Source organism: Sciurus carolinensis, chromosome 12 (genome assembly GCF_902686445.1).
Source record: "Sciurus carolinensis chromosome 12, mSciCar1.2, whole genome shotgun sequence".
Lineage (NCBI taxonomy): Eukaryota > Metazoa > Chordata > Mammalia > Rodentia > Sciuridae > Sciurus > Sciurus carolinensis.
The window spans coordinates 32,706,271-33,282,986 of NC_062224.1; the positions used below are offsets into that span (position 1 = coordinate 32,706,271).

At 40.9% G+C, this 576,716-nt stretch overlaps 1 protein-coding gene and 15 pseudogenes across 1 annotated transcript; 9 read left to right on the forward strand and 7 right to left on the reverse strand.

Annotated features, from left to right (window-relative positions):
• Window positions 1-45,855: 45,855 nt before the first annotated feature.
• On the forward strand, window positions 45,856-47,543 carry LOC124961108 (protein AATF-like; annotated as a pseudogene).
• Window positions 47,544-63,330: 15,787 nt separating this feature from the next.
• LOC124962423 (myb/SANT-like DNA-binding domain-containing protein 3) lies at window positions 63,331-64,153 on the forward strand (annotated as a pseudogene).
• An 11,276-nt stretch (window positions 64,154-75,429) lies between these two features.
• On the reverse strand, window positions 75,430-78,619 carry LOC124961202 (suppressor of tumorigenicity 7 protein-like; annotated as a pseudogene).
• A 12,859-nt stretch (window positions 78,620-91,478) lies between these two features.
• On the forward strand, window positions 91,479-92,301 carry LOC124961935 (S-phase kinase-associated protein 1). Its single transcript, XM_047520986.1, has one exon. It carries the CDS (start codon window positions 91,549-91,551, stop codon window positions 92,038-92,040), a length of 492 nt encoding a protein of 163 aa, XP_047376942.1. The 5' UTR covers window positions 91,479-91,548; the 3' UTR covers window positions 92,041-92,301.
• A 28,814-nt stretch (window positions 92,302-121,115) lies between these two features.
• On the forward strand, window positions 121,116-121,688 carry LOC124962257 (60S ribosomal protein L13-like; annotated as a pseudogene).
• A 9,653-nt stretch (window positions 121,689-131,341) lies between these two features.
• Window positions 131,342-134,404, reverse strand: LOC124961203 (zinc finger protein 425-like; annotated as a pseudogene).
• A 13,638-nt stretch (window positions 134,405-148,042) lies between these two features.
• LOC124962218 (centrosomal protein of 57 kDa-like) lies at window positions 148,043-149,535 on the forward strand (annotated as a pseudogene).
• Window positions 149,536-163,291: 13,756 nt separating this feature from the next.
• On the forward strand, window positions 163,292-164,324 carry LOC124961124 (SERTA domain-containing protein 4-like; annotated as a pseudogene).
• Window positions 164,325-171,225: 6,901 nt separating this feature from the next.
• Window positions 171,226-172,703, forward strand: LOC124961204 (Krueppel-like factor 4; annotated as a pseudogene).
• A 12,664-nt stretch (window positions 172,704-185,367) lies between these two features.
• On the forward strand, window positions 185,368-454,061 carry LOC124961765 (LIM homeobox transcription factor 1-alpha-like; annotated as a pseudogene).
• Window positions 301,660-334,624, reverse strand: LOC124961205 (melanoma inhibitory activity protein 2-like; annotated as a pseudogene).
• Window positions 344,203-345,735, forward strand: LOC124961764 (suppressor of tumorigenicity 7 protein-like; annotated as a pseudogene).
• LOC124961763 (myb/SANT-like DNA-binding domain-containing protein 3) lies at window positions 362,570-363,379 on the reverse strand (annotated as a pseudogene).
• Window positions 372,013-373,700, reverse strand: LOC124961762 (protein AATF-like; annotated as a pseudogene).
• A 13,647-nt stretch (window positions 454,062-467,708) lies between the features above and the next one.
• Window positions 467,709-531,217, reverse strand: LOC124961206 (cancer-related nucleoside-triphosphatase homolog; annotated as a pseudogene).
• A 27,807-nt stretch (window positions 531,218-559,024) lies between these two features.
• LOC124961207 (microtubule-associated protein 10-like) lies at window positions 559,025-561,832 on the reverse strand (annotated as a pseudogene).
• Between the last annotated feature and the right edge of the window lie 14,884 nt (window positions 561,833-576,716).

The window sequence follows — 576,716 nt, forward strand, 5'->3', positions numbered from 1 at the left end:
CAAAGCCCCTTGGTTTTTAGATAAGGGCTTGTTGGATCAAGAGAAACTATCACAAGAGACAGAAAAAGGCCCCCCTCCTGATCCCTTCCACGCAGCTCCATGGCCACCTAGGGAGGGAACACCCATGTCCTTGAAGCAGTCCTCCCCCTAGGCAGAGATCTCAGCAGCTCCATTCCTCAAAAGTAGTAAGAAATAATGTTTTGTGATTTTCTGCATTCAAACTTAACCTGATTTCTCAACCAGGAAGAAAAAGGGTTAAAAAAGTCCTGGGTGATCCTCCCTCCCCCCTGCCTGGCCTTGCTGAAAACTGCAACAGTCTCAGCGGGAAAGGGGGGTAACCTGAAGATAAGAAAAAGAAAACAAAAGGGTGTCTGTTTTAAACTTCTGGACTGCTACACAGAATTAACTCATTTTCCAGGATTCTTGTTTTGTTTTGTTTTTCTTTAATGCTGTATTTTTGAGCTCATAATTTTGATCTTGCATACCTAGGTTAATGATTTTTTTTCTCTTTTTGATCAGTTCTATTTTTTATTCAACTAAAGTTTTTGAACATCTGTTACATTGCAATGGAGATTCACCTATAAAGTTACAAGGCCTTTGATTTTGTGTTATTTGTATGTCGTGCTGTCTGGTGTCATGTCTTGTCTGCATCAAAACTGAGTGCTCCTAAAATTAAAATTTAAAAATGGATCCAAATACTTTTATTCACGTGATTTAAAAGGGTTCAATTTAAATTGAGTAAACTAATAAAAGTGAAATGTCTTTAAAAATAACTTGCAAGTCTCTAGGTGGTCAAACTAATGGAATGTTGATGTTAAACAATGTCTAATATCAATTGTTTCTAGGACTTTTCTTCAACAGGAAAGAGACAGCAAATACTGTTCAGGACACCTGCCTGCTTTCTTGGTTTTTACAGAATAAGTAAATTAGAGTTAACATATATGGGATTACTTAAATGTGTTTGTAGAGACATCTGATTAATTTACAAAATTAAAATGCTCATTGTTAAATAACATCAAGTACTCTTAACTCCTTAAAGTATGGAGTATCATACTTAAACATTATTGGTGCTTTCATAGGTTGGTAAATAAAAAGGGTTTAAACTTGCTTTGTGTCATCACTAAACTAAAAACAAGGTTACTAAGAGTTATGTCTTAACAAGGTACAATTCTATATACAAAGGATTCTAAAGGTTTCAACTGTGTTTCAATTAGAGTACTATAAACAACAAAATATTTAATCTTATTAAAAATAGAGCAATTTATCTAAATTCAGAAATTTCATAAGAGTTGTTTCAGAATGTGAGCAAAAAGGGGTCAACAGATAGGAAAGAGAAAATAAAAGGGTCTGGGTATGGAAATATATTTAGTAAAAGGGAAAAGGAAATGTTTCTGGGTAAGAAAGTGCTTGTGTGATGAAATACATGAGGGTCCAAGTAAGTGCTAAGAAAGTCTATGTAAGTAAAGGGCAAGTTTCAACATGTTTGTGTGAAACTGAGTTGGTTGTGTGTATGTGAGACAGCTAAAGCTATTAAAGGTTTTTCCTAAGGTGAAATACTAATGTTCTGATATACACCAAAGTTTAATCTACATGGTAAAATGACATGGTAAAATGGCAAGGATTTCTTAGAAACACTAATTTACTCTTAACTTTGTGACTATTAAGTTTTATTCTTTAGAACAATTGGTCTTAAAAATTGGGGTGTATACAATTATGGTTAAACAACTGTTAAAGTATTGTACTGTGTTACAGAGTCTACATTTTTCTTAAGAAACTAAATTTGGTAAGAAAAAAGTGTCAAGGTAATTGTGAAATGGTTTCTAGTTGTATATGAAATGTGTTCATATTTTTCAGGTATACAAGTTTTAAAGCAGGAAATTTATCAAGCTGTGCTATTTTCCAGATTAAACTTGTCTGTAATGGTAATCTTAAACTTATAGAGAGTAAATTTTAATTGGGGATTTATTTCTATCATTTAATGTTCTATTATGGGACATCTTATCAGTAAGGTATATGTAACATTGGTTACTTATTTCACTGAGATAAAAATTTAAATGTAAATGTATATCTAAGAGTTAGTGACAGCCTGATTTGTTTAAAGGTTCATATTGTAGAAGGTAAAAGCATTTTGCTACACAAAAGAAAAGTTAAAAGCTCTCTTAGCCTTTCTTTGATTGATTCCTGTTTTGGATATAATGTTAGACTGTGTTAACTAATGTTTATATGGACTCAGAAATCAATATATATAAACTTCTTAAAATGACATTTAAGAAAGAGTATAATGCATTATAGCAAAAATGGGACAACAATGACTGAGATTGGGGTCCCTGACTTCATGACTGTAGCATGCCTGGTGCCTGGAAGTGTTCCTGTGTAGGAGCACAAGATGCCTAACTGCTGTGGCAGTAACCTCCCTGGGGAGGCTCTGTACAGGAGTCCTATCAGCTCTTACATTGATATCAAGCACACAGCTCTTGGGCAGAAAGAAATTGTTTTGCTAGATAACCAGTGTTTCATCAGTTCCCTTCTCTAGTTCCTGCCCACCTTACAGTAACTTTGGACAGTGGACTTCTTTGAGAACTACACAGAGTTCCTAACATTGCACTTTGCAGTTGTGAGAAAAAGTTATGTAGATGGTCTAGTCTCTGTAACTCTCCTAAAAGCAAAGAATAATGCTTACATAGTCTTTAACTTAATAATAAAACATGTATAAATGTTGCTAACATAACTCTTTAGATCTACATTTCCATCAGAGAGCAGAGCTCCATCTGATCTCAGCTTAATCTTCAAAATCTGTGTTTATAAACCTTTATTTTCTAATACTCCTTTGACCCTCACTGAACTTAAAAATTTGGTCATGCTGGTCAGGACAAAAGGGACAAAAAATTAGTTGTAGGATTAAAACACTTAAGATCTGTAAAGAGTCACGCCTTACCTGAGATAAGGCTCTGCCTCCCACCTTACTGCATGTTAGAGTGACTCCAAAATAAGTCAGACTTCAGCTTATTTAAAGTTATAATCAAAAGATTGGTTTTTTTTGTTGTAAAATTACTATAATCTCAAATAGGGAATATAATGTGGTTCTCAGTCAAAATTCAAAATAGCTATTATACAAGCAGAATATATTTTTACTCTTACTTCTTTCATTTTATAAAACTGTTATCTATTAATGTTTTGCAGAAGTAGCTGCTTCAAGAACACGCAACCTAGGTAACTTGTGATAATAAGCCATCACCTAACAAATAGTGGTAACAGATACCAAAACAAATAGTGGTAACTTCCAGAACTAATGCAGACTCCAGTTAGATAAAAGGGTAAATAACTGTAAAGTTATGGACATTAAAGTTAAAGCCCAGTACTCTTACTTTATGACTGGTGAGACTGGCTTGCTGGATGATTAAGATCAAACTTAGAGATTGGAGTACAGAAGGCAAGATACACCAGTATTTTGATCTTTTGCCCTCAGTCAGCCTGAACCCAGGGAATAAGAGGACTTCTCTAAGGAGCACTTAAGGTGTTGTAAACTGTAGGTGCCATCAATCCTAACAACAAGGTTTCATCTTTATTTACTCAGTTACAAAATTTGATTTTGGGCCATTCTGCACCCTTTTATTCTGTACATATAAGAGCTCATACGGCTCTCCCTGGACCTATTGTTGAAGGAAACGCAAGGACAGATGCCGCTACCCACACAATTTGTTTTCTTTCTTCTCTTGACAGTGCTCGAGACTTTCATAATAAGTTTCATGTTAACTCCCAAACACTTCGTAAGCGCTTCTCTATTCCTTGAGCAGAAGCGAGACAGATTGTCTTAGATTGTTCTCATTGTGTTCCATTTCATCATCTCCCTTCTTTTGGTGTTAACCCCCGAGGCTTGCGACCTCTTATGATTTGGCAAATGGATGTAACTCATATTACAGAGTTTGGTTCCCTAAATTATGTTCATGTCTCAATAGATACTTTCTCTGGAGTTATGCATGCCTCTGCTTTAGCAGGAAAAAAAAGGCCATCATGTCATCTCCCATTGCCTAGAGGCTTGGGCCGCCTGGGGCCTTCCATGCTCCTTAAAGACAGATAATGGGCCGGCGTGCACTGGTCAACAATTCACCTCTTTCTGCTCCACTATGGGAGTGCAACTGACTCATGGCTTACCTTACAACCCCCAAGGTCAGGAAATCGTGGAGAGAGCTCATAAAACAATTAAAGAACTTTTACAAAGACAAAAAGGGGGAATAGGAGCAAGCTGTACTCCTAAAGAGCATTTGTCTTTGGCTCTTTTTACCATTAATTTTTTAACTTTGGATGCACATGATAATTCTGCGGCTGACAGACATTGTTCACCGCCTGCCCCCCCTTTTCTATTTCTATTATCAAACAGTTCAAAAGTGATTTTAAATTGTTCTAATGACAATATTACCTGCCTGCTTTCAGAGTGTTGGAACGGTAGTGAATCTGTTGCTGTGATTGTAAAGGTACCCACCTTTGTACCTGTCCCAGTGGAGGTCAATCCAGATAATTTTCCGTTGGTGAAACTCTTCAGAGAAAAGAGAGACTTTGGCATTACCGCAGCCATAATAACTGCTATTGCTGTCTCTGCTGCTACAGCCACTACCGCTGCTCTAGCCATGACCAATCAAGTTCAAACAGCACAAACCATTAATCAAGTCATACAGCAAAGTGCACAGGTACTGGAATCCCAGGACCGCGTTAACAGACATATCCTATCAGGGATCTTGGCGGCGAATCAAAGGATAGATTTACTACAAGTACAGTTGGATGAACTTTTCAACATTGCACAAGTTGGATGCATTGGGAATCATAAACACATGTGTATAACTCCAGTAAGATATGAAGAAGCAAAAATTCAAAGCCACTTGATTTCCACCTTTCTTGCAGGCAATTGGTCCCTAGAAGCTGAAAAGATGATGACTCAACAATTATTGCAGATTGCGATTTTAAATGACACCCGTGTTAAGTCTGTTACTTTGAGTCAGTTCTCTAGCTGGCTCACCTCTGCCTTTAGTTATTTTAAAGAATGGGTTGGTGTGGGGATCTTTGGATGTATTTGTCTTGCAGGTATTTGCCTTTGCCTTTGGTTTATTTGCAAGCTAAGAGTGCGTCAAGCACGTGAAAAGGCGGTGTTAATTCAGGCTGTGTTAGCCATTGAACAAGGGGTGTCACCTTCTGTGTGGTTGGCTAATCTGGCATGGGAATAAGTGACATTTTTAGTATATCTCTGTTAGAGTTAAAATTATCATTTACACTAGGTGTCTGCAGGGTACTGCTATAATTACTATATACTTTTCTTTGAGGACTGTGTATTTTCATCCTGGGGATTTCTTGTACTAATTAAGGCTTCTATTGTCTTGTAACTTCCACTTTTTATCTTGAACTGTAACAATGATATTGGAGGAGATGAACTGTTACTGTGTACCTCGTGTTCATTATGGTGCCCCTGTATTGTACAGCATTGGCAAGTAGGGCGATTTTCCTATTTCAGGCCCTTGCGGTTGCACAAGCTGGATAAGCTCCCCCAAGTATGGTTTTCCATACCGCTATGACTTCATAGACGCAGGATGCGAGGCAAAGCACTGCACTTGAGAGTTTTATTTTTAAACCTCAAGGAAGGCATGCTCTATTGCATGTGGGTTTGATGTCCACGTCCCACCCTACGAAAAAAGGCATCGGCTTGGGTGATGTCAGGCCTAGAGAAGGCGCCACTTTGGGACTGACGTTCACTATCTGCCACTTTTGCACAGTAGGATAGGGCCTCTACCTTCACCTGTGTTTTTAATATAATAAAGGGGGAGCGCTGTGGCAAGCCACCACGCCGCCATGACAAGATGGCGCTGGTTTCCGCTAGGGTCTGAAGCACTTTTTTAATAAACAAGCCCATATTTGGTTATGCCAACTGTCTTACGTAAAAGCACCTATGAGCATGGGCCAAGTGACAGGAGTAGATCGGTTATTGCTAAAATATGCTTTCTATTATACTAAAAGAAAGGGGGAGCTGTCGGGGGCCGCGGACCCCACTTCGGCCTGAAGGCTGAAAAGACTGTACCCTGGCACTAAGCCGGGACAACCTAGTCTGCAACATCAAGTACGAACTATACCCTGGCATTGAGCCGGGGCAACATAGACTGCAACATCAAGGACTGGCATGAAGCCGGGGCAACCTGGTTTGCAACATATGGCTGACGCTGCCGAAAGAACTGGCCCCGGCACTAAGCCAGCAGCTGATAAAGTGGCCCCGGCATTGAGCCAGGGCCAGAAGGAACTGCTTTGATTGGACAAAAGTGACTCGTGCTTGCACACGCCCTTTAGATGCTCTGATTGTATTATATTGTAATCTTGCTCTCCCCGCATATTCTGTAACCTGATTGGCTTATAATTCATATAAATATGACTGTGACTTCCTAGTAGAAGAAGAAAGAGAAACCATGGTTATCTAATAATAAGGTCCTGATTAAACTGCTGAAGGAAGTTTCCTGTGTCGTGCTTTCTTGCGGGCAAGGGACGCGACACCATGGGAAATTATTCTCCAGAACCACTGGCTTTCCTGGAAAGACAGAGAAGAAAATGTCCACTGACAGTCCGGGAAGGAGGCCCACGGGGCTCCAAAGGGCTCTGCCTTCCCACCTGTGGAGAGGAACACTTCAGGAAATAGGGTTTCCAGAAGGCACTGCATCCCAGGCTCCCACAGGTCAATCTTGCTGGATGATCAGGGGAGGCGAGCACAGGCAATATTTTTCATCTGGTCACTACCACCCTCCTCATGCAAGGCCTGCATCAAGGAGGCTGGTAAGAAGCCAGCCAACCCTCCACACAGCCCCTGCCTGAGCATCTCATGCCCCTGCAGCTCTCCTGAGGGTAACAGAGCTCCCAGGGATTGGTCTGGAGATGGGCACCAGTCGTCCCACCCTGCAGTCTAGACATGTGAGTTGACCCTTCCTGCCCTCCACTCTCCTGCCATCCACTTCAACTCCCTGCTTCACATCAACAGCTGGAAAGCGCCACATGTGCTGAGGGGCTGTTGAGAAAGTCAGAGGGCAGAGGGCCAGCCAGGACATGATGAGGTAGACCTCATGCTGCAGTGAGAGCAGCTCCTGGGGAGGCTGCACAGAGGCACCCAGATCACAGCAGTTGACCCCACAATCCATCAGTGTGCTTCCACACACCAAGAACTGAGGCAGGGGTCAGAGGTGTTCATCCACCCCTGTCCACAGCAGCATGGCTCATCATGGCCAAAAGGTGAAAATTGCTGGGTGCCCATCAGCAAGGCCACAATGATCAGGCATGGCACAGCACAGACACACCACTCATGACTCGAGACAGGTGATTCTCACTGCTGCCCCATGAGGAGCTCACGGGGCTGAGTGGAAAGACCACTCGAAGCACAATGCTGTGTGATCCACACGGGAAGAGAGGCCAGACTCAGAGGCCAAGGGAGCAGGAAGAAGGGGCCTGAATGTCACTGTGCAGTGGGCAGGGTCGCTTGTGCAACAGAAGAGACTGGGCAGGGACAGGGGCCCAGAACTGTATGTTCTCCATGCCTCCAAACTGAACGCTCAATGGTGGAAGAATCTGAAGGGTACAAAGATCTATGTGCGTACTCTGCCTTCTGTACCTCAAACCTAGGTGACTGGTTCCCAGTTGACACTGCTACTGGCCCAACTCCCCTGCAGCTAGGAACAGCACTGTCAGGTGGCATGTGGGGCTGAGGAACTGCGAGGCCCTGGGAAATCTGCTACTTCCTAATGAAGGAGGCAGATTTAGTCAGTACATTTGCTTTGCTCCTCGCATTTTCTCTTCTCCTCCCAGAGTTAAAGTTCAGCCTGCTGAGGTGATGACTACCTTGGCTCTCAGACAGGGTAAGATGCCCACCACTGACTCAGAGCAAGAAGAGAGAAGCCAGGATTCCTGAAAGCTTCCTCGAGAAGAGGCACCAACCCAGACTCCCTATGTCTTTAGGGAGAAAAATTGAAAGCTCTCTCAGTGAGCCCACTAGGGTGAGAACACAGTCAGATGAAGCAAGCAGTAAACATGTTCAGCCACAAGTTGCTGGCTGGCTACAGGTACAACCCCTCCATCTGCAGTCTGCCCATCCAGCACTTCTGGTTGAGCCAAATTTTCCACTGGCCTGTTCCTATGTTGTCATAATGCACTACAGTTATGCATAATGTTGAGACTCGTTCTGACATCATCACACAGACATGGAACATAATTTCCTCCACTTCAGTCCTCAGTCCACAGCAGCACAATTCATAACAGCCAAGTTATGAGCCAGCCTGTCAACAGATCAATGGATCAAGAAAATGTGGCCTATACATGCAGAGGCACCTCACTTGGCCATAGTAGAATGGAACTAGGTTATCTGCAGGTAAATGGAATAAACTGGAGAACACCAGGCTGAGTGGGCAATCGAGTACCAGAGGTTCAGGCTCTTATCACCTCTCACTATGCAGGAGCTTCCCCCATTGTCTTGCTCCAAGTACATTCCAGCTGGACAATATCCCTCTCCTGACTCATTTCCTCCACCACCTACTTCCTCCCTTATCTGACAGATGTTGCAGAACAGCTTCTGTGAGAAACTACTGCTGTTTGTGATCCCCAGCTCCCCTCTTTTGAGGGAAACTGATCAAGACATGTGTCCTGAGATTTCCAACATGACTGCATCCTGAAGACCCCATGGCTCCACATTGCTCAGGAACCAAGCTGATCCAGGATCTGGCATTGCCATTGCTGGGCCTTGGCAATGCCTCTTTGGTCTCTCAGTGTTTCCCCTTTGTAGTTCCTCCTTGTCTTTGTCTTCTTTCTCAACTAAGCATCACCCTTGTGATCTCCCCTGGTGGTGCCATGTTAACTCCTACCTACAAGCCAACACTAACTTTCCTACCACCTGTGCTCATTCTCCTGCATGAACCTCATAACCCACCTGTTCACCAGTAGCTTCATTCCAATTTATTTTCTAGAAATAAATTACTGTTATTTTATTTGTACATATTAACAAGGTTCAGTGCAATAACATGACATCTATACAATGAGCAATGGTCAAACCAGAGTGATCAGCATTCTGATTCCTTTGAAAACACTTTAAAAATTTTTTGATCAGCACATAATAATACCACACATTTACAAAGCATATTGTGATATTTCATAATCTAACTAAATAAAACCCAAAGTATAAAGTAGAATTCTTGATTTTTCCAACCCACCTCACCCTAGCTAGATCTGCTCCGACCAAAGACCCCCTCCTCTGGTGGGGGACACCAGCATCTCTCCCGATGCTCAGGACCCCAAGCCCAGAGTCACCCCATTCCATACCACACCTCACAACCAATCAGTCGGCAAGTCCCACTCCACCTTCCCAGTATACCTAGAGCTCCCACTACACCCTACCTGGGCCCCAGGAACCCCAGGAACTCCAGAAGAGGAGAAACCTTACACAAAGCAGCCAGGGTGATCCAACTAGAACTAAATCAGACCATGCCACTCTTCTTGATATTTGTTCCCATCTTACAGGTGAGAAACAGAGACCTGCACAGGGCCAGGTTCAGTAACTGGCTCCACCGTACAAAGCTAGTAACCAGAAATACCAGGATTGGGTGGGACAAATCAAACCTGCCCCATGTCACTGTGCAGCCTAGCTCTGAAAGTCATCCCAGTCCAGTGGTAGGATAAGTCTTTGCAAGTGGAAGGCCCTATGTGACTACAATGTCACTCTACCACCATTGCCAGCCAAGCTCTGGCGATGCAGAGCTGAACTGATGAGATCATCCATTACATGGACATGCTTTACCAGGGAAGAGAGGTTGGGGCAGTCCTCTCCTTGGAAGAGAGCCCCACTCTCAAGCTCCAAGACCTGGATCCCAGGAGAGCAGCAGTCTTGGAAGTCTACAGAGATGAGCAAGTGGGAGTTAGACAAGGGGGGACCAGGGGAGAGTGGTGAGTGCACACAGCCAGCCAGCACTCCCTTGTCAACCACAAAACTCACATACAAGCCTGTGATGTAATTTTCTTCATCTGGTATGTCTTTCATATGCTCCACTCTCTGCCACAGCTCCATTCAGAGGATTAGAGAACAGGGGCAGACAAGAAACTGCAGACCACAAGAATTCCTGTGAAAAAGATGCCATGTGCACAGAGGAGCAAGAGTTGTGCAGGCTGACACGCTCCAGTACATGCCACTCACTCCCTGGATTTGGGACAGGGTGGGTTCAGAGTGTGCTACAGCCAGAAGCTTCCAGGGGGTGGGTAATGACCTTCCCACCATGGAATTTAATAATGGTAGGCTGGAACATCCCAAGCCAGAGGAAGTCTGAAGAGAGCAGAGCTTTTAGGGAACCTTTGCTTAGGCAATGAGCTCTCAGAACTCCAAGGTGGGACCAGTGGGAGCATACTTTGGAGGAACAGGAGCCCCGAGTCAGCTGCACCCCAGCTTCTCCAGACATTCAGATTCCACGTCACAACTTTAAGAACAACTAGGAAGTCAAAGACCAGTTCTTCCACGTCAAAACTTGGAGAGATGCTCCAGGAGAATTGCCTACTGAGATCACTGGACATCTGTGACTGCCCAGGACCATGCATGAGTCAGAGGAGGCAGAGCAGGTAGAAGTACCTAGGGACTGCCACTCCAAGTAGTTCCATCGACTGTGAGGCTAAGCAGGTTACCTAAGCCTTCCTAAGTCTCTATTTCTCATCTGTAAAATGGGAACCAGGTCCAACAGATAAGTGGCACTGTGTGATTTAGTCCTTATAGGCTCATCCTGGCTGCTGTGTGGAAGACATTGACCCAACAGTCAGAAAGAATGGACCTCTCCAGTCTATGCACTTCTACCTTAAGGAGCTCTATGCACCACACTGAACTATATCCCAACTCTGCCAGTAAGAACCCTGGGAGAAAATGGGTCATTCTTATCAATGAATTGCAATGCACCAAATTTCTCTAAGTAGCCAGTACCTTACCTCCATTTAAAAAATCCTTTCCTTATACTGAAGCCATGAAAGAGGCAGAGAGGACAAGAGTAGACACATGCCAGTACAACCTCATCACTCAGTAACTTGACCATCATCTGACTGTGTGGACAGGCTCAGGGACATGGTGCACTTTGCAGAATCCCCATGAAGAGACACACCTCACAACTAGTGAATGTTGAATGGAAGTCGAGCAACCCAAATTACGAATCATTTAAACAAAGCTTTTGTAGTCAGTTTCTACACTGCTGAGACAAAAGACCTGACAAGAACTACTTTAGAGGAGAAAAGGTTTATTTGGGGGTTTATGGTTTCAGAGGTCTCAGTCCATTGACAGCAGTCTCCATTCCTTGGGATTCAAGGTGAGGGCAGAACATCATGGCAGAAGAATGTGTCAGAGGGAAGTGGCTGACATGATGATTAGGAAGCAGAGAGAATGATACTCTACTCACCAAATACAAATATATACCCAAAGTCATGCCCCCAATTCCACCTCCCCCAGCCACACCCCACCTGCCTCAGGTCACCACTCTGTTAATCCCATCAGGGGGATAATGTGCTGATTGGGTCAAGACTCTCCTAATCAATCATTTCTCCTCCAGACATTCCTGCACTGTCTCACGCATGAACTCCTGAAGGACACCTCACATCCAGACCATAACAGGGACTTTCCATGCCTAAAACAAATACTGCTCATGCTGCTGACATTGAGGGCTCGTGCCAGGTCCTGGGAATGTGAGTGTGAACAGTCCAGGCAAACTCCCTGCCCTCAATTTCATGTAAACTCTTCTTGCCATTCATGAGCAAAACTTCATTGGGCTGCCTTTATTTCCTTATGTTATAGGGTAATGTTTATTCCTCATTTTTGCATTATATTCACTAAAAAACTGTTTTCTAAATTTCTCCAAGTTGTGTGGTGTAACTTGCAGGCCATTGCATTAAAAGGGGTGTAAGCTGTGCAAAAGGTGAGGTAAGGCAGCTGTGGATATTTTTACCATTGGTTATTTGGTAAAATGTGTGAAGAGACTTTAAAATAATTCATTTTAATTTTGAAAAATTTCCTCTTTGTTTAGTTAGCACTGACCCAGATTCACAAAAATCACTATTTGAATGTTTTTTTTTTTTCAGAAAAAAATACTTGGGGGGCTGGGGAGATAGCTCAGCTGGTAGAGTGCTTACCTCGTAAGCACAAGGCCCTGAGTTCGATCCCCAGTACCACAAAAAAAAAAAAAAGAAAAAAATACTTGACTTTCTTTTCCAAGTTGCCCATGACTTTGAGATTATCAAAGGGCAGGATCAGACCTTGACATTGTTTGGCATAGCCTTCCTTATAAGGTTTCAATATTCAGTAAAGCCACTCCTGACAACAGCTCAGGATGTGTGATCTTTTGAGCTACTAAGACATGCTATTCTCCTGTACATTTGCCATGAGCACATCCTCTGTATTTAAAATCTAAAAGCAGTTAATTTGTTAACATTCAAATTAGATCTTTATTTAAGCTTTCATCTCCTCTGTCACAGACAACAATGTCAAATATATACTCCCTAGGAGAAACCAATCTCATTTCATAGGCTAAGATCCTTCAATATTCTGTGAAGAAACTTAAAAATAAACCTCTGGTGAGAATTTTATAAGGGCATGTTGAATATATAATTGTAAGTTTAGAAGCTTCACTTAATTTGATTTCAAACTCTATGATGTGAGTTAAAGCAAGAAAAATGTTTACTTCGTGATTTGGATCAAGAACTTCTTTTTAATCAATTGAATTTTATTTTAGATTTTTTAATGTACATATGAAAATGCTTTCAGTTATCCACAGAGCTAAAGGGTAAATAAGTGAAAATGTAAGTTTCTTTATCTGATTGACAGTTGAATATGTGCAAGGATAAGAAAATTGAGCAAAGAAGTTTTGCTTATACAACAGAACTTGTATCCATATGACTACATTTGTTTTTGCAGAATCATATATTTATTTGGGGCACATCAATCCCTGGGGTGGACAAGCTTGGAAGTTCCATCCTCAAAAAATTGTTCCCTGCCTCTACTCCATGTCAGGTAATCAATTCTTCTGAGCTTCCACTGACTATTCTGTGGTTGTGAACCAATGAGTTTCAGTTACTCTGCTAGTGTCTGCCATGCTTTAATACCATTTTCCTGATGAATTGAGAAAAAACATATAAGCTATTTCAGCACAAAATGCCATGCAAAAGACCATCTGCAACATATAACCCTGCACCATTTGGTGAGGGGTGGTGTGTGATTTAAGAAGATTTTGACCATTTTGACATCCTTTTTACATGGTTCTTTCTGTAATCTAGAAATGGATACATGTGGCCAGGATTACTTGCAATCTTGCCCAACAATATGAATTGAGTACAAAAAATCAGTTAAATATAAATATAAATAAATATAAATATAAATATAAATGCTTTTGGAAAGTAAGGTGAAAGAATGCAAAAAGATAAATATGGTCAGAAAAAAATAATTGCATTTACTGGAATTTCATTTTTCAGTTAGTCCACTGATGCCAGATAAACACACGCCAAGTTTTAAAATATTTCATTTCAATAGCACAATACAGATTGAAGTAGGGCTTTGGAATCAGTGGGGATTCATGTCTCAGTTTTTCTTCTTACTAATTTTGATAGATAAATTGTGTACACCCTTTGAGGCCCAGTTTCTATACTGGGATCAAAACATAGGTCTGTCTCCTTCACAGAGTTCTGCAGATTAAAATGTGATCAAAGTACTTGGTACATAGTAGGTAATCACTGAAAGTGACTTTTTTATTTTCCACAAACCTTACACCTAAATCATATGTTCCTGTTCAGCCTGCTTTCTTTTCAGTTCTTTTAAGTGTTCCAACATGCCTTTTAGTTTTAGGACTTCAGTTTATCTCTTTGTCCTTGCTTATCAGAATATAATGAAGAGATCAATACTTCAGCACAAGAAACTCATTGTGCATAAATGTAGTGTGACAAAGGTTGATGCAGCAGAGATCCAAGATGGCAGACTAGAGGGAGACTGCATTCCTTATTGCTCCATAACTCCAGTTTCAAGCAAAGGATATCTGTTTCCTGGTGAGGCAGGTTTTGCTGCTTATCGATCCCTTGCTGTTTACCCCATTTGTCTGCTGTGATCACCTGCAGTCTGCTAGCATATTGATACCTTTTTTTGAGTGCAGATTTCTCACTGTCATGTGCCTATCATCCGCCATTTGCCTGCCTCTCGCCTGTCCATCACCTGCCTTACACCTATCCATCACCCAACGCACAAGGTTTACCTCCCAATCATCTGACAACAATCAGCAACTGATCAGTGACCGCCAGTGGAGCACCAGCTGCCTGATGTTGCCTGGAAGTTTACTGTTACAGTACCTGCAGGTTTGATTACACATGGCTGCTGCCATTTTGAGACAACAGCCAGACCCCACAGAACCCCTGGCCAGACTGACTGAGACCCATCTCCATGATCCCTCAGCCCAACTGATCACTCCCTGCCTCTGGGGCCATCACATCAACTGACTACTCCCTGCCTTCAGGACCCGCAGACCAACTGACTGTGCCCTATCACCGGGACCCTAGACCGAATGATTCCACCCAGCCTCCAGGACCTAGCAACCACACCAAACACACCCGACCTCCAGGAACCCTGCCTGACCAACCACACCTCACCTCCAGGACCTCTAGCTAGCCACGTCCACACCCCGAGCTGCAGCTCCCCTTTTGCCAACACATTTGGAAGCCAGAGCAGCCATCTTGGATAATCCTAGAAGCCTTAGCTCTGATCCTTAGGTGGGGCAAATCCCATCCTGAGACACCTGCTGGAGACTTGAAGCTCATTATCAGGTACCTCTCATGCATCAGGCTACTGAAGACTGGGAGGTTTCATTACTATATGACTGTTATACTGTAGATTTTCTTTTTTCTCCTTATTGAAAAATTTTGTTTTTATTTCTTTACTTTTCTTGCTCTCTTTTCTTTTGTTTACCTGTTCCCTCAGAGTCTCTTTCTCCCTTTTTTGCATGCTAACATCATGAAAAAACAAGGGAAGAAAATGATCCAAACAAATCTAGATTCTATATTAATAGAATCCAATGACAGTATGTTAGAAGAAATGTCAGAAAAGGACTTCAGATTATACATGATTAAGATGATGCACATAGCAAAGGATAGATAAGAGAGCAAATGCAGACAATGAATGATAATACCAATAAGCTGAAAGAGCAACTGCAGGAAGCAAAAGATCATTTCAACAAAGAGATAGAGATTCTCAAAAAAAAAAAAAATGGAAATCCATGAAACAATAAACCAGATAAAAAACTCAATGGAAAGCATCACCAAAAGACTAGACCACTGGAAGACAGAACCACAGACAATGAAGACAGTATTTTTAATCTTGAAAATAAAGTAGCCCAAATGGAGAAGATAGTAAGAAATCATGAACAGAATCTCCAAGATCTATGGGACATCAAGAAAAGACCAAATTTAAGAATTATTGGGATTGAGGAAGGCACAGAGATAAAACCAAAGGAATGGACAACCTATTCAATGAAATAATATCAGAAAATTTCCCAAACCTGAAGAATGAAATGGAAAATCAAATACAAGAGGCTTACAGAACACCAAATGCCCAAAATAACAACAGATCCACACAAAGGCACATTATAATGAAAATGCCTAATATTCAAAATAAAGATAGGACTTTGAAGATTGCAAGAAAAAAGCATCAGATTACATATAAGATTACATATAGGGGGAAACCAATACAGATAGCATCAGACTTCTCATCCAGACTCTAAAAGTTAGAAGGGCCTGGAACAACGTATTTCAAGCTCTGAAAGAACATGGTTGCCAACCAAGAATCCTATACTCAGCAAAACTATCCTTCAGATTTAAAGATGAAATAAAATTCTTCCATGACAAACAAAAGTTAAAAGAATTTACAAATAGAAAGTCTGCACTACAGAATGTTCTCAACAAAATATTACATAGGGAGGAAATGAAAAACAACAATGTAGGTCAGCAAAGGGAGGAACTACCTTAGAGAAAAACCACTCAAAGGAGAAACCAAGCCAAATTAAAAACCAAAAATAAGCCCAAATGACTGAGAATACAAATCATATCTCAATAATAGCCCTGAATGTTAATGGCCTAAACTCATCAATCAAAAGACAAAGACTGGCAGAATGGATTAAAAAGAAAGACCCAACAATATGCTGCCTGCAAAAGTCTCATCTCATAGAAAAAGACATCCACAGACTAAAGGTGAAAGGATGGGAAAAAAACCTACCACGCACATGGACTCAGTAAAAAAGCCGGGGTTTCCATCCTTACATCAGATAAAGTGGACTTCAAGCCAAAGTTAGTCAGAAGGGAAAAAGAAGGACATTTCATACTGCTTAAGGGAACCATAAATCAGGAAGACATAATGATAGTAAATATTTATGCCCCAAACAATGGCTCATCCATGTACATCAAACAAGTCCTTCTCAATTTCAGGAATCACATAGACCACAACACAATAATTCTGGGTGACTTTAATGCACCAATGTCACCACTAGATAGATCTTCCAAAGAAAAACCAACCAAAGAAACCATAGAACTCAATAACACAATCAATAACCTAGACTTAATAGACATATATAGAATATTCCATCCATCAACGAGCAGACTCGCTTTCTTTTCAGCACACATGGAACCTTCTTGAAAATAGACCATATGTTATGCCACAAAGCAGCCCTTAGGAAATGCAAAAAAATGGAGATACTGCCTTGTGTTCTATCAGATCACAATGAACTGAGAGTAGCAATCAATGACAAAATAAAAAACAGAAATAACTCCAACACATGGAGACTAAATAATATGCTAGTGAATGAAACATGGATAAAAGAAAACATCAAGGAGGAGATAAAAAAATTCTTAGAGGTCAATGAGAATGACAATACAACATATCAAAATCTCTGGGACACTATTAAAGTGGTACTAAGAGGAAAATTCATTGCAGGGAGTGCATTCCAGAAAAGAATGAAAAGACAACAACTCATGACCTAACATTACAGCTCAAAGCCCTAGAAAAAGAAGAGCAGAGTAACAGCAAAAGTAGTAGAAGACAGGAAATAATTAAAATCAGACCTGAAATCAATGAAATTGAAGCAGAAGAAACAATTCAAAAAATTGACAAAGCAAAAAGTTGGTTCTTTGAGAAAGTAAACAAAATAGACAATCCCTTAGCCACACTAACAAAGAGAAGGAGAGAGAAAACTCGAATTACTAAAATTCGTGATGAAAAAGGAAATATCATGACAGACACCACTGAGATACATAACATAATGAGAAGCTACTTCAAAAATCTGTATTCCAACACAATAGAAACTACCGAAGACATTGACAAATTTCTAGAGACATATACCCCTCCCAAACTATACCAGGAGGACATACACAATTTAAACAGAAAACTTGGAATGTACCCACCATTTGACCCAGCTATTCCACTCCTCAGTCTATACCTGAAGGACTTAAAACCAGCATACTACAGAGATACAGCCACATCAATGTTCATAGGTGCTCAATTCACAATAACTAGATTGTGGAAGCAACCTAGATGTCATTCAATTGATGAATGGGTAAAGAAACTGTTATACATAACAGTTTCTTTATAATGGAATATTACTCAGCTATAAAGAATAAAATTATGGCATTTGTATGCAAATGGATGAAATTGGAGAATATCATGCTAAGTGAGATAAGCCAATCTCAAAAATCCAAAGGATGAAAGATCTTGCTGATAAGCAGATGATGACACATAATGGGGGATGGGACCAGGGCAAGAATGGAGGAAGGAGGGGATGTATAGAGGAAAAAGAGGGGTGGGAGGGGTGTGGGGAAGGCAAAAATAACAGAATGAATCATACATCATTACCCTATGTAAATGTATGATTATGCTTATGGTATGCTCTTACTCCATGTACAAACAGAAACAACATGTATCCCTTTTGTTTACAATAAAAATAAATTTTAAAAAAAAAGTTGATGCAGGCATTCCTGATGATAAATTACACATCGTTTAGAGTTTTAAACCTAATTATATGTTCAGCTTAGTGTAAGTCTGATAGGGAGTGTCCAGAGCTCTTAATAGATTGTCCTTTTCTTTGTTATTTTCTTTCTCTTTCCCTACATTTCTTTGTGGGAATAAGAAATAAAACAACTGCCTGTCTTGATTTCCACCTCATCTGAATGCCCTCTACTTGTTCCTAAATTTATCTTAATTAATTTGTGTGTAATAGAAGGATATAGATGTTTTAAAGAACCCCAGAAGCACTTAGCGCTATAAAAAGTACTTTACAAGCTAACAACTTCAAAGTCATCCACTGAGTTATATGCATAAAAAATATTGAATGAAAAGGAATAAATGGGTTAGTTTGGCCTGCTGTAAATATATTGGAAAAATACATTAAGAGCATATTAGAAATTCCTTTAACTTACTGTGCATTGCATAAATATATATATATATATATATTTCTTTTTGAAGATGATTCCTGTGTGCTTGCATGATAGCTATTAATTTATGATCATTGGAATGGATGTTCCATTTGCTATCATTTCCACTTGAAGACACTTTGCTTTATTTTTGCTCAAATGTGTAGATTTGTTGTGGAATCTATTTATGTGGGAGCTCAGTGAAAATAATTTCGGCAGCTTACCTTTGTGCCAAAATTTTAATCACCACAGGCTTTGGATTCTGACTGAATGGTTTAACTCATTTTTTAAAACTGAGAATATATCAAGGAGCTAACACAGACTTCCAGAGAAATACTTGTTTATCCCTTTTGTCAGTATCTGCTTGAATTTTAATAATCTTTGAGTTGAAGACATACTGGGATGACATCATTCTCTCCAGCTTAGGAAGTAGTAGTACACTTGTTAGGGGAAGCTACTTGCAGTCAGATACACATAGCTTACGTTCCCTTCATAGGATTTCTCCATAGCATACCATGATCTTTTTTTAAGTTCATGGTAATATGTGGCACTTTATTTCATTAAATTACAGAATAAGAAAATCAAAGTTTTATCATTTTGGGGTAATTAGCAAATGCAGCTGAGCCTCCAATTTGGAACATACTGATAATGGTTTTTTTCATTGAACAAATGTTCTTTATTATATAATGATAAAGGAAAACAGTGAGATAATTGGAGTTATGTCCTTTGATGTGATAAAAGCCTTCATTTTATGAAATTATGTGATTTTTCCTCCTATGCCATCATATCAGACTAATATAGTTAAGGATATTTTTTGAAAAGATTTCAAAGGAATATGAGTTTTCTTCTGAGTCACCTTTCCTAACAACACAATTTTAAGGTCATTTTGCATGAATTACCTCATACTTGGTGTAAAGCCAACACATGGCATGAACATGCACAATTGTTCCTGAAACTAACCATTGTGTCGTGAATTATAATTTAATGGTTTCAAAAGTCACTTAGGTCACTGGTGGAAACTTGGCATTTTTTTTTCACTGAAATGGGAGATAGGACAAATCAAACATGGGAACCAGAAGCTACTATTTTTATGGATGTTGAAATGAAGTTATTTTATACAGTTAACTAGGAAAACAAGTAGGATGGGAATGAATGTAAACATCACTATTTTTTGAATCTTCATATTTATGTTGCTGTACAAAAATACAATTTACTTTCAGGATTTTGAAATTAAATACAAGAAGATGGATAACATAAAGCTTTTGCTTTTAAAGTTAATCTGTAAGCTTACTGTTTTCCCCTTGTTTTGAATTATCTACCTGTTTTGAATTTATTTTAATACTTCTGCAAATAAAAAATCATGAATTAAAAAATGTGTATTAGGAAATCAGTACAAAAATAAATGGTGTAAGAAGTGGGTAGTTTCTCAAAGTTTACTGGGGCCAGTATACAGATGAGTGTAGAATTCCCAACAGCCAACACAGGGAGGAACTTAAATGGTTCAAATTCAAGGAAGTTAAAAGAAAAATCCCAAATCAAAAATAATTCTCCAAGACCACTCTTCAGTGCTTAGAATGAGAAAAATGTAAATTCTGACTCTGGTTCATCAGATGTAGCTTCCTTAGCTGTTCTGTGCAATCCCCAGTCTTCAATGCCAGGAACACAGCGACAACCTAAACACCTGACTGCCCTAACAAGATGCAGGGGTTCCCAAGGGATGCTGATCTCCCTTCCATCATGAACTGATTTCCAGCTAAATTTTTAGGAGCCACAGAAATCTTTGTTTTCTTTTAACTTTTTGTTTATCATTCTTCTTGTTCTTGTAGATCTTCTTAATATTAAGATTCTTGAAAAGATGGTTCAGAGATAGCAAAAACCAGACCAAGTAAGATCTAAATCCAATGTGAACTAGAGACAGTGCTGTTATCGACGGTTTAGAATACAATGAAGAGTAATACCTGATGATCTGCTTCTGGAGCTCTAAGGCAGGGAGGCCATTGAACAAAGGTTATAGGAAAGCTGAGGGAAAGGCATTAGATTTGAGAAGGTGAATTTTGATTGGAGGCAGATCAAAATTGAATGAAAAAGAAAGTAGAGAAATAAGAAAGAAATCTTTGAAAACCTCTAAATAATATCCTGGGTCATCTTTCACAGAAGCAAATATGGAAGAACCTTAGGACTGCTTTTGGGAGGGGCTAGTCTTCAGACCAAAGAACAGTATTCTGATAAAATCACAGTCTAAGGCAATTGCCATGTTCAGTGACCAGTAAAGTCAACTATGAAGATGGCCCCTCCTTCCAGAGTAAAATGAATTTTTTCTTTCTGTCTTTATTTTTGACTTTGTTTCTTTCTGTCTTTGTACAAATAAAATCAGAATACAATTAAAGAGAACAAAATAATTTGAGCTTCTGTTTTGTAAATTAAGGACCCTCTTTGTTGGGAGCCTTTTGATCACATGACAATCTCTTGAATGCAGTAATTCAGGGTCTTGATTAGGCACAATGCATATAAAATGTGTAAACTGCAGTGAAAATCTAAGATAAAAGTGGGTATTTTTATTGACATTTTAAAACTTTTAAAAAAATTTATTCTAATTAGTTATACATGACAGTAGAATGCATTTTGACATATCATACATAAGTGGAGTATGACTTCTCTTTCTTCTGGTTGTACATGATGCAGAATCACACTGGTCATTTAAACATATGTACACAGGGTAATGTTTAATTCATTCTACTACTCTTCTTATTCTTGTGTCCCCTTCCCTCCATTCACTCATCTCTACCTAATCCAAAGTACCTCTATTCTTCCCTAGCCTCTCAACCCGTATTGTGAATTAGAATTCTCATATGAGAGAAAATATTTGTCCTTTGATTTTTTGAAATTGGCTTATTCTACTTAGATGATATTCTTTAGCTCCATCCATTTACCTGCAAATGCCATAATTTCATTCTTCTTTAAGGCTGAGTAGTATTCCATTGTGTACATGTACCACGTTTTTTTTTAATTCATTCAGCTGTTGAAGGGCATGTAGTTTGGTTCCATAGCTTTGCTATTGTGAATTGAGCTGCTATAACCATTGATGTGGTTGCTTTTTGATGAATCTAGAAAAATATTTTCTAAATGGTAAGTAGTAAACACATTTTGAATGGTTGACTTGATTTTAATTTACATGCTATATAGTTCTGTTTAATACCATGTTCTGTGATGATGGAAAATTCCTCTGTTATGTTCCATGTGGCAGTCACTAATTGTGATTAACATAATTGAAAAACTAAATTTTTTATCTTGTATAACTTGGATCAATTTACATTTAAATAGCCCTACTCTTTTCATACCTTTCTCATGATATTCATTATATTCGTGTCCCTTTTTTCATTGCTTATGTGTTTTATTTATTTTTTATTTGCTTCTTTTGGTGATACATGACAGTAGAATCTATTTTGATATATTTGTACAAACATGGAATATATCTTATTCTAATTAGTACCCAGTCTTTTGTTGAGATTCACTGTGGTATGTTCATATATGTGCATAGGAAATGTCAGATTCATTTCAAAGTCTTTCCTATTCCTATCTCTTCACCCTTCCCTTCATTCCCCTTTGTCTACAATGAAGTCTTTTGCTTTTGTTTATTTTTTCCTCCAAAGACTCCAAGACTTCTAAGGATACCTGATGCATTATGCATTTTCTGATGAGCAGATTTGTTCTCCAATTATAGATAATTACAAGAAGCAAAACTAAGTCCACTTATTCCTTTATTCTTCCTTCTTGAATACATATTCATGGAATACCTAGCAAATACAAATTCCTTTAATAGGCTTTATAAGGAATTTAAAATATGATGATGCTTTTGAGTTTATGGTTTAGAGTTCTAATTATGTAGAACAGAAGATGCTGAACACATGAGTAATTTTCAGGAAGCCCTGTTTTTTTTTGGCTGCAGGGTCCACAGGGGCTACTGCATATAAATGCTCTGGAATTTCAGCATGAAATTTCTCTGAACTTTATATCAAGTGGGAAGAGGAGTTTGAAGGTGTACATGGTGAGTACTTTTTATTCCATTTTTCTTTTAGACTAGAAAGAGGGTTCACATTTTTTTTTCAAACCTGGCATTTACAAAAGAGAGGAAACTACAAGCCACAATGCCCTCTGCAGAAGTTTTTGCTGATATCCTGTGTAAAAAGCTTTTTGACAAGAACAGGAACTTATACATTCCAAATATAGTGGGTTTCTCATTAAAATATTGTAAGGGTCTTCTGGGTGGGAGTATCTGGTTTGCTTCCTAACTACTAGTGCGAATTAGAGTGAGATTTACAGAGTTTGCATGATTCAAAAATATGTAGGTGAAATCATAGCTATAATAACTTTTGTTCAATGATTTCACCCTTAACACTATTAAATTTGAAAAGATTATGGGAGATTTCTTGGTGTATAATAAGCTAAAAATTTTAACTCTCTATATGTTAGGAGAGTAATTCAATATAAGTTCTAAGCTCTTCTGTTGACTGTGGATCCCATAGGCATTTCCACTTAGTATGCTATTAAAATAACTTCACACTGGTAAGGTACTGAATGACAGTTTGACAGTTCAAAATTCTGATGGGGTATGCACATCTCTTGTACAACTAGGTTAAAAGTTTTGTTTTGCATATCTATAAGTTGGGAACATGGGAAACTTACAGTAGGGATCTAAAATTTAATTGCAGTTGGGGAAAATGCATCCTCTTTTTTACTTGGTATTCAATTAAAATTTTCCATTTGACTTGACATTTATAATTTACCTGTCAAGATCTGAATTTAGGTGAGCATGGTAATAAAATCTAAAACCACATAGACAATCATAAGGAAATTTTGACCAGGTGCTGGCAATTAAGTAGAAATTGAAAAAATCCTCAGAGCATAGAATGCTGATTTTGAACTGAAAAAGAAGAACATTTGAAACATTTTGTGAAGTTTCATCACTGAAATGGATCCTAACAGAGAAATAAATAGGGTTGTCTAGTACACTGATATCTGTCTATATAACAAGATAAGAGCATACAACAAAGGGAAAAAAAATTAAAATATAATGAAACTGAAAAAGAATCATTTTGAAGTCAATGATAAGGACTCTGTTTCTAAGGAGGTTTTTCTTTGAATATTGATTTACATTTGAAATAGCAGCCTTTGGACTTTAAGTGACAATGTGAAGAAGTTGATGCAGTGTATCATAACTTGGTTTAAAGGAGGTCTTGTTACATATTTTAGAGTGAATCATTCAACATCCAGTTGAATTTGAGGCAATTCATTGTTCCCTGACACATTATCAGAAACTTAGCAAGTACTTAGTAAATATTGGTAGTATAAGTGAGTGCTGAATTCTACATTACAGTTATTGTTGTCAGCAGCAGGCATAATCTTCCCACTTTCTTTATTGTAAAGTTCAGATGTCAAACCTTTAGATTATGTCATCATCAATGGTGAGGAGGAAGTAATATGATCAGACTTGCTGGTCTCACAAAGAATGCATTCTTGCTTTGTTTGAAGTATTGACCAGCAGAATCCTATGAACTCCCAAGTTGCTGGATAATGTCACAACAGAGAAGAAATTAATGAAAAGAGTTCAGTACAATTGATTCCTGAGGAAGCAATTTTCCAATGTAACTTTTTCTTGGTTTGTTATTTCAAATGGCAAAGAGAAAGTATAAGAACATCTGATTTTGTAACTTTGAATCATGATGCATTTCTACCAAATTTATAAGAGGCAAGAGAGAAGGATCCTGGGAAACTTCATTGGAAGTAACATGGTGCTCCCCATGACTATGTTGACATGTATTTACATCTCTGCAAAACTGTGCTAGTGGTATGTTAGTGTCCCAGGTGTATAAATCTCTCTGTAATGTTTTAAAAATAATAGTATGGATGGCCTGAGTCTTTTCATAAAGGAGAAATGCAAATAATGACATTTTCTGGGGTTTAACACTTGGAGGAAGGGAGAACTGAAAAACTGATATTTACCACGAAAATGGTTTGGGCTATTTTAAATTATAGAGAAACTACAAGAAATAGATAAATGAACTATTTATATCATCCAGAACATTTTCAACAGGTATGGTTTTAGTATCATTTATCTGAACATTCTCATCTCTCTTTATAAGAACATCACTGGATTAAGTTTGTAAAAGCAGGGTGAAGTAGTTGAATTCTCTGAATCTCAGTGGAATCAAGTGAAACTTGATCTCTAGACAAAAACTGGAGAATGTAGTCTGCCTTTTCAGATGAGCACTTAATAAATTAATACAACTTAGCTAAAGATACTTAATATACACATTCATAGTATTCTTGTAATCATATATGTACATAGGGTAATGATGTCTTCTCATTCCATCATCTTTTATACCCCTGCCCACTCCTCCCTCTCATTTTCCTCTATGTAATCTAAACTTTTATGATAATACATTTGAACATTTTGTCAAATATATAACTAATAGATAACTGAGCCTATCATTATTAAAATTATAATAAATAAAATAGAGCCAAGAAAACCACTAGTGTTAGAGATGAAGTCTACAAATATAAAGAAGCAACCAGAGGATAAAAACGTTAAAGGTGTCCTAAATACCTTTATCTCCTTAATATACATCCAGCTTCATGCTTTAAACTTTAATTCATTCACAATTTACCCTAAATCCTATTTTTTTGTCCTCTCTCAGATTCTCAAAGCATTTTATTTTGATAGGTACATTAATAAAGGGGTAGATGCCCTAATCTATACAACCTATGAATATGTTACCTCATTAGACAGAAGTATGCCAATGTGATTATAGTTACAGACCTTGAGATGGGCATGTTATTCTGAATTACCTGAGTAAACCATACTTATTCACAAAAGCCCTTAAAATTGGGAGGGATCAAGGTTGGAAAAAGAACATACCTATGCAAAGCATGAGAGGGCCTAGACCTGTCTTGGTCGTATCTGAAGATGGAAGAAGAGGGTCATGAGCCAAGTACTATGTCAGCTTGTAGAAGATGGCAACATCCCTCAGCTAACAGCTGCTAGAATATGGGGACCTTGATCCTACTTTGGTATTAGGGATATATATAACAGAAAAATTTCCCTCAAATTTCATCATCAAATTTTACCATTTTAGGTCTATAATCTCTAGTCAGTAATTTAGAGAATTTGGAAAGTAATACATTTTGGAAAACAAATCAAGAGGCAAATCCTAACCTGAGCTAAATCAATGTGAGGTCTTTCGGCAGTTCATTGGGTTTGATTAAAATGTTGTTTCTTGTCTTCCTGATGGTATCACATAATAAATACTGACAGTGTTATGTCAACATCTCACTCTGAACTATAAAAATCTGAAGACATACTTGGACACAATCTCTTTAGGTAAGGAATTATAAAATGCATTGGCATTTTTTTATGAAGCAGTCCAGATTTTACACATACATATATGCTCATGCACATTACATGAATATACACATTCAAAAATACACACATGGTATTTAATACATTAACACGATGTACATATGTTAAATATTTCAAACTGGTCCTTGATGTGTCCTTATCTGACTTTGGTATTAGGGTGATACTGACTTCATAGAATAATTTGGAGGTGTTCCACATTTTTCTGCTTCATAGCATAATTTGGAGATCATTGGCATTAATTATTCTTTAGAAGTCTAGTGTAATTCACTTGAGAATATAGCTAGTGTAGGGCTTTTTGTTGTTGGAAGTCTTCTATTGCTGTTTAATCTTATTGCTTAATATTGATCTATTTAGGTTTATATATCCTCTGTACAAATTTGGTAAGTCATATGGGTCTAGAAATGTATACATTTATTCTAGACTTTCCACTTAATTAGAGTATAAGCTTTCAAACTAGTCTCTAATGATCCTGTGGATCTTTGTGATGCCTATAGTTTTGTCCTCTTTTTCATCTCTAATTTTATTTGTTGCGTCTTCTCTTTCTTTTGGTTTGTTTGGCTAAGACATTTCAATATTGTTAATCTTTCCAAAGAAGTAACTTCATTTCATTGATCTTTTGCTTTTTTAGTTCTCCATTTTATTAATTTTGACTCTGTATCTTTTTAAACATGCCAATATGCTTTATTTTTATTGTAATTTTTCTGTATATTTATAGTGCATTATAGTTACAAATAATGGTAGAATATGTTGGTAGGTGTTTGTGCATGCACACAGTAAAACAAGATATTTTGGCTAATATTATTCCCTAGTATTTCCCCTTTCCCTCCTCTCCTTTTACCCCCTGGTCCCTTTCCTATACTCTACTGTTTCCCCTTCAATTTTTATGAGCAATCCCACCTTTATTTTCCATTTTCCATTATACCTTCCATAAATGAGAGGAGAAAAAGATTCTTGACTTTCTCAGTTTGGTTTGTTTCACTTAACACAATGTTCTCAAGTTTCATCCAAGTTCATTCAAATGTCATAATTTCATTCTCTTTTCATTGCTAAATATGACTCCATTGTTTATGTATACCACATTTTTTTATCCATTCATCTAATGATGGACACCTAGAATGGTTTCTAGTGTGACTATTGTGATTCATGCTACTATAAGCACAGGTGAACATATATCACTGTGGTATGATGACTTTTTCTTCATGATCAATACTGAGAAGTGGCATAGCTGGGTCATATGGTGGTTCCATCCCTAGTTCATTGAGAAAAACTGCTTTCCAGAGTGGTGGTACTAAAGTATAATACTACCAACAGTATAAAAGCATTCCTTTTTTTCTCCACATCCTCTCGAGCATTTGTTATTGTTTTTATTCTTGATGATTGGCAATTTTGATTAGTGAGATGAAATCTTAGTCTAGTTCTGATTTGCATTTCCTTAATTGCTAATGAAGTGGAAATTTTTTTTCATATATTTTCTGGTCATTTGGCAAAACTTTTGATAAGTGTCTGTATAGTTCATTTGCCCATTCATTAAAGTTTTGGGGAATTGAAAAGTTTTTAAAATTATTTTAATACTCTGGATATTAATCTTCTGTCAAAGAGTAGCTTGTTATATCTTTCCCATTCTGTAAGTTCTCACTTGACATTCATATTTCATTTTTTGTGCAGAAACTTTTAAATTTGGTGCTAACTCATTTATTAACTCTTGGTATTATTTCCTCCATTTTAGGGGTCCTATTGAGAAAATTATTGCCTGTACCCATCTACTGGATTATTGACCCTATATTTTCCTAGAGCGGTTGCATAATTTCTTTTTAATTTCTATATCTTTAATTCCTTTCATGTTAACTTTTGTGCAGGGTAAGGAAAAAGTGTGTAGTTTGATTCTTCTACACATGAATAGCCAGTCTCTTGAGCACTATTGTTAAAAAGAAAGTCTTTTCTACAGTGTGAGTTTTTGGAATATTTGTCAAGGATCATAAGACTGTATCTGGGTGGGTTTTTATTTGTTTGTTTGTTTTGTTTTGTTTTGTTTTGTTTGTATCTTCCATTCTGTACCATTGGTCTATATGTCTGTTTTAGTATAAAAACTAGTGTAAGTACCACACAGATTTTTCATTACTGTTGTTGTTGTTTTGTTTGTTTTACAATAGCTTTTTAGTATAAGTTACAGTAAGGAATTAGGTTGTTGTCAGAATCTCTTTTTTAACTTAGAATTGCTTTGGCTATTCATGGTTTCATTATTCTCCTAAAAAATTTTAGGATTGTTTTTGTACATCTGGGAATAATGTCATTTTGGGAGGCATTAAATTGAATCTGTATAATGCTTTTGGTAGTATGGCCATGTTACCAATATTTTTTTTTGTTCTTTAATCTCAAAGTCAGTATTTTTATTTTTTTTATTGTAAACAAATGGGATACATGCTGTTTCTCTATTTGTACATGGAATCAAGGCATACCATTTGTGTAATCATAAATTTACATTGGGTAATGTTGTTTGATTCATTAAGTTATTTTTCCCTTCCCCTACCCCTCCCACTACTCTTTTCCCTCTATAGAATTCTTCCTTCCTCAATTCTTACCACCTTCCTTATCCCTAAACCTAAACCAAACCCTAACTCTAACACTAACCCCTCCCACCCTCCAATTATGTCCTCATCTGCTTATCAGCGAGATCATTCATCCTTAGTTTTTTGAGATTGGCTTATCTCACTTAGCATGATATTCTCTAATTTCATCCATTTGATTGCAAATGCCATAATTTTATCATTCTTCATGGTGGAGTAATATTCCATTGTATATATATATATATGCCACAGTTTCTTTATCCATTCATCAACTGAAGGGCATCTAGGTTGGTTCCACAATCTGGCTATGGTGAATTGAGCAGCAAAGAACATTGATGTGGCTGTATCTCTGTAGTATGCTGATTTTAAGTCCTTTGGGTATAGGCCAAGGAGTGGGATAGCTGGGTCAAATGGTGGTTCCATTCTAAGCTTTCACAGGAATCTCCATACTGCTTTCCATAGTGGCTGCACTAATTTGCAACCCCACCAGCAATGTATGAGTGTACCTTTTTCCCCATATCTGCGCCAAGACATATTGTTGCTTGTGTTCTTGATAATCACCATTCTAATTGGGGTGAGATGGAATCTTAGGGTAGTTTTGATTTGCATTTCTCTTATTATTAGAGAAGATGAACATTTTTTCATATATCTGTTGATTGCTTGTAGATCTTCTTCTGTGAGGTGTCTGTTCACTTCCTTAGCCCATTTGTTGATTGGATTATTTGTATTCTTCGTGTAGAGTTTTTTGAGTTCTTTACAGATTCTGGAAATTAGTGCTCCGTCTGAAGTATGAGTGGAAAAGACATTCTCCCACTCTGTAGGCTCTCTCTTCACATCACTGATAGTTTTCTTTGCTGAGAGAAAGCTTTTTAGTTTGAATCTATCCCAGTTGTTGATTCTTGCTTTTATTTCTTGTGCTATGGGAGTCCCGTTAAGGAGGTTTGATCCTAAGTCAACAAGATGAAGATTTGAACCTACTATTTCTTCTATAAGATGCAGGGTCTCTGGTCTGATTCTGAGGTCCTTGATCCATTTTGAGTTGAGTTTTGTGCAGGGTGAGAGATAGGGGTTTAATTTCGTTCTGTTGCATATGGTTTTCCAGTTTTTCCAGCACCATTTGTTGAAGAGGCTATCTTTTCTCCATTGCATATTTTTGGCCCCTTTGTCTTGTATGAGAAAATTGTATTTATTTGGGTTTGTGTCCATGTCCTCTATTCTGTACCATTGATCTACCTGTCTATTTTGGTACCAATACCATGCCGTTTTTGTTACTATTGCTTTGTACTAGAGTTGAAGATCTGGTATTGCGATATCCCCTGCTTCACTCTTTCTACTGAGGATTGCTTTAGCTATTCTGGGTTTTTATTCTTCCAGATGAATTTCATAATTGCTTGCTCTATTTTGGAAAGTTACATCATTGGGATTTTAATTGGAATTGCATTGAATCTGTATAGCACTTTTGGTAGTATAGCCATTTTGACAATATTAATTCTTCCTATCCAAGACAATGGGAGATCATTCCATCTTCTAAGGTTTTCTTGAATTTCTTTCTTTAGTGTTCTGTAGTTCTCATTGTAGAGGTCTTTCACCTCTTTTGTGAGATTGATTCCCAAGTATTTTATTTTTTTCAATGCTATTGTGAATGGGGTAGTTTTCCTAATTTCTCTTTCTGAAGATTCATCACTTATGTATAAAAATGCATTGGATTTATGAGCATTGATCTTGTAACCTGCTACTTTACTGAATTCACTTATGAGTTCTAAAAGTTTTCTGGTGGAATTTCCAGGTTCCTCTAAATACATAATCATGTCATCAGCAAACAGTAATAGTGTGAGTTCTTCTTTTTCACTTCGTGTTCCTTTAATTTCTTTGGTTTGTCTACATCAGCAAACAGGAATAGTGTGAGTTCTTCTTTTTCACTTCGTGTTCCTTTAATTTCTTTGGTTTGTCTAATTGCTCTGGCTAGAGTCTCAAGGACGATGTTGAATAGAAGCGGCGAAAGAGGGCATCCCTGCCTTGTTCCAGTTTTTAGGGGGAACGCTTTCAGTTTTTCACCATTTAGAATGATATTAGCCATGGGCTTAGCGTAGATGGCCTTTATAATGTTAAGGAATGTTCCCACTACCCCAATTTTTTCTAGTGTTTTGAGCATGAAGGGATGCTGTATTTTATCGAATGCTTTTTCTGCATCTATTGAAATAATCATGTGAATCTTAACTTTAAGTCTGTTGATATGGTGAATGACATTTATTGATTTCCGAATGTTGAACCAACCTTGCATCCCTGGGATAAAACCCACTTGATCGTGGTGCACTATCTTTTTAATATATATTTGTATGCGATTTGCTAAAATTTTGTTGAGAATTTTTGCGTCGATGTTCATTAAGGATATTGGTCTGAAATTTTCTTTCCTCGATGTGTCTCTGTCTGGTTTAGGTATCAGGGTGATATTGCCTTCATAGAACGAGTTTGGGAGGGTTCCCTCCTCTTCTATTTCATGGAATAGTTTGAGGAGTATTGGAATGAGCTCTTCTTTAAAGGTTTTGTAGAACTCGGCTGAGAACCCATCTGGTCCTGGACTTTTCTTTGTTGGTAGTCTTTTGATGACCTCTTCTATTTCATTGCTTGAAATTGGTTTATTTAAGTTGTGTATGTCCTCCTCGTTCAGTTTAGGTAATTCATATGTCTCTAGAAATTTGTTGATGTCTTCGAGGTTTTCTGTTTTGTTGGAGTATAGATTTTTGAAATAGTTTCTAATTATGTTTTGTATTTCAGTCGTGTCTGTTGTGATGTTTCCTTGTTCATTCCGAATTTTAGTAATTTGAGTTTTCTCCCTCTTTCTCTTTGTTAGTGTGGCTAAGGGTTTATCAATTTTATTTATTTTTTCAAAGAACCAACTATTTATTTTGTTAATTTTTCCAATTGTTTCTTTTGTTTCGTTTTCGTTGATTTCAGCTCTGATTTTAACTATTTCCTGTCTTCTACTACTTTTGGTATTGGTCTGCTCTTCTTTTTCTAGCGCTTTGAGCTGTAGTGTTAAGTCATTTATTTGTTGATTTCTACTTCTTTTTTTGAATGCACCCCATGAAATAAATTTTCCTCTAAGTACTGCTTTCATAGTGTCCCAGAGATTTTGATATGATGTGTCTTTGTTCTCGTTTACTTCTAAGAATTTTTTTATTTCCCTCCTGATGTCTTCTGTTATCCATTCATCATATAATAGTGTATTATTTAATCTCCAGGTATTGGAGAAGTTTCTGTTTTTTATTCTGTCATTTATTTCTAATTTCAATCCATTATGATCTGATAGAGTACAAGGTAGTATCTCTGTCTTCTTGTATTTGCTAACAGTAGCTTTGTGGCATAAAATATGGTCTATTTTAGAGAAGGATTCATGTGCTGCTGAGAAGAAAGTGTATTCGTTCTTGGTTGGATGGTACATTCTATATATGTCTGTTAAGTCTAAATTGTTGATTGTGTTGTTGAGATCTATAGTTTCTTTATTCAATTTTTGTTTGGACGATCTATCCAGTGGTGAAAGAGGTGTGTTAAAATCGCCTAGTATTATTGTGTTGTGGTCTATTTGATTTCTGGAATTGAGAAGAATTTGTTTGACGTATGTGGATGAGCCAATGTTCGGGGCATAGATATTTATGATTGTTATGTCTTGCTGATTTATGCTTCCCTTAAGCAGCATGTAATGTCCTTCTTTATCCCTTCTGACTAGTTTTGGTTTGAAGTCCACATTATCTGAAATGAGGATGGATACTCCAGCTTTTTTGCTGTGTCTGTGTGCATGGTATGTTTTTCCCCATCCTTTCACCTTTAGTCTTTGGGTGTCTTTTTCTATGAGATGAGTCTCTTGCAGGCAGCATATTGTTGGATTTTTCTTTTTAATCCATTCTGCCAGTCTGTGTCTTTTGATTGATGAATTCAGGCCATTAACATTCAGGGTTATTATTGTGATATGATTTGTATTCCCAGTCATTTGACTCATTTTTGTTTTTTGACGTGATTTGGTTTCTCCTTTATTTGGCTATTCCTTTAGGCTAGCGCCTCCTGTTGCTGATTTGCATCATTGTTTTTCATCTCTTCCTCATGGAATATTTGCTGAGAATATTCTGTAATTCCGACTTTCTTTCTGTAAATCCTTTAGCTTTTGTTTATCATGGAAAAATCTTATTTCGTTGTCAAATCTGAAAGTAAGTTTTGTTGGGTATAAGATTCTTGGTTGGCATTCGTTTTCTTTCAACGCTTGGTAAATGTTGTTCCAGGTCCTTCTAGCTTTTAGGGTCTGGATTGGAAAATCTGCTGATTTTCTTGTTGGTTTCCCCCTGAATGTAATTTGATTCTTTTCTCTTGTGGCCTTTAAAATTCTGTCTTTATTTCGTATGTTAGGTATTATCATTTTAATGTGCCTTGGTGTGGGTCTGTTGTAATTTTGTGTATTTGGAGTTCCATAAGCCTCTTGTATTTGGTTTTCCATTTTGTTCTTCAGATTTGGGAAATTTTCTGATATTATTTCATTGAATAGGTTGTTAATTCCTTTGGTTTGTTTCTCTAAGCCTTCCTCAATCCCAATAATTCTTAAATTTGGCCTTTTCATGATATCTCATAGTTCTTGTAGATTCTGTTCATGATTTCTTACCATCTTCTCTGTTTGGTCAACTTTGTTTTTAAGATTAAATATTTTTTCTTCAATGTCTGCAGTTCTGTCTTCCAGGTGTTCTATCCTATTGGTTATGCTTTCTATGGAGTTTTTAACTTGGTTTATAGTTTCCTTCATTTCAAGGATTTCTGTTTCCTTGTTTTTTTTCAGTATCTCTAACTCTTTATTGAAATGATCTCTTGCTTCCCGTATTTGCTCTTTTAACTGTTGATTGGTGCAATCATTTAATGCCTGAATTTGCTCTTTCATCTCCTCATATGCTTCCCTGATCGTTTTAATTACCTACATTCTGAACTCCCTTTCTGACATTTCTTCTGCTGTGCTGTTGTTGGGTTTTATTGATGTAGTATCTAGGTTTGTTTGGGACATTTTCTTCCCTTGTTTTCTCATATTCATCAGATGCCAGCGGGACCCTGAGATATTGCATTTTTCCTCTATTGACTTATAGTGTCCCTGTGGATTTCCAGTGTATCATCTCCCAGCCTTCAGTAGCCTGAAGTCTTGGAGTAACTTGATAATGCAGTGCTTCTGAAGGAAGCTGCCCCTAGCCTGCTACTAGTTCCAGGGCTTGGACCTGGGTCAGTGCGGAAAGGCTCTCACTCGGGGGCCTGCTGCAAGAAGCTGGCCGTGTGGGAGGAACCCACCGCTGGAGTGAACAGGGCTACCTGGGGAAGACTCTGGCTGCCCTGCCCTGCTCTGATAAGCCACCCTTATCCTGGTCTGACACTCTGGCCAAAATTCACCTGGTGGGGGAGACTCACCCTGTTGCTTATTTTAGTCCGAGTCTCTCAATGCCTCCCCTTCTTGAACCTGGGTTCCGGAGTGACAGGAGATGCAGTCATCCTGTAGTCCACCATCTTGGATCACCCCATGGAAAGAGCCTGCAGCCGGAGGGGGCAGGGCCGCCTGGAGAAGTCTCTGGCTGCCCTGCCGTGGTCCCAGAGGCAGCCTACAGGTCAGAGCTCTCCGCTGGCTCAGGGACTTGTGGCTGGCTCTGTGTAGAAAGGCTCTCACTGGGTGGTCTGCTCCAAGAAGCTACCCTTGAAAGGCACCTCCTGCCAGAGGGAGCCGGGCTGCTTGGGGAAGTCCCTGGCTGCCCTGTCCTGGTCCCTGAAGCTGCCTGCAGGCTGGAACTCACCGTGCTGGCTCCAGGACTTGGAGCTGGTTCTGTGCAGAAAGTCTCTCACTGGGGGGGCTGCTCTGAGAAGCTGGAGAAACTGGCCAGGTGGGAGGAGCCCACCGCCAGAATGACCATCTTAGCAATATTAATTCTGGCTATCCATGATCACCAGAGCCCTTTACATCTTTTATTTTCTTCAATTTCTTTTCAATATTCTATAGCTTTCATTATAGAGGGTTTTCACCTTCTTGATTAAATTTATTCCTAGTTGTTTTGTTTTGTTTCTTAATAATGTGAATGGGTTTATTTTCTTGATTTCTTTCTATACATTATTGGTGTATAGAAAATTTATTGCTTTTTATGTGTTGATTGTGTAACCTGCTAGTTTATTTATTTGCTCCAATTATCTTCTGGTGGAGTTTTTTGGATATTCTATGTATAAGATCATATTCCAGAGTTACCAGTACCCTCATAGAGCAGATTCCTGCTTGGAGGTATGAACCAGCAAGGAAAATAAAAGTCTGAAAATAATCAGTAAGGAATAAAAGATAAAGTCAGAAATTAGATTTTAAAAGAGGGGGGCCACTTGGTGGGTCTTCTAGCCCTGATAGGAACTGGAATTGAACAAGGGAAAAAGGCCCCAATATTTTATTTTAGGGGAAATACATCAAATGTTTCAGTGTGGTAGGCTTCTTGAAGAAAACAGGATAAGAGTGGAAAAAACAGGTTTTTTGGTGTGTGACAGGTTACACCCATCTCCAGGTGACTGCGTTTGAACCTAGTGCTGTGAGCTAAGGTGGGGCACCATTGTGATCCGGACTTTCTCAACCAGAGAATTTCACCCAGCAGCTTCCCTACATTATGATGGTTCAAAAAAATCCACAGTTCATACACAGCCTTCAACAGGATTATATCAACTGCACACAGAAATAATTTTACTCCTTATATTCAATTTTTATCACTTTTATTTCATTTTATTGCTCAATTGCTCTGGCTAGACTTTCTAGCACTATTTTAAATAGAAGTAGTGAGACTGAACATCCCTGTCTTGTTTCAGATTTTCAAGGAAATACTTTCAGGTTTTCCTCATTTATATGAGGTTGGCTTTGGGTTTTTCATATATAGCCTTTTATGATGTTGAGATGTTGAGGTAGATTCCTTCTGTTCATAGTTTCTTCAATGTTTTTTTTTATCATGAAAGAATGCTGAATGCTGTCAAAGACTTTCTCTATATCTTTTGAGATTACTAAGTGATTTTGGTCCTTAATTCTATTTATGTGATGAATTACATTTATTGATTTGTACGTGTTAAACCATACTTGCATCCCTTGAGTAAAACCAAATTGGTCATGATGCACGATCTTTTTTTGTGCTGTTCAATGCAATTTACTATTTTATTAAAATTTTTGCATCTAAATTCATCAGGGATATTGTTCTGTGGCTTTCTTTCCTTGATGTGAGTGTGTTACTTGCTTCACAGAATGAATTTGAAGTGTTCCATTACTTTCTATTTTATAGAATAATTAGAAGAGCAGTCACATTATTTATTCTTTAAAGGTCAGGTAGAATTCAGCTGAGACTCCATCTTGTCCTCAGCTTTTCTTTGTTGAAATGCTTTTTATTACTGCTTCCATTTTATTGCTTGTTGTTGGTTTGTATAGGTTTTCTGTTCTTTTCATTCAATATTGGCAGGTCTATGTGTCTAGAGTGCATGCATTTTTTTTTTAGATTTTCCAATCTAATGGAGTACAAATTTTCCAAATAGTCCCTAATGAGCCACTGAATTTCTGTGATATATGTGGTGATTTCTCCTTTGTCATCTCTAATTTTATTAATGTATGCCTCTCTTTTTTCTTTGATTACTTTGTCTAAGGATTAATTAAAGATAATCTTGATTATCTTTTCAAGAACCATCTGTTTGTTTCATCTATCCTTTGTATTATTTTTTTATTCTTAATTTCTTTGATTTCATTACTGGTATTATTTCTTTCCTTCTACTTGTTTTGTATTTGCTTTGTTCTTTATTTTTATTTGCTTTGAGATGCATTGTTAGGTTATTTTGGGGGATTCTTCTGATATTCTTTTGTAAGCATTCATAGCTAGAAACTTTCATCTTAGAACTGCCTTCATAGTGTCCCAGATATTCTGGTACATTGTATCACTATCCCCATTTGATTTTAAGAAATTTTTAAAATTTTCTTTCCTGATTTCTTCTATCATGGACTCATTATTCACAAATGTATTGTGAAATTTTCATGTGTTCATGTAATTTCATGAACACATGTATTGCTCTTTAGTATTCATTTCTAATATCATTTCATTATGATCTGAAAAGATGCAAAGAACCATATTAATTTTTTTATTTGCTGAGAGTTGCTTTATGGCCTAAAATATGGTCTATTTTGTAGAAGGTTCCGGGATCCATGAGAAGAATGTATAATCAACTCTTTTTGGATGGAATATTCTATAGATGTCTATAAAATTTATTTGATTTACATTATTTTCATATTCAAAGAATCTTTACTGAGTTTATGTCTGAATAACATATCTAATGGCAGTAGAGGTGTGTTGAAATCACCCAGTATTATTGTACTGGGGTCTACCTGAGGATTTAAAACAAATTGTTTCTCTTTTATGTTATTAGTTGCACCAAGGTTTGGAGCATAAATATTTACTACCTTTTTTTTATTGTTCCCTATACCAGTATGAAATGTCCTTGTATCTTCTCATTAATTTTGTTTTGAAATTAATTTTTCAGATCGGGGAAGGTTACTCCTTCTTGGTTTTGGACTTCATTCACATAGTATATTAATTTCTATCCTTTCACTTCAAACCTGTGGCTGCCTTTGTCTGTAAGATGAGTCTCTTGCAATCAACATATAGTTGGGACTTATTTTTAATGCATTCTGCTAGCCTGTGTCATTTAATTGAAGAGTTGATATTTTTTAATTCAATGTTATTATAGAGAGAGTTTAATAATTCTTTCCACTTTGATTTATTTTTAATTTGGTACTTTTCTCATTTGATTCGGAACTCATTAAATGTGATGTGTTAATTGGTGAGATCTGGGGTTTGTTTCTTGTTTATTCTGTGTGAAATATTTGTTTAAGTATGTTCTATAGTGCTGATTCAGTTTTCATGAATTATTTTAGTTTCTGTTTGTCTTGCAAGGTTTTCCTTTTCAAAACTGAAATATAGCTTTGCTGGATGTAATAATATTTGTTGACTTTATTTCCAGACTTATAACATCATTTCCAACTCTCCTGCTTCTAGAATTTGTGCTGAGAAATCAGAAGTAATAATGATTGGCTTACCTCTAAATGTTACCTGACATTTTTCTTTCAAGGTCTTTAAAATTCTATCCTCTTTCTGATAATAGGCATTTTAATTATAAAGTATTGTGGAGAGGGTCTTTTTTTTAATCTTCTCTATTTGAGTTTCTGAATGTGTTCCATATCTGGATGTTCATCTTATTCTCAAGGTTTGGAAATTTTTCTGTCATTATTTCTCTGAAGATATTGTCTTTTTAATTAGTCTTCATCTCACAACCCTCATCAATTCCAATGATTTTTTAAATTGTTTTTATTTACCGGCGTATGTCACAGAGTCAGCCACAAGACTGTGATCCTAATTATAATCAGATATACAACTACATCTTTGTACAAATATGTCAAAAAAGACTATACTGTCATGTATAACTAGAAAGAACAAGAAGAAAAGAGCAAAACCAAAGAAAAAGAAAGTTTTTTTAATGTTGTCATGAATACTTGTATATTCTGGTCATGATTACTTATTTTATTTTCTTTAATACTGTCTGAATGTTCAAGTCTGGCCACTTTTTTTTTTTCAAACTGAGATTCTCTTTTAGTATGGTATACTCTATTAGAGAAACTTTCAACTGATTATTTTAATTTATTTCTTGTGTCTTTCATTATGTTTGGTACTTTTTCAACATCTGTATCTCCTTATTAAGTTTCTCACTCATATCCTAAATCATTCAGTTGTCTTTGTATGATGTCTTGGAATTAATTTACTGTTTCATAACAATTTCTTTGAATTATTTACCTGAATTTCATCTATTTCTAAATCTTTGGAATTAGTTCCAGGTGAATTATTAACTTTGGAGACATTGTTACTGCTTTTTTCATATTTCTTTTATTCCTGTGCTGGGTTTTATTGCATCTGTTGGAATGTATTTCCCTTCCACTTTTATGTTTAGACATTTTTAAGGTACAGTCTTCTCTTGCAAAGTATCCTATAGTGATCTACATTGAGACCTTTTCATAGATGTTAAATTCACAACCTTTGTGCTAAGTCTCTCTGTTTTTATCTAAAGGAATTAATGTCCATGAGTGGGACCAGAGGATCCACCCCCATCCATTACTACTTGAGACTTTGGATGTTTTGTCTCTTCTATTCTCTTTATTAAAATATAGCAAAGTTTGAGTGCTATTAATAAGTGTAAGGAACAAGGTGTGCAGTCTTTTGGCATAATTTGTTCAGCAGCAGTTTCAATTCTGGGAATTTGTGGTGCCCCTGTAGGTTTCCAGAACTTCACAGAATGGAGAAACACAAAAGCAACAACCAAAGGAAACAATATACAACATTAAAATAAATATCTGGTGCCTACTATAACATACACAACACTAATTACCAAGAAAACAACAATGATGGAATCTGCAAGTAGAATACCAAAAACAATAAACAACCATAAACTAGATCTAGCATTAAAGTGAACAGCAGATGTAAACTATGCCACCCAAAGCACTAATAAATACAGCAATATGAATGGTGGGGGGCAACAAACACAATGATAGAACTGTCCTCAAACAAGGATTAATAATCCTAATGCCAAAGTCCAGGGGTACAAAACCCAGCACAGTCCAGTGAACAACCATTTCAAAGATGGTTGGAACTTTAAGGTCTAAGACAACCTTCTCTGTTACATGGTCTCATTTAGTTCTAGGAAAGTTCATTTCTCAGGAGACATAGACAAAAGAAGAGAGCAAGAGTAGGAGCCAGACTTGGTGCTAAGACCCCCTTCAATTAATCAGAGAGCAGAGAAGTCTATTAGTGTGAGAAGAGTCTTAAAATGTAACCCAGGAGCCAGGAAAGAACCCCAACCATTCGGACACAAATCATAGGTTTACAGAGGATCATGAATACCAGCCTTCAGGCATAAAAATCAAAGCCAAATGCTTACTTTCACAGACTATGTCCTAAAGGACACCACGTTTCATTCTCATTAGTTCAAGAACTGGGCAGGACCAAATGTGCAGCTTAGCAGAGTTGGGGCAGGCAGAGGCCAAATGAAGTCTCTAGGTCTACACGCCTCTAAGTTACTTTTCACTCTGTCCATGACTCAGAAAGAATTTCTCAGGTGTTCACAGACATTTAAAATCCCAAAGTGGATGAAAATGTCCTTGTAGGGACTTTACTCCTGGGCATATTGAGGCGTTATTCTTTCCTTCTTAGATGGTGACTGAACCCAACTTAACCATGTACAGAGTAAACTAATTTGAGTTGGATGTTCAATGTAGGGTGGAAAATATCCAGGCTATGGTTGTATGTCATTGCTAGAGCATTTGCACTTGCTTATACAAGTTCCTGAGTCCCATTCCTAGCACTGCAAAAAGATAAAGTAAAATAAGGAAGCATCTACAATATTCAGGAAATCTGTGCCAAAATATGTCAATTTTTTGTTTCCTTAATTTCAAATTTATTTCTTTGTTTTATTTCTTTTTTGACTTGTTAATTAGTGTGCAGAATTTGGTGTGTGTGTGTGTGTGTGTGTGTGTAGTTTTGAATGGAAAGAGCACCAGATCAAGGAAAAATAGCTTTATGGTTAGAATAAAATGTAGTTCAAATACCCCATTCCCACTAAACCTTCAGAGATTTATTTTTTCTGCTAATGTACCATGTCTCCAAGAGACTTTGTTTAAATAAAAACACTTTTGTCACAATACTTTGAGCAGTTTTGTACATCAGTCATTTTTCATTGCAATGTAATATCTGTACATATTTATGGCATATAATACTATAATTTAATCATGCATATAATACATAATGATAAAATCAGGACACTTAGCATTTTAGTTCCTCAAATGTTATTATTCCCACGTGTTGAGAACCTTCAAGCTTTTCTCTTCTACTTATTTGTAGAATATAATTAATTGCTGTAGACTATAGTTATCCTACTGTACATATTATGTACATTAAAACTACTATCCCCTCCAACTATACCAACTATCTACCCTCTTGCTGTCTCCCCTCTCCTCTACCCTATGTGTTCAGGTTTTTCAAATTTTTAGCTTCCACAAATGAGTAGAACATATGGTATTCTATTAAGTGAAATAAACCCGACATACAAAGGCATTTTATTGAATATATACTATGTCTCAAATTTTTGGGGGGTAACCATGAATTGAACTTAGGGGCACTGGGCCACTGATCTACATCCCCAGCCCTATTTTGTGTTTTATTTAGAGACAGGGTCTCACTGAGTTGCTGAGCACCATGCTCTTGCCAATGCTGTCTTTGAACTTCTGATCCTCCTGCCTCAGCCTCCCGGGCCACTGGGATTACAGGCATGCACCACCATGCCCAGCTGATGTCTCCAATTTACAGGTGAGAAAATTGAGTCTTAGATGTTATGTTTACATGGATCATAAAGTTAATAAAGAGTTGAACTGGAATAAGGAGCAGGAAAGTCTTAGTCACCTAGAAAAATCCCCTTTCTAGTTAAACAACTGTCAGCCATTTGCATCTTTCTATGGCTTGGCTTAGGACAAGATAATGTATTTTATTTATTTATTTTTATGTGGTACTGAGGCTCGAACCCAGCACCTTATGTGTGCCAAGCAAGTGGTCCACCACTGAGCTACAACTCCAGCCCTTAGTTAATGTATTTGAGGACACTAAATCCACACATTTTAATGGGAGGCAGAGTAGGACTGTGGAAGAGATGGAAAACCTGGGCTGTGAATTGACTGTATACTGTACTCTTTAAAGTAAGGGCATTGGATTTACACCCACCTTGATTAGTATCATAATTGCTTCACTTTAAGTTCTCACCTTGCCCAAATCACACATTTTTCTTTTATTCTACATAAACCAGAGGGATTTGTTGCAGATGATTTTTGATTTGGCATGGGTCTATGATGAAAAAGTTAGATACCAGAGGATACAGTTGGCAGGAAGATTCTGGAACCTAATATTACCAGAACAGGTCATGAAAAGAAGGTGGTGACATGATCCCAAGTAGGCAAAACTGGGAGAAGCATTCTGGGACCCATCAACATCAAGGACGGACAAGAAAAAACAAAGACTAAAGATTTACCAAGGATCCAACATCTATGCAGATGGATGGAATTAACACTTAGGGATGAAAACCTGAGGATCAGTGGGGTTATTCACTAACAGGACTCTTGATGGCCAGGCTGGTGTCCAGCTGATCCATTCTGATGTGTCAGTGCCCAGGAACCACCAGAGCCTGTGCTTAATGTCTGTACCCAACTGATCAGGGAATGTTTTTAACATGGACTGATAAGACTGGAGCATGAGCTCTGGTAACAAGATAAAGGAAAACTCTAGAGCCCCTGTTTGCCATGTCCCTTGGTGCAGCACTCAGATTGTTCTTTAGTAAACACCCTGCAATTATGGGCTGCCGGCACAAATACAGCTGAAACACCCCAGAAGTTTTAAGCCATTTTCTGAGTGATGCTGCCTTACACGTACATAACAAAATTCTGTGCTATTAGTAAAAAATTACCAATTATCATCATAAACTTATTTTTAAACTTGGTTTTATTCTGCTAATTTATTATTAAATAATAATGAGTGGCCAGATACAGAAATGACATAATCAGTCTTTAAGTTGGATAACATCATACATTACAGCAAATACTTCACTATGTAGCTACTTGTACTAACTTGGCCAGTTTAAATCATGACCAAAGTAATAGTTCACTTTATTCTTTTCATTTCAATAAAGAATAGTCTCCAAAGATACTATACCTCATATACATATATATGAACATTTCATATATATAATATATATATATATATACATATATATACATACACAAATATATATAAAACACATATATATGCTTATATATTTATATATATATATATTATATGCCCTCTATAATATATTCATAGTAAGCAGTATATACAAAATAAAAATGTAAAGGGCTGGAGGTTGTAGCTCAGTGGTTGTCCCAGCTATTTAGGAGGATGAGGCAGGATTCATTAACCCTAGGACTTCTAGGACAGTCTGGTCATCATAGTGAGACCCTATTTTAGTTGACTTTTACACTTTGTGGCAAGAATACCCATCTAGAATGATTTAGAGTATGAAAAGTTTATTTGGCACCTCACTTTCAGGAAGCAGGGAAGAGAAGGACAAGAGGCCACAGGGAAGATGCACCCTTCCAGAGGTCACCCACAGAGACCCATGTCCTCCAGTCTTGCTCCATCTGCCCATTGCTACCACCCAGTCCATCCATTCATACTAGAATTGACTGACTAGGTTACTGCTCTTTTAATCTACTCATTCCACCTCTGAATATTCCTGCATTACCAGGAGATATTGGGGAACACCTCACATCCAAACCATAGCAGACACTATCTTAAAAAATAATCCTATTTTGGCATTGGGTTTGGAATTGAATGGTAGAGTGCATGCCTAGGATATGTGAAGCCTTGAGTTTTATCCCCAGCACCACCAAAAAGATAAATAATATAATTCAGTTGCTTGTTTATTACATTATGGTTCAAAACCCACCATGATGTTGCACAATATTGATGAACATTTTTCAACCATTTTCTACAACGAATTATTTTCCCACTCCTATGCTTATCACCTGACACTGGAAAAGATGAGGATTGCGACAAGTAGATCCAATCTGAAACTAAGGAGCCATCCCATACACTAACTCATCAGGACTTCACAGTCCCAAATACCCTATTAGTAACATCTAAACTTCTAAAATAGACAGAAAACAACCCAAGAGTTATTAGGCAAGTTTTCTTTTATGATTTAGTCTGCAAGTTAGATTGTGTGTGTGTGTGTGTGTGAGCACTTGCCTAGAAGATAGGAAAAGTGAATACTGTGCTCTGATACACTGGTTCTAATTGGCTAAAGCTATTCAAAAGCCATGAACTTGGAGTTATTCTGGTATACCAAGTCCTGGATACACGTAATTCAAGTCTCTTTACTCATCAGTGAATGGTGACAATAAAGATATAAGTAGTTCAACCCACTAGTAGCAAAACTCTGGATTACTACCTTCCTACTCAGAGTGATGGTGTGTGTTATGGTTGATTTTTTTGTTGTTGTTTATTTGTTTGTTTTTTATGATGCTAGGCAGATGCTCTATCCCCAGGTCCAGAGTGTTGATTTGCAAACCTCAATTACCATCATCTTAATGGAGACCCTTTCTTGCCTATTAAAAGCACTTCTTTTTGCTTTTCCTTCCTGCAAATCACTGAGTGAATTTCTTTCCTGCTGCAGATTTCCTTGAATGGCAAAACAATTAGTTCCCCTTTGGCTTTTTGAATTTTGTTTTGAGGGTTAGTTTTGCTGGATTGTTTTGCTGTCATTGTTGTTGTTGTTCTTTTTGTTGTTCTAACCTTATTGGCTTTTATTTGATACTTTCTTATTACTAACAAACACTGTAATGGTCATGCATTCTTCTTCTATGTACTTAAAACATGCTTTAAATTTCAAGTGCTTTTGACCTTTCCAACCCTCATTAATGATGCTATCTTTTTTAAAAAATAGCACTTACAATATGTTATCCTCTTTATTTGAGTTCTGTTATATACATTGCCTCATGTCATCACCACTAACGATTTAGGGTGTCAGTGGAATAAATTACATCTGGGTTTTTTTGTTTGTTTGTTTGTTTTTGCCTGGGTGATCCTCCCCACCCCATTACTTTTATTGGGAGAATCCCCCTTTCATTTGAGTTGTTATAACACTCCTGGTGTTTCCTTCCACTCTAGAAAACAAAAAGGGGTCACTTCCCTTCCCCTGCTGCCTCCAGGGCATACCCACTGAGGCCTCTGTATGGTACTTTTCATCTTGCAAAGTGCAAATATATACCTATTATACTGTTTGATTTCTGGTGACTTAGTTCTCAGATAGCCACAGTGTGTAGCTGTGGCATATGGAATGTTGCATCAGAGGAAAGAGTTGCATTGTTCTAATGCCTAAAACTTCCTTTCAGCTTGTCCTTTTTCAACTTCATCATCAATTTTGTAGATTACTGACATCTTCCAATAAGGTCTTCTATATGTAAGTTAACTGGAGCCATTTTCTGTTGTTTTCAGTTGAGGAATCTGACACAGAAAATGAGACAATGTTGAGTGGTTAGCAATAGCCAACTCTTTGGGAGAATTAGGGGGAATCTGAGACTTGTCCAACTGCCTGGAGACTGAAGGCAGTGAGCACCAGGCATGAGACTTTGATGGTTCACAGTGTATTAAGTGACAAACAACTAATTATTTTATACCTTATGGTCATCTGAAATAACATCCTTGCTACAGACATGCATTGGGGGATCACACTGTGTTCTCAATAAAACAGGGGGTAATGATAAAAAGTCAAAGCTTAGAGTTTGTCTAAATATAACAGACTGGAAAGCTAAACAAAGGGAATAGTGAGTGCAAATACTTAAGTTCTTCCTTGAGACAGATAAAAATCTGTCAATTTTTTATCATTGTCCTAATAGCATTAATTTCTGGTAGCTATAGTTTAAAGTGTCTCTCAAAGACCCATGTGTTAAAAGCTTGGTCTCCAGGCCATGGTGCTTTTGGGAGGTGGTGAATCCTTTAAGAGGTAGGATCTAATGGAAGAAATTGCAGTCATTGGAGGTTTGCCCTTGGAGGGGATTGTGGGACCCTGACCCATTCCTATTTTTCTCTTCTGCTTCCTGGATATCATGAGGCAAAAAGGTTCATTTCATCATGTAATTACTGAGCCATGAGAGGCCCAGAACAAGAGGTCCACACAACCATGAGCTAAGGCCTCTGACACCATGAACCAAAATAAACACTTTCACTTACTAAGTTGATCATCTCTGATATTTTGTCATAGTAAAAGAAAGCTGATTTGACAGGGTAGTCATAAACTAAACTCATATTTATTATGTGGCAGATCCTTAAATATATAAATGGAATTTATAGGTCCTCTTTGTGCTTTGGACAAGTTACAATACAGGTGAGGTGTGCATACCTGCCCTTTATGCTGTCAGATACATGATCTTTATTATCTTGGAAATTAAGCAATCTCCCTGGAGGGGAGACATGTCTAGTTTTCCTACAAAGGGATAAAAATAAATTCATTCAGAAAAAAAGTCACTCTATCTTTCCAGGACTTCCTATTTAAAAGACATTCCAGGAAAGATAAAACTGGTGGTCAATATTTAGATATGTAGAAACTTATACAAAAGATTCCTAGAAAATTGTATCCAGGGTCTGGAACTGAGCGCCGGACTCCACTCCATTCCTGACTATGTTGCAGTGAAAGGTCTGTGTGAAAGCCTATGGCCTGGGAGAGAGCATTTGAACAGGGGTTTGGGCCATGCACTTTCACATGGACAGGGCATCCCCGGGCCTGGTGGTGATGGCAGGGATGCAGCCCCTGGCCCTGCAGTTGGAACAGTTGAATCCATGACTACTAGAGGCAAATCCTGAGGCCAACCCAGAGGAGGCCACTGCTGCCAGAGTGATTGACAGTTTTGATGAAGGGGAAGATGGAGAAGGTGATTTCCTGGCAGCGGGTAGCATTAGAAAACTGGCATCAACCTCCCTCTTGGACACAAACAAAAGGTATTCTGGCAAGACAACCTCTAGGAAAGCTTGGAAGGAAGACCATTGGGAGCAGACTCTACCAGGTTCATCTGATGATGGAATACCTGATGAGGAAGGGTCTGGAGATGGAGATTCAGAGGGTCTGGCTCTTGAGGAATTTGATGAGGATGACCTGAGTGCTGCTGAGGAACAGGATGCTGAGGACGATGGGAAGAGCAGTCTGGCAGGAAGGAAATAAAAAGCAGAAGCCACTCTGCAAAAACACCAGGCTTCAGTTTCCAGAGCATTAGTGACTTTGATAAATATGCCAAGGGGATGGATAACCTTGGAGCAGTGAGGAAGAGGAAGATGAAGAAGAAGAAAGTGGCATGGAAGAAGGGGACCTTGAGGAAAATGGGGAGAGTGAGAGTGAGGAAGACAGGGCTGGAGACAAGAGCAGTGAAGATGATGCTGTGGTGTTGACCTACTCCAGCATCAAGGTTTCTGAGGAAGTGAAGAAAGGAAGAGCCATGAAAAATCAGCCATGGGACCAGCTCTTGGAAGGAAGGATCAAACTACAAAAAGCTCTGTTGGCAAACAATCAGCTGCCTCAATCAGATGTTTTTCCTGTTTTCAAGGACAAAGGTGGCCCAGAATTTGCCAGTGCCTTAAAAAATAGTCACAAAGCTCTTAAAGCACTTTTGAGGTCATTGGGAGATCTTCATGCAGAGTTACTTTTCCAGTACCCAAACACTAGACATCTGGAGATGGGACAAAACCCAAAGAGGAAAATGAGGAGATTTATTGTGAAGATGATGAGCTAGTAAAGAGAAGAAGTGGAGAAAAGACCCACTGAAGAGGAAGCTGGAGATGGATGACTATCCCAGCTTCATGGCAAAGGGTTTTGCTGACTTCACAGTCTATAGGAACCGAACATTGCAGAAGAGGCACATTAAAACCAAGCTGGCTTCTGGAAAGTTGGGTAAGGGTTTTGGTGCATTTGAACAGTCAATCTTGACTCAGATTGATCATATTCTGATTGATAAAGAAAGATTACTTCAAAAAACAAAGACCAAGCATTCAATCTACCAAGTTATTGGCAAACCTGAACCAGAAGCTCAACCTGTCCTAGAGGGTTTGCCAGGAGAACTGGAGATCCTTCCTCAAGTTCCTGCCAATGCTCACCTGAAGGACATGGCTGAAGAAACACTTGATTATCATGACTTTTACCACCAGCTCCTTCGAGAACTCATAGAACAAAAGACCAGCTCCTTGGATCCCAATGATCAAGTGGCCATGGGAAGGCAGTGGTTTGCAACCCAGAAGCTACAAAGCAAAATCTACAAGAAAGTAGATAGGAAAACCAGCAAAGGAGGGAAACTTTGGTTTCACATCCTTAGCAAGCTCCTGAGCTTCATGGCAACTATTGACCATATTACAATGAATGATGATGCCAGGACAGAGTTGTATTGATCACTTTTTGGCCAGCTCAACCCTCCTTACACTGGCCTTGGGGATTGATTTCACTGTCTCCTTTGCTGTGGGCCTCCAGTCAGCGCCTCCCTGTACCCCTCAGATCTGCTGGCTGCTCATCCAAGAGGCAGCTGTGATTCCATGGTGCTGAGCCGAGAGGGGATCACTGGGAAGGAGCTCTACCCAGAACTCCTGCCTAGTGCCTGCAAGGGCACCTCCCTGTGTCCTTTAACCACCACAAATAAAAAGTATTGTCACACACAAAAAAGAAAAGAAAAGAAAATTGTTTTCAAAAAATATACAGTACTGAAGTCCTATATTTAAAAATAAAGGAAAGAAATTTTAAAAGATTGCAAATCAATCACTTCAATTTCCACCTTAAAAATAGAAGAGTTTTCTCATTACTTACAGAATAGGCTAGGCTCTTTGAAGATTTCCACTATAAACTTACAATCCTGGAAGAAGAGGAAGCCACAGTTCTCTTAATGGCCCTTGCAGCCAGCTGTGCCCATCATATGAGAACTGAGCCCAGGCCAGCACATCTACAGTGGGATCCCCAGTGTTTCAGCCCACAGCCAGTTTTGTGGCCCAGGTGGCATGCCCTGAAGCTGGCATGGTTATGGGCTCTGCTCTCAGGCACACACTAGGTCATGCCATCACTGGAGGCTTCCGTGGAAGAAGTGTTGCTGAGCCCTCAAGACCTGATGTCACTTACCAGAATCCTTAGGGAGACCAGCCACTGCAGCAGCAATTTGGTGGCTTTTGCTTTTATAAGAAAACAGTTTTTGGAGTGTGCCCCAAATTCCATGAATCAGGGACTGAAACAGTTCAGACTTGCAAATGAATTAGTCTAATCAAGAAGTTAAAATGGAAGAAATGAAAATCAGCTCTCATGACCAAGTTACTTTGGCATAACAATTTAATTGACAGTGAAAGCATGTAAAACCATCAGTTAAACCTCTTCCATGGAGGAAGGTCTTCTGACTGTACAGAAGCTCACTGAAATGGTATAGAATTCAGGGTGATCAAATTGATGTGGTCTCCTTAAATCATTTATTGCGATATTATTTTTGTGAGTTAATTAGGATGAAGTAATTTTCTTCCAGAAAGCTAAAAATAGAAAAAGAAGAACAAAAATGTAAAATAGGCAGAAAAAAGACAATAGCAAATATCAGAGCAGAGGGCAACAAAAAAACAACAGAAGAAAATAAATAAAGCAAACCCTTGTTTTTTAAGTATATCAATCTTTAGCCAAAGTGATCAGGAGAGACAAAGCAAGAATTGCCAATATCAATCATGAGAAATATGACATCTCTAAAGATTCTGCAGATAATAAGAATAAAATTAAAGAAAATTATAACAAGTTTAAATGACACAATTTAGAGGAAATAGACAAATTCTTTGAAAGATACTTTGGTGAAATTAAGTTGAGTAGCTAGGAGCAGTAGTGTACACCTATAATCCCAGCTACATGGAATGTTCAAACAGAAGAATCACTTGAGTCCAGGAGTTGGAGGCAGACTGAATGATATTGTAAGACCTTGTTTCAAAAAAATAAATAAATAGAAAATAAATAAATAAACTTAGGCACACTAAAATTATTTAAGCAGAGAACAATTCGTGAATCAAGTAGCACTAATTAACAAGCAATTTAGAAGAAGAAGGAGAAGGAAGGGAAAAAAAGAAAATTCTAGCTGAAACTAATAATGCTGTCCTGATCAGTGAACAGTAGGACTTGTTTTGACCCAATGTGTTCCTGCTCATGAACTCATCTCTTCTCTGCAGTTTAGTTTTAGCACAAGCACAAACTCCTTCTTTCTCATAGTTAGAGAATTCTGACTTTTCCCAGTGAGTAAACTTCTTTTTTGGCTTTCCATTCCCTTGCCTAGTAAATTTATAAAATCAGGTTTATTCTGTTTGTGTCTCTGTTTGGTTGTTGTAATATTGGTTTAAATCACTGATAATCTTATTTGTCAATGTCACCAAGACCATGCCATTCCTCTCTTATCAGATACTTTCTCACAGTTTTGCCCAACATACAAGAGCTAATAAACAATGGGGACCCGGTTGGGAAATTTCTGATTATTTTCCCTTCCTAATCGGGAAAACTGTTTTCCCACACCCATCTTTCAATTGTAAGGCAACAACTGGAGAGCAGAAAACCTACAAACTAAGGAAGATGAATTAGAAGTATCCAGAAAACCTAGGTTCTTTATGACACCCTTAAAATTTGAAGTCAATCATAAGACAAAGCTAAAAATAAAAAAAAAAACTTGAATTTTGGAATTAAGGTTTTATTCCAAACAGACCCTAATATAAAGAAATGAATGAGTGAAGAAGGTTTAACAGGATAGTGAGAACTCAATTATTTCAGGCTGATAATATTGGCAAGTATTCCTTAATCCTGTGTTTCAGGGAAATCCTAGAAGATAGATTCAAATAAAGAGGGTAGGGACTGAAAGAAATCATAGTTTTATTAAAAAGTGGCTTTCAAACCAGGTGTGGTGGCACACACCTGCATTCATAGATAAGTAGGAGGCTGAGGAAGAAGGATTATAAATTTGAGATCAGCCTGACCAACTGAGACCCTCTCTCAAAATAAAATTTAAAAAGGGACTGGGAGTGTAGTTTAGAGGCAGAACACTTGCCTAGCTTGAGCCAGGTATTGAGTTTAATCCCCATTTTAAAGAGAAAAGCAAAAAAGGAAAAGAAAAGGCATTCATTGTAACCTGTAGTATAAATTGACTGGTGTGCCATAATTTGAAATCCCACTGGATTAGAAAAACAAATTTCTATACCAGAACTAAACCAAGCTTCAGTGCAGAAATGATAGATGAATACCAAATAGTATTTAAAGTCTAGAACTCTACCTCTGTTTGAAGATTTTTTTCTTTTTATTTCCTTGTGATGTGGGATTAAACCTAGGGCTCCTACATACTATTAAGTGGGCTTTGACAGGCAAAATAAATAAATAAATAATTAAATAAAACTTTAAGAAAGAGTTCTCTAGTATCTCTCAATATAGTATATTATTTAAAATTGCCTCAGATCAGAGATCATTTAAGACTAGAAAAAATGAGCAGCCTCAATATCAATACTGTACTTAGTTAACTAGAATAAACTGACTTAAAAACTATGTACAATCTGGAATAGTGGCATATGCTTGTGGTCTCATCTACCTACCCATGAAGTTGAGGCAAGAGGATCGCTTGAGCCAGATGTTCAAAACCAGCCTGGACAACAAAGCAGGACCCTATCTCAATACAAGAAAACTATGTGAAGAAAAAATCCGTGACTGTGATTATTATGACATGGAACTACCTAGAATCAAATAGAAAAACATTTGGTTTTTGAAAAAACTGTATTGTGACAAAACATGAAACCTGTCTAGATTTTGCATGTGACTGTTCAACTCCTAAGGCAATCCTGAGTTTCAGAACTTAAGCCAAATAGTTTGTATCCACAAGAAATAACCTCCTACCAATATGTGCCTGTGAGGTCATGGATGACACTGGGAAAGATTCATTCTCCTAAAGATCTGAAATAAACACTGACACATTAGATTATCAATAGGGGAACTTAATACACTGCAAAGGGTATATACTGTTGGACAGGACTGTGACAGATCATGAAGTAAAGGGGAACTCATCAGAGGCACAAGTTTAAATGAGGGGAGTAAAACACTCAAGAATTAAGATAAATAGGAGAGAAGATGAAAGATTAGAGGATAAATGGGTTTCCCAGCAGTTCCCTGGATCGAAATTTAAAAAGCAGGAAGACCACTCCTTGGTGAGGTGGGTCACTCAGAGAACTCACTGAAATTCAATACTGGACAGTAGAAGAAATCATAGAGACACAGAAAGTCAGAAACTATGAACATAATATAAAAAAAAATAATATAGATGTGCCAGCTGGGCTGGCACAGTAGTCATGGATGCTAAGAGGACAGAAACAGGCAAGAGAGAGTAAAGTGTGGTGAAAAAAATTAGCTTGGGGAACTTGTGAAATAGATAAGTAGACTGATTTCTGTGGACACAGAATTAGTGGGGGAAGTGGTTTGAGTAAAAAGCAACAAAAATTGCTCTTCCCATGGATGAATAGTTTATAGGAACTATGTCCCTGGAACAGGAACCATTTATTAGTGCTGTGTGGCTGTGAGCAGGGGCAGAAGATTAGGAACTCATAACAAAAGTTGCCACCATGATCCAGCAGCCACCTATTGGAGCCCCAGAGTGTGCCTGGACCAATGTGACTGAAACAGGCACAAAGAAAATTGTGAACAGGTCATCCAGGCTTCAGTCATCAAGGACAGAGAGAGAGATCTCTTTTTTGCTGGTATCCCATAAGAGTTATTGAGAAGATGCTGATACTGGCCAGACAGGAGCATCTTCACTCCAGGTCTGAACCTGGGTGATTCACATTCATAGTGGTGAATGCAAAACTTGTGGAGGTTTAGACTTTGCAGCCTAAAAGTGGAATGTACAGGAGGCCTCTGAGGCCAAGACATGGGGCAGAGATCAGCATCTCCCTGGAAACAGGGAGTATGGATCAAATCTCCAATAATCACCAACAGAGCTCCAAAGTTCAACCAAGACTACATCCTAACTACTAAAACTTCCAATTTAGAATTCTACACAGTCCCTGCTATAGGAATACACAATTTGTCAGCACTCCCCAATCTATACCATGCTATCGTGGGAGATGAGAAACTGAGAACTACTACAATCAGATTTGGTTTCTAGCCACAATTGGAAGTTCAGTGAGAAATACAAAGATGTTGAACTTAACAGTCCCAGCTCTTGCTTGACACAAAAGTTCCAAAGCCCAAAAATAAACACGAAGAATGCAAATTCATCATTGCCAAACAAATAGAGGATTGTTTCACCTCAGTAGAAACAATCCTTTATTTCTCATCAAAAAAATTTTCCTATTGTTTATATTCCCCATGTTTTAACTTTTTTTATTTTAATTTTTAATTTTTTTTCAAATTTTATTTTATTTCTTTATTTATGGAAAAAAGTTTTTTCCATGCTGTATGATTGTATGCATGTGTGTTGAGGGGTGTTCTTACTACACACACACACACACACACACACACACACAATATATATATATATATAGATAGAGAGAGAGAGATGTTCATATATATACATGTATATTTTATACCATTTTACCTTCCTTTTAAGTGCTTTTATCTTCACCCATAATTATTTACACTTGAGTTGATTTAGGTGGAGTAAAATAATATGTAGTTTTGAGTTATAATATTCTTATATTTGTTGTTTGTTCATACCTTGATTTTTGTTCCTCTTATTGCTTCTTCACTCTTTCCTCACTAACAAATTTTCTTTTTCCCTATTGCCCTCTTTTGCTTATTACTCTTAGTTATTTTTACTCTTTCTTATTTATAACCATCATCTGCTACCTATCTTCTATCTCTCCTTTGCCCACTTTTAAATATTTCAAAACAACCTCTTTCCTCCATACTCTGTTTTCTCTTCACTTAAGAAACTGCAGTTCCAAGGAGCTGGAGTTGTGGCTCAGTGGTAGAGTTTTGCCTTGCACATGTGAAGTACTGTGCTTGATTCTCAGCACCACATAAAAATAAATAAAATGTCCATCTACAATTAAAAATATTTTCAAAGGAAACTAATTCCACCATCATAATTGTATAGTTTGTGTAATTACTACCCCAATCATGTTGTGATTACTAATACAATGAACGAAATAGTAGACACTTGTTATTTAATGCCTGATCTACTTCATAGCTGTTTATTGTTGGTGCTAATGTTAAATGATCATTCACTGTTCTTACATAGATGATAATTAGTGTGCAGATGTCAAAGTAGACCCTGGACATTTATCTTAAGGTTGTATACTCTTTGCTAACATTATTGCTATTTCTGGCTCCCCACTTTTACTTGAGTGGATGAAAAATGATCAGGACACCTCAAGATCACAGAGTAGAGATCCTGCTACTGAGCAAAATTCACAACTCAGTCAAGTAACAGCAAATCTCTCTCCAAACATGATCTAGCCCCAGTCAAGTCTCAACAATACTTCAACACGTAAAATAGGGGACACAAAAACCTCAAAACAACAACCAGACTCCAAATAAGAATAACCAGAAGGGTCCTCAGGACCCATGCTTGGACTTCTACTCATACATCAAAAACAGACAGAAGTCCCAGAATAAAAATGATAACTGCACCTAAAGGACATGGGAAATCCATCTCAACTAATGCACAAGACCTCTGAATACATAAGGAAACAGGCAAACAAATCTCCCTTCAAAATGCATAATTCCCAAACTAAAGATAGAAATGTATAGAAATGGAAAAAATTCCACAGAATGGCTATAAAAATCATATTATTAAAATGTTCAATGAACCAAAAGAATATCTAAGGAATGAATTAAGAGAGCAAATACAGGAGATGAAATATCCTTTCATTTAAGAAATAGAGATAATGAAAAGAAATCAATCAGAACTCCTGGAAATGAATAACAAAAAAAAAAAAAATCAAATTAAAAATTCAATGAAGGCCTTTCAAGTCTAGCTTCTCAGACCAGACCGCCCAGTGAGAGGTTTTCTACATAGAACCAGCCACAAGTCCCCGAACCAACGGAGAGCTTCGATCCGCAAGCAGCCGCTGGGATCAGGGCAGGGCAGCCAGAGAACTCTTCAGGCAGCTCTCCCCACTCCGGTCTCAGGCTCTCTTCACAGGGCGATCCAAGATGGCGGCCTAGAGGGTGACTGCACCCCCAGTCGCTCCAGAACCCAGGGGTTAACAAGGGGAGGCATTGAGAGACTCGGACTGAAATAGAGCCACAGGTGAGTCTGCCCACTGGGTAAAGCTTGGCCCGGGTGGCAGGCCCAGATAGAGGTGGCTTATCGGAGCCAGGCAGGGCAGCTAGAGTCTTCCCAAGGTAGTCTTCCACATTCCGGCAGTGGGCTCCTCCCACACGGCCAGCTGCACGGTGCAGGCCCACAGTGAGAGCATTTCCGCACAGAACCAGTTCCAAACCGTGGAACCAGTAGGGGGCTAGGGGCAGTTTTCTTTGGATGTGCTGCTTTATCAGATTCCTCCAAGACATCAGGCTACTGAAGGCTGGGAGGTGATACACTGGAAATCTACTGGGACACTATAAGCCAATAGCGGAAAACTGCAATATCTCAGGGTCCCACTGACAGCTGACCAATATGAGAAAACAAGGGAAGAAAATGTCCCAAACAAACCTAGATACTACATCAATAAAACCCAACAACAGCACAGCAGAAGAAATGTCAGAAAGGGAGTTCAGAATGTACGTAATTAAAACGATCAGGGAAGCTAATGAGGAGATGAAAGAGCAAATGCAGGCATTAAATGATCGCACCAATCAACAGTTAAAAGACCAAATACGGGAAGCAAGAGATCATTTCAATAAAGAGTTAGAGATACTGAAAAAAAAACAAACTGAAATACTTGAAGGAAAAAATAAACCAAGTTAAAAACTCCATAGAAAGCATAACCAATAGGATAGAACACCTGGAAGACAGAACCTCAGACATTGAAGACAAATTATTTAACCTTGAAAACAAAGTTGGCCAAACAGAAAAGATGGTAAGAAATCATGAACAGAATCTACAAGAATTATGGGATATCATGAAAAGGCCAAATTTAAGAATTATTGGGATTGAGGAAGGCTTAGAGAAACAAACCAAAGGAATGAACAATCTATTCAATGAAATAATAACAGAAAATTTCCCAAATATGAAGAATGAAATGGAAAACCAAGTACAAGAGGCTTATAGAACTCCAAACATACAAAATTACAACAGACCCACACCAAGGCACATTATTATGAAAATACCTAACATACAAAATTAAGACAGAATTTTAAAGGCCACGAGAGAAAAGAATCAAATTACATTCAGAGGGAAACCAATAAGAATATCAGAAGATTTTTCAATCCAGACCCTAAAAGCTAGAAGGGCCTGGAACAACATATACCAAGCCCTGAAAGAAAATGGATGCCAACCAAGAATCTTATACCCAGCAAAACTTATCTTCAAATTTGACGATGAAATAAGATCCTTCCATGATAAACAAAAGCTAAAACAATTTACAAAAAGAAAGCCAGCATTACAGAACATTCTCAGCAAAATATTCCATGAGGAAGAGATGAAAAACAACGATGCAAATAAGCAACAGGAGGCGCTAGCCTAAAGGAATAGCCAAATAAAGGAGAAACCAAATCATGTCAAAAACAAATATGAGTCAATTGACTGGGAATACAAATCATATCACAATAATAACCCTGAATGACAATGGCCTCAATTCATCAATCAAAAGACACAGACTGGCAGATTGGATTAAAAAGAAAAATCCAACAATATGCTGCCTGCAAGACACTCATCTCATAGAAAGAGACACCCATAGACTAAAGGTGAAAGGATGGGGAAAAACATACCATGCACACGGACACAGCAAAAAAGCTGGAGTATCCATCCTCATTTCAGATAATGTGGACTTCAAACCAAAACTAGTCAGAAGGGATAAAGAAGGACATTACATGTTGCTTAAGGGAAGCATAAATCAGCAAGACTTAACAATCATAAATATCTATGCCCCGAACATTGGCTCATCCACGTACGTCAAACAAATCCTTCTCAATTGCAGAAATCAAATAGACCACAACACAATAATACTAGGCGATTTTAACACACCTCTCTCACCACTGGATAGATCGTCCAAACAAAAATTGAATAAAGAAACTAAAGACCTCAACAACACAATCAACAATTTAGACTTAACGGACATATATAGAATATACCATCCAACAAAGAACGAATACACTTTCTTCTCAGCAGCACATGGATCCTTCTCTAAAATAGACCATATTTTATGCCACAAAGCTACTGTTAGCAAATACAAGAAGATAGAGATACTACCTTGTACTCTATCAGATCATAATGGATTGAAATTAGAAATAAATGACAGAATAAAAAACAGAAACTTCTCCAATACCTGGAGATTAAATAATACACTATTATATGATGAATGGATAACAGAAGACATCAGGAGGGAAATAAAAAAATTCTTAGAAGTAAACGAGAACAAAGACACATCATATCAAAATCTCTGGGACACTATGAAAGCAGTACTTAGAGGAAGATTTATTTCATGGGGCGCATTCAAAAAAAGAAGTAGAAATCAACAAATAAACGACTTAACACTACAGCTCAAAGCGCTAGAAAAAGAAGAGCAGACCAATACCAAAAGTAGTAGAAGACAGGAAATAGTTAAAATCAGAGCCGAAATCAATGAAATTGAAACAAAAGAAACAATTGGAAAAATTAACAAAATAAATAGTTGGTTCTTTGAAAAAATAAACAAAATTGATAAACCCTTAGCCACACTAACAAAGAGAAAGAGGGAGAAAACTCAAATTACTAAAATTAGGAAGGAACAAGGAAACATCACAACAGACACGACTGAAATACAAAACATAATTAGAAGCTATTTCGAAAATCTATACTCCAACAAAACAGAAAACCTCAAAGACATCAACAAATTTCTAGAGACATATGAATTACCTAAACTGAACGAGGAGGACATACACAACTTAAATAAACCAATTTCAAGCAATGAAATAGAAGAGGTCATCAAAAGCCTACCAACAAAGAAAAGTCCAGGACCAGATGGGTTCTCAGCCGAGTTCTACAAAACCTTTAAAGAAGAGCTCATTCCAATACTCCTCAAACTATTCCATGAAATAGAAGAGGAGGGAACCCTCCCAAAATCGTTCTATGAAGGCAATATCACCCTGATACCTAAACCAGACAGAGACACATCGAGGAAAGAAAATTTCAGACCAATATCCTTAATGAACATCGACGCAAAAATTCTCAACAAAATTTTAGCAAATCGCATACAAATATATATTAAAAAGATAGTGCACCACGATCAAGTGGGTTTTATCCCAGGGATGCAAGGTTGGTTCAACATTCGGAAATCAATAAATGTCATTCACCATATCAACAGACTTAAAGTTAAGAATCACATGATTATTTCAATAGATGCAGAAAAAGCATTCGATAAAATACAGCATCCCTTCATGCTCAAAACACTAGAAAAAATTGGGGTAGTGGGAACATTCCTTAACATTATAAAGGCCATCTACGCTAAGCCCATGGCTAATATCATTCTAAATGGTGAAAAACTGAAAGCGTTCCCCCTAAAAACTGGAACAAGGCAGGGATGCCCTCTTTCGCCGCTTCTATTCAACATCGTCCTTGAGACGCTAGCCAGAGCAATCAGACAAACCAAAGAAATTAAAGGGATACGAATAGGAAAAGAGGAACTCAAACTATCCCTGTTCGCTGATGACATGATTATATATTTAGAGGAACCTGGAAATTCCACCAGAACTTTTAGAACTCATAAGTGAATTCAGTAAAGTAGCAGGTTACAAGATCAATGCTCATAAATCCAATGCATTTTTATACATAAGTGATGAATCTTCAGAAACAGAAATTAGGAAAACTACCCCATTCACAATAGCATTGAAAAAAATAAAATACTTGGGAATCAATCTCACAAAAGAGGTGAAAGACCTCTACAATGAGAACTACAGAACACTAAAGAAAGAAATTCAAGAAAACCTTAGAAGATGGAAAGATCTCCCATTGTCTTGGATAGGATAAATTAATATTGTCAAAATGGCCCTACTACCTAAAGTGCTATACAGATTCAATGCAATTCCAATTAAAATCCCAATGATGTACCTTGCAGAAATAGAGCAAGCAATTATGAAATTCATCTGGAAGAATAAAAAACCTAGAATAGCTAAAGCAATCCTCAGTAGCAAGAGTGAAGCAGGGGGTATTGCAATACCAGATCTTCAACTCTACTACAAAGCAATAGTAACAAAAACGGCATGGTATTGGTACCAAAATAGACAGGTAGATCAATGGTACAGAATAGAGGACATGGACACAAACCCAAATAAATACAATTTTCTCATACTAGACAAAGGGGCCAAAAATATGCAATGGAGAAAAGATAGCTTCTTCAACAAATGGTGCTGGGAAAACTGGAAAACCATATGCAACAGAATGAAATTAAACCCCTATCTCTCACCCTACACAAAACTCAACTCAAAATGGATCAAGGACCTTGGAATCAGACCAGAGACCCTGCATCTTATAGAAGAAAACGTAGGTCCAAATCTTCAACTTGTTGGCTTAGGATCAGACTTCCTTAACAGGACTCCCATAGCACAAGAAATAAAAGCAAGAATCAACAACTGGGATAGATTCAAACTAAAAAGCTTTCTCTCAGCAAAGGAAACTATCAGAAATGTGAAGAGAGCCTACGGAGTGGGAGAATATCTTTGCCAACCATACCTCAGATAGAGTGCTAATTTCCAGAATCTATAAAGAACTCAAAAAACTCTACACGAAGAATACAAATAATCCAATCAACAAATGGGCTAAGGAAATGAACAGACACTTCACAGAAGAAGATCTACAAGTAATCAACAGATATATGAAGAAATGTTCAACATCCCTAGTAATAAGGGAAATGCAAATCAAAACTACCCTAAGATTTCATCTCACCCCAATTAGAATGGCGATTATCAAGAATACAAGCAACAATAGGTGTTGGCGAGGATGTGGTGAAAAAGGAACACTCATACATTGCTGGTGGGGTTTCAAATTAGTGCAGCCACTCTGGAAAGCAGTGTGGAGATTCCTCAGAAAGCTTGGAATGGAAACACCATTTGACCCAGTTATCCCACTCCTTGGCCTATACCCAAAGGACTTAAAATCAGCATACTACAGAGATACAGCCACATCAATGTTCATTGCTGCTCAATTCACCATAGCCAGATTGTGGAACCAACCTAGATGCCCTTCAGTTGATGAATGGATAAACTGTGGCATATATATACAATGGAATATTACTCTGTAATGAAGAATGATAAAATTATGGCATTTGTGGGCAAATGGACGAAATTGGAGAATATCATGCTAAGTGAGATAAGCCAATCTCAAAAAACTAAAGGATGAATGATCTCGCTGATAAGCGGATGAGGACATATAATGGGGGGTCGGAGGGGTTAGCATTAGGTTTAGGGTTAGGTTTAGGGTTAGGGATAAGGAGAGCGGTAAGAATGAAGGAAAGAAGGACTGTGTAGAGGGAAAGGAGGGGTGGGAGGGTGGGGGGGAAGGGAAAAAAATAAACGTCATTGCCCTATGTAAACGTATGATTACACAAATGGTATGCCTTGACTCTATGTACAAATAGAGAAACAACATGTATCCCATTTGTATACAATTAAAAAAAATAAATATATAAAAAAAAATTCAATGAAAACCATCATCAACAGATTAGATTGCTTTAAAAACAGAACTTTGGGCCTTGAAGATAGAACTTTCGGCCTTGAAAACAGGGTATATTCAAAGGACGTAAAATCAGCATACTACAGAGATACAGCCACATCAATGTTCATTGCTCCTCAATTCACCATAGCCATAATGTGGAACCAACCTAGATGCCCTTCAGTTGATGAATGGATAAAGAAACTGTGGCATATATATACAATGGAATATTACTCAGCCATAAAGAATGATGAAATTATGGCATTTGCAGGCAAATGGATGAAATTGGAGAATATCATGCTAAGTGAGATAAGCCAATCTCAAAAAACCAAAGGAAGAATGATCTCGCTGATAAGTGGATGATGACACATAATGGGGCATGGGAGGTGTTAGTTTTAGGGGTAGAGTTAGGGTTAGGGAGGGGGGCAAGAAAGGGGAAAGGAAGGACTGTATAGAGGGAAAAGAGTGGTGGGAGGGGTGGGGGGAAGGGAAAAAATAACAGAATGAATCAACCAACATTACCCTATGTAAATTTATGATTACACAAATGGTATGCCTTTACTCCATGTACAAACAGAGAAACAACATGTGTCCCATTTGTTTACAATTTTAAAAAAAACATAAAATCATATTAAAAAAAACAGGGTATATAAAACTTGAATACTCAGTATTCAATAAAGAAATAAAAATAAAAGTCCATGATGGAATATATAAGAACTCTGGGACAGAATCAAGAGAACAAATCTGAGAGTCATGGGAATAGAAGAGAACTGGAAATGCAAGGTAAAAGCTAATTCCTATTCTTAATAGAATGTCTTCAGTGACATAGTAGTAGAATTTCCCCCCTATATTAAAAAAGAGATAGATGCCCACATATAGGAGAACCCCCAGCAGACAAGATCAGAACAAATGTTTCCAAGACACTTCACAATCAAAATTCCTAACATAGAAAATAATAAAAGAATACTAAAATCTTTAAGAGAAAAAATGTCAGGTCATATTTGTAGCAAACCAGTAAGGCTCACTCCTGGTCTATCAACTTAGACCCTAAAATCAAGGAGGGCCTGGAGTAAGATACAGCAAACTCTAAAAGAAAACAATTGCCAGCCAAGGCATACTACATACAGAGGAATCCAAAAACAAAAGCCAAATCTCCCAAACAGAGAAATTTCATTGAAAGAGTAGCCAATTAAATGAAAACAAGACAGAATTAAATATAGCAAGCACACCAAAATGGGGGAAAACTACAAATAGGTCCATAATAACACAAGGTAAATAGTCTTGACTACATAATTAAAAGACACTTTAGAAGAATGGATTAAAAAACAAGTTCAAACTATATATTGTTTGCAAGAAACTCATCTGAGAGGTAAAGATATCCACAGGAATGAAAGTAAAAGGATAAAAAAATATATTTTATGCAAATGAAATCCAAAAGCAAGAAGGAGTAGCTGACAAAGCAGATTTCAAGCAAAAATTAAAAAGAAACGAAGATCACTACATCCTGATTAAGGGAAGAATCCAACAAGATGTACTAAATATATCTGCCCCAAATGTCCATGCACCTAATTACATAGAAAAAAATACTTCTTGATATTAAATTCAGATAGACCTCAAAACAAAAATATTGGGTGATTTTTAACATACCCTTATTACCAATATGCAGGTTCCCCAAACATAAAATCAATAAAGATATGTTCATCCTAAATATTACAATTAAACAAAAGGGCCTAGTATACCCCTACAGAATATTTCACTCCAAAACAACTGAACTTAATGCCTTCTCAGCAGCACACAGATCCTTTTCCAAAATAGACCATATTCTAGGTCACAATGTATCAGTAAAGACAAAAAAAAAAATTATCTACCAGATCAGAATGGAATAAAACTACAAATAAACAGAAAAAAATAATAAAAGCAATGTAAACACATGAAAAGTGAACAATGCTCTTCTAAATGAAAAGTGCATAATATACGAAGTCAAGAAATTCTTACAAACAAATGAGAACATACATGTTAAAGGAATTTATCTGAAGATTTCGCTAAGAAAGAGGCAGGATAATTGGGAAAGTTAGAGCATGTCTGAACTAACAGGAGCTGATAAGCAGGAACTATAAAACTGTCCCGTAAAACTTCAGATACCAGATTCCTAACCAAGGACAGAGTAAATAGGATGAGATAACGAAGGACTGCAAATGGCAAAGTAAAATTATGGCTTGTGAAGCATGGCATCTTAAGTTCTGAGCCTGCTCTATCCTTAACAAGGTTCCTTCTCGGGTCAGCTCCCCTAGCCTTCACAGATAAGGTGAAAGAAGTCTGAGTTTATACATTCTTTACCATTTTTTACGACCCGTGCTGCGGGCAATTAGGGAAAGCCTGTGTTTATGCAGGTGCGGAAGAGAGGGGCTGCGGGCAATTTGGGGAAGCCTGTGTCTCCGCCTGTGTCTCTATCTTTCATCCCCCTCTCCAGTTAAAGTAAATTTATGGCTTCTCCAAGAATGTCTAAATGCTGGATTCAAAATAACCAATAAGAAATCTGTTGCTTACCGTGCGCGCGAAACCTGCCCCTTTACCCTATAAAAAACCTGTACCCCAAAGCCCGGTGTGCCAGTTCACCGAAGCTCCGGCTGAGGTTTTACTGAGCACCCGCAGGCGCCTGTGTAATCAATAAACTGCCTCTTGCTTTTGCAGCCAGTGATTACGTGAGTTCTTCCTTGGACAGGGGGTCTGAGGGTCTTTCACATAGATACAGCATATCAAAAATTTTGAGACAGTAAGAAAGCAATTCTAGCAGGAAAATGTATAACACTGAGTGCCTACATTCTAAAAAATTAGAATGAGTTTGTCAGGATGAACCCAACCATATGTGTAACTATAAAGCTCTAATTTTTTTTTAAATATGAACCAAAGTAAATCTTTTCTCCTTAAAAAAAAAAGAGAGAAAAAAATTTTTAACATTTAAAAAAGAGAGAGAAAGAGATCCCAAATGAATAAGCTTATGCTCTACTCAAGCACTTATAAGAGGAAGAATAAATGAATCCCAAAATCAGAAGGCAGGAAATAATTAAGAGATAAAAGCAATGAATTTGAGAATAAAAAAAATTCTAGACCTACATGATTTGCCCAAATTGAACCAGGAAAATGTAGAAAACCTTGACAAACTCAGGCAAAATAATGAAAGTAAAACAACACTTAAAAGTCTTGGCAGGCGGCGGCGGCCCGCGAGGGGACCGCGGCTTCGGACTTTGTGGCCCAGGCGCGCGGCTGGGCCTGGCCGGCTATGGGTGCGCCGCCGCCGCCCGGCGGTCCGGAGCCGGCCGCCCTCCCAGCGGCCCTCCCGGCGGCCCAGCGTGGGAGCGGAGTCCAGGCCGCCGCGCTCGCGCCTCGCCTGCCCCTCCCCGGGTCTCCGCGGCCGCGCGCCGCCGCCGCAGGATAGCTAAGGGCCTGGAGAAAGAGAGTGGAAAATGCAAAACAACGAAATTGTAAAACCTGCCAAATACTTCTCGGATTGGAAAAAGCACCTTGCTTGCTTTGGTAAAACAATACAAATATGTGCTGGAATGTAAGAAAAGCGATGCCCCAACTATCGCCCTCAAGCAGCGAACCTGGCAAGAGCTTGCCCACCAATACAACTCTCAACCAAGTGTGTTACTGAGGGATTTCAAGCAACTCAAGAAGTGCTGGGAGAACATCAATGCTCGGACCAAAAAAAATATGGCCCATGAAAGGAGAGAGAAAATGAAGGGAGCGTCAGCCTGCTGCTGAGTATCCACGTTCTGGGAAAGGAGAAGATCACCAGCATGCTGCCTGAGCAGCTGTACTTTGTACAGAGCCCTCCTGAGGAGGAGCCTAACTACCACCCTGATGCCTCAGCCCCAGAATCATTTGCTGTTTCAAATAGACAACTGTGCGATGATGAGAGAGTTCACACATTTTCCAGTATGTGAGGGGACCTCTCAACCTGAACCCTCCTGTTCAGCTGTCAGAATAACAGCCAATAAAAACTACAGGAGCAAAACCTGTCAGGAAGGTGCCTTAAAAAAGATGCATGAGGAAGAACGCCATCAACAAATGTCCATCTTACAAAGGCAGCTGATACAAATGAATGAGGTGCATGTGGTCAAAATACAGCAGATAGAGCGAGAGTGTGAAACGGCAGAGGAGGAACACAGGATAAAAATGGAAGTTCTCAATTAAAAGAAGATGTCTTGGGAAAGAACGCTACAAACTTTTACCAAGGAATGGCCTGTTTCTTCATCTAACCGGCCCTTTCCCAATTCACCCTAAGACTTTGGGGATGGTTACCTTGTAATTAATCTGTGTTGGCAAAGGAAGTCTGGAACATGAACTTGCGATCAGTAACCTGTAACAGCTACAACTAGGAAAATTAGAGTGGTAGTAGTGACTTATTTAAGAATACATTCAGGTAAACAGCTGCACCCTATGTACCCCTTAAGTGGCAAAGAATCTGTTATAATATCTGAAAAGTACCACTGAGTGCTATAATTCTGAATGTAATGTTTCTTAATTAGAATTCATACAAGAAAATAAAAGTCTTCCAACAAAGAAAAGCCCAGGACCTGATGGAAATTCTTCAACAAACTAGGAATGGAACCACCATATGACCCTCCTTTCTCATTTCTTGGTATTTATCCAAAAGAACTAAAATCAACATACTATAGTGACAAAGCCACATCAGTGTTTATAGCAGCACAATTCACAATAGCCAAATTATGGAACCGACCTAACTGCTCATCGATAGATGAACAGATTAAGAAAATGTGGTATGTATTTATAGGAGAGTTTTACTCTTCCATAGAGAAGAATGAAATTATGACATTTGCTGATAAATGGATGGAATTGAAGAATATCATGCTAACTGAAATAAGCCTGAGAGAAAATCAAGGATTGAACATTTTCTCTCATATACAGAAACTAGAGCAAAATAAGGGGGAAAGTGGGGAGGAGATCAGATATCATAAATATATCAGGAAGATCAGTTGAGTAGGAGACTGAGAGTTGGGGGGGACTAGTAAAGGGGAGAAAATGCAGACTGAATTTAACAAACTCACACTATGTATAACATAATGAATTACACCTGTATGGATATGTATAAAGGACGAATCAGATATAAAATAATAACAAGTGAAAGGAAGAGCAGTAGTTGAGGAAGGAGAATAGGAGGAGGGAGGGGGGAGGAATGGAGGCCACTGGGTACTGAAATGTAGTAAGTCATTCCATGCATGTATGATTTTATCAAAATGAACCCAACTATTATGTGTAACTATTGTTATGGTTTGAATGTGAAGTTCCCCCAAAAGCTCATTTGTGAGTCAGTGCAAGGAAGTTCAGTAGAGAAATGATTTGGTTATGGGAATCTTAAACCAATCAATGAAGTAATCCCCTGATACGATTAACTGAGTGATAACTGAAGGTGGGTAGGATGTGGCTAGAGGAGGTGGGTCATCGGGAGCATGCCTTTGGGGTGCATATTTTGTATCTGTTGAATGAAGTCTCTCTCTCTTCTTCCTGATCATCTTGTGAGCCACTTCCCTTCACCATCTTCCATCATGGTGTTCTGCCTCACCTCAAGTCCTGAGGGATGGAGCTGGCTGTGTATGGACTGAGACCATGAGCTCCCAAATAAACTTTTCCTCCACTCAAATTGCTCATTTTGGGCATTTCAGTCATGGCAGCAAGAAGACCTACTGAAACAACTTATAGTTGTTTATATGCTCTAATAAAATAAATTAAAAATAATTAAGGGGATAGAAGAATGGAAGTTCATTAGATCAGATAAAAGGGAGTGAAGGGAAAGGATTGGGGATGGGAACAGGAAAGATAGTGGAATGAATCAGTCATAACTTTCCTATATTCACACATGAATACACAACCAGTGTAACTCCACATCATGTACAACCACAAGAGTGGGAAGTTATACTCCATATATGTATAACATGTCAAAATACAATTCCAGTGTCATGTATAACTAAAAAGAACAAATTAAAAATTTTAATTTAAAAAATAAAATATAGTATAGTAGAATAACTGTGGTTTACAACAATAAATTGAACAATATATTGTTGAACAAATAAATTGTGAATAATGCTGCTAAAAACACAGGCTTTCAATAATTTGGCGTATGTACCCAGAAATGGAATAATTTGGTATAGATAATATGGTAAATCTATTTCTGCTTTTTGAGAAACTGCCACACTGTTTCCTACAGTGGTTGTATCATTTTAAAAACATGCCTACCAAGAGTATTGTAGGGTTCCAATTTCCCCACATTCTCACCAATACTTGTCAGTATGGATATGCATATTTTTAAATTGGTGGTATTTTTAAATGTGCTTTGCATGTAAGAAGCCATGGAGTCAATCATCAGCACCAAAAAATAAACAAATAAAATATAAATACTATTTAATAAAAATTTTAAAAATCTAAGCTAAAACAATAGATATGTGCAAGACAATATAATTATGTCAATTAACTTTTTATTTTACTCATTCATGATACTACTTTAATTATAAGTATTATAATAAACTTCAGCAGTCATGGAAATGTGTTTCACAAAATTGAGAAACATCTTAGTAAATGGGAGCAAACATTTCAAAGACTTCAATACACTGGATGGAATTCTTCAAGAATTTCACCATAAGTATTTTATCTTTTTCAGGAAAATCCTCTGGATGTGACTTTATATACACAAACATGTCATGGTCCCTCACAGCATACATATGGTCTTGACGTTTTAAGAGATAATAGCCAGCAAAAACAGAGGAAGTAACATATAGAAGCTGGTGGTACAAACCCGCCGATATCACTGAGGTAAAACAAGTATGCTAAAACTTTTACTTTCATTTAATCATTGTATTACTAAAACATTAGTAAGAAAGCTGTTTCAGGCTGCACATAGAACTTGACATGGGAATCATTCTTCAAATAATTAGTCCCCTAGCTCATCTATATATTCATATTTGTACATAATAAATTAAAATAAGAAATAATATATAGGAGCATGCTCTGTGCACTACATATACTTTTCCATACAAATATGGAACAGTATATATTTCAATGGAAAAATATTAGAAATGTAAATAAGAGAGAAAAAACAATTATCATGTGCAACACATGTCAGGGTGCTGATAGGAAGAGTAACATTTCCAAAATAACTAATTTGAGGTGAGTTTAGCAAAAAATATTTTCAAAGTTGTCAATGGACTGTGGAGAAAGCATAATAATTAGTGAAATTCCTTAAGTCCAGTAAGAGCAAGGCCTCCATATACTCCTAGCCCTCAATGTGTAAGTGAGAAGAAATTATCCTGAAGAAAGAGAAAAAGAGGGAGGAAGCCAGAGTCATTGGGAAAGCTGTCAAATAGATGTAATATTAAGACTGGATACAGAATCTTTAAAGTGGTCACCCAAGAAAGAGGTAAGAATAAGTACTCAGGAGGCTGGAGTTGTGGCTCAGTTGTAGAGCATTTGCCTGGCATGTGTGAGGTCCTGGGTTCGATACTCAGCACCACATATGAATAAATTTAAAAAAATAAAATATCCATTGACAACTACAAAAAATATTTTCTAAAAAAGAATAAGTACTCAGAAATCCCCATCCTCCCTTTTTCTAGCTCCTCAAAATCAAGTGGAAGTCAAAGGCAAGGAGGGTCACTGATGTAGTCAGCAGAACAAATGGGAGAAGTGAAGAGTGCTCGGGAGGAGAAAATGGAAAATATCCAGAATAGTATGTGCATGTGTGTGGGCCTCATTCATCCATGTACCCCTGGATCCAGGCACCAAATATTCATGAAAGTGACCAAAGACCATGTCCTGGGGGTTTACAATTTTTCTCTATTTGTATCTCTCTTCCTCTGATAATGACTAATATTTATTTTACTTGATATTTTAGTAGATATCTGGTTTGGGAGAGAATTATTTTGGTTGATTGGTTTTACTGCCCAAACCTCATTTCCTCTTTTGATAGCAACACTCTGATCTTCCTACTGGATGTCATTCCAACATACTCAGTCCTTGTTGTTCTGACCCTACCCCCAGCTCATTCCAGGCATATAACCCATGTCTTACCCCATCTCTAGCCCCAATAATCATTTCAGGAATGGGAACAAAATCCAAGTTTCAACCAATGTGAAATGGGCTCAAGGCTCTTGTTGACATAATTGGAAAGAAGATGCTGTCTTTCTTTGGGAATTGAGTTAGTAAGATGAAGGTCCAGATGTACAGCATATGCTTCACATAGAATGCACCAGGGATAGTGCTAATGCCAACAAGAGCAGCTCTCCAAGACAGAGAGAGAAATCAAATGCAGAATCCTGCTACATCTCTGCCTACACTTATTCCTACATTGATGCCTATGCTTTTCAATTATATGAGATTATATATATATATATATATATATAATACATATACACACATATATATATAATACATAAACACACACATATATATAATACATATACATATATATATATATATATATATATATATATATATATATTTATTGTTGTTGCTGTGATTGAGCCCAGGGCCTCAAACATGCTAAGCACATGTTTTATCACTGAGTTACACGTCCCAGCCCCTTTGAATGGATCTATTTTGATTAAAACTATTGGGTTTGGGTTTGAAGGTAAGAAAATCTAGAGTACTGACTGATGAGAAAATATAACATCAATATATATTCCTATCAGTAGTCAAAGAAGCACACCCTATTTTCACTGGTTGCTTCAGTCATTGGATTTAGGAATAGAACTTAATTTATTAAATAGAACTCAATTTAGTCAGGCACAGTGCTGCATGTCATCACCTGACCCAGGAGTTTGAGGCTAAATTATTATTTATAATAATTCTAACTTATTTATCTCATAGCAATCTCTGACCAACATGACTTCATATGCTTCTTTGAACAACTGACTTCCTTGGGATAAGTCCCTGGAAAACAATTTTGGAAATAAATATTGCACATACTTTTTAGGATCTTGATACAAGCTTTTTGTTTTCTGAAAGTTGACTATGACCTGGATATGATGGTTCAGGCTTGTAATCTCAGTTACTCAGGAGGCTGAGGCAGGAGGATCCCAAGTTTGAGGCAAGACTGGGCAACTCAGTGAGACCCTGTCTTGAAATAAAAATTTAAAAGGCCTGCAGGTGGAGTTCAGTGTAAAGTACCTGCCTATGCATTCATGAGGCTCTGGATTAAATTTACAGCATCAAAAAAAAAAAGTTACTAATGCAAAAACACTATAATCTTTTCCAAATTCTAACAGTGTTAACAGGAATTTCTAGAAAAATGAACACAAAATCTGCTCTTACAGCTAATGCATATGTAGAAAGCTCTCAGAACCCAATAAGAGAACTTAAAAATGGTAAACAATCTCAGGACTGTATTCAATGCATGACACTGATATTCTCCTTTCTTCTCAAAATAAAATTCTGATGAATTATTTTCATCTGAAATTCCATACTCTAGCACACTGGCTACTTTGAAATTCCTCAAGAGCTAGAACACAGGTTTTCATGCCCTGTCATTTTGCTTGAAAGGGATGAAGCATCAGGGAGTTCTCACTTGGCTTCGTATCTTCACAGAAAGTCCTAGGAGAGAAAAACATGTTAAGAACCATTTGAGAGTGGGTGGAAAAGTGGGCGGTTGTGAAATTTCTGATGAAATGGAAGAACCAGAAAGAAAGTTGCTCTTTGGAATATCTCTCAGTGGATAATAGGTATAATTTTGTAGGGGTTTCAAATTCAGCCTAGATGAAAATGAGCTAAGACATGAAACAGGCTTAAGAACCATGCCTATGGGTTGGGAGTTGAGGCATGCAAGAGGCTCTGATATTGATTACCAAACACACCTATATGCATGCATACCAGCACACACACACACACACATGAGATAAAAACTATATCAAGAAAATAACCATGGGTGCGGGTAGAGTTAGTCACATAGAAATGTTTGGAAGTAGAGAGAGAGAAAGAGAGATAGCACTATTAGGATGTTTTAAAACTGTGTATTAAACTATAGCATACAGGGACTACTGTTATAGATCAGTTGTAGAGTTCTTGTAACACACACAAGACCCTGAATTCAATCCCCAGCACTGGGAAACAATAAAAATAAATAAAATAAAAAATAACATACATGTAGAAATATGAACAAATTATAGTACCTAGCTTGTTGAATTTTGGCAAAGTTAAAATCCCTGTATTGACAGCACTCAGAGGAAAAACCAGAATATCACAGTAGACCACAGGTGACTCATGCCCGTGTGTGTGTGGATGTGTGTGTGTGTGTGTGTGTGTGTGTGTGTGTGTATCATTATTTCATTTCAAATATATACACATTATTTTTTTAGAGTAACAGTCCATAATTTCTTTTTCCAAACCAAGGGTCAGCAATCTATGGCCTGAGGGTTAGCTGCCTGTAGTGCCTTCATTTATTTTTTTTTTTTAATGTGGTGCTGAGGACTGAACCCAGTGCCTCACATGTGCTAGGCAAGCACTCTACCACTGAGCTACAACCCCATCCCTAGTTGCCTGTTTTGGTAAATACAATGATATTGCAGTACAGTCATGCGATTCATTTTCATATTGGCTGTGGTTGCCAATATGACCTTATGGTCACAATGCCTAATTTACTCTCACCCTTTACAGGAAAAACTCTGAGGATGCATGACCTAAACAATAGGGGTGTGTATCAGGGTAAGCAAAGAGAGACACACTGTGATCCAAATGGCTCCTTCTAGAATTTTGATAGTTGCTCTAAAGTCTAGAATACCTGTGATATTAAATAACAGGTTCACTGGAAATTGAACCATTGAGAGCAAGTGTTATAGAATTTAGCTATTAAAATAATATTTTGCTACTCCAGAGTCTACTTAAAGGATGTTATCAATGAATTACAAATCTTCATCAATCACATTTCATTAGAAGTCCACTTCACCAAAACTTGTTAGAGACACAAAAACCATTTACTCAAGATTTATACCTCCATCTTCTCATGCATGTAGAGAGCAGACTGTGACCTGCTCTCAGGTACTTCATGATGTATAGAACAGCAGTTTTTGCACTACTCCTAAATCTGACTTACTCCACTTTATAAAGCAGTAGTTTGCCATGAATTACTCCATTTTAATTGTAAGTGCCAAGGTAGAATGACCTTATTTGTACACATAAACAACCATCATCTGTACAGCCTCACGATAAAGCACAAACTGAAATATAACTTATCAAACTGAATCAGGGAATACCTAGATACCAAAATCATATCAAGAACACCAGACATGGGAGATTATCAGCCTCACCAGATGTAACTCTACCACCTAAGACCCATGAAAGGAGATGTATCATGACCCAATCACCTGATCACTAATTACAAGCCTCACCCAGGAAAATCACCACAGCAATGAACCTCTGATTTCCTGTCACCATAGGTTTCAGCAGTGCAGTTTCTCCTCCCCAGGATGACTATGCACTGCCCACCGAAAGCTGGCACTCCAAGCTAAAACTCCAAGTTCACATCCAGAAACTCTATAGACATGGTTCATTAAAATTCTAATCTGACTACCTACAGGTGATCTGTGACTCTGAATTCATATCTTGCTCTGTACTCCTGGCTCAGAATCCTATAACTCTACTGCCTCAGGCCTTGCTGAGTATTTCTGACATATTTATATATCATTGTGTGAATTATGATGTGTGATTTGATTATTATAGATATTAGAAATTAAGATTAGAGTAAAAGAACTTGTGATTACCGGGTTTATGACTATCAAGTGACCTGTGAGTATTCAGAGAACTGCCGCTGATGAAAAGTAGCTTAAAGGCTTGTAAATTTATTGTTATTCGATAAATTCAGATGTTGTGAAAAGACACACACGTTTGTTCTATATGAATGACATAGCTTACACAATGTGTTCTCACACCTGTAGGCCACTAGAAGAAGGTTAAAAAGTTCTCCTGATTTTTCCTTCATATAAAATTCTGAAACTTTAGTCCCTTAAGAGTGAAATGGAAATCTTAGAGTTGTTTTAATATCTTACTCCAATCAAAATGGCTATTATCAAGAACACAAACAATAATAGATATGGGTGTGGATGTGGGGGAAAGGACACACTTGTACATTGCTGGTGGAGTTGCAAATTGGTGCAGCCACTCTGGAAAGCAGTGTGGAGAATCCTCAGAAAACTTGGAATGGACCCACCTTTTGACCTAGTTATCCCACTCCAGTTTATACCCAAAGGACTTAAAATTAGCATACCATAGTAATGTAGCCATAATAATTCACAATAGCTAGATTGTGGAACCAACCTAGATGCCCTTCAACAAATGAATGGATAAAGAAACTGTGGTATTTATACACAATGAAATATTATTCAGTCATAAAGAAGAATAATATTATGGCATTTGCCAATAAATGGATGGAATTGGAGAATATCATGCTAAGTGAAATAAACCAACCCAAAAAGCCAAAGACTGAATGTTTTCCCTGATCAGTGGATGATGATATATAATGGGGGTGGGAGAGGAGTGAGAGAAGAATGGAGGAACTTTAGATTATGTAGAAGGAAATGCAAGGGAGGGGGGTATGAAAAATCATGAAATGAGACAGACATCATTACCCTATGTACATGTATGATTACATGAATGGTATGAATCTACATTGTGTAAAACCATAGAAATGAAATGATGTACCCCATTTGTGTTCAATGAATCAAAATGTAGTTTGTAAAAAATAAATAATTTTTTAAAAGTATTAAAAAAACATGAAATGGAGATGTAATTTGTGTATGGGTGGTGGGAATTAAACCTAAGGCATCTACATGCTAAGTACTCATACTACCAAGATTATTTTTAAATTAAAGAAAGGAAAGATCAATATGGAGAGCTCTTCTAAGATGATCTAAGTAACTCCCCACACTCATGTGCTAGGCTTTCTACACATGACAACCTAGGGTAAATAAACAAAGTCAATATTTGCTAGGATTCTTATATTGAAACCTCATGACCAAGATGACGGTATCTGAAAGTGAGGCCTTAGGCAGACCATTAGGTCATGAATGTGGGCCTTTATAAATGGGATTAGTGCCCTTTTAAAAAAGACCCCAGAGATCTCCCTTGCCCACTCCAACAGGTGATAACATAGCAAGAAGGTGACATCTAGGAAGAGACAATGAGTCTTCCCCAGGGATTAGATCAGACAGTGCCTTAATTTTGGACTTTCCAGCCCCTAGAAGTGTGAGAAATAAATGTGTGTGGTTTGTGCACCATCCAGTCTGTGGTATTCTGTTATACAGCCCCAGAAGACTAAGGCAATATCACAGATATTACTATAATTATATGAGAAGGGAAGGTTTCAAAATTGTTATCTTACACTCAAGATTTGTAGACCATTCTAAATACACAATATTTTACTTTGATTTTTGTTTATTTTTTAGAGACAGGGTCTCACTATGTTACCCAGGCTTACCTGAAACTCCTCAGCTCAAGTGACCCTCCTGCCTCAGCCTCCTGAGTTTTTGGAATTATAGGCATATGTCAACATGTCCAGCTAATACAATACTTTGAAAAGAAAAAAATATCTTTACCACAGAATGGCATTTTTTAATACTATGATTCTACTGGTTGATTACTTTGCAAAAATTAACTCGTATTCTTAATTGAAAATGTGTTTTCTGTCAAGGATTTGGGGAGAGTCTCAGAGTATGCATAAAGTCTACAGAGAATGTATTGAAAATATTATATACCAGTTTTTTTTCTGCAGGATAGGTATCAGATTTCAAAGCAATGTAAATAAATGTGGAATGCTCAAAAGATTATATGGAACTATATCTGAATTATTCCATCTACTTATCTCTCACCCTCTAATTTCAACTATCTAACCCTAAATGTACCCTTTTCCCTGATTTTCTCCAGGTGGAACACTATGGATATAGGAAAACCAAAATTTTTTACAATGTTTTCATTTTTTAATTAAAAGTATAAAGGTATTAGAATTATCCTGAGATGTCCATCAGGCAAACAGGCAAGTAAATTATACAACAGCTTATAAAATTGAGAAAAAAACAGGAAAAATATTTGAAGTATGCCTATTATATTCCAGGTGTTTTCACATTATCTTATGCAATTCTCCCCATCAATTGCTCTTTTAGATCAGAATCATTATCCCCAAGATAAAAATCCCATAAAAGGCACATAAATTGCCCTGGGTCACAAAGCAAATTAAAAGCAAAACTGAGATTCATATCCAGGTTTTATGTCTCTCTGTCCAGTGTTTCTTCCACTGCATCCTGGACTTTCTCCCAAAACCCACATTTGGGCTAGGTCAATAAACAGAATTATAAAGTTATGTTAAACAAAAAGCAAAACATAGAAGATATGTGGTAGGTGTACATATATCGATTTTAATCATGAAATTTTGTATGTATATACTGAAAATGATAAGCAGAATGAGACTGATAGAAATAATTGAAATTAAAACAATCAGAACTTGGTTTTCCTCTGAACTTGCTTATGAATACCACAAATAAAATCACAAAAATTTTATCCTCCATGTATGCCTGCTGTTCCAGCCTAACAAGGTTAAAAAGAGGCAATAAAAATAAAACATCTTTTCAAAGGTGGATTGTGGTTGCACAAGATTGAGACAGAGATAGAGAAATATCCCATCCATCACAAAGTTCCCAGTTTCTTCAAAGTCAAAATGACTAGCACAGTTTCTTAGCTATATCAAGGGATGGATATATCAAGGGATTTCACTTTGAGAGCAAGTTTATATTTGTAGAAATCTCCTTTTCTTGAAATTAGTTCTTATGCTATATAACATTCTTTAAATTCTCCCTTCAATCAAAAGAATTTAATTCTGGGAGAGTATATATCATCTTCAGAATCTTCCTCCTCTTGATGCTTCCCTCAGATTTGGGGTTGACACTGATGCTCAATGGAGTGGGCAGACCCAAGCATGGTTCTCACCTGGGCCTTCACATTATGCTCTAACTTGTAAAAATGACTGAGGAGGGCCTTGAGCACAAGCTTCCTTCTCCACATGAGAAAGTGCCCTTCCAGAGACAAGCTGAGAAAAGGCTCACTAGTGTGCATATTCTTATATTGACTGCAATTAATAAAGTGCCCTGATTCTTGAGAATTTAGGAAAATGCTTAAAATGACTACACAAGGACTTCCTCTAATATTACTAAATTTAAAGGTGACATTTGATCCATATATCTTCCTCCACACTACACAGAAAGAGTTAGTTAGTTAAAATGGCTGATCTCTTACTGCTTGCCATCTGTAGTCCTAAAGGATTTTTAATAAGGACATCTACTTATTTTTTTAATGTGCCAGTCACTACATAGATTATCTCATTTGATTCCTATAGTAATTTTAAGTTCTTTTGAGGACTATTATTGTTATCTTACTGATGAGGAAGACATGGCAAAGAAGTGGAGTGACTTGTCTGAGGTCATTCGTCCAGTCAGTCGGGAGATGGCCCAGGCACACAGGGACCTCTACACCATCACTAGTTGTGTCTTCTGGGCCCATTCACTGGGCTCCTACAGCTCTGTCATGTGCACCATCACTGACTCCAAACACAAATTCAAACTCACATCGCGCATCATTTTCACTTCTTCTCTGGTCCTCCCAAGCCTTCTGGCACACATCGCTAGCCTTTTTTGATGTAGACCAAAACATTGGTGTCTCATCTGTGTTGGGCTTCATACTGGGATCCATGATGCTGTAACTGCTGAGAACGCCGGTAACAGCCATCTCTTGCCTTCAGGGCCTGCTTAAACAGTTTTTCTGCTTCAGCAATGGTTCCTCTTCAGTCAAGAGAATATAAGCAGTTGCACACTCATTTATCTCCAAGGCTTCATGAGCTGCAGAAATCCTAGCTTGGGGGTTTCTCTTTCTCCAGGATTTCTGCATTATTGCACCTGCATGACGCAGACGGTCCAAGTCAGAGGTAAAGAACGTCTGATTCATGTCATAGTAAGTTAGAGGCTCTCGAGGTCACCCACGTGTACCGATTATATTCAGCACCTCTAAATAAATTTAGTGGATTTCTCCGTACTTTGCATTCTGAGACACTCTGCCTGTTGGAATCTGAGTCCCCATTGCTGGAGCTAGAATTGTTGGAGGAGTTGTTGTCAAGCCCTCCCAGAAGGGGGCGCAAGTGGCTTACTGAGACTTCTTCGATGAAGGATGTTCCATATTTGCGAAAATACCACCATTCAAATATAAAAATAAGCCCTGATATTAGTGATGAAGTGCTAGTCAGGGCCACGTAGAACTTCGGTGTTAATGTGTTCAAAACCATGCTCACTGTGCTCAAGTTGTTGTTCATTTTCAAGGGCACCTGCAGGATGTAGACCAGGAAGAGCACAATGAAGAACCACGCGGTCCACATATAAGTCCAGGCCCAAACTATGTAGGACTTGAGCTTCTCCAGAAAGCCCATGGCCGCTCCTCCATGTTCAGCGCTGCTCTCTGCGGCCCTGGCTCTAGGTGTCTTCGGGATGATTCACCAGCATCCAGGCGCCACTCGCCACCACCGCCAGGAAAACAAAATGTTAATGAAGACTCCGCCCACATCATCTCTCATTATTCTTCTCCTTGACTCTCTATAACCTTCATGTATTATTTTTCTTCCTCCCTTTTCCGTTATTTCTTTGATACAAAATGTGATAATGAAAAATGTATTGTCCTTCTCAAATAGTCACAGTGGTGAAGAAAGATATATACAAACAAATAATTGTAGTAAGACAATGTTAGTACTTTGGTACCGATTTGGACAAAGTGCTATGGAATTAAAGAAGGACGATAAATTTTTCTGGAGGAGGAGGTCACTCAGAAGGTGGCATTAGGAGAGTCTTAGAAGGTGAATAGTTTAGTTAGCACCAAGGGGGTGCCAGAGAAATGGAAGTAGGGTCAGGTGAGGGAAGGGACTTACGTGGGCAAAGACAGAGAAATGAAGAGTGTGATGTGTTTAGGGAATGTTAATATTTTGACATAGTTCCTAAAGGAATAAACTTTTCTGTTGTGGGTTTTGTTTTTAAGTGATGGGGGTTGAACCCAGAACCTTGGGCTTGCTAGTTGAGAGCTCTGCCACTGAGCACATCCCCAGTTCCTATATCGAGTTTTAAAATTTGTCTACTAGAAACACTTGGTGGGGAAGGTGTGCTAAGAGGAAAAAGGTAGAATGGGAAAACTGACTGATTTAATTTTAACAAGAACAATGAAGTCATGGTATTGCTAACTATCACAAGACTGGAGAGCAATTCCTCTTTCTATAACAAATATATTTATTTTAAACCTGAAGTGAACAAACACAATTCCCTATAACTATTTTAGTTCCCTATAATAAACCTTTATAACCTCAACATTACAAATAAATAGTCTTGGTATGATTAAATTAAATATCTGAATATCCTAGAAAAGTCTATAATTCAAATTTATGATGACAAACATAACATGAATATAAATTTAAATTAAAATATGTATGTAAAGATCCTCATTTGCTAAGCCTCCATTTGTCTTTGAAGCTGAGAAGTATCTCAGTATTATCTCAGGCATTTGTTACAATAATGAAAGTTAACTAACACACTAGGGATACACAACTATTCCAAGCTCTGAAAACATAGGAAATGTTTCTGGTCCCAAGCATTTTGGATAAGGATACTCAATCTGTACTTACTCTTGTTGAACACCAGTTTTATACTATATAATCTCCAAAAAAATCTATCGTTTTAGGGCTGGTGATTAAATGAGATAAGGACTGAAAGCATCAGCAGTTCTCCCCCAAAATGTGACTTGTATAGAGAAGCAGAAGCCCAGTTTTCCTTAACATAGTACATAGAATGTGAAGCTGTGGACAGCATTATACACAGCTGCAATATATAAAACTAAATGAAGAAATGTTGGGGGTGTGTCTCAGTGGAAGAGTGCAAGTTTAGCATGTACAAGGCCCTGGGCTCAATTCCCAGAAATGAATAAATTAAATAAATAAACCTAAACAAAGATAAGTCAAGGGAAATTGAAATAAATGAGGCAGAAGGAAAACCAGGAGATTAATTTGAGAATGTAAAGGAAAAAAAATACTAAGGAGAAGGGAATAGTCAACATGGTCAAACATTTCCTATAGTTTCACTGGAGTTATAGGTCAATGGTAGCACATTTGCTTAGAATGAGTCCTTTGTTTGGTTTCCTACACCTCATACAACAAAAAAAAATTTTCAATTTTTTTCAAGTAATGAATGCTAAATATTATGGGATTTTGTAAGAAGGAAATTACAGTCACTCAAGCAAAGGAAATAGAACTGAAATTGTTCTAACTACTATGTATGTGTATAGATGAGTCCCTGATATCAACATGAAAGCAACTTCAGTAAAGTAGGTAAGAAATGCTCATATCAGAACACCATTTGTTAAGGAATAAATGAAAACTTAGAAGATGGGTATGAATTAGTGTGTTAGGTCTATCAAAGACCAATAGAAATTTATTTCCTAATGCTACTAAGAAGATTAGAATATTCAGGAAGTTAGAAGTGAAAGACCAAGGTGTCGATGGGGTTGGTTTCTTCTGAGACCTCTCTCCTTGGCCTACAGATGGCTGGTCATCTTCTTGTATTTTCACATGGTCCTCTGTGTGTGTGTATGTGTTCTAATCCCCTCTTCTTGTAAGGAGAGCTCTTATTTTGGATTTGGGACGGCCCATACTACCTTGATTACCACTTTAAAGGTCATGTCTTCAAATACCTGTTCTGAGGTCACTGGGTTCAGAATTTCAACATATTGATTGGGATAGTGACACAATTCAGCCCACACGTGTCCTTTATTTTTTAAGAATGTTCATTATAAAGCTAAAAGTGGGGAAAAATAAGCAAATTTAAGGAAAGATGACAGGATTTAAAGAGAAACTTTGTACTCAGAAGACAAATGTGCTGAAATTAATCACATGTGATTCATCAGAGAGGGTTAGAAGAGGCAAATTATGGCTCTCAAAAAATGATTCTTGATGGGGCTGGGAATAAGGTTCAGTTGGTAGAGTGCTTGCCTCACAAGCACAAGGCCCTGAGTTCAATCCCCAGTACTACACACACAAAAAAAAGATTCTTGAGAGAATTAATAGTGACCATGAGATGAAAAATAAATAAACCAAAGCTGTTTTTGAATACATCATTCAGATGATACCTGTTTACACAGTAGCTACCACCAAGGGTCCTAATGCAAGAAAAAGAAATTTATTGGAAACTGTGATTTATAATCACCTGCTCCTCCAGAAGGAAATCATATTTTTATACTCGGTTCTTGTCTGAATATTATGAATTGTTAATCAACCTAGGTTTCAGGTGCAAAAGGATCATTTCCACAAGCCCATTCTAACAATTTAAGCCTTTGTGTCAACACAAGAGCTTTCAACATCTTAGTTTAACATCCTTGTTATTTTAGGATCCTTTGCATCTACCCACCTTGTTTGTATGGAAAACATGCATCACACATACTGTGATGTACCTTCAGTGTCTCACCCAAATCAAAATCAGAATTATTGGCTTTAATATATTTTTTTCCTCTTGACAAGTACTCATGCAATTGTTAAGCTCCATAAAGTTTTAGAACCACTATCATAGACTGCAGTATTTTATTGTCTTCGGTTAGATAGTAGTGGTTCCACCTAGCACATGGTTTGAACCAGAAATTTTATATTTCAGTTACTCTAGAAGAACAAGGTCCACTGAGAAAGTAATTCACAAAGAGGTGACTCACAGTAAATGATTTTAGTACTGGTCTAGAATTTAACTGGGTTTGAATTAAGAAGGATCTAACCATGCCATCAAATGTTTTGTTTTAAACTTTTAAGTGCTTTGAATATTGAAAAATGACTCTGCTGTTTATATAGAACATAATACAGATCAAAATGCCTGAATTAAGATGTTATATATTTTTAAGTTTACTAGGTTGCCTTTTACTCCTTGTCTTCTTTCTGAAAATTCTGTTAACAGTGGCACTGTTTACCAGGCTCACAAAAATTACATTTTTAAAAAATATAGTGCAGGATCTTATTGAATAATCTCTATTTAAATGCAAATTTGAAGTTCCTTCTCTCATAAAAAGAATTTTTTAATAAAAAAAGAAGTGTGTGTGTTTTTAATGCTAAAAAATACATTTATTTTTTATAAGCCAAGACTTAATGACTGATTTTCTGTAGCGTAGTAGTAAGCACTTATTTGCTATGAATGAAGAAGACAGATGTGAGGAAAGGACCTTGAGGAGAGAAGAAAAGAATTGGAATACCTTTCAAGGAGAATAAAAAAGAAATAAAGAAAGAACAAAAGAAAGAAAGAAAGAAAGAAAGAAAGAAAGAAAGAAAGAAAGAAAGGAAGGAAGGAAAGAAGAAAGGAAGGAAGGAAGGAAGGAAGGAAGGAAGGAAGGAAGAGGAAGAAAGAAAGAAAGAAAGAAAGAAAGAAAAAAAAAAAAAAGAAAGAAAGAAATCTTCATCATGTTGACTTAGGACCAGGATTTCTTAACGAGACTCCCAGAGTGCATGAAATGAAATCAAGAATCAATAAATAGGATGAATTCAAACTAAACAGCTTCTTCTCAGCAAAGGAAACAATAAGGTGAAAAGAGAGCCTACAGAGTAGGAGAAAATCTTTTCCACACACACCTCAGATAGAGCATTAATCTCCAAAATTTATAAAGAACTTCAAAAAATTTACACCAAAAATACAAAGAACCCAATCAATAAATGGGCTAAAGAACTGGGCAGACACTTCACAGAAGAAGATATATAGGTGTTCAACAAATATACTAAAATGTGTGCAACATCTCTAGTAATTAGATAAATGTAAATCAAAACCACCCTAAGATTTCATCTCACCCCAATTAAAATGGCAATTATGAAGAATATGAGCAACAATAATTGTTGGCAAGGATGTGGGAGAAAAGGCACACTCATACATTGCTGGTGCAGTTGCAAATGGGTATAGCCACTCGGGAAAGCAGTATGGAAATTCCTCAGGAAACTTGGAATAGACCCACCATTTGTCCCAGTTAACCTACTCCTCAATTTATACCCGAAGGACTTAAAACCAGCATACTACAGTGACACAGTAACATCAATGTTATGGCAGCTCAATTCACAATAGCTAGATTGTGGAATCAACCTGGATGCCCTCAAATACAAGAATGGATAAAGAAACTGTGGTATATATACAAAATGGAATATTATTCAGCCATAAAGAAGAATGAAATTATGGCATTTGCTGGTAAATGGATGGAGTTGGAGAATATCATGCTAAGTGAAATAAGTCAATCCCCAAAAGCCAAAGACCAAATGTTTTCTCTGATAAGTGGATGATGATACATAATGAGGGGTTGGGGAGGGAGGGGGTAAAAGAAGAATGGAGGAACTTTGGATTGTGTAGAGGGAAATGATGGCAGGGGAGGGGATGGAAGGTATGAAAGATGGTGGAAGGAGACAAGCATCATTACCCTATGTACATGTAAGATTACACAAATGATGTGAATCTACATCAAGTACAACCATAGAAGTGAAAAGTTGTATGCCATTTGTGTACAATGAATCAAAATGCAGTCTATAAACATGAAATTTTGGGAGGCAATCCAAGATGGCGGACTAGAGGGGGACTGCATCTCCAGTCACTCCAGAACCCAGGAGTTAAGAAGGGGAGGCATTGAGAGACTCGGACTAAAATAGAGACATGGGTGAGTCTACCCACTGGGTAAAGCTCGGCCGGGTGGCAGGCCCAGATAGGGGTGGCTTATCGGAGCCAGGCAGGGCAGCTAGAGTCTTCCACAGGCAGCCCTGCACACTCTGGCAGTTGGCCCCTCCCACACAGCCAGCTTCTCCAGGTTGTCGGAGCAGGCCCCCTAGTGAGAGTCTTTCTGATCAGAACAAGCTCCAAGTCCCGGAGCCAGTGCAGTGTGCTCCACCTCGCAAGCGACTTCAGGTACCAGGACAGGGCAGCCAGAGATCTCCAGGCAGCCCGGCCCCCTGCGGTGGGAGGTGCCTTTCAAGGGTAGCTTCTCGGAGCAGACTACCCAGTGAGAGCCTTTCTACATAGAGCCAGCCACAAGTCCCCGAGCCAATGGAGAGCTTCGATCCACAAGCAGCCTCTGGGATCAGGGCAGGGCAGCCAGAGACTTCTCTAGGCAGCTCTGCCCACTCCGGCCACAGGCTCTTTCCATGAGGTGATCCAAGATGGTGGACTAGAGGTGGACTGCATCTCCAGTCGCTCCAGAACCCAGGATTCAAGAAGGGGAGGCATTGAGAGACTTGGACAAAAATAAGTCACGGGGTGAGTCTCCTCCACTGGGTGAAAGTTGGCCTGGGCGGCAGGCACAGATAGGGATGCCTTATCAGAGCAGGGCAGGGCAGCTAGTGTCTTCTCCAAGTAGCCTTCCACACTCCGGTTGTGGGCTCCTCCCACACGACCAGCTGCACGGTGGAGGCCCCCACTGAGAGCCTTTCTGCACAGAGCCAGCTCCAAGCCCTGGAACCAGTAGGGGGCTAGGGGCAGCTTTCTACAGAAGCACTGCATTATCAAGTTCCTCCAAGACTTCAGGCTACTGAAGGCTGGGAGGTGATACACTGGAAATCTACCGAGAAACTATAAGCCAATAGAGGAAATCTGCAATATCTCAGGGTCCCACTGACAGCTGACCAATATGAGAAAACAAGGAAAGAAAATGTCCCAAACAAACCTAGATACTACATCAATAAAACCCAACAACAGCACAGCAGAAGAAATGTCAGAAAGGGAGTTCAGAATGTACATAATTAAAACAATCAGGAAAGCAAATGAGGAGATGAAAGAGCAAATGCAGGCATTGAAAGAGGAGATGAAAGAGCAAATGCAGGCATTAAATGATCACACCAGTCAAAAGTTAAAAGACCAAATACGGGAAGCAAGAGATCATTTCAATAAAGAGTTAGAGATACTGAAAAAACACAAACAGAAATCCTTGAAATGAAGGAAACAATAAACCAAGTTAAAAACTCCATAGAAAGCATAACCAAAGGATAGAACACCTAGAAGACAGAATCACAGACATTGAAGACAAAATATTTAATCTTGAAAACAAAGTTGACCAAAGAGAGAAGATGGTAAGAAATCATGAACAGAATCTACAAGAATTATGGGATATGATGAAAAGGCCAAATTTAAGAATTATTGGGATTGAGGAAGGCTTAAAGAAACAAACCAAAGGAATGAACAATCTATTCAATGAAATAATAACAGAAAATTTCCCAAATCTGAAGAATGAAATGGAAAACCAAGTACAAGAGGCTTATAGGACTCCAAATATACAAAATTACAACAGACCCACACCAAGGCACATTATAATGAAAATACCTAACATACAAAATAAAGAATTTTAAAGGTCGCGACAGAAAAGAATCAAATTACATTCAGGGGGAAACCAATAAGAATATCAGCAGATTTTTCAATCCAGACCCTAAAAGCTAGAAAGGCCTGGAACAACATTTACCAAGCGTTGAAAGAAAACAGATGCCAACCAAGAATCTTATACCCAGCAAAACTTACCTTCAAATTTGATGATGAAATAAGATCCTTCCATGATAAACAAAAGTTAAAGGAATTAACAAAAAAAAAGCCAGCATTACAGAACATTCTCAGCAAAATATTCCATCAGGAAGAGATGAAAAACAATGATGCATATCAGCAATGGGAGGAACTAGCCTAAAGGAATAGCCAAATAAAGGAGAAACCAAATCATGTCAAAAACCAAATATGAGTCAAATGATTGGGAATACAAATCATATCACAATAAAACCCTGAATGTTAATGGCCTGAATTCATCAATCAAAAGACATAGACTGGCAGATTGGATTAAAAAGAAAAATCCAACAATATACTGCCTGCAAGAGACTCATCTCATAGAAAGAGATACCCATAGACTAAAGGTGAAAGGATGGGGAAAAACATACCATGCACACGGACATAGCAAAAAAGCTAGAGTATCCATCCTTATTTCAGATAATGTGGACTTCAAGTCAAAACTAGTCAGAAGGGATAAAGAAGGACATTACATACTGCTTAAGGGAAGCATAAATCAGCAAGACATAACAATCATAAATATCTGTGCCCCGAACAGTGGCTCATCCATGAATGTCAAACAAATGCTGCTCAATTCCAGAAACCAAATAGAACACAACACAATAATACTAGGCGATTTTAACACACCTCTCTCACCATTGGATAGATTTTCCAAATAAAAATTGAATAAAGAAACCATAGATCTCAATAACACAATCAACAATTTAGACTTAACCGACATATATAGAATATACCATCCAACAAAGAACGAATACACCTTATTCTCAGCAGCACATGGATCCTTCTCTAAAATAGACCATATTTTATGCCACAAAGCTACTGTTAGCAAATACAAGAAGATAGAGATACTACCTTGTACTCTATCAGATCATAATGGATTGAAATTAGAAATAAATGACAGATTAAAAAACAGAAATTTCTCCCATACCTGGAGATTAAATAATACACTATTATATGATGAATGGATAACAAAAGACATCAGGAGGGAAATAAAAAAATTCTTAGAAGTAAACGAGAACAAAGACACATCATATCAAAATCTCTGGGACACTATGAAAGCAGTACTTAGAGGAAGATTTATTTCATGGGGCGCATTCAACAAAAGAAGTAGAAATCAACAAATAAATGACTTAACACTACAGCTCAAAGCCCTAGAAAAAGAAGAGCAGACCAATACCAAAAGTAGTAGAAGAGAGGAAATAGTTAAAATCAGAGCCGAAATCAATGAAATTGAAACAAAAGAAACAATTGGAAAAATTAACAAAATAAATAGTTGGTTCTTTGAAAAAATAAACAAAATTGATAAACCCTTAGCCACACTAACAAAGAGAAAGAGGGAGAAAACTCAAATTACTAAAATTCGGAATGAACAAGGAAATATCACAACAGACACGACTGAAATACAAAACATAATTAGAAGCTATTTTGAAAATCTACACTCCAACAAAATAGAAAACCTCGAAGACATCAACAAATTTCTAGAGACATATGAATTACCTAAACTGAACGAGGAGAACATACACAACTTAAATAAATCAATTTCAAGAAATGAAATAGAAGAGGTCATCGAAAGCCTACCAACAAAGAAAAGTCCGGGACCAGATGGGTTCTCAGTCGAGTTCTACAAAACCTTTAAAGAAGAGTTCATTCCAATACTCCTCAAACTATTCCATGAAATAGAAGAGGAGGGAACCCTCCCAAACTCGTTCTATGAAGGCAATATCACCCTGATACCTAAACCAGACAGAGACACATCGAGGAAAGAAAATTTCAGACCAATATCCTTAATGAACATCGACGCAAAAATTCTCAACAAAATTTTAGCAAATCGCATACAAATATATATTAAAAAGACAGTGCACCACGATCAAGTGGGTTTTATCCCAGGGATGCAAGGTTGGTTCAACATTCGGAAATCAATAAATGTCATTCACCATATCAACAGACTTAAAGTTAAGAATCACATGATTATTTCAATAGATGCAGAAAAAGCATTCGATAAAATACAGCATCCCTTCATGCTCAAAACACTAGAAAAAATTGGGGTAGTGGGAACATTCCTTAACATTGTAAAGGCCATCTACGCTAAGCCCATGGCCAATATCATCCTAAATGGTGAAAAACTGAAAGCATTCCCCCTAAAAACTGGAACAAGGCAGGGATGCCCTCTTTCACCACTTCTACTCAACATTGTCCTTGAGACTCTAGCCAGAGCAATTAGACAGACCAAAGAAATTAAAGGGATGCGAATTGGAAAAGAAGAACTCAAACTATCCCTGTTCGCTGATGACATGATTATATATTTATAGGAACCTTCCACCAGAAAACTTTTAGAACTCATAAGTGAATTCAGTAAAGTAGCAGGTTACAAGATCAATGCTCATAAATCCAATGCATTTTTATACATAAGTGATGAATCTTCAGAAACAGAAATTAGGAAAACTACCCCATTCACAATAGCATTGAAAAAAATAAAATACTTGGGAATCAATCTCACAAAAGAGGTGAAAGACCTCTACAATGAGAACTACAGAACACTAAAGAAAGAAATTAAAGAAAACCTTAGAAGATGGAAAGATCTCCCATGATCCTGGATAGGCAGAATTAATATTGTCAAAATGTTCATACTACCTAAAGTGCTATACAGATTCAATGCAATTCCAATTAAAATCCCAATGGTGTACCTTGCAAAAATAGAGCAAGCAATTATGAAATTTATCTGGAAGAATAAAAAACCTAGAATAGCTAAAGCAATCCTCAGTAGCAAGAGCAAAGCAGGGGGTATCGCAATACCAGATCTTCAACTCTACTACAAAGCAATAGTAACAAAAATGGCATGGTATTGGTACCAAAATAGAAAGGTAGATCAATGGTACAGAATAGAGGACATGGACACAAACCCAAATAAATACAATTTTCTCATACTAGACAAAGGGTCCAAAAGTATGCAATGGAGAAAAGATAGCCTCCTCAACAAATGGTGCTGGGAAAACTCTAAAACCATATGCAACAGAATGAAATTAAACCCCTATCTCTCACCCTACACAAAACTCAACTCAAAATGGATCAAGGACCTCTGAATCAGACCAGAGACCCTGCATCTTATAGAAGAAAAAGTAGGTCCAAATCTTCAACTTGTTGGCTTAGGACCAGACTTCCTGAACAGGACTCCCATAGCCAAGAAATAAAAGCAAGAATCAACAACTGGGATAGATTCAAACTAAAAAGCTTTCTCTCAGCAAAGGAAACTATCAGAAATGTGAAGAGAGAGCCTACAGAGTGGGAGAATATCTTTGCCAACCATACCTCAGATAGAGCGCTAATTTCCAGAATCTATAAAGAACTCAAAAAACTCTACACGAAGAATACAAATAATCCAATCAACAAATGGGCTAAGGAAATGAACAGACACTTCACAGAAGAAGATGTACAAGCAATCAACAGATATGTGAAAAAATGTTCAACATCTCTAGTAATACGGGAATTGCAAATCAAAACTACCCTAAGATTTCATCTCACCCCAATTAGAATGGCGATTATCAAGAACACAAACAACAATAGGTGTTGGCGAGGATGTGGTGAAAAAGGAACACTCATACATTGCTGGTGGTGTTGCAAATTAGTGCAGCCACTCTGGAAAGCAGTATGGAGATTCCTCAGAAAACTTGGAATGGAACCACCATTTGACCCAGCTATCCCACTCCTTGGCCTATACCCAAAGGACTTAAAATCAGCATACTCCAGAGATACAGCCACATCAATGTTCATTGCTGCTCAGTTCACCATAGCCAGATTGTGGAACCAACCTAGATGCCCTTCAGTTGATGAATGGATAAAGAAACTGTGGCATATATATATATACAATGGAATATTACTCCGCAATGAAGAATGATAAAATTATGGCATTTGCAGGCAAATGGATGAAATTGGAGAATATCATGCTAAGTGAGACAAGCCAATCTCAAAAAACTAAAGGACAAATGATCTCGCTGATAAGCAGTTGAGGACATATAATGGAGGGTGGGAGGGGTTAGCATTAGGGTTAGGGTTAGGTTTAGGGTTAGAGATAAGGAGTGTGGTAAGAATGAAGGAAAGAAGGACTGTATAGAGGGAAAAGAGGGGTGGGAGGGGTGGGGGGGAAGGGAAAAAAATAATGAATCAAACATCATTGCCCTATGTAAATGTATGATTACACAAATGGTATGCCTTGACTCCATGTACAAATAGAGAAAAAACATGTATCCCATTTGTATACAATAATAATAAAAAATAAATAAATAAAATAAAATTTTTAATAAATTATTAAAAAATGAAACTGAGTATTGAACATTAAAACGATTGAAGAATACTATACAAAAGCATGAATGAGGTTGAAAGCATTGTATTAAAACAACTATGGTCATATTACTTCCTGGTATGACCAAGTATACCAGGTCAATTGGAGGCATATGTTTGAATTAATCCAGAGTTTAGGATGTACCAAGCTATTTTATTTTATTTTAAAACTTTTTAATTAATTCATATATTTTTCGTGGTGCTAGGGATGGAATCCAGAATCTCTCACATGTGCTCAACCACTGAGTTATAACTCCAACCTCTAGAACTATTTTTAATGAATATTTATTCCATTAAAATTGTTCATTTTCAGGTTTTTCTTAATTGCTTAACTTAAATATTAATTTTAATTGCAAATTATGGTTTAGAATTAGAAAAATGCTTTATTAATCATCTATTTCTGTGTAACAAATTAGTTCAAAACTTTGGACACAAAACAATAAACAAGTATTATCTCACCATCTCTGTAGTCACAAATCTGGGTGTAGTTTAGCTGGGCACATCTGACTGAGAAACTCTCATAAGGCTTCAGTCTTGCTGTCTGCCAGGACTATGGTGTCATCCAAAGTCTTGAGTGGAGAAGGATCCACTTCCAAGGTCATTGATGGGGTTGTCTGCAGAATTCAGTTCCTCAGGGATTTTTGGAGATGAGAAACTCAGTCCCTCTAGAGTTGTCAATGGAAACCTCTCCTAGTTCCTTGCCACATGAGCCTCTCTAAAAGGTGACTCACAACAACAACAAAATGTCTATAGGTAAGGCCTGGCAGGTAAAAAGCAATAAGCCAGATGAATAATTAAAGGTTTTAGGTATAGTTACAGTTTAGGAGATTTAGGGCCTGTCATGAAGATGAAGCTAGAGTGACAAGAAGCAGTCAGATAGTTAAGAAAATTGTGTGTCCTGGTAAGGCATTTATGTTTCACTTTACAAGAAGGGAAATTTCAGAAGAATTGTAAATAGAAGAGAACATGGAATGATTTGGCAACAGTTTGCAGGCAGGACTAGAGACTGTGTTTGATAAAAGACCTATTAGAAAAAATTTTTTAGAAAAAGACCTATTAGAAAGTATAAACATGGACAGTATGAGAATTAATCAGAGGTTAAAACTGTGGCATGCACTGTAATTCCCAGCTATTTGGAAGGTTGAGGCAGAAGGTTCACAAATTCAAACCTAGTCTGGGCAACTTAATGAGACCTTCTCTCAAAATAAGGCAATAAAAGGGTTAGGGTTAAAGATCAGTGGTTGAACACTTGCCTAGTATTTGTGATCCCTAGTACCACACACATGCATAAAAAGAAAAATCAAGCCTAAGTTAATCATGGAATGAACAGGTAAAGAAGGAGAATGTTAAGGTTATTGTTCAAAGACTCAAACAGACATACTAACTTGGTTGCTGGGGATATTGGCTAAGGAAGACTCCCAGAATTCTGAACTGAATCACTTTGGATGGGTGGTAGGTCCATTCTTCTATATGGACAGAACAGGAAACAGACCGGGAGAGGAAAGGCCATGTGAATCCATGGTAGTAAATACTCTACAAATACTTGTGAGACATATGATGAATAAAGGACAGAATATTTTTTCTTTTAAAACAAAGAACCCATTTGGTTAAGCTACATTAAAATAATAATAATGAAAGTTGGAGCATTATTTGTGAATGAGAAATAAAATTTTGTCATGATTACTTCAGAAAAGTCATTTGCTAGAGATTTGTTTCCTCATCCAAAATATAAAAAAATTTTGTACTTTTTTATGATTGTGATATCCTATGATTTAAAGAACTATAATTTCCCAATTCTTCTATTATCCTTAGCTGGTCTCTTCCCTTAATATCTGATTTTTCACTGAGATGCCACCTCTTTTTCTTGTTTTGACTCCTTTTTTTTCATACTTCATATCACACATATCTAATTGTGTGTGTGTGTGTGTGTGTGTGTGTGTGTGTGTGTGTGTGTAGTTTCTAGGCAAGAGGAAAATAAGCAAAATATTCCATGCTGCTATTCACAAATTTGGCCCCTCCCCAAATTTGGGGCCAAAGCATAGGATAAGTAAATAATTTGGAATTACCATCAGTTAATAGAAAATATAAAAAATTAAAGAATCTACTTTATGCAGTCAAATTTTATCATCTTTCTGTTGTATTGCAAAGAGGGTTAAAACTATCAGAAGAACAATTTAAGATCTGAAGTTTAAACATGCAAGTGTAAATATCCAATGGTTCTCACCAAGTTTTATTTCAGAAGAGACTCTGGGAAGCCACCGGGAAACTTAAAATGCATCCTTATCAATAACATGTTCCCTTCATGTACTGAAGAGAATAACATCTGCTAAGAAAAAAAGGTAGAAAGTTTCCCCCAGAGTGAGGTTACTATGATGTTCAAATACAAAGTCTGGATTGGAAAACTCATTTCTATACAAGGAATAATTCCCAGGTACTTATTGAAATGATATTTTTTCCTGATCTGTCATGAAATGAAAATTCCCAATGTGAAGAGTTTGTTAATATGCCACATACTGAGGATTTAATGAATTATATTTTGATGATAGTCATGTAAAATCACTGATTAAGTCCATAAATCAATGTTAATTGTAAAAATATTTTAAAACTGTAAATAAGTAGAAGGTCAGAAAGAGAACAAGGGGAGGGAAGAAGGTAGGGTAAAGCAAAGTACTGGGGACCAATTAGTAGAAAATTTTATCCCATGCTTGTATAATTATGTCAAAATGAACCCTAACATTATTTAAAACAAAAATGTACTAATAAAAAATTAAAAAGTTAAAAAAAGTTCATCAGAAGAACTATGTTTTATCTTGGCAATCAAATCATTAATGACCAAATGTAGTGATGATGGTGCTCAAGTCAGTGTCCAACTGAGGAGTATTATGTCTTCTGCTTTTCTTACTCATGAAGGTATATGGTTCTTGCTTTGAACACTGGGGAAAAGAAAAACCTGTACAGCACCAGAGTAGATGCGAATTCTCATTCTTTTGTAATTAGCAATTGCAGACTGGCAAAGTGGGTTATGAGACAAGCAATAATAGAAGTGGAATTCAATGGATGACCAATTTTTTTTTCAGGGTGATTATGTGTGTGATTTTTTAATTATATAATTCATTTATACAGAGAAATCATTTGATTGATCTATTTACAATCTTTTCCAATTTTCACTTCTACTGGCAAATATATTTCACATAACATCAACACTGACTTGAACTGATCATCATTATAAACCTACAATGACACAGGGTTTTTAGCCTTTTCTCCCTGTCTCATTTTAACAAAAATATTTTGCATTTAAGATCGAGGAGTCTTTTTTCCACTTTATGAATAAATCCACCAAAATTGACCTAATATGGTCAAATTTTCAACACATTTCATTGTTTCTTTTCACACTTATTATTTGCAGGTATCATAAACCAAGGCAAATAAAGTTCACATTCCCTCAAGCCTTCTACAACTTACTACATACCCTCAAATATAGTTTTTCTATCTCCTTTCACCCTCTGGCACTACCAGACATTTTTACTTTAAGACAACACTACTCTATTTCCCCCTCTGTTTTCTTTTACTTAGTACCAGTCAACTGCCTTCCCTCTTGCTTTACAGACAACACTAAAACTTTCAATAAATTCCTTGAAGTGGAGTGGCCTTGTCCTACACCTTTTTCTTTTCTTGTGTGGACGCCGCCCCGCTCCCGTCAGCCCCCGGCCCACCGTCTTCTGGAGACCAAACACCATGCCTTCAATTAAGTTGCAGAGTTCTGATGGGGAGATATTTGAAGTTGATGTAGAAATTGCCAAACAATCTGTGACAATCAAGACCATGTTGGAAGATTTGGGAATGGATGATGAAGGAGATGATGACCCAGTTCCTCTACCAAATGTTAATGCAGCAATTTTAAAAAAAGTCATTCAGTGGTGCACACATCACAAGGATGACCCTCCTCCTCCTGAGGATGATGAGAACAAAGAAAAGCGAACAGATGATATCCCTGTTTGGGACCAAGAATTCCTGAAAGTTGACCAAGGAACACTTTTTGAACTTATTCTGGCTGCAAACTACTTGGACATCAAAGGTTTGCTTGATGTTACATGCAAGACTGTTGCCAATATGATCAAGGGGAAAACTCCTGAGGAGATTCGCAAAACCTTCAATATCAAAAATGACTTTACTGAAGAGGAGGAAGCCCAGGTACGCAAAGAGAACCAGTGGTGTGAAGAAAAGTGAAATGTTGTACCTGACACTGTAACACTATAAGGATTGTTCCAAATACTAGTTGCACTGCTCTGTTTATAATTGTTAATATTAGACAAACAGTAGACAAATGCAGCAGCAAATCAATTGTATTAGCGTAATATTGTCCTTATTGCATGTGTAGTTTGAGTATAGACTCCAAACCTATGGCTGAATTTCTTCTAGTATGAGAGAAAGTTTCTTTTTTCTTTACTCTGAATAAAACTGAACTGTGGTTCTCTGTAGAAAGTGGCATTTTGGGCTTTCCCTCCTTTTGTAAAGCAATTTCTGCATAGTTTATTGTCCAGTTAACTTTAGTGAGCTTTTAAAAGTTGGCATTGTAAATAAAACAACTTGCAAAAAGTTTTCTGAAATAGAATTAACAAAATATTATCTTTATTCATGAGTTGGAAACTGGAAAAAGGCTACTTGAAGTAAATGTTTTCAGTTGGGAGTGTTAGGATGTCTTCCAGCCTCCTGGACTCAAATCAGTACCACTGGGGTTGATTAGCCTGTATGTGACAGGGCTCCCTTAACTGGACTGAAGGACTTGGGTTTTTTTTTTTTTTTTTTTTTTTTTTTTAAATCTCAGCTTTGAATATGTTGCCTAAAGACTCAGTTATTACCCAGTTTGTGGATTTTGGGGGGAGAATTGTAACTAGACAGTTTGATAGCTTTTCAATTAAAAAAGACACTTAATTCATGTGGTATGTCATCTTTTTATAATCAATGTTCCCATGTGGGGGAAGCTATTCATACTACTTGCATGTAAAAAGTAATTTAACCTTTAACATTGAAATATGTGGCAAAACCCAGAAAACATTCATCATGAGTGCAAGATACTTTCAATAAAAAGTAAGTTGTGTAGTAGGTAGTAAATAGTTTGTTTTGTGAACCTCCATGTCTTTTCACTTTGTTAAATGGCTTACATCTGGTTTAGCTTGAAAAATGTTCTTAGGCAGTTTATGTTCTAGCTCACTGAAGGCTACTGACATAACCAGAGGCTACTGATAACTTCTGTCTCTTCTAATTGTCATTTATGTGATTAACTGGAGCCATTGCTTCATTTCCTCACACAAAACTACATGCCATTGTTTCCCTCTACAGTAGAATGAAAGTTTTTTGATGGCTTTAGATAGTTCACGATTTTTTCCTTTCCTACCATGCTCCCTTTTTCTTTGAGTTATTCTTATCTGTATTCATATGTAATTTTATTATATTTTCTTTACACTTACTGTGAGTTGTTGTGGTGCAGGTTATCATGATAGTAGCTTGCTTTTACTTTTCCTCCCATTTGTTCCAAATTCATCTTACTTAATAAAATCCCATATGTAGTCTCAAAAAAAAAAAAATTCCTTGAAGTGGTTTTCTTTCAGTAGTCTATAATGAATGGAACCATTTTCAAGTGTCTTCACCACCCTGAAATGCTGCACTGTAAAATTTTCAATTTCTTAATTGGCTCAAAAACAGTATGGCTTGGTTTCACTTGGTAAAGTTAAAACAACCCCCAAATATATATTTATATCACACACACACACACACACACATACACACACACCCCTACCTTTTTAATCAGGAAGAAAAATAAAGACATGCCAGTCTGAAAAGGCATTAAAGTAAAAAAATAAATAAATAAAAGCAAATGCTAAAACTACTTTACAATAAAAAATTAAATAACTGGTAGGATAAATGAATAAAAAATGAGGAATGTGCAGTGAAAAGCTAATATATAGCATTCCATTTGATAAAATGGAAAACTTATTAAGTTTTGTGGTTTGTTTTCCCAGGAAGCTGTTTCAACATAAATTTTGAGATACTTCAAATATAAAACCTAGGTCCCAATGTTAAAATTTCAAATTTTAACAATTTAAAATTTAAAATTTTCAAGCAAGGCTTAATAAAGAAAACTTGTAGAATTCCAGTATTTGAAAAATTCTGTTTTGGCTGACACTGTAAATATCACAATTGTTTGTTATTAGAAAGTTACGATGGGTCAGAATTAGGGGAAAACCTATTTCATAAATATTTCACTTGATTAAAAATACCAGGCTTGGCTTGCATGTTCTAAATAATCTGAGAAAATTTCTTTTTTAAAAAATGTTTGCAATTTACCAGTAATCTGCATATCTTTAGCTGCCATTAAAACAAAAACAAGACAGAAAAAAGAACAAAGTAACCCTACCATGCGCCTGTGCTCCCATTAGAAGGATGTACACATTTATAAATAAACAATCTCTCCACCAGTTAATACACAGGGCTTCCTTTACACCAGTCTCCTTCCATTTGCCATTGAGCGGGACTTTATCCCTGGCTCTTCGGAAGCCAGCCTGTGTCCGGTGTGCTTTTGCATTCTTGGTATCTGTGGCCGCCTGCAAGCTGGAGCTAAATTCTGAGGCGTTTTCATCACCTTCTACCTGTATTGTGTTGGAAACCGTGGACGCCCTTCTCTGGGCTCTGAGGTTCCCAGCAGAAGAATTGTTCTATTCACGCTCTTCCTGAAGCTCTGGCAAACCCTGAAGCTCTGCTGGACTGATAGCCTGCTGGAAAGGGGCCATAGCCGTTCGGGTACAGGTGAACCACTGCTGCTTATGGAATACATTATTGATTTGCAGAGTGTAAGACTTGCAGAGTGTAAGACTGGTCTTGGAAGCGGACTCTAAAGATATTTTTAGCTTTATTTGACTTGCCAAAAGTCCCTAGAAAGGAACCTCCCATGCGCACATCTCCAGCCTGCAGGTCTTCCAGCACCAGCTCCTGGACTGGGATGGGCTGTCGGTAAACCTGGTAGGAGTGGCATTCGTTTCGTGTAACAGGCTGAGTCAAAACCAAGATGTCTTGAAAGAGGAATATGTAAAGTTTATGTCCATTTTTATTCTTCAGTTCCTCCCAATTTTTTAATCTCACATAAATTCTTTAAGAGAGAAAGCAAACATCATCCTTAGTGAGATATAATTAATACACTATATAGTTCCTTTATTGGAAGTGTGAAATTCAAGACTGAGGGTGTAGATCAGTGGCAGATCATGTGCTTAGCACATATGAGATCCTGGGTTCAATCCTCAACATCCCCCTAAAATTGTACAAGTCAAGGAGGTTTTTACATATTCAGAGTTGTATAATCATCACCAAATAAACTTTAGAAAAATTTTCCAAATGAAATGTATACATATTAACAGTCACACCCCATTTCTCCCCAATCTATCCAAGTCTCTGCAATCAATAACCAGTCTTCTGCTGTATAGATGTGGATATCTGCACATTTTATATAAATGGAGACATATAATATGTAGAATCTTGTTTTGAGGAAAAACAAAGGGAAAGAACAATGATCTGCTTTCCTACTATACTGAGTTTCTTGCCTTATGACATTTGAAATTCTCTGACCCTAAATAGTATCTTCCTAATGTCTATCACAGGTGCTAACAAGAGGGAGAATGGTCCATTATTGATTCTCTATGGAGTTTCCCAACTAGTGCTTTGCTGTACAAAATGCATGCTTATGGCGAGGGGGTACAGCTTAGTAATAGAACACTTGTGTACCATGCATAAGGCCCTAAATTCCATTCCAAGCACTGCTAAAAAAAAAAAAATCAAAAATAGGACACTATGTGATAGAGTGTATCAGTTCCTTGAAATTGGGAGAGGATTCTGAATTGATTTCTTTTCGTTTTTTTGGAATTTACGCAATCCAACAGTGCTGGGAACTCGAACCCGGGTCTGGAGCTTGAGAGGCAAGCACCCTATGTGATGGGCTATATCACCAGCACAGTTCCTTGAAATTGGGAAGTGTGTGCACAGAAGGAGGTTTTGATTTTTTTTTTTTTTTTTTTTTTTTTTTGGTTTTGGAGCTTTGTTTTTTATTTTTGTTTTTGGTACTGGGGACCCAGGGCTTCATGCATGCTAGGAAAATGCTCTGCCACTGAACTATTTACCCAGCCACACTTGTCTTTGTTACCCACCAGGCTTTCATCCATAATGCTTTGGATTGTGTTATAACTAGGCCCACTAACCAGGACTTCGTATATACAACGTCTCAATTTCCCATAGTCTACTTCAATAAAGATTTAAAGCCAGACCTTAACTAGAAACCAAAACACTTCATTTTTTAAGAAAAAAAAATATATATGCACTTTGTGTAGTGTGTATATATATGTAGTGTACACACAAATCAAAGGTTGCTACTGGTGGTTAGCAATTAGTATATATATGTGGTACATATATTTTCATACACATACATACACATATATATAATACCCACTTAAAATCTTGTTGAGCTAGGAAGGCAATTTAATTCCATCAATATGATACAGAAAAGGTGTATAGTTTTAACCTGCTGCATTATTTCTCTCACCTTATCGTTGTTGTGTGAAATGACAAACAGCACTCAGAGAATAGGGAGAAACCAAACTTTGTTTTTTGCCACCAGGCCCAGAGGAGATCAACACTCCAAAATCCTGAGCACCTCTGATCAACTTTTCATAACATTTATAGGCTATCTAGTGTCATAAATTTTCTAGTCTAAAACAGTACATAATTGGACACAAGGTTTCAAAAAACAATATGTGATTGTATATAAGGGTCTTAGAGTGGGAACTGTTTACAAAAGCAGACTGCTGGCTTACAAGTTCTTCTTACAAGTTCTTCTCTATCTCTAGCCTTGAGCCAAGAGCTTTCACAGAGGCTTTTACACTTCAAAGAATGTGGTAAGTCCCAGGAAAGTTCTTCACATTCTCAAAGGAAGGAGTAAAGGGTGCTAATTAGTTTTCCTAAAACCCAGCTGACAGAACAGGGGGAGGGAAACTCTCACTCTCCTGGGCAGTGTCCTCAGTTTGCTTTATATCCAGGCCTGGGTCAGGTACCCACTACATCATAAGAAACCTTGGGGGTCTTTGATAAAATACACCATCAAACAACATTTAATCAGTCCAAAGTGAGGCCCAGGAATCTGTGGGTGTTGTGTTTTGTTTTCAGTGTTTTTTGATTTTTGGTGTTCTGTGTGTGTGTGTGTGTGTGTGTGTGTGTGTAAGAGAGAGAGAGAGACAGAGACAGAGAAAGAGAAAGAAAGATCCTATTTTTATAATTTCATTGCATTAAAATTTTAAACCAGATTTGAAACCCCAAGTTTAAAGGGTCAATTAATGGCAACAGCAGCTCAGAAGACAGCCTGTACACAATGACTCTGTGGTTAGAAGTCTAGCCCTAGGACTGAAACTGATTTATTTACTGACCTTGAATAAGGTCATTAACCATGAATTTGCTTCAGCCTTGCTTCTGTGCCTCAAAGATAGCAACTGCTGAGCTACTGCAAGAGGAGCTAACTAAAGGGAGCTAAACACAGCTCTCTTCTAAAGGTGCTTCAAGAAGTCACAATAAACTCTGCAATTTAAAATTTTGTCTGATTTGGACACTGTTGTGAATTTTGCTCGTCATTAGCACCCTATAACTCCTGAAAATGACAGTTAAATGCTATTGACTGAAAACAAACTTTTCTAGCACTGCAAGAAAACAAAATTCCAGGTACCTCTTATAAATAACAATGTATACTTTTGATGTTGCCAGTCGATATGTTTTTTTCAATCCCTTAGACTCTTAAACTTTCTTATAAAGCATGGCAGACAAATACAAACCTGTTCAATATTTTAAGCCTCATTTCTCATAAGCAAATAAATTGGAGAAAGAAGCTAATATTTGTTTCTCTCCTTAATGACTCAAGTGACTAGACATTTTAAATATAAATGATCTGCATATGATCCTCCAGTACAGGCTATGAGGATTCATCATGTATGCTGTAGCTTACAAGAGGAATCAGTTAACTATAATGAGCTCTTTTTTGATGCCAAAATATATTCAGTATTTTCATGCTTTATATGTGTTGCACACACACACACACACACACACACACACACACACACACACATGCACCAATTTTGGTTCTCGGCATTTAAATTAGGACTTTATATGTGCTAAGCATGCATCCTACACTGAGCTACAGACCCAGTCTTGAGCTGTATTTTTTAAATCTAGATATGTGCTCATATGAAATGGTTATACTTTTAATAATTTCAAATAATTTCAAATTAATACATTTTGTGAGTGTGGTGTGCCTATTTATTTGAAGGGTTAGGGGTGTTGCTTAATGGTGGAGTCCAAGCATGTGTGAGTCCCTGAATTTGATCTCCTGTTCCACAGACAGACAATTTTTTACAGAGCATATACTACCATATTTCCCCTATCAACCAAAATAAGATTATTTTTTTCTCTTGAAGTAATTTGTTTCAGTCTGTTATTACTCCCTCAATCTCATCCAATATGGCAATGGCACTGAAAAGCAATACTCAGGTTCCTTATTTGCAAACTTTGTTATTCTTTTTCCTTAATATAAATTATTTGACAGCTCTTCTTTAACCCCTATAGCTATTCTCTAAAGAATTCTGTATATGTATATTTTAAATAGAGAATAAGTCTCTGTTCTGTAAATAATACACGGCATCAGTCTTACAAAATGAATGTCCTTTTTGTGCCTTGTACATATCCGGGCATATTCCCTACCTCATTCCCCTGCTCATCTCTAACCCTTCCTCCTTTGCCACACATCACCTGCTTCAATCATTTCACCCTTGTTTTGATACATTATTTGTGTCCTTTCCTCAGCATCCCCCTGCTTCATATAGAATTGATTCACTTGGCATCTGCATACATTTCTGACCCTCTATCCTCCTACACAAGGCTCAATCTCTACTCTGCCCAAGGCCGTCTTCTGACTGCATCCTTTGTCTCCCTCCTCCACTCCCAAACTCCAGCCCTTATTTTTTATTGACTTTTCTGCTCAAAACTGCCTCCCAAAAGCATTCATAACCCTCCTTACTGCAATTCCACAAATCTTATCACTAGAAGGTCTTTCTAGTCTGTGAGGATCCCTGCATTTACATTTAGTTGTTCTGGTCTGTGTATAGCAGTTTACTTTTTTGTCCCTGAAGCATTTATTTGGAGTCTTAATTTTTCTGAGAACTCTCTTTCCAGGTATCTGTAGCAATGCATGTTAAGCATGCATAAAATTTATTTTTATGGAAATAAATCAAATATATGATACTATACCCTGATGGTCATCTGTAGCAATAATCACAAAACAAAAATTGCTTCTCACACATGGGGAACTTACTTCTTTACTAGAGTTTTATTTGTTTGTTAGTACTGCAGTTGAACCCTGTGCATGCCAGGCAAGCATTCTGCTATGGATACATCCTCAGTCCTTTGGGAGACTATGTTAACAACTTTTTCTGGTTTTGCAGTGCTGACATGTGCCACATACATGCTAAGTATGTGCTCTACCAGTGAGTTACATCCTCAACCCCCTTAATAACCACTTTCTGATAAAAGTGCCAGGTCAACATTTGTTATGGTTGGAATATGCAGTATCCCCCAAAAATCATATGGGGGATGATACAAGAATGTTGAGAGGTGAAATGATTGGGTTATGAGTGCCTTAATCTAACTGTTTGGTTAACTCACTGGTACAAATTAACTGTGCAGTAACTGTAGACAGGTAATGTATGACTAGAGGATATAGGTCATTGTGGGTATGTCTTTGGGTTTCACATTTTGTTCCTGGTGAACAGAGCTGTCTGTGCTTCCTGGTGCTATTTCCTGAGTTGTCTTTCTCTGTCATATCCTTCCAGCAGGATGTTCTGCTTCACTTTGTGCCCAGAGCTATGAAGTCAACAAATCACAGGCTGAACCTCTAAAAACCATGAGCCAAAATAAACTATTCTTTCCCTACATTGTTCTTGTCAGTCTTTTGATCACAGCGATGAAAAAGATGATCATAACAGCATTCTAAAGACATTTTTAGACCTGTCTTGATTCTACACATAAAAGTATCTGATTCTTAAAAATCACCCTATGAGTATATAAGATCTGAATAAAATTGTATGTGTCTAAATATTTTTAAAAGCAAACACTTGCATATTTTTCAAGTACAATTCTCAAAGTAGCTCTTTGAGGAACTCTGTCACCTTTTTGCTGCAATAAAGCTTCTATGCAATGTAGGAGGCCTCACACGCGCGGGGTGCCTCCTCCCCCTATGATTGCAGGTGGCCCCCATCAGCAGCCCCAGCAACCTTGCGCAGGTGAGGCCTCCTGGCGCGGTGATAGCCACATGGGCGAGCTGGCGGCCGTGGCGGCCACCAGCCCTTCCTCGTCCCCCCCATGGGGCTGCCCGGAGAGCAGGAACGGGCGGTGCCACTGAGTGGCCAGTGGCAGTGGCGCACTGCGGGATGAATGACTGATTCACAGCCCGACTGTGTGGCTGCACTTGCGGCGGCAGCCCGAGAAACCTAGTGAGTGAGGCTGGGTCCAGGAAGACGCAGAAACGCTGGACTCGAGGGGAGACTGGCACTTCGCCCGCAAGACCTGCAAAGAGAAGCATGCAAGGAAGCATCCCCCGAAAGTAGAATAAAGAAATTGGTCATTCCCAGTCCGCCTCCGATTTTTTCCCGCTGTCTCCTTGCTGCAGGCGGCAACAATGCAATTTCCAAAAACTGAAACTTCATGTCTGCCTATAATAACTGTGGTCAGATATGAACTGAATGCAAAACAATGGTAATCAATAGAAAACACAAGCTTTGGGCTTGCTGCAAATGAAGGTCATAGGGCACAAAAAGTTCTCTTTGGCATAGTCACTCCTGTTTGGGAAAAGATTGATGCTAAATAGATCATTCACTGCTTTGCCCAGGGTCAAAAATGCCCTTTGCCCAGAACTGTTTAAATATTGAAGAGGAAATATGAAGCTTCAAGGTCTTCATTTGGTTACCAACCAGTCATTCCAAACACTTTGTCTCCTCTCTAAACTTCTTACCATTTATTCTCACAGTAAATCATACCATTTTTTTTTTAACTCTGTACTTATCTTCTTGCTACATTCTTGTATGGAATTGCTAGTCAGGGCCCATAGAGTATACTAACCTCTCGTGACTTTGGCATTAGCACAATGTAAGAAGTACATTAATTCATTCAGTAGATGTTGGGGGCTATGCCATGCGGACTACGCCAAGATGGTGCCTAGCAACCAGCCAGAAATTGTTTTGATCACATTGGTGGTGAGGAGGTCGGTTAACATAGACACACCCAGGTGCTTTATCATTGGCCGTATTCAAATAAGTCCATGCACACAATGCGTGCACACGTGTTCCCAAGTGCTCCTGCTCATGCCTGTTTGACCTTTACTGTGTTTGGACAGCTAGCTCCTCACCTGATCTTCGCTTAACTAACCTTGGCCCTACCCTTCAGCTCCTGAAGGGAATATAAGCTGGCTTTCCTCGAGCACAGGTATTCCGGGTTCCTGAATCATCAATAAACTGCTTCAAATTCAAGAGTCTCACTGCCCGTTTGTCTCCCGTGCCAAATTGACTCTGCTGGGCAGCATCAAGTGGTGGCCCCAATGGGGAACTCTGCATTCATCTCCCCTCCCAAGAACCCAACTGGTAAGTAGCAAGGTATGCTGCAGCCCCTGTCTTTAAGACAGTTAGGTGCTCAGGATAGCTGGCCAGGTAGTGAAATGCAAAAATAAATAGGATAGTAAATGAGCTCCGGAGTGCATGTATTTTGTGTTGCTTGTATGTTTGTACTACTGTTAGTGTGGTCTTTGTTCATCCTGTATCACTTATTTAGCAGCAAAAGATGGTTTTGGAAATATCACAAAATCAGCCTGAAAGGATAATTCAAAAATTATTAAAGGAAAGTGCACTGAGCAAAATGTTAATGGAGTTAATACTAAAATATGTAGAGAGAGTGAAACAATTGTTTTTTCATATACTCCTGTGTGCCTAGCTCTCCCTTTCCTTTTTGTGACTTCTAATGAGAAACTCTCTTGACAGTTATCTTCACAGATCACACAACAATGGACAGATAGATTCAACAAGCTAGTAACAAGTCTTTGACAACAAATCCTCACCATAAACTGGAAGAAGTCAAACCAGGAGAACTTATCACAGGAGCATTAAATAAACTAACACAATTTGGCACCAAATTTGGGGGACTCTTAAGTGTCACACTAATAAGCTTGGGTATCCTTGTGTTAATTCTATTCTACATTTACATTTACAAACACCTCAAAACCAGTCAACAGGCTCATAATGTGATCATAAAACAGGCCATGGCTGCCCTTGAAGCAGAACAGTCTCCCAACATATGGTTTAGTATGCTGGATTGGTAGTCAAAGACGAGTAACCACAGGAAAACACTGTACCAACCTAAGACAGAAGGGCCAACCCTACTTTGGTATCCTTTGATGATGGGTAAGGACAGGATGTTGATTCCTGGGACCTAAGACAGACACGATCCCTACCAGTTTCATTTTCATTTCATATAAAGAAGGGGGAGATGTTGGGGGCTATGCCATGCGGAGTATGCCAAGATGGCACCTGGCAACCAGTCAGAAATTGTTTTGATCACATTGGTGGTGAGGTCGGTTAACATAGACACACCCAGGTGCTTTATCATTGGCCGTATTCAAATAAGTCCACGCAAACAATGCATGCACATGTGTTCCGGAGTGCTCCTGCTCGTGCCTGTTTGACCTTTACTGTGTTTGGACAGCTAGCTTCTCACCTGATCTTCACTTAACTAGCATTGGCCCTACCCTTCAGCTCCTGAAGGAAATATAAGCTGGCACTCCTTGAGCGCCGGTGTTCTGGGTTCCTGAATCATCAATAAACTGCTTCAAATTCAAGAGTCTCGCTGCCCATTTGTCTCCCATGCCAAATTGACTCTGCTGGACGGCGTCAAGTAGATATTTGTTGAATACCAATGATATGCCAGGTATCACATGGGGTCCCCTGAGATTCCATGGCAAAGAAAACATTATCCTATCCTCAGACAACTGTTATCTAGAGGAAGAGAAACAAAGGCAAAGGACTGGTGGGTGTGATAGAGCATAAGCTTAGCACAAGGGCCTGGGTTCAAGCCCCAGCATCTAAGAGAAAGAGAGAGAGAGATAACTAAAGATGTAGATACCATCAAGTAAGCCAAGTTTGGGAGTCCTAAGAGCATATTTGGATAAAGAAACTGTAGTATATATACACAATGGAATACTATTCAGCCATAAAAAGAACAAAATTATGGCATTCGCAGGTAAATGAGTGGAGTTAGAGAATATCATGCTAAGTGAAATAAGCCAATCCCAAAAAAACCAAAGCTGAATGATTGATAAGTGAATGATGATACATAATGGGGGGAGGGAGGCAAAAATGGAAGAAGGATGAATTGTAGAGAGGAAAATGAGGGGTGGAAAGGGTGTGGGAGGAAGGAAAGATAATAATGAGACATACATCATTACCCTATGTACATGTATGATTACACAAATGGTGTGACTCTACTTTGTGTACCACCAGAGAAATGAAAATTGTACCCCATTTGTATACAATGAATCAAAATAATAAAAAAATTGTCAGGGACCAAGAGGAAGTTCTCATTCCTAGAGCGTTCAATGAGCGGCAGCCCACAGAACATTTTGCGTTGCCTCGCCCTGCGCGGACACCCTGCAGCTGATGGCTGATGGATTTGCGGAGCACGACCCTCCCCCCTCCTGGCTGACAGTTCTAACGATATGGCTCCATCCCTGCTTCTCTTCCGGGATTTCACCTTCCCGCCGGCACAAACTCATCTTCCCGCTGGTGCGAACTTGCACCCTATCAGGAGCCCAATAGAAGAACACAGTCAACCAGCCTGCGCCTCGTCATACCTCTCATTCCCTCAGCATATAAATACCCGTGTGAACAATAAAAATTTGCAGCTTGATCAGAACTCCTGTCTTGCTGTCACTCCTTGTGTCTCTTGTCCCTTCATTCCTTCTCTCTTAGGTTCGCCGTCCCCATTGATGTCCCACAGGTCGGGACAGTTGGCACCCAATGTGGTTGACTGGAGCCTTTGCCTGAGAAGCGAACGCCATCCTCCGGGGAAGCCTTGGCCAAGCAGGATTTGTGAATGCCTTGGCTAATGCCGCCGAGAGTCAGATCCAGGAGGAGAGTGAGCCTGGTGCAAGGTGAGTGGCACACCATGGGACAAGCAGTTTCGTCACATGATTTGTTTCTGTAGGGCCTCAAGGAGGCCCTGAAGACTTGGGGAGCATGTGTTAAGAAAAAAGTACTTAAAATTATTCTTTTCATACATAGAGAATTTGTGTCCTTGGTTTCACCTCAAGGGTACCATTTATGGTAAATGGTGGCTCAGAGTAGGAGACTGCCTCAAAGACTATTACGAGACTTTTGGTCCTAAAATGTGCCAGTCACCGCCTTTTCTTATTGGAATTTAATTAATGAGATTCTTAAAAGTTCGCCCTTTCACAGTGGTACTTTAAAACTTATAAAAATTGGGGAGCAGGCTATGCAATCCACCTCTCGCCCCCCCTCGGCATGCCCTTCGGTTAATATTCAAATGCCCCCTACTCAGTCTTCTCAGGACCCTGGGACCCTCCCAGAACCCACCTTACCAAAGGAGTCCCCTAAAAATCCCCCTAAGATTTATCCAGTTTTAAATCCCCATGATGAGTTGACCCCAGAGGACGAGGCTACCCTGGAGGAGGCAGTGGTTCGATACCATTCTCTAGACCTGCCACCTTATAAAAATCCACCTCCTTCTTATATTCACCCTGCCTTTTGTGCTCTGGCCCTTCAGAGACCTACTGCCCCCTGCAGACATTTTTTCCCCGCTTCCCTTGCCTAATCTAACCCCTTTATGTGAGTCTCTCCAACATAGGAGGAAACAAATCCAACTTTTAAAAGAACTAAAAGCCCTTGATGCCGAACTTCGCTCACTAGCCTTGGGCATGAAGTTAACACAGACTGGCCCAAGACCCCTTAATACTCGTAGGGTGAAGCCGCACGGTCAGCCCATTCTTGCCTTCCCAGTTACTCGCAGTCAAGCAGATCAGCCTGCACAGACTGAGGCAGAGGGTCAAGAAGGAGGTCAGGAAAAGGAATCAGGGGAAGAACAAGAGGGAGAACAAGAGGAGGACCAGGAATCAGGGGATGAAGAGGAGCCCAGTTCTGGACAGAGTGGAGCCCTTGGTTCTTATAAAAGACTGAGCCTCCACTTTCTTGAAAGACTTAAAAAGGCTTGTGTTCAAGCCCCACTCCACCTTATACACTGGCCTTGCTAGAAAACCATAGTACACAATGGCTTACGCCTAATGATTGGAAATTTTTGGCCCGAGTCACCCTCAGTGCAGGTGACTTCCTGTTGTGGAACACAGATTTTAAGGAATACTGTTGGGAAACTGCTCAAAAAAATTCAACCAAGGCTTCCTCTAAATCCTGGACCTATGTTAAGCTAGTGGGCAATGCACCATTTGATACTAACCCTAAACAGGTGTGCTTCCCTACTGGGCTGCTAGCACAGGTTCAAACTGCTGGTTTGCATGCTTGGAGATGGCTCCCTCAAAAGGGCTCAGCCACCACCACCCTAGAAAAAATTCGTCAGGGTCCTGATGAGCTTTACAGTGACTTTGCTGCCTGGCTTAATCTAGCTGTGGAGTGCTTACTTGGACCAAGTGAAAATGAGAGCTCCTTTGTAAAATAGCTTGCCTTTGAAAATGCCAACCCAGTATGTCAAGATGTTCTTCAGCCCCATAAAGATAAAGGGGACCTTTCTGACTTCATTAGGCTGTGTGCTGGGGTGGGAATGGCCCATGCCATGGGTCTTGCCATTGGTGCCGCCTTCACCAAGGCCCTTCACAACCCTGGCCCACCAACTTGCTTTACTTGCAAACAACCTGGCCATTTTGCACGAGAGTGCCCAGCAGGGAGATTGGGTCAAGGACCCATATCTCCTCAAACAGGGGCTAAACCACCTCTGCTCACCCTTTGCCCTAAATGTGATAAAGGTTGCCACTGGGCCAAGGAGTGTAGATCCAAGACCAGTGCCCTTGGACAGCCTATCCCCTCTCGCTTCTTGGGAAACTCCTCTCGGGGCCAGCCCCTTGCCCCGACCGCCCCCAGAACAAACCCAGGGGCAATAAGGTTTGTTCCCTCTCAGACTCCCAACCCAATCCAGGTCCCCTGTCCTTCTCCACAATCACCTCCCTCCAACACGCTACCCCAGGCAGCACAGGGTTGGACCTCTGTGCCTCCACTGATACAGTATTAGACTCTATGCAAGGACCCCAAATAATACCCACTGGGGTTGTAGGCCCCCCTTCCACCTCATATGTGTGCCCTTTTTCTTGGGAGAGCCTCTACTACCTTACAAGGTGTTCAAGTTTTTCCTGGCATAATTGATAATGATTACACTGGAGAAATTAAAATACTGACCACAGCTATTAACGGAATAGCGGCCATCCCTGCAGGAACAAGAATTGCACAATTAATAGTCCTTCCCCTCAATTCGGAAACACTCCCACCGCCCAAAATTCACCATGAAACACGGCCTCTTTAGGTTCCTCTGATGTGTATTGGGTCCAACCTATCTATCTCCCACAAAAGACACACTCTTACCTTATTTATTGAAGGAAAGAAATTCCAGGGGATCTTAGATACTGGTGCAGACGCCACAGTTATTTCTCAAAAATATTGGCCATCAGGATGGCCCCTCACCTCATCATTAACTGACCTCAAAGGAATAGGACAATCAAAAAATCCCCTAGTCAGCTCTAGGGCTCTCAATTGGGCTGACAAGAAAGGAAATAAAGGAACTGTTACTCCCTTCATTGTTCCTGACCTCCCTGTTAACTTATGGGGACGAGATATTTTGAGTCAAATGGAAGTTATTCTTGCTAGTCCCAACTCTATAGTCACTCATCAGATGCTTCATATGGATTTTGTCCCTGGTACAGGCCTTGGGAGGCTAGGACAAGGACAGGTTGAGCCTGTATAGCCCATACAAAAAATAGACAAATTTGGACTTGGGTATTCGGATTTTTAGTGTCGGTCCCTGACCCTCCCATACCCCATGCAGACAAAATTATTTGGGAAACTCAAACTCCTGTGTGGGTGGATCAGTGGCCCCTTACCCAAGAAAAATTAGAGGCTGCCTCCATGTTAGTGCAGGAACAGTTGACAGCCAGCCATGTGGAACCCTCAACCTCAACCTATTTTTGTTATTAAGAAGAAATCGGGCAAATGGCACCTTTTACAGGATTTGCGCACCATCAATAAGGTTATGTGCCCGATGGGGGCACTACAGCCAGGCATCTCTACACTGGTAGCTATTCCTAGGGACTATTATAAAATGGTCATCGAATTAAAAGATTGCTTTTTTACTATTCCTTTACATCCTGAGGACAGACCCTATTTTGCTTTCAGCCTCCCCTGCATCAATTTTCAGGGCCCTATGCAAAGATTTCAATGGAAGGTCCTTCCCCAGGGTATGGCTAACAGCCCTAGTCTTTGCCAAAAATATGTTGCTCAAGCGGTAGACCCTGTGAGAGAGTGGTGGCCACAAGCTTATATATTACATTATATGGATGATTTGTTAATCACTTCACCTAATACCTATGATCTTAACAATTGTTATTTGGATCTCTATGAGGCCCTCACTGCCTTGGGACTACAGATAGCTCCTGATAAGGTTCAGACATAGGACCCCTATACCTACTTGGGCCTCAAACTTCAAACTAATCAAATTCAAATCCCTAATATACAATTGCATGTGGATCATCTCCACACTCTTATCGATTTCCAAAAATTACTAGGGGATATCCAAAGGCTAAGAACATATTTAAAACTACCTACCTATGTGCTTTTGCCTCTTAATGATATTCTAAGGGGAAATTCTGACCCCCTCTTCTCCTCGAGAGCTTACTCCCGAGGCACGGCAAGCATTAAATCAAGTCACAGAAGTCATCGATCAACAATTTGTTACACAAATATCTTATAATCTTCCTTTGGTTTTGGTTATATTACACACCCCTCATACACCATGGGACTATTGTGGCAGTGGGATCCACATTTTAAAAATAAAGGTTGTGCCTTGCTTTGGGTTCATTTGCCCGCCACATCCTCTAAAGTTATTGCTGTCTATCCTGCTCAGGTACCTTCTATCATTATTAAAGGTCACCTGCTTTCTCGACAACATTTTGGCAAAGACCCTGATAGCATTTTGATTCCATACACTAAGGATCAGACCCAATTTTTACTACAGACAAGGGATGAATGGGGTATTGCCCTATATCAGGCTTTTTGGGAACAATTGATAACCACCTTCCCAATGACCCCCTTTTGCATTTTGCTCAATTACATCCATTTATTTTTCCTCAGGTTACTCGGAAGGCTCCTATTCCACAAGCCCTTACTGTTTTTACAGATGGCTCCAGCAACAACCGTGCAGCCTTTGTTGTTGATAATCAGCCCATCATCTTTGACACTGCTTATCCATCAGCACAGCTTGTAGAATTGTTTGCTATACCACATGTCTTTATGACATTCCTTGATAAACCTGTTAATATTTATACAGACAGTGCTTACATTGCCCATTCTGTGGAGATTTCACCTGCCATTAAGGCTTACTCCAATGCAGTCTTTTTGTTTAACCAGCTTCAACAACTAATTCAGGCTAGAAAACATCCATTTTTCTTAGGACACATTAGAGCACATTCTGATCTTCCTGGTCCCCTATCACGGTGTAATGCTCAGGCTGATGTAGACACTCACTCTATTTTCCCAGTTTTTATTGGATCCATCCAAGAGGTCACAGATTTACATAACCTTCACCACTTAAATTCTCAGAATCTTCGGTTATTTTGTAAAATTACCAGGCAACAAGCAAGGGAAATTGTAAAAGCATGTCCTGCTTGTGTTGTCTCCCTTCCTATTCAACATCTGGGTGTTAACCCTCAAGGATTACTGCCCAATCAAATTTGGCAGATGGATGTTATTCACTTTCCTGAATTTGGAAAAACAAAGTACATACATGTTTCCATAGATACCTTTAGTGGCCTTATTTTTGCATCACCGCATTCCGGAGAAGCTACCAAGGATGTCCTTTCTCATCTTGTCTCAGCCTTTTCCATAATGGGAAAGCCAGCACATATTAAGACAGATATACCAGTACCAAGTTTAAACAGTTTTGTGCCACTTTTCAAATCTCTCATACTACTGGAATTCCATATAACCCTCAAGGTCAAGGCATTGTGGAACGCACACACCTTACCTTAAAAACCTGGCTTACCCACCTTAAGCCCTCTTCCCTTGCATTTACCACTCCCAGGGATCACCTTAATCATGCATTATTTGCTCTTAACTTTCTTACACTAGACAATGAAGGACATTCGGCCGCGGACAGACATTGGCATCCCTCTTCTAATTCTGCTTGCCCATCTGTTAGCTGGTGTGATCCTTTAACAAATAAATGGAAAGGCCCAGATCCCATTCTCATTTGGGGATGAGGCTCAGCTTGCATTTTAGATCAAGAACAAGCAGCCCCAAGATGGTTGCCAGAACGCCTGGTTAGACAGGTCGATGATTTAACACAACCCAGGGACGGAAACCTTGCCCCTGAGAATGAATCCTCCTCTCTTACAGATGCAGCCAACAATCTACATGAAAAATCCTCCAGTTAATGGCAAACCTGCACCCTGTTCTTGCACAACATTTTACACTTCCTTCCATAGTTCCTGTTATTCCTTAGCTCAAAACTGTTCCTCAGGGAGTAAAATCTATTTTAGTACCACCTTATTAACATCCCATCGTAGGATCAGCTGGAGGGGATTAGTCTAATACCACTGGAAAATTAAGTGTTGCCTCATGTCCTGCAGACTTAGTAGGGCAAACAGTTTGCTGGCCTACTACGGCCCCCCTACATGTGTCTGACAGAGGAGGTCCCCAAGATCTTAATAGAGTCAAATAAGTCCATGAGAAAATTCAACGGATATATGAGGAACTGTATCCTAGTCTCTTATATCACCCACTAGCACTAACTAAACACAGACCTTCTGAGATAGACCCTGCCACTTACGATATTCTTGAGGCCACTTACGCCATGCTTAATTGGTCCAATTCTCCCTTGACTGCAGATTGTTGGCTTTGCTTGCAGCTAGGATATCCCGCTCCATTAGCTATTCCAATTGATTATAGAAATGACTCAGCTGCTACCCTTACTAGAAAAATTGCTGAGAATGTAACCTATCCTAATACACCACAGTCCAATTTTGCCAGTGAAAATTGTCTACCGACTCCACTATTTTTGGTACAACCATTCATGTTTTCCAATACTACTTGCTTTTTCTCACCTGGCTATAATAATACCTGGGATTTAAATGTAGGGATTATGACATTAGACTTAGAAAAACACTGATGAGCACTGGCTGATAATCCACTATGGACTGGATTCAGTGGACTCCTTCCCTATCTCCTTCCCTTCCTAGGTCCCCTCCTTTGCTTGCTGCTTATTGTATCTATAGGTCCTTTGATATTCAACAAGATCATGGCTTTTCTTAGAGCTCAAATTGAGGCTATCCAGGCAAAACCTATTCAGGTTCATTACCATCAACTGGAGATGATGGATCGTGATGGTGATCTTAATAGACCATAACCCCTGTGAGCTGAACTGGACAGCCAATGACGGGTAAGATTTGTGAGAGCTCATACCACCTAAGACAGGAAATGAGGGCTAGAGCCTCATTATCCAATGACGGGTAAGGATGTTGCTCTGTCATGGACAGCATAAGACAGGCGCAGTTCCCGAGGGATTGTCACACCAGCTTTATACCTGTCCGGGCAGACCTTGCGCCCACCTCGCCACATAGCCTCTATCACCCCACTTAAAATATGGCTCACAGAATATGGTCAAAGATTTTATATAAGAAAGGGGGAAATGTCAGGGACCAAGAGGAAGTTCTCATTCCGAGTGTGTTCAATGAGCGGCAGCCCAGGGAACATTTTGCGTTCCCTCGCCCTGCCAGACACCCTGCAGTTGACGGCTGACAGGTTTGCAGAGTGCACCCCTCCCCGCTTCCAGCTGACAGTTCTAATGATATGGTGCTATCCCTGCTTCTCTTCCAGGATTTCATCTTCCTGTCAGCGTGAACTTGCACCCTATCAGGAGCCCAATAGAAGAACACAGCCAACCAGCCTGCACCTCGTCATACCCCTCATTCCCTCAGCATATAAATACCCATGTGAACAATAAAAATTTGCAGCTTGATCAGAACTCCTGTCTTGCTGTCACTCCTTGTGTTTCTTGTCCCTTCATTCCTTCTCTCTTAGGTTCGCTGTCCCCGTTGATGTCCCACGGGTCGGGACAAAAAATAAAAATAAAAAGCATATTTGGAGGAGATTGAGCTGGTGTAGAATCTTGGAATGAGCCCCCCCCCACCCTTTTTAAATAGCTCTTCATTAGGGTAACGGCAGCACTGATGGAGGGAAGTGCCTCACTGGCTGCTTATCTGTCATGCAGAATGAATGTGAAAGCCTGGATAAATGATTTTGTGTAAAGGGTGTGGGAGAAGGAGGAAGGTCAAGGAACTCCTGCATTTCTAGAATAGTCAACTCAATGTAGTCTCATCATTCCAGAGTGGTGATTCTCAAAAATGTGAACAAGCAACAGCAGTTGCTGATGAACTGATGAAAATGCAGATTCCCAGGTCCCACCCCAGAACATTCAATGTTTGGTTGGGAACCAGTGACTTGTGCATTAGCAAGTGTTCCAGGTGATTGTACTGCACACTTGAGTTTGAAAATCAATGTTTTAGCACATGGATCTTAAGACCATTTTGCTAATATCCCCAAAAATGTTCAAAAAACTATATACCATTCACATCCTTTAAATTTGGCACCTAAATATTTACTTTGTAAGTATAGTTACAAAATATATAAATTCTAACACAGTAAAACTATTTTTAAAATACATTTGATTAAATCAAAAGGTTCTTAAGGAATTTGATACCCTTTATAACACATTTTTAAAAGTGAACAAGTTATCCCACTCCTTGTTTTATACCCAAAGGACTTAAAATCAGCACACCACAGTGATGCAGAAGCAGCCACATCTATGTTTATAGCAGCTTAATTCACAATAGCTAACCTATGGAACCAGCCTAGGTGCCCTTCAATATATGAATGGATAACGAAAATGTGATACATATACACAATGGAATACTGCTCAGCCATAAAGAGAAATTAAATTATGGCATTTTCCAGTAAATGGATGGAACTGGAGACTATTATGATAAGCAAAATAAGCCAATTCCTAAAAAACAAAGGCCAAATGTCTCTGATATGTGGATGCTAACTCACAATAGGCAGGTGGGCTGTAGAGAAGAATAGAAGTACTTTGGATAGACATAGGGGAATAAAGGGAAGGTAGCAGGAATGGGAATAGGAAAGATAGTAGAATTAATCAGACATTACCTTTCTATGTGCATATATGAATACACAACCAATGTAATTCCACATCATGTACAACCAGAAGAATGGGAAGTTATACTCCATATATGTATAACATGTTAAAATATATTCTATTGTCATGTACAAATAATAATACCAAATTTTCCTCAAAGAGCTAAAAAAAAATAAGCAACTTCCATTTTGGGAGGGTGCTGGGAATCAAACTCTATAGTCTGAGGAAATTTGCTTTGGTCTAGCTATATTGATAGTAAGTGTAAATTCAAAGCACCCACCCTCTGCATTCTCTCTTTTCCCTAAAACTTTGCATTCTGCTTACTCAGCATTTATTGAGCTCCTACAGTGTGCCAAAGCAGTATGGCAAGCAATACAAATTAAATATAAATAAAATATTGTCCCTGCACTCTGAGATTTTACTGCATGGTACAAAAGAGAAAAATGGAAAGAAAAAGGAAGGAGGAGAGAGAGAGAGAGAGAGAGAAAAGAAGGGAGGGAGGGAGAAAGAAACCCACACTATGTTTTGATGTTTATAATTTTAGAAGTTAGAAAGATTGAAGAAAGGAGTTTCAAGATGGCGGACTAGGGGGCTGCTGCATTTCACGTTGCTCCAGGATGCAAGATTCAAAAGAGGAGATAGTGAGAGACTTGGGACCAACTCAAAGTTGCTGGGTGAGTCTCTCCCATTGGGGAGGCGTCCCAGATGGGGCGGTAGCCCCGGAACGCAGGGAACTTTGTGAAGTAGAGTTGCTCGGCGAGACGCCCCTCCCCCCACTGGAAGGGTAAACACGGACAACTGGGATCATCGTAGAGGAGGCGGCTCAGCACAGCGCTTGGATTCAGAGCAACCACTGGGACTCCGGGCGGCTGCCTGAGGAGGAGCTGTGTGGCGGGCTGCTTAGACCCAGAACGACCGCTTCTGAACACCGGGGGGTTGCCCGGAGGAAGAGGAGAAGCGCGGCGGGTCGCTATGTCTAGGAGTGACTGCATCAGAGCCACAGGCGGTTCCAGAGGAGGAGCTGCGTGGCGAGCTGTTTGAACTCAAAACAACCACTCCTGAACACCAGTGGCCTGCCTGGAGGAGGAGCGCGGCCGGTCACTTGGTCTCGGAGCCACCGCAACTGAACACCCGGGGGGCTAACCCGAGGAGGAGAAGGAGGAACAGGGCGGGTCACTTGGACTTGGAGTGACTACCTAGGGCTACGGGCGGTTGGCGGGAGGAGGAGACGCGAAGTGAGTTGCTTGGACTCCTAGTGACTGCGTCGGAAACCCGGCTGCTGTCCAGAGGAGGAGGTGTGTGGTGGGTCTCTGGGTATCGGAGTTATTGTACGGAGCTCCAGGTGGCGGCTCAGAGGAGGGTCCACATAGCCAGGCGATTAGGGGCAGAGCAGGGTCCCAGGAGCTAGGTGGCTTCTTGCTGGAAGAGCCCCACAGAGACACACCTAGGGGCGGAGCGAAGTTTCCAGGACTGTGGGCAGATTCTCTGGGAGAGGCAGCCTAAGGAGACTCGCCTGCGAAGGGTGAGGCTCTCAGGCCCAGGAGGTAGGTCAGGCTCCCTGGGAACGATGCAGAGGAAGACAGCCCAGCCCGGGCGATAGTTGTAGATTGAGGGGAACCTTTAGGAGGAGAACTGATCAGCAAGACGTCCCCACCGAGTGAGTCTTCCCTGCAGGGTGAGGTTTTCCCACAAGGATGGTAAAACCAGAGACACAGGCACAAACAGGACTTGCCTCAGCCCGCAGCCTAGTTCCCCGTTGGATGACCATTGGTCAACAAGTGGAGGCACCTCTGCCCACTAGCAGAGAATATACGCCACCTGAGGGTCACCTCACCTAGAGAAGCAGCTTCTTTGTGGAGCTCCGCATTATCAACTTCCTCCAAGACTTCAGGCTACTGAAGGATAAGAGAGGATATACTAGCAATCTTCAGGGACATTATAAGTCGATAGAGGAAATCTGCAATATCTTAATGACCCACTGATTCCTGAACAATATGAGAAAACAAGGGAAGAAAATGCCCCAAACAAATCTAGATGTTACATCAATAAAATCCAACAACAGCATGGCAGAAGAAATGACAGAAAGGGAGTTCAGAATGTACATAATTAAAATGATTAGGGAAGCAAACGATGAGATGAAAGAGCAAATGCAGGCATTGAATGATGAGATGAAAGAGCAAATGCAGGCATTGAATGATGAAATGAAAGAGCAAATGCAGGCATTGAATGATAGCACCAATCAACAGTTAAAAGAGCAAATACAGGAAGCAAAAGATCATTTCAATAAAGAGTTAGAGATATTGAAAAAAAACCAAACAGAAATCCTTGAAATGAAGGAAACAATAAACCAAATTAAGAACTCCATAGAAAGCAAAACCAATAGGATAGAACACCTGGAAGACAGAACTTCAGATATTGAAGACAAAATATTTAATCTCGAAAGCAAAGTTGAACAAACAGAGAAGATGGTAAGAAATCATGAACAGAATCTGCAAGAACTATGGGATATCGTGAAAAGGCCAAATTTGAGAATTATTGGGATTGAGGAAGGCTTAGAGAAACAAACCAAAGGAATGAATAATCTATTCAATGAAATAATATCAGAAAATTTCCCAAATCTGAAGAATGAAATGGAAAATCAAGTCAAAGAGGCTTATAGGACTCCAAATACACAAAATTACAACAGAACCACACCAAGGTACATTATAATGAAAAATACCTAACATACAAAATAAAGACAGAATTTTAAAGGCTGTGAGAGAAAAGAACCAAATTACATTCAGGGGGAAACCAATACGGATATCAGCAGATTTTTCAATCCAGACCCTAAAAGCTAGAAGGGCCTGGAACAACATTTTTCAAGCTCTGAAAGAAAATGGATGCCAACCAAGAATCTTATACCCAGCAAAACTTACCTTCAAATTTGACGATGAAATAAAATCATTCCATGATAAACAAAAGCTAAAAGAATTTACAAAAAGAAAGCCAGCATTACAGAACATTCTCAGCAAAATATTCCATGAGGAAGAGATAAAAAACAAAGAAACATATCAGCAAAGGGAGGAATTACCCTAAAGGAACTGTCAAATAAAGGAGGAACCAAGATGTGTCAAAAAATAAATAAATAAATAAATAAAATTTTAAATATGAACCAAATGACCGGGAATACAAATCATATGTCAATAATAACCCTGAATGTTAATGGCCTGAATTCATCAATCAAAAGACATAGACTGGCAGATTGGATTAAAAAGAAAGATCCAGTAATATGTTGCCTGAAAGAGACTCACCTCATAGAAAGAGATACCCATAGACTAAAGGTGAAAGGATGGGGAAAAACATACCATGCACATGGACTCAGCAAAAAAGCTGAGGTACCCATCCTCATTTCAGATAATGTGGACTTCAAGCCAAAGTTAGTCAGAAGGGATAAAGAAGGACATTTCATACTGCTTAAGGGAAGCATAAATCAGCAAGATATAACAATCATAAACATCTATGCCCCAAACAGTGGCTCATCCATGTATGTTAAACAAATCCTTCTCAATTTTAGAAACCAAATAGACCATAACACAATAATACTAGGTGATTTTAACAGGCCTCTCTCACCATTGGACAGATCTTCCAAACAAAAATTGAAAAAAGAAACCATAGATCTCAATAACACAATCAACAATTTAGACTTAACAGACATTTATAGAATATACCATCCAACCAAAAACGAATACACTTTCTTCTCAGCAGCACATGGATCCTTCTCTAAAATAGACCATAGATTATGCCACAAAGCTAATGTCAGCAAATACAAGAAGATAGAGACACTACCTTTTATTCTATCAGATCATAATGGATTGAAGTTAGAAATAAATGAAAGAGTTAAAAACAGAAACTACTCCAACACCTGGAGATTAAACAATATGCTATTATATGATGAATGGATAACAGAAGATATTAGGAAGGAAATTAAAAAATACTTAGAGGTAAACGAGAACAAAGAAACATCATATCAAAATCTCTGGGACACTATGAAAGCAGTACTTAGAGGAAGATTTATTTCATGGAGCACATTTAATAAAAGAAGTAAAACTCAAAAAATAAATGACCTAATACTACAGCTCAAAGCCCTAGAAAAAGAAGAACAGACCAACACCAAAAGTAGTAGAAGACAGGAAATAGTTAAACTCAAAGCTGAAATCAACGAAATTGAAACAAAAGAAACAATACAAAAATTTGAGAAAATAAATAGTTGGTTCTTCGAAAAAATAAACAAAATTGATAAACCTTTAGCCACACTAACAAAGAGAAGACGAGAGAAAACCCAAATCACTAAAATTCGGAATGAACAATGAAATATCACAACAGACACGACTGAAATACAACACATAATTAGAAGCTATTTTGAAAACCTATACTCCAACAAAATAGAATATTTTGAAGACATCAACAGGTTTCTAGAGACATATGAATTGCCTCAACTGAACGAGGAGGACATACACAATTTAAATAGACCAATTTCAAGTAATGAAATAGAAGAAGTCATCAATAGCCTACCAACAAAGAAAAGTCCAGGACCAGATGGGTTCTCAGCTGAATTCTACAAAACCTTTAAAGAAGAGCTCATTCCAATACTTCTCAAAGTATTCCATAAAATAGAAGAGGAGGGAACCCTCCCAAACTCATTCTATGAAGCCAATATTACCCTGATACCTAAACCAGACAGAGACACATCGAGGAAAGAAAATTTCAGACCAATATCCTTAATGAACATCGACGCAAAAATTCTAAACAAAATTTTAGCAAATCGCATACAAAAACATACTAAAAAGATAGTGCACCATGATCAAGTGGGTTTCATCCCAGGAATGCAAGGTTGGTTCAACATCCAGAAATCAATAAATGTAATTCACTATATCAATAGACTTAAAGTCAAGAATCACATGATTATTTCGATAGATGCAGAAAAAGCATTTGATAAAATACAGCACCCCTTCATGCTCAAAACACTAGAAAAAATAGGGATATTTGGAACATTCCTTAACATTGTAAAGGCCATCTACGCTAAGCCCATGGCTAATATCATTCTAAATGGTGAAAAACTGAATGCATTCCCTCTAAAAACTGGAACAAGGCAGGGATGCCCTCTTTCACCACTTCTTTTCAATATCGTCCTTGAAACTCTAGCCAGAGCAATTAGATAGACCAAAGAAATTAAAGGGATACGAATAGGAAAAGAAGAACTCAAACTATCCCTATTCACTGATGATTTGATTGTATACTTAGAGGAACCAGGAAATTCCACCAGAAAACTTTTAGATCTCATAAATGAATTCACTAAAGTAGTGGGATATAAGATCAATGCACATAAATCTAAGCCATTTTTATACATAAGCAATGAATCTTCAGAAAGAGAAATCAGGAAAACTACCCCATTCACAATAGCTTTGAAAAAAATAAAATACTTGGGAATCAATCTCACAAAAGAGGTGAAAGACCTCTACAATGAGAACTACAGAACACTAAAGAAAGAAATTAAAGAAAACCTTAGAAGATGGAACGATCTCCCATGTTCTTGGATAGGAAGAATTAATATTGTCAAAATGGCCATACTACCAAAAGTGCTATACAGATTCAATGCAATTCCAATTAAAATCCCAATGATGTACCTTACAGAAATAGAGCAAGCAATTATGAAATCCATCTGGAAGAATAAAAAACCCAGAATAGCTAAAGCAATCCTTGGCAGAAAGAGTGAAGCAGGGGGTATCGCAATACCAGATCTTCAACTCTACTACAAAGCAATAGTAACAAAAACGGCATGGTATTGGTACCAAAATAGAAAGGTGGATCAATGGTACAGAATAGAGGACACGGACACAAACCCAAATAAATACAATTTTCTCATACTAGACAAAGGGGCCAAAAATATGCAATGGAGAAAAGATAGCCTCTTCAACAAATGGTGCTGGGAGAATTGGAAATCCATATGCAACAGAATGAAACTAAACCCATATCTCTCACCATGCACGAAACTAAACTCAAAATGGATTAAGGATCTCGGAATCAGACCAGAGACCTTGCATCTTATAGAAGAAAAAGTAGGTCCAGAGCTTCAACATGTCGGCTTAGGACCAGACTTCCTCAACAGGACTCCCATAGCACGAGAAATAAAAGCAAGAATTAATAACTGGGATAGATTCAAACTGAAAAGCTTTCTCTCAGCAAAGGAAACTATCAGCAATGCGAAGAAAGAGCCTACAGAGTGGGAGAAAATCTTTGCCAATCATACTTCAGATAGAGCGCTAATCTCCAGAATCTATAAAGAACTCAAAAAACTCTACACCAAGAATGTAAATAATCCAATTGACAAATGGGCTAAGGAAATGAATAGACACTTCACAGAAGAAGATCTACAAGCAATCAACAAACATATGGAAAAGTGTTCAACATCTCTAGTAATAAGAGAAATGCAAATCAAAACCCCCCTAAGATTCCATCTCACCCCAATTAGAATGGCGATTATCAAGAATACAAGCAACAACAGGTGTTGGCGAGGATGTGGGGAGAAAGGTACACTCTTACGTTGCTGGTGGGGCTGCAAATTAGTGCAGCCACTCTGGAAAGCAGTGTGGAGATTCCTTAGAAAACTTGGAATGGAACCACCATTTGACCCAGCTATCCCACTCCTTGGCCTATACCCAAAGGACTTAAAATCAGCATACTACAGAGATACAGCCACATCAATGTTCATAGCTGCTCAGTTCACAATAGCCAGATTGTGGAACCAACCTAGATGTCCTTCAATTGATGAATGGATAAAGAAACTGTGGTATATATATATACAATGGAATATTACTCAGCCATAAAGAATGATAAAATTATGGCATTTGCAGGCAAATGGATGAAACTGGAGAATATCATCCTAAGTGAGATAAGCCAATCTCAAAAAACCAATGGACGAATGATATCGCTAATAAGTGGATGATGACACATAATGGGGGGTGGGAAAGGTTAGTGTTAGGGTTAGAGTTAGGGTTAGGGAGGGGGCCAAGAATGGAGGAAGGAAGGACTGTATAGAGGGAAAGAGGGGTGGGAGGGGTGGGGGGGAAGGGGAAAAATAACAGAATGAATCAAACAACATTACCCTATGTAAATTTATGATTACACAAATGGTATGCCTTTACACCATGTACAAACAGAGAAACAACATGTATCCCACTTGTTTACAATAATAAAAAAAAGAGATAACATAAAACATTAAAAGGAATAAATAAAACTGTCAAAAAAATAAAAAGAAAGATTGAAGAAAGTGTTGATTAACTCTAAAAGATTAAGAGGTATTAAATACTAAAAATTTTATTCTGTTTTGCCTCAGAAGCAATTTTTTTTAATGCAGGATTGAACTGAGGGTCTCATGCTGACTAAGCATTGCACTCAACCATTGAACTGTAACCCCAGCCCCAGAGAATCAATTTTGTATGTACCAAGAAGGCTTGTATGTATCAAGATTTTTTTTTAATTTATGTTAACTGATTAAAGTTACAAATTCGAACCCTTAGCTCTTCCTAACATTTTTAGGTCCTTAAAAGGTCCACTCTTTTGCAGAGTGGCAGGGGGTAGCTGTGAATTGAACCCAGGGGTTCTTTACCATTGAGCTACATCTGCAACTCTTCTTATTTTTTTAAATTTTGAGACAGGGTCTGACTAAGTTGTTTAGGCTGGCCTCAAACTTGTGATTCTCCACTCACAACCTCATAAGTCACATGCCCCACTACACCTGGCTTTTTTCTTTTCCTTTCTTTCTTTTTCTTTTTCTTTTCTTTTCTTCCTTCAATTCAGGATCTTGTAAAGTTGTTCAGGCTGTTCCCCAACTCCTGGGCTCAAATGTTCCTCCTGCCTCAGTCTCCCAAATAGCTAGGACTATAGGCATGGGTCACTGGGTTGGAGTCCAAAATTCTTAGTCTATTTTATTTTATTTTTTATTTGTTTTAAATAATTTTTTTAGTTATAGATGGACATAATACCTTTATTTTATTTATTCATTTTTGTGTGGTGCTGAGGATTGAACCCAGTACCTCATGCATGCCAGGTAGGCGCTCTACCACTGAGCCACAACACCAGTCCTCTTACTGTATTTTAAATAACCTTTCATTGTCAATTCTAGGGGACCTCTTATTAATGCTAACCTGGGCTCGTTTACAAACTTTATGCCTTTAATCTTTAAACTTTATTGGCAAATTTAATATTTTCTATTTCCTTCAAAAATATTTCAATATAATAAACAAAACCTGCCTGAATATTAGGTAATTCTTAAAAATGTGAAATGTAACAACTCAACTTTTTTTGTTTGCCTGTGGTGCTAGAAATTGAACCCAGAACCTTGCAAGTGCTAAGCAAGTGCTCTACCATTGAGCAATATCTCTAGCTCTTCTTTCGTATCACTTTGAGACAGAATCTCTCGAAGTTGCGCCGGCTGGCCTGAAACTTGCAGTCTTCTTGCCACAAGCTAGGAATGCAGACATACACCAGCACACAGGGCCACGTAGAACTTTTAAATACAATGAGATATAAGTCAACATAAATGTTCCCACTTAGGAAGATTTCAAGTTAAGATCACAAGTTTAAATCAATTAATCAATTTTGCATATTAGAGTTAAAAGGATGAAGTTCTAATAGGCCAATGTATTTTATACTTTAAAAATAAACAAGGCCGCTCTCCGCTCTAGCGCAGGAGGCCGTAGGCAGCCATGGCGCCTAGCCGGAATGGCATGATCCTGAAGCCGCACTTCCACAATGACTGGCAGCAGCGCGTGGCCACGTGGTTCAACCAACCAGCCCGGAAGATCCGCAGGCGCAAGGCCCAGCAAGCTAAAGTGCACTGCAGGGCCCGGTGCCCTGCGTCTGGACCCATCCGGCCCACAGTGAGGTATCACACCAAAGTCTGAGCTGGCAGGGGTTAGGGTGGTAGGCATCTCTGTGGACTCTAGGAGGTGGAACAGATCCACCGAGTCCTTGCAGGCCAACGTGAAGAGGCTGAAGGAGTACTGCTCCAAGCTCATCCTCTTCCCCAGGAAGCCCTCTGCCTCCAAGATGGGAAACAGTTCTACTGAAGAACTCAAATTAACCACCCAGCTGACAGGACCAGTAATGCCTATCGAAACGTGTACAAGACGGAGAAAGCCAGAGTCATCACCGGCAAGGAGAAGAAGTTCAAGGCATTTGCCAGTCTCCGCATGGCTCGTACCAATGGCCAGCTCTTTGGCATCCGGGCAAAGAGGGCCAAGGAAGCTGCAGAACAGGACGTGGAAAAGAAAAAATAAAGTGCTGTGGGGCCTTGTAATAAATGTCTGGGTGAAACTAAAGCTGGGGCCCCTGTGCTCTGCCTCCACCTGCAGCACCCAACCTGTGGTGGGTCAGACTGTGGGCTGTGGTGCTGGGTTCTCGGTGGCTGCCCAGACCCTGCATTGCCATCTTTTTTTCTGTGTGTTGATGTCACATCTCAAGACTTAGATTGGGCACTTGAAAAAATAAACTAAAATAAAAATAAAATAAAATAATAAAAAACAAGAAGGGGCTAGGGTGTAGTTCAGCAGTAATATGCTCACCTAGCAAGCTTGAGGCCCTGGGTTCCATCCCTAGCACTACACATACACACAAAGGCATAAGTACATTTCTTTTTTCAAAAACGACTGAGGGTGTAGTTTTCTGTTAGATGCAACAATTGTTACAGAGCACATAACTATAGTATGATTTTGATTTTTCTAAATATTTAGAATTTTTTTGAAACTAAGAAGATGCTTACTCACTGAGAAGACAGTTATACACTTCAATGTTGATTCATTGATTATAACAAATGCACCATTGTGGTGAGAGATGCAGAAAATGGGGAAGTTTGGGAGGTTAGGCGTTAGTGGAAACCCTGTACTTTCTGTTCTATACTGCTGTGCACTTAAACAGCTCTAAAAGACACAGTCTGCTAACCAAAAGAAAGAAAATAAATCCAGAGTTCTCTTGAAAACAGTTACTATGTCTGTTAATAGGAGATTTTGGTTGGTATGTTACATATCCGTCCAAACACTCAATTCCATATCCAATTACTCTCTCAATGACTTCATAACTTCAAGAGATAGGCCATATTCCTGTGTTCAAGGTATACACATAGCCTAATTCTTGATTATCTTAGAAAATTCTGTAATATATGCTAGTTGGTCGCTTGATTGGATTTTGTAAAACTTTAGTTTTTAAGATAAGACAAAAGGCTGGAGTTGTAACTCAGTGGTAGAGTGCTTGCCTTGCACATGTGAGGTACTAAGTTTGATTCTCAGCACCACATAAAAATAAATAAAGGCATTGTGTCCATATACAACTAAAAACATTAAAATATATATATATATATGTCCATGTTTGTCAGGTATGGTAGCATGTGCCTATAATTCCAGCTACTCAGGAGGCTGAGGAAGGAAGATCTTTTGAGCTCAGGAATTTGAGGTCAGTCTGGGCAACATAGCAAGAATTCTACCTCAATTTTTTAAAAAAAGTGTTATTTCTCAGAATCTTTCGTGTTTCAGAAGATTTTTCTCTGCCTAGTAATTTTAATTTACAAGTAATTTTAGCAACCATTATCTCTCAACTCTTAAAGATTCCAAAAGAGACATGAACAAGTAATTGTACTGTATGGTAAAATATTAAATTACCAAGGAAGTGCACACAGAGAAAAATAGAGGATAGGTAATCTTTTTTTTTTTTTTTCTGGAAATTTAACCCAGGGGCAAGGGCCCTTTACCACTGAGCTATAACCCCACACCTTTTTAAAAATTTTTAATTTTAAGATAGGTCTTGCTAAATTGATGAAGCTAACCTCAAACTTGCAATCCTCCTGCATCACGTCTGGACTTGCTGGGATTACAGACATGCACTATCACACTTCACTGATTCAGTATTGAAAGGGTAGGTGTCATGATATATTTTCAGAGCACTTGGTAACTAAGAAAAGTTTAAAATAGTAGGTCAATGCTAAACAAAATAGAGAAAGAAACTTCAATAAGGAATGAACTATATTCAAAGGCATACCGAGTAGTTTGCCATAGAATCCTGCCTAACATTTTCTGTAGTTCTCAATAAACATTTCTTGAGTAAATTAATGAATATAATAATGAATAAATACAGCATAAATTGTTCAGAGAAGAACATTAGCTTGGAAGTAGAAAAAGTGTAAATCGGGATATGTGGTTATGAATTTGACTTACAGTAAAATAAAATACATCTAGGTACTGGGGATATAGCTCAGTAGTACAGCACTTGCTTACCTTATGTGAGGAAGGCCCTGGGTTAGATCCCCAGGATCACAAAAAATAAATAAAATAAAATGTATTCTACCTTTCCTAAAAATTCCCTATATTCTATCTACTCATGCATCCCCCCTCTCTAAGAACCCCTGTTCATTTTACTATCTCCAGTTTTATACTTTCCAATGTCAATAGACCACAAGTAGGTTGTTTTTTTGTTTGTTTGTTTGTTTGTGTGTTTTTGCAGTGCTGGGGATTGAATCCAGGGCCTTGCACATGCAAGGCAAGCACTCTACCAACTGAGCTATATCCCTAGCCCAGAAGTATGCTTTTTATTCTGGTTTCTTTCTTTAGCAATATGCCTTTAAGATGATCCCAACTCATTCTGCAGCTTCCTTTTTATCATTGAATAATATATTCCATTGTATGGGTATACTACAATTTGCTTATCCATTTATCTGTTGAAGGACATCTTGGTTTCTTTCACTTTAGGCAATTATACATAAAACTGGTATAAACATTCTTTTGCAGAATTTTGTGTGAATATAAGTTGTCAAGCCAATTTAGATAATAGTACTGGATTGTATGGCGAGACCATGATTAACTTTGTAAGAAACTGCCAAACTATCTTCCAAAGTGACTATAAAATTTTGCATTCCCACTAGCAATGAATGAGAATTTCTCTTGCTTTGCGTACTTGCCAGCATGTTGTCAGTGTTTCAGATCTTCTTAGTCATTTTAATTTGTGTGTAATGATGTCCCATTGTTATTTTAATTTGTAGTTTCCTGATGACAAATGATGATGAACATCTTTTCATACTCTTACTTGCCATCTGTGAATGTTACTGAGATATCAGTTCAGATCTTTTGACCATTTTTAATTTGTCTTATTTTCTTAATTATTAGTTCTAAGAGGTCTTTGTAGTTTTTAGATACAATTACATAATCATATAAGTTTTGCAAATATTTTCTTCCTGTGACTTATCTTTTGATTCTCTTAACAGTGTCTTTCACAAAGAGATTTTATTTTCCATCTTGTGTGTGTATGTATGCATGTGCCTTGTACATATTAATCACATTCTCTACCACTGTTTTTGTTGTCATTGTTGTTGTTTTGCTCTGTTTTGCTTTGTTTTGTTGAGTTTTTTGTTTGCTTTTTGTATTGGGGATTTGTGGATCAAACCTGGGAATTTTAGTAAAGTCTAATAGTCTAATATCAAATTTTCATCCAGAAAATGTGTTTTTATTTATTTATTTACATATAGAAATCCAACTGAGCAGCACAATTTGTTGAAAAACTATCCTTCCTCTTTTGAATTTCACATCTTTGTCAAAGATCAGTTACCTATATGTGTGTAGTTCTATTTCTGGTCTCTCTTTTCTATTCTATAATCTATGTGTCTGTCTATCCTTTTATTTATTTTTTATAGTGTTGGAGATCAAACCTAGAACTTTGAGCATGCTAGTCAAGTGCTCTACCTCTGAGATGTACCCCCAGCCATATATGTCTATTTTACCAATATAACAGTATCTTAACTACTGTAGCTTTGTGGTAAGCCTTGCAATATGATAGCCCCCTGACTTTTTTCTTCAGTGTTATGTTTACTATTCTCAAGTTTTCCTTTTCATATAAACATTAGATCTAGTTTGTCTATAGCTACAAAAATCACTTCCTGGAATTGGAGTTGTGTTGAATCTATAGACCAAGTTGGGAAGAAGGCACATCTTCATAAAATTGGGTCTTCCACACAGTATCTATATATTTATATAAATCCCAGGTTAAATATATTAAATAATGAAAGGAGTTTATTACTCACATAATTTAAAGTGTCTGAGATAACAGCCTTCAAGCATAGTTTCATAATTTATCCTATGGTATATCTTATCCAACAGAGGTCATATTTGACTTTGGCTATTTTCCCTCCTGGCATTGAGTGGAGTTCTAACTTTATGTCCAAAGCATCACCTAAAAATTTTCTTCAAGCATTTCTGGCAATTGATGTGGATCCATTCTGATTTGACTAACAGAGATCACAAGCCAATTCTTGCAATAATATTTCTACAGTAAATCATATATTTCACTTTAGATATTAGACAGGGGTAGAGTCAGCTTCCCAAGAAGCACACAGATTTCCAAATGGAAACTGGATGCTGGTGTAATATTCTGGGAAAGCAATCACATATGTGAAACCAAGGGTTCAATGCTCAGCACTACACATACACATAAAAGGTGAATTTATGATTTATAAATAATTCCTCTATAAAGTTAATTTAAAATGTCATTTAAAAAAGGATAATGCTCTTTGAACCTCAGTTTAGAGGCACAGATCTCCTGATGAGAAATGGATTAAATTCACTTGATTTACTGCTTTGGCCAGGATAACTAAATTCAACCCAATTCTTGGGTCCAAAAGGAAATCTAAAGTAAATTCCAACTGGGCACAGGGGTGCACACTTGTAATCCCAGCAGCTCAGGAGGCTGAAACCGGAGGATCTCTAGTTCAAAACCAGCCTCAGCAAAAGCGAGGCACTAAGCAACTCAGTGAGACCCTGTCTCTAAATAAAATACAAAATAGGACTGTGGATGTAGTTCAGTGTTTGAGTGCCCCTGAGTTCAATCCCCAGTACCTAAATAAATAAATAAATTCTGAAGAAAAATATTCTAAGGTCATGAGGACTAGGTTTTATGGTTTGGATGTGATATGTCCCCCAGCAGCTCATTTGTGAGACAATGCAGGAATGTTCAGAGGTAATATGATTAGATTACAAGAGCATTAAACCCTTAGCCTCACACATGCTAGACAAGTGCTTTACCACTGAGCTAGACCCTCAGCGCATAACTAGATTTAATTAAGTTATTTTTTAGTATATTTACAAAGTTGTGTAACTTTTGGCTCTATAAAATTTCCTTTTCTGAGTGTTTCATACAAATGGAATTATGAAAGATTGTGACTCTTTTTCTGGTTCTTTCCCCTTAGCATAAACTCTTTGAGGCTTATCCATGTTGCAGCATGTATCAGTACTTCCTTTTAATTGATAAATAATATTCCATGGTATGGATATTCTACCTTTTGTTCATTTATTTGCTGAAACATTGATGTATAATACTATGTCATGCTCATAAAATGTATTCTGAAGAATATCCCAGAGTACCTGGGATAGATTCATGTCTGCCATTTGTTATATTTGGGGATTCTTGGATAAATACGAATGAGTATTCCATCTATGAAGTAGACACAAAACTGGGTTCAGTCTAAAACTTCTGATAAGGATTCTAGGCACACTGATTCTGAGATTGATCTTTCCTGGCCCACATCATGCAGGGTGTGGTGGGTGAAATCCAGCATTTAGGGGCAGAAAATCACTGAACCAATCAGAAAAGGATTACCTCTTGGCACTCATCTGAGGATGGCATAAGTATAGGGTCTTTGTTGAAAACAGTATACCTAACAACAAAGCTTGAGAATGTCCAGCTTCTCATGCCGGCAGGTTCCCTCAGCTTGGGTGAATTAACAATTCTTCCTTTTGTGTTTCTAGGGGGGCTTGACTGTAAAAGGCCTGGAAATACTGGAGTTACATAACTGACTCTTATATTCTTTGTTTAACACCTATTGAGCATCTAATATCTGCTAGGCCATTTGTATACATAGTCTAATTAAATGTTTGCATTTACAAAGTAGTTACTATCATAATTATTTTACAGATGGAGGAATTGGAACTAACAGAGATTTATTTGCCCAAAGTCACCCTGGTAATGAAAAATAAGGCTAAGATTTGAACCCAATCACTCTAAGGTGAATTCTCCTAATTCTAGTATGCTATTTTGAAAACATGTTATTTAAAAAGTTCAGAAGTCTTGGGTTCAATTCCTAGCACCATTACTACCACCAAAGGTAGCAAGTGAGGAAAATTTTAATTTATTATGGTAGAATAATAAGGGTAGAAGTAAGCGATGATTAAAACAGTTTTCCCTGCTTTCCATTCACAGTGCTTGGGATCCAACCTGGGGCCTCACAAGTGATGGGCAAATACTCTACCACTGAGCTACGACCCCAACCCCTTGAAATGTTCCTTTCCAGTCATTTTGGGGAAAGAAAAAATACAAGGGCTTTACACCAATCAGAATCATAGGAGTGGGGAAAATGTTGAGGGAAGAGGAGTCTCCCTATTTGGTCTAAAGGCACTACCAAAGAGATTACATTCATTTCTGTTTCCCCATTTTATACCATTACTTGGATCGATCCCTACCTACATAAATATTTGCAAGGATCAGATAGTTCTTAAAAGATATTAAATAATTAATTTTTCATTCTGTTATATTCAAAATAGGTAGTAAATGAAAATATAAAATATTAAGAGAGTTCCTAGGCTCTTAAATGCTGTCGAATTTGGGTAATAGATTCTGAGGCATAGAACTAACTACCTTTCTTTTGCTCTTATCAATAAACCTCTTGTCTTCCTAACTTTGATTCATGCTTTTCCTTCTGCTCAATTTTTTTTTTTTACATATTTTTCTTGCTTGAATCCTTCTCACCTCCATTTCTCATCATGAATATCTGGTACTCAGAGAGGCCTCTGTTAACCACCCACTTTAAAATAGCTTATTCTGGGCTGGGGGTTTATCAGTGGTAGGCACATGCTTAGGATATACAAAGGTCTGGGTTCAGTCCTCCAAAACAAAAAGACCATTCCCCATATTAGAGCATTTGGTTCTGTTGTTGTTGTTGTTTGGGTTTTTGGGTTGTTTTTTAATGGCGGGGTAGTTTGTTTGTTTGGTACCAGGGATTAAACCCAGAGGCCCTTAATCACTAAGCAACATCCCAGTTCTTCTTCTTTTTTTTTTTTTTTAATATTTTTTAGTTGTTGATGGACCTTTATTTTATTCATTTCTTTATATGTGGTGCTGAGAATTGAACCCAGTGCCTCATACATGTGAAGCAAGCACTCTACCACTGAGTCAAAACTTCAGTCCCCCAGCCCTTCTTTAATTTTAATTTTTAGACAGGGTCTCACTAAGTTATTTAGAGAGCATTTGTTCTTAACCTCCAAAGCCTTATTGCTAATTTTTAATTATCTATTTGCTTATTGACTTGTTCATTGACTGTCTTGGCCCACCCCTATTTATACTGCAAGTTCCCTCTGAACAGGGAGCAAATCTGTTTTGATCACAGTATGTATCTTTCTGCTAGCATAGTGCTCAGTTCTTAAGGAATCTCAATGAATCATGAAAAAAGTCAAGAGTAAAACAAATAAGTCAGACTTTAAACAATGTCTCTGAAGCTCCCTTTTAAGTGTCCTAAAGACTAAAGGGATTTACCACTTTGAGGGGATAACACATCTTGCAGAACAACACACTTCTGGCTACAAAGCAGTTGAGCAATCCCCACGTACTTTGATCCCTGCAACTGAGTTGATTTAGTTGAAAGCTCCTTACCCATCATTGCCTAAGGTCCATCAACTATTGATTGATGGAGAAAAGTTAGCAAACCCTGGGCCTTTCTAACCAGGCACCACAGAATCAGCAACTTCAAACAGTTCAAGGAAGGCATTTAAAAGCATTTGTTTGTTTGTTTGTTTTATTTATTTGCTATGCTGTGCTTCAAACCCAGAGCCTCGAGCATGCTGAACAGGTGCTCCACCACTGAGCTACCTGCAACTACCCTCTTCATTTTGATTATCATTTTTAAATCTTGTATTTAAATCTTCCCTAAATGAAGTCCCAGAGTCTTTTGTGGTGCAGAAGAAGAAATGGCTAGAAAATGTTTCCTGGGCTTGCAGAGCACTCAAGCCCTAAATATCTCTAGCAATCTTCGGTTCATTGTCCTAAGCAAGGAAGGAAGACTTCCAAATCATTTTTCTTATCCTACCTCCCTATCTCTGAGGAAGGAAAGATTTAAGTATTATTGATACTGATAAATTCCCAGTAAAGAAGTAAAGTAATAACTTTTCTCTGAAACCAATTACAGCCATTTCTACACCATTATGAGAAACACTAGTTATGTTATGAACCTTAAAATTTTCTTCTTCTCCAAAAGACCCTGAGATCATCTTTAGAGACATGAAGCTCCAACACAGGTGAGTGGAATCAAAGGAATCAAATTTCCTGCTTTTCAAAGCTAATGTAGTTACCTTTTTTTTTTCTTTGTGGTGCTATGGGTCAAACCCAGGGCCATGAATAAGCTATAAAAGTGCTCTACATTAATCTATATCCCCTACCCAAAGCTATCTGTATTATAAAACCTCACCATGTCCTAGGGAAGTCTAAATTGTCAGAGGGCAATTCTCCAGAAAGATCTATAGTGGGAGATGGGACTTCCAAGCATCTTTTGGATCCATTTCTGAGCAGAACAAGTTTTTCTTAATTTGTATCTGGAAGTGCAAAGGACTAAGATATCTGTTTTACAATGGACAAGCAAGCCATTGCCCTTAAGTTAAAATGTTTGTATTCTCTCCTTCACCCTTTTCCATTTTCAATATAGTGATATCCGATTGGCTCTTACATTCTCAGAAAAAGTGCTAATGCTTAAAATTCAAGAAGAAAGCATTTTATACATACATATGAAATGTATATGTATATGTCTATATGTGCATATATATATTTATATATATTTTTAAATGTGCATACATATATATATATGCATATATATAAATAAGAAACAGAGACCACCATAGGGACAAAAGACAAATTCCTTAACTCATGCCCTGATAGCTATTAAAAGATGGTATAAGTTTTTTCTCTGTTCTCTCACCTAACTCATAACTTGTTAGCTATTAAAAACTTGGTATGTGCCTTAATCATCCCCCTCAAACCATGTTAACAGCTTTAGAGACCAGTGGCATCATTAGCACCAGGAGGTTTTTGCCATGACTTCAAGGACAAACAGCATTAAAGGATAACAACTGTTGACAGGCCATTAAAATGGCAATTCTCAGGACTTTTAACTTCTTACTTGTCCTAAATTGTCTTCTCTTCTATTTCCAACATATGAGCTCTTCCAAGAGTTGCAGTAACTCATTCCCAATATAAAACAGAGATGTTTATACAAGATGTGGCATCGATATGGAAAACTAACATTTGGCTACAATGATTGACAGGATTACCATGTCTTCCTCAGTGTAAAAGGTATCCTCACAGGAAAAGAAAAATAAACCTCTGAAAAATACCTAAAGCCAATAAGCATTTTTTTTTTTTTTTTTTTTGGTGAAAAAGGGCATTTACTTTTAGCAATACAGAAAACTCCCCACCTCCAAAGAAACAGATACCATGCAATCATTTGAGAAAAAATGAAAATCTACATGAGAGAAAATTGAACATTTCAATGAGAATTTAAATAGGGAGGCCCAGCAACGGAAAAGCTGGTTTCTAAAAATGAAGGAATTACACACTTGGATGACACTGAAACTCTGCTGAACTAGCAGATTGGTATAAAATGTTTCTTAGGGCTGGAATGTAGCTCCGTGGTAGAGTACTTGCCTAGCAAGCAGGCCCTGGGTTCCATGTCCATGACCTTTTCTGCCATGACTGGCAGTCTTTCTGTCTTTCCCTAGATAATTTGGAAATTTTGTCCAAGAGCCATGGGGTCCTGCTGACTATGCATTTGACCAGGGTGCGTATAGCCAATCTGTGAATTCTTTGCTCTGCCAAACTAGAGACAAGTGAGCCGTCACCAAGGGTTGTGTGGTCTGCCCTAGAGAATGGAGGGCTTTTCCCTGGAATGCATGGCAATGTGGGTGTTGAATGCCCTCATGTACGTGAAGCTCCTTCCACACTCCTCACAAGTAAAGGCCTCTCTTGGTTGTGATGATGCAGATGAGTCTTCAAACTTCTCCTCTGGAGGAAGGGCTTCTTTCTCCTGTGCGTGTGCAGATGGATCTTCAAACTTCCCCGGATGCAGTAGCTCTTGTCACACTCCGGACACTGGAAGGGCTTCTCCCGGCTGTGGACACGCGTGTGTTCCATGAGCCGGTACTGCTGCGGGAAGCTTTTGCCACACTTCATGCACGAGAATGGCTTCGTGCCACTGTGCTGGAGAAGGTGGCAGTTCAAATTTCCTTTCAGACGGAAACTCCGGTCACACTGGGGACACTGGCAGGGCTTCTCCCCGCTGTGGACGCGCAGGTGTTCCGTAAGCTGGGATTGCTGAGCATAGGTTTTGCTACACTGGCGTAGGGCCGCTCGTCCCTGTGTATGCGCTGGTGGAACCTCCCGGAGGCCTTGCAGAAGAAGCGCTCGTCGCACTCGGGACCCTGGGAGGGCTCGCTGAGGTGCGAGCGGCGGCGGAAGCCGCGCCCACAGTCCGCGCAGGAGAAGGGCTTCTCGGCGCTGTGGCTCTTGAGGTGCTGCGTGAGCCTGGAGCGCAGGGGGAAGGTCTTCCTGCACTGGCCGCAGGCGAACTCCCGCTGCCTAGCGTGCACCCCCGCGTGGTGCGCCAGTTTGGAGGGTGAACCTCTTACCGCACTTGGCGCAGGAGAAGGGCTTCCCCTAGCTGTGCAGGCGCTGGTGGGCCCTCTTGGCGTTCCTCCAGAAGCAGCTCTAGCCGCACTCGGAACACTGGAAGGGCTTCTGCCCCCGGTGCTGGACTCCGTGGGCTTTCAGGCTTCTCTTCAGGCGGAAGCTTTTCTTGCATTGGGGGAGAAGGGCTTCTCTCCGGTGCGGACACGCACGTGATCCGTGAGCTTGGTCTTGAGGACGAACTTCCTCCCACAGGCCTCGCAGGAGAATGGCTTCTCCCCGCCCCGCCGTGCGTCCTCTGGTGGGCCTGCAGGGCGGCCTTCCGGGCAAAGACCCTGCTGCACTCGGGGAAGCCTAAGGGCTTCTGGCCGCTGTGCTGGCAAAGGTGCGCCTGCAGGCTTCTCCGCAGGCGTAAGCCCGGGCCCGCAGCACTGGGGACACGGGAAAGGCCTCTCCCCACTGTGCAGCGGGCGGTGCTCCGTGAGCTGGCACTGCTGGACGAAGCCCTGGCCGCAGTCCCCACAGTGAAACGGCCGCTCACCTTTGTGCAAACACAGGTGCTTCTTCAAGTTGGCCTTGTAGCCAAAGGTCTTGCCACACTCAAGGCAGCGAAGGGCCGCTGCCCAATGTGGACCACCTGGTGAGTGATGAGGCTGCACCTCAGGTGAAAGCTCTTCTAGCACTCACTGCACCGGAACAGTTTCTTACAGCCGAACATCCGGGTCCACGCGAGTTCCGATTTCCCTCTGGATTTGTTTTTGTATTTTGGACTTTGAGAGGTTCTTTTAGGTTCTTGGAGTGGCTACTAATGTGCTTTATCAAGTCGCTCTTTATCTGGAAGTCTTTCCTGAAGACAAAGCAGGAATACAACCCTGGCCCTGGAGGAATTTCTATGTCTAGTGGGACATCCAGAGACGTAAGCCTTGGATCTTTCTTGTCTTGTCATGATTAGAGAATTTTATTTGGAAATTCTTTTTCTTGGAGGCTTGGAGATTGTAAGGTGGCCCTTTCTAATAAGGTAGTACACAGGTCCTGATTCTGAAGACCATTTAAATGTCATTCTTGATCTTTTGCCCTGAGAGTCCCCTGGTTATCTGTTCATCAGCAGAAGGGTTAATTGTCCTTCTTGTTTTGTTGCAACACCTCTGATTGCTGATTAATAGCGTTCTCCCTTGTTCCATTCAGATGATCAACTCTGGCTTTGAAGAAGTGCAGCCCAGGAAATCAAGGGTCTCATAATTGGCCTTCATCACTTGCTGGTACATTTCCTTCTGCCACTCCTCCAGGATCTCCCACTCTTGCTCCGAGAAATATAAGGCTACATCAGCAAAGGTCACGGTAACCGAACAGGGCTGGGCCTTGACAGCTCCGGGGGACCCGCCCCGCCCCGCCCCGTTGGCCAATAAACATTTCTAAACCTTAGCACACCTCCACCACCATCTTACAAACTGCACTTTCACGTGAATAAAACTAACTCTCTTCCATTGTTCCAGGAGCCAGCCTGGTCAGTGCTGTGTGTTCATCTCAAATAGAAGCCTTAATAAAAGCTTTGCCAGTATGTCCTCTTGTCTGACTTGTTTCATTTCTACCATTAATAAGTAACAGAGAGATATGAGAGGTGGAAACATAAGATTAAGGGGATAATTCTATACAGTGGGTCTCCTGTGCTGACCCCACATGCTTTAAAAAAAAAAAAAAAAAAAAAAAAAAAATTTACCTCCTGCCCTGTCCAGGCTTAAGTCAATAGGATATGCTATGTTTTTAGCAAAGGACCTGTTATCTGCAGGAGTAATTTAGGCCCAAAGACCCCTCCCTGATGATAAACACACACACACACTCCCACAAAGGGAAAGACTTATGAACTTTCCAGTCAAAGCTTCCAGGATTCAAAAAGGCAGAATTTTACAAGTTTTGGTTCCTTCCTAGTCCAGGAACATTTCTTACCACATAAAAAGGGAGTGAACCTTCCTAGAGCCAACATTTGCATCTTCAGCTGGAAGAGGATATCCAAATTCACTTAGTTTCAGTCCTCTTAAAACAAACAAATAAAAAAAAAACTGGATCTGTGAAAAATGCTATCCACTCAGCAGCTTTTATTGTATGCTTATCTCTCTTCTTATTTTCCCACATCAACTCCTGCTTGTGTGACCTGCCCAAAAATCTTTCCTGAGAGTTTGCATAGAGCCAACAGTCTTTAGAACCCTGTAACCATTTCAGCTCTAGGATCGACCTCTTAGCCACTTTAGGTTCCAGCAAGCATCTTGGCTGCTGCAGTTTTTCAGCTCACAAAGGGTCCCATGCTCTAATATAATCACCAAGTGAAAGTGAACAGGTCAATTTTTTCCTTCTTTCTTTCTTTTTTCTTTTCTTTCTTTCTTTCTTTTTTTTTTTTGGAACAGTGTGAGTTAAATCAATGTTACAAAACATCATCATTTGTGAAAAGCACACATGTATGCATGTAATTCGTCTCTTGATCTAAAGACGTATATTTCGCCCAATTTTGTTGGTAACCTTAATTTTAGTAGTAAGTTAGCACAAAGATTATGCAAACCAATGTGATGTCAGGTGTGGTGATAATCGAGCTACCTATAATTCCAGCTACCCCCCCTGGGAGGCTGAGGCAAGAGAATCACAAGTTTGAGGTCAGTCTGAACAATTTAGTGAGACCCTGTCTCAAAATAAAGTGTTTTAAAAGGGGATGCAGATGTATCTCAGTGGTAGAGCATGCAGAAGGCCCTGGGTTTGAATCACAAGGGGAGGGAAGAGGGCAGGGGGAAGGAAAGATGGTGGAATGAGACAAACATCATTACCCTGTGTACATGTATGATTACACGAATGGTATGATTCTAAATTGTGTACAACCAGAGAAGTGAAAAGTTGTACTCCATACAATAAAAAAACAATAAGAGTAATACCAAAAAAAGTAAAAAAACCAAACCAAAAAAAAAAAAGAAAGAAACCACAGTGTCTATGGAAAATAATTTTCCTTCTATCCTTATTTATACTACAATCATATTTCCTCTTTCCCTTACAATGCTCCTTCTTGCTCTGTGAATTCTTTATTTCAGTGGTGAATTCTTTAATTCTGTCAAGAACATGAACTTATCTGTAATTAATCTCTATTGAATTGAATGGTTAAAAGAAAAAAAAAAAAAGGGTGTTCAACCCCAGGGATGCAAAAGCCTCAGTGTATTACTGCTTACCTATCTCAAAGGACTTGGAGGACTCATCAGAGAGTGGAGAGCATTTGGACACTTTGTTACTCACAGGTTTTTTGCTAACAGCAGGCCAGGACAATATGGAGGACCACAACCACACCCATAAGAAGGAATACATACAGGATGTGTGCCCATTGCACAAGTGGATTTCTTCAGATGATTTATGAGTACATTCCTTTACTTTGCAACCAAGGTCACTCTGCTTTGATCCCCACCTAAAGAATGAAGACAGGGAAAATGGTCAGTGTCCCTTCTCCAGGCCTATATTATCACATTCTTTGAAGTCCTTCTCTTTCTTTCACTATAGCCTTATTCAGATAAAACCAAAGTACAATAAAATGCACATATTTGAAGAATCTAATTTGATCAATTTTGACATGTGTGTAACCAATACAATCAATACAAAAAGCATTTCCACTACTTTCTTAAAATTTGAAACCATGCAAACTGTGTTTCCTGTATAATTGGTTACATTAGAAATCAATCATCTTAAGATATATAGAACCCCATCCCAACATGTCAACTATTTCAAAATTAAATGGCACACTTATAAATATCTCAAAGGCCAAGGAAGAAAGCACAAGAAAAATAAATAAAAAGTGCTTTGAACTAAGTGATAATAAAAGCTTAAACTATCAGGATCTCTGGGATAAAACAGTACTCAGATGAACATTTTTAACTTAAAGTATGTGTATCAGAAACAAGCTAGAATAACAAATTATTTTCAAATTGTGTAGTAGAAAGGAAAAAATAAGAGTAGAAGCAGAAATATATGAAATAGTGAAGAAATAATACAGCTAAATTTTATAAAAATCAAACAAGTCTAATCAAGAAAAAAGCAAGAACAAAAAAATAATATCAACGGAAAGGGAGCTATCAAAATAACCCTACAGTTGCTTAAAATATATTAAGGTAATATATTTAATTGTATGTCAATATATGTGATAGCTTACATAACATGGTCTGTATTAGAGAAGGATCCATGTGCTGCTGAAAAGGAGTGTATTCAGTCACTGATGGATGAAATATTCTACATATGTCTGTTAAATCTAAATTATTGATTGTATTTTTTACTTCTATAGCCTCTTTATTTCATTTTTGTTTGGAGGATCTATCCAGCGGTGACAGAGATATGTTAAAGTTACCCTGTATTATTGTGTTGTGGTCTATTTGATTCTTGAAATTGAGAAGGGGTTGTTTGATGTACATAGATGCTTCATTGTTTGGGGCATAAATATGATTGCTATGCTGGTGCATGCCTGTAATCCCAGTGGCTCAGGATGCTGAGGCAGGAAGACTGTGAATTCAAAGCCAGCCTCAGCAATGTCAAGGTGCTAAACAACTCAGTGAGACTCTGTCTCTAAGTAAAATACAAAATAGGGTTGGGGATGTGGCTCAGTGGTCAAGGACCCCTGAGGTCCATCTCCAGTACCCCCCCAAAAAATGTACAATTGTTATGTTTTCTTAATGTATAATTCCCTTAAGCAATATTAAATGTCCTTCTTTGTTCCTTCTGATTAACTTTGACTTAAAGTCCACTTTATTTGATATGAGGATAGAAACTTCTGCATGTTCATGAGATCCATGTGAGAGATCTCCTTTCCTATCACCTTCACTCTGTGGATATCTTTGCCTATGAGGTGAGTCTTTTGGAGACAGCAAATTGTTGGGTCTTCTTTTGTAATCAAATCTGCCATTCTGGGTCTTTTGATTGAAGAGGTTAGGCCATTAATATTCAAGGTTATTATTGAGCTATGATTTGTATTCCTGGTCTTTTGGTTTATTTCTAGTTTTTAACTTTAATTAGTTTCTCCTTTGTTTGACTATACCTTTAGTGTAATTCCTCACTTTGCTGGTTTTCACTATTTTTTTTTTTCATTTCATCTTCATGGAATATTTTGTTGAGAATTTTCTGTAGTGCAGGATTTCTAGATGTGAATTCTTTTAACTTTTGTTTATTATGGAAGGTTTTTATTTCATTTTCAAATCTGAAGCTTAATTTTGCTAGATATAGAATTCTTTGTTGTCATCCATTTTCTTTCAAGTTTGGTATATGTTATTCCAGGACCTCCTAACTTTAAGGGTTCAGGTTGAAAAATCAGCTGAGATTTGAATTGGTTTCCCTATATATATAATCTGATATTTTTCTCTTACAACCTTTAAAATTCTATTTTTATTCTGTATGTTAGGCATTTTCATTATAATGTGCCTTGGTATGGGTCTGTTGTAATTTTGTACATTTGGGGTCCTGCAAGCCTCTTTTAAAATATTTTGTTGTAATTGTAGGTGGACACAATACCTTTTATTTTATTTTTATATGGCACTGAAGATCAAACCCAGGGTCTCATGCATGCTAGGTGAGCATTGTACCACTGAGCCATGACCCCAGTCCCATCCTATAAGCCTCTTGTAGTTGATTATCCATTTCATTCTTTAGATATGGGAAATTTTCTGAAATTATGTCATTTAAAAGATTGTACATTCCTTTGATTTGTATCTCTGTGCCTTCATCTTTCCCAATAAATCTTAAATTTGGTCTTTCATGTTATCCCATAATTCTTGGAACTTCTGTTCATGGTTTCTTACCATCTTCTCTGTACAGTGGACTTTATTTTCAAGATATATATTTTGTCTTCATTGCCTGAGGTTCTGTCTTCCAAGTGATCTAGCCTGTTAGTGATGCTTTCTATCAAATTTTTAATTTGGCTTATAGTTTCCTTCATGTTGAGGATTTCTGCTTTTTTTAGTGTTATTTTTGTTTTGATTTTGTCTTCAGAATATCTGCCTCCTTATTGAAGTGATCTTTCACTTCCTTTATTTTCTCTCTGATTTGATTTCTTATACCATCATTTACTTCACAGCTCAGTTTAGCTTTGTGTATTCTAAATTCCTTCTCTGACATTTCTTTCACTGTGGTATCAATGGATTCTGTTACTAGAGTATCTTGGTTTGTTTGAGGTGATTTGTTCCCTTGATTTTTCATGTTGTTTTTGTGTCTAACCATCTAACACTATGGATCTGAGGCAGTAGAGTTTCTACTTTGTGAACTGACAACAGTATCTCACTGTTTAGGGACAGACAAATAATAACAACAATGAATGCAAATGGTATACAGCCTTAAACCAAAATAGTTCCTACTATGATGTCTACGATATAAATTAACACAATAAACAAATAATATGATCAGTTATTGCCTATAATAAAAACAGCTAGTTTGCAAAAAAGTTTATAATATCAAATGGTGGACATAGAGAACAGAAGTGATACAGGATGTGATGATTATGAGAGAGGAGGAGAGAAGAGTAAAGAATTAAAGGAAGAGTAAAAGATAACAATAGAGATTGGCTGTTAGCAGAAGAAAAAAGAGAATCAAGGAAAACAAGTAGGAGAAAAAATAAATACATGATGTAAAAATCTTTAAAAATTAAAAATAAAAGAATGCAAAATAAAACTTAAATACACTAATCAAACATCCTATTTTGCAAAAAACTAATCCATGAAAAATAATGGGCTTCAAAAATGCTAGAAATATGCAGCAAAATAAAATTAAACCCCTATCTCTCACCCTGCACAAAACTCAACTCAAAACAGATCAAGGACCTAGGAATTAGACCAGAGACACTGCAGCAAATAGAAGAAAAAGTAGCCCAAATCTTCATTATGTCAGCTTAGACCAGACTTGCTTAACAAGACTCCTAAAGTACAAGAAATAAAATCAAGAATCAATAAATGGGATGGATTCAAACTAAAAAGCTTCTTCTCAGCAAAGAAAACAATCAATAATGTGAAGAGAAAGCCTACAAAATGGGAGAAAATCTTTACCACACATGCCTCAGATAGAACACTAATCTATAAGATATACAAAGAACTCAAAAACTCAACACCAAAAAAGCAAATAAACTAATCAATAAATAGGCTAAGGAACTGAGTAGACACTTCACAGAAGAAGATATACAATCAATCAACAAATATATGAAAAAAAGTTCAACGTCTCTAGTAATTAGAGAAATGAAAATCAAAACTACTTTAAGTTTCCATCTCACTCCAGTCAGACTGGCAATTATCAAGAATAATAAGCCACAATTAAGTGTTGTCGAGGATATTGGGAAAAAGGTACGCTCATACATTACTGGTGGAACTGTAAATTGGTATAACCACTATGAAAGCAGTATGGAGATTCCTCAGAAAACTCGGAATGGATCCACCATTTGACCCAGTTATCCCATTCCTTGGCATATTCCCAAAGGACTTAAAATCAGCATCCTACAGTAACACAGCCACTTCAATGTTTATAGCAGCTCAATTCATAATAGCTAAATTGTGGAACTGATCTAAATACCCTTCAATAGATGAATGGATAAAGAAACTATGACAATGGAATATTACAGAGACTTAAAGAAGAATAAAATTATGGCATTCGCAGGTAAATGAATGGAACTGGAGAATATCATGCTTAGTGAGATAAGCCAATCCCCAAAAGCCAAAGTCCAAATGTTTTCTCTAGTAAATGGATGTTGATACATAAGGGGAGTGGAGGGCAGTAAGGGAAGAATGGAGGAACATTGGATTGGATAGAGAGGAATGAGGGGAGGGGAAGGATGGGGGATCAAAAGATGGTGGAATGAGATGGACATCATTACCCTAAGTACATGTATGATTGCATGAATGGTGTGACTCTACATCCTGTACAACCAGAGAAATGAAAAGTTGTACTCCATTTGTGTACAATGAATCAAAATGCATTCTGTTTGTTATATAAAACTAAATAGAACAAATTTTTAAATGCTAGAAATTAGAAAAAAAACAAATATGAATATGTGCAAATGTCCATGTACCATAAAAGTCACAATTAAGCAGAGAAAAGTAATTTTAAAAAGGTCTTGATGAAAAGTTAAAGAATTTTTTCCATTGGTGTTCAAAAGATTCTCGGATTCTGTTCTCAGAAGTTTTAGTGGGATTGTCTGGAGCATGAAGTTTTACCTCTGGATTCCTCAGTGAGAGTGGTAACCACAGGCAGAACTCCTGGAGGCAAGATTTAGGTATAGGAGGGTCCAGGCTCTTCACTGAATGCCAGTTGTTCTGGAGATTTTAAATCAGTGCATCTCCAGCCCTCAGTACTTACTGGTCCACACTGGAAGACTGTTCCTCAGGGATCTCCCTGGGTTCCACTTGTGCAGAGGTGGACCCAATTCTTAGTCTCCTACATCACCTTCAGACACCACTTTTCCTGGTCTTGAGTTCAGTCTCCAAACAATCTCTCCTGCCCCAGCCCTTACGAGTTCCCAACCAGATGTGTCTCTCCAAGCTGGTCCTGCAAGCAGTTGGAGGGAGATGAGTAGAGCTGGTGGGTTTACACAACAAGTTGTTCCCTGTGAAAATCTCTCTCCATGTTTGATTTTTCTCCTGGACACTTAAGAACTCTGTGTTGTGCAGTGTGTGTTTACTGGGCCTGTATTTGAGGTCAAACTCAGGTTTGCCAAGAATCAGGCCCCCTCAGATGCCAGCCCCCTCGCATCCATTGCAAAATTGTTCCTTCCTTCATCTTTCATACACCTCCTGGGTAGATAGTAGCTTCTTTCTCCACACTCAGAATTGTGCAGCATGTATTTCAGGTTTGCCAAGCAATGTGCTTTATCTCTAAATACTCCATAACCAGACAGGCCTTGGGCCTCCCAAATATGTAGGCTCTTTTAATTCCCTTATCCCTCCAATATGCTCACAGAAGGACCACTCTGGCTGGTGCTTTTGGCCAGGTTGTGGCAGTGGCATGCCACTGGGAATTTCTTCCTTATTTTACTATATCCAACTTCCTGAGACCCCGATCTACTTTGAATGTCCAGTTTTAAATTCCAGTAAAGTCCTCCCCCTTGTTTTTGTTCACCCATCCTGCTGAGAATCTGCCTTTGTCAGCTTTCTTGACAAAGCTACTCCAGGGAGCAGCCAGGAAAACAACCTCCTTTATTTCATCATCTTGAAAAAGCCTTAGAGGTCCTTCCTATCTCACCATGAACCACAGAGTTTCCTGGGCACTCGCTGGTATTTGCCCCAATAAAAGGAATTTTTCTCCCTAATTCTTATTTTTAAATTTTTTCCCCTAATGTAATTGAGTAAAATTTTTTTGCGTGCATTTAAAAGCATATAGTACTGTAATGCTTCTCAGTCTATCAAGTGCTGTTTTAAAACTCAACAAAGTTTAGTTTATCACTGAAGCTTTACCAAGTGTCTATAGGAGCTCTGAAAAAATATAAGGCTATTGTCTAAAACAGTAACCATTAGCCATATGTGACTATCATTTTTGTATAAAAGCAATTTTTTTGTTTTTACAGAATTCATTTTGATTTATTTTACACAAATGGGGTACAACTTTTCATTTCTATATGGAACAATGGAAGTGTGACCCATCTGAATTGAGATGTAGGTTTCAGTATAAAATATGCATTTATCTCAAAGAGTTAGGATGAAAAAGAGCATGTAGAACATTTCATCAATAATTTTTAATAATATTTCTAATTGAACTATTTTGCATATATGGGATTAAATTATATGGACTCTTGCCATAGAGCCTAGCTGAATAATTTTATTAAATTTAATTTTATCTGTTTCTTTTTACCTTTTTCATGTGGCTACTGTAAGATTTTAAATTATGCATGAGGCTTACACTACATTTCTACCGCAGAACATTGCTCTAAGGCCAAGAATTGCCTTCCTCAAAATTAGTTTCTTTTTGTCTCTGTCCTTAGAATGTTTTTTGTTGCTTCTTGCCACTGAACAAGGTACATGGGCTAAGTTTCTTTTAGTGGGCTTTCTATTCATAGTTCTGAATGTTTTTGATAACTCACTTACGAGAAACTGATTGGTCCCTTTTAGGTAGAAAGGCTATGTCTTTACTTATCAAGGATATGTCTAGAGACCCAATACCCAAACTCTAGTTTTGTAAGAATTTCTCCGTGACATAAGAACAAAATAAATGTTCCATTTTTTCCTTTGTTTCCCAGTTGCAAACAATTTTTGAAAATGGCTAATATGTGCTGAAGGCTAAAAACATGTTGTGTTGATTTTCTGTGACTGTAACAAAATACCTGAGACAATATACTTAAAAAGGAAAGTTTGGATTCATCATTTTGGAGTATTCAGTCCATGGTGGCTTGGCCCAGTTGCTTTTGGTCCTACAATAAGGCAGTACATCATGGTGAAAGTACATGGCGAAATTGTACACCTCATGGTCTGGACTTAAGGAAAGAGAAAAGAACTGGGCTCCCAATATCCCTTTGAGCTCACACATCAAATGACCTAACTTCCTGCCACTATGCCTTCACCTTTTAAAGGTTCCACCACCTCCCAATATTACCTTTACTAAGCCAGGACTAAGCCTTTAACAGATGGTTCTTTGGAAGAGATTTAAGATCCAAACTATAGTACAAGTCTTCCCTAAAAGGGAAGTTTTCAGATGAAGCTAATGAGTTTTCCAAGGTTGGGAGATAATGTTTCTTTTGCAGCAGGGAGGAACTTAAGTAAACTAGAATTCTTTTCACCTAACTCTTTTCTAATATAGAAACAAATTTCTAGTGCATTCCATATTGCTTGGGAAAGTAATAATTTACTTTTTCTGTTTTGTAAACATTTTATTTCCAAATGCTGCACTAAAGATAAAATAAATGATGGTGGTAAACATTGAAAGCTACATAACTACTTTTTTTTTGTAGTGTACATAATCACCTCTGTGAAAGGAGCTCTGGGGAGGTTGGAGGTGCAGCTCAGTACTACAGTACCTGCTTAGCATGCACAGGCCCTGAGTTCAGTCTCCAGCACCAAAACAACAAACAACATGAAATGAAAAACAAGAACTCTGGGAATTTAGGAATTCAGACTTTACCTGAACATTTTTTGGTACTCACAAGAAATTTAAATAATTGTGTCAAGTATGTGAAGATTTGGAACATTTATACAGATTATATAGTTTTATAACACAAGGTCTCATGATCACTAGAGGGTTCTTTTCTTATGCACTTAAAGAATGAAGTATGTAGATAACGGAGAGTGAGAATTCAGCAGCAGATTTAATAGAAGTAAGCTAGGAAAACTCCTAGAGCATGGGAGACTCTCTGTCTAGTAGTTTTTATACTGCTTTGATGAATTAATCTTTCATTAGAAGGTCTCTCTCCTAATTGTTCTCTTTTTCTGACTCAATTGAAGGTGTGCAATTTTAATTTCTTATTCCCATAATGGGATGGTTTAATGTGTTTCTTAACCTGAGTTTATCCTGTACTTGTTCTTTAAAACAAAAGAATTGCTTGGATTCAATACAATTCTTTGGGATTGACTTATGTTAAGGCAATCGAGGAAGCCAGGGCAACAACAGAATGTGTGGGCATCCAAGCCTTAGTGAAGACTTCCAATCAGGCAAACAAAAAACAAGCTTTAACCTAGGTTTTTAATTTGGGGTGGTGAAATCACATTCTCTGAGGCCCCTATTTCTATCTCCTGCCTCAGTTTCATGTGACTTTAAATGTCTCAGAGAAAAGTTAACTCCTTGTATAAGATATTTGGCACTATAGATAGAGTGTATAAAATCTTATTTGTCCTGTTAGGTCCTGCCTTCAAGTTTCTCAATTAGTTTCATCAGCTGGAAGATAGAATTTTGATTTCTTCATTCTTTCAGTCATTTATTAAGTAATTATTGACTGCCAACCATAAGTGACTCATGATAAATCAAGGGTCCAAACAACAGAATGATTGACATTTTGGGATGGATCATTTTTGTTTGGAGGTGGAGGGCTGATCTATGCATTATGTCTAGCAACACCCTTCCTCCACTGTGACAACTAAAAATATCTCCAGACAATGCCAAATGTCCCCTGGGGAGGAAACCCTCACCACAGTTGAGAAGCATTGGTGATAATGGGACAGAACAGATGGGAGTTGAGGTGGGGGTGGGAGAGAAGCAAATCAAGTAACATTTCAGATGGGATACATGAGTGGGTCTGAGACATTAAGGAGGGAGAATAGAGAAATCTCTGAGACTGGAAAACTGTGAGGACTGGGAGAAATGAAGGAATCAGTAAATAACTCTGGTTTGGGCAACTGGGATGATTGTGACCCTTTCATTGAATCAATAAACAAACAAATAAATAAACAAATAAGGAAGAAATATGCAAGAGAAGAGCTGAATTTCAGACCTGTAGTTTCAGATGCAACTTGTGCTCAGGGAACTGTTGTCCAGGAGCAAGGTCAGAATGGAGAGGTGAATTTGAGTGGCAGCACCTTAGTAATTGACACCAGAAGAGAAAATATGTCCTTTGTAAGGAGAGATCATTCATTTGCTGGAGAAAAGGATGAGTTGGATAATTAAAATGCAACCTAATTCTTCTACATTTCACCAAGGTTAAGTAAGCTGAAGTAAGGTTAAGAAAAACTGAAAAGACCTCAAACCTAATTATTAAAAACATTTCATTATATTTTATTCCTTCTGTCATGCTGGGGATTGAATCAGAGCCCTGAACAGGTGAGGCAAGTGCTCTACTACTGAGCTATACTTCCAAGTCCCCATTTGAGTTTACTTAGTGCCACTAACCATGACATGATTTTAATGTCAAAAAAGCTGAGAAATTCACAACTTTTGAAACCTGCTTTTTTCTTCAATGGTTTAATATGAAAATTTTCAGGCATACAGAAAAGTTGAAGGAATTTCCAAGTAAGCACCATATATCTACCATACAAACTATACACTTAACACATATATATGTGTGTGTGTATATGTGTATATATATATATATATATATATATATATATATATAAACTCTGTTATCAATATCTGTTTATGCATATGTTAAAGCATTTTATTTTTGATGTATTTTAGAGTAAATTGCAGAGATTAGGATAATTAACCCAACTATGCAGCATACATATTATGAACCAGAGTTCAATATTTATTTAAAGTTTACCAACCTATTTTTGCTAATTTTATTTATTTATATATTCATTCATTTTTGTGTGTTGGGGATCCAAACATGAGCCTTGTGCAAGCTAAGCATATGCTCTACTGCTGACCTATACATCAGTGCACTAATTTTTTTGTTTAAAATCCTTATCCAGGTCTGTGGTTGTGTCTCAGTGGTAGAGGCTCTCCTAGCATGTGTGAGGACCTGGGTTTGATCCTCAGCACCACATAAAAATAAAATAAAGGTATTGTGTTCACCTACAACTAAAACAAAATATTTAAAAAAAAATCCTTATCCAGTGGGGTGCACATGCCTGTAATTCCAGCAACTCCAAAGGTGGAGGCAGCAAGATTGCAAGCTTAAGGCAAGCCTGGGCAATTTAAGCAAGATCATATCTCAAATAAAAATTTTTATAAAAAGGGGATGGGGATGTACATCAGGGGTAGAATGTTCCTGGGTTCAATCTCCTGTACAACCAAAATCAATCAATCAATAAAATAATAATAATAAAGTATATATCCAGTTCCCTCTATTGAAAAACAGGTAGCACTGCTTCTTCTTTCATGTTCAGTTTTTGTGACCTTTTTTTGGATGCTAATAATAAAGACTTTTTTTTTAACCAACAATTACAAAGTGCTATTATCTTTAAATGTAGGAGCTTGTCTTTCTCTTCTATATCTTTGTCACCTGGTATGTGGCTGTGCATAATTTTACAAGCAGAAATATGATATTCTCTCTCTCTCTCTCTCTCTCTCTCTCTCTCTCTCTCTCTCTCTCTCTCTCTCTTTTCCTTCTTTCTTTTTGGTGGCACTGGGGATCGAACCCAGGCATGTACTCTACTGCTTAGGTATGTCATCAGCTCTGATGCTCTTTCTCGGTCAGATAAATTTAAACTTGGGCCTTGTCAAAGGCATTTTTGGGATTATTAACTACCTACTGAACATAAAGGAATGCTTTGACAAACCATCCAGGTTTCCCTTTGTGATACTCTTACCATTCCTCCAAAAAGTAAACAATATGGTGGTATTTGTTATAAAGAATTTGGGACTTAAATTTGTGGACTCAAATATTGTCTCTCCTGATGAGAACTTTAGCTTCTTTGATCTTATGCTTTAATTATTATTGGGGTAAGAATACCTACCTACATTTGATACCCACAATTGTGAGTTTCAAATGAGACTTTGCATGTAATAGAGCTTTGTCAACTGTGACCTGCTGCACAACTCCTGCCTATTGTCTCACATTCAAAGGATGTGAAAAAAATCAGCAGCCCTCTCACTCCCTCCCCTTCTCCCATTCTCCCTTCTTCCCTGCCTTTTGTCTTCTGAACTTCTAGAATATATCACAGAAGAAAATAGCAAGGGAACAAATAATTTAGAATCAAAGATGTTCTGTTAAAGAAAGAGCAAAAATAAAGTTTCAAAGTACCTCAGCAAAGAAGCAGAAAATTCTAATATCCACAGGTAAATTGTGCCCTCTGGGGAGCCTGAATTGTAGAAAGAAGAAGAGCACAGTCTTGTGAAAGAGGTGAAACACAGCATTCCGGAATCGCTTGGAGACTGGGATATTAATCTGGCAAAGTTATTAAAGTTGATTTCTCCAAGCCATTTGCTCAAAAGAGCCACCTAAGGACAACTGGCTACCTGCCCTGAAGTTACATTTATTTTTAAGATTATGGTTTGAAAATGGATAGTACTATGCTTTTCCATCAAAGACTTGTAGGATCAACTTTCTTTTTCTTTATAAAGATGTTAAAGGAGAGACCTTAAAAATGTTGGTTCATAGTATGCAACAGAAGACTATACATTTGCTTGCTGCATTTAAAATGTATCATATAACATGTTCTATATTTCCCTTCTCTGGATTTACTATTCCATATTTTCAAAGTAGTTAACACAGAACTTCTAACTTAAATACTTATAAAATTATTGATTATTGACACTTTAATCTCAATTTACTGCTTGGAATTTCTTTCAATACCAATGATGTTTTAAAATATTTTTTAAAACAAAGTTAACTAAATGTGATAAGTAACTAAAGTAATGAAAATTTACTGTGAAGGAAAGTGTTTATGGTAATATTGAGGCTAGAATGTTAAGAAGTCCTGGTACAGAAAAAAGTGTGCCTGGAAGGATTTGCTTGGGAAAGTGGTGGTTTAGAGCATAATATCTAATGTCACATATTTGTGCCAAAGGTGTTTCCTTTTTGTCTTTTTCCTTTTGGTAGGCGACCACAATTGTGACATGTTTAATATTGATGAGGTTGACCTCCTGGGAGTTACAGTATATGTACTCTTTTGGAATACAAATGCTGTTTGATTTATATGATAAATACATAGAATTTTAGAGATTAGCATTTTAATCAACTCTAATCTCTGTATTTTCTGCTTCTCCCACCTCCTCTTTGTCTAAAATTTGAAATACCAACTTTGGAAATGACAGTTAATGTCCTGTTCTGGAGAAGCAAGGTCTGTGTAAAACATATGTGTATAACCATGTAAGGTAACCTTTCCTAAGCCATATGCTCAAGCACATTAAAGTGTTCAAGGAGATAATCAATTATTCAAGAAACAGCAATCCATTCATTCAGCAAATATTTATTGAAGAGCCATACAGAAGCAGGCAAATTGGGGTTAAGGGTTGTGTAAATGACAAAAATATTTTACTGCCCATCGGGGGTTCAGCTAAGGGTCGCCTCTGGTGGGCGACTCTCGAGCCTTGAAGCAGAAGAGAACCCAGGCCACCCCGGAGCTGCAGAGGCCTGTGCTGGGCAGGCAGAAAAATGGGGATGGCGTCGGTCTCTGCCATTTCTGATTCTCAGTTCTTGAACATCTCACCTGAACCATCAAGGTCTAATCAGGGTGTGGTTAGCCATTCTTGGTTTCCATATGTATCGTATCCGCCAGATAAGCCTTTCCTTAATAGTGATCAACAGCGCTCTCCAAATAAGCCTACACTTGCCTATCCAGAAAGCAATAGTAGAACCATCTTTTCTGCTCTGAAGAATCTTCAAGATAAGATTCACCACTTGGAACTTAAAAGGATTCAGGCAGAAGAAAGTGTGAAAACCTTGTCAAGAGAAACCACTGAGTATAAGAAAGTACTGGATGAACAGATTCAAGAAAGGGAGAATTCAAAAAATGAAGAATCAAAACACAATCAAGAACTGACATCCCGGTTATTAGCTGCAGAAAATAAATGTAATCTTTTAGAAAAGCAGTTGGAATACATGAGAAATATGATAAAGCATGCAGAAATGGAAAGGACATCCGTCTTAGAAAAAGAGGTTTCCTTAGAAAGAGAACAACAACATGATCAAACACATGTTCAAACCCAGCTTGAAAAACTGGATCTTCTTGAACAGGAGTATGACAAACTTACCACAATGCAGGCCATTGCAGAAAAAAAAAATGCAAGAATTGGAAGAAAAACTCCATGAAGAACAGGAAAGGAAACATGCAAGCTAAGGCAGCTGAGTTGCAGAATGGTCTGGAAACAAACTTATCTTTGAAGGTAATGCAGCTTCATATGTTCCCAGTGCAAGAAAAATTTAAAAAAAAGAAGTCAAAACCACCAGAAAGGAAAGGTCCTAGGAACTATTTTGGTGCACAACCACACTATCGACTATGCTTGGGTGATATGCCATTTATTGCCAGAAAGTCCAACAGTCCTAGTCATGCTGTAGTAGCCAATGTTCAGCATGTCTTGCATCTGATGAAGCAACACAGTAAAGCCTTGTGTAATGATCGAGTAGTCAACAGTGTTCCTTTGGCAAAGCAAGTATCTGTATCTTCACGAAGTAGTAAAAGTAAGAAGTCTTTAACACCTTCCTCCTCCAGCATCATTAATGAAAAGTTGTCAGAAGTCTTGCAGACTTTACAGGATGAATTTGGGCAAATGAGCTTTGATCACTAGCAGCTTACAAAACTTATCCAGGAGTTGCCAACAATTGAATTGAAAGACAATTTAGAGTGTGAACTAGTGGGAAGGATGGAAGCAAAAGCCAACCAAATAACTAAAGTTAGAAAATACCAAGCCCCACTGGACAAACAGAAGATAGAGAATCAGAAGAAAGAATTAAGAGCAAACAAAAAGACTCTTGAAGAAGAAGGAAATAGCAGCAGCCGTTCTTCTGGAGTCACAGGGACCACAAGTAAGAAGGATTTTGTCAAACAGAGACCTGGAGAAAAAAGCAGGAAAAATCTTCAGTTATTGAAGGACATGCAAACCATACAGAATTAATTACAAAGCAGTAACTTGTGTTGGGATTACTGATTCCTCATACCAGGTCATAAATTTTATTCAGATAACCTGTACCTCATCAATCAGATGTTGACAATTCACTTTCCAGGTTTCATACTCACTTATGTTAGAATTAATTAATAGCAGGTGTTAAGGGGCCCAGGCTTCATTACCCAGGCTTCTTTTGCTATGCAGTGCAAATGTTAAACCATTTTAATGAAAAAACCAAGGAAGTTTTAAAGCCTGAGAAGCCCCCATTTCTTTGAAATGAATTTTCTGTACTGATATATTGCACCTTGTAAATAAATTACTGGGTGTTTTTTGTTTTTGTTTTCTTGTTTGTTTTGTTTTGTTTGTTTCTTTTTTTACTTGTGCGTATGGTTTTTTAAAATAGTTCTTCATACAAATTAGGTTTAAATTTTCAGAATATAAGGCTTTCCCATAGCAGGGTTTGCTTGAAAAGTCTTTTATAAATCTTCCCCTGACATGAAGTGCCCACTTCCCCTTTCCCCCACAAACATTAAATATACTTTGTTTCAACTAAAAAAAAATTATATATATATATATATATATATATATATATATATATATATATATATATAATGCCACCTTTAAATTGGAACTGGGCTTTAGATTTTTTCCTGTTTAAATTTTTTTTAATTTTCTCTTTAACTTTTTTCATTGCAGGTCCAGAACTTTGAAGTTTGCATGCATCTTCCAACAGAGGAACTATTCGAAAGGAGGCAATGCATTCTATTTGCACCGTGAAAATTAAAGTTCGGAGGTTTTCAAGATGGCGGACTAGAGGGCGGCTGCATTTCATGTTGCTCCAGGACGCAGGATTCAAAAGAGGAGATAGTGAGAGACTTGGGGCCAACTCGAAGCCGCCGAGTGAGTCTCTCCTGTTGGGGAGGCATCCCGGTTGGGGCAGTAGCCCCAGAACACAGGCAACTTTGTGAAGTAGAGTCACCTGGTGAGATGCCCCTCCCCCCACTGGAGTGGTAAACACAGACCACTGGGAACATCGTGGCCCCTGAGCACAGTGCTTGGACTCGGAGCAACCACTGGGGCTCCGGACGGCTGCCTGAGGAGGAGCTGCGTGGTGAGCTGTTTGGACTCAGAGCACATGCTTCTGAACACCAGGGGGTTACCCGGAGGAAGAGGAGAAGCGTGGCGGGTGGCTTGGTCTAGGAGTGACTGCATCACAGCTACAGGCGGTTGCCAGAGGAGGAGGCAAGTGGTGAGTTGTTTGGACTCAAAGCGACCGCTCCTGAACACCGGTGGCCTGCCTGGAGGAGGAGCATGGTGGGTCGCTTGGTCTCGGAGTGACCGCTCCTGAACACCAGGGGGGCTACCCCGAGGAGGAGGAGGAGGAACAGGGCAGGTCACTTGGACTCAGAGTGACTGCCTAGGGCTACAGGCAGTTGGCGGGAGGAGGAGACGCGAAGTGAGTTGCTTGGACTCCTAGTGACTGCATCAGAACATCGGGCGGCTGTCCAGAGGAAGAGGTGTGTGGCAGGTCTCTGGGTCTTGGAGCTATTATACAGGGCTCCAGGTGGCGGCTCAGAGGAGGGGCCACATAGCCAGGCGATTAGGGGCAGAGCAGGGTCCCAAAACCTAGGCGACTTCTTGCTGGAAGAGCTGCACAGAAACATGCCTAGGGGCGGAGCAAAGGTTCCAGGACTGCGGGCAGATTCTCTGAGGAGAGGCACCCTAAGGAGATCTCATCTGTGAAGGGTGAGGCTCCCAGGCCCAGGAGGTAGGTCCGGGACCCTGGGAACATTGCAGAGGAAGACAGCCCAGCCCAGGCGGTAGTTGTAGATTGAGGGAAACCTCTAGGAGGGGAACTGACCAGCGAGACCTCCCCACCGGGTGAGTCTTCCCTGCAGGGTGAGGTTTTCCCACAAGGATGGTAAAACCAGAGACACAGGCACAAACAGGCCTCGCCTCAGCCCACATCCTAGTTCCCCTTTGGATGACCATTGGTCAACAAGTGGAGGCACCTCTGCCCACTATCAGGGAATATACCCCACCTGAGTGTCACCAACCCTAGAGAGGCAGCTTCCTTGTGGAGCACATCATTATCAACTTCCTCCAAGACTGCAGGCTACTGAAGGATAAGAGGGGATATACTAGCAAACTTCAGGGACATTATAAGTCAATAGAGGAAATCTGCAATATCTTAATGACCCACAGATTCCTGAACAATATGAGAAAACAAGGGACAAAAATGCCCCAAACAAATCTAGATGTTACATCAATAAAATCCAATGACAGCACGGCAGAAAAAATGACACAAAGGGAGTTTAGAATGTATATAATTAAAATGATCAGGGAAGCAAACGATGAGATGAAAGAGCAAGTGCAGGCATTGAATGATGAGATGAAAGAGCAAATGCAGGCATTGAATGATAGCACCAATCAACAGTTAAAAGAGCAAATACAGGAAGCAAAAGATCATTTCAATAAAGAGTTAGAGATATTGAAAAAAAACCAAACAGAAATCCTTGAAATGAAGGAAACAATAAACCAAATTAAGAACTCCATAGAAAGCAAAACCAATCGGATAGAACACGTGGAAGACAGAACTTCAGATATTGAAGACAAAGTATTTAACCTTGAAAACAAAGTTGAACAAACAGACAAGATGGTAAGAAATCATGAACAGAATCTCCAAGAACTATGGGATATCGTGAAAAGGCCAAATTTGAGAATTGTTGGGATTGAGGAAGGCTTAGAGAAACAAACCAAAGGAATGAACAATCTATTCAATGAAATAATTTCAGAAAATTTCCCAAATCTGAAGAATGAAATGGAAAATCAAGTTCAAGAGGCTTATAGGACTCCAAATACAACAGAACCACACCAAGGCACATTATAATGAAAATACCTCACATACAAAATAAAGACAGAATTTTAAAGGCTGTGAGAGAAAAGAACCAAATTACATTTAGGGGGAAACCAATACGGATATCAGCAGATTTTTCAATCCAGACCCTAAAAGCTAGAAGGGCCTGGAACAACATTTTTCAAGCTCTGAAAGAAAATGGATGCCAACCAAGAATCTTATACCCAGCAAAACTTACCTTCAAATTTGACGATGAAATGAAATCACTCCATGATAAACAAAAGCTAAAATAATTTACAAAAAGAAAGCCAGCATTACAGAACATTCTCAGCAAAATATTCCATGAGGAAGAGATAAAAAACAAAGAAGCAAATCAGCGAAGGGAAGAATTATCCTAAAGGAACTGTCAAATAAAGGAGGAACCAAGATGTGTCAAAAAATAAATAAATAAATAAATATAATTTAAAAAATGAACCAAATGACCAGGAATACAAATCATATCTCAATAATAACCCTGAATGTTAATGGCCTGAATTCATCAATCAAAAGACATAGACTGGCAGATTGGATTAAAAAGAAAGATCCAACAATATGATGCCAGCAAGAGACTCACCTCATAGAAAGAGATACCCATAGACTAAAGGTGAAAGGATGGGGAAAAACATACCATGCACATGGACTCAGCAAAAAAGCTGGAGTATCCATCCTCATTTCAGATAATGTGGACTTCAAGCCAAAGTTAGTCAGAAGGGATAAAGAAGGACATTTCATACTGCTTAAGGGAAGCATAAATCAGCAAGATATAACAATCATAAACATCTGTGCCCCAAACAGTGACTCATCCATGAATGTCAAACAAATCCTTCTCAATTTTAGAAACTGAATAGACCATAACACATAATACTTTAGGTGATTTTAACATGCCTCTGTCACCACTGGACAGATCTTCCAAACAAAAATTGAAAAAAGAAACCATAGATCTCAATAACACAATCAATAATTTAGACTTAACAGACATTTATAGAATATACCATCCAACCAAGAACGAAAACACTTTCTTCTCAATAGCACATGGATCCTTCTCTAAAATAGACCATATATTATGCCACAAAGCTAATGTCAGCAAATACAAGAAGATAGAGACACTACCTTGTATTCTATCAGATCATAATGGATTGAAGTTAGAAATAAATAAAAGAGCAAAAAACAGAAACTACTCCAACACCTTGAGATTGAACAATATGCTATTATATGATGAATGGATAACAGAAGATATTAGGAAGGAAATTAAAAAAATTCTTGGAGGTAAATGAGAACAAAGAAACATCATATCAAAATCTCTGGGACACTATGAAAGCAGTACTTAGAGGAAAATTAATTTCAGGGAGCACATTTAATAAAAGAAGTAAAACTCAACAAATAAATGACCTAACACTCCAGCTCAAAGCCCTAGAAAAAGAAGAACAGACCAACACCAAAAGTAGTAGAAGACAGGAAGTAGTTAAACTCAGAGCTGAAATCAACGAAATTGAAACAAAAGAAACAATACAAAAAATTTACAAAATGAATAGCTGGTTCTTCGAAAAAATAAACAAAATTGATAAACCTTTAGCCACACTAACAAAGAGAAGACAAGAGAAAACCCAAATCACTAAAATTCGGAATGAACAATGAAATATCACAACAGACACGACTGAAATACAACACATAATTAGAAGCTATTTTGAAAATCTATACTCCAACAAAATAGAATATTTTGAAGACATCAACAGGTTTCTAGAGACATATGAATTGCCTAAACTGAACGAGGAGGACATACACAATTTAAATAGACCAATTTCAAGAAATGAAATAGAAGAAGTCATCAAAAGCCTACCAACAAAGAAAAGTCCAGGACCAGATGGGTTCTCAGCTGAATTCTACAAAACCTTTAAAGAAGAGCTCATTCCAATACTTCTCAAAATATTCCAGAAAATAGAAGAGGAGGGAACCCTCCCAAACTCATTCTATGAAGCCAATATTACCCTGATACCTAAACCAGACAGAGACACATCGAGGAAAGAAAATTTCAGACCAATATCCTTAATGAACATCGACGCAAAAATTCTAAACAAAATTTTAGCAAATCGCATACAAAAACATATTAAAAAGATAGTGCACCATGATCAAGTGGGTTTCATCCCAGGGATGCAAGGTTGGTTCAACATCAGGAAATCAATAAATGTAATTCACCATATCAATAGACTTAAAGTCAAGAATCACATGATTATTTCGATAGATGCAGAAAAAGCATTTGATAAAATACAGCACCCCTTCATGCTCAAAACACTAGAAAAAATAGGGATATTTGGAACATTCCTTAACATTGTAAAGGCCATGTATGCTAAGCCCATGGCTAATATCATTCTAAATGGTGAAAAACTGAAAGCATTCCCCCTAAAATCTGGAACAAGGCAGGGATGTATCGCGTCCCCTGCCCGCAGAGAAACACAAAACCGGATCAGGGCAAGTTCTTTATTTTCTGCAGTCTGCTTCTTCTGGCTGGCCAGCAGCGGCGGGCCGCTCTTGCAAGCGCCTTACATTACATACAACAACCAATCAGCTTATAGATCACGAGGGGAAAGCATGGACAGTAATGGAGCACAATAGTGTGGATATAGCAATCATGCAGTGTCCACGAGGACCCATGGCCAATCACATTAACTTCCTCAAAATACGCCACTTGTTGGCAGAGAGTATTAGTCTGCTGGAGGTACCTGGTTTTGTTCTCAGCACTTCCTTGGCACCTTGCCAGGCGCCATCTTGGCCACGCCGAAGGGCTGGGGGTCTGCAGTACCCCGACAGCTCCCCCTTTTTTATTTATTAAAAGAATGCTGGCTTGGGATCGTGCCTGTCTTAGGCGGAGTGGTCAACCATCGTCCTTACCCGTCATCGGATAACTGCAGAGCATGCTACAGCTCCTGTCTTAGGTCGGTACGCGGTTACCTCCTTCCTTACCCGTCGTTGACTACCGATCCAGCATGCTCAGCCAGACTTGAGGAGAGCTGCCAGCCTCTAAGGCCATCATGGCTTGATGGAAAATGATGCGATCTCTGGCATGAACTTGGCGTATACGCATGATAAAGCGTGTGAGGAAGATAATTGCAATAATCATTAGCACACACAATGCTCCCATTCCTGCCCATTGCTTTACAAAACTGAAGGAAGAAGATAACCAATTTTGCATTTTAGATATAGGGGCTACATTAACTCTAGTAGAATTAAGGCTAACAATTTGTGATCTAAGAATGGCAGTAAGATTATCAAATTTATAAGACCAATTGGCACGTAGCTGAGTAGATATGATTTTAGACAAATTTGCTGCATAACTAAGATTATGATAAGCTACAGGTGTAATGCACAGTCTCGGCAGATGATAAATACACCCCACGCTTAACAGTTCTTGTAAAAGGTCCATTTGTTCTTGAAGTAAGTCCACACGCTGGTTCACCAAAAGTAGTCCTGCTTTTAGGTGTTGATCCACTGTTTGTTGAGTAGACAGAGCAGTAGCTGTCTGCTGGACCACTTCATTAAGCTTAGTTGCTGACTGTACTCATGTCGTCAAGGCTACAGCTGCTGTGGCGGCTACTGCTGCTGATGTAACTATGGTGGTAATGACTGCTACGGTGATTCCAAAGTCCCTCTTATTTCTGGAAAGCAATACTGGCAATTTATCATCTGTAACAGAGACTGGGACTGGTAGGAAGGTAGGAACACACATTAAGTCTGCCAGCAGGAACCTAGAAGCATTTTAACATTGAGAGATAGCACAAATCTGAAGTACAATTGAGAGAAGCAGTTGTTTTGTTACATAGTTGAACTGTTCCTCCTAAGAGACTAAAAAGAGGTTGTAAGTTAGTTTATTCCGTGGAAACACACAAACTGAGCCGCAGCTCCAGTAAAGCACCGGGTTACCCTTATTACCCAGAGTTAAAAAAAAAAAAAAAAAAAAAAAACCCAAACAAAGAGACAAAGAGAAAGTTTATCTTTAGGGGACCTGAAGGTCTCCTCTATTCCCCCTTTTTGTTTATCATGGATAGAATCTTATATCCATTTGTCCATCCTGCCTCGGTTATCAGTTTGTTTAATCATTTGGTACTGTTGAGTAAGGACCATAGTTTGGATTGTTTAAAGGGAATAATACAGACTTCTCCCGGCAGGGAGAAAGCTGATATTTTGAAAGTCCCGAGAAGTGAGCGCACCCTACATCCCCTATAGGCAGGTAAATTTGGTAATCAATGGGCTCCGGGAGATCCTTGACATTTGCAAAGGCAGATGGTTTCATGGCTTCATTTCCTCGAATTGACCCGATTCCCTATTTCTACACTAACTACCTGTCCTTAATTCTGGCTTCATTCTCCGCTTTAGCTATAGGAACTCCCAACTGCTTCAAGGAAAAGGGGGCGTCGGTCGTTCTGGCTGCTTCGAAGCTGAAAGGGGGCAGTGAGGGGCAAGCAGTTTGGAGTTCCTTTTTTAAAAATCGGGTCAATCGAGGGGTCCGAGGTAGAAGTCTGGTTGGGGAGGAGTAGGTTGAAGTCATCTGGGGGTGGGTGCTTCTATGATAGAAGAACAAAAAGACATGAGTACTGAAATGAAATTAGTACAAAGTAAATGTTGCAGCATCTGGAACATGCCACTGAGTATCATGAAAATGACAGAAGTCAATCTTTCACCAGGAGGTGGAAGAACTGAGAAATTGTTCCCATAACTAGACCTAGCAAAGGCTGGAAAGGACAAGGCCTTTATTTGGGAACTTTAACATTGTCCAGGTTATCAGGAATGTAAACACAACATTTAACTCTTAATGTCATAGATATCCCAAAAAATATAGTTAAGCTACTTAAGTCATCTGATTGTGTAAAATATCCCTTTAATGGTATAACCTGTGTTTAGTAGAGAGCTCTATATTTCTGTTACTTAGGGCTAGGTAATCATACGAGCAAACATAGATTAAGTCTACCTGTGTAGCTTAGGAAGATCTGCAGGCCTTAAACTGACTAAAAACTTCTGACTCTGGCAGTTTCTCTTGATAGTTATCAGGCACATTTGCTGAAGAATCTTTCTTTCATTTGTAGTTTCCAGTCTTTATTCTAGTGGACTAACATAAGTGTACATCTTAAGTTACATTTAATTATTATTTCTCTTATATGCCCAAGAATGGCTATATTTTGGTTTTTACTGTTTTGCTGGGTGTCCAGGATCCTCTAGTCTCAACAATCTCCTTGATCAGGAGGTTGTGTGACCCAGAGTTGCAGCACTCCTTAGAGAAGTCCTCTTATTCCCTGGGTTCAGGCTGACTGAGGGCAAAAGATCCAAATACTGGCCTATCTTGCCTTCTGTATTTAATTCCAATCTCTAAGTTTGATCTTAATCATCTAGCAAGCCAGTTTTACCAGTCATAGAGTGAGAGTACTGGGCTTTAACTTTAATGTTCATAACTTTACAGTTATTTACCCTTTTATCTAACTGGAGTCTGTATTAGTTCTGGAAGTTACCACTATCTGTTCTATAGGTGATGGCTTATTATCATAAGTTACCTAGGTTGCGTGTTTTTGAAGCAGCTACTTTTGTAAAACATTAACAGGTAACAGTTTTACAAAATGAAATTAGCAAGAGTAAAAATATATTTTGTTTGTATAATAGCTATCTTGAATTTTGACTGAGAATCACATTATATTTCCTATTTGAGATCATAGTAATTTTACAACAAAAAACAATCTTTTGATTATAACTTTAAATAAGCTGAAGTCTGACTTATTTTGGAGTCACTCTAACATGTAGTAAGGTGAGAGGCAGAGCCTTATCTCAGGTAAGGCGTGACTCTTTATAGATCTTAAGTGTTCTAATTTTGATGTTGATCTTTGCTTCTTCCTTAAATATCATTAAGTAGTTTACCTATACTGTTTCCTGAGTCTATACAAACTTTATAATTAACACAATTTAACATTGTATCTAAAACATGAATCAAAGAAAGGCTGAGAGAGCTTTTAACTTTCCTTTTGTGTGTCAAAGTGGCAAAATATTTTCATGTTTCACAAAATTAACCTTTAAACAAGTCAGGCTCTAATGTTTAGAAATACATTTACATTTGAAATTTTTTATCTCAGTGTAAAATATAACCAATTTTACATATATCCTATTGATAACAGGTCCTCTAATAGAACACTAAATGATAGAAATTAATCCCCAATGAAATTTACTCTTTATAAGCTTAAAATTACCATTACAGACAAGTTTATCTGGAGAATAGCAGCTTGATAAATTTCCTGCTTTAAAACTTGTATACCTGAAAAATATGAACACATTTAATATACAACTAGAAACCATTTCACAATTACCTTGACACCTGTTTTCTTACCAAATTTAGTTTTTAAAGAAAAATTTAGACTCTGTAACACAGTACAATACTTTAACAGTTGTTTAACCATAATTGTATACACCCCAATTTTTAAGACTAATTGTTCTAAAGAATAAAACTTAAGAGACACAAAGTTAAGAGTAAATTAGTGTTTCTAAGAAATCCTTGTCATTTTACCATGTCATTTTACCATATAGATTAAACTTTGGCTTATATTAGAACATTAGTATTTCACCTTAGGAAAAACCTTAAATAGCTTTAGCTGTTTTACATACATACAACCAACTTAGTTAAGTATGTTACCCCATGTAATTTAAGAAGTTAAAAGTACTTGATGTTATTTAACAATTAGCATTTTAACTTTGTAAATTAACCAGACATCTCTACAAACACATTTGAGTAATCCCATACATGTTAACTCCAATTTATTTATTTTATAAAAACCAAGATATCAGACAAGTGTCCTGAACAGGATCCGTTGCCTCTTTCCTGCTGAAGAAAAGTCCTAGAAGCAATTGATATTAGACATTGTTTAACATTAACATTTCATTAGTTTGACCACCTGGAGACTTGCAAGTTATTTTCAAAGATATTTTACTTTTATTAGTTTACCCAATTTAAATTGAACCTTTTTAAATCACGTGAATAAAAGTATTTGGATCCATTTTTAAATTTTAATTTTAAGAGCGCTCAGTTTTGACAAAACATGACATTAGACAGCACGACATACAGATAACATAAAATCAAAGGCCTTGTAACTTTATAGGTAAATGTTCATTGCAATGAAACAGATGTTTAAAAACTTCAGTTGAATAAAAAATAGAACTGATCAAAAAGAAAAAAATCATTAACCTAGGTATGTAGGATCAAAATTATGAGCTCAAAAATACAGCATTAAAGAAAAACAAAACAAACAAAGAATCCTAGAAAATAAGTTAGTTAAGTTTAAAACGGACACCCTTTTTTTTTTTTTTTTTCTTTTCTTCAGGTTACCCCTCCTCCTTCCCGCTGAGACTGCTGTAATTTATATTCCATTGTAGGCTTTGACAAGGCCAGGCAGGGGGGAGGGAGGATCACCCAGGACTTTTTAACCCTTTTTTTACCTGGTTGAGAAATCAGATTAGGTTTGAATGCAGAAAATCATGAAACAATTATCTCCCAATACTTGTGGGGACTATGGCTACTATATTATGTTCCCACTCTTTCTGAAGTCTGAGAACATGATCGTTCCTCTTTAATTTCTTCTAAGATCTGACTTCCTTCTTCTAAAGGCCCCTTTAAGTCCCTAAAAGGGTTTTTTGATTTACCTTGCTGCATCAAACAAGATTTAACAAGTGACCATATTGGCAGAGTTCCCATTGGCAAAGGCTCGCGTCTCTCCGCGTCACGCAAATCCTCTCCTAGCTGTTCCCACTGAGGAAGATTTAATAATCCCTCATCTAAAAACCACGGAGAGACTTTCTCTACAGTATCTAGGAACTTGAAGGCCATGTTTGCCTTCAATGGTGTTCCGTGATTTTTTTTTAAAAGTTCTCTAAGAGGCCGCTGCATTCTAATCTTAGACAGATCCGTTCCCATGACTACGAGGTAGTTTACTAGTTTAAACACACAAACAAAAGACAGGCGCGCGCACGCACACACGCTCACTCACACACGCACACAGTTTGGTACCACTTGAATCGTCCCTCCCACGGGGAACCTTTTATGATGAATCGTCCCTCCTCTGGGGAACCTCTTATGATGAATTGTCCCTCCGCTGGGGAACCTCCTGTGATGAATTGTCCCTCTGCTGGGGAACCTCCTGTAATGAATTGTCCCTCTGCTGGGGAACCTCCTGTAATGAATTGTCCCTCTGCTGGGGAACCTCCTGTAATGAATTGTCCCTCTGCTGGGGAACCTCCTGTAATGAATTGTCGCTGCTCCGCGAACCTCGAGACGTCTCACCTTTTGAACTCTCAAACTAATTTTTCTTGATTTGAAAACTTCTGTGAACTTACCCTTATATTTTTTCTCGTTCCCGGGTGTTTCGGCACCATCTATCGCGTCCCCTGCCCGCAGAGAAACACGAAACCGGATCAGGGCAAGTTCTTTATTTTCTGCAGTCTGCTTCTTCTGGCTGGCCAGCAGCGGCGGGCCGCTCTTGCAAGCGCCTTACATTACATACAACAACCAATCAGCTTATAGATCACGAGGGGAAAGCATGGACAGTAATGGAGCACAATAGTGTGGATATAGCAATCATGCAGTGTCCACGAGGACCCATGGCCAATCACATTAACTTCCTCAAAATACGCCACTTGTTGGCAGAGAGTATTAGTCTGCTGGAGGTACCTGGTTTTGTTCTCAGCACTTCCTTGGCACCTTGCCAGGCGCCATCTTGGCCACGCCGAAGGGCTGGGGGTCTGCAGTACCCCGACAGGGATGCCCTCTTTCACCACTTCTTTTCAATATCGTCCTTGAAACTCTAGCCAGAGCAATTAGACAGTCCAAAGAAATTAAAGGGATGAAAATAGGAAAAGAAGAACTCAAACTATCCCTATTTGCTGATGATATGATTATATACTTAGAGGAACCAGGAAATTCCACCAGAAAACTTTTAGAACTCATAAGTGAATTCAGTAAAGTAGCGGGATATAAGATCAATGCACATAAATCTAAGGCATTTTTATACATAAGTGATGAATCTTCAGAAAGAGAAATTAGGAAAACAACCCCATTCACAATAGCATCAAAAAAAAAATAAAATATTTGGGAATCAACCTCACAAAAGAGGTGAAAGACCTCTACAATGAGAACTACAGAACACTAAAGAAAGAAATTAAAGAAAACCTTAGAAGATGGAAAGATCTCCCATGTTCTTGGATAGGAAGAATTAATATTGTCATAATGTCCATACTACCAAAAGTGCTATACAGATTCAATGCAATTCCAATTAAAATCCCAAAGATGTATCTTACAGAAATAGAGCAAGAAATTATGAAATTCATCTGGAAGAATAAAAAAACCCAGAATAGCTAAAGCAATCCTTGGCAGAAAGAGTGAAGCAGTGGGTATCACAATACCAGATCTTCAACTCTACTACAAAGCAATAGTAACAAAAATGGCATGGTATTGGTACCAAAATAGAAAGGTGGATCAATGGTAGAGAATAGAGGACAGGGACACAAACCCAAATAAATACAATTTTCTCATACTAGACAAAGGGGCCAAAAATATGCAATGGAGAAAAGATAGCCTCTTCAACAAATGGTGCTGGGAGAATTGGAAATCTATATGGAACAGAATGAAACTAAACCCATATCTCTCACCATGTATGAAACTAAACTCAAAATGGATTAAGGAGCTCGGAATCAGACCAGAGACCTTGCATCTTATAGAAGAAAAAGTAGGTCCAGAGCTTCAACATGTGGGCTTAGGACCAGACTTCCTCAACAGGACTCCCATAGCACAAGAAATAAAAGCAAGAATCAAAAACTGGGATAGATTCAAACTAAAAAGCTTTCTCTCAGCAAAGGAAACTATCAGCAATGCGAAGAAAGTCTATAGAGTGGGAGAAAATCTTTGCCAATCATACTTCAGATAGAGCACTAATCTCCAGAATCTATAAAGAACTTAAATAACTCTACACCAAGAATGTAAATAATCCAATTGACAAATGGGCTAAGGAAATGAATAGACACTTCACAGAAGAAGATCTACAAGCAATTAACAAACATATGGAAAAGTGTTCAACATCTCTAGTAATAAGAGAAATGCAAATCAAAACCACCCTAAGATTCCATCTCACCCCAATTAGAATGGCGATTATCAAGAATACCAGCAACAACAGGTGTTGGCGAGGATGTGGGGAGAAAGGTACACTCATACATTGCTGGTGGGGTTGCAAATTAGTGCAGCCACTCTGGAAAGCAGTGTGGAGATTCCTCAGAAATCTTGGAATGAAACCAACATTTGACTCAGCTATCCCACTCCTCGGTCTATACCCATAGGACTTAAAATCAGCATACTACAAAGATGCAGCCACATTAATGTTCAGAGCTGCTCAATTCACAATAGCCAGATTGTGGAACCGACCTAGATGCCCCTCAATTGATGAATGGATAAAGAAACTGTGGTATATTTATGCAATGGAATATTACTCAGTCATAAAGAATGATAAAATTATGGCATTTGCAGGCAAATGGATGAAATTGGAGAATATCATGCTTAGTGAGATAAGCCAATCTCAAAAAACCAAAGGATGAATGATATCGCTAATAAGTGGATGATGACACATAATGGGGGCTGGGAGGGGTTAGTTTTAGAGTTAGGGTTAGGGAGGGGGCCAAGAATGGAGGAAGGAAGGACTGTATAGAGGGAAAAGAGGGGTGGAAGGGTGGGGGGAAGGGAAAAAAACAGAATGAATCAAACAACATTACCCTATGTAAATTTATGATTACACAAATTGTATGCCTTTACGCCATGTACAGACAGAGAAAAAACATGTATCCCATTTGTTTACAATAAAAAAAAAGAAAAAAAAAAAAAAAAAGAAATGACTGGTTTTGTCCATGAGTAGATTCTGCGAGCCCATTGTCTCGGAAGGAGATGCTGAAATTGCTGGGTACCAAACACTATGGGAGGCTGACAGCTACAGAGACCAGAGCCAACCAGGGCCAGCACAGGCTCCTTTGCAGGGAGACCTGGGGAGCTGGTCCCCCATTGGCAGGATCACATTACAGGGGAATTTCAAATCCTATCACAACACCCAAGACCACATACTTTAAGAGGACATATGTGAAAGAAGAGGACTTTCACCCACTCACTACTCAGCAGCTGTAGCTCTGAAACCAATCTCAATTTTTGAGGAACGAGCCCACATCCTTTACATGTCCTTAGAAAAGCTAAAGTTCATCGATGATCCTGAAGTGTACCTCCTAAGATCTGTCCTTATAAACAACTTGATGAAAAGAATCCACGGAGAAATCATCATGCAGAATAACTGGTGCATTCCCCCCTGCTCCTTCAGTGGCACCTCTGCCCAGGAGTGGTTTATGGCTCAAGACTGTCCTTACCAAAAACGACCACCGATGACAAAGAGGAGTGTGAAAAGTTTCATGCCTGCTGCTTTTACCAAAAATGCGGTGGTCACTACCTGAATTTACCCCTTTCTGTCATTGCAAGTGTGGGAAGTGCCTCCTCCTCTTCTTCTTCCTCCTCCTCTTCCTCTCCCCCTCTGCCTTTGCAGAGTTGTTCCCACCAGGTGGATTTTGATGTAGGCGGGGCACCCATTTACAAGAGTGATGGCCAGATACCTGCCAACAAAATCTTTGTCACTAATGTCAGGTCGCTCGATGTTCAGGAAAAGGCCAGGTTAAGTGAGGAGAAAGTGAATAACACCAACGGAGATGGTGACCCCCTCAGCTGTGAAACGTGGGCAATGACCTTCATCTTGAGTGCAAAGGCCAATTTTATGATTATTTCAAGACTGGATATAATAAAAAAAACAATGTAAGTGAGTCCTGGAAAAAGTCTGTAAGGAAAAAGGAGCCTTCACCATGCAACAAACTGTGCTGCAGCAAAGGAAGTAAAATATGAACCATCTTTTCACTGAAACTTGGAAGCATGCACACAGCATGATCGATTAGCTCTCATAAATTTTATTTTGAATTAATTTTATAGTTTTGTACAACTGATAAAATTATTCTGTGAACATATGGTGTCATGTTAATGCCTGGAGAGCAGATTGCATAAAACATCTGTATAGTAGGCATCAGTGAGCTACTTATAAATGTGATGATTCTACCAAGAAAGCGGTTGACTTACACTTAAAAGTTTATCTTAGTTTTCTTTCAGAAAAAGGCCAGTAGGTTAGTAGGCCAGTAGGTTAGTTTGGGGGACAATCTGCCCTTGTGATAGTTCCATGGCCCCTCAAGGAGCCTGTCACTAGCTTAGAAAGTTCAACACATTTGCCAGTTCATTAGGTAGATATTTGGTAAGCAAATCAATATAACCCGCAAAAGATGTCTGCTGCGATACAGTATTTTTTTCTGAATAAAAGACTGAAGACAGGGAGCTATATGAAATGACTTCATGGTACTGTTAAGTATTTGTATTTAACAGTCTCTGTGACAGATGAAAATGGAATGGAATGGAATGAGACACCTGTCTACGGGTGGCAATGGACACTCTGTGGAGAGGGTATTCCCTGCAAGTTCCTGGCTTGCCTGTGAAGGGGGATGAGGCTTTTAGGGAGGTGGTATACAGGGCGATTTTTGGTGCCTTACTTTATCTTAATTTTTGCCAGTGTGAAAATTAAGGATAAATCAGAGTTATAGCAGGGATTTAACAAACAGAAATAAAAATACAGGGTGGATCCATATGGTATGGAAACTTAACTTTGAACTATTGTGTTCAGCTTTTGATTCAACACCTCTATTCTTCCTTTATTTTGGATGCCCGGTTGCTTTGGGTTTGGCATTTTTGGATAGGGATGGAGGACACAATAGAGAGAGCTGTTAGGAACCAGCACTAGCTGCTTGAGTTTTTTCTATGGCAATGGTCTGATGCTGGAGTCTGGATTTTCTGGGTTTTGGGTTGTTTTGTTTTGTTTTGTTTTCTTGTTCAATGAAGTTCATGAACCCGTGGCATGCATTATACTTTAATCTGTTTTGCATCATTTCACTCATTATAAAAGCATGTGGGTTTTTATATATGACTTTTGCTGTTGATTAAGAAGCACAATGTTAATAAATGATGTGGCGATTGATAAGATTTCTTAAAGAAAGTAAAGATTTCAGTGTTTGGAAAGTTATTTTAGAGAAATGGAACTTGGTCTGTAATCATTACTGTGTATTTGACCAACAGTCTTCTCAATAATATCTTGAATTTGTACATTTAAAAAAAAACTTTAGCTCTGATCTGTATTATTTCTTTCCTTCTACTGTTTTTGAGATTGACTTTCTCGTTTTATTAAGATCTCGAGGTGCATCATTAGGTTATATTTGGGATTGCTCTGCTTTTTATGTAGGCATTCATAACTGTAAACTTCCCTCTTAGAGCTGCCTTCATTGTATTCCATAGATTCTTGTATGTTGTGTTTCTCTTCTCATTTGATTTTAATAATTTTTTAACTTCTCCCCTGATTTCTCTGATGACCCACTTATCATTCAATAGTGTATTATTCAATCTCCATGTGTTTGTACAGTATCTGTAGTTTTTCTTTCTATTAATTTCTAAATTTATTTATGATCTAATAAGATGCAAGAAATTATTTCTTTTTTATTTGTTAATATTTGCTTTGTAGTGCAATATATAATGTATTTGGAGAGAGTTCCTTGAGCAGCTGAGAAGAAAGCATATTTATTGTTGTTGGATAAAATATTCTATAGATATGTATTGTCTATTTGATCTAAGGAGTAGCTTAATCCTGTAATATCTTTATTTTTTGTTTTGATGACTATTAGTGAGAGTGGTGTATTGAAGTAACCCACTATTATTTTATTGGCACTAGCTATCCTTTTATGTCAAGTAACTTTTCTGTTGTTCTTATTTTGGGCAGTATGAAAGGTTAAACCTGGGGCTCACATGTGTTAGGCAAGCACCAAGTTACATCCCTAGCTCCCCTTTATAAGAATTTATTTTGAGACAGGGTCTCACAAAGTTGCCCTCATTGACCTCAAACTTGCAGTCTTCCTGCCTCAGCCTCCCAAGTAGCTAGGCTTACAGGTGTGTGCCACCACACCCAGCTGTAATGGTTTTTCTTTCTTTCTTTTTTTTTTTTTTTTCTTTGATACTGGGGATTGAACTCAGGGGCACTCAACCACTGGCCACATCCCCAGCCCTGTTTTTTGCATTTTATTTAGAGACAGGGTCTCGCTGAGTTGCTTAGTGCCTCACTTTTGCTGAGGTGGCTTTGAACTCGCCATCCACCTGTCTCAGCCTCCTGAGCTTCTGGGATTACAGGTGTGGGTCACTGTGCCCAGCTGTAATGTTTGTTTATGAATTCAGGTGTACCAAAGATTGAGGCATAAATATATAAAATTGTTGTATCCTCTTGTTGGATTGTTCCCTTTACCTTCTTGTCTCTTCTGATTAGTTTTGGCTTGAAGAATCTTTGTCACATATGACAGCAGCCCCTCCTGTTTGCTTTCATATTCAGTTGTCATGGAATATTGTTCTCCATCCTATTGCTTCCAATCTGTGAATGTCTTTGTCAGTGATGTGTGTTTCTTGAAGATAACAGAGTTGGGTTTTGTTTTTTAGTCCAGTCTGCCAGTTTATATCTTTTAATTGAAGAATTAAAACAATTTACATTCAGTGTTATTATACATGGGTATGTATTCCTGTCTTTTTATTTTTAATGTTTTTATTTGTTTGGGTATCTTTCGAAATGCTGCCATAATGGTCATGAATTCCTTTAGCTTATGCTTATCTCAGGTTTTCATTTCTACTTCAGTTCTGAAGGATAGCTTTGCTGGATGTACCAATTGAAGTTGGTAATTAGTTTCTTTCGGGGTTCAAAATATATCTTTCCAAACTCTCCTACCCTTTAGAGTTTCATCTGAGAAATCTACTGTTTTTCTGAATGGTTTGCCATTTTAAGTGACTTGGAACTTCTCTCTTACAGCTTTGAAATTCTTTGTTCTGAAGTTTTGGTATTTTTAACTGTAATGCATCATGGAGAGGGTCTTTTCTCATTTTGTCTATTTGGGGTTCAAAATGCTCCAGTATATTAATGTCCATATTGTTCCTAATATATGAGAAATTTTCTGCTATTATTTTACTGAATAGGTTATCTATTTCAATAATCTGTATCTCTCCTTTCTTCTTCAAACTTATGAGTCTTAAATTAGGTCCCTTTAATGTTGTTCTAGACTTCTTATATACTCTGATTCTTGTTTATATTTTCTTTATTACTGTCAAACACCTTGTCTTCAAGTCTCACTATTCTGTCTTCTGCTTAATCTAGTGTATTGGTGAGATTCAACTGAGTTTTTTACATGATTTACTGTTTTATTCATTACCAAGTGTTCTGTTTAGTTTTTTCAGAATCTCTTGCTTCAGATTTCCAATTTGTATTCTGTATTGCCTTCTTTAATTTATTCAGTTGTTTATTCATATCATCTTTGAGTTTATTGGTCATTTTAACAATCAAGTTTTTAATTCTTTGCCTGAGATTTCATGTACTTCTATTCCTATGAATTCACTTATTAGGAAGATAAGAACTTTGGGGGGGTCATTTTGTTGGCCTATTTCCTCAATTTCCAATTATTCTTTGTTGAGATTTGCACATCTGTTGGGATTCATTTATCTTCTACTTTTTAGTAAGCAGTTATCTTTTCACCATGTACCTGGACTGGGGGTGTATCTCAGCACAAATATACCTTCTTGGTATAATCTTGGTGGTTGGTTCAATCATCAGAACTACTTTGAGAGGAAAGTGTAACTACCAGTAACATCAGTATTTGTGTGTGTGTGTGTGTGAAAACATAGTTTATTTTCTCAGACTTTTGTAGTTTATTTTTACAAAATAGCAGACAAAATTTGGTTCTTTGTATTAATACAGAATATGTAATACATATTGAAATATATATATGTATACAGCACTTAAGTTATAAACGCACAGCAATGTCAGCATCACTTAAACAGCCACCGTGTTTTTCACATAATTAGGGTTTCATCAGGAGCTAAATAAACACTGTTTTCAGCTTAAATATATAGTCTTTGATGCTTTATCTCCATCAGTATTTACAAAAGCTAGTCTAAAAACTATTACCATCTACAAAAGTAAAAAGCTTCAGAATATAATTTTGCTACCATACCATAATAAAAACTTAACATTATAGAAAGCCAGAGGGAACTAGTCCCTTCAGTGCAACTGCGGTAGGTAGACTTAATCATGATTTTAAGATGAGTGCTATGGGAATCCAAAAGGGATGCTTCTGGCTCTTCAGTTGCTGGATGCTTTATGGTCCAACCACCTCTTAATCCAGATTAAAATCATGCCACTAATCACCTATGACAGAGGGATGTCGCATAGGGACTCTCTTCATCTCTGCTCTCTTCTTTTAGTTTCTTGGCTGCCTGTGTTGATAATTTAATCTGCAAATCATGTCTCTGTAGGAAATCTCTGGGTGACACTTCCTTGGGCTGTATCTCGGATTCCTGAGGACTGGGAGGAGGGAGGTCTTCCCCAGCCACCACAGGCTCCTCTTGTGAAAAACTGCTATCAACAGTTTATTTTCGTGACTCGGTACTTGAGCGCGATGCCCTGCAGCGTGTCTCAGGCGAGGACCCCGGTGCTCCACCAGGCCCTCATGACCCGGGGGCCCAGCAGCGCCTGCACGCTGGCAGTGCTGCTGTTAGAGCGGGTCTTGGTGCGGGCCGGGCTCAGCGACAGCTGCGCGGCGCGGCTGCGGTGGCGGCTAGGGGGCGGAGGACCGCAGCGCTCCGGGGAGCCTTCCTGCAGGGACAACGCGGGCGAGGAGTCCGCCTTGGGTCCTGCCGAGGCCGCCAGGTCGGGAAGCTGCCAAGGGAGCGGTGCCTCCTCTGCCGCCACCGCCTCTTCCCCCTCACAGGGGCTGCGGCTGGTCGTTCTTCGGGGCGGCTGGCGGGAAGCCGAAGAAGGGAGCTGCGGGCCGGACATGGCGGGAGTCTCCCCCACTGCAAGGCTTGCCTTCCCCCCGGGCGCCCGTGGCACAGGCGCACCTGCAAGGGGAAGAGAGAAGTGAGCGCCCGCAGCAGTCCGGCAGACTGCGGCAGCTCCACCCTGCCCGCCAGTCAACTTCAGTATTTTAAGAGCAAACAATACTTACTATTAAATATGTAGATCAAAAGAAAAAGAAAAACTAAAAAAGCCAAGAAGGGAGTGAGGGAAAAGAGAAAGAAGAAATGTGGAGAGGAGGAAAGATAAAAGAGAGGGGATTACAAATGGGAAAGACATAAAACGATATCAAGAAAAAAACAGTTAATAGAAAAAAAAAATGCTGCAGGCAGCAACTGTCCATCTAACCCAGACCTGTCCTACTTCTACACCTTACTGGCATTGCATCTTTATTAGAGTTCAGACTGTCAATTTCTAAAGAAAGAGGCTTCCATCTTTCTCTGCTCTGCAGATCCAGAGTAGCTGGCAACTGTACCTCCTATGGCCACCCAGAGACCTGTAGGTCTCTACCACAATTTCACTTCAGAGCCCAGATTGACTCCGATGTCACTGAATCTAACGATCCAATGAGAATTAAAGCATAGGTGGCTGTTGAATTTTAGATATCTAGCTAGCTAGCTAGAATTGGAAAATAGGAAAGAAAACTGCAGGAGTTTCTGATCTCTTGCATAGAAGCTTAAACAATAAGGCACTTTTAAAACTGGGTGCCCTTCCGCACTTTAAATGAATATACCGGGCAGCGCAGGGACCATCTCCTCCTGCACCAGCTCACTGATGAGTATTTGAGTATCTTTTCTGCTCAGATTTGTTTTGCTTGGAAGTGGAGCCTGCCTTTCTCAAAGTTAATGGGAAACTTTCTTTTAGCTCTTTAGAAGGGAGCTGCCCCTATTCCATCAAGCTGTCCTGGGCCCAGTTCTATGTACTCTATTTCTTTCACTAACTCTCTTACTCTAAACACGAGTATTTCTGGGTTTCACCTGGTTGCTAACTTTCTGAGTTGCACTCTAGCACTTTTCCGTGGTCTTTCTACTTCATCATGCAGCCACAGAACTATTGTTCCATTCAGTCTTGGAGAGAGCTAGTCTGCAGGAGATGCCTTAGTCTGCCATTTCCAGAGTTCCCCCAAAAGACGATTTATTAATGCAGTAATAGCGATTGAGTTGTTTTAAAAAGGCACACATTTTCTCTTTTAAAAGGATAATAGAGTTCTCCAGCAGGAGAGATCGAGCGCAGCTGCGGGCGTGCGGGGAACAGAGGTGGTGGCGGGTGGCGGCGGCACAGGGAGTAGCGAGTGCCTTTCCCCGCCCCTCTGGAGCCCCAGTCACCCACCCACCCGCAGGTGGCCCGATCCCATGGATGCACGCACTCCGCACCCCTGCCGCCGCCAGCTCCGCGCCACCGCGGCCATTCTCACCTGGCGGCGCCGCCGGACCACCGCCCGGGTCACAGCCCCTGAGCCCACGACGACAGCGGCAGCGACCGGGACAGCGGTGGGGGACGCTGCTGAGTCGAAGAGAACTCAGTCTGGCCACCGGACCTACTTACTCACCTTGCTGATTGTCTATTTTTATAAGAGTTTATGACTTTTCTAAAATTTTTGTATACAAACGAAGTTTTTAAAGAAAGAGTCTTCAATATGTATTTAATCCAAAGAAGAAGGATCTTGGACAATTTTATTTTGTTTTGCTTTGTCTTTTTTTTTTTTTTTTTTTTTTTTTTTCCTTATAGTTTTTGGTTTTTGGCTCCGTTTCTAAGCTTTTCCATCCTTCTGATTTTGGGGTTCAGATACCCCAGCTGCTTCGGGCACCCGAGGACCTTCTGGGCCCCACATTAATGAGGCAGCCACCTGGCGAATCTGACATGGCTGTCAGCCACGCGCTACTCCAGTTCTTCTCCACATTCGCCTCTGGACAGGCGTGAAGGGAGAGGACACTGTGTCCAGCAGGTGCCCCAAATAACCGCTGGCGGGAGGAGCTGTCCCACATCAAGTGACTTCCCACGGTGCTTCAGGGTCGCCCCTACGACCTGGCGGCGGCTAGTGGCCACAGACCTGGAGAGTGGCAGAGATAGCATGCGGTGGTAGCAACCCTGCCCTTCTACCCAGAAGGGAGACGGAGGAGTTCAACAATCTCCTGGACCTAGACTTTATTCTCTCCAACTCATTGTCCCATCAGGAGTTGGTGGCCCCCACCGTGTCCTCGTCGGCGTCAGTCTCATCCTCTTCTTCCTGGTCAAGTAGCGGCCCTGCCAGCGCGCCCTCCACCTGCAGCTTCAGCTATCCGATCCTGGCCGGGGGCGACCCGGGTGTGACGCCAGGTGGCATCAGCCACCTGTGGCTGGGAGTCTGCACCCGCTCCCAAGGCTCCCTTCAACCCGGCGGACATCAAGGATGTGAGCCCTTCAGGCGGCTTAATGGCTGAGCTCCTGCTGCCGAAATGGACCCAGTGTACATTTCGCTGCAGCAACAGCAGCCGCCAGGTGGCGGGCTGATGGGCAAATTTGTGCTGAAGGCATCACTGAGCGCCCGTGGCAGCGAGTATGGCAGCCCATCAGTCACCATGTTAGCAAAGGCAGCCCTGACGGCAGCCACCCGGTGGTGGTAGCGCCCTACAGCGGTGGGCCGCCTCGCATGTGCCCCAAGATCAAGCAGAAGGCGGTTTCCTCGAGCACGGTGGAGGTGCACTTGGGCGCTGGACCACCACTCAGCAATGGGCACCGACCTAGCGCACACGATTTCTCCCTGGGGTGGCAGCTCCCCAGCAGGACTACCCAAGCACTGGGTCCCGAGGAACTGCTGAGCAGCCAGGACTGTCACTCTGCCCTGCCGCTTCTCCCCAGGATTCCATCCCCATCCGGGACCCAGCTATCCACCCTTGCTGCCCGACCAGATGCAACCACAGGTCCTGCCGCTCCACTACCAAGAACTCATGCCACCTGGTTCCTGCCTGCCTGAAGAGCCCAAGCCAAAGAGAGAGGAAGAAGGTCGTGGCCCCGGAAAAGGACCGCCACTCACACTTGCGACAATGCCGGCTGCGGCAAAACCTATACAAAGAGTTCTCATCTCAAGGCACACCTGCGAACCCACACAGGTGAGAAACACTACTACTGTGACTGGGAAGGCTGCGGGTGGAAATTTGCACGCTCTGACGAACTGATCAGGCGCTACCGCAAACACACAGGGCACCCGCCTGTTCCAGTGCCAGAAGTGAGACCTGGCCTTTTCCAGGTCAGATCACCTGGCCTTACACATGAAGAGGCACTTCGAAATCCCAAATAGTGGATATGCCAGAGGAGAATTCAGTCTTTTTTAAACCTTTCACACCGTCTTCCCAGCTGGCAAACACTACAATCATGGTCAAGTTCCCAACCAGTCAGCTTGTGAACGAAGCGATAATCAGTAGAAAGGAGGAATGCAAAAGACAAATCAAAGAACAGATGGGGTCTGTGACTGGATCTTCTATCATTCCAATTCTAAATCCAACTTGAACATACCTGGACTTACAAAATGCCAAGGGGGTGACTGGAAGTTTGGATATCAGGGTATAAATTAGACTCGAGATTGGGGGTGATGGGGGAAGACCAGAATTCCCTTGAATTGTGTTTCCATGAAATATTAAGCATAAAGATCACCTTGTATTCTCTTTGCCTTTTAAAACCCATTATTATGGGACTGGGGAGATAGCTCAGTTGGTAGAGTGCTTGCCTTGAAAGCACAAAGCCCTGGGTTCTATCTCCAGCACCTGAAAAAAAAAAAAAAAAAAGGCCATTATTATGATGTTAGAAGAAGAGGAAGAAATTCAGGTACAGAAAATGTGTTTAAATAGCCTATGATAGTGCTTGGTGAGTCTTGGTTGTAAAGGTAGCAAACGAGGAAGTCAAACTTCTCAAACCACTGCATACTTTGACAAGGAAAATCTATTTTTGTCTTCTGATCTACATGTATGACCCAAATCAGGTAAATATACCTGGTTTACTTTTACATTTTTATGAAGTCTGTTATGCACTGTAGTTTCAGATGTGCAATAATTTGTACAATGGTTTATTCCTGAGTGTCACCACCCGCAGTAACAATTGCACTGGTATTTATCAGAGTTGGACTGGGAATAAACTACTTTTCCTATATTCACTAATTTATAAAGGAAGAGAGACTTTGAGAGAAAGATAGACTTTGCTTATAGAAAGACTTTGCTTTTAGAGGAAGTTTTTAGAGAAAGAGAGGCTTCTATGCTTATCAGAGATCTATTTCTTTTTGGAGTTCTGCTGCTGCTTCTTAGAGGTGAGTCCTGCATCCTGTGAACTAGGTGCTATCTATCTGTGATCTATGACCTAGAGGTGTTTTCTCAGTTTTCCGCTCTATGATCTACCTTCTGACACTGCCTGCTGCTATCTGCTGTATCTTTCTTCTCTCTGCTAGCTGCTTCTTTTCTCTGTTAGCTGCTGCTTTTTCTGCTGCTTCTTCTCTCTGCTAGCTGCTGCTTTTTGCCTTCCGCCTACTACCCACTTATATTCCCTCCAGGAGGCGGAGGGTGAGCCACGCCAGTTAAGATCAGGCGAGGAGCCAGCTGCCCTAACACAGCAAAGGTTAAAAATGAGCAGGCCGGAGCAGGAGCACTCGGGAACACCTGTGCATGTGTTGTGTACATGGACTTACTTGAATACGGCCAATGATAAATCACCTGGGTGTACTTATATTAATCAACCTCCTCACTGCCGATGTGATCAAAACAACCTCCGGCTGGCCACCAGGCACCATCCTGGTGCAGCCCACGTGGCACAGCCCCCAACACCTGAGTATGCCTTAAGCAGAACAAATGTGTTTTTTTCTATACAGTTCCTTGCCTTAATAAATGTCATATAAATTTAAGCAAACTTCTATTTTGTATATTTGTAAACTACAAAGTAAAAATATGAACATTTTGTGGAGTTTGTATTTTGCATACTGAAGGTGAGAATTAAGTTTTAAATAAACCTATAATATTTTATCTGAAAAAAAGGATAATAGGAGAAATGGAACAATAGTAGGAATAATCTTTTGTAACCCATTTTTAAACCTATGCACTTGTAGGCCCCTCTTTTTCCTGTAGACCAATGCTTGCCTGCTTGGAGAAGCTAAGTTATATCAGCTCTCTGGATGGTGTTACATTTACAGCTACAAAGATATTCTACAAACCAATTGTATCTTACTGTCCTTGCAGTGCTATTTTGGTTAAATGGTTTTGAGGGTATAAAATGTTTGGTGAGTATCCTGGCAGTTTATATGAGGGTGTAGGATATGAGGATGTTGGGTATCCTTCTATTCTGTTTTTTAGAAAAGTCCAAAAGTGTATTGACTCTGTTGTGCCCACTATTTCGGGCAATGAAGGCATAGAAGGTAGAATAAAAACTTCCATAATTTAGGTGAGGAAACATATGACTGGGCTGAAAATGTGATCAAATGAGTGATCTCTAGAAACCTTTATGACTTGGAATATTTCTCTGAGGTGCCTCATTTGACTATAAATTCACAGATCATTTTTGCTATCATCTGCTTTGAGATAATAAAGATTGGTTGTGTAGCCTTGAGTTTAGCTTTAGGATACACCCCTAAGGTTCAGTCCCCAATTTCCTTTTGTAAGTCTCCTCTTGGCTTCCTTACCATATTCAGTTACCAGTAGACTGCTAGATCTGTATCCCTACTTGATAACTTTTTTCTGGGAATCAGGCATATCTCACTTATATGTTGCAGATCTAGGGGATTCGCCTTGTCTAAAACCACACTTATTTTCCCCATCTTCTAAATACCCTCCTCCTGTGTCTCTCATTGAGGACATTATTGCCCAGTCTTACCATATTTCCTGATTCCTTCATTCTCCTCACACCTCATACTCAATTAATCTTTACACTTTAAATATCTCTTCAAAACCTCTTCTAATTTCTGTTGTATTACATCTTACTTGCATTGTTTTTTGCTGCAATTGTTCAGATCACTGTCACCAGCCTCTTCATCATTCTCCTGCCCTCATTCTGGCTCTTTTCCAGTTCATTCTCCACAAAGCAAAAGAGTAAAGTATGTAAAATGCATAGTTGGAGCCAGGCAGCCAACTTGGGAGGCTGTTGCAAGAGAATTACAAGTTTGAGGCCACCCTCAGCAACTTAGTGAGACTCTGTCTCCAATAAATAAGTAAATAAATAAATAAATAAATAAATAAATAGATAGATAGATAGATAGAATTGGGTTGTAGCTTGGTGATAAAGCACCCCTAAGTTCAATCACCAGTACAAAAAATAAAATAAACAAGTAAAATACACAGTTGGGGGCTGGGAGTTTAGCTCAGTGGTAGAATATCTGTTTAGCATGTGTGAGGCCCTGGGTTCAATATGCAGCGTCAGAAACTAAAAACAAAATTAAAATATACATTCAAACATTCTATCCTAGTTTAGAAATATTTCAGTGCTCCCATTTTGCCTGAAAGCTAATGTTTAATTTTTTTTTCCCTCTGATACTGGAAATTGAATGCATTGCACATGTGAAACAAGTGCTCTACTGCTGAGATATACCACTGGCCCTAAATTCTTGGCATGAGCGTGCACGTGTGTGTGTGATGCTCAATATTGAACCCATGACCTCACTCATGAAATTCTTTTTAATATATATGTATAAATTAAATATTTTAATATATGTAGTTTGTTGTATGCCATTATATTGTTAAAAAGAAAAATCTTAAAAATAATTTAAAAGACTGAGCAGAAAATAAAAAGGACTCATGAACTGAGTAGCACTGAGGACAAAAAGCAGTTCAGAGAGTTCTGCTACAAAAGCTATGGATAGAGAAAATTTATAACTGGAAAATGCAAGTGACATACATAAGTAACCAGATTGGTTACAATTTTGTTCTTGTCTTATTTGGACATATTTTTGGCAGTTTTTAGCCTGTGTTTGGCTGAATGTCCAGCTGCTATGACTGGCCAAGTCTTTCCTGTGATTGGCCAAGACTTGGGGACACCAAATAAACTCCCAAGTTAGATTAAACTTTGTTTACATATTCAACTGGGTTTATAGTTCCCTACGAATGGAGTCAGCATCAGGATTAATTTAATAATATGTAAATAATTATATTGCATATTATGTATGTGTCATAAAATATTATATGTAGTTGAATATATATTAATATTTAATGCTCTGCACTATGTCCCTTCCTTGCTCAGTCTCCCCTACCCTTCATCTTGTCCTAAATGAGTCAATTGGTCATTCTTCAGATATAATCTTTCAGGTAGTTTTAGATATCTTGAACATTATTTTCAGAAAAAAAAATCTGGTTGAGGTTGTGGCTCAGTGGTAGAGTGCTTGCCTCACATGTGTGGGGCACTGGGTTCAATCCTCAGCACCACATAAATAAAATAAAGATATTTAAAAACTCTATTTTGCCAGTTCTTCATTTCATGACAAATTCACATCATCGGTTCTTACAGAACTCTTCATTCTGTTGCTGTTGTTTTCATTTCCCATTCTAACATGCCTTGTGAACACATGCTTTTATGTGTTTGGTATTCTTGAAAGTATATGTATTTTTGTAAGGTGTATAGTATTTCTGTGTGTGTTTAGTTTATACAAATACTCTTGAGTTGTAGACATCATTTTTTTAAAACTCAACTAGCTTTGGAAAAAATACTACTAACTTTTTCTGGATGAATTCCTATCTGTAGTATTCCAAAGGGTGAAAGTTTTGCTGAGTTGTACAGCACCAGAGGGCACTATTCATCTTTTATTGCATGTGCTTAACATTCCCCTACAGTTTTGCAATGTGGTGGCCCTGGGTGAATTCCCTAGATTTTATTCAAACGTTTGGACATTGATAACCATCTATATTCCCTTATTTCTCAGGTCAACACAGAAAACACTCTGATGAATATTCCTACATTGAGTTCTATGTGGACATTTCTCTGACATGTATTACAAAGTAAGATTACTTGGCCATACAATAATAGCCTTACTCAATTTGTCTAAGTCTATTGGGTTCCTTTCAGATTGCCTTCTCTACTTTATAAACCACGGGCACAGTAAATTGCTGTTATTTAATTTCCACTAATCCAATGGGGAAAAGTAGTCACTCATTGTTTTACTTTTTACTATGTATTCATCTGATGACCAATGCCTTTGAGAAAACATTTGCATACTTTTAGCCATTTGGGTTTACCCTTTTATGAATTGCCTGTTCATATCATTTTACACTTTTATGTAATATTTCCTAATTTTTCTTATTATTTACAGGGTTTCCTAGTATATTCTGGATATTTTTCTGTTACTAATGTTGAGGATATATGATAGTCACAAAGCCTCCTTCTGGTCTTCTTTTCTTTTATTAAAAGCTAGGAATCTACAGTGACTTTTCTGAGTCCCTTGTAGGTTGTGTTTCAGATGAAATTTAGGTTTGATTCTGTGACACATTTGGATGGTCTCAGTCAGACTTAGTGTCCATTGTTTCTACTTGCAAGTAGAGTAGAGGACCTCTCTAACTCTTCCCGGGCAGTGTTAGCAGGGGTCTAGTGTCCAGGTCCTAACTTTGTGAATATCCAGGGTAGGTATGATGTGCCAGTCTTTCTGGTGTGACTGGTGCAGGCACAGCAATGGGTAACATCTAGAGGTAGCAATCAGGTTTCCTGATCCTGGCAGCAGAAGTATGCTTTTAGAGCCTGGGACTTTAGGTCATAGAGGTGGTGACTGCTTCTTTGATATCCTGGTCCTACCTTATGGCTTTGTGAATAATATCTAAAAAGATTTTAGAACCCTTTTATTCAAGTTTTCCAAGATTCTGTAAACCAAGTCACACCCTATAGTAAATCTCTTCCTGTTAAAAGGATTTGGAGTAGATTCACTTCTTTGTAATCTCAACATACAGAATTAGTTTTAAATAGCAAATAGTTTCCTCTGATATTTATCCTTTTTAAATTTTATAGTATGGTTGGTTGAACAGAAATATTTTCATATAAATCAGATAGATTATATGAATCTATCTAAGATAGATTGAACTACTTAAATACCTTCATATGGTATTCTTCTTCTATGCAACACTTACTAATTAGATGTTGCTTTCCCCCTACATTTCATATATATTCCATCCTAATATCTGAATTCCAGATGCAAATTTCATATTATAAAATCTGTATCTAAGATATAGTTTGTATTGTTTTCCTCTCATTTAAAAAATTGTTGCTCCTAAATCACAAAGTCTTCCTTCTATATCTTCTATTTACTTTATCACTTGGCCCTTTACATTTAAGCTTTTGAACTAGAGTCCTCTTTAGTGTATGATTATAACATAGAAATCTAGTTTTTTCTCCATATAGAAAACCAAATTAATGGACTTTTTTTATATACAGTGGATTGAACCCAAGGACCTTTTATCATTGACCTTCATCTCCAACCCTTCTTATTTTTTATTTTGAGACAGGTTCTGGCTAATTTGCTGAGACTGGCCTCAAACATATGATCCTCCTGCCTTAGTCTTCAAAGTTGCTAGGATTACAGGTGTGCACTCCATGCTCAGCCTAAATAGTCTTTTGGTCAATGATTTTTACTACCACTTTTATGTCATACCTGTATATAAACTAATCTTTTTCTCTGGTTTCTGTTTTCCTTTAATGTGTATCTTTGTTTTAAGCCAGTACTATATGAGTCTTATAAATATAATAGCAAAAATCTGATTACTACTCCCAGAGATGTACTCCTTTTTTCAAAATTGACTTAGTTCATCATTATGTACCTTGTATGTAGTCTTCCCTGTAAATTTAGAAAGTGAGGAATTTGGAAGATGGTGGAAGCAAGCTGGACAGTGAGTCCCGAATTCACAACACAGAAAGCAGCAAAGGGAAAGCAGAATTGAGAGGGAGGTGACAAAATAAATGTTCTAAGACTTGATACAGTCTGAGATCTGGAGAGACTGGAAGGGTGGGTTACCAGAGAAGAAAACAAACTCGAGTTCCCTAATCTGGAACCAAACCTGTAGATGAGAAGGGGGAAGGGGCAACAGAGGGCAGGGGGAGGGGACAATCATTTAAGTTCACTCACTTAAAAACAGTTGGACAGATAAAATTTAAAGCTTGATGGTACAGAAAGGCCCTTAAAGGAGTGCAAACAACTTAAAATCAAATCATGAAAAGAATATGGAGCTGGGAGTCCACAACCATCTTGTGAAGCCCCCAGCTGACCAGTCATCCACTTATATCAGCACAGCGTCTTTCCATGCCCAGACAGGTACAAATTAAATCAGAGGGAAGTCACCTCCAGAGGCACCCCTTAAGAAGGGGCCAGAAAGAACTTCTAGAAAGACCACTACTATACAGAAAAAAAAAAAAAAAAATCACTGAAATCCCTCTCTCCCCCCTCACTGAAATCAAGGGGAACAAACAAGCTGGTGGGGACCTGGGTGGGGAACTGTGCTTAACACTTCCTCAGGCTCTGTGACCCAGGCAAGGGTGGGAAGCCCTCTTCAGCCTCCTCTAGCTTGCTGGACTCAGAAAGAGACAACAATGAAGCAGACTTGGTTCCAAAGGAAAGCAGATTTACCAGGCACAAGCACTTACACTGTGGGGAAACACAGTTTGAAGCCAAGGGATAGTCCCTGGGTGTCACTGGCTCTTTGCAGTGCCAAATCCACGGGTATTTGTCACCGCCTGCAGCAACAATTTGCACGGGTCTTTATCGGGGTGGTGGACTGGAAACGAACTGCTTCTATCTTTCTTTTAGTGGGCTGCTTTCTCACTTATTCGCTTATTCCCTGGGCTATTGAGGAAGAAAGGCTTTTCTTAGAGAGACTTTGCATAGAGAGAAAGTTTTAGAGAAAGAGAGGCTTCTATGCTTATCAGAGATCTATTTCTTCTTAGGCTTCTGTTGCTTCTTCTTAAAAGTGCTTCCTGCATCCTGTGAACTAAGGTTGTGTCTATCTGAGGTGCTTCTTAGTGATGCGTCCTGCGTACTGCAATTTGCCTATCTGTGATCTAGAGGTGTGTCCTCAATTCTCGGCTCTGTGATCTGCCTTCCACTGCTGCCCCTACTCACTGCTTCTATCTGCTTGCCGCTTCTTCTTCTTCCTTTCTGCTAATAGCTTCTCCGATTCTTTCTGCTAGCTGCTGCTCTCACTGTCGCTCCTTACTTCTTGCCACTTTTCTCTGCCTCCTGCTGCTCCTTACTGTGGAGCCTTACTGTCCTGCCTTACTGTCGTGCCCCCGCCCTCTGCCCGCTTATATCCCTCCAGGAGGAGGAGGGCAGGGCCACACCAGTTGCGATCAGGTGAGGAGCCAGCTGCCCCATCACGGCAAGGGTCAAAATGAGCAGGTCCAAGCAGGCACACTGGGGAACACCTGTGCACGTGCTGTGCATGGTGACTTAACTGCATACGACCAGTGATGAATCACCTGAGTGTGCTTACGTCAAATAACCTCCTCACTGCTGATGTGATCAGGCACCGTTCTGGCTGGCACAGCCCCCAACACCTGGGATTATGGGGCCATACCAGAGGAAAGCTGCCTGAATATCCAGTGACAGAGACCTATGTGCAACAGGAAGGGTCTGATCCTAGTGTTAACAGGTGCACAAGGTGAACCATGATCACAACTGGCAAGTTGTGGGATCTTGCATCAAATTTAACAGAAGTTAACAGAAGAAATCAATGCAACCTAGGGCAGTGGAAACTAGAGAGTCCAGGTGAACCACCTGAGACCCTTCACTACAATACCTCAGAGAGTAGTATCAGCTGGGGGAATACTTCTGCATCACAGAATGCCCATGGAAAACCCACAAACATTTTTGTGCTTATAGACAGCTGCCAGGATTTTCACTACTGTGAAAAAGATCCCAAAGAGGGGAGCAGGTAAACAGTGACCCAGAGCAATCATAGGGACACTTCAGAGGCTACATTCTGAACTACTGCACACAATGGAAACAGCCAGACCACAACACTGCACACTCTGAGGAATCAGTTGCAGGCCCAGATATGACAAACCAGAAGCTGCTGGTAGGAGATTCAGAATAGCTAAGGAACTGGCTGGCTTCTGTGCCCTGCAACTCAGGAGAGTCACAGCCCAAAACTGATGGAAAGCTGCTTAAAGTCTAAACTCCAAGGAAATCCAAACCAAGATTCAACAAGAATTTTCTTCACCTTGACATGGTATACTCTAAACAACTTTATTGTTAACTTTGAACATATAAATAACCCCTTAATTTAATGTAAATTATCCTTCCTTTTATAGATTTTTTTCTTTCTCTTTTTTCCCTCTCCTATTTGCCCAATCTTCTTCCTGCCCTCTTCTAGCCCTCAGGTGAGGTTACAGTACATTTACTAAGTTTAACAACTAATATTTTGACCTATTCTAGAACTTTGTTATAGATTTGCACCTGAATTTGAGGAACCACAGAGAATAATTGCATCAAGTTTTTGTTTTGTATAAAGTTGAATAGAATGAGGCTTAGCTCAGAAGTGATTATAGTAAATAGGGCACAGTGGCATCTCTTATAGTGTTGCTGATATTGGGATCAGCAGAGGACACACACCGACTTAAAATATCATTATCTGGATATTCATGCAACCCAGAGCTCGTAAGAAAAGGAAGCTCACAAAGTACTCTTTCACTTAAAAGAAGTATACCAAAAGATAAAAAAGCAATGGAAATGCAAGGGAAGAAACCATTCCAAACAGCCCATAATGCTTCAACAATAGATTTCATTGACACCACAGTGGAGGAAATGTTGGAGATGGAATTTAGAAAGTTCATGTTATACTGTTCTGTGAAGTAAAATAAGATGTAATGAGTAAAATTAAAGAAAATACAGGAAGTGAAAGGTCACTCTAATAAAGAGATAGGGATTCTGAAAAAGAACCAGAAATCCTTAAAATGAAAAAAAATCAATATGCCAAATTAAAAATTCAATGGAAAGCACCACCAATAGATTAGACCACTCTGAATATTGATTCTCAGACCTTGAAGACAAAAGTATGTAATGTTGAAAATAAAGTTGACCATAGAGATGTTAAGAGACTGAACAGAATATTCAAGAAATCTGGGATAACATTAAAAGACCAAATTTAAGATTCACTGGGATAGATGAAGGCCCTGAAATAACAAACTAAAGGAATGCACAATTTTTTTTTTAATCATTATTAAGCTTCACATTTATTTTTTATACTTTTCTGTACTTTTTTTTTTTTTTTTTGATACAGGGTCTCATTATGCTGCCCAGGTTGGTCTGGAATCTGCTGGGCTCGCTATCCTCTTGCCTCAGCCTCCCCACTAGCCAGGACTACAGGGCATGCAAGCATGCCCAGCTCATGTGTGCTGTTATTAAAAGGTTTAAAAAGTAATGATGCTCTCTACAGTAGTGGAAATGAAGATGGAGGAAGGTGGTTGATTTTTGACTCTGTGAAAAATGGGTAGAGGGAAGAGATAAGGAATACATCGGAAGGGGAGGCAGATTAAGATGAACAGCAGGCCCAGGGGCCTGGGTTCAGCCCTCAGAACCACAAAAAAAAAAAAAAAAAAAAAAAACAGAAACATGAAGAGTAGTGTTGAACACTCTGGTTAGAGGACACCTGTGATACTGAAGTGGTAAGGTTCATGACTGCTGTGTGAAGTCAGAGAAGCTGCTTATCCAGAGTTCATATTCCATTCCCCACAGGAGGCAAGTCAGTGAGGTTGATGATTCTGATACTGAAGAACACTGGGTTTAAAACTCCAGTTCTGTTACTTCATGGTTATTTGATCTTGAACGATTACTTCATCCCTGCCCTCCTAGCCTCAGTTTCCTCATGCACAGAGTCTGAAGTTGTAATTCCTCACAGAACTTCTGGTAAATCAGGAATAGGTACTTGGGATGTATGGTCCCTTGGTTACCAATTAACAATGAACGAGAAAACATAAAGACCAGGTAACAATCACTGTATGGTTCTTACACCTTTGTGTAAGAACTAGCCCTTGGGCTTGTAAATCTGGGCACTCTGTAGACCTGCAGTGACTACAACCCCATGTCCCAGGCAAGGCATGCCACTTGGTCCTCCTATACTGGTTTGTGGTATAGCCCAGACACGTGGTTTCCTACCATCTTCCATTGAAAGGTGAAGACAGGAACTGCTGCACCACTGTGCTCACAGAGCTGATCAGACCTACTTGGAGCAAGCCTTGCAAACGTAAGATGATTACAGCTAACATTTAACAAGCATTAAGTGTAGGGCGCTGTGCTGAGTACATCACTGGCATCACCTCAGTGGGCTCTCCAAACCTTAAGGAGGTGGGCGAGTTTATTATCTTACACTGAGAAAATGAAAGTTTAAAGAGGTTAAATTCTTCAGGGTCACATCCTGTATGGAAGGGCAGGGATCTGAAACCAGACTGCTGAGATCCCTAGTTACTCTTGATACTATTTAACCTCCGTTTTTTCTGGCCCTCCCTGGCTGGGCCCCCAATCTGCAGGCAGCCAACATCACAGGCATCAGAGGCTGCCCAGCTGCAACACCTGCACTGATTGACTGGTTGTACGCTAGCGCTAGTCTAACAGCAGAGGGCAAACTTGTCCTTTCAAGCTACCCCTGGCACTGGGCTCACTTAGCAGGCCTGAGGGATGGGGCACCTATTCCAATTGTTGGGCAAGGGGCACCCAACAACTGCCCAGCTCTTGTGCTCTTGCTAGGCTTTGAGGCCTCAGTGAGGCTGCCTCCAGTGTTTCTGTGGTGCTGGGGATGGCACCCGGGGCCTTGCTCATGCTTGGCAAGCGCTCGATACTGAGCTACATCCCAGCCTCCCTGAGGCCCATGGGCTCTAACTAAAGACCCTCACATGCGTTTAGGATGTAATTTCCTAACTCTGCCCAAAGCTATCTTCATCCCTTATCCACGGCTGTTTTCTACTCAAGAGCACGAACGACCAGTGCGGGCTTGTAACGGGAGGTTCATGCACGTAGCCTGGACACGGGGGCAAGGCGAGGATACACCCTGGCACCTTAGCGACACTGGTCCAGGGTGGACAAGAGGCTGGCTTGAGGCTGCGGAGACCCGCGGAGGCTAGTACCCAGGTCCCCGCTAAGTTAAGCCTGCGTCACCAGGACTCCGTCCCCGGTCCGCGGCTGAGCCGGAGCCCCCAGAAGATTCCAAATCGGCCCCGTGTCCCCCAGCGCGCCCAACCGGGTCCTTCGGACCCTGCAGGTGTACTCCGGGGAAACTGAGGCGAGGGCGTTTGTGAATTCACTTCTCCCTCAGTCCCCAACCCGGGGGCAGCAAAACTGTTTTCCCTCTCCTCAAAAACGCACGGGAGGGCTGGGGCGATAGCTCAGCTGGTAGAGTGCTTGCAAAGCAAGCACAAGGCCAGGAATTCGATTCCCCAGTACTGCAAAAAAATAAAAACAAACAAACAAACAAACAAAAAACGCACGGGACAGCAGGAAAGAACGGAAGGAAGGGAAGGGGGTCTGAAACAAGGAAGGTGTGAGAGCCAGCCGACCCTGCCACACTCAAGATGGCGGCAACGGCAAAAGGGGAGGTCGAGCATCTCCTTCAGTCCGCTCCCGGCAGGTAAGAGCCCCAGGAAGCAGTGGCCTCGCCGCGAGCCGCGCCAGGGTCCGGGAATCCGAAGCCGGGCAGCGGTGGCCTCTCCGGCGCTTTCCACTCGGGACTGCCGCTTGCTTGGTCTCTTTCGCCACCGCCATCTTAGACCCGCGAGGGTAGCCGGACAGGTAGCTGGAGTGAGGTAGGTGGGCCCGGAGAGCGCGGGCGGAGCGACCTCCAGGGCCCCTCCGCTGCAGCCGCCGCCACCGCCTTTGCGTGGAGCTCCGACTCTTTTGAGTCGCCTCAGCCCGGGGGCGGGAGCGCGCGGCAGGGAGGGGGGCGACAAAAAGAAAGGAAGAGGGCGGGGAGTCCTCAGAGGAGGAGGCGGGGCGGCTAAGCTCCTCCCTCGGGGACGGTGTCCGGGAGGCGGTGCCGGCCCCCTGCCCCACGGTCTCTTTGGCCCAGACGTTGGCGGACCAGCCGGCATCTGGCAGCGGCGAAAGCTACTGTGGACGAAGCAGTGGGCTGGGCGGAGGCTGGAGTGGGCGCTGAGGCGACCGCGATGGCGTTTCTCAAACTTCGCGACCAGGTAGGTGAGGATCGCACCGCTCGGGGAGGAAGGGAAAGAGGGCGGGCCAGCGGTGCAAGCCGCCAGGGCGTGCGCTTGGCGGTCTTGCTGCGAGGGAAGCGGGGTCCTGGGCCGGTCCGGCGCGAGGCTGCGGGCTTGCTTTTCAGTGTAGCTCGCGCCCGGGGAGCCCACGTGCCGCCCAGGTTCTAACCGCCGCGCTGAGAGGGGCGGGTTCCGCGCTGGCCGCGCTCGCTTCGGGCGCGCTGCCGGGTAGGCGCCTTTTCTTTCCTGCCAAACGGGTGGCTTTCCGCTGCCCGACTGGAGATGTGCTGGCGACCGTGACCTGGGGTCACCACCTTGCTCTCCTGTTTGCTTCGTGGTACAGCTGGAGGCACAACTCTCTCCAGGAAAGGTGGTGGTGGTGTGTGGGGGGGAGGGGGAGCCAAAAAACCAAAAAAGCCTGGTTGATTCTGCTAGGGATTCGTCGTTACTCAAGTGTGCAAGTCCTCAGACTGTTTTCGTTTGACATTTTGTGCACCATCTTGGTTACTTTTCTTGACTTAGGAAGAGCTGGTCAAATACCCGAAGTGCCAGAGATTGTGACACTTGGGAACTGAAAAAATACTTTGTGTCTAGGAATTAAATCGCAACTATACCTGAGAGAGTCGTATACCTAAAAACCTGGGAAGAGGTGCAGACGTTTTCAGATATTTGTATCAGACTTTTAAGGAAATAAGAAATGAACGTGAAATTTACCGAGTCAAGGGAACTTAATAGTGCCGAGAACTTATTTTTGCCATTTGATTTTCTGAACAGAAGATATTGAACAGATTTGAAGGGAAAGTAGCTTGCATGCAGTGGGAAACTTTCAAAAGTGAGTACCCCTTTTTACAAAAACAATGGGGGACTCTTAGCAAATAGCGTTCCTTAAATTCTAAATCAAGTTAATACCATGAATTCTCACTTCCAAAGTGATTTTATGTTTAGAGTGATGATTGGCCCTATGTATTATTTAACATCAGGGCATGATATTTTGAAAAACTAAAGTTTATACTTTGTATTCAAATTAGGTATACAGTATGTTAACCACTAACCAACTAAAAAGCTTTCTCTCAGCAAAGGAAACTATCAGCAATGTGAAGAGAGAGCCTACAGAGTGGGAGAATATCTTTGCCAACCATACTTCAGATAGAGCGCTAATTTCCAGAATCTATAAAGAACTCAAAAAACTCTACACGAAGAATACAAATAATCCAATCAACAAATGGGCTAAGGAAATGAACAGACACTTCACTGAAGATGTACAAGCAATCAACAGATATATGAAAAAATGTCCAACATCTCTAGTAATAAGGGAAATGCAAATCAAAACTACCCAAAGATTTCATCTCACCCTAATTAGAATGGCGATGATCAAGAACACAAGCAACAATAGGTGTTGGCGAGGATGTGGTGAAAAAGGAACACTCATACATTGCTGGTGGGGTTGCAAATTAGTGCAGCCACTCTGGAAAGCAGTATGGAGATTCCTCAGAAAGCTTGGAATGGAAACACCATTTGACCCAGCTATCCCACTCCTTGGCCTATACCCAAAGGACTTAAAATCAGCATACTGCAGAGATACAGCCACATCAATGTTCATTGCTGCTCAATTCACCATAGCCAGATTGTGGAACCAACCTAGATGCCCTTCAGTTGATGAATGGATAAAGAAACTGTGGCATATATATACAATGGAATATTACACCGCAATGAAGAATGATAAAATTATGGCATTTGTAGGCAAATGGATGAAATTGGAGAATATCATGCTAAGTGAGATAAGCCAATCTCAAAAAACTAAAGGAAGAATGATCTCGCTGATAAGCAGATGAGGACATATAATTGGGGGTGGGAGGCGTTAGCATTAGGTTTAGGGTTAGGTTTAGGGTTAGGGATAAGGAGTGTGTTAAGAATGAAGGAAAGAAGGACTGTATAGAGGGAAAAGAGGGGTGGGAGGGGTGGGAGGGGTGGGAGGGGTGGGAGGGGTGGGGGGTAGGGAAAAAAATAATGAATCAAACATCATTGCCCTATGTAAACGTGTGATTACACAAATGGTATGCCTTGACTCCATGTACAAATACAGAAACAACATGTATCCCATTTGTATACAATAATAATAATAAAAAAAAAAACCACTAACCACACGTGGCAAGTTAAATTTAACAAATAAGTTGTGTTCCATAGTTATGCTATTCATATCTCAAAAGCTCAGTAGCCACAATAGCTGTTGATTATTGTATTGAACAGTACAGGTAAAGAACACTTAGGATTTTTCACAGTTTTATCAGACAACACTGTTAATAACAGGTGAAGCACAGTTAAAGTATAAACCATATCTAATTCCCTTCCAGTCAATGTACAATATACTCTTAACAGAATGAAACTCAAGGTGTAGGTGTAGGTTTTCCATGCACTTTTACCAATTTATTAGGATTTTGTACTTTCATTTTTATTTCTAATCTTTTGCTTTTGAAAAAGTTATTTTTGTGTTGTAGATTATCGTGTGCATTAGGAATTTAGTGGACTTTTAGGAGAACATCCTATTTTATTTGCCATAAGGTTTAAACAGAAACAGGATTTCAGTTGGAATTGAAGTTGAATTGCATCTTTGCACTTGAGTAGGAATTGCAAATATGGAGCAGTCGTGGTAGTAGTGCCATTTTTACATGGTAACTACTAATATTTGGTGGCAATACTGTTCTTTAAAACCTGTAAATTTGAGAATACTTGGACAAGTTAATTAAATGGGCTGACTGGAAGGAAATATTGAGATTTATCTCTGTCCTACTAAATAATTGGTCTATCTGGTGTCTGTTTTGAAAGATTCTGAAGAATGAATTTGTTTTGCCTGGTTTAAAGGGAATACCTGTTTCTAGCAATCATCTTATATGTTGATATTTTATTAGCTGTTAAAAGTGATAATAAAAGTGAAATGGAATGCAAATACTCTTTTCCCATCTGTAGGAAAAGCAGTTCAACTTGATGAATTACTTTATTTGGAGGAAAGAAGGAGATCTGAATAAGTACAGAGAATTTTAAAGTTGGAAGGTACTTGACATAACTTCTGACTCAAAAGCCTTATATACATTCGAGATAGGAAGTCTGCTTTTCTAGGTCTGTTTCAGTATGCACCTTGTATTTTGTTTTCTTCCAGCTTTGTAACATATGGTTTAATACATAGAAACTATAAATGGGTAAGGGCTTTCTTCGTGCTAATAAGTATTAGGAGGGTTCTAGATGACTTAAATATAAAACATATGAGTAAATAAAGCAGTTCTCATATCCATTCAAAAATTTGAATGAAAACAGCATTCTTTCATTTTGTGCTGACATGTAATTATGGTTATAAGAACTAATTACTACATTCTGTTTATCAGTAGATGGAAATAATTTTTAATTGTAAATAAAATGAAAATAATTTGTTTTCTGTCTGTAGGAGTTAGACACATGATTTTTTTTCCTCCAAATTATTTCACTTTTGTTTATACAGCATGAACTAATATTCAATTATAGGGTCACTATCATGATTTTTACCTTGTCAGTTAGTAAAAATTAATCATACATGATTACATTGAATTTATCAGCAGTAATAAGAAAGGTAGAAGGTCGTTGTTTAGATTAGGGATCACAAACTCCCAAACTGGGAAACTAAATGACAACTGACACTTGACTTTAGTATTTAGAAGACAATGGAGAGTGGTAGAGATGATGGCCACAAGATAAAGTGTTAGTTGCTGTGCAGGTATAATAGTAGTTTTCGAACTCACAGTTTTTTTTTTAAAAGCCAAAATCCAAATTGTTAGGCAAAATCTATGAATGTTGGTAACCACCAATGGCAGTTAATGGTGTGCTTCTAAAAAGGGGTCAGTAAGAACTAGTTTGTAACTGCTAATTTAGATCAGTTGGAGAAAACAAACTACAAAACAAGATTCCTATTAACAGTTTTCAGGGCTGGGTAATGTAGCTCAGTGGTAAAGTAAGACTTGCTTAGGATGCATGAGGCACTGCGTTCAATCTCTAGCACGAAAAAAATTAAGTGAAAAATAAAAACAGTTTAAGATAGCAAGCCAGGCATGGTTATGCCCTCCTGTGATCCCAGTTGCTCTGGAGGCTGAATCAGGAGGATCACAAGTTCAAAGCCAACCTCAGCAAACTTAGCAGGACCCTGTCTCAAAATAAAAAATAAAAAGGACTGATGTGACTCAGTGGTTAAGCACCTTTAGGCTCAATCCCTGGTACCCCCAAAAAAGATAAAATAGAAAAGTTATCATAAATTTTTTTGTTGTTGTTGTTGTTCTTTTGTTTTTTTTAATGCTTGTGATTAAACCCAGGACCTTATGCATGCTAAGCAAGCCTTCTACCACTGAGCTACACCCCCAGCCCCATTCATAAACTTTTGTATGATATTTTTAAAGAGTTCTTTTAAAAAAAATCTTCATGGAGGCTGGGGTTGTGGCTCAGTGTGGGGCACTGAGTTTGATCCTCAGTACCACATAAAAAAATAAGTAAATAAAATAAAGATATTGTGTTCATCTACAACTAGAAATTATATAAAAAGAACCTTCATGTATATGGTTTGTTACCCTTTGTATAGCCCTCAGGGAATTTCCTTTGTGAGGATCTTGATGACCTAGTACCAAGGGGAGGGTGTTGAAGACCTGGTCACTGGGAGTGGGTATGACATGATCTTAAAACAATAGCTCCTTTAAGGGGTTGTAATTAACTATGACTGGGGAAGGTTTAGTTTTGATAATGTTCCCAGTTACTCCGAGTCTTGTGACCTATGTATGAACTCTTTGATTGTCATGTCTGATGTCCTACTGAAATTTGTAGCCTTTCACTCCCCTCCCCTCTCTTAATACAATGGATATATTTTTATGATAATCTCTTGAGAATTGAGGGGTGTGAATCCTAGGTCTTTAGTTCCAGTTAGGTACAGGCAAACTTATGTTCTGTAGGGGAGTGCTTTGTCACTCCAATTTTTTTTGGCCAGGGATTGAACCTAGGGCTTTCTGCATGGTAAGCTTGTGCTTTACCGCAGAGCAACATCCCCAGACCCACTCCACATATTAAAGACAGCTTTTGAGATTAGTTTTGTTTTGTAGGCAGAAATAGGGAGAGGTATAAAATCGTATGATTATTGTGTTGACAGAATTGTACATTTATGTTTGAAATTTATAACTAAATAGTTATAAACTAGTTATAACTAAAGTATAAATTAGTTATAACTAATAGTTATAATGTAGTTATAACTAAAGTATAAGTTCTAGCCTGGGTTTTTGTACAGTCCTAAGCAAGAATGGTTGTTAAATTTATAAAACTGTTTTTAAACAACCAAACCAAAAGAAGCTGGGCTTGGGGGCTGGGGTTGTGGCTCAGTGGTAGAGCACTAACCTAGCATGTGTGAGGCACTGGGTTCGATTCTCAGCACCATGTATAAATAAATAAAATAAAGATCCATTGACAACTACAAAAATAATAATAATAATAATAATAATACTGGGTTCGATTCTCAGCACCATGTATAAATAAATAAAATAAAGATCCATTGACAACTACAAAAATAATAATAATAATAATAATAATAATAATAAACTGGGCTTGGTGGCACTCTCCTGTAATCCCAATTACTTGGAGCCTGAGGCAGGAGGATTGCAAATTTGAGGTCAGCCTGGGTAATTTAGTGAGAACCTGTCTCAAAAAAAAGAAAAAAAAAAAAAAAACCTGGGGATTTAAGGAAGTGATAGTGAAAGACCCTCCGTCCCCCTGTCCAAGGAAGATCACGCGAAGACACTGGCTGCAAAAGCAAGAGGCTATTTATTGGTACACAGGCGCCTGCGGGTGCTCAGTAAAACCTCAGCCGGAGCTTCGGTGAACTGGCACACCGGGCTTTTGGGGTACAGGTTTTTATAGGGTAAAGGGGCAGGTTTCGCGCGCGTGGTAAGCAACAGGTTTCTTATTGGCTATTTTGAATCCAGCACATGGGTCACCTAAAGGGTAAGGTCGTTTTTCGTACTATGTTCCTGAAAATTTTTGCTTGACATCTTTATGGTTCCTGCCTGTCAGTTCCTGTTTGTTCAGAGATGGTCTGTGCTCTCCCAACCGCCCTGTTCTTTCTCAACCTGTTTATCAGCTTGACGACCTCCGGGTAGGTCGTGCAACCTTCCCAGGGGGGGTTGGGTGGAGTGACCTAGGTCATGGGTTTAAGACATGGAGCTGGGGCCTTTCAGTAGGGCACCCCTGGGTTCAATCCCTAGTATCAAAACAAAAACACAAACAAAAAACTCACACCAGAGAAGAATTTGGAAGAATGCAACAGCAAACTTATGTTTCTTTCAAAGTCAAAAATATTTACTGTTTGACCCTTTATGGAAATAATTTGATGATATAGATGGACATTTCATTTCTAATTCTTATTACCAAAATTAAGTTCTGGCTGCTTGACTTACAACCAGCCAATTAAGTTGAGAGAGAAGGTATTGAGGCAAGGAAATAGATTTTTTGTAAAGCCAGCTTAAGGAGAAGAGGACTTCACTGTCACAAAGCCCTTCTGGTGGGGAGAGAGGCCAAGGGCACAAAGGATTTTTATGGGTGAGGGAAAGGAGTTATAGTGAGGCTACAGGCTGGTTGAAGGCTTTGTCAGGTAGGGCATGTGTCTACTCCAGAGCCTTGCAGTGAACAGCCACCCACTGGGGGTCAGTTCCTGGATTTTCTTTTCAGATAGACTATTTTTCTCCCCCCATTTGATTTATATGTTTTGTGTTAGTTGATAAAAAATGTACCTTACCATAGAATTAAAGAAAGGAGGGGGTATTTCAAGGGTCACCAGATTTTCTGGGTTCTAAAGAAAGTTCATTTAGCAGTTAATGTCTGAACTATTTAGGTGAGGTCTCTCTTTAGAATTTAGAATACCAGGCAAAAGGAACTAGGGAGGGGCAGAAGGACAAAAAGTAAGGGAAATGGAGGACAAATCCTGTTACATTCTGATCATGATGTCAATGAATCTGTCACCTAATCAGAGCATTGTATACATCCAGAAATTTTCCAAATATTTGTCAGTGCTTTCCACATGCAAGTGGCCAGATTTGCAGGATATAAACTGGCTGTAAGTTTACAATTTAAGTAAGACACTATGTTATTGAAAACTTGGTCCTTGTCCTGGATGCCAATCCATTAAGAGGAACACGGTTTTGAGAAAAAATGTTTTTTGCTTTGCTAGCAAAGGAGAAGCACATGTGACTCCTGTCCTGGAGGCTGTGATTCTGCCCATCAAGGGGATCAGGGGGCTTTTAAAGAGATGATTCAAAGGCTATATTCCATATGTTCTGTCCAGAGTTATAATTTGGGAGACAGTCATTTCTTTCTTTCTCTCTCTCTCTTTTTTTTTTTTTTTGGTACTGGGAATTTAACCCAGGGGCACTTAACCACTGATTTTTTTTACATTTTAATTCAGAGACAGCATCTCAATAAATTCCTTAGGGCCCGCTAAATTGCTGAGGCTGGCTTTGAAATTGTCTTCTGAGTCACTGGTATTACAGGTGTGCACTGCTGGGCCTGGTCATAGTCATTTCTGCTATCGTCTAGTGCCATCCCCCAAATCTGAATTACTTCATTCCTATGGTGGGGGTGTGCTCAAGGACAAAGAACTCTGGCTAGGATGGGGAGGAAGGGTAATCCCTTTCTGTTTGAGATTGGGGAGTGGGGTGGGAGATTAGGGAAGAGCCTGGAGAGAGGAAGAGAAAGAAATGTGTCCACTTTAAAAATAAGTCACAGTGGCAGAGCAGCAAGGGCTATATTCAAAGCATGAAGTGGACCACGTTTACAAGTAGACATTTTCAAAATACAAATTTTCACAACCACCTTGTTAACTAAAATGGTTAATTACCTAAAGGAGCTTTTATTAAGGGTTACAAAAGGGCGTGGAACGAGGTCGTTGGAGACTTTTCTGAATCAGTGATTTTTATCTAAAGTTGAAATATAATACACTAATTAGAGATGAGAGGGAGGGGCAGCAGTAGCGCAAGAACCTAGGAGCAGTTGTGACCCTGGAAGGGAGCCTGAGATGTTGCATTTCCTTTGCTGTAGCTTAAGAATACAGACACAAACTATATATATTTCTGAAGAATAGAGAGCTATTAATGTCAGAAATAGATTAGGAATTGCATCCATGGTTCTCACATCTGGTTAACAAAATCAACTGGTGACCAATAAAATACTGAAGCCCAGCCTTTCAAAAATTCTGTTCTCCCCACGTGATCTAAGGCACAGCTGTAACAGTGGCCACCTTATACTTGGAATATAACCCTGGTCTGCCAGTGAGGCTGATTTTAAAATGGACATGTTTCCTTTTCTCTCTCTCCTCCCTAACCTGGGGGTGGGGAAAAGGATTGCCTTTTTTCCCATCCTAGCCAAATTGTCTGCCTATGAACACACACCTACCACAGGAACCAAGTAATTCAGACTTCTAGGATAGGGCCAGAAGATCTAAGAAATGGCTGTCTTCCAAATTAACAAGGGAATCAAAATCCCCCACATGGAACACCTGGCATGAATCTCTTCTTTAAAAACCCTGTGTTCTCCCTGATGAGCAGAATCACAGCATCTGGGACAGGGGTCTCCTTTGCTTCTCTTGCTAGCAAAGCAATAAAACTTCTCCTTTTTCTCAAAACTGTCCTCAATGCATCAGTGACAACCAAGATTGAGAACCTTGGACTGGGGGACCCATGTTCTGTAGGGTCCTCAGTGTTGTCTTATTTTCTCTCTTTTCCTCTTTTTGGGGCACAATAATAAAAAATCCCTTAAATCTAGACTCATTGTAGAATTATACATCTGAGGAGCACTCTAGAGCATTTTCCTTGGAAAACTTTATTTTTCCATGAGTCTTTGCCTGTCTCCTTGTCTCCTCATTCTTTATCCTTCTCCATTCCCAGGTCTGAGACCATGAATATCAGTCACTTGACATTTCTAGGTCCAAATGGTGACTCCTTGAGATTACTAACTGCTTGCTTAGAGAAACATCTTCAGGGTAAACAAAAAAGAAAGGAGGATTGCTAATTAAATCTAAAAGAGGAAGGTGTTCATTTAGAGGGAGAATGTATAGCTGGTAACTTGGGCCATTCTCTTTTGAGGCAGGAGTTATTCGCTGGGGTGGGAGAGGAAAGACCTGCAACCCTTTTCTATGTAGTATCTCAGGCCTCATACTGCAGTTGTGCAGTGTTTGAGGGGTTCCTTTCTGCGCATGTCAGCAGTCTTGGAAACAGTGCTGCTCCCTGCCTGTGTTAACCTCCTCTCTTCACTGGAGAGCTTCTAACCAGGTGATCTCCCAGTGTTCCTGCCTAATGCCTTTGTTTTATCCACAGGGCGAACTGTTGGAGAAGCTGTTCAGTCAGCAGGAGAATGGGCCTCCAGAAGAAGCAGAGAATTTTTGCTCACGGATCATTGCCATGAGTCTTCTACTTCCTTTTAGTGACTGCTTCAGGGAACCATGTCATTAGAATGCCCAGTCAAGTTCTGCTCCATTTGATGTAAGTAGGAGAATTCATTCTGTTTGCGTGGTGGATTGCAGTCAAAATAGCAACTGTGATGTGTGTTTGCCAGCTCACCTGATAATTCATAAAAACATGTGACACAAGCCTTCTTCCCATGGGCCACTCAATAGTTCAGTTTGTCTGTTTCTATGCTTTTCTTTTTGACTAGAGCATTAAGTACATTTGCCAAACCTCCTTTTTTTTAACACACAGTTTTCTAGCCTGCTCTAATCAGCAGTGATTTTAAGATGACATTTAAAACTTTTTTGTGAGGCTGGGGATCAAATCCAGACACTAGGCAAGTGTTCTACCACTGAGCTGCACCCACAGCCCATCAGGGAGATTTTAAAATGACTATTAGTCAGTATTTCTGACTTTGCTGGTTGTAGGCATTCCTTCAGAAGCAGCTCCATAGGACAAAGTATTCCCAGTGGGCCGCCTGTTTCCATGGGCCCTAGAATGCTGTTTCAATGCATTCCCAACTCATTTATGTACTAAATATTATCATGAAGCAGCATTGTCTGCTTTCTCCCCCAGCTCCCATTCACTAAGAATTAATACTGCTAAACAATAATTTGAAAGGTATATCCATAATTCATAACAAACATTAGTACAGCTGGATTATCATTGTCAAGTCAGAGTACTGCTGATCTTTCTCAGGTATCTGGAGCATGTGTGACATGGATTATGATACATAAGATACATGTGAATTTCATATGAGAAAATGGAAAGTCTGGTTGGTTCACCTGTGCAGAGCCCAGGATTTGAGTATTTGAGAGCAAGGGTTCTCATCCACAAGGGTTAATATTATTTGTTCCATTGTTGCCAACTATCCCCTCTTATCAACCTTCTTCAACAAATATGCTGTGATTCAGGGAGTGAAGTAATGGGGAGTTTTAAAGGAGAGTAAAAATAGGGCATTTTTTAATGCATTTAAAAAGCAGTTTAGCAATAAAACCATACATTTATTATGGTTCTTCCTCTTCTTACCCACTACAACCTGCAATCTTCCTCTATCTCCCTTCAGTATTTGCCAAATAAATTGCATAAAATATTCTGAGGTCTTCTTGGTTCTTCCCATCTGAAAGAAAAATCTTCAGGTAATGCTATGAATTGTGGCTTCCTTCTTAAGATTAATTTAGGGCTTGGAATATAGCTCAGTTCTAGGGTGCTTGCCTTGCAAGCATAAGGCCCTGGTTTCAATCCCCAGCACTTCAAAAAAAATTAATTTAAATATTTCCTACTGCAGTTTGTTTTTAATGACCTGGTAGCCAGTCATTGCTAGGTAGATGTTGTCTTCCTATTGGAAGATTTGGATAATTTTAATTTTTTCCTACCTTCTCTTCTGAGAGATCTGTATTATTGTAGAGACACAATGGGAGGACTATGGTGTCTTAAGTGTTGTAGGGCTGTGTTCTTTCCTCCCCCCACCAAATTGAACACAATTTATCAAGTTGGAATTATAATAAATATAGTACAGAGAAAGGCAAGTGCTAGCTAGGTCTAGCACTTGCTTTTTGATTAAAACTATTCCCAAATTACATTTTCTTCTGTTAAAGCTCAGAAGTCTTGTCAAATGTGGGATTGGAGTAAATAGGATAACCCTATTTTTCTTTTTTAAAATTTTTCTTATTATTTTTTTGTTTTTGTGGTACTGGGGGTGAATCCAGGGCCTCCTGCATGCTAGGCAAGTGCTCTACCACTGTATTGTACCCCTGGGCTTTGTCTTTTTAAAAATCAACTATCCTATCCTGCTTACTTCTTTAAGTCTCACCCTATTCCATCCTTATCTTAGAGATTAATAATTTTTTTTTTTTAAGCCATGTTATTCTTGGGGTCAGTTGGGTGTGGCATAATGAGAGGAAAACACATAAATAACATCCTTTAATATCCTAGGCAGGAAACTCCTCAAAATGGAGTTTCTTTACCCCATTTTGATGTAATTTCATTTTCTCCTTACCATGTTCATTCATTCTCTCCTCCCTCCACCAAACAGAACACAAACTAAGAAATTAAAGGCATTCTCAGAGTGTTTTTTAATGCATTTAAATAGCAGTTCAGCAACAGAACCATACATTTATTGAACACAAAGATTTTCTTTAAAACCCAGAGAAGTAATAATACAGGGGGCCGCGAAGACAGAGGTATCAATGGAGGATGGAAGGAAGGTGCTTTTCTCTAGGGAGCGAAGTTTGAGATAATTAGTCTCTCTGTTGAAAGTAACTTTTGGGAGCATTTCTAACCAGTAATTCTTTTGTAGTTAATTGCCCTTCAAAAAGGAGTTCCCCATAGGAATAAGCTCACAATTGGCACCTTTCCCACCCCGAGCTTTGTAAACTTGATTTCCTTTCCTAACAGTAACCTGCCCCTCTCCCTTCTATAATTAAAGTAAAAAAGTGTTTTTTTGTTAGCTTGTTTGTTTGATACTGGGGATTGATCTCAGGGAACACTTTGTTACTGAGCCAAGTCCCTAGCCCTTTTTATTTTTTATTTTGAGGCAAGCGCTTCTTAAATTGCCTAGGTTGACCTCAAACTTGCCATGCTCTTGTCTCAACCTCCCAAATTGCTGGGATTGCAGGTGTGCTGCACCACACATGGCTAATAAAAAATAATTTTGATGTGGGGATATTACAGGTGCAGTTTGTGGACTGGCCTACTTCAATTAAACCTTTTGATTTTTAGTCCCATGTTATCATATACACTTTGGATTATTGAGCACTATAGAAAATATGATTGGAATTCCCATTGTTGCTGACATTTTAACTTCAGTTTTTAAGAACTTTAAAAGACACAAATAGGTTTCAGTAATCATGTTAATTTATTTGCAAATGTTTATTAAATATATTCTATGTGACGGGTGTAACAAAAATCATTATAAAATAATACAATAAACATGGGAGACCTAACAAAACAAAACAAAACAAAACAATAAGAACAAAAAGAAGCAACAAAAGAGCCCAGTGTGGTAAACAACCCCTGACCCTACCAGATACTGAGAAAACTGAGGCAGCAGGATCATAAATTTGGCGTCAGCCTGGTCACTTTAGCAAGACTGTATTTAAAAAAAAAAAAAAAAAAAAAAAAAAAAGACCGAGGGTGGGGGTGGTTGGTGGTAGATGCAGCTCAGCTGTAAGTCCCTTGCTAACTATGTGTGAGTACCTGGGTTCAGTACCCAGCAGCAACTGTCCCCCACCCTCACGCTGCCCCCCAAATTTGCAAACCAGGAAGAAGCAGCCATTGGTACCAAAAAAAAAAAAAAAAAAAAAAAAAAAAAAGAAGGAAAGTAAATCTAGAAGGAGCAAGGTTGGGTGAGGGGGCATATTAGTGAAAGTTCCTGCCCAGGCTCCTATTCCTCTGCCTGTGCAAATGAGGGATGTTTGAAGTTCAATCCTGATTGATTGGTTTTATGTGAATGAAGGGTTGCAATTATGACCATTCCTGATTGGTCGATATTTGCATATGACTCTGTGTAGGTCTTAGTCTGTGAGAATTTCCAGAGGATAGGAGCCTGTTTATCCAACCAGTAAAATGCCTCAGGTAAGGGCCACAAAGATCAGTGAATGGTTCCTCCAGGAACACAGAGTACATGTATGACCCCACAGTCAGCGAATGGCTCTCAGGTGCCATTTTTAACTTTAGGCACAGTTTACCACTTGGGATCCTTGTTGGAGATTCAACTTTTCCTTTCTTTGGTGGACTGGGGGTGGGTCACTGAGGGTTGAACACAGGAATGCTTTGCCGAGCTACATCTCTCAGCCCTTTTCATTTTTTTATTTTGAGGCAAGGTTTTGCAAAGCCTTGGTTACAAGGCTTTTCTTGAACTTGCCAAGGCTGGCCTGCAACTTGAAATCCTCCTGCTCCAGCTTCCCAAGTAGCTGGGATTACAGGTATACACCCATGCACCCAAGTAAGATTCAGTTTTTCTTGAAGTTCACATGGGCAATGTTTTAGGCTTCTGAGATATGTTAGCAAGCAAGAGAAATGATATTCCTGTTCTCTTGAAATGTACATCCTATTCAGTTGGGGAATGAAACAACAGATGAAAGCATAGGTTAATTTTTTTTTTTTTCAGATTACAACAAGTGCTATGAAAGAAATAAATCTGAATAATTTACTAGCACTAACAGGGTGGGGTAGGATGAATGCAGAGTAAAGTCTCTCTGGGGACCTATGAGACCCGATGTGAGGAAAAGTGGGACCTCTGAGGCCCAGTGAGGGAAGGGTCATTCAAGGCAGCTCCAGATAAATCCATAGTGCCATGAAGGAGCACAAGCATGCCCTGTGTGGGCACAGCAGGAGAGGGTCTGTGTAGCTGAAGCTTAGGGAGATAGGGACAGAAAGGTCTCCAGGAGCCAGAAAAGCACTGTCTTGAAATCCATGGAAAAGCCGGCCTGGTGGCACATGCCTATAATCCCAGGGATTCAGGATGCTGAGTCAGGAGGACTGCAAATTCTAGGCCAGCCTGAGCAATTTAGCAAGGCCCTAAGCAATTTAACTAGGCCCTTCTGAAAATGAAAAATAAAAAGGGATGGGGATGTGACTCAGTGGTTAAGTGCCCCTGGGTTAAATCCCCAGTACCAAAAAACATCAGTCAGTCCACATGGAAGAAATATTTTTTGTTTGTTTTGTTTTAAATTAATTAATTAATTAATTTTTTTGCGGTGCTGGGGATCGAACCCAGGACCTTGTGCTTGCAAGGTGAGCACTCTACCAAGTTAGCTATCTCCCCAGCTCTTGTTTTGTTTTTAAATCTGAAAGCGCGAGCTTCTGGGAGGCTTTGTACAGGGAAGAAATTAAAATATTTGCTTTATATTTCATGTAGATCACTCTGCCTAGTCTTTGGATACTAGGGTGTAGGGATTACAGTAGAAGCAGGAATACCAGGTGGGCTGTTGCAGTACTTGAGTGGGAGGTGTTGACAGCAGCTTGGGGTAGAATGGTGGCCAGAGAGAGAGTTATATTTCAGGATGGATTCTGGAGGTGAATCTGATGGGATTTCTGGTGTTAAGACTTCTGGTGGGTCAGATGTGAAGATGAAGGAAAAAGAAGAAATCAAGGATGACTTCATGGTTTGGGTTTGAAATAGCTGGGCAAATGGATGGTTGTACCATTTGCTGAGGATGGAGAAGACAGGTCAATTTTAGGAGGAAAAATATAAGAACAGAACTTGTATTTGTTATATACCTTCTTTGAATTAAATTATTTTATTTTCCACTTTCCAAAAAATTTAACTAGACACACAAAGAAACAAGAAAAGAGAATTTGTTTACCAGAAAAGAAGGCAGGCAACAGAAACTGTGAGAGCAACTAGATGGTGACTTAGCAGAAGAATATTTCAAACTAGCCACATAATTAGAGAACCAGGTGGATTGACACATGTCTTTAATTCCAGCAGCTCAGGAAACTGAGGCAAGATGATCACAAGTTCAAAGCCAGCCTTAGCATTTTATTTTATTATTATTATTTTAATTAAAATCTCTTTTATTTTTACAGACACATTTGGATTCATTGTATACAAAAGGGGTACAACTTTTCATTTCTATGGTTATACACAATGTAGATCCACACAATTTTTGTAATCATACGTACACATAGGGTAATACTGTCTGTTTCATTCTACTGTCTTTCCATCTCCCACCCCCTCCTACCCCATTTTCCTCTACACCATCCAAATTCCTTCATTCTTCTCTTGTCCCCCCCCATCACCACCCCTCGTTTTCTGTTGTCATGAATTTATCAGAGAAAACATTTGGCCTTTGGTTATTTGGGCTTGGCCTATTTCACTTAGCATGATATTTTCCAACTTCATCCATTTACCAGCAAATGCCATGATTTTATTCTTTATGGCTGAGTAATATTCCATTGTGTATATATACCAAAGTTTCTTTATCCATTCATCAGTTGAAGGGCATCTAGGTTGGTTCCACAATCTAGCTATTGTGAATTGAGCTGTTATGAACATTGATGTGACTGCATCACTGTAATATGCTGACTTTAAGTCGTTGGGGTATAAACTGAGGAGTGGGATTGCTGGGTCAAATGGTGGGTCCATTCCAAGTTTTCTGAGGAATCTCCATGCTGCTTTTTCCAGAGTGGCTGTACCAATTTGCAGTCCCACCAGCAATGTATGAGTGTGCCTTTTTCCTCACATCCACGCCAACACTTACTATTGCTTGTATTCTTGATAATAGCCATTCTAATTGGAGTTACATGAACTTAGGGTGGTTTTAATTTGCATTTCTCTAATTACTAGGGATGATGAGCATTTTTTCACATATTTTTTGATCACCTGTATATCTTCTTCTGTGAAGTATCTGCTCAGATCCTTAGCCCATTTATTGATTGGGTTCTTTGTATTTTGAGTGTAAAGTTTTTTAAGTTCTTCACAAACTTTGGAGATGAGTGCTCTGTCTGAAGTATGTGTGGAAAAGATTTCTCCCACTCTGTAGACTCTCTTTTCACATTGTTGATTGTTTCCTGTGCTGAGATAAAACTTTTTAGTTTGAATCTATCCTATTTATTGATTCTTGCTTTTATTTCTTGCTCTATGGGGGTCTTGTTAAGGAAATCTTTCGTAAGCCAATGTGATGGAGATTTGGGCCTAATTTTTCTTCTATTTGGTGAAGGGTCTCAGGTCTAATTCTTAGATCTTTGATCCATTTTGAGTTGAATTTTGTACAGGGTGAGAGACAGGAGTTTAATTTCATTTTACTGCAAATGGATTTCCAGTTTTGCGAGCACAATTTGTTGAACAGGTTGTCTTTTCTCCATTTTAAGTTTTTGGCACCTTTGTCTAGTTTGAGGTTACTGTACTTATGTGGGTATGTCTCTGTGTTTTCTATCCTGTACCATTGATGTACCTGTCTATTTCGGTGCCTATACCATGCCGTTTTTGTGACTATTGCTCTACAGTAGAGTTTAAGGTATGATATAGTGATACCTCCTGCATCACTCTTCCTGCCCAGTATTGCTTTGGCTACTCTGGGTCTTTTGTTCTTCTAGATGAATTTCATGTTTGCTTTTTCTGTTTCTCTGAGAAATGTCATAGGGATTTTAATTGAATTGCATTAAATCTGTATAGTGCCTTTGGAAGTATGGCCATTTTGATCATATTAATTCTGCCTATCCAAGAACATGGGTGATCTTTCCATCTTCTAAGGTTTTCCTCAATTTCTTTGTTCAGTGTTTTGTAGTTTTCATTGTAGAGATCTTTCACCTTTTTGGTTAGAATGATGTTGGTTTTCTTAGCTGGTCAAAATTAGTGCCAGGATACTTAAAATGGTTTCATCCATCAAAAGGACTGGTAGAAATAAACATTGTCATCCTTTAAAAGCCTACTAAATGTTCTGATACTTCATTCTATTTCCAAGTGGTCTGATACTCATTCTATTTCCAGAAACTATCACTTTACTTTTTTTTGCTAGTGTACTCATTTTGCCTTTTGCTTTTGTGGTTCCCCGTCCCCCCAGCTTTGTATTTTGAATAGAATTCTAAGCTAGAGCTATTCCAAAGTTATCTGGAGAAAACAAATTCCTTATCATTTACAGTTTCAGGCCATTGCCATGTCACTGTAGAGAAGCATTCCTGTCTTCAACCTATTGCTGAGCAAGGGTTCAGGGTTTTTACCTCTTACATGTGAGTGGAGGTCATATTGCAAGATCAAGTCCAGTATATGGTCCCCTTAATATTGCTTTTCTTCTGAATGTATTTATAGTGAGATCCCTTTTTCTATCTTATATTCACTGTCAGCTGTTTTCAAACCAGCCACACTTATCTTGCATAATTGTCAATTATCTATTGATAAGGCTTTCTAGGATTTCTTTATTCATAACTGTGTTAAATATCACAAAAATTAGGCAAGTTTATTTGGCCTGAGCCATTCTTGCAGGAATATGTGTTCATAGCTACTCAATCATTCATGAACTGATCCTGATCTCAAATGCCTGTTTAGTGGAATCTATTTGGATTTGGATTTAAGTTTTGGATGCTGCACTTAACTTGATTTTGACAGATTTGTTGATGTGTTATTTTTTGCTTTTTGTTTTGCAGTGCTGGTGATTAGATCCAGTGGTGCTCCATCCTTAGCACCCCATCTCCTCTCCTCTTTTTTTTTTTTTGAGACAAGTGCTAAGTTGCTAAGCCTGGTCTTTAGTTTGTGTGGGGGATAGGGATAGTACCCTGGGGTACTCCACCACTTAGCTATGTCCCTAACCCTTCTTTTTTTTTTTTTTTTTTTTTTTTTCTTTTTCTTTCTTATGGTGCTGGGGATCGAACCCAGGGCCTTATGCTTGCAAGGCAATCACTCTACCGACTGAGCTATCTCCTCAGTCCTCCCTAACCCTTCTTATAGTTTGAAACAGGGCTTTCCTAAATTGCCAGTATTGGCCTCAAATTTGTAATCCTTCTGTCCCAGCCTCCCAAATTGCTGCGATTACAGTTGTGTACCACTGTACCCAGCCAGATCTGCTGATTTTGATAAATATGAGGTGATTCCCATGTTTACCAGATGGTCAAGAATTCCTTGATGTATATGTAAAAGCATAGGTTTGGATGAGTGTGTGAGTAAAGAAGACATGAAAATTCAAGCCATAAAAGACTAAAACAAGATTTTAAACTTGCTGAAAGATGTCATTAATCAAAACCAAGAGCGCAACTATAAGTAAACTAATGAAATGTAATCTACTTATTGTCACCAATAGCCAGGACAAAAGTGAATAAATAGAAGTGATTATTTTTGTTTGAATTCATTTTTTTTCAGGGCAGGAAGAATATACTTTTTTTTTTTTTTTTGGTGGTGCTGGGGATTGAACCCACTGCCTTGTGCTTGCACGGCAAGCACTCTACCAACTGATATATCTCCCCAGCCCTAGGAAGAATATTTAGATGCTGTTTGTTCATTCTGAAAAATAGATTCATTTTCATTTGTCTTTATAGGTTAAATACAAACTTGCTTGAATTCTGATGATTACAAGATACCCCAGTAATGATTCTATAGATGATAACGATCTTATAGATTACCATATCCATGGTCTTTGTATTCAGCTGTCAAACAAAGTAAGATACTAGTGGTTCAACTAAAAAAATAAAAAAGAAACTATTTATTCAAGCCCTGCCCAACACAGTTTTTTTCTTGAGAAACAGTAAAAGCTATGACATATCTTTCAGCTCTGAGGGAATATACATATATTTATACATACAATTGTTCCTCAGTATCTGCTGGGAATTTGTTCCAGGACCTTTCACAATACCAAATTCTGCAGATGCTCGCGTCTTATATAAAGTATTTTCATCTAACCTATACACATCTTCCTCTATACTTAAAATCATCTTTGGATTACTTATAATACCAAATAGAATGTAAATGCTATGTAAATAGTTATTATACCGAATTATTTAGGGAAGAATGATAAAAATGTTTGTACATGTTCAGCACAGATGCAGTTTTTTTTTGTTTTGTTTTGAATATTTTTAATTCAAGGTTTGTTGAATTTATAGATGCAGAACCCAGGATGATTTATATATACACATATTTTACTATATATTTTTGAATCGTTTTTGTGTATAGTAATGACTCTCAGCAAGTGTTTTATTTTAAATGTGGAATTAAATGATACTTTTTAGACCAACTTTAAATTTAAAAAAAAATTTGTTTTAGTTGTAGGTGGACAAAGTACCATTATTTTATTTTTATGCAGTGCTGAGGATGGAACCCAGGGCCTCACGCATGCTGAGGGACTGCTCTAACACTGAACCACAACCCCAGCCCTAAATTTTTTAGCTGACATTTCTTTTCCTTACAGATGTTTCTAATCTCAGCATAGAAGTCACTGGTAAAATTTAAGATTTTATTTATTGGAATTCATTTTATAAACATGTATTAAATCTATTCCATTAGGCAGGTTTCCAGGATCTATGTTAATGAGGTGACAAAAATAGATTTAAACTGAAATCCCTTCCTTCAATTTGACTCATTTTATTTTAGGTTTTAATTTTAAGAACTTAGAAAAATTCCTGATTCCTGTATCCACATGGTTAAAGAGCAAGTGAGCTGCATGACAAGCAGCAGGCCCTGCTCCTTGCCCTAGCCCTGCTCTATTTAGTGTGACTCCCTGTGCCCCCTGCTCTTGTGTAACCCTGTGGACCTGGGGTATTTACATTTGCTGATGCCATTCTTTGCATTGCCATTGCCTTCTGACTGTCACAGGTGAGGATTTAGCCCACTTATACCCATGTTCTTTATAATCCCATTATAATCCCTCCCTGTTCTTTATGATATAGTTAATATTGCTTCTTTAGTTTCTCTTTAGCAATCTTTCTTTGAATTTTAAATATATACCTATAGTTTTTTACTATTGTCCATCAACTTTGGATAATATCTCTTGCTGTCCCACTTACCTTATGAAATTATACCTCATCTTTTGCTCTCCTGAATCTGAGCCACATCTGCCTTCCAGTTTCTACCAGATGCTCTTTTTTATCTGGCAGAAGTTGCGGGGGGTTGGGTGGAGGCAGTGCTAGGGATGGATCCGAGAACTTTCTATATCATAAACATGAGCTTTACCACCAAGCTACATTCCCAGCCCTAGGGCATACTTTTAAGGTTAATGTTTTATCAGTACATTTATTCTGAAAGTTGGGAAACATGACTGCTTTTAAATATTGCTTTGCAGAGGCAGTTAATGTGTTCTGATTCTGTTTCCTTCTCACTATCCCAATATTATAGATTACACTCAAAATAGTTGTTTTTCAGGTCAACTTCAAATGAATTTTATATTTTTAACAATCACTTGCTTGGAGCTGAAGAAATAGCTCCTTCTGGAGAGCGCTCACCTAGCATGCGCAAGGACCATGGTTCAAATCCCCAGCCGCTCAAATGGGGGGGAAAAAACACTACAAAACAATCACTTGCTCAAAAGTGTTCCAGGTATTCTGTGTTTAGTTTAGTTTAGTTTACATTTAGTTTGTCCCTTTCTTCTGCAGGCATTACCCACCTGGCACAAGAATTTGTTGTTGCTTTTCTTCTCTTCTTTGTTTGTTTTTTATTTATTTATTTATTTATTTTTTGCTGTATTGGGAATTGAATTGAACCCAGGATGCTCTACCACTGAACTACAGCACCAATCCTTTTCTATTTTATTTATGAGATAGGGTCTTGCTAAATAACCTTCCTAGCAGCTAGGATCACAGGCATGGATCACTGCACTTGGCAGAACAGGGTTTTTGATTGCCTCTTATTTTCTTTTTGGGGAGAAGAAACATGACTCCCCTCCTTCCATATGCTTAATGTCTTTGAGTTTCCACTTAATGAAATTCCTTACCATTCCCCCCACCCCAACCAACCCAGGTTCTCTAGCATGCAAGGTGAGTACTGGGTGGCACTCTTTCACTGAGTTATTTAGATGTTTCCTTTTTTCACCTCTTTCCTTCTCTTTCTGCCCTCTCCATCCCCACCATTCCAGTTACTAGGGACACAGATGAATTGAAAGGCTCGGTTCTCTACTGGCTTTTAGTATACTGTATAGAATAAGACATGCAAAATAATTCTTGTAGTAAAGTTGTTGAAGTGGGTTTCATAGACTATCCTGGATATCCCACTTCCTGTGTGAACTTAGTGGCTTAGTTTCTCAAAGTTATTTCTTCTCTGTAAAGGGAGGAATAATATAGTAGTTTCTGAGTAAGGAGGAAGCATGCTATAAGTAAAGCATTTTGCATACTATAGAGCATATAGAAAGTGTTCAATGTGTTTGCCATCACCAGAGATCCTACTCATATTTAGGGCCCCACTGGAGATATATACATTAGCAGGAGCAAAGGGGAAACATTAACAGGGTCTCTTTGGTAGCTCAGGAGACAATTCTTGGGGCAAGACTTAAAGAATGTAGACATTTACTTCCGGGAGCAGCTTTAAAAGGAGAAGTGTGTGTACTAGGGAGCACATGTGAAATCATGGAGATTCATGAAAGCATGGTTTATAAGTATTTCCTCAAGTGTAAGTTGATAGAATGATGGGTAGAAAGGAGGCCAGACATGCAAACAAGAACATTTATGTCACCCTGGGGATGCTTTTGAATAACTTTGAATTGTTAAGTCATAAACAGGTATTTATGAAATATTTTGGTGGTGGCAGAGTATAAAAGAGATTGAATAAAGTTAAAATTAATATCCAGGTGATCAGAAAAGAACCTAAACTGAAAACTGTAGTGGGACTGGAAAAAGGTATGAGGAATATTTAGGATTGATGGGAATTGCCATTTGATTGGATGTGGGGAAGTAGAATAGATGATTTCTTTAGGTTTCTGATTTGCGTTTCTGAGATAATCTACTAAGAGCCAAAATGCTAAAGAGGGAGTAGGTTTTAGGGGAGATGAAAATTCTTTTCTGGACATGTAGAATTTATTCTTTGAGACATCATGGTGTCAGTTGATAGAGGGCAAAGAAACTGATATTGCTGGCATATACCATAGATTATATGCTAAAAAAAATAAGTGAATCAGTAGATTAAAAGTTAATGAATCAAAAGATTTAAATGTTTTTTCCCTTAGATTTTTCTTTTTTCTTTTGGGAGTGAGTGTCTCTGTGTGTGTGATAACTGGGGATCCAACCCAGGGCCTCATATGGTAGGCAAGTGGTCTATCACTGAGCTGTCGCCTCATCCCCAAGATTAAAGTTTTTGAGACAATGAAGAATAAGTGAGAGGGACTGGGGATATAGCTTAGTTGGCAGAGTGCTTGCCTCACAAGCACAAGGCCCTGGGTTCAATCCACAGCACTGCAAAAAAAAAAAAAAAAAAAAAAAAAAAGAATAAGAATAAGTGAGAATATACAGCAAATGGATTAACTGAAGCTTGTGGCCAGAGGGATGGTATTGTTGTTAAGGATTTCAGAGATGAAGATGTTCCACTGACTCTGAAGTCCACTTCATGGTAGAGAGAATACTCAATACTCACTGTCATTAGTACACTCAGGAGTGTTGACTGGAGCTTAACATTCCATTGAGTTGTAGAAGAGTCAACCTGTGAAGCACACACAGGACCATATGATAGTTCTAGGCAAATGCAGGCTGTACTGCAGAGGTCAAAATGTCTGCCATAAGAAGGGATAAATGTGACACAATTGAATGAGTGGCCCTCAGAGGTGAAGAGGGTTTACACAGAGAGGACTTGGAATATTTTCCAGATGATAATAGAGAGCTAAATTATAAGGCCATGTTGCCTGAGAAGAATGGGAAAAATTAGCTGTCACATCAGTTATCATCTGTTTGGATTATTTTATTGTCCCTTTCTTTTATTACCTCCTTGGGTTTGCCTAGTCTCCAGTCCAGTTTTCTTAATCTCCTGTGGTTCTCATTTCATGGCCATGTTGTCCTCCAGAGGATATTTGACAACATCAGAAGACAGTTTTGATTGTCACAGTGTGGGGAGGACTACAGCTGGCATCTAGAGGGCAGAGGCCAGAGATGCTGTGAAGCATTCTACAATGGAGAGGATACTCCATCCATCCCCATCAAGATTTATCCGGTACTAATGGTTATAGCCCTGAGATTGAGAAATCCTTTAATCTATATCTGATCATATCATTTTTTATTCATAAAGCCTTCAATGGTTTCTCTGTTTAAATAAAGTCCAAATTCCTTGGATCTCATGGTCTTTCTCTTTCCTCCAACCCTTTCTACTTTTCTAGCTTCTGACTTGCTCCCCTTTCTGCTCCTACAGATTTTGTCCTTCACCATGTTGAAGTGCTATCGGCTTTCCTGACTGTCCATGTTTTCTCACAACTGTGGGTTTCTCTGCTTCTGTTCTTTCTCCATTAAGTTATATTCTTTTTCATAGGATGCTGTTCTTAGTTAGATGTCCTCTTTCTCATACAACTTCTTTAGCCATATAACTCTACATTGTTTCTCTCAAAGGACCTATTGCACATATTACAATCAACTATTTACCCAAATTAAATTTGGGTAAATTAAATTTTGTGTAAAGGTGTTCCCTTGAACAGTGCAATGCTGAGTCCCTGTGTTTAACTGACAGGTCTCCTCAGAGTGGTTAAGGGCAGACTCTAGTCGTAGGCTGTGTTCTAATCCCATTTCTCCCACTTAGGTAAGCTGTTAGAATGTTTATCCAAGGTCACAGTAAAATTTTTGTGTATAATAATAATGTTTACTTCTGGGGGTATCTTGAAGATTAAATGAAATTAATTTATCAAGCAAACATTTAGTGTAATACCTGACACATAAGGGCCATAATTATTAATTGTTAATTATTAACAATTATTTTTTTTAATTATTGTCTTCAAAGTTCCTATCACAGAATCTGGCATAGACATTCAACAAATTTCTTGAAGAAGAGGGCCGTCAGGAATCCAGGGCGACCAAAGAGAGGAGAAATTAGAGATCTATAGAGTGAATTGTCATGAATGATCAAGACTTACCTATATTTAATAATCATGGAAACCCATGGAGGAGGGAAGGAAGATGTGATGGAATATGAATTTGCTTGGGAATTAGTTGACTTGAGAATTGATTCTGTTGGATCTCTACTTCTGGGCTCATTGCCATCCTTCTTTCTTATTCTATTTACTATTCTATTTTACTGCTCTAATTACCACATTCTTGCCCCAGTGCTTGCTCCTCCACATCTTTATGGAGAGAGTAGAATGGAAATGGAAAGAATAAGAAAAGCTATGGGGAAATAACTGCAAATTGTGAAGGTGCACCTGTCATGCCTGCCTTTCTGAAGTCATTTTCATGACCATTCCATAGTGACCAACTTCCCTAGTTTTATCTATAGATTGTGACCATTCAAATATTGACATATGACTAACGTATTTAGCCTTATGTATGCATGTGTGTAAGGCATACTTTCTAGATGACATGGCATGAAGGAATGAAATACACTGCTTTCTATAACACCTCACCCAAGAGTAAAGACATCTCTTTCATGCAGAATTCCTAAGACAGAGAGAGGAACCAGAATGGCCTGGAGATTGACTTCCTATGTAGCATTGCTCTTCTCTTTCAAAGAACTCTTCTACATGGAATAAGTTTGATATTCTTACTTGGACGATTCTCATGGGATAGGTTACTGATGGGAACAAGTAAAAATATCTCTAGGAGGAAATTTGCTAAGTTTTCTCCAAGAGCCGTTTTTCATCTAGTTTCATGTTTAGTTATAAAATGGATTTGTTTTATAAAGAATATAAATAGATATCTATTACTTGATTTCATTCTTTGAAGGTTGTGCACTTACCACTTACATGGTTTTGGAAAAATTTCTCTGTATTAATTTTTTTTTTAAACAAATATAGTCAAGCAAAGTAGTTTCTCATAATCAATCTTTCTTTTCTTTCTTCCTTTATTTCCTCACAGTACTGGGGATTGAATTCAGGGACATTCCATCACTGAGCTACATTTCCAGCCCCTTTTCTCTATATTTTAGACAGGGTTTCAAAAATTATACTGCAGCTGGCTTTAAACTTGTAGTCCTCCTGCCTTAGCCTCCTGAGTAGCTTAGCTTTTTTTTTTTTTTTTTGGTAGACACAATACCTTTATTTTATTTTATTCATTTTATATGGTCCTGAGGATTGAACCCAGTGCTTCACACGTGTGAGGCAAGTGCCCTACCACTGAGCCATGATGCCAGCCCTTAGTAATTGTTTTTAACCACAGGATTGATTTGATGTATCCTCTGTGTTTGTAGTTAGATAGTTCAGTGTAAAATAGAGTTTTTATTATATATTTTAAAAATTGTTTTTTTGGATTCTATGATTTGAAAATTACTGTCATGTTTCTTTTTTTGTTTATAATTTGCCCTGTTTTCACTAAGTGAATGTTTATGTAACTGAATCCTATAGCAATTAGTATCCAAATATATATATTTTGTGTGTGTGTGTGTGTGTGTGTTTGTGTGTGTGTGTGTGTGTGTGTGTTTAGTTTTAGATGGATACACCTTAATTTTATTTATTTATTTTTGTGTGATACTGAGAATCAAACCTGGTGCCTCCCATGTGCAAGGCAAGTACTCTATTACTGAGCTACAAGCCCAGCCCCAAGTTTTTCTACATATGTGTTTGAGCATATATTTTATCTATACTTTGAGATTACTATGTTTGAGCTTCTTTTGAGATTATTTTTCTGATCTGATATGTAATTTAATAAATTTCTAATACATGCTGCTTTTTCTGTATTTTATTTCAGAAGGGAAAATAGGTGATCTTTTGCATTATGTTCAGTTTAGAAATCTTATTGCTGTCTTATTCCTAAGTGGCACATGTGCTTAGCATGTGTGAGGTCATGTGTTCAATCTGAGAACAAGACCAAAAAGTGTTGTTGCAGAAGTAGTAATGGTAATTATTTTTATTTCTCTCACCACATTTTCTGAGCTCAGGAAATGCAGCCATTCAGTATTGGTTTGGACTTTAAAATGTTACCCAACCATGAAGTTCATTGAAGTTTAGAAAAATGAATTTTTAAAAGACACATTTGTGGCAGTCACACCTTTTAAAGGAGGGTGTACTTTGTTTTTTCCTCATATAAGAAGACTGTGGTGTTTCAGATATCCATTTGGCTTTCAGAAGCAGTTACTTTTTATCACCGTTTGGCAAATAGTGTTGGGTGACTCAGAATTCATTTTGAATTTCTATGATGGACTTTTATTAAAATGGGTGACTCAGCCCAACTTTTCTGTTGCGATTTCCTTTTCTTATCCTTCTGCTGAGTGTGCACTGAATATCAAATCAGTTCTGTTGATGGAACTTGGATTTCTTGTGACCTTCTTTCCCTTATCTCAAGAACCAGGAGAAGTGTAGCATTGGGAAACTGTGACAGTGAAGGTACATTGTACTAAGAGAACATCACTCAAGCCAGGAGCTTTTGGAGTTTCCCCTTCCCCTCCCAATATTTGCTGGACTTAGGAAACTTGAAGGAAGGTTTATTCAGAAGCTGGCAAAGATTTTCTTAAGGAGCCAGATAGAAAGCATTTTAGTTTTAGTAACTATCTTAGAGACGCAAACAACTCACCTCTGCTGTATACCATGAAATCAGCCACAGACAATTTACGATGAATAAATGTGACTGTGTGTCCTAATAAAACTTTTACTTTCAAAACAGTGGGCTAATCATATTTGTCTTGTAGGCTGTAGTTGACTGATCTCTAGTTTATACTCAGGCAATATTTAGAAAGTGAATCATTTGGTGAGTTTGACTTTTCTGCCTTCAACTATGTGTGGTCAACAGCCAATCACACAAATTTTACTAAACTTTTCTATGAAAAAATGCATATCTTCTTTCCATTGTGAAAAATGCATATCCTCTTTCCATTCTTATGTGGCTTACTGCAAAAGAAACTTCTAGATGAACGGACACAGTGACATGGTATTTAGTGGGAGGTGGTAGAAAGCTTTGTGTGGTCAGTATGACTGTAACCAAGAGTCAGCCTTGGTAGGGAGTGGGGGAGTCACAGGGGAGGCACAAGGAGCCACCGTAGGAATCAATACTGGGTCATTCTTTTATGAAGGCTTATGGGAGGAGGGTTTAGGAACTGAATCTTAATTGCAAGAATGGTAGGAAGCCACTGGAGGGTGTGAGATGGAGGAGTGTGGGACGATCAGATTTATGTATTGGAGGGAACATTCTGTGGTGTAGTGACTAAGAGGTATGCTCTGGGTATGGTTTGGAGATTGGCAGACTAAGGGAGTTGTTATAATTGATGCAGGAGAGAGAGAGAGATATTGGTTTCAACTGTGAAGAAGGTGTGGGTAGTAGAAGATTGTTGTTTTTTTCATTGTTAGCTGGAATTTTGAAAATTATTAAAAAATAGTATATGTGCTTCCAATTTCCCCAATCTTTTTTTTTTTCTCTTTTTTTTTTTGTACTAGGGATTGAACCTAGGAACACTTAACCACTGAACCACATCCCCAGGTCTTTTTCTTTTGAGACAGGGTCTCCCTAAGTTGCTTAGGACCTCACTATAAGTTGCTGAGAGTGTTTTCAAACTTGGCAATCCTCCTGCTTCAGCCTCTCAAGTTGCTTGGATTACAGTTGTGCACTGCAGTCCTTCTGATTTACGGTATTGGGAATTGAAACCAGGGCCTTGCACATGCCAGGGAAGTGCTCTACCACTGAGGCACATTCCAAGTTCCTCTCTTTTTCATTTTATCTTGACTTTGTGTGATGTAACACTCTGCATGCTACTTAATATGTTGCATAATCTTCTGGCAAGGATAGATGACCATAACTAAAGGTTTTCCTCATTCAGAAAACTGCTTCTTTAACCAGTGTTTTTCAAACCCTTGGATGCAGAATAACAATGAACTCCAGGGATGTGCCTGTTTCCAGGAAACTACTGATAGGGAAAGTGGGCAACTTTTTTTTCTTTATTCCTGTCAGTGAAGTTGTGCATGTACAAAGTGACCACTCAGGGTAAGCAAGCACACACTCACAATGTCAAGTCCTGGAAGAATCTCTAACCATATTTTGACCCCTTTACCTAAACCTACCCCTCTCCTTTGAGAAGGCTTCAAAATATTCAGGGAGTTGCACTATGACAAGAAATTTATCTTTTTCTTTAATAAATTAGTCTTATTTTTCTTTACATATTATTGTCACCATATAAGAGGTTTGAGGAGGTTTCTCCATCAGCAGACAAGACCTTTACTGGGACCTTCCAGGTTCTTGACTTGTTGCAGAAAAGAATTTGAGGCTGACCCAGTGGAGCATGCCTGTAATCCCAGTGACTCTGGAGGCTGATGCAGAAGCATTCCAAGTTCATGGCCAGCCTCAGTAACTTAGTGAAGCCTGTCTCAAAAAATAAATATATAAATGAAATAAAAATGATTATGGGTGTAGCTCAGTGGTAAAGCACCCATAGATTCAATTCCCAGTTGTGGAGTGGGTTTTGGGGTGGGGGGTTAAGGACGAGTCAGGTTTCAGTAGCAAAAACAGAAGTTTATTACAGAAAGTGAGGGTAGGGAGGAGCTGGGATTATACTTCAGTGGTGGAGTGCTTGACTGGCATATGTGAGGCACTGTGTTCGATCCTCTGCACCTCATAAAAATAAACAAAATAAAGGTCCATCAACAACTAAAAAAATATTAAAAAAAAAAAGTGAGGATATATATTTTCAGAGTAGAATGCAGCCGTCTAGAGAATGAGTTTTTTCAGGTAAAGGCTCTTTGTGGGGTACGGGCATGGGAAGATATGTGAGAATGGCATCAGCCTGGTAATCACAAGACATTTATGGTGGTTTGGTCTTTGTTTTAGAATCTTTAGTTTGACATCATCTCCTCTGATTATTATATAATGTTTGGAATGTACCCATATTATAAGTTTCTTAAAATACATTTCCCTTTGTGCTTTCTAATCTAAAAATACATTGTGTATTTTAACAGTCCTCATAAGCATTAAAACAAGGCAATTTTTTTATATGGGTGAACTTACAGTAACTCAGTTTATAGATTTCTCAGGAATGTGGGGTGACAGTCCAGGAAGGAGAACAGGCTGAGGAATAAAGGTATGAGAACTCAGATCATGGTGCTTTTAGATTTAAAGATATAGTGTCTTTTTCCTTCCCTTTTGTCTCTTTTCTACATATCTTTTGTTTCTTTTCTGTCCTACCTCATTACCACAGTAATTAATTATAAAATAATCTTATATTTGGGAAAGAAATTTGGGGTGAGAAGAGCAGATTCTAAGGATATTTAGTTTAGAATTGTTACTAATGCCAAGCTCAAACTCTAGGTTGAGTCAGAATCCCCTGGAGGGCTTGTTAAAACACAAAATGCTAATTCAGGAGGTCTGGGATGGGGCTGGAGTATTTAGTTTCTAACAAGTTCCCAGGTGATCCTGATTCTGCTGGTCCAGGGACCATTCTTTGAGAAGGACTGCTTCAGAAAGTAGAAATGAAAAGCCTTGGAGATTTGATTGTTTGTATGAAGATAATGGAGAGGACGGAGATGAGGAGCATATGTCCAAGATTCTGAGTTGAGCATTAAGGTACAGTGTGATGCTATTTATTGTATATAAATACAGGAGGTGTGGCTCAGTGCCTAGCATACAAGAGACCCTGGGGTTCATCCCCAGCACTGCAAAAACAAAACACAGGAGAAGAAACAGATTGTGGGGACAGTTAGTTGGACTTAGGTCATATTGAATTTGAGGGCATCTACTTAAACATGCAAAATTCAATTGGTTAGCCAGGTGTGGTGGTGCATGCATATAATCCCAGCCACTCAGGAGACTGAGGCAAGAGGATCGTAAGTTCAAAACCAGCCTCAGCAACTTAGGCCTTGAGCAACTTTTCAAGACCCTGTTTCAAAATAAAAAGATAAAAAGGGCTGGGTATGTGGCTCAGTGGTTGAGTGTCCTTGGATTCAATCCCTAGTACCAAAAGAAACCAAAATAAAACAAAAGCAATTGGTTTTTTCTATCTAGGGTTCAGGAGAGGGAGTCTGGAGAGAGATTGAGTCGTGGGAGCTGTTATTCCTATAGAATGAGAAGGGCCTGACGTGTAGATGAGCATCTATGCAATGGGCAGGAGAAAACAAACTGCAAGGAGACCAGTAAGGACAAAAAAGTATTGGGGGGTGGAGAGGAAACACTAAGTAATGAGAAATGTTGCCAAGAGATTAGTAAGATTAAATCTGAAAAGTAGTCGTTGAATTTACTAAAAGCTGCACTGAATATCCTCATAGAAATCTGAGTACCCAGACCACTGTCTGGATTTCAGACTGAAAGGAAAGAGCAAGGTGTGGTGTGGTGATGGAATCAGCAAAGGTATGTGATTAGCTAAGGAGTTTTTGCGTCAGGGGTAAAGGAAACCAGAGTAGTTTAGAAGCAAAGAAGGTTGAAGGGAGAAAAATCTCTTTTTTTCCTTCAAAGCCCAGGAGTGTTTATAGTTTTTTAGATACCAAAGGGAATAGAGAGGGAATGTGGAAGACTGAGGAGAGGAAGGATAATTGATAACATATGGTCTTGAGAGACCAAAAGGGATGGGAATAGGGTACAAGTGGAGGAGTGGCTTAGGCCAGTGATAAGAACACCTATGTGTGGAAATAAAGACTGTGGGGGCAAGCTGAGGTGGGTAGGCCACTTGGCCTTTTGAGTGTTGCATGTCTTGCTTCATCTCTGAAATGGGCGTCTTCCTTTGCAGAGGGCGAAGAGACTTTTGGGGGATGGGCACTTTACGGTTACCATGTGAAACATGTTTTATTTGTACACCAAAAGTACTGGAGTGAGTGCTGAATATAATAACAAGGGGCGTTTGTGGAAAGCCAACTGAGGTGGTCGATAATGAATAAATATTAGCTCTGCCTTGGAGTTGGGTATGGCAGAAACTAAACATTGAACTGACCTCAGGTTGGTTTTTCACCCAGATGGATGCATTGACATCATGATTAAAATCACTCAGTGCAATATGTGCCCCATTCAATTTGAATTTAAAGTAAAATAGTTCAATTACATTTTTCTTTTTCTTTTGTAGTACTGTGGATAGAACCCAGTTCCTCATACATGCTAGGCAAGTTTTCTGCCATTGAGCTACATCCCATCCCTTTTTTATTTTATTTTGAGACTGAATCTCACTAAGTTGCTGAGGCTGGACTCAAATTGCCTTTCTCCTTTCTTAGCCTCCCTAGTAGATGGAGTTACAGATGTGTACCACTATGCCCAGTAACTTTACTTCTTTTTGAAGAAAACAGACATGCAAGTCCATCTTAGAAAATCGAGAACTTTTTTTGACCTTTTTTTCCTTCTAGCTCTTTTAAAAAATTGGTCATTAATTCACGTGTCCAGTTAATTCAGATTTACTGTCTCTGTTTTTTCATGTATCTCACTTTAATTTTTTTTATGATACCATCTGTAAAAGAGTTTTTTCTTTACCTTTATATTTTAATGAAAGAACTAACCCTTCTTCGTATGAGTTTGAAGTGCTAAGGCTGAGGTGATACCTTGATGCCGCCTCTTACCAATGAGCTACAGTGTGAATCCTTGCTTCCCTCCAGGCACTCTGTGCAGTCCACATGCTTCCACAGATGGGCTGATGATATATCAACTGACCTTGTGAATTCTATAGAAGGCCTCCTAGAAGCATGGACTGGTTGGAAGGGAAGTTAGGCAGTGATGTACTGTATTATTATTGGTGATGGAAGTATTTCATAAGAAGAAAACCTTCCCATTTATCTTATTTTCTCTTTGTCTCCTTACATATAGGCTGCAACCACCCAACCCCATCCCTGGTTGTTTTCTTTTCTGAAACCCTGCGATATTTTATTCATATTTCCATCATTTGCAGTATCTGTGGATTGTAATTTTATTTCTTTTTACATGCATGCCTTCCTGTAGAACCCCATCATTTTAAGACCTTTTGGCACATAGTATATACTTAAATATTTGAATGAATGAATGAAGATATTAGATATTGGAAAAGATTTAAATGTCTACTTAACAGATGAGTGAAAGATTAGAGGGAAAGTTTTTTTTTTTTATGTTTGTTCTATTTTGTTATACATGACAGCAGAATGCATTTTGATTCATTGTACACAAATGGAGCATAACTTTTCATTTCTCTGGTTGTCTACAATGTAGAGTCATACCATTCGTATAATCATACATATACATAGGGTACTGAAGTTTGTCTCATTCCACCATCTTTCCTCCCACCCCTGTCCCCTCCCCTCCCCTCCTCTCCTTTCCTAGAAGGAAAGTTTTATGTGTGTGCTGAAACAGTTCCTTGACCATTTTAAAAGGCTCAACTACCAAGTTTTAAAGGTCATTTGATGACTACATACAAAATCAAAGACATAATTAACTTGAATTTTCAAATTCATGGAGGACAAAATCAAACTTTGTACACATGAATAGGAATATTATCGATTTTATTTCATCAATGGAAAATCAGATCCCTTACCTTTCTTTGAAAATGTCAATGCCCAGAGAGCAAACAGAAGACTGATTTTAGAAAGGCAATCCAGGCACAGAAAATTCTAGAATGAAAAAACAATATATGTATATATGTATGCATATATGTATGTATACATGACTTGGAGTGTAGCTCAGAGGTAGAACACTTGCCTAGTGTACACAAGATCCTGAGTTGGATACCCAGTTGTGCCAAAAGAGAAAGAAAGAAATTATATGGAAGCTGATCTGGTAGAAACAAGACAGAAAAATTTTCTGCAGATATCCTAAAAAAGAAAAGTCTGTTTCCATGCTGGCTGGATGAATTGTAACCCGCCTTTGCTCTACAAAGGATCTGAGTAGCTTTTAAATATCTATGTCTAAAAGGTTCACAAAAGGAAATGGATCAACTAAAAGAAATTTAGGATAGAACAATAAAATGAAGCAAAGTTAAGCTTTAACACTGAAATTTAAGAAATTCCCGTAGTTTATTTTAGGGATGATTGGAAATTTATCATTTAGGTTCAAAGAAGAAAGGGGAATATGAACAATTCTGTATCATTCTCAGTGTCCATGAGAAACACACCTTTGATGGCCTCTAATAACTGCCCCCCCACAAAAAATGCTTCTGATGGTCCCTAAGAAAAGAGATTTTGTGTGATGTAATGTAATCGTAGTATCATCAACTTGTTTACATGTTTTGTGTCAATGCTTTAATACATGTTCACAGGAACTCTGTGACGGAGGGCGATTTGATAGTGTTCTATCCCTCTGAGCTACTCAATCAAAAGATAAAATGTACTAGAATAGATGAACTGTGTTTCCAGCAGAGATTGCTGTGTATTTGCTGTGATGGGTGTGTATTTAGGGACCAGTAAAACTGAACAATTTCTTTTTAGCTACCTGAATTCTGGGTGTGGATATCTTTTGTCGACAATGAGGAGCAAATGTATGCTCTTAGATAAGTAAGCAGAACATAGGGTTGATCCCATTTAGGAAAATTTTAATGTTTAATCCTATTTTCATTTCTTGAGGACATAGTATATCAGATTACAAACATACACCATTTATTAGGTGACCCAGGCATAAGGAAGGCAAACTGTTTAAATAAAGTTTAATGAATTTTCTTTCAATTAAAGTTATTAGGTCTGAGTCAAATTGATGTGTACCATTAAATAAGCTGAATTTAATAATTTTACATGTATTTTAAAATTTACATTTAAGCAAATTTTACGTTCAGTAAATTTATGTTAAGTAAATTTAAGTAAAATGTATCTTTACTTTAAATGTAAACCTGCTTAAGACCACTTATTTTTAGAAGGCATAGTTAATATAGTTGAAAGGGGAAATTTTATTTTCCTTTTTTATCAAAGATGTGTATCTTGTTCATTATCTCATTGTTCTCTGTACAAATATGAAACTCATGTTTTTTTTCTTGTGATCGATCGACTCATTTTTATGATAAATTACTTCTGAAACTATTAGAATTGTATGTATCTCAGAATTTTAGATTATGCTCAGAATTGTGGGAAGTAACTTTTTTAATAAAATGGAACCTTTAAAGGTCTGTCAGGAATTTCTCTCTCTCTTTTTTCTTCAGAGTGATTTAAAGAACAAAAGAATTTAGTTTCCTAAATTTTAAAAAGGGCAATTGAGGGAGGTGACAGTTTTCTTTGCACTGTTTATTTAGAGCCCTCTCACTGAGTTATTCTCTAAGTAGAACCATTCTACTGAATGAATATTTAGTGGAGATTCCCTGTCAGTCCCAGAGCTGGGTTTAAGGCAATTCTGAAAGTGTCTCTGGATCCTGGGAGGAGTAGAGTGTTAGTAACAAGTAAATTGGTTTATATGAGGGGTGGTCACTTTCATCTAGGGATCCCTACGAGTGTTAAGACAAAACTGAGTTCTCATATCTACCTGCATGGTGATTCTACTGTTGAGCCCTTACTTTGGAGCCAGTTCACTTATTGGTTCCTATCATGCCAACTTTTCTAGGCTACTTTCACCATATCTTGTTCTTTTCTTTACTCTTTTTTTCTTCCTTTACTTTCTTTACCCTATTTTTCCTCTTTTATTCTTTATTAATTTTCTTCTATTTCCTGTTTTTTTTTTTGCTTAGTTGTGTTCATTCACTCACCCTTTATTTTGCACTAGTTAGTCCATGCATCTCTTTGATTTTAAAATCCTGATACTCTAGATTCCTACATTCTGATTTTGAAGAGAACATTTTGAAATATAAATTTCTCTTAAGTGTTTGAACACATGATTTCAAGGAAGTGAAGAGAACAGTGAAAGGGATAAAGGGTAGAATGGGAGAATGAATTCCATTTCAAGTAAATATTGGATTAGAGGAAAACTGGGAATTTGGGTATAGGTGTTCAGAATGTTTGACGAATGACCTTTTTAACAAGCATTATTTTTTAAATACATTGTTCTCTAATAAACTGCACTTGTTCTTATTGACTACCAGACCTCAGAAGTTTGGTTTTGGGGACAGATTACCCAGTCATAGACTACAGAAAAAAAGCTATGAAGTACTGTAAGCATTTCTAATGTAAAGAACTACTAGGAGATCCCTTGAAAATTCTTGTGCTGTCGAAATAGAAATAAGAAAAGAAACTTTGTTCCATGTGCACAAAGCCAGGATTTGTCTTGAATCTGTTATTTGGGAGGATTTGGAAATAATGAAAAATGGTAGAAAATAAGATTCTTACAGATTTGGGATTTGCTTTCTTAAATGTTGACTAGCTTTGATGTTAAATGTCTTTATTCAAATTTGGTTAACTCTGGTGTTAAACTCTGAGTAGGGAAGAATCTATTTTTGATTGGCTCAGTGAAACACAATGTTGTCTGGGAAAATGGTTGTATTTTAAGTCTACTTGTTTATGTTCTCTGTCACCATGACATCTATTGTTGAGTACTTCATGCTATTCTCAATGATTTTCTTGTAAAAGACTACTCTTAGCTCAAGTTCAGGAAATAGCCAAAGACAAGGTGTACCTCTTCTGCCTCTTAATAAAGTCCTTACTCTCTTTCCCTACCTAGCTTACCCCACTTTTCATGGTGACACCTAGTCTTGATCATTCTTTTGATCTTTCACTTATTCTTTTATTTATTCCTATAATTACTCAGTAAGTATTTTAAGCACCTGCTATGTGCTAGATGTTTGGGAATGTGACGGGAATAATTCTGACTCCAGTCTCTGCTTTCATGGAATTTATGTTCTAGTGAATTATGGAATATATGATGTGATGGTCCATGTTATGGAGAAAGTGAGGACTGGAAATAGAGAGTGTTGGGGGTAGGGGGTTGCTACTTTAAATCAAGTGCTCTAAGAGGCTGGAGCAAAGTCCTGAGGGATGGGGTCAAGGAAGCAGGGCTTGCAGCTATCTTGAAGAAGAATGAGCACTCTTGGCTGTAAAAAAGAGTTGCTGTGGCTTTGGAGGCCTGGTGGAGGGGGCAGTCACCAGAATATTAGAGGATGACAGGCTGGCCATAGTGGCTGGAGCATAGTGAGCAAGGGGAAAAGGCAAAGGAAGTTAAACCCATTCTGTAGCATGGGCAGATCAAACAAGGTCCATGGATCTGTGTTGAGATCCTGCAATGAAACCTTTTCAGTGTCACTTAATGGTATGTTATCTGTTTAAATACTGAGTACTTTTTATTTTTCTGTAGTATTGTCATATGCATCAGGTACAATGCTGTTAAATTGGGAATGTCAAAACAGGTGTGAAAAGTAACTGCTGTACTTTGTGTCCTGTATTTGGTCTGCCTGTCAGCCAGGGGGAGCAATGTGATAGGCAAGAGACATAACCTTTAGTCTTCATCCTGCCACCAACTGCTTGTGTTAGGAACCTGGGGCTTCTCATCTCTAAAATACAGAGGATGGGTGAGATCAGTGGTTTTCAGATTGTGATTCATAGAGTGTTAGGAACTCCTAAAGACCCTTTTAATTTTTAAAAAATATTTATTTGTTTTTTATACTAGGGATTGAACCCAGGGGCACTTTACCACTGAGCTATATCCCCAGTCCTTTTTATTTATTTTTTTATTTTTTTGAGGCAGGGTCGTTGAGGTTGGCCTCAAACTTGGAATCCTCCTGCTTCAGCCTTAAAAGTCACTGGGATTACAGGTGTGCATCACCATTCCCAGCTTTATTTTTATATTTAAGTTTTTAAATTTGCATTCAGGTTTCACTTAGAAGAAAGTACCCCTTGGCTTAAACAAAATACCCAGTGTGGTTATTTCTTTTGTTTTCCAGTGTGATGAATTTGTAGTCTCATAGAATTTCAAATGACAGCATCTCTTCAGAATTCATTAGTACTAAGTGCCCTCTGTTGAGTGTTATTTGTATTCTCTCATTGAAATCAGAAGGTGATATGTCAACAGATAAGGCTTTTGAGATCCTATCCTTCAAGATTGAGGTGGCTTCCATCATGAACAAATTTTAACTAAGTGACCAATATAAATAAAAGTCTTAGCCAGTACTCCTAGCACAACAGTATAGAGATTAGCACTGAGAAAAATAGTTATGGTTAATGTGCAGAGAAGGACCATTCCAGTTTTTAAAAATAATGACTGACATGAGTGTTTGTCATTATATGTGTGCTATATGCTGAATATAGTCTTATTCTCATAATGCATTAATATATTTGGAAGAGAGACTAGATATTTTTAGTGCTTATTTTATGGTTAAAGATATATTTTAGTGAAGATTTTAATTTTTTGACAGGAATTTTTTTTTTTTTTTTTTTTTTTTAAGATATGAACTGCTTGCTTCCTTTCCAATCCGGACTCTCAATCTGCTACTTTGGAAACTCCAAAAAAAAAGTTCAGGTGCTGCCCAGCAGGTAAGGAGATCAAATCCTCATCTCTTATTTATCTTAAAATCATGATAAGCTGTGTGATTTATCTTCCAATCTGCCCTGCTGGCTAGGTTACCCTTGTTTCCCTAAACCTTTAGGGGAACCAGTCAGGCCGAAGGGGATATTTTCTTCCATTTGTATTTTACATGGAAATTGGCCTTGAAGTGGAACTGAGTAAAAGCTTTTCAGAAAAAAGCTTTTATATCCAGCCAAAGGTCTGGGCCCAACAACAGCTGTCTCCAGCAGGAAAATCTGGCCACTGTAGGAGACTTCTGTGCTGAGATTGGCCTGACAGAAGAGTCCATGGATACTTTCTTTAAAAAGTATTTCAGAGTCTTTATAAAATCAAATAAGGCTCCTATGAGCTACATCCCCAGCCCCTAAGATTTTTAAATTGCTTTGGTGGATAAAACATTAGTGTCTGTTTAAATCCATGGAGACTTTTTTCTGTTACAGAAGAAGCTAAAAGTTCTGTCTTTTTTTCTTTCTTGTGCTCAAATGGACTTATTTTAAAAACAAACAAACAAACAAAAAAAACCAAAAACGTCCAGTAAGGTAATGTTTTTGTGGAATAATAATTGTGGATAGCAATTGATATTTTGGATATAAAATCTTTTTTTGGGGAGGATACTGGGGATTAAACTCAGAGGCACTCAAACACTGAGTCATACCCCAGCTCTATTTTGTACTTTATTTCAGGGTAGAATCTCACTGGGTTGCTTAGCGCCTTGCTATTGCTGAGGCTGGCTTTGAACTCTCAATCCTCCTGTCTCAGCCTCCAGAGCCACTGGGATTACAGGCATGTGTCCCCATGCCCAGCTTGGATATTAAATCTTTTGTTTAATTTATTTATACTTTTGTCCAAGTATGCTTCTGAAAATAACTTAGTGCTGTTAGAAACCAGCAGTAAAAAGGGGATGTGTGTTCTGTTTTCTTGAGTGTGGTCTAGCAGAGAAAAAGAGGACTCATACCTGGGGTTCTACACCCAGATCTGTTTCTGGTTAGTATGTGATGACATATGTAGAGGATCTGAGACATAGTGCTATTCTCTGCAAAATTAAAGAATTGGTCATCCTTGAAAACTCTTAAAATCCTAAACTTGGGATCTATAGTGCCAAGTGAAATAAGCCAAACCCAGAAAGTTAAAGGTTTAATATTTTCTGTGATATATGGAAGCCAGTCTAAAATGAGAGCGAGAGTGAGAGAGAGGGGAAATGAGGATGGGGGATTCCATTAAAAAAAAAAAAAAGATCAGGGGAGTAGAAGAAGGAAGGGGATTGAGAGGGAGGAAGGATGGGATAAGGGAAAAACAGTGGAATGAATCTGATCTAACTTTCCTGTGTACATATATGAATATGCCCCAGTGAATCTCAACATTATGTATATCCACAAGACACTAAATTAAAAATAAAATAAATGTAAGTTAAGTAAATAACATCAGTAGAAAAGAGAATAGGAGAAAGGAGGATAAGACTAAGGACAAATACTAGGGACTGATATGTTTTCACAATTATGAATATGATATTCCATGTATTTATAATTTTTCAAAATGAATCCTAGTGTTATGTGTAACCAAGGTGGACTAATAAAAAATAAAGAAAAAGATTTTAAAAAGTATAAACTAACTTCCCACTTGAGAAAAAGAAGCCTTGCACCATACATGAAAGTCATGTGCCCCCTGGTGGAGAAATGGGGCATTACATTAACTGAGAAAATACTACTTGGTTGCTGCACAAAAATGCACTAGATGGGCTATTATCATTAAAAGCAAATCTACTCTTAAGGGTAGTGTTTAAAAAAAGGAAGTTTTCTCAGCTTACTCTTTTGTCATAGATGGGACCTACATCACCCTAGGGGGCACTTGGAGTGACATGGAGGGCTTAGCTTATTTAATTAGCTACGATGACTAACCAACAGTAAATCAGATAAAGCTAAAAAGGAAGAAAAGAGAAATAGTAAATTCAATAACAACTAAGAAAAAGAATGCCCTAAAATATCCTGTCATTAGTTTTTTGAGCTTTTTGTGTTGTTAAGGGCAGGCATGGTTAAATTATTATCTGAAAGAAAATGTTAAATTATTCTAAATTTTATGTTAAAGGAATACTTGGCTGAATAATTTATTGTATATGATACTGCCAAAGAGAACCTGGACAAGAACTATTCTGTAATAACAACCATGATAAAACATGCAACTCTGTCCTCTAAGGCGGTCAGAATTTTACACTGAACGTTGAAGGGCTGAATGATAATAAATATATATATATATATATATATTTTTTAAGGAAGTTGCTAAAACCGTGGTAAGGTATAAGTTATAGTTATGATATCTTAAGATACACACTCATGTAAAATTATTATTTATTTGTTTATGGAACTGGGGACTGAATCCAGGGGTGCTTTGTCCCTGAGATACATATCTATCTATCTATCTATCTATCTATCTATCTATCTATCTATTCGTACCAGGGATGAACCCAGGGGCACTTAATCTCTGAACCACATTCCCAGCCCTTTTTAATATTTTGTTTAGAGACAGAGTCTCAGTAAGTTCCTGAGGCTGGCTTTAAACTTGAAATTCTCCTGCCTCAGCCTCCCAGGCTGCTGGGGATTATAGGAATGGTCCACATCGCCTGACCCCATCCCTTTATTTTTATTGATTTTTTTAAAATTTTGAGTCAGGGTCTTGCTAAATCGCTTAGGACCTTGCCGAATTACTGAGACTGGCCTTGAACCTGGGATTCTCCTGCCTCAGCTTCCTGAGTTGCTGGGATTACAGGCGTATGTTACTGGACCTGGCTCATGTGTAAAATTATTTCATGATTTTCTGTTTTCTTGAGCTATGAATTATGGTAAACTATATTGCTGGTGGACTGGGGGATTTAAAAACAGAGACTTAAGGGTGAAATAGATCAAATAAGTATTCTTTCTTTGACAATGAGGTGTCTAAAAGTCAGGAAATATGATAAATTAATTGAGAGGTAAATAATATTTGGAAGCAGTTATGGTTAAAAACACAACAATAACATAACTAACTTCTGGAAACATTAACTCCTTGTTATAATTGTTTTTAATGTCTTGTTTCTTAGATGATGTATGTTTCACAAGAGCCTAAGTGATTGACCATAAAGTGGATACAAGGAACTAGAATTACCAATCTACTGTGTACTTATTGTTTTCCTGTATTATATTATGTAATCCTTACAATAATTCTTTAAAACAATTGTTATAATTCACATTTCACTGATACAGAAAAGTGGTTTATAGGAGGTTAACAGTAATTTGCCTAAAACCACAAAATTGATGAGGAGAAAAACCAAGATTAGAGCATATGCATTTGATTCTATATCTGTACAATGATAAGAATTCATACTTTTACATGGGTAATCATCCTATGACTGTTTAGTATCATTAATTTTGTTCTTTTAATTTTAAACTATATTATTTATAAGAATTAGATGTCAAGACATATTATAGAGGCATATAGGTATATTAGTTTACCTATACATTTTGAAATTTGTGCTACGTTGTGTTAGTTTTACTAATTTTAGTGTTTTATTGCTTTTTTTTTTAAAGGCTTTATGATTTTTCATGTTTTTTTCTTTTTAGTCACTAGATGGCAGTTCTATATCTTTGTAAATTACCACTGCAGAAGTACTTCAAGGATTTAAGCCTGTTCGCTCTTCATAGATGATAAATAGTGCAGGTTTGCTGGTTCATCTGGTATTGTCTGTATTATTCTGTTGTCAGAATGAGAGATCCCCAGGACTGCTTGGTCAACCCTGCCGTAGAGTTGGAAAGTATCTTTTAAGTTTTTCTTCAGTTGTGTGTTCAGACACCTGTTTTCTTAATTGAAGTTCATTGGAATTTATTAAATGAATTTTGACTTTTACTCTCTCCCTGTAGTTAATAATTCTGAGAGCTCAGTATCTGTAGGAAAAAAAACAAATGACTCTAAAGCCTTCCTCCATTTAAAAGGAATTGGAGACTGTAGGGTTTCCAGAGTATCTGATGCTTAAAGCACATACAACTGGAATTCATGTGAAAACAAGGGGATATGGCTACTTTTTGAGTACTTTTATGGAATTGGAAAGTTTTAAAATAAAGATACATTTTTTAGAGCTCATTTTTTAATTATTTATTTTTCTTTCTTTCTTTTTTTTTTTTTTTTTGAGACTTGTTCTCACTTTTTACTATATAGGCCTAGGCTGGCCTTGAACTTCTGGATTTAAGTGATCCTCCTGCCTCAGCCTCACCAGTGGCTGGGACTATGGAATGTGTCGTCATGCTTGGCACTTATTGATTATTTCAAATTCAGGTAGTATATTCTGAAAAATCTGTATTGTCCAAAGAATTATGTCATAAACTGAAATAAGACTTTCAATAATATTCTTATTCTTTGGTATTTGAAATACTAAGTTCTTTTATAGTCTAAAGCATTATAAATAGTTAAGTGTGAATTATTTTGTCAAAAAAAGTTTGCTTCGAGTTACAGATTGATATATGTGGCATCCTTAACTGATCATTACAAGGTTTAACTTACTTTTTGTTTTTGAAATTATATACAAAATTTTATTTTGAATCATTTTCCTAAAACTCTCGCTATCATTCTAAAGTGAATATATCACTTGAAAGGTAAACAGAATAAAAGTTTGATTTTTAAAGACTAGCTTTAGGTAATGATTGATACCAATTAAAGTTAAATTATAATACTTATTATGAATAGCCACATTTATTACAAAGTGTTAGACTATAAATATAAACAGTATAAGGGCCTTCTTTTATATATTGAACAGTTTATATGCTAATAAGTTCTCATGTATCAGAACAATGTACTGTTCCCATCAGCCCTACAGGGGCCCCATGTTGCCCAATTCGATTACAAATTTGCTTGAATTAAAAATTATTTTCCACTGGATTTCCTTAAAGTATCTGTATAGTGCTCTTTATACAATGACCTCTCTGTACCATTTATTAGTTTCAGAAGCATCTTAATTTAGGAACAAATAAAGGAAACAGAAGAGAATGATGTGGAGAAGTTAGTTGCTGGTACCTGAGAGATCACTCACAAGTATCTTGGCATAGAAAAATTTGAAAAGTTAAAGAAGTCAGACCAAAAGAAAGGTGTGGTGTGAAAGTTATTTTGAAGAAATGGTGATGGATACTTCAAAAAGCAAGATGCCATTTGATTTAGGGTGGAATGTAATGGACATATGGAAGAAATAGGAATAAAAAATATTGTTTAATACAAGATCCTTCCCATCTCTTAAGGAAAAAGTAATATAGGTTAACCTGCCATCTGTAACCCAAAATGCTTCAAAATCTGAAACTACTTGAGCCTCCAGCATGATGCCACAAGTAGAAAATTCCATTACCATGAAACTTTGTGTCATGTGCAAAATTATTAAAAATATTACAAAGAAGTCCTTCATGCTATGTGTGTAAGGTGTATATGAAACAAATGAATTTCATGTTTAGATTTCGGTCACATTCCTAAGATATCTTTTATTTTTAATTTTGTATTTTTAAAATTTATTTATTTTGATTCATGGCCCACAAATGGGGTACAACTGTTTATCTGTACACAAAGTAGAGCTGCACCATTTGTGTAGCCATACATGTACGTAGGGTAGTGATGTTTGTCTCATTCTAATATATTATGTATATGCAAATGTTTCAAAATGCAAAAAAAAAAAAAAAAATCCAAAACATGTCTGATCCCAAGCACTTTGGATGAAGGCTATTTGACCTTACAAGGATTACAAATCAATAAAACAATTCACAAGACTAGTAAATAACTAAAATATAAGCCAGAGTAAGAAAAATAGGGCTTAGAGGGAGAGACATCAGAAACCATGGGTTAGTCACTCTTAAAGTCCATCTCAGTGTTTGATCATTCTAAGATTCTTAATAAGTACATTATAAGGGTTCTAACGTCAGCCCGTGGATTAAGCCACCGATGGATTTGTAGCTGAATGTACTATGGTGAGGTGGTGGAACTGTAGGAGGTGGGACCATGTTGAAGGGAGCAGGTTATTTGGAGTGTGCCCTTGGGAATTATATCTTGTCTCTGACCCTTCCTCTCTGTCTACTTTCTGGCCCTCATGTGGTAAGCAGATTGCTCTAACACATCCTCTCCTCCTTGATGTTCTCTACCTCACTACAGGTCCACAGCAATGAGGCCAAGGTACTATGGACCTAAACCTCTGAAAACATGAACCCAAATAAATCTTTCTTCCTTTAAGTTGTTTTTCTCAGGTATTCTGTCACAGCAAGCAGTGGAAAGCTGACTGTATGGAATGTTTGTCCCTTATCAAACATTTGCTGACCTACTGTATGCAAAGTATTTTGGTAGATATTGAGGGAAATATAAGGAATTACAAGACAGTATCTGGGTTATTATGAAGCAGGCAGTAAAGGTGAAGGAGTATATCTCTTTCTTGTACTTGAAATGATATGCAAGAGGTAAGGTAATTCTGCCAAGATATTTAGTGCATTTATATTTCAGAACTTAAAATAAATGGGAAGGTTATTGAGAAACTGTTAGGACAGTTTCCTTGATCAACTCCTTATTTTGGGCAGGTGGAGGAATAAGAGTACTTCAGGAGGGAGAAGAGAGTAAAGTAAGGAAGTGGAAGGGAATATGGCATTGGGGTGGGAGGTATAGTATTCCAAGTGATGTGAGAGGCAACTTGCTTTCAGCCTTTTGACCTTCTCTGTATGCATCTTGACAGCCCTTGGAGAGCTGTCAAGATGCATACAGACCCCATTGATTGCCTCAACAGTCTCCTGACAGGTCTTTTTACTTCCAGTCTTAATCCTATCTAATCTCTTTTCCACAATGCCTCCAGAGTTACCTTCCTAAAAATCCAAATTCACTGATGCCTGATATCTATCTTAGATTCATTCAAGGACTGCTTATAGTTTTTGAGAAAAAATTCAGACTCCTGAGTTTGATAGATAGGGTTTTCTCTTGCCATCCTGTGTTTGCCTGATCACTCACTGTTTCCTCTTGTTGGGCTTATTCCAGCCTTTAAAAATACCCTAGCTTTCTGAAGGTTTTAAAGTCCTTTGCATTCGTCTTTATGTATGTTTCTTTTGCATTCCTACTTCTCTTCTTTTAATTTACATAATTTCCATTACTTAATCTAAACTCAACAAACTTGACTTCCTCTTAGGCACTTTACCAGAGAAGCTTCAGTCCAGAGATTTCTTTTGATGTCCTCATTCTGTGACACCCTATATTTATCTCACTTTTCAATAATCATTGAGTTATGTATAGATAATTGAATTCTATGAGGATAAGACTGTTGGTACTTTCTTTGTCCTTCTTGTGTCTAACACAGGATTTAACATTTTGGACATGATGACATTTTCAGCAAACAGGAAGTGTCTGATGAAAGAATAAATATGTGAGAGACCACATCTGTGAGAGAGAGCGAGCAGAGGGCGCATCTGGGGGAGTGGTAGAAAATGTGCTTATATTTATACCATAGTGGTTGAAAATATGAGCTTTGGATCAGTTTGCCTGGGCATAAATCCCAGTTATTCCACTTGTAACTGAGGAACTGTCAAAGATAAACAAAATCAGACACTAGTAAAGATGGTACAGGGTAGATATTGCTCAGTAGTAACTATTGCAATAGGGGAACAAGTTTATGGTGAACTGAACTCAACTTCAGTTTGTAGAAAGGCAACAGCATTTTAAAGGGAGAATTAAGGAACAGTGAGGAGGATGTGAAGAGACTTAGGAGAGTCAAGGAGGTGAAAATTATAAGGGGTTCATCAGTGTAAATAGATTAGGCCAGCAGTGTCTGCTCATTGGCAGTTATTGAAGTTATGATTCTTTCTTTCCCCCAGGGACCAGGAAACAGAGTTTCTATCCTCAGGTGTTGCTAAAATAAACAGTACATTTTTGGGAGCAGTCTTGAGTTTTCTTACATAAGTGGGGTATGGTCTTGAGCTGTTGGACACTATGTTAGTGTTTGTTCAAGTCTTGGTAGGCCAGGGTTGAGGCCTACTCAGGAAGAGGGGTCAGAGGTTTGGCTGGAGTTATGAAGGAGAGAAGCTTTGTCAGAACTTGTTTTAGTCTGTTTCTTTTGCTACAGAAGATAGAACATTATAGACTGGTTAAAATGGGTATAATAACAATTCCTATCTTTTAGGGTTTTGGTAGATTTTAAATGCATTCATTTATGTGGAGTGCTTTGAAGAACTGGCACTTAGCAAACACGTAACATATTAACTTATTTTTTTTAACATTGTTATCTGAGCAATATTCTATATATTTGAAAGTTACTTTCATAATATAGTCAATCATTGTCAATTCTTTATTTGCAAACTCACTTGCTAAAATTTATTGCTCACATCAATGTTCATGTGGTGCTTTCATGGTCATTTGCAAACATTCACATAGTATTAAAACTTTTAGTCTCTTGACTATATATACTGAGCAAGGGGAAGCTCTGTTTTCTTATTTCAGCTTTATTCTGTAAACAAGTGTCTTTTTGTGGTCTATTTTAATGTCATGTTTTTTACCTTTTTATATTTTTGCCTGGTGATTTTGCTGTTCAAAATGGCCCCCAAACTTAGTGCTAAAGAACTCTCTGGTGTTCCTAAGTGCAGAAAGGCTGTGAGTGCTGTATGGAGAAAATGCAGGCTGGATGAGCTCTGTTCTGGCATGAGTTACTGTGATCCTAGCCATCAGTTCAATGTTAAGGAATCAGCAATTGATATTAAATATGGTGTCTTTTAACAGGAACACACATGAAGTTAGGGTTATTATACTCTGATTAGTTGACAAAATTTGGCCAAAGGTTTGCAGGACTTCAGTATTGATTACTTAAGTGTTTGCAGTTACTTTATGCATAACTAATGTGAATACCATGAATCGACTGTATCTTATTTAATCCTTATGGTATCCCTCTGCATTTGGCCAAGTTGGGAGGGTTATCCACATTTTATAGGCTCTTTAGGTTTTATAAGCCAAGTAGAGAATTTAATGCAGCTTGTGACCAGCAGTCAGGAGCTGTGGGTTTTTGAAAAGTAAATATAGTAATGGGTAAATATTTAAGGAACAATTACTTGGAAAGGAAATGTAATATTGATAGGAAGAGGGATGGTAGAGCCATTTAGGGGGACCAACTATTAAACTTTCAACCCCATTTGTGTGGTGATGAGAATCTCAACTAATGTGTTGTTGTGATATAGGAAAGTTAGCAAGCAAAGACTGCCAATGGAGTTGGTAACTCTGTGGAGTATATAAATTTATCCTGTCCTTTTAAAAACAGTCTCTGTACCAGAAACATTGACATCAACTGGAAACTGGTTTAAGAGACAAAGATATATATAAAGATATATATATATATGAGACAAAGATACATATATATACACATACATACACAGTACGTAATGGTACCAGAGTCATATTAGCACATCTTTTATTGCCCATGCTGTACATTAGGTCCTTAGAACTTAAGTCACTTTATAACTGAAAGTTTATACCTTTTAGCCAGTATCACCCTTTGCTGACTTCCCACCCCTACACAACTACTGTTACATTGCTGCTTCTATCTGTTCAAGTTTATAGAGTGTCTTTCATGTCTGGCTTATTTCACTTAGCATAATATTCTCCAGGTTCTTTTGTGTTGTTGTAAACGACAAGATTTCTTTCTCTTTTATAGCTTAATAGTATTTCATTGCATACATGTACAATAATTTCCTTATCCATTTTTGAGTGGGCACTTAGCTTGTTCTTGTAGCTTGGCTAATGTGAATAAAGCTGCAATGAATACAGGTAGGGGTGCAGATATTTCTTCTATATACTAGTTCATTTCCTTTAGATTCATACATGGAAGTGAAATTGATGGACAAAATATAAGTTGTTTTTTATTTGTTGAAAAACCTCGACATTGTTTTCCTAATGACTCTACCAGTTTATATTTCCACCAGTAGTGTACAAGTCTTGCCTTTTTCCCACATCTTCACCATCCTAAGAGGCGTGAAGCACGATCTCATTGTGGTTTTGATTTGCATCTCTCTAATGACCTAGAGGCAGGTGCTCTTAATTATCCCTATTTTACACATTAGGAAAAAGACACAGGTAAGTGTTTTGTACAATGTCACACAGCTAGTATGTACTCAACAGTTTACTTCACTAACTGGCAGGACATTTTGGCTTTTCTTGTGTGTAGCACTTTTCCTTAAGAAAGTGGCAAAGGGGATTAGGGTATTAGAGCATGATATAGTCAGTGGCATTTTAGAAATACAGTCTGTACACTCATATATTAAGTGGTTTTAGCAGAGATATGGCCTTAACTATATTGCTCTATGGAATAATAAAGTGATGTCCATTTTGGTGTTTTTTATTACATTTAGGAAAATGTCTCAGGGTGTTCTTATTTTGTCTTGAATTATCTACGAGGTCACTTTTCAGTTTTTTTTCTGCTCTTGCCTATAATCTTATTGATATTTAAGCCTTTATGCTAGTTTGCATTCTTTTCTATTTCAAGTCAAAAGAGTTCTGGCACTGGGAGATATACATGATGGACAGGATATAGGCAGTCTTCTCTGACCACTGCCTTAAGGACTGTGTGTTCAACCTCCTTGTCCACTCCTGAATTTTATCCTTTTAAAACATATGTATATAGGGTCTTCCTTGTCAAGTTGTCATCTTTGGAAGAGAATATTTCCCATGGTTCATCATATCATACCATGATTAATCCAGCACAGGGTAGTTGCCCAGAAAGCATAGTGAACATATGTGTTCAGTGAGACTCAGTCATGAAAAAGGACTGAGATAACTATCATACAGTTATTCTCTGTCAAAACTGAAAGAAATACAATCATGTATTCAGTATGTTAGTATTCCAGTGAAATGAATATTTCAAACAATTGTTTGGAGGTACAGAGAGTTTCTATTTCTCTTGTCTTTCATACTATTTCTCACCCTTGTGTGCCATATGGAAAAAGTGAGGAAATACCATAAGAAAGTAATTGCTATAGAAGATCATAATGAGCTAAAATGTGTGTGTCTGTCTATCCTGCATATACATTACATGTACATATATGTATTATGGTGAACAAATGTCTTATATAAACCTGGTATATCTTATGTGTAGAAATATATAATGAAAAACAGAACATTGATGACAAGTATATTTATAAATATATTTTTATACTGATTTAGAATATTTTATTTGGTAGTTTTTAGCATTTCAAAGTAGTTTAATTTCACAAAATATAAATTTCTGACTTGGGAGAAGCTCTGTAGCTACTTAGTGCATCTAAGTTCTTCAAAACAACTTGTTCAGTGCAATTTTTTTAAGTTTTATTGTAAGAGGCAATTTATAATTATATGTATTTGTGAGGTAAAAAATAATGTTGATTTGTGAATATAATAAGAAAAAATTATATCAAGCTAATTAATATAGCCATGATCTCAAATACTTTTTTTGTGGTAAGAATATTAGAAATGTAGTCTCTTAGCACTCCCTCTTGTGCGCTCTCTCTCTCTCTCTCTCCTTTTTTTTTTTTTTTTTTTTTGCGGGGGAGGGTACGGTGGTTACCAGGGATTGAACCCAGGTGTGCTTAACCACTGAGCCACATCCCTGAGCTATTTTTTATATTTAATTTAGAGACAGGGGTTCACTAAGTTTCTTAGAGCCTTGCTGAGTTGCTGAGATGGGCTTTGAACTCCATCATCTTGCCTTAGCCTCCTGAGCTGCTGGGATTACAGGCATGTGCCACTTCTTAGCAATTTTTAAATGTCCAATATATATACTATATGTTTCATACTGTTTATTGTATCTAAGAAGATCTTATTCCTCCTGTTTAACTGAGCCTTTGTACTCTCTGATCATCATCTTCATATTATCCCTACAACTCTGTCCTGGTAACAACCATTCTACTTTCTGCTTTTGAGTTCAGCGATTCCACAAATAAAAAATAAACATGCAGTATTTTTCTTTTTGTGCCTGGCTTATTTCATATACTTAGCATAATGTTGTTCATTTCCATCCATGTTGTTTTAAATGAAAAAAATTCTTTGAAGACTGTGTATTTATTGTGTATATGTACCACATTTTCTTTTTCCATTCTTTGGTGGGCACTTAGGTTGATTCTTTTACCTTGCTATTGTGAACAGAGTTGCAACGGACATGGGTATACATATCTCCTCAACATGATGATTTCAAATCTTTTAGGTATATAAACAAAAGTAGGACTTGTAGATCATATAGTAATTCTATTTCTTTTTTTTTTTTTTTTTTTTGCTTTTGTTTATGTTTTGTGGTGTTTGGGATTGAAACCACAACCTGAGCACATGCTAGGCAAACATTCCACCATTGACACCATTGGCCCTATTTTTAGTTTTATTGAGGAACATCCATTCAAGTTTTCCACAATGGTTGTACTAATTTACATATCCACCAACAGTACACAAGAGTTCCCATTTTTCTGCATCCTCACCATCACCTTTTTTTGTTTTTGTTTTTAAATTCACAGCCGTTCTGACAGCTGTGAAATGATATACATTGTGGTTTAAGTTTGCATTTCTCTAATGATGAGTGATGTTTTGGATAAATTTGCTGGCCTTGGACTGGAGATATAGCTCAGTTGGTAGAGTGTTTGCCTTGCAAGCACAAGGCCTTGGGTTCAATCCCCAGCACCCCCTGCCCAAAAAATTTCTTTTTTTTTTTTTTTTTTTTTTTTTTGCTGGCCTTTTGTATGTCTTTTGAGAAAAAGGTCCCTTGACCATTGTTTTAGCTGGATTTTTTTTTTCTTTCTATAAAGTTCCTTTCCATATTTTGGCTAATATATACTCTGTTCTTGATGTCAGAATTTATATCACTTCATAATATGTATCTGTTGCAAATTTGTTAACTGTAACTGTTGTTAATAGTTATAGCTTTTAATAATCATGCCATGGATAAAGTTACACTCTGTCATTATAAACTTGGAGGTTTCTGATTATGGCTCTGTATTATACCTCTCAGTTTTCTGATTTTTGTATGATTTACGTTACTAATTAACACAATTTTATTTCATCTTAACAAAGTCCTTTTGACAGTTCCTGTAGGGGACATCAGTGGTTATCAACTTCTTAGTTATTTTTCCTTCATTTGCAAAAGACAGTTTTTCAAGTGAAAGTGTGTGTTGTTATTTTTGTTTTATAAAATTGGATGCAGCCATGTTTGGGGCATAAATACATAATATCATTTTATCTTCTTGTTAGTTTGTTCACTATCCCAATGTATATTGACCTTCTTTATTTCTTCTGACTTAATTTTGACTTGAAGTCTGCTTCGAAGAATATGAGAATAGTCATTGTGCTCACTTTCATAGTTTTTGCATGAAATACTATTTTACCTCTGTTCACTTTTAGCTTATAGATGTTTTTACTTATGAAAAGATACACTTGGGTCTTTTTAAAAAAATTCAGGCTGCTAGTCTGTCTTTATTTTTTTAAGATATACAGGACAGTACTGTGTATTTTATCTTACTGTACATACATGGGGTGCAACCCATTACAATTTTGATCCCATTCTTTTGGTTGAACATGATGTGGAGTAATACTGGCAGTGTTTTCATATATAAGCATAGGAAAGTTATGTCCAATTCATTCTACTGTTTTATTCTCATTCCCCTCCCTTCCCTTCATTCCCCTTTGTGAACTTCTATATTTCCTCTCCCTCCCCTTTCTTGTTATGGGTTAGCACCCACATATTGGAGAGCATTCTACTTTTGGTTTTGGGGGACTGGCTTACTTCACTTAGCATGATAATCTCCAGTTCCCACCATTTACCAGCAAATGCCAAAATTTCATTCTTTATAGCTGAGTAATATTCCATTGTCTATATTTACCACATTTTCCTTATCCATTCATCTGTTGAAGGACACCTAGGTTGGTTCCATAGCTTGGCTATTTGTGAATTGAGCTGCTATAAACATTGATGTTGCTAAGTCACTGTTGTATGCTGATTTTAAGTCTTGGGTATAAACCAAGGAGTGGGATAGCTGAGTCAAATGGTGGTTCCATTTCAAGTTGTCTGAGGAATCTCCATACTGCTTTCCAGGCTGGTTTCACCAGTTTGCAGTCACACCGTAAATGTATAATTGAACCTTTTTCCCACATCCTCACCCACATTTATTGTTACTTGTATTCTTGATAATTGCCCTTCTGATTGGAGCGAGATGGAATCTCAGTGTAGTTTCAGTTTGCATTTCTCTAATTACTAAAGATGTTGAAAATTTTTTCATATATTTGTTGATTGATTGTATTTCTTCTGTGAAGTGCTTGTTCAGTTCCTTTACCCATTCATTGATTGAGTTATTTGTTTCTTGGTGTTTTCTTGAGTTCTTTGTATATCCTGGAGATTAATTCCCTATCTGAGGTGAAGGTAGTAAAGATTTTCTCCCTTTTTGTAGGCTCTCTGTTCATGCTCTTGATTGTTTCCTTTGCTGTGAAGAAGCTTTTGGGTTTGATGCCATCCCATTTATTGATTCTCGATTTTACTTCTTTTGCTTTAGGAGTCTTATTGAGGAAGTCTGTTCCTGAGTTGATATGATGGAGAGTTGGCCTACCTTTTCTTCTAATAGTTTGACTCAGCTATCCCACTCCTTGGTTTATACCCAAAAAACTTAAAATCAGCATATGACAGTGACTTTGCAGCATCAATGTTTATAGCAGCTCAATTCACAATAGCCAGTCTCTGGCCTAATGCCAGGGTCCTTCTAGTATCCACTTTGAGTTGAGTTTTGTGCAGGCTGAGATATAGGGGTTCAATTTTAATCTACTACATATGAATTTCCAGTTTTCCTTGCACCATTAAGAGACTGTATTTTCTTCAACGTATTTTTTATGGCACCTTTGTCTAGTATGAGATAACTGTATTAATGTGGGTATGTCTCTGTGTCTTCTATTATGTTCCATTGGTCTTCAATTCTGTTTTTATGCCAATACCATGATATTTTTGTTACTCTAGCTCTAATATAATTTAAGGTCTGGTATTGTGATGCCCCTTGCATTATTTTTATCACTAAGGATTGCTTTGGCTACTATGAACTTCTTATTTTTCCAAATGAATTTCATGGCTGCTTTTTCTATTTTTGTGAATAACATCATTGAAATTTTAATGGGAATTGCATTAATTCTCCATGGTGCTTTTGATAGTATGGCCATTTTAACAATATTAATTCTCCCTATCAAAGAACATGAGAGGCCTTTCCATTTTCTAAAGTCTTAATTTCTTTCTTTAATGTTCTGTAGTTTTCATTGTAGATTTCTTTCATCTCTCTTTTTTTTTTAGATTGATTTCCAAGGTTTTTTTTTGTTTTTGTTTTTGTTTTGATTTTGAGGCTATTGTGAATTGAATGATTTTCCTGATTTCTCTTTCAGCTGATTTGTCATTAGTGTATAGGAACACAATTGGTTTATGGATGTTTGTTTTATACCCTGCTACTTTGCTGAATTTGTTTATGAGTTCAAGCAGCTTTTTGGTGGAGATTTTGGATCTTTTAAATATAGAATCACATTGTTGGCAAATAGGGATAGTTTGAACTCTTCTTTTCATATCCATATTCCTTTAATTTCTTTTTTCTAATTATTCTGGCTAGGGTTTCAAGGGTTGTGTTGAATAGAAGTGGTTAAAGAAGGCATCATTGTCTTGTTCCAGTTTTTAGAGGGAGTGCTTTCAATTTTTCTCCATTTAGAATGATGTTGGTCTTGGACTAAGCATAGATGGCTTTTACAATGTTGAGGTATATTCCTACTATTCCTAGTTTTTCTAGTGTTTCCAGTATGAATAGATATTGAATTTTGTCAAATGCTTTTTCTGTATCTATTGAGATAATCCTGTGATTCTTGTTGTTAAGTCTTTGAAAGTCTGTCTTTTAATTGCAGAATTGAGGACATTTACATTGAGTGTTACTATAGAGTGACAGTTATTATTTCATGTTTTATTTCTAATGCTTGATTCATTCCTTGATTTCATTTATTTGTCTATTCTTATAACAAAATTCTTTCCCATGTTCTCTTGATTTTTTTTTTTGTTTTTCTTTTTCTTCTCTGTGTGTATGATTCCTTTAAGTATCTTCTGCAGTGGTGGCTTAGTGATTATGAATTCCTTTAGTTGATGCTTATCCTGAAAGGTTTTCATTTTTTCTTCAATTTTGAAAGACAGTTTTACTGGATGTAGTAATCGAAGTTGGTATGTGGGTTTTTTTTTTTTTTTTCATTGCTTGAAATATATCATTCCGTGCCTTCTTGGCCTTCTGAGTTTATGTTCAGAAATCTACTGATCTTTTGATGGGTTTGCCCTTACAAGTGACATGGCATTTCTCTCTTGAAGTTTTTAATATGATTTCTGTATTCTGAATTCTTGGCATTTTAACTGTAATATTTTGTGGAGTGGTTTATTTCTTTTCATATCTCCTTGGTGACCGAAATGTCTCCAGTACCTGCGTATCCATCTTATTCTCAAAATTTGGGAATTTTTTTTTTGCTATTATCTTATGAAATAAGTTTTCTTTACCATTCTGTTTCTATGAGTCTAATGTTTTGGTGGAGATGTTGTATATTCAGTTTCTATTTTCTTACTTTTTCTTTGATCAATGTCTGAATGTTTTAGTTTGTACATTTTGACCTTAAGACCTTAAACCATTTTCTGCTTGATATAGTCTATAATTATGCTTTCCACTATGTATTTTATTTGACTTATTGAGTCATTTCCAAGCATTTCCATTTGGTTCTTTTTCAGTATCTCTCTTTGTTGAATTGCTTATTCATGTCCTGTATGGTCTTCCTTAAGTCATTCATAGATTAGAATTCATAGATTTTAAAATAATCATTCTTTTGATTCTTTTATCTGACATTTCATAAACTTCAATATCTTTGGAATCAGTTGCTGGCAGATTAGAGACCTTAGGAGGTGTTGTGTTGTATATTTTTTTGATATTTCTTCTATTTCTATGTTAGGATTTGTGTATGTATTCTGTTGGATTTCTCTTCCACTTTTAGGTAAGGAGGGCATTTTAGAGCACATATTCTTTTGATGGTGTATCCTGGGATAACAGATTGCTGTGAATTGTATACTATATTAGTGGGTTTCATAGTATACCATATTTCACCTCATAATTGTCACCACTGTATTAACATATATTCACAAGTATTCTGTTCATCCTAATTTCATGCCACAGTTTAGAAATAAATTGGCTTTGAGTAATACTGACATGATTTTAAAAAGCATCACATAATTGTTGCACCTAATTTTTTTTTTTTGCAAAAAATTTCATGTAAAATTTGAGATGATTATGTGGTGAAATATACCTTGTCCAAGTACATTTTTAAAGTATGTGGGGCTGAGGATATAGCTCAGTTGGTAGCGTGCTTGCCTCGTAAGCACAAGGCACTGGGTTCAATCTCCAGCATCGCTAAAAAAATAAAAACAAACAAATAAATAAATAAAGAGACATATTTTAAGACCCTTTGTGTGGCGTCCACAGTTTTTGTGTTGTTTCTCTCTGCTGTTGCTGTAGGAGCAGATGTTTAGGAGTGAGTCTTCTAGGTCTCTGTTAGCCATGCCTTCTTGGGGCCTGCCTATCAGCAAGGAGTTTTTATTTCCTTTATTCTGTTTTGATTTGTTTGCTTTGGTCCTGGAGATTGAATCCAGGGGCATTTTACCACTAATATACATTCCCATTTCTTTTAATTTTTTTTTTTAAATTTTGAGACACATTCTTTTTAAGTTGCTGAGGGTCCCATTTAGTTACTGAGGCTGACCTTGAATTTGCAATCCTCCTGCCTTAGTCTCCCAAGTCACTGGAATTGCAAGTATACACCACTGTGCCTAGCAGATTCCTGTATTCTTTATATTAAAAGCATTGGTGAAATTTAAGTGGGGTTGGTTGTGTGTGGTACAGTGTGTGCTGTATCTTAACTTGGTTGGGTGTGTAGTTCAGCCACAGATCCTTGACCCCAGGAACTTGAAAAGCCATGCTGGATCCTTAGCACCTCATATGGAAAGGGCAAATGAACAACAGCATCAACAACAAACTGCACTGAACCAGATACCCGGAGTAAACACCAGGTACCAACAGTAACAGAAAAAGCACTAGCAACCATTACAACAGGAATGATATGGAGCAAAATTGTATAAACAGTTTTAAAGCACATTAAATATCCAGTTAATTAAAAGAGAAATAAATAGGAAGGGAAGGCACAAGAAGGTTTAGAAGAGTTAAAAAGTGAAAATAGAAAGCAGAAGAGAAGTAGAAAGAAAAATGAATAAGATAAAATTTTCATATATATACATAGAGAGCAAGAAAATTTGCCTATTAGAAGAAGAAAACAAAGAAAAACAAATAAACACCACAAAAAAATGGAAAATCCTCCAAAATACATGAACCTCCCCAAATAAAAATGCTAATAAAAAGAAAAGTAATCACCAAAAAAAAAAAGGAAAAAGGAAAAAAAATATGTGTGTATATGTATGCAGGAACCAATCAGGAAAAAAAAAAAAAAACCTTAATGAAAGAATTGTCTTCACTGATGTGGTCAAAACTGTGAACTATTGAATGAATGTTTACTACCTATGCCATTCTACACTTCTGTGTTTGGTTTTTACATCTCTGTGACCAAAATACCTGACAAGAACAACTTGGAGGAGGAAAAGTTTGTTTTGGTTCATGATTTTGGAGGTTCAGTTCAGAGTTGGTTGACTCCTTTGCTCTGGGACTGAAGGGAGAGAGAACATCATGGCGGAAGCATGCAGTAGAAGATATGGCAGCCAAGAAACAGAGAGAAAGGAGAAAGGACTGCATGGAAGAGCAACCCTTCTAGGGTACACCCCCAGTTATCCACCTCCTCCAGCCACGATCCACCTGCTCATAGTTACCAAGCTGCGATGGACTGATTAGGTTGTAGCCTTCATAATCTGATCATTTTACCTCTGGATATTTCTCCATTAACAGAGGAAGTTTTTGGAGACACCTCATATCCAATCTATAACAAGTTCTTTCCATTTCTTCTTGGGTTATGCACCCCTTAGGGTAATTAAACCCTTTTTCCTTTTATTTTGCTCACCAGGCTGCCAGCTGGAGTGGCCTGGGATCAAAGTTGATTGAAATGACTCTTAGATTCCCTACTCACTACTGCACAGTAGCTCGGAATGAGATGTACCATCTATTGGAGTTTATTTTGGACAAATTATATCAATGCACTCCCAGGATAAAGGTGGAATTCTAAACAGGATGTTCGAGCAACTGATGCCAAGTCTGATGGAAATGTTCTTGGGTGGCAATATACTCCAGATTATATTGACCTGTAGGAACTGACCAGTACCTGACTCTTCTGCCCATCTGGATGTTTGGTGCCTCCTGAGAATCCTACTTATGGCATGGAGTAACCAACTGCCTTGGGTGGAGGGGTTCCTATCTACTCTACCACACACACACATGACTATGGCCTTCTCGGGCTCAATTACTACATGCAATCATGTATTGTTTTAGTTTCCTGACCCTTTCCAGATGGTCACAGAGTTACCAGACTCAAGGGGAAAGCAGCTGTACTCCCATCTCTGACCCAGATTCCATTCTGTATAGTCTTCTCTGTTCTTCTTTCACTGACATTTTACATGGGCTGCTCTGAGCCTCATAGTAGGTGCCGGCCAGGACTACATCACAGTATTTGCTGCAGTCTGTACTGTTCCCTTAGTAGCTGTTCTCCAACTACCTCAATATCCATAGAGAAACTGTAAAATAAAGCCTACTGCTGCTTTACTATCTTAGCCCCACTCCCAATTATTTCTTTAAGTATGCTTTTTCTCCCCTTTTCTCATATTTTTGGATTCCTATTATTCATTGGTTAAGTCTCTTGATTGAGTCCCACAACTCCTGTGGGATTTCTTCTTTCTTTATGCTTCTCTGATTGGATGATTGAAAATGTCTTCAAGTTCACTGATTCTTCAGTTCAATTTAGCCTGCTGTGTAGCTCTGTATTGCATTTTAGAATTTAGTCATTGTATCATTCACCTCTTGGATTTGCTTTATAAATTTCTATTTCTTTTTCATACTGTCTTGTTTGTGTATTTTCTGAATCTTATTTAAATTTTTATCTGTCTATTATAGTTCACTGAACTGGAAGAAAATAATTCTGAAAATTTTGCCTATCATTTCATAGATTTTTCTTTCTTTAGGATGCATTGTTAGAGATTTGTTAGTCTGTTTTTCTTTCTTTTCTTTTTTTTTTTTTTTTTTCCTTGAAGGTGTCACACTTTTCTGAGTCTTTGCAATATGTGTCCTTGCATTGGTGTTTGTGCATTTGAGAAGACAGCCATGTTTTCAACTTTTATAGTGTTCTTTAGCAGGGGTAAACCCTCACTGTTTAGTCTAGTTTGTGATTCTCATGGGCTAGCTGGTAGTGATCTTGGGCAGGCAGAGCTTGCTTTCAGCTTTCTAGATGGCTATGTTGCTGCCTTTGCTCACAGATCAGCTCAGGCAACTGTTTAGACTTTCCAATCAAAGTGGGTTGTTGGATGTGCATTGCAATCTCTTCAAATGGACCAGGCCACATGGTATGTTTCCCAGGCAGATGACACCACTACTTTTGTTTAGCAATTGGAAAGGGTTATATGAGGGGCCCTGGTGTCAGGTGGAATGGCTGATTAGGATAAGTGGGACCAGCTGCTATGTTCAGTAGAAATACATAGTCGAAGTTTGCTTCCATGCCTCAGTTGGGCCTCAGTGCACATTCTGAGGCTTGACTGAGCCCATTTTAAACTTCCATGTGCTGCAGAGCTAGCCACTGCTCTTTGCTATAATTCACTACAATGGGTGTCTTCCTCTCTTAGACCTAGATTTAGGGTTCAAGGCTGCTTCTGCAGACAAGCCAGGTGAACTTCTACCACTTTGGGAGCAACCAGCACAACTTTGCAGAACTGTATTGTTAGATACCTCTGTTTGAGTGCTTCCCCTGTCAGGTTACTGCCAAGATCTGCCTGCTAGTTGCTGTGATCTCTGCTTCCTTGCTTTGTTTATACCTGATCTCATCTAGTTTGTGCCATTTTTCCCCCTGCATTCCCCATGTGATGAGACCAGAATAGAATTCCTAGGAAGCATCTTGGAATGCTGGGGAAACTGGATGTTCACCTCTTGTTGTTTTCCCTCTGTAGAAACTAGTCCCAAGGGAATCATCTTTATATGATACTATGCTGACCTGGGAGAGAGGGAGAGATAACAGGGTCAAAGTGAGACCATTTTTCTTATCTTTTTTATATTTTTTGTTACCCATTCTGTGGACCACACTAGTGACTCATACTTATTCCCAATTTTGAGTGTTTTCTTCAAGGTGTTCTTGTTTATATATGGTTGCTGATTGAATTTGCTATGGTTAGTGAAGATAGCTACCTCCTATTTTTGCTGTGTTGCTGTCACTACTGTCTACCTTCTTATAATCATACTCCATGAAAGTAGAACATGTACTCTGTCTTTGTTTGGACTAGTATAACAGAATACCACAAACTAGGTGATTTATAAACAATAGATATTTATATTTCACAGTTTGATAGCCTCAGAAGTTTAGTATCAAGGCACTGGGCTATTTGATGTCTGGTAATGGTGCACTTTCTGTTTCATAACCAGTCATCTTGCTGTAACCTGAACTCATGCTATACACAAGTTCTACCACTGGGCTATACATCAACCTTTTTTTGTTTCTTTGTTTTTAATTTTTAAAAGTTTTTCTAATTAGTTACACTTGACAGATTTATGCACATTGATACATAAATGGGTTACAATTTCTCCTTTTTCTCATTGTAGTGTCACATCAGTCATGCAGTCACATATGTACATAAGGTGATAATGTCTGTTTCATTCTACTATCCTTCCTATCCCCATGTCCCCTCCCTTCCCATCACTTCCCTCTGCCTAATATAAAGTAACTCTCTTCTTTCCTAGCACTGCCCTCCATTGTGAATTAGCATCTGCATAGCAGAGAAAAGATGTGACTTTTGGTTTATTGTAATTGGCTTATTTCACTTAGCATGATATTCTCCAGCTCATTTATTTATGAAATTATGAAATTAGCTCATAATTTATGATAATAATTATGGCAAAGGCCATAATTTCATTCTTCTTTATAGCTGTTATATTCCATTGTGTATATGTACCACATTTTCTTTATCCATTCATCTGTTGAAGGACACCTAGGTTGGTTCCATAGTTTACTGTGAATTGAGCTGCTATAAACATTGATGTGACTGAGTCACTGTAGTATGCTGATTTTAAGTCCTTTGGATAAATACTGAGGAGTGGGATAGCTGGGTTAAATGGTGGTTCCATTCCAAGTTCTCTGAGGAATCTCTGTAGTGCTTTCCATAGTGGTTGCACCAATTTGCAGCCCCACCAGCAATGTGTGAGTATTCCTTTACCCTCACATCCTCGCCAACATTTATTGTTGCTGTATTCCTGATAATTCCCAGCTATTTATTTATTTTTATATCAAAGCAAGAACCAGTAAATGAAATGGATTCAAACTAAAATGCTTTTTCTCAGCAAAGGATACAATCAATAATGTGAAAAGAGAGCCTACAGAGTGGGAGAAAATCTTTTCCACATGCACTTCAGATACAGCACTAATCTCCAAAATTTATAAAGAAATTACAAAACTTTACACCAAAAATACAAAGAACCCAATCAATAAATGGGCCAAGGAACTGGACAGATACTTTACAGAAGAAGATATACAGGCAATTAATAAATGTATGAAAAAGTGTTCAACATCTAGTAATTAAAGAAATGCAAATTAAAACAACTCTGATTTCATCTTACTCCAATTAGAATGACTATTATCAAGAACACAAACAATAACAGATGTTGGCATGAATGTGGGGAAAAGGGCACACTTTTACATTACTGGTGGTGTTGCAAATTGGTGCAGCCACTCTGGAAAGCAGCATGAAGATTTCCCAGCCCTTTTTTATATTTTACTTTGAGACAGGGTCTCACTGTATTACTTCAGAGCCTTGCTAAGTTGATGAGGCTGACTTTGAACTTGCAATCCTCCTAGCTCAGCTTCCCAAGTGCTGGGATTATAGGTATGTGCTTCCACACTTGGCTTTTTGTTTAATATTTTTTAAAATTAATTTTGATTTTGCTTTTGGACAGTGTTCATTAAAGATGCAGTAAACAGTATGAAACTTGTCACCCAAAGCACTTAAGGGTGGGGGTGGTGGAGGAGAATTGAATGGTAAGCTAGATAGGAAAATTATGCCAGACCCTACTTTTTCAAAGTCTGCTCCATGGATGCCCAGGGATTACTGTAGTCTTTTCCATGAGAGCAGCAAGGTCAAATCCATTCTCATAACAACACTGAGATCTTATTTGACTCTTAAGTGGTAAAGACATTTGCACTGATTGTAGAAAAGCCATGAGTCTTAACTATCTCCCCAAGGCTTATGAGTAAATGGTTTGGTTTCCAAAGTTGTACTTTTGGAAAATGGTGATGGAGCCTTGAAAATTGGGACCTAGTGGAAGGTCCTAAGGTCATGGGGGCATGCCCTTGAGGGGGATTGTAAGACTGACTCCTTCCTCACTCTGCTTTGTTTACTATCCATGAAGTGAGTGGTTTTGCTCAACTATGTACTCTGCCATCATGTGCCACCACAGGCCTCAAATAATGGAGCCAGAGTCATGGACAACCTCTAAATCAGTGATCCAAAATAAACCTTTGTTCTTTGTAAATTGATTATCTCAGGTTTTGGTGATAGTAATGGAAAACTGACTAACATGGCAATGGTAGGTTAAACGCCTGGCACCTCAACATAAATCAAAGTGATAGCTCCAAATCAAGTTGTCATTGTAATTCTTCACTGCTGTTCACTCACAGGGAAGAAGCCAGTTTCTGTGAAGGGCTTGTCAGAATTACTCATTTTCTGAAAACTCCACACGGTTTTGTTTTACAATGAACTATGAATATTGTACAGTTAATTTCCTCACTGAGGATTCTGAACATTCCTATGTTATTGCACGTGTACTGAAGAACATTGTTGTGCAATGCTTTGTGTAAAGTTATTGTGAAAACTTTATTGTCTTTATTTTTGCCAAAGATTTCCCATAGTTTGAAGCATTTGAAGCAATAAATTATAAAAAAATTAATCACAGTGCTTTATGTTTAATCTTCTTGGAAAAAGATCAAAACAGGTGGGGCATTTCACATATTTATTTTCTTCATTTTTATTGTAAACAAATGGGATACATCTTGTTTCTCTGTACATGAAGTAGAGGCATACCGTTTTTGTAATCATACATTTACCAGGGGTAATAGTTTTTTATTCATTCTGTTATCCACCCCCCCACCTGCAACTGAGATTTTTGTGTTTCTCTGATACTGTATTAATCTGGTGCTGGCTGAATGAGTTCAGGTGCAGAAATTTCTCTGGTCCTTCTTAGGTGTGCCATCACTAGGTAAAGATAATAGGATTTAGATAATCCCTCTGCCCCCACAGAACTTTCAGTCTGTCTGTGGGGAAGACATTAATCAGAGATTCACAAAAGTAAATGTAAAATCACAATGGCAAGTAGTAACTGCTACTGAGGAAATGTGGATGGAAAATGGTCTTTGGGTCAGAAAATGATTTGCCAATGAAGCAAGATTGAGCATGTGATAACACATGTGAGTGTCTTTGGCACTGAGGAAGCCACCTGTGGAAGGGCATTGTAGAGGAGGGAGGGAGCTGCCATGTCATGTGACCATGGTCCTGGCAAAGAGGCAAGCTCTGGGTCATGGGGACTTTGGTGAACCATGTCCAGTATGCTGGTGGCAATCCTTTTTAAGATATTTAGGAATGCATTGTTTTTCCTCCTTGTCTTCACTGCAGCTTCTCTAAACTTGCTGTCTGTCTTCATTGTACCTTATTTTCATAACTTTATCCCTCCCCCATCTTTCCCCACTGCAGAACCCGTCTCCACTTTATTTTCCTTGCCTGGCTCATTCCTGTTTAATTATAGTCCCTTTTCTTCTGGGTGATTGTTGCATTCCTCACATGGTTCTTCAAAAGCTTTTCCATTCTTCCTTTTTCATCATCTGCTCTAAACCTCCTCACTTTGGGGAGATGATCTCATCTCCAAATTTATTCACAAAGTCAAGGTCATAAACATGAAATTTCTAATTTTTTTCTGTATCAAAATTCTCTTTGTTCTTCCCTTTTACCCTTGAGAATTAAAAGTGTCCCTTTTTCTCAAAATACGAGACTGATATTTATTTTTATTTTGGTATTTAAATTTATTTTTTAAAAATAAATTTGCTTCTGAAGGCTGAGAAGTCCTCCAGATGCACTGGCATCTGGGGAGGGCCTTCCTGGTGCATCATGACATCATCTATCTCTGGCTTCTTTTCCTCTGGCTTCTCTTCTACCTCCCTCCTCCTCTTTGACTTGTGATTCCTCTGCAGGACCTGTCCTTGGCTGGCTTTTTTCTTTGATCTCCAGGGATTTCTTCTTATGTGACTCAAAGGTAGCTGATTTCTGATTGTTTATCTTTTGCCTTAGCAGTTCTCCAGAACTATTTATAGATTCTAAATGCTCCATGTTCACTAAAATACCACTGCCCTGCAGCCATTACTTAGTACCACTAGAGGAACACCCATCACACAATTTTATGATATATATTCATTTGTCTGCCTCTCATATGAACTTTCTGAATGCAGAAGCTGGAATTTTCTAGCTTTTGTTTTCTTCTGTACCCTAATAGTAAGATATGATAACAGGAGAGCAATAGTAACTTGTGGAAGGTACAAACTCGAAGACTGTCTCATGTTCCTACTACCTAATATATATCCTTGACATATCAACTGGATCATTTTTCTTTTCTAACATTGACTCCTATGACATTATAACAATATTCTTTTCTGAAACATTTTCAGACAAATAGGGAGTCATTTTCAAGGAGACATTTGACAATCATGATTTAAAAAAAAATACAACCATATTATACTGTAAGTAGTGGTTTGGTTCACAGTGGAGGTAGCTCACAAATAGCTGCTTTAAATCTTGCATCAAAATATGTCATCAACAAAATTACAGCTATACCATTCTCCCACTGTGGAAAGTCTTCATTTAAACAATGAATATTCATTATATGTCTGAACTTTGTTTGAATGTACTTTAGCTCATTTTCAATTGCTGTAACAAAATAGATATCTAAGAACTAGGTACTTCATAAAAACCAAAAAATTATTTCTCAAAATTCTAGAAATCCAAGAGCATGGCACCAGCATCATGCCACATCATAACATGGCAGAGGGCAATAACACATGGTAAGACAGCAAACAAGCTAACTTGGGTCTTTTTTCTTCTTGCAAGACTCTAATGCCTGTAATCCCACTGGCTCAAGAGGCTGAGGGAGGAGGTTCGCTAGTTCAAGGCCAGCCTTAGCAACTTAATAAGACACTAAATGACTTAGCAAGACCCTGTCTTGAAACAAAAAGGACCGGGGTGTAACTCCCAGTATATACATATATACTTAACACATGCATACATACATACATACATACATACATACATACATACATACATAAAGCAAACAAGCCACTAAAGTCATTATGGAGGTCCCACCATCTGACATAATCTAATTGCCTCCTAATGACCCTGCCTCCAAATTCCATAAACAAGAATTTGAGGATGAATTTTCCAACACATGAACTCTGGGAATACATTCAAGTCATAGTAGGGGTATACAGGCTATACCTGAGATATGCCAAGGCCTTAAAGCTTGGTATCCCTTTTTCTTTGAGATGATTAATATTTCAAAATGTGTACATTCAGGTGTGTTACCACCATCTTTCTGCATATTAATCATTGCTGTGGTTTTAGTATGAAGATAAATACATTTTTCTGAAGTAATTTCTAGAAGAAAATCAAGGGTATGTACATGTCATGATGCAATGATGCTCTCTTCCTCAGTGTGTATTTGTGAAGTGATGATTCATACAGATTTGATCCTCCTCATTTGTCTATTTCATATTGGTAAATTCATCTACACACTAAAATATGTTTGTAAGCCAGGTACAGTGGCACATGCCTATAATTCCAGCAACTCCTAGGGCTCAGGCAGGAGGGTCACAAGTTTGAGACCAGCCTCAGTAACTTAGAGAAGCCCTGAGCAAATTAGTGAGAACCTGTCTAAAAATAAAAGATGTAACTCAATGGTAAACTGTCTCTGGGTTCAATCCAAGTACAAAAAAAATAAAAACAAAACAAAATCCCGTACAAAATATATTTGTAACCTCAAAATCAATATCCGTGAAGATTTTATGGTTATTTGAGGACATGCCCTGAAATGTTTGAGTCTCCTAAAGTACATGTTTCCCAGCTTAGGTGGAACAAAGCAACATTCTGCCTTCTCTTTTCAGCTCTCACAGAGTAAACAAGTGTCCTTTTTGCAGTCTATTTAGTGCCACATTTTTTTGCATTTTTGTGCTTTTGGTTAGTGATTTTGCTGGCTAAAATGGTCCCTAAAAATAGTGTTGAAGAGCTGTCTAGTGCTCTTAAGATAAGAATGCTGTGATGTGCCTCGGGAAAAATCTGTATGTTAAATTTATTCAGGCGTGAGTTTGTGGTGTTGTTGGCTGTTAAGTTCAGCATTAATGATTCAAAATTATTTTTTTCTAAAAAGCTTTTTTGAACCTATAAAAGGTTACATTCAATTGATCAGTTGATGAAAATGGAACTCCAGAGACTGAGGGGAACCCTGGGTTTTCCCCAGGAGTGCTGGTTCAGTGTTAGCTCATTTATCTTTGCTATGGTTTGGACATGGTTGGTGTGTGTCTCCCAGAGCTTCATTTGTCAGAAGCTTGTGGTGGTATGGGAGGTAATGGAACTTAAAAGGTGGAGGCTGGTGAGAGGTCCTTGGATTGTTGAGGGAGCTGCCCTCAGAAGGGATTGGGATAGCTCTTCTGGAAATTCTGGGCTCTCATGGGACCCCTGAGCTCTCTTCAGAGCAAGTAATAAGAATGAGGCTGATCCCTGAATCACTTTTTTGCTTCTATTTAGAGATGTGATCTCTCACTCTCACACATGCATCCCTTGCTTACTGCGGGTCCCTCTTCAAAGCATGTGCTGTTTGGACTTTCAGACTTCAAAACTGTGATCTAAATAAACCTCTTTTCTTTATAGTTAGCCTTCTTCAGGTATTTCATTATAGCAATGAAAATGGACTAATTAAGTGATAGTACCATGAATGAGAATTTGTGAGTGTATGTGTGAGAGAGAGAGAGATTGATTACCTTATCTTAGCTCCAGAAAGAAAAACAAATAGATTAGAAGGTACTGCATCATGCTCATACACTTGTGGATAAGAAAAGAGTTTATGGAACATGGATAAATGGCAGTTCCCTCTGCTAGCCCTAGAATATACTGTCAGTCCAGAGCAGCTTTGTTTCATCCTGAAGTGAACAAAAACGTTCTGTTTTGTTATAGTCTGGAAAAGGTCTAGTTCTTAGTAGAGTACAAAGTATAAAGGACTGTGCACTTAGTAATTCATATGTGCTCAATAGTTTGGGAAGTGACTATAGTACTAGGAGAAAGCCATTTTGTTCAGAAGATATTGAGGAATTTTATTCTTTCTTTTGTACCTTCAATTATTCTGATTTATCCTGGCCATTTTTTTTCTCTCTGGTAGCTGCCCATGGGGTTTTTGTTGGTTGGTCTGGTTTTTAAGATACAGGGAAGTTACTGGACCTGTGGAGTGGATTTCTAGTCATTCAGCTCCATGTACCAGCTCAGCTAGGTTAGTCTATGTCAAGGTGTCTCAAGTTCAAGAAACAAAATCAAACCAAAAGTAGAAATATTTCACCAGATTGTATCAAGCTGGATGAAATTTTAGGTATAGAATGACATCAGGCTTAGAAAAAGCAGATGAAAAACTGCTCTCATAAAAACTCCCTTTTCTTTTTTATTTTTTTTTCAATCATTCAAAATTTGTTTATTTAACAATTCAACATATATTTATTGCTTAACATTTAATACAGTGTTTAGGACTCTACCAATAATACCAGGTTGTTGAAGATCACTAGCATAACAGTCTTGAATTATGGTGTTTATAGAAATTTCACTCTCAAGTTACCACTGGAAGACATATTTAAGATACCATAATTTAATTGGGAAAAATTGTCATTATTTTCAGCTTTTGTCAAAATTGTTTACAGCATTTAACAATGTCATTTTAACATTCTTTATGGAATCTTCCTCTTCCTTGACTTTTGATGTGATACAATTCAGGTTTTATGTCTACCAATAGTGGTATCTTTCCATGATTCAGTTATTGAATATCTTTAATTTCACTACAAACATTCCATTAGTCATCCCATTTATTATATATTCTCACTATGTTATAAACCACATGAATTAGGGATATCATTAGAATTTCTCTGCCATATTCCTTAACATTCTGCCACTGGTCCAAAAGATCCTGTTCATCTCACAATGCAAAATTAATTTAGTTCATCTTCAAGAGTTCCATTGTCTTAAAAGTTTTAGTATTACTCAAAAATTCAAGTCCAACATCTCATTTGAGACACAAGGAGAATTTTTGCTATGATTCCCTTTTGGGGAGTTGTAATCTCTTCAACAAGCACATTTTCCTTGGCCCTAGTTTTACAGCACATTTCTCCCTGTTATGGTTTGGATGTGAGTTGTTTCCCAAAAGCTCACATGTGAGACAATGCAAAACCCATTTCTTTTTAAAGAATTATTGAAATTGAAAATCTTTCTGTACCTGATTTAAGTGTGGACTTGTGAATCCTGCAGTAAATCTTGCCTTGTCAGTATACTTAGCTTTAATATTCTTTTATAATTTTACCCTGGTCTTTAGTTTGCAAGTAAAATGGATATTGTCATTTTCAAAAGGTCATTTTGTAATGTGGCTCTAAGTGACATTCTCAATGTGCCATGGGGCTGACTCCAGGTAACTGAGAAGTAAATATTTACTCCCCTAATATTCCTGAGAGAAGTCCTAGTAAACTGGGAGCAAGGGACAGAGCAGAATGCAGCTTTGTTTTGATGATGCCTACCTATTCTTTAGAAATCTATTAAGACTTCATCTTTTGCAGCAGTTCTTGTCTGAGTTGCTCTTCTGTTTAAACAAACAAACAAAAAAGGAATTTTAAGTTCTGAGGAATAGATTAAAACTCACAATAGTAGTATACTTATTACTCAGTGCATTTAGAAAATGTACAATTTGGGCTCTTTTGAAACATCTTTATGAATTGTAAAATAAAGACAAGAATACAAATAAAAATAATCTAAATGCTCTGTAAAAGAAATAGATTTGTAGGGGCTGGGGAGATAGCTCAATCAGTAGACTGCTTGCCTTGTAAGCACAAGGCCCCCTGGGTTCAATCCCCAGCACCAAAAAAAAAAAAAAAAAAAAAAGAAATATATTTGTGCTTCTTAATATACTATAAGGTCTTCTATCTTACACTTAAAATGCAGAGGATCCTCCTCTATAAACAAACAAATTTTTAGGTTGCCATTATAAAAGGTGAAAGAAGACACTTAGGAAGAAAATTAGCCTGGAGCTATTTTTTGTTTCACAAACAAATTCAGCAAAAGGATCAAAACCATTTATTTTTTTTATGTCATAGTAATTTAATTGTACTTTCCTTTCCCTAAAATACAAAAAGGAGTACACAATGATTGCAATAGGATAAAATGTTATGAAAACTTAAGGATCAAATTGCTTCTAAATTTAATTTGATTGATTTCTAAATAAGAAATATGAATTTAGAAATGACATTCTTTCTTTCTAGAGAGTATTATAAACAACCACAATAACAAGAAAGGAAAACTATTGTTTTAAAGTATGTTTGAATGAATAAATGTTTTGCAGATCACTAATACTCAGTAACATTCAGGAGTTCAGGGGATGATCTGGTTTATATTACACATATTTACACTTTAAAATGCCTTGTGAATTAATTCAAGTTTTACTACAAACAGATGCTAAGAAATATGAAAATATGGAGAGTTTTGCTTTATGAAGATCATCATTATCTAAGGGATACAATTGACCAGATTTTGAGAAACAGGTTTGAATTTTGTTTCTCCAGAGAGCACAGTCAGATGAACTGGAAAAAATTGAAAAGCACGGCTGATCCTCCACAGACAAGGAAAATGCCAAGTCTCTGGACAAACCTGAACAGTAAGCAATGCCTTCAGGTCCCATAGAGGGCATCAAGGCTACTGTGGGCTCTTGCCATTTGGAAAAACAGTGTCTTGAGTGTGTAATTGTTATGAATGAGATGAGGATTAACATCTGTTTCTACAAATTATATTTTTTTCTCTTAACTTGGTTTTATTTCCTTAGGTGCCTTTATGAACTGTCATTAATCCCCCCACTTTTCAGAGCGAGTCTTTTGCATCCTGCTCCAGTTAACATTTTCAGAAAGTATTTGCTCAATTCATTGCACACTGGAATTACTACAGAAATTATGTGCAGAGGGTTCTGATCCAAAGTGAACGAAGATTGAGTTCTGATATTTAATTTTGTTCAGTCATGTTCATATTACAAAATTTTTATTTACTCTAAGTACTCATTAAATTTGAGGGATAGCAGTCCCACAGGCGGGAACATTTATGATTGAGCTTCAAGATCAAAGCACATGCTCAGATTGGCAAACAGGGCTGCAGGACTACATTGAGAGAGTGTGACCAGTGTGTGCTGGCCTCTGAAGAACTCTTTTACCTCTGCTTTTGCCAAAACCAAATCTTTACTTTTTATGGTCCCCTTGGATAGCAGAGTTCCAAATGAATGTGACTCGAAGGCATATTATTTACTTCCCTTCATTTCTTTGGAATGGCCCCTCAACAAATTATTAATAATTATTCCAACCAAATGATTTAAGAGAAGCCATTTGGTTCAATAGAAGATAAAAATTCCTTTGAAAATGAAGAATAAATATTTGACAAAAATGACCAATATTAACATTTTTTTATAAATTGTCAAAAATCAGTAGTACCATTTGTTCTAGTTGTGGTAAATCCTTTTGAAAAGTGGAGAGATGTTATCAAAGACATCTTCAGAGGAAATGACATGAAAATTGAAGTTAAGTATGTTCTGGAAGAAGCGAGTGTGTACTCATTTGGAAATGAATCTTTATAACTTCATTTTGGTTTTTCTATAATTTATGCCAAAAAATTTATATTGTCAATGTAGGCAAAATTAGGATAATGCTGATGATGATGTTTTGTAGTAGTTCTCAGTGTTATAGCCATATTTATTCCCTTGCAATTACATCACAGAAAAGGCCTAGGTTGGCATCTTTCAACTTACAGAAGCTTACCTAAATGCTTGTTGGTACATCTTTTTAAAGTTAACTTTGGAGAACACTGCTCTTAAAGTATACATAGTACTGAAGAAGGACAAAGTTGGGTTGTGACCCAAAATTATTGCTATAATATGAATAGTTGGCATCAATTTTGGATGATTCAAGTAAAACTTTGTATAAGAAAAGATTTGTTCTTTATCCTGTCTTACAGACATTTAAAAATGGCCCAGGGGTTATGCAAGTTCTAGGTTTGGTTCTTGCCTTTGGCAGCTACAGGAAAGGTAGAAATAAAACTCAGGACAGGCAGATGGCTTTGGATTAGACATTCTCCCAAAGCTGAAAGATGTCAAAAGCAGTGGAAGTATTTTTTATTAATGGATATAGGCAAATTGAGAATATTTTGTTTGATGTTTTGTTTGGTAATAGATTTGACTATAAATCAGTTGTAGTAAATATTTCTTTATGTTCCAAGATCAAATGTTTCTTTATGTTCTAAGCTAGATAAAAGTAAACCACAGCATATTTGTGAATAATGATGTCTCCTGAAGTGAGTAATTTTGAATTTTATGTCTAATGAATAACTATAGTATTTCTAAATAAAAGTAATTATTCTTTTCAGTCTATCATTACCAAGTCTGCTACTATTTCTCTTTTGGGAATGTGAGGATGAATCATTTTCTATGAATTAGATATCTACCTGTTATCTTCTCCATGTTAGTCTATAGCGGCCAACAGCTAATGTATTTTGAAAACAAAACAAAGATGAGGGAAGTAATTTATTAATAAAATGTGAAAGATGACCTTGCTTTTCTGCATATCATTTCCTTCCTCATACTGGTGTGCATGAGAAGGTCTAAGCCACTCTGCAGATCTAGTTATTTTTTTAATCTGCTTCTACAGATGTTTGTTTAAAATTATTATCTAAGTGATTATAAATGTGCCAGTAGAAATATAAGGTTAGAGCTGTTGGGCAGAGTCACAGACTAAAGTCTTGATTTGGTAAACTTAGACAATAAAGAGTTACGTTTCTTTGATAAAAGAATCACTACACAGAACATTCTGATGAAGGAAATTATGAACATATTTCTAAAATACTGAGTTTAAGTAAACAATTGGCTTCTAGAAGTGAAAATATATGGATTGTCCTTCCTAGATAATACAGTTATCTTTCTCATAAGATAGACTTTTTTCATCTCTTTTGCCAGTCAGGTTTTTGTTTATTCTTTCATTCACATACATGTATGTATGCATTTATCCACCATCTTTCATTGAGTGTCTATGAAATGCCAGTGTACTTTTCTAAAATTAAATAGCCATAGTTCTTTCTTGGCATAATTTTTTGTGATTTTTGTGGTTATTTCAATAATCACAAATATATATTTCAAATGCTATTATATATGTATAAGAAACGTTTTCTAGGAATGTATAAACTTAATAAATCACATTTGTAAAAATCAGTTTTCTAAGTATGTTAGTTTTCAGATATTTCTTAGTGACTTCATACTATTGAAACAACTTTCTCAAATAACATTGAAATATAAATACATCAACATAATATTCAATTTATCAAAATGGATCCAAAATATATTGTGGTAATCCTAATTATAGATGAACAGTGATTATATGTGAGTTTTTTATATTGGTTTACATCTTTGATTCAACTCTCTGTTAAGTTAAATTTTATTAATTTAAGTAATTATGGAGTAATCTAGAATAAAAATAAAATACTGAATCAGGAAGCAAGTGCTTTTAAATAATTTCACATGCTCTCACAGAAAAGCTATGCAAGGTCTTCCTGAATTGGTTCTTTCTCTTTAAAATGAATGTAACTGATTTACTCCTCAGTTTTATGTGTAAACCTAATGGACAAAACTGTTACTTAGATCACTCAGAATTTTGTTCAGTATAACTACCTGCGGGTTTTTAACAAATATTTCAGTAATTGATTCATGTACTGCTGTTCAATTGATTTACAAATTAAAAGAAAGTTTGCTTAAATCATTTTACAAGCAAATCTTATCTAATGAGGGAAACCTTTAATAGATATATTACTATCTCATGTCAAACTCAACTATGAAGGACAGTTGTTCTTTTTATAATCAGAGGAAAAATCATGGCTTGATCTGAGTACTGACAAGTTAAAATTTACAGAGATTACTTGAACAATTAAAAGTTCTAGAACAAGGCAGCATTCCAGATCAAAGATGGTTCAGGAGGCGCCACACCTCCAAATGTGCAGGTTGTATTTATAATTACAGAAAATAGGTGACATACAAAAACAGCCTGATTGACAAGAATTGTCATTTGCATTATGTGGCCTTTTTTGGGCAGCTTTCAGCCTCTGAGTAGAAGTTCATCATTGATACTCAGTTGCTTGATTATATAGTGTATACTCAGGCTAGGTGAAAATTTATGCATCAAATTAGGTTTCAGACTACTTTGTAGTAAGGCCACTTTGGGCCAACTGTGTCACTCAAGTATGGAGACAGGATTTAGGCCAAAGTTATTTCAGTTTAACAGATTGACTATTTCAGAGAAATTAGTTTATATCATAGACTTTTGCTTAAAAATATATGTATATACACACATGTACATAAATACATACACATACACACATTTGGTCTCTTGAAGTCAAATTATCTACTGCTAACTTGTAGCAAAGCAAAAAATTAATTAAATTCAATACCTCTAGAAAGGAAGTGAAAAGCTATTTTTGGATACTGTTAGGTATGAAACAACTTTACATTTTTTAAAAATATAGTACTACACACATTATCTTATTTAGCTGCATGATTATTCATTCCTCAATCTCAGTCGCTGATATGACAAATTATAATATCATTCACATTTTAAAAGCTCCCATTTACTTGAAATGATACTTTTCTACATGCTAATGATTCTAAGTCACACTTAGAGTTGCAGTAGTACCTTCTAGTCCAGCTATATAGAGAAGCTAGAAATATTTAATTATTTCATTATGGTAGTATAAAATGGTTATAAAAATAATTATTTTTATGGTTATAAAAATAATGAGTAAAAATTCTTAATAAAACATTAAATAAATAACATAAAAGTTGAACTCAATTTATGATTAAGGAGGGTAAATCTAGGAAAGTATTTATGCTATGACTGCCCTTAACTCTGCTTTCACTTGAGGCATAACTCTTTAGATAAAATAAGTGAGGCAATTAAGAATGTAAAATTTCAATCTTGTTGTATATTTGTAGGTTCACTGCAGTTTATTTTATTTAATGCTATGTATTTAATAATTTGTAAAATATATTGTTACTTATTTGATCTTTCTTCCTAGGACAATAGCAGAAGCCTTCTGTCATATATTGTTTCATATTATCTTTGAAATTTTGATGAGGTAAGATCATTTTTAGATATATAGTTTTGTTGTTCTTTCTTTGGGTTATTTGGTAATGTTTTGTTGTTTTTCTGATTTTGTTTTTTCCTTTGCTGCTATTGCATATTTTTTTTTATATTGATGCCTATTTGTTTAAAAGTAATATTTGTCATTTAGGATGCTGGAAAAGAACAGTGTGTCTTTCCAATGCCAGGACTGCAGGACCCTTTTCAGGCATCACACATAAAGTTTGAAAATTTTCAAAAAGATCTCAGAAAACTGAAGAAAGACTTAAAAAGGTAACATAATCTTGAACTTACATGTTTTATTTCTGCTTTTCTTAATGAGAAAAGGTAGTGTTCTCAATGTTTTTTCAGGGAAGTAAATTAATGTTTTGTAGCCTCGTAGAGCTCAATTTTGGGGATATGTTGCAAAAGAAAAGTTTTGTCAATTTTGTTTTTGTTTAAAAAAATCTGTATTGAAAATTTAGTTATTTAACAGGATCTTCATTATTTAAATAGCAATCAGGATCAGGTTTGCATCTTGCTTTTATTTTATAGCCAAGAGCTTGTGCTCCATGATACTTATCATGTCACCATTGAACCCAGATTATGTCATTGTTAAAAAGTAAGTGGGGGCTGGGGATATAGTTCACTTGGTAGAGTGCCTGCCTCACATGCACAACACCCTGGGTTCAATCCCCAGCACTGCAAAAAAAAGGCTAAATAATCTGTACCACACTCTCTAAGTAAGCTTACAGAAGATTTTGTGGCTTGTGAACTTTCCTGGAAACAGAGTATCTTATTATATAGTATGGTCACAAAACACATGGGCATATTACTTTATTTCTAATCAAAATGATTTTAACCTTAAGGTTGTCATTTTGAAGAGAGTCTGAAATTCCTCAAATTTCTAAATATAAAGATTTACACTGAAGCAAATAATTTGTAATTTTTTTTCTGAATATAATCCCTTTTTTCTGCTTTTTGTGAGGTTTACTTTTGTTATAGAGAATGCCCCAGTATCTATTTAAACTGTTTCTAGCACTATTTAATACAGAAAGGGAGTGAATAAATGTATGTAACATTTTCATTTTGAATTGTATCACAATTCGCAAATAGGAGGTCTCGTTACCCCTGTCCAGAGCCAAAAATAGAGACATAAATTTTGAAGAGACTCAGTCCTAATTTTGAGATGTGTTTATTCAAAGATACCAATCTGTAATCATGTTCTAGTCAAAGACATTTTTATATGATTTTAATCAAAATAACAAAATTATATAGTTGGCTTATAGTTCTTTTGTATGCAGTATGATTCATATTGGGCAATTGCTAAGTGCTATGGGTACACAGAGATTCAGCTGTTGTTGAAGAGGGCTAAAATTCTGTCATTTAGATCAGACCCCTTGGAGTCTTTCACATAGGTACCATTGATTGAAGCCAAAAAAGATTACCTTGACTTCCCTTATTTTTATAACAACAATTTTCAAACTTGTTATACTTGTATAACATTATGGTAGTGTGTATTGAGGAATGAATTCTTAAGCCAGGAGTGGTGGCACAGGCCTGTAATCCCAGTGATGTCGGAGGCTGAGGCAGGAGGATCTCAGTTTCAAAGCAAGCCTCAGCAATTTCGAGAGGCCCTAATCAATTTAGTGAGACCCTGTCCCAAAAAAAATAAATAAATAGAAAGGACCAGGGATGTAGCTCAGTGTTCAATCCCCAGTACCCACCCACCCCCCAGAAAAAGAGTGAAATCTTAAACCAGTAGAAAATAAAACCTTTCTTGTTATAGTATTTATCAAATTTATCATGCTTCAAAATCATGCCAGATATTTAGACTCGCTTATGAAATTTTAAACACACTGATGTGGTGATAGGACATTTATGGGGATAGAGAAAATACCTCATACTCTGATCAACAATTCAGTCTTGTAGACTAGAGTGCAACTGTTTACAGTGATTTAACAGATGAGAGGAATAATGACTTTATACCAGGGGCATTATATTTGCTGTGGTTGGTGCATCACTTTGGAATACCCCATTTTCTTTTAGTACCTACATGTTTTCTTTCTACAGGTATTAAATTTCACCTGTAATTGTGAAAATGGCAAGTTCTCACAAGACCTGGAACTAACTGAAAGTGTTAAGCAACATAGATATTTGACTTCAGAAGGATAAGCAGCCCAGTGCCACTGAATACTATTTCCTCTTGTGTTTTCTTGAGTAATATGGTAGCTACAGAAGACTAAATATTGAAGGACCATCTCAGCAGTTTTTAATTGCCTCAGAAGGTTAAGGAGATGATTTTAACCATGAGGGTTACACTTCATATAGAGAAAGAGGAAATTGAAACTCCCATATGCTCCATTACCAACTCTAACATTTGATAGCTCAGTATCTCTCCCACAGGTTGTAGAAATTTGATCCACAGAAATGAGAAAGTTCATGACCAAATGAATATAAAAACTGCTGGGGTGAAGTTAAATTTTAAAGGAATCCACAGTATTCTCCAAAAGAGCGTTTGTAATAGTTCTCCAATTTATTTGACCACAGAGCACTTTCTTCACAGAATGTGTGGTGGATTCTGTGGTTGGTAGAATACATTTGAACACATTTTGAGGTATGTGGTCCTGGTGCTATGTTAATAACAGAAGCATGCACTTGCCTCTGAGGAGCTTGCAGTGAAGGTGGGGTAATGAAACTACAGTTTGTGAAGTAATGTAATTATATGTTACTGTTCTTATAAAATGAGATTAGCTTGAAGAGCTATTTATCAGGCTGTCAAACTCTGAGAACTAAAAATGACAGAAATAATTTACTTCATGGTTTGCTTTTCAAAAATTCAAGTATTTTAATAGAAAAATAAGGTGTCTTAGGACATGAGGAAGGAAATCTTGTGAAACAAAATTTAAATCTAATTTCTGAGAAATAAAGATATATCAGGAATATAACCATTCACATCATTTGACCAATGTAGCTTATCAGAAGTTATTTACATGATCAAATTAGAAATTTTAAGAATACTTAAACCCCTGACCATATTTTTTAGAGGCAATTTATTTTTAAATAGGTTTAGAAAATGGGGTAATGGCTGGGTACAGTGGTACACCTGTAATTCCAGCAACTCAGGAGGCTGAGAAGGAGGTTCATAAGTTCAGGGTCAGACTGAGCAACTTAGCATAAGTTAAAAAAAATAAAATAAAAAGGCCTGGGTGATACATAGTTCCTGGGTTCAATCCCCAGAACACACATGCACACACACACACACACACACACACAGATGCTTAAATTAAATTTAAAAGAGGGATAATTTGAAAGGCATTTATTCTAAAATTTTTATAAAATAAATCTAATAAATATCAACTATTTATCATAAGGTGTAATCAGTGAGGTCCCCATCTACTGACACTATCACTTCTGTTTCTGTTTGGAGATGTGTTTTTTCTTTCTCAGGAATGGCTTATAAATAATGTGTTGTGGCTTAGATACTTTAATAAGACAACCGAATCTCCTTTTGGCATTTTATAGAACATCTACTGTGTTTGGTTTTTCTACTTATTTCAAAATGGCAAATTGCTGATATTCACTTTTTCCCTTATTTTTGAGAGAGGAAAAAAAATAAGTATTTTAGAAAATGACTTTTTGTTTGAGTCCTAGGGATTAAATCCAGGGTCTTGCACATGCTAAGCACACACCTTACTATTATGTTATACTCCCTTAAAAATAAATTTTTATTATGATTTTAACATTTGCATCAGTTTAAAATAGGAACTTAGACAATACAGAAGTGTTTATCTTCACTCCTACAGTCCAATATAAAAAAATATTTATATTTTGGTATATTTCTGTCTGGTATGTGTATTGCATGTAAATAAAAATTATACAGTTGGGACCATGATACATGTAATTTTTGTAACTTTTGTTCAATTTTATGTTCTCTACTTTATAGCAGGAGAATTTAATTTATTTATATTTGCATTCTATTTTCTTTATGAGTTGTCTGTTGTCTTGATACATTTTTTCACTATTTCCCCCTTGACTCCACCAATAAAATTTGGGAAGCTGTGTATTACTATATACGTGCATTCTATTTAAATTGTTGGTTCATTATACATACTAACATTTTCTTAAGTATACAATTTTATAACATGCTATTATATCATGTATTTATCATTCCAAATAAGAACTTTAGAACACTCAGCTCATAATTGAGCTCCTTCCATTTTCCTTTTCATGTTTTTCCAGATTTTTCATACTGTCATTTCCTTTAGAAACTGCTACTATATTATAATCAATAGTTGATCACCCTTATGAGTATATTTAATCCATTATTATATTTCCAATGTTACATATAATTTTTCCCCTTCTCAAATAGTATACTTTATAAACAGAAACATCCAGGGAATGTTAAAATATTTGTTCACAGTAACTAAAAATTAAATTTCTTCCTTTGTCTTGAATGGTAGTTTTGCTGGACATAGACTTCTATATTGACATACTTTTCATCAGAGTTTTGAAGATACCTTACCTAATTGTCATTCTTGTGTAGATAATTTGTCTTACTTCTGATAATTAATATAGGTTTTTTCATTATTCTTATTCATCTTTGGCTTTCTATGGACATATATAATATAAAGACATTTTTAAATTTTTTATCTTGCTTTGAACTTACATTGTTCTTTTAAATTTTAAGATTGGTTTCCTTAATGTTTTAAAATTTCTCAGTCATTATCTACTAAACTCTCATCAGATTTCTCTTTTCCTGCAACTCGTTTTTAGATATAAATTGGAGCTGCTTGGTCTAATTTCTCATCTCTTCTCCTTCAGATTTTGAAAATCCTCCTTTCTACTATAATCTTCATGCATTCTTCGACATTGTCTTCCATTTTCCCCACTTTTTAATTTTCTTTGGTTTTGTTCAATTTGGTGTTATGTTACTATAATACAAAGCCGATACCCTGCCCTTTCAGGTGCAGCAATTTTCCCTGCCTCCCAACCACTTGTCAATCTGTGCTCCACCCACCTCTTACATTACAGGAATTTCCGGCCTATGCTACAGCCATTTCCTGCTTCCCACCTGAAGTCCTAGCTTGCCAGTCTGAACATGTTAGCTAGCTATTGGTTCATCAGTCAGCTTACAAGTATTCTCCTCCACCATTGGTTCCTTCCAGCCCGGGAGATTCCAATATCTGGGAGAAACGTCCATGACATCTTTCTCCTTTCCCTTCTTTTCAACCCAGTAGCAGATGAGCTAGTCCTCCATGTAATAAAGTCTCTTCCATGAGACCCTGTGTCTGTCATGGATTTTCTGGGAGCTATTGTTGAGCCACAACTGAGATGGGCATATGGAGCACCAGCTGCCGGAGGGCTGGAACTGCCGAGGGTCCCAAGCTGAGCTGCATTTTTCCTTACAGTTATTATCCGTGTAGTTTTTGAAATCATTATCATTTCTGTTTGCAAAATTTCTAATATATATTTTTGAACATTATTTCTTTTTTTTATTGTAAACAAATGGGATACATGTTGTTCCTCTGTACATCGCGTAAAGGCATACCATTTGTGTGATCATAAATTTACATAGGGTAATGTTGGTTGATTCATTCTGTTATTTTTTCCCTTCCCCCCACCCCTCGCACCCCTCTTTTCCCTCTATACAGTCCTTCCTTCCTCCATTCTTGCCCCCCTCCCTAACCCTAACTCTACCCCTAAAACTAACACCTCCCACCCCCATTATGTGTCATCATATACTTATTAGCGATTATCATTCATCCTTTGGTTTTTTGAGATTGGCTTATCTCACTTAGCATGATATTCTCCAATTTCATCCATTTGCCTGCAAATGCCACAATTTTATCATTCTTTATGGCTGAGTAATATTCCATTGTATATATATACCACAGTTTCTTTATCCATTCATCAATTGAAGGACATCTAGGTTGGTTCCACAATCTGGCTATTGTGAACTGAGCAGCTATGAACATTGATGTGGCTGTATCTCTGTAATATGCTGATTTTAAGTCCTTTGGGTATAAGCCAAGGAGTGGGATAGCTGGGTCAAATGGTGGTTCCATTCCAAGTTTTCTAAGGCGTCTCCACACAGCTTTCCAGAGTGGCTGCACTAATTTGCAACCCCAACAGCAATGTATGAGTGTACCTTTCTCCCCACATCCTCACCAACACCTGTTGTTGCTTGTATCCTTGATAATCTCATTTCTGATTAGTGTGAGATGGAATCTTAGGGTGGTTTTGATTCACATTTCTCTTATTACTAGAGGTGTTGAACACTTTTCCATATGTTTGTTGATTTCTTGTTGATCTTCTTCTGTGAAGTGTCTATTCATTTTTTTAGCCCATTTGTCAATTGGATTATTTGTATTCTTGGTGTAGAGTTTTTTGAGTTCTTTATAGATTCTGGAGATTAGTGCTCTATCTGAAGTATGATTGGCAAAGATTTTCTCCCACTCTGTAGGCTCTTTCTTCCCATTGCTGATAGTTTCCTTTGCTGAGAGAAAGCTTTTTAGTTTGAATCTATCCCAGTTATTGATTCTTGCTTTTATTTCTTGTGCTATGGGAGTCCTGTTGAGGAAGTCTGGTCCTAAGCCCACATGTTGAAGCTCTGGACCTACTTTTTCTTCTATAAGATGCAAGGTCTCTGGTCTGATTCCGAAGGCCTTAATCCATTTTGAGTTTAGTTTGGTACATGATGAGAGATATGGGTTTAGTTTAATTCTGTTGCGTATGGATTTCCAATTCTCCCAGCACCATTTGTTGAAGAGGCTATCTTTTCTCCATTGCATATTTTTGGCCCCTTTGTCTAGTATGAGAAAATTGTATTTAATTGGGTTTGTGTCCGTGTCCTCTATTCTGTACCATTGATCCACATTTCTATTTTGGTACCAATACCATGCCGATTTTGTTATTATTGCTTTGTAGTAGAGTTGAAGATCTGGTATTGCGATACCCCCTGCTTCACTCTTTCTGCCAAAGATTGCTTTAGCTCTTCTGGGTTTTTTATTCTTCCAGATGAATTTCATAATTGCTTGCTCTATTTCTGTGAGGTACATCATTGGGAATTTAATTGGAATTGCCTTGAATCTGTATAGCACTTTAGGTAGTATGGCCATTTTGACAATATTAATTTTTCCTATCCAAGAACATGGAGATCTTTCCATCCTCTAAGGTTTTCTTTAATTTCTTTTTTTAGTGTTCTGCAGTTCTCATTGTAGAGGTCTTTCACCTCTTTTGTGAGATTGATTCCCAAGTATTTTATTTTTTTCAATTCTATTGTGATTGGGGTAGTTTTCCTAATTTCTCTTTCTGAGGATTCATCACTTACGTATAAAAATGCCTTAGATTTATGTGCATTGATCTTATATCCTGCTAATTTACTGAATTCACTTATGAGTTCTAAAAGTTTTCTGGTGGAATTTCCTGGTTCCTCTAAGTATATAGTCATATCATCAGCAAATAGGGATAGTTTGAGTTCTTCTTTTCCTATTTGTATCCCTTTAATTTCTTTGGTCTGTCTAATTGCTCTGGCTAGAGTTTCAAGGACTATATTGAATAGAAGTGGTGAAAGAGGGCATCCCTGCCTTGTTCCAGATTTTAGGGGGAATGCTTTCAGTTTCTCACAATTTAGAATGATAATAGCCATGGGCTTAGCATAGATGACCTTTACAGTGTTAAGGAATGTTCCCACTATCCCTATTTTTTCTAGTGTTTTGAGCATGAAGGAGTGCTGTATTTTATCAAATGCTTTTTCTACTTCTATTGAAATAATCATGTAATTCTTGACTTTAAGTCTATTGATATGGTGAATTACATTTTTTGATTTTCTGATGTTGAACCAACCTTGCACCCCTGGGATGAAACCCACTTGATCATGGTGTACTATCTTTTTAAAACATTTTTGTATGCAATTTGCTAAAATTTTGTTTAGAATTTTTGCGTGGATGTTCATTAAAGATATTAGTCTGAAATTTTCTTTCCTCGATGTGTCTCTGTCTGGTTTAGGTATCAGGGTAATATTGGCTTCATAGAAGGAGTTTGGGAGGATTCCCTCCTCTTCTATTTTATGGAATACTTTGAGAAGTATTGGAATGAGCTCTTCTTTAAAGGTTTTGTAGAACTCGGCTGAGAACTCATCTGGTCCTGGACTTTTCTTTGTTGGTAGGCTTTTGATGACTTCTTCTATTTCATTAATTGAAATTGATCTATTTAAATTGTATATGTCCTCCTCGTTCAGTTTAGGCAATTCATATGTCTCTAGAAACCTGTTGATGTCTTTGAAATTTTCTATTTTGTTGGAGTATAGATTTTCAAAATAGCTTCTAATTATGTGTTGTATTTCAGTCATGTCTGTTGTGATATTTCCTTGTTCATTCCGAATTTTAGTGATTTGGGTTTTCTCTCGTCTTCTCTTTGTTAGTGTGGCTAAAGGTTTATCAATTTTGTTTATTTTTTCGAAGAACCAACTATTTATTTTGTCAATTTTTTGTATTGTTTCTTTTGTTTCAATTTTATTGATTTCAGCTCTGAGTTTAACTATTTCCTGTCTTCTACTACTTTTGGTGTTGATCTGTTCTTCTTTTTCTAGGGCTTTGAGCTGTAGTGTTAGGTCATTTATTTGTTGAGTTTTACTTCTTTTATTAAATGTGCTCCATGAAATAAATTTTCCTCTAAGTACTGCTTTCATAGTGTCCCAGAGATTTTGATATGATGTTTCTTTGTTCTCATTTACCTCTAAGAATTTGTTAATTTCCTTCCTAATATCTTCTGTTATCCATTCATCATATAATAGCATATTGTTCAATCTCAAGGTGTTGGAGTAGTTTCTGTTTTTTACTTTTTCATTTATTTCTAACTTCAATCCATTATGATCTGATAGAATACAAGTTAGTGTCTCTATCTTCTTGTATTTGCTAACATTAGCTTTGTGACAGAATACATGATCTATTTTAGAGAAGGATCCCTGTGCTGCTGAGAAGAAAATGTATTCGCTCTTCTTTGGATGGTATATTCTATGAATGTCTGTTAAGTCTAAATTATTGATTGTGTTATTGAGATCTATGGTTTCTTTGTTCAATTTTTGTTTGGAAGATCTGTCCAGTGGTGAGAGAGGCCTGTTAAAATCACCTAGTATTATTGTGTTATGGTCTATTTGGTTCTAAAATGAGAAGAATTAGTTTGACATACATGGATGAGCCACTGTTTGAGACACAGATGTTTATGATTGTTATTTCTTGCTGATTTATGGTTCCCTTAATCAGTATGAAATGGCCTTCTTTATCTCTTTTGACTAACTTTGGCTTGAAGTCCACATTATCTGAAATGAGAATGGATATTCCAACTTTTTTGCTGAGTCCATGTGCATGGTATGTTTTTCCCCATCCTTTCACCTTTAGTCTATGGGTATCTCTTTCTATGAGGTGAGTCTCTTGCAGGCAACATATTTTTGGATCTTTCTTTTTAATCCAATCTGCCAGTGTATATCTTTTGATTGATGAATTCAGGCCATTAACATTCAGGGTTATTATTGAGATATGATTTGTATTCCCGGTCATTTGGTTCATTTTTTAAATTTTATATATTTATTTATTTTTTTGACACAACTTGGTTCCTCCTTTATTTAACAGTTCCTTTAGGTTAATTACTCCCTTTGCTGATTAGCTTCTTTGTTTTTTATCTCTTCCTCATGGAGTATTTTGCTGAGAATGTTCTGTAATGCTGGCTTTCTTTTTGTAAATTCTTTTAGCTTTTTTTTTTATCATGGAATGATTTTATTTCATCGTCAAATTTGAAGGTAAGTTTTGCTGTGTATGAGATTCTTGGTTGGCATCAATTGTCTTTCAGAGTTTGAAAAATGTTGTTCCAGGCCCTTCTAGCTTTTAGGGTCTGGATTGAAAAATCTGCTGATATCCGTATTGGTTTCCCCCTGAATGTAATTTGGTTCTTTTCTCTCACAGCCTTTAACATTCTGTCTTTATTTTGTATGTTACGTATTTTCATTATAATGTGCCTTGGTGTGGGTCTGTTGTAATTTTGTGTATTTGGAATCCTATAAGCCTCTTGAACTTGATTTTCCATTTCATTCTCCAGATTTGGGAAATTTTCTGATATTATTTCATTGAATAGATTGTTCATTCCTTTTGTTTGTTTCTCTAAGCCTTCCTCAATCCCAAGAATTCTCAAATATAACTGTTTCATGATATAGTTCTTGTAGATTCTGTTCATGATTTCTTACCATCATTTCTGTTTGGCCAACTTTGCTTTCAAGATTAAATAATTTCTCTTCAGTGTCTGAGGTTCTGTCTTCCAGGTGTTCTATCCTATTGGTTATGCTTTCTATGGAGTTCTTAGTTTGGTTTATTGTTTCCTTCATTTCAAGGATTTCTGTTTGGTTTTTTTTCAATATCTCTAACTCTTTATTGAAATGATCTTTTGCTTCCTGTATTTGCTCTTTAACTGTCGATTGGTGCGATCATTCAATGCCTGCATTTGCTCTTTCATTTCATCATTCAATGCCTGCATTTGCTCTTTCATCTCATCATTTGCTTCCCTGATCATTTTAATTATGTACATTCTGAACTCCCTTTCTATCATTTCTTCTGCCATGTTGTCGTTGGATTTCATTGATGTAACACCTAAGTTTGTTTCGGGCATTTTCTTCCCTTGTTTTCTCATATTGTTCAGGAATATCTTCCTCCGGACAGCCACCTGGTGTTCCGACGCAGTCACTGGGAATCCAAGCAACTCATTTTGTGTCTCCTCCTCCCACCAACCGCCCATATCCCTAGGCAGTCACTGTGAGTCCAAGTGACCCCACCTGTTCCTCCTCCTTTTCGATGTAGCCCCCCGGGTGTTCAGGAGCGGTTGCTCTGAGACCAAGCGATCCACCGCGCTCCTCCTCCGGCCTGGCCACTGGTGTTCAGGAAAGGTCGCTTTGAGTCCATACAACTCACCACTCGCCTCCTCCTCTGCAACTGCCTGTAGCTCTGATGCAGTCACTCCTAGACCAAGCGACCCGCCATGTTCCTCCTCTTTCTCCAGGCAGTCCCCCAGTGTTCAGAAGCAGTCATTCTGAGTCCAAACAGCTCGCCACGCAGCTCCTCCTCAGGTAGCCGCCTGTAGCTCTGATGCAGCCACTCCTAGACCAAGTGACCCGCCGTGCTTCTCCCCTTCCTCTGGGCAACCCCCCGGTGTTCAGAAGCGATTGCTCTGAGTCCAAACAGCTCGCCACGCAGCTCCTCCTCAGGCAGCCGCCCGGAGCCCCAGTGGTTGCTCCAAGTCCAAGCGCTGTGCTGAGCAGCCACCTCTAGGATGTTCCCAGTGGTCCTGTTTAACGCTCCAGTGGGGGGAGGGGTGTCTCACCGGGCAACTCTACTTCACAAAGTTTCCTGCGTTCCGGGACTACCGCCCCATCCGGGACGCCTCCCCAACGGGAGATACTCACCTGGTGGCTTTGATTTGGTCCCAAGTCTCTCACTATCTCCTCTTTTGAATCCTGCATCCTGGAGCAACATGAAATGCATCTGCCCTCTAGTCCGCCATCTTGAAACCTCCAACCCTAAATATATTTTATTATATTTATTTTGCCTCCCAATTTCTCATTTTTATTTTAATATTATTTTTTCTTTATCTCATGAATATGTCCTCTTTAGTTTTTGTTTTATCTGAAATGAATTCCTCTTCCATTCATTACCTTCCTGGTAAATACTGTGCTCAACTTTTAGAGGCTGGTATCTAGACTTTAATAAAGCACTCACATTTGATAAAGCACTCAGTGTCTCCCAGGTGAGTTGACCAACAGTCAACAGAAACAGGTACTGATGAATGAGTACAGGCCACTGCTCTGATGCATAATTTCTTAATTAATTTATTCATTTTTATAAATTGTGTGCTCACTCATAAGTACCTTTTGTGGTGATGTTGTGTTGATTTTAAAGGTATCAGAAAGTTATGGCCTATTTGCTAAATTCAGCCTCCTTTTTATAGATAAACTTCAATTGGAACACAGCTACAACTAATTGTGTATTGCGTATGACTGCTTCTGTGTTATATCAGTAGAATTATGGAACTGTGATGCCCTTCACTCTTTCTCTTTCCTTGATGTCTTAAATTCTTCACCGTCTTTTGATTTTTTTTTCAACTACCTTTGATACTCAGGTGAGAACCAAAGCTTTCATCAGCAGCACCTGCCCTGATATGGGTTTCTACCCTATGGGCACACTGTATTGCAGATCTAGTCTCCAAGCTAGCGAATGACTAGGCCGAGTTCAGATCTGGAAAACTGTCCACCTACTCTTGGTGCCTCAGGCATATAGCTGCTCATGGTTTGTAGCAGAGAATTGTAGCTATTTTCATCTTCCTTTCATGTGCTGGGGAGCCCAGGCACAGAGCAGGGTTTCCAGTAGTTAGGCTGGTTCCATTGCCTCCTGGGTGCATTCTCCCTACCCCAGACTCCTGGCAAACTCAGCTCTTCACCTTCCCTTCCACTTTCATAGTCCAAAATCATCTTACTTCAGTCCTATTTATTAACTTAGGCTTCTCTACTATTTTTGATCCAAGGAAATGTTTACATTTTTGAAAACATAACATGTTTGTTTAGCTTCCTCTTTTTATGTTACCTTTCATTGCTATGTATTTTTCAAAATGGGGAAAACTCAGTCTATGTATTCCTCATTCCATTTACTGGACATCTGTATTCATTTTTATATATTTTTTTCTCACTGAAAATTATAGTGGAAACCTTTCCCATGCCACTTAATATATTCTAAAAAACTTTTAGGTTGGTTTCATAATAATCCATCTCATGATTGTGCCTTAATTTAGTGAGAGTAATTTGATTCTTATAGTAAATTAGACTCTTTCCAGGTTTCATTAGTCTTAAATATGTTCTGTTGAATATCCTTATTCATAATCTTTTAAAAATTATAGCTCTGGTTATTTCCTTAATGTAGATTCTTATATTTTCTCTTTTTATCAGAGGAAATGAACATTTTTTTCAGGTTATTAGTATTACCAAAATTATTGTAGAAAGACAACAATTAATTTTAATACATAGATTGTTTCTTAATAAAATTTATGATATTTAGAGCAGCAAGAAATTTGAGTCCTTAAGTCTAATACCTTCACTATCACTCTATGATGTTTATTAAGTCAATAGAAAATGAGAAATCAAAGTATTTGAGCCTTCTGATCACAGTTCATAGAGTAACAAAAGAATCAGTGGTGATACAAATAGCCATCATACAATATAGCCAGTATTTTTAAAATTTATATTAATAAGATAGAAACACAACAGAGGTACTTGGAAAATTATATTAAAATTGGACTTTGAAAGATAAGTAAAATTCTTCCAAGAGGGGAAAAGCATGAGCAAAGAAACCTATCTTGTGGCTATTTCAGTTCACAATTTATATTGTGCATATATCTGAGAGATATAAAATATTCATACATGCAAGTTGAGTAATTGCAACAGAATCAGCACTATGATCAGAATTCCACATGTATATGGTTTGAAAAGTAACCCTCTACCCAGTAATTCTGATGTGTCTTTCAAATTTGCTTGCTATGCCTACCCTGTGTCACTGTTTTACAGGCATTAACTCATTTAATCCATGTGACATAGGTATTTTCATTAATCGCCTCTTTAGTAATCAGGCAACTCCAAGTGAAAAGATAATAAATACCCTACAAAGGATACATATTATAGATTTGGAATGGGGAATCAGATGTGGAGTTTTGGAGTGGGGATTTAGACCTGGGGAATCAGATGTGGAGTTCACTCTTCAACACTAACATCACTTCCTTTTGGGTTTAATGGCATGGAACTCTTCAGGGAAGGTTCAAGGTTGAGTGTTCTTAGCTCTTAGCACCTTCCTAATGTGTGTGTGTGTGTTTTGTTTTTTTTTTTTTTTTTTTTTTTGCAGTGCTGGGGATCGAACCCAGGGCCTTGTGCTTGCAAGGCAAGCACTCTACCAACTGAGCTGTCTCCCTAGCTGATGTGTTCTTGACTCAGTAAGTGAATTAACAAAGTGATGACAAATGGATATTAAAGTCTGACATAACTAGAACACAGGGCTATCAGCGAAATGGAATGGGAGAATGTCCAGTTATCCTTACAAAGGGTCTTTAGACTTGATTCTAATATTTATCCATAGGAATATTTATTTTCTCAATGATGCTACATACTGAGACATGTATTTTTGAAGGGCCTTCCTAAGGAGCCTGTGAATAATGGTTTGGAGAGGATACCTAACCAGTCAGAGATGTTGAGAGTGTAAGTTAGGTCCTTATGGTAGAATGAAGAACAAGAAGTAATTTGTGGGTGTTTGGAAATACATTGAGTCTGGATTTGTTAATCACACTGATATACGGGGTGGGGAAGGATGGGTACAAGATGACTCTCATTTTAGCTTGGCTATTTGTAGGTGTGCTAAAACCCTTACAGGAAGGAGTGAAGATATAAAGCAACCAATATTCAGTAGCTTTGATTTTAGACAAGCTTAGATGGTCCTTCAGAACAGAGGAAATTTTCAAAAATGAAGTAAAAATTGGGCATGAGGAGTGATAAGCCCACCATCATTTTATGACATGATTAAGGTCAAACCTTCAAGCTGGGTCAGGCTTAGACTTTTCTTCACACAAACATTTCAGCAAGCTTTCATACACTCATGTTTTGATTAAGTGTGCCTCACCTATTTATGGTGAGTTCTGTGGTCCTTTTTTCAGGTCTAGAATGTTTCCTACAAAAATCAGGAGCATCCTTAAAATAAGAAATATATAATGTAAAAAAGTTCCTATTTTAAGAAATACTTTAACTAGAATATAGGTAGGAACCAGAATCTTTGAAATTACCATGTTTTTCAGATATGACTATAATAGAGTAGAAGGGATACTAACAGAATCATACATTAGTTGTTGAGTTTTATTCTTTCTTTTTATATGGCATTTCTATATGACTCCACCTTTGAAAAAATGTATATATATATATATATATATACATATATATATATTTAAATTCCATTGTTTGTATATTCTTATTTAATAAAATGGAGCTGTATTTTCACTGCATGTAATATTCTTTGTTGAAATTATCAAGTATGTATCAAGCATGCCTATAAAGTAGTGAGCCTGGTTCTGCTTAAGTCAACAAAGTTTATCCCAGATATATTCTTCTTAAAGGCAATTGAACTCAGAACCAATAATTATTGAATTTATTGCCAAGATATCTTCCTTGATACCTAGAGGGAAAAGATAAATGATAAATAGGCTTGTACTTAAAGCATTCACCACATACATAGTTGAGAAACCAAACATGCAAACATAATTGTACTGTAGTATAGATACAAGATTTACAAAATAGGAACAAAAAGCAGAGTGGAAGGTGAATCAGATTCTACCTAACTGGTTAGGGAAGACTTGAGTTATATATGCCATCAGAATTGAGTCCCTGTGGCACATACCTGTAATCCCAGCGTCTTAGGAGAATGAGGCAGGAGGATTGTGAGTTCAAAACCAACCTCAGCAACTTAGGAAGGCCTCACACAACTTAGAGAGACCTTGTCTGTAAATAAGATATTAGAAGACTGGGGAAATGGTTCAGTGGTAAAGTGCCCTTTGGTTTGATCTCCTGTCCCCCACTTTGTCCCCCAACAACAAAAAAAATGTGTGGTGGGTGAGACCCAGGGCCCAGGGTTACACCACATGCATCCAAAGATGGCGACTGGCAGAGAGCCAAAGGGTGTGTTGAATGTGCCTTGAGAAAAACAGGAAGCATTTACCATTGGCTGTATGATAATTAGTTCAGCTGCCTAGCGCGTGGACAGATATATCTTACATGTATGCTTGAGCTCGTGATTGCTTGACCTTTAATAGGTTTGGGTGGACATATCTGGTTACAATTGCATATGCTTGAGACTACTTATATATTGAGGGTGTTATCTGAATAAAGGAGAAGCTGCTTCATGAACCTCTGAAGAGTACGTGTCATTTGTCCCGCTGGTTGGTGGCAAGTGGAAGCGGCGGCAAGCGACAAAAATGAATTATGATCTATGAATACCAGATAGAAAAATTTTGGATAAGAAATTTGAATAGATGAATCAATAAGTGCAATGAAATGAACTTAATGCCTTCTTGTCATTTCATGCAGTTCTACATATACTGACATGTACTGTTCTACATATACTGAAGTGCAGGAGTACAGGGAAATATAAAAGCATGAAGCCATAGAGATGTTTTGGGTCCAGATTATGAAATCTCAGACAGGGTGGGAGTCTCTAAATAGGTAAAGTGTGTGTGTGGTGGGGAGGGGATATGGGAAGGAAAAGGAAGAGGAGATAGCATTTCAGGCAGAGAAAAATATCCATGTGCCTTAGCATTCTTGGAACACAGTAAGCATGAGATAAGAGGATGTTTTCTGACCATGAGGGCTCTACAAATTTATATATATATTTTTTTTCTTTTTTCTTTTTTTTCATAAAGAGTTTACATTTTACTTGATGCACTCTCTTGTCACTGGAGGATCCTGTTCAGGGAATTGGAGTGATGAGATTTATGTATTAGAAATGTTGCTCTGATAAGCATAGAATTTGGGAAACCAGTTAGGTAGGAACTCAAATAAAAGATCAAAGGGATTTTGACCAACTATGGAGAAAAAAAAGAGCTAAACCAATGTGGGGTTTTTGTTTGTTTTCCAGCACTTGGGATTGAACCCTGGGCCTCACACATGCTAGACAAGTGGTGTACCACTGAGTTACATACACAGCCACCCACCCCCCTTTTTTTTAAGAGACATAATCTTGAGAAATTATTGATACTGTCCTCCAACTTGTGATCCTCCTGTCTCAGCCTCCCTAGTAACAGTGATTAAAAGCATGTAGCACTATATACATACAATTGTTTCTAATTTTAGGGCCAGTAAAGTGATAGAAAGTAGCTATTTAGAATTTTTCTATAGGTAATATGTAAATGCCTCTTATTAAAATGTATCCTTCCATAATTTCTTCAAGTCAGATTAGTACATATGTTACTATAATGTCTTAGTTTGAGATGTTCACATTTCTTTCCTAACCTTTGGAATCAGTATTTTCACGTGTAATATTTTTTTTCAAAATTGAGTTGCAAGTATTTCCCTTTACCCTGTCCTCATAGAAAGTATATGAACTTAATTCAAATAAACTTTTTTCAGAAATCTTTTGACTTTTCATACTATTAATGCCTTGAACCTCCATTACTTGGAGTGATTTTGCTAGTAAGAGACTTCATTAGAAGAAAACTAAAGTCATTGGTTATTCTAAATTTTTTGATGTTTATTCATACTGGGGAAAAAAATGTCATGCCTCCTCTTTTGTTACTGATCACTTGGTTTCCTGACCCAACCAGCTTGTGAAAACCATAGCTAACTAAAGGTGATTAGTTCCTGACATTTCATTAAATTTACTGTCAGATGATGCAACTAAGGACTGAAGAGATTAGATAATTAACCATCTATCACAATCATAACGTCTTTCAGTGGATGAGTGAACTGGAATTTAAACCCTGTCTGCTAAATTCCAAACTCAGAAGTATTATTTCCATTGCTGTGGAGGGGATTAATTCATTGATTGAATTAAAGCACTCATAGCCCAATCATTTTTTCTCTAAACCTTGTATTGTCTCACCCATGAGTTCTTGGGGAACACTGTACATCCAAACCATAATACACTCTACCACTGAGCCCATCTGCCCCCCCCTTTTCCTTTTCTATTCTGAGACAGGGTCATGCTAAGTTGCTGAGGGTCTTACAGAATTGCTGAGACTGACCTTGAACTTGGGATCCTCCTGCCTCAGCCCCCCAGGTCACTGGAATTAGTGTACCTGGCTGCATACAAATATTTTGAATAGCAACTTTTAAGATGCCTTAGATGACTTAACCCTGTTATCTTAGGTCAATTTGAAAATGCAAAGAATAAATTATGTGTGCTATTTCTGTCTACCTAGCAAATTTTAAGATGCTTCTAAGTCTAAGATGCTTCTTTTAGAAGCTGATAACTAGCTCTGAGACTTTTTCCAAGCATCATAAGAATTCATCACAGAAATTCAGAGAGAAATATATTAATACATTTTTCTTGAAATTAATCTTACTTTTTTTCTAAAATTATGCTGGTAGTGTTCTTATTTTATAATACCCCAAAGATAACTTACAAGATACCAAAAATATTTACAAGAAGTAAATACAGAAGAAAAAAATAAACTAAAAATATTGACAGTTCTTTAAGTTCAATGCTGAAAAACAGTAGTTATATTTGTAGTTTTGTAGCATTATTTGCCTGCTTATTTGTCTTGCTTTACTTTTTGGAAACATTTACTTATGTGTTTTATTATACACCTCAATTATAATTTTTTCATTATTTTCTTAATTTTTCCCCAAATTTCTGTAGTATAGATTAATATTTTTTGCATTATAGCATTCACTAATTTTCTTCATTAGAAACTCTGCTCTTTACTGATGCTAACAGAGAATTTATCTATTGCATATTTACCCTTCCATCACCTTTCTGTTTTTTCAAGTACTTTGCTTCTACCTACCATTTAGCAAATTATAATCTAATCATAGTGTATTGTTGTAAAGGTTTTCTTTTGTTTCTTTTATTACATCTTGTCACTTAACAATTTTAAGTGCACATGGCAGATATAGTGATAAATTTACTTCACATCATTTTAAGTTTCAGAAATGTTTGTAGATTTGTTTTGTGATTAATTTTTCCCATTTACCACCTCTCAAACATGAGAAATTCTATATAGGACTGATGTTTAGTTATTGGGAGGAAGAGAGGATTCTCCTCCTATAATACAGTGCCATAGTTTACCCCTTTTGCAACTTGAGTTGGATTACTGATGAATATAAACTTTCATTGGTACATTAGCTTGTTGACTATGTATAGTGGGAAGTTTGCTGGTGGTGTGAGCAATCCTAACCTCAGTCTCCCATCATGATATATTGTCATTCAGTGTGATGGATCCATTTCACTGGGACATATTTCTATCCTATGTTGTATTTTTCAGTTGCCCAGATTCCTACAAGATGTGGCCATTCCTGATATATCCTGTGGTGCTTTCTCTCCACCATGTGAGGGGAAAGCATACTTGGCAGTTTTACTGTTGGTGTAGCCCAACTCCAGCTGATTTCAGGTGGTATTGATCTACTGCAATGAGCTGGATGCCAAGTGATGTGCTGCCTTCCCTCCTGAAATTCTATCCTTCCCACCCTGGTTTTAGGGTTTCATTAATAACCCCAAGAGCATTCTCACTACTGTGGTGTTCTTTCAGGAGGGTGTTGCAATCTGACCCCATCTTGGGTAAATTGCTTAGTCTTTGACTGCCTTGCTTCTGCACACTTCCCTAATTTTTAGTACCAATACAAGTTTCTATTTATGTGGTTGTGTGTGTGTGTCATTGATAATTATAAACCTTATGGTGGCATCATACCAAAAGTTGATATTTTTATTAGTACCTTTCAACCACATCACTAAGAATCTAAAAGGGATGTGTATGGAGAGAGGGGGAGGGGAGAGAGAGAGAGAGAGAGAGAGAGCACCATGTTCCCTGTGAGGGCATAGCAAGTGATCCTATCTCATAGTGTGTTTCCTAAAATCCTATGCTGGTTTTTTATTTTAGTCTCAGTTGCATGAAGATAATTCTGCTGCTTCCTTACCATTCTGAGGTATGAGATTCTGTGAGACTGTCCACACCTTTTCTACCTGGACACCCCACAGTCCCTTATACATTTCCATCCTACTGGGTCCCTAGGTACTATGTGGGCAACAAAGAACAGATAACTTTTTCTCTTGGGTGCAAAAATTTTTGCTTAGTTTATTACTAATTGCCTGAAATATTATTCTGTCATATCAAACAGATTCTGCTCTACAGTAAGCTACCCCAAAAGCTTAAATAGTCATTTTAACTTAAAAAGTAAAAAAATTTCATTTAACATGCTATTCTGTGGATCCATGGGTATTCTTTGCTGGTGTGGGTCTGTTTGTTGCCTACTTTGCCCTCTGATATACTATAGCCAGCTGTGAGTGAATGATCCAGATTTTTGGCATATCTGTATGGTAGGTTTTCAGGTAGTTATTTCTCATTTTTTTTACGGTCTTCTAGCACTAGCTTGTTACCACAATGTTTTCAGGACTCCAATATTTCATGTTTTCATGAATTTTTGTTTGTGCTGCTTTCACTGTTGTCTCATATCTGAAAAAGTCCAAAGCTTATGTAGGGAAGTATTATATAAGGGTATAGATGCAGGTGTATGTGTGAGAAAATTGGAGTCATTAATGCAAAAATCTCCTATATCTGTATTTCCTTGTCTTTTAAACATGCCTTCTCATGATAAGTCCTACTATCTTCTAAATTGTTTGCAGTATTCATCTTCCACAACTTGCACAAAATTATCAACAAAAATCAGTAACTTCTTAATGTCACCTGACTCATTTGTGATCCTGACTGCCACTCACTTAACGGGCCATCTTTGCCAAGCTCTGGAAGTAGTGCTGACCAAATTGAGGCATATGAGTACCAGGATTGGAAATGAATCTCACTAGGTCCCCAGTGATGATAGAACATTACATATTTCTGTGTTTCTACTTGTTTCTCTCCATCATTCACCCCATGCTTCCTAAGTTTCTAGCCTTCCTTGAGAAGCATCCTGGCATTGAAGATACTCATGGGCTTCATAGACACACTTGAACTTGAATCCTTATTGAGGTATATCCTGACTATGGGCCCTAGGTCCTCTGTCTTTTTTCCCCCTTTATCTGAAAAAAATGTTAATAGTATGTTTTATAAGGTTACATGCAAGTAGACCAGAATCTTACTTTGATTTCAAATTGACCAGATTCTTTTAACTTTTTACAAGTAGCTGAATTGTACTCTTTTAAAAGTACATGTAATTTTTTACTACCCTTCAAACACCTATTCCATGAAGCTTCATCTCCCATTGGCCTTTCTTTGACATAAATTGTAAGAATTTATCCTATCTTATAGGATAGGATGTTTGTACTATCCTTAACAACATGTTTGCTACTTCATTTAATTATATTTTATTTTTTATTTCACATATTTCTCATCACATTAGTTGGATCTAAGAAACATAATGACAGAAAATAGCCATTCTCTCCCAGTCATTGAGGGACATGAAAAAGTCAATAAATTTTCAATAATCACTTTATTTTTTACTAATGGGAATTTGCTGAAGTGATATATCAAGGTCATCATAACCAGCTATTCTGTTTGCACTCCCCTAAGTAAAAAGGAAAAAGTAAGAAGAAAGAATTTTTAAGTGTATCATTCATTATCTAACTAAATCCAGTGTTAAAAGATGTGCAAGTAGAAAAGTAACAAAAAGTATTAATGTGGATTTATCCAGGATAAAATCTTAATTTCAAATAATTGCAAAATGTCTTCCTCTAGAAGCAATATCTGTCATAAAAATAGCAGTGAAATTCAAGATTCAAGCAACTCAACTCAGTGTTTCACTGGAGAATTAGCAACTGAATTGAGTAACTTAATTGTCACTGAAAGAATTAAATCAATCCATGTTTCCATCATTATAGAGAGATTCTGTTATTTGCCTTTCAAAACTGCCACAAATCTTCTAAAGAAAACAATCTAAATTCTGTTAGCTAATTTAATAAAACTCCATTATAAATGGTCTCTGTATATTACAGATGTGGTTAGACAGTTGGTGAGGTCATGGTCCTAAGAACATTGGTGCATCAGCACTGAGAAAGGATAGAATGTTTGTGTTCTTCTTGACAATGTTTTGAACTTGCTAAGCATTTTATGCTTTGCTAAACCATTTCAAATAGACTTTTTTTTGTAATCACATCAATATCATGCAGTAGCCAAATATTTAGTCACTTTACAATTGGAAAATCAACAGAAACTTGGAATCATCCAAATTCACACAAAATCCTTGAAGTAGAACCTTGGTATGCAAGTCTCTACCCTGTGTACCTGCTCCCTTTTGAACAGTTATTTATTTCAGACCTGATTTCTTCTTTTTCATAGATGATTGGCTATCATGAGATAGACAAGGCTCCATGTGACCACTGCAATGTTTTGGAAAAATGCAGTTGATTTTCTTGGAATTAATGTAACATTTACCTACTGCATTCTGGGAACATTTAAAGGCATTTAGGAGTAATTTCCTGCAAACTTCAACATATGTATTATAGGTAAAACTTTTAAATTATTTTCTGTGTGTTCTTCAAATTGTTTCAAACAACAATCTTACTTCGACAGAAAGAATATAGAAGCATTTAAAATACCTTTGCAGAAAGGGAAAAATGGTGGAATGAATCAGAATGAACTTTCATATGTGCCTGCATGAATGTAGCCTGGTGAGTAAACTGTAAGTGATTTGAAGAAAGCTCAGTGGAGAGAAGGGAGGGGAATGGTGGGGGAGTGCTAGGGATTGAATTGGAGTGGGTTGAGTTCCACACCTTTGTGATAATGTCAGGGTGTATCCTGGTGTTGTATATAAGAAAAAATAAATTTGAAAAAATATCCTTGCAAATATTACCAATAACTTAGGGGCCTATAAAAACTTACATTTGTTTTTTATTCTGTGGTCTATCATGTCAATAGGAAAGAAATAAAAGTGACTTCATTATTATTGTTCTAGTTCTAACAAAGCATTATATTAAAACATTCTGAGTTTTTACAGCGTCATTTAACACTGACGATAATATACAATAAATCATGGATCAGAGACTTTAAGTTCACCTCTAACAAGAGCAATTAATTTAAACTAGTTTTAAGATAATAGATACTACTATCTCTTATACATTTAATATCACCAGAAATCTCTCTCTTGGTGGTCCTTGATCCTTGGGAATGCAAGGCACAAAGTGAAAAGTCTACAAATGTTGGTCTATGAAGTCTGACATTCATAGTAATCAATACCAGTGAGTGCTATCCAGTCACATCCAGACATAGGGAACAACTGTCTTAATACATTAACTATTCATACTATTTTCTTTCTCTCCCTCTCTTATTTATTTATTGGTTTGCATTTGCATTTAAATACCATATTTCCATCATGGAACAAGTGACTATTATTTTCATGGATTAGTGTAATTATGCAGGTGCTATATACACCTAAAACTCCAAACCCAGAATGTATGGAAAGGTCTTTCTGAAGTTCATACATTGAGGTTTTTGTTATGAAAATAGGGGATATTACCCCCAATGTGCCTGCCAATGTTTCTGGTCATCTTTACTGTTGATAGAGGATTCTTTCTGGTTTGAACTTGACTATCTTTTCTTCCTACCTCCATTACTCATGTTGATACAGTTGCAGTGAAAAGAACTATCATGCATGAACATTAATTAGTGGGGTGCCCCCAGGTACCATGCTGAATTGTATTTCTCCTACTTCATTTATTTATGTGGAAAGGGGACAAGAAAGCTCACATTTACTGAATATCAACTATGTGCCAAGCACCATATTTATGTTATTCAATCTTTTTTTATTTGTTCTTTTTAGATATACATGACAGTACAGTATATTTTGCATATTATACATACATTGAATATACCTTTTTCTAATTAGGCTACCATTCTTGTGGTTGTACATGATGTGGCGTTACTCTGCTCATGTATTCGTATATGAACATAGGAAAGTCTGCCTTTCCTCTTCCCATTCCCCCTTCTCTTCATTCTCCTTTGTATGTCATTCAATCTTAAACAAAAAAGGAAATTGCATGAAGTAGTAGATAAAAAAAGCTAAATCTCAGATCATAAAGATAATAAGATCCAGTATTAAAACCCAGACACATCTGATTTCAAAACATAAACACATTCAGTTCCAGCAAATATCTACTTTACAGTGAAAATTGTAGGCCAAGACTCTGAGCAGAGATGGGGAGTAGATCTGAGATTCATATCTGATGTTCCTGATGTGAGGTCAACACAGTATATCTACTAGAGTTGCAGCAGGTACTCTGACTCTCCTTTTGGTTTGTTCTGGCCAGAAAGTGTACCTATAAAAGAAAATCCCAGAATTTTGCACCCTCTTTTATTCTTACCTGATGGGGGTTATTTTAAAATTATTTTTTATTTGAGTTACCAATAGTTAAGGAAAATACAGAGAGTGGTTGGAAACTTAATTATACTTCCTGCTTTTTCTCTTGTGGAACTTGAACACTCCTACTGAGACCAGAGAACTTTTAATTAGCTGAACTATTCTTAACTGCCAGTCCATATTTTAAAATGCAAGCACATGCTTAAATACATTTGAAATTCAAAATTCATTTGTAAAATCATTTTATGGTATCACCTAAATCTTACAATGGCTGGTTGGCCTATTTGCTTTTTTCTTCCTTATAAATCTTTATTTAGTGTTATTTTCTATCAATAACTGTTCTTTTGATTTAAACCAGGTTTTTGGAGGAGGATCTGCCAAGTGTCATTGACTCTACTGAATGGCCCTGGGTAGAGGAAGTGTCAGGTTTTCAGACTGCCAAAGTAACTCACCTATTTCCACAGACCTGACATATGATACTTCCTTCACTGAGCATCATCTATGAAAACATTTTTCACCACTGTGACAGAAAGACCCTATAACAATAATTTTGGAGAATTAAATGTTTATTTGGAGGTTCTTGGTTTCAGAGATCTAAGTCCATAGATGACTGGCTCCATAGCTTGGGCCCAAGTGTGGCAGAACATCATGACAGAAGCATGTGCTGGAGGAAAGTGGTTCAGGACATGGCCACCAGAAAGCTGATAGAGAGGGACTAAAGCTCAGCTCACAAAATATATACCACAAAGGCACACTCTCAAATTACCCATCTCCTGCAGCCACACCCTACCTGCCTACAGTTACCAACCAGTTATTAATCCCTATTCAGGGATTAACACTGATTAGGTGAAGACTCTCGTAACCCAATCATTTCACCTCTAAACTTGCTTACATCATCTCACACATTACTTTTTGGAGAACACCTAATATTTAAACTATAACATGAGTAGCCGTGGGCTTCTGTGTGAGAATTGATGGGTCATTTCTGTTCCTGCCTGCTTCACTGGTATACCCTTGGCTTTCACTGAATGACTTGCTAGGTATTTCTTCAAATGCCTCTTAGTAAGTGCTTGTCAAGAGGTTCAGCAGCCCTTGCTTAGGGATAGATGTCAGATGATTAGGGATAGATGTCAGATGTCATATGTACTTTGTAGTGCAGACATTTTTCTTAAAATATTCTGGATTCTAAGAAAGCTTTAGAAGTCCTCCCTAAGTAATTTGGGAAATACAGAAAAAGAAAAGGCACTCATAAAAAGCTCTCTGAGGTAGACATTGTTAAAATTATGGTACATCTGTCTAGTCTTTGAAGGCCTGAGACCCTGTCTTGCTTTATTATTGGAACTATTCAGTGTCTTCCCACCTCCTTGGATCTGGTAGTATTCATGGGCTAATCATGAACCAGTATCTAAAGTCCCTTTCTTCCTACCTGCTCGTGAGGCCCACATCCTTACCATGTCCTCCATTGCCCTTTTGAATATCACTGCTTCTTGGCATGATGACTTTCAAATACCATTGTTCTGACCTAGTGGAGGTCACCACTCCTACCAGGTATTATGAAGCCTATGCCACCTCATAAGTTCCCCCTGTGATCTCTTGAACTTGTGCTTTTCTCAAGATTTACTTGATTCTTAGTAACAGCAGTAGCAAGGGCAGAGCAAGTATGACTCCTTTGTAGCCGAGATCAGCTTATCTATTTGGGGCATGGTGGGTAATGGGGATTGAATTCAGGGGCATTCCAGCCAGTGAGCCACATCTCCAGCCTTGTATTGTATTTTATTTAGAGACACTGAGACACTTAGCACTGAGTTGCTTAGTGCTCTGCTTTTGCTGAGGCTGGCTTTGAACTCATAACCCTCTTGCCTCAGCCTCCTGAACCACTGGGATTACCTGTATGCACTACCACGCCCAGCTGTACTTTGTACTTAAGTCTTAGAAAACTACTTTGGTTTTCAGTAGGGAAGGTGGCCACCATCCCTAACACAAAAAATTTCTCTAGACATATTCAGATTTACAGTCTGGTCTAAAGTGAATTATAGTCAAAGAGAAAAGAGAACTTTTAGTCACAGTTTCAAAATTCTCATACATGAATCTCAGACGGATCTTTTCCAAGGACATTTTAAGATAGACTCTTCCAAGAACATCTTGACATGACAAACATCACCACTGTTGGTCAAAGCATGGGTAGTGCCCCCATTGGCACAGAATGGTTTGACTTCTAGCATTTCCCAAAGTCTGGAACACATTCACTAGAACATGCACTTTGTAAGTAGAAGGGCTTTATTTTGTTCCTACTCTGTTTCTGTGTCCTATTTAGTGTCCAGCACATATTAGGTGCACAATAAATAAATTCAAACTGAATATGCTTAACAAAAAGTATATGAAGATCAAAATTTGTTTTTATCTTTTTTATTTCCCTTAACAACATAGGAAGATCATTTCCATGTTTACAGTACAAACTCTTATTGAAGGTTTCCTCAAAGTGAAAAGTCCTAGATTCCCTTAGATCTCCCTGATATAAAAAGTAGTTGTAGAATAGAAAATGAAACTTCCCAGGGTATCACCCATAGGTTCCAAATAATCCATTTTTCCTTAAGTAAAAGAAGAAAGAGATGTTAGCCAAATGCAGAAAAGTGTTCTAAATATTCTAAAATAGTCTAAGAAAGTTGCTTTTATTCCATGTAAAATAATGAGCAAATAGTAGCTCCTGTTAGAATAAAACATGATGTGTTGGTGCAAATGGCATCACATTCTGAAAAAACCAAACCCAGGCATAGCAAGGTCATCATGAGAATCTCATAAAAATCATAAAAGTAATAAATTCTTTAGTTGAAAATTTATCTTTAAGCCTAAAATTATATCACATCAAGTGAAATAACAACTTTGGGTCATACTTTGATTTTAACCCTGAGAATTGTTTTTTAAAGTTAAAGTCATTAAAAAGTATTATGATTTCCTACAGATATTGTCTCCTTAAACATGATTTCATGTCAAATCACTTACTTCTAGCTTAAAAAATAGAAGTTCTAGATATTTTTCCCCCCTGCAGTTCAGAGAGAAGGAGTAGGTTGGCCTTTCTGGAATGATAGATTCATGCTGGTTAAAGCAGGGGATAAGATGAAGACCTTGGGTGGTTGGATCACAGAGAGCCCAGAATTGCTCCATTGAGATTTCTGTTCAGTCTAGTGGGCAATAAAGCCTTTAAGGAAGGAGAACATCCTGTCCTTTTGAAATAGGTAACTTTCCTCTGCCTTGTTTTTTATGAATATTCATGCTAAGTTTTATTAATGTGTTCCAGCTCCCATCTGGGCCCCAAAATTTGATAAGTATGCCTAATTTACTAAGAGATGTCCAATAACAGCCTAATCAAATCTCAGCCACTGATATGGTACTGTAAACAGGAACAAATTATTGAAAGCTTAGAAATTTTTCTGTCCTATGCTTTATCAAGCCTAGAGCACACCAACTAAAATTTCCTTAATTGGAACTCATGACATCACTCCCCTGCAATATCACAAAGCCCTTTAGAGGAGAAGTAGGAGCAGATAGTGGAACAGGAAGTGCTTGACAATTGGTGTTCCCTTTGCACCCCGGTGACTAGGAAGGAGGGACCCATGGCAGCTACTTCTAATGCCACTGTGTACCCTCAACCTGTACTTTCTGCTGACTCTCAAATGTTCACTCCCTTTACATGTTCATTAACTCTAAAAAGACTCCTGGCTTCAAGGAGTTACCACCAAAAGTTAAATAATGCTATGTGATGTAACTAGACACTGAAGTTGTACCAAATGATCTATTTTAGACATGTGAAATCAAGAGAAAAAAGATATAAGCAAATTGGCAGCAAGGTTTCAAAGAATGAAACAGAAATGTAGCTATTGCTTAGATGATATGCAAATGATATGAAGATTCTCCCAGCATCTTAAACAGAGCTTTTGTGGAATATTATTTTCTATGATGATGATGTTAGAAGCCTGGGAAAGAGCTGACTGAAAGATATTGAAATCATTGAAGAGTTAAGAAATGGGTTAGAGTCGTAGCTCAGTGGTATAGTACTTGCCCAGCACACTCAAGGCCCTGGGTTCTATTCCTAGCATCACCCCCTCCCTGTCCAAAGAGTTAAGAAACAAACATATAAGAATAATAAAACTAAAAACAATTTTGTATAAGATGCAAGAGTAAAGAGCACAATTAAATATCATAATATTTTCAACTTAGAAGAGTTTTATCTGATGGTGACCAATAAGATATTGTATACAGAAGACAGAATTCAGATTTAAACACACATGGGAGTCTTAACCAACACAACAAAGTAAGTGTTTGAAAGTGAAAATTATTAAAATCAAAGGGGTTTCAGGAAAGAGAAAAAGATGTTCTCTTAAGGAGCTCTGTAGAAACAAATATATCTCCTTATCTCTGACAGTCAAAATGTTTTGTCTTATGTTAGGATAAAATAACATTTTTAGTCAGTCATAAAGTAAACAGTCTCAAAGCTCTCCCCTTGATGTGATATGGTGATAAAATAGTAGAGAGATCATACTTGCAGATAGGACCAGTCTTGCATTTTGTAAATGCTTTTAATTAATGCACACACACAACATGCCCATCCTTGCCTGCATTTGGGGGACAATGTTGATCAGTACACCCATGTCTGTTCCTCTCATGGGCAGGACAGGCATTGGAGGAGTCATTACATCAACAGAAAAACATTCAGTTGCTTTAGTGCTGTGGTCCAGCTCTACCAGGGGTCCTGGCAGTCTTAGGTGAGGAAGCAGGCAACAGTAGGTGTGGTGGAGAACAAAGCAACACAGACTCAAGGAATGGATGCTAAGCTCTAAATTTTATTTTTTCCAGCCAGCTTTTTGTACATTAAAAGGTTGACAGTTACACATTTTTCCAGAACAAGAAAAGATCACAAGGAAAAAATATATGTTGTATAACCATTACTAGACTAGACAATGAAGTATTCTAATTATTCTTAGTAATTGCTTACTTGCGATAACCTAACTAAACAATACAATTAATGTTGCTTACTAATCATAAAGGTTAAGGCAAGTTCAGCAGGGTTGAGTAAATGTCAGTCGTGTGGCTATTGCTGTGGTTAATAGGTGCTAGATATTTTAAGCTAACAATAATATGATATCATTTTATACTGTGTGAACTTAACGTTGAAGAACTTCTCTCCAGAGGATAGGTGGCCAATAGTATTTACAGCATTTAGTAAATCCTAATCTTTTAAGAAATGGAATATCTTGTACTCTTGTATGTTTACCTTCAAACCAGACTATAACATGTCCTGATTTTATATTTAAATATCCCATGGGAGGTAAAGGAGGGTCTATATCTAGGGGCTTAAGAGGCATCCCTCTGGGTTAGGATGTCATGACTTCTCATTAATTAAATAAGCATTGCCCTTAGGTGTTTTAACTGTAGGAACTCTATTTTCTTTATTTCTTGTTTCTGTTAATCATTCCTGATGGGGTTGGAGTTATTTGCCTGTGTTCTTCAGGTCATCTGAGAGCAGTCAACAGGGGATTGTCAGCTAGAATCTGTTTTTGTATTTTCTCATATCATTCTTGGTTACTCAGAGTTTTATTACAAATGACTAAATCTGAAGTCACTATTCCATTAGAAGTCTGGTTTTTATGTTTTAACCCTGGTTCTGTTAAGACCCCCTGGTTTCAGGGAAAACACATAAAATATTAATAGTAAACCTACACATATTAAGCAAGCACGGAAGGAAAGCCTACAACCCAAATTCCCAATGAGATGAGACTTTGCAAACATCTTTATTACTCAGCGGAATCCTTGTCAAGCACTGAGGGAATTGCAGGAGGCAAAACACTTTAGGTCACAAATACTCTTAATTTCCTCCAGTCTTGTCCTTCTAATGCATTCAGTAAAGGAATATCTCATATAAGATCAATCTGACCATGTTTCTGTATCTATTTGAAATTGTGCACATTGCTACTGAAAATACTACTCAGTGTTGTAGGTCATTACTACCAAGATTTCATGCCTTCCAACCTAAATCAGGCATTCAAGACTTCCTAGCAACCATATTTTCTTGATTAATTTTTTTCTATTCATGAGGAGGATAAAGTTTTTTCCACTTCCCTTAACTCTACTTTCAAGCTATGTTCTCTCTCATCTTTGATACAAGAATATCACATTTCAGATTAAATAGAAGACAAAGGGGATACTTCTTTCTAATATTCAAACTCCATATTTCAGTGACATTTCCTCTGTGTACACACAACTTGCCTCCTCGAACTTTTCCATCCTCTCATTCCATCCCAGCATAGAAACTCTTCACTGTGAAAAGTGAAAATAGAAATGTAAGGAAGACAACTTGGTTGGGACCAGAGATAGACAGCAGACAGAAGAGAGTGTGGTAGAAGTTAGAGCTTTCTAGGGAAAGGAGTTCAATTGTAGCTTGAGAGAGGATTATGAGGGAGGATCTGTAGGGCTTTACTACTAGGAAACCACTGGTGACCTTTGAGTGAACCAATTCAATGATTTTGGGGATGGAAGACAGTGTGCAGTAAGTTAAGACAGATAATGGGAATTGGAATGAAGAATACACGTGCATAATAATACTTTTTCATGAACCTTGTCTTCAAAGGGAGTGAAAGTTAGAAAAATCAAGAATATAATTCCTTCCCTCTTTCTCTCCTCCTTTCATTCCTTTTTTCTTCTTTCTTCTTTGTGTGTGTGTGTGTGTGTGTGTGTGTGTGTGTGTGAGAGAGAGAGAGAGAGAGAGAGAGAGAGTGGGGGATACCCGGGATTGAACTCAGGGGCATTCGACAGGGTCTCACTGAGTTGTTTAGTGCCTCACTTTTGCTGAGGCTGGCTTTGAACTCATCATCCTCCTGCCTCAGCCTGCAGAGCCACTGGGATTACAGACATGCACCACTGCATCCAGCCCTTTCTTCTTTCTTTCCTTCCTTCCTTTCTTATTCTCTCCATCTTCCTTCCTTCCCTTTTCCCTTTTTTCCTGTCTTTCTCTCTCCTACCTCCTTCCTCTTCCCCCCGCATCTCTCTTTCTGTCAGTCCTTCTTCTCTTTCTATTTTAATAATAAGGAAGTTTGGTCTATGGTTCTAGGGTTGAGGGAAAAAAGCTAGTAGGAATAGTTTGATGATTCACAAGAAGGAAAATTTTACTTGGTGAAACACTGTCTCTGAGATTTTTGAGTGAGCAAAACTCTCATATTAGTAAAGAAAAATGAATTAAAAACACATATAGAGTCCCTTGTTATGAAGGCAAATGTCCCTTCTGGCCAAAAAGGGACACACAGGGCAAGGATAATGCATGATTTGGGTGAGAAAAAAATTGATGGAGTTCAAGTCAAATGGAGTCTATCTTTTCAAGCACAGATTTGGAGCAATGAACTTGATATCTGAACTTGATTAAAGTGAAAAGTTCTGGACAACAATATTAATCAATCAAAAATAGAAAATGAAATCTCAGGGTCAAAACAAAGACTTCTGAGTTTGGAATACCTTGCTGCCTTTCAGTGAACTTGAAAATGTTCTTTCCCCTGTAAACTGTTAACCTCAGAAAGATGATAATTTAGTGCTAAATGCTATTCAAACCATAGGTATACCCCATTGCATATTGTTATGATAGATATCACGTGGAATGCTAAAAATCTGAAGTTGGGCTGAGTATGCAAATAGGTGACCTATTAACAAATTCTTGGTATCTTTCAGATATATTTAGTCACCTCAATAGTTTGATAGCAGTTTTTGTTTGAAGTAAGTGAAAATAAACATATGCATATTAATAGCAACTTTCTAAAGAACTCACTTAAAACTTAAGTGAACTCCCAGTTCATAATAGCTTATTTTCATTGTAAGACTGATAAAATGATATTCTTTATCCATACATGTAACCTGGCACCAACACATGGTTATCAACATTGTGTTATTTGACAGAGAGAAGGAAATAATAGAAGATTAAAAATAGAAGTACAGTGTTAGTGTGAAACACTCATTTCTGTGTTATAATATATTTTCCTATCATTGCATAATCTTTAACTAAAAGAAAGGGTAGTATTTTAACTGCCAGAATTTTTCAGCAACTTCTCTTTGTTTAAATTGGCTGTATTAATATTTAATACTTTGTAGAATATTACTTTTACTATTTTAGCCAACAAAAATGAAATAATTCAAGTAATTAGTTCTTATTGATCGTTTAAATAAAATATATGGAATTGATTATTTACTATTCATAATTTTTGTCTTCTTATCCCAATTTTGAAACCTTTCCTAACACACAAATTCAAATTCTGAAAGTGCCAAAGCATTTAGATTCAAGATCTAATCTCTTTACTCATGATTGCACTTAGTGTATCATTTTAGCCAGATGTCTTTGTAAATGAGACTGAATATCTTTAGTAACATTTTATGTGAAAAAAGATGCATATCACCATAATTAGGTCTCAGTCAGTTTTGTTTTTATAAATTGTCTCACTTGAATTTATGTCAGTTACTTTCTTCTAAAACTTTGTTTTCAGGCTCCTATTAGGAGAACTAGCATTTCTTTCTGTGAAAGAATAACCTTATTCATAGGTATATCAGGTGATACAAGGTATGTCAGATACCTAAGGTGGGGGGAGGGCAAGTTTCAAGTTCCATGAGTTTCACCTCAAGTTTTATTAGTATACTGAATTTCTTTACTTGATTTTTACAGCTGGGTTGAAAGACTTCTGGAAGAAAATTAATCTTTTAGCCATTTTGATATCAGTTGTATTTAAGCATGTGTTTGCATTTTAAAATATGGACTGGCAGTTTAAATAATTTTTGTGCTCACATTAAATTCTAATAAAAAGAGATGATGTAACTTAGTGTAGCCATTATAGAATTCATAAAATTCCTCAAAAAATTAAAACTAAATTCAGCAATTCAGTAATCCTACCATTGGGTACATATCTAATGGAAATAAAATCAGTTTATGTTAGAGAAAACTCTGCACTCTCATGTTTACAATAGCCAAGAGATGAAATCATCTTATATCTACCTATAGTAGAATGTTTAAAGAAAATATAGGACACACACAGGAATACTATTTAGTCTTAAAAATAAAAGAATAAAATCCTTTCATTTGTAACAACATGGATGAACCCGTAGTACATTGTGCTGAGTGAAATAATCTAGGCCCAGAAAGACAAATACCATAGTGACCTCACTCCTATGAAGAATCTGAAAAAACTGACCTAAAAGTAGAGATTGGAATGGTGATTACCAGGAGTGAGGAAGTTGGGGCAGTGGATTGGAGAGAGGTTGGTCAAAGAATACAAAATTACCGTTAGGTAGAATAAGTTCAAGAGATGTGCTATAAAACATGGTAATTGTTGCTATTGATGATATGTTGTATTCCTTAAAAATGCTGAGTGGATGAAAAGTATTTTCAGCATAAAAACAATAACTGTAAGAGGTAATTGTATATGTTAATTAACTAGGTTGACACATTCCACAATGTCTGTATACACACTATGTATACATAGTGTATACACACTTCAAAACACTCTATTGTACAAAATAAATACACACAATTTTATCTGTCAATTTAAAATAAATAAAATTTTAATTCTGGAAAAACAGAATGTCATTTGAAGTCTTCTGTCTTGTATTGGTTTTGAAATTTAATAAGCTCAAGATTTCTTAGAGTAAATGGGGTGATATTTTTTAAAGTACAATATATCAAATTTAGAATTCTTATATTGAAACAACATATTTCCTCATTTATCATCAGAACAATTATTACATAAGCACCTTGAATCAAGGCATTAATTCTTTGAATTCATCCATTTAAAAGTAATATATGGACTCCAGTAAAGCAAACTAGATAAATCTTGTAACAAAGTAAAATGGGCATTTATTTTAAGTATCAAAGAAACACTAAAGTAAATGTTTCCTTTTAATGTTAAAAATAAATCACTTTCCATTACCTTATTTTCTCTTCTACATTTGTCAGGTGGAAAGGACCTTGTCAGGGAAACAAAGAGTTTACACAGAGTTCTCACATTTCAAGGTCTTTATGAAATCATAGGAAATACTATTACCAGAATCCAACTAGTTATAGTGGAAGACACCAGACCTTGGGGTGTCATTGGAGGGAGAGGTCACTCCTGGTAGTATCCAGTAGGTCTCATCAGGAAGGACTATATTGGAGCAGACCCAGGGGATTAGACACAATTTCAACCAGTCAAGATAAGCAAGAAGGAAGATTTTCTGGACATATATGAATGCTAGAGTAAAGGCTCAGAAGAGAATGCCAGTGTGCTCTGTGTCACTAAATGATCCAGTTTGAAAGAACTAGTTCTTGTTATAAAGGCAGTGTGAGTCCTGAGGAGCAGCCTCTCTATGAAGGAACAGGCAAAGCTGACCTGCAAGCCCTCATTAAACAGTGAGCTGGGTGATGGACAGACACCACAATCAAAGCATGCCTTAGTCAATAATGTAAACAGCTAGAGTAGTTTTCAAGCACACAGAATAAAGCCAAGAGACAAGAAGAGATGAAAATTTATGTCTGTTACCTCCCCAAAGAGCCTCCATCCTTGCTTTGTTCCAATCTGATTTCCAGATTTGGAGAATGATGTTTTAAAGAACAAACTCTAACATTGTGTTTGTTGTAAGGATCAAAAACCATGCAGCTAAAGTATCTAATGGTATCTGGAACACAGTAGTAACAAATGAATGTAGTTATTATAGTTTTATCAGTTTCCAAGGTAAACCTGTTGAAAGGATCCTCCTCAGAGGACTTTGATGACAGAGTCCTTCCTCCTTCTCTAGCCTGATGGTTCTCACCTTGCCAAATTAACTACATTTCTTCAGGTGTGTACAGGTATGTGCTGTAGAACCTTTGCATAAATTCTCCTTTTCGATGTCCCCTCTGTTATTAGATTCCACATATTCTTCAAGACTAAATTCAAGAAAGGGTCACCATCTTTGTAAAACATTCTGTGACTCCATTCTATTCATTTCTTTAATGTCCTGCACAGACCTTTACTACAGGTTATACAGCAAAATAATATTTTATTGTAATTTTTCAAATCTTACATTAGGCTTAGCTTAACCTAAAAATCACAAAATTGTCAGTTTTCCCAAATATCACCCCTGGTTTTCCCTATTATTAACATCTTGCATTAGCCCAATTCCTTTGTCACAATGAACCAGCATTGACATGGGTTAATACAATATTAACTGAGTCAGTTAATACTAATTATAGAATTTAATATTAATTAATATTAACTGATCTCTACATATGATTCAAATTTCCCTTTTTGCATAACATCTTTATTTCTGATCCAAGATTCTATCTTTTTTCCTTCCCCTGTACAGGGGGGTATTGAACCCAGGGCCTTGCACATCCTAGGCAAGCACTGTACCACTACGCTCCATCCCCAGTCCCAAGATCCCATCTATGATAACACATCACATTTAGTTGTCCTGGCTCCTTTGACTCCTCTAGAGAGTGAGTTTCTCAGATTTCCCTTATTTTCATGGCCTTGTCGATTTGGCAAGATACTGGTCATATATTTTGTAAACTGTTCCTGAATTGATATATATTTTTTCTTCTCACGATTAGACTGCATTTATGCTTTTTGTTTTGTTTACCACAGAGATAAGTGGCATTATCATCATGCCAGGGAATCATTGATCTATTTATCATCTCTCTTGTTTTATCTTTTCCAGAATGCTGTGTAAATGCAGTCATACTTGTCATTTTTAGACTGCCTTCTTTTAGTTAATATGCATTTATGCTTATTCCTATTGGTGTAAAATTCACAGTAAAGTGACTTTCCCCTCCTGCCACCCTTTCATAGTGCACTCTTTGGAATGAAGTTGCTAAGCACAGCCCAAACTTAATGAATGAGAAATTATACTCCATCCATAGTGTAGTATCTACATAAATTATTTGGAATTGTTTAGCAGGGGAGCTTTGTCTATTCTCCCTGTTTATTTTTATATCCAGTCATTTATCCATAGCAGCATTAACCTGTGGATTTTTTTTAATACTTTGAGTTATGATTCAGTACTAAATTTTTTCACTAAAATAGTTTCATCTTTGACCATTGGAAACTCAATTGGCTTCTGCATCCATTTGAAATTCCTCAGTTCTTGTGGGAGATTTTGTTCACTCATTTGTTTTTAAATTTTAATTTTTTTAATCCATATTTTTACTTTCTGGCACTACAAGATGTTCCAGGTTCAGGTACATTTTCTGTCACAGTCCTAGATTCGATCATTTCAAGAAGCTGTAGTTTCTTTTATTGGAAAATGTATTATAAACTGAGGTCTAGGTGTGCTCATTTTTGTTAGAATTGTTTCTTCTCAGTCCTCTGTGTTGACACATCAAGGAAACATATGTGCTTGTACTAACCCATGTGTATACCCATCCATAAAAATTTCCATAACATAAGCATCTGTATATCAAGGTGAATATATGCTAACACTTACATAGCCAAATCTAGCCCATTATCATATGGATTGTTCTGTTACTGGGCTATAACTTTCCACATGAGCAACAAGAAACAGTTCACATCATTTGCCATCCATTTACTTGTTTTTCCCATGGTAGCATACATATGATTGATTAGAATGGCTAGCCTGCACACCCCACTAGAGTACAGTACTTATGAATTGTTGTTTTTGCCTTTAGACTTTGGTAAATAGATGAAATTGGAGAATATGCTAAGTGAAATAGGCCAAGCCCAAAAAGCCAAAGGCCGAATGTTTTCTCTGATAAGTGCATGACAATATATAATGAGGGTGGGTGGCAGGTGGAAGAGAAGAATGAAGGAACTTTGGATGGTGTAGAGGAAAATGGAGTGGGTGGGGGAGGGGGACAGAAAGATAGTAAAATGAAACAGACAGTATTACCTTATGTATACATGAATGGTGTGAATCTACATTGTATACAACCATAGAAATGAAAAGTTGTACCCCATTTGTGTACAATGAATCAAAATGCAGTCTGTGAAACTAAAAAAGATTTTAATAAAAAAAGACTCATGTCCAACATTACTTAAAGTTTTCTCCCATTGCCTTCCATAACATTGTTTCACATGTTTTAATATAAACATAAAATAGACTTTTGTCATATTCTCAGTTATTTCTGAAGTTTCCTCAATTCCCTATGTGATATTTTAACCATATACATTAAGGTTCCCTCTTGTCATGTAATGCTTGATGTCCTTGACAAATATATAGTGTCATGTTTCCACCTTTGAATTTACATAGAATAGATTAATCACCCTAAAATATTCCATGTTTTACCTATTCAGTCAGCAAATCCTTGGCAACACTAATCTGTGTAACCATCTCTATAGATTTATTTTTTTAAACTGTCTTATAGATAGAATCTTACAGTATGTAGCTTTTACAGACTGTTTTTTTTCAATCACCAAAACATTTATGATATATGTATGTCTTTGGACCTCTTGATTGAGACTTCATTAACATTTTTAATGCCATTGTATGGATGAAATTTGACTTTCCTGTTCACCTATTGAAGGAAATCTCTGTCATCTTCAGTTTTTTAAGATATTAATGAAACTGAAAATTTTCATGTTCTGGTTTGTGTAGATATAAAGCTCAATTATTTGGGCAAATACCTGGGAGTGTGATAATGGTGACTTCTTTCCCTTGATAAGAAACTAGCAAAATGTCTTTCAGTGTGGCTCTATCATTTTCTTTCCCATTAGCAATGAATGAGAATGTTTTTAATGCTTTGCAACCTCAGGTTTTATAATTTAGGCACTGTAATTCATTTTTGTTTTTTACTCATTCTAATGGACTCAGGGGTATTCCATTTTTTTTAACTTGCATTTCCTTAATGACTGATATTTTTAGCATCTTTTTAAAAAATTTGTTCTTTTTAGATACACACAACAGTATATTTTGACATATTATACATACATGGAATGCAACTTACTCTAATTAGGATTCTATTCTTGTGGTTGTATGTGATGTGGAGTTTGGTGATATATTCATATGTGAACATAGAAAAGTTACATCAGATTCATTCTACTGTCTTTCCTAGTCCCATCCTCCCTCCCTTTCCTTCATTCTCTTTTGTCTAATCCTCTGAATTCTATTCTCCCCACCCCCTCTACTTATGATGTGTTAGCATACACATAACAGAGAGAACATTCAGCCTTTGGTTTGGGGGGATGGGCTTATTTCACTTGGCATAATAGTCTCCAGATGCACCCATTAACCATCAAAAGTCATAAAATCATTCTTTTATGACTGAGTAATATTCCATTATGTACATATACCACATTTTCTTTATCCATTCATCTGTTGAAGGGCACCTAGGTTAGTTCCATAGCTTTGTTACTGTGAATTACTGATATAAGCCTTGATGTGGAAGCATCATTGTAGTATGCTGATTTTAAGTGGACTTTATCGAAGGAGTGGGATAAATGAGTCAAATGGTGATTCCATTCCAAATTTTTGGAAGAATCTCCATAGTGCCGTTCCATAGTGGTTGCACCAATTTGCAGTCCCACCAGCAATGCATGAGTGTACCTTTTCCCCACATCCTCACCAACATTTATTGTTACTTGTATTCTTGATAATTGCCATTCTGACTGGAGATGGAATCTCAGTGTAGTTTTAATTTGCATTTCTCTAATTGCTAGATATGTTGAACATTTTTTCATATATTTGTTGACCATTCATATTTCTTCATCTGTGAAGTGCCTTTTCAGTTCCTTTGCCCATTTGAGGATTGGCTTACTTATCTTTTTGTTGTTAAGTTTTCTAGCTACTCATACATTTCTTGCTTAGCATAGGTAGAAGAGACACAAGAGGGTCCAGTGGAAACTGTGAGACTTGGAGGATTTATAAAATGCCTAAAGACTGAAGGAATTCCCCAGTTGACAGACATATCCGTTAGTAAGGAAGCAGAAACCTTATTGGCCCAGGGTGTTTGAGCCCAGCCTCTGACCAATGATTGGTTAATCATCAATCTATGCCGACCTAGGAACGTTATCTCGAAAGCAAGCCTTAAAATAAAAACAAGGGAGAAAAATCCAGAAATACCTGAGCCTAAATTTCAGCAGCTGTGCATAGTAGGGAAGACAGACTGCAGAGAATAGTACTCAGCAAGAAATTTAGCAAACAGAAAATAGCAGTAACAACCCCTAATATGTATAGGGAGGTAGGAGGGAGAGTCAGAACCTCCAATACACTATCAAATGATCTGATTTTCAACAAAAAATATGACACAGACAAAAGTGTCACTCATAATCAGGAAAAACAAGCAGTCAATTGAGTCCATTAATGGGCACAGGAATTGTATTTAGTAGGCAAAAACTTCAAAGTTACTATTGTAAATATATTCAAAGAAATAAAGGAATTATGTTTGAAGTATGACAGTGACTCAGCAAGTTGAGAATATCAGTAAAGACAGATTTTAAAAATAAAAACCAAATGGAAATTCTAGACTTGAAAATTATATGAACTGAAATGAAAAATTCACTAGAGGGATCAACAGCAGATTTGAGATGATAGAAGAATGAGTGAACTTAAAGTTATACCAGCAGAATTATTCAGTTTGTAAAACAAAAGAAAAAGAGAGACTGAAACCCTCTGTGAGACTTTATCAACTTTAAATTAGATGAGAAGAAAGTTTTCAAATTGATAACCTAAGCTTTTCGCTGGGTATGGTAGCACATGTCTTGTAATCTCAGTGATTTGGGAGGCTGAAGTAGGAGGATTCCAAGTTTGAGGCCAACCTAGACAATTTAGCAAGATCCTGCCTTAAATAAAAAATAAAAAGGGCTGGGAATGTAGGCCAGTGGTGGACCACCCCTGGGTTCACTCCCTAGTATTGGGGAGAAAAATAACCTAAGCTTTTGCCTTCAGTCACTAGAGGGGAAAAGAGCAAATTAAACACAAAGAAAAGAAATACTAAAGATTAGAGCAGGAACCAATGAAACATAAGATAAAACAATAGAAAAACCAATGAAACCAAAACTTGCCCTATGAAAAGATTAACAAAATTGATGAACTCTTAGCTAGATGGATCAGGAAAACAAAATAAAGCATAAATTACCAATCTCAGAAATGAAACAATGTATCACAATTAACTACATCAGTTCAAAGGATTATTGTGGGGTCTGGGGTTGTAGCTCAGTGGTAGAGCACTTGCCTAGCATCTGTGAGGCACTGGGTTTGATCCTCAGCACCACAAATAAGTAAATAAAATAAAGGCATTTTGTCCATCTACAACTGAAAAAAATTTTAAAAAGCTTTAAAAAAAAAAGAATTACTGTGAAAGCAATAAAAGAATACTCTGAAGAATGTTGCCAGCAATAAATGTTGCCAAGGATGTAGGGGGAAATGTACACTCATACACTGCTGGTGGGAATGCAAATTGGTGCAACCATTATGAAAGCAGTATGGAGAATCCTCAGGAAACTTGGAATGGAACCACCATTTGACCCAGCTATCCCACTCCTGGGTTTATGCCCAAAGGACTTAAAATCAGCATATTACAATGACACAGCCACATTAATGTTTATAGCAGCTCAACTCACAATTGCTAAACTATGGAACCAAACTAGGTGTCCTTCAACAGATGAATGGGTAAAGAAACTGTGGTATATATACACAATGTAATAATATTCAGCCACTCTAGTCTCTACCTACCTCCAGAAAAGCACCAACATGTGCCAACTCGTTCAAGAGAGCAGATGTGGGATTAGAGCTACTTCCTTCTTCTGTTGCTTACCACTGGCCCTTTGCCACTTTAATGATGCTGATTGTTTTGATTGGTTGCTTCTGCCATAGTTGTGGTGTTGTTATGGAAAAAAAAGAGAAATAGGAGACCCTAGTGGATGGCCTGCATTCATGAAAAGACTCAGGGAGACTGAAGCTGCAGTGCCTGTCCTTTTCCCCACTGATTTTAACATGACCAAGGAAGTCAGCATAACATCTTTCTCATGAGGAAGGCAGAATTCTCCAGCTCTTTTGCCTTTTGTTAGTAGGAAGAGTAGAGAAAAGACAGCAGGGAAACATCCCGTGCTTTTTAAACGCAAGGGTTAGCTTTTCAGGGCACTGTTATCTTTGCTGGGTGAAGAAATAACCCTCCTCAAAAGAATCTGTTGGTATTTTTCCATTTTTTGACTAGAAATTAGAAAAGTAGTTACTAATAAGATTTAGTGTTAAATAATATGGCCAGGAGAAAATTTGACGTGGAATTTCAGTTGATGGTGGGATGATGTTGGTACCTTTGGGAGTGTGGATAGTGAGAAAAAGAGTGTGTTGGGATTAATGAATATTTTTGTGAATTGCTTTTGTTTGCAACTGAACAACTACATTTGTTAATTACCGTATTTCATAGAAACAAGACTTTCACGTATGTCAACATTGCACAACATGTTTTTACCAATTATTTGTAGACTTAGTTGGTGCATGACACTTTTCTAGGTTTTATAGAATATATTGAGGATATGATCCTTGCTCTCAAATGTACATAATTAAAAGAAGACATGACTGCATTTGAGAGGCAGGAAAATGTTGGCAGTAAATCTATCACTATTTTTAAAAAAACAGCCCTTTAAGATGCAAATTTTCTCTTATAATAAATTCTAATCACAGAAGTATTGCTTATGCAGTTTTAAGATTTGTTGATTTACAGACCAGTTCAGTGAATTTTAGTATTTCTTTATTACATTTTTGCCCATCTAAATATGTTATTCTTTCTTGAATCTTTCCCTAATTTATCTAGAAGAAATTTGAGGTGAATATAACACTTTAAAAATACTTTAAGCCAGCAAACTTGATTAATATTCAATTCATAGTTTAATAAAGGACATGTGTAGTTTAAGTATAGGGATAACTTCTCTTCCTTTGAAAGTGTTTCTTAATTAAAACCAGATGAGAGTAGAAAAGAATGTATTCAGAACACTAAATAAAATGGATGTGCTTTGTGGAATTGACAGAATTCATCAATACATGTAACAATGATTTATAATTGCATTTGATCCTAACACAGCAGTGTAGATCAACAGAGGCACAGTAAGTAAGACAACTAATATAAAACACTAAGGTGAAAGGGTTAATTGGCCTTGCTGGGTTCAATTTGCCACTCTAGTGGCACTTTCTGTTGTCTGTGTAAACAAAGTTGCTAAGTACTTTCCCACTAACCTGCCACTCTTTTATTTATACAATTGAACCACCAGTGAGGGATGAATCAGTTTCCCAGTTACTAGGCCTTTTCTTCCTCATTTTCTGCCCACTTCATGCTTTTTCCTCCAGTTGTTCCTATATATCTTCCTAATCCTAATCTTTCCTTAGTCCTTTTGCTTTTTTTTTTTTTAAGTTTCTTTTTTCTCTTACTTATGGATTCACGTGCATGGATATTATACCTGGTTCTGCTGAACTGTACTTAATTCCTTCTCACCTCTGTTTTCATTTTATCAGCTCATACCTCAAAACTTACTGAAATGCTTTGAAGTTTTTTTTCAAGTAACATTTTAAAAACTCTTTAAAAATTAAAATGTATGTATTGCTAAAGTCTCCCTGAAAGCAAAACAAAGACTAGGTCACCCCCCATATCAGGGAACCATAGCAGAATGCAAATCTTAATTTTATGAAAATGGGCATAAAATAAATAAGATATAAGGGAAAATGGGGATAGAATGAGCTTAAATTGTGGTTTCCAATTCCTAAAAATTTTCTGAAAACTGAAATTTTTTTTTAAATCTCCTGTTAAATGGCATGTTCAGTCATGTTTTCTTATTTACTCTTAATGTGCTCTAATTTTTCTTTTTATAATGGAAAAACTGATTTTATTATTATCACCAATGCCAAACAAGACTTTAAAACAATTAAAATATTTCATAAAAGCATAAAGGTATTTTCACATTTGCTACAATCATAGTAAACATATTTCTTGGCATAAAGACACAGTCTTTGGAGTTTAAAATATCCCCAACTGCAAGATTATGTATATAAAATTCCCATTGTTGTTTAAGTAATAGTGGATTAATCAAATTAAAAGTTATACTGTAAAATAAAATGGAAATAATTTACTCATAATATTCGTATTTAAATCATCTTTATTTATAATTTAAGGTTTGGTTCAAGCAAAAAAAATCGCTTAACTAAAAGCAGTTAAAGAGATCAAAAATATTGTCTGTTGTAAGCATTTACTAACTTTAAGTACTTGAGGTTTTTCTCAGCATTCCAAGCTGCCAACGCATTATCACGTGCTTTTTTCTCATAAGAAATACTCTGCCTCTGATAATAATGAATGGTTGTATCCAATTCTTCCTCCAGATCTTTGACTTGCTTTCTATAGGTCTCCAGCTGTTTAGCTGTAAGGCTGATCCTTTTATCCACTTTGCAAAGTCTCTCCTCTTCCTCTAACTGGCACTTTTCCTCTACTATTAATTTCCTGTGGAGTTTCGCTGCATTTTCTTGGTACTCTTCCATCATTACTTTAAGTTTCTGCTGAAGCTTCTGATTCTCATTTTCAAACTGTGTATTTTCTGACCGCAAAGATTCTTGTTCAGTCTGGAGATTTTTAATACGTTCTGTAAGATCTTCTTTTGTTTCATCTACTTCAGTTAAGAAAGTATAAATTTGATTTATTTCTCCTTCTAAGGTTTTATAGAGGCATTTAACTCAGCAGCATAAACCAGTTCCTTCGAAGCTCCTTTTAGCTGATTACCTGAGTGAGCACCAATTTCTGATTCACTCTTCATCTCCAGCTCCAAGTTACCATCATCTGTTAGGTCTTCTCCAAGCACAGGAGCCTGATCTTTCATCCTTAGCAAGTGTTCAGTCAGAGACTTAATGTGATTTTCTTTATCAAGCAGAACTTGTTCTGCCTGTGCTTTAGTCTTCAAGTGTTATTTTCTGTTTATTAAGGTAACTCACTTTTCCCTTCCATACTTCAGCTTCTTGTAAAAGGTGTTTCAGACTTTCTTGCAGTTGGGAATTCTCATTCAGAACCTCTTTTAGTGCTACCTTTAGTCCTTCTTCATTCATTTGAAATAGTCTTAAGGTTGTTTTAGCTTCATCTACTTGTGATATGAGGGATTTTGATTCCTCTTCTAGGGACTTTATCCTTTTGATATATCTACCATCAGTTCATCCTGTTCAGAATGTTTAGATTTCTCTTCTTTTAGCTCCTTTTCTAAAAAGAGTATTTTTATCCTTAAGTTTAGATTTGGACCTATTCAGCATTTCATGTATGGTCTCCAAGTGTTGTACTTCTCTTGATGATTTCTCAAGTTCAAGGCCAACCTCAACCTTAGTGAGGCCCTGAGGAACTTAGTGAGACCTAGATACTCCAGTCTGCCTTCCTGGAAAGGACAAAATGTTCACTCTCCTTATCCATGCCAAATGCTCCACATACATTGACTCCAGTTTATATTTAGTGTAACAATAAAGTTCTGAACACATACATACTGAAAAGTCTAAGAGGAAATTATCAGATGTTAATAGAACTGCAAGCAACTCCAAGCTTTTCTCTATTTAATGTTCTATTGACTTATGTTAAAGTACTCGTTTGCTATTTTTCTGTCCTTTAGGGAAAGAGTTTCCATAAATGCAACTGGTTAAATGAGCATAAAAAATAAAAAGTCAGTGAAGTTTTGTTTTGTTACTAAAAAAGATATCTGTTATATGTGTTAGACACTATTGTAGAAAAGCGATGGGGAAAACTATATTTAAACTCATCTAAATGAAGGCAGCTTTATTTTTCTAAATCACATATGTATGGACTGATTCTTAATAAAGCCACTAATTAAGCCTCTCCTATGCATGTACATTTCATATAGGGATAAAATGCAACTTTGGGTATTATAATTCAGCACCAGTTACGTGCTAAACACAAAGAGGCTTAGAGACATTATTTTGACAGCTTACAAAAGTATTTTCACATATGTTATCATGTTCATTTTTAAAACAATCCTGTGGGCTAGGGATGCACAAGAAGAGAGAGTTAATATTGTGAACACAAAAGAAGAAAAAGAATAAGATGTTCAACAGCTATTTTTCTACACTCTAAAAACACTTAATTCTGGACTATCTCAGTTAATCTCACTTCAAATTTGTTGGTGAATACTAATTTTAAGAGTCTGCATCATTTAACTTTGCTTTATTCAGACAGCAATAAAATGCTATTTTCTCATGAACCTGAATCTCACAGCTCAAAATGTTGTTCACTGTCTTCTCCTTAATTCCAAAGTTTTTTCCCAACCTTTTAGCTTGAAATTTTTCAAGCCTTTAGAAATGTTTCAAAATTATACAACAAAGATGCCCTCCAGGTGTTGGGGATTTAGCTCAGTGACAGAGTGCTTGCCTAGCATGCACAAGGCCCTGAGTTCGGTCCTCGGCCCTGGAAAAAAAAAAAGATGCCTTCACCACTCAACATTGCCAGACTTGTTTTATGCATGGACAGGAACATGTGTACGCATGCATGTATGATGCAAGTACATGCAATATACTTAATATGCTACCTTTGAAATATTGTGCATATATTTTTTTATTAATTATACGATAATATTATCATTAAAATACATTTTACATAATTCATATATGAACCATCTGGAAGTTAACAACAAGATCATGTCAATTTAGTTGTAAATAATTCACTGGATATTCTATGAACAAAGATTTTTTCTTATAGAGCACAATTATTACCCTCAGGAAACTTTATTACTGATAAAATCTAACATATAATCTATTTTCAATTTTCTCCAAGTGAGCCAATCCACACCCTTCATAGCTGTTTCCACCATCTAAGATGCAATCTAGGATCACAGGTGACATTTAGGTGTCACATCTCTCTAGTCTCCTTTAAAAAACAAGCATTGTCTGAGCCTTTCTGGTCTATAAGGACGTGCACTTCTTACAAGTGTTCATTTGAGGGTTTGTTGGATTGTTTCCTCCTACTTAATTCAGGTTAAGAACTGTGGGCAGGAATGCTGCTTCAGTGATGTGGAGGGAATGAACCAGAGTGTATCGACATTAGTTTGCTCCAGGTCTCATGATGTTCAACTGTTTAAATCTCTTTGCTTATTTAAGGTATTCTCCATTGTCAAGGTATCTCTTCCCTTTGCAATGAAGCATTCCAGTGGTCACCCTTTTGAGGACAGTCTGTTCCCCCAACAATCTTCCACTTACTGATTTTACATCAACAGAATACTCTTGCCTGAATCACTTATTGATTACTATGTTTGCTATAAAATAGTGATTTTTTTCTTCCATCATCCTTTTCCATTCATTAATTCTTCAAAAGTACTTCATAAAAGCAAAAAAAAAATACCCAGAACCACCTATATAAGAGGGTTAGATAAAGAAATAGCAGCTTCCTGGAGAAGGAAACTCTCCAGCGAAGCTCATACACTCAAGTGAAATCTAAAGTCAGCTCTGCACTTGCTGTGTGTATGGAGATATTTCCCTATGGTGGATCTGCTTCAAAGGAACTCTTCCATTGTGTCTTTGTGTCAAGATGGGTTAGTGGCAAAGGATCTAAAGGAATTACATTTTCAAGGTCCATTCAATAACTTCAGCTTCCTTTCTGAAGTAGAAGGCAGGCTTCAGAAAACATCAGAATGAGAAAAGTGAACTTTGGCTGGAAAATTCAGGAGATTATTTCTAAAGTGTGCTTGGCTCTGAAACTTTAAGTTCAGATCAAACACCTCAAAATGATACCCTTTCCTCATTTGTCTCATGTAGCTTCCATTCAAAGAAGGAGAAAGTATTCCTTTCTATTCCTTTCTAAGTACTTCTCTTATGGAAAGATACCCTAAGCCCTTATGAGTACTTAATTTTATAGACATAAGCTACCATGCTTTGGGGAATGATCCCCTTAATTCCATGGTAATGTCAAACCCAGCACTTTCCAGGTTTATCCCCTAACACTGAGTTCCATTCCACCAAAAATTGAGGCAAAGTAAAAAAAAAAAAAAAAAAAGAATTAATTATACAATCAGTGTAATCTATGAACATTCAGCTAATGGTGCTACCCTAGAATGCTGTTTTTAAGTGTTTCATCTTGTTTCTTTTCAAAGTGCCAAGAGAAAGCCAAAATTAATGTGTGCACATTACGAGCACAATATATAATAGAAGAAATAAATCACTAAATAACTCATCTTGTGAATCTTAATCTTTAAAGGGATCATTAGAGAGCTAGTCCAATCCCTTATCCAATGCCAGGTTCATGTCCTCAGTATCTAAAATAGTGATGCCATCTCTGTTTCAATACTCAAGGTGGAAGATGGTCTGTGACACATGATTGTTCATTTCATCAATCAAGAGTTGCATTAAAACCGCCTGGAAACCAGGGAGCTAAGAATCAATGTGTTTTGCACATAAACCCACCAGCATATTGGAAAAATACAGTGATAGGAAAACTCAAATTTAATAGGCTTCCTTAAAATAGTAAGCTTTCCCAAAACAATGAAAGGAAAATTCTATTTATTGAAAGTTGATATACCAATATTAAGCAAGTCAACAGGTAATGTATGAACAAAATACATTTTTAGACCAAGGAGAGTGGAGATTTCTCCCACTGTGTCTCTTGCCCTGAAACAGATCTACCTCAGTACCATTCAGTCCCATCTGCATCTTTCATCAAAAAGTCCCAGGAGGGGCTGGGGTTGTGGCTTAGTGGTAGAGTGCTTGCCTAGCATGTGTGAGGCACTGGGTTTGACTCTCAGCACCACATATAAATAAATAAAATAAAGACCCATTGACAACTAAAAAAATTTAAAAAGTCCCAGGAGTCTTACTTCATTCCCTTCTCTTCCCCACACTTGCTTTTATAGATTTAGTCTCACTTGGTTCAGAATTTCTTCTATACCTTAGATTTACCCACAGTCCAAAGCAGAGCAGCCATTACCACTCAAACACAAGGACATGTGGATATGCAGTCAACTGGAGCCTGAGCGATCACAACAATGGTGCTACCACCGAAATGGAAAAGGAAAGGAATCTGGTTGGGAGACAGAGTTTGGGTTTAGAATCCCAAACCTGGAGATGATGTGAACATGTTCAGTGTCTGGGTATGAAATGCCAGTGTCATCAGTAGAGAGAGCAGTTGAAAATAGGACCAATTCATTGTCTAAGGAAAAGAGAAGTGAGAGAAAAGAACAGTAACAAAGGAATCTACCTATCCACCTCTTGAGCCCTTCTTACTATATTTTAAAATTTGTTTTCTTATTTTCCCCCAGTGAATACTCTCATATTCCTATGAAGTGTTGTAGAATCAAGAGTCAAGTCTCAAATTTCTCCTAGGTTACTGGGTGCAGAGAAGACAATCGACAGAATCGCTTGGGCTGATTCTGATTATCATCCAAAAATATGTATGAAATAACTCACATCATTGGGGCTTTATCAAAGCTTAGTGCCTTCCCTGCAGAATGAAGACCACTTCTATGGGTACCCTGGCATGGCATCTCTCTTTGAGGAGAACATGAAAGGATGTTTTTATATTAAATGCATGCATTCATTCAATGCAAACTAAAAAATCCACCATGTGCAAGGCACTGTGATAAGTCATGCCTCCTGGGAGGCACACAAAGTCCTCACTCCACTAGATCTTATAGTATTTAAATATTCTTGTGCATAGTCAAAGGTAATGTTGTGCCTTGTATCATTTTAGGGCACTCCAATGTATTTGTGAATACAAGTGAAATTTTATAATTTCCTTTCAATGTTGGCAAATAAACTACTTACATCACAGAAGCAGTTATATGGTTAGAGAATAATTACTACTTCCTTTGTAACTGTAAACAAAACTGCATATTTTTAAACTTATTTATTGACTTTACTCATACACTGCAGCTATTAGTAAAAAGTTCATGAAATCTTTTGTGTCACGAGAGTCTGAACTCAAGTCACCCGTGCCTTCCCCTAAATGCTCATGGCTAAGTCCCTCTCCTTGGACCTACCAGTTCCCTCTCCCCAATTCTTAGCATCTCCTTCTCCCCACCTCTTTACCCCCAACCCAGGTTCTCCAGATTCTTCCTTCTCTTTCACTCATCCAGTCTAAGGCCTCCTTCTCTGGATTCTGTTAATTATGTGTATAATCTCCAAAATATATATGTGCATGTTCATGTATGTGTGATTTATATGTAAATCTCCAACCAATTTAACATTTAGGTTTAAGTTTTCTTATGTTATTCTATGAATATTTCATGTAAGTTTCTCTCTCTCTTTCTCCACTAGAATAAACCAGTAAGCTATTTGGGGGAACACATCCATCTGTGGAGTGTGTGAGTGTGTGTGTGTTCACTAGCACCATTATATGCAATTTTATGAATGTAGATGTAGACAATATTTTCAAGTGACTATAATACCTCTTGGTATTTGTAAAATTTCATATAATACCTTATATATGTTGGCCATTTGATAAACACTTTTTTTTTTTTGGTGGTGCTGGGGATTGAACCCGGGGCCTTGTGCATGTTAGGCAAGCACTCTACCAACTGAGCTATATCCCCAGCCCCCCTGATAAACACTTTAGATCATAATATTACTTACAAGGCCAACATAAATTCATTCCACTCATAACCAAGACTATTTGGGAAGGTCCTATTTTGATGAAAGAAGAAGGGGTAGGAGGAGAAAGTAAAGTTTGTAGCATAATGATGTAATTTTTACTAATATTATATTACTGTCCTAGTGGTTTAAAACCACATCACTAACTTAGATTAGGAAAAGCATAGATGAATTATGAGTAATTAATACAGGAAAAAAAAGTCTAATATCTAAGACATCAAAGTTAATATCTTATGACCCATAATAATCAGACTTGGGTCTTTATTTCTCTTACAGGGTGATAAGTGCATACAGAGTGACCATTTCTTCCTGGGCAGTCAAAAGTCAGAAGACCAGTCGGGCAATAAAACCAGGTGAAGTTCCTTAGAACCACTCTTCAACCAGTTAAGCAAACCTACAGCCAAGCTTCGAACAAGAAAGTAAATGCCTAGAGTTTGGAAAGAGTAATAACAATCATCAGAAATAAATAGGCCAAAGGAAATAAAAGTCACACAGCTCAGTCAGTCTCCACTGAAGTGCAGGTGTGAAAGGGTGACAAGGCCAGGCAGTCGAAGACAGACCAGAAAGAAAATCACCCAGAAACAAGACATAATGAACAGCCCCATATTGGTGAGGGAGAGATAGCATCCTTGAGAGCAAGCTTGATGTCTCTAATTTCTATGATGACTGGGATCTCATGGTTTCATATGGGCAGGAGCACACACACACACACTCATCTGCACGAGCATTAGGTTGAACCCATATTTACTCATGACTTAGGGGATCTCAACACTTAGAAATGAAACCAGCTGCTCATTTTTACATTTAAGATATATCTAAAAGTGATGTACAGTGACTTGCTCGTCTTAGAAACAGCTGTTTTGAACTCTGAAGAGACTCCTTATGGTGGGAAGAGGACACTTACTGAGCAGGGGCTATGTAGGCTTCACTTGAAATCACCAGCATCCCTCTTGCCTTTTTCCTACAAAATAAAGCTTCAAAGTAATGGGAATGTAAAGCTTCAAAGTAATGGGAATGTATAGACCAAAGAGGTAGAAACTCTCCCTGTAGAAAAACAGGTGGGTCTACTAAATGCAAAATGAATTGAGAGGGAATATAAGTTTTGCTTCCTGGCCATCAAAAAGAGTTTGGTGGACTCCTGCCAAAACTGGAAATAAAAGCATGCTCTTTTCTCCCTGCATCCTCCAGAGTTGCCTTTGAAGTCACGTGTGCTCCACAGGGCACAGATGGAAACAAAACTCTAGCTCTTTTAAAATTTTACTGTATATGGTTTGATATGAGACAGTGTCCTTCAAACATTTACAAAAAGTCATTTTCAGCTACTTCTTGGATATGCTGAACTTTTCTTTTATGCCCTGGAATTTAAATCCATGTTTCCCTCTGATTATACCTTCTGGTCACAGAGATAGCCTCAGGGACTTGGCCCAGTCACTTGGACCAGGCTCAGGTGTGCCTGGATGGGCAGGTTCCAGCTCTTGGCTTGTAGGGACTGAGGCTGACTTTGCAGCCACCTGGAACACCTTGGTCAGCTCTGCAGCCTTCTGGTCACCCACCCCTAACCAGCTCCCTGTGGGGCCTCCAGCCCTTCTCAGCTCACATTCTACCTTAGCAGCCTATGGAATGAGGGACAGCTGTCCGTTCTTCATGCCTGAAACTCCACACAGAAGGGAAGAAAACAATCACATTTGGATTAAAGATTATCTTCAAACTTAAGGAACTCCTTAATAAGCCTCATTATATCCTGAAGTACATAAATATTTGTATTTTTTGTTTTGTTTTTTAACTAGATAACTGAACGTAGAGTGTGAAACTATCCTGAGTCAATATTAGGAAACTAGAAGCTAAAATGTTGAAACAGAAATATTTTGTATTATAAAATGCATCGATTCACCCACTGAATTCTAAAGAGAAAAACAACAACAATAAAGTACTAGATTTTCAGCATAAACAGTTTAAATGTATAATATATTAGAGTATGAAATATTTTCTCTAGGAAGAAAACTAAAATTAAAAGGAATCATAAAAGTTGACTAATATAATTAAAGAAGAGATTAATGGCTCAAACTAACAGTAGTGTCTAAGAACCATACAAGCCAATCATAAGGCAGCTCCACTGGCCAAAGACAGGACAATTGGAATATCAAAAGGAATAACTGTAACTGATTCAAATATATCAAATCTATGAAATTCGTGGATTTATAATGAGTTGATAAATTGTTCATCTCAATCTCTCCTCACCTGGCCTCCAAAAGAGAAAAACTCTGGTTGAAAACAAGCAGAGGTTGCTAGGATCCCAAAGGAGTACTCTAACTGTTAACAAATGAAAGGAAAGACTAAGGAATGGATCCATCTTTTCCTTTCCAAACTATTTTTCAAAATAATCAAATAATTGGTGATGAGAATTGAGTCCATATAAAGAATCCCAACTAGTAAATGTGCAGAGAATGATGGAATTTGATATTTTTCATTTTATCACTCCTAGGGAAAATCAGTAGTTGTAAAAACCATTAGGTGGAAGGTTGATGCGGAATTTTTTAAAAGGATCCAGATGAATGCAGCCAAGGTTGGCAAGGTTTTAGGCAGGTTTAACAGCTGGTTGAAACCCTGTGCTATCTGAAGGGCCATTCAGAGAATGGGAACATCAGAAGACCCCATTCTCTGGCTGCAGATGACAATGCTGTCTCAAAGAGCTTTTAACTGAAGAGATGTGGAATATGAGTCATAAATAATTAATAAAAAAAGTCCTGAAACCAGTGGGGGCGGGCGGACAACTTAACCAGTAATGGAACAAAGATGAATTCCAACCCACTTTCTCAGAAGTCATGCAAGCAAGAGAAAAATGGAGGGAAATGCTTGGGAGAAAAAACAAAAACAAAAAACTAGAATTCAGTACACTGCTCAATTATCAAGTAAAGGAGTAATGAAATCTTTCTAAAACAAAAACTCAGGGAACATGTTGCCAATACACTTGTCCTGCAAGAAATATTAAAAGAAGTTATTTAGAGTGAAGGGCAATGATGATGGTCAGAAGCAAATGTACACAAAGAAGAGGTACATCAAGAATGAATAAGTAAAGGTAAAATACAAAATTATTTTTTCTTATTCTTAATGGAATTAATGGGTAATTGTTCAAAATAAAATAGCAAAAATGCATTTAATCATGTGTCCTTATGTGTAGATCTTATGTATGTGTGTAGACGTGCCTGAGTGAATATGTGTATACGTGAAATGAATGACAACTTGGTACAGGGACTGGAGAAAGGAATTCAGATTACTATCATTTAAATGTGCTCACACTACTCAAGAAGGCTACAGTACTATTTGAAAGGAGACTTGGATAAGTTATAAATGGATATTGCAACCTCTAGGGCAACCACTAAAAAAAGTATTTTAAAAAGGGTATGATATGCAACTGATATGCAAAGAAAAGAGAGAAATGGAATCATTCAAAATTACAATGAAAAACACAGATGCCACAAAAAAAGTTAAAGACAAAAATAGGAGCAACAGAAGAAGGATCGACAAATAGAAACTGGTAATAAAAAGGGCAGATATTCAACCATCTCAATCACCACTTTGACCAACAATGCACTAAATGTACTGACTGAAAGACAACTGTCAAATTGGATTAAAAAAATAAGACCCAGCTATATGTTGTCTTCCAAAAATACATTTAAAATATGAAGATGAATATAAGTTAAACAGATGGAAAAAATATCAAACTAACAATTATCAAAAGAAAGTGGGAGTAGCTACAGCAGTTTTAAATGCTAGCAGACTTAAAAGTCAGGAACATTATCAAAGATTTTAAAAAAGTCATTACCTCATGATAAAGAAGTCAATTCTCCAAGAAGACATAGCAATTCTTAAGGTGCATATATTTAATAACAGAGCATCAACAGCCAATCAAAAACTAATAGAACTACAAAGAGAAAGAAATGAATCCACTATTATAGTTGGAGATTTCAACACCCTTTGTCAGAAATGGACAGACCCAGCAGACAGAAAATTATTAAGAGAGTAGTTGAACTCAACAACACAATCAGTCAGCCGGATATAATTGACATGAAGACCATGCCATTCAACAACAGCAGAATATGCACTTTTCTCAGCTCACCTGGAACACTTACTAAGACAGGCCATATTAAATGCACCTTAACAAATTTAAAATAGAAATCACAAACTGTCTACTTTCAGAACACAGTGGAACTAAACTAGAAATCAATAACATAAACACACTTCTGCATAATATGTGGGTCAAAGAAGAACTCTTAAGAGAAATTTTATTTTTAACTAAATGAAAATGAAAGCACAACTTATCAAATTTGCAGGATGCAATGAAAGCAGTCAAATTTAAAAGTAGGGAGCCCCTCCACCCGCAGGCTCTTTCCACGGGGCCATCCAAGATGGCGGAGTAGAGGGTGACTGCATCTCCAGTCGCTCCAGAAGCCAGGACTCAAGAAGGGGAGGCATTGAGAGTCTCGGACTAAAATACAGCCACGGGTGAGTCTCACCCACCGGGTGAAGCTCGGCCTGGGTGGCAGGCCTGGATAGAGGTGGTTTATTGGAGCAGGGCAGGACAGCTACAGTCTTCCCCAGGCAGCCCTGCGCACTCTGGCGGTGGACCCTCCCACATGGCCAGCTTCTCCAGCTTCTCGGAGCAGGCCCCCCAGTGAGAGCCTTTCTGATCAGAATCAGCTCCAACTCCCTGAGCCAGTGCAGTGTGCTCTGGCCCACAAGTGGCTTCAGGGACCAGGACAGGGCAGCCAGGGACTTCCCCAATCAGCCCAGCCCCCTGTGGCAGGAGGCGTCTTTCAAGGCTAGCTTCTCAGAGCAGACCGCCCAGAAAGAGCCTTTCTACACAGAGCTAGCCACAAGTCCCCGAGCCAGCGGAGAGCTTCGAACCGCAAGCAGCTTTTGAGATCAGGGCAGGGCAGCCAGAGACTTCCCCAGGTGGCCCTGCCCCTCTGACCGCAGGCTCTTTCCACGGGGTGATCCAAGATGTGGATCTAGAGGGTGACTGCATCTCCAGTCACTCCAGAACCCAGGACTCAAGAAGGGGAGGCATGGAGAGACTCAGAGTAAAATAGAGCCATGAGTGAGTCTCCCCCACTGTGTGAAGCTCGGCCTGGGGGGCAGGCATGGGTAGAGGTGGCTTATCAGAGCAGGGCAGGGCAGCTAGAGTCTTCCCCAGGTAGCCTTGCACGCTCCGGCGGTGGGCTCCTCCCACACGGCCAGCTGCGTGGTGCAGGCCCCCCAGTGAGAGCCTTTCCTCACAGAGCCAGGTCCAAACCCTGGAACCAGTAGCAGGCTAGGGGCAGCTTTCTTCAGAAGCACTGCATTATCATGTTCCTCCAAGACTTCAGGCTACTGAAGGCTGGAGGGTGATACACTGGAAATCTACAGGGACACTACAAGCCAATAGAGGAAATCTGCAATATCTCAGGATTCCACTGACATCTGACCAATATGAGAAAACAAGGGAAGAAAATGTCCCAAACAAACCTATATACTACATCAGTAAAACCCAATGACAGCACAGCAGAAGAAAAGTCAGAAAGGGAATTCAGAATGTACATAATTAAAACAATCAGGGAAGCATATGAGGAGATGAATGAGCAAATGCAGGCATTGAGGACGAGATGAAAGAGTAAATGCAGGCATTAAATGATTGCACCAATCAACAGTTAAAAGACCAAGAGATCATTTCAATAAAGAGAGATACTGAAAAAAAACCAAACAGAAATTCTTGAAATGAAGGAAACAATAAACCAAGTTAAAAACTCCATAGAAAGCATAACCAATAGGATAGAACACCTGGAAGACAGAACCTCAGACATTGAAGACAAAATATTTAATCTTGAAATCAAAGTTGGCCAAACAGAGAAGATGGTAAGAAATCATGAACACAATCTACAAGAATTATGGGATATCATGAAACAGCCAAATTTAAGAATTATTGGGATTGAGGAAGGCTTAGAGAAACAAACCAAAGGAATGAACAATCTATTCAATGAAATAATATCAGAAAATTTCTCAAATCTGAAGAACGAAATGGAAAACCAAGTACAAGAGGCTTATAGGACTCCAAATATACAAAATTACAACACACCCACACCAAGGCACATTATTATGAAAATACCTAACATACAAAATAAAGACAGAATTTTAAAGGCCGTGAGAGAAAAGAATCAAATTACATTCAGGGGGAAACCAATAAGACTATTAGCAGATTTTTCAATCCAGACCCTAAAAGCTAGAAGGGCCTGGAACAACATTTTTCAAGCTCTGAAAGAAAATGGATGCCAACCAAGAATCTAATACCCAGCAAAATTTACTTTCAGATTTGACGACGAAATAAGATCCTTCCATGATAAACAAAAGCTAAAGGAATTTGCAAAAAGAAAGTCGGCATTACAGAACATTCTCAGCAAAATATTCCATGAGAAAGAGATGAAAAACAACGATGCATATCAGCAATGGGAGGAATTACCCTAAAGGAATAGCCAAATAAAGGAGAAACCAAATCATGTCAAAACACAAAAATGAGTCAAATGACTGGGAAGACAAATCATATCACAATAATAACCCTGAATGTTAATGGCCTGAACTCATCAATCAAAAGACATATACTGGCAGATTGGATTAAAAAGAAAAATCCAACAATATGCTGCCTTCAAGAGACTCACCTCATAGAAAGAGATACCCACAGACTAAAGAAGAAAGGATGGGGAAAAACATACCATGCACACGGACACAGCAAAAAAGCTAGAGTATCCATCATCATTTCAGATAATGTGGACTTCAAGCCAAAACTAGTCAGAAGGGATAAAGAAGGACATTACATACTGCTTAAGGGAAGCATAAATCAGCAAGACATAACAATCATAAATATCTATGCCCCGAACATTGGCTCATCCACATACGTGAAAGAAATCCTTCTCAATTCCAGAAATCAAATAGACCATAACACAATAATACTAGGTGATTTTAACACACCTCTCTCACCACTGGACAGATCTTACAAACAAAAATTGAATAAAGAAACCATAGATCTCAATAACACAATCAACAATTTGGACTTAACTGACATATATAGAATATAGCATCCAACAAAGAACAAATACACTTTCTTCTCAGCAGCACATGGATCCTTCTCTAAGATAGACCATATTTTATGCCACAAAGCTTCTGTTAGCAAATACAAGAAGATAGAGATACTACCTTCTACTCTATCAGATCATAATGGATTGAAATGATAAATAAATGACAATAAAAAACAGAAACTTCTCCAATACCTGGAGATTAAATAATACACTATTATATGATGAATGGATAACAGAAGACATCAGGAGGGGAAATAAAAAAAATCTTAGAAGGAAACGAGAACAAAGACACATCATATCAAAATCTCTGGGACATTATGAAAGCAGTAGTTAGAGGAAGATTTATTTCATGGGGCGCATTCAACAAAAGAAGTAGAAATCAACAAATAAATGACTTAACACTATAGCTCAAAGTCCTAGAAAAGGAAGAGCAGACCAACACCAATAGTAGTAGAAGACAGGAAATAGTTAAAATCAGAGCTGAAATCAAATGAAATTGAAACAAAAGAAACAATCAGAAAAATTAACAAAATAAACACTTGGTTCTTTGAAAAAATAAACAAAATTGATAAACCCTTAGCCACACTAACAAAGAGAAAGAGGGAGAAAACTCAAATTACTAAAATTCAGAGTGAACAAGGAAATATCACAACAGACACGAGTGAAATACAAAACATAATTAGAAGCTATTTTGAAAATCTATACTCCAACAAAACAGAAAACCTCAAAGACATCAACAAGTTTCTAGAGACATATGAATTACCTAAACTGAACGAGGAGGACATACACAACTTAATAAATGAATTTCAAGCAATGAATTAGAAGAGATCATCAAAAGCCCGGGACTAGATGGGTTCTCAACCGAGTTCTACAAAAACCTTTAAAGAAGAGCTCATTCCAATACTCCTCAAAGTATTCCATGAAATAGAAGAGGAGGGAACCCTCCCAAACTCATTCTATGAAGCCAATATCACCCTGATACCTAAACCAGACAGAGACACATAGAGAAAAGAAAATTTCAGACCAATATCCTTAATGAACATCGACGCAAAAATTCTCAACAAAATTTTAGCAAATCGCATACAAATATATATTAAAAAGATAGTGCACCATGATCAAGTGGGTTTTATCCCATGGATGTAAGGTTGGTTCAACATCCGGAAATCAATAAATGTCATTCACCATATCAACAGACTTAAAGTTAGGAATCACATGATTATTTCAATAGATGCAGAAAAATCATTCGATAAAATACAGCATCCCTTCATGCTCAAAACACTAGAAAAAATTGGGGTAGTGGGAACATTGCTTAACATCATGAAGGCCATCTATGCTAAGCCCATGGCCAATATCATTCTAAATGGTGAAAAACTGAAAGCATTCCCCCTAAAAACTGGAACAAGACAGGGATGCCCTCTTTCACCACTTCTTTTCAATATCGTCCTTGAGACTCTAGTCAGAGCAATTAGACAAACCAAAGAAATTAAAGGGATATGAATTGGAAAAGAAGAACTCAAACTATCCCTGTTCGCTGATGACATGATTATATATTTAGAGGAACCTGAAAATTCCACCAGAAAACTTTTAGAACTCATAAGTGAATTCAGTAAAGTAGCAGGTTACAAGATCAATGCTCATAAATCCAATGCATTTTTATACATAAGTGATGAATCTTCAGAAAGAGAAGTTAGGAAAACTACCCCATTCACACAAGCTTCGAAAAAAATAAAGTACTTGGGAATCAATCTCACAAAAGAGGTGAAAGACCACTACAATGAGAACTACAGAACACTAAAGAAACAAATTAAAGAAAACCTCAGAAGATGGAAAGATCTCCCATGTTCTTGGATAGGCAGAATTAATATTGTCAAAACGGCCATATTACCTAAAGTGCTATACAGATTCAATGCAATTCCAATTAAAATCCCAATGATGTACCTTACAGAAATAGAGCAAGCAATTTTGAAATTCATCTGGAAGAATAAAAAACCCAGAATAGCTAAAACAATCCTCAGTAGAAAGAACGAAGCAGTGGGTATCGCAATACCAGATCTTCAACTCTACTACAAGCAATAGTAACAAAAACGGCATGGTATTGGCATCAAAATAGACAGGTAGATCAATGGTACAGAATAGAGGACATGGACACAAACCCAAATAAATACAATTTTCTCATACTAGACAAAGGGGCCAAAAATATGCAATGGAGAAAAGACAGCCTCTTAAACAAATGGTGCTGGGAAAACTAGAAAATCATATGCAACAAAATGAAATTAAATCCCTATCTCTTATCCAGCACAAAATTCAACTCAAAATGGATCAAGGACCTCAGAATCAGACCAGAGACCCTGCATCTTATGGAAGAAAAAGTAGGTCCAAACCTTCAACTTGTTGGCTTAGGATCAGACTTCCTTAACAGGACTCACATAGCACAAGAAATAAAAGCAAGAATCAACAACTGGGATAGATTCAAACTAAAAAGCTTTCTCTCGGCAAAGGAAACTCTCAGTAATGTGAAGAGAGAGTCTACAGAGTGGGAGAATATCTTTGCCACTCATACTTCAGATAGAGCACTAATTTCCAGAATCTATAAAGAACTCAAAAAACTCTACACGAAGAATACAAATAATCCAATCAACAAATGGGCTAAGGAAATGAACAGACATTTCACAGAAGTTCAGATGTATAAGCAATCAACAAACATATGGAAAAATGTTCAACATCTCTATTAATAAGAGAAATGTAAATCAAACCACCCTAAGATTCCATCTCACCCCAATTAGAATGGTGATTATCAAGAACACAAGCAACAATAGATGTTGGCGAGGATGTGGGGAAAAAGGTACACTCATACATTGCTGGTGGGGTTTCAAATTAGTGCAGCCACTCTGGAAAGCAGTATGGAGATTCCTTAGAAAGCTTAGATTGGAACCACCATTTGACCCAGCTATCCCACTTTTTGGCCTATACCCAAAGGACTTAAAATCAGCATACTACGGAGATACAGCCACATCAATGTTCATTGCTGCTCAGTTCACCATAGCCAGATTGTGGAACCAACCTAGCTGCCCTTCAGTTGATGAATGGTTAAAGAAACTGTGGCATATATACACAATGGAATATTACTCTGCATTGAAGAATGATAAAATTATGGCATTTGCAGGCAAATGGATGAAATTGGAGAATATCATGCTAAGTGAGATAAGCCAATCTCAAAAAACTAAAGGATGAATGATCTCGCTGATAAGTGGATGAGGACATATAATGGGGGTGGGAGGGGTTAGTTTTAGGGTTGGGGTTAGGTTTAGGGTTAGGGATAAGGAGGGTGGTAAGAATGGAAGAAAGAAGGACTGTATAGAGGGAAAAGAGGGGTGGGAGGGGTGGGGGGAAGGGAAAAAATGAATCAAACATCATTGCCCTTTGTAAATTTATGATTACACAAATGGTATGCCTTGACTCCATGTACAAATAGAGAAACAACATGTATCCCATTTGTATACAAAAATAATAAAAATAAAAGCAGGGAAATTTAGAGCACAGAATACATATATTAGAAAAGAAGTTTGACCTAAAATCAACTATTTTACCTTCCACTTTAGGAAACTAATAGAAGGAAGGGTCAAGTTAATCCAAGGTAAGCAGAAGAAAGGAAATTACAAAAATTAAAGTAGAAATCAATGAAACTGAAAACAGGAATTCAATAGAGAACAATCAATGAAACCAAAAATTGGTTCTGTGGAAAAGATCAGGACAATCAATATAATCAAGTGAATTAAGAAATAAAGAAAGGATAGAAATTTTGAAAATCTGAAATGAAGGAGGGACCATCACTACAGATATCATAGATATTAAAAGGATAATAAAAGAATACTGTGAACAATTCTATGCCCGAAATTTGATAACCTACATGAAATAAACAAATTCCAAGAAGGATACAGTCTGCCAAAACTCACACAAGAAAAAATATTTGGGGTTAAAATACACTATTATTTTATATTGGGTATTTATGTTAAAGACACTTGAAAATGAGCAGGTACAAAATGATCACTTTGGCCTCTGCAGTGTTTCTTAGAAGCAGAAGATGAAATTACCACGTAAAAGTAATTTCACATCCTGTATGTGAAAGATGTAATATCCTTACTTTTAAGGATAAGAAATCAAAATAGAATTCTGTGCAGACTGTTTAAATAAATGTTATCTTTTAAGCCTCCCTACATGATTTAGCTGTTTCTTCACAATTATTCTTTGTTCAATCCAGTATATGAGTAACTGACTCTGTTTCTTCAAGTCTTCATTTTCTTATGAGACTCCCATCCCGTGTAAAACTTGTAAACTAATATGTATCCTCAGACCTAGACTAAACCTCAAGAGGATGGAGGAAGGCTTTGACTAGGCCAATCTCTAGAAAAGAAAGAAACTGAATCAATCTTTAATAACCTTCCCAAACAGAAAATGCAAGGTTAAATGTGTTTGCTGATAAATTCTACCAAACACTTAAAATGAAATGATACTAATTCTCTACAATCTCCTTCATAAATTAAAAACTGGAGGAATACTTTCTAATTCAATTCTATGAAGTCAGCATTTCCCTAATACTAAAACCAGAAAGAAATGACACTATGCATCTTCCAGTTAGGTCGCAGTGGACTTGAACTGTGTTCTCAATGAAGACTTTCTCTATTTAAAAAAAAACTAAATTTGCAGAAGTAATAATTTTTTTTAAAAAACCCAGGCAGATAAAACACAGCACTGCCTAAAACTAAAAGTGTGGAGAGAGACATTACTCACCATTGTTACTTTGTTATACAAATGGAACTCTGTTGTGAATGACAACAAGACTTCAATATTAAATCAAAACACCATCTTCCTTCCTTTCCTCCTTGTTAAACTAGGCAGTTCTTCCAGTCACAAAGTTTAAGAGAGTACATGAGAAGTAAAAAAGAAAAGGAAGCTCATTTGGCAAGGACTTAGGTCCCAGCTCCTGTTGGTCCCTATCTCCAAAATGAAGGTGGTATGATTTCCTGCTATTGCATTTTGGAATGTTGACTTGATTTCCTGCAGGCACCATTTTCTTTATTTAGTATGTATGCATGTATGTATGTATCTATTCAGATTGAGTGGAATCCTAATTCTATAAAAGCCACCTTTCTAAAACATAATTTAGTAGGTTCTCAAAGTGGTGAAGCCCAAATGACCATATAATTCAGAACACTTTCATCACCCTTAAAATGAACCCAGTATGCATGGGTAATTACTCTCCATTCTACCCTTTCTCCAACAACCTCTGGTGACCACTAATCTACATTCTATGTCTATGGATTTGCCTGTCCTGGACATTTCATATCAATGGCATCATACAACATTGGGCCTTACTAGCAGGTTTCTTTTCAAGGTTTATCACATTTTAGCATGTATCAGTATCTTATTCCTTTTAGGAATGTATAATATTCTATTGTATAGACATGCCAAACTTGTTTACCCACTCATCAACCAGTAGACATTTGAATTTTCATCACTTTATACTCATCATGCATAATGCTGCTATGAGCATTTGTGTACTGAGTTCTTTTATGGACATATGTTTTCAATGAGGGGGTGTATAGCAATGAGTAGAATTGAAGGATCATATGGTAACTCTGCTTCATTCACTTTTTGAGGAACTGCCATACTCTATCTCAAAATAGCTACCCCATTTCACATTCCTACCAGCAAAGTACATATGTTTTTGTTTGTTTGTTTGTTTTATTATTTTTATTTTTTATTGTAAACAAATGGGATACATGTTGTTTCTCTGTTTGTAGATCGCGTAAAGGCATACCATGTTTGTAATCATAAATTTACATAGGTAATGTTTGATTCATTCTGTTATATTTTCCCTTCCCCCCACCCTCCCACCCCTCTTTTCCCTCTATACAGTCCTTCCTTCCTCCATTCTTTCCCCCTTCCCTAACCCTAACTCTAACCCTAAAACTAACCCCTCCCAGACCCCATTATGTGTCATCATTCACTTATTAGCGATATCATTCATCCTTTGGTTTTTTGAGATTGTCTTATCTCACTTAGCATGATATTCTCCAATTTCAATGCCATAATTTTATCATTCTTTATGGCTGAGTAATATTCCATTGAATATATATACCACTGTTTCTTTATCCATTCATCAATTGAAGGGCATCTAGGTTGGTTCCACAATCTGGCTATGGTGAACTGAGCAGCGATGAACATTGATGTGGCTGTATCTCTGTAGTATGCTGATTTTAAGTCCTTTGGGTATAGGCCAAGGAGTGGGATAGCTGAGTCAAATGGTGGTTCCCTTCCAAGTTTTCTAAGGAGTCTCCACACTGCTTTCCAGAGTGGCTACACTAATTGGCAGCCCCACCAGCAGTGTATGAGTGTACCTTTCTCCCCACATCCTCACCAACACCTGTTGTTGCTTATATTCTTGATAATCGCCATTTTAATTGGGGTGAGATGGAATCTTAGGATGGTTTTGATTTGCATTTCTCTTATTAGTAGAGATGTTGACATTTTTCCATATGTTTGTTGATTGCTTGTAGATCTTCTATGAAGTGTCTACTCATTTCCGTAGCCCATTTGTCGATTGGATTGTTTGTATTCTTGGTGTAGAGTTTTTTGAGTTCTTTATAGATTCTGGAGATTAGTGCTCTATCTGAAGTATGATTGGCAAAGATTTCCTCCCACTCTTTCTTTCCCACTCTTTCTTCGCATTGCTGATAGTTTCCTTTGCTGAGAGAAAGCTTTTTAGTTTGAATCTATCCCAGTTGTTGATTCTTGCTTTTATATCTTGTGCTGTGGGAGTCCTGTTGAGAAACTCTGGTCCTAAGCTGACATCTTGAAGCTCTGGACCTACTTTTCCTTCTATAAGGTGCAAGGTCTCTCATCTGATTCTGAGGTCCTTAATCCATTTTGAGTTTAGTTTCGTGCATTGTGAGAGATATGGGTTTAGTTTCATTCTGTTGCATATGGATTTCCAATTCTCCCAGCACCATTTGTTGAATAGGTTATCTTTTATCCATTGCATATTTTTGGCCCCTTTGTCTAGTATGAGAAAATTGTATTTATTTGAGTTTGTGTCCATGTCCTCTATTCTGTACCATTGATCCACATTTCTATTTTGGTACGCATACCATGCTGTTTTTGTTACTGTTGCTTTGTAGTAGAGTTGAAGATCTGGTATTGCGATACCCCCTGCTTCACTCTTTCTGCCAAAGATTACTTTAGCTATTCTGGGTTTTTTATTCTTCCAGATGAATTTCATAATTGCTTGCTCTATTTCTGTAAAGTACATCTTTGGGATTTTAATTGGAATTACATGAATCTGTATACCACTTTTGGTAGTATAGCCATTTTGACAATATTAATTCTGCCTATCCAAGAACATGGGAGATCTTTCCATCTTCTAAGGTTTTCTTTAATTTCTTTCTTTAGTGTTCTGTACTTCTCATTGTAGAGGTCTTTCACCTCTTTTGTGAGATTGATTCCCAAGTACTTTATTTTTTTCGAAGCTTGTGTGAATGGGGTAGTTTTCCTAACTTCTCTTTCTGAAGATTCATCACTTATGTATAAAAATGCATTGGATTTATGAGCATTGATCTTGTAACCTGCTACTTTACTGAATTCACTTATGAGTTCTAAAAGTTTTCTGGTGGAATTTTCAGGTTCCTCTAAATATATAATCATGTCATCAGCGAACAGGGATAGTTTGAGTTCTTCTTTTCCAATTCATATCCCTTTAATTTCTTTGGTTTGTCTAATTGCTCTGACTAGAGTCTCAAGGACGATATTGAAAAGAAGTGGTGAAAGAGGGCATCCCTGTCTTGTTCCAGTTTTTAGGGGGAATGCTTTCAGTTTTTCACCATTTAGAATGATATTAGCCATGGGCTTAGCGTAGATGGCCTTTATCATGTTAAGGAATGTTCCCACTATCCCTATTTTTTCTAGTGTTTTGAGCATGAAGGGGTGCTGTATTTTATCAAATGATTTTTCTGCATCTATTGAAATAATTATGTGATTCTTTACTTTAAGTCTATTGATATGGTGAATGACATTTATTGATTTCCAGATGTTGAACCAACCTTGCATCCCTGGGATGAAACCCACTTGATCATGGTGCACTATCTTTTTAATATGTTTTTGTATGCAATTTGCTAAAATTTTGTTTAGAATTTTTGTGTCAATGTTCATTAAGAATATTGGTCTGAAATTTTCTTTCCTCAATATGTCTCTCTCTGGTTTAGGTATCAGGGTGATGTTGGCATCATAGAATGAGTTTGGGAGGATTCCCTCATCTTCTATTTTATGGAATACTTTGAGAAGTATTGGAATGATCTCTTCTTTAAAGGTTTTGTAGAGCTCGGCTGAGAATCCATCTGGTCCTGGACTTTTCTTTGTTGGTAGGCTTTTGTTGACTTCTTCTATTTCATTACTTGAAATTGGTCTATTTAAATTGTGTATGTCCTCCTCGTTCACTTTAGGCAATTCATATGTCTCTAGAAACCTGTTGATGTCTTTGAAATTTTCTAATTTGTTGGAGTATAGATTTTCGAAATAGCTTCTAATTATGTTTTGTATTTCAGTCGTGTCTGTTGTGATATTTCCTTGTTCATTCCGAATTTTAGTGATTTGGATTTTCTCTCATCTTCTCTTTGTTAGTGTGGCTAAAGGTTTATCAATTTTATTTATTTTTTCAAAGAACCAACTATTTAATTTGTCAATTTTTTGTATTGTTTCTTTTGTTTCAATTTCATTGAGTTCAGCTCTGACTTTAACTATTTCCTGTCTTCTACTACTTTTGGTGTTGGTCTGTTCTTCTTTTTCTACAGCTTTGAGCTGTAGTGTTAGGTTGTTTATTTGTTGAGTTTTACTTCTTTTATTAAATGCGCTCCATGAAATAAATTTTCCTCTAAGTACTGCTTTCATAGTGTCCCAGAGATTTTGATATGATGTTTCCTTGTTCTCATTTACCTAAGAAATTTTTAATTTCCTTCCTAATATCTTCTGTTATCCATTCATCATATGATAGCATATTGTTCAATCTCAAGGTGTTGGAGTAGTTTCTGTTTTTTACTCTTTCATTTATTTCTAACTTCAATCCATTATGATCTGATAGAATACAAGGTAGTGTCTCTATCTTCTTGTATTTGCTAACTTTAGCTTTGTGGCTGAATATATGGTCTATTTTAGAGAAGAATCCCTGTGCTGCTGAGAAGAAAGTGTATTCACTCTTGGTTGGATGGTATATTCTATAAATGTCTGTTAAGTCTAAATTATTGATTGTGTTATTGAGCTCTATGGTTTCTTTGCTCAATTTTTGTTTGGAAGATCTGTCCAGTGGTGAGAGAGGCGTGTTAAAATCACCTAGTATTATTGTGTTATTGTCTCTCTGTTTTCTAAAATTGAGAAGGATTTGTTTGACCTACATGGATGAGCCACTGTTTGGGGCATAGATGTTTATGATTGTTATATCTTGCTGATTTATGGTTCCCTTAAGCAGTATGAAATATCCTTCTTTATCTCTTCTGACTAACTTTGGCTTGAAGTCCACATTATCTGAAGTGAGGTTGGATAGTCCAGCTTTTATGCTGAGTCCATGTGCATGGTATGTTTTACCCCATCCTATCACCTTTAGTCTATGGGTAAGTTTTTGTATGAGGTGAGTCTCCTGCAGGCAACATATTGTTGGATCTTTCTTTTTAATCTAATCTGCCAGTGTATGTCTTTTGATTGATGAATTCAGGCCCTTAACATTCAGGGTTATTATTGACATATGATTTGTATTCCCGGTCATTTGGTTCATTTTTTTGATTTTATTCATTTATTTATTTTTTCACACAACTTGATTCCTCCTTTATTTGACAATTCCTTTAGGATAATTCCTCCCTTTGCTGATTTGCTTCCTTGTTTTTTATCTCTTCCTCATGGAATATTTTGCTGAGAATGTTCTGTAATGCTGGCTTTCTTTTTGTAAATCCTTTTAGCTTTTTTTTTTTTTATCATGGAATGATTTTATTTCATTGTCAAATTTGAAAGTAAATTTTGCTGGGTATAAGATTTTTGGTTGGCATCCATTTTCTTTCAGAGCTTGAAAAATGTTATCCCAGGCCCTTCTAGCTTTAGGGTCTGAATTGAAAAATCTGCTGGTATCCGTATTGGTTTCCCCCTGAATGTAATTTTCTCTCACAGTCTTTAAAATTCTGTCTTTATTTTGTATGTTAGGTATTTTCATTATAATGTGCCTTGGTGTGGGTCTGCTGTAATTTTGTGTATTTGGAGTCCTATAAATCTCTTGAACTTGATTTTCCATTTCATTCTTCAGATTTGGGAAATTTTTTGATATTATTTCATTGAATACATTGTTCATTCCTTTGGTTTGTTTCTCTAAGCCTTCCTCAATCCCAATAATTCTCAAATTTGGCCTTTTCCTGATATCCCATAGTTCTTGGAGATTCTGTTCATGATTTCTTACCATCTTGTCTGTTTGTTCAACTTTGTTTTCAAGGTTAAATACTTTGTCTTCAATATCTGAAGTTCTGTCTTCCAGGTGTTCTATCCTATTGGTTTTGCTTTCTATGGAGTTCTTCATTTGGTTTATTGTTTCCTTTATTTCAAGAATTTCTGTTTTGTTTTTTTTCAGTATCTCTAACTCTTTATTGAAATGATCTCTTGCTTCCTGTATTTGCTCTTTAACTGTCGATTGGTGCGATCATTCAATGCCTGCATTTGCTCTTTCATCTCATTTGCTTCCCTGATCATTTTAATTATGTACATTCTGAACTCCCTTTCTGTCATTTCTTCTGCCATGCTGTCATTGGATTTTATTGATGTAACATCTAGATTTGTTTGGGGCATTTTCTTCCCTTGTTTTCTCATATTGTTCAGGAATCAGTGGATCATTAAGATATTGCAGATTTCCTCTATTGACTTATAATGTCCCTGAAGATTGCTAGTATATCCCCTCTTATCCTTCAGTAGCCTGAAGTCTTGGAGGAAGTTGATAATGTTGTGCTCCTCAAGGAAGCTGCCTCTCTAGGGTTGGTGAACCTCAGGTGGGGTATATTCCCTGATAGTGGGCAGAGGTTCCTCCACTTGTTGACCACTGGTTATCCAAAGGGGAACTACGCTGCAGGCTGAGGCTAGGCCTGTTTGTGCCTGTGTCTCTGGTTTTACTGTCCTCGTGGGAAAACCTCACCCGGCAGGGAAGACTCACCTGGTGAGGAGATCTCACTGGTCAGTTCCCCTTTTGGAGGTTCCCCTCAATCTACAACTACTGCCTGGGCTGGACTGCCTTCCTCTGCAGTGTTCCCAGGGACCCGGACCTACCTCCTGGGCCTGGGAGCCTGTCGGGGTTTCGGCCGGACCCCTGGCCCTAGGTGGAGCCTGGCCAAGATGGCGCCTGGCAAGCTGCCAGTGCAGTTGAAAAACTGCTATTCTACACGTATACAACTAACTTCACCTTGAGGAAGTCTCAGTAATTGGTCAAGGCCTCTGCATGATTCTTGCGTGATTCTTAGGTGCTTCAAGTTATACCCATATACGTCTATCTTTTCCCCACATGTCGTGAATATTCTAATTAGTTGGTATAACCTATATAAGTGACAATAACTTCCCAGAGGAGGAAGAAATAAAAAGAAGAAAAAGCTGTTAATAGGGAAGTTTGCCACCCATCACGTCTCCGGGTCGTTCTTGCTGGCGGGAGCGACAAGTGGTGCTGAACCCCGGGAATCTTACGTGCCGCGGAGAGGTGAGTGAGGTGAGCAACGGATCGGTGAAAGTGTGCACCCAGATCTGTCAGTGGACAGGGAGGTTTCCTAGAGACGATAATATTGTGATTGCGATAAAGTTCCTAGGAACGAGAGGTGAAAGTTTCCTCAAAAAATGGGGAACGAGGTTGCTAGATGTAGAATGGAAGGTCCCTTGAAAGAAATTCTTAAAGCTAACGGCACTTCCTTAAAGACAAACTGCTTGGGCATTTTTAAAGCAGGTAGAGGAGATTTCACCTTGGTTTCTGGAAGAAGGATTGTTAACTATCCCACAGTGGGAACACCCGGGGGAAGATTTAAAGCGCTGTCCGGTAACGCTCCCAGGGACGTTAGCAGTTTGGTCATTAGTCAGAACTTGTTTGCGTTCCCCTCGGGAGGCTTTACAAAAGGCAGTTGCGCAGGGAGAGGAAGTGTTAGAAAAGGTAAAAGAAGAGTCACAAAAGGGCTCTGTTAGCGCTCAGTCAGATTCTGATGAGAGCGAAGAGGGACTCTCAGAGATGGAGTTAAATAAAATTAGTAAAGAAACAAAGTGTTCTCAAGCTGGTTCAATTAGTCAACAGGCATTAAGGGAATTGGAGGGCAGCAGCTAGAAGACAAAAAAAAGGCGTTACAAAAAAAAAAAAAAAAGAGTTACTCAAAAGAGTTGAGCTTACAAAAATATGCAGTGGCGCAGTGGAAAAAAAAAAAAAAAAAAAAAAAAGGGAGAAAGTACAAATAAAACCACAAACAGAGCACAAAGAGAAAAATCAGTTTAGGGGAGGGTCCCCCTAGGCAGAGAGCTCAGCAGCTCCATTCCTTAAAAGTAGTAAAAAATAATGTTTTCTGATTTTCTGCATTCAAACCTAACCTGATTTCTCAACCAGGCAAAAAAAGGGTTAAAAAGTCCTGGGTGATCCTCCCTCCCCCTGCCACTTTGGAATGTAACTACAGCGTCTCAAGGAGAAAAGGGGGGTAACCTAAAGATAAGAAGAAAAGAAAAAAAAAAAAAAAAAAAAAAAAAAAAAAAAAAAAAAAAAAAAAAAAAAAAGTGTCCGTTTTAACTCCTGGGCCGCTACAAAAAACTAACTTATTCTTCAGGATTCTTGTTTTGTTTTTTCTTTAATGCTGTATTTTTGAGCTCATAATTTTGATCCTGCATACCTAGGTTAATGATTTTTTTTCTCTTTTTGATCAGTTCTATTTTTTATTCAATTGAAGTTTTTGAACAGCTGTTTCATTGCAATGAACATTTACCTATAAATTACAAGGCCTTTGATTTTGTGTTATTTGTATGTCGTACTGTCTGGTGTTATGTCTTATCTGCATCAAAACTGAGAGCTCTTAAAATTAAAATTTAAAAATGGATCCAAATACTTTTATTCACATGATTTAAAAAGGTTCAATTTAAATTGGGTAAACTAATAAAAGTAAAATATTTTTAAAAATAACTTGCAAGTTTCCAGGTGGTCAAACTAATGAAATGTTAATGTTAAACAATGTCTAATATCAATTGCTTCTAGGACTTTTCTTCAACAGGAAAGAGGCAGCAGATCCTGTTCAGGACACTTGTCTGATATCTTGGTTTTTATAAAATAAATAAATTGGAGTTAACATGTATGGGATTACTCAAATGTGTTTGTAGAGACGTCTGGTTAATTTACAAAGTTAAAATGCTAATTGTTAAATAACATCAAGTACTCTTAACTCCTCAAATTCCATGGGGTATCATACTTAAACATTATTGGTGTTTTCATAGGTTGGTAAATAAAAGGGTTTAAACTTGCTTTGTGTCATCACTAAACTAAAAACAAGGTTACTAAGAGTTATATCCTAACAAGTGGAATTCTATATATAAAGGGTCCCAAAAGTTTCAACTGTGTTTCAATTAAGAGTACTATAAACAACAAAATATTTAATCTTATTAAAATAGGGTGATTTATCTAAATTCAGAAATTTCATAAGAGTTGTTTCAGAATGTGAACAAAAAGGGGTCAACAAATAGGGAAGAGAAAATAAAAGGTTCTGGGTTTAAAAATGTATTTAATAAAAAAGAAAAGAAAATGTTTCTGGATAAAAAAGTCTGTGTGTAACAAAGGGCAAGTTTCAACAAATCTGTGTGTAACTAAGTTGGTTGTATGTATGTAAAACAGCTAAAGCTATTTAAGGTTTTTCCTAAGGTGAAATACTAATGTTCTGATATAAGCCAAAGTTTAATCTATATGGTAAAATGACATGGTAAAATGACAAGGATTTCTTAGAAACACTAATTTACTCTTAACTTTGTGTCTCTTAAGTTTTATTCTTTAGAACAATTGTCTTAAAAATAGGGGTTTATACAATTATGGTTAAACAACTGTTAAAGATTGTACTACGTTATAAAGTCTATATTTTTCTTTAAAAACTAAAATTGGTAAGAACCAATTCCTCACTAAAATTAAAATAACTCTAACCACAGATGTACCTTATAACCCACTAAAACAAGGTATTGTTGAACATACACATCTCACCCTCAAAAATGTTCTTTATAAACAAAAAGGGGGAATAGAGGAGACCTTCAGGTCCCCTAAAGATAAACTTTCTCTTTGTCTCTTTGTTTGGGGTTTTTTAACTCTGGGAAATAAGGGTAACTCGGTGCTTTACTGGAGCTGCGGCTCAGTTTGTGTGTTTCCACGGAATAAACTAACTTACTACCTCTTTTTAGTCTCTTAGGAGGAACAGTTCAACTATGTAACAAAACAACTGCTTCTTTCAATTGTACTTTAGATTTGTGCTAAAATGCTTCTAGGTTCCTGCTGACAGACTTAATGTGTGTTCCTACCTTCCTACCAGTCCCAGTCTCTGTTACAGATGCAAAATTGCCAGTGTTACTATCAAGAAACAGGAGAGAATTTGACATCACAGCGGCTATGGTCACTGCAATAGTGGTTTCTGCAACAGCAGCACTAGCAACTGCCATACCTACAGCAACAGCAGTCAATCACTTGGCCGAAAATATAGCTGCAGCCTTACAGACTAAAGAGACCCTAAACCAACATCTAACAGCAGGCATACTCCTTATGAACCAGCGAGTGGACTTACTTCAAGAACAAATGGACATTTTGCAGGAACTGTTAAGCGTAGGATGCATTTATCACCTAAGAGGACTTTGTGTTACACCCATAGCTTATCATAACTTCAGCTATGCAGCAAATTTGTCTAGAATCTTGTCTGTTCAGCTACGTTCCAACTGGTCTTATGAATTTGATAATCTTACAGTTATTCTTAGATCTCAAATTGTTAGCCTTAATGCTACTAGAGTTGATGTAGCTCCTATGTCTGAAGTGCTAAATTGGTTATCCTCCTCTTTCAGTTTTATTAAGCAGTGGGCTGGTATGGGAGCATTATGCATGCTTATGATCATTGCTGTTATCTTCCTCTCACGCACTATCATGCGTGTGCGCCAGAGTCAAGCGAGAGATCGTATCATCTTCCATCAGGCCATGGCTGCCCTAGAGGCCGGCAGCTCCCCACAAGTGTGGCTCGCGAGGCTGGACCATTGACCAGACGGGTAAGGTAGTAGGTAACGCCGTACCAACCTAAGACAGGAGCTGTAGCATGCTCTGCAGTTATCCGATGACGGGTAAGGACGGTGGTTGACCACTCCGCCTAAGACAGGCTTGGTCCCGAGCTTTTCTTTTAAAAGAAAAAAGGGGGAACTGTCGGGGTTTCGGCCGGACCCCTGGCCCTAGGTGGAGCCTGGCCAAGATGGCGCCTGGCAAGCTGCCAGTGCAGTTGAAAAACTGCTATTCTACACGTATACAACTAACTTCACCTTGAGGAAGTCTCAGTAATTGGTCAAGGCCTCTGCATGATTCTTGCGTGATTCTTAGGTGCTTCAAGTTATACCCATATACGTCTATCTTTTCCCCACATGTCGTGAATATTCTAATTAGTTGGTATAACCTATATAAGTGACAATAACTTCCCAGAGGAGGAAGAAATAAAAAGAAGAAAAAGCTGTTAATAGGGAAGTTTGCCACCCATCACGTCTCCGGGTCGTTCTTGCTGGCGGGAGCGACAGGAGCCTCCCCCTTCACAGAGGGGTCTCCTTAGGCTGCCTCTACTCAGAGAATCTGCCCACAGTCCTGGAAACTTCACTCTGCCCCTAGGTGTGTCTCTGTGTGGCTCTTCCACCAAGATGTCGGTCCTGGGACCCTGCTCTGCACCTGATCGCCTGGCTATGCGGCCCCTCCTCTGAGTCACCACCTGGGGCCCCATACAATAACTCCAAGTCCCAGAGACCCACCACACACCTCTTCCTCTGGACAGCCACCCGGTGTTCCAACGCAGTCACTAGGAGTCCAAGCAACTCACTTCACGTCTCCTCCTCCCACCAACCGCCTGTAGCCCTAGGCAGTCACTCCAAGTCCAAGTGACCCGCCCTTTTCCTCCTCCTCCTCTGGGTAGCCCCCTGGGTGTTCAGGAGCGGTCGCTCCGAGACCAAGCAACCCACCGCGCTCCTCCTTTGGACAGGCCACCAGTGTTCAGGAGTGGTTGCTTTGAGTTCAAACAACTCACCACTTGCCTCCTCCTCTGAGCAGCCAGCCAGAGCTCTGATTCAGTCACTCCTAGACCAAGAGACCCACCGCTCTCCTCCTCCTCTTCCTCCGGCAACCCCCCGGTGTTCAGAAGCGGTCGCTCTGAGTCTAAGCAGCTCGCTGCGCAGGTCCTCCTCTGGCAACCGCCTGTAGCTCTGATGTAGTTACTCCTAGACCAAGCGACCCGCTGTGCTCCTCTTCTTACTCTGGGCAGCCCCCCTGGTGTTCAGAAATGGTCGCTCTTAGTCTAAACAGCTCGCCGCGTAGCTCCTCCTCTGGCAACCGCCTGTAGCTCTGGTGTAGTCCCTCTGAGTCCAAGTGATCCGCCTCGCTCCTCCTTTTCCTCCGGGCAGTCCCCTGGTGTTTAGTAGCGATCACTCTGAGTCCAAACAGCTCGCCACACAGCTTCTCCTCAGGCAGTCGCCTGGAGCCCCAGTGGTTGCTCTGAGTCCAAGCGCTGTGCTGAGCTCAATGAAGAGTGGCTTACTATGGGTGAAACATGACATTTTATAATTTTCCTAGACCACTAATGGATGGCACAGAGGGCGGTACAAAGGTTGGGGTTGAAGAGCATGCACTCCAAAGCGAGATTCTATGTTAATTCTAACATTTTCAAGTCATGTGACTTAAAGTCAAGTTATTCTCTGTGCATCTGATCTTCCTCATCTTAAAATGAGAAGAGATAAAATAGAGTATCTTCATAGATTTATGATTATGAGTTAATACAGGAAAAGCCCTGACTATTAATATCAGTAAAGGTCCCATCATATTAACCCTAGAGGTACAGTTTTCCAAGAAACATGTCTCAAAATAATAGCTCTTAGATAGTTCGTATGGTTTCCATGACAACATCTGATTCTCCCAGATGATTTCTTTAACTCTCAGAGCCTTAGAGCTCCCCAGAAGGGGACCACTTGATGATGGTCACCTGTGTCCTGTATGCAAGTCACTTTCAACCTTTTTTTTTCCTTTTTAACACACCCTCAAGATGATCTCTCAGCCCCATCTCCTCTTATCTGCTCCTGGATCACAATGCTTGCATCTCTTAAGAACCAGCATTCCCTTAGGTCTACAGTTGGGCTGGGCTCAGCACACTCAACCCCAACACAATCTTTTTAGGAGTTTTATTCTTTTTCTGGAAAATTGGCTTAATCTGCCTACTAAAGCCACACTGCTTCCTGTCCCAACTCTGATTTCCCTGGGCAGAGATTCTCTGCCCTCTTGTACTGGGTATCCTTGTGGGCTCAGTGCTCATCACTCTTCTCACAGACTTTCTTGTGGGTTTTACCACCTCTGTGGGAGCATTACCAGCATGGAGACAGGCTCACATTCTGATTGGTTTTCCACAGACCTGCATGTTTACCTAAGACAAACCCAGGTGCCAAATTTTCCATGCCACAAAAATATCAGACTTAAGTAATACTGCACTCTCTAGATCCTTTCTCTATACTGTTGTTTCCAGGTCATTTAGCAATAGTGTTCAAAAGACTTCATAATGCCAGGCATGGTGGCACATGCCTATGATCCCAGTCACCAGGGAGGATGAGGCAGGAGGACTGTAAGTTTGAGGCCAGCCCCAGGAATTTAGTGAGGCCCTAAGCATCTTAGTGAATACCTATATCAAAATGAGAAACAAAAAGGGTTGGGGTTTTGTCTCAGTAGTAAAACCCCCCTGCATTCAATCCCCAGTATTTAAAAAAGAGAAAAAAGTAAAAAAGAAAAAGCAATATTTCACAACCTTAGAGTCAGAGGGAAGGATTTCTTTTTTTTTTTCCCAGAATTTCTTGCACATGCTTCCTAAGCTTGTGGAGACACATTCCACCCATGAAAACCCATATCATAAGCAATTTGAGGACTCCCTTCCAAGGACCATCTTTTATACTGTCAATTCTTAATGATTCAGATTTGGACAGGTTTCCATTCCAAAGAGATTTCTTACCAGTTAGAAAGCTTCTGGAACATTTTTCTCCTTACCCTCACAACTAGCCCATCAGTTAGAGTACATTAAGCAATTGCAAATTAATGTCAATGTAAAGTCAGCATCTGCAAAAAGTAGCTAGATAGGGAAACTGCCTGGAATCAAATTAAATCATGGACAGGGCGATGACTGAGTTCTGACAAATATCAAGATGTGTTTGATCAGCTGAACCCTGTTCTCTTTCCACCCAGAAGGTATGCTACACTTATTCTACAGTGTGTCTGTGCTTAAAACTATTTTCACAATTCCTCTTAAAACTTACTTTCATTGCTGGGGGTGTAGCTCAGGGTTAGAGCACTTACCTAGCATTCATGGTCATGGGTCTGATCTCTGGGACTGCAGAAAAAAAAAAAAAAAGAATTCCTTTCAGACCCCATTTGTTATCTATGTACACACACATCATGTAACTTCAATATTTTATGCCTTTTTTTAAAACCAAAAATGGGAGTATTCAGGTCAATCACTCATGCAGCCTACCCTCTACTAAGGGCCATGCTCCTCCAGTCCTGGCACTCACTCGTTTCCTCCCGGACACCTCTTGTGACTCATTTCAGTTCAAACAGAGCTTTGTCTGTAACAGGCCCTATTTCATTCCAGAGCCCAAGCTGAGAGCAAAACAGCCTGAACTCTACCCCAGAGGCCTCATGTAAGAAAACACACTTTCCACTTCCAAACTGAATTCAGTAAGCATGCACTGAGGTCTCTCTCAGCAAATAAAACTGGGAAACCAATGGGTGAGGCAGGCGATAGGGTCTCTGACCAGCAGGACAGCCCCATCCTCTTGGAACTCTTTTTTCTAACACTTCTTCATCCTTATCCTCCCAAGGGGCTGTTTTAAGATTTCATTTCTCTAGTCTTAGGAAGCCCACATCCTAGTTATAGCTTCAGTGGAAATTAAAAAAAAAAAAAAAAAAAAAAAAAAAAAAAAAAGCTAAGACCAAGTCTTAGCATAATACTCTTTGACAAAAGTAAGGCATAGAGGAGCTACTTCTCAGGCCAGGTGAGGCTGCCTGCATTCAGCCTCCTGGAGCTCTAGGAAATGAGGCAAAAAAACCAAACCACAAAGAGGTTTTCCACTAAAGAAAAAAGGAATAATATTGACAGGCAAAGGAAACATACCCATAGGATTCTTCCACTGACCTGAGACACCATGGCGCATTCCTCCAGCAGCATAGGGGACTGGCCATGGCTCTACACAATGTGGGTTTCTGTGTAAGGAGGGTGGTCGGCCATCCTAGCTGGCCTGTGACTGTTCCAGTCTCAGATCTGGAAATCCAGTGTTTTTCCAATGACCACCATGCTGCCATTGGTTCTGTTGTTGGCTGCTCTTACCTCATCACCTTGCTTCCAAACCAGGACCATACAAGGCAGGACACCAGAGGCCAGAAAAGAGTTACAGAGGAGTAGGGCAGCTTGTCCCTGAGACAGAACATTTTAGACCTTACAGAGGTTTGATTGCTTAGATTAAGGAGAGTTCTCAAAGAGAAGAAGGGCTTCTTTCATTCAGTCACTATCAGTTGCTCAGCCAGGGAGTGCACACCCTCAGGAAAGTCACTGGAGAATTTCCTGAGTTGAGGGTTAGACTTGCCTACTAACCCAGGGTTAGAGATTCCCACCAAAGGTTTTCAAAACTTTAGTGCTCAGACCATCTGTATTAGAATCCCCTGTGAGAATGATGAAATCCAAGTTTCTCAGGCTACTTGCTAAATCAGTTCCTGATTAGGAGAGAGTTCAAAAATCTCCACTTTTTAAGAAAGCAATGAATATGTCTGGTGAATACTGAAATCCAAGGACTGATGTCCTGACTACTTCTTATTCCAAATACCCCCCCTCATCACAAGAAAGATTCTGATATCAGCAATCTTCAGGGTCAGCAAGAGCAGGAGAGAGGAGTACATGTCTCCAAGGGCCTCCCAATGCCTTCTGTATCCCTGTCCTGACTCATCCAAATTCTTCTTTCATACTCTCAAGAACCCAAAAAACATTATGACATTTTGATTGATGACTGGAAAACATTCACCAAAATCTACCCATTCTGAAGGGTCTTTGTTTCAAAATCATCTGCAATTTCTCCTCGAATCATCAAGTCTTTTATTCACATAATACATTAGAGTTCATTATTAGGAAAGCAATCTGGATAAATTAATTCACACCTAGGGTAAAATGACTGATATAACTTCTTCCTCTTGGAAAAGGGGAGTTGTTATTATGTGAATAATTCATGGATTGGTGGGATTAAGGGACATTGGGGGAAAAACAGTCTCAGAGTTGAAAGTACTTAAATTGGTACTTTCTCCTAACTTTCCTGACTGTCACAAAATTTTTCTCTATTTGACAAGGGAAAAATCCCACTAAAGAACTATTACACAACTCCTTATAACATATGCCTACAGGAAAGTAATGAAAGTATGCTCATTGGTCTTAGGCAAATATGGTTCTAAGTCCTCCCTACTACTTATTGGCCATGTGTCTCTGGGCAATGTACTTGACCTCATGTTTGTACAAATGGAGGTAAATATAACACTTATCTCAAAGACTTGTTAGAATTCAAAGAAACTTTTTTTTCCAAAGTATTTGGTACTTATATAATTATTATTATCAACTCTATAATAAATATTCATCTGATAACTTTCCTGCATTCAATTACACAGGATTATTCTTGTGTGCTTGGTCATCATGGTTCATTGTTCAGAAAGTCTTGGTGCTCATTTACAACTCTGATAAACTGGGGAGATCAGTGGTCATGACCAACATGGTTTTGGCCTGGGCCAGTAGACATCTGTAGGATTAATCCACTTTATTCCTACTGAGCATCTAAAAATACTATGGCTACTGTAAATAATTTCCCCCTTGAGTTTTTGGTCTTTAAAATTCATTCATCATGGTCACCTTAAATAATTTTAGGGTTCATTTTGACATAATTATACAAGTATGGAATAAAATTTTCTACCAATTGGTCCCCAGTACTTTACTTTTCCCTACTTTCTTCCCTCCCCTTGTTCCATTTCTGATCTTCTACTTATTAGAGTTTAAAATTTTTTTCCAATTAACTTTGATTCATGGACTTAATCCACGGTTTTACATGATTAACATCAAAATATAATTCATTAAATGCTTAGTATGTTGCATATTAACATATTCCACATTGGGAATTTTTATTTCATGACAAATCAGGAAAAATAGCATTTCAATAAGTACTTGGGAATTATTCCTTGTATAGTAATGAGTTTTCCAATCCAGACTTTGTATTTGAACATCATAGTAACCTCACTCTGGGGAAAACTTCCTACCTTTTATTTGAACATCATAGTAACCTCACTCTGGGGAAAACTTCCTACCTTTTATTCTTAGCAGATGTTATTCTCTTCAGTACATGAAGGAAACATGTTATTGATAAGGATGCATTTTAAGTTTCCCAGTGGCTTCCCAGAGTCTCTTCTGCAATAAAACTTGGTGAGAACCATTGGATATTTACACTTGCATGTTTAAACTTCAGATCTTAAATTGTTCTTCTGATAGTTTTAACCCTTTTTGCAATACAACAGAAAGATGATAAAATTTCACTGCAAAGAGTAGCTTCTTTAATTTTTTAAAAATATTTTCTAGTAACTGATGGTAATTCCAAATTATTTATGTATCCTATGCTTTGGCCCCAAATTTGGGGAAGTGTCAAGTTTGTGAATAGCAGCATGGAATATTTTGCTTATTTTCCTCTTGCCTAGGAACTATACACACACACACACACACACCCACACACACACACACACATATAATTAGATGTGTCTAATATGAAGTATGAAAAAAAGGAGTTAAAACAAGAAAAAGAGAGGTGGCATCACAGTGAAAAATCAGATATTAAGGGAAGAGACCAGGATAATAGAAGGATAATAGAAGAATTGGGAAATTATAGTTCTTTAAATCATAGGATATCACAATCATAAAAAGTACAAAAATTTATTATATTTTGGATGAGGAAACAAATCCTAGCAAATGATTTTTCCCAAGTAATTGTGATAAGATTTTATTTCTCATTCAGAAATAATGCTTCAAGTTTCATTATTATTATTTTAATCTAGCTTCACCTAATGGGTTTTTTGTTTAAAAAGAAAAATATTCTGTCCTTTATTCATCATATATCTCATAAGTATTTGTAGAGTATTTGCTACCATGGATTCACATGGCGTTTCCTCTCCCGATCTGTTTCCTATTCTGTTACCATATAGAAGACTAGACCTACCACACATCCAAAGTGATTCAGTTCAGAATTCTGGGAGTCTTCGTTGACCAGTATCTCCAGCATCCAAGTTACTATGTCTGTTTGAGTCTTTGAACAATAGCCTTAACATCCTCCTTCTTTAATATTTATTCTATGTTTAACTTAGGCTTGATTTTTCTTTTTATGTGTGTGTGTGGTACTAGGAATCACATATACTAGGCAAGTGTTCAACCACTGATCTATATCCCTAACTCTTTTATTGACCTATTTTGAGAGAAGTTCTCATTTCGTTGCCCAGACTAGGTTTGAATTTGTGAACCTTCTGCCTCAACCTTCCAAGTAGCTGGGAATTACAGTGTGTGCCACTGTTTTTAACCTCTAATTAATTCTCATACTGACCATATTTGTACTTTCTAATAGGTCTTTTTTCAATCACAGTTTCCAGTCCTGCTTGCATACTGTTGCCAAATCATTCCATGTTCTCTTCTATTGACAATTCTTCTGAAGTTTCCCTTCTTGTAAAATGAAACATAAATGCCTTACCAGGACACACAATTTTCTTAACTATCTGGTTGCTTCTTGTCACTCTAGTTTCATCTTCATGACAGGCCCTAAATCTCCTAAACTGTAACTGTACCTAAAACCTTTAATTATTCATCTGCCTTATTGCTCTTTACCTGCCAGAACTTACCTATAGACATTTTGTTGTTGTTGTTGTTGTTGTGAGTCACCTTTTAGAGAGGTTCATGTGGCAAGGAACTAGGAGAGGTTTCCATTGACAGCTCTGGAGGGACTGAGTTTCTCATCTCCAACAATCCCTGAGGAACTGAATTCTGCAGACAACCTTGGAAATAGGTCCTTCTCCACTCAAGACTTTGGATGAGGCCATAGTCCTGGTAGACAGCAAGACTGCAGTCTTATGAGAGTTTCTCAGTCAGACGTGCCCAGCTAAACTACACCCAGATTTATGACTCACAGAAATGGTGAGATAATACTTGTTTATCATTTTGAGTCCCAAGTTTTGAACTAATTTGTTACACAGGAATAGATGATTAATGAAGCATTTTCCCAATTCTAAACCATAATTAGAAATTAAAATCAATATTTAAGTTAAGCATTTAAGAAAAACCTGAAAATGAACAATTTTAATGGAAAAAATATTAGTTAAAAATAGTTCTAAAGGTTGGAGTTATAACTCAGTGGTTGAGCACTTGCCCAGCATGTGAGAGGTTCTGGGTTCCATCCCTAGCACCATGAAGAGTGTATGAATTAATTAAAAAGTTTTAAAATAAAATAAAATATTTTGGTACATCCTAAGCTCTGGATTAATTCAAACATATGCTTCAAGTTGACCTGGTATGCCTGGTCATACCAGGAAGTAATGTGACCATAGCTGTTTTAATTCAATGCTTCCAACCTCATTCATGCTTTTGTATAGTATGCTTCAATCCTTTTAATGTTCAATACTCAAGTTTCTTTTTTTAAATCATTTTTTAAAAATTTTATTTTTACAGACTGCATTTTGATTCATTGTACACAAATGGGGTACAGCTTTTCACTTCTATGGTTGTACATGATGTAGAGTCACACCTTTTGTGTAATCATACATGTACATAGGGTAATGATGCTTGTCTCATTCCACCATTTTTCACACCCCCATCCCCTCCCCTGCCCTCATTTCCCTCTATACAATTCAAAGTTCCTTCATTCTTCTCTTACCCCTCCTGCTCCCCACCCCTCATTATGCATCATCATTCACTTATCAGAGAAAACATTTGGTCTTTGGCTTTTGGGGATTGGCTTATTTCACTTAGCATGATATTCTCCAACTCCATCCATTTACCTGCAAATGCCATAATTCATTTTTCTTTATGACTGAATAATATTCCATTGTGTATATGTACCACAGTTTCTTTATCCATTCATCTATTGAAGGGCATCAAGGTTGATTCCACAATCTAGCTATTGTGAATTGTGCTTCTATAAACATTGATGTAACTGCATCACTATAGTATGCTGGTTTTAAGTTCGTTGGGTATAAATTGAGGAGTGGTGTAACTGGAAAATGGTGGGTCTATTCCAAGCTTTCTGAGGAATTTCCATACTACTTTCCAGAGTGGCTATACCCATTTGCAACGGCACCAGCAATATATGAGTGTGCCTTTTCTCACAAATCCTTGCCAACAATTATTGTTGCTTGTATTCTTGATAATTCCCATTTTAATTGGGATGAGATGAAATCTTAGGGTGGTTTTGATTTACATTTCTTTAATTACTAGTGTTGCACACTTTTTCATATATTTGTTGATCGCCCATATATCTTCTTCTGTGAAGTGTCTGCCCAGTTCTTTAGTCCATTTATTGATTGGGTTTTTGTATTTTTGGTGTAAAATTTTTTAATTCTTTATAAATTTTGGAGATTAATGCTCTATCTGAAGTGTGTGTGTGGAAAAGATTTTCTCCTACTCTGTAGGCTCTCTTTTCACCTTATTGTTTCCTTTGCTGAGAAGAAGCTGTTTAGTTTGAATCCATCCCATTTGTTGATTCTTGGTTTCATTTCTTGCACTCTGGGAGTCTTGTTAAGGAAGCCTGGTCCTAAGTCAACATGATGAAGATTTCTTTCTTTCTTTTTCATTCTCCTTGAAAGGTATTCCAATTCTTTTCCTCTCTCCTCAAGGACCTTTCCTCCCATCTGTCTTCTTCATTCATAGCAAATAATATCTTGCTACTATGCTACAGAAAATCAGTCATTAAGTCTTGACTTATTCATTTATTTTTTAGCATTAAACACACACACACTTCTTTTTTATTAAAAATTCTTTTTATGACAGAAGGAACTTCAAATTTGCATTTAAATAGTGATTATTTAATAAGACCCTGCACTACATTTTTAAAAAATGTAATTTTTGTGAGGTTGGTAAGCATTGCCACTGTTAACAGACTTTTTGGAAATAAGTCAAGGAGTGAAAGGCAACCTAGCAAACTTAAAAATACATAACATCTTAATTCAGGCATTTTGATCTGTATTATGTTCTCTATAAACAGCAGAGTTATTTTTCAATGTTCAAAGCATTTAAAAGTTTAAAACAAAACATTTGATGGCATGGTTAGATCCTTCTTCATGCAAGACCAGTTAACTACCCAGTACTAAAATCATTTACTGTCAGTCACCTCTTGGTGAATTCCTTTCTCAGTGGGCCCTGTTCTTCTAGAGTAACTGAAATATAAAATTTCTGGTACAAACCATGTGCTGGGTGGAACCATTACTATCTAACTGAAGACATAGTGGTTCTAAAATTTTAAGGAGCTTAATAATTACATGAGAACTTGTCAAAAGAAAAAATATATTAAAGCCAGTAATTCTGATTCTGAATTGGGTGAGACACTGGAGGTACATCACAGATACATCACAGTAAGTGTGATGCATGTTTTCCATACAAACAAGGTGGGTAGATGCAAAGGATGCTAAAATAACAAGGATGTTAAACTAAGATGTTGAAAGCTCTTGTGATGACACAAAACCTTAAATTGTTAGAACAGGCTTGTGGAAATGATCCTTTTGCTCCTGAACCCTAGGTTGATTAACAATTCATAATATTCAGACAAGAACCAAGTAAAAAATATGATTTTCTTCAGGAGGAGCAAGTGATTATAAATCACAATTTTTTTTTTCTTGCATTAGGACCCTTGGTGGTAGCTACTATGTAAACAGGTATCATCTGAATTATGCATTCAAAAACAGCTCTGGCTTATTTATTTTTCATTTCATGGTCACTATTAATTCTCTCAACTTTTTTTTTTTTTTTTTTTTTTTTTGGTGCTGGGGATTGAACTCAGGACCTTGTGCTTGCAAGGCAAGCACTCTACCAACTGAGCCGTATCCCCAGCCCCATCGAGAATCATTTTTTGAGAGCCATAATTTGCCTCTTCTACACCTTCTCTGATGAATCACGTGATTAATTTCTTTCAGCACATTTGTCTTCTGAGTACAAAGTTTATCTTTAAATCCTATCATCTTTCTTTAAATTGGCTTATTTCCCCCCACTTTTAGCTTTATAATGAAACTTCTTAAAAGATAAAGGACACATGTGGACTGAATTGTGTCACTACCCCAATTAATACATTGAAATTCTGAACCCAGTGACCTCAGAACAGGTTGAAGACATGACCTTTAAAGTGGTAATCAAGGTAGTATGGGCCAACACTAATCCAAAATAACAGCTCTCCTTACAAGAAGAGGAGATTAGAACACACACACACACACACACACACACACACACACACACACAGAGGACCATGTGAAGATACAAGAAGATGACCAGCCATCTGTAGGCCAAGGAGAGAGGCCTCAGAAGAAACCAACCCCATTGACACCTTGGTCTTTCACTTCTAACTTCCTGAACATTCTAACCTTCCTAGTAGCATTAGGAAATAAATTTCTGTTGGTCTTTGATAGCCCTAACAAACTAATTCATACCCATCTTCTAAGTTTTTATTTATTCCTTAACAAATGGTGTTCTGATATGAGCATTTCTTACCTACTTTACTGAAGTTGCTTTCATGTTGATATCTGGGACTCATCTATACACATACATAGTAGTTAGAACAATTTCAGTTCTATTTCCTTTGCTTGAGTGACTGTAATTTCCTTCTTACAAAATCCCATAATATTTAGTATTCATTCCTTGAAAAAAATTGAATTTTTTTTTGTTGTTGTTGTTGTATGAGGTGTAGGGGACCAAACAAAGGACTCATTCTAAGCAAATGTGCTATCACTGACCTATAACCCCAGTGAAACTATAGGAATTGTTTGACCATGTTGACTATTACCTTCTCCTTAACATTTTTTTCCCTTTACATTCTCAAATTAATCTCCTGGTTTTCCTTCTGCCTCATTTATTTCAATTTCCCTTGACTTATCTTTGTTTAGGTTTATTTATTTAATTTATTCATTTCTGGGAATTGAGCCCAGGGCCTTGTACATGCTAAACTTGCACTCTTCCACTGAGACACACCCCCAGCATTTCTTCATTTAGTTTTACATATTGCTGCTGTGTATAATGCTGTCCACAGTTTCACATTCTATGTACTATGTTAAGGAAAACTGGGCTTCTGCTTCTGTATACAAGTCACATTTTGGGGGAGAACTGCTGATGCTTTCAGTCCTTATCTCATTTAATCACCAGCCCTAAAACGATAGATTTTTTTGGAGATTATATAGTATAAAACTGGTGTTCAACAAGAGTAAGTACAGATTGAGTATCCTTATCCAAAATGCTTGGGACCAGAAACATTTCCTATGTTTTCAGAGCTTGGAATAGTTGTGTATTCCTAGAGAGTTAGTTAACTTTCATTATTGTAACAAATGCCTGAGATAATACTGAGATACTTCTCAGCTTCAAAGACAAATGGAGGCTTAGCAAATGAGGATCTTTACATACATATTTTAATTTAAATTTATATTCATGCTATTTCTTGTCACCATAAATTTGAATTATAGACTTTTCTAGGATATTCATATATTTAATTTAATCATACCAAGAGTATTTATTTGTACTGTTGAGGTTATAAAGGTTTATTATAGGGAACTAAAATAGTTATAGAGAATTGTGTTTGTTCACTTCAGGTTTAAAATAAATATATTTGTTATAGAAAGAGGAATTGCTCTCCAGTCTTGTGATAGCAATACCATGACTTCATTGTTCTTGTTAAAATTAAATCAGTCAGTTTTCCCATTCTACCTTTTTCATCTTAGCACACCCTCCCTGCCAAGTGTTTCTAGTAGACAAATTTTAAAATCCGATATAGGAACTGGGGATGTACTCAGTGGCAGAGTTCTCAACTAGCAAGCCCAAGGTTCTGGGTTCAACCCCCATCACTTAAAAACAAAACCCACAACAGAAAAGTTTATTCCTTTAGGAACTATGTCAAAATATTAACATTCCCTAAACACATCACACTCTTCATTTCTCTGTCTTTGCCCACGTAAGTCCCTTCCCTCACCTGACCCTACTTCCATTTCTCTGGCACCCCCTTGGTGCTTACTAAACTATTCACCTTCTGACTCTCCTAAGGCCACCTTCTGGGTGACCTTCTCCTCCAGAAAAAATTTATTGTCCTTCTTTAATTCCATAGCACTTTGTCCAAATCGGTACCAAAGTACTAACATTGTCTTACTACAATTATTTGTTTGTATATATCTTTCTTCACCACTGTGACTATTTGAGAAGGACAATACATTTTTCATTATCACATTTTGTGTCAAAGAAGTAAGGGAAACAGGGAGGAAGAAAAACAATACGTGAAGGGTATAGAGAGTCAAGGAGAAGAATAATGAGAGATGATGTGGGCGGAGTCTTCATTAACATTTTGTTTTTCTGGCGGTGGTGGCTAGTGGCTCCCGGAGGCTGGTGAATCATCCCGCAGACACCTAGAGCCAGGGCCACCGAGAGCAGCGCTGAACAATGGCGAGGTGGCCATGGGCTTTCTGGAGCAGCTTAAGTCCTGCATAGTTTGGTCCTGGACTTATCTGTGAACCGCGTGGTTCTTCAACGTGCTCTTCCTGGTCTACATCCTGCAGGTGCCCTTGAAAATGAACGACAACTTGAGCACAGTGAGCATGTTTTTGAACACATTAACACCGAAGTTCTACGTGGTCCTGACTGGCACTTCATCACTAATATCAGGGTTTATTTTGATATTTGAATGGTGGTATTTTCGCAAATATGGAACATCCTTCATTGAAAAAGTCTCAGTAAGCCACTTGCACCCCCTTCTGGGAGGGCTTGACAACAACTCCTCCAACAATTCTAGCTCCAACAATGGGGACTCAAATTTCAACAGGTAGAGTGTCTCAGAATGCAAAGTACGGAGAAATCCACTAAGTTTATTTAGAAGTGCTGAATATAATCGGTACACCTGGGTGACAGAACGAGAGCCTCTAACATACCATGACATGAATCAGACGTTCTTTACCTCTGATTTGGACCATCTGCGCCCTGCAGGTGCAATAATGCAGAAATCCTGGAGAAAGAAAAACCCCCAAGCTAGGATTTCTGCAGCTCATGAAGCCTTGGAGATAAATGAGTGTGCAACTGCTTATATTCTCTTGACTGAAGAGGAACCATTGCTGAAGCAGAAAAACTGTTTAAGCAGGCCCTGAAGGCTGGAGATGGCTGTTACCTGCATTCTCAGCAGTTACAGCATCATGGATCCCAGCCCAATACAGATGAGACAACAATGTTTTGGTCTACATGAAAAGAAGGCTAGCGATGTGTGCCAGAAGGCTTGGGAGGACCAGAGAAGCAGTGAAAATGATGCGTGATGTGAGTTTCAATTTGTGTTTGGGGTCAGTGATGGTGCACATGACAGAGCTGTAGGAGCCCAGTGAATGGGCCCAGAAGACACAACTAGTGATGGTGTAGAGGTCCCTGTGTGCCTGGGCCATCTCCCGACTGACTGGATGAATGACCTCAGACTAGTCACTCCACTTCTTTTCCATGTCTTCCTCATCTGTAAGATAACAATAATAGTCCTCAAAAGAACTTAAAATTACTATAGGAATCAAATGAGATAATCTATGCAAAACTTTTAATGTAGTGACTGGCACATTAAAAAAATCAGTAGATGTCCTTATTAAAAATCCTTTAGGACTACAGATGGCAAGCAGTAAGAGATCATCCATTTTAACTGACTAACTCTTTCTGCGTAGTGTGGAGGAAGATATATGGGTCAAATGTTACCTTTAAATTTAGTAATATTAGAGGGAGTCCTTGGGTAGTCATTTCAAGCATTTTCCTAAATTCTTGAGAATCAGGGCACTTTATTAATTGCTGTCAATATAAGACTATGCAAACTAGTGAGCCTTTTCTCAGCTTGTCTCTGGAAGGGCACTTTCTCATGTGGAGGAGGAAGCTTGTGCTAAAGGCTCTCCTCCGTCATTTTTACAAGTTACAGCATAATGTGAAGGCCTACGCGAGAACCATGCTTTGGTCTGCCCACTCCATTGAGCATCAGTGTCAACCCCCAAATCTGAGGGAAGCATCAAGAGGAGGAAGATTCTGAAGATGATATATACTCACCCAGAATTAAATTCTTTTGATTGAAGGGAGAATTTAAAGAATGTTATATCGCATAAGAACTAATTTCAAGAAAAGATTTCTACAAATATAAACTTGCTCTCAAAGTGAAATCCCTTGATATATCCATCCTTTGATATAGCTAAGAAACTGTTCTAGTCATTTTGACTTTGAAGGAACTGGGAACTTTGTGATGGATGGGATATTTCTCTATCTCTGTCTCAATCTTGTGCAACCACAATCCACCTTTGAAAAGATGTTTTATTTTTATTGCCTCTTTTTAACCTTGTTAGGCTGTAACAGCAGGCATACATGGAGGATCAAATTTTTGTGATTTTATTTGTGGTATTCTTAAACAAGTTCAGAGGAAAACCAAGTTCTGATTGTTTTAATTTCAATTATTTCTATCAGTCTCATTCTGCTTATCATTTTCAGTGTATACATATAAAATTTCATGATTAAAGTTGATATATATATATATACACCTGCCACATATCTTCTATGTTTTGCTTTTTGTTTAACATAACTTTATAATTCTGTTTATTGACCTAGCCCAAATGTGGGTTTTGGGAGAAAGTCCAGTATGCAGTGGAAGAAACACTGGACAGAGAGTCAAAAAACCTGGATATGAATCTCAGTTTTGCTTTTAATTTGCTTTGTGACCCAGGGCAATTTATGTGCCTTTTATGGGATTTTTATCTTGGGGATAATGATTCTGATCTAAAAGAGCAATTGATGGGAAGAATTGCATAAGATAATGTGAAAACACCTGGAATATAATAGGTATACTTCAAATATTTTCCCTTTTTTTCCTCAGTTTTATAAGCTGTTATATAATTTACTTGCCTGTTTGCCTGATGGATATCTCAGGATAATTCTAATACCTTTATCCTTTTAACTAAAAAATGAAAACATTGTAAAAAATTTTGGTTTTCCTATATCCATAATGTTCCACCTGGAGAAAATCAGGGAAAAGGGTACATTTAGGGTTAGATAGTTGAAATTAAAGGGTGAGAGATAAGTAGATGGAATAATTCAGATATAGTTCCATATAATCTTTTGAGCATTCCACATTTATTTACATTGCTTTGAAATCTGATACCTATCCTGCAGAAAAAAACTAGTATATAATATTTTCAATACTTCTCTGTAGACTTTATGCATACTCTGAGACTCTCCCCAAATCCTTGACAGAAAATACATTTTCAATTAAGAAAATGAGTTAATTTTATGCAAAGTTATCAACCAGTAGAATCATAGTATTAAACAAAATGCCATTCTGTGGTAAAGATATTTTTTCTTTTCAAAGTATTGTATTAGTTGGACATGTTGACATATGCCTATAATTCCAAAAACTCAGGAGGCTGAGGCAGGAGGGTCACTTGAGCTGAGGAGTTTGAGGTAAGCCTGGGTAACATAGTGAGACCCTGTCTCTAAAAAATAAACAAAAATCAAAGTAAATATTGTGTATTTAGAATGGTCTACAAATCTTGAGTGTAAGATGACAATTTTGAAGCCTTCCCTTCTCATATAATTATAGTAATATCTGTGATATTGCCTTAGTCTTCTGGGGCTGTATAACAGAATACCACATACTGGATGGTGCACAAACCACACACATTTATTTCTCACACTTCTAGGGGCTGGAAAGTCCAAAATTAAGGCACTGTCTGATCTAATCCCTGGGGAAGACTCATTGTCTCTTCCTAGGTGTCACCTTCTTGCTATGTTATCACCTGTTGGAGTGGGCAAGGGAGATCTCTGGGGTCTTTTTTAAAAGGGCACTAATGCCACTTACAAGGGTCCCACATTCATGACCTAATGGTCTGCCTAAGGTATCACCTTCAGACGCCGTCACCTTGGTCATGAGGTTTCAACATAAGAACCCTAGCAAATATTGACTTTGTTTATTTACCCTGGGTTGCAATATGTAGAAAGCCTAGCACATGAGTGTGGGGAGTTACTTAGGTCATCTTAGAAGAGCTCTCTATATTGGTCTTTCATTTCTTTAATTTAAAAATAATCATGGTAGTTTGAGTACTTTGCATGTAGATGCCTTAGGTTTAATTCCCACCACACATACACAAATTATATCTCCATTTCATGTTTTTTTATACTTTTAAAATTATTTATTTTTTACAGACTACATTTTGATTCATTGTACACAAATGGGGTATGTCATTTCATTTCTATGGTTATACACAATGTAGATTCATACCATTCATGTAATCATACATGTACATAGGGCAATGACGTCTATCTCATTCCACGATTTTTCATACCCCCTCCCTCACATTTCCTTCTACATAATCTAAAGTTCCTCCATTCTTCTCTCACTCCTCTCCCACCCCCATTATATATCATCATCCACTGATCAGGGAAACATTCAGTCTTTGGCTTTTTGGGATTGGTTTATTTCACTTAGTATGATATTCTCCAATTCCATCCATTTATTTGCAAATGCCATAATATTATTCTTCTTTATGACTGAATAATATTCCAATGTGTATAAATACCACAGTTTCTTTATCCATTCATCTGTTGAAGGGCATCTAGGTTGGTTCCACAATCTAGCTATTGTGAATTAATGTGACTACATTACTATGGTATGCTAATTTTAAGTCCTTTGGGTATAAACTGGAGTGGGATAACTGGGTCAAAAGGTGAGTCCATTCCAAGTTTTCTGAGGATTCTCCACACTGCTTTCCAGAGTGGCTGCACCAATTTGCAACTCCACCGGCAATGTACAGGTGTGCCTTTTCCCCCACATCCACACCCATATCTATTATTGTTTGTGTTCTTGATAATAGCCATTTTGATTGGAGTAAGATATTAAAACAACTCTAAGATTTCCATTTCACTCTTAAGGGGCTAAAGTTTCAGAATTTTATATGAAGGAAAAATCAGGAGAACTTTTTAACCTTCTTCTAGTGGCCTACAGATGTGAGAGCACATTGTGTGAGCTAAGTCATTCATATAGAACAAACATGTGTGTCTTTTCACAATGTCTGAATTTATTGAAGAACAATAAATTTACAAGCCTTTAAGTGACTTTTCATCAGCAGCAGTTCTCTGAATACTCACAGGTCACTTGATAGTCATAAACCCGGTAATCACAAGTTCTTTTACTCCAATCTTAATTTCTAATATCTATAATAATCAAATCACACATCATAATTCACACAATGATATATAAATATGTCAGAAATACTCAGCAAGGGCTGAGCCAGGAGTACAGAGCAAGATATGAATTCAGAGTCACAGATCACCTGTAGGTAGTCAGTTTAGAATTTTAATGAACCATTTCTATAGAGTCATCAAAAGAGAGGGTCCAGATAGCAGTTTCAGTTTCTGAATGTGAACTTGGAGTTTTAGCTTGGAGTGCCAGCTTTCGGTGTGCAGTGCATAGTCATCCTGGGGAGGAGAAACTGCACTGCTGAAACCTATGGTGACAGGAAATTAGAGGTTCATTGCTATGGTGATTTTCCTGGGTGAGGCTTGTAATTAGTGATCAGGTGATTGGGTCATGATACATCTCCTTTCATGGGTCTTAGGTGGTAGAGTTACATCTGGTGAGGCTGATAATCTCCCATGTCTGGTGTTCTTGATACAATTTTGGTATCTAGGTATTCCCTGATTCAGTTCGATAAGTTATATTTCGGTTTGTGCTTTATCGTGAGGCTGTACAGATGATGGTTGTTTATGTGTACAAATAAGGTCATTCTACCTTGGCACTTACAATTAAAATGGAGTAATTCATGGCAAACTACTGCTTTATAAAGTGGAGTAAGTCAGATTTAGGAGTAGTGCAAAAACTGCTGTTCTATACATCATGAAGTACCTGAGAACAGGTCACAGTCTGCTCTCTACATGCATGAGAAGATGGAGGTATAAATCTTGAGTAAATGGCTTTTGTGTCTCTAACAAGTTTTGGTGAAGTGGACTTCTAATGAAATGTGATTGATGAAGATTTGTAATTCATTGATAACATCCTTTAAGTAGACTCTGGAGTAGCAAAATATTATTTTAATAGCTAAAGTTCTATCACACTTGCTCTCAATGGTTCAATTTCCAGTGAACCTGTTATTTAATATCACAGGTATTCTAGACTCTAGAGCAACTATGAAAATTCTAGAAGGAGCCATTTGGATCACAGTGTGTCTCTCTTTGCTTACCCTGATCACACCCCTATTGTTTAGGTCATGCATCCTCAGAATTTTTCCTGTAAAGGGTGAGAGTAAATTAGGCATTGTGACCATAAGGTCATATTGGCAATAAGGTCATATTGACAACCACAGCCAATAAGAAAATGAATTTCATGGCCGTACTGCAATATCATTGTATTTATCAAAACAGGCAACTAGGGATGGGGTTGTAGCTCAGTGGAAGAGTGCTTGCCTAGCACATGTGAGGCACTGGGTTCAGTCCTCAGCACCACATTAAAAAAAAAATAAATGAAGGCACTACAGGCAGCTAGCCCTCAGGCCATAGATTGCTGACCCTTGGTTTGGAAAAAGGAATTATGGACTGTTACTCTAAAAAAATAATGTATATATATTTGAAATGAAATAATGATACACACACACAAACACACACACACACACACACACACATATACACACACATGGGTATGAATCACCTGTGGTCCACTGTGATATTCTGGTTTTTCCTCTGAGTTCTGTCTATACAGGGATTTTAACTTTGCCAAAATTCAACAAGCTAGGTACTATAGTTTGTACATATTTCTACATGTAGAAATATTTTTTATTTTATTTATTTTTATTGTTTCCCAGTGCTGGGGATTGAATTCAGGGTCTTAGGTGTGTTACAAGAACTCTACAACTGAGCTATAACAGTATTCCCTGTATGCTATATTTTAATACACAGTTTTAAAACATCCTAATACTGTTATCACTTTCTCTCTCTCTCTACTTCCAAACATTTCTATGTGACTGACTCTACCCACACCCAAGGTTATTTTCTTGATATAGTTTTTATCTCGTGTGTGTGTTTGCAGGTATGCATGCATATAGGTGTGTTTGGCAATCAATATCAGAGCCTCTTGCATGCCTCTACTCCCAACCCATAGGCATGGTTCTTAAGCCTGTTTCATTTCTTATCTCATTTTCAACTAGGCTGAATTTGAAACCCCTACAAAATTGTCCCTGTTATCCACTGAGAGATATTCCAAAGATCAGCTTTCTTTCTGGTTCTTCCATTTCATCAGAAATTTCACAACTGCCCACTTTTCCACCCACTCTCAAAAGGTTCTTAACTTTTTTTTCTCTCCTAGGACTTTCTGTGAAAATATGAAGCCAAGTGAGAACCCCCTGATGCTTCATCCCTTTCAAAATGACATGGTATGAAAACCTGTGTTCTAGCTCTTGAGGAATTTCAAAGTAGCCAGTGTGCTAGAGTATGGAATTTCAGATGAAAATAATTCATCAGAATTTTATTTTGAGAAGAAAGGAGAATATCAGTGTCATGCATTGAATACAGTCCTGAGATTGTTTACCATTTTTAAGTTCTCTTATTGGGTTCTGAGAGCTTTCTACATATGCATTAGCTGTAAGAGCAGATTTTGTGTTCATTTTTCTAGAAATTCCTGTTAATACTGTTAGAATTTGGAAAAGATTATAGTGTTTTTGCATTAGTAACTTTTTTTTTTGATGCTGTAAATTTAATCCAGAGCCTCATTAATGCATAGGCAGATACTTTACACTGAACTCCACCTGCAGGCCTTTTAAATTTTTATTTCAAGACAGGGTCTCACTGAGTTGCCCAGGCTTGCCTCAAACTTGGGATCCTCCTGCCTCAGCCTCCTGAGTAACTGAGATTACAAGCCTGAACCATCATATCCAGTTCATAGTCACCTTTCAGAAAACAAAAAGCTTGTATCAAGATCCTAAAAATATGTGCAATATTTATTTCCAAAATTGTTTTCCAGGGACTTATCCCAAGGAAATCAGTTGTTCAAAGAAGCATATGAAGTCATGTTGGTCAAAGATTGCTGTGAGATAAATAAGATAGAATTATTATAAATAATAATTTAGCCTCAAACTCCTGGGTCAGATGATGACATGCAGCATTGTGCCTGACAAAATTGAGATCTATTTAATAAATTATGTTCTATTCCTAAATTCAATGACTGAAGCAACCAGTCAAAATAGGGTGTGCTTCTATGACTACTGATGGGAATATATATTGATGTTATATTTTCTCATCAGTTGGTACTGTAGATTTTCTTACCTTCAAACCCAAACCCAATAGTTTTAATCAAAATAGATCCATTCAAAGGGATTGGGACGTGTAGCTCAGTGATAAAACATGTGCTTAGCATGTTTGAGGCCCTGGGCTCAATCACAGCAACAACAATAACTATATATGTGTGTGTGTGTGTGTGTGTGTGTGTGTGTGTGTGTGTGTGTATTATATATATATAATCTCACATAATTGAAAAGTATAGGCATCAATGTAGGAGTAAGTGTAGGCTGAGATGTAGCAGGAATCTGGATTTGATTTCTCTCTCTGTCTTGGAGAACTACTCTTGTCAGCATTTGCGCTATCCCCAGTGCATTCTATGTGCAGCATATGCTGTACATCTGGACCTTCATCTTACCAACTCAATTCCCAAAGAAAGACAGCATCTTCTTTCCAATTATGTCAACAAGAGTCTTGAACCCATTTCATATAGGTTGAAACTTGCATTTTGTTCCCATTCCTGAAATGATTATTTGGGCTAGAGATGGGGTAAGACATGGGTTATATGCCTGGAATGAACTGGGGGTAGGGTCAGAACAACAAGGACTGAGTATGTTGGAATGACATCCAGTAGGAAGATCAGAGTGCTGCTATCAAAAGAGGAAATGAGGTTTGGGTAGCAAAACCAACCAACCAAAATAATCCTCCCCCAAACCAGATATCTACTAAAATATCAAGTAAAATAAGTATTAGTCATTATCAGAGGAAGAGAGATACCAATAGAGAAAAATTGTAAACCCCCAGGACATGGTCTTTGGTCACTTTCATGAATATGTGGTACATGAATCCAGGGGTACATGGATGAATGAGGCCCACACACATGCACATACTATTCTGGATATTTTCCATTTTCTCCTCCAGAGCACTCTTCACTTCTCTCATTTGTTCTGCTGACTACATCAGTGGACCTCCTTGCCTTTGACTTCCACTTGATTTTGAGGAGCTAGAAAAAGGGAGGATGGGGATTTCTGAGTACTTATTCTTTTTTATAAAATATTTTTTGTAGTTGTCAATGGATCTTTTATTTTTTAAAATTTATTCATATGTGGTGCTGAGTATCAAATGCAGGACCTCACACATGCCAGGCAAGTGCTCTACAACAGAGGCACAACTCCAGCCTCCTGAGTACTTATTCTTACCTCTTTCTTGGGTGACCACTTCAGAGATTCTGTATCCAGTCTTAATATTACATCTATTTGACAGCTCTCCCAATGGCTCTGGCTTCCTCCCTCTTTTTCTCTTTCTTCAGGATAATTTCTTCCCAATTATACAGTGAGGGCTAGGAGTATATGGAGGCCTTGCTCTTACTGGACTTAAGGGATTTCACTAATTATTATGTTTTCTCCACAGTCCATTGACAACTTTGAAAATATTTTTTGCTAAACTCACCTCAAATTAGTTATTTTGGAAATGTTACTCTTCCTATCAGCACCCTGACAGTGAATATGACAAATATAAGTATTTGGTATCTCTAGATGATTGTGTTGCACATGATAATTATTTTTTCTCTCTTATTTACATTTATAAGATTTTTCCATTGGAATATATACTGTTCCATATTTGTATGGGAAAATATATGTAGTGCACAAAGCATGCTCCTATATATTATCTCTTATTTTAATTTATTATGTACAAATATGAATATATAGATGAGCTAGTGGACTAATTACTTGAAGAATGATTCCTATGTCAACTTCTATGTTCAGTCTGGAACAACTTTCTTACTGATGTTTTAGTAATACAATGATTAAATGAAAGTAAAAGTTTTAGCATACTTGTTTTAGCTCAGTGATATCGGCGGGTTTGCACCACCAGCTTCTATATGTTACTTCCTCTGTTTTTTCTGGCTTTTATCTCTTAAAATGTCAAGACCATATGTATGCAGTGAGGGACCATGACATGTTTGCATATATAAAGTCACATCCAGAGGATTTTCCTGAAAATGATAAAATACTTATGGTGAAATTCTTGAAGAATTCCATCCAGTGCATTGAAGTCTTTGAAATGTTTGCTCCCATTTACTAAGATGTTTCTCAATTTTGTGAAACACATTTCCATGACTGCTGAAGTTTATTATAATACTTATAATTAAAGTAGTATCATGAATGAGTAAAATAAAAAGTTAATTGACATAATTATATTGTCTTGCACATATCTATTGTTTTAGCTTAGATTTTTAAAATTTTTATTAAATGGTATTTATGTTTTATTTATTTATTTATTTTTTGGTGCTGATGATTGACTCCATGGCTTCTTACATTCTAAGCACATGCTCTACCACCAATTTAAAAATATGCATATCTCATACTGACAAGTATTGGTGAGAATGTGGGGAAATTTGAACCCTTGGATACTCTTGGTAGGCATGTTTTTAAAATGATACAACCACTGTAGGAAACAGTGTGGCAGTTTCTCAAAAAGTAAAAATAGATTTACCATATTATATATACCAAATTATTCAATTTCTGGGTACATACCCCAAATTATTGAAAGCCTGTGTTTTAAGTAGCATTATTCACAATTATTTGTTCAACAATATATTGTTCAATTTACTGTTGTAAACCACAGTTATTCTACTATACTATATGTTACCTTTTTTATTGTAAACAAATGGGATACATGTTGTTTCTCTGTTTGTACATGGAGTAAAGGCATACCATTTGTGTAATCTAAAATTTACATAGGGTAATGTTGGTTGATGTATTCTGTTATTTTTTCCCTTCCCCCACCCCTCCCACCCCTCTTTTCCCTCTATACATTCCTTTCTTCCTCCATTCTTGCCCCCATCCCTAACCCTAACTCTAACCCTAACACTAACCCCTCCCACGCCCCATTATGTGTCATCATCCACTTATCAGTGAGATCATTCTTCCTTTGGTTTTTTGAGATTGGCTTATCTCACTTAGCATGATATTCTCCAATTTCATCCATTTGCCTGCAAATGCCATAATTTTATCATTCTTTATGGCTGAGTAATATTCCATTATATACATGTACCGCAGTTTCTTCATCCATTCATCAATTGAAAAGCATCTAGGTTGGTTTCACACTCTGGCTATTGTGAATTGAGCAGCTATGAACATTAATGTGGCTGTATCTCTATAGTATGCTGATTGTAAGTCCTTTGGGTATAGGCCAAGGAGTGGGATAACTGGGTCAAATGGTGGTTCCATTCCAAATTTTCTAAGGAATCTCCATACTGCTTTCCAGAGTGGCTGCACTAATTTGCAACCTCACCAACAATGTATGAGTGTACCTTTTTCCCCACATCCTCACCAACACCTGTTGTTGCTTGTATTCTTTTTTTTTATTATTTTATTTTTGTATACAAATGGGATACATGTTGTTTCTCTATTTGTACATGGAGTCAAGGCATACCATTTGTGTAATCATAAATTTACATAGGGCAATGATGTTTGATTCATTATTTTTTCCCTTCCCCCTCACCCCTCCCATCCCTCTTTTCCCTCTATACAGTCTTTCTTTCCTCCATTCTTACCACCCTCCTTATCCCTAACCCTAAACCTAACCCTAACCCTAACACTAACCCCTCCCACCCCCATTATATGTCCTCATCCACTTATCAGCGAGATCATTCTTCCTTTAGTTTTTTGAGATTGGCTCATCTCACTTAGCATGTTATTCTCCAATTTCATCCATTTGCCTGCAAATGCCATAATTTTATCATTCTTCAATGCGGAGTAATATTCCATTATATATATATGCCACAGTTTCTTTATCCATTCATCAACTGAAGGGCATCTAGGTTGGTTCCACAATCTGGCTATGGTGAACTGAGCAGCAATGAACATTGATGTGGCTGTATCTCTGTAGTATGCTGATTTTAATTCCTTTGGGTATAGGCCGAGGAGTGGGATAGCTGGGTCAAATGGTGGTTCCACTCTAAGCTTTCTGAGGAATCTCCATACTACTTTCCAGAGTGGCTGCACTAATTTGCAACCCCACCAGCAATGTATGAGTGTTCCTTTTTCATCACATCCTCGCCAACACCTATTGTTGCTTGTGTTCTTGATAATCGCCATTCTAATTGGGGTGAGTTGAAATCTTAGGGTAGTTTTGATTTGCATTTCCTTATTACTAGGGATGTTGAACATTTTTTCATATATCTGTTGATTTCTTGTACATCTTCTTCTGTGAAGTGCAGGATTATTATTGAGATATGATTTGTATTCCCGGTCATTTGACTCATTTTATTTATTTATTTATTTATTTTTGACACAACTTGGTTCCTCTTTATTTGAGAGTTCCTTTAGGATAGCTCCTCCCTTTGCTGATTTGCTTCTTTGTTTTTCATCTCTTCCTCATGGAATATTTTGCTGAGAATGTTCTGCAATGCTGGCTTTCTTTTTGTAAATTCTTTTAGCTTTTGTTTATCATGGAATGATTTTATTTCATCATCAAATCTAAAGGTAAGTTTGCTGGATATAAGATTCTTGGTTGGCATCCATTTTCTTTCAGAGCTTGAAAAATATTGTTCCAGGTCCTTGTAGCTTTTAAGGTCTGGATTGAAAAATCTGCTGGTATCCATTTGGGTTTTCCCCTGAATGCAATTTGGTTCTTTTCTCACACAGCCTTTAAAATTCTGTCTTTACTTTGTATGTTAGGTATTTTCATTATAATGTGCCTTGGTGTGGGTCTGCTGTAATTTTGTGTATTTGGAGTCCTATAATCCTCTTGAACTTGATTTTCCATTTCATTCTTCAGTTTTGGGAAAGTTTCTGAAATTATTTCATTGAATAGATTGTTCATTCCTTTGGTTTGTTTCTCTAAGCCTTTCTCAATCCCAATAATTCTTAAATTTGGCCTTTTCATGATATCCCATAGTTCTTGGAGGTTCTGTTCATGATTTCTTACCATCTTCTTTGTTTGGTCAACTTTGTTTTCAAGGTTAAATATTTTTTCTTCAATATCTGAGGTTCTGTCTTCCAGGAGTTCTATCCTATTGGTTGTGCTTTCTATGGAGTTCTTAATTTGGTTTATTGTTTCCTTCATTTCAAGGATTTCTGTTTGGTTTTTTTTTCAATATCTCTAACTCTTTATTGAAAGATCTTTTGCTTTCTGTATTTGCTCTTTTAACTGTCGATTGGTGCGATCATTCAATGCCTGCATTTGCTCTTTCATCTCATCATTTGCTTCCCTGATCATTTTAATTATGTACATTCTGAACTCCCTTTCTGTCATTTCTTCTGCCATGCTGTCATTGGATTTTATTGATGTAACATCTAGATTTGTTTGGGGCATTTTCTTCCCTTGTTTTCTCATATTGTTCAGGAATCAGTGGATCATTAAGATATTGCAGATTTCCTCTATCGACTTATAATGTCCCTGAAGATTGCTAGTATATCCCCTCTTATCCTTCAATAGCCTGAAGTCTTGGAGGAAGTTGATAATGCGGTGCTCCTCAAGGAAGCTGCCTCTCTAGGGGTGGCGACCCTCAGGTGGGGTATATTCCCTGATAGTGGGCAGAGGTTCCTCCACTTGTTGACCACTAGTCATCCAAAGGGGAAACAGACTGCAGGCTGAGGCAAGGCCTGTTTGGGCTTGTGTCTCTGGTTTTACCGTCCTTGTGGGAAAACCTCACCTGGCAGGGAAGACTCACCTGGTGGGGAGGTCTTGCTGGTCAGTTCCCCTCCTAGAGGTTCCCCTCAATCTACAACTACTGCCTGGTTTGGGCTGCCTTCCTCCACAACTTTCCCAGGGGCCTGGACCTACCTCGTGTGCCTGGGAGCCTTGCCCTTTGCAGATGAGTCTCCTTAGGTTGCCTCTCCTCAGAGACTCTGCCCGCAGTCCTGGAAATTTTGCTCCGCTCTAAGTGTGTCTCTGTGCGGCTCTTCCACCGAGAAGCAGCCTAGGTCCCCGAACCGTGCTTTGCACCTAATCACCTGGCTATGCGGCCCCTCCTCTGAGCAACCACCTGGAGCCTCATACAGATGCTCAGAGCCCCAGCGACCCGCCTCATGCCTCTTCCTCCAGGCAGCCACCCCATGTTCTGTGTGGTTGCTTGGAGGCCAAGCAACTCACTGCGTACCTCCTCCTCCTCAGGGCAACCCCCCACCCCGTTGTTCAGGAGATTGCTCTGAGTCCAAACAGCTCACCACTCAGCTCTTCCTCTGGGCAGCCGCTGGAGCCCCGGTGGGTTGCTCTGAAACCAAGCATTGTGCTGAGCGGCCTCCTGTACAAAGCTCCCAGTTGTCTGTGTTCACTGCTCCAGCAGGGGGAGGGGTATCTTGCCACTTGGGCTGGGCAGTCTTCCTCTGCAATATTCCCAGGGGCCCGGACCTACCTCCTGGGCCTGGGAGCCTCACCCTTCGCAGATGAGTCTCCTTAGGCTGCCTCTCCTCAGAGAAGCTGCCTGCAGTCCTGGAACCTTCGCTCCGCCCCTCAGCTTGTCTCTGCAGCTCTTCCACCGAGAAGTCACCTAGGTCCTGGGACTCTGCTCTGCCCCTAATTGCCTGCCTATGCAGCCCCTCCTCTGGGCAGCCGCTGGACCCCCAGCGGGCTGCTCTGAAACCAAGCGCTGTGCCGAGCAGCTTCCTCTGCAAAGCTCCCAGTTGTCCGTGTTCTCTGCTCCAGCGGGGGGGTGGGGGTGGGGGCGGGAGGGGTGTCTTGCTGGGCAACTCTACTTCACAAAGTTCTCTGCGTTCCTGGACTACCGCCCCATCCAGGATGCCTCCCCAATGGGAGAGACTCACCTGGCGGCTTTGAGTTGGTCCCAAGTCTCTCAATATCTCCTCTTTTGAATCCTGAGTCCTGGAGCAACATGAAATGCAGCCACCCTCTAGTCCGCCATCTTGAAACCTCCTATATTTTACTTTTTAAATTAAAAATTTTAATTTGTTCTTTTTAGTTATACATGACACTGGAATTGTATTTTGACATGTTATTCATATATGGAGTATAACTTCCCACTTTTGTGGTTGTACATGGTGTGGAGTTACACTGGTTGTGTATTCATGTGTGAATATAGAAAAGTTATGACTGATTCATTACACTATCTTTCCTGTTCCCATCCCCAATCCCTTCCCTTCACTCCCTTTTGTCTGATCTAATGAACTTCCATTCTTCTACCCCCTTAATTTTTTTTAATTAATTTATTTTCTTAGAGCATATAAACAACTATAAGTTGTTTCAGTAGGTCTTCTTGCTGCCATGACTGAAATGCCCAAAATGAGCAATTTGAGTGGAGGAAAAGTTTATTTGGGAGCTCATGGTCTCAGTCCATACACAGCCAGCTCCATCCCTCAGGACTTGAGGTGAGGCAGAACACCATGATGGAAGAGTGGTGAAGGGAAGTGGCTCACAAGATGATCAGGAAGAAGAGAGAGAGACTTCATTCAACAGATACAAAATATGCACCCCAAAGGCATGCTCCTGATGACCCACCTCCTCTAGCCACATCCTACCCACCTTCAGTTATCACTCAGTTAATCCCATCAGGGGAATAATTCATTGATTGGTTTAAGATTCCTATAACCAAATCATTTCTCTTCTGAACTTTCTTGCATTGACTCACACATGAGCTTTTGGGGGAAACTTCACATCCAAACCATAACAATAGTTACACATAATAGTTGGGTTCATTTTGATAAAATCATACATGCATGGAATGACTTACTACATTTCAGCACCCAGTGGCCTCCATTCCTCCCCCCTCCCTCCTCCTATTCTCCTTCCTCAACTACTGCTCTTCCTTTCACTTGTTATTATTTTATATCTGATTGGTCCTTTATACATATTCATACAGGGTAATTCACTATGTTATACATAGTGTGAGTTTGTTAAATTCAGTCTGCATTTTCTCCCCTTTACTAGTCCCCCCCAACTCTCAATCTCCTACTCAATTGATCTTCTTGATATATTTATGATATATGATCTCCTTCCCACTTTCCCCCTTATTTTGCTCTAGTTTCTGTATATGAGAGAAAATGTTCAATCCTTGATTTTCTCTCAGGCTTATTTCAGTTAGCATGATGTTCTTCAATTCCATCCATTTATCAGCAAATGCCATAATTTCATTCTTCTCTATGGAAGAGTAAAACTCCCCTATATATACATACCACATTTTCTTAATCTGTTCATCTATAGATGAGCAGCTAGGTCGGTCCCATAATTTGGCTATTGTGAATTGTGCTGCTATAATCACTGATGTGGCTTTGTCACTATAGTATGTTGATTTTAGTTCTTTTGGATAAATACCAAGAAATGAGAAAGGAGGGTCATATGGTGGTTCCATTCCTAGTTTGTTGAAGAATTTCCATACTGCTTTCCACAGTGTTGTACTAATTTGCTCTCCAGCAATGTACCCTTTTCCCCATATTCTTGCTAGCATTTATTATTATTTGTGTTCCTTTTTGTTTTTATTTGTTCCTTTTAGATATACATGTATTATTTGTATTCTTGATACTTGTCATTTTGATTGGAGATGAGATCTTACTGTAGTTTGTATTCACATTTCCCTGACATGTATAGGTGTTGAACATTTTTTATGTATTTGTTCGCTATTCACCTCCCTTCTTTTGAGGAATGTCTGTCTAGGACTTCTGCCCTTTTATTGATTGGGTTTTTGTTGTTGTTGCTGTTGTTTTGGTGTTAAACTTTTTGAGTGTTTTGTATATTAATCATAATCTGTTGAAATATAAGAAAGCTCTTGATTTATGAATGTTGATATTGTATCATGTACTTTACTGAATTCATTTATCAGCTCTAGAAATCTAGTGGAGTTTTATGGGTTTTCCAGATATAAGATCATGGGATCAGCAAATAGAGATAATAATCTTCAATTCACTTTGATTTGACTTTTGTGCAGAGTTGGAGATAGGAATCTAGTTTCATTGTTCTATAGTCAGTTTTCTCAACACCATTTGTTAAAAAGGTTATCTTTTCTTTAATGTATGTTTTTGGTAGTGTTGTCTATTATCAGATAACTGTATCTATATGGGTTTTTCTCTGTGTCTTCTATTTTATTCCATTAGCTTTTGTGTCTATTTTGATGCTAATATCATGCTGGTTTTGTTACTTTAGCTTCGCAGTATAATTTGAGATCAAGAATTGTGATGCCTATTGCATTGCTCTTCTTAATCCAGGTAGTTTGGCTATTCTGTTTCTTATTATTCCAAATGAATTATAGAGATATTTTTTCTAATTCTGTGGGGAATTTCATTGGGATTTTGATGGGGATCACACTGAACCTGTATAACATTTTTGGTAATATGGGCATTTGGACAACATTAATTCTGCCTGTCCAAGAACATGAGAGGTCTTTCCATCTTCTTGTGTCTTCTTCAATTTCTTTCTTTAGTGTTCTACAATTTTTATTGTGGAGATCTTTTGCTTCCTTGGTTAGTTTAATTCCCAAGTATTTTATTTTTTTGAAGTTATTGTCAATGGGATATTTTCCCTGATTTCTTCCACAGCAAAATCACTGTTGATGTACAAGAAAACTCTTGACTTATGAATGATCTTGTATCATGCTACTTGATTGAATTCATTTAACACCTCTAGAAATCTAGTGGAGTTTTATAGATGTAAAATCTTGTTATCAGCAAATAGAAATAGTTTGACTTCTGTTTTTTTCTATTTGTATCAGTTAAATTTCCTTTTCTTATTTAATTGCTGTGGCTAGAGTTATGAGAACAATATTGAATAGAAGTAATGAGAGTGGAAATCCTGTCTTGTTCCTGAGTTTAGAGGAAATGCTTTCAATATTTGTACCTTCAGTATGATGTTGGCATATATGATGTTTGTTATATATAGCCTTTAAAATGTTGAAGTAAGTTCCTTCTGTCTCTAGTTTCACCAGAGTTTTTAACATGAATGGCTGCTTGATTTCATCAAAGACCTTTATGACATCTATTGAGATGAACATATGATTCTTATCTTTAGTTATCTTTATGTGGTAAATTACATTTACTGATTTTCATATGTTGATCCAACCTTGCATTCCTGGGATGAAATTCACTTGATAATGGTGTATTATCCTCTTGATATGTTTTTGAATGTGGTTTGCCAATATTTAACAAAAATTTTCCATTTGTGTTCATCAGGGATATTGGTCTGTAGTTTTCTTTCCTTGATGTTTCTTTGTCTGATTCTGGTATTGGGGTTATACTGATTTCATAGAATGTATTTCAGAGTGTTCACACACTTTCAATTTTATGGAATAATTTGAGAAAGATTGGTTTAGTTCTTCTTTAAAGGTCTGGTAGAACTCAGATGAGAATATATCTGGTCCTGGGCTTTTCTTTGTTGGAAGACTTTTATTTTTCTTGTATGAATTCTAATTAAGAAACATTACATTCAGAATTATAGCACTCAGTGATACTTTTCAGATATTATAACAACTTCTTTGCCACTTAAGGGGTACATAGGGTACAGCTGTTTATCTGAATGTATTCTTAAATAAGTCACTACTACCACTCTAATTTTCTTAGTTGTAGCTGTTACAGGTTACTGACCGCAAGTTCATGTTCCAGACTTCCTTTGCCAACACAGATTAATTACAACGTAACCACCCCCATAGTCTTAGGGTGAATTGGGAAAGGGCCGGTTAGATGAAGAAACAGGCCATTCCTTGGTAAAAGTTTGTAGCGTTCTTTCCCAAGACATCTTCTTTTAATTGAGAACTTCCATTTTTATCCTGTGTTCCTCCTCTGCCGTTTCACACTCTTGCTCTATCTGCTGGATTTTGGCCACATGCACCTCATTCATTTGTATCAGCTGCCTTTGTAAGATGGACATTTGTTGATGGCGTTCTTCCTCATTCATCTTTTTAAAAGCACCTTCCTGAGAGGTTTTGCTCCTGTAGTTTTTATTGGCTGTTATTCTGACAGCTGAACACAAGGGTTCAGGTTGAGAGGTCCCCTCACATACTGGAAAATGTGTGAACTCTCTCATCATCGCACAGTTCTCTATTTGAAACAGCAAATGATTCTGGGGCTGCGGAGTCAGGGTGTAGTCGGGCTCCTCCTTGGGAGGGCTCTGCAGAAAGTACAGCTGCTCAGGCAGCATGCTGGTGATCTTCTCCTTTCCCAGGACGTGGTATTCAGCAGCCGGCTGACCTCTGCTTCACTTTCTCTCTCCTTTCATGGGTCATAATTTTTTTGGTCAGAGCCTTGATGTTCTCCCAGCACTTCTTGAGCTACTTGAAATCCCGCAGTGACACACTTGGTTGAGAGTTGTATTCGTGGGCAAGCGCTTGCCAGGTCCGCTGCTTGAGGGCGATAGTTCAGGCATCGCTTTTCTTACATTCCAGCACATATTTGTACTTTTTTACCAAAGTCTTTTCCAATCCGAGAAGTATTTGGCAGGTTTTATAATTTCGTTGTTTTGCATTTTCCACTCTCTTTCTCCAGGCCCTTAGCCGTGGAGACCCGGGGAGGGGCAGGCGAGGCGCGAGCCTGCGGCCTGGACTCCGCTCCCACGCTGGGCGGCCAGGAGGGCCGCGGACTCCAGAGCCCAAGGCGGAGGCGGCGCACCCCTAGCCGGCCAGGCCCCGCAGCGCGCCGCGGCCACAAAGCACGAAGCCGCCGCCCCCTCGTGGGCCTCCGCCGCCTGGCAAGACTTTTAAGTGTTGTTTTACTTTCATTATTTTGCCTGAGTTTGTCAAGGTTTTCTACATTTTCCTGGTTCAATTTGGGCAAATCATATGGGTGTAGAATTTTTTTATTCTCAAATTCATTGCTTTTATCTCTTAATTATTTCCTGCCTTCTACTGATTTTGGGATTCATTTATTCTTCCTCTTATACGTGATTGAGTAGAGCATAAGCTTATTTATTTCGGATCTCTTTCTCTCTTTTTTAAATGTTAAAAAATTTTTTTCTCTCTCTTTTTTTTAAGGAGAAAAGATTTACTTTGGTTCATATTAAAATAAAAAAAATTAGAGCTTTATAGTTACACATATGGTTGGGTTCATCCTGACAAACTCATTCTAATTTTTTAGAATGTAGGCACTCAGTGCTATACATTTTCCTGCTAGAATTGCTTTCTTACTGTCTCAAAATTTTTGATATGCTGTATCTATGTTCTCATTTGTAAGAATTTCTTGACTTCGTATATTATCCACTTTTCATTTAGAAGAGCATTGTTCACTTTTCATGTGTTTACATTGCTTTTATTATTTTTTTCTGTTTATTTGTAGTTTTATTCCATTATGATCCATTATGATCTGGTAGATAATTTTTTTTTTTGTCTTTACTGATACATTGTGACCTAGAATATGGTCTATTTTGGAAAAGGATCTGTGTGCTGCTGAGAAGGCATTAAGTTCAGTTGTTTTGGCGTGAAATATTCTGTAGAGGTATACTAGGCCCTTTTGTTTAATTGTAATATTTAGGATGAACATATCTTTATTGATTTTATGTTTGGGGAACCTGCATATTGGTAATAAGGGTATGTTAAAAATCACCCAATATTTTTGTTTTGAGGTCTATCTGAATTTAATATCAAGAAGTATTTTTTTCTATGTAATTAGGTGCATGGACATTTGGGGCAGATGTATTTAGTACATCTTCTTGTTGGATTCTTCCCTTAATCAGGATGTAGTGATCTTCGTTTCTTTTATTTTTTGCTTGAAATCTGCTTTGTCAGCTACTCCTTCTTGCTTTTGGATTTCATTTGCAATAAAATATATTTTTTTATCCTTTCACTTTCATTCCTGTGGATCTCTTTACCTCTCAGATGAGTTTCTTGCAAACAATATATAGTTTGAACTTGTTTTTTAATCCATTCTTCTAATGTGTCTTTTAATTATGTAGTCAAGACTATTTACATTGTGTTATTATGGACCTATTTGTAGTTTTCCCCCATTTTGGTTTGCTTGCTATATTTAATTGTCTTGTTTTCATTTAATTGGCTACTCTTTCAGTGAAATTTCTCTGTTTGGGAGATTTGACTTTTGTTTTTGGATTCCTCTGTATGTAGTATGCCTTGGCTGGCAATTGTTTTCTTTTAGAGCTTGCTGTATCTTACTCCAGGCCCTCCTTGATTTTAGAGTCTAAGTTGATAGACCAGGAGTGAGCCTTACTGGTTTGCTACAAATATGACCTGATATTTTTTCTCTTAAAGATTTTAGTATTCTTTTATTATTTTCTATGTTAGGAATTTTGATTGTGAAGTGTCTTGGAAACATTTGTTCTGATCTTGTGTGCTGGGGGTTCTTCTATATGGGGGCATCTATCTCTTTTTTATTATAGGGGGGAAATTCTACTACTATGTCACTGAAGACATTCTATTAAGAATAGGAATTAGCTTTTACCTTGCATTTCCGGTTCTCTTCTATTCCCATGACTCTCAGATTTGTTCTCTTGATTCTGTCCCAGAGTTCTTATATATTCCATTATGGACTTTTATTTTTATTTCTGTATTGAATACTGAGTATTCAAGTTTATATACCCTGTTTTCAAGGCCCAAAGTTCTATCTTCAAGGCCCAAAGTTCTATTTTTAAAGCAATCTAATCTTTTGGTGATGGTTTTCATTGAATTTTTAATTTGATTTATTTTGTTATTCATTTCCAGGAGTTCTGGTTGATTTCATTTTCTCTATTTCTTAAATGAAAGGATATTTCATCTCCTGTATTTGCTCTCTTAATTCATTCCTTAGATCTTCTTTTGGTTCATTGAACATTTTAATAATACGATTTTTATAGCCATTCTGTGGAATTTTTTTCCATTTCTATACATTTCTATCTTTAGTTTGGGAATTATGCATTTTGAAGGGAGATTTGTTTGCCTGTTTCCTTATGTTTTCAAAGGTCTTGTACATTAGTTGAGATGGATTTCCCTTGTCCTTTAGGTGCAGTTATCATTTTTTTTCTGGGACTTCTCTCTGTTTTTGATGTATGAGTAGAAATCCAAGCATGGGTCCTGAGGACCCTTCTGGTTATTCTTATTTGGAGTCTGGTTGTTGTTTTGAGGTGTTTGTGTCCCCTATTTTACGTGTTGAAGTATTGTTGAGGCTTGACTGGGGCTAGATTATGTTTGGAGAGAGATTTGCTGTTACTTGACTGAGTTGTGAATTTTGCTCAGTAGCAGGATCTGTACTCTGTGATCTTGAGGTGTCCCAATCATTTCTCATCCACTCAAGTAAAAGTGGGGAGCCAGAAATAGCAATAATGTTAGCAAAGAGTATACAGCGTTAAGATAAATGTCCAGGGTCTACTTTGACATCTACACACTTATTATCATCTATGTAAGAACAGTGAATCATCATTTAACATTAGCACCAACAATAAACAGCTATGAAGTAGATCAGGCATTAAATAACAGGTGTCTACTATTTCATCCATTGTATTAATAATCACAACATGATTGGGGTAGTAATTACACAAACTATACAATTCTGATGGTGGAATTAGTTTCCTTTTAAAAATTATTTTTAATTGTAGATGGACATGTTATTTTATTTATTTTTATGTGGTGCTGAGAATCAAGCACAGTACTTCACATGTGCAAGGCAAAACTCTACCACTGAGCCACAACACCAGCTCCTTGGAACTGCAGTTTCTTAAGTGAAGAGAAAACAGGGTATGGAGGAAAGAGATTGTTTTGAAATATTTAAAAGTGGGCGAAGGAGAGATAGAAGATAGGTAGCAGATTATGGTTATAAATAAGAAAGAGTAAAAATAACTAAGAATAATAAGCAAAAGAGGGCAAGAGGGAAAAAGAAAATTTGTTAGTGAGGAAAGAGTGAAGAAGCAATAAGAGGAACAAAAATCAAGGTATGAACAAACAACAAATATAAGAATATTATAACTCAAAACTACATATTATTTTACTCCACCTAAGTCAACTCAAGTGTAAATAATTATGGGTGAAGATAAAAACACTTAAAAGGAAGGTAAAATGGTATAAAATATGCATGTATATATATGAACATATATCTATATCTATATATATATATATATATTTTTTTTTTTTTTGTATAGTAAGAATACCCCTCAACACACATGCATACAATCATACAGAATGGAAAAAAAAACTTTTTTTCCATAAATAAATAAATAAAATTAAATTTGAAAAAAAATTAAAAATTAAAATAAAAAAGTTAAAACATGGGGAATATAAACAAAAGGAAAATTTTTTGATGAGAAATAAAGGATTGTTTCTGCTGAGGTGAAACAATCCTCTGTTTGGCAATGATGAATCTGCATTCCTCGTGTTTATTTTTGGACTTTGGAACTTTTGTGTCAAGCAAGAGCTGGGACTGTTAAGTTCAACATCTTTGTATTTCTCACTGAACTTCCAATTGTGGCTAGGAACCAAATCTGATTGTAGTAGTTCTCAGTTTCTCATCTCCAACGATAGCATGGTATAGATTGGGGAGTGCTGACAAACTGTGTATTCCTATAGCAGGGACTGTGTAGAATTCTAAATTGGAAGTTTTAGTAGTTAGGATGTAGTCTTGGTTGAACTTTGGAGCTCTGTTGGTGATTATTGGAGATTTGATCCATACTCCCTGTTTCCAGGGAGATGCTGATCTCTGCCCCATGTCTTGGCCTCAGGAGCCTCCTGTACATTCCACTTTTAGGCTGCAAAGTCTAAACCTCCACAAGTTTTGCATTCACCACTATGAATGTGAATCACCCAGGTTCAGACCTGGAGTGAAGATGCTCCTGTCTGGCCAGTATCGGCATCTTCTCAATAACTCTTATGGGATGCCAGCAACAAAGAGATCTCTCTCTCTCTGTCCTTGATGACTGAAGCCTGGATGACCTGTTCACAATTTTCTTTGTGCCTGTTTCAGTCACATTGGTCCAGTCACACTCTGGGGCTATAATAGGGGGCTGCTGGATCATGGTGGCAACTTTTGTTATGAGTTCCTAATCTTCTGCCCCTGCTCACAGCCACACAGCACTAATAAATGGTTCCTGTTCCAGGGACATAGTTCCTATAAACTATTCATCCATGGGAAGAGCAATTTTTGTTGCTTTTCACTCAAACCACTTCCCCCACTAATTCTGTGTCCACAGAAATCAGTCTACTTATCTATTTCACAAGTTCCCCAAGCTAATTTTTTTCACCACACTTTACTCTCTCTTGCCTGTTTCTGTCCTCTTAGCACCCATGACTACTGTGCCAGCCCAGCTGGCACATCTATATATATATATTTTTATATTATGTTCATAGTTTCTGACTTTCTGTGTCTCTATGATTTCTTCTACTGTCCAGTATTGAATTTCAGTGAGTTCTCTGAGTGACCCACCTCACCAAGGAGTGGTCTTCCTGCTTTTTAAATTTCGATCCAGGGAACTGCTGGGAAACACATTTATCCTCTAATCTTTCATCTTCTCTCCTATATATCTTAATTCTTGAGTGTTTTACTCCCCTCACTTAAACTTGTGCCTCTGGTGAGTTCCCCTTTTGCTTCATGCTCTGTCACAGTCCTGTCCAACAGTATATACCCTTTGTAGTGTATTAAGTTACCCTATTGATAATCTAATGTGTCAGTGTTTATTTCAGATCTTTAGGAGAATGATTATTTCCCAGTGTCATCCATGACCTCACAGGCACATATTGGTAGGAGGTTATTTCTGGTGGATACAAACTATTTGGCTTAAGTTCTGAAACTCAGGATTGCCTTAGGAGTTGAACAGTCACATGCAAAATCTAGACAGGTTTCATGTTTTGTCACAATACAGGTTTTTCAAAAACTAAATGTTTTTCTATTTGATTCTAGGTAGTTCCATGTCATAATAATCACAGTCACAGATTTTTTTCTTCACATAGATTTCTTGTATTGAGATAGGGTCCTGCTTTGTTGTCCAGGCTGGTTTTGAACATCTGGCTCAAGTGATCCTCTTGCCTCAACTTTCTGGATAGGTAGATGAGACCACAAGCATATGCCACTATTCCAGATGGTACATAGTTTTTAAGTCAGTTTATTCTAGTTAACTAAGTACAGTATTGATATTGGGGCTGCTCATTTTTTCTAGTCTTAAATGATCTCTGATCTGAGGCAATTTTAAATAATATACTATATTAAGAGATACTAGAAAACTTTTTCTGAAAGATTTATTTATTTATTTATTTATTTATTTTGCCTGTCAAAGCCCACTTAATAGTATGTAGGAGCCCTAGGTTTAATTCCACATCACAAGGAAATTAAAAAGAAAAAAAAATCTTCCAACAGAGTTAGAGTTCTAGACTTTAAATACTATTTGGTATTCATCTATCATTTCTGCACTGATGGTTGGTTTAGTTCTGGTATAGAAATTTGTTTTTCTAATCCAGTGGGATTTCAAATTATGGCACACCAGTCAATTTATACTACAGATTACAATGAATGCACTTTCTTTTCCTTTTTTGCTTTTCTCTTTAAAATGGGGATTAAACTCAATACCTGGAACAAGCTAGGCAAGTCCTCTGCCTGTAAACTACATTCCCAGTGCCGTTTTAATTTTATTTTGAGACAGGGTCTCAGTTGCTCAGGCTGATCTCAAATTTATAATCCTTCTGCCTCAGCCTCCTACACAGCTGTGAATACAGGTGTGTGCCACCACACCTGGTTTGAAAGCCACTTTTTAATAAAAGTATGATTTCTTTCAGTCCCTACCCTCTTTATTTGAATCTATCTTCTAGGATTTCCCTGAAACACAGGATTAAGGAATACCTGCCAGTATTATCAGCCTGGAATATTTGAGTTCTCACTATCCTGTTAAACCTTCTTCACTCATTCATTTCTTTATTTTAGGGTCTGTTTGGAATAACACCTTAATTCCAAAATTCAAGTTTGTTTTTTTTTTTAAGTTTGTCTTATGATTGACTTCAAATTTTAAGGGTATCATAAAGAACCTAGGTTTTCTGGATCCTTCTAATTCATCTTCCTTAGTTTGTAGGTTTTCTGCTCTCCAGTTGTTGCCTTACAATTGAAAGATGGGTGTGGGAAAAGAGTTTCCCCTATTATGGAGGGAAAATAATCAGAAATTTCCCAAATGGGTCCCCATTGTTTATTAGCTCTTGTATGTTGGGCAAAACTGTGAGAAAGTATCTGATAAGAGAGGAATGGCATGGTCTTGGTGACATTGACAAATAAGATTATCAGTGATTTAAACCAATATTACAACAACCAAACAGAGACACAAACAGAATAAACCTGATTTTATAAATTTACTAGGCAAGGGAATAGAAAGCCAAAAAAGAAGTTTACTAACTGGGAAAAGTCAGAATTCTCTAACTATGAGAAAGAAGGAGTTTGTGCTTATGCTAAAACTAAACTGCAGAGAAGAGATGAGTTCATGAGCAGGAACACATTGGGTGAAAACAAGTCCTACTGTTCACTGATCAGGACAGCATTATTAGTTTCAGCTAGAATTTTCTTTTTTTCCCCTTCCTTCTCCTTCTTCTTCTAAATTGCTTGTTAATTAGTGCTGCTTGATTCATGAATTGTTCTCTGCTTAAATAATTTCTCCCAAATTTTAGTGTGCCTAAGTTTATTTATTTATTTTCTATTTATTTATTTTTTTGAGACAAGGTCTTACAATATCTTTCAGTCTGCCTCCAACTCCTGGACTCAAGTGATTCTTCTGTTTGAACATTCCATGTAGCTGGGATTATAGGTGTACACTACTACTCCTAGCTACTCAACTTATTTTCACCAAAGTATCTTTCAAAGAATTTGTCTATTTCCTCTAAATTGTGTCATTTACTAGCATAAACTTGTTATAATTTTCTTTAATTTTATTCCTAATATCTGCAGAATCTGTAGAGATGTCATATTTCTCATGCTTGATATTGGCAATTCTTGCTTTGTCTCTCCTGATCACTTTGGCTAAAGATTAATATTCTTAAAAAAACAAGGGTTTGCTTTATTTATTTTCTTCTGTTGTTTTCTTGTTGCCCTCTGCTCTGATATTTACTGTTGTCTTTTTTCTGCCTATTTTACATTTTGTTCTTCTTTTTCTATTTTTAGCTTTCTGGAAGAAAATTACTTCATCCTAATTAACTCACAAAAATAACATCGCAATAAATGATTTAAGGAGACCACATCAATTTGATCACCCTGAATTCTATACCATTTCAGTGAGCTTCTGTACAGTCAGAAGACCTTCCTCCATGGAAGAGGTTTAACTGATGGTTTTACATGTTATGCTTTCACTGTCAATTAAATTGTTATGCCAAAGTAACTTGGTCATGAGAGCTGATTTTCATTTCTTCCATTTTAACTTCTTGATTAGACTAATTCATTTGCATGTCTGAACTGTTTCAGTCCCTGATTCGTGGAATTTGGAGCACACTCCAAAAACTGTTTTCTTATAAAAGCAAAAGCCACCAAATTGCTGCTGCAGTGGCTGGTCTCCCTAAGGATTCTGGTAAGTGACATCAGGTCTTGAGGGCTCAGCAACACTTCTTCCACGGAAGCCTCCAGTGATGGCATGACCTAGTGTGTGCCTGAGAGCAGAGCCCATAGCCATGCCAGCTTCAGGGCATGCCACCTGGGCCACAAAACTGACTGTGGGCTGAAACACTGGGGAGCCCACTGTAGATGTGCTGGCCAGGGCTCAGCTCTCATATGATGGGCACAGCTGGCTGCAAGGGCCATTAAGAGAACTGTGCCTTCCTCTTCTTCCAGGATTGTAAGTTTGTAGTGGAAATCTTCAAAGAGCCTAGCCTATTCTGTAAGTAATGAGAAAACTCTTCTATTTTTAAGGTGGAAATTGAAGTGATTGATTTGCAATCTTTTAAAATTTCTTTCTTTTTAAATGTAGGACTTCAGTACGGTATATTTTTTGAAAATGATTTTCTTTTCTTTTTTTGTGTGTGACAATACTTTTTATTTGTGGTGGTTAAAGGACACAGGGAGGTGCCCTTGCAGGCACTAGGCAGGAGTTCTGGGTAGAGCTTCTTCCCAGGGATCCCCTCTCAGCTCAGCACCATGGAATCACAGCTGCCTCCTGGATGAGCAGCCAGCAGATCTGGTGGGGTACAGGGAGGTGCTGCCTGGAGGCCCACATCAAAGGAGACAGTGATATCAATCCCCAAGGCCGGTGTCAGGAGAATTGACCTGGCCAAAAAGAGATCAATACAACTCTGTCCTGGCATCATCATTCATTGTAATATGGTCAATAGTTGCCATGAAGCTCAGGAGCTTGCTAAGGATGTGAAACCGAAGTTTCCCTCCTTTGCTGGTTTTCCTATCTACTTTCTTGTAGATTTTGCTTTGTAGCTTTTGGATTGCAAACCACTGCCTTCCCATGGCCACCTGATCATTGGGATCCAAGGAGCTGGTCTTTTGTTCTATGAGTTCTCAGAGGAGCTGGTGGTAAAAGTCATCATCATCAAATATTTCTTCAGCCATGCCCTTTAGGTGAACATTGGCAGAAACTTGAGGAAGGATCTCCAGTTCTCCTGGCAAACCCTCTAGGACAGGTTGAGCTTCTGGTTCATGTTTGCCAAGAACTTGGTAGATTGAATCCTTGGTCTTTGTTCTTTGAAGTAATCTTTCTTTATCCATCAGAATATGATCAATCTGAGTCAAGATTGACTGTTCAAATGCACCAAAACCATTACCCAACTTTCCAGAAGCCAGCTTGGTTTTAACGTGCCTCTTCTGCAATGTTCGGTTCCTGTAGACTGTGAAGTCAGCAAAACGCTTTGCCATGAAGCTGGGATAGTCATCCATCTCCAGCTTCCTCTTCCAGTGGGGCCTTTCTCCACTTCTTCTCTTTACTAGCTCATCATCTTCACTAGAAATCTCCTCATTTTCCTCTTTGGGTTTCGTCCCATCTCCAGGTGTCTAGTGTCTGGGTACTGGAAAAGTAACTCTGCCTGAAGATCTCACAATGACCTCAAAAGTGCTTTAAGAGCTTTGTGACTATTTTTTAAGGCACTGGCAAATTCTGGGCCACCTTTGTCCTTGAAAACAGGAAAAACGTCTGATTGAGGCAGCTGATTGGTTGCCAACAGAGCTTTTTGTAGTTTGATCCTTCCTTCCAAGAGCTGGTCCCATGGCTGATTTTTCATGGCTCTTCCTTTCTCCACCTTCTCAGAAACCTTGATGCTGGAGAAGGTCAACACCACACCATCATCTTCACTGCTCTTGTCTCCAGCCCTGTCTTCCTCACTCTCACTCTCCCCATCTTCCTCAAGGTCCCCTTCTCCATGCCACTTTCTTCTTCTTCATCTTCCTCCTCCTCACTGCTCCAAGGTTATCCATCCCCTTGGCATATTTCTCAAAGTCACTAATACTCTGGAAACTGAAGCCTGGTGTTTTTGCAGAGTGGCTTCTGCTTTTTATTTCCTTCCTGCCAGACTGCTCTTCCCATTGTCCTCAGTATCCTGTTCCTCAGCAGCACTCAGGTCATCCTCATCAGATTCCTCAAAACCCAGTCCCTCTGAATCTCCATCTCCAGGCCCTTCCTCATCAGGTATTCCATCATTGGATGAACCTGGTAGAGTCTGCTCCCAATGGTCTTCCTTCCAAGCTTTCCTAGAGGTTGTCTTGCCAGAATACCTTTTGTCTGTGTCCAAGAGGGAGGTTGATGCCAGTTTTCTAATGCTACCCGCTGCCAGGTAATCACCTTCTCCATCTTCCCCTTCATCAAACCTGTCAATCACTCTGGCAGCAGTGGCCTCCTCCGGGTTGGCCTCAGGATCCGCCTCTAGCAGTCACAGATTCAACTGTTCCAACTGCATGGCCAGCGGCTGCATCCCTGCCATCATCACCAGGCCCAGGGATGCCCTGTCCACGTTAAAGTGCATGGCCCAAGCCTCTGTTCAAATGCTCTCTCCCAGGTCATAGGCTTTCATGCAGACCTTTTGCTGCAACATAGTCAGGAATGGAGTGGAGTCTGGCGCTCAGCTCCAGACCCTGGAAACAATTTTCCAGGAATCTTTTGTATAAGTTTCTACATATCTAAATATTGACCACCAGTTTTATCTTTCCTGGAATGTCTTGTAAATAGGAAGCCCTGGAAAGATAGTGACTTTCTTTCTGAATGAATTTATTTTTATCCCTTCATAGGAAAACTAGACATGTCTTCCCTCCAGGAAGATTGCTTAATTTCCAAGATAATAAAGATCATGTATCTGACAGCATAAAGGGCAAGTATGCAGACCTCACCTCTATTGTAACTTGTCCAAAGCACAAAGAGGACCTATAAATTCAATTTATATACTTAAGGATCTGCCGTATAATAAATATGAGTTTAGTTTTTGACTACCCTGTCAAATCAGCTTTCTTTTACTATGACAAAATATCAGAGATGATCAACTTAGTAAGTGAAAGTGTTTATTTTGGTTCATGGTGTTAGAGGCCTTAGCTCATGGTTGTGTGAACCTCTTGTTCTGGGCCTCTCATGGCTCAGTAATTATATGATGAAATGAACCTTTTTGCCTCATGATATCCAGGAAGCAGAAGAGAAAAATAGGAATGGACCAGGGTCCCACAATCCCCTACAAGGCAAATCTCCAGTGACTGCAATTTCTTCCACTAGATCCTGCCTCTTAAAGGATTCACCACCTCCCAAAAGCACCATGGCCTGGAGACCAAGCTTTTAACACATGGGTCTTTGAGAGACACTTTAAACTATAGCTACCAGAAATTAATGCTATTAGGACAATGATAAAAAATTGACAGATTTTTATCTGTCTCAAGGAAGAACTTAAGTATTTGCACTCACTATTCCCTTTGTTTAGCTTTCCAGTCTGTTATATTTAGATAAACTCTAAGCTTTGACTTTTTATCATTACCCCCTGTTTTATTGAGAACACAGTGTGATCCCCCAATGCATGTCTGTAGCAAGGATGTTATTTTCGATGACCATAAGGTATAAAATAATTAGTTGTTTTGTCACTAAATACACTGTGAACCGTCAAAGTCTCATGCCTGGTGCTCACTGCCTTCAGTCTCCAGGCAGTTGGACAAGTCTCAGATTCCCCCTAATTCTCCCAAAGCATTGGCTATATGCTAACCACTCAACATTGTCTCATTTTCTGTGTCAGATTCCTCAACTGAAAACAACAGAAAATGGCTCCACATAACTTACATATAGAAGACCTTATTGGAAGATGTCAATAATCTACAAAATTGATGATGAAGTTGAAAAAGGACAAGCTGAAAGGAAGTTTTAGGCATTAGAAAAATCAACTCTTCCCTCTGATGCAACATTCCATATGCCACAGCTACACACTGTGGCTATCTGAGAACTAAGTCACCAGAAATATATAGGTATATATTTGCACTTTGCAAGATGAAAAGTACCATACAGAGGCCTCAGTGGGTATGCCCTGGAGGCAGCAGGGGAAGGGAAGTGACCCCTTTTTGTTTTCTAGAGTGGAAGGAAACACCAGGAGTGTTGTAACAACTCAAATGAAAGGGGGATTCTCCCAATAAAAGTAATGGGGTGGGGAGGATCACCCAGGAAAAAACAAACAAACAAACAAACAGAAAACAGATGTAATTTATTCCACTGACACCCTAAATCTTTAGTGGTGATGACATGAGGCAATGTATATAACAGAACTCAAATACAGAGGATAACATATTGTAAGTGCTATTTTTTTAAAATGATAGCATTATTAATGAGGGTTGGAAAGGTCAAAAGCACTTGAAATTTAAAGCAATGGTTTAAGTACGTAGAAGAAGAATGCATGAACATTACAGTGTTTGTTAGGAATAAGAAAGTGTCAAATAAAAGCCAATAAGGTTAGAACAACTAAAAGAACAACAACAACGACAGCAAAACAATCCAGCAAAATTAACCCTCAAAACAAAAGCCAAAAAGCCAAAGGGGAACTAATTGTTTTGCCATTCAAGGAAATCTGCAGCAGGGAAGAAATTCACTCAGTGATTTGCAGGAAGGAAAAGCAAAAAGAAGTGCTTTTAATAGGCAAGAAAGGGTCTCCATTAAGATGATGGTAATTGAGGTTTGCAAATCAACACTCTGGACCTGGGGATAGAGCATCTGCCTAGCATCATAAAAACCAAACAAATAAACAAAAAAAAATCAAGCATAAGACACATCATCACTCTGAGAAGGAAGGCAGTAATCCAGAGTTTTGTTATTAGTGGGTTGAACTACTTATATCTTATTGTCACCATTCACTGGTGAGTAAAGAGACTTGAATTACGTGCATCCAGGACCTGGTATACCAGAATAACTCCAAATTCATGGCTTTTGAATAGCTTTAGCCAATTAGAACCAGTGTATCAGAGCACAGTATTCACTTTTCCTATCTTCTAGGCAAGTGCTCACACACACACACACACACACACACACACACACAATCTAATTTGCAGGCTAAATCATAAAAGAAAATTTGCCTAATAACTCTTGGGTTGTATTCTGTCTATTTTAGAAGTTTAGATGTTACTAATAGGGTATTTGGGACTGTGAAGTCCTGATGAGTTAGTGAATGGGATGGCTCCTTAGTTTCAGATTGGATCTACTTGTCCCAATCCTCATCATTTCCAGTGTCAGATGATAAGCATAGGAGTGGGAAAATAATTTGTTGTAGAAAATGGTTGAAAAATGTTCATCAATATTGTGCAACATCGTGGTGGGTTTTGAACCATATGTAATAAACAAGCAACTGAATTATATTATTTATCTTTTTGGTGGTGCTGGGGATAAAACTCAGGGCTTAACATATCCTAGGCAAGCACTCTACCATTCAATTCCAAACCAGATGCCAAAATAGGATTTTTTTTTAAGATAGTGTCTGCTATGGTTTGGATGTGAGGTGTTCCCAATATCTCCTGGTAATGCAGGAATATTCAGAGGTGGAATGAGTAGATTAAAAGAGCAGTAACCTAGTCAGTCCATTCTAGTTTGAATGGATGGACTGGATGGTAGCAATGGGCAGATGGAGCAAGACTGGAGGACATGGGTCTCTGTGGGTGACCTCTGGAAGGGTGCATCTTCCCTGTGGCCTCTTGTCCTTCTCTTCCCTGCTTCCTGAAAGTGAGGTGCCAAATAAACTTTTCATACTATAAATCATTCTAGTTGGGTATTCTTGCCACAAAGTGTAAAAGTCAACTAAAATAGGGTCTCACTATGATGACCAGACTGTCCTAGAAGTCCTAGGGTTAATGAATCCTGCCTCATCCTTTTGAATGACTGGGACAACCACTGAGCTACAACCTCCAGCCCTTTACATTTTTATTTTGTATATACTGCTTACTATGAATATATTATAGAAGGCATATAATATATATAAATATAAAAGCAGATATATATATGTGTTTATATATATATTTGTGTATGTATATATATGTGTATCTATATATTATATATATGAAATGTTCTGAGGTATAGTATCGTTGGAGACTATCATTTACTGAAATTAAAAAAATAAAGTGAACTTTTACTTTGGTCAGGATTTAAACTGGCCAAATTAGTACAAGTAGCTACATAGTGAAGTATGTGCTGTAATGTATGATGTTATCCAACTTAAAGACTGTTTATGTCATTTCTGTATCTGGCCACTCATTATTATTTAATAATAAATTAGCAGAATAAAACCAAGTTTAAAAAATAAGTTTATGATGACAATTGATAATTTTTTACTAATAGCACAGAATTTTGTTATGTACGTGTAAGGTAGCATCACTCAGAAAATGGCTTAAAACTTCTGGGGTGTTCCAGCTGTATTTGTGCTGGCAGCCCATAATTGCTGGGTGTTTACTAAAGAACAACCAGAGTGCTGCACCAAGGGACATGGCAAACAGGGGCTCTAGAGTTTTCCTTTATCTGGTTATCAGAGCTCATGCTCCAGTCTTATCAGTCCACATTGAAAACATTCCCTGATCAGTTGGGCACAGGCATTAAGCACAGGCTCTGGTGGTTCCTGGGCACTGACACATCAGAATGGATCAGCTGGACACCAGCCTGGCTGTCAAGAGTCCTGTTAGTGAATAACCCCACTGATCCTCAGGTTTTCACCCCAGTGTGTTAATTCCATCCCTCTGCATAGATGTTGGATCCTTGGTAAATGCTTGGTCTTTGTTTTTTCTTGTCCCTCCTTGATGTTGATGGGTCCCAGAACACTTCTTCCAGTTTTGCCTACTTGGGATCATGTCGCCACCTTCTTTTCATTTCCTGCTCTGGTAATATTAGGTTCCAGAATCTTCCTGCAAACTGTATCCTCTGGTATCTAATTTTTTCATCATAGACCCATGCCAAATCAAAAATCATCTGCAACAAATCCCTCTGGTTTATGTAGAATAAAAGAAAAATGTGTGATTTGGGCAAGGTGAGATCTTAAAGTGGAGCAATTGTGATACTAATCTAGGTGGGTGTAAATCCAACGCCCTTACTTTAAAGAGTACAGTATACAGCCAATTCACAGCCCTGGTTTTCCATCTATTCCACAGTCCTACTCTGCCTCCCATTAAAATGTGTGGATTTAGTGTCCTCAAATACATTAACTAAGGGCTGGAGTTGTAGCTCAGTGGTGGACCACTTGCTTGGAACACATAAGGTGCTGGGTTCGAGCCTCAGCACCACATAAAAATAAATAAATAAAATACATTAGCTTGTCCTAAGCCAAGCCATAGAAAGATGCAAATGGCTGACAGTTGTTTAACTAGAAAGGGGATTTTTCTAGGTGACGAAGACTTTCCTGCTCCTCATTCCAGTTCAACTCTTTATTAACTTTACGATCCATGTAAACATAACATCTTAAGACTCAACTTTCTCACCTGTAAATTGGAGACATCAGCTGGGCATGGTGGTGCATGCCTGTAATCCCAGTGACTCGGGAGGCTGAGGCAGGAGGATCAGAAGTTCAAAGACAGCATTGGCAAGAGCATGGTGCTCAGCAACTCAGTGAGACCCTGTCTCTAAATAAAACACAAAATAGGGCTGGGGATGTAGATCAGTGGCCCAGTGCCCCTAAGTTCAATTCATGGCTACCCCCAAAAATTTGAGACATAATATATATTCAATAAAATGCCTTTGTGTGTCGGGTTTATTTCACTTAATAGAATATCACATGTCCTACTCATTTGCGGAAGCTAAAAATTTGAAAAATCTGAACACATAGGGTAGAGGAGAGGGGAGATAATAAGAGGGTAGATAGTTGGTATAGTTGGAGGGGATAGTAGTTTTAATGTACATAATATGAACAGTAGGATAACTATAGTCTACAGCAATTAATTATATTCTACAAATAAGTAGAGGAGAAAAGTTTGAAGGTTCTCAACATGTGGGAATAATAAAATTTGAGGAGCTAAAATGCAAAGTGTCCTGATTTGATCATTATGTATTATATGCGTGATTGAATTATAGTATTATATGCCATAAATATGTACAGATATTACATTGCAATGAAAAATGCCTGATGTACAAAATTGCTCAAAGTATAGTGACAAAAGTGTTTTTATTTAAACAAAGTCTCTTGGAGACATGGTACATTAGCAGAAAAAATGAATCTCTGAAGAGTTAGTGGGCATGGGGTATTTGAACTACATTTTATTCTAACCATAAAGCTATTTTTCCTTGATCTGGTGCTCTTTCCATTCAAAACTACATACACACACACACACACACACGCACACACACACCAAAATCTGCATGCTAATTAACAAGTCAAAAAATAAATAAAACAAAGAAATAAATTTGAAATTAAGCAAACAAAAAATTGACATGTTTTGGCACAGATTTTCTGATTATTGTAGATGTTTCCTTATTTTACTTTATTTTTTTGCAGTGCTAGGAATGGGACTCAGGAACTTGTATAAGCAAGTGCAAATGCTCTAGCAATGACCTACAACCATGGCCTGGATATTTTCTGCCCTACATTGAACATCCAACTCAAATTAGTTTACTCTGTACACAGCTAAGTTGGGTTCAGTCACCATCTAAGAAGGAAAGAATAATGCCTCAATATGCCCAGGAGTAAAGTCCCTACAAGGACATCTTAAACCACTTTGGGATTTCAAATGTCTATGAACACCTGAGAAATTCTTTCTGAGTCATGGATAGAGTGAAAAGTAACTTAGAGGCGTGTAGACCCAGAGACTTCCTTTGGCCTCTGCCTGCCCCACCCTCTGCTAAGCTGCAGATTTGGTCCTGCCCAGTTCTTGAACTAATGAGAATGAAGCTTGGTGTCCTTTAGGACCTAGTCTGTGAAAGTAAGCATTTGGCTTTGATTTTTATGCCTGAAGGCTGGTATTCATGATCCTCTGTAAACCTATGATTTGTGTCCGAATGGTTGGGGTTCTTTCCTGGCTCCTGGGTTACATTTTAAGACTCTTCTCACACTAATAGACTTCTCTGCTCTCTGATTAATTGAAGGGAGTCTTACACCAAGTCTGGCTCCTACCCTTGCTCTCTTCTTTTGTCTATGTCTCCTGAGAAATGAACTTTCCTAGAACTAAATGAGACCATGTAACAGAGAAGGTTGTCTTAGACCTTAAAGTTCCAACCAACTTTGAAATGGTTGCTCACTGGACTGTGCTGGGTTTTGTACCCCTGGACGTTGGCATTAGGATTATTAATCCTTGTTCGAGGACAGTTCTATCATTGTGATTGTTGCCCCCCACCATTCATATTGCTGTATTTATTAGTGCTTTGGGTAGTGCTTTGGGTGGCATAGTTTACATCTGCTGTTCACTTTAATGCTAGATCTAGTTTATGGTTGTTTATTTTTCTTGGTGTTCTACTTGCAGATCCCATCATTGTTGTTTTCTTGGTAATTAGTGTTGTGTATGTTATAATAGGCACCAGATATTTATTTTAATGTTGTATATTGTTTGCTTTGGTTGTTTTTGTGTGTGTGTGTCTGTGTTTCCCCATTTTCTGTGAGGTTCTGGAAAACTACAGGGGCACTACAAATTCCCAGAATTGAAACTGCTGCTGAACAAATCATGCCAAAAGACTGCATACCTTATTCCATACACTTATTAACTGCACTCAAACTTCACTATAATTTAATAAAGAGAATAGAAGAGACAAAACATCCAAAGTCTCAATTAGTAATGGATGGGGGTGGATCCTCTGGTCCCACTCATGGACATTAATTCCTTTAGATAAAAACAGAGAGACTTAGCACAAAGGTTGTGAATTTAACATCTATGAAAAGGTCTCAATATAGATCACTATAGGATACTTTGCTAGAGAAGACTGTACCTTAAAATGTCTAAACATAAAAGTGGAAGGGAAACACATTCCAACAGATGCAATAAAACCCAGCACAGGAATAAAAGAAATATGAAAAAAGCAGTGACACAATGTCTCCAAAGTTCATAATTTACCTGGAACTGATTCCAAAGATATTGAAGTAGATAAAATTCAGATAAATAATTCAAAGAAATTGTTATGAAATAATCAATTAATTCCAAGACAACATACAATGACAACTGAATGATTTAGGATATGAATGAGAACCTTAATAAGGAGATAGAGATATTGAAAGAGTACCAAACATAAACATTGAAAATGAAAGACACAGGAAATCAAATAAAATGATCAGTTGAAAGTTTCTCTAATAGAGTATACCATACTAAAAGAGAGAATCTCAGTTTGGAAAAAAAAAAGTGACCAGACTTGAACATTCAGACAGTATTAAAGAAAATAAAATAAGTAATCATGATCAGAATATACAAGTATTCATGGACAACATTAAAAAACTTTCTTTTTCTTTGGTTTTTCTCTTTTTTTCTTGTTCTTTTTAGTAATACATGACAGTATAGTCTGTCTTGACATATTTGTACAAAGATGTCGTATATCTGATTATAATTAGGATCGCAGTCTTGTGGGTGACTCTGTGACATATGCCGGTAAATAAAAACAATTTTAAAAATCATTGGAATTGATGAGGGTTGTGAGATGAAGACATTAAAAAGACAATCTCTTCAGAGAAATAATGACAGAAAAATTTCCAAACCTTGAGAATAAGATGGACATCCAGATGTGGAACACATTCAGAAACTCAAATAGAGAAGATTAAAAAAAGACCCTCTCCACAATACTTTATAATTAAAATGCCTATTATCAGGAAGAGGATAGAATTTTAAAGGCCTTGAAAGAAAAATGTCAGGTCACAATTAGAGGCAAGCCAATCATTATTACTTCAGATTTCTCAGCACAAATTCTAGAAGCAGGAGAGTTGGAAATGATGTTATAAGTCTGGAAAAAAAAGTCAACAAATATTATTACATCCACCAAAGTTATATTTCAGTATTGAAAAGGAAAACCTTGCAAGACAAGCAGAAACTAAAATAATTCATGAAAACTGAATCAGCACTATAGAACATACTTAAACAAATATTTCACACAGAATAAACAAGAAACAAATCCCAGATCTCACAAATTAACACATCACATTTAATGAGTTCCTAATCAAATGAGAAAAGTACCAAATTAAAAATAAATCCAAGTGGAAAGAATTATTAAACTCTCTCTATAATAACATTGAATTAAAAGATCTCAACTCTTCAATTAAAAGACACAGGCTAGCAGAATGCATTAAAAATAAGTCCCAACTATATGTTGATTGCAAGAGACTCATAGGCAAAGACAGCCACAGGTTTGAAGTGAAAGGATAGAAATTAATATACTAGGCGAATGAAGTCCAAAACCAAGCAGGAGTAACCTTCCCTTATCAGAAAAATTAATTTCAAAACAAAATTAATGAGAAGAGACAAAGACACTTCATACTGGTAAAGAGAACAATAAAAAAAAATGATAGTAAATATTTATGTTCCAAACCTTGGTGCAACTTATAACATAAAAGAGAAACAATTTGTGTTAAATCCTCAGGTAGACCCCAGTACAATAATACTGGGTGATTTCAACACACCTCTACTGCCATTAGATATGTTATTCAGACATAAACTCAGTAAAGATTCATTAAATGTGAAAATATTATAAATCAAATGAATTTTATAGACATCTATAGAATATTTCATCCAAAAAGATTTGATTATACATTCTTCTCATGGATCCCAGAACCTTCTACAAAATAGACCATATTTTAGGCCATAAACAACTCTTAGCAAATAAAAAAATTAATATGGTTCTTTGCATCTTTTCAGATCATAATGAAATGATATTAGAAATCAATACCAAAGAGCAATACATGTGTTCATGAAATTACATGAACACATGGAGATTTCACAATACATTTGTGAATAATGAGTCCATGATAGAAGAAATCAGGAAAAAATTTTTAATAATTTCTTAAAATCAAATGGGGATAGTGATACAATGTACCAGAACATCTGGGACACTATGAAGACAGTTCCAAGAGGAAAGTTTCTAGCTATGAATGCTTACATAAGAATATCAGAAGAATCCCCCAAAATAACCTAACAATGCATCTCAAAGCAAATAAAAATAAAGAACAAAGCAAATACAAAACAAGTAGAAGGTAAGAAATAATACCAGTAATGAAATCAAAGAAATTAAGAACAAAAAAAATACAAAGGATAGATGAAACAAACAGATGGTTCTTGAAAAGATAATCAAGATTATCTTTAATTAGTCCTTAGACAAAGTAATCAAAGAAAAAAGAGAGGCATAAATTAATAAAATTAAAGATGACAAAGGAGGAATCACCACATATATCACAGAAATTCAGTGGATCATTAGGGACTATTTGGAAAATTTGTAGTCCAATAGATTGGAAAATCTAAAAAAAAAAAAATGCATGCACTTCTAGACACATAGACCTGCCAATATTGAATGAAAAGGACAGAAAACCTATACAAACCAACAACAAGGAATAAAATAGAAGCAGTAATAAAAACCATTTCAACAAAGAAAAGCTGAGGACAAGATAGAATCTCAGCTGAATTTTACCTGACCTTTAAAGAATAAATAATATGACTGCTCTTCTAATTATTCTATAAAATAGAAAGTAATGGAACACTTCAAATTCATTCTGTGAAGCAAGTAACACACTCACATCAAGGAAAGAAAGCCACAGAACAATATCCCTGATGAATTTAGATGCAAAATTTTTTTAAAAAATATTAGTAAATTGCATTGAACAGCACATCAAGAGATTGTACATCACGACCAATTTGGTTTTATTCAAGGGATGCAAGTATGGTTTAACACGTACAAATCAATAAATGTAATTCATCACATAAATAGAATTAAGGACCAAAATCACTTAGTAATCTCAAAAGATACAGAGAAAGTCTTTGACAACGTTCAGCATTCTTTCATGATAAAAAAAAAAAAAACATTGAAGAAACTATGAACAAGGAATCTACCTCAACATCATAAAAGGCTATATATGAAAAACCTAAAACTGACCTCATATAAATGAGGAAAACCTGAAAGTATTTCCTTGAAAATCTGAAACAAGACAAGGATGTTCAGTCTCACTACTTCTATTTAAAATAGTGCTAGAAAGTCTAGCCAGAGCAATTGAGCAATAAAATGAAATAAAAGTGATAAAAATTAAAAATAAAGGAGTAAATTATTTCTGTGTGAGGTGATATAATCCTGTTGAAGGCTGTGTATGAGCTGTGGATTTTGTTTGAACCATCATAATGTAGGGAAGCTTCTGGGTGAAATTCTCTGGTTGAGAAAGTCCAGATCACAATGGTGCCCCACCTTAGCTCACAGCACTAGGTTCAAGCGCAGTCACCTGGAGATGGGTGTAACCTGTCACACACCAAAAAACCTGTTTTTCCCACTCTTATCCTGTTTTCTTCAAGAAACTTACCACACTGAAACATTTGATGCATTTCCCCTTAAATAAAACATTGGGGCCTTTTTCACTTGTTTGGTTCCAGTTTCTATCAGGGATGGAAGACCCATCCATTTCCCCCCTCTTTTAAAATCTAATTTCTGACTTTGTCTTTTATTCCTTACTGATTATTTTTAGACTTTTATTTTCCTTGCTGGTTCATACCTCCAAGCAGGAATCTGCTCTATGAGGGTACTGGTAACTCTGGAATATGATCCTATACATAGAATATCCAAAAAGCTCCACCAGAAGCTAGTTGGAGCAAATAAACTAGCAGGTTACAGAATCAACACATAAAAAGTAATAAATTTTCTATACATCAATAATGTATAGAAAGAAATTGAGAAAATAAACCCATTCACATTATTAAAAAACAAAACAACTAGGAATAAATTTAATCAAGAAGGTGAAAACCCTCTATAATGAAAACTACAAAATATTGGAAAGAAATTGAAGAAGACAAAAGATGTAAAGGCCTCTGTGTTCATGGATAGGCAGAAATAATTTTGCTAAGATGGTCACTCCGGCAGTGGGCTCCTCCCACGTGGCCAGCTTCTCCAGCTTCTCAGAGCAGGCCCCCCAGTGAGAGACTTTCTGCACAGAACCAGCTCCAAGTCCCAGAGCCAGCACGGCAAGTTCCAGCCCGCAGGCAGCTTCAGGGACCAGGACAGGGCAGCCAGGGACTTCCCCAAGCAGCCCAGCTCCCTCCAGTGGGAGGTGCCTTTCAAGGCTAGCTTCTTGGAGCAGACCACCCAGTGAGAGCCTTTCTATACAGAGCCAGCCACAAGTCCCTGGGCCAGTGGAGAGCTCTGACCTGCAGGCAGCCTCTGGGACCAGGGCAGGGCAGCCAGAGACTTCTCCAGGCAGCCGTGCCCCCCTCCGGCTCTTTTCACGAGGCAATCCAAGATGGCGAAATAGAAGGTGACTGCATCTCCTGTCACTCCAGAACCCAGGATTCAAGAAGGGGAGGCATTGAGAGACTTGGACTAAAATAGAGAAACAGGGTGAGTATCCACCAGGTGAAGCTCGACCTGGGCAGCAGGCCCAGATAGGGGTGGCTTATGAGAGCAGAGCAGGACAGCCAGAGTCTTCCCCAGGTAACCATGTTCACTCCAGCAGTGGGCTACTCCCACATGGCCAGCTTCTCCAGCTTCTCAGAGCAGGCCCCACCAGTGAGAGCCTTTGTGCACAGAACCAGCTCCAAGTCCCGGAGCCAGCATGGTGAGCTCTGGCCCGCAGGCAATTTCAGGGACCAGGACAGGGCAGCCAGGGTCTTCCCCAAGCAGCCCAGCTCCCTCCAGTGGGAGGTGCCTTTCAAGGCTAACTGCTTGGAGCAGACCACCCAGTGAGAGCCTTTCTACACAGAGCCAGCCACAAGTCCACGGGCCAGCGGAGAGTTTCAAACCGCAGGCAGCCTCTGGGACCAGGGCAGGGCAGCCAGAGACTTCTCAGGTGCTCCTGCCCACTCTGGCCACAGGCTCTTTCCACAGGGCAATCCAAGATGGCAGACTAGAGGGTGACTGCATCTCCAGTTGCTCCAGAACCCAGGATTCAAGAAGGGGAGGCACTGAGAGACTCAGACTAAAATAGAGCAATGGGGTGAGTCACCCCCACCAGGTGAAGCTCGGCCTGGGCAGCAGGCCCAGATAGGGGTGGCTTATCAGAGCAAGGCAGGGCAGCCAGAGTCTTCCCCAGGTAGCCCAGTTCACTCTGGCGGTGGGCTCCTCCCACACAGCCAGCTTCTTGGAGCAGGCCCCCCAGTGAGAGCCTTTCTGCACAGAGCCAGGTCCAAGCCCTAGAACCAGTAGCAGGCTAGGGGCAGCTTTCTTTGGAAGCACTGCATTACCAAGTTCCTCCAAGACTTCAGGCTACTGAAGGCTGGGAGGTGATACACTGGAAATCCACAGGGACACTAAAAGTCAATAGAGGAAAATTGCAATATCTCAGAGTCCCACTGGCATCTGACCAATATGAGAAAACAAGGGAAGAAAATGTACCAAACAAACCTAGATACTCTATCGATAAGACCCAATGACAGCACAAAAGAAGAAATGTCAGAAAGGGAGATCAGAATGTACATAATTAAAACAACCAGGGAAGCAAATGAGGACATGAAAGAGCAAATTCATGCACTGAAGGAAGAGGTGAAAGAGCAAATGCAGGCATTAAATGATTGTACCAATCGACAGTTAAAAGAGCAAATATGGGAAACGAGATCATTTCAATAAAGAGTTAGAGATACTGGAAAAAAAAAAAACAGAAATCCTTGAAATGAAGGAAACAATAAACCAAGTAAAAAACTCCACAGAAAGCATAACCAATAGGATAGAACACCTGGAAGACAGAACCTCAGACATTGAAGACAAAATATTTAATCTTGAAAACAAAGTTGGCCAAACAGAGAAGATGGTAAGAAATCATGAACACAATCTACAAGAATTATGGGATATCATGAAAAGGCCAAATTTAAGAATTGTTGGGATTGAGGAAAGTTTAGAGAAAACAAACAAAGGAATGAACAATGTATTCAATGAAATAATTTCAGAAAATTTCCCAAATCTGCAGAATGAAATGGAAAACCAGGTACAAGAGGCTTATAGGACTCCAAATATACAACAGACCCACATCAAGGCACATTATTATGAAAATACCTAACATACAAAATACAGACAGAATTTTAAAGACTGCGTGAGAAAAGAATCAAATTACATTCAGGGGGAATCCAATACGGATAGATTGGATTTTTCAATCCAGACCCTAAAAGCTAGAAGGGCCTGGAACAACATTTACCAAGCCCTGAAAAAAAATGGATGCCAACCAAGAATCTTATACCCAGGCAAAACTTACCTTCAAATTTGACGATGAAATAAGATCCTCCCATGATAAACAAAAGCTAAAGGAATTTACAAAAAGAAAGCTGGCATTACACAACATTTTCAGCAAAATATCCCATGAGGAAGAGATGAAAAATAACGATGCAAATCAGCAATGGGAGGAACTAGCCTAAAGGAATGGCCAAATAAAAGAGAAACCAAATCATGTCAAAACACAAAAATGAGTCAAATGACTGGGAATACAAATCATATCACAATAATAACCCTGAATGTTAATGGCCTGAACTCATCAATCAAAAGACATAGACTGGCAGATTGGATTAAAAAGAAAAATCCAACAATATGCTGCCTGCAAGAGACTCACCTCATAGAAAGAGATACCCACAGACTAAAGAAGAAAGGATGGGGAAAAACATACCATGCACACAGACACAGCAAAAAAGCTGGAGTATCCATCCTCATTTCAGATAATGTGGACTTCAAGCCAAAACTAGTCAGAAGGGATAAAGAAGGACATTACATACTGCTTAAGGGAAGCATAAATCAGCAAGACATAACAATCATAAATATCTATGCCCCAAACATTGGCTCATCCATGTATGTCAAACAAATCCTTCTCAATTCCAGAAATCAATTAGAACACAACACAATAATACTAGGCGATTTTAACACACCTCTCTCACCACTGGATAGATCTTTCAAACAAAAATTGAATAAAGAAACCATAGATCTCAATAACACAATCAACAATTCAGACTTAACCGACATATATAGAATATACCATCCAACGAAGAGTGAATACACTTTCTTCTCAGCAGCACATGGATCCTTCTCTAAAATAGACCATATTTTATGCCACAAAGCTTCTGTTAGCAAATACAAGAAGATAGAGATACTACCTTGTACTCTATCAGATCATAATGGATTGAAATTATAAATAAATGACAGAATAAAAAACAGAAATTCTCCCATACCTGGAGATTAAATAATACACTATTATATGATGAATGGATACAGAAGACATCAGAAGGGAAATAAAAAATTCTTAGAAGTAAACGAGAACAAAGTCACATCATATCAAAATCTCTGGGACACTATGAAAGCAGTACTTAGAGGAAGATTTATTTCATGGGGCACATTCAAGAAAAGAAGTAGAAATCAACAAATAAACGACTTAACACTACAGCTCAAAGCGCTAGAAAAAGAAGAGCAGACCAACACCAAAAGTAGTAGAAGAGAGGAAATAGTTAAAATCAGAGCCGAAATCATTGAAATAGAAACAAAAGAAACAATCGGAAAAATTAACAAAATAAATAGTTGATTCTTTGAAAAATAAACAAAATTGATAAACTCTTAGCCACACTAACAAAGAGAAAGAGGGAGAAAACACAAATTACTATAATTTGGAATGAACAAGGAAATATCACAACAGACACTGAGTGAAATACAAAACATAATTAGAAGCTATTTTGAAAATCTATACTCCAGCAAAACAGAAAACCTCGAAGACATCAACAAGTTTCTAGAGACTTATGAATTACCTAAACTGAACGAGGAAGACATAAACAACTTAAATAAATCAATTTCAAGCAATGAAATACAAGAAGTCATCAAAAGCCTACCAACAAAGAAAAGTCTAGGACCAGATGGGTTCTCAGCTGAATTCTACAAAACCTTTAAAGAAGAGTTCATTCCAATACTCCTCAAACTATTCCATGAAATAGAAGAGGAGGGAACACTCCCAAACTCATTCTATGAAGCCAATATCACCCTGATACCTAAACCAGACAGAGACACATCGAGGAAAGAAAATTTCAGACAAATATCCTTAATGAACATCGACGCAAAAATTCTCAACAAAATTTTAGCAAATCACATACTAAAATATATTAAAAAGATAGTGCACCATGATCAAGTGGGTTTTATCCCAGGGATGCAAGGTTGATTCAACATTCGGAAATCAATAAATGTCATTCACCATATCAACAGACTTAAAGTTAAGAATCACATGATTATTTCGATAGATGCAGAAAAAGCATTCAATAAAATACAGCATCCCTTCATGCTCAAAACACTAGAAAAAATTGGGGTAGTGGGAATATTCCTTAACATTGTAAAGGCCATCTATGCTAAGCCCATGGCCAATATCATTCTAAATGGTGAAAAATTGAAAGCATTCCCCCTATAAACTGGGACAAGGCAGGGATGCCCTCTTTCACCACTTCTATTCAACATCTTCCTTGAAACTCTAGCCAGAGCAATTAGACAAACCAAAGAAATTAAAGGGATACGAATAGGAAAGGAAGAACTCAAACTATCCCTGTTCACTGATGACATGATTATATATTTAGAGGAAACTGGAAATTCCACCAGAAAACTTTTAGAACTCATAAGTGAATTCAGTAAAGTAGCAGGTTACAAGATCAAGTCTCATAAATCCAATGCATTTTTATACATAAGTGATGAATCTTCAGAAAGAGAAATTAGGAAAACTACCCCATTCACAATAGCATCAAAAAAATAAAATACTTGGGAATCAATCTCACAAAAGAGTTGAAAGACCTCTACAATGAGAACTACAGAATACTAAAGAAAGAAATTAAAGAAAACCTTAGAAGATGGAAAGATCTCCCATGTTCTTGGATAGGAAGAATTAATATTGTCAAAATGGCCATACTACCAAAAGTGCTATACAGATTCAATGTAATTCCAATTAAAATTCCAATGATGTTACTTACAGAAATAGAGCAATCAATTATGAAATTCATCTGGAAGAATAAAAAACCCAGAAGAGCTAAAGCAATCCTCAGTAGAAAGAGCAAAGCAGGGGGTATCGCAATACCAGATCTTCAACTCTATTACAAAGCAATAGTAACAAAAATGGCATGGTATTGGTACCAAAATAGACAGGTAGATCAATGGTACAGAATAGAGGACATGGACACAAACCCAAATAAATACAATTTTCTCATACTAGACAAAGGAGCCAAAAATATGCAATGGAGAAAATACAGCCTCTTCAACAAATGGTACTGGGAAAACTGAAAAACCATAAGCAACAGAATGAAACTAATCCCTTATCTCTCACCCTGCACAAAACTCAACTCAAATTGGATCAAGGACCTCAGAATCAGACCAGAGACCCTGCATCTTATAGAAGAAAAAGTAGGTCCAAATCTTCAACTTGTTGGCTTAGGATCAGACTTCCTTAATGATAGTCCCATAGCACAAGAAATAAAAGCAAGAATCAACAACTGGGATAGATTCAAACTAAAAAGCTTTCTCTCAGCAAAGGAAACTATCAGTAATGTGAAGAGAGAGCCTACAGAGTGGGAGAATATCTTTGCCACTCATACTTCAGATGGAGCACTAATTTCCAGAATACATAAAGAACTCAAAAAACTCTACACCAAGTATACAAATAATCCAATGAAGAAATGGGGTGAGGAAATGAACAGACACTTCACAGAAGAAGATGTACAAGCAATCAGCAGATATATGAAAAAATGTTCACCATCTCTAGTAATAAGAGAAATGCAAATCAAAATTACCCTAAGTTTCCATCTCACTCCAATTAGAATGGTGATTATCAAGAACACAAGCAACAATAGGTGTTGGTGAGGATGTGGGGAAAAAGGTACACTCATACATTCCTGGTGGGGTTGCCAATTAGTGCAACCACTCTGGAAAGCTGTATGGAGATTCCTCAGAAAGCTTGGAATGGAACCACCATTTGACCCAGCTATCCCACTCCTTGGCCTATATCCAAAGGACTTAAAATCGGCATACTACAGAGATACAGCCACATCAATGTTCATAGCTGCTCAATTGAACATAGCCAGATTGTGGAACCAACCTAGATGCCCTTCAGTTGATGAATGGATAAAGAAACTGTGGCATATATATACAATGGAATATTACTCCGCCATGAAGAATGATAAAATTATGGCATTTGCAGGCAAATGGATTTAATTGGAGAATATCATGCTAAGTGAGATAAACCAATCTCAATAAACTAAAGGACGAATGATCTCACTGATAAGTGGATGAGGAAATGTAATGGGGGGTGGAAGGGGTTAGTGTTAGGGTTAGGGTTAGGTTTAGGGTGAGGGATAAGGAGGGTGGTAAGAATGGAGGAAGGAAGGACTGTATAGAGGGAAAAGAGGGGTAGGAGGGGTGGGAGGGGTGGGGGGAAGGGAAAAAAATAACAGAATGTATCAAACAACATTACCCTATGTAAATTTATGATTACACAAGTGGTATGCCTTGACTCCATGTACAAATAGAGAAACAACTTGTATCCCATTTGTTTACAATAAAAAAAATAAAAATACTGTCTATGAGATTGAAGAAGAACAACAAAAAATTACTAAGATGGCCATACTACCAAAAGCATTATACAGATTCAATTTAATACCCCCCAAAATGACATTATTCCTAGAAGTACAAAAAACAATCCTAAAATTTTTTAGGAGAATAAAGAAACAATGAATAGCCAAAGCAATTTTAAGTTAAAAAAGAGATTCTGACAACAGTCTAATTCCTTACTGTAACTTATACTACAAAACTATTGTAAAACAAACAAAACAACAACAACAACAATGAAAAACCTGTGTGGTACTTACACTAGTTTTTATACTAAAACTGATATATACACCAATGGTACAGAATGGAAGATACAAACAAAACAAAGCAAAACAAACAAACGAACAAACAAAAACCCCACACCAATACAGCCATATGATCCTTGACAAATATGCCAACAACTCACATTGTAGAAAAGACTGTCTTTTTAACAATAGTGCTGGAGAGACTGGCTATTCATGTGTAGAAGAATGAAACTACACACTTTTTTCTTACCCTGCACAAAAGTTAACATGAAAGGAATTAAAGATATAGAAATTAAAAAGAAATTATGCAACCCCTAGAGGAAAATGTAGGGTCAATAATCCAGTAGATGGGTACAGGCAATAATTTTCTCAATAGGACCTCTAAAATGGAGGAAATAATACCAAGAATTAATAAATGAGTTAGCACCAAATTTAAAAGTTTCTGCACAACAAATGAAATATGAATGTCAAGTGAGAACTTACAGAATGGGAAAAGTATAACAAGTTACTCTTTGACAGAAGATTAATATCCAGAGTATAAAAATAATTCTAAAAACTTATCAATCCCCCAAAACATTAATGAATGGGCAAATGAACTATACACTTATCAAAAGTTTTGGCAAATGACCAGAAAATATATGTAAATAAATTTCCACATCATTGGCAATTAAGGAAATGCAAATCAGAACTAGACTAAGATTTCATCTCACTAATCAAAATTGCCAATCATCAAGAATAAAAACAATAACAAATGCTCGAGAGGATGTGGAGAAAAAAAGGAATGCTTTTATACTGTTGGTAGGATTATACTTTAGTACCACCACCCTGGAAAGCAGTTTTTCTCAAAGAACTAGGGATGGAACCACCATATGACCCAGCTATGCCACTTCTCAGTATTGATCATGAAGAAAAAATCATCATACCACAGTGATATATGTTCACCTGTGATTATAGTAGCATGAATCACAATAGTCACACTAGAAACCATTCTAGGTGTCCATCATTACATGAATGGATAAAAAAATGTGGTATACATAAACAATGGAGTCATATTTAGCAATGAAAAAAGAATGAAATTATGACATTTGAATGAACATGGATGAAAATTGAGAACATTGTGTTAAGTGAAACAAACCAAACTGAGAAAGTCAAGAATCTTTTTCTCCTCTCATTTATGGAAGGTATAAAGGAAAATGGAAAATAAAGGTGGGATTGCTCATAAAAATTGAAGGGGGAACAGTAGAGTATAGGAAAGGGACCAGGGGGCAATAGGAGAGGAGGGAAAGGGGAAATACTAGGGAATAATATTAGTGAAAATATCTTGTTTTACTGTGTGCATGCACAAACACATACCAACATATTCTACCATTATTTGTATCTATAATGCACTAATAAATATACAGAAAAATTACAATAAAAATAAAGCATATTGGCATGTTTAAAAAGATACAGAGCCAAAATTAATAAAATGGAGAATTAAAAAAGCAAAAGATCAATGAAATGAAGTTACTTCTTTGGAAAGATTAGCAATATTGAAATGTCTTAGCCAAACAAACCAAAAGAAAGAGAAGACCCAACAAATAAAATTAGAGATGAAAAAGAGGGCAAAACTATAGGCATCACAAAGATCCACAGGATCATTAGAGACTAGTTTGAAAGCTTATACTCTAATTAAGTAGAAAGTCTAGAATAAATGTATACATTTCTAGACCCATATGACTTACCAAATTTGTACAGAGGATATATAAACCTAAATAGATCGATATTAAGCAGTAAGATTAAACAGCAATAGAAAACTTCCAACAAAGAAAAGCCATACACTAGCTATATTCTCAAGTGAATTACACTAGACTTCTAAAGAATAATTAATGCCAATGATCCTCAAATTATTCTATGAAGCAGAAAAATGTGGAATACCTCCAAATTATTCTATGAAGTCAGTATCACCCTAATACCAAAGTCAGATAAGGACACATCAAGGACCAGTTTCAAATATTTAACATATGTACATCATGTTAATGTATTAAATATCATGTGTGTATTTTTGAATGTGTATATTCATGTAATGTGCATGAGCATATATGTATGTGTAAAATCTGGACTGCTTCATAAAAAAATGCCAATGCATTTTTATAATTCCTTACCTAAAGAGATTGTGGCCAAGTATGTCTTCAGATTTTTATAGTTCAGAGTGAGATGTTGACATAACACTGTCAGTATTTATTATGTGATACCATCAGGAAGACAAGAAACAACATTTTAATCAAACCCAATGAACTGCTGAAAGACCTCACATTGATTTAGCTCAGGTTAGGTTTTGCCTCTTGATTTGTTTTCCAAAATGTATTACTTTCCAAATTCTCTAAATTACTGACTAGAGATTATAGACTTAAAATGGTAAAATTTGATGATGAAATTTGAGGGAAATTTTTCTGATATATATATATATATCAGATATATATATATATATATATTCATTACATGAATATACACATTCAAAAATACACACATGGTATTTAATATATATTATATATATATTAGAGGAAAACTCTAATAGAGTCATAGAGGAAAACTCTTCCTTCCCTGGAGTTATTTAAACATGTGTGAGGTCCAGCATGAAGTCAGCATCATAATAGATTAGAAAGCAAAACCTACATGTTTACCAGGAGGGAACTCAGAGAGGAGGAGCAGAAAACAGTCCTGAGACAGAAACCATGGCAGTCTGCTAATTGCCACCACCAAGCCACAGGCAACTCCACGTTCTAGTTAACACATCCTCCCATGATAAGGAATCATCTCAATTTGCAACATAAAGCAAAACCAAAACTCAAAACCTCCCAAAGAAAATATTAAAGAGAAAAAACTACACTATGAGAAACTTCAATAATCATAATGGGTCAATGGGAGCTTCCAGTGGTGGAAAGGAAGGGCAAGCATCAGAACTGTGGTTATCAGAAATTAGGGAATAGAGGGCCCAAAGATAACATTTGAAAATAGACTATAAATCTGGAGAAACAACATGTATCCCATTTGCTTACAATAAAAAAATACTTAAAATAAAAAAAGCTGAAACAGAGACTGGAACATGAATCCCCTCATTCCAAAGGTAGTGTGTTTTCCAGTATGTTCCATTATCTGATTTACTTGCTAAAACTGCTCTTTTCAAATATGATCTAGAAATGGTCATATTCAGCAGGACAGAAATTGGAGCAGCCCTTTAATAAGCTACAGTTGCCTTCTTTTATTATCAACAACACAATCTCATCAAAGTCTGTTCAAAATCCTCAGTGTTAATGGGCAGTAGAAAATCAGGTAATGGGATTAAAATGTGAGAACAGTTCAAGTCAGATTTTCTCCCCACTACTTTCTATAATCCACCATTTCCACTTAGAAAAAAATCCTTTTAATTTACTCTTCTCACTGGCATCCTATTTAATGCCTATCTCCATTTTTGTTACCACTCCACACACATGTCTTGAACACTTAATAAATAAAGTCTCTGTATTCATCCCTGATCATGAGTTAGCTTGCTTCATGAATATTCAATAAATTCATGGGAAATGTATGTTATGCTCTTGTCTGACAGATTAATATTAAGTATCTTTAGCTAAGTTGTATTAATTTATTAAGTGCTTATCTGAAAAGGCAGACTGTATTCTCCAGTTTTTGTCTAGAGATCAAGTTTCGCTTGATTCCACAGAGATTCAGAGAATTCAACTACTTCACCCTGCTTTTACAAACTTCATCCAGTGATGTTCTTATAAAGAGAGATGAGAATGCTCAGTTAAATGATACCAAAACCATACCTGTTGATAATGTTCTGGATGATATAAATAGTTCATTTATCTACTTCTTGTAGTTTCTCTATAATTTAAAACAGCCCAAACCATTTTCGTGGTAAATATCAGTTTTTCAGTTCTCTCTTCCTCCAAGCATTAAACCCCAGAAAATGTCATTATTTGCATTTCTCCTTGAAGAAAAGAGTCAGGCCATCCATACTATTATTTTTAACACATTAGAGAGAGATTTATACACCTGGGACACTAACATACCACTAGCACAGTATTGCAGAGATGTAAATACATGTCAACATAGTCATGGGTAGCACCATGTTGCTTCCAATGAAGTTTCCCAGGATCCTTCTCTCTTGCCTCTTATAAATTTGGTAGGAATGCATCATGATTCAAAGTTACAAAATCAGATGTTCCTATACTTTCTCTTTGCCATTTGAAATACCAAACCAAGAAAAAGTTACATTGGAAAATTGCTTCCTCAGGAATCAATTGCACTGAACTCTTTTCATTAATTTCTTCTCTGTTGTGACATTATCCAGCAACTTGGGAGTTCATAGGATTCTGCTGGTCAATACTTCAAACAAAGCAAGAATGCATTCTTTGTGAGACCAGCAAGTCTGATCATTTTACTTCCTCCTCACCATCGATGATGACATAATCTAAAGGTTTGACAGCTGAACTTCACAATAAAGAAAGTGGGAGGATTATGCCTGGTGCTGACAACAATAGCTCTAATGTAGAATTCAGCACTCACTTATTCTACCAATATTTACTAAGTACTTGCTAAGTTTCTGATAATGTGTCAGGGAACAATGAATTGCCTCCAATTCGACTGGATGTTGAATGATTCACTCTAAAATATGTCAACAAGACCTCCTTTAAATCAAATTATGATACACTGCATCAACTTCTTCTTCACATTGTCACTTAAAGTCCAAAGGCTGCTATTTCAAATGTAAATCAATATTCAAAGAAAAACCTCCTTAGAAACAGAGTCCTTATCATTGACTTCAAAATGATTCTTTTTCAGTTTCATTATATTTTAAATTCTTTTTTTCCCTTTGTTGTATGCTCTTATCTTGTTATATAGACAGATATCAGTGTATTAGACAACCCTATTTATTTCTCTGTTAGGATCCATTTCAGTGATGAAACTTGACAAAATGTTTCAAATGTTCTTCTTTTTCAGTTCAAAATCAGCATTCTATGCTCCGAGGATTTTTTCAATTTCTACTTAATTGCCAGCACCTGGTCAAAATTTCCTTATGATTGTCTATGTGATTTTAGATTTTAGTACCATGTTCACCTAAATTCAGATCTTGACAGGTAAATTATAAATGTCAAGTCAAATGGAAAATTTTAATTGAATATCATGTAAAAAGAGGATGCATGTTCCCCAACTGCAATTAAGTTTTAGATCCCTACTGTAAGTTTCCCATGTTCCCAACTTATAGATATGCAAAACAGAACTTTTAACCTAGTTGTACAACAGATGTGCATACCCCATCAGAATTTCGAACTGTCAAACTGTCATTCAGTACCTCACCAGTGTGAAGTTATTTAAATAGCATACTAAGTGGAAATGCCTATGGGATCCACAGTCAACAGAAGAGCATAGAACTTATATTTAATTACTCTTCTAACAGATCTGCATTATAGAGAGTTAAATTTTTTAGCTTATTATACACCAAGAAATCTCCCATAATCTTTCAAATTTAATAGTGTTGAGGGTGAAATCATTGAACAAAAGTTATTATAGCTATGATTTCACCTACATATTTTTGAATCATGCAAACTCTGTAAATCTCACTCTAATTCACACTAGTAGTGAGGAAGTAAACCAGATACTCCCACCCAGAAGACCCTTAACAATATTTTAAGGAGAAACTTCCAGTATATTTGTAATGTATAAGTTCCTCTTCTTGTCAAAAAGCTTTTTACACAGGATGTCAGCAAAAACGTCTGCAGAGGGTATTGTGACTTGTAGTTTCCTCTCTTTTGTAAATGCCAGGTTTGAAAAAAAAATTGTGAACCCTCTTTCTAGTCTAAAAAAAATGGAATAAAAAGTACTCACCATGTACACCTTCAAACTCCTCTTCCCACTGGATATAAAGTTCAGAGAAATTTCAAGCTGAAATTCCAGAGCATTTATATGCAGTAACCCCTGTGGACCCTGCAGCCAAAAAAAAAACAGGGATTCCTGAAAATTACTCATGTGTTCAGCCTCTTCTGTTCTACATAATTAGGACTCTAAACCATAAACTCAAAAGCATCATCATATTTTAAATTCCTTATAAAACCTATTAAAGGAATTTGTATTTGCTAGGTATTCCATGAATATGTATTCAAGAAGGAAGTATAAAGGAATAAGTGGACTCAGTTTTGCTTCTTAAGTAAACATCTATAAATGGAGAACATATCTGCTCATCAGAGAATGCATAATGCATCAGGTATCCTTAGAAATCTTGGAGCCTTTGGAGGAAAAAATAAACAAAAGCAAAGGACTTCAGTGTAGACAAAGGGGAATGAAGGGAAGGGTGAAGCGATAGGAATAGGAAAGACTTTGGAATGAATCTGACATTTCCTATGTACATATATGAACATACCACAGTGAATCTCAACAAAAGACTGGGTACTAATTAGAATAAGATATATTCCATGTTTGTACAAATTTATCAAAATAGATTCTATTGTAATGTATAACCAAAAGAAGCAAATAAAAAAGAAATAAAAAGCATAAGCAATTAAAAAGGGACACAAATATAATGAATATCATGAGAAAGTTATGAAAAGAGTAGGGCTATTTAAATGTAAATTGATCAAAGTTATACACAATAAAAAATTTAGTTTCTCAATTATGTTAATCACATCTTAAGTGCTCAGTAAGTATAGTGAGTAGCTAGCGACTGCCACATGGAACATAACAGAGGAATTTTCCATCATCACAGAACATGGTATTAAACAGAACTATATAGCATGTGAATTAAAATCAAGTCGACCATTCAAAATGTGTTTACTACTTACCATTTAGAAAATATTTTTCTAGATTCATCAAAAAGCAGCCACATCAATGGTTATGGCAGCTCAATTCACAATAGCAAAATTATGGAATCAAACTACATGCCCTTCAACAGCTGAATGGATTAAAGAAATGTGGTATATGTACACAATGGAATACTACTCAGCCTTAAAGAAGAATGAAATTATGGCATTTGCAGGTAAATGGATGGAGCTAAAGAATATCATCTAAATAGAATAAGCCAATTTCAAAAAATCAAAGGACAAATGTTTTCTCTCATATGAGAATTCTAATTCACAATATGGTTTGAGAGGCTAGGAAGAATAGAGGTACTTTGGATTAGGTAGAGATGAGTGAATGGAGGGAAGGGGACACAAGAATAGGAAGAGTAGTAGAATGAATTAAATATTACCCTGTGTACATATGTTTAAATGACCAGTGTGATTCTGCATCATGTACAACCAGAAGAAAGAGAAGTCATACTCCACTTATGTATGATATGTCAAAATGCATTCTACTGTCATGTATAACTAATTAGAATAAATTTTTTTAAAAGTTTTAAAATGTCAATAAAAATACCCACTTTTATCTTAGATTTTCACTGCAGTTTACACATTTTATATGTATTGTGCCTAATCAAGACCCTGAATTACTGCATTCAAGAGATTGTCATGTGATCAAAAGGCTCCCAACAAAGAGGGTCCTTAAATTACAACCAGAAGCTCAAATTATTTTGTTCTCTTTAATTGTATTCTGATTTTATTTGTACAAAGACAGAAAGAAACAAAGTCAAAAATAAAGACAGAAAGAAAAAATTCATTTTACTCTGGAAGGAGGGGCCATCTTCATAGTTGACTTTACTGGTCACTGAACATGGTAATTGCCTTAGACTGTGATTTTATCAGAATACTGCTCTTTGATCTGAGGACTAGCCCCTCCCAAAAGCAGTCCTAAGGTTCTTCCATATTTGCTTCTGTGAAAGATGACCCAGGATATTATTTAGAGGTTTTCAAAGATTTCTTTCTTATTTCTCTACTTTCTTTTTCATTCAATATTTATCTGCCTCCAATCAAAATTCACCTTCTCAAATTTAATGCCTTTCCCTCAGCTTTCCTATAACCTTTGTTCAATGGCCTCCCTGCCTTAGAGCTCCAGAAGCAGATCATCAGGTATTACTCTTCATTGTATTCCAAACCGTCGATAACAGCACTGTCTCTAGTTCACATTGGATTTAGATCTTACTTGGTCTGGTTTTTGCTATCTCTGAACCATCTTTTCAAGAATCTTAATATTAAGAAGATCTACAAGAACAAGAAGAATGATAAACAAAGAAGTTAAAAGAAAACAAAGATTCCTGAGGCTCCTAAAAATTTAGCTGGAAATAAGTTCATGTCAGAAGGGAGATCAGCATCCCTTGGGAACCCCTGCATCTTGTTAGGGCAGTCAGGTGTTTAGGTTGACACTGTGTTCCTGGCATTGAAGACTGGGGATAGCACAGAACAGCTAAGGAAGCTACATCTGATGAACCAGAGTCAGAATTTACATTTTTCTCATTCTGAGCACTGAAGAGCAGTCTTGGAGAATTATTTTTGATTTGGGATTTTTCTTTTAACTTCCTTGAATTTGAACCATTTAAGTTCCTCCCTGTGTTGGTTGTTGGGAATTCTAGACTCATCTGTATACTGTTCCCAGTAAACTTTGAGAAACTACCCACTTCTTACATCATTTATATTTGTACTGATTTCCTAATATACATTTTTTAATTCATGATTTTTTATGTGCAGAAGTATTAAAATAAATTCAAAACAGGTAGATAATTAAAACAAGGGGAAAACAGTAAGCTTACAGACTAACTTTAAAAGCAAAAGCTTTATGTTATCCATCTTCTTGTATTTTAATTACAAAGTCGTGAAAGTAAATTGTAATTTTGTACAGCAACATAAATATGAAGATTCAAAAAAAAGTAACGTTCACATTCATTCCCATCCTACTTGTTTTCCTAGTTAACTGCCTAAATAACTTCATTTCAACATTAATAAAAAATAGTAGTTTCTGGTTCCCATGTTTGATTTGTCCTATCTCCCATTTCGTGAAAAAAAAAAAATGCCAAGTTTCCACCAGTGACCTAAGTGACTTTTGAAGCCATTAAATTATAGTTCACATCTTGAACAATGGCTAGTTTCAGGAACAATTGTGCATGTTCATGCCAGGTGTTGGCTTTACACCAAGTATGAGGTAATTCATGCAAAATGACCTTAAAATTGTGCTGTTAGGAAAGGTGACTCAGAAGAAAACTCATATTCCTTTGAAATCTTTTCAAAAAATATCCTTAACTATATTAGTCTGATATGATGGCATAGGAGGAAAAATCACATAATTTCATAAAATGAAGGCTTTAATCACATCAAAGGACATAACTCCAATTATCTCACTGTTTTCCTTTATCATTTTATAATGAAGAACATTTGTTCAATGAAAACAACCATTATCAGTATGTTCCAAATTGGAGACTCAGCTGCATTTGCCAATTACCCAAAAATGATAAGATTTTGATTTTCTTATTCTGTAATTTAATGAAATAAAGTGCCACATATTACCATGAACTTAAAAAAAGATCATGGTATGCTATGGAGAAATCCTTTGAAGGGAACATAAGCTATGTGTATCTGACTGCAAGTAGCTTCCCCTAACAAGTGTACTACTACTTCCTAAGCTGGAGAGAAAGATGTCATCCCAGTATGTCTTCAACTGAAAGATTATTAAAATTCAAGCAGATACTGACAAAAGGGATAAACAAATATTTCTCTGGAAGTCTGTGTTAGCTCCTTGATATATTCTCAGTTTTAAAAAAAAGAGTTAAACCATTCAGTCAGAATCCAAATCCTGTGGTGATTAAAACTTTGGCACAAAGGTAAGCTGCCGAAATTATTTTCACTGAGCTCCCACATAAATAGATTCCACAACAAATCTACACATTTGAGCAAAAATAAAGCGAAGTGTCTTCAAGTGGAAATGATAACAAATGGAACATCCATTCCAATGATCATAAATTAATAGCTAAAATGCAAGCACACAGGAATCATCTTCAAAAAGAAATATATATATTTATATTTACACAATGCACAGTAAGTGAAAAAAATTTCTAATATGCTCTCAATGTTTGTTTTCCAATATATTTACAGCAGACCAAACTAACCCATTTATTCCTTTGCATTCAATATTTTTTATGCATATAACTCAGTGGATGACTTTGAAGTTGTTAGATTGTAAAGTACTTTTTATAGCACTAAGTGCTTCTGGGGTTCTTTAAAACATCTATATCCTTTTATTACACATAAATTAATTAAACTAAAATTGGGAACAAGTAGAGGGCATTCAGATGAGGTGGAAATCAAGACAGGCAGTTGTTTTATTTCTTATTCCCATAAAGAAATGGAGGGAAAGACAAAGAAAATAACAAAGAAAAGGACAATCTATTAAGAGCTCTGGACACTCCAATCAGACTTACACTAAGCTGAACATATAATTAGGTTTATAACTCTAAGCAATGTGTGATTTATCATCAGGAATGCCTACATCAACTTTTTTTTAAAATTTATTTTTATTGTAAACAAATGGAATACATGTTGTTTCTGTTTGTACATGGAGTAACAGCATACCATAAGCGTAATCACACATTTACATAGGGTAATGATGTTTGACTCATTCTGTTATTTTTTCCTTCCCCCTACCCCTCCCACCCCTCTTTTTCCTCTATACATTCCCTCCTTCCTCCATTCTTGCCCCGCTCCCATCCCCCATTATGTGTCATCATCTGCTTATCAGTGAGATCATTCATCCTTTGGATTTCTGAGATTGGCTTATCTCACTTAGCACGATATTCTCCAATTTCATCCATTTGCCTGCAAATGCCATAATTTTATTATTCTTTATAGCTGAGTAATATTCCATTGTGTTTGTATATATATATATATATATATATATATATACATATATACATTGTGTGTATATATATATATATATATACAAATACATTGTGTATATATACATCACAGCTTCTTTACCCATTCATCAATTGAAGGACATCTAGGTTGCTTCCACAATCTAGTTATTGTGAATTGAGCATCTATGAACATTGATGTGGCTGTATCTCTGTAATATGCTGATTTTAAGTCCTTCGGGTATAGGCTGAGGAGTGGAATAGCTGGGTCAAATGGTGGGTCCATTCCAAGTTTTCTAAGGAATCTCCACACTGCTTTCCAGACTGGCTGCACTAATTTGCAGCCCCACCAGCAATGTATGAGTGTACCTTTCTCCCCACGCCGTCTCCAACACCTGTTGTTGCTTGTATTCTTTTTTTTTCAATTTTTATTTTTTATTGTAAACAAATGGGATACATGTTGTTTCTCTGTTTGTACATGGCGCAAAGGCATACCATTTGTGTAATCGTACATTTATATAGGGTAATGTTTTGTTTGATTCATTCTGTTATTTTTCCCTTCCCCCCACCCCTCCCATCCCTCCTTTCCCTCTATACAGTCCTTCCTTCCTCCATTCTTGCCCCACTCCCTAACCCTAACTCTAACCCTAACACTAACCCCTCCCACCCCCCATCGTGTGTCAACATCCACTTATTAACGATATCATTTGTCCTTTGGTTTTTTGAGATTGGCTTATCTCACTTAGCATGATATTCTCTAATTTCATCCATTTGCCTGCAAATGCCATAATTTTATCATTCTTTATGACTGAGTAATATTCCATTGTATATATATACCACAGTTTCTTTATCCATTCATCAATTGAAGGACATCTAGGTTGGTTCCACAATCTGGCTATTGTGAACTAAGCAGCTATGAACATTGATGTGACTGTACCTCTGTAATATGCTGATTTTAAGTCCTTTGGGTATAAACCAAAGAGTGGGATAGCTGGGTCAAATGGTGGTTCCATTCCAAGTTTTCTAAGGAGTCTCCACACTGCTTTCCAGAGTGGCTGCACTAATTTGCAGCCCCACCAACAATGTATGAGTGTACCTTTCTCCCCACATCCTCGCCAACACCTGTTGTTGCTTGTATTCTTGATAATCGCCATTCTAATTGGGGTGAGATGGAATCTTAGGGTGGTTTGGATTTGCATTTCTCTTATTACTAAAGATGGTGAACATTTTTTCATATGTTTGTTGATTGCTGGTAGATCTTCTTCAGTGAAGCGTCTGTTCATATCCTTAGCCCATTTATTGATTGGGCTATTTGTATTCTTTGTGTAGAGTTTATTGAGTTCTTTATGTATTCTGGAAATTAGTGCTCTATCTGAACTATGAGTGGCAAAGATTTCCTCCCACTATCTAGGCTCTCTCTTCACATTGCTGATAGTTTCCTTTGCTGAGAGAAAGCTATTTAGTTTGAATCTTTCCTGGTTATTGATTCTTGCTTTTATTTCTTGTGCTATGGAAGTCCAGTTAAGGAAGTCTGATCCTAAGCCAACATGTTGAAGATTTGAACCTACTTTTTCTTCTATAAGATGCACTGTCTCTGGTCTGATTTCAAGGTCCTTGATCCATTGTGAGTTGATTTTTGTGCAGGGTGAGAGATAGGGGTTTAGTTTCATTCTGTTGCATATGAATTTCCAGTTTTCCCAGCACCATTTGTTGAAGAGGCTATCTTTTCTCCATTGCATATTTTTGGCACCATTGTCTAATATGAGAAAATTGTATTTATTTGGGTTTGTGTCCATGTCCTCTATTCTGTACCATTTATCTACCTGTCTATTTTGGTGCCAATACCATGCTGTTTTTGTTACTATTGCTTTGTAGTTTAGTTGAATTTTGGTATTGCGATACCCCCTGCTTCGCTCTTCCTGCTAAGATTTGCTTTAGCTATTCTGGGTTTCTTATTCTCCCAGATGAATTTCATGATTGCTTGCTCTATTTCTGTAAGGAATATCATTGGGATTTTAATTGGAATTGCATTGAATCTGTATAGTACTTTTGGTAGTATGGCCATTTTGACAATATTAATTCTGCCTATCCAAGATCATGGGAGATCTTTCCATCTTCTAAGGTCTTCTTCAATTTCTTTCTTTAATGTTTTGTAGTTTTCATTGTAAAGATCTTTTACCTCTTTGGTTAGATTGATTCCTAAGTATTTTATTTTATTTTATTTTATTTTGAGGCTCTTGCAAATGGAATTGTTTTCTTCATTTCCCTTTCAGATGTTTCATCACTTAAATGTTTTAGATTTATGCATGTTATAAAATGCCTTAGATTTATGAATGTTGATTTTATAGCCTGCTATTTTGCAAAATTCTTTGATGAGGTCTAGAAGTTTTCTGGAGGAGTATTTTGGATCCTCTAAATATAGAATCATCAGCAAATAGTGAGCTTAAATTCCTCTTTTCCTATTCGTATCCCTTTAATTTCTTTAGTCTGTCTAATTGTTCTGGCTAGAGTTTTGAGGACAATGTTGAATAGAAGTGGTGAAAGAGGAATTCCTGTCTCGTTCCCATTTTTAAAGGAAATGGTTTCAGTTTTTCTCCGTTAATAATGAAGTTGGCCATGGGCTTAGCATAAATTGCCTTTACAATGTTCAGGTATGTTCCTTATATCCCTATTTTTTCTAGTATTTTGAGCATGAAGAGGTGTTGTATTTTGTCGAACACTTTTTCTACATTAATTGAAATAACCATATGATTCTTGTCCTTAAGTCTATTGACATGATGGATTGTGTTTATTGATTTATGGATGTTAAACCATCCTTGCATTCCAGGGATGAACCCCACTTGATTGTGGTGCATAATTTTCTTAATACGTTTCTGGATACGGTTTGCCAATGTTTCGTTAAGGATCTTTGCATCTATATTCATCAAGGATATTGGTCTAAAATTTTCTTTCCTTGATGTGTCTTTCCTCATTTGGGTATGAGGGTGATATTAGCTTTATAGAATGAGTTTTGCAGGGTACCCTCCTTTTCTATTTCCTGGAATACTTTGAGAAGTAGTGGAATGAGTTCCTCTTTGAAGGTCTTGTAGAACTTGGCTGAGAATCTGTCTGGTCCTGGGCTTTTCTTGGATGGTAGGTTTTTAATGGTTTCTTCTATTCCATTGCTTGATATTGATCTGTTTAAATTGTGTATGTCCTCATGGTATAGTTTGGGAGGAGTATATGTCTCTAGAAATTTGTCAAATCTTCAGTAGTTTCTATTGTGTTGGAATACAGATTTTTGAAGTAGCTTCTCATTATGCTATGTATCTCAGTGGTATCTGTCATGATATTTCCTTTTTCATCACGAATTTTAGTAATTTGAGTTTTCTCTCTCCTTCTCTTTGTTAGTGTAGCTAAGGGATTGTCTATTTTGTTTACTTTTTCAAAGAACCAACTTTTTGCTTTGTTAATTTTTTGAATTGTTTCTTCTGTTTCAATTTCATTGATTTCAGGTCTGATTTTAATTATTTCCTGTCTTCTACTACTTTTGCTGTTACTCTGTTCTTCTTTTTCTAGGACTTTGAGCTGTAATGTTAGGTCATGCAGTTTTTGTCTTTTCATTCTTTTCTGGAATGCACTCCCTGCAATGAATTTTCCTCTTAGTACCACTTTCATAATGTCCCAGAGATTTTGATATGTTGTATTGTCATTCTCATTGACCTTTAAGAATTTTTTAATCTCCTCCCTGATGTTTTCTGTTGTTCATGTTTCATTCAATAGCATATTATTTAGTCTCCACATGTTGGAGTAATGTCTGTTTTTTATTTTGTCATTGATTTCTACTCTCAGTCCATTGTGATCTGATAGAACACAAGGCAGTATCTCTATTTTTTTGCATTTCCTAAGGGCTGCTTTGTGGCATAACATATGGTCTATTTTTGAGAAGGTTCCATGTATGCTGAGAAGAAAGTGAATCTGCTCATTGATGGATGGAATATTCTATATATGTCTATTAAGTCTAGGTTATTGATTGTGTTATTGAGTTCTATGGTTTCTTTGGTTGGTTTTTCTTTGGAAGATCTATCTAGTGGTGACAGTGGTGCATTAAAGTCACCCAGAATTATTGTGTTGTGATCTATGTGATTTCTGAAATTGAGAAGGACTTGTTTGATGTACATGGATGAGCCGTTGTTTGGGGCATAAATATTTACTATCATTATGTCTTCCTGATTTATGGTTCCCTTAAGCAGTATGAAATGTCCTTCTTTATCCCTTCTGATTAACTTTGGCTTGAAGTCCACTTTATCTGATATAAGGATGGAAACCCCCGCTTTTTTACTGAGTCCATGTGCGTGGTTGGTGTTTTCCCATCCTTTCACCTTTAGTCTGTGGATGTCTTTTTCTATGAGATGAGTCTCTTAAAGGCAGCATATTGTTGGGTCTTTCTTTTTAATCCATTCTGCCAGTCTTTGTCTTTTGATTGATGAGTTTAGGCCATTAACATTCAGGGTTATTATTGAGATATGATTTGTATTCTCAGTCATTTGGGCTTATTTTTGGCTTTTAAGTTGGCTTGGTTTCTCCTTTGAGCGTTTTTTCTCTAAGGTAGTTCCTCCCTTTGCTGACCTACATTGTTGTTTTTCATTTCCTCCTCATGGAATATTTTGTTGAGAACATTCTGTAGTGCAGGCTTTCTATTTGTAAATTCTTTTAACTTTTGTTTATCATGGAAGGATTTTATTTCATCTTCAAATCTGAAGGTTAGTTTTGCTGGGTATAGGATTATTGGTTGGCAACCATGTTCTTTTAGAGCTTGAAATATGTTGTTCCAGGCCCTTCTAGTTTTTAGAGTCTGGATGAGAAATCTGTTGCTATCTGTATTGGTTTCCCCCTATATGTAATCTGATGCTTTTTTCTTGCAGTTTTCAAAATCCTATCTTTATTTTGAATATTAGGCATTTTTATTATAATGTGCCTTGTTGTGGATCTGTTGTTATTTTGTGCATTTGGTGTTCTGTAAGCCTCTTGTATTTGATTTTCCATTTCATTCTTCAGGTTTGGGAAATTTTCTGATATTATTTCATTGAACAGGTTGTTCATTCCTTTGGTTTGTATCTCTGTGCCTTCCTCAATCCCAATAATTTTTCAATTTGGTCTTTTCATGATGCCCCATAGTTCTTGGACATTCTGTTTATGATTTCTTACTATCTTCTCTGTTTCGACTACTTTATTTTGAAGATTAAAAATATTGTCTTCATTGTCTGAGGTTCTGTCATCCAAGTGGTCTAGTCTTTTGGTGATGCTTTCCATTGAGTTTTTTATTTGGTTTATTGTTTCCTTCATTTCAAGAATTTCCATTTGTTTTTTTTTTTTTTTTGGTTTTTTTTTTGTTTTTTTTTTTTGAGAATCTCTATCTCTTTGTTGAAATGATCTTTTGCTTCCTGCAGTTGCTCTTTCAGCTTATTGGTATTATCATTCATTGCCTGCATTTGCTCTCTTATATCATCCTTTGCTTTGTGCATCATCTTAATCATGTATAATCTGAAGTCCTTTTCTGACATTTCTTCTAACATACTGTCATTGGATTCTATTAATATAGAATCTAGATTTGTTTGGATCATTTTCTTCCCTTGTTTTTTCATGTTGCTCATGTATCTTCCCCTCTAGCAGTGCAGATCTGGGGTATTGCAGATTTCCCCCTATAGGCTTATAGTGGCCCTATAGGTTTCTAAAACCCTTTCTTTAAGGGGAGATCAGTATTAGCAGTGCCCAATTCAGACACTATTCAATCCTAGACCAAATAACCCCTAAGAGGACAATAACAATATTGTCATAATAAACAGAATGAGTTCGAATATTATTTTCAGTAAAACAAACAGATTTGCAATAAGGACTGCAGTTTCTAATGGAGGACAAAGAGGATGCAGAGGGATGTAGAATATAACTGTTAATAGGATAAGAAAAGAATATACAGAAGTTCTAGATAATAGAAAAGGTGAGAGTGTAATCAAAAGAAATTGGATGTTAACATGCAAAAAAGGGAGAAAGGGACTCTGAGGGAACAGGTAAACAAAAGAAAAGAGAGCAAGAAAAGTAAAGAAATAAAAACAACATTTTTCAATAAGGAGAAAAAAGAAAATCTACAGTATAACAGTCATATAGTAATGAAACCTCCCAGTCTTCAGTAGCCTGATGCATGAGAGGTACCTGATAATGAGCTTCAAGTCTCCAGCAGGTGTCTCATGATGGGATTTGCCCCACCTAAAGATCAGAGCTAAGGCTTCCAGGATTATCCAAGATGGCTTCTCTGGCTTCCAAATGTGTTGGCAAATGGGGAGCTGTAGCTCGGCGTGTGAACGTGGCTAACTAGAGGTCCTGGAGGTGGGGTGTGGTTGGTCATGCAGGGTTCCTGGAGGTCAGGTGTGTTTGGTGTGGTTGCTAGATCCTAGAGACTGTGTGGAATCATTCGGTCTGGGATCCTGGTGATAGGGTGCAGTCAGTTGGTCTGGGGGTCCTGAAGGCAGGGAGTAGTCAGTTGATGTGATGGCCCCAGAGGCAGGGAGTGATCAGTCAGGCTGAGGGATCCTGGAGGTGGGTCTCAGTCAGTCTGACTGGGGGTCCTATGGGGCCTGGCTGTTGTCTCAAAATGGTGGCAGCCATGTGTAATCAAACCTGAAGGTACTGTAACAGTGAACTTCCAGGCAACAGCAGGCAGCTGGTGCTCCACTGGCAGTCACTGATCAGTTGCTGACTGTTGTCAGATGATTGGGAGGTGAACCTTGTGCATTGGGTGATGGATAGGTGTAAGGCAGGCAATGACAGGCAAGAGGCAGGCAAATGGCAGATGATAGGCACCTGACAGTGAGCAATCTGAACTCAAAAAAAGGCATCAATATGCTAGCAGACTGCAGGTGATCACAGCAGACAAATGGGGTAAACAGCAAGGGATTGATAAGCAACAAAAACTGCCTCACCAAGAAACAGATATCCTTTGCTTGAAACCGGAGTTATGGAGTGACAAGGGATGCAGCCTCCCTCTAGTCTGCCATCTTGGATCTCTGCTGCATCAACTTTTGTCACACTACATTCATGCACAATGAGTTTCTTGTGCTGAAATATTGATCTCTTCATTATATTCTGATAAGCAAGGACAAATAGATAAACTGAAATCCTAAAACTAAAAGGCATGTTGGAACACTTGAAAGAACTGAAAAGAAAGCAGGCTGAACAGGAACATATGATTTAGGTGTAAGGTTTGTGGAAAATAAAAAAGTCACTTTCAGTGAATACCTACTATGTACCAAGTACTTTGATCACATTTTAATCTGCAGAACTCTGTGAAGGAGACAGACCCATGCTTTGATCCCAGTATAGAAACTGGGCCTCAAAGGGTGTACACAATTTATCTATCAAAATTAGTAAGAAGAAAAACTGAGACATGAATCCTCACTGATTCCAAAGCCCTACTTCATTCCGTATTGTGCTATTGAAATGAAATATTTTAAAGCTTGGCGTGTGTTTATCTGGCATCAGTGGACTAACTGAAAAATGAAATTCCAGTAAATGCAATTATTTTTTTCTGACCATATTTATCTTTTTGCATTCTTTCACCTTACTTTCCAAAAGCATTTATATTTATACTTATTTATATTTATATTTAACTGATTTTTTGTACTCAATTCATATTGTTGGGTAAGATAGCAAGTAATCTTGGCAAAATGTATCCATTTCTAGATTACAGAAAGAACCATGTGAAAAGGATGTTAAAATGGTCAAAATCTTCTTTAATCACACATCACCCCTCACCAAATGGTGCAGGGTTATATGTTGCAAATGGTCTTTTGCATGGCATTTTGTGTTGAAATAACTTATATAGTTTTTCTCAATTCATCAGGAAAATGGTATTAAAGCATGGCAGACATTTACTAGCAGAGTAACCGAAACTCATTGGTTCACAACCACAGAATAGCCAGTGGAAACTCAGAAGAATTGATTACCTGACATGGAGTAGAGGCAGTGAGCAATTTTTTGTGGATGGAACTTCCAATCTTGGCCACCCCAGGGGATTGATGTGCCCCAAATAAATATATGATTCTGTAAAAACAAATGTAGTTATATGGATACAAGTTCTGTTGTATAAGCAAAACTTCTTTGCTCAATTTTCTTATCCTTGCACATATTCAACTGTCAATCAGATAAAGAAACTTACATTTTCACTTATTTACCCTTTAGCTCTGTGGATAACTGAAAGCAATTTCATATGTACATTTAAAAAATCTAAAATAAAATTCAATTGATTAAAAAAGAAGTTCTTGATCCAAATCACTGAAGTAAACATTTTTCTTGCTTTAACTCACATCATAGAGTTTGAAATCAAATTAAGTGAAACTTCTCAACTTACAATTATATATTCAACATGCCCTTATAAAATTCTCACCAGAGGTTTATTTTTAAATTTCTTCACAGAATATTGAAGGATCTTAGCCTATGAAATGAGATTGGTTTCTCCTAGGGATTACATATTTGACATTGTTGTCTATGACAGAGGGGAAGAAAGCTTAAATAAAGATCTAATTTGAATGTTAACAAAATAACTGCTTTTAGATTTTAAATACAGAGGATGTGCTCATGGCAAATGTACAGGAGGATAACATGTCTTAGTAGCTCAAAAGATCACATATCCTAAGCTGTTGTCAGGAGTAGCTTCACTGAATATTGAAACCTTATAAGGAAGGCTATGCCAAACAGTGTCAAGGTCTGATCCTGCCCTTTGATAATCACAAAGTCATGGGCAACTTGGAAAAGAAAGTCAAGTATTTTTTCTGAAAATAAAAAACACATTCAAATAGTGATTTTTGTGAATCTGGGTCAGTGCTAACTAAACAAAGAGAAAGTTTTTCAAAATTAAAATGAATTATTTTAAAGTCTTTTCACACATTTTACCAAACAACCAATGGTAAAAATATCCACAGCTGCCTTGACCTCACCTTTTGCACAGCTTACACCCCTTTTAATGCAATGACCTGCAAGTTATACCACACAACTTGGAGAAATTTAGAAAACAGTCTTTTTAGTGAATATAATACAAAAATAAGGAACAAACATTACCCTATAACATAAGGAAATAAAATAAAGGCAACCCAATGAAATTTTGCTCAGGAATGGCAAGAGTAGTTTACATGAAATTGAGGGCAGGGAGTTTGCCTGGACTGTTCACACTCATATTCCCAGGACCTGGCATGGGCCCTCAATGTCAGCAGCATGAGCAGTATTTGTTTTAGGCATGGAAAGTCCCTGTTATGGTCTGGATGTGAGGTGTCCTTCAGGAGTTCATGCATGAGACAGTGCAGGAATGTCTGGAGGAGAAATGATTGATTAGGAGAGTCTTGACACAATCAGCACATTATCCCCTTATGGGATTAACAGAGTGGTGACTTGAAGCAGGCAGGGTGTGACTGGGGGAGGTGGCTTTGGGGGCATGACTTTGAGTATATATTTGTATTTGGTGAGTAGAGTCTTGTTCTCTCTGCTTTCTAATCATCATGTCAGCCAGTTCCCTCTGACACACTCTTCTGCCATGATGTTCTGCCCTCACCTTGAGTCCCAAGGAATGGAGACTGCTGTCAATGGACTGAGACCTCTGAAACCATGAGCCCCCAAATAAACCTTTTCTCCTCTAAAGTAGTTCTTGTCAGGTCTTTTGTCTCAGCAGTGTAGAAGCTGACTACAAAAGCTTTGTTTAAATGATTTGTAATTTGGGTTGCTCGACTTCCATTCAACATTCACTAGTTGTGAGGTGTGTCTCTTCATGGGAATTCTGCAAAGTGCACCATGTCCCTGAGCCTGTCCATACAGTCAGATGATGGTCAAGTTCCTGAGTGATGAGGTTGTACTGGCATGTGTCTACTCTTGTCCTCTCTGCCTCTTTCATGGCTTCAGTATAAGGAAAGGATTTTTTAGATGGAGGTAAGGTACTGGCTACTTAGAGAAATTTGGTGCATTGCGATTCAGTGATAACAATGACCCATTTTCTCCCAGGGTTCTTACTGGCAAAGTTGGGATATAGGTCAGTGTGGTTCATAGAGCACCTTAAGGTGGAAGTGCATAGACTGGAGAGGTCCATTCTTTCTGGCTGTTGGGTCAATGTCTTCCACAGAGCAGCCAGGATGACTCTATAAGGACTTAATCACACAGTGCCACTTATCTGTTGGACCTGGTTCCCATTTTACAGATGAGAAATAGAGACTTAGGAAGGCTTAGGTAACCTGCTTAGCCTCACAGTCGGTGGAACTTCTTGGAGTGGCAGTCCCCAGGTACTTCTACCTGCTCTGCCTCCTCTGACTCATGCATGGTCCTGGGCAGTCACAGATGTCCAGTGATCTCAGTAGGCAATTCTCCTGGAGCATCTCTCCAAGTTTTGACGTGGAAGAACTGGTCTTTGACTTCCTAGTTGTTCTTAACGTTGTGATGTGGAATCTGAATGTCTGGAGAAGCTGGGGTGCAGCTGACTCGGGGCTCCTGTTCCTCCAAAGTATGCTCCCACTGGTCCCACCTTGGAGTTCTGAAAGCTCATTGCCTAAGCAAAGGTTCCCTAAAAGCTCTGCTCTCTTCAGACTTCCTCTGGCTTGGGATGTTCCAGCCTACCATTATTAAATTCCATGGTGGGAAGGTCATTACCCACCCCCTGGAAGCTTCTGGCTGTAGCACACTCTGAACCCACCCTGTCCCCAATCCAGGGAGTGAGTGGCATGTGCTGGAGCGTGTCAGCCTGCACAACTCTTGCTCCTCTGTGAACATGGGGTCTGTTTCACAGGAATTCTTGTGGTCTGCAGTTTCTTGTCTGCCCCTGTTCTCTAATCCTTTGGATGGAGCTGTGGCAGAGAGTGGAGCATATGAAAGGCATCCCAGATGAAGAAAATTACATCACAGGCTTCTACGTGGGTTTTGTGGTTGACAAGGGAATGCTGGCTGGCTGTGTGCACTCACCACTGTCCCCTGGTCCCCCCTTGTCTAGCTCCCACTTGCTCATCTCTGTAGACTTCCAAGACTGCTGCTCTCCTGGGATCCAGGTCTTGGAGCTTGAGAGTAGGACTCTCTTCCAGGGAGAGGAGGACAGCCCCAGCCTCTCTTCCCTGGTAAAGCATATCCATGTAATGGATGACCTCATCAGTTCAGCTCTGCATTGCCAGAGCTTGACTGGCAATGGTGATAGAGTGACATTGTAGTCACATAGGGCCTTCCACTTGCAAAGACTTATCCTACTACTGGACCGGGATGACTTTCAGGGGTAGGCTGCACAGTGACATGGGGCAGGTTTGGTTTGTCCCACCCATTCCTGGTATTTCTGGTTACTAGCTTTGTACGGTGGAGCCAGTTACTGAACCTGGCCCTGTGCAGGTCTCTGTTTCTCACCTGTAAGATGGGAACAAATATCAAGAAGAGTGGCATGGTCTGATTTAGTTCTGGTTGGGTCACCCTGGCTGCTTTGTGTAAGGTTTCTCCTCTTCTGGAGTTCCTGGGGTTCCTGGGGCCCAGGTAGGGTGTAGTGGGAACTCTAGGTGTACTGGGAAGGTGGAGTGGGGACTTGCCGACTGATTGGTTGTGGGGTGTGGCATGGAATGGGGTGACTCTGGGCTTGGGATCCTGAGCATCAGGAGAGATGCTGGTGCCCCCCACCAGAGGAGGGGGCTATGGTTGGAGTAGATCTAGCTAGGGTGAGGTAGGTTGGAAAAAACAAGAATTCTACTTTATACTTTGGGTTTTGTTTAGTTAGATTAAAAAGTATCACAGTATGCTTTATAAATGTGTGGTATTATTATGTGCTGATCAAAAAATTTTAAAAGTGTTTTCAAAGGAATCAGAATGCTGATCACTCTGGTTTGACCATTGCACATTGTATAGATGTCATGTTATTGCACTGAACCTTGTTAATATGTACAAATAAAATAACAGTAATTTATTTCTAGAAAATAAATTGGAATGAAGCTACTGGTGGACAGGTGGGATATGAGGTCCATGCAGGAGAATGAGCACAGGTGGTAGGAAAGTTAGTGTTGGCTTGTAGGTGGGAGTTAACATGACACCACCAGGAGAGATCACCAAGGGTGATGCTTAGTTGAGAAAGAAGACAAAGACGAGGAGGAACTACAAAGGGGCCACATTGAGAGACCAAAGAGGTAGGAGGAAACCAAGAGCTAGGGGTCCCAAGGCCCAGCAATGGCAATGCCAGATCCTGGATCAGCTTGGCTCCTGAGCAATGTAGAGGCAGTCCATGGTCTTCAGGATGAAGTCATGTTGGAAATCTCAGGACACATGTCTTGATCAGGTTTGCCTCAAAAGAGGGGAGCTGGGGATCACCAACAGCAGTAGTTCCTCACAGAAGCTGTTCTGCAACTTCTGTCAGATAAGGGAGGAAGTAGGTGGTGGAGGAAATGAGTCAGGAGAGGGATATTGTCCAACTGGAATGTACTTGGAGCAAGACAATGGGGGAAGCTCCTGTATAGTGAGAGGTGATAAGAGCCTGAATCTCTGGTACTTGATTGCCCACTCAGCCTGGCATTCTCCAGTTTATTCCATTTACCTGCAGATACCCTAGTTCCATTCTACTATGGCCAAGTGAGGCACCTCTGCATGTATAGGCCACATATTCTTGATCCATTGATCTGTTGACAGGCTGGCTCATAACTTGGCTGTTATGAATTGTGCTGCTGTGGACTGAGGACTGAAGTGGAGGAAATTATGTTCCATGTCTGTGTGATGATGTCAGAACGAGTCTCAACATTATGCATAACTGTAGTGCATTATGACAACATAGGAACAAGCCAGTGGAAAATTTGGTTCAACCAGAAGTGCTGGATGGGCAGACTGCAGATGGAGGGGTTGTACCTGTAGCCAGCCAGCATCTTGGGGCTGAGCAGGGTTACTGCTCGCTTCCTCTGACTGCATTCTCACCCTAGTGGACTCACTGAGAGAGCTTTCAATTTTTGTTACTAAATACATAGGGAGTCTGGGTTGGTGCCTCTTCTTGAGGAAGCTTTCAGGAATCTTGGCTTCTCTCTTCTTGCTCTGAGTCAGTGGTGGGCAGCTTACCCTCTCTGAGAGCCAATCATCACCTCAGTCATCACCTCAGCAGGCTGAACTTTAACTCTGGGAGGAGAAGAGAAAATGCGAGGAGCAAAGCAAATGTACTGGCTAAATCTGCCTCCTTCATTAGGAAGTAGCAAATATCCCAGGGCCTCGCAGTCCCTCAGCCCCACATGCCACCTGACAGTGCTGTTCCTAGCTGCAGGGGAGTTGGGCCAGTAGCAGTGTCAACTGGGAACCAGTCACCTAGGTTTGAGGTACAGAAGGCAGAGTACGCACATAGATCTTTGTACCCTTCAGATTCTTCCACCATTGAGCATTCAGTTTGGAGGCATGGAGAACATACAGTTCTGGGCCCCTGTCCCTGCCCAGTCTCTTCTGTTGCACAAGTGACCTTGCCCACTGCACAGTGACATTCAGGGCCCCTTCTTCCTGCTCCCTTGGCCTCTGAGTCTGGCCTCTCTTCCCGTGTGGATCACACAGCATTGTGCTTTGGGTGGCCTTCCACTCAGCCCTGTGAGCTCCTCATGGGGCAGCAGTGAGAATCCCCTGTCTCGAGTGGGTGAGTGGTGTGTCTGTGCTGTGCCATGCCTAACCATTGTGGCCCTGCTGATGGGCACCCAGCAGTTTTCATCTTTTGGCCATGATGAGCCATGTTGCTGTGGACAGGGGTGGATGAACACCTCTGACCCCTGCCTCAGTTCTGGGTGTGTGGAAGCACTCTGATGGATTGTGGGGTCAACTGCTGTGATCTGGGTGCCTCTGTGCGGCCTCCCCAGGAGATGCTCTCACTGCAGCATGAGGTCTGCCTCATCATGTCCTGGCTGGCCCTCTGCCCTCTGTCTTTCTCAACAGCCCCTCAGCACATGTGGCGCCTTCCAGCTGTTGATGGGAAGCAGGGAGTTGAAGTGGATGGCAGGAGAGTGGAGAGCAGGAAGGGTCAGCTCACATGTCTAGACTGCAGGGTGGGACCACTGGTGCCCATCTCCAGACCAATCCCTGGGAGCTCTGTTACCCTCAGGAGAGCTGCAGGGGTGTGAGATGCTCAGGCAGGTGCTGTGTGGAGGGTTGGCTGACCTCTTACCAGTCTCTTTGATGCAGGCCTTGCATGAGGAGGGTGGTAGTGACCAGATGAAAAATACTGCTTGTGCTTGCCTCCCCTGGTCATGCAGCAAGATTGACCAGTGGGATCCTGGGATGCAGTGCCTTCTGGAAACCCTATTTTCTGAGGTGTTCCTTTCCGCAGGTGGGAAGGCAGAGCCCTTTGGAGCCTGGTGGGCCTCCTTCCCGGACTGTCAGTGGACATTTTCTTCTCTGTCTTTCCAGGAAAGCCAGTGGTCCTGGAGAATAGTTTCCCATGACAGGCAGCAGTCAGGTGGAGATCATAGGTCACTGTGTGAGGAATGTGTTCATTGGTCTCCCACCCTTGTCTGTCCCCAGGAAACCTGCAATCTTTGTACAAGTGTGCATTGCATTGACCACAGGCCATGAGACTCAACCATAAATGGAGGGGCAATGGGAATCTGTGCCCAGAATATCAGCTAAAAATACCTCGCTCCTCTGCATCCTTCACTGGAATGGTTGAGAGTCTTGGGAGGCGGGTGCAGGTGGGGAAGGGAGAGCAGCATTCTTAGTGGAAACCAGAGCTTCACTCCCTGGATGGGAGGCAGAAGCTTCCTGCATCCACTCCCTGTTGCCTACCAGCTCTGCAGGTCTGTGAGTCTGTGCTCCCTGTCTCCTGCTGGCTCTGCAGGTCTGTGACAGTATGGACCCTGCCATGTAGGTTGTGCTTGCACTAACTTTTGTGGCACAGCTTGATTGGAGACACCTCCTTGGTGTTGGTGAAGAAGAGGGGAAGTCAGTCAACAGGAAGGAGGCACTCACTGTCCCACCATGTCCACTCTCAGCTCGTATTTTGGCTTCTTTATTTCTCCACCCCTGGTTGAGCCTCAGGCCTTGGCTAGTCCTCACAATAGTCTTGACCTTCTTTGTGGTCCAGACCACAGCTCTTTCTGGGGCCTAGGATTCGACTTCCAAGAAGAGGGACAAGATGTTTCAGGGCTGGATAGCTGCGGGTCCCAATGCAAGTCACATGGTTGGCAACCTTGGCAGGAAGCTGACACCTGTGCAACTGAATGACGTAGGAAAGGTTCTGTTCCACATATTTGCCCAATGATGTCCGTATTAATCAAGCAGCAGTTCTTGGCCTGTGAGGCCAGCCTCGAACTCTGACTTCCTGAGCATATGTTGGGCATCAGGCAGTGGCCATGGTGTCACTCTGCAGTGGGCAATGGGTCAATATTTGCCATGACCTAGGATAGGCCAGGCCCATAGCTGCCTCTCAAGTATTTGGCCTTCATGTTTGCTGACATCTTCTCCAGTGACATATGAATGGTCTGTTGATGTTTGACTTAGTGTATTATGGTAATGAAGAACAAGCCTTGAGATATACACACAGCTCCATTTTAGGCTCAGTTGGTTGTCTTGAAATAAATTAGATAAATATTTACATGGGCAGATATGTTAAATTGAGTTCAGTGAAGAGAGTTGATAGTTACTATCTATGGAAAGCAGCTTGGATATCAGACTCTTCAAACACATCATCATTTTCAATCTCCAAAGTGTTTCCCAAGATGGGCGGGGGTGGATGTCATGAGACTCCCAATGAGTCTGCCACTCCCTAAGGGCTTACAGACAGAACTGAGATTTGAGTCTACAGCACTTCAGAGGCAGAGGTTTTTCACTGTGTCTTTCTGCCGGGACTGAAACCCTTTGGGAACAAGAACTCAGTCCTCCATTGCAGGGTGACCACCCATCAGCAGGGGCATTGTGACAGGCAAGGAGCCCTGTGTTCTTGATGAGGCCTCCTGGTGCCTCTGGGGCATGCACACATCAGCCTCAGTAGCCACTCCACACTCCTCTGTCCCACTGTGTGGTCCTGCCAATGCTCCCCGGAAGCCACAGGAGGCAAGGTCTCTGATTGGGCCCACAGGTCCAGTATTGTTCTCCCCTTCTCACCACTGCAGGCCTGAGACTGTCTCCTGCAGAAGACCCTGCCACTGCTATTGTGCCTGCAGACTTTCCCACCACCCCAGCACCACCTGATCAGTATTATTTGTGGTGTTATTTGTGGTTGAGCCAACAACAACTTTGATATGTCAAACAGGAAGGCATTTCAGTGGACCATGCCAGAACTCTTAACTGGGTGTGTCAGCCAGGGTTTTCCAGAAAAACAGAAGAAGTAGGGCACATGCAGACAATTGAGAGGGGACTTCATAGGGGAATTGGCTCCCATGATATGCCATCCATGGGCTGGAGAATGGGGGAAGCTGATGGTGTCACACTCAGTCTGAGGCTGAAGCCCTGGGAAGTTGGAGTCGGAAGGCTGACCACAGGCAGATGGTGCCCCATGATGGACAGGGGCAGACCCTCCTTAGTCCTTGCCTCAAACTGCCTTCTCAGAATCCCCAGAAGTAGTGCATTTCCAGCTCTCTGGGTACCCCTGAGTCCATTAGACACCTGGAGTCAGCTATTGCAGTTAGTCCCAGTAGACTAAGTCCCAGTAGATGCTGTGTGATAGGCTGCATGCATACCCTACCCTGAGCCCAGAGCTCAGGCCTGGCTCTGTCAGGTCTGGAGTCAGCTCACAGTGGGACCACTGCCAAGCTGACTATTGACCATCAAGCACAATTCACAGCCTTGGGCCCCAGACCTTCCCTTCCCAAGTTGCCTTTTCTGGTCTTCACATTCCCTGCCTCTCCTTTCATGATCGGCCCTATTTTAAACCAGTCCCTCCTCCAACTTCTCATTCAACTCTTCCTCTCCATCATCATCACCACATTGCCTTTTATGGAGAATCTGTCATGTGCCAGGGACTGTCAAGCACTCTTAACACATTACTGCAGTTTCATTCTTGTTGAGATTCTGTGAGGTTGGTCCTTCATTTATTCCCATTTTATTGATGAATCACTAATGCTGCTGAGCATAGTCAAGGTAACATAGCAAATGAGAGGTGATGGGGGACTTGGACCTACATTTCTTGGACTCCACCAGTTGCTTCCTTGTGATGCTATTCCCATGACTCAGTCTCTCTCAGGGTGGTGACAATCTTCCTGGGTCCCGTTCCTGCCCTGCTGACCTATATTTCTCCCTCTACCTTGTATTTTAGTTAGCTTTCTGTTGTTGTGACCAAAATAACTGACAGGACCAACTAAGAGGAGGGCAAGTTTGTTTTGGCTTGGAGTTTCAGAGGTCCAGTCCATGGCCAACTGACTCCATTGCTCTGGGCCCCAGGTGAGGCAGCACATCATTGGGGAAGGGCCATTGCAGGAAGGTTCCTCAGCTCTTGTGGTGTCAGGAAGCAAGTTGGAGAAGAAGGGACCAGAAGAACTACCCTTCCAGGACATACCCTGTGACCCATGCCACGTTCCATCTGCCTATGGTTTCCACCAAGTAAAACTAGGAGAGACTGATTAGGCCACAGCTTTTGCAGGTCAATCACTTTACTTCTGAACACTCCTGCATTGGCAGGGGCTTTGGGGGGATGCCCCCATCCAAACCATCACAACTTGAAAGCAGTTTTCTGGTCTGTGTGGAGACAGAGTGGACTCTTGCATGGTGATCTGGTCAAGGAGCATCTTCACACACCATTTGATCCTAACTAGAACCCACAGAAGATGGGTCTCTTTCAGAGTTCCCTCCAGTTACCTGGGTTCCCTGTGCTGAACACATTACAGGGATCAACTTTATTTTTAACCCCTGCTTCTCACACATGTGAACAGCAGCCTTGGTCCCTCCTGTGAAATATGACTGCCCAGATCCTCTGTCTCCAGTGCTTGGTCCTTCATCTGGTTTCTACCACAGACACAGTGCCAAGGAGAACCCCGGGGGGTAAGTGGGGAACATAGCCATGAGCCAGTCATCCCATGTCTGTCCTTCAGAGGCAACTGTCATAAGCCAGAGTGGGTAGCTCTCTTTGTTTTCATGAAACAGCTGTTTTTACTCCTGCTCCACAAATTTAGGAAAATAATGACTAAGAGAAATGTTGGTACCTGGCACTGACTTGTCATTCCACATTCTCCTTTGTCCATCCTGTTCCAGCTTCTCTCCTTTGCAGTGATGCATTCTGAGGATAAAACATGCTGTGATCTTGAGCACCTCAGTTTTGTAATGTCAGAGTGACTCCCAAGCTCACACAGCAGGCACCTGTGCCTGGGACTTCTGGTGTCCTGGCAGACCCTCATCTCACTGCTGTGACTGACTTGCTAGAGTATCCACAGTTCCCCAGGTCCTCCTGGTTGATGGCCCTTTCCCAGTGGTTCTCAGGGGTCATGCCTTTGGTTTGCATTAGTGGCATGAATGAGGAGATTTTCCAGCTTGGGGGTTGTGAACATGTCCTAGGAGGAAATTACTGTTTTTCAGAAGATGTCTTTTCTAGAGACTATCATCTGATTTCCAGATTATCTACATACAATCAGTCTTAACTGGTGTGTGTGCATCTACATGTGTCAATCCTCTTGGCCTGGATTGTTCTATGTACCATAGTGATTCTGCTGGAGAAGGTTTCTGAAGAATTACTGCAGCTGCGGAGCTGTGCTGAAAGGCTCCCAGAGATCTGTCAGTGCAGTGTGCAGTTCTCAGGTGGTGGGGAGAGGGAGGCGGAGAACAGGGACACTTCTGCTCATCCCCTGGACTCCAGGACAGTCCTGCCCAGGGCTGGGGAACAGGGACACTACTGCTCATCCTCTGGACTCTTGGTCAGTCTCTCCAGGGCTGGGGAACAGGAAACTTCTGCTAAACTCCCAGACAGTTCTACCTAGGGCAGCACTTTTCATTAAGAATGGATGATAAGAAAACTGAGGCCCAAGGAGAGACTCTCTGAAGCCCTTGGGAGAGGCAGATACCTGAACTGTGTCCTGCTCCACCTCCTGTGGGTCAGGTGGTTTTTTTCTCTTCCTCTTTGCTTCTCCTTGCAGCACCTAGCCTAGAGCAGGGTGGTGAGGCTGTTACAAGAAATACTGCTTCCTTGGGTGACCTTGACCCATGGTGGGGAGAAGGGAGGCCATGACTTGTCTCAAGAGCAGGTTGCTATGCTCTGAGGTCCTGCCAGAGCTGGGCGTCATGGGCAAAAGCCTCCTGCCACTGAGGAGGAAAGATCTCTTCAGATGGGGCTCTGAACAACTTGAAGAGCTGAGAACTACCTTGGGGGAAAATAAGAGCCACAGGGATCAAAAAACAGAGGCAGGACCAGGGAAAATGGCTCACCCTACTTCCCTGCCCACCCAAGCCCACCACTTTCTCACTTGGTCCCCACTACCAAGTGGGCACAGACACTGCCAGGGAGGAGTGGCATGCTCTCTGCCACCTGGGTGGCTGCTGGAGAGCCTGTGACCAGGACTGATGGGAGTGCTTCTAGCTGTGATCCTACAGAAAGAGGCCCTGTCCAAGGTAGGACAGCCCACTGGCCTATCCTGGGAGCTGTTCCCCATTGCGGCCAATGCAGCAACTTTGCTCCCTCCCCAAGCCCTGCTTCCTTTATTTCAGGGCTCCTGCCAATCTGTGTCCTGCCTCCCCTTCCTCTTCAGTGGACCACAGGTCTTTCTCACTTCTAGGAAGCTTCCCAGATAAAGACACAGGCACAAGTGTGGACCTGCCTCGTAAGCTGGCACAATTTTGTGGCTGGGAAGGGACTATGCCTCGTGATTCTTCAGATGAACACAGCTTCACATCACCTCTTTTGTGTTCATGGGACCTTGCCTTGTCTTGTTACTGTGGTGTTTCCTGAAGACATCCCCCCGGGATGATGCTCTGCATCTGTTCACCTCCCTCTGTTCACTGTTTCTCCTGCAGGCAGGGCAGGGGGATGTGCCATGGGTTTTTCTGTGCCCTCCTGTGCCTGGCATGTTGCAGACAATGGACACTCACTGGTCTCTGTGTGAATGTTGCGGGCCATGGTTCTTCCCCTTCCCTCCTGTGGACAGAGGTGTGGCCTGTGGCAGGACACACAGCAGAAGCATCTGAATGGAGGAAGGGATGGTGGGAAGAGTGGCAGCTGAGTGAACCTGCGGCGCCTGGGAAGGGGCTGGCCACACTCAGGTCACTGTGTGTTGGCAGGCTGTGGGGAGATGCATACTGAGCCCCTTTTGAAGGGACTTACTGTTGGAGAAAGCTGCTGCATGGGGAGTTACCTCATTTTGTGTTGGTGGCACAGAGTGATGTGCAGGTTCATACACTCACTGGGGCCATTCTCTCCTCACACCATCTGATCTGTCCACATTCATCCACTCCTCTTTCATGTGGGGACAGAGATTGGTTTTCTCTGAATCCCCACCACCATTGTGCTACAACTTTAGAAAACTCTTTAGTTTGGAAATAGTAAAACAGATACTGCAATGAATGAACCCAGAGATGACATCAGGGCATGTTAGTGCTTATTCCAGAGCTTTGACAGATGGAACCATGGTGTCTCCAGGCAGTTTAAAAAGAAGAAAGCTCCCACAGACCTGCTTTAAATATTAGGTCTTTCATAGGCCACCGGGGATGGCTATTGATTAGAGTGAACAGGAGGAGGCTGAATAACTCAAATTTAAAGTCAGCTGCAGGGCAGGCATCCTGATCCAGGTCTGGAAGGCCTTGTACTGATGACCAGAGTGTGGCATGGGCCATCCAGACCTCACTCACAGTGCTGTCCTTCCTCTCTCCCTGCTGTCAGGCTGTTTGCTGTCAAACACAGGGACTGCTTTGAGACCATCACCCCCAATGAGTTTGTTATGTGGGCCCAGAAGAACCTGTATCACCTGAGATGCTTCTGTTGCTGTGTCTGTGAGTGGTAGCATCAGAAGGATGATGAGTTAGTCCTGAAGGAGGGGCAACTGCTCTGCAAAGGTGACTATAAGAAGGAGTGGAAGCTGCTCGGCCTGGTGAGCCCTGCAGCCTCAGTCTCAGGTGAGTGCTGTGTGGTGTGCAGGGCTGCAGGGAGGTGCAGTGCAGCCAGGTGTCATCTCAGCACTCCCTCCTGGAGGACCCTGGACAGCCATGCTCCCTGGTCAGTGCTTCTGTGTGTTCCAGGAACTTCCCTTGTAAGCTTGGAGTCACCTCTCATCAGTCAGTTCATGCCTGGACCATGCTGTGTAACAAGTAACTCCCAGATCCCATGGCGTGTGGGCACAGCGCTCAATCCTAAGTTCTGAAGTTTTGGGGTTAACAGGAGGGACTGCTTTGGGCTGAAGATCTTCAGGTCGGCTGGAGTCTGTTGGTCTCAGCTGAGCTTAGTGCCAGGTGCAGACGAAATTTAGGTCCTGCTCTGTGTGGTTTTCTTCTGGGGACCAGGTAGAGGAGTGGTAGGTACAGAGTATGACTTAAAAATGGCAGAAGTGTGGGCAGGGTGCCCAAACCCATGTCATATCTAAAAAGCTCTATGTCTCTAGCAGACTAGAGACAGAACCTGAAGTGGCAGCAGGGACCCTTGCTGGGCTGCAGCATGACTGTGCATGATGTGCTGGAACTGGTAGTGCAGAGGGACAGTGGAGACCTGTGCAGAGGGCCAATGTGGATCTGTGCAGAGGGACATTGTGGGCTGTGCAGGGGGACAGTGCAGCCTGCTCTGAGCCTCTCCTGTCTCAGTGCTGGTAGGGCTGGCAACTCCTGTGAATCAGGTCAGGGCACATTTCTCCTTCACCACCCAACTGGCCCTTGCCCCACTGCCTCCAGGGCAGGGAAATGAGGACATGGGAACTGGGGACTACAGAGCAGTGGCCAGAGAAGTATCTGGAATGGAAACTGGACAAGCAGGGCATGTGCTCAGGATGCTGCCCCTCAGGACAGCGATTGCCTTCCAGAGTCCAGGAGCGCCCATGAGTTGATATTCCTGTGCGTTGATGAGGTCTAGCTTCGTGATTCCAGAATCCCAACCCTAGCATGTGTGCTTGCACCTGTGCCCCCACCACCCATCTCTGAGCTCTCTGAATCCTGTTTTCACTTCCACCTGCCCTGTACTGTGTGGGACTTCAGCTCTCATCAGAAAACCCCCATTCCTGCCACATCTTCAGGTCTCTCCCTCTAGTCTTGCCTCTAGAGCCCACCCCACCAGGAAAACCTCTGTCCCCACTAGGAAAGCTTCTGTGCCCACATGGGCCAGCAGCCTCCACTTCTGTCCAACAGTTCTTTCACATTGCAGCTGATGTGGCAGTTTGTCATTCTTGCTAGAGCACGAAGCCTCAAGAAGGCCAGCCCTGCCTTATTTGCCACTATATGCTCAGGGATCAGTCCAAGCCTGGACCCTGAGGTGCCAGATATGCTCTTTCCTAAAGAAGGAAAAATCCCAGGCAGTAGGAGCATGGTGCTTGGGTCCAGAGCCACAGCCCTGGAGACTGGCAGATGGGCACCTCATCTGACTGCTCTTCCATCTGACCTTGGGAGGCTTCCTGAATTTGCAGTTCCATTCCAGCACTGTGGGGGTGGCCATGTGCACCGTCCCCACCTCAACATCAGGCTTTCTTTTAGGAAATGAGGGAGACTACTGGGGATAGCCTGGTGTTCTCCAGTGCTGGTACCCAGCACCAGCTGGTGGGGCTTGGGCTTCACTACAAGGTGCTGCTCTTTACTTGCTGACTTGCTGGTGCCTGGAGAGCTCCTGCTGGGCCTGGTGGTCCCAAGTGTTCTAGGTTTGTCTCGATTTGAGGGAAATGTCTCCTAACATGGGCACACAATTGTAGTCATAGCTTCCTGGGGAGACAGAGCCATTCTAAATTGAAGTGTGTGGAGTCTACTTGAACCTGGTTGGCTCAACTATCTGACCCGCTGGGTGTCTTGCTTGCTGTACCTTCTCCCCAGAGTGATGCAAAATCATCCCAAGGGACTTGGGGCCATGGTGGTCAGATGCCAGTGTGGCCTTATAGGAACGTGCATACCAGAAGGCCACAGCAAACCTTCTAGGGACATTAGCCCTGTGGCCAGGCCATCCTCCAGACACAGGGCTGTAAGGTTTGACTGCTGGGCTCTTCAGTGGGCCCATTTTAAAGCTTTGTAGATTTTAACTGAACTTGCAGTAAGGGTGCTGTATTGCTGCCTCCCCTAAAAAATGCCAAAAAGAGAGAGCTGGGGCACAGAAACAGATAGAATTATGAGGTCTGGAACCCGGGACTGTTGCAGCACTTCCCCAACCATATTACAGCATTTCCTCCAACACTGACTCCCTGGAGCCTTCCACTTCATTTATTCACGCACTCCTCCAGGAGATGCATCTAAAGTGCTTGCTGTATGCACGTGGAACCTTGGCATGACAAGAATGGGTTAGGGTGGGGCAGTCGCACGTCGTGTCTGAGGAAGGAAGTGTTGAGGCTCAGGCAGAAAGTAAAGAAGAAGTGATGTCAAATCATACCAACATGTTTCCTGACTTTAGGGAAGTCATGCATTCAGCCATTGGACAAGACCTTCCTGTCCTTGCACTATGGATGGACAGGTTTGAGGAGGCCATTCCTGCTCCACACAGGGAAATTGGGAATGTCACTCAGCTTAAGTGACTAGGCATGGTAACTGGCAGGTGGGAGGGTGGTGGCTCTGGAAGAACCCTGTTATTTCTTTCTGGACTTTATTTCTAAAAGTCCAGGACAGACAGTGCCTCATGTGAGGGCTGAATAGAAAGCAAACAGTTTTAGGATTTGTCCAGGACAAATTCAGCTCCCAACTGGTCTCTGTCCTGAGTGCCTGACAGACAACAGTGATGTTTGTGGAGTGAAGGATTGACTGTCTTGTCATCTTTAAAGTTCTTATCAATGACTTGATTGAAGACACAGAAGGCAGGTTTATTGGATTTGCAGACGACACTATCCTGGTAGGGAGTGCTGGTGTGACAGCTGACACTCAACTTTCAGAAGGACTCCAACAAGCTCACTGGCAAGATGGAGTCTCATCACCAGGTCCCCAAATTCAATTGTAATTGTATAAACTGGGGATCATTCTAAGGGAATTCCCTGTGGGACTCTAGTTGATAAGAGTCAATAGGATACAAAGGAGACACTCACAGAATCAGTGTCCCTAACAAGTGATTGTAGTTGTGGGTTTGCTGTGTGTTGGTCAGAGCACATTTAGAATATTTGGGTAGGTTTTAAATGATGTATTTTAGAAGGTCCCTGATCACCTAGAGAGAGTTCCAGGGAGAGTGATTGACTTGTTAAATGACCACTAGCAAACTCGGTATAATTAGCTTCATAATAGCAACACCAAGGGAGGTCCAAGAATTGTGTCGAAGGCTGCAGAGCAGTGCTGAGGGTGAAGTGGCAGATGATGGTCAGCAGAGGCAAGAAAGAAGGTACAGGCTGGCCTGTGGCATGCAAAGTGAATTTACTGGTCCCACATGCTTCAACCATAGTTGGTGGAAGACTGCATCTGTGACGCCCTGGACAACTTTAGTCCAGGGCTCTAGATTCATGGTTTCACAGCCACATGGAGCTCTGTGTGGGAGGTTCCAGCTGCTGGGCACACTTGTCTGACATGGCCTGGTCTCTCCTGTCCTGTCCTGCTTTGCCAGTAGCCTGGGAACAGCAGTCCAACAGATGGGTGAAATAAGTGGACTATTTTCTTTGGCTTACTGGGCAGTGTGGATGCCAGGTGTTCAGGAGAACTGCAGGCTCTTGTGGTGAGTGGGTGGTTGCCTGGGAAATGATCCACTTCACACTGTGCCAGGGGCTCTGCCTCTGCGTGGGTATCTTATTTGTGGGGATTAAATGCAGGGACAAACCAAGGTGCTTCTCCTGAGCCCCACCTCTCCAGTTGACACACACGCTGATCCAGATGTGTGGGTACCACGTGCCAAGTGATCCTCTGGCACACAGACACAGCATGATGCTAATTATGATAGCGATGGCACTCTTCACTTCTGTGAGATCTTCCACTGGTGTCGTCATCCATCCAAACTCTTTGCGTTTGGTTTGAGGCTACTTTTGAGATCCTTTCCTGCTCTGGGAACCACTTGGTAGAATCCTGTCCTGCTCCCCACTCCAGCAGAGTTTTGCCTCTTTTCCCCTTTCCCACTTCCCTTCACTGGATCCCTGTGGTCCTGCTTGTTTGTTTGGGGTTTGTCTGCTTGGAAGTCTTCCTTGCTGAAGATCACTGTGCCTTTTAGGGTGTGCCTGGGACTTCTTCAGTGTGTAGGCTCTTCCCAGTGCCCAGACTTTCACGGAGGTTTTTCCCAGAGGTGGCTGGGTGTGAGGTCTCTGCTCTGGGTTGCAGTGGTTGGTGCTGCAGGCTTGGGATGCAGCTCTCCCTGGGCTCAGCCTGGTGCTTGTGTGAACCAATGAACTGTGTCCTGTTCGTGCAAGCTTGTAAAGTCCTTGCAAGCTTTGACTGTGAGACTTTGCTCACTGGAGCCAAAAGGAGACTGCTTACACATGTTGAGGTTTCTAATCCCTGAGGATTTCCCAGGGACGTTGGGTGCTGATTCTTTTGTGGGCCCTGAGGCCTCTCCTGCTGCCCTAGCTACCTGGTCCTCCTCAGTCATATTCCACAGCACTGGCATCTAGACCCTCATCTGAATTCTTTCCACAGACTCCGTTATTCCTTACAGGCAAATTTCTTTTTGTTTCCCCAAAACTTAGCTTGACCCCAGCACCACAAAAAAAAAAAAAAAAAAAAAAAATAGCTTGAGAGGCAGTGGGTACCTCAGGAGCCCTGGAAATGCCCAACAGCCCCTGGAAATGCCCAACAGCCCTCATGGTCATGAACTGCACAGCAGGTGGCATGGGCAGGCCTTCTCCTTCACACTGCAGTGGCCCACAGGCCTTGGGTTGTAGACATGGACAATTCTGAGGGTGAGCCTCAACCCCCACTCACAAGCCATGAATCCTTGGGCAAGCATGTCCCCTCTCCAGCACTCTCTCTCCTAGTCAGTGGGAGGAGGCTGGAAACATCTCCTGTGTGGGTGGCTGTAAGTTGGAGAAGAGGCTGAAGCTTGGGTATTGCCAACCAACGGCACTCTCCATTGCCATTTCCTGCTGCAGAGCCTCCTGCACCTCTGGGTACCTCGAGACTCAAATACTCATCATTCAGCAAACTTCTCTCCTCTCTGTGTTCTTCTCTCTCAGATGCCCCTAGGTGGCTGACCTGAGGCATCTCAGGGTGGTGCCCCCTGAAGACAGGACTGTCATTTTGGGTGGCTAGGATGCATGAACAAGGGAGTGGGTGGATTCACAGTCTGGGGCTTTGCCTTTCAGAGGTGGGCTCCAGATTCTGAGCATTCTAGCTCCTGTGGCATCTGGGACAGTCAATGCAGATGATCAGGAGGAGTAGTCTTGTAGTCACCTCTGAGACTTAATTGGGATTCCAGGTGAGAATGGAAAGGATTTAGGAAGCTTAACTGTGGTTCTTTGATGGACTGGGAAAGAGAATTACTGGGGTCATGATTTGAGTGCCTCTGAGTGCTCAGGTGCTGTCTTACTTCTGAAAAAAATTTTCCTGGCACAGACTGTCCTGGAGTGGACTTCTCTTGTCCCTGGTCTGTTTGGCTGTGTGTTCAGAGTCTCTGAGAATCCCTTTTGAATGATTGAGACTCCTCTCCTGCAGCATGGTCTTTGAGTCCATCAAGGACAACCCTTGTGAATGCACTGCTCAGCTGGGCCACAGTCCCTCTATTTCTGAATAGGCCTGCCAGCTCTACAGTCCTGCATGCCACTGACTGTCCTTCCAGGCAGCTGCCATACCAGCTTTCAGTTCAGCACAGATTTCTTACAGACATCTACACTGTGTCAGGCTCTGTGCTAAATGCTGTCTCTTAGTTGCATAAAAAGTGAGGCAGATAGTGAATTCTGATCAGCACAACTGAAGAAGTACCCAAGGCCCAGATCCTAACGTCAGAGAACAGTGAACCAACTCTGTGCTACAAAGGGACTGAGATGGGAAATGATCCTTGCCGTTCTTCCCTTTAGGAAGCAAAGGGGTGAGCTCTTTCTTTTTAAAGCTTGAGTAGGTGTCAAAAGTACTCCAGTAAGGTGGGGGGCTAGGGAAGAATAGAGTTACTTTATATTATGTAGAGGGGAGTGGAGGGAGGGAAGGGGCATGGGGGAAGGAATGATAGTACAGTGAAAGAGACATTATTACCACATGTGCATGTATGACTGCATGACCGATGTGATGCTGCAACATGTACAATCAGAAAAATGAGAGCTACACTCCATTTATGTGTGATTTATCAAAATGCATAAAATCATTTTACTGCCATGCACAACTAATTTGAACAAATAAAAATTAATTTAAAAAGTCTCTGATAAACATTACATTGATGAAGAAATATATTTAAATCATATTTTATATTTTCTTCTAAAACAGCATATTCAAAAGATACAGCAGCACTTTTCAGAAAATGTCATATGCAGCTGAACAAAAGGCACATTTCATCAGGACCTGCCTTACGCTTTCATCCGTGCCTGTGACATAAGCTCCAGCACTTTCTGACTGACTGCCTCCCCTTCTCACATCTTCCATTATTTATGTTTTTATGCTCATCTTAGCCACTGTATTAATTTCATAAGTTCCTGATGGATTGTGGACTGAAGTTTAAGATATGACTTCAGATGGCAATTACTTACATACCTATCCCCAGTTTCTGAACTGATAGAAATCCCTGACATTTCAGTCTGATACATATATTGTAATCATATAAATACTAGGTCAGGTGTGAAGAATGAGATGCAAGATGTCACCTTCGACCCTGAGAATTTGGTAGCCTGCTGTGCATACAGTAAGTGTGCAACAGCTGTTATCTCTTTTCATTGATGTTTTATTATCCAAGAGACATCAGGAATGCACTCACTTGTCACGGTCGGCAGGAAGGTGCTCTGGACATCTCTGACTTCAGAATGTGCACCTCTGGGGAGCAGGCGAGAGGCAGTCACATGGCTGGCCCTTTCTGGTTTTTTTCAGAATCAACAGTTTTGTCTCATGTTAGTGTCACAGCTATAAAATTGACACTGGGATTATTTGTTGCCCCCACTCTGAGACTTAGCACTTCTGTGTACCAAGTCTTTGTCTTCCAGGGTATTTGTTTTGTCTTCATATATAGAAGAAGACACAGGGTACCCAAGTCAGAGATAAGCCAGAGCAAGAACTTAATTCTATCAATTACCAAGACAGGACACATGATACTGGGACAGAGGGCTTGACCTGGCTGTGACTGTGAGCTGGTAGTTTATGATAAATGACCTCTTCTCCATTGACTGTAATTTAATTTTGGAAATGCATTTGCACTTAATAATTTTGATTAAAATGAATGATAGACACCATTGTTTAAAAGCAGTTGCCTGGGGGGGCGGTTTATGTGTGATAGCGAGCTGTCTGCCAGCACTGATTCCTCCTGCACTAACTCCCCAGAGCAACCTGGCTGGACAGGCAGTGTGTGGTTGTGAATGCTCACACTGAGGCCGACCTGGTGATGTCCAGTCCATGGAGCCTCAAACAGAGCCTCACCTTAGGCACTTTCCATGAGTAAGCCCCCTCGACGGTCATGTAGGCAGATGAGGAAGCAGGGTTATGACTTTTCTCTTCTTCAGACAAGGAAGATGAACAGCAGGGAGTTAACCTGTGCCAGGCTACACCCCAGGTCACCAGTTCCAGAGCCAGGCTACACCCCAGGTCACCAACTCCAGAACCTGCTCCATCAAGGGTCATGCCGAGGTACCCAGTGGTCAGGGGGTTCTGGTGTAGAAGGGGACGTCTCTGTTGTTCTCACCTTGCACCCACACCTCTCCCTGGCTGGCTACGGCTCTGCTCCAGGGACTCAATAAGACTTCTACCTGAGAGACCCCAAGTGAAGGACTAGGTGATCCCAACCAGGTTCCCCGTCCATCTTGTCAGTCACAGGCCCACTCTGCTCCACCCTCCAGGCCTGCTTCAAGTTCACCACCACCACTGTGGTCCTCAGGCACCTCCTATAGGTGGTGGAGGGTTGGGAGCACCCTGGTGCCCTCAATGATAAGAGATGGGGGAGCACTTTAAAGCATATGTAATGACCATTGTTGGCTTTTGTTTTCTTTTTCCAGTTCAGTCAACTTCCGGTTCTGCTCCTACCGCTTATTTGATAGTAGCAGGAAAAAACAACTGACCTTTTTTTTTTTTCAGATGAGCAATATCAGCTATGCAAACCACAGCCTCATTAATCAAATGAACAAAGGTAATGATGTGGAGTGAGTAGGTACCCATGAAAATCTACATGCTGTCCTGTAAGGGCTGCATTTGCCATCCCCGACCCCAGCTGTCAGGAGATAGGAATGCCTTTCCTGGCATCAAGAAACTGTGCCTTTGTGTTGGATCCTCTGTGGGCATGCTGGCAGGATTCTGCAGTTTTCCTGGTGAGTGTTAGGACTTCACTCTCTGGAGAGGCAGAGCCAGCTAATGGCTTAGACCTATCCTTACCTGACCTTTTAAGTGGGCAGGGACTCTCTCTCACTCTCATGTATAAGGGTTGGGATGAGGTGCAGAGAAGATGCTAGTTTTCTTGCCCTGACATTCCAACCAAGCCCATCCACATTTAGATTTCCAACCAGGGGATTTTAAGATGGATCTGGAGATCTTTAGATAGTTCACTGAGCGAATGGAAGAATCACTTCCAATATTCCCCCATGCCTGGTGTCCGTGACCATGGAAGCCCCCAAAGTCTAGTGCACTAGGAATTGGTAGCAAACAGGTTACAGCTTCCTCCGAATATGTGGTATTTGGTGTTTTAAATGGATGTGGATGACAGGTTAGTTAAGAACCTCTTAGAATCTTAGTGGTCCAAGTCTATGTTTACATGCAGAAAGCCAGAGACATGTTTGTTGGGCTTTTTTGTAGATTCAGACCTGGGATTTGAGTCCTGTGTGCATGTGAGTACAAGATAGGTAGGTTCAGCTGACCCTGATGGTGTTCAAGGTACAGGTCCAAGCAACATTTCTTTTCAGGATCAGTGAGGGTGGGAAAACATTGGCTGCACCAACTCACATATGTTCCACTCAGGAACTTACTGGACACTTGCATACACAGGGATCCACTAGTGAGCTACTATTTCTGAGCAATGGCTATGTAGCAGGTCTGTTGTAGATGCTGGAGTGACACAGCTGTATTCCTAAAAGTGTATTATTCTAGTAGAGGGAGACCACCAACAACCAAAAAACCACACAGGCAAAAGCTTGTGGGCTACTATCTAAGCTGTTCCTTGTAAGATTTGCTGTTACATATTTAAAAATATGTTGGATTCCTGAAAATAGATATTAGGAATTTAACTAGGATACAGACTGGAATGTGGGGTTTTGTAAATCTCCCTGAACCACAGAGGTGGTGCAGCTCAGGAACATGGATTTGGGGTGCCTCTGTCAGTGGTTCCTCCCTTGCAGAGGTTTGGTGCTGAGGCAGAGTGAGTCTGGAGTTAGGACAGAAGGCAGGACTACCTTAGAGTGAGCCAGAGTAGTTTGAGTTGTGAGAGTAGCAAATAAAAACCCACAAGAGTGGATAATTTGAATGTTGGATAAGCATGAATATATTTTTCAAAAGTATGCTCAATGTGATACAAAAATTACTATAAGCACAGTGAATCCCAGCGCCCTCTCTCCGGCTGCTGTTCTACAATAATCCTGGCTGTCCTGGGGCTCCTCCTGCCATGCACAACCAGACTGAACCAGGGCTCTATCCCAAGCACAATGTAAGTGGATGGAGGGGAAGGGATTTAGGCATCAGCTAAGACTTGCACACAAGTGTTTCTGAACTCCCTCCCGCCTCTGAGTGTGTGGTGTAAATGTTGCACGCAGGCATGCACACACACAGTCTTTCCACACACCCCTCCTGATTACTGTCTTCTGCAGTATTGTTCATTCAGTCAACTCTCGAGTCTCTCCTCTGTGACCAGCTCCTTGGACACCCAAGGAAGATAGACTCCTTTTTTTGTGTGTGTGGTGCAGGGGATTTGAACCCAGGGCCTTGTGCTTGTGAGGCAAGCACTCTGCTGACTGAGCTGTATCCCCAGCCCCTCCAAGGAACATAAAATCAACAAAAGATACTTCCTTTTTGGTCCATGTGAACCTCAACACATTTAATGCAATCAGAGTACGAGAATTTATTGTCTGTGAATAAATTGGCAACAGTTTGGTGTGTCTGTGTGTAAATGATTAAGAGAAGGGAGAAATTGATGAGGACAGGAGCAGTCAGCAGCTCAGTTAACATTCTGTGTTAATGCAAAGACTTGGGACTGTGGTGCCTGGATTTAATTTCCTCTTCTCCCACTGGGTCTGGTGACCTGGGGTGAACATTTGAGCTTGCTTCCCCTCATGGTGGATGAGATGGGTGAATGGAACTGAGCACAGGGGCATTTCTGGTGGTGCCTGACTCCAAGCAGTGCTCAAAAAAGGGAGTTCCTCCTTAAGTGTGAGAATTAGGATCTTCTTGGACCATTTGGCATCTTGTCGTGCACTCGTAAAGAAGGTAAGGGATCTGAGAAATGGTTACCCTCCAAGGACAGCTTCCAGACTCACCAAAGTGCCCTTCTCATATGGCTGGGAAGTCACGTGTCAGGATGCATGACTGACACAACCACAGCTGGCATTACCTAATCTAATGGGTTGTGACCAAAGGGACTTCAGCTTCTTGAAGGAGGGACACAGGACACCAGATGCAGTCTCTGCAAAGTGGAACATGGAGAGAGAATGTGACATTGATTCTAGCACTCTCCCCAAGAATTGCTGTGGATCTGTGTAGTTGGAGCATCAGTTTAGTTTTAATTGTGTTTTGCTTTCTTCTTAAATAATGGACTACAACTTGGAGACACCTAACCTCTTCAGAAGTATGTGCCTCATAAAGGCAGACCTGGCAGTGATGCCAGCAGCCTCCCCTGCTGAAGCAAGCATGGGGTGTGCCCTCTGTACTACTCCCACTGTAGCTTCTCATGGCTCTCGGGAGCTGGACAACTACTCCAGATTGAATGGGAGGGAGAGCCACTGGGACCTGGCTCCCAGGAGAGGCTGGTGGAACCAAGCACTGGAATTATCTGATGCTCTTCCATGGGCTGAGGAAAACAGTGGGAAATGCCTCCCTCCTTGATGAACCCCAGCCTGTCAAACCAGGGTGCAGGAACCCTCAGTAGGAAGGACCCATGGCAGGGTCACAGTTCTCCCCAAAGTAACCAGACCTCCTGGGCCTCTCCACAGCCAATCTGGGGCCCTCTGCCCAGGGCTGTCTCCCCATCTTCCCCACTCCCTGGACCTTGGAGACTGGTCTCACAATCCCACTCCCTTACATTCAGCAATTTCCAGGAACCTTGGGTGTACCAAGGATCAGTAAGCCACAAGGAGGCTTCCCTTCTCCTATCTGAGAGAACCCCAGTGAGGACACTTGGTGTGCTGAAACACACTGGCTTCAGCCTGTGGGGCTCTCAATGCATGCATATAATCTATGTGGGAAGACTTCCAGTAAGACAGGTCTGTGGTCATTAGGTTTCAGAAAGTCACAAGTAACTTATGGAAGAGTATCTCAAGGACTATAGCCTCAAAATTTAGAGTTCAGAAGTTTCAGAACAGGCAAAACCACCTTTGTGCCACTTTCAGTAGAGAAGAAAGGATTACACAGATGCAATAACAATAACTGTAACGTTGTAGCAAACAGGCAGACCAGGTTCTTGGGGACCCAGTTAACTGGGTCCAGTTAATCTCAGTCAAGCAGAATCCAACATTTGGAATCCTCCATTAATAAAAGCAAGAATTAGTAAATTAATCGGCTGTCATCAAAGGGTTTTTTCAGACCCTCACCTTGGAGGATGTGCTGTCCATGGCCAGTCCCCATGTGGTCTGACTTCCTCTTTCTGCATGTGTAGGTGTGTAGAGCAATCACTTGTGTTCTAGTGGTCCTGAGGGTCACTAGAAATCAAGAACTATCCAAAATACAAACATAAAACCAACTTGTGCTAACAATGTCACCAGAATCCAGTTAGAGAATGAGGGAGATGGAAGGAGTCACTTTAGAAAGCTTTTTAATCAACAAATGCTAAGGGCACTTTGTTCAGCCCTTTGGGTCGGGTGCATAGAGCACTGAAAGCAGCTTCTCCTGGGCAGGAGCCTGGATCCCAGCCACTCAGGACTGTGACAGGCCTGGGTGAGGGGAAGGGCACTGGATCTGGGCCAAGAAACTCAGAGTCTTCTTAAAAGAGTATCATCTTGGTCCATGGTGGTGGCCATTGTACCATGCCACCAGCAGACCTGCAAACAGCAGACGCTTGCTTCCAGTGGTCCTGTGCCTGAAAGGCCATTGTGGAGTGCCAGCAAGGTAAGAATCTTGTAACAGTTCTCTTCCAGTGGCAGACCCCTTGTGCACTTGAGGGCCAGGAGACTGAGCTCTCTGGGTCCTGTCACAGGGCACTAACCCTTTATGAGGAGTTCACCACAAGGTCCGTCACCTCTAAAAGACCCCCACTCCTGGAACTGTCACATTGGGCTGAAGGGTGAAGCACATCAACTCTAGGGGGATGCAAGGGCTCCATAACAGTCTTAGCTGGCATATCTCAGTAGGAGGACTGCTGGCATTCTGGGTGAGACACTTTGTTCTTTACATCTATGCCCCGCCCACAAAAAAACTAGGAAAAGATCACTCCTAGCTTGGGAGGTGCTCCAGGTTCAGGGCATTCTTGGCAGAGTGAGGGTTGATTGAGAGGTCGTTCCAGCAGACTTAGACATGTATTCCCTCTGCAGTTACGAACAGGGCTGGTCAAGGTGAAAGCCCTGCAGGACACCTATTGCATTGCCCCCATTTCACAGGGTGGAAACTGAGGCTGAGCACCCTGCTGGAGCCACCTCATCTTTGCTGGGGCCAAGGGCATTGTCTTCTTCCACCCACTGTGCTGCCTCCCTTGGCTCCATCTGAGCACAATCGCGGAGAGGTGAAGTAGCCACGACTGGTAACATAGGGCCACCTGTGACTCCCAGTGGTGCTTGTGCTCCCCAAGACCCTGAACTGGGGATTTCTAGAGTGCCTGGTGCTTTCAACAGCTTACCTGACTCAAGAGGACTTAGATGCCTCAAGCAGAACTCATGCCACATTTCATCTGCCAAGATACTTTTTATTATTATTATTATTATTATTATTATTATTATTTTACATAGGGTAATGTTGTTTGATTCATTCTGTTATTTTTCCCCTTCCCCCCACCCCTCCCACCCCTCTTTTCCCTCTATACAGTCCTTCCTTCCTCCATTCTTGCCCCCCTCCCTAACCCTAACTCTAACCCTAACACTAACCCCTCCCACCCCCCATTATGTGTCATCATCCACTTATTAGTGATATCATTCGTCCTTTGGTTTTTTTGAGATTGGCTTATCTCACTTAGCATGATATTCTCCAATTTCATCCATTTGCCTGCAAATGCCATAAATTTATCACTTTTTATGGCTGAGTAATATTCCATAGTATATATATATACCACAGTTTCTTCATCCATTCATCAATTGAAGGGCATCTAGGTTGGTTCCACAATCTGGCTATTGTGAACTGAGCAGCTATGAACATTGATGTGGCTGTATCTCTGTAATATGCTGATTTTAAGTCCTTTGGGTATAGGCCAAGGAGTGGGATAGCTGGGTCAAATGGTGGTTCCATTCCAAGTTTTCTGAGGAGTCTCCACTCTGCTTTCCAGAGTGGCTGCACTAATTTGCAGCCCCACCAGCAATGTATGAGTGTACCTTTCTCCCCACATCCTCACCAACACCTGTTGTTGCTTGTATTCTTGATAATCGCCATTCTAATTGGGGTGAGATGGAATCTTAGGGTGGTTTTGATTTGCATTTCTCTTGTTACTAGAGATGTTGAACATTTTTCCATATGTTTGTTGATTGCTTGTAGATCTTCTTCTGTGAAGTGTCTATTCATTACCTTAGCCCATTTGTTGATTGGATTATTTGCATTCTTGGTGTAGAGTTTTTTGAGTTCCTTATAGATTCTGGAGATTAGTGCTTGAGTCACTTTGTAATGTAACTACAATTGGGTGGTACAATTGTACTCCGTTTGGAGTGACAAGAAAGCATATACCAAAATCTAAATGGCCACCTTTTTTCTTTTTGCGGTGATTCATTAGATAGGGACATGTTTTAAAATGATGAAATACAGGTCATTTCCAGCTCAGGCTGCAGATGTTATTTTAATCTTAATTATCCCTAGAGGTGAGGAGGATATAGCAAACCTGCCCTCTTAGCTGTTTGGTTTGTATCTGGCAGAGAGGTGCCGATATTGGAGACAGAGTGAAAAGGAACTTATAGGAAAAGTGATAAGCTGTATCTAGACTCTCCAATAAGCCCCCTTTGAAGGTCTTTCTGGCCTCCAGCTTGGTCTGGATCTGGCCATGGTGCTGACTGCCCACTCTAGTACTCCTTTCCAGTGAATTCTGGATGGGAGTCTTGGGGTAGATATCTCCATGTCCCATTATCTCACTGTGTCTCCTTCACAAGCCCTACAGAACTGGCTCTGAGGAGGATAACCCAGGGAATAGAAGATGGCTTGCACTTGTTTAGATTTCACTGAGGCTAGTGGAATGGAGCATTGGAAGATACCTGGTTAATGAAGGGACAGTAGCCACACCTGTGGAATTCCTTGCCAATCTCAAGCACTGAATCAGCGGAGGGCGACCAGCAAAGGAGAAGCACTGTCAACATTTAAGACTAAGAACAGATTATACAACTAATGAGATGTGGGCTGCAGACCAGGCAGAATGGTGAGACTGTCCACAGGTTAGCAGGAAAGAGAGACCTGTACCACCCAGGGGGAGGGTGGGACGAGAAGAGGCAAGAACACCTGGGGGAGCTCCAGCTGCCACAGCTGGCAGGTGTGAACTGGCAAGTGGAGGGGGCATCAGCAACTGCCAGAGACGCCACCCAGGCAGAGGAAGGTCAAGGAGGGACTGCGATTTCTCCTGGCTTCTCTCTGTCCTCAGACTCCTTCCTAATTGTCCACTGATTGAAGCCAGATGCATGCTGTAGCCTGCAGGGATTGGCCTGGACAGTAGAGCAGACAGCAAAGGCAAGAATAAATCCAAGCTTCAGAGAATGGTGCTTGCCTTAACCCTGTGATAGGAACAGGGAAGAAAACCAGAGGCATCTAACATGGTGGGGAGAAAATCTAGAAGTAGACATAACTCAGCAGAGTTTGAACTTCTTGTGTGATGAGCAGAGCACAGGTGTCTGGGCCCAAAGTGGATTAGATGTGAGCTGCATGCAAGCAGAAACCTCAGCAGGGTGTCAAGGCACAGGCTGGGCTTCCAGTCCATCTTGCAGTGCCCAACTCTGGTTTCCACCATGCTGAGATGCCTATGTGCCCACCATGACCTGCAACCACCATGACCTGCCCCCACCATGACCTGGCACCTGCATCCTCCTCTTCAGGTACCATGGCTGACTGTGACACCACCCACGGAGTTGGGACCTCACTTCCCCAGCTCCCTCTCTGGCTCCTATCCTTGCCCCTGGTGTCTTTCTTAGCAGGGTCTTCACCTCCAGATGCAGGCTGCTGTGTGAAACAGCCCATTACCTTCTGACATGGAAAAGATCTTAGTTCATTCTCTGTTGATCTGGGGCATCTTCCCTGAAGAAGGGGTGCTGTTCTTCAGGGGCTCTCCTCTGTCCTGTGCTTTCACACCCACACCAGTGGCACCAACCATGTGGGGCAGGATTGCTGCAGCTGTGAACCCAAGGGCCCCTTGTGGGTACTGTAATCATCTGCTGTGTGACTTGTTTCCACTTATGACAAAAGACCCCTTCTGTCTTCCTTCCCTCCTGTTTTAAAGATGAAAGGACTTCTGGGTTTCCTCACATTAATAAGATCCTGTTGGATAGTGCACATGGTGTCCCTTCATGGTACTGCATTTGAGACTGGGAAAAGTCATGTTCTGAGTCCTTTAACATGTCCCATGGCCCAGTATAGGACACTGGGAGTGGCAGAAAAAGGAATTTGCTTCCCAAGAATCATCATGGAATCTGAAGCTCTTGGCCACCCCAGCCCCAAAAGCTCCTCAGCCCCACACTGCTGCCCCTGGGGCTCTTTGTGGTTGCCTCTGCTCTCCTCTTCTACAGTACACACTCTCTTTCTTGTGCTGGAGTGCTGCCACCCCTCTTCTATGTCTCTGAACCTTGGGCTCCATGGAAACACTCCTGACCTGCTCTGCCCAGGCTGCTAGCCATGCGCTCCTCCTCTGGGCTGCAGGGGCTTTGAGGCAGGGACTCTGTCCTGTTCACAGACATATGTTAAGCACTCTGCAAAGTAGGCATTCTTAGATGAATATGTGATTGATGGATGTACAAGGACCCTCTGTATATTGAAAAATATTTGTTCATCCCTGAGGATGACCTTTCTATAAATTGAAGAACTCTCTCAAAGGGAGAATAAAATCTGGCTAGACATGTTGGTCTCTGCATAACTCCTGGAGTGCATGGTTTTAGAGCAGTGTGCATGATGTGAAGAGGAGCTGTCTCAACCTGGAATCTGCTGACTGGGTTGTTCAGCCACAGCTCACAGCCCACCAGCCACCTGCAGAGTGTCACAGCATCTAGTGACTTCTTTGCCAAACTCCCTGAGAGTCTCTTGCTTGTCTCTGAATGACATCAGCTGAGGTGTAGCCACTGATGGTGAGGGAGGACTTGCTCAGAGACTTGACCTGGATAGCTGAACAGCGCATGCCCGGGTGATGGTGTCTATGGATTGAGAGAGCAGCATAGCTTGGATGTCTCTGGGTCCTGTAGACAGAAGGTTGCTCAGCACTCTGCTTCCTCCCTGGAAGAGGAGATAATGAAGAGAGTGGAGGGAGGGACTGGAGTGTGAGGGAGAGACGCTTGTGGTTCAGTTGTCAGCCCAGGCATGTGAGGCTCTGGAGTTCAGTGGCCATGATGTTGCCAAAGAGAAGAGAGAGCCAGCCCCTGGGCTTGGCATGTGTGGCCAGCCCTATCCAGGCCAACCTTGGTCACCCTCTCACCCTCACCTCTTCCTCAGTCATACTGTTGCTTTTTAAGTGGAAAACAAGATTTTAAAACATAGTTTTATTCTTACTTTTGAAAGTGAGCAGGAATCACTGGAGATTTGGCTGGAGCAGTTGAAAGGGTGTGAAGGTCCCAGTCGGTCCTTCACTCCCACCAGTCCTCTTGTGTGTGCATGCAGGGACACAGGGAGACAGAGGGAGGCATATTCGAGGTCAGTGATTCTCCCAGTGTGGCCCTGGGCCAGTCCCATCAGAGTCCCATGAGGAACCGTTAGACTGGAAAGCCACAGACCCCATCCCAAACCTGCTCAATCAGGCTCTGGGTGGCCCAGTGGTCTGTCACCCAGCCCAGCAGGTGCCTGGGAGACCTGCTCAGCTGTAGAAGGTTGTTCAGGGCTTGCTCTAATACTCAGAGTGATGCAATTTCCCTCTAACCCCTTTTTACGAAATAAGCTCCATGCTTTCCCAGTGAAAGCAGCATGGGAGGAGGAGGGGTGTTCCGGTTAACCGATGATGAGCACTGTGGGTGTTCGTAGCAATGGTTCAAGTCAGGCTCATCTCAGGACACCCATTCCAACTAAGAACACAACCACACATGCTTTCCAGTGGTCGCTGTGGGGTCACCACATGCAGCAATGCCCAGTTTGTAGTTGACTCAGGGAAAGCACTCCTGCAAGACATTCATGCTCCCCTCACCTCCTGCCAAGTGCTCCACTCCCTGCTGGGAGCTGTCCTTGGACACTAGGTGTTCCAGTCCACATGGTGATGCTGCAGCATCCGCACAGTGTGGCCCACCCTCTGTCTGTTTCTGCTCTTCTTCAGGCTTCTGTCCCTAATGGTCACAGCTGGGGCTTTTCTCCTTCTGACTTTCTCTGCTGTCCTCTTAAGGGCAACAAAGCCACATGGGTGCCATTGTAGCCTGGGGTAAATATCACTGTGAAAGAGACATAGAGAGCGTAGTTTCAGTGTAACCGATGTCACCCAGTGGAGCCCATCCAGAGGTGGCTGGTAATTCCTTGCTCTTTTCAGATGGACTGTGGTGGGTGGCAGCATGGAGTGCCCTGGAGTCTGAAGCCACAGGCCAGGTGGTGTTGGCTTGTGCTCACTTTCCAAGCCAGCAAAGGTCTGATCAGAAGAGCGCATCCCAGTCAAGGGCACATGCAGTCTGAGCAGCATGGTCAGGTGGGCACGCTCCCCTGTTGCTAAGCCCACAGCGATGGACCAGGAGGACTCGCTGCTGAAGAGAAGCAGTTGTATAACAAATTCACCCCTGCCCAGCACCCAAGATCACTGTCTTGGTCTTTTTGAATTTGGAAGAATAATGAACCCTTTCTAGGAAGTCCAACCTTCCTAGAAACAATTTAGTTTTCTTCCTAATTTATCTTCCTGAAGACTAGTAATTAATGCAGTAAAATGGGGTCACTCCAGAGAGAGGTGGTATTCAATCCATTCATCACTTCATGAATTCATAAATTGTACAAACATAAAATTGTACAATTCATAAATTGTAGCAAACACACTCAAACTTTACCACCATAAACCTAACACAAGTCCTGTGAGTCACACAGGTGTGCCTAGTGAGCGGTGGAGGTGGGACCAGTGCAGAGGTGGTGTTTGGGATGTCGGCATTTACTTATTTTTTTTCAGGGTCCCTCTCTAGTGCTGGTACATAAGAGGTTGCCTCAACCCAGGTACACAGTGACCTGAGGCTGCTGTTGCCACCCAGGTGTGAGCACAACCTTTCAGGAGCCCTATTTGACCTGGCCCACCATGTCCTGCACTCTGGGTTCTTGCTTTCCCATGCAGCTGCAGCCCCAGAACCCTCCCCAGCACCCATGCCGATCCTCCTGATGACACCTCCTCAACAAGAGGACCCCTCCAGGACGCCCAGGAGGCCCTCACCTGTATCCTTACTCTCCAGATGGGCACCCGCCCCTACTCATGCTGACACACTCTCCTGCATCTTTCCAGGCCCCCAAGCTCCCCTGTGGACCCCTGCTTCCTGCCTCTGGCTTTCCAGACCTGCTCCCCATCCTGGGCACCACTTTCCTCCACTAACTCTCTGGTGACTTGAGGCTGCTCTTTTCTAACTGCTTGGTTTTCAGTGTTTACCATACTGGAGGAACTCTCCACAAGTTACCTGTGTTCTTCACTGGCTCCTGCACACCACCCTCCCCAAGCCAGCTTCCTGATCCTTAAGAGCATGGGTCCTTCTTCCACCTGCTCACTGCATAGGGCACAGAGCTGAATGTGCAGAGTTATGGGGGGAGAGCCCCTTCCCAGGTAGGTCTGCTGGCCACAGATGACCTCCTCCGGGCAAAGCGTCCCCTCTCTCTTCTGTCCAGCCGCCCTTGCTCATCTTATCTCATTCACTTCCAGCACAGGTATCGCCTGCCCTGGTGGTCTTCCCCTCCATAGGTGCTGCTGTCTTTCTCTGCTGATCAGCAGGGAGGAGTCCCAGGGTGTCCTTGTGCCTGTCTCACACACGAGTCTCCGTGGAGTGCATGCAAGTGCACAGGTTCCCAGTGGAATATTTTGGGAGCTGTGACTGGCCAGGCAGACAGAGGCCTCCTTGGAGATCTGTGTGCAAGGCAGCAGCCACATGGATCTTGCCTCTCTGAGGTGCTGCACTGTTGCCTCTTGGATTTTTGATGCTTCTTTGAATTCCCCAAGTCCAGGGGCAACACCATTGATCTTGGAAGAATGGAGTTGTAATCTTGCACTGCAGGACAGTGGCTGGAAGAGCTCCCTACACCTCCTGCCTCCATAAATTCCTCCCTGCTTTCCCCCTCCCTCCACCCAGAGAGAACCCCAGACCTTTCCTCTGCTCCCCAGCCTGCAGGACATTTATGAGGCTCATTGCATCTGCACCCGCTATTCCTACCTCTGCCCTCCCTGGCTTGAGGGTCTCTTGTCCCCTCCCTCACCCTTGGCAATCTCTGTTTTGGGCCGCTGGGATTTTTCCAACAACCTGAGCTGAATCTACAAGGTCCCACAGGTAGTGCAACCCCATCTCCTAGTCATAAACCATGTGCTGGGCTTGTGTCCTAGGCAGGTGGGAGGAACGGCAGTGGGGGTAGCAGCCTGAGCCATTCCAGCCATTCCTTGTAAAAGAACAAGAAAGGCCCTGAGTGCCAAGCCAATTCACTTCACTCTCATGGGCTGTGTGGAGACCTAATCTCTGGGCTTCCCCTCCAGGAGTCAGATTTATACTAGACATTTGTTGTGGGAGAGCGAAGTGGTGTTCCTTTCATCTCTACTGAGGGGTGTCAGCTTACATTGTGAGGCACCGCCACAGCCCGCACCTGGGTGTGGGAGTCTCTGGCAGTCCCTGCTCTGCCATTTGAAGGGTTTCCTTCATCTTCGGCTCATGGCACTCCTGCAGGCTTTCAAGAGCTTTCCTTTCTCCTGGACAAGTTGTACAGCCTGCATTTTTGTGGAGAAATGGGAACCTGAGTCCAGCAGGCCTGTCCTGCTGAAAGAGCAGAAGGGCACTGAGAGACCATCCCAGAAGCAGAGTTGGAGGATGTAATAGGCCCCTAATGTTTACACACAGTGGCCGGAGCTGGTGAGGGTTAGCGATGGTCAGTTCCTGTTGGCAGCTGGGTGTGGCAACTGTCTGCATGTGAGAGGTGCCACATGCCCCTCCACCCTCCTACTTCAGAGCCTCTCTCACCTGGACCTGCCAGGACCCCCATAGTCCCTTGGTGGTGGCACAGGCAGAAGTGTTTCCTGTCAAGTGTATGTATGCTATTGACCAGAAGAACACTTTAAGGGGTGTCCAAGAGGGACTCCAAGGGGGCTCAGGATGCATGAGCTTCAGTGGAGAGCAGGGATGGAGGGCAGGGGTCAGAAAACTGTAGGATGTCGGCCACTCTGGTCTGGGGTGGGGTTCTCCAGGTGACCTCCTCCTGGTAAACGTCCCCTCTGTCTGTACTGGGCGGCTTCTGTCTATCTGGTGAGTCATTCGCTATCAGCACAGGTGAACAGCTCTGCATTCAAGCCTCCTGAAGCTACCCTCTGCCACAGGGCAGAGCCCATAAGACCTGCAAAGACAAAAAAGACTCACTCTGGAATTTTATGGAGTCTGGAGACCCCATAAAAAGGGATCCCAGAGACACTCCACAGTAAGCTCTCCAGGGACAGGCCCCTGCCCCTCTCCTGTCCCTCCCCTCCCCTCACCCTCCTCCCTCTGGACACAGCCTTACCTTCCCGTCTTCCTACAGGGTGTGGAGGGGGGCTGACCTTGGTGGCTGACTTAGGGGGCACTTTATCCTCCTCTCTTCCCTCTGCTCCATGGCAGGATGGTAGCTCTCTGGAAATGGGCGTGGACCTAGGCAAGGTCCAAGCACAGTGACAGAGGACCCTGCCCTGGACAAGCTTCAGAACTTAGCCTTCCTTCTGCAGCCAGCATTCCCAACCCCCTGCTGGGAACACTTGAAGTGGCACTGCACAACACCCACTCTCTGTAGGTGAGGGTCTGTTCTGCGGAGATCAGCATCACAGTACAGAATTGGAGCTCAGCCCTCCTGGGACATGAGGCTTCTGGCCACCAAGAACACCTCCTTTGTGTTGAAATAGTAACGGAGAATGTGATTATTGAGCCTCTGTCATATTCTAGGGAGTCCTAAGCCTTTCCATGCATCATTTCATTTAATTTCAACAACAGTTATATTTTTCTTTTCTTTTTCTTCCTCCCTTCCTTCCTCCATCCCTCCCTCCCTCCTGCTACCAGAAGAGCCTTTGAAGTCAGTTCCAGGCACGAGGAAGGGAGTCTCTGAGGATGGCAAGGACCACAAGTGTGCCAAACACCCCAAAAACCGTCCTGACCACCCAGCAGAGGAGAGCATTCAAGGCCTCATTTGAAGTGTCCTCCAAACTCTGCAGGAAGGTACAGGTGGGTAGAAGGGAGGGACGGGACAGCACTGCCTCTCTGTGTACCTGGGCTCCTCTGGATGTCGGCACTTGGGGTCAGTGGTAAGGAAGGGGGTCAGCCAGTCTGTGCAAGAGGGCTTGAGCCCTACTGTGGATGCTGAGGTGTAACTGGGCTCCCCGAGTCTTTGTGTATGATGCCATTCCACAACTGTCACCTGTGCAGTGTGATAGGAACAACAAGAAGCAGTATCCGTTTGGTACAGTCACAGAGAAGGCAGGCTGCATAGCTGGTGGCAGGTGCTCTTCCTCTGGCCTAGTGCTTCCCTCGCTGGGTGCCTGGGGGCTCCTCTGAGCATAGGTCTTTTCCTGTGGAGTGGCACAGCGCTTTGTGGATGTGCCATGGCTTTTGAACATCCACCTGTTGTTCCCACTAGGAGCCGTTAACAGTAGGGCTGTCCTGAACCTGGTGTAAAGAAATTCGGCCTTAACAAGAGAGGCATTTATTTTTCCCTACATCCCAGTCCACAGGAGAGCAGGCAGAGACTGACAGCAGCTGTGCTGTCTATCACTGGGCCTAAGGGTTGTCCAACTGTCACCCTGTTTCCTGCCACCAGGGAGGGGAGGAGGCAGGGCAGCCCAGGTGCCTGTGCCCAGGTTTGCTGGCCACTCCACTCTATGAGAGGGCGAAGTTCAGTCCTGAGGCTGCACATCCCACGGGGAAAGCTGGGGACTGAGCCCATCTGGTGACCATGTGTCCGTTACACTCAGGCTTCCACCATGGAAGGAAGGTGGAGGAGGTGGCTGCCAGGATAGTTTCTGGCTCTGCTACGATGGCTGTGGCCATCCCTGAGCATTCATGATTGACCAACTGCCTTTACACAGCAAAAAGAAAGAAATCATTCTTTTTGAAATTTATAAAGGAAATACCATTTTTTTAAGGGTTAGAATGTCTTTTTCTGCCTTCCTGATGGAATTCCTCAGCCTTTGCTGTAGGGACAAGATAACCTGAGGTCTTCGTAACCCCCAGCAAAACATGTATGTCCTGTTCTGGTCTGTGGCCCAGCAGGGTTCAGTGTAGGCCTGCTCTACTGCTGCCGTTTGAGGGTCCAGCCTGAAGGAGCAGTGCCCCCTGGGACACTGTCTCATGAAAGTGGCAGAAGGTGAGAGTCCAGGGCGGAGAAGGAACAGCATGCTCTCACTGGACGTGACATTCATTATGTCCTCTGTTTCATGGGCCCAAGCAAGGCTGGGGCTTGGCCTCATGGTGCAGAGCAGGGGCCATCAGGGGTCAGAACTGGTGGCACAATAGTGCACTCTGTCACCCAGCTGCCCTTCCTTCCCCTGCCCTTGGTACAAATGGGACTCCCCAGGTCGGCTTGCACAGGACAACTGTCACCTTCCTCGGTGTGCTTCCCAGCCTCTGGGTGGCCACGTGCTGGGGGCTTGTTCCTGGGCAGTTTTCAGACCAACAGCAAGGAGGTGATGGCATCAGGACTGTAACTCCTCCTGTGAGCCCTGAGGACTCGGCAAAGGGACCATGGGGGTTAGGGAGGGGTGTCCACTCTGGAATCAGGTGAGGCTTTGTGGAACAGGTGGCTGCCGAGTTGGGCCTCTGAGCAATGGAGAGAGTTTCAGCAGGTACAGGGGCCCCAGCTTAGCAGGAGGGTGTGCCTTGAAAGTCTGGCCTGATCTTCCCTAAGCCCAGCCCAGTGGCATGAGTAGGGTGAGGCACTTCCCAGGCCTGGGGCTTACTGTCTGCCCTGCCTGTCAGGGCTCTTCAATCCCATCTTCTCTGGTGTCTCCTAAGAAGAGGCCATGTCTCTTGGGCCTCTCTGCACATTTGCTTTATTGGACCCCCATCCTGCCATCTTGCCAGACCCTTCCCATGAGCCTGGCTGGCTCACTGGCTGGCAGATGTTTAAGTACATTTCTTTATTATCTGGACCCCATTGTCCTTGTCCCCACCTGGCCCCAGTGCATGTGTCCGCACCGGGGCTGCCCACTGATCCTGCTGGGTTCCAGATGGCTCTTCTCTTCTGTCTCTTCCTCTCTGGGAAGGGCTCACTCAGGATAAGTGTGGAACCACAAAGTTCCTTGAGCTAGAGGGGCAAAATGGAACACTTAGGGCCATGGATTTGGGCAGAAGGGAGGACTGACTGTTCTGGGGAAGCAGGCTTCACCCCGTTCCTCCTCCAGTGGGCTGGCATCCACGCATGGCCTGCAACTGCAGCATGGGGGAATTTCTAGTGTCTAAGGGACACCTGAGGGCTTATTCCAAGGAGAAGCTCCTTGGAGTGTGTAAATGTTCACGAGTCAGCGGTTTGGCCAGCTTTTTGTCACTATGACCCAAGTCCCTGACATAACAACTTAAAGGAGGAACAGTTTATTTTGGCTCACACAGGGTTCCCTGGCACCATTGCTGTGGGCCTGAGGTGGGTCAGAGCATCATGGTGGGAGAGTGCAGCAAAGGCCACTGACCTGGGAAGCAGAGTGAGAGAGAACACGAGGTGGTGGCAAGATGGAGTTGCCAGGGGCACACCGCAAGGACCCACTGCCTCCCACCAGGTCCCTCCCAGTGGTTCATTCAGTCACCAGGGGACTGATCCACTGATGAGGTCAGAGCCCTGGTGGTTCTGTCAGGCGCCAAAGCTCCAGCTCTGGACACTGCTACACTGGGGACAGACCTTCAGTGCCTGGTCTGTGGGGGGCTTTGCCTGGACTTCCTTTCTACCTGGAAGGAAGCCTGCTCTTGCCTCTGGGCTTCTGCTAAGCACAAATCAGCCTGTAGCCTCTGCACAGGCGAGCCCGTTGGCCTCCCCATGACTGCACAGGAAATGTTCTGCCTCCTACCTGAACTGCCAATGGTTCTTCAAGAATAACTCACTTTTTCTAGGTGAGGGAGATGCTGGCTGTAGAGACAGAGCTGAGCATCTGTGTGGTGCAGGTGTGGTTCCAGAACCAGAGACCTAAGGTAAGGGCTTCTTGCTTCTGGGTTGCTCTTTCCTGAGGCAGGAGCAGAGGGCGCTTCACTGGCTGCCAGGCTCTCTGTCCTGAGCTCCCTGGAGAGCAGCTCTCTCCAGTAACAACCCTGCTGACACAGGGTTTCAGCCGCAGCTGAAGGGCAGACCAAGGTATCTGTTTTAGTGTAATGTCTTTATTTTCCTAGTGACCGTGCCTCTGAATCTGCCAGCCATTGGTACCAATCCATGTCTTTGGGTTAAACCATATTCTCTACTTTACATTTATTTTTAAATTTATATCTGTGTACTCCAGATACCAATTTTTGTTTTTAATAATTCAAAGAGAAACCTAAAAAGCACTTAGATGACTGGCCCAAGATGGCATGTTGGCATAGTGGCATGAGAGCCTTGGCGGCCCTCTCCCCTCACCAGCTCAGTCCATAGCACCTGTCCTCCTGGCCTGCCAGGGCCTGCTGCCCCATCATGGGCTGTTCTGGAACCTCTTCCTGTGCCTCTTCCTACCCCTGCAAGTGCCTGCCTCCTACCTGCTTCCCTGGTCTGCAGAGGGTGATGAAAGCTGTCTTCTCATTTGCTGGAGATGAACTAGGGGAGATTTCCTGCAGTTGAATTCCTCAGAGGGGTTGGGATGGGTTCAGTCATCTGAATGGACTCCATGGAGCAGGCAGTTGAAGAGGCCCCTGTGCCCATGGGGGCACTTTAAACCTCTGAGGAAACTTGCAGTAAAGACATTTTAAGACCCAGTGTTTCCTACACACACACACACACACACACACACACACACACACACGTGCATGTGCTAAACATGTGTTGAGGTCTTATGGAGCTCCAATGTTCAACTGTTCCACAGAACACAATTGAGAAAAATGGGATTCAAGTTCCTTAGTCCGAGGTGCCGGGTAGTTCTCAAATACAAGGTGGCAGGTAGGGGACAAACAATCTCTTGGTTCATTCAAGTCACCTTGTGGCACTTGCTGAGAGGGAGTCCCTGTTCCTGTGGGGTAAGCATCCTTCCCCTCCACTGTGAGGGGTCTTGTGTGTTCTTCCTCAACCTGGCTCCACTTACTAGCCTCTCAGCAGAGCTGAATCCTTTCCTTGGCCCCTTGTGTGCAACCTAGTGTGGCCGGCATCTGAAGTGGCCCTCTCTCCTGCCAGATGAAGAAGCTGACCAGGTGGCAGCAGCAGCAGCAGCAGGACCAGCAGAACACACAGAGGCTGAGCTCTGGTAAGTGCTGGCCCCTGAAGACTGGCCTCTGCTGGGCTCCATGAGGGATGGGCACTTGGCAGAACCCAGCTTGCCCCACTTTGGAGAGAAGCCCACCACAGGGGGTGAACCAGGAGAAGCCAGTGAAAGCACGTGGGCCAGAGCCCCACATCCAGAACTGCAGATGGGGGAGGCTCTGGCCCAGCACAGAGCCAAGCTGGGGCAGGTATCAGGGCACGTCAGAGTCAGAGGCCTGTCCCATTGCTCGTCTCCATTCCTCCTCCTCCTAGGCTGGCCAGTTTACTAGAAGACTCCCCTGGCTCAGCCTGTGACAGGTGACCTGAGATGATCCATTTGAAGAAAAGATTTATTTGGGAGAGGGTTTCAGTCCATGTTGGGGCTCTGGTTTTTGGGGTCCATGTGTGGCACACCATGGCAGAGTGTGTGGCAGTGGAAAGCTGCCTGCCCCATGGAGGCCAGAGAGCAGAGAACATAGTAGGATCTAGAAGGAGAAAGAGGATGGTTCCAGGCATGCACCAGTGACCTACTTCCTCCACTGGTCCCCCTCCCAAAGGCTCCACCATCTCCCACAGTGCCACAGGCTGGGGACCAAGCCTCTAGCCTCTGGAGGGGACTTAATTTCCCAACCATAGCAACCCCTTCAAAATAATGTAAAATGATGACAATACAAAAAACCCCTAAGGTGAGCAGCAGTTACTGTCCCCCTCTCAGATGGGCAGATGAGGGTTCTGCAAGTCTGAGAAGGGTCCTGGCATAGGTGAGAGTTGGAGACAAGTCAGGAGCAGCTCTGACTACACTCCATTGGGCTGGGTGTTCCAACCCACTCCTCGCTGGATGTGCCCTTTCTGGGTGTACCCTTGCCCCTTGTTTTTTTTTTTTTTTAATCTAGGGGAGGTGCAAGGAGTTGGGAGGGGAGTGGACGGAGTGACTGAGGGAGAGTCCAAGGAAGCACTAAGGAAAAAGCATGGAGAATTACAGGTTAGAACCATGTCATTCTTAAAGGGACATCCTGCCCATATCAACACCCATCAGTGTTCCTTGAACCCCTGTGCCTTGAACTGGGCTTTTCACACTTCAGTGTGTGCACAGGCCACCTACAATCTTGCTGAAGTGCAGGTTCCAATTTGCAGGGAAGGTCTGGATGACCCTGAGAGTCTGCATTTTTAACAGCTCTCAGGTGGGGCCACTGCTGCTGGCCTATGGACCACATCTTGAAGGCCTTGCAACAGGCATAATCTCATCCTTGCTTAGACTCTGAACTATGCTTGACATCTAGGCTAGGTTCGATCCATAATTTGGCTCTTACAGTAAAGAGTTCCCTTAGTGCTCACTTAACAATGAGAGATGCTAATAAAGAAAAGAGTTGACCTGGGGCAGGGCTACTGGGAAGGGTGGGCAGTGAGTCAGCCAGAGCTAGTGTTCTCCTTCAGAACTTCCCTCAATGCCAATGGACCTGGGACCAGCTGTTCTGTCTCCTCATGCATCCCCAGGTGGGGAAATGGTACCTGCCAGCTCTATCTCCCAGGGCCCTGTAGTTTTCCAAGGGCCTCGAGCGATGTAAGTTGACACCATCTAGGCAACAAGCTGAAAGGAAGAATGCACTGGCTGTGGCATTAGGAGAACACAGACTCCAATCCTTGCACAGTGTTTAACTCTGGGGCAGCTCCTGGGGAGACTCAGGAAGCAGAGGCTGGGAGGAGGGGCCCTTTCACCCCAAGGCTGAGGGGGCGAGGTTTCTTGCCCCAGTGTAGCAGGTTGTAACTTCAAGGCACATACAGTCTCATGGAATCTTCCCATCATCCCCATGTGGTTCACGGTCCAGTATCATGACTCCCATGGATGAATGGGTTCATAAGAGGTTATTGATGGATCTTTAGAGTCATCACTCCTGGGGTGGCCACACCTGAGTGCAGGATCCAACTCTTTAAGTGACATGTTTATAGGGTGCTCTCAAATTTCAATTCCCCAGCTGCCACCCCATCCCTGTCCTCCAAGGTCGGGGCCTTTGGTTGGGCACAGGCTACAGTCACTAATGTCTGCTCACCTCCTTCCATCTTGTGAATGAGGGACTAGGCCCAGGCATGAAACTCCACCACTGTCACATAGGTCCCCAGGTCACAGCTTGAGGTGGCCTCCGTGATTCTCAGATCTGGTGTTTGCACCTTCTGTAGTCATTCCCACACTGAGTAGGTCTGACTTCCAAAGGACCTGAGAGTCATGGTGGTGTCTGCCCAGAGCCAACCTGGATCACAGCATGGGCATGTGATAGTGAGGGGTGCAAGGCTCCAGTGTGAGGCTCTGGGCTGCAAATTGAGGATGACCTGCCATCGTCTTTGTCCAGCAGCTCAGACGAATGGTTGTTGGAGTGCCAGCATGGAAGGGATCATGAACCCCTACAGGGCTCTACCCAACCCCCAGCAGCTCATGGCCATCAACCAGAGCATCTACAGCTCTGACCTCTTCTGCCAGGGTCTCACCCCACCCCAGATGCCAGGAAATCACATGCACCCTTAAAGTGCATGGACCTCCACCCTGCTATGGCCTCTCCTTCCCCCAGACGCACCCAGACAATCACTGTCGCTCCCCAGCAGGACAAGTGAACCACAAAGCAGGGCTAGAGTCCCCCAAGAATCAGCTACTGGGGGCTGCAAGGGAAGGCTGCTGTGGGTGCTCACCAGTGAGGTGCACCTCAGAGTTCCAGAGCTTCCTAGCTGAGCTTCCCTCAAGTCCCACCCCACCTTCTCTATAAGGCAGTGCTCAGCAGGTGAGACCTGAGGAGCCCTGAGGTGGGGGAGCACAGAGGTGCAAGGCTAAAGCTGAACCTCAGGGTTGACCACAGGACACTCACGGAGTCTGTGAAGGGCACAATTCATGGATCTATAGATGGAATCACGGGTGATAAGTCACTCTAATAGTTAAAAGAGAGTTTTAGTCAATAAGCCTTCCAAAAACAAGTATCAAAGACAAAACCCTCACAAAGATTTTGTCCACATTTCCTCCTTACTTGAAAAATAAGTGGCCAGTTGTGGACACATGACTGTAATCCCAATGGCTCAGGAGGCTGAGGCAGAAGGATTGCAAGTTTGAGGTCAGTCTCAGCAACTTAGTGTGTATCTAAGCAACTCAATGAGGCCCTGTCTCTAAATAAAAAATACAAAAGCTGAGGATGTGGCTCCCTGGCCAAGCACCCTGGGTCAGTACCCAGTGCCCCTTACCCTCTCAGAATTTCTCTCATTAAAGTCACCCTACTCCACCTATCACACGTCGGCAAGTACTGACCATGTCTGGACCTGCAGGTCTTTCTTGGCCAACCTCACTCATGCACAGCTCTGTGGACACGCACACTTATGTTTCTGACGTCCATCCTTCTGAGGCATGGTCACAGTGGTCTTCCTCACTCCAGGCCATGGGAAAGCAGGCAGAGGTTTTGGTTGGGCCCCCGGCCCAACCTCTGCAGGGTCCCTGGCCCAGCCTCTGCAAGGCCCCTGGCCCAACCTCTGCAGGGGTCCCTGATTCAGCCTCTGCAGGGTTCATGGCCTAGACTCTGTGAGGACCCTCCCCCTGCATACCTGCTGTCCACACATGCTGTCCTTTGCTGTGCTGCATTTTAGCACCATCATGTTCTGGTTTATGTTTTCACCTGTCCTTTGGACAGGAGCCTCCTAGTGAGGCTATTGACCCCTGGATTAGGTCCCTCCCCCTTCTCTATGCTGGTGTCCCCAGCACCTGCCTTCCCTTCACCAGTGAAGAGTCACGGGGTATGTGCATTTGACTGAATTTCCTAGCACTGAAGCAAGTCTCTCCTCCCAGACACCCATGTCAGTGTTTCTTCTCCATTTCAGGTGCTGAGTCCCTGTTCTATGACCTGAATAGTGAAGACACTTTCCTCAGGAACCTGGGTGACTTTTTCCTAGCAACCTCAGAATCTGGGCCCCTGCAGTCCAGAGTGGGCAACAACATCGACCCCCTGTATTCCATGCAGAATTTGTACTTCACCCGTTGAGTCTTCCCAGCATCTGTGACTAGGCTCCCATATGGAACTACCATATTCTGTGAGGGGTGACTGACTTTAGGACAGGGAGGCCAGGGGAGAGGTGGGCTGGGCAGGGAGGTGTGTGGGATGCTGCTGTTGTATAATGATTTGGCGTAGCTTGGCATTTCCAAACACTGAGTGTGTTATGGATTACCTAGTTCAATGTTTCTAATAAGAGTCTTAGGATTATATAGGAAGATGTGCTCATCATTAAGGACAGGGACTTTAATATAGACACTCATGCAAATTAGATACCTAGGGGTTCCTAACAACTTCCTGCTGTTTTGGGAAGCTCTCATGAAGAGGCGTATGTATCTATCCATCTGTACACCCACAGACAGACAGCTGTGTGCATGACTGCGTGACCTTTCATACCTTGTCATCGAAGTTTATTCCTGATTGTAACAGACTCCAACTGTACAGCAAAAGTAACTTTATTTTCAGTGTAAACTATATTTAAGTAAATGCTTGATGCACTTAAGTTATAAAATGAGATAATCTACTTTTTATAAGCTTAATTTTTAGTTTGAAGAGACTTGTCAGCAGGGCAGAGGGGCTACTCCCTGCCCTATAGTGCCAGAGCCCATGTCTTCCAGAGCATCTGAGCCCTGGAAAGCAGATCTGTATGCTGGCAGCCCTCTCCAGAGGAGTCCTGCTCTTTGGGGTTCAATCACTGGGCTTGGGTAGAACAGAACAATCTCTGATCATGTTCTTAGAAAACATGCAGCTAGACTCTTGAGCTTTCTCTCAAATTCTGACATGGCACCCAGTTGTTGGGGGGCCTCAGCTTTCACAAGTGTGGGGTGAGGCTGACAGCATGGACCTACCTCCCTGAGGACACTGAAGTTCCACATAGTAGGGCTGCAACCAAGATCTGGTGTTTGTTTAAAATAGGAGCAGATCACCCACTTGGTGGGCAGGCTGCCTGGGGCTGCAGGCAGGAAGGTCTCTGATGCAGCTGAGGGCTGCTGGGCCTACCCATCCTCTGCAAGGCCTGTGCTGGAAGAGCTGACAGCTCAGGAGGAGGCTGGAGTTCTTCAGCAGGAGAGGCTCAGCCCCAGGGGTCAGAGCAGGCATGGTGGTGTTCCAGAGCAGGGGCTGACTGACCATGACCTGTGGGTCTGCTTCCTAGTTTTTAATGTGTCATTTAAGAAAGAGAGAGATAGAAAAATATATGACAGACTGTGGCCCAGGGAGCCTGACATACTTGCTGCCTGTGTTATCTGGCTCTTGGCAGAGCATTTTGAGGGTTCCCTGTTGTCAAGGTCCTATTTCTGCATGGCCTGTGGAGCTTTTCAATGGGGGAGGACCTTGGAACCTGGGGATCTGCCCCAGCACATGAATCTGGCCCTGAGCGCATAAGACCCAGCAGTCACGACACAGGGCATTTACTTCTTGGTCTCCTGCTGGAGCTACGATGGGGCTTCTGTGCTGGGAGGGCTTCTGGGAACCAGAGTGGGTGGGCAGGACAGAGAGACAGCCTGCACTCCTCTGAGGGACTGTACTGAATGTGCTCCCACTGTGGAGGCATCACTGGAGCCTTGCACACAGCCACAGGTCCCCTCTACTGTGAGCTGGAGGGAACACATCCCTTAAGGTAGAGTCTGTGTCCTGCAGTTTTTGTGCCCTTGTGTATAATTTATGCAAACCACTAAGAAAGCCACACCAGTATGACCAGCAGGATCATGCAGATGCTGGTTGGCCCAAGGTTTCTGAGTGATCAGTTGGAAGATGTGGCAATCTCCACATTAAGCTCACTGGTATGGAGCTGTTTGCATTCCTGCCATGAGAAAGTTTGCTTGGCAATCAGCGGCATCTTGGGGCAGCCTTCTCACCAAGGGCTGGAGGCATATGTCTTGCCAGTACAGGAGGGCAGAGTTCCCAGTCATCTTCAGTGCATAGATAATGGGCAAGGGCACTGTATGTGAGACCAAGTGTCTCGCTCCAAAGGGGTGCTGGTTTCTGTTTTCTCACCACCTTCAATTGTGCAACCTGTCACTCCTGTGGGCTCACCCAGCCTGTGCTGGAGGCTTGGTAGGAGAGCGATGAGTCACAGACCAGGCTGGCAGGAGAGCCCACAGGGAAGCCTGTATCTCACCCCCACCTGGGCTGGCCTCAGCTCCCAGCTCCAGTTGCCAGGACCTAGTGGTGAACATTTGCTCACAGACACCTGCACATCCTTCAGGACCACTGGCCTGGCCTTCTGAGGAGCCTGCACAGCTGTATCAGGTATCCATGGGGAATGGGCCGGTGCTGCCCACTGCCACAGCTAGACCCCAGATTTTACAATGCTCAAACACAGTAGAGATGTAGGCCTGTTCTCAGTGAAGGTCCGGGGGGAGTCTGATAAGGAGCACCTCTCCTCGGGGCACAGTAAGCATTGTACAGGGCTCCCAAGCTCTCCCTGTGAACTGGATGCCTCCTTCTTCTCTCCTTTCCCTTTGAACTCTGAGTGAATGTGTCTAGATCTAAGCCCCAACTCCTCCACCTGCGTGCTGTGTGACCCTGGGACAACTGCTTTATTCCCCGAACTGATTTCTGTGTGGGAGCAGGGATGGTCCTGCTCCTCCCTCAGAAGACAGGGGATGAGTCCTGGGGAGCACCAGCCCTGCCCTGGGGGTGTGCTGTGGGGCAGGTCGTTCTCAGGTGTGCTCACTGACCACGTGAATGGCAGTCTCAGATCATGGGTAAAGACAAGGAGACCCTGGTTCCCCTGAACTGAGGAGGCTGTTAGTCCTTATCACCAGTGCCTGGAATCTCTGTGGTTCTCACCCAGCCTGAGCCAGTGTGGGGTACTTGTTTTAAGGCATGCAGATCTTACACCTTGGCCACTGAAAACCATGCAGGTCAATCCTGCCACATCTATTTCCTACCACTCTGACACTTGACACAGTTCTGTTGGAGTAGAGGATTCAACACTTGACACCGTTCTGTTGAAAAATCATCCTCCCTCTTGGGGGCCATAGGCATGGCATGTCTCCATGTGCAGTTGCTTTTAATACTAATAATCAATATATCCTTAGATTCAGATTATAGAGAATACTGGGGAGATTTCATGGTGCTGGGACACAAAATAACATACAATAAAGTTTAATATTAATACTTAGATGAAATTATAAATAAGCAATTATGATTTGCTCAAATTTGTAAGGAGCCTGTGATTTCTTTTAGTATACAAATTCTCTAAAAGTTATATATAAGTATGTGAGAGTATTCCTCTGAGCTTTGATGTGGTGTTTGGTCTTCATTGCTTTCTTAGTGTTTATGATTAAGTTTAAGGATATTTTTCCAACTTAATAAATAAATGGGTTAATCCTAATTACAATTTGTATTCTTTCTATGTTAGAGTTTTAGTCCATCATTGAGTGCATGAAATAGAATACATATTAACTATAAGCTGATTCCTCTATTCTCTGTTAGTAATAACAAAAACATTCCATTGTTCACAACTAACATTAGAGTTTTTGGAAGGAATAACTTCTACAGAAACTTAACGTTGTATTCTTTCAGGGAAATTAAAACTAAATGGAGCATGGTGCCCTCTACCTTGCTGGGAACTGTTTTTCTTTTTAAGCTATCATACAGTAAACATGTTTCTTGAATAAGATCATTAATTATACTCTTGAAGATTTTTTACTTAACATTTCCTTGTATTAACCATGAAATGATGTAATCAATACCAAAGAAAAAACATACAAAAAGACTCTGTGAACAATAAAGATTCAGACTCAGCCTCAGAAAACTTGGTGTCTCTGTGTGCTGTTTCTCCACTGCGCTGACACCTCTCATCCACTTCAAACCCCTGACTGCTGCTAGGGCTGTACCCTGGCACAATCCCAGTTATGAATCACATGAAGGACTCAGAGCCCTGGGAGAAGAGCTCAGGTCCAGGCGTCTCTCCAGTCACTGACTCTCTCCTTCTTCCTGGGGCCTGTTGGGGAAGGTGTGAGGGCTGGACTGAGAGCAAAGAGCCTGGGGCCAAGGTGGGGCTGAGCTGTCCTGGAGAGGTGTGAGACCCTGTGACAGCCAAAGGGGAGGAGAATGGAGTGAGTGGGTTAGCTCCAAACCCAAAGGCAGAAAATGTGACTGACCTGCAGGGGCATCAGTGTCTCCCTGCATCTCTGATCTCTCCCCGTGTCCTTCCCTCCCTTTTCCTCACCCTCTCTTTCTCTACCAATTCAACCTGAGGTGAAAACTATTAGGATTTAACTATGGAAGACTACCAGCAAGAACAACCCAATCAGAACCAAATTACCACATCATTTCCCTGAATCCCTTTGATCCTGTGGTGCACCAAGTTCATGTCAGGAAGGCCCTGAGAACACCCACCTGAAAGTGCAGCCTCTGCCTGCACAGGAGTGACTGGGGGATGGGAGATCACCTGACTTCCAGGAGTGTGTTACCTGTGACGTCCCTTGATGTGCACCATGAAACCAGGCGCTGGCCTGAAACTCTTCACCTCTAAAATGGGGTCATTGACTCTTGTCTGTATTACCTGTTGGCACTTGTGACCAGGTAAAAGCTGGAGGCCTTTTCAGGGCTGCCCTAGGGCACAGCAGAGTGACCCTGGGGAGCAGGACCTCACTGAATAGTGCCTCCTTGGGATGCCACAGCAAGGAAGGGTACCTTGGTCAAAGCACAGGGGACTGGTACCTCTCTCCTTGCTGTGATTGTACTGTCACTGCCTGGAGAGCCCCCTGCTCTTCACGGGGGATTCTGGAAAAGGAGCCCTGGTAGATGGTGCTTTTGTCTTCCTTCCTGCCACACCCTGTCCTCAAAAGGATAGGTGGAGCCTGCCCCTCTGGGGTGGGAAGGACCTAGTAGAAAACTGAGCAGCAGACCAATTTATTTGGCCCTCCTAGATCCCTAACCCCTCATTTGCTCCTTTCAGTAAGTACTTATTAAGCACCTGGAATATGTGAGATTTGGGGACAAGTAGTAGAAGCACAGGTGAGCAGAAGGGCACTGGCCTGCCCTGGGAGCGATTACAACTTATAGAAGAGATGGCCAAAAACACTCTGCAGAGATTTAACCTGACAGCACTAGAGCCACAGAGGCAGAGTCCTAGCCTCTGTGAGGGTGGAGAGTGATGGGCTGAGGCTTCTGAGGGGTTCACCATAGCACAGCAGTCCAGGAAGCAGCCTGTAGTACCTAGTGGTATGGATTGTCCTTGGAATCAGGAGTGGGCCTGCCACACAGGCAGTGTCTGCCTGCTAACCCTGTGGGACACAGCTGTGTCTGACCACATGCTCTTCAGCCTGCTCTGACAGGGCCACTGTCCTAGGGGCCCCTCTCCCTGGGACTGCAATTCAGATCAGGCTGCATGACGCTCTGAAACTCAGGCTTTGTGGGCTTGGGGAGACCATGGAGGAGACATGAACCAGTGAGTGGCACAAGTGGAGGTTTGCTACTCCTGTGAAGAGCGGTTTGGATTCCAGTGACCTGGATTCCCCAGGGCCCTCTTAGGTTCTTGATTTGAGCCTTGCTGACCTGGCGTTGCCCCAGGGAAGCAGGTAATTCTTGTCGCTTCAGCCTTTATTCAGTCTTTCAGTAGCAGGCTGTCTGCTCCCACCAGGCAGGTGAAGCTTATTGTCAACACCCTTTCTGTATCTTTGTCTCTGATTACAGGAGAAAGACTTCACTGATCAGGGGGTTTCAGGCACCAGAAGGAGAGGAAGGGGCTTATAGTGCTGGGGACCGATGACCCAGAAACTTGTTTATGGGGAGGTCTAAGACCTGGCCAAAGATCCCCTGGAAAACTAACATTTTCATGAAGTTTGACAGACACCTGCCACTATTCAAGCATGAGTGCCCAGAGTCCTCCCACACCAGCATAATGCTCTAGGGCCTGTACCCCTCTCAGCCAAAGGAAATATCCAGCACACAGCAGGCTTGCCTGAGGCTCCACAGCTCAGGGCCCCCTCGTTCAGCACAACTCCCTCGCCAGACTCCAGAAAAGGAAGCAAGGGAGCAGCTACATGAGCCAGGGATGCACGCTGGGCTCTCTGTCTGTTCCCCCTCCCCAGGCCTCAGTGTCTTCAGGAAGTCCCCAGCCTATAGTGCTTTGGCTTATACTTTTTTAACTTTACAATGGTGCAAAACTGAGGCACTTTCAATAGAAACTACTTTGAATTCTGCTCTTTTGCCACATTGGAGATGTGCAATGTGCAGGCAGAGGTGGGGTGCCACTCCCAGTCACTTTCTGCTGAGATGGAGACCTCTTCAGGGCCCCATGTGGTTGAGAGGTGCAGTGGGTTAGATGGATTTGGTGTATTTTTGACTTGTGGTGGATTTATTGGGACACAGCCCCACTGGTGTTGAGGAACATGTCTGTGCCTTGGGGTGCTGAGGACACACCCAGGGGAAAGGCTGCCCTGTCGAGTTCCTCTTCTTGGAGGAACCACTGGAGAGTTTCTTTGAGGAGCTCAGTCACTCACACTGCAGTCACTCTGTGACTGTAGAGTCATTTCCCTTTGATCACCTTCAGGAACCTCAATGAGCTGAGGCCAATAGGCACTAAATTAGGCACAGGCCACATTTGGACATTCTCAATTTACTCTAAAGTACCTCCTTGTTGTGTGATTCCACACTGCATCTGTGTGCTTTCCACTAAAGTTTTTTCATGCGACACTGATCTTGCTGAGATTAGTCACTAGAGTCACATGTAGCTGTGGTTTACTCTACTGCTGAATGTTGCCCTAGAAAAATAGAGCCTGTTGTTTTTACTCCTTATGAGGATGTTTAGCAGTTTATTCTCTGGTTCATGATGAGGCAGAAGTTGTGCGTGTCTCCTGGGGCACCTGCGGAGCAGCACCCATGGTAGGTGGAGCCTTGCCCCCTTGCTGACCAGCGTAGAATTGATGGTTAGGAGAGGTTTTCCTTTCACACTTCAATCCACAATCTGTTTGAGGCTGTTACTGTCAGGGGTTCCACGTAGCTATGTTCCAGTCACTTATCCTCAGACTTTCCAGTTTCTGAGGAAGCCCCTTCCCTCCTGCTTCATGTTCTCATGGGATAATTTGACTTGTGTCTTCACCTCTGCCTGCCACTTGCCACTCTGTGGGGCTGTCCTCATGGTGCACAATTCCATGGTAACATGATCATTCCTCACCAAAGTTCTTTCTCTCCTCTGGTGCTCTACCTTTGAGCATTCGATGGCTGAGCTGTGGAGTGCATTTGCATCTGCTTGTCAGTCTGCTGCAGTTTCCAGTGCTGGAATTGGTGGAGATAAGTTTTCTCCACTAGAAAACTTCTAGAATAAATAAATTCAGTAAAGTAGCAGGATATAAAATCAATATGCATAAATCTAATGCATTTATATTCATAAGTAATGAATCCTCTGCAAGAGAAATTAGGAAAACCACTCCATTCTCAATAGCCTCAAAAAATAAAATAAAATACTTGGGAATCAATCTAACAAAGGAGGTGAAAGACCTCTACAATGAAAACTACAGAGCACTAAAGAAGGAAATTGAAGAAAACCTTAGAAGATGGAAAGATCTTCCATGTTCTTAGATAAACAAAATCAATATTGTTAAAATGGCCATTCTACCAAAGGTGCTATAGAGATTCATAGCAATTCTAATTCAAATCCCAATGACATTCCTCATAGAAATAGAGAAATCAATGAACTTTATCTGGAAGAATAAGAGACCTCGAATAGACAAAACAATCCTGAGCAGAAAAAGTGAAGCAGGCGGTATCACAATACCAGAACTTAAACTATACTACAGAGCAATAGTAACAAAAACAGCATGGTATTGGCACCAAAATAGACAGGTACACCAGTAGTACACAATAGAAGACACAGAGACAAACCTGCAAAAATACAGTTGCCTCATAGTAGACAAAGGAGTCAAAAACATACAATGGAGAAAAGATAGCCTGTTCCATCCAGCGGAACCAGCACGGAGAAAGAAGACACCACTAATCTTCAGTTTGACGAGATTTATTGTGCCCTCCCTGGTTCTCTGTTTCCTGTTTTTTTTTTCTTCTCTCCTCCTCTCCTCCCCCAGGCTCCTAGCTTATCAGTCAATCATAGCAAAGCTTTCTCTCATGCAGGAGAGCATGTAGGGGAATGCCAGCATAACACTATGTAAATCACGAGCTGTCCATACGCGGCATGATTTTAGATAGTCAATCCTTGAGCCTGGTGTTAACACGTCATAAGTCTCCAAGGAACTAGTAACAGCTAACAGCCTTTTAGGTACTTCCTCATTTTGGCAGCCAGCGCCCTTTGGCTCACTGCCAGGCGCCATCTTGTCCAAGACAGCCCTGAACAATAGCCTCTTCAACAAATGGTGCTGGGAAAACTGGAAATCCATATGCAGTAAAATGAAATTAAACCTCTATCTCTCACCCTGAACAAAATTCAACTCAATATGGAGCAAGGACTTAGGAATTAAACCAGAGACCCTGCACCAAATATTAGTCAAATGGTCCCGAATCTTCATCATGTTGGCTTAGGATCAGACTTCCTTAAAACAAAACAAAACAAAACAAAACAAAACAAAACAAAACAAAAACTCCCAAAGCAAAAGAAATCAAGCAAGAATCAATAAATGGGATGGATTCAAACTGAAATGTTTTTTCTCTGCAAAGGATATAATCAATAATGTGAAAAGAGAGCCTACAGAGTGGGAGAAAACCTTTTCCACCCGCACTTCAGATAGAGCACTAATCTCCAAAATTCATAAACAACTTACCAAACTGTACACCAAAAATACAAAGAAACCAATCAATAAATGGGCCAAGGAACTGGACAGACCACTTTACAGAAGAAGATAAGCAGGCAATTAATAAACATATGAAAAAGTGTTCAACATCTCTACTAATTAGAGAAATGCAAATTAAAACAACTCTAAGATTTTGTCTTACTCCAATTAGAATGGCTATTATCAAGAACACAGACAATAATAGATGTTGGCATGGATGTGGGGGAAAAGGCACACTTTTATTATGCTGGTAGAGTTGCAAATTGGTACAGGCACTTTGGAAAGTAGTGTGGAGTTTCTAAAAAACTTGGAATGGACCCACCTTTTGACCCAGTATTCCACCCCTCAGTTTATACCCAAAGGACTTAAAATTAATATACTATAGTAACACAGTCATAACAATATTTATAGCAGCTCAATTCACAATAGCTAGATTGTGGAACCAACCTAGATGCCCTTCAACAGATGAATGGATCAAGAGACTATGGTATATGTACACAATGGAATATTACTCAGTCATAAAGAAGAATGATATTATGGCATTTGCAGACAAAAGAATGGAATTGTAGAATATCATGCTAAGTGAAATAATCCAATTCCAAAAAAGTAAAGGGTAACTATTTTCTCTGATAAGTGAATGATGATATATAATGGGGGTTGGGAGAAGGCAAATAAGAGATGAATGGGGAACTTCAGATTACATAGAGAAAAATGAGAGGGAGGAAGGGGAAGGGGTATAAAAAATGGTGGACTAAGACAGACCTCATTAGCCTATGTACTTTTATGATTACACGAATGGTATGAATCTACATTGTGCACAACCATAGAAATGAAAAGATGTACCCAATTTGTGTACAATGAATCAAAATGCAGTCTGTAAAAATAAAAAATAATTTAAAAAGCACTTGACAATTTTAACATACAATCATTAAATTTTTTAAATGAGTGAAGGAAGCATTCTTATCTGATAGAAACGATTTTTCGGCAAACATGGCACTTAAGGTTGAGCTACTGACAGCTTTTCCCCTGACATAGGAACGAATCTAGCAACCATCAGCAGTTCTATTCAGAAATTTCCCAGAGGCCTTGTTCAGAGAATGACAGAAAACAGAAAAGAGAAAAAATAGATATATACAAAAACACACACATACATGGTTTAAGATGTAGAAAGAAAATTGTCTTTATTAGTAGATAAAATAATAGTAAACCTAGAAAATAAAAAAGATACACTCTGTAACAAATAAAATTGTCAAGGCCATTGGATACAAGACTGAATTTTTTTTCAAATAATTGAACTTTCTATATGCCAACAACAAACAAACACATGTTTTTCAAAAGGGACATTTAAATGGCTGCATAAACCTAGAAAAACCTAGGAAAAGATTTTCAAAACTTCTACACTAAAACCTACAAATATTACTACAGATCTCAAGGAATTGAAAAAACTAGGAAACTTAAGAAGATTCTTGTCAAGTATAAATAATGGTTACATAGGAGAAATTATTTCATAACAATAAACTGGAAAAAATTTAAGAGAATTACAATGTTTCTTACTGATAGAAAAACAGGGAAAAGTACTCTCATTTTGCTTCTAGAAATGGAAGTTTAAAATTTGGGGAGAAAAATCTATCAATATTTATTAAAATGATAAATACATTTTGCTTTAAAAATACAAAAGTCTCATTCCTAGCTACCTACAGCATAAAATTCAAATCATTCTAAGTAAGGCAATGGGTATGAGAACAAAATTTGCATCACTGTCATGGTATTTACATCACTGGATTGGAGAATGGCTACAGTCATTATGCATATCCAGGTTAAAGAAATTAAGTAAACAACATGAATTAAGTTGCTTCTACTTCCAGAGAAGACTAAGTATCATGGACCAGATTTGACCTTCTGATTTCAATTAGAAAAAGTAAATTCAGAAACATAAAATAATGATTTTCAAATGTAAGATAATAGAAATCATGGAACAGTGACCTCATGGCAGGGAGACACAAACATGCCAAGGCATATGGTTGTAAATAGTCTTCCCAGCTCCCCACCTAGACGGAGCTTCCAGGCTGCTATGAAGGGAGACAGACACAGGAGAAGTGTGTGGTCTGAGATGAAAAATGGTGTTGATGCAGTGGGGAGACCCTAGGAGCTGGAGTTCCTAACAGAGTGCAGTTCCCATCTTCAGGTTCTGGAGCTCTCTCCTTTCCGAGCTGCAAACAGAGCAAGCTCCAGAGATCCACTAAAATCTCCCCAAATCAGCACCTGAATATTGATTGACCAGTGCTTAGATGAGAGGAGAATACATATGAAAGGAGCAGATGTTACAAAATATCACCATGGGCCAGAAATATAATTCTCATACAAACTGGAGTGAAAAATTACACATGGGTATCAGATAGAGTGCTCAAGTCAAATGAGTATGTTCAGACAAAAACACGTATGTGAAAGTTATAGTGTTTTCACACATCTTTACCAACATTTGGAACAATTCAAATGCCTTTCCATTGGTAAGTGGACTGGGCCTGGAGGCCAGGGTCTGGGGTCTCCTCCACCTGCCCATGCTCCTGAGTGCTTCCCAAGCCCACGTACTTGTCTTCCATGCTTGCGCTGGGCCACCCGCCCCACCACAAGCACACTTGCACAGCCTTTGTTTTGGGAATTAAAGTATTTACAGTTATTGCTGAAACTGGAGCTTGGGTTTTGCTGAGTCTGCTGCCATTTCTAAAACATGTCCCTCATGCTGAGAAGGATGTCCCTTCTGCACCTTCTTGAGGCTCCCGTCTGGTGAACGCCTCTTGGACCCCTGACACCAGCGTCTTGCTGCACACAGACCTGCTTGTGCCTTGGTCCAGGCTCCTTTCCTGTCCGCTCGTCATCACACAGGGCCAGTACTCCTGGACGTGGCCCCTGCCAAGGCAGCAGGGAAGGAGGGGCAAGGCGTCCTGCCATCACCAGCACCCTGGCACTTGGGGTGGGGTTGGGGTGAACTGAACTTGCGACCTTACGGGGAGCATCTCCCTGGTGGCCAGTTTTAAAGGTTTGTCCTCTCCTCCCCGAGTCACCCATTCAGAGCTAAGAGGAGTCCATCTGCAGGCCTGGCATGGAGTGGCTGGCCAGGGCTGCCAGGAGAGGAAGGTGTGGGGCAGCAAGCCTTCCCCAACCTGCTCTGCATCCCACCAGCCTGTCATGCAGTCGAAATTCTTCACACGAGCAGCACCGCATCTGCTCTGTGCACCCCAGAGGGCATTTCTCCTTAAGACCCAGTCAGGCTGCTGGACTGCCAGTGCCCCTCCTTGGGTCCTTGGCTGGTGACAAGGATTGTACATCTGCCATGTGCCCCTGAGCATTCTCTGACATGGCAATACAGGAATCACGGCAGAACTTGCCACAGCATCACAGCTACACGTCGCCTGTGAGGTTTGGGGCATGTGCACACTAAACCCAGAAGGCCTGACAGAGGCACGAAGGGCATGCTGGAAAGGGCATGTCCTCCAGAGCCACTCAGGCCCAGATCCCCCTCACATCTGGTCCCCGCCCATGGTCAGGCCAAGGAGCCAGCTCCACACTCAGGCAGAGCAACACCCCTGCCCCCACAAGCACGAACCCCAAACTAGCCATTCCATCTGTTTTGAAGTAGGTTTCATTGGTTTCCTAATTTAAGACAAAAGCAGAGTTCAGCCAACAGTCACCCTGAAGGACAGAGCTCTGAGGGACAAGTGCAGAGGGGACATGTCCCTACTCAGGAGCCTAGGGAACCCTGTGCACACGCCATTGCTGCCCACAGGTCCCAGAAAGGCACTGTATGTGGGGTCCTGCTTCAGCTGGGCAGGCAGCAGCCCAGGTCTGGGTGCAGGGCCCAGGAGGACACAGCAGGGACATCTGCCTGCCCCCTCCCTCCACCACACTCTCCTGGGGTTGGTGGGGCCCCTGCAGGGCTTGATGCCCTCACAGTTTGGGCGAGGTTAGGTTCCCAGGTTTGGTGGTGACCATCCTAGCCCACTGAAGGCCATAACACACACTGGTCAGTGCTCCTCGTCCTGGTGACTGTGGCTGCAGTCAGCCAGCCTGGTGGACACCCTGACGCAGCACTGGGCCAGCAGGGCAGGGTCGGTGGAGACAGTCCCTCCTCTTCCTGGGCAGGAGGCCCTTTGTGAGGGAGCATCCCCAGGCCAGCAGGCCTCCTGCTATGACCCCTCAAGCATGAACTTCCAGGTCAAGCTTGAAAGCTGCCCAGGATGAGAGTGGCCGATGTGGGGCCTTCCCCAGGTGCAGGCCCTGGTCATGCTCAGGACTGGGCTTCAGCACTGCTCAGAGCCCTTCTCAGACACCTGTCTGCACATGCAGAGATCTGTGAGACACAGAGCAGGGACATGCTGCCTTTATGCCAGTGATTCTATAGCTGACGCTAGTTGCTAAAAAGCCTGAAAACTCACAGATCATCACCCAAAGTGATCTACAAACACAGAGCTGTCACTCCAGTACCATTGTCTTTGAATCCCAGGGTGCCCAGGCTTTCCTACCTCCCTCTTCTGTGTCACCCCTGTTGGGGGCTGACCCAGACTTCTGCAGCCTTCCTCTTGACCGCACAGCCCAGTACTGAGGACAGTTCCCTTTGCCGTTTCACCACCTGCTTTGAGGACAGCCATTGCCTTTAACTGGAAGGGAAACAAGGCTCAAAAAGGTAAAAAAAAATGGACCCAAGTCCACTGCCCAGGCAGGGCTCTGAAGGAACCTGGGCCCAGGCCTTGCCGCCCTTCAGTCTGAGTGGCAGGTGGCAAGACACTCCAAAGGCCACCTAAACAAGGACTCATGTGTTTGAAACACAACATTTGCTTTAATTGTATTAAGCAACTAACAAAGACATACACAAGAGGTGGAGAGGGTACCCCACTGGCTTTCTGAGGAATAACAGTTCAGTGCTGGAGACAGAAGCCTGGAGAGGGGTTTAATTTCCACGACATGCAAAATTGATGGGCAGTGAACTTGCTGTCCACCAGCAACACAAGGACAAACTTCAAAGGGGACAAATTCCAGGGACTGAGCACCTCTGCTCGGTTCCCACTTTATCCTGGCCAAAGAGGAAATGAACAGAAATCCCTGAGCATGAGGAGTCCCTGAGGGGCTGCTGGTGAGCCCAAGGCTGCCTGGACTTGCCAAATGTTTATGGAAGCAGCTGTCAGCCTCCCTGGCCACAGGGTCCAGATGCGTGGAGGCACACAGCTGGAGGCAGGGCTGGAGGCTGTGCTCCACTGGGCACCTCCGCAGGACAGCACCACAGGCGCCAGCTGGCCTCACTTCCCGCAGCTCTGCACCCAGGCCATGACATCCAGTAGAAGGTGGTTTCTGTTCTCCTTGGTGACCTGTGGGAGGAAGCAGGGAGCAGGCCTCAGACTTCCTCCTTTCCTTCACCCTGAGAGTTGGGAAGGCTGGGAGGCCAGCAGGGGCTCTGAGACAGGACAGGTGTCTCCAATCCCACTATCAGCTCTGCAGAGACAGCCCAAGGGACAGCAAGCCAGGTGAGGTGGCACACACCTGCAATCCCAGCAGCTCGGGAGGCTGAGGCAGGAGGATCCAAGTTCAAAGCCTACCTCAGTAACTTAGTAAGATCTTGTCTCAAAATAAAAAAGAAGGGTTGGAGATGTGGCTCAGTGGTTAAGTACCCCTGGGTTTCATCCCTGGTGCCAAAATAAATAAATAAATAAATAAATAAATAAATAAATAAATAAGATAGGACAGCAGCTTTGAGTGCTGATGGATCCTGACTCAGGAAGAGTGTGAACCAAGAGCTGTAAGGAAGGCAGAGTGGGGGTTGGGCAGATGGACAGTCACCCTGGAGCAGAAGTGGCTACCAGAGCAGCAAATGACTGAGACCCAGGGACACCCAGAAACTGAGAGTGCTCCCAAAGTTAGTACATCTGCTTGGTTTGCCAGGGACTTGGAGGACCCAAGTGCTGCAAGGGGCCTTGGCTCACCTGGAGGAAGAGGGGGTTGAACCAGAGAAGCAAGGGTGACAAGGTGCAGACCATAACTCAGCCTCCTGATCCCAGCATGTTCTCCATAGGCAGTACCCTTACAACACAAGGACGTCCAACAAGCAAGCATGGGAAGCAATCCCGGCATCCCTGCCCCTGTGATCAGTTCTTCCCTCACCATCAGTCTGGCAGAACAAAAGGGGCAGAGGCGCCAGGGAGAGGGCAGGGCTGATGCTTCCTGCCACTGTGCCTCCCCTGGCCCCCACACTCATGGGCACAGGGCCGAGGGTGGGACACCACAGAAAGGACACTGACCTCATGGAGGTGTCAGACTAGAGGAGATGTAGCATGAACAAGGATGGGGGAGGTCCAAGACTCCCCAGGAAGGGTCCAGAGAGGTAGCAGGGCCTGGGTGGGAGGCAACAGGTCTCAGAAAGGCTTCCACAGCTGGGTGCACCTGGATTCGACCCTGACAGGAGGTCAATGGGGAAGGGCACCTGGACAGAGGGGGATAGGAGCAAAGCCTCCTGGTACAAGGGAGGGTGCACTGGAGGCCTGCAGAAGTCAGTGCTGGCAGGAGCAGTTGGCCCCCAGCATGCCTGCTCTGGGTTGACTGTGTCCCCAGAGGTTCATGTGTTGGAAGCCTGATCCCTCAGTGCATGGCATGTGGGGGTGGGGTCTTCAGGAGGCAACCAGGATTAGATGAGTGGCTTTGTGAGAAGGGGAAGCCACCCCAGCTGGCACCATGCTTCACTCCATGTAGGGCCCTCCGCCATGTTGGAAAGGGATGTGGGTCAATGTCTAAGTGGTGACCAAGTCTTCTAGAGAGGGGAGTGGTGCCACTTCTCCACTTGGCTCTTCTACCTGATTTCTGTGTGTATGTGTGTGTGAGGGGGGTGGTTTTATGGAGATGTAATTCATATATCATAGAATTCACCTCAAGAGTAGAATTCTAGGGCTGGGAATATAGCTCAGTTGGTAGAGTTCTTGCCTTACAAGCACAGGATCCCTGGGTTCAATCCCCAGCACTGCGTACATTCAGAGTTTGCAATCCTCACCGTTATCTAATATCAGAACATTTTCATCACAAACAGAAGCCCCTTCCAGTTACGCCCTTCTGCCCTCCCCAGCCTCTGGCAACCACTTCTATCTGCTCTCTCAGTAATGTTGCCTTTCCTGGACATTCTCTACAAGTGGAATCACAGGTATGTGATCTGTGCCTAGCTTCTTTCACTCGGCATGAGGTGACACTTGTTCACACATGTTGTACAGTGAAACCAGCGGTACTTCAGTCCTTTGTGTTGCCAATAACACCCACTGTATGAAGGTATCATGTTTCTTTTATACCTTCGCAGAATTGGGGAGATTCCCACGTTCTGGACGTAATGCTGCTGTGATCGTTCGTTGAAGATTTTTGTGAACATGTTTTCCATTCATCTGGGTAAATATCTTGGGGTGGAATTCCTGGTTTTCAGAGTGACTCAAATTTAATTTTTGAGGAACTGCACCTGTTTTCCAGTTTCAGCACCACTGAGGTCCCACCAGCAGGTGTGAGGGCACCAACACCCGCCATCTTCCTTTCCTTTCTTTCAGTTGTATTGCAGGCACCCCAAGGGGTGTGCCTTCCCAGCCACCCCTGACACTGCACAGCTTTTCATGGGCTTACCAGTCACCTGTATAGCTTCTGTGGAGAAATACCCATTCAGAGTCTATGTCTATTTTTATGGGCTTATTTTTACTTTATTGTTGAGTTCTTAAAGTCATCTTTGTGTTCTAGGATTCAGGCTCATCTGATACATAATTTGCCAGCATCTTCTCCCCTCTGTGTGCTCTTTCCTACTCTTGCTGGGTCCTTTGAAGCACAAAGTTTAGGGTTTTGGACTTATCTATTTTTTCCTTTGCTGTCTGAATTCTGGGTGTTCTCTCACAGCAGGCTTTGCCCAATTGCTGTTCACAAAGACTTACTCCTATATTTTCTGCCAAGAGTTCTATAGATTTACCTCTTACATTTAAATATATAAACCATTTTGAGTTAATTTTGTGCACAGTGTGAAGTAAGAGTCCAACTTCATTCTTTTGCACAATTGCAACTGCAATTGTGGAAAACACTGCTCTTTTCCCATTATGCTGCCCAGGCTCCCTCAGGGAAAATCAAGTGGTCATCGAAACAAGTCTATTTTTGAACTTCCACTCACTTCCAATGGTTTACATGTGCACCCTGATGCCAGCAGTAGAGTCTCAACTACAGTGGAGTAAATTTTAAAATCAGAAAGTGTGAGTACTCTAACACTATTCATTTTGCAGATTATTCTGGCTGGGCCCCTTGTATTTTCATGTGAATTTCAGGATTTGCTTCTCAATTTCTACAAAAAGAACCCACCGCCATTGGCTTCTGATCTTGTGGTATCCAGCAGTTGGTGAATGAGGCCCGGCCCTGGCTTTGCATCCACAGAACAAAGGTGTGGGGAACCAGGGACAGTATTGAATTCCTGCTAAGAAGAAAACAGTTTATGTTCTGTTTGTCTAAAATACATGTAGCAAGAAGAGCAGGAGGTCTAAATTCTTCCAAATAGAAAGAAGCTAGGACCTAGCATCTAGTATGCTTACAATCCTACAACCCAAAAGTGAGAACTGAAAGAATAAAAATGGCTTCGTGGAAGAAGCAAGTTTAAAGGGCTCTGAATTCTTATTATTAAAGTAGCTTTCAGTCATATTACCATTTTATAAAACAGAAAAATCAAATAACATCTCAGACTCGAGTCACAGAAGAGTCTGCACCCCACTGACAAGTCAGTGCCCCCCACTGCAGGCATGGATGGATCCTGCCCCACCATATGCACTGTGGAGGGGCGAGTCTGCGCACCTAGCACCCAACACATGCCCCCAGCCTGCCGGTCTGCTTCTGCCCAGTTAATTAGAAAACTAGGAAAAGTACACATACCCCTTTCCAGTAATCTTGACCCACAAAAGCTTTCTCCTTTTGCCTCCAAGGCATCAACATGGCCATTACCTACTGTTTTCACAATTATCTTCCGTGAGCCAAATACTGAAATAAGTACAAAACAAAAACAGTTCTTAGTGCTATATTTAGAGAGCAATAGGCTTTAGAAGCCATGAAAAAAAAATGGCCAATGTTCTGAAAGAGCAATATAACCTCAGGAAGGCCACGGTCAGTACCCAAGCCATGGCAGTTCCCATGCCTCCAAGACTCTCCTGTGGTCTGGAAGGTCTCCAGTCAGAACCAGCAGGATCAGGAGCTGCAGCAGTGCCCAGCAGGTCAGGGAAGCACCTGGGCAGACCAAGGTGAGATGACAGCTGACATCAGCAGTTCAGCTTCTGCTGGAGCCAAGGGGAGATAGCAGGGGGCCGAGGCAGGAGCATTCTGGGGCAGATAGGCAGCATCGCAGCCTGGATGCCAGACAGCACCCCCACTGCAGCCAGGGACATGAGGCACCAGGCTAGGTGCCAGGCTCATCACACCACGAGCTTCTACTGCAGAGGATGTGACGTGGCTCAGAACCTCGCCAATGCTGTGATGTGGACTAGAAGGCAGAAGACCAAGTAGGTGACTTCCCTCTCAGAAACCAACAGCATGCGATGGCAAAGTCCCCTCTGAACTCAACAGCAAGCCATAGGAGACAAACTCTCATCCAGCTCCACTAGCCTGCTACTCCTCCTGTGTCAGGCCTGTGCTCAAGCCGTACGTGGAGAGAACTTCTGCCCACTCCAGAGGCCTGTTCACCCTGCCTGACCTTCCTTTCTACCCAGCCACGGCTGGATATATCCCATGAATGCTTGCTTGGCAGGTCTCCTCCATGCAGCAGTATCATCCGCCTCACGGGGCAGGGAGCAACACCAAGTTCACTAAGTGGGGGAAAGGCCAGTCCACAGCAGCTTCCCCGCCCCGTCTGCTGGGCAACAGAGGTGTGAGGATACCTTCCTTCTGGAAACTGTCTTTCTTTGTCTATCTACACATCTGAGTGTCGCCATTCCTGCCTCACCTGTCAAACACGATCTCAGGAGCTTGAGACGCTGCCACCAGCATGCAGCTTGACCTCTGCATGGTGCTCTCTCCCCCATGCTCCTGAGGGATCTTTACCTGGACAGAGTCCTCTGGGTACCAGGCTGCTGCTCCAACCCTGGGGCCCTGAGCCCATGGGCATCTCCGCCTGCACGTCAGTGCGTTGACAGTCAGGTGCCGCTTCTCTCACGCTGCTCTTGGGACTCGAGTCAGTGCCCACAGATCTGGTTCTGAGGTTCTTGGCTGGATTTCTTTGGTTTACCCAGCTGTGGTTCACAGCAAGCTTTTGGAATCTGTAAGTTTATGTCTTTAGCAAACATGAGGAGATCTGGGCTACTGTTTCCCCCCCATCCCCAGGGCTCGTTCTTGACATTTTTATTCTGCCTACTGCTCTATCTTTGAGTCTGCTAGTTCTTTCTTCTGTCATCCTCAGAAGGTGGGCCCACAGATTAATGTTTTAATTTGGTTACTGTACTTCCTGGTTGTAAAATTTTCCTGTGATTCTTCTATTGTCTCTATTTTTGTTGCAACTTTAACTCTGAGACTTTCAGTTCTTCATTTGCTTCCAGGGCCTGTGATGGTGGGTCACTTAGGTGACACAGGATGCTGGGCCCAGTCCCGCCCTGACTCCCTGACTCCAGCACCGTGGTTGGAAGCCAATATCTGCCGGCCACCTCTTCATTCCGGCTGCAACACACTCGGCTCTCAGGACAAGTGACCTGTGACCCAGTCTGTCATCCACTAGCTGCTTGCCTGGCACAACGTGATGAGCAGATGGCACTGGCTGGATGGCATGCCCCCCACCCTGGAGCTCACTTAGCCAGGCAGGGCTGCACAGCTCCACCTGGGGCATGGAGCGGGTTGCCTTCTCTTGTTTCTTCAGGAGCTGTGGGTCCTCCCTGCTCCTCTGCTCAGACCCCATCTCCCTGGCCCTGCCTGCCTCCCGTTCAGGTCTCCTCACAGGTGCCTGCTCCAGGATGCTGCGGGCAGAGGTCACTCTCAGACAGATGCAGATATCCACTGCCTCTGGGGATCAGAAAGGACCCAAGACACATGTCAGCCAGCTGCTCAGTCTGCTGGTAAGGACATGAGGGTCCTTGTTTTTAAGCCAGGACCACAAGGGTCACACCAGGGTGGCTGGAGAAGAGCAGGGTGTGTGGCCCCCTCCCTAAGCTCTCTCAGAGCTGATGCCTTCTGTGCCCCACGAGGAGCAACGACTGCCCTGCTGGAGGACAGTCTCCCCTCTGGAGCGGGGACATGGCCTCATCTTAAGACACAGTGTGCACTTCTGGATGTGGCCCTCAGCTCCCCTGACCTTCCCTTGACTTTCGGGTCCCTGGTGCTAACAAGGGAACAAGCCCAGCCTTCCAGCATGGAAGCGCCATCTCCTGCTCCTCCAGCACCACCGCCTCCATGTTCACAGACACTGTCATCATGAACCTCTACCTCAGAGGAGGTGCACAGAGGGGCAGGTGGTGGCACTTGGCTCTGAGGCCAGTGACATGAGGACTCGGCCTTCGCACCTTTCCAGCCTCATTCAGATATCACCTCCTGGGACAGACCTCCCTTGAGTGCTGCCCACCACCAGGCCACCCAGCCATGCTGCCAGGACTCTTCCCAGCCCTCGGCAGCAGCTGGAACCACCTCCTGCATCTGCCTGCACATGTGGCACTCAGCTCCTGTACGCGGTCCCACGCTCCTGGGGAATGGACCTACCAAGACATGAATAGTGCCCTACACACAGTAGGTGCTCAGTCAGCACCAGCCAAGGGAGTACACCCCTGAAGGAGGTGCACACGCCTCCCAGATCTAGCTGGTCCAACCCCAATGCGGTCTTTCTCTGCCACACACAGGATGCACTGGTGGCAACATCCCAGCAGGGCCAGCGGGCCAGGAGACCTTGCAATTGGTGAGGCAGGTGCTCACTCTGCTCCAACCTGCTGAGGCCCTGTGCCCTCCACTCACCACCTGCTTCTGGGAAGTTTTTAACCTGCGGGGGGGGGGTGGCGTGAGTGGAGCTCACCAAGGGCACTTGCAGGCACAGAGGAGGGCAGCAGAGAAGATGCAGAGGCATGAGAAGGAACGAGGAGGGCAGCAGGCTGGGATACTCGGGGGCTCCCAATGTTCATCAGTGCGTGGAAGATAGTGTCATTCTCAACCCCTAAGATCCAACTCGGTAATGCTGCAGTACAGGGGAACATGGGGGGCAGAGAAGCAGGTGAGGGTGGGGTGCCTGCAGACAGGGAAGGTGCACTCACGCTGAACACCTTCACATCAGGCCTGCCCCGGATCTCCTCCACCAGAACCAGCGGCTTTCCTTTTGGGGCTGGGATGGTGCCCAGGACAATGGTCACTGGTGAGGACAGAGTCTGGTGCACAGCTTGGATGTAGGGCTGGCTGAAGAGCTCCATCTTCCCGATCTCATTGATGACACACAGTCTGGGTCCAAGGCCTCCACAGGAACCCACCTGGGGACGGAGACACTCACTGGACACCGAGCCACACTACTCATAGGGTCCCACATGCCACAGGCTGTCCTCACATGCAGGCTCACAAGAAGGACGACCTAGGAGCCTGCAGCACCAAGCACTTGGTCCCCAAGTCCTGGCTTCTTGCAATATTTTATTCCAACAGTGACCCCACCTTATGCTTACATGTACTCAGAAAATAAAGGGCACCCCAATACCTCAGGTTTAAAGAAAGGAGACAGCAAGGATGAGCACCACGGCAACGCTGGCCTCTTGACTCCAACTCTGAGTCTTGCTCTGAGAGGTCTAGACTAGCACTGGGTGCTCCCATCCAGGCCTGGCAGCAGAGGGTGCTCCACGGCTCCCCAGTGTCCCTGTCAGGATCTGTAGCCAGGCCAAGGCTCCTCCTAGATGTCCTACATGCCCCTCAGGGTCCCACGCACACCATTGCCAAACCCACAACACACAGGTTCTCGGCTGGGAGAATTGTCCTGGGACTGAGAAGGTCCTACTAGCTGACAGGCAGAGGGGCACCATAAAGAACCCCTCCTGTGACACAGGCCCTGAGGTCCAGCCTGGAGGCTTGGGCTATGAAACCCTGGGACAGATCAATAGTCACTCTGGCCCCTCTCCCTGGCAAATACAGACCCAGCTATGGAGGGGCCCTGCTAGGCACCACTGCTGTCACCCCAATGCTCCAGGATGACCAGAACCACCCCTCCAAGGAAGCCCCGCAGAGCAGAGCACCTTCAGTTGCTCGGCTGCTGCAAGGCAGGTGTGCACACTTTCTCCAGGTGCCCGCCCCCACTGAGAGCACCGCAAGGAGTCCTGGAATCCAACAAGAGGCGCCCCACTCCGAGGCCCCAGCCACACTCGTGTGCCACACACCTGCACACCTTCCCAGGAACCAGGAACTGTGTCCAAGAAACCCCTCTCACCATGAAGAAACTGCTCTCCAGGGGCAGAACACGTGTGCCTGGCAGTCAAGGCACAGGTGTGAGCACCACCTTATGGAGCACCCTCAGCCAGTGGCCAGCTGGGCAGACCTGACCACAGGTGCAGGGACTGCTGTACTCACCACCAGCAGCATTCAAACTGTTTTCAAAAAGTTTCATACACTAGTAAAAATTTTGTGGGGGGTAATGTTGCAATGGTAATTAAACAGTGCGGTACTGATGCGGAAATGAAGGTCCGGCATCGATGAGGGACAGCCCTCGAGCGTTGCGCACACACTTTTAAACATAACTTATGAAGCAAAATACACTGATTGAATGTGAGTTCTCTGATAAACGGTTTTAGCAAACTAGTGAAGTATCTGGAAGGAAACCAACTGTCTCCCATGTTACATTTGAAATAAATCCAGGTGGACTGAAGCATAAGTGCTTTTTTAAAAGCAAAGGGAAGAAGAAAAATAAAATGTTATGTTAAATTTAAATAGGGCTGAACTATTAAATATAATATATAATATTTAATATATTATATATGTGACAAGCAGAAAAACCGAATCAATAAATATAAAAAGGTCATCTGCCTTACAAAGGGGGAATGGGAAGAAGAATCCCACAATAATTCAGACTAAAGAAACCAAACAATGGAAACCCTGAAACCTCATTAGATCCTTAAAAATGCAAATCGAGGCCAGGAAGTGTCTTGGAACTGTAAATAAGGTACCTGCAACATGCCAGACAGTCTGTCCTCACACCATAGAGGACCAGAGTGGCCCTGGGACCAGGATCCTCACACCACGCTGCCCTTCAGGCCCTGTGGGAGGCCAGCCCCGATAGAGGCAGAGCTCCTGCTTGGTGGCAAGGTCACTTCCCACTGGGAACAAGGTGTCTGACACGGAGGGAACCACAGTAGATCAAAGATGAAATGCCCACTCAGAGAGTCGATTATGAACCTCAGTTCTGAAGATTATTAAGATATGAGACCACGTCCAATCACTCAGTCAGCCTGCAGGAAAAACAAACCGGGCCCATAAACTGGGAGGGTCTGTTTCTCCAGTTCTGGATGACTGAACAAACAGACTAGGCAGCCAGGAAGGCAAAGCATGCCAGCAGTGGCTATGCCATGGTAAGACCTGAGTAACTCACATTATCTTTCCTTTTGTTTACAAACTTTTCTTTTTACCATGGACAGAGAAAATTTCAATATTTAGGAAAACAATGTGATAGCTCTCAAGTAAGGCAAGGTCAGCCCTGGATGAGCGATCAACCCAGCTGGGCCTGCAGGGGGCTTCCTAGAAGCCCAAGTCCTTTCCCATGGGCACTGGCCTCCCTCCTTCCCCTCCCATGCCCCTACTCTGCTCCATCTCCACTCTGGTCTGCAGAGTGTGGCAGATACCTATGCTGAGGTGAGCCTGCAGACCCAAGTCTCCTGGGCCTCCTCTGCTCCCGGCCAGTCCTGCTTCCCTGGGGACCAATGGGCATGCCATGCTGGTCCAACCTGAGAATTATTTTCCATACATTTTTCATAGTATTTTTAAAAGGACTCAAACAACCCTTCACCCACAGTGAGGCTCTTACACATGACAGACATTTTCTTAACTTTGTCAGATCTGCTTTCCCAGGTCCTGCAAGTTCAACACTGGTCTTGGATGGAAGTTCCCACCTGTTCCCCTGGGGTTTCTAAAGCTTCCAACCCACGCTGTCACCACCTGCCAACACACACCCTCTTCACACACCCCTATTTTTGTCACCTAATCTTTGTGTTTTTATAAAAGGTAAACTCTAATTCCTTCTCCTTTCTTCATCACAATAATATATGGGGGATGGGAGAGACATTTATGCTCATGGGCTGGGGAGCTGCAGCCCCACCAACAGGGTAGAAGATCCCACAAACTTGAGATGTCCTCAGCAGCTGACTCTGAACTCCAGTGGTCTTGGCAATCACTAATCCCCTGCGCTGTTCAACTGTGCTGTGGTGCTCAGGGGCAGAGGCACGAACAGGGAAGATGGTGTGCCAGCAACCAAGATGGAAGGTGCTGAGAGCCTGGGACGGGATGGCCCTGGCACCTGTGGACTGGAGCACAGCTAGATGACCTCAGAGGCAGCAGGGTCAGCTGGAACAGGGCCTTCCAGTCCACTGGAGGCATGCTGAACCTCAGTCCTGGTGCAGTGGAAAGCCCTTGAGACGAGTTCACACCACTCCATTTCCCTAAGTCACTCTGTAAGATCCTCAACAGGGCCCCAGGGCCCTGCACCTGTGCCCCCAGCACTTTCCTCTCCTCCTCACTCCTGCCATCTAGAAGATTCTCCCTGACCACCCCTCCCCAGTCACCCCAACACACTCTTTTCTTCTCCTCCTTTCAGTGTGGATGTCAGCTCTTCAGAGCCCCTTCCTGGCCTCCTGGGCCCAGCCGTCCCCACACTGCTCTCACGGCACTGATGGAGGGGCCCCTGTCCTCATCTCTCATCTGTGTTCCCACTAGGCTGAGAGTCTCCAGAGATGAGTTTATGTATGTTTTATTCATGATCCTGAACTTGAGCCAGGACTTGATGAGATGTGATAAACAGATACAAAGAGTGGGCAATAGATAATCAATAAAGCCCAAAGCTAGTTCTTTGAAAAGATCCTCTAAATTGAAAAAGCTTTCAGTAGACTGATTAAGAAAAAATTGGGAAAAGAGCTAAATAAAGAAGAAATGAAAGAAACTTCTGTCAACCCAATCAAGCTTACAAAATAAAATTAATATATAACTTAGATGAAATGGACAAAACGCCAAAAGGCACAAATACCACAATTGATCCAGTAAGAAATCAAAAACCAGCAGATATATAACAAATAAAGAGACTAAACTAGTAATTATAAAGTTTCTAATAAAAAGCTTTTTAGGCCTATATGGCTTCAATACATTAAAAAAAAAAATGAATACCAACCATTCCCAAACTCTTCCAAAACTTAGAGAAGGGAGACCAGTATTACCCTAAGACCAAAGCCAGACAAAGATCCCCAGGAAATAAAGTGAGAGCACATTTCTCAGAACACAGATGCAGAAACCCTTGGTGCCAGCAATGAACACAGCTACAGATAAAGGGCTCCAGACTCAGGGAAGGTAGGGCAGTGCTGTCTTTGGGGTGCAGGCAGCTGGACTCAGGAGCCTTCCTGCTCTCCCTAATGTGGAGTGTTGACATGTGCCGACCAAGAGGCAAGGCCTTCATGTGCAGCCCAGGGCATCACGTTGCATTACTTCAGCTCAACTGCTTGAAGAGTTTAAACCACAAAATGCAAATCATTTGCTCCCTGGAAGAGCAAAGGCCATTCTGTTCCCATCTCAACTCCTGTGATGCAAAGCACAGGCAGGCTCAGGAGACAGGAACCATACACTCAAGTTCCTCATGATGGGAAGTGCTAACTACTCGAAAGAAGTCATCAACCACACACTGTCTCACCCAGCACTCACACTTCCCCGGCATTGGCTCTGACCTGTGAGAAAAGACGCTGTTTTGAGGAGGGCTCCTGCAGTCCCCCCGCACAGCTGGCCCTCTGCACATTCCCCCATCCTCAACAACCACCCAGTGAAGACGCTCTGTGAGCACTGGCCCCACTGCTCTCCCCTGGGAATGGTGCTCACTGCATGTCTGCACACCATCAGGCCTTGCAGTGTGACCGCAGCCCCAGTGCTCAAGCTGTCTGGAAAGTGGGGTCAGACACAAGGCCAAGAATTAACAAGGGAGAAAAGCACAGGACTCTGGGGCCCACATTCCAAATGAAACATGACTTCATGCTTGCTGTTCATGTGGTGGTCTGTTTCTTTCTCTGGGACATCTCTCGAGCCCTCCTCAAGACAGAGGAGGTCATCAGGCTCAGCCCCAAACCCAGGGAGACACAGATTCTGAACCCTTGGGAGAGGGAGGCAGAGTGGCATCCAAGGACCCCACAGGGCACTTTTGGAGAATTTAATGCTGGTGGAATCAGAATATAAAAGCTCTGAACTTGGAGAGAAGGATCACTTAGGGATAAAACCTACAGTAATGAAGCATCAGTACCCGACTCTGGACAGAGGCCCCCAAGCTCCGGACAACGTGATGACATCGAATCCTGTCCTTCTTCCTCCCTGCCTGACTTCTTCTGTATAAAATCCATCCACAGGCAACCCAGAGGACTGTAAAACCTCACTGGCTTTCTGGATCAAGGTCGTTTCTCCAATCCCTGAAAAAGAGAAGGAGACCCATCAGGAAGTACTTGCCATAGAGCACACAGCATGTGCCACCTGCAGGAGAGCAGTCAAGGGAGGTGGAGGAGCAGCTGCATACAGATTTGTGAATATTAACTTCACTCTGCTCTTGATTGCTCCAGGTGTGAAAAAGTTTCAATTGTAGTAGGAACAAACAAAGAAAACATGAATGGCATCCTGAAGTACACTCTCAAGTTCTGAAACATCCTCAGCTTGGTCACAGACACACCCCCAGCATGCAATGCACATTCCAGATGGTATCAGGCCAGGTTTACATCCAGAATTGAGTTGCTTTTCCTCCCAGGTTCACCCTCCTCACTTTCCCACCTGGGAACCAACAGGGGTCATACTTCGGTCAGAGGACGGGCACTGTAGAGCAGGGCCATGCTTATGGGGGCGGGGGGAATCACTTCATTCCACACTGTCTACTGAAAATGCATCTCTTAAACCCCAAATCTCCTAAATCCCCTCTCTCACTGCCTGGTAAAATAAAATTCCAAAGTCTGCATGATTCAATGAAACTGCACTGAAACTCTGAAGAGGCCATATCCAGGCGGAAGGCCCTGCAGTGCTTGGCCTGGTTGACAGGAACAGGCTGAGGGAGAGATGGAATGCTGCAGGTAAGATCCAGGCTTATCTTGGGTACCTTTAGTCCCTAGCCATTGACTACCAACCTCTGCATCTGACCTAGCATAAACTCCTGCGTCATGAGCTGAGCTGGCTCCAGCTTCCACCGCCCTGAAGCTAAGAATGCTCCCTCTGCAGCCTGTGGAAGATTCCCTGCTCTGCAGCAGCCCCGCCTGCCGCTCCCACTGGTGTACTGGTACGTGCACTGATTTACCAGTTTCTTCTGAACTGTGACCTTGAGTTCGTGCAACCTCCTCACACTACAGCCAGTCGTCCCCGGTAACCTGAATCAGTGTCCGGGCCTGGGTCACTCATCTGGCTCAGGGGAACCATCTCTTTTCATTTCCCTTGCCACAAGAGCGGTTTCCTCATGTACGTGACCTCTGCTACTTGGGGCTAAGTGAGAGGCACTAGAGACACCTCCGCCCTGGGCCGCACCGACATCAGGTCACTGGCTCCCACACGGGCGCCCCGCCCTCTCCGGGCCGGGCCGCGACCCCTGCGGCAGCGCGGGCCTCCTCCCGGGCGTGGAGGATGAGACCGGGCCGCGCCAGCGTGAGTTGGGGGCTCGGGGAGGCCGGGCTGCAGCAACCGCCCATCCCGCGGCCCTGCGTTCACCTGGCGCCCAGGTCAGGAGCACGTGGCGTGCCAGGCCAGGTGCCTCGCTCGCCGCCGCTGAGTCGGGGCCGGTCAGCCCCGCCCCGGTACCCGGAAGTCCCGCCCCGCGCTGCGCCTGCGCCTGAGTGTGCTCCTGCTCCTCCTGTAATGTGCGAGTGTCCGGGAGCTGCCAGCCTTAGGGCTCAGAATTGGCGGGCTCTGGTGGGAACCCGTGCTTGGTCCTCCGTGCTGGATTGACCTGCGGCACGGTTAAGGGTTTGCCGCCCCAAGTCTCAGAGTCTGCCCTGGGCCGCCCCTCAAGGTGCAGTTCCCCCAGGCTGCACGTCGGGGCCTGGGCTGCCTTCTGAGAGGAGCAGGCCCTGCTGCGCTGCCCCCCCCCCCCCCCCCCCCCCCCCCCCGTGTGTATGTTCGCAGCAACGCTGCAGCCCAGAGCGCCCGGGGCAGCTTTACGGGAACCCTGAGGCCTGGATTCCAGCTTCAGGATGCAGAGTGTGAAGACGAGGTTACAGCAGATCCAAAGATCTAACTGGCTTTTATTGTGTCTGAAAATAGAAACGAAGTTGGCCATGAGCAGGGCAGAGGAGTTTGGCTTTACATGCAGGAGAGGCTAAACAAACGGCTACTCCGTTATGGGGCTAAAACAGAAGGAACCTCCTAGCTTGCTGATTCAGGCCGGCTGGAGCCTGTATTTGCTTCAGGAAGACTGACCTCATTGGAAGTTCAGTTTGATCACCAGGCAGTTATACAAGCTACTCCATTCTGGTTTGGTCTGCTATGCAGGGGCCTAGCTCAGGAACTCAGTAAAAAATTGCCTCTCCTGAACAGGCTTTAACAGGAGTAATTGGTCTTCAGTCCTCAGCATCCTTGCCTTTTTTTCAGTAAGTTCCCAAAATCCACTGAGTGAGAGCCACTGGTTCTGGTGGACATCCCATAACTGTGGCCACTCTAGGAAGTCAGGCTCCCCCATACTCCACCTGGAGAATTTCAGGCAGAGAATTAAGTAGCTCCTTGCCTCACTTAACCACTTCAAGTTTCCACTCCTCAAGTGAAGTGGCCTTGAACCAGATTTACCTGTAAAGTCTTTCAGTCTCACATGCGGTTTGACTTGTGAGCAATCATTCTCCATCCTGGCTGAGAAAGCAATTTCAGTGAGTACTCAGCTTAATTGGTTTGCACCCACTCATCAGACCTCCCAGACTCCAGTTAGCTGGCAATATGTGACAGTCACGTGACCTCAGTTTTTTGCTTAAAAAAATTAAAAACGAGTCAGAATTACAAGATAGAACTGTCACCACCATTTTTGCAACATTTATAGCAGTATATTATTATAACAGGATATTACTTATTATCCCAAGGGGTAATGTAAAGTAGAGCCTTCCACATCTTGCACCTGCATGAAAATTGGAAATCAATGAACGGAGGATGTAGCAAAGTAAGCCCATAGGAGGATCTTCCTAAAGGAAGAAAGAAAGAAAGGGAAAGGAAACATGTAGTCCAATGTAGAATGTATCTCTTATTCTAAAACATGAATTCTAAATTTTCATTAGGTAACATTTCCCATCACTGACAGGCAGTCTGGAAGGGGCTTACTGAGCATCTTGTGAAGCCCTGCAAGGGATTCTGGCGTGAATGTATGTAGCTCAAGGATGTATAGAATCAAGATTTAGAGATTCAGTGTCAGGAAAGAGAAAGAAAACTTTCTCGAATGGATATTCTTTATCCATTAACAACTACTTCTTTTGGTGAGGTGGGGTCACAGTGTTTTCATTCCTTGATAATTGATTGAACACTGATTTGCACAGTTTTCTTTATGTGTTGTGTTTTACAGCTACAGTGATAGCACAGGTTAAATAGCTATGTCTTCTAGACATTAGCAAGAGGGGACAACATGATTAGCAACAAAATACCATCCTGAATGGAATTTTCCCTTGTCATCTAATCAAGGTGCTATGGGCTCTGTCCCCGAAATTCATACTGAACTCCTCCCTGTAATGTGAAGGAGCAGGAGGTGAGTAGGTCACAAGGACAGAGTCCTCATGAATGGGATCTGTGCTCTTGCAAACAGATGAATGGAACCTCTGCTCACTCTGCTCCCTGCCAGTTGAGCACACAAGATCAAAATTGGCAAACCCAGAAGGGACCTTCACTAAGAACCTCAGGATGTCTGCACCCTGCTCTTGGGCCTCCTGCCTCAGAATTGTGAGAAACACATATTTGCTGTGAAGAGTCTGGTGTTCTGTTACAGTAAACTGAGTAGTGATACTGGTCCATTGGACATCAGGAATGGATCCTTATTCCCCAGAATAAGGAATGCTGAGGCTAGCATAGAAAGCAGTTTTAAGAAAGGGACAGAGACAGACTTCTCCAAAGAGCAGAGTTCCTAGAGCTGGTGTCTGCGGGAGGGGGTGTGTCTTGCTCTTCATAGACCCCAGAAACCCTCTTTTTGATTATTGTCTTCTCTTTCTTCCTGAGAGCAGGGACAGGAGCATGAGGGCAGAGGTTAGCAACCCACTTTCTGTTTGATAACAGTCCTCATCCTCTCCTGACCCCATCATTCATTAGGTGCCCTGACTACCCAACCTTCCCCTGCCTCAGCTTGCTGAGGAATGTAACAGGTCCTAATGTGGGGAGCATGTTAGAGATAGTTTCAGGACAGCTGGTGCCAGACCAGAGCACGTGCAACCATCTGCTCCTGTGCTGGACACCGTGAACGCCGTGGGTGTGGCTGAAGAGGCAAGCCGAGGTTCTGCCCAGCTCATCCAACACACCAGAGGGCTGTGACCATGGGTGGACACCCACAACAAAAGCTCGCAAACTGCGCTGAATCTCAAAGCCTTTGGAGGAGCAGAACGGAACAGAGCTGGATGGCATCAGAGAGAACAGCTGACGCTCGCTCCCTGCAGCCCCTGCCACCGCCGAGGAGGAGCCAAGCACAGCTCCTCGACTAAGACACAGCGTGGTGAGCATGCCCTGGGTTCGGCACTAGGAGGAACAGGTTAGGTTAGGATAGGTTTGTGGGGACGTGTAAGGCCTGCAGGGAGCATGATAAAGTGAGTTAACTGGCCAGTCGACTCTAGTCCATAAGACGCCAGCGACACCTGCCAGCTCAGGCCAGGCAGAGTTGCAGGTAAATTGCTTTTTGGCAAAGAAAGCATGTGGGGGTTAGCACAGTGGGCCAGTGTTATACAGTTATTCTCTTAGCCTGGGTCCCACCATTCTCCTCTGTCTGTCCCTTGTCACTGGGACACAGATAGATGTTCCCTAGGAACAGGTGACTGTAGTCCTTTTTTCTGCAGACCTGGGTGCAGCCCCCTTTGCTAGAAGGCAACACTGTTCTTCAGGGAAGCAGTTCGTGAATACCTCTGTAACTAGAAAAGCCCAGAAATCCTGAAAAACAGGATTTTGTGGTTTTTTTTTCCATATTTCCCTTGACCCAGGGCTGTCCTACTTTTAAAACTACAGGTCCCCTGTCTTAGGAAACCCCTCAATCCCTGGCTAGCCAGCCGAAATGACCAGAATTCTCTCTAGCCTCATGAAATAATGGAGGTAAACAAGATTTTCAGAAGGACTTTCAAGATTTTCAAGATTTTCAGTGAACTGCCAAGGACCAGCAAGGTGCAGGGGAAAGGAGGCCAGAAGTAGAACTGCTTGGTTTTATCGTCATCTCCCAGGGAGGCCCAGCTCGACATCTGTTTTCTTCAAGTTCAAGATCATTCCTCCACCTGGATCCCATCAGTTGAGGACCTGTTGTGTGAAATATAATGTGGCATTTGTTCTGGCTTGAATCTGTTGCTAATGGGTAGGATCCCCAAATCCCTGTATCTAATGAATATTGAGAGTTTGCTCTGAAGGGAGCTGGCCACTGAACACACCTCCCTCCCTGCCTTCTTCCCCCTTCTTCTCCTTCCTTCTTTTCCTTCCTTTCTTCTTTCCTCTCCCCATTAATTACAGATACTATGGTAAATAGTAGGGATAAAGCATACCTTTGAAATAGCTTGTGTCTTGAGAAGATTACGTTACAAACACTGCCTTTTTTAACTGAGGTCCAAATTTTGAAAAAGAATGTCAAATGCCCATGAGTTACAATGGTTTTTCTTTCAAGATGAATATGTCTTACTTGAGCAGAAGCAGAGCAGAACTGGACAGCAGCTTTCCTTCCCTACCCTGTGAGGTTGCCTGCTTTGCTGAACAAAGCTTGCCACTGGGAGAGGTGGCACTGCCCTTTAGCCACCAGCCTCTCAACACTTCACACTTCAAACAAGGGAATAGCTGACATTCACCTAGTGCGTCCCATGTGCCAGCCTCTGTTCTAAGAGTGTTAGAAATTACAGTGACTCCTTTAATCATCTCAGAAGGTTCACTATATGTAGAGAAGCTGAAGCACAGAGAGGTTGAGGGAACTGTCACAGGTTGTCATTATGCAGGCATCCACACAAGCATCCATCCACCCATGCATGCATCCATCCACTCATCTGTGCATCCACTCATCCATCCACCCATGCATGCATCCACCCATCCATCCACCTGTGCATGCATCCACCCATCCACCCACCCGTGCATGCATCCACCCATCCACCCACCCGTGCATGCATCCACCCATCCATCCACCCATGCATGCATCCCTCACCATATTAATCCTTGCATCCACCCATCCATCCATCACCCATCTGTGCATCCATGCATCGTTATAGAAGCATACACATACACAGATGCTTCTCATGCATACATGTCGTCCCAATACACCCTTAGGACAAGTATAAAATGTCCTAAATCAAAAATGCACTTACTACACTTACTACACCACCTTCAGAACATCCCAGCTTAGCAGCACAGTGCACTGTAGAGTGTCACTTGCTAGCCCTCATGATGGCGGGGCTGACTGGGTGCTGCTGCTCACCCCTGCTGCCTGGCATGGAGAATATCAGAATGTTAGTGCAATTCTGGGAAAAGATCCAAATTCAAAATGCGGAAGAATGTTTTCTGCTGAGTGTCTCACTTTCACACTATTGCAAAGTAGACATGCTGTGAATTGGCTCCTAAGTCCAGGGCCACCTGGATGTCCATGTGTGCAGCACAGACTCAGACCCAGGACCCAGCAGCTCTTCTCCAGCCTCTGCGCTACACTTCTGTCCACTGATGCAGCATTTTATGCTTGTCCTGAAAGCAGATCAGGAGCAACATCACGAGGCAGGAGGGGTAGCTAGGGGACATAGACTTGGTCCACTGGGTGATTCTCCCTCTACCAGGAAAACCAGATCCATATAGCACTGGGATAAGGGATGGGAAGCAGCTGTCAGAGTAGCTGTGAGAGCAGACATCACACAGGGACTCTGTGCCTGTTTCTAATCTCGTTCTTCTCTCCAGGGCTTTCCAGAGCCATCATTACTATCACATGGGCCTGTTGTGTCAGTCAGCCTTTCGTCACTGTGACCAGAGTACCTGAAAACAGCAGTGGGAAGGAGGACATCTATTTTGGCTCATGGATTCAGTGTTTCAGTCCATGGTCAGCTGGCTCAGTGGCTCTGGGCCTGAGCTGAAGCAGAACATCATGGCAGAAGTGGTGGTGGAGGAAAGCCACTCAGTTCATGGCACCAGGAGGGCAGGGAAGAGGGAAGGAGGAGAGGAGCAGGGGTCAGGGGAAGAGGAGTCCTTCCAGGGCACTCCCATGGTCTGCCTCCCATCCACCCAGCTTCATTTCTCCTTGCAGGGCATCTCCTCTGTCTTCCCAGACAGGCAGGGCTCTTTGACCCTCTCCTGGGCCAAACCTCATGTCCCTTCTAAAGCCATGTTGGCCCAAAACCTTTCAGGTGGATGTGGGATATGTCAGTTCATGTCAGACTAATAAATCACCTGGGCATCGTAGGGCAAGTGCGCTCTTCCACGTGGAGAACCCCCATGGGCTAGTGAAACTGGCTGTGTAGCAGCCCAGGGGGGAGAGTCTGGTTTTCCTAGAGATCTGGACAGGCAGGACCTCTCCTTTCCTAAGGTCTCTACCTCCAGCCCCTCACCTGATTTCATAATGAGGCTCTGAGCTGAGGCAAGCAGCACAGAGTTGTGGCAACAGAAAAACCCGGCCACTCCGCCCTGCTGGCCGCCTGGCCAGCCCTGCCATTTGAAAATCTCATGTGGTGAACTCAGGCTGCCCTGCCTGAGACCACCCCACAAGATGCTAAGCAGGCCTCCAGGCCAACTTGGTGCAAGGATGCAGGAATGGTGCTGGCCAGGGGGCACCGCCAGCCCTTGCTGCCTCGTGCTGCCGCTCAGAAGGGGACATACAGAACGTCCCGCAGTGCTTCCTGTTCTATGCACGAACAATTTTTTTCTGCTTGGAAGGCTCACTCCCATGTCATCTTCCCATAGCCGACACTTTCTTGTCACTCCTGACCCTCAGGATATGCAGAGTGTCCCTGATGGGTGCTCTGTTTCATAAACTTCTAGCTCATTTCTCTCATCATAGTTGTCATTGAATGATGACATTCAAGTTTATTTTGTGACTTTTTCCTCTTTGGAATGAAGACTACAGAGGAACTAACTTGGGCTTATTCACCAAGGAACCCCCCAGCATCCAGGTGTTCATTTAATGCTTGCTAAGTAAACAAATGTCTAAACTCTGTAGTTCAGTTCTCAGTGAAACCATTTTTAAAATTGGAGAGACAAACAAATGAAAGGGGAGCTGGGAACCCCCTTCACTGCAGCATCACGTGCACCTGCCCCTTCTTCCACCTGCACAGTGTGGGGCAGTGCAGGTGAGAAAGGTGTGGCCGGGTTCTTCTCCCCTGTGGAAGCCACTCAATGCACATAACAGTTATTTAATGATGCAATAAAATCTCATAGAATCAATACCATGGACACCTCCCATCCATCGGTCTGGCTGCTGGAGAAACAAATGACTGGAGAAGCAAACTAAGCCCAAGGAGGTTGCGGAGCTGTTGGGACCCTGTGCTCAGCAAGATCCTCACTAGTACGCTGGGGTGAGCTGACGAATCTTATATCTTAGTACCACAGACCAGTGGTGTTCTTACAACTTGTTAAAGAACAAAATATAATTGGTTGTTTTGCCCTGTGTGGTTGTCCATTCTGGGACTTGGTGACCTCCACACCAAGGCTGTAAGGGACCCAACACATAAAATCATACTCTCACCATAATAGGAATTTCAGGAAGGAGACTGAGCTGGGGGAAGGAACTGAGAGAAGATTACTGCCATCTTTGCAGGCAGCAATTTGAGCATGTGTAGCGCTCGCTTAAAGCCGAAGGGCAAGGTCAGCACAGAGTGTTAAAGGGGCTTCTGTGGAGTGCTGGTTGGACATAGAAATGCAACTGCGTTTAGACTGGTGGCTGCCATGGGTGGCGGTGAGGGGGAGCTTCAGATCAGGGTGGGTCTGAAGCCCCTGCGGCCACGAGGGAGTTGCTGTGGAGTGGAGACCTGCTGGACGGGCTGGCTGTGAGCCCCTGCTCTGACTAGTGAAGCGGTGTTCTGCCTGCAGAAGCTTGTGTCCAGTAACCCAAGAAAGGCCTTTCTTAGTACACGGCCACTCTGGTCAATGGCCGCAGGTCCTTCTGGAGAAGGCAAGGAGGGAGATGTGCAGGGCCAAGCTGGCCTTGTGCCTCCAGGAGCCTGGCCTCCCTTTCACTCAGGGGCTGGAGCAAGGGCAAGGCAGGAGGGGGACTCAGGAGGACATTGAAGGAGGGGACCACTGTCAAGGGCTCAGGGGCCATCCCTGAGTATGCCTGACCTGAGAGCCGGCACCTCCTCCAATCCTGCAGACTCATGCCCTGGCCTCCCTCCTGTCCAGGTCCCACTGGGCTGTGACTGGGCAAGACTGAGGGTCATGGAGAGGCAGAAGGGCCCACAGTGGTGACTCACTGCCAATTCCTCACCTGAGGGGACACCATGCCACAATCAATACCAAAGATGCACAGGTCAGATTATTCTGATCCCTGCTTGGGCCCTGCACCAGGCTGTGACCTGGTGCTCCTGTTGACCCTCACACCCAGGACCCCAGGACTCCAAGGAGTTCCTTTCTGGCCTGAAGTCAACACCACCTCCACACACTGTCCAGTGACCAGGATCCCAGAGGGGCCCTCTAGAAAGTCCACTCCCTGGAGTCTGGGAAAGGGACAGTCTCTATGTGGTGGAAGGGAAGACAGCTTGGCGCAGTCCCCTTGGGAGCAGCACTCACAGGACAAGTCGGCACCACCTCACCCAGCAGTGGCTATGCCTGCTGGTCCCCTGTGCCCATTGAAGGAGCCTGGTCTTTGCCGGAGTGCAGGCCATGCCTGGCAGGTGAGGGAACACCTGTGTCTGAGACACTTCCTTCACCCCAGGGACAGTGGACAAGTCCATATCAGACCTGGTTGGCTCAGGGCCCAGGTGCATTGTGGGCACACATTGGGGGCCCCATTTTTACAACCCCAGCTACAAAAGCTAGAAGAGACAGAAACAGGAAGAAGGGACACTGCTGACTCTGCACAGCATCTAGAAAGAAGCAGCTCTGGGGACTTGTGATTATTTCTGACTGCTCTCAGGACCACAGTGGTGTCCCAGCAGAACAGGAACGCACACATCTGCTCTCAGTGTCTGCCAATTCTTGAGGCGCCCAGAGCCCGCTTGCTGAGTGGTAAGGCTGACTCCTGCCTCGTGACAGAGGTCTCGGCTCTTCCAGTGTTCTGAGCCCCTGAGCATCCACAGAGTGTACATGGATAAAAATGACCTCAACACTTGAACTGAAGCCTGGAGGCCCTCTTAGAAGATTGAAGAGGATCCACCTCATGGCCTCCTACTGTAATTGAAAAACAACTTACAATTAATGGCTTCTTGCTTAACTTAAAGCATGCTTTGTTGCATTGCAAATTCAGTGCACATTTGCCTGCCTACCAGGTCTTGCAAATAAGCATAGTTACGTTGTACAAACAAACACTATTTTAATTTCAAGAGAAAATTAATCTTCCCTTCTTATCTCGTTAAGAGAAGCTATTTTCTTCTTCCTCTCCTGAATTCATTTCCTCTGAACCCTGCCCCCTCCCCCAGTTGCCTTCACAACTTGGGATTTGGGGCAGATTTAAGCTGATAGGGACTTTTACAAAGCAGTTGCTTTCCCTAGCTTGTTTGGTTTGTTTGGAGCCAGATGCTTCTCATCCTCCCTGGGAAATTTGTCTGTTACTTGTGGGGTTCTGGGCCTACAGCCTTGCAGGCCTTTGATCCATGTAGCAACACACAGAGATGGACACTTATAGCATTGAAAGTACCCACCCTCCAATCAGTTGGGACAAATGCCTACAGGGACAGAGAGCATTTCCATCCCCCAAGCACCCCGTGCCCTTCCCAGAAGACCCCACACCAAGCAAGCCCAGCCCAACTCCCATCGCAACAGGCTGGTGCTTCTAACTGAGATGGCCATGAGTTGTGCACTCTGGTGTGTGCTGGGCTTCATTCATGACCCTGGTGTTGTTTGTGTGAGCTATGCCTGTAAGGAGCCATCCACAGGAACCCAGCTACAAACCAGAGAAGACAAGGCAGCAACTGGACAAGGCTGGCCCTGCTCGAGCTTCAGAAACAGCTCTGAGCATCTTCCAGGGCCTTCCATTCATTTTCAGGGCCTGTGGAGCAGTTCCATTCTCTGTGGACATGACCTGTCCAGTTCTCCATCTGTTGCTGGACGCTTGCACCATTTCCAGTTTGGGACTATTATTTAAAAGCAGACAACAAAAAACAAACAGAAAATCTGTTCTCAGCAGTCACGTACCTCTGTGCAGGTGTGCATTCTCATTGCTGGGGGTTGACACCTGGGAGCAGAGCCTCCGAGTCACACACAGTAGGTCACTCTGTGCTAACAGCTAATGGTTTTAAGATTCTATCCTTGCTAATACTGTCCTGGGAATCACACAAGAAGCGTCAAATGGCTCTCACAGAATGGGAGAAACCAGACTATTTCACACCACCAGGCATGGAGGAGATCAGCACTCCAAAATCCAGACCACCCCTGACCAACTTTTCATGACATTTATAGGCTCTCTAGTGTCACAGATTTTCTACTCTAAAACAGTACATAATTGTACACAAGGTTTCAAAAAACAATAAATGACTGTGCACAAGGGCCTTGGAGTGGGAACTGTTCACAGAGGCAGACTGTGGTAAGGAGCTGGCTCACAAGGTCTTCTCTATCTCCAGCCTTGAACCAGGAGCCTTCACAGGGGCATTTATACTTCAAAGGGACATGGTTAGGTCCCAGGGAGAGTCCTTTAAATTCCAAAAGTAGCAGTGAATGGTGCTGATTAGCTGTCCCTCCCTAAGCCCAGCTGGAGGGGACAGGGGCAGAGAACTGTCACTTGCCCAGGCCCTGTTGTTAGAGACCTGGTCTTTGGTTTACTTTATATACAGGCCTAGTCAGTTACCTACTACAGTACTGGGTGTTGGGAGGGGTTTTTTGGTTTGTTTGTTTTTAGTGTTGCCAGGGACTTAACCCAGGGGCGCTTTACCATTGAACCACATCTCCAGACCTGTTTACTTTTTATTTGGAGACAGGGTGTCACTAAGTCACTCAGAGCTTCAATAAGTTGCAGAGGCTGGCCTTGAACTTGTGATCCTCCTCTGCCTCCACCTCTTGAGTCTTTGGGATTACAGGCGTGGGCTCCCACGTCCTGCTATTGTGAGGTTTTCTAATGCTGTCCATTAAGTGATTATCTTATTGTGTTTGTAATTTGAATTTCCTGGTGAATAACAATGTTGAACATCTTCCATACACTGATTGGCCCTTGTATATCTTCTTCTGAGGATGCCTATTCAGTTTCCCCCATGTTTTAGTGGATCATTTGTTTTCTGGTTGCTGAGTTATGATAGCTCTGTACACATTCTGGATACAAGTCCTTTGTCAGAGATGTAGCAGATATTGGCTCTGGCACTTATTAGCTGTGGTAGAATTTAAACAAAGCAAAGTAGACATCCTGGAAACTTGTTGAAATCTTCATGAATTAAACAACAGATTCTGGACTGTGGCGGCAGGCATGGAAGAGGAATTTGGCCAGATCCATTCAGGGTTGCTCCTGCTGTGCCAGGTGACCAGAGCCACCTGCATAGCCCCCTGCAGCTGACTCTGACTCCTGATTCCATCATAACACATCTCAGGCAGCAACACTGTTCTGCAAATAAGTTCTGGTTAAATATGATGCAAGGGAAAGTCGCCACCTGAGTTCCAGGCAGGCGGAGTGGAGGAAGGTATCATGTTTAGAGAGTGGGTGGCTGCTCTGTCTACCAGAGCAGAGAGACCACCCAGGGCCCCAATGTGCCTGTGTACATACTTTACCATGGGACACCCACCTGGGAGGGGGTCAGCTGGCATATAATAATGCTGTAATAAATAATAGTAAAGGAAAGTAATATTAAAAGTGGTGGAGCATGAGCACCGTGAAACAAGCCTGTAATCACTGCTACTCTGGAGGCTGAGGCAGGAGGGTGGTAAAGTTCAAGGCCATCCTGGGCAACTTCGAGATGCCCTGTCTCAACACTAAAAAATACAAAGGGCTGGGGTGCAGCTCAGTGGTAGAGCGCTTGCCTAGAATGCAGGAGGTGCTGGGTTCCATCCTCAGAGCTTGAAATAAAAGTGGAGAAGTCACTGTGAAGGTACAGGGTAACACCCATCCTTCTACTGACATTCGTTTATCTGTTTTATCTATCTATTTATCTATTTATTTATTTCTTTATTGGTACCAGGGATTGAATCTAGGGGCTCAACCACTGAGATCCGTCATGGCCCTTTTTACTTTTTATTTTGAGACAAGTTTTCGCTAAGTTGCAAGTGTCCTCACTAAGTTGCTGAGGCTGGCCTTGAACTTGCAATCCTCCTGCCTCAGCCTCCTAAGAAGCTGGGATTACAGGTGCCTTGACAAAACAAACTTGCCTTTGAGTGGTGGTTGGACAGCCCCTGGCCACCACAGCCCTCCTGTTGCTTAGAAAACTGAAGAAGTTGTTAAGGATAACTTGGGCAGGCAGTTTTGTTTCCTCACAGGATGACTTGGCTGTCCAGTGCATCTACCCACTGACTTCTCTGTTCCTCTCTGAACCTGCAGGCAGAGCTTGGCATTGAGACTCAGGCAGATCCAGGAGGCACAAAGCCTGGCTCTGTGCACCAGCTGCATGTCACCTCCTGCCTGTGACTGGCAGGTGTACAGTGGCTTCTGCACTATGGGGGCACTGTTGAGGGAGGAAGTGGGACACTTACTTCTGCTGAGTGTCACAGGGAGGGGACAGGATGTGTCCAGCACCACTGCCCCATGGAAGCTCCGTGTTTCTAGAAGACTTTTCTACACCAGGTTCCTCAGACTTCTGGACAAGATGGCTCATGAGCCGAGCCCTGCCCACTCGCTATGCTCACACCACAGGCCTGGGACGTGGCATGTCCCTCATCCTACAGCTGAGGCCACGGGCCTCCACCCCTCCCTGTACCTCAAATGGCTGATCTGCCCTCTTTCTGCAGTTCTCCGAGCCCAAGGGGGGAGACTCTCATCCTTGGACACTGCTTGGTGACAGGACTCCTGGTCTGGTAGGAGGCAGGATGAGAGATAAGTGGAGCCTTGACTTTCAGTGTACCCACCCACTCAATAAACTCCTGGTCGAGCCTCCAGTGGGCAGCATTTTTTTAATCAATGAGGAATTTATGTAGCCATTCACTGGTTCCATCTGAACAGTATGCTTATCACAGACCCTGCACAGATCCTCTGTGGGGAGGCAGCCATTACTCTATCATGCTGGGAGCCAAAGAACCCAGGGAGTGTAGACAGCAAGTGACTGGTGCTTGGAATTCCTTATCTGCACCCCTCCTGGTATCCCAGGAGCATGTTCTCACAGGGTCCCAGCTGGCCCCGCCTGGCTTGCCTGCCTGGGTCGCCTGTCTGGATTTTCCCTCAGTCTCCTAAAGATGGAGCCTCCACCACATGGCAGTTCGCCCAGCCTCCAGGTGCTCCCTGAGCAGGCCAGTCTGCCCTGATCAGGTTAAGCTTGGACATCACTCCTTAGGGATACCTGTTGTACACCAGGTCAGGAACAGGAACCCCTGGGACCACCTGGTCACCACACAGTGCACAGGGTATTGTCCCAGTCTCCTTCCTTCTGCAGCCTGCCCCTTGGCGCTTGCTGAGGTGCTTCTTATGGACCGCACACCTGTCACAGGGCTGGCCTTCAGTTAAAACACAAATTCCTGAGTGCAGGAGGGTTTGGGAAGGGGTGGGTTTTTGCTGGCTTTCCCAGGGGAGAAACATGCAAGAGTGCCACTAAGTGTCTATCTTGTGAGCCCAGAGAAGGACAGGGCTGGAACCAGGAGAACTGGATTGTACGCTGTGGGGATTCAAGCGGGGAACTCATGGTTGTTCTCAGAGCAACAGGAAGGTGAGCAGAGCTGGCTGTCCAGAGGTGGCTGTGGGAGAGACCATGAGCGCTGTTCAGCTGAGCCCGTGGCAGCCTGCAGGACCTTGGGGGCTTTCCCCGCTTTGCTCTGGGCCCATCTGAAGAAACTGCTGTGCAGGAGAGCAGCTCTTTGCCCGTTCACCCGACTCAAGCCTTACTGGTTCACAAAAGAGGGTGCTACCAGGAACAAATAGCACGGGCTGAATCCCAGCCAAACGCCTCCTGCAGGAGCCTCCCCAAGGAAGTTGCACCCAGCCAGACAGCTCTGCACCTGGGCTGAGGTGCATGTGGCTGTTCATCCAGCAAATTGCTAATTGACCAGCTTTGTCCTCCCAGGAGCCTTATCTCCACTTGCACAAGGTGGGCACACTGTGTGTGCACTGCAGGCCATCAAGCAAGTTCATGGGGAGCCACAGGGAACAGGTGCCGATGTGCGGCCCCTCTGGAAAGCCCTCAGCCTAGGCGCCTGCACCTGGTGTACACAGTCAGAGATCCTCAGCAAATTCCCATCCCTGGGGGCACCACACTTCAAGCTCACGATTTGGTTTCCTAGTCGTTCTTTTTCACAACAAGTCACTTGCTGGTGTGATGTGGGGACTCCTAGGCAGACATGAAGGATTTGACTCTTCTCGCCACATTTCCAGGCTCTGGTGTGGACTCTGTCCAAGGGGCCCTTGGTCAGCTCACTTCAAAGCAAGGACAGGCCTTTTACAAAAGCCAGCCATCTAATGACTGCCCCTCGGCATAGCCAAACCACGTGCACATGGCAATAAGGTGGCTTCCCTCATTATGGCACCCCGCTTCGGGCCTTCCAAGGGCCAGGGAAGCCTGAGTCCCTTGATCTCTGACGTGCCCCTCAAGGAACCACAGCGGGCCCCACGCCTGGTTCACATTTCAACTCTCCTACTTAATTAGAACAAAACTCTCTTTACGAGAGACTTGGCCGGAACCCACATCACAGGCAAGCCTTCAAGCAGCAGCAAGCATCTGTGGCCAGCCTCATGACAGGCACATGGCCCTTGTGGCCCAGCCCCCTGGAGAGTGCAGATGTCTATATAGAGGGACTTTGTTGTGAGATGCTTTGGGTCTGGACTTTTTCTTTGGCTGTTGTTCAATGGAGAACTTAGCAACCTGTGGAGAAAAGGCATTTTGTCCTCATCCTACAGGCCCAAATTGAGTCCTGGCTCCTGCTTCCTGACTTAAGGAGCAAGTCTTGGTCTCTCCACCAGTTAGCAGAGCACCATCAGAGCGACTGACAGTGCACCCTGGACCTGTTGTACCTGGAGGGCAGTGTGGCCTCATGGAGCCCAGAGCTGGCTGTGTAGGACCTGGGCTCTTCTCCTGCCAGCCATGTCAGCCCTGTGACCCTGGGTGAGACACACCCTGACTGCACATAGTTTTGCATCTGTGAAAGTCAGCAGGGGTCTCTCCCAGCCCTGCAACTGGTGTTTCTCTCCTATGCAGAGCTGTGGGGTAGGAATTATTAGCAAATCTCACCTTCGCCAGCCACCCTGAGACAGCCTCTCTTCTTCAGGGAACAACCTGTTATCTGCAGCAGAAATGCACGCTCCAAATAATTCTGATAAAAGGAACCCAAGTTACCAGAAAGGATAGACTTCCATGACACTTACACAGACCAGATCCTGAAACTCAGGGAGGTGAGGATAATTCCTCCTATCCATGACATCTCTTGGAATTTATGGTTCAGAACACAATTAGAGTCAGTCAGCATGGGCCAAGGTGACCTACAATTGCCATGGCAGTGGGGACTTGCAAGTCTGATGTCATCCTGCTGTCAGTCAAAAGTCAAGAGGTAGACCTGGGCAAGACTCTCTGGCAAGTTCTCTGGGATCCCCAATAAAAATGAAGTGCAGGAGGGGCACCTTGACCCTCTTCTCTCTGAAGATGTCATTCTCTCCTTGAGAGTGTCCCCTTTCCCTTTTCCTATCCCTTCAATAAACGCATGCCTGAAACTCTGAGTGCATGTCTTGATGGCAAGAGTTGGGTTTGAGCGGTAGATGTGCAGCCTTGGTTTCCCCGAAGGCCAGCCCTGTAATAGCTGGGCCCTCCAGCCCCCAGAACCGTGAGTCAGACAAGCCACTTCACCTGGTGCCACAGGTCCTCCTCACAGCAGAGTGGGCTGAGACAGTTCCCTGCTCTGGTACGTACTTTGCAAAGTGCAGTGTCAGTTCATGAGTTCACGGGGTTGCACGTGGTGGTCGATGTCTTCTGTCCTGTGCCGTTGTGCTGTTTCCTTAGAGGAAGGATGGATTCAGTTCAATAACTGGGGTCAGCAGATCTTAGTGAGGGCCATTGCCTATGCTTCCTGCCCAGGGTCCAGGACACAGCAGGGGCCACACACGGCACCATCATTTGGTTTTTCTGCAACTCAGTCACCTGTGCCCAGGTAGCGGTAAGGTGGCAGCTGCTCTCTACCCACTCTGCCACTCACCAACCTGAACCCAGATACACAAGTGGCAGAACCAGTGACCACAGCCCCCATTGCGCCTGGGGGCCCTTTGCCTGGGCAGGAAAAGTGGAGAGAGGAAGTCAACTTGGGTGACAGCCTCCCTTTGGCTCCTAACTGGGTAGCATGGAGGCAGAAGGCTCCCTTTTCTGAGAAGTGAAGCCTCCACTGCTCCCGTGTTCAAACCTCAAGTCTACTTGGAGCTGTAAAAAGCACCGCTACACATAATAAGCTGTGGAGAAGTAGCCGAGCCCTCCGTACCTGTGTGCCACAATGGCTACCATCCAGCAGGGCCAGCATTCCACCAGCAGTGTGATGAGGCTGCCCTGGTCATGGAGCCCTTCACCCCTCATGGAGACCAAAGGCCAAGGCGGCTGGTGAGCATTTCTCTGGAGTAATAGAGAAAGAGAAGTGGGGAGAAATTCTCAGCCAACCTGATCCACTGGAGGCAATAAGCACATGGAAGTCCTGCAAAGGAAAGCGCATGGGGACAGAGTAGCTGCCAGGAAACAGGCTAGTCCTGATGGGCTAGAAATCGTCCAATCTGCCAGCACGAGAGAATGCCTGTGCTGTACCAGGACTGACCCTGGAGGCAGGAAGTCACCCCTGTAGGCACCAGGGCACTTAGCCTTGCTTTTTGGTGTCAGATGACAAAAGTCTGAAGGGGAACATTAAGTCCAGAAAGAAAGAAACCCAACTTGCGACTGCCTGGTCCATGGCATGATCCCCCTCTCCACCTGCTGCCCGTGTGCTGCCTCCACCCAGGGGTGCTCTGGCTTCAGCTGAGATTTTCTTGACTGTGACAGAGGAGACACTGCTCCTGGTGCCTGCGAGCACAGGGCATCTGGGTGCAGACCACCGCCTGCCACCTGGCTGTCCTGGAAAGAGCGCTGGGTGCAAACTGGGGAAGTTACCTGCAGAAGATCAGCAGTGGGCAGTCCACTTGCTCCCAGGGACACCGGGGTCTCAACATGTTGCCAGCAGCCTGGGACCAACCACATGCCAGTGCAGCAGGTGCTGGGCAGATCCCAGGGTGACTGGCACATCCTGTCTCCCAGAGGTGCCTAGTGTACAGGGGAGAGGGACAGGTGTGTGGATGACCAACGCAGACACTCAGGGAAGCAAAGAGCAGTGGGGAGAGCACGTGCCCCGCCCAGGAGAGGTGGCTGGAGCACAGCCAGTTGTTGGGGGCCTCAACCAGCACAGGCCCAGGTGGTCCTTCTGCTCCTCCAAAGTGGCCACATTTTCCAGTCTGGAGATGTGCATGTGGCAGGGCACAGGCCTTACCTTCCACTGTCCCCAGCTCTGGATGGGTCATTTCCACCATGGGTACAACCAACTCTATACAAGGAGCAAAATGGCCCAGGAATGCAGGAAGTCTCACCATGGAATACAAGGCATGCTGTTCACCGTAGTGTTAATGCCAGACTGTATACATGTGTTTAAGACAGTGTAGGGTGAGCTTGGTCATTCTGCTGTGTTTATACAGGGTTATGTTAGAGAGACCCTCAAGCTATCAATTATATGTCTCTCTATATGTCAAATATATGTCTCGATACAGTTGTTTGGACATAACAACAAATAATGAACAACATCCTTCAGATAGCACAAAGCTTACTCCACCCTATACTGGTAGAAAATAGATTCAACTGTAAGCACAGCAAAACCCTGGAAAAAAATAACTTTAAGAAGACTTTTTTTTTTTTTTTTCCCTTTCACATGAGATCTGGAAGTAGGCAGTCTAAATCTGGTGTATTCCTCTACTTTCTAAAATCCTCAGGGATCCTGACTCTAACTTTGCTACTTCATCAAGTGTGTGACCATTAATCCCAACAGCACTACAAGGTCTAATGTGACTTCTCCAGCTCCAGTCATCACATCATGAATTCATTCCAGGCAGCAGGAACAAGGGACAGAAGAATAAGTGCATGCTCTGGCATTTTAAGTACCTTTTGAAGTTGCATACCACTGGAATTCAATAGCATAGCCCACTCCAGGAACTCCTGAATACCACAATCCACAGGTGCTCAGGTTTATACATGTGCAGTGTTCCCGTGTATCTTCCCATGTGCTTCAAATCACATTAGGTCACTTATGATACCTGGAAAAATGGTGATGTTACATTAATAGTGTTACACTGTATTATTGGGGAATAATGACAGGAAACCTCAGTGTGGGCATGTGTGGCAGATGTGATTCCCTCTCTGGAAGGTTCCATGTCTCTGACTGACTCTGCAGACTCAGAGCCTGAAGACGCACAGTCCTGTTTTCTAAGATTTTTCTCTGTGCAAACAGGTAGCACCTCGGTCATTCCCTGATGCCTGGGCTGCCCCCAGTTTAAAGTCTCCATTCAGAGTGCTGCTGCTGTGGCTGCTGTTTGCAGAGAAATACCTCTCAGGTGCCTTTCTTCCATTTCCCAGCCTTTCTGTGCAAGTCCCTGAAAGCCTGTCGATTAGCTTTTACTTCAACCCCACACCAGAGCTGCGTCTAAGTGCGGCTCATATTTTCTGGACACCAAATCACGATTCCTTACCAGTACATGTTGAGATGAAGAATAATTTATGTGAAGACTGGAAAATCTGGGCATACAGGTGACAGGCCATTGGGTCCAGATAGCCAAGATGCTCTGGCCTGGGGCCTGATGGCAGCACTCCTGTGTCCCAGGCCCTGGGCTCCACATACAGGCCCTTGCTGCTCTCCAAGGGGCTTTGGCAGGACTGCCGGGCCTGACGTGGGAGAGGCCCTGTTAGGTGTCTGACCCTTCACTGGGAGCAGGCGGGAGAAGTAGTCCTAGCCCTCCCTGCGACTGGGGACCACCCTGTGGCAGACTGACCCGCAGGACATGACCTGCACCTGCCCTCGGCAGAGAACAGGGAGTCTCACCACAGAAGGATCAACTCCGGGCCTCCTCCCCTTGGCATGCAGATGCAAGGCCTGGAGGCAGCAGCCGGAGGCACCACTCAAAGGCTCTAGGAAAACAGCCTGGGAAGAGCAGAGGCCTGGAACCTCCCCAAGCCGTTCTTCCAGCAGGGCTGCAGCCTTGGACTCCTGACCATGTGGTCATGACAGCCTTCCCTCCTGACTGGCTTAACTGAGTGCACTATTAGTTGCAGCCAAATGTAGCCAAGTCCTGCTCTTTGTCACACAAGGAGTCCAGGGTTGGAGTCCAGGTGACTCTGTGCCACACAGCCCAGGTGCACCCATCTTCAGTGCCTGTGCATGACCATCGTGCTGAGCCCCTAAAATCAGGGGCTCAGGAACTGTGGAACCTCATCATTTCCCTACCTGCTCCCCAGTGGTCCTGTGCACTCAGCTTCCCCTAAGGAAATGAGGCAGAGCCGCTTTGGGTCACATCCCCATCACTGGGTACTGGAGGAAGCACCTGCCCCAGGCCAGCTGAGGCGTGATAAGGAGGAAAGGAACATCCTCCCCAGGAGAGATGCAGAGAAGACTGAGCAAACAGAAAAGGTGAGTGCTGCCCTCCACTGCCCATGCTGCATCAGACCCAAGCGTAAGGACCCACAAGAGTACCTAGGTCTTTGGCCCTCCATTTCAAAGCCTCCCAGATCACAAAAAATGGAATGAGATAAAGCTGGTCCCTCCTCGCTCTGCCTGGTTACAGGGGTTTCAGCCGTGACCTGCCAATGGGTGGAGAGAGGAAGGCTCCCCTGTATCCACATCCTGATTCTTTCCAGTTCTTCTCTCCCTACTTTCCCTTCACTCTGCTTACAGGTGAAATTTGGTGATGCTGAAGCCAAAGCCTGCAGTGGCAGCTCCGAGGATCACAGCTGGCAAACTGGACCTACCTCTGCTACTTCCATCTGGGGTAACAGACACAACTTCCTCTGCCAACTTTCCACAGGTTCCATCTTTTGGGTCTCATCGCATAGACTAACCATCGGGATGACAGAAGACAAGAGTTGAAGTAGGACTTGTTCAAGTATAAAAAATCAAAACAGAGAGGGAAGCCAGCAGTGCATACCCCCAAGTGTGGTCCAGGGGTTTATATAGCACCTGGGATTGATACTCTTGGTCCAAGCTTATACTAATCAGGTCTTCAAAGTCACCCACCATTGGCTAGCCTTGCATTCAGGTCTTCAAAGTCATCTTCCATTGGCTAGCCTTGCATTCAGGTCTGCACCACTTTTGCTTTCTCGCCCCTTGTGGGGAGGCGGGAGGTACCTGGTGGTATGGTAGATGCTGGGGTTCTGGCTACTGTGCTGCAGGTCAGCACCCCAACTGGCCTCTCCCCTGGCCTCTCCCAGCCTAAGGGGCCACCGTGGCAGGTTTTATGTTCAGCCATGCTTGCTGCCAGTGCTCTAGCCCACCAGTCCTGCACTCCACAGCTACACTGCTGCTTCGCCATGTCTGCTCCTTAGGGATCAGCTTGGGACCAGGGAGCCATGTCAATGCTTCAATTTAGGAAGTTATCTGAACCCAGATTTTTGTACAAAAGTTGGATTTCCTTAACTTACACAACACTGCAATACATCATCCTAACCATTTAAAAATCACCATGCCTGTGGTTTCTTTTTTCTGTAGTCTGAATTTAGAAGCTCACAGAAATAGAACTGCCTGTGCGCTTAAAGAAATGCAGAGCGCCGCCCTCCTGGCAGCTTTCCCTGGAGGCACCTGCTGCTGCCTGCTCTGCATGGGTGGCTGCAGAGCATGGCTTCCACACAGCCCAGGACCAGTGCTGCACATCTCCCAGCTGAGAAAAGAGTCATGCTTAGAGTCCCCCCTTCTGTGGAGAAGGCTGGGCAAGAGCGTGAAGAACAATCAGCCTCATCTCTGAACCTCGAGACACTTTGTAGCTCTTTACCAACTTGTGTCCACATAACCTACACCCTAAAACTGACAAGATTTTAAGGGGCCCATAATTTGGTGGTATTCATGACAAGGGAACCCAACACATGTGAAAATCCTTATGACCTGCTTCCGTGAAGGTTCCTTCAGCAGACAAAGCCCTGAAGAGAAACTGAGGAAGCCAGACAGGACCCCGAATGTCAGTCAGCTTCCTGTCACTGCAACAAATGCTGGAGACAATCCATATCAACTTCTTTGTAAGTTGATGGTAAAGAGACCCACTCTGCGTAGCGAGCTGGATGCAGTCATGGGCGGAATCTCAGCAGATCGTCCTCTTCGTCCAGTACCCATTTGTTTTGTGAAAACCCTTTCTTCATAAAATGTAAGCCATAAGAGAACTGAGCTCAGCCCCAGTGGAGTCACCAGGAATTCCACCCAGTGAAGTCTGAATTACTTGTGCATAAAGTGCTCCGTCATCAGGATGTGCTCTGTCCTCAGCTCTGGGGAACAGAACTGGATGCTGGAGACCCAAGCCCAGTGAACTGGGCCAGAAAAGGATCAGAGGGAAGCAAATGCTGAGGAGAGGGGAGGCCCAGGATGGGCAGGGGAGCTGGACATCTATTCTGCACCAAGGGAGTGACCCTGCAAACAGGCCATGCTACAGATCCCAGGCATCAAGAGTAACCAACATCTCCTCTCGAGGACGACCCCAGGGCATATGAGACTGGTATGAATGGCACCTCCAGGCAGGCAGCTTTGTTCTACTGTCCTCCCTGTCCTCCCCAGAACCCCAGCCACCTCTCTAGGTGAGCTCCTCCCACCTGGGCTGGGCCTCCTGCCTGTGCCCCCAACCCTCCCAGCATACCAGAGACCTCTAGGCCTTGACTTCCACACTGAAAGTACCATGTCTGGGAGACCCTGAGATCCAGGGGAACCAGAGAGGTGGCCAGCTCCCCACCTCCCCCATTCCAGAACCCCTCCTCTGTAAGCCCAGGAGTCTGCCCAGGAGAACTTCCACTCTGGACTTTTCCAGAATCCCCACTGTGAACACTTACTTGTTTTCTATGCCATTTTTTCAAGATGTCCCCAAAGCTAGTTAAAATTATGCTTCACAAGCTCAATTACCAACAAGGCAGGGGAGTCATGTAAGTGGCAGTGTCACCGAGGCTGACTGCAAAAGCTTTTCAAGCTGTGCTCTTTCAACATTCTCTGCTTGCATGGTGACTCCTATGATCACCCCTCCCTCCCACGAGGTGACTTCACCTTATGTTCAGTGTGATGCACAGTGTGTGTGTGTAGCAACAGGGAAGGACACTGGGCTCAGTGCTGGGGAGAGACAGAGAGCAGGGTCCCCACCCTGGGAGAACACTGATCCTGCGGGGCAGGTGTCGGGAGTGCCACACCTGCCTTCATTGCTGTAGAAACGTAGGTCTGGGGTGAATGGTTTCCTGATTCTTTGTGATAAGCTGAAATTTGGAAATGTTATATGAAGTCTGCTTGAAATGATAACGTGCCACTGAACATTTTTTAAAAACACAGCTTGGCCCAACTCCATGGGGTAAAAACCAATATATGTCCATAGATCACATTTGACCCCCAGGCTACCGGTTTGAGTCACATGGATTGAATTCTGCAATAGCTGCGTTTTTCTTCTCTCTCTAATCCCTTAATGGTGGCATTGGTGTTATGACATTTTAAGTCCAGCAGACACCTGCTGGTTTTCAGAATGGGCCTCCATCAGTCTTCAAGAAGCAAAGTTGCTGCCCTCAGCTACCTTGGGCTCTCCTGGCCACAATCCTGTCCCCAAGCAGTGCCCACAGCCCTGAGACCCTTCCATCCTTCATCCCTTCCAAAGCCATGAAGGAAGAGGAGGAGCAAGGAGCTAAGTGTCTGCAGGCCTGGGAGTCCCTCCCAGCCATATCCCCACCCTAACCCCCTCAGGGGCCCTGCCACAGTATGGGGTCACCCCCCCACTGGGAGTGGCACCTCCAGAGGAACACAAAGCCCTTGTTTCCAGGGCGATGGGCCAGGGGGAGGATCTCGGCAAGCTGGAGCCACACCCTGCAGAGAAGGGATGGAGGTACAACTCTTAATGTGGGGGCTGGGAGGCAGTCTTGCCTGCATGATATTTAACAATGCTGGCTGAAAGCAGAAAGGGAGGGCACATAGAGAAGACTGTGCATTTGAATGGTCAACAGAATTTCCTACTGGCATGGTCTCTGTCTGTGAAGGTTGCCCTGTCCTCTCTAACCCATGGCACTGGCAGCAACAGTGGTCTCCGTCGTCATTTACCCTGTGATAGGCTGGACACCTGCAGATGTAAGAATAGTCATTCCAAACTCATGTCATCAGTGGCATTGTTGGAAAGGACCGGCTCAGCACGTGTGTTAGCTGGGATCTGTCTCAGGAGTGGTGACCAGTGGGGGCATGGTGATAGCTTGCAAGTCAGTCACCTGGGGTCCAGAAAGCAGGGTCCCTCCCCTGGGGCATGAACCCATGCCTGTGGAGACCGCTCCCTTTAGCCAACGGGAGCTAGTTGATCCAGAGAAGATGGCCCTGTTGTGTGACCAGCCTGGTGCAGGAGAGCCCTTCCTTCCAGTGGGGCTCCAGTCACATGGGCAGCATGGGGACCTCTGGGCCATGCAGGCCTGCAGAAAGCTCTCTGGGAGGCATGCCTCCCACTGCCAGGACTGCCTAGATGGATGCTGGTGGCCACCTCAGACTTTCCCTTACATTTAGATTTCCTTCTTTGGTCCCCATTGATCACCAGCTTCTCTCTGTAGCAATTATTCCCTGAAATTCATTCCTGACAAATGGGCCCCTCTCCTGTGCTTTTAACATGTGATACAATCCCTCCCTGGAAACCAGCTCAGGCCTGTGGTACCTGTGGTGGGTGCGATAGTCCAGGACCTACTGAGAGCAGCCAATGTTTCCGCACGGAGAGGTTTCATTTAATGCCACAATGGCTGGAAAATTGAGCAGCGGATAAATTGAACATCAGATGAACAGCAGCATCCGGTTCAAGTGACCTCAATTCTGCTCTCTTTTGCCTGCACTGAAACAGTTTTAGAGGAACTAAGAAGGCCTTGGAATCTGCTTTAGTCTGGAGCAGGTCCCCAAACTGAGTCAGGCTGTATGTTGGATTATCTCAGGTCTGGTTGCAGGCTCCTGTGCACACACAGGCACCATGGCACACAGTCAGAACACAGGGGCAGGCTGTTTGGAGTACAGCAGGGGCAGAGGGGCTGGGTGGTGGGGGCTGCACCTTGCATCCTGTGGCCTGTGTGGGCAATGAGGACAGAGCCGTGGGCTTGGCCCTCAGTGCACACGGTTCCAGCTGCAGGGCTTATCTCTGTGCAGGTCCCTGGTGCACATCCGGTTGTTGTGTTTGGGTCTGGGGGGCCCAGGAACATACATTTTTACTAGTATTGTACTACACAATTCCAATGAAGGTGACTTAAGAAACACTAAAGAACAGAGAGTTCAGAAAGCAAGTCCTGAGAGGGATCTTGGGAAGCTGATTTTAATTCTAAATATAGTTTTAATCCTTATCAAGAAAGGGCAGAACCCTTGGAAACAAACACTATATTATTGAAAGACTCAAACAAGAGCCACAGTGAGCTGGGAGGTCTGTGCTGTGTCTGATCATCATCACTGAAAGCACTGGGCTAGAGCAGAGAGCAGCCATGTCCAGGGCCGCTGTGAGAGCCAGCTCTCGAGGCTGTGAGCACCAGGAGCCTCTGCCTCCCTGTCCTTATCTGCACATAGGAATGCAACTGCATTGTGAAGAGGAGACACCAGGCCTTTGAGCACTTTCCAGATGTGGGGTCTTCCTAGCACTCTGCCTTAAAGGCACATCCCCGCAGTCACTGCTTCCTTGAGAAATCAAAGGGGAAGAGGGAGTGGCTCTGTCCCACCCAAGCCTCTGCCTCCCTGGTGCCTGCTGCTGTCCTGGTGGGAGCAGACCTGCACCTTGGCCTTATCCCTGTGACCCTGCACCTTGGTCTTATTCCTGTGTGAGAAAGGCATGGGCCTTTCTTTGGACCCCAAGGCCTTAAAGGCAGTGGTCATGTGATCACAAAACCAGACCTGGTTGTGAAATGGAATCACAAAAGTGCTGTGGTAAGAAACCACTGCTGGGAAGGGTCAGTCCTGCTCCCCTCCCACAGTCTCTCTCCAGGAAACCTCATAACCATGGTCCCTACCCTTTGTATTGTCAGTAGCTGCCCAGGAGTCTGACCGCTTTCTCTTGGAATGCACACACCCTGTTCCAGGCTGGAGGCTGGATGTCACAGAACCTGAGAAGAGCCCTTTCTTCCTGTCTGTAAGTAAGCAGGCTTCATGTCAGAGGCCCTGCATGGGCCTTTGCTGAGTAGATTAGGAATTTTTTTTAAAGAGGAAAAAGCCCCAGTGACAGGATGGGTCTGAGATGATGCCAGATACCCTATAAAGGTGAGACCTGTGGCTCAGAGTTTGGAGTCTGTCCTCTGGGCCTGCTAGGATAACTAACATGTGGGGTTCTCCTCCTCTCCTAGTGCTGTCACCACAACTTGACCTGTTTCCCAGGACAGTCAGACACCATCTGCACTTGCACTGACCCATTTCCAGTTCAGACAGGTTCATTGCGTGTCTTCTCCATCATTACACAAGTAAAGCCTGTGTCTGAAGGAAAACATTTAGACTATAAAGCCCAACTATGGGTAAAGCACCTAGAGAGCATTACTGTGTGTGTGTGTGTGTGTGTGTGTGCGTGTGTGTGTGGTGCTGGGGATCAAACACACGGCCTGGCATGGGCTGGGAAAGTGCTCTACCACTGCTCAGCCCCAGAGAAACCCTCTCCATGTTTAGGTAAGTACCTCTGAGATGCATAGATGTCTAGGTGTACAATGATATTTGCAGCAGGTAAAAATAGATAAACAAGCACAGAGTAAACAACTAAATAGCAATGTTTAACAGGGATGTAGTAGGTAAATCTAAATAGGTATATAGTAGAAAGTACATTTTATTGAAAATAAAATTATGTATCTAGCAGGTGTATAATGTCTGCAGTAGTAGGTATGCAGTGGTAATAATTCGGTACACATGCTGATTTTAAAATACTGCACAAAGGCAGAGAAAGTCTGGGAAGTGCAACCTTGGGGATCCAAGCTGCTCGCCCTCCTCCAGGGCCAGATCTGCGTGATGACTTCCAATGGGGACATGGCCAAAGGGACATTCAGGGACGGGATTCTCCATCCCCAGCATGGAAGGCGGTCTCCTCCATGGCTAACCTGTAGTGAGCTTCAAGCTGCTGACTCTGCAACAGGAAGTAGAACTCTGAGTGTTCTGGGTCCACTTCTTGTGCCTACAGTGAAAGGCCAGGCAGGTGACTGACAGGTAAGACAACCAGGCTTGCAGGGCCCCTCAGGCTCACTGCCAGATGAACTCACACACCTGCCCACTCAGGGTCCTGCTCTTGTAACCAACAACAAGATGACACAAGAGCGCGCATCCTGCCAGGCGAAGACTTCATGTACTTGAGCCGGCTGGCAGCTGGAGAGCAAATTCCTCCATGTGGGTTTTGTTGTTGTTTTCTTCTGTTTTTTTTTTTTGTTTGTTTGTTTTGTTTTGTTTTATTTTGGATTTTTTTGGTACTGGAAATTGAACCCAGGGACACTGAACCACTGAGCCACATCCCCAGCCATTTTATGTATTTTTTTTTTTTTTAAGAGACAGGGTTTTTTAAATTGCTTAAGACCTTCCTAAATTGCTAAGGCTCACTTTCAAAACTGACATTTTGGAGATCCTCCTGTTTCAGCCTCCTGGGTTGCTGGGATCACAGGCATATGCCACTGTGCCTGATTCAGTGCACTTTTAAGGCACTACAGGACAAGAGGGTGACCCTAGGCTTGTGTGCAGGTGGAAGGCAGAGCATACCTGCAGGTGGTCACTGGCCACTGACCACTCAGTGCCATCCTCAATTGACTAATACAATGATGGTGCCTGCCCTGAGAGAGCAAGGTGGCTGCTGATGTTGCTGGAATTCTTTGTCAGCACTTCAACCATAAACGAACTACAAATAATCTCTAGGTTTGTCTGGGTTATACGCTAGATAGAGGAAAGGGAGTCCTCGGGGTCTTTGCTTGGTCACAGGTAGCCTTTGCCAGCCTGATGGTACCGCGGCCTCTGTGGGCCCAGGCTCAGGCTGTGATGTCAGCACCAGCTTCACCAACCAGGCACTGATGTTCTCCTGAACTACAGGAGTTGTCCTGTTGCTAACATCCCCGTTGTGGGTGGCTCAGCCCACTCACTCCCCAACCCAGGAGGCACCTGGACCTTCAAAACTCCTCTTGCTTTTGGAGAGTTAATGCTCCTGCCCTGCTAGGACTCTGGGTCTGTCGGGAAGGGCCATTGTCCACTGTGGTTCCAGGTTTCTTTGTCACCCTTGCTCAAGAAATCCAGTGATGTCTCAGCTGCAGGCTCTTTCTGGTGCCCACTTGGGACAGGGTGTGAGTTCCCTGGGTCACCCACTGCAGTCTGTGTCATCAGTGTTCCCTCTGCCTTTCCCACTGCCCCTGTGCCATCCTTGTCTGCCCCACAGGCCATTCCACTTGAAAGTGTGTGCCTCCCACATGGTGGTCCTCCCTTCTTTCCAAAGCTGGCATCACCTGGAGAGGCTGAGTAAGGCAGTGCCTGACCCCAGGCAGAGGCCATTTATGCAGGACCTGCTGCCCCATGTCCTGCTTGCTGCAGATGCTCCCTGGGGGATGCTGGCCTCCAAGCTGGCAGAGCTAGAGACCCTGCCAAGGGCCTGCCCTCTGGGGTGCGGACTCATAGTGCAGCTGCGGTCCAGGTGTGGGCAGCCTGCTGACCCACACACTGCATCAGGGCACTCACGGTCACCTCCCTCAGCACCACACAAGGGATTTCCACTACACTGGCAAACCTTGACTCCTCAATAGAACAAAAGTGAAGATTATGAAATTATAATCCCTTGGGGTTTTCAGTCATTTCCACTGTGATGGGTACAAGGGCTCATTTTGGGGAAACTGACACTCCATGTCTGCACCTCCCCACTGGAGGCTGAGCTTGCAGGTGCTGTTCACGACATGGAGGGGAAATGCCCTGTCCGATGGTCTCTGCTGCATTCTGAACCCAAGGCAGCTGCATTTGGGTGGGATTCCAGAGCACCATTCCCAGTCCTCTGTGGTACCGCCTTCATTATTGTCCCCCCCCTCCCTCCCTCCCACTCTTTTCCCACTATTTTAAAACATTTCCCTCGGGATGTCTGCAAGGAAATCCTTGGACAAGCCTCTCTGCTCCATGGCACTCCTGAGCCTTCCTGCTTCCCGTCTTCCTCCCCAACAGCTGGTTTTCCACTAGAAGTTTCCACCTGCTGTGCCTGTCACCACTGCTTTCTGGAAGCTGAAGGTCTGCTGGACCCATGCCTGCAGCACAGTCCTGCTTTTCTTTACCAAATATTGGGAAAATAGTCTCAAAGGAAGGAGCAGAGAGAGAGAGACAGAGGAAGCCATTCCATCAAAGTATGGGAATAAATAATACACAGAGAAAATAAAGTTCAGTTCTCAGTAACTTCTTGCATCCCAGTGATCCTGTGTTTTAGCATTCCCCAGAAATGGATTCACGCTGAAACAGAGGGACCTATGAGCATCCAGTGGCTAAAACTTTAGAAACTTCATGCATTTCACTAAGGGAAGTAATGGGCCTTCAGACAAATTTGCCCCAGTTCAAGTTCCTACATACCACACACACCTGCCAAGAGTGTGAATTCACACCAGAAGTGTCCATGGGATATGCCTACATCTGCTGGCCAAGGTGCGGCCTGGGGTAGATGTGCAGTGCTTCTGAATGAAGAAAGCACAGCAGATGCAGCTTGTCACTGTATCTTCCAAGGGGAAGCTTACCCTTCTTGGTCTTGCCTTCCTCTCCTTCTTTTTAAAAAGGTGATACAAAAAAAGATGAAAGGAGGAGGGGGGGGAGAGAGAGAGAGAGAGAGAGAGAGAGAGAGAGAGAGAGAGAGAGAGAGAGAGAGAGAGAGAGAACTGCTCTGCATGGAGAGCTGGAGAGCTGACCTCACAATAACAACCACGGCAGAGTCCCTCCAGGAGATGGACCAACTCAGGAACCTTGATGGGGACATGTGGCCCACCTGCAGACCCCTCTGGTGAATCCTGACTAGGCTGGATATGGGTCACTATATCACACAAATTTCTCAGCAAAATTCCAGTGGAGCTGGCATGGCCCCGAGGGTCTGCATCCGCAGAGTGACTTCAAGGAGCTCCACTTCACTGTTTTTTTTTTCCCCCCAGAATTGTGGTAAAGAGAAATGGCTTCAGATTATTTTTAGTTTGCTCTGCTGGAGTGAGAATTCACCTTCTTTTGGACAACTGTCCACGTTACTACTTGAGCAGTAGAATTCAGGTCTGCAATGAAGATATTAATCACACTGACAGATCAGAGAGGAGGACTTTGCCCAGGAGTGAGGAGACACACTTCACAGCTGAAACTGCAAACCCACTTGTCTCCCAACTAACAGTTCAGACCCTTGCCTGAACCTAACTGATGGTGCCTCAGGCACAGCTGAACTTGCTCTTGGCACCCGTTCCTCAGAGCTGAGCCTTGATCTCTGAGCTATGGATATGCAGCTTCCAGCAAATCATTAGCAGGGGTGAAATCTGACTTTCATTTCTCCACTTTTGAGACCTTCCTCATCTCATTTGTGATCCACTTCAGTCTCTCCAGTGATAGTGCTGAATCACATGTTAACCAGATGACTCTGGACTGTGTCTCTTGGTGTTCCAGTCTACCTTCCATTTGGACATCGCTTTCAAAACAATGCCCTCCTTACACACAGCACCCTTGTCCAGGAGCTGGTTAACAAGCACACTATTTACAAAGTATGTCATCAGAGAACCTGATCCAACTCATTAACTGTACACATGCCTGCTCCTCACTCGGGCAGTTCACTGGCCGTGACCTTTCATTTGGGATCTGCCATTTACACTTCCAATAATAAAACTTAAATTGAAATTTCACTTCTCCTCCACCAGATGCCAGCTGAACAGATGGTCTGTAATTATTGGGTCCACATATTTTATGCTGCTGGTTTCACACGCAAGATCACACGACTGCTATCTAGCTGAATGCTGCTCATTTAAGACCTTGCTTTCACATTAAGAACCTTACTGTTTCATGAGGCTGTAAAATCTGTCATTAAAACTAGTTGGTTAAAATTGAAACAATGATTACAACAACCCTACAGAAACTCAAAGAATAGTTAATGATGAAAATATGAGCTGTGTTCCTGAGGCAAGTGGGAGTATTCATACAGAAACACCTAGGTTCATGTGTGTGTGTAGGAACCCAGGTAGGAGGGCAGAATGTGTGGTGCATGTCACGTGTCCCTCGGCCATCCAACCTACCTGAGCCTGCAGCCCCGTCTGCAGGTACATTGGGTTAACTTGTGTTCTGTGTCCACGTTCAGCACTTCTTTGATGGCACTACAATCCCATCTGTGCTCTTCTTTACTCTAATTGTGAGCCTGCTGACATTGTATCCAGCACTCTGCACTCAGAACACCAAGAATTATCCCCACCCTAAGGCTGGGTGGGACAGGGTCTGCAGAACAGAAGGGCAACAGCACTGCACACAGGCAGTCCAGGTCAAGGAGTGTCCTCCCCCAGGCTGCTCATTTGCAGCAGCCTTGGCACACTCGTCATCGGTTAACTATATCGGTGGAATATCTCAGAGGGACACAGCCAGTGGTGTGGTGGGCTCCATGCAGCCCGAGCCCCCACTCGCTCCCCATGATCCTGGGCTCCTACATGGCCTCCCTGCCTCCTCCCACACAGCCTCCATTATTCACTACTTGCAGGTCTTCTATCTTTTCCACTCAAAATCTGTTCTCAGAAAAGGCTCAGATGAACTCATTTTCATATAAATTGTCTTAAAGACTCAAAACAATTTCCCCGGGGAATTTGCAGAGTCCAAAGCCTTCTTAGACAGGAAGTTGTCCTTACACAGGGCCAGGCACAGGGTCCAGTCCTGGAGTCCCTGAGGTCATCCCATCTCCTTGGTGATGCTGTTCCACTTCTGACCCTGCACTTCACCATTCAAAGAGGACCACCGTCAGGCTTTTGTGTGTGATGAGGAAAAACAAAATACTTGGAAGATGGAGAGTGATGAGACCACAGAGAATTCTTGGAAGAAGCAGACACCAAGTGACCCAAAGGCAGAGGGGACCTGGGGACTTGTTTGAAGAGGCTGTTGGCCTCCCATGACAACTTGCTGCATGCCAGAACATTCCACTGAGGTTAGGGCACTGCTCACCTAGAGCGGGTGTGAGAGCTCTGGTGACTCCCTTCTCATCCATGGAAGCCTGCCACACTCCTCACCCCATCCCCAGGATGCAGCTCAAGCCATGGTGTTTGGTCCTGCTCAGTACACATGTGCATGTGAAAAAGCCATCAAAGAATTATGACCCCATAAAAGTACCTCAAAAAGAACTGTTTCCCTTCATTAGTGGTTTTGTATATTTTAGGATGTACTTTGGACCTTTAAAGGGTTTCAATATCATTATTAAAATGATTATTATTATAATTGCACAATTCAGAGACTTGGGACATTGAACTAAATCAACACTAATCCAGTCACAGACCAATGCAGTCAACAAATTCTAAAAAAAGAAATCACATTTCCAGACTACAGGGCCGATAAAACTTGCACTTATAATTGACAGTTTGCCTGCTATTTCTATGTGACAGAGATACAGAATCTAACCCCAGGCAGAGTCCACTCTGGCTCCAGAAATCTGCTCTTCCAGTGGATTTGTAAGTTGCAGGGCAGGTGATGGGGGCATGGGGTATTCAAACATGTGACCAATACCAGCTCAGCTCCTTTTCCCCACACTTGTCCTGTGTCCACCCTAGCACTGAGCTTTGGGGTCAAAAGGAGCAAGAAAAACCTCTGTTTTTAAGAATTTCAAAGCTGAGAAAACTGTGAAAACTCCTAATTTCAGAAGAGAGAGAGAATATCCTCTGTGTTTTTAACTGTGTACTTATAAAACTAGGGACTGGGACAGGATGAAATCCTAGGGTCAATCCAACTCAGACACAGAAAAGCACATCTCTGGGAGTGAGCCAGATGGGAACAGTCAAGCAAGAACAGCTCAAAGCTCTTTCTATCTCAAAGCAAAGAACCAGACCAAAAAATGCCAAATATTTGTTCTCGGAAGTCTGCAAATTAATCAAAAGTTTTCAATCTTCTGAGGAGCATTTGGTCAAGAAAAATGGTGGGACGTCTGCAGAGTCTATAGCCTGTGAGTTGTAATGTGACCTTTCCTCAAAACCCTCCCCAGCTCCATGTGGTCTTAAAACCCTACAGATGCTCCTCAGGATACACCTGGGGCAATCCTTGATGTCAGCACAGATGGAGGGGTTCATGACACAGGTGGAGAAGTCCATTACTCAGGTGAAGGGTTCCATGACACATGAGTGGTCCATGACACAGGTGGAGGGTGCTGCCAGTATTCTGCGCCCCACACACCATTTTACAACCTAGATCATCAGTCTGCAAATATCCTAGCCAGCCTGTGAACATTCTCACCAGAAATTGGTCTCTTGTTATTAGCCCACAAAATTTGACTACTTAAGAATAGCTCCACCACCATTATCTCTCTCTCTCTTCCTCACTCTGTTGCATGTGCTCTCTTGCTCTCTCTCACTTTCTCTCTCTCTCTCTCTCTCTCTCTCACTTTCTCTCTCTCTCTCTCTCACTTTCTCTCTCTCTCTCTCTCTCTCTCTCTCTCTCCTCCTCACTCTTGCTTGCTCTCTTGCTCGCTTTTGCTCTCTCACTTTTTCTTTCTCTTCTCCTCACTCTCTCTCACTCTTGATCACTCTCTCTCTCACTCTGTGTACAGACACTCTGTGCTTAATAAAATCTCTTGCATGAGTTCTGGCATTTGGAGTGGTTTCTGGGTGCTTTCAGAGGAGTCCAAGACTATGGGGGGAGGGGTCCATGACATGGATGTGTGGGTTCATGACATCAGTGGAGTGTTCCATGACACAAGTGGATGGTCCATGATACAGGTGGAGGGGTCTATGATAGAGGTGAAGAGTCCATGACAATAGTGGAGGGGTCCATGACATAGGTGAAGGGGTCCATTACACAGGTCGAGGTGTCCATTACACAGGTGGAGGGTCCATGACACAGGTGGAAGAGTCCATGACACAGGTGAAGAAACCATGACATGGGTGGAGGGTCTGTGACATAGCTCGTGGGATCCATGAAAAGGGGATGGGGCTCATGACACAGTGGGTGGGGTCCATGAAACAGATGCAGGGTCCATGAAACAGGTGGAGAGTTCATGACTCAGGTGGAGGGTACCATGACATTTGTGGAGGTGTTGATGACACAGATGGAGGGGTCCATGACACAGGTGGAGGGATCATGACAAAGGTGGCATGTCTATGACATAGGTGGAGGGTCAATGACACAGGGTGAGGTTTCCATGAAAGAAATGAAGGGGTCCATGAACTAGGTGGATGGTTCCATGGCATGGGTAGCATGCTCCATGACACAGGTGGAGGGGTACATGACAGGGGTGGAGGGATCCATGACAAAAATGGAGGGGTGCATGACACAGGTGAAGGAGTCCATGAAAATGGTGGGTAGTCCATGACATGGGAGGAGGTGACAATGACACAGGTGGAAGGGTTTATGACACAGATGGAGGGGTCCATGACACAGGTTGAGGGGTCAGTGAACAAGTGGAGGAGTCCATGACACAAGTGGAGGAGCTCATGACACAGTTGAACAGGTCCATGACACAGGGGGAGGTGTCATTGACAGGGGTAGAGTGTCAATGACACAGTTGGAGGGGTCCATTACACAGGTGGAGGGGTGTATGACACAGGTGGAGGCTTCAGTGATACAGGGGAAGGGGTCCAGTGACACAGGTTGAGGGGTCCATGACACAGGTGGAGGATCTATGACACAGGTGGAGGGGGCTAATGACACAGGTGGAGGGGACCATGACAAAAGTGGAGGGATCCATGACATGGGTGAAGAGGACCACAACATGGTCAGAGGGTCCATGACACAGGTGGAGGGGTCCATGACACAGTTCAAGGGGTCCATGAAACAGGTGTAGGATTCCAGTGACACAGGTCAAATGGTACATGACACAGGTGGAGGTGTCCATGACACAGGTTGAGGGATCCATGACACAGGTGGAGGGGTTCATGACAGGAGTGGAGGGGTCTATGACATGGGTGCAGGGGTCCAAGCTACAGGAGGAGGGTTCCATGACATGGGTTGATGGGTCCATAACACAGTTGGAGGTGTCCATCACATAAGGTGGAGGGGGTGATTTGACACAGGTGGAAGGTCTGTGACACACATGGGGGGTCTGTGACACAGGTGGACATGCCCATGACAAGGGTGGAAGAGTTCATGACCTAAGCAGTGGGGTCCCTGACAAAGAGAGTTGATGACACATGAATAGGGGTTCAAGACACAGGTGGAGGGTATATGACATGGAAGGAGGTGTCCATGACACAGGTGGAGATGTCCATGACACAGGTGAAAGGGTCCATGATATGGGTGGAGGGGTCCCTGACCCCTGTGGAGAGGTCCATGAGACAGGTGGAGTGATCCATGACACAGATGGAGGTGCAATGGCCCAAGGAGAGGGTCCATGACACAAGTGAAGAAATCCATGACACAGGTGGAAGAGTCCAACATGGCTAGAGAGTCATGAAACGGGTGAGGGTTAATAACACAGGTGGAGGGATCAAGGACACAGGTGGAGGCATCCTGGACATGGGTGGTGGGGTCCATGACAGTGTGGAGGGATCCATGACACAGGCTGAGTGGTCCATGACATGGTAGATGGGTCCTTGACACAAATGGAGGGGTCCATAACACTGGTGGACAGGTGCACAACACGAGTGGAGTGGTCCTTCATACATTTGGAAGGGTCCATGACACAGGCAGAGGGTCTACAACACTGGTGGAAGGGTCCATGACACAGGTGGAGGGGCCTGACACAGGTAGAGGTGTTCATGACACAGGTGGATGGGTCCATGACATGGGTGAAGGGGTCCATTACACAGGTGCAAGGGTTCTTGACATGGGTTGAGGGGTCCATGACACAAATGAAGGTGTCCATGACACAGGTGGAGGGTCCATGACACAGGTGGAAGGGTCCATGTCACACCTGGAAAGTCCATGACATGGGTGGATGGGTCCATGACACAGGTAGAGGTGCAATGCAATAGCACAGTGGTAGGGCCCATGACATACATTGAAGAGTCCGTGAAACAAGTGGAGGGGTCCATGACATGAGCAGAGAGTCCATGACACAGTTGGAGGGGTCCATGACACAAGTGGAGGGTCATGAAATGGGTGAGGGGTCATGACACAGATGGAAGGGTCAATGACACAGGTAGAGGGATTCTTGACATAAGTAGCAGGGTCCATGACAGGGTGGAGGGGTTCATGACACAGTTTGAGGGTCCATGACACAGGTGGAGGGGTCCATGACAGAGATGGAGATGTCCTTGATATGGGTGGAGGGTCCAAAACACAGGTTGAGGATTCCATGACACAAGTGAAGGGGTCCATGACCTAGGTGGAAGGATTCATGGCACAGGTGGCGTGGACCATGCCAGAGATGAGGGGTCCATGACATGGGTAAAGAGATCAATGACACAGGTGATGGTGTCCATGATATGGGTGGAGGGTCAATAACAGTTTGAGGATTTCATGAAACAGGTGAAGGGAACCATAACCTAGGTGGAGGGGTCCATGACACAAGTGGAGTGGTCTGTAACACGGGTAGAAGGGTCCATGACACAGATGGAGCGGTTGGTGACAAAGGTTGAGGGGTCCATGACACAAATGATGGGATCAATGACACAGATCGAGGGTCCATGACACATGTGGAGGGGTTCAGGATATGGCTGAAGTGTCCATGACACAGTTGTGGGGCCCATGACACAGGTGGACGTGTCTATGGCACTGGTGGAAAGTCCATGACACAAGTGGAGGGGTGCATGACACTGTTGGAGAGTCTATAACACATGAGTATGGTCCATGACACAGGTGGAGGGGTCCATGACATGGGTATAGGGTCTTTGACATGGGTGTATGGGTCCATGACAGGGATGGAGGGGTCCCTGACACAGGTGGAGGAATCTTTGCATGGGTAGAGGGGTCCATGACACTGATGGATGGGTGCATGATATGGGTGGAGGGGTCCATGACATGGATGTAGGGTCTATGACAAAGGTGGAGAGTCTAAGACTTGGGTGGAGGGGAACATAAAACATGTGGAGGTGTTGACAACACAAATGGAGGTGTCAATGACACAAATGGAGAAGTCCATACACAGGTGGAGGTTCCATAACAGCTGGAAGGTCAATGACACAGTTTGAGGCTTCCATTAAATAGGTGAAGTGTTCCATGGCACAGATGGCATTGTCCATGACACAAGTGGAGGGGTACATGACAGAGGTTGAGGGATCCATGACACTGGTGAAGAGGTCCATGACAACAGTGGGGGTCCATAACATGGGAGGAGGTGTCCATGGCAAGGGTGAAGGTGTCCATGACAAGGTGGAGGGTCCATGACACAGGTGGAAGGGTTCATGAGACAGGTCGAGGGGTCAATGAACAAGTGGAGGGTTCATGACACACTTGAATGGGTCCATGACACAAGTGGAGGGTCAATGACACAGGTGAGGGGTCCATGACACTCATGGAGGGGTTTATGACATGGATAGAATGGTTTATGACACAGGTGGAGAGTGCATGACGCATGAGAAAGTGTCCATGACACAGGTGGAGGATCCATGACACAGGTGGAGGAGTCCAGTGACACAGGTAGAAGGATTAAAGACACAGGTGGAGGAGTAAATGACATGGGTAAAGGGGTCCATGTCACAAGGTAGAGGAACAATGACACAGCTGGAGGAACCATGACACAGGAGGAGGGTCCAAAACATAGGTTGAGGGGTCCATGACACAGGTGGAAGGGTCCATGACATAGGTGGAGAGGTTTATGACACAGATACTGGAGTCCATGACACAGGTACAGGGGTCCATGACACTGTGGAGGGATCCATGACACAGGTGGATGTTGTCCATGATGCTCATGGAGGAGTCCATGACATGGGTGAATGGGTCTGTGACATGGTTGGAGGGTCCATGATAGGTGGAGTGTCCATGATGTGGGTTAAGGGTCCATGACATAGGTCAAGGTTTCAAAGACACAGGTGAAGGAGTCCACGACCTAAGTAGAGGGTTCTATGGTATGGGTGGTGTGGTTTATGACACAGGTGGAGTGATCCATAACACAGTTGGAAGTGTCGATGACATTTGTAGATGGGTTCATGACACAGATGGAGGGGATCATGACATTGGTGAATGGATGAATGACATGGGAAGGAGCATCCATGACACAGTTGAGGGGTTCATGACACATGTGGAGGGTCCATGACAGAGGTGGGGGGTCCGTGACACAGGTAGAGGTGTCCATTAGACGTGTGGAGGTGTCAATGACATAGTTGGAAGGTATATGACACAGATCAAAAGATCCATGTCACAGGCTGAAGGTTTCATGACACAGGTGGAGGTTGTCCACGACATAGGTGGAGGGGTCCATGACATGGGTGGAGGTTCCCCAACACAGGTGGAGGGGTCTATAACATGGGTGGAAGAATTCATGACACAGGTGGAGTAGACACAGGTGGATGGGTCCAGTGATACAGGTGGAGGGGTCACTGACATGGGTAGAGGTGTCCATGACACAGGTGGTGGATCCATGACACTGGTGGAAGGGTCCATGTCATGAGTGCAGAGGTCATGGATACAACTGGAAAATTCCCTGACAGAGGTGGAGAGTCCCTGACACAGGTGGAAGAATCCATGACACAGGTGGAGGGGTCAATGACACTGATGGAGGGGTCCAGTGACACATGTGGAGGGTCCATGACATGAGTGGAGGATCCATGACAAGAGTGAAGGGCTGCATGACACAGGTGGAGGGGTCCATGTTCCAAATGGAGTGGAAAATGATACAGGTGGAGGGTTCATGACTCAGGTGGAGGGGTCCATGACAAGGGTGGAGGAATTCATGACACAGGTGGGGTAGTCCATGACACAGTTGGAGGATCCAACTGTGTCCAGTGACACAGGTGGTGGATCCATGACACTGGTGGAAGGGTCCAGGACACAGGTGGAACATTCAATGACTCCGGTTGAGGGGTCCATGACACAAGTCGAGGGGTCACGAAACAGTTGAAGGGGTCCATAAAATGGGGAGGGATCCATGACACAGGTAGCTGTGTACATGATACAGGTGGAGGGTCCATGACTCAGGTTGAGGGGTCCATGATACATGTGGAGGGGTCTGTGACACAGGTGGAGCGGTCCATGACACAGATGAAGGGGTATGAGACATAGGTGGAGGGACCCATGACATGGGTCAAGGGTACATGAAATGGGTTAAGAGTCCATGATGAAGGTGGATGGGCCTGGGACATGGGTTGAGAGTTCATGACACGAGTGGAAGTGTTCATGACCGGTGGATGGGTCAAAGACATAGGTGAAGGGTCCATGACACAGATGGAGAGGTCCATTTCATGAGTAGAAAGGCCCATGACACAGGTGGAGGGTCTAGTGACAGACATGGAAGGTCCATACTTGGCTGGAGTGGTCCAAGACACAGGGGGATGGGTCTATGACATGGGTGGAAGGGTCAAGTGACAAGGGTGGAGGGGTACATGACACAAGTGGAGGGTCCAGTGACATAGATGAATAGGGTCCATGATAAAGGTGGAGGGGTCCATGACAAAGGTTGAGTGGTCCATGACACGGGCGAAGGGACCATTGACACAGGCAGAGGCATTCATACGCAGGTGGAGGGGTTTATGAAACAGATGGAAGAGTTCATGACACAGGTTGTGGGGTTCATGACAGTTGCCAGATGCATGACACAATTGGAGGCATCCATGATGTGGCTAGAGGGGTCAATGGCACAGGTGGAGGTGTCCAGTTATACAGGTGGAGGTGTCCATGACACCCATGACAGGCAGGACCTTCACCTCGATGTCAGTACAGGCAGAGGGGTCCATGACATGGGTGGAAGGGCCCATGACACAGGTGGAGTGTTCCATGAAATAGGTGGAGGGGTTCATGACACAGTTGGAGGGTCTATTACACAGGTGTATGGTCCAGTGACACAGGTGGAGGGGTCCATAACATAAGTGGAGGGGTCCATAAAAAAGGTGGAGGTGTCCATTACATGGGTGGAGGCATTCATTACACAGTTGGAGATTCCATGACTCAGATGGAGGGTCTATTACAAGGGTGGAGTGTTCCATGACTTGGATGGAGCAGTCCATGACATAGTGGAGAGACCATGACATGGGTGATGGGTACAAAATGCCTGGAGGGGTACAAGAGATAGGTGGAAGTGTCCATGAAATGGGTAGAGGGCCCATGAAACAGGTAGAGGGTTCATGACATGGGTGGAGGGGTCCATTACACAGGTGGATGAGTCTATGACACAGGGGGAGCAGTCCATGACACAGGTGGAGTGTCAACAACATGGGGGGAATGTGTCCTTGACACAGGTCGAGTGTCCATGACATAGGTCAATAGGTCTAGACACAGGTTGAGGGGTTTACGATACTGGTGGAGGAGTCCATGACATGGGTGGAGGGTCCATGACATGGGTGGAGGGGTCCAAGACACAGGTAAAGGAGTCCAGTGAAACAGGTAGAGGGTCCATGACATGGGTGGCAGGGTCCATGACACAGGTGGAGGCATGAATGACATGGGTGGAGGGTCCATAACATGAGTGGAGGTTAATGACATAAGAGGGTGGTGCATGACACAGATGGAGGGGTCCCTGACACAAGCGGAGGGTCCATGACTCAGGTGGAGGGTACATGACATGGGTGGAGGAGTCCATGATGCATGTGGAGGGGTTCATTTCATGGGTGGAGGGGTCCATGACACAGGTTTAGGGCTCATGACACAAGTGGAAGGGTCCATGAGAGAAGTGAATGGGTTAATGCCACAGGTTGAGGGGTCCATGACACAAATTGAAAGGTCCATGGCATGGGTAGAGGGGTCCATGACATGGATGAAGGCATCCATGACTGGGTGGAGGGGTCCATGATATGAGTGGAGGAATTCATGAAACAGGTGAAGGGTTCATGACCTAGATGGAGGGGTCCATGACACATGGATGTGTCCATGACACAGGTGGAGATCCTTGACAAAGGTGGTGGGTTCATGACACAAGTGAAGGGGTCTATGACATGGGTGGAGTGTCCATGACATGGGTGGAGGGGTCTGGGACACAGGTGTAGAGTCCATGACACAGGTCAAAGGGTCCATGACACAGGTGTAGGAGTTCAGTGACACAGAGGGGTCTGTGATACAGGTGTAGCAGTCCATGACACTGGATAAGGGGAGTGACAGAGATGGAAGGTCCATGACATGGGTTGTGGGGTCCATGACACAGGAGGAGGCATGAATGACATGGGTGGAAGGTCCATGACACATGTGGAGGTTCCATGACACAAGTGGGTAAAGCATGACACAGGTGGAGAGGTCCATGACACAGGAGGAGGAGTCTATTGACAGACGTGGAGGGTCTGTGACATGGGTAGAGGGGTCCATGATACCAGTGAAGTATCCATGACAGGTGGAGGGATCCATGTCACATGTGGATGGGTCCATGACACAGGTTGAGGGTTAATGACACAGATGAAGAGGTCCATGACAAGGGTGGAGTTTCCATGACATGGGTGGAGAGGTCTGTAACACAGGTGGAGAGTCCATGACACAGGTGTAGGATCCAAGGCATAGGTGGAGGGTTCTATGACACATGTGAATGGGTCCATGATACAGGTGAACCAGTTCATGAGAAAGTAGAGGTTCGGTGACATGCATGGAGAGGTCCATGCCACACGTGGAGAGTCCAGACAAATGTGAAACTTCCATAACATAGGTGAAGGCATTCATAACACAGAAAACAGGTTGAGGGTTCATGACACAGGTGGAGTGGTCCATAACACTGGTGGAAAAGTCAATTGACACAGGTAGAGGGTCCATGATACAGGAGGAAGGCCCAGTGACAGGTGAATGGGTCCCTGATATGGGTGAAGGGGTCCATGACACCGTTGGAGTGTCCACAACACAGGTGGAGGGGTCAGTGACAGTAGTGGAGGTGTCCAGACACTGGTGGAGGGTCCATAACAGGGTAGAAGTTTCAGTGAAACAGATGGATGGGTACATGACACAAGTAGATGTGTCCATGAGATGGGTGGAGGGTTCCATGATACAGGTGGAGGGGTCCAAATCACAGGTGTATTGTCTTATGACACAGGTGGAGGTGTCCATGACATGGGTGTTGGGATCCATGACATTGGTGTAGGTGTCCAGACACAGGTGGAAATTCTATGACACAGTTTGAAGTTTCAGTGACACAGGTGGATGGGTCTATGACAGGTAGATGAGTCCATAACATGGATGGAGGGTTCCATGACACAGGATGAGAGGCCATGACACAGTTGAAAGGGACATTGACACTGGTGGAGGGTTCCATGACATGGGGGAGGGGTCCTTGAGGCAATTGGAAGGTCCAATGATATGGGTAGAGGAGTTCATGGCATGGATGGTGGGGACCATGACACAGGTGGAGAGGTTCATGACATAGGTGGAGGGGTACATGACATGGTTGGAGGGTCCATGACACAGTTGGAGGGGTCCATGACAAGAATGGAGTGGTCCATGACACAGGTGGAAGGTCTGGTGACATAGGTGGAGGTTTCCATGAAACAGGTGGAAGGTGTCATGATACAGGTAGAGAGGTCAATGACACAGGTAGATGATCCAGTGACACAGGTTAGGGTTCCATGACAGGTGGAGGGATTCATGACACATGTGGAGTGTCCATGACACAGGTGGAGGGAACCATGACAAAGGTGGAGGTGTCCAGACACAAGCAGAGGGTCCTTGACACAGGTGGAGGTGTCCAGGCAAGGGTGAAGGGTCTATGACAGGGGTAAAAGGTCCAGTGACATGGATCCCAACACCCAGGTCAATGACACAAGTGGAGGTGTCCATGAACGGGCAGAGTGTTCCATGACACAGGTGGAAGTGTCCAGACACAGGTGGAGGGTCCATGACACAAGTGGAGGTGTCCATGACATGAGTGGAATGGGCCAGGACACAGGTGGAGTGGTGCATGACACAGGTGGGGGCATGCAGGACAGGGATAGAGGGACCGTGGCACAGTTGGAGGGTCCAGTGACAGAGGTAGAGGGATCCATGAATAAAAGGAGGGATCCATGACATAGGTAAAGGGTTTCATGACAAGTTTGGAGGGTCCATGACACAGGTGGAGGGGTCAATTACAAGGGTTGATGGGTCCATGACATGCGTGGACAGGTCCATTACACAAGTGGAAGGGTCCATGACATGGGCGGAGGGTCCATGACACAGGTGTAATCGGTCTATGACATGGGTGATGATGGGGGGGATGGTGCCGGCATCCTTGAACAAGTAGTGGGTTCCATTACACACGTTAAGGGGTCCATGACACAGGTGAAGTGTCCATGACAAGGGTGGAGGGTCCATGACACAAGTAGAATACCAGTGACACAGGTGAGCAGGTCCATAACGTGGGTGGAGGTGACCACAAGACATGTGGAGGGGTTGACGACACATGTGGTATGGTCGATGATATGGGGGGACGGGTCAGTGACATGGGTGGAGGGTCCAGTGACACAGGTGGATAGGCCTATGACAAAGGTGAAGTGCCCATGACACAGGTGGAGGGGTTCATGACAAGGGTGGAAGGGTCCATGATGCAGATGGAGTGTCCATGACACAGGTGGAGGATTCATGACACAGGCAGTAGTGTCCCTTACACTGATGGAGGGGGTCCATGACACTGGTGGAGGTTTTCATGACATGGGTATAGGGGTCCATGACATGGGTGAAGGGGTACAGTGATACAAGTAGAGGGGTCCATGACATGGGTATAGAGGTCCATGACACAGAGGGAGGGGTTCATGACACAGGTGCAGTGTCATGGACATAGGTGCAGGGTTTATGACACAGGTGAGGGGGTCCATGGCATAGGTGGAGAGTACATGACAAAGGTGGAGGGGTCCATGACACAGGTGGAGGTATTCAGTGACCAGGTGGAGGGTCCATGACACACATGGAGTGTCCATGACACAGGGTGAGGGGTCCATGATACAGGTGGAGGGTTCCTTGACATAGGTGGAGGGGTGCATGACATAGGCGAATGGTCCAGTGACAGGTGGAGGGCTCCATGACAAAGGTGGAGGTGTCCAGACATGGGTGGAGGGTTCATGACTCAGGTGGAGAGATCCATGACACAGGTGGAGGGGTCAGTGTCACAAGTGGAGTGGTCCATGATATAGGTGGATGGTCCATGACACAGATGGAAGGGACCCTGACCTGGGTGGAGGAGCCATAACACAGGTTGAGGTATCTGTGACACAGGTGGAGGGGTCCATATCCTGGGTGGAGGGGTCCATGACAAAGCTGTAGTGTCCATGACACAAATGTAGGGAATCATGACATGTGTGGAGGGGTCCATGACATGGCTAGACACAGTGACACAGGTAGAGGGGTACTTGACACAGGTAGAGTGTCCAGTGACACAGGTGGAGGTTCCATGACATGGGTGGAAGGGACCATGACATGGGTGAAAGGATCCATGATCAGAAAGAGGGGTCCATGACAAACATGGTGGGGTCCATGAAACAATTAGGGGGGTCCAGTGACAAGGATGGAGAGGTCCATGACACAGGTGGAGAGGTCCATAATGGTGGAGGTGTCCAGAAATGGGTGAAGTTTACAAGACACAGGAGCATGGTCCAGGGACACAGGTGAATGGGTGTATGTCACAGGTAAAGGGGTTCATGACATGGATGGAATAGTCCATGACAGGGGGGGCAGGTTCATGAAATGGGTGCTGGATTCATGACACTGGTGGACAATTCCATCACATGGGTAGAGGGTACCATGATATGGGTGGAGGGGTTCATGACACAGGTCAAGGAGTCCATGACATGAGTGGAGGTGTCTAGACATGGGTGGAGTGACCATGACATGGGTAGAAGGTCTAGGGACACAGGATGGATCCATGACTCAGGTGGACTGCTCATGACATAGGTGGAGGGGTCCATGAAAAGTGTGTAGGGGTCCATGACATGAGTAGCAGATCAAGTGACACAGGTGGAGGGTCCATGACACAAGTGGAGGGGTCCATTGAACAGGTGTAGAAGTCTATGACCTGGGTGGAAAGGTCCATGACACATGTGGATGCGTCAATGGCATGTGTGGAGGTGTCCAGACATGGATGCAGGGTCCATGACACTGGTAGAGTGGGCACAACACAAATGGAGGGGTTCATGTCATGGGTGGATGTGTCCATGACAGTGATGGAGTGATTCTTGACCCTGGTGGTAGGGTCCATGACACAGGTAAAGGGTCCAGTGACACAGGTAGAGGGGTCCATGACACAGATGGACAGGTCATGACACAGACAGAGGGGTTCACGACACAAGTGGAGGGTCCAGTGACACAGGTGGAGGGGTTCATGACAAGATGGGGACCATGACAATGGTAGAAGGATCCATGACAAAGGTGATGTGGTCCATCACACAATTGGGAGGTCTAGTGATACAGGTGGAGGGTTCATGACACAGGTAGAAGGGTCCATGACACAGCTGGGTTAGGGTTAGGATTAAGGTCAGGGTTACATGCAGGGCTCCATAACACATTGGAGGGGTCCATGACACAAGTGGAAGTTACATGACACAGATGGAAGGGTTCATGACACAGGTGGAGGGGTCTAGGACATGAATTGAAGGGTCCATGACATGGGTGGAGGGGTCCACATGGAGTGGTCCATGACACAGGTGGAGGGGTCCATGACACAGGTGGAGGGGCAATGACACAGGTGGAGGGATTTATGACACAGGTGAAGGGGTCCATGACAGAGTTGGAGGGTCCAGTGACATAGGGGGAATTGTCCATGTCCCAAGTGGAGTGGTCCATGACACAGTTGGAGTGTTCATGACAGAGGTGGAGGGGTCCATGACACGGTAGAGGGATTCATGCCACAAGTGGAGGAGTCCATGTAACAGGGGATGGGTCCATGACATGGCAGGAAGGGTCCATGAAACAGGTGGATGGTTCCCTAACACAGGTGGAATGGTCCATGACACAGGTGGAGTGTTTATGACACAGGTGGAGGGGTCCATGACACAGGTAGAAGGGTCCATGACCAAGGTGGAGGAAATCTGTCATGACAGATTAGGGGTCCAATACAAAGTTGGATGGGTCCCTGACACATGTGCGGGGATCTATGACATGGTTGCAGGGTTCTATGACAGGGGTGGTGGGATCCAAACACAAGTGGTAGGGTCCATGACATGGTTGGTGTAGTCCATGACATGGGTGGATGGGTCCGTGAAATGGGTGGAGGTGTCCAGACGTGTGGAATGTCCATGATACAGGTGGAGGGTCCATGACACAGGTGAAGGGGTCCTTGACACACCTGGAGTGTACAGTGACACAGGTGGAGGGGTCCATGACACAGGTGGGGGGGTCTATGACACAAGTGGAGGGGTCCATAACATGGGTGGAGGGTACATGACAAAGGTGGGTTTGTGACATAGGTGCATGAGTCCATGACACAGGTGGAAGGGTCCATGACATGGGTGCAGATGTCCTGGACATGGCTGGAGAATATCCTGACAGAGGTAGAGAGTCTCTGACACAGGTGAAGGGATTGATGACACAGGTAGAGGTCACATGTCATGGACATGACACAGGATGAGGGTCCATGACACACCTGGTTGGTCCATGACATGGGTAAAAGTGTCCATAAGTCAAGTGAAGGAGTCCATGACACAGGTGGAAGGGTCCATGTCACAGTGGAGTGGTCCATGACACAGGTGGAGGTGTCAATTGCTCAGGTACAGGGTCCATGACAGGGCTGGAGTGGTCCATAACATGGTAAAGTGGTCCATGTCACATGGAGTGGTCAATGATACTGGTGGAGGTTCCATGACACAGGTGGAGGGATCCATGACAGGGTGGAGCGATTTATGATATAGGTGAAGGGGTCCATGACACAGGTGGAGGGGGCAATCACATGGATGAATGAGTCCATGACACAGGTGGAGGCATCCATGACATGGGTGGAGGGGTTCATGACATAGGTAGAGTGGTCCATAACACAGGAGGAGGGTCCATGACATGGACGAAAGTGTCCATGACCTGTGCGGAGGGGTCCATGTTACAAATGGAGTGGTCCATGATACAGGTGGAGGGTCCAGTGGCACAGGTGGAGTGGTCCATGACCCAGGTGTAGGGGTTCATGACTTGGTTGGAGGGATTCATATCACAAGTGGAGTAGTCCATGTCATGGGTGGATGGGTCCATGATATGGCAGGAAGGGACCATGACATGGGTGAATGGTTCTATGACAAAGGTGGTGTGTTTATGACACAGGTGGAGGGGTCCATGACAGTGCTGGAGATGTCCAGACAAGGGTGCAGGGTTTATAACATGGACAGAAGGTTCAGTGGCACAGGTGGACAGGTCCATGACATGGGTGGAAGTGTTCATGAGACAGGTGGAGGGTTTCATGACAAGGGTGGAAGAATCCATGACACAGGTGGAGGGAACCATGACAAAGGTGGAAGGGTTCATGATATGACTGGCGTGCAGGGGTCTATGATATGACTGGAGTGTTCCATGACATGGGTGGAGGGGTTCATGACACAGGTAGAGGGGTCTGTGATACAGTGGAGTGACCCATGACAGGGGTGGAGGGTTCCATTACACAGGTGAAGGGGTCCATGACAGGGGTTAATGAGTCCATTACACAGGTGGAGGGGTCCGTGACACTAGTGGAGTGGTCCATTGACAGGTGGAGGGAACCCATGACATGGGAGGAGGGGTCCATGACATGGGTGAAGGTATCCAGACACGGGTGGAGGGTCCAGTGACACAGATGGACTGGTGTATGACACGAGTAGAGGGGTACAAGACATGGGTGGAGTTATCCATGACACGGGTAAAAGGAACCATGACATTAGTGGAGGCGTCCAGACACAAGTGGAGGGTCCGTGACACAGATGGAGGGGTCCCTGACACAGGTGAAGGGTCCATGACACAGTTGGAGGATCCAGTGACACAGGAGGAGCTGTCCATGTCCCAGGTGAAGTGGACCATGATACAGGTGGAGGTCCATGACACAAGTGGAGTGGTCCATGACAAGGGTGGAGGGATTCATGACAAAGGTGGAGGGGTTCATGACAAAGGTGGAGGGGTCCATGACACAGGTGGAGGGATCAATGACACAATTGGAGGGGTCTGTGACATGGGTGGAAGGTACATGACACAGGTTGTGGGGTCCATAACACAGGTGGAGGATCCATGATATAGGTGGAGGGGGTCCATGACAGTAGGAGGTTCCAGTGACACAGTTGGAGGGGTTCATGACATGGGTGGAAGGGTCCATGACACTGATGATGGTGTCCATGACCCTAGCGATGGGGTCCTTGACTGGGTTAAAGGGTCCAGTGACACAGATGAAGGGGTCCATATCCCAGGGGGAGGGTTTGTGACATAGGAGGATGGTCCATGACATAGATGGAGGAACCATGACTTGGGGGGAAGTGTCCATGGCATGGGTGGAAGGGTCCCTGGCACAGGTGGAGGGGTCCATGTCACAAGTGGAGGGGGCCAAGATATAGGTGGAGGGTCCATGACACACGTGGAGGAGTCCATGAGACAGGTAGAGGGATTCATGACAAAGGTGGTGGAGTCCATGACATAGTTGGAGGGTCCATTGACACAGGTGAAGGGGTCCATGACACAGGTGGAGTGCTCCATGCCTCAGGTAGAGGGGTCCATGACATGGGAGGAGAGGTACATTTCACAGGTGGAGTGGTCCATGATTCAGGTGGAACTGTCCATGACACAGGTGGAGGGGTACATGACAGGGGTGGAGGGTTTCATGATATGGATGGAGTGGTCCATGACATGGGTGGAGGTGTCCAGACCCAGGTGGAATGTCTGTGATACAGATGGAGGGTCCATGACACACTTGGAGTGTACAGTTACACAGGTGGAGGGGTTCATGACACAGGTAGGGGGTCCATGATGCATGTGGAGGGGTCTATATCATGGTTTGGAGGGTCCATGACACAGGTGGGGGGGTCAATGACACAGGTGGATGGATCCATGAGACTGAGGGTCCATGACACAGGTGGAGGGGTCTATGACACAGGTATGGGGGTCCATGACATGAATGGAGGTGTCCAGACATATGTGACAGGTCCATGGTATGGGTAGAAGATCCAGTGACACAGGTGGAGGGTCCATGACACAGGTGGAGAGGTCCATGACACAGGTGGAGGGGTCCGTGACAAAGGTGGAAGGGTCCATGATACATGTGCAGGGGTCTATTACATGGCTAGAAGCTTCCATGACAGGGGTGGAGGGGTCCATACACATGTGGAGGATCCTGTAACACAGGTGGAAGGGTCCATGACTTAGGTGGATGGGTCCAAGATACAGGTGGAAGTGTCTACGACATGGGTGCAGAGGTTCAGGACATGACTGGAGAGTTCCCTGACAGAGGTGGAGATTCCCTGACAGAGGTTGAGGTATCCATGACACAGGTGGAGGGTCCATGACATGAGTGGAGGGGTCCATGTTACAAGTGGAGTGGTCCATGATACAGATGGAGGGGGCAATGACATGGATGGATGGGTCCATGACATTAGTAGAGGGTCCATGACAGGTAGATGGGTATAAGACAAGGGTGGAGGGGTTCATGACACAGGTGGATGGGTTCATGACACTGATGGACATGTTCAGACATGGGTGGAGGATCCATGGCATGGGTAGAAGGTCCAGTGACACAGTTGGATGGGTCCAGTGACACAGGAGGAAGTGTCCATGTCGCAAGTGGAGTGGTCCAAAATACAGGTGGAGGGTCCATGACACAGGTGGAGGGGTCCATGTCATAGTTGGAGGGTCTAGTGACACCAGTGGAGGGGTTCATGACAGGGGTGAAGGGGGGGATGACACGGGTGGATGGGTCCATGATATGGGTAGATGGTTCCATGACATGTGTAGAGGATCCATGATACTGATGGAGGGGTCCATGACACGGGAGAAGAGGTCCATGTCACAAATGGAGTGGTCCATTATGTTGGTGGAGGGGTCCGTGACACAGGTGGAGGGGTCCACAACACAGGTGGAGGGATTCATGATACAGGTGCAGGGATCCATGACAGAGTTGGAGGGTCCATTGACACAGGTGGAGGTGTCCATGTTCCAGATGGAGTGGTCCATGACACAAATGGAGGGGCCCATGACAGATGAAGGGATTCATGACACAGGTAGAGGGGTTCATGGCACATTTGGAGAGTCCAGTGACACAGGTGGAGGGGTCCATGACACAGGTGAAGGGGTTCATGACACAGCTGGTTGGTCCATGACACAGGTGGAAGGGTCCATGACACAGGTGGAGGGGTCCAATGACACAGATAGTGGGCTCCATGACCCAGTTGGAGGATCCAGTGACACTAGTGGAGGATCTATGACACAGATAGAGAGGTCCATGACATAGGTGGAGGGTCCATGACACCAGTGGAAGAGTTATGACTCTTATGTAAGGTAGAGACCTACCTTGATGTCAGCACAGCTTCAGGATCCATGACACAGGTGGATGGGTCCACGTCACGGGTGGAGTGGTCCATGGCACAGGTCAAGGGGTCTATGGCATGGGTGGATGCTCCAGTTTCACAGGTGAAGGGGTCCGTGACAACTGCACTCCTCCTCAGCATGCCTCTTCATGTGACAGTGATCACCATCTTCAGTCTCCACCTGGGTGTGTTTTCTGTGCTGGTCAAGTAAACACCATCATCAGTTAGTGACTGTGCTGAGCATGCGCTGCCCCTCACCTCCTGGGAAGCTCTGCATGGGGTTTTTTAATGGGCAGATCCCTGTCCTGCCTCTAAGGGTCTGGTTTTCATGATCTTGTCCTTTGTCTGACTCCTTGGTGTTTGCTGACCACATGGTTTTGAACTGCTTTCCCAACCTTCCCACTCCTCATGTGTTAGTTGATATTATATCTTTGAAGATGGCCCTACTTTTAACACCCCGCTTTCTGCCACATTTGTTAATCCCATCAGACCAAGGCGAGCTTAGCTGTCTCCATTGTACACCAGCAAGCCCAGAGCATGGGATATGCAAGGCTGGCTCAGCGCATACAATTCATCAAGGTAATGAAGGGCGGCAGCCTGTGGCTACCTAACTGGAGACAGGACAAGGACAGACAACCTACACACCTTTTATTGAGGAAAACGCTCAATGTCCTAGAAACAGTAGCCGGCTTCCTGACAGAGGCCCCTGTGGAAGCCTGCTGACCTTGCACTGGTGGTGAGACAGAGCACCCCCTCCCAAGGTCACCAAGGTCATCAAGCAGACCAGGGCTTCTGCTCTTGCCATTCTAGTCAGCACTGTGTGGGGGATCTGACCCAGGGAAAGTAGGCAAGAGAATAAGATCAAAGAGTGTGAGTGAGAAGAGGCTGGCGGTACCTGTGCACAGTGTTCTGGTTAATAACATGGAACTAGTCCTAAGGAACTCCTGAAAACCTAAGCCATATGAACTAATAAATGAGTTATGCAGATACAGGATCTATATACAAGAATCAGCTCTATTTCTATACACCACCAATGAACAATCCAAAAATAAAATTAAGTGAGCAATTCCATTTATAATTGCCTCAAAAATATAATAAAATTTAAGATAAATTTTTAAATGAAGCATGACACTTACACACTGAAATTTTCAATACATCCTGAAAGAAATTAAAGACTTATATAAGTGCAAAGATATACCATGTTAATGCACTGGAAGGGTTAATACTGTTAAGTTGGCACCAATCTCCAATTCATCTATGGATTCAAAGCACTTCCTAAAAAGATACCAGCTGAATTCCTTGTAGAAATTGATTAAGATGATTTTACATTTCATATGTAAATACAGGGAAACTGTAGTAAAGCTCTTTTGAAAAATAACAAAGCTGGAGAACTCAGACTCCCTGATGTCAAACTCTACAGAGCTGTATGCCCAAGAGAACACCTAATGACATTAGGGTAGACATGTGGATCCACTGGGTAGAACTGGGCACTGGGCATCCAGAAAGAAAAACAGTCCAGTCAATTGATTAGTGGCAAGGGAGCAAAGAAAGGACAGTCTTTTCAACAAATAGTGCTAGGACAACTAGATGTCTATGTGCAGAAGAATGAAGATAGACCACTTCCTTACACCACACACACACACACGCATACACACACAAAAAAATATAAGAACTGCAGCTGTACAACTTTTTTTTGCTATCAAACCTTTCAAACAAAATACAGGATTAAATCTTCATGATGTTGGTTTGACCAGCAGTTTCCCATATACTGTCGTATGTAGAAGTTATAAAAGAAAAAATGAAAATATAGAAGCCATAAAAGGAAAAAAAAAGGATACATGCTATTCATTAAGATTAAAAACCTTTGTGTTTCAAAGAATATCACCAAGAAAGTAAAAGGTTACCCAAAGAATGAAGGAAAATATTTGCAAATTATATATTTGACAAGGGATTTATATTCAGCATGAGTAAGGAACACTTAGGATTTAAAAATAATAAAAGCAAACCCAATTTCTAAATGGGCAAAAGATTGCATAGACATTTCTCCAAAGAAGATATTCCAATGGTCAATAAGCACATGAAAGGCTGGTTGGCTTGAACTTGTAGCCCTCCTGCTTCACTTGGATTACAGGTGTGCACTACTGCACCTGCTAAGGACTATCTTTAACTATTTCTTATAAAGCAGGTGTGCCATAAGTTGATTCATTGTTTAGTTTAGTTTTGTTTTTGCCTAAAAACATGTTTCTTTGTTTTTCCTTTTAAAGTTACTTTTAACTAGGTACATGTTTCTGCATTGACATATTTTCCTTTCAATACTTTAAAACTGCCACTCTATTGCCTTCTGACTTGCATAGCTTCTTACAAGACATTGACTGTAATTCTTGTTTTTTTTTTTTTCTCCCTTTTGTGTATGTAATTTGTTTTATTTTATTTCGTTGCCCTCAAGACCTTCTCTTTATTTTTTTCTTTTCGGCTATTTGAATGTGCCATATCTAGGGGTGTGTGTGTATGTGTGTGTGTGTGTGTGTGTGTGTGTGTGTGTGTGTGTGTGTGTTGTATTTATACTGAATGATTTTCTATAGGTTGTTTGGATTTTTATCTTATATCTTTCATTTGATGTAGAAATTTCTCATCCATTATTTCTTCAAATGTATATTCTCTCTTCTCTCTCTTCTCTTCCTGTGATTCAAATTACATCAATACTAGACTGTTCAATATTGTTCAACAGCTCTTGGATGTGCATTATTTTGTTGTATTACATTTTGTTATTTGGGGGACAAGGTTTTGTTGTTTGTGAAGTTGCCCAGGCTGGCCTCAAACTTGTGATCCTCCTGCATTAGTGTCTCAGGTAGCTGGGATTACAGGTATGCACTAATGTGCCTGGGCTATCTTTTATATTTTTAACTCTTATTTTCTTTAACTTGGCATTATTTTTATTTTATTTTATTCTGATTATTTCCTTGACTATGTCATGTTTATTAATGAGCCCATTGAAGGCATCTCTGTGAATATTTTTGGTGCTAAACTTTTTTTATTCCATGCCTCCTTATAATCTCTATTGCTCTGCTGAAATTCCCCATCTGTTCATGCATGTGGTCTACCTCTTTAATGATCACATCAATCACTGTCATTTTAAATTCTGTCTGATAGTTTCAATGTCATGTTCATTTCTATGTCTTGCTCTGATTGATTGATTTGCCCCTTGACAGCAGGTTGTTTTTCTTTGCTATTCTATGTATATTTATAACTTTTCACTGAAAACCAGATATCATCTCCACACAGATGCTGAGATATATAGAGGTCACACCTGGAATTGGGTTCTTTACGGTTGGGATTGATAGCCAAGACTGTTGATCACCTGAGTTTGGTTTCCTTGCTCTGAATGCCATCAGTACACCACAGATATTACAATCCAGTATCAGTCTATGTTTAGGATGGGGCTTGGGCTGCTGAAACACTGCTCTCCATGTTCTCTTCTACTCTCAACTCCTGGCTTCCCTGTGTGCCCTGCCCTTCACTCCCTGCTCTTGCTCCCTCCCTGTGTAGACTGCTGTTATTGCTTGACTGGCCACCATGGTGGATCTCTGTTATCCTGGTTAATCTTGGTCCAAGTTGGACCCCATGCCACAGGGTTTTAGTGGTGGAAATTTGACTGATGTTGAACTTCTTCCTGGGGCAGCCAACTCTACTGGTTTTATCATATCTCATATGAAGCTACATGCACCCAGTCACAGTGGTAGGAGATTATTACCCATCTGAACTTGTGGGGGAATCTTCCCTTGCCCTCAACAGTACAGATCTGTTGTCTTCCATCTATCCAAGTTGAGATGACTCTTTACCTCTGTGTTGGGGACAAGAGCTTTGTTGTCCTTTCCCTAGTAGCTTGGTCTTTTGTTGCATAGGAAAACTAGGAAAGAGGGGTCTGGGAGAGTATACTGGGGGAAGGGGCCTGGGAAGAGGAGGGTTGAGGAGCTGGGAAAGGTACACTAGGAGGGAGGGATGGGAAAAGGCATCAGGGTTTTGGGGTCTCCCGGACAGGGTCAAGAGAGGTTGATTCTAGGTTACCTGACTTCTCGTTACTGTAGTGACAGCAGCTCTGGTTTCCAGGTCTCTGGGTCCTCATCTGGAGGCCAGCATCTATCCACACTTCTGTGAGCCACCTCCACACTTCTGTGAGCCACCTCCCATCCTTTTGAAATGAGGACTATATAAAATAAAGCTGTGAACAAGGTAATACTGCTATGAAAGATACAAGAATGTAAGATTATAAATAACAGAAAGTAGAAACTATTCTAAAAGTTTTACATATGTACTAAAATCGAGTAAAAGTATAAAATACGAGAAAAGCAAATACATTTTTTAAGTTAAGATGAATCTCATCCTATTAATTTAAAAGTGTATAAAGCTATGTATTTCTAGAGCAGACTCTTTATCAGGATGGAAGAATGGCAATCCCCAGCCAGGACCACAGCGTCAGGCTGAAAGCCCTGGCCTCCAAGGTGAAGCACAGGCAGAAATAAAGCAGATTCATTCCCAGCACAGCTCCTTCCCTGTCCAGCTCCTGGCCTTTGAAACTCAAGTTTAAGTCACAACTAATATTCTTTAAGTTACTCAAAGTGTCTTTTCAACTGCTGCAAGCATAGATAAACAAAGGGCTGCTGTGCACTGCATGTCCATTGGGGCAGGAGCAGCATTTCTCAGGCACTGGTATTCATCAGAACCATGTGGGGAGTCTGCTCAGAGGTCCTAAAAGGAGACCTGTATCTACCCAAGTCTCGAGGCCTGGTCATCCTCAGCCCAAGTGGTTGTGATGAACTTTCCAGTGTGAGGGCCTCAGTGCCTGGTACCTGGTGTTCACCAGCTCATCTGACCCTTATCACACCAGACAGTGCCACATGTATGTGACAGGTGGAGAGACTGAGGCTCAGGGTGCCTGTGGAGCCCACCCAAGGACACAAAGCAAGAAGTGGAAGACCCTGTGTTAAAACCCAGACATGTACACTACAGCTCTGTCCTTCTATCCTCCAGCACATGGGACCCAAACATCCCCTTTGCTTCTTAGAAAAGAGCAGCCAAGGATCATCTGTCACTCCACTGAGACTGTAAAGCAAACCTGTGCTGCTTCCAAGACTTACAAAGATGGATTTGTTTTGCCTTTTAAAAAAATACAAACCCAGTGGTTTGTGAAGCCTTCTTTCCTGGAGGACCCATTCACTGAAGCCCCACTTCATTACCACCTACAAGTCCATGAGACAGTCCAAGACTTTTCAGAAACACATAATCAAGACCCAGAGGGGAGCCCGCAGTTGGAAGAGAACTTCCAGAGGTCCACTCTCTTGGGGGTGGTGGAGGGTCACACCTCAGGACCCCATGCACAGGGGCAGTGACCTCAGGCTGGGACTCCAGAGGTGCCAGGCTCTTCCCATCCTTGAAGTGCAGCCCCACTCCTGCCTGCCCTGTGGGGCTGTGGTCATTTTATTGACACTGATGTCAGAGTTTGGACCCACAATGTCTCTCAAAGACTCATGTGCTGAATGCTTTGTCCCACGCAGGCAAGTTCAGAGGTGGGACTTTGGGAAGTGACTATATGGTCAGGGTGCTGACCTCATCAATGGATCATCACACTGGTAGCTGAATGGACTCAGGGAGGAGGTGGAATCTGCAGGCAGTGGGACATGGTCAGAGGGAGCAGGTCCAGGTGGTGTGCCCTCAGGGACTCTATCTTGCCCTGCCCCTTCCTCGCTCCCTGCTACCTGCTGCCATGAGCTGACAGGCTTCCTTCCACTGTGTCTTCCCTCATGCTGTTCAGCCTCAAATCAGGCCCAGGGCAGTGCAGCAGGCCAGGTAGAACCTCTGAAGCTGTGAGCCAAACAGATCTTCCTCCTCTGAGTTACTTCTCTCAGGCATTTGTCACAGCAACAGAGGGCTGGCTGACACAGTATCTACAGTTCACCAAGGTGGATGATTGCAGCCAACATCAAGGGCTCATTGGTGTGTCTGCCTTCTCGCGCTACTCTGCACTCAGCTTTGAAGGCAGGAGCTGACCGCATCTCTGCAGCTCTAGTGCACACAGCAGTGTGGCCCACACTGGCAGCTGAAAAATTATTAAGTAGAGGAGAGCAAATCAGGCAGGGGCAGCAGGTGAGGCCACCAGACACTTGGGTGTGAGATGCAGAGAAGGAAGAGAGAGGAGAGGGAAAGAAACCATTGCCATAACTCCTCTCCTGAGGCTGGTGAGAAATTATGTATTCAGAGAAGCCTGAGGGGCACCATCACAGCACCCCAGAAGTGACATCTGAAGAGAAGCAGAGGAAAGGGCAGTGGAGGCATGCTTGGGTAGGGTTAGCCACAGGAAGAAGAGATCCCATGTCCACCACCCGGGTCCAAAGCTGAAGTTCACAGAAAGAAAGCAAACAAAACCCCAAACCTCCACCCTAATAAAGCAAAAGAAACATAAACCACATTTTTAGAACTTCAGTTATTTCAGGCAACATTCTGTAGAATGTGTAGAAAGTATTGGAGTTTCATCAGGAATGTGACAGACTGAGATTGGGACACAGTCAATGAGTGACTGTCTCTGATAAGCTGCAGCTGGATTTCTCTACTCTTGAGATTCCTGACCCCAGAACAAAACTGCCTGCTCCAGTCGGGTCCCACCCAGACCAAGCCCCACACCTCACGCTTGGGGAGCTGCAATCAGTAGGAGGACAACAGCACAGATGGGCTTGTCCTCCTTGCTGAATCCTCCCAGCCATGCTCCTCCTGAGCCAATGTGAGCAGATCACTCAGAGGGGGACAAGAAGAGGGAGGAAGGAGAGAAAAGAAGCCCATGGGATCTGAGTTTGTGGCTAGTGCAGAGTTAGGCTCTGCTCCCCTCCATGAATGCTCCCCAGAACCCAGGAAAACCCCAGGGGCATCTCTAGAACAGAAGCCAGTGCACTGCAGCCTGTGGGCCAGCCCAGCCCCCACCTGCTTTTGTAAATAAAGCTTTATTGATACACAGTCATGCTCATTCATCTTCAGACTGTCTGTGACTGCTTTCCCATCATGGTGGTAGAGTTGACTAGTCGAAACAAAGACCATGGGGATTGAAAGGTGAACATTTTACTACCTGGTCCTATAGGAAAAGTGTTCCTGCAGAGTCACTCACAGAGCTGGTGGTGCTGGTGAGGGCACAACTGACTTCCTTCTCCTGTCAGAGCAGGACTCTGCTGGTGAGATCCAAGTGCTCTGCAGGACCATGTGTGCAGTGCGGCTGAGAAGTCTTAAGACACCTGAAAGGAGGCCCTGTCTCACACAGATGAAGACAGGGACTGGAAAAGTAAAACCATTTGAGGTTTGTATCTGTCCCCACTGCCCTCTGGGAATTAAACTGTTTCAGTTAGCTTTAGTCTTGTTGGATGATATTTTATACATTCTTGTTTGTTTCCTTTCCTAGAACTTTTGTTTGTTTTCTCATTGGGTTAAAATAAACTGCTTTTATTTAGAAACTACAAAATTTTCTGCTCTGCACAACTAACCTAATTTTTAGCTAGTAGTTGCCAAATACCTTGCACCTAGGGAGTCCACCAGTTGAATAAAGTCTAAGTTTCCATTTCACAAGCTAAGATTAAAAGAAAGATTAGAATTCCAGCAAAGTTTCAAAACTGCAGCAGAGAGTCCTTGGTGGCTAACTGCTGCCCAACAGCACTGGCACACCTGCAGGTGTGCAAGTGTGGCTGCGGGTTCTCACATCAGGAGCAGCAAGAACCTCAGGGTTAGCTTTACTACTGGAGATGAAACTCAAGGAAAGTGACTGCCTTCTCAGACGGTATACGCTCAAAGCCCACAGTACAGAAAAGGAATTGGAGGAAGGTCATTTTGCACTGAGTTTCTCAAAATGGCCTTCCAAACTGTAAGCAGGCTGTAAGGTCACGCTGACCTTTGCTCCAGATGGTTCACTGTGTCCTGGCCAGGATTTCCCAACATTACAGCCAGGTGCCTCTGATAAAGAAGAAAGACCATGGCACTGAGACACAGGAACCTCCTGAATGCTGGGGCCTTCCAGGTTCTAGAGGGTACTGAAGGTGCAAGACAGATGCATCAACCCATGAGGGAAGTCCTTGCACACTCCACATCACCCCCCAAAGCTATATGAAGAGGACTGCCTTCTAAACTGAGATATTTTCCTGTGGTTAATTTCCAACATTTCTAAAAGGTGTGCATGCCTTCTGGACTCCTCCTGAGGGAGGCATTCTGAGCTGTCCTCAGAGATGTGTGCAGACCTCGTGGCCAGGGTTGCTGTGGTCCCTGCCCTTGCAATAAGACTTTGCTGTCCGGTCTCTCCTTATCTGAGACTGACTTACGTTTTATTTGACAGCTCACCCAGAGTTTTGATGAATTCACTCTCCATATTAGGAAAGGTGGAGTCTTGCCAGTGGGGAGTCTTTGAGTCTGAAGAAAGACCCACTTGTCCACACCACAACTGCCTTCTTAATTGTCCATCTCCCAGGGGATGGCAAACTGGATGAGCATGGTAGATCTCACAGGATGTGTGGGGTCCCCACTCCACATGGGCTGCACAAAGGAGTGAATACTAGAAACATAAAGGCAAGAGACCATATCTAGAGATAGCTGCATTTTTTTAAAACTTGAAATTTACCCACACTGCCAAAGAAATTAACGTAGATAAAAAAACATTTAACCTGGTTATTTGATCATCTCTGTCCCCACCCCTTTTAATAGTGGTGCTGGGGATCAAACTCATGTAAAGTGAGCATCTACCACTGACTGAGCTACATCACCAGGCACCATGTATCTTCCTCTGATTGCCCTTGCAATAAGAAGAGTCTCATATTCAAAATTGGATATTTGTATTATCAGTATCCAGGTTTTGTTTTCATTCTGAAGGACTCTTTACTGAGCACAACATATGTTTGCAAAATAAAAGTCTTTTAAAGCTCTGGGTTCAATTACCAGTACCATGAAAATAAATAGATAAATTAAATAATTAAAAGTCCTTCAACCCCAGGACCTCAGCACTAAAAATATTAGGAAAAAAAATTTTAAGGAAACTTCCTAGACATCATACCAGGAAATTTTGATTCCAGGAAAAGCTTCCCCCCATAGGACAGTATACTGTTACCAGAAGCTGGAAATAGTGAGCAAATTAAATAATAAGTGCACATCAATGGAAGTCACTTCATTCAGCAACTCCAGCATTCAAAGCATGTATAGAAAAAAATTTTACAGGTTGAGTACATGGATCAACTGTAGGGAGCCTTAGGAATAATGAATTTGGAAAACCAGCTCTGGGATAAGCCTGAGTAAAGACTGGTGGGACAAAAAAGGATACTTTTACTGACTCAAGAGACAGATGGAGAAATAAATCTGTCATGGACTACTGGTCACATTGAAAAAAGTCTAAATACTTTGAAAACTATGAATGTGATGAAAAGAGCTGTACAGTCTAGCTCTGACATACTATCTAGAGAATGCCTAGGAGCTGCTCTTTCCTCCTGTCTGCAACCTTTGCAAGGTGAGCCCATCCATACTGCCCCCAGCTGGGGGTTCTCGCCCCAGTCTTGGGTCAGCTGGCCCAGGAGTTGCTGGGTCAAATAGTAGAAAGGTGGGAGGCATCACTGCTCACCAGGGTCAAGAGGCTGGTGCCTTCTGCTCATTCTCCGGGAACTGACCTCTCCCTGGGAACCAGGGTGGGCATCCCTGCTGAGTGCTGGTGCATGTGGGCAGAGCCAACTGAGGCAGAGGCACCCAGCCACCTGCAGGGAGCCTGCCAGCAACCCAGCTGCCCAGTTGGCGCCTGGCATCTCAAGAAGGAACCTGTACCTTCCCATTTTCAGCAATAAAAACTGAGTTTGCCTATAAAAAAAAGTTCCATTCATTAGTTATGAAAGAAATTCCAGAGATGAGAAAGGACCATTGCCACCTACGGGTGGGCACAGTAGTAAAGGATGCTCCTCCACAGGCATCTGACTCCATGCAGAACCCAAGTGTGGGCTTTGGAAGGCTGTTGGGTGAGCAGCACCACAGTTCAACCTACAAGCTGCTCAGCTCCCCTCCTTGGACTGTATTCCTAGAATGATAGAGCCGGGCATGGTGGCACACACCTTCAATCCCAGAGCTTGGGAGGTTGAGGCAGGAGGATCATGAGTTCAAAGCCAGTCTTAGCAACTTAGTGAGGCCCTAAGCAACTCAGTGAGACCCTGTCTCTAAAAAAAATATAAAATAGGGCTGGGGATGTGGCTCAGGGGTCCAGTGCTCCTGAGTGCAATCCCTACAATGCCCCCCCCCCAAAAAAAAAAGGAATGAAAGAAATGTCAGGATTATTCATCATATTTTAATATGTGCTCACATTAGGGCATTTAAATTAGGTATTTAAATTTTTTTTTTTTTTGTACTGGAGATTGAACCCAGGGGTGCTCAGTCCACTGAGCCACATCCACAGCCCTTTTTACTTTTTGAGGCAGGGTCTCACTAACTTGCTTAGGGTCTGACCAAATTGCTGAGGCTGTCCTTGAATTTGCTATCCTGCTTCAGTCACATTTAAATTCTGATAAATGTATTGTATCTTTTAAATAGTTTTAAATTCCTTAATTAGGTACAGCATTAAGCTAAATTGATCTGTTTGGTTGCAAATATAGCTGTTGACAAAAACAAAGAAATGTTTTCTTCAGAATGAATAAATGAATTATAATTTTAAATCAGCACAAACTTCAGAGATTCTCTTGTTTTTCAAAAGTGTGGCGGGTCTCCTGTCACGTCCAGTGGATGAGATAAAGGGTTTCTGTAGGAGGATGGTTCAAGCTGTTGATTAATCACTAAGAAACTTATGCCAATAATCTTTTCAAATGGGAAGGGGTGTGATGGACCATGCCAAGATCTGGTCTCAAAACAAGATGGAGAAACCCACCTACCCTTTGTTTATAGTCACACAGGTAATAGGGGACCAGGAAGCGCTTCTTCTGTGAGGAACAGGATGGGGAGGAGTGAGGGAAGTCATTTGCTGAGAGAATTAGCATTTCCTCAGGGGTGAGCCAACTCTGTACAGGGTCACCTACCCCAGACTGTCTGAATCCATCTCTCATGACTGCCAGTTCCTGGGAGTCAGACCTCTGTATCCCATGGCTCAGTCAAGTCTGATTCTGCTAAACATGGATGGTTTCCGACACAGAAGGTCAAAGGGAAAGTCTTCCAGACAGCAGGAATGACCTGGAAATAGCTATAATTAATAAACATCTTTGGTCTTTTGAACAGAATTGCTTGGCCCAGAAGCACTTAGGAACCTTCATTAGGGCAGGGGTTTGTGTTCTTACTCATTTCCATCAAGGGAGTCTTCTAGCTCTTTCATGGGGCTCAACACAAAGGCCAAAATGGTGGAAATCAGTGCTTACTATATTCAAGAATTATTTTGTTTCCATTGAGAGATCCCCCCAATCCAAAACAGTATTTATATTTTAAAAGTAAATTTCTCACTAATATAATGTACCAGTCCAAGAACTAACCCTTTTTGGATGTGTGGCCCAGACCCAACTGTGGCCAGGACCCAGTGTTCCTATTTTTCTCTCCAAGTTGGCTTCTCTCCAGGCAGACCCTCGGATCTGTGAGGCAGGAGGGATTACCCAGGGCAGCCTCCTGGCAGTTCCTCAGGTGGAAGCATGTGCTGAGTGAGTTTGCTGGGAGAGGAGGAGGTGTTTCAAATGAGAAGCGGGACTAGGCGCATCTACTCGCAGAGCTCAAGAAGTAAGGAGTGAGTCTTCCCCAGAGGAAAATCAGGTGAACTGTTTTTCCAAGGACAATGGATTTGGGGTAGCAAGATTCAAAGATGCTACTATAGCCCTCTAGAAGATTATTTAGACCATGAAAAGAAGCTTAAAACACAAAAGTTATCACACAGTGGTAAGGAATAAACCAGATACCTGAAAAATAATTGTAACCAAAGACTCAGAATGCTAAGTGGCCGGCTGGCTGTGGACACAAACACATCTCAATCAGAAAACACTGCTGCCTGAGGAGGAATGAGCCGGACCTCAGCCCTTCACTTAATGGTTCTCATCAGAGCAGGGTGACTTAAAACATTCCTGCTCAGGCTGAGCTGTTTGGAATTATGGAGTTAAACCACATCTTTGAGGAATTAGTCTTCAGGTCTCAGACCAAAGATCTGAGGCTTTGAGATAATTTTCCTGGGATTGTAATAGTCATTTGATTAGTGTTTGAAATGTTTTTCCATTGGGTTTTCATGCCGATCTTTCCTTTTTCTTCTTTTCTTCTTGAGCATATATAAAGGAAAACATTGTTGTAATTATTCCCAAGTGCTGCAACTTTAATCTCCCCTGTGTAATTGAAACTTCTTCCGCAGTGAGTGGTGTTTCTAGATCTGCAACAGATGAACAGTTGTCATCCCCTGGGGTGGGGATGGATACACGTGTACATATGTAAAATCCTCTCCTCAGTTTCGCTGCTATTACTTGTGAACCTTTTAAATACTAGTGTTTGTTTCTCCACCACTTGAATATTTAAGCCTCTGTGCACTGAACAAATGTTTACTGAATGTCAGCAACTGTGTGTCCACAGCAAGCACTGTGTTACAGCTGGATCTACAGTGGTGGGCGAGATGGTCCTTGCCATCAGAGACTTACAGACTAGTGAAGAAGATAAAAAATGAGCAAGGAAGGACTGTAAACAAGCATAAAAATTACTGATATGCATAATTACATGTTGCATATGCTGTAGGAGACTATAGGAGTTGACCAGGTGGAATACAGAAGACAGCAGGTAGGGAAGTTGGGATGAGAAACCAAATTTGACATGACTGTCCCAAGGCCTCTCCAAAGAGGTGACAAGGAGGAGCATGGAAAATCCTGAGGTGTGAAAGCAACAGCAGGCATGTGGCTTGCCTGCAGCAGGGCAGGGGGAGCAGAGGTCCAAGCACACAGGCCTGTGGGCCTGCAGAGAGGAATTTGGATTTTACTCTGAAAGTCCTAATGAGTTTTAAGCAGAAAAAGAATGTGACCTGATTTCTGTTTTTAAGAGATCACGCAGCTATGCAGTGAGTGGATTGGATGAACCAAGACCAGTAAAGGGCCAGGAGGGGAGGAGAAAGGAAGTTCGACTCTGACTGCAAGAAGTGGCATCAATGGGGTGATGGGATGTGGAGCAGGCAGGGGAGGGTGCTGCCAGTCCTTTGCCTAAGCAGCCTACTGGTGCTGGTGCTGAGCTGGGAAGGGGCACAGTCAGGCCCTTGACAAGACAGTGCACTGCAGCAGGCTCACGAGGAGCTCGGTAGAGAGTGGGAAGAGTCAGGTAGACCAAATCAGAATGGTGCAGGGCCACAGGATTAGTACCCAGGGCACCAAGGGAGAGGGGCTGGTCAGGCCCAGAGCTGAGAGCTGCTGCAGTGACCACAGCCATAAAGGACTGTCCCACAAGAGCATGACTGTCTCTGTAGGACTGTCACATGATCTACCCAAGGTTGGCCACAGGAGGGGGCCAGGGACTCAGGCCCACTGCCCTCTCTTGCCCTCCACCCTCCTGCCAGTGCCTCCACCGACAAACCCCAGGCAGAAGGCAGAATCCACAGTTGGCTACTGATGCCACCCACAGGGGTCACCCCAAGCACATTGAAGGCAGCCACAGTGTAGATGGCTGGGGTGCAAAGGGAGAACCCTCAGCTCAGGAAGCCCAGAGTCTGCTGCTGTATGGATGGGAATCAAGCCAGTGTGCACCGCCACCATCAGACACTTGTGTCAGACAACTGACACTTAGGTAGAGAAGTCTGCACCTTGAGAGAGGGTCATGTTGGGGAGCAAAGATGCCTCAGTTGCTTTTGAAGCAGTGGGGTGAGCTGAGTGAAGCCGTGGGAAGCATCATGGAGCAGGAGCAAGAACTGGAGGGCAGTGTTAGGATGCAGAGCAGAGACAGGGAGCCTGGAGGACAGTTCTAAAGAAAACCAGAAGAGAGCAAAGCTGAGGACATCCAAAGAGAAGAAGCGGAGAACCATAGAGGGCCAACGGAGAAGTCGGACGAGGAGTGTGGACTGTCCACTGACTCCAAGGCACAGAACATGATCCCAACACCTTCACTTTTCAAACTCATATTTTAAAAGCTTTAAACAGTACATGTTTTACAACAGCTATAGAGGACTCTAAACCTTTAAAACTAGCAAACAACAATCTGCTTGGCAGTTTTAATCACATAAAATCAGATCCACAATCAATCTGGGCAACAATTTCTATCACAAAGACCCACAGGTGGCAAGGCTGGGGAGGTACCATCTTGAGGGCTCTGCCCTCAGGAATGAGAGGTGTCCTATGGAAGGTCTTGTGAGGGAGTCACCTCCCTTGCCCTGTTCCTTCTGCCATGAAGACAAATTTCTCCTCTTTGGAGTGTTATGGGGCACAACTTAAGCACAGACCCATCACCACTGAGAAGGTCAAATTTGAGAGCCTTTTTAGCCAACTGGCTCTCACACAACACCCCAAAAATGGCTATTGGGAGAATAACCCCAACCATAGGGTTTCAGGGGTTTTTATACCATAAGTCATTACATCAAACATAAGTGTCTGTTGCTATGATTCAAAATTACAAGCTAACATCATGAGATCTGAAATCATCAGCAGAGAGGGAAGTTTAGGTACAAACTAAAGAATTGTTGCTAACATCCACACAATCACTGTTGATGTCACCGTCAACATGGTGCATTGCTTAGGAAACATAGGAACCAAAAAAGAAAGACTTTTTATCATATAAGAACTGTCATTTTGTCATTTTGTATTGCTAAGTAACTGATGATGGGTACAAAGGCGGGGTGTTCCCATGGGAGAAGCTAAGCAACTGTTGGTGGGTACAGAGCAGGGCGCTTCCATGGGGGAAGGATTTCCTATATAACATAAAGTCTCAGAGCAAAATGGAGTCTGTGTAGTCATTGCCCATGTAACCTGGCCTGTAACATTTCCATGGAGTCAAATCTCAACCTGTCACATTCGCCACTGGTTTTATGTACATAATCAAATCATTGATTCATTATTAGTGTAGAGGTGATTGTCGTGGGTGTGTAACACCATTAGTTTAACAGATTGGATTCTATCTCTAACATATTTAAACAGTTTTTCATGCATGGCCTGATTAAAAGTCCCATCATAATTAGGATGAGAGGTTCTGCCATCATGGTTATTAAAGTAGTTAACCAGGGGGACCAAGAGAACAGATTTTGGTACTAATTTCTATTTTGGCTTTTCCTCCCTTTTCTTGAGCCTTTTCCTAATCAAAGATAAACTATCACGAATGACACCTGAGTGGTTAATATAGAAACAACAGGTCTCCCCTAAGGCCAAACATAATCCTTTTTATTTTAAAAACAGCATATTTAACCCTCTTCTATTTTGTAAAACTACCTTAGCAAGTGAATCAAGGGAATTTTTTAAAGTGACTTATAGAGTTTTTTAAATTTACTTAAGTTTATATCTATTTGTCTACTTATGGTGTTGAAATTTTGGTCTCCTGTAGTGAAGGCAGTGGTGCCTACAGCAGTGGCGCTCTACCTAATCACATTAGGAGGGGAACTAAGACAGGGGCCGCTCATTTAGATGGTTGTATTAGCCCCAGATAATCCCTTTCTCCCACTCCATAATAGTGAACAGTAACCCAGAATTCATCCTGTTTGGTAATCTCAAAAAGTTGAAGGGCCAGGCATGGAGTTACTCCTGACATAAAAGCAAACCATGTTCCCTCAGGGCCCACAGATGGTTGTCATATGGGCCTGAGGAAGTCCCAGGTACCATAGTAGAGGTGTAAGAATCCTTGATTTGTCTTTTAAATTAAATAAGGGGTTGTAGTGGCCATGTATATACATTAATTTGATGGACGAAGTATGTTGTTTTAGTAGCCTGGGCCTTATAGTCCAAGCAAAAAGAAAAACATGATTAACATTTTTCAGTCTTATCTTTAAAGGGTGGTTGGGGTCTCTAAGGGCTGTCCATTTTTCTGTTGTCTTGACTCAGATGTGTTGACTCCATGTTGAGTAAGGTCCCCTCCATTTCAGGTGGGTATTAGTCCTTCTTTGTGGAACCTTTTGACATAGGTGTAGTCTTCTGACTGGAATGGGTGTTGGAAATCAGTGGTCTCTTGGGGCTGGTTCTCATAAGTTGAACCTGTTGGAGAGACTTAATGACACATTGGAGCAGGAGCAGGAGCAGGTTATCTTGCTATGGGTGGAGGAAGGGCTCTGGAAGCATTAACATTTTCATCTCTCAGAGATTTTTTGCCTTCAAATTTTGGGACCCAAACTGGTCTTTATTTTTGTGATTCAACCCAATTACCTATCTATATTGACTGTCTTTTAAATTTTTTTTATTACCCCTTTCATTTTAGGGACTTCTTACTGCTGTAAAGAAAAAGGGCAAATGACTCTCTTGTTGCTTAGAGTTGAGAGGGGGCCACATAAGGTACTGCAAGCAGTTTGAAGTTCCTTTTCAGAATTTGGGTCTATCTAGGGGTAAAATTCTGATTCTATGAAAGAAACAAGAAAACATGAGCACAAAATAAATAGCATCTGGAACATGTCAATGAATAGCATAAAGATGACAGAAATCAATAATTTCTTACCAGGCGGTGGAATTGCTGAGAGGCTGTCCCCATAACAAGGCCTAACAAAACCTAACAAGGCTGGAGAGGATAAGACGTTAATTGTAAATCTTTAACATTGTCAGCGTTATCAGGAATGTAAACACAACATTTAGTTGTTACCTAATGTCACCTGATTTTTGTAAAATATCTCAAGTCACATTAAAATAACTATTTTATTGTTTTTTAAAATATCCATGAAATTTTAAAATGTCATAACAGTTTTGGTTTTAACTGTTTTTGCTAGGTGTTTAAGATCAAGTTGGTCAAATTGACCTTGTTTCTGTTGTTAAGAGTTAGCTGAGTTCCCATAGGGGTCACTCATGGGGAATTTGAGAGCAGCTCCTTAGCTCCTTTTGCTAGGTAGGGTATCCTTGATGAGGTGGCTTTCTTTGGAAGCATAAGGGATGTCTCCCTTTTTCAAAGACCCTCCTCTGCAGCAGGTGCACTGATTGGCTTTTCATCCTCTAGTGGTCTCAACAATCTCTCTGATGGGGCAGTCATGTGGCCCAGAGTTATAAAGCTCCTTAGAGGTGTTCTTTTATTCCCTGCATTCAGACTGACTGAGGGCAAGAGCCAAATATTTTTTTTTTGGCCCTTTTATCTTAATTTTAATTTTTAAGTCTTGGTGTTAAACATCCAGCAAATCAGTCTTATCAGTCTTAAAGTAAGAGGCTTTAACTTTAATGTTTACAATTTCATAGTTATTTTTACCCCTTTTATTTATTACCTGTCTATAGATGATGGCCTAATATTCTTTTGTTAAGGCACTAACAGGTAGCTGTTAAAGTACATATTATATCCCCTGTTTGAGATCACAGTAATTATACAATAACAACAACAGAAAAACAATCTTTTGAATATAACTTTAAATGAACTGAATTCTGGCTTATTTTGGAGTCACTGTAACATGTAGTAAGGTGGGAGGCAGAGCCTTATCTTAGGTAAGGAGGGGTTCTTCACAATTCTTAGGTAAAGTGGTCTAGTTCTGAAATTGATCTTTGTTTTCTTTTTTAAATGCCATCTTACAAAGTTTATATATATTGTTTCCTAAGTCTACATGAATGTTAGTTAACACAATATATTACATCTAAAACATGAATTAAAGAAAGCTGAGAGAGCTTTTAATTTTTCTTTTGTGTAGTAACATGGCAAAATGTTTTTATGTTTCACAACATTAACCTGTAAACAAATCAGTCTCTCATTAACTTTTAGAAATATATTTACATTTTTATCCCAATGTAGAAGGTAACATAAGGTTCAGGTCCAGTTACAGAGCATTAAATGATAAATCCCCAATAAAATCTGCTATTCTTATAAGTTTAAAATTACCATTACAACTTTAGGTTGCAGAACACCAGCTTGATAAAACGTTCTTTCAAACCTTCACTTTAAAGACTTGTATACCTGGAAGATATAACACATTTAATATGTAAAGAAGAACAATAGAATCATAATTACACTGATGTTTTTATATTAACCAAGTTTAGTTTTTTAAAAAAAATTTAGACTTTGTAATGTAGTACAATACTCTAAAATAACAGTTGCTGTTTAACCAGTTGTATAAACCCCTGACTTTTAAGAATAGTTGTTCTAGAGAATAAAACTTAACAGACATAATGTTAAGAGTAAATTAATATTTCAAGAATTATTTGTCATTTTAGCATATAGACTGAACTTTGGTTTATATCAGTGCATTAATATTTGACCTTAGGGAAAAACCTTTAATAGTTTTGTTATGTTACTTATATGTACACATAAAGCTTTTAAAATTTACGCTTAGTTTACACTTTTTAAAATCACTTAATTAGAACCTCTTGTTATTTACTTAGGTGTATTACAGCTTTATTTTATCACATACTTTTTTAAAATCTAGAAACATGTTTTTATTAAATATATTTTTATGTCTAGAATTTTTTTAATCTGTTGATCCCCTCTTTTTAAAAAATTATACTCTGAAACAACTCTTGTAAATTTCTAAATTTAGATAAATTACTTCATTTTAACAAGATGAAATACTTTGTTATTTATAGAAATTTATTTAAAATGTAGTTGAAACTTTTGGACCCTTTATATAGAATTATACCTGTTGAGACTTTCAGTAACCTTGTTTTTCATGATGACATAAAGTAATTTTCAACCTTTTTTATTTATTAATTTATAAAAACACGAATAATGTTTTAAGTATGTTACCCTATGGAATTTAAGGAGCTAAGAGTACTTGATGATATATTCAACAGTTAGCATTTTTAACTCTGTAAATCAATCAGACGTCTCTAACAAACACATCCATGATCAATCCCATGTAAGTCAAATCTAATTTAGTTTTTTTTTTTTTTAAACCAGATACCAGATACCAGAGAAATGTATTGGGCAGCATCAGTCATTTCTTCCCCATTGAAGAAAAATCTAGAAACAATGGATATTAGACATTTTATAAAATTAACATTTTTATCATTTTTGACCACCTAGAAACAAAACTGTGTTAGTAAATTGAAAGCCATACTTTTGTACACCCATTTTAAAAACCTTTTAAATCACGTGAATCAAAAGCATTTGGATCCATTTTTTAAATTTTAATTTATGAGCTCATATGTAAATTTTGGTACTAAACATATGTAGATGTGACAATACACTGGTGTACATATACATAAAATAAACAGATGGACAAAGGCCTTGTGGCTTATTTTTTTTAAATCCATTGGATTGTTAATCCTGAACACAGGCCTCTAAATAAAACAGAGCATTAGAAAAACTTTATAGTTGGATAGAATAGGTCTGATCAAAAAATTAACCTAGGTGCACCAGATCAAAATGATGAACTTAAAAAATAAAATTTCGAAGGTCTTTTTGGTCACCATCCTGATGTGGTTCAGCTCATCAGAGATGAAAAGAATTCAAAGAATATAGACAAAGGTTATGCCCCATTCCTCCCTGAAGGAGTTTCCCAAAAAGATGGCAAGGGAGCTTCTTCCATTGTTCTCCTTGGCAGAGCCCCCTCAGTTTGGGGTCTTGTGCTAAACTGTTCTTTCTGGTCTCTTATATAGCAACCATTGAAATGTTAGCCTGGCATTTTGGTGGACCAACTTCAATAGTTGGGAGTTCTTGTTGGCAGCAGTTTACATTTCAATGTAAGTTTTAGTGAACCTGGTTAAAAACATTTTAAACCATTTTTTAAAAAAAATTGAATATAAGACATTTGATCAGGATGTCCAGGCAGCCCAAAGACAATTTGGTGGTCCCCTAAAGGGGCCATCTGACAGTGAAAGTTGGCAATTCTCTTGCATAGCATTTAGAGAGAGAATAGATGTCATACCAGGTCCTGTTGTCAGTGGCCCTTCTCTGGAATTCCTGGAAATTGGTCAATATGCATTGAAGGGGGTACATGATGAATATGAGGGAGACCAACCCATGTCCACACTGAATAGCAGCAAAAAACAAAAAACAAAAAACAAAAAACAGAAAAAGACAAAGAAAGAAAGAACAGGTAAGGCACCAAAGACAATGACAAGTGGTCACTCCTGATTTCTGACCTGAGGGCCTGGGCAACATCTTGCCACAGATCCACAAGAAACAGACTTACCAGGCCCCCAGGGGCCCAGAGAATTTAGTTCAGTCCTGGGACGGGGCTCCACAGACCATGCAGCCTGAAGTTGAGGAACGTCTCTCAGAGGCCTTCCCCTAGCAGCAACATTATGGCCTCTCTCCTCTGCAGGAGTTTTCAGGTCAGTGGTGAGCAGTGGTTACCCACCAGGCAGCGAGGATCTCACTGGGCCCTTCAACTGTTGTGGGGCTCATCTTACAGACTGATCACCACTGAGAAGTCCAAATTTGAGAGACTTTATTAGCCAACCAGCTGATTGTCTCACATAATGCCCCAAAAATGGCAATTGGGAGATCAGTCCTGACCATAGGGTTGCAGGGTTTTTTTATACCAAAAATCAGTACATCAATTATAAGTGTCTGTCAAAATTACAAGCTAACATCATGAAATCATCAGCAAAGGGGGAAGTGGGTCAAAATGACCCTTACCTAGGTACAAACTAAAGAGTGGTTACTAACATCCACACAATCACTGTTACACTGTTAACATGGTGCATTGTTTACGAAAACTACGAATCAACGAAGAACAGTTTTTTATCATATAAGAATTGTTATTTTGTATTGCTAAGAAACAGTTGATGGGTACAGAGTGGGGTGTTCCCATGGGAGAAGCATTTCCTAAATAACATGGGTGTCTCAGAGCAAAATGGAGTCTGTTCAGTCATTGTCCATATATCCTGGCCTACAACTTTCCCATGGAGTCAAATCTGTCAGCCTGTACAGGAGGACAAGGGCACTAAGGTGCTAACTTGGAAGTGGATTAGGTCCTTAACAGATGCAGAGCCTGCTGGCACATCCAACAGCCTCCAGGTCAGTGAGAAACAAATTTCTCTTCCTTATATGTTTCCCAGTTTGTGACATTTTGTTACAGTAGCACAAATTAACCAAGAAAATATATTTAATGGGAAATACTGTGGTAGGCTCCTTGTGGTGACTGGGGGAAGAAAAGAAGTAAGACGTGCTCCACATATACACTTTCAGAGGCGGCCGGGGCAGGTAAGGCTGACTGACTCATGTTAGGTTAGTGCTGCCAGCTCTTCTCCCATGGGAATGAACATAAAGCACACAGAAAACTCTTCAGGAAAAAATTCTTCTACTCTTCCTACAAACTACAAAAGTCGCTTTTGGTTGTATAAATACAAGAATCATATTCATCAACCTTAAGAATCTGAAATCATGGCACAGTGGCACATGCCTGTAAGTCCAGAGCCTTGGGAGGCTGAGGCAGGAGGATCACAAGTTTAAGGCCAGCCTCAGCAACTTAGACTCTAAGCAATTTAGTTAGAACCTGTCTCAAAATTAAAAAAAAAAAAAAAAAAAGATTAAAAAGGGTTGGAGATGTGACTCAGTGGTTAAGTACCCTTGGGTTCAATTCTTGGTACCAAAAAAAGAATCTAAAATCCTTTCTGTGATTGGATAGAGACCAAGAAAAGAAAGGTAAATTATACAGGCTTAGGAAGACATCAGTAAGCACTAAGCAGGCAGCCATGTGGCAGTGGAGTTCAGAATTGGCTTCGGGCTTCCTGCCAATGTGTAAGTGTGAGCAAGAACATCTTTTGGAGTGAAGAGGGGTGTCACTATATGTGTGCCTCAACAGTGAAGTGCACCAGACTGTTATATATGCACATGCCCAGAACACCAGCCAAAAAAACCATGTGAGGATGCAGCCCAACTACAGAAGTCTGAAACTAGTGTAGAGAAACATTCCAGAGGCGGTCTTCACGAACTCCACAGAAACAACCTTAACTGACAGAATAAACAGAAATAGTTAAAGAATGGTTGTTTTTCAATAATTCTGTATTCTGCACTGAAAACACTGTAGGTAGAATTACATTAGCTCTGGCAATGAGGTGCTATGAGTCCCTCCATCTACATTTTAGAAGTTCAATTTATCAGTAGTATGAAATGCAGGCACTTTAGTTCAGACTGTAAAATTGAATTTTAAAAGATAATGTCCAGATTCTAGACAGAAAGCAAGTCACCCCCAAGGCACTATGCCCAAGTATGACACACACCAGCTCTACCCAGAAGGGGTGCTGAATTCTATGTGTGCTGCAGGACAAAACAGAAGGCCTGTGGGCTATGCCATGGGCCCTGACCAGCTTAGACGACCATGACCGGCTAACAACCTGCAGGACCAGGGCCTTTCCAAACGTGCCACACAGAAAACCCTCTCCTTCACTCCAGAGCCTCTCTCTTAATTTGCTGTGCTGTCTTACTGGCTTTATATTTTCCATTGTGCACAAAAAATCAGCTGTAACTCTTCTACAGTCTCGAGGTAGCCCTGCATGGACAGGGGTCCACACACTGCTTACCTGACCCTTTCCTCAGGTCTCACTGGCTTGAAAGTGTGTCAGCCAGGAATCTAGAGAAGAAATGAGGGCCAGCTTGTTCCAACAGGGACAAGGGATGTGCTGATCCCACCTACAAAACACCTCACTCAATCCTGGTAATCCAGAGGTACTACTGTTTCTCCACTTTCCAGGTATGAAAGGCTGACCAAGGTGGGTAGGAGGTGAGTGGACAGAGCCCGCACTCAATAGATTGGCCTGACCTAGTCCTGACAGGATGCCCTTCCAGGAACAGAGGATGCATTCCCACATCTCTAAATAAGCTAACTTTCTGTTACTGTTCACCACATAAGGGGTGCAGAATGTCTGCCACACACACAATTTAGGTTTACTACATTCCAATTCGACACATGAAATGGTATTTTCTAATGGAAAGAAACTTGAAGTAAGGGGGAAAGACTAAAACCTCCTTTTTCCTGGACTGTGTACTTTATTTATAAAATGAAGGAGTTAAACTAAATGATGTGTATTTTCTAGCTCCAAATTCCTATAAACTCATGTTTTTGTTTCTAACCATCATCTAACTAACAATTTCTGCTCATTTTTAATACTACACCTAGATTTATGATAGTATATATTCTCTGCATGAGATGGATGCCCCCCTCACCCCCAGCACTTAGGGTTGAACCCAGGGGCACTCTACCGCTGAGCCACAACTCCAGCTCTTTTTATTATTTTTTAAAATTTTGAGACAGAGTCTTAGTTGTCCAGGTTGGCCCTGAACTTACATTCCCTCCACCTTAGTCTCTGGAGTCTCTGGAACTACAGACACACACCACTGTACCTGACTTGGATGCTTCCTTTTGATGTAGGAAACCATAACAACTGGTTCAATAAAAATGATTGATTGGTTTAGTTAGAAGATAAAAATAGAAGACAAAAATAAAAGGGAGGGCCACCCTAGGTAATTATCCAAAAGAATTGAAATAAGGATTTTATGTAGATATCAACACTTCTGTTTCCACAGCAGCATTAATCACAATAACAAGACAAGTAAGCAGCCTACATGTCCACTGGCAGATGAATGGATAAGGACAACATGACACCCATACACTTGAATATTATTTACCTTTAAAAAGTAAGGGCATTCTGCAATATACAACCTGGGTGAACTCTGGGTCACAGAAGATACTACAGATTCGACATTGTAAGGAATCTAAAATGGTGAGATGGGTATAATCAGAGTGGGATGGGCTCTCAGTGTTGGCATGAGGGGAAATGGAAATTGCTGACCAACAGGCGTAAAGTTCAGTCAAAAATAGGAACAGGTTCTGGAGACCCCTGTTCAACAATGAGCAAATAGTCAATAAGATGTTTTCTACACAGAAATCAGCCAAGAGGGCAGATTTCATGAGGATGGTGCTTACTTCAGGAAATTAGCATAAAATTGGGATTTTTTGGTGTGTGTTGGGGGGGGGTACTGGGGATTGAACTTAGGGCACACATTCCCAGTCCTTTTTTGTATTTAATTTAGAGACAGGGTCTCACTGAGTTGCTTGGTGCCTCCCTGTTGCTAACACAGGCTTTGAACTCACTATCTTCCTGCCTCAACCTCCCAGGCCACTGGGATTACAGGCATGCACCACTGTGTCCAGCTTAAAATTGGGATTTTATCTGTTTATACACTACTGCTGTCCACCCTGCTTGTGGAAGTTATGTAAGTATTGAAGGAACATGAATTTTATGGGTCAGTTCTCTGTGGATGTGAGATAGGCAATGAGTATGGAAATAGCCTCCGTTTCCTCATCTAAGTTCGCTGGACTCTTGTAAAGACAAAACAAGGTCATGAAAGGCCTTGTGATCTGGGAAGTACTCACCCAGGTAAGGGGGCATTAGTGCCAAAGTACTGACAACAAAGATGACATCAAGTGACTTTTTTAGTACCTCTCATTTTCATTAAAGAGCAAGGCCATAATTTGGATAAGCTCTCACACTCATTCTTAGATGTGATCAGGGAGGCAGGAGAGCAGTCCCAAAAAATCAGACATGCAGAAAAGCAGCTGGAATGGAAGTTTTCACCTGGAAATTTAAGGTCGCTTGGCTGAGGACTTGGCTGCAGGCAAGGCCACCACTGGGAACAGGGTGCATCGCCAACAAGCAACACATGTCCACACTCAAGACATTCTCAGATTAGAAAGATCTTTCACCTCAGGCTAATAAATGCTGTCCCAAAGTACCTGCAAACATTTTCACAGATTCTGAATATGCAAGCAATCATTTCCAGAACAATGCAACCGCAGGATCCTCTACATCTACAGCAACCCATTGTTTCATCATCCTGGGTCCAGAAATCAGTCCCAATTCACTCCAGTTGATACTGAAATCACAAGTTCTGAGAGGCAGTTGATGGGTGTTAGACTACAATTGAACAACTTCCCTCAATAAAAGAAAATGCAAAGCCCTCTGAGGTTTTAAGCAGACAGCTAAAGGAGAAATCTCTGGGTAGAAAGGAAGGGCTTCTATGAGTCCCTGCATTTTTTTTTTTTTTCTCAGTATATGGACATGCAGACTCTGGGGGTTTGTGGCTCTTCCTCTAGGATTTCAAATCAATTATGAGCCATGAACAAATCCATTCCCCATTGCTTTTATAGAACTAGATCCTTCAAAAAGAGCTAAAGTAAAACCAAGTTGAAGACGAAAAGGAAATGAAACACACGCACATTCTTTCAAGCACTTACGACCAACTCCTGACTCGGAAACCACTCCATTCCATGCTGTCTCTCCAACATCAATCTTTGGCTGTTGTCTTACTATCACTCAGGAACTGGAAGCTTGTCTAATCTACCCTGTCCTGTTCTGGGACAAACACAGTCTCTCCTCTAAAACCCAGAGTCCTGCTGCCAAGCATTCTTCTACTCAATATCTGATTCAGAGCCAAGTTCCATTGTCTCCACCTCATTCTGTAAGCTTCAGACTGCTCTATTATGATGGACTGGGACAGCTTCTTCCCCATGGGCCCCACTGGCATCCCAGAGGCACTTAAAGGAAGCGTTCTTGTGTAACTGTCATGGACAGACATGATACACAGAAACGACGAAGCCTACGGACAGGGCCCTTACCTAGGTTTGCAGGGAAACATTCAGTGTTCCTTGCGCTGGTACAGTCTCCTCGTATTTTAGAATACTCTGTCTTCACTCATGCCCTGGCTCAGAGTTCCCTTTCCTCCTGAGTGGAAGGCAATTATTGTGTCCCCACAGTGCTGACACCCTGCACAAAGCCATACCCAACTTAACTTAGCACTTGGAGAAGCCTCCTGCTGCTGCTGGCTTGGTGGCTGTGCTCTCTGACCCACGGAGTCTTCTTCAGACAGTGCCCTCCTGGCTATGCTGAAGGGTGGATTTCTAGCCCCATTATTCATCAACTTAGTCCCATCTGCTTTGATCTTCCAGAAGTTCCTCCAACTGTCTTTTCCACCACTGGTATTTTCTGTGAACTTTAAGTTGTTATTTTTACACCTCTCTTTTCAGCAGGATTTTGGGAGGAAAGGACCATAATCTTTCCTTAATACATATTTTAAAGCAAAAGCTCTTATCTGAATTTTCTAACCTTTTCTAAATGGCTATATCTTATTAGTGGAATAAACCTAGGAACTGTTTGGAAAATAAGAAAATGCATGAAGGGTCAGCACTCCAACCTCAAGATACCCATCCTGAAGTCAGTTTCTGCTTGGCATGACTGATTCCTGAAGAAAGTCAGGAAGAATACCTTCAGGAAGAATACCTTGGTCTTGACCAAGTCAGGTTTTTTTTTTTTTGTTTGTTTCTTTTGTATTTAGGTTAAAAATGAGAAAAGAAAAATCCTGCAAATCTTGGTTCATGTACTGTCATTCTGTACAACTCTCCATGTATTTTATCCAAGTTAGAACAAGTAAGGATCTGAAACTCACCTATTGGACTGGATGACTGGGGACAAAGAGTTAGAAATCTCACCAAGCCACCAATAAGTCTGGCTGATGATTAGCCATGGCTATAACTACAGATGAAGGAAGACTCAAAATAATTAAAAGCCCAATTCCTACCTTAGGGAATTTACTCTGGTACTGGGAACCTTAGTGAGCAAAGTAAAAGGGATTACTCAACATCGCTGTGTAGCAGAACCTATTATTCAAATCAAGGTAAAATTCTCCATCTCCCATGAATCACATGCTGGTGTCCATTGATATTTTATGCATGCTGGTCCCCCACACAGAACACCCTCTTCTCTTCTTACCATCTCTCTAAATATTACCTACTATTAATTACTTATAAAAAAAGGAAAATTAGGACCTTCACATATTCAAAGTCAAAAAATTAGAGCTCAGAAGAAAATATATGCAAATATCTGAACACAGAATAAGTCAAAGTATAAAATCAATGGAAGAAATTATAAATTTTCATTAGACTTGAAAACAAGTTTTCACACATTAAAAATAACCACTGAACCTCAACTGACAAGCAATACACTGAACTCCTATTCAAGAAACCACACAGGAAGACTTTTTTTTTTAAACTCTGCTCTCCAGATGCTTCAGAGAACACCTAAAGATTGTTCACATGCAGCAGCAAAATACAAATATTAGTCAAACATATCTTAATAAGGGTTTTCACAGGTTTCTTTTCAGGGTTTCTGCTTATTATTACTACTATAACTTTTTTTTTCTATAACTTTTCATAAGGTATTTTAAATGCTAGCAATCATTTATTTTGTTCAACAAATGTTTTCATTGCATCCCAATGACATGCCAAGGACTGTGCTGGGTGCTAAAAACAGGGTCCTTCTCATCACAACACTTAAGACTAGTGGAAGACAAACATTAATCAAGCAATCATGCAGATTGTCATTAAATGACGATATAGAACACTATTAAAAGGGACTCCATCTATTGTGGATCCCAGGATGTGTACCTCTTTGATATTGTGTGTGTGTGTGTGTGTGTGTGTGTGTATATATATATATATATATATATATATATATATATATATATAAATACACATACATTGTACACACACATGCTGTAAGCTCTTTTAAGAGCAGGAACTATATATTAATTTTTTTTAACTTTCTGCATCTCACAAAATGTCATATATTTGTTAAATAACTGAATCCCATTAAAATTTGCAGCTATCCTTATTAACTAACCTTTTTTTCAATGAAGTCAGCTTTAGAATGTTCCATATTTTAAAGTTCAGATACACTTTTATTTTTAAATAACTCATAAAGAAATCTTACTAAGTTATGAGGTGATCTCATGATCAATATTATCAGCTTTAAGATAGAATATTAGTTAAGCATAAAGGAATGACATTTACTTTTCTCATAAAAACTATTCATATAATTTATACACTAAAATAATGTAATTAAAATTTTTAACAGTACACATAATTTTTTTAAAGCATTTTTACACCATATATCCCAGAAGTCTGTTTATTACTAACTCACAGATATCTTTGTATTGCTTTGAAATTCTTAGTGAACCAATGTCATCCTCTTCTTCAAAGTAATCTGATGTAGTGCCATCCAGAACATTGAGTTCCAGTTCTGAAAAATTAGAGGGTAGGTAAGAACTCACTTGAGATGTCCACGGTGACGGGCTTTTTTTTCTGACCATTTGCAACCAGTTTCTGCTTTAAGTTTCATAGAGAAGTCTTGACCTCTTTTGTTACCCTTAGAGTTATGCCTACTATTTTGGTCTATCTGGCTTTCTTTTTCCTCAGTCCCATGGGATGATGATAAATTACTGGTGGAGTTACTAGATGCCTTCTCCATGATATTGTCATGAGTCTTTGAAAGATGCCTCTCTTTTGTGAGAGTACTGGTGATCCAGCCGAGAAGAGTGGGCTAACAGAACTCTTTTCACTGCTACTTTTCCTTGAGGGTGGTCTTGCTCCACTAGAGCTACTGTTACATGAAATTCCTGCCTCTGGACTGCTATCATGAGTTTGTACTCTTGCTGGTCTCCTCAGTGGTGTAGAAGTATTCTGAATAGCAAGGGCTGGTGAAATCATCTGAATACTTCAGTTCTGAGATGCTTTCATGGCAACTATTTTCACTCATTTCAGCAGGAACATCATAATCTGTGGTTCTGACCTGCCAATCATCTATTTCTTTATTTACAATTCTGTCAGCAATAGCATCCTGTTAGAAAACACATGGACTTTGGACTCTGGTTTCCAGTTTAATCTTCTGAAATATTTGTAGGAGTCAATCTTCTTGGAATAATGGACTCTGCAGAACTCATAATTCTTCCCAATGAACCACTGCTGGTTCTGTTTTCACCACAATCAGTTGACTTTTTTCTTTAGTTGTGTTGGGTTCATCAAAGACTTCACTAATTTGCCTTGAGGTATCACTATTTTCAGCAGAAGATGCATCTGAATCTAAATACTGATCTCTAGGCAGCTGATGTGGCTTCTGACTTTGTTCTGCAAAAGTTTAATACTTTTAACTTTAGAGGATGGAATTCTGAATTTTGTACTTGTACTCAACGTTTGTGCTTGCATTTATTTTTCTGTACTATTCTCTTTTCATGTACTACTAATATGTCAGGATTTGTCTGCTTTAAACAGAGTCTGAGTGTATTTGTTAGGCCATAAAGTAGACGCCCCCTAGTCACACTTTTTTGACAGTTGCCACTGTTCTCAAAATATTTACCTTTCTTAAGGTTTTCAACTTGGTTCTTTCTACACTGAAGGCTCACTAACTTTTCGTGGTCCCCCACTTAAAACTTATCCTTAGATTCAGACTGACACGTGGATTTGGCACAAAATTCTGGTACCTTCTTATCCTCGGTTCTATACAACCAGGCTAAGTGGGGATGCACATGAGTTGCACTCCCCATGGGTTGGTTGTATAACAAGGACAGCTCAATTAACAAAGCATTCAGCAAAGGAAGCTGCCTTATTGTATTGACTGTATTTTGCTCAGTTTGAGGGCGACATGTAGATTCATTAAGGGTTCCTACATCCTGACTCCCTGGTGGACTCAAAAGCACCGCAGGAGTCGCCTGTGTTGCAGAATCTGTATCTTTTGGAGGGCTCAGATGTGTTGGAGGATTTACAAGTACTTTTTCCGGCAAGGCATCACCCAGCTTCTCAGGTCCGTCCCTTTGGGGTCAATGGTGATTTTGATGCCTGCAGGAAGCGTCCTTTCTTGGGTCAAGCGAGTGTAATACAGAGGAGGAAGGCAAAAGGTGTTGGTTTCCAGGTCCAGCTTGGCGTCTTCCTCGCTGGAGGTGCTGATGGTGCTGACACTGCTGTCCGCAGCCTCCGCAGGGCCAGGATTGCTGTTCTCCGCGGAGATCGCGCGGGAAGGGCTGGGGGCTCCTTCCCGCGCCGTGGCGGGGTCGAGGGCGGCGGGGGCCGCGTCCTGGGGGCCGAGGGCGGCGGGGGCCGAGCCGGCGGGGTCACGGGCGCGGCCATCCAGCTCTTTCGGACGGCAGAACAGCGCCAGGTCCCCAATGCGCCGGTCCTCCAGATCCAGCAGGAGGAAGGTGCCCCGGCTGCCGGGCCTGCAGGCGGCGGGCAGCGGGACGTCGCAGGTGCCCAGCAGACGCGGCGCGGGCGGCCCGGACTCGGCTGGCAGCAGCAGCAGAGCGGCACGCAGCCGCGGGCGGTGCAGGGCGGCGCAGGGCGCCAGGGCGCAGGCAGAACACGCAGTCCTTGTCGCGCCCGAAGCCCAGGGCGCCGCCGGGCAGCACGGTGGGCCTGGCGGGCGCGCGAACCAGAAGTGGCGGGAAATCCAGCAGCCGGAAGGCAACGGCGGGGCCGGGAGGCGGCGCGGCTTCCAGGCGCACCTAGTCCACCAGCAGCTCCAGCAAGAAGAGCGGCTCAACCGCCATCCCAGTTGCCAGGCAGCGCCACCACCGGAAGTGGCGGGTGCGCGCCCGCGGGAGAGTCGAGGAGGCCATCGGAAGTCTCGCGAGACTGGGTCTGCCTGCTGTCAGGCCCCGGGCTGGAAGGCTGAGGGCGTGGGGTCCGGGTCGCTGGGTGGACGCTGAGGCCCGGGGCAGAGCAGGCTTATAAAGGCAGGTCCCTTGTAACCCGGGGTTGGTCCAGACGCTGAAGTGAGCAGGACCCACGGCACCACCACGTGCGGACAGCCGCTGTCGGGGAGCCCCTTCTCACCAAGCCCCACCGCCCGCGCTGCCCGCGACGCTGCAGCTGGCATCCCGGGTCGGTGTGGGACAGCCACCTGGGTCAGACCTCATGCCCACCCTGAAGTCCGATCAGTGACCTGCGAGGTGTGTTCAGCCACAACCCGAACTCCAGGATCCTGTGAGGTCTGTTCAGCCAGCATCCCTCACCCTCCAGGATCCTGCGAGGTCTGTTCGGCTAGCATCCCTTACCCTCCAGGGGTGCAAACCCACCGCCAGAGGCAGTCGGGACTGGAAGGGCTTGCTGCCAGGAGCTGAGGAAAGAACCTGTGTGGAGCTACTTAGGAGGAAATGGAGTTCAATCTTATTTAGGAATACAGACAGTCCCCAACTTGGAATTTGTCTTGTTTTGTTTTGATCTTACAATAGTGGGAAAGTTTGCCCATACAACCATTGTTTTATAAAGCATTGAATCAATTACATAAGGTATTCGGTGCTTGATTATAAACTGGGCTTTGCCTTAGGGTAATTTGCCCTACTGCGGGCCGCTGTTCTGAGCACGTCTGCACCAGGCTTGGTAAGCTACAGTACCGCAGGTTAGGGGTGACATTTTCAACCTACAGTGAGTACCTCAGGAGGTAACTTCATGGTGAGTTGAGGACTGCCTGTTCTCTTGACATTAGTACTTCCATTCCCCATGTAAAAATATATAACAAGAAGGTGAGGATGTAGTAGCTAAATTAAGACAATTCTAAGAGGAACTTTTTTTTTAAAGATGGAAACAATCTGCAGTTTTAATTTCAGAAACATGAAACAGCAAAGTCAGAGCCCTCAACCATAGTTTAAAACCCATCAGATGCTGGCTTGCTGTGACAAGCTGGGAACCTCACCTCTGAAAATTCCTGGAGAAACAGGCTAAAGCAACTCCCTTGTGATCCATGGATTCCCAAAGGCTTGCATTTCAAGGCTCCAGACCACATCATATTCCTGGAGTGATGATTTCTGTCAGGAGAAGCAGATACCTCTAGTCTTCATTCAGGACCCCAGATAAAAGCCTGCCCAGAAAGACATCCCTTACCCCAAGACTTGATTGGAGGCTTCTGGAATCTAAGCAACATTTCCCCTTTTCTACCTGGGTTGCACCTTCACACACCTAAACACAGTGAAAACCAGAACCATAATAACATCGCCTTATATTCTGTTGTTGGTAAAGATGAGATGACTTTGTCCTCAGTTAACATGTCTGGTGTTTAAACGCAGATCTTTTCATTCCAAGTATTTTCCTCCTTTCTGTTTCTCAGTTTCTGGCAAGGAGGAAGTAATAGTTTGTCCATGTGCTGTCATTAAACTAATTTAACATCCCATAACTTTGCCAGAGTTAGCATCAGAGCACGACTGCTACTTTCAATATGTATAAGAAATAGCTTTTGAATTCTAACAGAACCAAGGCTCGGCATTATAGTTTAAATGAGCCTGTAGAAATTTTTACTGGAAATTCATTCACTAAAGAAGGGCAAGAAAAGGCTGCCAAGTGGGCAGGAAGGCAGGAGCTGAGGTGGGGGTGGAGAGTAAACATGAGCTCCGCTACTGACTGGAGGGAAAGAGTGGCCTACACCCTACTGATAAATCTGCCAGAAAGGAAGGGGAGAGTGAAATTGTGCAGCACCTCAAGGGATTGGAAAGCATGGGTTCACTGATAAGCCAAATGGTATGCATGACTGAAAGGAGCCATGGAAACAAAGACTCATTGGCAAGAAGCATAGCATGGTGGAATCAGCACAGGCTTCAAGTTGAACAGTCCTGGGTTAAAATACCAGCTTACTCACTCTTCATAACTGTAATTCCAGCCCAGGTTCACAAACTCTGGGAGCATCCTCTCAGATTGTCTTATACTTCCTCAGGGCATGCTGAAAGATTGTTGGGGCCCCCTTCCAGAGATGTCTGTTCACTCAGTCTAAGATCACTGTTACCAAGGGAGCCTGTTCTGTTGTTTGAGCATGACCACCCACTTCCTGGCATATTGTCAATGACTAGGTTACTGTTTAACAGCTCTCTATCAAGCAGAATGGTATTGCAATCCTGCCAGCAAATATCAGAAAGGTATATACATTCACATGGTCATAGCTCCTTTCACACTTTCAAGGGGAAGTGGAAGAAATGAAGTGGTGGTTGTTAGCTACGAAGCACCACTATCAACATGAACCATGCCCAGAGATGCCAGTGGAGCAGCAGCAGCAGTGACAACCTGCCCTAGGGACTCCAAAGGTTGCAGAGAGCCCCTGGGAGGTTTACTAGAGGTTGCCCTATGGGGCTGAGCCTTCCTGCCATGTTGCCCCAGTCTTTGCTCTGCTCCAGGGAAGACTGGTGCCTTAGACTGTCAAGACTGAAATTAATAGTTCTTCCTCTTAACAGAATTAGGTCTAAGTTGGATTTATTTTAAATTACTACTAATATTATTTATCCTCCAAAAGATAGCTGTTTTTTTTTTTTTTTTTTTTTTTTTTTTAGTAACTTCCAATTTGGGAAATAAACCAAAAACCTTGATAAGCTTATTAAGCAGACTGGACCTTCAGGAGACAACTTTTCAGGGCACCCCATGGGGATCTCTGGTGCAATCATAATGAAACAAACAAACTGACTTGAAGAGGTTAAATACAAATTCACATGGCAATGAATGGTAATGCTGCAATAGAATTCAGTTCTCTTTCTTGAAAACACAGGTTGTCTCCATCCCACTAGATGAACATCCTTTGGCTTACTTGCTCATGCCCCAGGAAAATGTTAACGTATAGGAAACTGACAATATCCAATTCAAAAATGTATTTTGTGGCACAAAGGAACAATAACACAATGAAGCAAAGAGGTCGACACAGGAGTTAGTATGTTTTGTAAGAAGAGTGACTCTACTTAAACAGCTGGTCAAGGGCATGGCAAGGGCTCAAACAGAGGAGGGCTGCTCCAAATTTAACCTTAACAAGAGACACAACCCCCAAATGTGATGTGTGCACCCTGTTCAAGCTCTTAAACTGTCTGAACAAATGACCTGCTTGCAACAGTGGTGCAGTTTGAGTAGAGACTGATATTAGATGATATGAAGGTATTGTTAAAGGTTGAGCATATCAGCATTCTGAAGGTTCTTTAAGAAAACATGCTAGCACCTAAGAGATGCAAACTGAATTAGGGGGAAGGAAGTGACTGAGCCAGGAGCTGGCTTTATAATGTCTCAGGATAGAAGGGAAAACAGGGAAGGCAGACATGGCCAGGGCTTGATGCTTCCTGAATCTGTGTGAGGGGATGGGGGCCTGTGTTGTTCTCTTCTATACTTGTGTGTGTGTGTATGAATCTTTTCATAAAAGGTCATTGCATTTTCTTTCAGAGTTGTCAAATCAGCCATAAAAGACTGAACGTCTAGCATGTTGGAGTGCTGACTGTGCACCAACCTGTATCTCTGAGCAGCTGACTGGTGCGTAATGATGCCACCAAGGGAAAAGCTGTTTCCCTGCTGCAACTGTGAGCTGCTGGTTTACCTAGAGTCCAGTTGTGACAGTTGTCTCAGGTTGCCACTTACAATAAAGGGCATCTATAAGTGGGCCATCTGTAAATGACATCCCTCCTATTAAGAAGCCTTACAGGCCAAGCACATCTGGTGGTCCTTCTACCCTGGCCTCGGTCCTCCGTGCCAGGCACTGGAAGAAGAGGGCCATTCTGCACACACTTTACAGCAAGAAGAGACCCCTCTCTCCTTGCTTTCACACACCTATAGTGCCTTTTGATTTACCTCCTAAACTCTCCACCGACTACATTAGGGTGAAGACCACAAGTTACATTTAAAATAATAATAGCATGAAATAAGTTCCTCCCCAGCAATCCAGAACCTCGAGACCAGATCCCATACACCTCCCTGGCTTCCTTTCTACCACCTACTGGTCCCTGTTCATGCACTGCGGTTCCTTGGTGGGGCTGCTGTTCCAGTTTGCATCCCTCCCAGCATGCCTGCCCTCTGTTTCTCCACAGAGCTCAGACCTCCTCTATTTAATGTCCGACTCAAATGCCGTGTCCTTTTTGAAATTCTTTCCTGGTAGTGATCTTTCTTTCCCTGTTTTGCTTAATCTATTTTTCTGTCTTGTATGACTCTTGCACATGAGTTACTGCCCCTAGGTATAAGTTCCTTGATCACGTCATTTTATTCTTGCATGTCTCCAGCAAGGAGCACAGTGCCTTCTTTCTGTACATGGTGTTTTTATGTAATGAACTAATAAATGAAGAATAGAACCTCTTATGGTACTTGCTTGTTTAAAGCTCAAGGGTTTGGAAAATATCCTGAGCTAAAACTTAACAAATATTTTAAAGGAAATAGCAGTGCCTGTGGTGTTCTTTGTATGGAATTGTGCTTCATAGAAACCCAGGTGAACCTGCTGGAGCAGGTGCACCTTTTCAGAGAAACCTGCTGTGCTCAGTTGGCCTTACATTTCACAGTTATGGTAGACTGAATGTGATGCCTAGGTGGGAGATTCAAGTAAACAGGATTAAGGGTTCTTCCACCTGTGCCAATTTCTGGATTTTTGATGTGTAGGACTTCCCTGCAGGTTTCCTCTTTGTTCAGGCACTGGATGAGACGTTCTCTGAAGACTGTTCAGTGTGGTAGGAGAAAAGGGACCCCTGCTGCAGCCCCAGCTGAGGCTGTACTGACACCAGGCAGTCAGAAGCTCTGCTTCTTTTAAGTGATTATTCTCAGTAGATGCAGCCTCTGAAGGGAGCCAGGATCAAGCCCAGCTAAAAATAGACTCCACAGCCACTCCTTCAGTTTTCTGAAATGTGGGTCTTTTGCTGTGCCACCCTTCTGCATAGCCTGACCTACTGGGACAGCACTGTAGCCATAGATAGAGACCCAGCACACACAGGCTGCTCCTCCTACTTCTCAGGTGTAAGCTCGGGGGCAGGGCTAGTGGCCAAATAAAATTGGACAGAAAGTGGCCAAATAAAACTTTATTGGAATTTGGCTCTCAGGCTAAATTCCCAGTCCCCCAGGGTACAGGTGAGGATAGGGAGCCTGAGAAATTACATATGGCTCTGGCTGCCCAGGGTCTTTATAGGCCAGAATGGGAAGGTGTCCTGCTGAGTGATAGGTGAACATAAGGGTCAGTGGAGTTTTTCTACCCATTTGATTGGTCACTCTTTTGGCACACTGCCCTCTGCCTCAGTTGCTCCACTCTCCCTCATATAGTCACTCAAATTCCGACCTAACACCAGGTCCCAGGAGAAGGGACACAGTCCCACCTCCCACCCTCTAAAAGGGTTCCCAACAAAGTACCAGATAGTACCAAGAATAGAGAGGGTGTGGAGGATCTGGACCCCTAGGGGGCTGCAGAAAGGTGCAGCAGACATGGACAGGAGGTGGTGACGTGGTGCTCTCATGCCCTGCACTGTGCCCCCAGGTTCACAAGGGGACCACGAACCTCGACATGGCTGTGCCTGGACACAGCCCTAAGGAGATGCTTATTGTAGGACTGGAGGACCCATGAGCCTCCCCCACTGTGCTCTGCCAGTTTGCCTTTGCTTTTTCTGTATCTCCTTAACTGCTTTCATAACTCATTTGTTCTACCAACTGCTTACAATTCTTTTTAGTTAACTCATAACTAATTTGGGGGTGTTTGTGTAAATGATGATTATTCCTCTGAAATAGCAATTAAAATACACATTAGCAAAGTATTTAAAATGCTTCTTCCACAAGGAGAAACAAGTATTGTATTTCTTTTTCTAGAAGGATTGGAAGAAATGTCCTTAGCCTCACCCTGAAATTTCACTGTTTCTGAGTGTTTTTCTTTGTTCTTTTGATTTCCTGATTTTCCCTGCAGAAAACTGGATGGCCTATTTTTGGATGTTTTGTTTCCAGTAGCATATTTGTCCTTAGGAAAACGTTGACTGTTTCTTTGATTCTAATTTAGACTTCTATATATTGATTCCAAATGATATCTGACTGACTCCTAAAACCTCATTACCTACAAATCACTAAATTAATGAATTTGTACTAAGCTGGAAGAGTTAAAGGTAATTTGGAATTTTTGTCTTTCTTAGTTTTATGAATTCAACTAATGAATACAATGCTGGGTGCTTGATTGAATAAAAGAAATGACGTGTGGCTTGTTCTACCGGCTGCTTCTCTGAAACCCGTAAGTACCTTATAGAAATTTGAAGGCAGGCAGCATGGTTCTGACTGGAGACCCGGCTGCCTCCCCTGGACAGCAGTGCCCACCTATGAAGTCAATGAGCTGGATTTTTGATGAAGCTTCTTTCCAACTGTCTCAGCTTGATGGCATGTCCAAGTTGGTCAGCTTTCAGTCTTGATGTGTGTCCACAGCGTCCTGGTCACAGCTGGCAGGACCTAAAATGAGGAAGCTTATCTGATATGGTTTGGAGTCCTGGGTCTGCACAAAACCTGTACTCAAGTCATCCCTTTACCCCCTCAGGTCACGGTAGGAAGATGGCTTCCAGTCAGTGTCTGGCTGTGTCCTTGGTCTCCCTTCCAGGCAGCAGCACTCTGGAGTCAATGCCATGGAGGCTGGCATAGCCATGCCAGGGAGGAGGGTCTGCTTCAGTGCAGGGCTACCTCTCCCCTCTGCTGCGAGCTCATCTGGAACCCATCCACACACTGCGCATGGGAATGGCAAGGGAGTGTGCTTGGACCTGGTTCAAGCGCACTACAGAGACAGGCACTGCCTTGGCAGATGCCAGCGCCAGCCTGCCAGAGCCATAGCAGCTGCCCAGCATCACGGACACTTCTGAATGGGGATGGACGGCGGGCTCGCTGTGCAACCCGCACCCACAGGCTTCACCCAGGAAACCTGGAGGAGTTGTACTGCCAACTCTCTCTGCTCTGTCCCAGGAGACCCTCTTTGACAGAAGCCGTGGCCAAGCAGGGTAACTCAGGGGGACCTGGCAGGACTTCTCCCAGTTCCTGCTCACCTGTGCTGTCCTGGCAGCTCTGGGAGCCACAGGGGGTGTGGTGAGAAAGCAGGAGGGAGCTCATCCTGGTCCCAGAGCCTGCTACCTCCACATTAGCATGACCACAGCATCATGAGGGAGGTCCCGCCGGCAGAGAGTGCCAGCTGGGGTCAACAGGCTCAGGATAGTTTCAGGGGCAGCCAGGCCTCCTGGCCCTGTCTCCAGGCCCTCCAGGTTCTGGGCAAGGGCCCCTGACCCTTCTTGGTCATGCTGTCCTCACAAGCTGCTAATAGGTGACCCCCGAGGGTGGAGACCATCTCTCTATTCCGGCACAAAGCCCAGCAGGAGAGAGACCCATGGGGTTGAGCAGATGAACAGGACTCCAGGTCACAGTAGCCTGGGATGGAGGCTTCTCCAGGCAGAGGATCACTACAAGAAAAGGGTCTGGTGCCAGGGGAAGGCAGAGCTGGTGGCAGGACCAGCTGACTGACCTCCTGCCCACTTCAGACCTCCAGGGATGCGGGTGCCCACCTGGCCTTTGCAGAGCTGCATATGACCTCCCATTTGCCTAGCACTTCTTCTGGCAGAGTGCTCTTCCTACCCTCTCCCTAGTCTGCAGCAGCTCCTCTGTCAGAGTTTGGGTTAATGTCAGGTTTTGGACCTCCTGGTCTTTTTGTCAGATGAAGTCTCCTTTGGACCCTTGGCTTCTTTGTTCCAGGCATTGGCCCCGGGCATACATAGGCTCTGTCCATGGGGAGCTTAACACCATCTGCTTCCCCGGGCAGCTTGGCACAACTGGCACATTGCCTCCATGTGTCCCTGGTCTGCCTCCTCTAGAACCTACCAGGTGACCAAGGGCAGACAGACATCTCTCACTTGGTCACCAGCCTGCAGAGTGGGCCCAATTTCCTCTGCGATTTTCCTGGTGGTGTGTTACCACACTCCTGTGTGCCAGGACTGGAGAAGTACAGGCAGCGTGGAGGCAGGCAGTGCTTGCAGGTTTGCATAGCAGGTGGCACATGCAGAGCTCTGTACCTGGAGCCCATAGGTCTTTGTCACCCCACCTACATGGCCTTTCACTCAGCTGCAGAGACCCAGGGTACAGATTGAGGTGCTGGTGGACAGGGCTTGAGGTCAGGAAACAAGAAATCCCTGCTAGTTGGCAGAAATCCTCCCCTCATTAGTTCTGCATCTCATGGGCATCTTAAGCTCCAACCTGCAGGGTTTTCAGACCGGCACTGAGGATCCCACCCTGTTCTCGAGGCTTTCTTGGTGCAGAGATGGACCCAGAGAAACCCCTCATCCAAACTCCCATTGGGGTTAAGCTCATCAAGTTTCCCCAGCTGCACTCCTGCAAGAGAGGAATGCAGAATTTCCAGGACGTGCTCCAGGCAGGTGTGGTGGCATCGCCTGAAGCCCCAGTGTTTTAGCCAGCTTTGTCACCACGTGACCCAAAGACCTACAGCAACAATTTTAAGGAGGAAAAGTTCATTTGGATCTTATGGTGTCAAAGGTACTAGTCCATGACCACGGATTCCATTATCTGTGCATGAGGTGAGGCAGAAGGTCATGGTGGAAGGACATGGCAGAGGAGAGCAGCTGAGAACCTGGCCATCAACCATCAGGAAGCAGAGACTGAGCTCAGCTCAGAAAGTAAGACCCCTAAGCCACGCCCCATGACCCAGCTACTCCAGTCACCCCCACCTGCCCACAGTCACACCGTTAGTCCCTAGCAAGGGATCCATGCACTGATTAGGTCACTTCACCTCTAAGTCTTCTTGTGTTGTCTCCCACACAAGCTTTGGGGGACACCTCACCTCTGAACCTTAACACCCACTAACTCTAGAAGCTGAGGCAGGAGGATCAGGCAAGCCTAGGAGTTCAAGGCCAGCCTGGGCAACACAGCAAGACCCTGGTTGAGAAAGTGCTGTAGCCAAGTGGAGGAAGGATATCACGGCCTGCCCTACATGCTGGAGCCTCCCTGTGCTCAGCATACTGTAAGTTCAGAGAACCAACACAGTACCAAGGACACCTGCTCCCCTGGGTTTGCCAGCATCCTCCTAGGTTAACTGGTCATGAAAGACCTCCACACACTTGCCCATTCAGACCCATTGCACATTTAACCCTCTGAGTCACCCATCACCCATTTAAATTTAAAAAACAAACACAAGAATTACTAACCCCTAGGGGATGTGATAATGGCATTCTCTCCCAGGGCAAGGGGAAGGGCCTCTGGCTGGCCCCTGAGCATCTGCTTGTATCTGCTTGACCCTCAGGGCCACTCCTGTCTCAGGTGAGCATGGTCATGCCAAAAGTCCCCCAGCCCTGGCTGTTTCTAAGGACTGTTGTGCCCTGGGCCTGTGGCAGCAGGAGGTGGGGAGTGTCCCTTCTGCAAACATGGGCACTGCGCTGTTCACCAAGGACACATTGGCTGAAGGCTGCCCCTTCTGAAGCCCATGCACCTGTGTCTGCTGGGAGTAGAAAGCCAGCACGCCTGGGAACACAGGGAAGCCAGTGTCAGGGTGAGGATACTGCATGGCAGTTCACACAGGCAGAGGCTCCTCACCACCCGAGTCCCCTTGCAATGCAGGCCCTGCAGTCCAAAAACCATGAGCTGCAGCACCTGGGTTCTTCTCCAGCCTCATGTTCAGGGCTCCTAGAGAGGCCAGGCCACTGCACTGGGCTCTGTTCCTAGGGTCACAGGAATCAAAGGGGTGGAAGGGGATGTCTGCTAACAGCTAAGAGGGGAGAGCTTGGGCCCCTTTCAGGGCGGAGGTGACAGTGAAGGGGTTCATCAGCACGGACTGGGTCCAGGCTTCCGTCCTTCCCAGGAACCAAGCTCCAGTGGTCAGAGGAGAGGGTGCCAGCCAGAATGAGTCACAGCTGAGGTTGGTGGGGTGGCCCATCATGGAGAGTTCACCAGTACATTTGGTGACAGACCACAGCTGCAAACATTTACTGAGGAGGAGGCTGAGGTGCCACTTCCTTTAGGTTGCAGTTAGGGGTGGTGCAGGTGCAGGGTGCTTCCCTCCTACATGGAGAGAAGGAATCTCTCCCTCTCCACCCACCTGCTGATTGAGATGAGGGGCTGGAAGGGGGCACTGGGACCCAGATTCTTCCTTGCTGACAATGGTGTCTCCTGGCTGGAAATAGATGAATCTAGGAGACCACCACACACCTTTGCTAGGAGGTGACAGTGGTGAGTGTGTGATATCTATAGGCTCCACCACCCCAGGTGGGAGCTGTAAGATGGCAGGCCAGACCAGGGCTCCCTGAATACCTGGGATGTGCCCTGCCCATCTCCAGGTATCCTTCACCTCCTCTGTACCACACAGTGATAGGGAGGGACCCTGGAATCTGACAGTTCAAGTGACTAGCTTGTCATGCAGCCAGGGCATGACAGAGCCAGAATGCAGACTCAGACTGCCTGAGCCCCAGGCTAGACACTGAGAAGTCTCTTTGGGAAGATGCCACATGGATTTCCAAGGTTAATAGCTTTAATTAGAAGTCCTATATTATTCAGAGTAGATGTTGCTGCTGGACTCCGAGTTCCAAAGACACTAAGTCAGAGAAATTCCTCTGCATTCTTCTTCTCTCACAGGACAATAGAAGCCCCTGGTCTTATACTGAAGGTGGCATGTCCTCCCAGGGAGCATGTCATGCAGGAGTCACCTCCCCACCAAGGTCACAGCAGTACAGGGGCAGAAAACCAGCCTAAAATGCCCCAACCTACCCCTGGAAATGCTGGGAGGGAGAGAGGGCATGTGAGCTGGTGCCAGAGAGGAGTCTCAGGCAGCATCCACAGGCTTCACCCCGAGCTGTGGGATGCTCCTGGTGACACTTGTCTGGACTGAAGTCACTCAGTAGCTGTTGCAGGCTTGTAAGGCCAACCCTCCCTTCCTGCTTCAACGTCTAAATTTTAAATGCATTGAAGTCCCTCATAGGGAAGCCACAGGCCTGGGAGGGAGGGTGCTGCCCTTCAGTCCACAGAGGCAGGGCTGCAGGTGGAGGATCAGGACAGGCTGGGAGAGGTCACCTTCTGCTTCAGAAACAGAGACATGAGCTTCAGCTGCAACAAATGCCCTAATGGCACATGGTGCTTGGCCTGGGTGGACATGGACAGCCCTGGCCCAGCATCTGCCCCAGCTATGGTCTCCTCATATGTGAACTTGGGTTGGCATGCTGCTGGGAGCTGCCACGAGGGAGAGAGTACCCTCCACAGAGGGCACGTGCAGGTGACTGGTCGGGCCACTGCCCATGTCATGATGCCCTTTTCTCACAACAGGAACTTCCTTACTGCATGCTAAGTTTCTACTCAAGGATGCCTGTGTCCCTGAGGTTGAAGGTGGGGCAGAGCTGGCCTGCGCTTGGCACCCTGAGTCTTGACCACTGCAGCATAGGTTCAGGCACTTTGATGACAGGGCACAGAGGGCACCTCCCCAGAGAGGGGCACAAAGGCTCCGACTGGGGTCACACAGGCTCTCACCAACTACCAGCCTGTGTCATTCTCATCTGGACATGAGAGTCACCAAGATCCAAGTGGGAACATGAAGGGACTGTTTGGCCCCCTCCCACTCACAGTGCAAGGTGTTGCTACTCACTAAGTACTGCAGACCTCGAAGTGAGTGGTGGATCCTCAAATACCACCAGCTGGGGTGCAGATTAATAGACATCAGGAGGAAAGAGGGGCTGTCAGGGAGTGAGCAGCTGAGGTGACTTCCCAGAAGAAACGCAAGTACCTGTGCTCACAACCAAGAAGGCAGTCAGGGGAGCTGGTCCAGCAGGAAGGGGCCACAGAGCCCAGACTGGAGAGTCATGGGAGGATGGCATCCACCCCCTGGTGATGTTGCTGCCCAGGGTGCCATGGGCTGCCATCTGTGTCCCTCCTCATGCCTCTGCAGGAGCCCTGGACCCCCAAGTTGAGCTCCTAAAGGTGTGGCTTCTGGGAGAAGGTTAGGGTTAACTGAGGTCACAAGAGTGGAGCCCATGTGACGAGATCAGTGCCTTACTAGGAAAAGACACAGGCAGCTCGCTCCTGCCTCTACCTCTGAGAATGCAGCAGAAAGGTGCCCTCATAAGCCAGGCTGGGGGCCTCACCAGGGCCACCCTGCTGGTCTCCTGACCACTGACTTCAGCCTCCAGAGCTTTAGACATGACACCCCAGGGTTGTGGTATGCTAAGCTGACCTGATATGGGTATGGACAGCTTCTAGAAAAAAGTCTGTGAGCTGATGTGGAGAGGCAAAGAGAGGGTCCCTGAGGTAGAGCCTGTAGACAACAGCCCCTCAGAGCAGCAGTGTGGGCATCCTGGAGGCCACACATGCTGAGGGGTTTCAAGGAAGATGCAAAGACTACTTTCCCTGGGGCTCTGGGGGACCCTAGATTTGCCCAGGTGAAGGGGTGTGAGGGCTTGGGGGAAGAATGGTAGGGTCTGCATGCTGTGGACATGGGGAAAGGGTGCACTACAGGAGGGAGCAGGGAGAGGTTGCAAAGCCAGCCAGGTGGGTTGGGACAACAGTTTTCATCTATAGAGGACCCACCACTCCTGGGACTCCCTGAGAATACCAGAGGGACTAGGCACAGCACTAAACACGGGTAGGCTCTACAGAGCCTGGTCTGGAGTGTGCACCTCTATGCCTGGTGCCTGCCCCGGGAGCAGGTGCTTCTACCACCCCACCATGGCCCCCTTGGTTTTCTACCCCAGGGCAAGAAAGTGGGAAGCCAGAGGGCTGGCATACCCCCTCATGCAAAGCTGCCCTTTGGGAACAGACATGAGTAGAACCCAGAGTCTTCACTCCACAGAAGGAATCTTCTATAGAGCACCTGGGTGCAGGATGCAGGCCATGACATTTTCTGGTCCCAGTCCATGTACTTACAAGAGGGTCACAGTCCCTGTGTGCAGGAGGAACAATTTGGAGCCCACCCTATTTCCACCCCAGATGGGGCTTATTTGCAAAGGGGTGGAGTGTGATAGGAAATGTGCATCTGGGTTCTGGTGGGCTGGCTACCCTGGCTGCCTCCCTCCCCAGCTCGATTCCCTTGGGGAGCAGGGGACAATGACTAGAGCCATGTGGTCTTAATCACTAATTGAGTAAATCACTAATTTACTCACTTGAGGAGAGGGGACTGGCAGACGATGCTGTAATCAGGAGCAGGGGCACCCATCCTAATGGGGCACAGCAGCCACCTGCAGAATCCAGGGCTATGGCACCTCATTAACAAGAGTGGAACAGCCCAACTTTAAACTCGAAATCACTACAGAACCTGGGCTTCAAATATCAGAGACTCAGACTTTTTTTTCCCCTATCCTACTAGTAAGGAACATACTTCCAAAGTTGTTTTATATTTTAAAAAATCCTTCTGTAATGTGGGTTCCTCTCTTCTGCAAGATATAAAAAAATGTTAATTTTTCAATTATGTGTGATCTACTGAGAAGACAACCTGGGGACATGCACTTATTTATCTTCCTAAGACCTGGTGTGACACATCAGCAAAGAGAACCTTTCTTGAAGCCAGGAAAGGGTTTGGTCAGCTGAGCACAAGTTAAAAAAAAAAAAAAAAAAAAAAAACCATCTGGAGCCACTGAAAGCTCAAGGGTCATGGCTCTGAATGCAGTCCTGGAGGAAAGCTACACCCTTGGTCAGAGGAAGAGCAGAACACTCAACCTGATCCCAGAGGAATGATCTAGGCTCAGGCTGTGCAGGCCAGCTCTGCCTCCCAGGAAAAAATCCAGCCTGCAAGACTTCTGGGACTCTGCTGTCTACTCAGTGTCCAGAGGCTCTTACAAGTTCTGCTGTGAGTTGCGATGAAGGGAAGAGCCAGGTGGGACAGTGTGAGGGTAAGCCAAGGAATGACAGGCAGGGGGCCCTATGCAGGCAGCTGCACCCATGGTTCAAACCAGAGCAGACTGGATGGATGGCTCTGAAAACCTGGAATCTCCTGTGTGAGTCAGAGGATTATGCTTGAAAGGTTGGTTTTTATCTTATTCTAAAATAATTAATTCAGATAAATATTGATTCTGAGTGACAAAGCATCCAAGAAGCATGAAGATCACCACCAGATAGGGTGGAGGGCTCTGGAGGTGGTCAGACCACCATGTGGCTCCATCTTCGCAAGTCGGCCCTCTGAGTCCCACCAGCTACCTCCTGCAGTTCCTTCTCCAGGGTCTTCCTGGTGGCAGCCAGTCTTTGTTAGTCTGTGAGCCTTTTCTGAGCAGGAGGTCCCTTGCTCTTGGTCTTCTGCACTGGGAAGAAGAAACAAAGTCAATGAAGCATAGCTCTCACCAGGAGGCCCTCATCAGATGCAGGGGACAGAAAGGTCACTGGGGGACAGAAGGGTCACTGGAATGTGCCCTGCAGGGCCAGCATGTTCAGGTGCAACTCGGAAAACTGAGTGCTTGAGGTGTCTGTGCAACCCCACATGCCTGCTGTGACACCCATGACCAGGGGAAGCACACTGGGTGGCCTTGAAGCTTGTGTTGTCATAGCTCTGGAGGCCCCATGTCTGAAAGAAGGTGCTGCAGGGCTCCCAGAGTCCCCCTGATGATCTCCTTGGAAGCCCATTTCCAAATATTTGGAGACACTGATATTCAGTCCACAGCAACCCAGCAGGCTGCAGGCAAAGGTGGGCAGGGAGGTTTCCCAGAGGCCACATTGTGATGGAGGATACGAATTGACTACATGTGCATGTACATATGCCCAATGTGTAAGTGTGGCAAGTGTGTGCTCATACTCCTGTAGGGAGCAGAGTTCAGTTGGGCCAACTCCACAAGCCAAAGTTGGGAATGGAAAGAGGAGTCTGAAATAGAAGAGCCACCAATGCCAGACAGAGGAGCTGGGGTTGATTGCAAGCTGGCAGCCCCGAATGCAGGGATGCTCTGGGGCAATTCAGAGATGCATGCCTGAGAGAGGTGGTCAGGTGGGAAGCCAGGAGGAGTGGTCCCTGGGATTACTAGAGAGCATCTGGGGCCATGTGAGGGGTGGGGTCGTGCACAGAGAGGCTGCATGTGGTTTGTGGATGGTCCTTCAGCTGTGGATGGTCCTTCAGTGGAGAAGCCG

Excerpts from the sequence above, each read along its gene's own strand:
- LOC124961935 (XM_047520986.1), top strand. The coding sequence starts at position 91,549 with ATGCCTTCAATTAAGTTGCAGAGTTCTGATGGGGAGATATTTGAAGTT.